We start from the raw sequence: 576,716 nt of genomic DNA on the forward strand, positions 1-576,716 counted from the left end.
CTTTGGAAGGCAGGAGACAGGCCGGTGAGTTTCTGGAGCCAAGGCAGTTGTCGTCTTCTGGTCTTCCGCTGCAGGGGTTTTCAGCTGGGCAGTCCTTCTTCTTGTTGCAGGAATCTAATTTTCTAGGGTTCAGGGTAGCCCTTAAATACTAAATTTAAGGGCGTGTTTAGGTCTGGGGGGTTAGTAGCCAATGGCTACTAGCCCTGAGGGTGGGTACACCCTCTTTGTGCCTCCTCCCAAGGGGAGGGGGTCACAATCCTAACCCTATTGGGGGAATCCTCCATCTGCAAGATGGAGGATTTCTAAAAGTTAGAGTCACCTCAGCTCAGGACACCTTAGGGGCTGTCCTGACTGGCCAGTGACTCCTCCTTGTTATTCTCATTATTTTCTCCGGCCTTGCCGCCAAAAGTGGGGCCTGGCCGGAGGGGGCGGGCAACTCCACTAGCTGGAGTGTCCTGCTGGGTTGGCACAAAGGAGGTGAGCCTTTGAGGCTCATCGCCAGGTGTGACAATTCCTGCCTGGGAGAGGTGTTAGCATCTCCACCCAGTGCAGGCTTTGTTACTGGCCTCAGAGTGACAAAGGCACTCTCCCCATGGGGCCAGCAACATGTCTCGGTTTGTGGCAGGCTGCTAGAACTAGTCAGCCTACACAGATAGTCGGTTAAGTTTCAGGGGGCACCTCTAAGGTGCCCTCTGTGGTGTATTTTACAATAAAATGTACACTGGCATCAGTGTGCATTTATTGTGCTGAGAAGTTTGATACCAAACTTCCCAGTTTTCAGTGTAGCCATTATGGTGCTGTGGAGTTCGTGTTTGACAGACTCCCAGACCATATACTCTTATGGCTACCCTGCACTTACAATGTCTAAGGTTTTGTTTAGACACGGTAGGGGTACCATGCTCATGCACTGGTACCCTCACCTATGGTATAGTGCACCCTGCCTTAGGGCTGTAAGGCCTGCTAGAGGGGTGGCTTACCTATACTGCATAGGCAGTGAGAGGCTGGCATGGCACCCTGAGGGGAGTGCCATGTCGACTTACTCGTTTTGTCCTCACTAGCACACACAAGCTGGTAAGCAGTGTGTCTGTGCTGAGTGAGAGGTCTCCAGGGTGGCATAAGACATGCTGCAGCCCTTAGAGACCTTCCTTGGCATCAGGGCCCTTGGTACTAGAAGTACCAGTTACAAGGGACTTATCTGGATGCCAGGGTCTGCCAATTGTGGATACAAAAGTACAGGTTAGGGAAAGAACACTGGTGCTGGGGCCTGGTTAGCAGGCCTCAGCACACTTTCAATTGTAAACATAGCATCAGCAAGGGCAAAAAGTCAGGGGGCAACCATGCCAAGGAGGCATTTCCTTACACAACCCCCCCCCAAACGAAAGAGGATGAGACTAACCTTTCCCAAGAGAGTCTTCATTTTCTAAGTGGAAGAACCTGGAAAGGCCATCTGCATTGGCATGGGCAGTCCCAGGTCTGTGTTCCACTATAAAGTCCATTCCCTGTAGGGAGATGGACCACCTCAACAGTTTAGGATTTTCACCTTTCATTTGCATCAGCCATTTGAGAGGTCTGTGGTCAGTTTGAACTAGGAAGTGAGTCCCAAAGAGGTATGGTCTCAGCTTCTTCAGGGACCAAACCACAGCAAAGGCCTCCCTCTCAATGGCACTCCAACGCTGCTCCCTGGGGAGTAACCTCCTGCTAATGAAAGCAACAGGCTGGTCAAGGCCATCATCATTTGTTTGGGACAAAACTGCCCCTATCCCATGTTCAGAGGCATCAGTCTGCACAATGAACTGCTTAGAATAATCTGGAGCTTTGAGAACTGGTGCTGAGCACATTGCTTGTTTCAGGGTGTCAAAGGCCTGTTGGCAGTCCACAGTCCAGTTCACTTTCTTGGGCATTTTCTTGGAGGTGAGCTCAGTGAGGGCTGTCACAATGGATCCATATCCCTTCACAAACCTCCTGTAGTACCCAGTCAAGCCAAGGAATGCCCTGACTTGAGTCTGGGTTTTTGGAGCTACCCAGTCCAGAATAGTCTGGATCTTGGGTTGGAGTGGCTGAACTTGGCCTCCACCTACAAGGTGTCCCAAGTAAACCACAGTTCCCTGCCCTATCTGGCATTTGGATGCCTTGATAGAGAGGCCTGCAGATTGCAGAGCCTTCAAAACCTTCCTCAGGTGGACCAGGTGATCCTGCCAGGTGGAGCTAAAGACAGCAATATCATCAAGATAAGCTGTGCTAAAGGACTCCAAGCCAGCAAGGACTTGATTCACCAACCTTTGGAAGGTGGCAGGGGCATTCTTTAAACCAAAGGGCATAACAGTAAACTGATAATGCCCATCAGGTGTGGAGAATGCTGTCTTTTCTTTTGCTCCAGGTGCCATTTTTATTTGCCAGTACCCTGCTGTCAAGTCAAAGGTACTTAGAAATTTGGCAGCACCTAATTTATCAATGAGCTCATCAGCTCTTGGAATTGGATGAGCATCTGTCTTGGTGACAGAATTGAGCCCTCTGTAGTCCACACAAAACCTCATCTCTTTCTTTCCATCTTTGGTGTGAGGTTTGGGGACTAAGACCACTGGGCTAGCCCAGGGGCTGTCAGAGCGCTCAATGACTCCCAATTCCAGCATCTTGTGGACTTCCACCTTGATGCTTTCTTTAACATGGTCAGATTGTCTAAAGATGTTGTTCTTGACAGGCATGCTGTCTCCTGTGTCCACATCATGGGTACACAGGTGTGTCTGACCAGGGGTTAAGGAGAAGAGTTCAGGAAACTGTTGTAGGACTCTCCTACAATCAGCTTGCTGTTGGCCAGAGAGGGTGTCTGAGTAGATCACTCCATCTACTGTACCATCTTTTGGGTCTGATGACAGAAGATCAGGGAGAGGTTCACTCTCTGCCTCCTGATCCTCATCTGTTACCATCAACAGATTGACATCAGCCCTGTCGTGGAAGAGCTTAAGGCGGTTTACATGGATCACCCTTTTGGGGCTCCTGCTTGTGCCCAGGTCCACCAAGTAGGTGACCTGACTCTTCCTCTCTAGTACTGGGTAAGGGCCACTCCATTTGTCCTGGAGTGCCCTGGGAGCCACAGGCTCCAGAACCCAGACTTTCTGCCCTGGTTGGAACTCAACCAGTGCAGCCTTTTGGTCATACCAAAACTTCTGGAGCTGTTGGCTGGCCTCAAGGTTTTTGGTTGCCTTTTCCATGTACTCTGCCATTCTAGAGCGAAGGCCAAGTACATAGTCCACTATGTCCTGTTTAGGCTCATGGAGAGGTCTCTCCCAGCCTTCTTTAACAAGGGCAAGTGGTCCCCTTACAGGATGACCAAACAGAAGTTCAAAGGGGGAGAACCCTACTCCCTTCTGTGGTACCTCCCTGTAAGCGAAAAGCAGACATGGCAGGAGGACATCCCATCTCCTTTTGAGTTTTTCTGGGAGCCCCATGATCATGCCCTTTAATGTCTTGTTGAATCTCTCAACCAAGCCATTAGTTTGTGGATGGTATGGTGTAGTGAATTTATAAGTCACTCCACACTCATTCCACATGTGCTTTAGGTATGCTGACATGAAGTTGGTACCTCTGTCAGACACCACCTCCTTAGGGAAACCCACTCTGGTAAAGATACCAATGAGGGCCTTGGCTACTGCAGGGGCAGTAGTCGACCTAAGGGGAATAGCTTCAGGATACCTGGTAGCATGATCCACTACTACCAGGATATACATATTTCCTGAGGCTGTGGGAGGTTCCAGTGGACCAACTATGTCCACACCCACTCTTTCAAAGGGCACCCCCACCACTGGAAGTGGAATGAGGGGGGCCTTTGGATGCCCACCTGTCTTACCACTGGCTTGACAGGTGGGGCAGGAGAGGCAAAACTCCTTAACCATGTTGGACATATTGGGCCAGTAGAAGTGGTTGACTAACCTCTCCCACGTCTTGGTTTGTCCCAAATGTCCAGCAAGGGGAATGTCATGGGCCAATGTTAGGATGAACTCTCTGAACAGCTGAGGCACTACCACTCTCCTAGTGGCACCAGGTTTGGGGTCTCTGGCCTCAGTGTACAGGAGCCCATCTTCCCAATAGACCCTATGTGTTCCATTTTTCTTGCCTTTGGACTCTTCAGCAGCTTGCTGCCTAAGGCCTTCAAGAGAGGGACAGGTTTCTTGTCCCTTACACAGCTCTTCCCTGGAGGGTCCCCCTGGGCCTAAGAGCTCAACCTGATAAGGTTCAAGCTCCAAAGGCTCAGTTCCCTCAGAGGGCAGAACTTCTTCCTGAGAAGAGAGGTTCCCTTTCTTTTGCTGCGTTGCAGTTGGTTTCCCAACTGACTTTCCTGTTCTCTTGGTAGGCTGGGCCATTTTTCCAGACTCCAGCTCTACTTTTTCACCCTGTGCCTTGCATTGTGCTCTTGTTTTCACACACACCAGTTCAGGGATACCCAGCATTGCTGCATGGGTTTTTAGCTCTACCTCAGCCCATGCTGAGGACTCCAGGTCATTTCCAAGCAGACAGTCCACTGGGATATTTGAGGAGACCACCACCTGTTTCAGGCCATTGACCCCTCCCCATTCTAAAGTAACCATTGCCATGGGATGTACTTTTCTCTGATTGTCAGCGTTGGTGACTGTGTAAGTTTTTCCAGTCAGGTATTGGCCAGGGGAAACCAGTTTCTCTGTCACCATGGTGACACTGGCACCTGTATCCCTCAGGCCCTCTATTCTAGTCCCATTAATTAAGAGTTGCTGTCTGTATTTTTGCATGTTAGGCGGCCAGACAGCTAGTGTGGCTAAATCCACCCCACCCTCAGAAACTAGAGTAGCTTCAGTGTGGACCCTGATTTGCTCTGGGCACACTGTTGATCCCACTTGGAGACTAGCCATACCAGTGTTACCTGGATGGGAGTTTGGAGTGGAACCTTTCTTGGGACAGGCCTTGTCTCCAGTTTGGTGTCCATGCTGTTTACAGCTATGACACCAGGCCTTTTTGGGATCAAAGTTTTTACCCTTGTACCCATTGTTTTGTGAAGAGGCTCTGGGCTCACCCTCCTGTGCAGGTTTTTGGGGGCCTGTAGAAGACTCTTTACTATCTTTAGTTTTGGTTGTCTCATCACCCTTCTGCTGGGGAGTCTTTGTGACCCCTTTCTTTTGGTCACCCCCTGTTGAAGTCTTGGACACCCTTGTCTTGACCCAATGGTCCGCCTCCTTTCCCAATTCTTGGGGAGAAATTGGTCCTAGGTCTACCAGATGCTGATGCAGTTTATCATTGAAACAATTACTTAACAGGTGTTCTTTCACAAATAAATTGTACAGCCCATCATAATTACTTACACCACTGCCTTGAATCCAACCATCTAGTGTTTTCACTGAGTAGTCAACAAAGTCAACCCAGGTCTGGCTCGAGGATTTTTGAGCCCCCCTGAACCTAATCCTGTACTCCTCAGTGGAGAATCCAAAGCCCTCAATCAGGGTACCCTTCATGAGGTCATAAGATTCTGCATCTTGTCCAGAGAGTGTGAGGAGTCTATCCCTACACTTTCCTGTGAACATTTCCCAAAGGAGAGCACCCCAGTGAGATCTGTTCACTTTTCTGGTTACACAAGCCCTCTCAAAAGCTGTGAACCATTTGGTGATGTCATCACCATCTTCATATTTAGTTACAATCCCTTTGGGGATTTTCAACATGTCAGGAGAATCTCTGACCCTATTTATGTTGCTGCCACCATTGATGGGTCCTAGGCCCATCTCTTGTCTTTCCCTCTCTATGGCTAGGATCTGTCTTTCCAAAGCCAATCTTTTGGCCATCCTGGCTAACTGGATGTCCTCTTCACTGGGGCTATCCTCAGTGATTTCAGAGGTGTTGGTCTCTCCTGTGAGGGAACCAGCATCTCTGACTATTATTTTTGGAGTCAGGGTTTGAGGGACCCTGTTCTCCCTAGATAGGACTGGTAGGGGGGAATCTTCCTCCAATTCACTATCATCTTCCTCTGAGTTGCCACCCTCAGAGGGGTTGGCCTTTTCAAACTCTGCCAAAAGCTCCTGGAGCTGTATTTTGGTAGGTTTGGGGCCTATGGTTATTTTCTTTAGTTTACAGAGTGACCTTAGCTCTCTCATCTGTAGATGGAGGTAAGGTGTGGTGTCGAGTTCCACCACAGTCACATCTGTGCTAGACATTTTGCTTCTAAAAGTTGGAATACTTTTTAAGAATCTAAAACTGGTTCTAGAATCTAATTCAAACTTTTACAAACTTTTAAACTCTAAAAGAAATGCTAAACAGGATCTAACACAAGGCCCTAGCAGGTCTTTTAAGAATTTAGAAAACTTTTCAAATTGCAAAAATCAATTTCTAATGACAATTTTGGAATTTGTCGTGTGATCAGGTATTGGCTGAGTAGTCCAGCAAATGCAAAGTCTTGTACCCCACCGCTGATCCACCAATGTAGGAAGTTGGCTCTGTATGTGCTATTTCAAAGTAAGGAATAGCATGCACAGAGTCCAAGGGTTCCCCTTAGAGGTAAAATAGTGGTAAAAATAGATAATACTAATGCTCTATTTTGTGGTAGTGTGGTCGAGCAGTAGGCTTATCCAAGGAGTAGTGTTAAGCATTTGTTGTACATACACATAGACAATAAATGAGGTACACACACTCAGAGACAAATCCAGCCAATAGGTTTTGTTATAGAAAAATATCTTTTCTTAGTTTATTTTAAGAACCACAGGTTCAAATTCTACATGTAATAGCTCATTCGAAAGGTATTGCAGGTAAGTACTTTAGGAACTTCAAATCATCAAAATTGCATGTATACTTTTCAAGTTATTCACAAATAGCTGTTTTAAAAGTGGACACTTAGTGCAATTTTCACAGTTCCTAGGGGAGGTAAGTATTTGTTAGTTTTACCAGGTAAGTAAGACACTTACAGGGTTCAGTTCTTGGTCCAAGGTAGCCCACCGTTGGGGGTTCCGAGCAACCCCAAAGTCACCACACCAGCAGCTCAGGGCCGGTCAGGTGCAGAGTTCAAAGTGGTGCCCAAAACACATAGGCTAGAATGGAGAGAAGGGGGTGCCCCGGTTCCGGTCTGTTTGCAGGTAAGTACCCGCGTCTTCGGAGGGCAGACCAGGGGGGTTTTGTAGGGCACCGGGGGGGACACAAGTCCACACAGAAATTTCACCCTCAGCGGCGCGGGGGCGGCCGGGTGCAGTGTAGAAACAAGCGTCGGGTTCGCAATGTTAGTCTATGAGAGATCTCGGGCTCTCTTCAGCGCTGCAGGCAGGCAAGGGGGGGGTTCCTCGGGGAAACCTCCACTTGGGCAAGGGAGAGGGACTCCTGGGGGTCACTTCTCCAGTGAAAGTCCGGTCCTTCAGGTCCTGGGGGCTGCGGGTGCAGGGTCTCTCCCAGGCGTCGGGACTTTAGGTTCAAAGAGTCGCGGTCAGGGGAAGCCTCGGGATTCCCTCTGCAGGCGGCGCTGTGGGGGCTCAGGGGGGACAGGTTTTGGTACTCACAGTATCAGAGTAGTCCTGGGGTCCCTCCTGAGGTGTCGGATCTCCACCAGCCGAGTCGGGGTCGCCGGGTGCAGTGTTGCAAGTCTCACGCTTCTTGCGGGGAGCTTGCAGGGTTCTTTAAAGCTGCTGGAAACAAAGTTGCAGCTTTTCTTGGAGCAGGTCCGCTGTCCTCGGGAGTTTCTTGTCTTTTCGAAGCAGGGGCAGTCCTCAGAGGATGTCGAGGTCGCTGGTCCCTTCGGAAGGCGTCGCTGGAGCAGGATCTTTGGAAGGCAGGAGACAGGCCGGTGAGTTTCTGGAGCCAAGGCAGTTGTCGTCTTCTGGTCTTCCGCTGCAGGGGTTTTCAGCTGGGCAGTCCTTCTTCTTGTTGCAGGAATCTAATTTTCTAGGGTTCAGGGTAGCCCTTAAATACTAAATTTAAGGGCGTGTTTAGGTCTGGGGGGTTAGTAGCCAATGGCTACTAGCCCTGAGGGTGGGTACACCCTCTTTGTGCCTCCTCCCAAGGGGAGGGGGTCACAATCCTAACCCTATTGGGGGAATCCTCCATCTGCAAGATGGAGGATTTCTAAAAGTTAGAGTCACCTCAGCTCAGGACACCTTAGGGGCTGTCCTGACTGGCCAGTGACTCCTCCTTGTTATTCTCATTATTTTCTCCGGCCTTGCCGCCAAAAGTGGGGCCTGGCCGGAGGGGGCGGGCAACTCCACTAGCTGGAGTGTCCTGCTGGGTTGGCACAAAGGAGGTGAGCCTTTGAGGCTCACCGCCAGGTGTGACAATTCCTGCCTGGGAGAGGTGTTAGCATCTCCACCCAGTGCAGGCTTTGTTACTGGCCTCAGAGTGACAAAGGCACTCTCCCCATGGGGCCAGCAACATGTCTCGGTTTGTGGCAGGCTGCTAGAACTAGTCAGCCTACACAGATAGTCGGTTAAGTTTCAGGGGGCACCTCTAAGGTGCCCTCTGTGGTGTATTTTACAATAAAATGTACACTGGCATCAGTGTGCATTTATTGTGCTGAGAAGTTTGATACCAAACTTCCCAGTTTTCAGTGTAGCCATTATGGTGCTGTGGAGTTCGTGTTTGACAGACTCCCAGACCATATACTCTTATGGCTACCCTGCACTTACAATGTCTAAGGTTTTGTTTAGACACGGTAGGGGTACCATGCTCATGCACTGGTACCCTCACCTATGGTATAGTGCACCCTGCCTTAGGGCTGTAAGGCCTGCTAGAGGGGTGGCTTACCTATACTGCATAGGCAGTGAGAGGCTGGCATGGCACCCTGAGGGGAGTGCCATGTCGACTTACTCGTTTTGTCCTCACTAGCACACACAAGCTGGTAAGCAGTGTGTCTGTGCTGAGTGAGAGGTCTCCAGGGTGGCATAAGACATGCTGCAGCCCTTAGAGACCTTCCTTGGCATCAGGGCCCTTGGTACTAGAAGTACCAGTTACAAGGGACTTATCTGGATGCCAGGGTCTGCCAATTGTGGATACAAAAGTACAGGTTAGGGAAAGAACACTGGTGCTGGGGCCTGGTTAGCAGGCCTCAGCACACTTTCAATTGTAAACATAGCATCAGCAAGGGCAAAAAGTCAGGGGGCAACCATGCCAAGGAGGCATTTCCTTACACACGTTCACTCCCAGTTTCAACGGTCCCTCTCATCCAACTCCCGACCGTTCTCGATTTCCCCAACATTCTTTCCTTCTCTGTCATACTCACACTTGTGCTCACTGCACACACCGAACGCTTCCACAACATGAGGATACCACAGGCACCCATCCCCAGGCGTCACATGAGAAGTTTCGCCTCAAGAGGGCTATGATCAGGTAGGGACAAGCCAGGGGGCAGGTGGGCCCCCAGGGCGTGGCACATCTGGAGGAAGCTAAATAATTGGGTATTGGCCAAGGCATAGTGGTCTTTCAACTCCTGGAAGGACATCAAGCGGTCACCACTGCACACATCCCCGAGGTAGGTAATCCCAATGTTATCCCGTTGCCTAAAGGCCTCCAACCGGGACACCTGCTGCAACCATGTGGCCTGCCACAAGGGATCAGTCTATTAAAGCACCGATCCCAGCCCGTCAGCCGCAGGGCCGGCAGTAAAAGTTAATTTTAATAAAGTTATAAGCAACCCACCCTTCTACACAAGTAAACAAAATATTGGATATGATTGGATATTTCTAGAGAGAATCCCAAATATCAAATCCAAATTGATCTAACTGCCTCTGGTAGCCTATGATGAGACTTTAAAGAAACAGATGTGCTTCCTTAAAGAAGCAGTGTTAGGCTGCAGACTCTAAAAGCAGGAAAACTATCTGCATGGATTAGCCCATTTTAGTTTAATTTTTCCTTTAGAAAACGTGCATTTGTTTACACTATCTTCTTAGCTGAATCTATTTTCATTAGGGGTTGGTTGTTTTTCAAGGAAAAATACATTAAATCTAGGAACATAATTCATAGATAGGCTACTAAAATTCGTTTTTAGGGAACTTATAACATTTGTATGTTTATTAAAAGAGCTTCAGTTTACTGTGTGTGGGCAGTACTGTTCTTTGTTTATGACTTTAATCAAGATTCTTCTGGAATACAACTAGGATTACAAGCAACCTTTACTTACACAACAACCAAATCAATATATTTGTGAAAAGGAACTACTACATGTATATAATATGAGATTAGACTGGACACAGAAATTGCGAGGCTGATGGTACGTCAGTTGATGGATAATGGTAAAGCGTATTTACTGAACAGCCCTCAGTTTACTAAACCAGTCCTATGCGGATTACACTGAAATGTACATGAAAATCAACAAGAACCGATCACACAACCACATCAACGATTGTCTGTCCCAAATACAAACATGAATGACTATGTCTTATGTATTAAAGCTAAACTAAAACAGTTTACCATCAGGGCCGGACTGAGAACCCAAAGCAGCCATGGCAAATTGTGACAGACCAGCCTCTGTAGGGTGCATAGCGAGCGAGCCTGACAACTACAATGGAGTTTGGGGGGGTCGCCCCCAGAACATTTGGTAAAAAAATTGCAAAAACTGTGCATTTTACAACACGTTTTTCATTATGTATTCAATTGTATTAGTTTAGAAAATATAGTAAATGATGGCCTTACAGTGCACCAGGGTATGGCAATCTTTATTGGGGTGCTTCAGTGATTTCTAACCATCACCCTCTAACAGCGCCTCTCATCGCTCCATTGACCCTCTCACTTATATTTCATTTGTCTTATAGCGCGTTCAAGTGTAGGGTGTTGAAGCACTTTACATCGCACACAAATAAAGAGACAATAAGTCGTACCTATTTAAATCATTGTATAGAAAATGTAGACACAGGGGACTACAAGGTGTAGGATTCACGTCATCCATACTGGTAGGCATTTTTTTAAGTGCCTGGTCTGGTGAAGCATAAGCTCAGGATTCAGAACATAACACAGTGGATAGGGTTGACTTTACTAATTATTTATTTCTACCCAAAGAACCCCTTTTTCTTTTTTAAAGCAAAATTAGGATAATCGAAAACTGGGGAAAAAACATAACTTTCTAACCTGTACCATGCAGTTTGCATGCAGCTCTTTGATGGCAGTTCATAGCTCACCGTGCTAGATTATGATTGTAATTTATGAACTGCACAGTAACAAAAGAAGATCTGTGACAAAAGCAGTATCCTACTGAGATATGTACATAAACAACTCTTCTGTGACCTGTTATCTGAAAACTGTTGGATATACAAGGGACTCTACACTGCTTTTAAAACTGCAGCAGTGAAACAAAACCAGCCCCCATTAGCAAAAGCAGCTTCATGGCTTTCCAGCCTCCCCAGGGGCGGACCTTGGCCAGTAAGATTGAGGGAGAGTGAGTGTCATATTTTACAACAATCACATCAGCATATCATTTTAAAATATATTACACAACAAGCAGAGTGCATGAGGGGGAATGAATGGGCAGTGGAAAGGGAGAGGAGCTAGGATTGGTTGGTATAGTAAGTGAGAGAAAACACAATGGGCCACATTTACAAGGAACTGGTGTAGAGCAGCTCTGCAGGCCTTTCTGCCGCACTGCCCGAAACCAATTCAAAAGGGCACCAATGTGGCATATTTACAAGATACAGTGCATTTCTGTCCTTTCCCCCCTATGCTGGTGCACAAATTGCTGCCCAGCACGAATGTAGGCACCCTTGCACCATGGTGGAAGGGTGTCTGCATTGTTGACAAGATTGTTTTTGTGCAGAAAGGGACACCTTCCTGCACAAAAACAATCCAGAGAGAAATGTTTCTCTTTCTGTGTGCAACACACTTAGAAAGAGGAAACAAGGAGGAGAAATAAAGATATTTATCCTCGTTGTGCCTCCCCTGGGAAGGCGTACAGTTTTTACACATTCCCAGGTTTTTTCAGATTCCCATAGGGAAAACCATTGGTGGTGCGTGGAAATACTCACCACAACGCCCATGGTACGCCTACCTGATGCAGTGTAAGGCAACGCAGCGACTTGAGCTGCATTGCCTTACACCATATCTACAAGGCCATGAAAAGCCCTGCAAAGTGGTTTTGCATGGCCTTGTAGATATGGGTCTGCGCTATGCATCACCGGTGAGTCACAAAAAATGACGCACAGGTGGCGCACAGGTCTTGTAAATATGCACCAATATTTTGTAAGATAACCAACATCTTTGAAGACTTTCAAAACAGAGAGAGAGAATGCATAGTTCAGCGTCACTTTTCCTAAATATGCCCCTTGGAATGATACACTACAGGACATAAGGCCGGGCCCCTCTCTAAAATTTAATATGAAAATCCATCTACTCTTGGATCATTTGAACATTTCAAAAATACGTTGTACCGGCTCAGAAAATTGTGATACAAAAATAGTTTTGCCCCCGGCCCATAAGTACAACACAAAAGCAATATCCTATGTCCTCTTCTACCCACTGTAAGCTTCCCAAAAATTGTGACACTACAGTCCAGATTTACTAGCACCATTTTAGGTGACTTTAATTTTAATTTAGAAGATTTACACGATCATGAAACTTCTGTTCTCTTAAGGTTACTACAGGGGCTTGAGTTGGAGCAGAAGGTAAAATGGGCTACTCAGGGCATTCCTTAGATGCTGTTGTTCAAACGACCCCTATTTAGAATGTACAGATATTTTACCCTTGTACTGGTCTGACCATGCAGCAGTTCAGCTCAATCTAGTCTTTAAAAAGTCACTTTGTATTCAACATAAAGAGATACAATGTAGGCAGATAAGAGGATGGAATAAATTAAACACATCGACATTGGCTGAAAGTCTTGCGCATACTAAGCTGGACTTGGGGAACGAATCGAACATAGCGGTAACTAGATACCATGTGTGTCTGAATTCAGAACTCTTGAACCACACTCCACTAAACATCTTTAAGTCTCATAGGCAGCACCGCCCTGGTTCTCGCCACTACTTCATGACATGAGACTGAAGTGTCATAGACTTGAAAGGCTGTGGCGGATAGACTATAGCGACTCTCAGAGAAACAGGTATATATGAAGCTGTTGGAGAATATAAATTCCTTATCAAAGAAAAAATAAAATCGAAACAGCTTCCAATACCTATAAAGAACTTTTTAGAGTTCTTCAATCTCTTTCGCGTCCAGCCTCCTCTTCAAGTAACCCTTTCAGTCAGGAATTTTGAGACAAATTGGCTGTCTTTTATAAATCTAAGATAGATTTGGTTTACAGAGAGTTTTAGAGCTCTGCTTCTCCTCTACAAACAGTTACCAATACATGAGGATGCAAATATATTTTTGCTAATTTTCCTTTTGACGGTCGATACAACCACGGAACATATTGGTTAAAAAAATCAGGAGCATCCTCAGACCCATGCCCACTGGAGGCAGTACATGGATTGGCAGGGAGCTTAGCCCCAATACTGACAACGCTGCTGAATGTTACTATTTTCTCAGGGACTTTTCCAACTAAGAGGAAAAAGATCTCCATTCTGCCTTTGCTAAAAAAAAAAAAATTCAACTGAGAATCAAATACAGAGAAACATTATTGTCCATTCTTGCGCCTTCCATTCCTGGCTAAACTTCTGTAAAAACATCTGAATTGGTGCCTATCCCAATATCTAGAGACTAACATACTGCTGGATGAGGCACAGTTTGGCTTCAGAGCAGGCTTCAGTACTGAGACAGCATTAATTGTAGTAGCAGAGATAATCAGAGAAATCAAAGATAAAGGTGGAACAGCTGTGATGATTCTTTTAGGTCTCTCCACTGCTTTTGATACTCTAAGTCATTCAGTTCTGTTGCACCGTCTGTCAAAAATCGTGTGGCAGGGAGTAGCTTCTGATCTCTTTGCTTCTTTTTAAGTAACAGAGAACCAACTGTGGCCTTTGGGAATTTCTGCTCGAAATCTTTCTCAATTCCTTGTGGAGTTCCCCCGGGTCATCCTTAAGCCCTATGCTGTTCAATAAATATGTTGCTCCCCTGACACATTCTTATGGTTTAGCCACTATCGCATATGCCGATGATACCCAGATAGTGGTTTCTGTTTCCGGTAATGTGGACAAAGTGGCTGCCAGGTTTAGTAGCTGCGTGAACGCTATCAAGACATGGATGACCACCAATTGTTTAAAATTAAATTCAGATAAGTCTGAAGTTCTCATTTTTAGTAAGGACACTACCCTTTGGGGTCATTCCTGGTGGTGAGTTTCGTTGGGAGTCCTGCTTACACCTGTATCCAAAGTAAGAAATCTGGGTGTCATTTTCAATGCCAACCTTTCCTTTAGAGATCAGGTAAATAAAGTGGTGTTGACTCCTTTTTTGCTCCTTAGATCAATAAGGAAAGCACTCCCATTAATTCACTACCAGTTACAGAAGACAGTGTTCATCACCCTTATTCTTTCTAGGCTAGATTACTGTAACGCCCTGTATTTGGTCTTGCAGCAATTTGACCTTAGGAAACTTCAGATGGTGCAAAATACTGCTGCACGGATCCCAAAAAATCTTCCTAGATATTTCTCAGCATCGATTGCTCTAAAGGAACTTCACTGGCTCCCTGTGAAGGAAATAGTGACTTTCAAGGCCTTGTGCATTGCCCATAAGTCCTTGTATAGCACTAAGGCCACAGGTTTGGCTAGAAAAATAAGGTGGTATCAACCCTACAGACATCTTAGATCAGGCTCATCGCCACTGGTCGCTGTCCTAAGGGTACATAAATCTTCCTGGGTGGAGGGGGGGGGGCATAGTTTTGTATACACCACATGTCTGCTGTGGAATAGACTGCCTTTACATCTTCAACTGAAAACCAATTTTTACACTTTTCGTAAAGCACTGAAATTATTACTGTTTCCAGCATGATCTAATATCAGCGTATTCCTTGCCTGCTCCCTTTGTTTTTTTAGCTTGCTTATACTTTATGGATTCTTAGCATCAGTACACCTATTAGGTATTCACACACTCTATAAAGTGTTTCATAAATCATAAAACTTTGCGATGGATTTGTTTTACTTTTGAAAAACAAACCTGGTACAAAGTGTTTGGGTGGTATTTACTTTCCAACGCAAATCAAGATGTGCATTTAAATATTGGTCAAAGTAGTGCACCAGCGCGATTTGTATCAAAAGGAAGTTCCATGGGTGTACGTAGGTGTTCCCATGCAATCTCCCCTGGGTTTTGATGCACATCCCTATGTAATAGCATTGGTAGAAAGGGATTTGTACCAAAAACGGATGCTTCCTTGAGGCAGGCATCACCATGGAGCACATTTGCCCAACTTTGCATGTGTGCTGCACTGTACAACCCTTGTACAAACAGAGAAACGTATTAAAACATGGTCATTGTACTGAAAGGATCCACATCCAGTACAAAACTTGTGCTTTAGAGAATGTAAACTTTCTAGCAGTATGATGCAAGGGTGTGTGCGCACAGGGAGAGAGGAAAACAGCACTATATTTTAGTTGGCATGGTGTTGGGCTGCTTTATCCCTATCACGCAGCATTGCACTGCGTTGTGTAAAACCTACTAAATCCCATCCACACAGTCTTACATCTTTTCTTACACAGCACTGTTTCTCTCTCTTAAATTAAATATTGTATTACCCCAAAGCTGTACTGTAAGTTGTACTTACTTTCCTTCAATGTTTATCAATGTAACTACTCTTTATACATCCCCTTGTAATATTGTTTGAATGTAAGTTAATCATGGCTTACTTAAAACACCTCTGTAAAGTACTCTAGCATCTCTTCGGATAATATCCACAGTATAGAAATCAATTAAAGAAGGGCCAAGAGCCCCACACTTTAAAGGAGACAAGACCTGCCATGCCCTACCCTTGACCGAGCTTTAAAATAATGGCTTCTAGGAAGCCAATCTCAATACCCCTTTCAAGTCCTTAAGGCGTACCCAGACTCTAAATGCCCACGTTTCTCTTGCCCATCATTCCAGTATGCCCTACAAAGACCACTGCAATGAAGATGGAGCAACAAGACGGAACTACCCAGTCGAAGCTGGACAGAATGCAGTGGTCAAAGCAATAAAATGCTCAGTGACCTGTCACATAAGAGTTGTGTTGTGACTGCAGAACACATAAGGTCATATCTGGTAATGCTCTTGGGTTGAGTGGCATCATAAGTGCTGGAGAGTCTTGGCCAATTACCAGCTGGAAAAATAATAAAATGAGTAAAAGTGGCCCATGAAAGGATCTTCCACCAAGAACCCAGTGCCCTGGGAACTGGCAAAACTCATAGTCATCAGCCTGCCAGACCACATGAATCCAACCTCAGTCCTGGTGACTGATGGACTGTATATATCTAAACAGAAACTGAAATATGGCTTTGATTCATAGCACAGTGTCCCAGTCTATCAGTGCAGAGGTCATGCTACAGTGACGAGCTGGGATGTGCTCTAATGGATTTTCAGAGGAGAATGTCTAGTCAAAGCTTAGGATCACGCCCTTTAACAGAGAATGACTCTTTAGAAATAAAAACAATACTTCCTTGGAATGATTCAAGAGTAGCAGGGTGTCTGCCTGAACCTTGGGCCTGGCCTCTCCTGATCGGCAACTCCGCCAACAATATTGGAAATTCTTTGGTTACTCTTAGGCTAAGAGTCCCAGCAACAGTATTAGCCAGCTCAGATACCTCGTAGATGTATCACCCCTTTCTAAGTATAGGTTCTCTAGAAGGTGACTGCAGTAGCAGATGTAGTCCTCACTGTTCTTTATGTTCTCTTGCTCCTCTAAATCCTTCTGCCTCCCCCACTCCACCATCTTCCAGTGGAAGGGGGAAATTCTCGCATTTTGGCACTAAGCGGTGATCATGACAGATCACTGGGTCATCAAGCTAATCTGTTAAAACTGTCATTCCCTTTCTATCCTCCCTGCCAAAACTCCTCTCCCCTTAAAGTTGTGCTTGCTGCCTGATGTCTCGATGAAGGCAGAGACCCTTGTCTTACTGGAAAAAGGGCCATAGAAATGGTGCCCATGGAAGAGAAGAGCATGGGATTTTATTCCCTTTACTTCCTTGTCCCCAAGAAGGGTGGACGCCCTAGGCTGGTTCTGAACCTCTGCCTTCCGAATCTTTTCACCCGGCAAATCAAGTTCATAATGCTGTCCCAGAGCCAGGTCTTGTTGGCCTTGAATTATGGAGATTGGTTTGTGTCCCAGTGTGCCTCTTTTCATCATCCAGCCTACCTACCCAATGTTTCTACTCGAGGTTCACAGTCTGGGCCCAACTTTTTGAGTTTGAGGTCTTCTCATTCAGAGTCCTGGTGGATCCATGCATCTTTTCAAATGTGCCAAAACTGAAATATTTTATTAAATGATTCTAGGATATATATATATATGCATATATATATATATACTTAAACTAATCTGGAAAATGTTACTAAATGATTCCAGAATACATACAATTAAACTGGACAAACCACTACTAGTATAGACAATAGAAAGCAATATGTAAGATATATAGTTGATATGTGTTGTCAATTAGAACAATGTTTAATTGAAAGAAGACACATCCATGTACAGTATTGTATGTTTCAATTGAATAATTAAGAGACCCTACATCCAGCACTCTCAAACAGGAGAACTGATTCCTTTTCAAGATTGTTACATGTGATTCTAAAAATGTAATGTATCTAATGTGGTGCTCTTAAGCAAAGGATGTCTTTGACAAATCTCAAATATTTAAAGCAAGAATATGCAAGCATAAACATGAAATCTAGACTAGCACTACGTTGTTTAGAAGAACATCATCAAATTATACAATTAAGCTATCAAATATGTGAACATGTATGATTGCCCTTCAGCATGACAAGAACCAAAATTACAAAAACTTTGCATCGCCTTATAGGTATGATTGTGAGCTCTGCGCTACCGGAGCATCTAAAAATAGAGACGCTTCAGCGGCGCAAGACTCTTGTAAATGAGCCCCCAAATCTAAAAGGATAAACTGAAGAACAAAACTGGACACACAACATTAAAACATATGAGTTTTCTAAGCAAATCTACAACTACCATCATACCCGAAAAGGAAATGAAAGTGAAATGGACATAAAGAAAAAATAATAAAACTGTTTTTTATAACTGGTTAAAATTGTGGAGAGAATAGTTTGTAGTTTAGGATGCATATGGCATGATCCATAGCACACAGAAAAGTAACAAAAGGAAAAAATAAAAAAATAAATAACATCATGATTAGTCTATATAAAATTAACTGCAAACAGCATATTTTGCATGTTCCATGACACCAAATAATGTGCTTCCTGTTCAAATAAAAGAAGAAAGGTAACACCTATTTGCTCAATCGTTGAATGGGTTACACACCATATGTATGGGAAAGTTAAGTAGAGGAATTTGTTTGCTTGAGTGGATGGGCCTTCAAGTGATAAAGATAAGAACAATTAAGAAAAAAGGCAGTGGCGGCCGCCACTGAACAGGGGTGTCTGGCGGAACGGGCAGGGGCGAGTTACATGAAAAAATAAAAAAAAATACTTACCTTCTCTTTTAGGAGACGTGGTTCATCTCACCTTCGTCCTTGTCCTCTTCCCAGCAGCACACAGGATCCCAGCCAATCACAATGTTGCTTTCACCAGCATGACAGCAGCGTTGTGATTGGTCTGAGTGGCCTGCTTCTGCGCTCAGATTGGGAGTGGGAGCCGGTACATGTTCTCCACTCGGCTGTGCAATACAGCTGGGTAGAGAGTATGCAAAGTGCCCATGTCTGTTTGGCTGGCCCAACACGGCCGCCCAAACAGACATGCGTACTTTACGATGCACATACCCCTCATCCAGCCCAGACCCACCCACCCCCTTACTTGCAGGAAAAATAAAATGATAGTAACATAGCGTTATTATCACTTTTTCCTTTTACTAAAGTCCAGGGGGGGCGACGCTACTCCTCCTTAGCAGAGGACCTGCAGCTGAAATAAGAACAGATACAGACCCAACTGAGAATGATAGGTAAACATGCAAAAGTAAATATTGATTGTTATTACCATTTATAGACAAATAAGAAAAATGACTCTCCTGATGAAGTGATTATGGGCCTGACTTAGATCTTGGTGGGTGTTTTCCGTCATCCTTCCGTGACAGAGGTTCCAAGTACTACATCAAGCTGGCAGTGGATACCTGATGGTGGGAGTCCGGTGCGGACCCACTCAACATTGTATTATGGCTGTGACTATTGTATGTGTGTTAGAACCACTCACCTGACGTATATTGGCCAGTGGTGAACACCTTGCAAACCACACTGTAAAACACACTCCATTTCAGATCATGATACTTTGCCACTCCACTGCAGAACACCATTTTGCTGCTGATTTTGCCACTCATGAGTCGGGTTATCTTTTTTGCTCTCCCTCTTTAAATTTTTTCATGTGTTTCATTTCGTAATTTTTTTCCATTTATTTTTAGTGTCTCACTATGGCAGGGAGGAGGAATCCACATTTTCCAGAGGGAGAATTGTCAGTCATGGTGGATGAAATCATTAGAGTAGAGCCACAGTTGTTTGGAGCACAAGTACAAAACACAACCATATCTCAGAAAAGGCAAATGTGGACCAGACTAGTTGACAAATTGAATTGTGTAGCTTACAACCTGCACACACAGGAGGAAACTAGGAAGAGGTGGAATGACATGCAGGAGAAGAGTGCATTACCTGGCCTCCAAGCATCACCTTAAGGCCCAGAGGACCAGTGGTGGTTCTCCTAGCCCAACTTTCAACATTTCCCTGGGAGGAGGTGGTCTTGCTGATCCTACATCCTAAAGACTTGACTGGAATCCATGGTGGAGTGGAGCCTGGTAACTTACACTTCTCAATGACTCTAGAAACAGAAATATATTGACTCAAGAAACAGACATATACTATTTGCTTTGACGTTAAATGTTAATAATGTGTTTCCCACCTTAGTAAAACATATAAACCTAAATTTAAAAATCACAAATCTAAGATCATCAAAATAGATTCAGTATTATACTATCTCTCGTTTCACTACTGGGCTAAATGTGCAGTGTATATGTGTTTTATAATTCATTGATCATTTCTTGCTTTTCCATGTTTGTTTGTTTGTATGTATTTTGTTCTACTCAGGATAACAGGTTCCAAACTCAATCTATTACAGAGTGAAGGTTTGGTGATTGTAAGTGATTTTACAGCAATCAACATATTTCACAAATTGTGTTTTTGTGTATATGTGTATATCCACACAGCATGTATTTTACTAAAAAAGTTCAAATAACATTTTCAAAGTGTTGGTAATGTAATTTCGAAATGACTACAACTATCATGATGCCTTGTTTCTTTATCTGGAAAGCATTTTGCACAGTGATGTTTTTCATCCTCTCTTTTCTAACAAATATGCATGTGTTAAAGTCTCATGCATTAGTCAAACCTTAATTGTTGCAATAAATGAAAATGCCATGATTTCTCATTTTCTTTGTTGTCACTTGTTTGTCAGGACATTGAATTGATGAAATTGATCTCGCAAATCAAAGTATGTTCATTTGAAGGTTTTCTTACAAGACATGTTGCCTTTGTAAGGATATCAAATCTATCTAGCAAAGTTGATAGGATGACTAATGGCAGAAATCTTACCAAGTTGTATGATAGTCTGATTATTAGCATGCAAGGCCTTTGAATTGTTTCCTTCACATTTATCCTTTGTTTTGAGTTGGGTTGACTGTGTGGTATATCACAAGTATTCGTATTAAGGGCATCTCTTTAGATGTTGTTTTTACTGAAGTTTGCATGACTTTAAATTCTAATGTTTGTACATTGCCACAAACACTGAAAGGTCTAAGCATACTATTGTATGTATAATGTTTTCATTTGAGGCTGCTTCATATATAGCTCAAAAGTCATTAAGTTCATAATCCAGACTCTTACAATATGATTTTCCTGCAATTCATTTTAGGACCTACACCCAGAGTACGTTGCCAACCATCAGCCACAGAGGATACCTCAACTCCAGACCAGAATCAAGCCTTTAGTGAAGACTCCACTCCTGCATATCCAGATGATAGTGAGCTTCCTGGTCCAATACTCACTTAGGAAGTTACTCCAGTGAGTCTTAAATGGCCCACACCTACACCTTCTACACCAGCTGTGACAACACCTCAGTCAATGGATACCTCCACTTCCTGTATCCAAAGGAATGTCCCAACAATATTGTGCCCCGCCCCACAATCCTGGATGCTGTTGAGACAACACCAACACCTTCAGTTCAGCCAGGACCTACTGGGATAGGGCACACTGGCTCAAGGGCACAGGGTAGTGGGGGGTAGGGGTCATGGGAGGGAATCTTTGGGCCAACAAAGTGAGGCCACTGGGTTCTCTGTCACCCAGTTCACCACTGACTAGGTCTTGGGAGCCATACATCATTCCCAAGACATGAACGGCCAGATCTTTGCAGAGCTCTGGGTCATGAATCAGTTGCAAAGGGAGTACATTGTAGAAAAGCAGACTCACAATTCCAATCTGAGCTCCCTGACTGGGTTGCTGTTTGACACTTACCACCATATGTGCAGGGCTTTCCCAACAACATCTACCCATTCCTTTCTGGGGCCCTACAAAATCTGGTCACACTACAGCTGCCTCAGCCACAGAAAGGGAGGCCCCGTCACAAGCAGAATCACCTGCAACCATCTCAGTCCCTGCAACTGTGGATCAGACCCCTCCCAGGAGGGAACATTTATCCAGACCACCAGGAGAGGATGGCAAGACCACCACCACCATCACCACCAAGAGATGCAGAACCTAACGTCCTCCAGCCTGTGACAACCAGTCACTCTGTGGACTATTTCTGGACACATTTACGTTTTTGATGACAGTTGTATTCTATTCAATGGACTGCAAACAATTTTGGTTCTACAAATATAGTTTCATCCACCATGATTGACTTATCTTTATTTCTTAATCATTTTTTCATTTATTTCAAACAAGTTTAAGCTAATTTGTGTTACAGAAATAAATTCACATAAAACAAAGTCAAAGACTGGTTTTGTATTTATTGTGGTATTTCCTTTTTTATGTCTTCCTCTCACCATCATTTCCAAAAATCTATTAATCAATAAGATTCAATAAAATAGAACAATTAGGTTATGTGTTTCCCGTATCAAAAAAAGGTGAAAAAAAACAATAAACCACAAATCTCAATGTAATGTTTGCAAACAAATGTAAGAAACTATTTTTGGCTAAATCTTTTAGATTTTTAGAATTGTTTCAGCCCATGCATAACCCAAATAGTCTGTGCCATTTAGATTTTTACTTGCCAAGACCTTGAGACCATACAAGAACAGGATAAAAAAACAATTTAAACAAATTCGGGCGAGAACAGCAGGTCTCCACCGGTCTTGTCCAGACATCTAAATCTGGCCTTCAGGAGCCCAAAAGCCGGTCCTACTGGCCTCTGTCTTCTTCCAAGGACCTCATTGAAGCGGACTTTCAGTGGTGTTTTTTGATTCCTCAAATCATGACTCATTTTGAAAATGTAGAAATGCATCAAGGTGTAATCTGTAGTATATTGTGAATTGCATGTGAATCTTTGATGAAAAAAATATATATGAATCAGTGTATGTAATATTTGCTATGATGTTGTACCAATTTTTTTCCCAAAGTGAAAGCCAGCATATTTTGTAAAACAATAACACAATGGCAAAACAGAGTTCAAATAACTAGTGATATTTAGGAGTCAAATGTGAAAAGGATTTTGCTCTGTACAGAAGTGACCAGGAGCTCCCGTGCCCAATGCCCTTGATGAAACACCTATTGAATGTTATGGTGGCTTTTTTCACCTGTTCTGTCGGTCATCAACAGGTTGGTCCTAGACCTTAGCCTCCAAGAATCACCATGCCAACCCTGGCTGCAGTCTTACTCTGGAACCAGCAGATAGCTGCCATAGCTAGCAGGGTTGAGAACCAGTGGGTTTGCGGTGGCCATGGTGGTTGATCAGACTAGGCTGACTGAGATGCTTAGCAATCTCTTGTGGCGAGAAGGAAGCCGTAGCACCACTTGCAGATGGGATGTTGTAGGCTGGCCAGCACACCAGCTGACAGTGAAGAAGATTGGTCCCAAGGAGAGGTACATGCCCATATAGACTGCAGACTTGGTGCACTCTGTTGTATCTGATCGATAAGGACATTAAGAAGAGAATTAAGAAGAATACTGAATGGTGTCTAAAGGTACTGGTTTCTCTGGCACACTCAACTTAAAGAGCAGGAAGAAGATGGCATCACTGCCCCCCTTGTGCTGCCATTTTCTATGCTTGAAAAATTCTCTTTTCACTTAGTTTTCCTCTCATCTTCCATCATTTACCTTGAGGTACCTCCCCCTGTTGAGTTTGAGAATAACCGTTAAAAAGGTGGCAGATAACTCACCAATCACTTATGAATTAACTAACAGCAGGGGGAAACTAGGAGAAAAATATTGAATAAGGCCTCAAGTCCGCTTTCAAGTGTTAGACATTAAAGCTGCGTCATTTCTCACTTTTAATTATTATACTCATTCAGGGTGGAATCAAGTTAGCCAATGCAACTCACAAGTCCTAACCAGAAAATAGGCAGGGACTGCAATAGATGAGTGAGTCTGACCACCCAATTATTTAAACATTTTACCCCCAAAAAACTCAAGAACTCTGCCTCACTGGGCACATAATCAAAAGCCCGTGAAATCAACAAGATAAAATTGAGATTTCTGGCCAAATCAGGACATGGCATTAAGTAGGTTGCTGTTTCTCATGGATGAATTGGAGCAATAGTAAACTGTAATAGCAGAGAGCCGGAGATGGGTACATGCAGAATGGCTCTTTAGCCTTGAATATCAGCACAATCTCTAAATCCATCTACCCTCACTACCAATACAGTACTCACAACAAATGTCTAACTGTGCTTCACAGACCCTGGACTTGCACTGTAAACCAAAGACACACTTAAACAAAATAACAGATAATGTTAAAAATGGTCCCCATCAAGTTGATATCCCAGGCTCAAGTGATATAGATGTACCCCTTCAGTAGCCTTGAATCCCAAAAATGTGTTGGAGTGTGATTCTACTAGGTCTAACACTGCACTACTCTAAATACCAGCAGTACCATCTTGGAACAGAAATGTGGCAAGGCTAGTTCGAGCAGTATCTCTAGTCATGCAATCACCACCAAAACAGTAACTGTGGAATTTCATATGGCACCTTCTGATGCAAATAAGTCACCCGTCTTGGGCCCAACTCATCCGCATCAACTGCTTAAGTTCTCATGTTAATTCTCACCTTTTCCTTGATGTAACTTAGTTTCTTGGTTGAAAATTGAAGTGCCATATAACCCATTCTGACTCTCTTGTGCAGTCACTGGCCTAATTGAGAAGATGATGTGACTAACAATCTAGGTAGGATATTTTCACCCGAATGAAAAAGGTGCTGAGATTTCAATCAATGTAGATGACTTGTTCCAAATGGAAGAGGAAGCTTTTTTTATGGATACATGTGTTTCCCTTTGTTCTACCATTTCTACCACCACTGGCATCCTAAATATCCAAATATCCACACTAACATAAATCCAATGTAGGGCAGACTGGACACTAGCAAACAGCACCGGAAATCCCCATATACACTCAATAATGAGAACAATGTGAAGGACTTTAGACATGATATCAGTGGTTTTTACCACAAAGTCAGTGAAGCTCGTCTCTCAAACAGTGGCTATGCAGGAAACAGCAACATATGTTGCTGCCACTGAAAACCACTGAGGTGATGTAAGAGGGAGTGAAGGAATTGCTGAAAAATGATCTGCTTTCTAAATACCCCTCAACTAGTCAGCATCCGAGATAAGTTAGGAGGAGTCCTAGAGTTAATACAATCAATATTTATAGGCCACAAGAGGGGCTCACAATTGATAAGATTATTCATCTGACTGTACTGATACTAGGTCATTACAATCTGGGCATCATGCCAGAAAGTTCATCAAATCTAGCAAACAAAATCTATTTAGCCAATGAACTCCAGTTAAGGGTCTCCCAGACGTCAGACAACAATAACTTATGTAGGCGAATGGAATTTTTCAATTATGCAAGGGAAGACGATATGAGCACTGTACATGCGCAGGGTTCTTGCTGTAGAAGAACAAATACTGGAAATGTCGGTAAACTGCACAGAGATGGAGCAGTCCAAGAAAATCCAGGCCTCTTGGAGAAGGGGTACTTAATATCATATTCTTTGCTCCAAAGTATTGATCCTGGTGACATCACAATACCCTGAATAGGGGGAACATACTAAATAGATTTAAGCCTCCACCCAGGGATGGTTCGTGTTTCATCGAATGACAATATTTGTGCAACTCGTATTACCTAGCTCAAGTGAAGATAGAGGAAAAAGACTTTGTGAGAAAAACAGAATTTTGTATAACTAATTCTGAGTCGTCGTGACACCCTAAATGAATGGGAATAACAATCCATGCAGAAAGAGACAAGTCCTATCCAAAGATCTTAGAAGACGTGAAAAATGTTAACAAAGTAAGGAACACATAACACTCAATTCGCCTATAGGTAACCTTGCAGATCACCTCAATCTGCTGCAGCATTTTCATACTTTGCAGGAATCTATGCTCTTCGAGGTGGATGGATTTTTGGACCAAGTAAGTGGTGTGGAAGAACCGCTAACACAATTTCAATATAAACCCAATTAATATAAACACCATGACCAATGTAGCCATGGATGGAAACTCCATTTGAAAATAAAGTTAAGGAGTTTTATTACAAATTCAAGCTCAAAGTCATGTCAACTATTTGCAATACCAAATTATAAAGATACATAATCACTAAGGGTTATCCAAGGCAATGCAATTAGTTTAGGCGAACTAACATTAACAAAACTAAGCATTTAAGAAAGACAATACAAAATAATAAAAGGAATATCTAAGATACAGAAATCCAACGTTTCTCAGGGTTAGCAATCATCAGTAAATTCAATTTAACAAAGTCATCAGTTTACATTGGGCAGTGAAAACCCTACAACTAACCAAATCAAGGAAACACGTGTGTGGGATGAAACACATGCTGACAAAATAAAAAAAAACATGAAAAGGGCAAAAATATTTTGAAAAAATATAATCTTGGACTGTAAGCTACTAAAATAGGTAAACATTTAGGTAAAAAGGGAAAGCGTGAGCATATCTGAAGCTCAATCAAGAGTCTTATGAAGGGGATTAGGTAAAGATTTCTACGTCTCAATGGGACATCTCAAAGGGCAAAAGCAGAGAGGAAGATACCTCTCCAAGGAGCTCAGCATTCAGGGACTCTTCATCAGCAAAGCATCTGGGATCAGCAAAGCATCTGCAAACATCAGGACAGCATCTGAAAAATCTGAGCAAACGTCCAACTGGGCACTGTCGTATCAAAAGCCACAATACATTCTCAGTCACCAAAGGGATCAGTCCATGTCACGTTGAAGGGGCATCATCCAATAATAATCAATCACAAAACACATGTAATGCACAAATATATGAATTCAGCATTAATAACACTACATTAATATGAATAATACAGTTCATTTTAAATGAAAGAGCTCTTTTAATGCACTTCATTAAATATAACAGTGGAGTGCGTTCATCTAATTTTGCACATTTTAAATTCATTAATCAATAAAAATTCAATATAATTTCAATACATACTGTTAGTCTAGAGACTAAATTATAACATAATATCAATTTAATCCTTCTAACGTGATTTAAGTCAAATATCAACTAAGTCAAACTCTGCAATACAAGCAAATGCACATTTAAATTGCGTGTCTGTGTAGCTTCTACAATTTTACTATTAATACTTTGATTAACATATGGCATAAACTGTCACATTTTGATGACTTTTGTGACTCCCACTCTCATTTTCAATATGACAGCCCAAAATTTCAGAGATTTATTTCAGGTAAGATCTTCTGAAATTCTATAACTGCTTGATGTTACTGTAATACAGGCTTCTCCTAGTCTCCATTTCTATGTCCTTTTTTCTCTGCCTACTCTCGGCTCTTTTCTCCTTCAGTATCTTGCATAACATGTAAAATCCAACTGCAACTAGGGCAGACAAGACCACAACTGATAGGGGTCTCAGAATTGTTCCCACAATACCTCTTCCCAGAGTACCACACCATCTGCCAATGGCTGTAAAACTATAACCTATAGGTTCCAATGCACCTATTGCTGTTAGTCCTTTCAGGCCTTGTTCCAAGTCAGTCATGTTTGCAATGTATTTTCTTATCTCCTTACTATTGTCAGATATATACATGCAGCATTGTTGCGCATGTAACATTTTGCAAACGCTGCTTTATTTGCAAGTAGTACGGCTAACGCAAGACAATTTTACAAAATCATTGATCTCATAGCAACCATTTCCGTGTTCATTAATAATATGGCACCTGGGGTGCCTGTAGATAACTTACCTACTATTGTTGACAGCTTTCTAATCTTGCTATCATTCAAGATCCCACCTACTAATAGAATTATGGCACCAAAAATATCTCCTACAATCTTTGAACCACTTGCTCCTCCTTTGACTCTGGAGTTTGATTTCTCATTCAGAACTGGATTATTACATTTTTCCGCATGATAAATCTTTGGAAAAACTACTCCCAGGTAACATGTACCATTCCAGCCTGTCAGCAGCTTGTAATGGCATCTTTTCCACATATGAACTAAACACCTGTTATGGTGGAGTCTTGCCATTTAACATAAATAGTCCAAATGCTCGTAAATACAAATACATGTCTACACTCAGTAGAACCTATAAAACGTATGTCAGTCTTTAATCTAGGCCAGGGCTGGCTTTAGCACTGGTGGCGTCCTGTGCTACAAACTTTTTTGGCACCCCATGAGCTCCTCCTCAGATTCCTGCACTGCTACCTGGCAAAAGTGCCCCTCATCTCTCCAGAGCCCCTCTCTCATATACATTTCATTAGTTTTAAAGATCATTGTAAAAGGTGGCTTTACTAATCCACTTAGCTATCCACATACAGTACAGATCTGTTCTGTCCAGCACGAATATTAACCCTGTGCGCTACTTTTTGGTGAATCAAAACTGCCACTGAACAAAATATCTCTCTCTGTTAGGAACATTAATCACAAGAGTTATCTTGACATTTTTATTGTTGCCTGACAGCTTAAAGCACTTTGCTTCGGGTGCTTTTAAATTGTAATTTTTTGCTTAATATACAGCCCCCCCTGAGGTCAGCACCCAGTGCGGCCGCAGTCGCACCACCGAATACTGGCCCTGATCTAGGCCTAAATATACATGGCTTCCCTAAATGCTGCCAATCACTAGCCAGGAATCCTTGATTTCCAGCCACTAAATATGTTATCTTTCTCCCAATTTTGCAAGCCTTTTCTATTTTAGCTTTCATTGCTCTTTTCCTCTCTTCAGCTTGTCCAATGAACTCCTTTTCTACTGGATTAAGAATGCAGGTCAAATTGTCCATGTGTATATATTGTATTGTATTGTAATAGTATTTATATAGAGCTTACTACCCCTGATGAGGCGTCAAAGCGCTTTTCGGCGAGTAGCATGCTACTCCGGAACCCAACAAGAATTAGTGGTGGATTAGTATAAGGAAATATGAGTAGAGTTTTAGTATTATTATGAGTTAATTTGAACCGTGGATATGAGAGTTTGTTAGTTAGATTGACTGGAGTAATGGAGGGGTGGAGGAAGAAAGAATCCAGAAGTGGTAATTGGAAGTTTATGGTAATGGGATTTAGGCTTGGGATGAGTAAAGGGAGGATGGTAGAGGGAAGAGTCTCTGGAAGGGGTTAGGGAGATCATAGTAGCAGGGTGAGATAAATGAGGGAGAATATAGTAGGGTTGTTTGGGAGATCATAGTAGTAAGTATACTGTTCCAGATGTCAATGTAGGTTCAAAGAAACCTCCCACATAATCAACATTCTTTGCTTTTGCAATTTTATTCTTGTGTTTCATGACAGGGACAATTGAAAACACCAAATCATAATTTGAATTTGAAGTATTGATAATATTCCTGCTATAAAACAATGTAAATAACAGACTGCAGGAAATTCGATAGGTTAGGGGTAAACTGATACGTAATTCCATTACTCACTGAGGAAGGCAACTGTGTACACACAAATAAGTCTCTAACTTCCATAGTCTCTACATTTTCATACAACAATTTATAATACACATTTGCTGATAAATCACCTCTGGAACTGTCTGTGTAAATACTTCTCATCAGTGTGAAATTAATTGTGATTTGTAAGTGAATTTGCTAAACTCAGGACAAGTGTGGGTTCAATCTTTTCTGGATCACTTGCTATGGGCAGACTCAAACCTATAAGCAATAATATTATCATCTTATCTGTCACTATGGCGAAACCTATGCATATGTATTTAAATTTTCTAACTCTATTGAGATTCAACTCCATGAGTTCTCTAATTTCAGACTAAAAAATCTGTATTAAAAAAATCAAAAATCAAAAATGCACAGCGACTTTATCACTGTCTCTTTTCAGTCCTTTTTATTTGTGAGCAAAGCAAGTCAAAAATACTCTCCTTTAAAACTCCAATTATTCACAAGGTTCTTTGGTCTTCTAGAAAGTTAATCAATAGTTTTCTCTACTAAAGGCACAGTTCACAATCACTTATTTTCACTTCCAAAACGTAATATCTCTGTTCCTCAATTAGCAACGAGATTTCAAAGTTCAGCTCTAATGCAATTTTAATCTCACGACTGGTGAACTAGATTCCAATTGTTAGCACAAAACAAACTCCTGCTCCCAGTCATCAGCAGAGAAATATGGCCATTCAGGTGCTGAGTACTTTCGGATTGGCACTCTTTTCCTCTTTGACCTTCTATTGACTCGACTCTCAGCATCACTGTCATTTTGACTCACCTCTTCAGCTTATTTTGCAATAGTCGTAGGTACTTGTACAGCAGACGCAGTTTTCTCTTTAGGCCAATTGTCTCTGGATACAACTCTTTTATCCAGCACAACTGATCCTTCGTCAGCATTAAAGCTTGCATAAGTCAACTTATTCTGATTCTGTCTTGACCCTCGTGTACCATCCACTGTTGTTGACTCACTCAGAACTCCAACAAAACAGAGTCTGTGCTGCAGTAGCCACTTGTCCAGCCCCAACAGCTTGGCCAACTTGATATCTCTCACTTACTATAATCGACCCTTCTGGAACAGGTGCTGTTTTATCAAGGGGACCTGGAACTTTGTGAGTGTGGCTCGCATGTACTCAGTTCAGGAGATCAGCACAATTTACTGCTGTAGTTGTTACTAGGACCACCTGGTAAGGGCCTTTCAAATGCAGTTCCAAGCATGTCTTCCTCACATGCTTTTTTATCGTAACCCAGTCGCCGGGACATAGGTCATGACACAGTTCTTGCTGCAGCTGTTCGGTGGCTTCTCCAACCTGATGAGACAAAGAATGCACCACGCCAGTCAGTTCTTTGCAATAATCCAGCACCAAGTAATTCGTAACGTTCATAAGCGCATTTTCAGGTACTGCTGGCAATCTCAGCTTGGCCCATGATGATTTCATGAGGTGACAAGCCTGTCTTCCTGTTAGGTGTGCTGCGCATACTCGTCAAAACAAGAGGCAATGCATCTGGCCATTTCAGTGTTGTGGATGCATATACTTTCACCAATCTGGACTTCAAAGTTCAATTAATCTGTTCTACCAGTCCTGAAACTTCTGGTTTATAGTGGCAATGCAGTCTTTGCTCAACTTGTAATGCCGCACACAACACTTTAATGAACTCACTGTTGAAATTAGTTTCTCGGGCTGATTCTAGAGAAGTGGGGAAACCGAAACGCAGTATCAGCTCTCTAAGTAACAGCTTCGCTTCTGTGAAACTATCATTTCACCTAGTGGGGTAAGCTTCTACCACCCAATGGGAAAATATGCATACTATGACTAAGACATATCTCAGTCCACTGCACACTGGTAGCTCGATAAAATCCAACTGCATTCTGATGAATGGTCCTCCTGACCTACCTATATGACTCAGTGTAACTACTGTATGTTTCCCTACATTCATCTGTTGACAGATGACGCATCTGTGATGTGGCTTCAGTAGTTACTCTAAACCAAGGGTTATACCATGTTTGCCTGAATGTTCTGCTCATTGCGTCTCAGCCTGTGTGCCTGTCTATGGTAATGTCATGGCATAAGGGACAGTAAACTATTTGGCAAAACTGCTCTTCCATTACTTGGAACCCAAACATCATCTTCATTTCTTTTGATACATCCTGCTCTAACTGAATTTTGCTGTTCTTCCTCTGACACTTCTTCTAGCAATCGTTTCACTTCCTCCCATGTGTCAACAACAGTCAGTAAGGAACTTTGACTTGTCTCTTCTTGTACATTACTATTCCATTCTCCATTGAAGGAGGTACAACTAAGGGCTCAATATCTTGCAACTTCGTCAACATAGGTATTGCCTAAGGTTACATAATCAGTTGATTTCCTGTGCGCCATAAATTTTACAACAGCATTTTTTTCTGGCAACGTTAATGCTTTCAGCAGATGGTCCATTTTATCACCGTTTAAGATTGGGGAACCAGAAAAGATCACAAACTCTCTCTAGGACCACAACAGTCTGAAATCATGAAGAACACCAAAACCATACTGAAAATCAGTGAAAATCATCACATTAAGCTGTTCAGAAACACAGGATGCTCTAGTAAGAGAAACCAATTTGGCTACTTGGGCTGAAAAGACTCCTCGAAGTCAGGAGGCTTCTATCACACCTGAGAGTGTGCATACTGCATAACCTGTTCTCAGGGCACCATCTTTATCTCTTAAACAGGAGCCATCAACAAACATGACAGTAATTTTCATCTAAGGAGACATCTTGAATATTAAGTCTTGTCTTGGTGTACAAACCAGTCACATCAAGACAGTCATGCTCAACCTCATCTTTGTGATTGCTTGTATTTTCAACAGGAATAGGCATCAACTTGCTGGATTAAGCACAGTGCAATGTTTGATGTTTACTTTGAATGAAGCAAGTGTAGTCTGCTCATAATGGGTCAAACGGGCACTTGTCGAATACTGAGTCTTGGTACAAGTCAACAAAATTTCCCCTGAATACGGAATAAAAACATGCAATGAAAGTCCCATACCAATGCCTTTGCACTGTTCTATGCTGATGCCTTTAAACAACCAGGCAAGGCTGCTGCTACAGGGTCAAGTGCAGCAGAAAAATAAGCCACAGGCTTGTTTGCATTTCCATGCAACTGTGTCAAAACTGAGAGTGCACAGCCATCTCTTTCCTAAAACATTTATTATAACCAGGCATTCACAGAGCTGGGGCTCAGCATAGGCTTTTTCTCAGCTCAGTAAAGCCACACAAGCAATTGTCATCCAATGATACCAGATCAGACACATCCTTGTGTGTTAGCCTCTATAATTGTATTTTGTAAGTTTGTGCTGCTTTTGCGTAAAAAAATTACGCAAATGCGGCACTAAAAAAGTATAAATATGGGCCTTTATTTTTCAGAAACTCAATCACCTTGTAATATTTTTTTATTACCTCCTCAGATGAGGCACCTGTTATTGGATCTCTCTGAGGCTAACTGTTAGGCCAAACAACATGCACTTTACACACAGTTCACAAATCAGTCAGAACCATACGGTTAAACAACGTATTCAAATCTTCCCACATGCATTTTAACAGTTTCACAAATCTCTCTGTCTGTTTGTACCATTTCACAGGCTTTTCTCTCAATCTCAGATAATCTTTTGTCAATGACAATATATCACTCCTACTACATGGCACATGAACCTGGTATTTCTCTCATGGGCATCATTTTCACATTCTCCTCGGCTTGATTTGGTCCTGCTGGATGCACATCTGGCTTTGCTTTCTTCTGATCTCTTTTCTTTGCCAATTTGCATTTCCACTTATCTAATGCTCCCCATGTCTGAATGTATGTGATCAATTCCTTAATATGTAATTTCATTCCAGGAGATCTGATGTTAATTATATCTTTTGAACTGAACTCTACTCAGTAAACTTCTCAAAGGATTAGATTTTTCTATATCGATATCATATTTCTTGGCCATTTCAGCTAATCTCTCATAAGCCTGTCCTGCACATTGAGTGACATTTTTACACATGTAGTTTGTCTTCAGTATACATCTCCAATTGAGCTATGTATAGCGTTCTTAAAATAATTTCATTCAATTTTAATTTCAATCAAAGAACATTTACTGATTTATCGCTCTCTGGTGTCTATTCTGTTCTTACATTGCAATTTGTCATATCGGTTGCACCTTGAGGACTCAAAATATTTAACCAATCTGTCAATTGTTGTGTTATGAAACCCTGCAAACTGATATTATTTCTCTGGGATACTTCTTGCGGGGTGCTGCAATGTATGTTTGGGATCCAATATTTTCTGAGCATGGAATGAGCTGGGTGTTCCTGTGGAAGCCTCACATCAGGCGTAAATCCTGCTTGATTTAACATCGGGCTAAGAGTCAAAGGTGGAACAAGAGAAGCTGTTCTCTCTATCTCTGAATTTCTGAATATACTGATATTGGCACCAATTGGTGATATCCCAGCAGATGTAACTGGTGTTTCAAGAAAAGGCAGGACATTAATTGAATGAGCATTATTTCCAGAATTGCCTCAAGCATACAAGGGAACAACTGGACCTCAAGTCACAGGAACTGTTAATGCATCAGGACCCATAGGATTTGCCGGATTCTGAGGAATTGTCATTTCGGCACTCTGTCCTGTTAAGAGAGTACTGAAACTTTGTCCTGTTTGACTAGAGGTAATATTTGACATTGACTTAACTGGACTAAACATTTGCACAATTTTAAACAGGCTGACTCACTTACAGTGCCTTACAACCTTTGATTCACATTGGGATCTAGAATAACTTTATTTACAACTGGACCTAATACAGGCTTTACTATATTAACAGTTGGAACTGGTGGATAAATCATGGGCACTTATGTCACAAATTTTACAGGTGAACCTGGAACAGTCTGGTTTGGGGTCTGTGCCAACATTTGGAACTACATTTTGTACTACGTCATTTCTTGTTCCTACCTCAACTGAGTGATACTGTGGCAGATGATTTATCAACAACTGATTATAAACTCATCATCTGAATCATTGCCATACATAACTGTCTTTTTATTCTCAGCTTCCACTCTCTGTTCTGCATCTAGTAGTTCAATTGGGGGACAACCTGCAAAAAGCCTGGTTTCCTCCAGGTCTCCCCTGCGTGCCAAGTACAGCCAAAAATAGAAGGCTGAGGGCAGGGCTGAGACAGCAGTCGCCACGCCACCAGCATTAAAACACTACATACTGGTCTCTGTAATTATTAGCATGCTACGCTCTGCTGCGTAGCATTTCAGTGGCCTGCGCTCATATCAGCAGGTGCTGAACGAGCTGCATGAATGGTCTCTACACTCCTCTGTTCCTTCTAGGGCACGCCCCTCCTTGTTGTCTCCAGCTAAGCTGAACTGGATCACATGGAGCTCTGTTAAGAAAGTGCTCAGCAGTACTTTAGTGTGCTTCTATCACCCCTCCAGTAGAATCAGCTGTGATAGCCCCAGCAACCATCACAAGCGTCCGCATAAGAAGCAGCTTGATGACGAAATCATTTTTCTGGCCACTGCAAATGGGAGCTGCGGTGCCAGGGGCCATCTTGCTCCCACATTCTACCCGAGTGGTAGGGGAGATCCATCTTCTTTAATTTTTCTGCTTTAATGGCATCCCCATATACCAAAATCGCCCCACTGGTTCATGAGTTTTCTGCCACTACCATAGCTTTTGGACAACGCAGCCAAATGGAACAAAGAACTCAGCAATGGCACCTCCAAAACATGTCCTTGCTCAGGTCACGCATTTCATCTGGGTAGCTGTGACCTTGTTATCATAAGGTCATGCACACTGCAGTCTGATGCTTAGATCATTTTATTGGTCACATTTTCAGCAAGATGGTAGTGTTCATATTCCTCATGAGAAAATAAGACCAGTCTAGATTTAATGCTACCTACAGTTAATTGGAGGAAGCGGTTTAGCCTTACAATAGATATTCCTGTTGTCCTTGAGGGCACATTTTAATGAGCACACCCTCCATTTTAACGTTATGTCAGCTCCAATCAGGTTGCTAGTCTAACTAGGCAATTGCATTCAGGTGAGATACACATGAACCAGAACATATGTGACACATCCCTGGCAACTGCCTTACATGCTAAACATGTGGCTCACTAGACATCTATGTATACATAGCACCCAGAAACCCCTCCCCAAAGGCCTCAAACAGCTCATCTTTTTTCAGTTTTCACCTCCTTTTTGCCTCCAGCCACTAAAGGCAACCCCCTCAAGCCTACCCACTTTTCTCAGCATTGAATGTGAATCCTCGTAGTATGGAAACTTAACTGTTTGCCATAGTACCTCTTACCAGCATGTCATGCCACCCATTTCAGAAATAAATACATGCAGATCCACATCCAGCAATGATGGGCCAGCAACACGACATAGGAAACAAGCATTTGCAATGCAATAGGTCTTGCATTTACTTGAGTTGGCGCTATTGGTATTGTAAATTGATAACTGGACTTCTTTTGCCACATTAATTGGTCACCTTGCCGCACATTTTGGTCATTTCTGCCACTTAATTCAGTGGCCCTGCATATAACTAAAGGCCTACTAGAATATTTTTTCAAACAAGGCCCTTAAAACACAAACTACATCCAGGTGCAAAACAAAAGTTTCAGCCATAAGAGAGCTTGAAAAGACACTGAATGGTAGGAGGGATTATTATTTTGGGGTCCCCACTAACCTAGTGTGGGGACCCAGATTTGACCTAGACAGAAAGAGTGTGTCGTGCTGAAGGGTTTGGTGGTGGTCCCATTGTCCTAGAGCCTCCACGGGCTGAATTATGGGCACAAATGTTTTGAAAAAAGAATGCCCTGCAAAGCATTATGGGGCGAGTTTCCAGATGCTGCAAATATTGTAGTATGTTGACTGTAATGCTCACAACAGCCCCTAGTGGACACCACAATGAAAATAGCATTTATAAGAAACATGGTCATGTAACCGTATAATTAGCCCCTAAAGTGCATAACCAAATGAAAACAGAATTGCAGAAAATAATGCAGTGCAATCATATATTTAGCCCTTAGAGAGGGTAGTGCATTATGCATTTTCAGGGATGGCAGGCCTACTGCAACAATATTACAAACCAGGCCCTTAAAACAAACAACTCTCAGCTGTAAAACAAATGTTTCACCATTCAGTGTGTTTAAGCTCTATCATGGCTGGGAGGGGTTATTATTTTGGGGTTCCCATTAACCTAGTGTGGGGACCCAAACTTGACCAAGAGAGAGTGCCATGCTGAAGGTTTTGGTGATGGTCCCTTTGTCCTAGGACCACCACTGAGTTATGGGCACAAATGTTTAGATATAGCATGTTTGCAAAGCATTATGGGGTGAGTTTCCTGAGTGCAGTGAAGATTGCAGTGTCAGCTCTCCCATTGTGTTGGGAGAGCTGCTTTGAGGATTTCTGTGTTTTTTTACATAAAGCATTTATCAATTACATGTGTTTTTGTAAAAGCTATGGAGTGTTAAGGGTATAGCCAAAAGAAATGACTCTGACTAAGTAACAGTGTTAACAATGTGACCAGTGATTCAATACTGCCAATAGAGTTCGCACTGCTGTTCTGCGCTGTTCACGCCATGGCCGCCATGGAGCACGAATGGGAGAGACAAAAGAAAAAATTAGTTCGTTCACACTGAAGTATATCAGCAATCGTGCAATAATCTGTGTACAGGGTCAGTCTGCAAGGCGGTAACAAAACCGCCCTAAGGCAGGACCAACGTAAAGCATGACATCAAGGGATTTTTGAAAGGCAAGCCCACAAATGAATAAAAGTGATGGGTGTGGTTAAAAGCCCGCAGAATTCTTACAACAGGTCGAAAAGTGCTTGCGCGCTCAACCTAAAAACAGCAAAGAATGTTAGATTACTCTTCCAACAAAATCCACCCAGGCCACACACATCTCCTAAACTAAAGTATCCTGACCTCCAACTCCCAATATTCATAATCACTTCCTCCAGACAGCCTCTTTCACTTGCTTCTGTGACCAATACGAAAGAAATGCATCTCCAAGTCTTAAGGCAGCAAACAAACTCACTACAATCAACCTCAAAACTTTCAGAAGCTGAACACTTCTCAAAGGAGACCCATTAACAAGCACAAAAACGTTCTTCCTTCCGCCCAATCACACAAATCCTTGCCACCTCCCTACAAGACACAGTATACCCACGGGGTATCTTAACATGTATACCACCCTGCCAACACTCCTCTGATTTGTCTTATCATTTGATAACCATTCCCGTATACAAGCAGTTGTCACCTGAATATACTGTGCCCTCAAACCTTCCCCTTACCAGCTCAGAAACCCGAAAATCCCCAAACAGCCATAACATTTCTAGGGCAAAAAGAGATGTCTCACTCTCTTGCATACAGACTAGCTGGATCCTGTCACCAATCTGACCAACAAAGCTACCTTAATAGGCTACTTCTCCCATTTCTTAACCTTGTCCTCTTTAGCTCCACCATCCAATACATGCCTACCCATCTTTCACACTGCAGGGACATAACCCAACCATAGCTTGACATAAAACAATAGATGTGCCAACTTCCCTGCAAACCTCTCTCATTCGTATCCATTATAAAATTCACTACATCATCCCACTGCCCAGCCTGTGCACCCTACTCATTATTCTGACAGTGTGACCCCAGCATTAAAAACTCCACCCATGCTCCCTAAAAAGCTCTCCTTCTAGAGACCAGAAGTGAATGGTCAATTAGTTCCATCACCCCATCGATCTATATGGCACAGTTTGATTAGCATCACTGATGCCACTCTGCCTGGGTAGCCAGCCAAAGGAATATCGACCACTTAAAATGAGACAATGCATCTGCAATATCATTAACTCCTGGTACGTGAAGCACCTGAAACACAATATTGTATTACAAACAAGGACAAAAGCCCTCAGCAGTTTCAACACTTTCACATTGTGCACCAATTACTCACAATATGCACCATTGACAAGTTGGCAACATGGAAAGCCTCTTTGTTATTCTTGAAATATCTGCCATGCAACCCCAGCTCCACAGCCAATGGATAAAATTCCAAGAATGCAATACTTCTTCCTTCTTGCAACCATTCCTCTGGACAGAGTCCTGCACACCACGTATCCTGCAATTCCAAAACAAAGCCACACCCCCACCCAATGCCTCAGAATAAACCTAAATACTCCAATCTGCAGCTGCCTTCCATTGAAATGTCACAAAAAGGCCAGGAAAACACTCAGATTCACATTAATACCTTAATTCAACCTTATTTTTGGGATGGGGGAATTAGTGCCCCAATAAAGTTAGATCCACCCTACTCCAAAAAGGCCTCCAACTCACACCAACTGGCAGGCAAATGTCAAGCGGCCCAACAAAACCTGTATTGTCCTCACCGCACCTTCCTCTTTCCAATATTTCTAGCAGAGCCATAGTTTTCACCATCTCCTTTTGTGGCAATCTCACCTACAAAGACAATTAATCAATCTCTACCCCCAGAAAGGTAATCACTTGCTGGTCCTGACATCTTTTCCAGTGCCCACAGTACCTCTACTTCCTCCATCATATTTAAAAATCATCAAGTGTTCTTTGATAATCCTGTTGCTCTGACAAAAATGAAGTCATCCGAGTAATGTGTTATTGACTTGCAACCTGACAAATGAGTTACATGTTATTGTAAAAATGTACTGAATTTCTCAAACAATAAGCAAGACACTGGACACCCCATGGATAGTGCATGGTCTATATAGAAAACTTCACCAAAATGTATACCCAGCAAAATAGAATCATCTGGGTGAGCCTAAAGCATCCAAAATGCTGTCTTGATATCACACTGCCATAAAGGCTGCTTGCCCTGCTTCCTTCTTCAACTCAATGGCATGAGCCACCGGAGCATAATGTACCACACTCAAGTCCCCAGAAATAAAGTAATTCACAGAAGCCCCTACTGGCCACTACAAATGCTCCATTAGCTTGAATTTCCCCCTTTCTTTTTCAGCACCACTGTGATGGGAGATACTGTTAAGGCCCTCATCGGCCAATCTTCAAATAGGTCCTACCTTCCACTAACTCCTTGTCCAATTTATCTTGAGCCACCTTCTTGTATTCCCTTGCTCACTGCAAGTTTTCAGCCCGCCGTCTAATCTCGGCTCCTTAAAACCAAACTGAAAATCTTCTGCAAAAAAAAACTGCCAAATCATTGCTGACATCCCATAATTGGTAAAATTGCATACAAAAAATCTAAAGGTCAACTCTAAATGGTGAATGCACTTTTCCCCGACTGCCCCTAGTCAACTCTCCCACTTCCCCCTGGCATCTGACTCTGCCCCCTATTTGTTCCTTGAATTCCTGATGGTCTGTGACCAGAGCACTGGATGTTTTGGTTTGCATCTAGAGCATTAATCCCTAACTTGCAAAAGTCCCTGATGCAATACCCTCTGTTATGGGCCTAACATGCCCTATCTTGCATGTTTTTTCCTCTACCAACCCCTTGCATACTTCCACCCTTGAAAGGGCCGGCATACTAATGGCAGGCCACATAAGTCACGGGCACCAACCTGGTATCATCATCCATACCATTCGCATTCTTAGCCAAGCGAGCTCTAAACTCCTTATTGTATCTGTCCCAAGCCAAACCACAGAATCATATCTGTGTTTTCCTAATAACATCAATGCATATAAATATTGCAACACTACGTGGTAACCTTTCTCAATATACATTTGAGTATAAAAGAAAAGTTGCAGTAATAATGTAAACACCTCCACATATTCCCCTTTCAAAATGTTCTCGTTTGTAGCTGTCATAAAATGTCTAATGGCTTTGGAGAGAGAGAGAGACAGAGAGAAAAATACACACACACACACACACATATATATATATATATATATATATATATATATATATATATAAATATTTTTCTTTTAAACAATAATAAACACGCTCGTACGGAGTCAAGGCTTGTTGCTTTTCGTCGGGGGACTTTGATTCCTTTGATGTCTGGACAACGTGTGATTTGTTTATGTGGGGTCGCTGCCCTGTCTGTGACTCGCCGTTAATAAGTGGCTGGGGTAAAGGCGATTGTTGGAAGATATATATATATATATATATATATATATATATATACACACACACATATATATATATATACGTACACAATTATACAATTGTGCATCAACACAGAAAGGATCAAAATCCTGCTGACTACTTTTAGAGAGTGCCTAATCAAGGTCAAGGTAGCCCTTCCAAAAAGTCGGAGGCCTACATTAATTTCATTGTCAAGTACACCAGCTGCTACATTGTTAGCCCAGATCGTCACTGCTATAAGTCATGATAGTGACATGTTAAGGTAAAAAAAACGTAATACCACATCAGTCATGGAACACACAAACTGGATCATTAAAATGTTTTACACGATAAATCTTTGGAAAAGCTACTCCAGGTAACATGTCCCATACCCGCCTTTCAGCAGCTTGTAATAGGCATTTTTCCCCACATATGAAATAAACACCTGACATGACAGGATCGTGTCCATTCAGCATGAAATTCTAAACACTTTTAAATACAAATACACGTTTACACTCACAAGTACCTAGAAAATGTGTCAGTCTTTGAGCTAGGCCTATATACACATAGCTCCCCTACATGTTGCCAATCGATAGCCAGGAATCTTTGATTTCCAGCCACTAAATGTGTTGCATCTTTTTCCCAATTATGCAAAACTACTCCTTTCTCTATTTTGGCTTTCATTTGTCTTCTTTCCTCAACTTGTCTAACTCAATTTCTACTGGGCTAAGAAAGAAGGTCAAATTGTTGTTGTGTTCATATACTGTTTCAAAGAAATCTCTCACATTATCAATGTTCTTTGTTTTAGCAATATTACTAAGTGTTTTATGACCGGGACAATTGAAAGCACCAAATCATAATTTGAATTGAAGTCTCAATAATACTCCTGCTGATAAAACAGTGTTACTAACAGGCTATAGGAAATTCCATAAGATAGGGGTAAACTGTGATATGTTATTCCTTCACTTACTGATGAAGGCAGCTGTGTGCACGCATATGAAAGCGCCAAGAAGATTAATTGAAGAGATATAGGGGGTCATTCTGACTTTGGCGGGCGGCGGAGGCCGCCCGCCAAAGTCCCGCTGCGCGGTCAAAAGACCGCCGCGGTAATTCCGAGTTTCCCGCTGGGCTGGCGGGCGACCGCCAGAAGGCCGCCCGCCAGCCCAGCGGGAAACCCCCTTCCATGAGGATGCCGGCTCCGAATGGAGCCGGCGGAGTGGAAGGGGTGCGACGAGTGCAGTTGCACCCGTCGCGATTTTCAGTGTGCTTAGCAGACACTGAAAATCTTGGTGGGGCCCTGTTAGGGGGCCCCACGACACCCGTTACCGCCAGCCAGGTTCTGGTGGTCAAAACCGCCAGAACCAGGCTGGCGGTAAGGGAGTCGGAATCCCCATGGCGGCGCTGCCTAGGGCAGCGGGAAACCGGCGGGACACCGCCGGTTTCCTGTTTCCGACCGCGGCTGTACCGCCGCAGTCAGAATGCCCATGGATGCACCGCCAGCCTGTTGGCGGTGCATCCGCGGTCCCCGACCCTGGCGGTAGTCAACCGCCAGGGTCGTAATGACCCCCATAGTTGTACATGTTTATATATATATATATATATATATATATATATATATATATATGGAAAATGTCACTTACCCAGTGTACATCTGTTCGTGGCATTAGTCGCTGCAGATTCACATGCTGTGCACATCCCGCCATCTGGTGTTGGGCTCGGAGTGTTACAAGTAGTTTTTCTTCGAAGAAGTCTTTTCGAGTCACGAGATCGAGGGACTCCTCCCATTTCGGGTCCATTGCGCATGGGCGTCGACTCCATCTTAGATTGTTTTCCCCGCAGAGGGTGAGGTAGGAGTTGTGTATGCTAAAATATGCAATGGAGTGAATACGTATGTACATAATGTAGTTTAAAGTAATATATTTACAAATTTACAAATGTTCAAGATCAACTTTTAAACGGCTACAGGCTCCCGGGGAGGCGGGTGGGCGCATGTGAATCTGCAGCGACTAATGCCACGAACAGATGTACACTGGGTAAGTGACATTTTCCGTTCGATGGCATGTGTAGCTGCAGATACACATGCTGTGCATAGACTAGTAAGCAGTTATCTCCCCAAAAGCGGTGGTTCAGCCTGTAGGAGTTGAAGTTGTTTGAAACAATGTTCGTAGTACTGCTTGACCTACTGTGGCTTATTGTGCTGTTAACACATCTACACAGTAGTGTTTAGTAAATGTATGAGGCATAGACCATGTAGCTGCCTTACATATTTCGGTCATTGGAATATTTCCTAGAAAGGCCATGGTAGCACCCTTCTTTCTAGTTGAGTGTGCCTTTGGTGTAATAGGCAGTTCTCTCTTTGCTTTAAGATAACAGGTTTGAATGCATTTAACTATCCATCTAGAAATGCCTTGTTTAGAAATTGGATTTCCTGTATGAGGTTTTTGGAAAGCAACAAATAATTGTTTTGTTTTTCGAATTAGTTTTGTTCTGTCAATGTAGTACATTAACGCTCTTTTGATGTCTAATGTATGTAGTGCTCTTTCAGCTACAGAATCTGGCTGTGGGAAGAACACTGGTAATTCTACTGTTTGATTCAAGTGGAGCGGTGATATGACTTTTGGTAAAAATTTAGGATTTGTCCGTAGAACTACTTTATGCTTGTGTATTTGAATAAATGGTTCTTGTATGGTAAATGCTTGAATCTCACTTACTCTTCTTAAAGATGTGATGGCAATTAAAAATGCAACTTTCCATGTTAAGTATTGCATTTCACAAGAGTGCATGGGCTCAAAAGGTGGACCCATGAGTCGTGTTAAGACAATGTTGAGGTTCCATGAAGGAATTGGTGGTGTTCTTGGTGGTATAATTCTCTTTAGGCCTTCCATAAACGCTTTTATGACTGGAATCCTAAACAGTGAAGTTGAGTGCGTAATTTGCAGGTAAGCTGAAATTGCGGTAAGATGTATCTTAATGGAAGAAAAAGCTAGCTTTGACTTTTGCAAATGTAGTAAGTATTTTACGATATCTTTGGCAGATTCGTGTAAGGGTTGAATTTGATTATTATGGCAGTAATAAACAAATCTTTTCCACTTATTTGCATAGCAATGTCTAGTGGTAGGTTTCCTAGCTTGTTTTATGACCTCCATACATTCCTGTGTAAGGTCTAAGTGTCCGAACTCTAGGACTTCAGGAGCCAAATTGCTAGATTCAGCGATTCTGGATTTGGGTGTCTGATCTGTTGTTTGTGTTGCGTTGCGTTAACAGATCTGGTCTGTTTGGTAGTTTGACATGAGGCACTACTGAGAGGTCTACTAGTGTTGTGTACCAAGGTTGTCTTGCCCATGTTGGCGCTATTAGTATGAGTTTGAGTTTGTTTTGACTCAACTTGTTTACCAGATATGGAAGGAGTGGGAGAGGGGGAAAGCGTAAGCAAATATCCCTGACCAACTCATCCATAACGCATTGCCCTGAGACTGATGTTGTGGGTACCTGGATGCGAAGTTTCGGCATTTTGCATTTTCCTTTGTTGCAAATAGATCTATTTGTGGTGTTCCCCAACTCTGGAAGTAAGTGTTCAGTATTTGGGGGTGAATCTCCCATTCGTGGATCTGTTGGTGATCCCGAGAGAGATTGTCTGCTAACTGATTCCGAATTCCTGGAATAAATTGTTCTATTAGGCGAATGTGGTTGTGAATCGCCCAATGCCATATTCTCTGTGCCAGGAGACACAACTGTGTTGAGTGTGTCCCTCCCTGTTTGTTTAGGTAATACATCGTTGTCATGTTGTCTGTTTTGACAAGAATGTGTTTGTGGCTTATTATGGGTTGAAATGTTTTCAGCGCTAGAAATACTGCCAATAGTTCTAAGTGATTTATGTGAAACTGTTTTTGCTGACTATCCCATTGTCCTTGGATGCTGTGTTGATTGAGGTGTGCTCCCCACCCTATCATGGAGGCATCTGTCGTTATTACATATTGTGGCACTGGGTCTTGGAAAGGCCGCCCTTGGTTTAAATTTATACTGTTCCACCATTGAAGCGAGGTGTATGTTTGGCGGTCTACCAAAACCAGATCTAGAAGTTGACCCTGTGCCTGTGACCATTGTGATGCTAGGCACTGTTGTAAGGGCCGCATGTGCAACCTTGCGTTTGGGACAATGGCTATGCATGAGGACATCATGCCTAGGAGTTTCATCACCATTTTGACTTGTATTTTTTGTTTTGGATATATGGCCTGTATTACATTGTGAAATGCCTGAACACTTTGTGGACTTGGAGTGGCAATCCCTTTTGCTGTGTTGATTGTCGCCCCTAAGTATTGCTGTGTCTGACACGGCAGAAGGTGTGACTTTGTGTAGTTGATTGAGAAACCTAGTTTGTGGAGGGTTTCTATGACATACTTTGTGTGTTGTGAACACCGTTCTAGTGTGTTGGTTTTGATTAACCAATCGTCTAGGTACGGGAACACATGTATTTGCTGCCTTCTGATATGTGCAGCTACGACTGCCAGGCACTTTGTAAAAACTCTTGGCGCAGTTGTTATTCCGAATGGCAACACCTTGAATTGGTAATGTACCCCTTGGAATACAAACCTTAAGCACTTTCTGTGTGAAGGATGAATCGGTATATGGAAATATGCATCCTTTAGGTCTAGTGTTGTCATGTAGTCTTGTTGTTTGAGCAGTGGGATTACGTCCTGTAATGTCACCATGTGAAAGTGATCTGATTTGATGTAGGTATTTAATGTTCTGAGATCTAATATAGGTCTCAGACTCTTGTCTTTTTTGGGTATGAGAAAGTACAGAGAGTAAACTCCTGTTCCTTTCTGTTGGTTTGGTACTAATTCTACTGCTTCTTTCTGTAGCAATGCCTGAACTTCTAGTCCTAGAAGATCTATATGTTTTTTTGACATATTGTGTGTTTTTGGTGGGACGTTTGGAGGGAATTTGAGAAATTCTGTGCAATAACCATGCTGGATAATTGCCAGTACCCAAGTGTCTGTTGTTATCTCCTCCCAATGTTTGTAAAATTTGCTTAGTCTCCCCCCCCCACAGGTGTTATGTGTTGGGGATGTGTGACTTGGAAGTCACTACTTGTTTTGAGGAGTTTTGGGGCTTTGGAACTTTCCACTTCTTTTTGGGAACTGTCCCCCTCTATATTGTCCCCGAAAACTTCCCCGCAGATATTGGCTCTGATAAGAGGGCCTTGTTTGTGAGGTTGTGGGTTCTGTGCTTTGCCCTCGAAACACCCCTCGAAACTGTGTTTTTCGAAATGTGCCTCTGCTCTGTGGGGAGTAGAGTGCGCCCATGGCTTTGGCCGTATCAGTGTCTTTCTTAAGTTTTTCGATAGCAGTGTCCACCTCCGGCCCAAACAACTGCTGTCCGTTAAATGGCATATTCAGCACAGCTTGCTGTATTTCCGGTTTAAATCGTGATGTACGCAGCCATGCATGTCTCCTTATTGTCACTGCTGTGTTGACAGTTCTAGCAGCTGTCTGCTGCATCCATTGCTGACCGTATCTGATTGTTGGAGATACTCTGTCCTTCTTCTACTACTTGCTGTGCTCTTTTTTGGAACTCCTTGGGCAAATGTTCTATAAAGTGTTGCATTTTGTCCCAATGAGCCCTATCGTATCTGGCCAACAAAGCCTGTGAGTTTGCAATACGCCACTGGTTTGCTGCCTGTGCTGCCACCCTTTTGCCTGCTGCGTCGAATTTTCGACTTTCTTTATCTGGAGGTGGTGCATCTCCTGAAGTGTGTGAGTTCGCTCTCTTGCGAGCTGCCCCTACTACAACTGAGTCCGGTGTTAGCTGTTGTGTGATGTACATCGGGTCTGTTGGTGGCGGTTTATATTTTCTCTCCACTCTTGGAGTAATGGCCCTTCCTTTTACAGGCTCCTCAAACACTTGTTTGGAGTGTTTTAGCATTCCGGGTAGCATGGGAAGACTCTGGTACTGGCTGTGTGTGGACTACAATGTATTAAATAGAAAGTTGTCTTCAATGGGCTCTGCATGCAGGCTGACATTATGAAATGCCGCTGCCCTCGACACCACCTGTGCGTAGGCTGTACTATCTTCTGGTGGCGACGGTCTAGCCAGATAACAGTCAGGACTATTATCTGACACTGGCGCATCATAAAGGTCCCACGCGTCAGGGTCATCTTGACTCATCCCTGTATGAGTCGGGGATTGCATCATAGGTGGAGTGGCTACCGGTGATGTTTGCGGTGATCGTTGTGGAGACGGTGGCGGGCTTACTTGTTTAGCCACCTTTGCCTGTGGCTGCTTGTCTTTCTCCTGGAAGCCAAGTTTGCGTTTCATTCTAATAGGAGGGAGAGTGCTGATCTTCCCTGTTTCTTTTTGGATGTGGAGCCTTCTTTGGGTGTAGTCTGGCTCCATTGTCTCCAATTCCTGTCCAAATCTATGTATTTTCATTTGTGAGGACAGTCCTTGTTCCTCTGTGTAGGAACTTGATTTCGGTTCCGAGGCCGGATGTTCCGGTATCGAAACCTTTTTGGCTACTTTTTTAGGTTCCGACGAAACCTTTTTTATTTTCGGCATCGTTGTCTCTCGGTGCCGATTCATTTCGGTGCCGCTGTCTCGGTGCCGAACTTGCTCGGACCCGCTATCTCGGGCCCGAGATTGCTGTGTGGCTGTATCTCGACCGGAGTCGGATGACTTCGACACAAGCGTGCCCTTTTTCGGTGCCGATGATGGGTCACCTATTTTTTGGGTTAAGCCATGGCCTGTTGGCGTCCCCTGGGCTTTTGTGGTCTTCTCGTGAGTTTTATGTTTCGACGTCTTACTCACGGTTTTCGGCGTTTCTTCGGGATCGATCTCATCCGACTCCGATTCCTGGATGGAGAAGGTTTCTTCTTCCTCCTCGAAACGCCCTTGTCCTGTCGGCTCCGACGCCATTTGCAGTCTTCTTGCTCTTCGGTCTCTTAGTGTCTTCCTGGACCAAAACGCTCGACAGGCTTCACAAGTATCTTCCTTGTGTTCTGGCGACAAACACAAGTTACAGACCAGATGCTGATCTGTATATGGATACTTGTTATGGCATTTTGGGCAGAAGCGGAATGGGGTCCGTTCCATCAGCCTTGAAGAGACACGTGGCCGGGCCGACCAGGCCCCGACGGGGGATCAAAAAAAAAAACAAAGGGCCACCGGAGCTCTTCAAAAGTCGGTGTCGATCTGTTATAACTAACCCGAAACCGAACGCAAACAATACAGACGATTTTTCCGAGATTCTAACTAACTTTCCGAACCGAAACCCGGAGCGAAAAGGAACACGTCCGAACCCGATGGCGGAAAAAAACCAATCTAAGATGGAGTCGAAGCCCATGCGCAATGGAGCCGAAATGGGAGGAGTCCCTCGATCTCATGACTCGAAAAGACTTCTTCGAAGAAAAACAACTTGTAACACTCCGAGCCCAACACCAGATGGCAGGAGGTGCACAGCATGTGTATCTGCAGCTACACATGCATCGAATATATATATATATATATATATATATATATATATATATATATATATATATATATATATATATATATATATATATATATATATATATATATATATATATAGAGAGAGAGAGAGAGAGAGAGAGAGAGCGAGAGAGATGTAGAGTTTTGCCTGATTTGAATGGGACGTTTATGGCTCCCTGAGGACTCTGTATGACTGTGTGATTTAATCACTAGAACAGAATGTTTGAGAGTTGCTTTAGAATGTTGAGAGTTCACAGAGGCACACAGAGGAATAAAGAATTGTAATTTATAGCTTTGTGTGTGGCCTAGTTATTCAGTGGGTACCAGGCTGGGGAGGATGCTACAAAGTAAGAGAGAGAGGTTTGCCAAAAAGTGCGAGAATCTGACATGCTTTAGGGCAACGCCAATATGGGCTGTATATCTAGCAAAAACTGATTGGGGCAAAAGCACACATGATGTTGGAAATGCATGGTTTTGCTTAGCAGAAGCACTTCTAAATAAAAAGGGTGTGTTACAAACAGGCAGACAAGGAATAAATATTAGTGCGCTGAGGTGAGCTATTGTCTGAGAAATGTTTGATATTATGTTTTACATCTCCAGAGTGCAGTTGCTGAGGAAGCAAATGGAAGATTTCCTTTTACCTTAAGAAATAGGTTAGTGCTAAAAACTTTAATAATTATGAAGTTGCTGTTGGTTTGTCAATGTGACCTAGCCATGATCATAACATGTTGAATCTGTTGTTTACGCTAATTGTTATGCATAAAATGTGTACAAAACCTCCTAGGTTTCAAAGTTCAGGGACAGCATCTCATTTTACTCCCAAGGCTCTGTCTGATTATTTTGAGGGTTTCTCCTACTCCTTTAGAATGCTGTCAGTACTCTTTACAAGTTTGACACTTAAAATCTAAAGCGATTTAGCTATTTAAATAGGGGTATTTGCTATTATTCTGTACCTGAGCGATCATGGCAAATTGTGCAAATCTCTGTATCGTTTATAGTAATAATTCTGTAATAAATCTTTAAATGCTCGATCTATGACTCAGCTACTGAGTGGTCCAAATTCCTGATTTATTTTTTTCTCTGCTAAATTGTGGATCTGATGTTGGGGAGATCGGTGTCTCTTGCCACTAGATCAACAAGAACAATTGCGGAGCAGAACTATCTGGGATGAAATTCTGGGTGCATAACATATTAGGGTTCAGCTCTCACATTAGAAGGGTAATAATTACAGAATTATGATACAGTTTAGTTGTAAAATATTCCATTAGCCTCCTCAGGAAAAACATACTTACCTTCGGTAGCACTCCGGGGGATACTCTATCTAATGCAGATTCCCCACTTTAACAATACCCTGAGGTGCCAGACTAGATCCAGAAATCTTTTTCAGCAGTGTTCCTGCATACCAATAGGTGGCGCCACATGGCTCTTTGACGCCATACCACCCCAAAAGTTAGAGGAGCCGCATATAAGCTCCATACCTGCATCCTGACATCATTCTATAGCAGTATCTCCCAAAGGCAGAGGGTTTGGGGAATAGACTCATTCCAGGAGGTCTTACAGAACAGAGGAGTGCAAATGGTTCTCGCATCGGACCTGGCTGTCAAAGCAGTAGTGTTTCGTGAACATGTCACTGACGCCCACATCACAGTCTGTCAGATGCCCAGAACCTGCTCCCCTCTTGCCAGTGCCTTCATAGTGGTCTTGTATCTGGTGGAATGAGGTCACAGGCCTTAAGAGGGGTGCTTTGTGGCTAGAGAATAGCAGATTGCGATGCAGACAACTATCTATCTAGAAAAGATAATTTTCTGTGCTTTATTTTCCTTTCTTCAAAATATCTTACAATGAGCTGGTCACCTGCATGATGAACCTTAGTGCACTCATTGAAAAAGCTCAATCCCCTTTTATGGTGGAGCCAATAGTGTCCGCCTTCCTCTGTCGAAGGATGAGGTGGAGTGGAAAACACTGGCACAGTAATAGATTGGCCAACATAGACTGGTGCCAAAATAGGGCAAAAAGTCCACCTAGATCCTCAGCACTAACTTGTCTGGAAATACGGTGGTCCAGGGTGGCTGCAGCAAGGGCAGTCCTAGTTCACTCATGTGGTGTGCAGAGGTGCTGGCAATTCGGAAGACTTCTGAGTATTAGTAGTCTCAGGTAGCAGCTGTACACTGGCTCAAAATGTGTATACATAAAAAATGTCAACACGAAGTTCAAATCCCTTTTGCAGCATGATGAACAGCTTGTAGAGAAACATAATCCATACCTTTGTTAAAACATATCACAGCATGTGGTTTAAATAGAGATGGTTGAACAGATAAACAGAGAAGGATGAAAGGCCTTCTGGGCCAATGACTAAACAAACAAAATACTTTTCCCTGCAGAGCACTGGTATGATGAGCACCACGCCAAGCAATAAACATCTCCAAGCACCCAGTGCAGATGAACTTTGTTGAAGAGTGGCAAGCTGCAAGGATAACGGACTACTATGGCTAGAAGACAGGCTGCTCAGTCGTCACGCATGTTGTGGAGATCATCCTCTCTGTTGCTGTGACAGGAGGTCCTCACAAAGTGGGAACCGAATCAGAAAGAAAATGCTCAAGATAACGGAGTGCCATATTCCCTTTGCCTAGTCCAGGATTATTAAAATGACCTGGTTAATCCTGGCTTTTCTGACAACTCGAAGCAGGAGAGGCAGTGGCTGGAAAGTGTATAGGAGACCTATGTCTTATTTCAGATTGAAAGTGTTTTCCTAGTGACTGTCATGGAGGAAACTCCACTGCACAGTTGAGTAAACACTGCACATTCTTGCCGGTGGTGAGCACATCAAATCAGTGTGGACCCCCATCTGATTGAAGATGCCCCTGGTCAGGTCAAGCTGGAGATGCAAAATGGGATCTGCTACCATTTGCTCAACTCATCCTCTCTGGCATTCACAGACCTTACAAGATGATTGGCTACCAGAAATATATTCGGCTTATCCAACCACTTACAACGGAGCAGGACCTCCTGACACAGGATCAGGACCACCACGCCCAGCTTGTTAAATTTCCAGATGGTGGTTGAGTTGGCCTGCACCAGCCTTCCCTTGATGGATGGCAGGAAGGCTTCCAAGGCCAGACGCATCACCCAAAACTCAGACAGGTTGTTGTGAAGCTGTCTGCCACAGACCAGATGGCACTTGTTGCACTTGGGTTCTACACTTTCAGCACTCCAGATTTTTTACTTTTATGATCATCTGTTTTTTGGACTTTTTACTATGGGAGACCCTCACTACTGGTGTCTCACCCACGGTAATCACATGGTAAATGGAATGCGTGTGTTTACCACCAGTGTCTGCCTTTCAAGAAGAGGCTGTTGCAAGTGCACATGTATGGGTTGTGCATGTAAGACTACTGTCATGCACAGCCCTGCAACAGGGCACAGGAAGCCTGAAACAATGGGGACTCTGCAGGATTAGGTATTCACCTGGGACAGGTTTTATGAGGTTAGTGTGCACTAATAGGGAAAGTCAGTGTGCTTTACTGTTTTGGCTATAGTGGCACCCCATTATACACACAGGAAGAGAACTGCCTTAGAGTGTAGTTTCACTCCCCTCAGCCTACAGAGACCCCTGATGTTTTGAATTGGAGTGTAACCTCTGCGAGAAAGCCAAATATGTAACTTTCATAGTTTTCATATTTCCCTGGCTCAGCTCAGGATTAGAGCCCAGGCCACGGCATTTTGTCACCCTGCCGCCTAGTTAATTACATTTCTCTCCAGCAGCAGGAAAAAAAGGCCGCCCTGCACAAAAGGAGCAATTAGCAGTACTTCTCCCAGCTCCTTAGGAATAAAGGAGTGGAATGATCTGCATCAATCACCCAGCTGTCACACTGTACCAGGGATGGGACTGTCTAAGCCCAATGAACATAAGAGAGTGCCAGACAACTGGAGCCAACCCATCAGGGGCTCCTTTTAAAAATCTAGTGTGCAAGTCCCTGGCAGCGATGTCAGCGAGGGGTAGAGCTGAGACCCCAGGAGCCGATATGACCAGTGGTTCCTGGACGACGCCATTTTGGACTGTCCCAGCATGCTGTTAGGAGGGTTGGAACAGGGGTGGAGATGTGGCACCCTAGGATTCCCTCTAAAAACTCTTGCATGGAGGAGACTCTTTCTCGTTTGTGGATGTCTCCACACTTTGCTGCTGGATCCTATGACCGTCATGGAGAACTGGAAGGAGAAACCCCCTGACCCCCACTCAGGACCAACAACTATGCCCAGTTGACACCAGAACCAATGGTTCTACCCAAGGGCCAGTGAGGCTGGCTCCCTTACACCCTCTGAGGAACAGTTGGGGGAAAGCTCTGGACGTTTCTGCACACAAGAACAAAGGTTAAGAAGAGAGTTGGCGCAGAGAACTATCAAGACCAGCTTTTTGAGCACTGCAGCACTCTGGAGGTGAGGAGGGTTGCTGCATCTACCCTTGGTGGATGGAACTTGACACCAGAGTAAAACGAGCCCAAGGTTGTTACGATCAGCCAAACAGGGCCCAAGTTACGACTTTTTCAAGTTTGGGGACCTTTTCTCGCACAGAGCACGTGGAGCTCCACTGCCTTGCCGAGTAATACCAGTAGGGTGGGCTGTGGTGTTGGCGCAGGGATATTTCATACATTTACCCCCCAGGGAGGGCGCGTTGGAGCACCCTCCTTTGCTCTCTAACACCCAGGGACCTCATCCCCCGGGCATGCTCCTTTCAGGGATCAGTGACCCATCCCCCACATGTGCAAAAATGATGGGGGAGAGTACCGTTGCGCTCCCTCAGCTGGAGTCATCCTCAACGCTTCCCGGGGCTGGGGGAGTGGGAGGCTGCCACAGACTGCAGTACCTGACCGAAGGAGCGGGCAGCAAGAAGGAAGCTGTAGGCTCCTGTGGCTGCACTCAGAGGTGCGCGCCATACAGGAAATGGCTGGGCAGTGAGGGGTGGGCACCATGAGCTGCCCCCAATGTTTGAAGACATGGGGGCGCCTGAGTTGGACAGGAACTCCCCCTCCCTCCAAAATCGAATAAAAAACACAAAGAAAGGACACGCGGGGTCCGGGACAGCGGGATACCCGCTGTTATAATACTCATTGCACTACCGGAGGGGCGCTCCATAATGCCTTGCAGGCTGCATTGTTTTGCCCACATTTTTGGCTATATCTGACTAATAATACTCCAGCAAATCCTTGTGGTATACACAGGCACACATTTTACTCATTTAAAATGCATTATTGGTTCACCATAATGATTTCAAATCCTCACTATAAGGATTTTAAATGCTTTATTGGTTCCCATAATGATGTAAATGATTACCGCTCCCAGTTTTTTTAAATAGTTTTATTAACCTCAATAAGTACATTTATGCTGGAGTATTATTTTTTATAACTGCAACTATGTACACAATGATAATTTCAACATTCGGTTTGTTGCTCTTGAACCAGGACAAAGCCACTAGACTCACTTGATATGTTGGGTTGACACATTTAGGGGGTCATATGGCATATATGGTATTTTCCATCTGTCAATGTACATATTTGTAAATTATTCCATAGTATTTACTAGTGCATGTAATAAAAGTACTTCTCCTTTTTCTATAGAAAAAGTACTGACTGGAAAATCATTTATTGAGTCTTGTGTGCTTGTGAATGGTGATTGCTGGACTACACCATCTCCTTTGAAAAGGCCTTGGACTGCCCTGCTCCAGTACCCTGTGAGTGTCAAGCCCTACAATAGGGTGTTTGGTTCCTAGTAAGGACAGTTGTGGACATATTACTTGTGCATCCCACTGCAAGACCGCTAATATACCTCCCTCCTCCCCACATAATTAACTATTTGAGTTCTCTGACCCTAGGGCACTCTATGTAGTCTCCAATTTCTGCAGATAAATGTATAAATGTGATTATTCTTTTAGTTTGAAAACCGTGAAATACAATAAATGTCATCCCATTCTGCAATGTTTGGTTAGGACATTAATTACCATATACTTTTCTGTTTCAAAGTAAAGCTTCCTTAGAGAACCTACTCTGTCAATGGTCCTGTTTAAGAATTCTAGAAGAAAATGCACACACCCGAGAGATTACGGTCTCATTGCAATGCACCTAAACTTTGTGAATGAACAACCCATGTTAGGAAACTCCAGACAACATTGAGAAAAAGGGCATTCTGGCATCTCACTATTAAATTGCTAATGCTAAATTATTCTATTTCTTGAGGATTCTGTTCTCCACAAAAATATAATTTAGAGTTAGAATATTCAATATTGACAGCTGATGATAAACTTCCATTGAATATTAAGTTACATATCTCTATCATTATCTATTGAAATCCAAAGCATATTTCCAACCTATTCCCTTTTCATTTCACCTTTTGGATATCCCCCCTCTTGTAAAGCCCAATGGATATTCTGTTACAAAATATGTGACAACTTTTTAAGCAGACTTTCCTGATACTTTTATTCATACTGAGTCACACTGAATATAGCATTTATACAACCATTTAAGTACTCTATTAACACCCATAGCTTTATTCCAACATTTTCCTTTGCCTTTTCAAACTTTTGATATATGACTGGAAATGTGCAACACTTATTTCTCACTGTTTTCCTGATGCACTTGTGAATGCATGGTTTTTAATTTATATTTGATTTCCAGCTATTAAATGTAATAATGTGAAATACTCTTGCTTGCTGTTCTTGGGATTGGTTTGTGGTTTAAAAAATATAAAGAACAAAACAAGAATACATAATATGGATAGTTGGCAGACTTAGGGCCTCATTACGAGGCTGGAAGTCCAAGGACCGCCAGCCTCATGGTGACAGTCGGACTGCTGCAACTGTGGCGGTCTGACCGCCACATTACAAGCCTGGCGAGCGGACCTCTTAGGAGACCACCGTTCCCACTAGGAACATTGTTCCTGATGGGGTGACGGCAGTCGGAGTTGAACTCAGCCTGGGCGGCACTGAACTCCGCACCGACTGGCCGATTAAAACTAACCTTTTGACCAGCCTTTTCACAGCGGTCATCTCACCAAGGAAAGGCTGGCGGTAAGGGAGTGCTTGGGGCCCCTCCTGCCCAGCACCCACAGAATGCGCACTGTCTGTGCATTCCGAGGGTGCTGTGTGCTACGATATTGGTCTCAGCTCCCTCAAAAGAGCGAGGCCAGTATCATGTCACTGTTCTCACCGGTGTAACGATATTTATGTTTTGACCATTGACTCATGCACTTAGCCTAGCAGCACACCGTCACATTAGTGACCACCAGATTCATTTTGCCTATTGACTTTATTTTAGCATTAGCCACTGCCACGTTAAAAGCTGCAAGTAGATTTCCACGTTGTACAATGTCCTCATGCTTTTATTTTTCGTGTTCTTTTCCCACCAACAGCTTAGGCTGATAAGAATGTACTAAGGCGGCAGGGACCGGTCTTGTTTTGCAGGGGCATCTTGGGATTGTGGCCAAATCCCGATGTGTTCTTTTCAAAGCTGGCCTAAAGCAAACAGCATTTTTTTAATAATAAACTTCTGCAGTAAGAGGGAGGTTCTAGAATGTTCCTCTCTTGTTTTTCAGAGTATAAAAGGCCGAGACCAGATGGACCGGGGACTGAGAGTGTTTCAGATCTCAGACATACCCAGGACGCTGGGGTGTGTCATCTTTCCCGTGAGGATAACTGATCTCCCTCTCTTTCCTCAATCGATTCTGGGATCTGGCGATCTGATGCTGAATAGGAGGGAGATGAAGCAATTGTGCCCTTGTCTCATGGTGACGCATATTTTTCAATTCATTTTTTGCTTTGCATTATAATATAGATACATATATTTGCTGTGTATATTGTAGTGGAGAATCATTTGTACATGTTTTCATTTCATTGCTCTGACCATTTTTAAACTAGTGCTTTCAGCATGCTTATCTCCTTTTATGAACCTTGTGAAGTGAAATAATAAATGTCTTCTTTAGACTAAGAAGTGCATTCCAAAGATTTTTGTCAGTGCATGAGACTTTCAGCTCGGCCATTAGTGAAGCAAAACAACCGGTCAGCCCGTTGGGACCATGTATTACAATGTTCCCGCTAGTCAGCCCAGAGGGAACATTGTAATATGCTCAGGGGGGAAATGGCTCCGCCATTGTGGTGGAGTCCTCCCCGCAAGTTTGGCGGTCCTGCTGTGAGACCACCAAACTCATAGTTAGGCCCTTAATCTTGTGAGGTCTCGACCAAAAATCTGAAAGCAGCTGTGTCCACATCTGAAATAAGTAACACAAATGCACATTGGGGAGGTTTGAAAAGATATTTATTTGATTTCAATTTAAATATTCCACATTTGCCCACTGCAAGTCACCATTTTTGCCAGGGGCTTGTTTTCATCCTAATACAGTACAATTCAGAGGCAGAACTCCGGAATCACCCTAAGGAGCCACTTGTGAATTTCATCTCGCTAAACAGAACTTAGCAAATCCAACGGTAAAAAGGGAACAAGACACATTTCAAATTGACCCCAAATAAATAGGCATATGTTCAACAGTAACCAGGAATACAATAAGAGGGGTGGTATTTCTTCCTTCCAATTAGATGCCCACAATGTTGCTGGGAAGGATGATCACATGTTCAGGTGTACATACAGAGAGAATAACCTGCTGTCAAAATGCACAATCCATCCTGTATCTGGCTGTAAAACACATTTCTCAATTTTAACAAGCAGCTATCTGCTCTCCGCCTCGATCCCACCCTCCCCCCCCCACACCACCAAAAGCAATAATGGAGCACTTTTATCCTTGCAATAACTACTTTCAGTTCCTGGCACTGTCCATAAGTTGAAGGATAACCTTTAACTAAAGAAGAAAAGGGCATATAAGCTTATCTTAAGATGAAGTTTAATATAGTGCCTTAACTCCATGTAGGTCTCTACTGTGGCAGGTCAGAAACAGTATGTGCGGATGCTCAACACTGAGAGCACTAATATTTTTAGGAGGGTGTAGAATTAGGAAAACTGAAAGTAGGAAATGGAAAAGCATCACTGTGTGTTCACATTTACAAGCAGGATCACAAAAGGCATTTGTAATCACTTTCAACAAGAGACATTTTCTACCCCCCTGGAATCTGTAAACATAGAATAGGCACCTGAATTCCTAACAATCTTGTTACCTATGTCAGATACAAATACACAACACTAATCTTGACAAACCCTGCCTAATAGGGTACACTACACTAACTTCCTTTACAGAGGCAGGTGTGACTTTTCCCACCTTGTGCTACACACAAATACTGAAAACACCACGTCCGCAGCACATTGTTCACAATGGGGAGGGTGTGGTACTGGGAACACTTCCATTCTTTTGTTAGGATGGGAATTCTGTGGCTTGAGGAAAAACTAATAACATATCCAAGGCTAGATATAAGCACTGCATTTAGGACAAAGAAAATACAACACTGTGTATACAATTTCTATGGCATGTTTGGGGCTTGGAATACAGTTACGTTTTACAAAACCTTAATTCACGTATCAAATATATAAATATATATATATATGTTTCATACACTTATTATCAAAACCCTGGATTAAACATCAGAAAAAAGTAACAACACAGCTAAACTGACGTACTATAAAACAGAGTATAGACTCAACGTGCTCGACGGACACAGCATCAGGAGTGCAGCTTAATCCAGCAACTTCTCACCTTCTGAAACTAAATTCTGAATTAGTCAAGAGCCCAGCAACAAGGTATTTGACTGGGGTAAGGTACACACCATGGACCAAATGAGCACCTCTTTCACCTGGAGAAGACATCTTCAACACCTGCCTTTGGCCGGTCTTGCAAAAAACCTATCATGCCACAAATACACAGTGAGGGATACTTATGCGTGAATTAAAAAAACCTGCAATCTGCTCTTATTAGCTTTTCCTGATTTAAGGGATCATGAGAAAAATCACACTACTTTAAAAAAAACTATTAATTGCAACTCAGCAAATGATTCACGAGCAGCTAAACGGAGCATGGTGGTCACCCAGACCAGCTCTGTGTTAGCAGTATTCAGGAAAAGGCCAGAGGCCAGAACTTAAATTGAAGAGCCAAGTGGAGTACTTTCTCTGTATGCTTGCTTGGGGGCACGAAAACTGCAAGGAGCAGTGTCAGTGTACCCTCTCTGTCAACAACAAAAGCTTTTTTAATACTGGTTTGTAACTCTCAATTAGGGATATGACAATAAGACTGCGGTGGCCTTACAGTCATCTGCTTCGCTCATTTGCATAGCCAATGAAATCACCAATACAACTGTCCTTGTTTGCACCAAACTGGTGTCCACATGAGGTTGCAGCTACTTTTCCATAATTTTGTTTATTGATGCTCTACTTAAATTATGAACCCGGATATGTTATAAAGACTGTTCTATGAAAAGCATGCAATTACCTATGTAGAAGAGAGGTTGTCCGCCATCGTACCTTCAGGCACGGCAAAACCAGAGGTTTGACAGAACCTTATGAGATTAACATCATAATACTTACATCTGTCTCTTTTCTGACTCAAACATAGTTTGCGCTGAGTGCTGTCAATAAATTCATATGGGCAAAGTGTACAAACAGAAATCTCAATGCAACCAAAATAGAACAAGGTCATGCTGCAAAATCTTCAGGTACAGGGGTCACAGAATGTCCTGCCTAATTGATATTAATTAATCAGATCGTTACCTGAAATTCCCTTTGATTAGCTACAAAGACAGTGATGGTGGCCTGCAAGGAACAGCAGACCACTATGCTTGTGTTTCCATTCCTAAATGGAAACCTTTTTTCTTAGTAGCACACGTTCCTTTACAAATACTTCATTCTAGTTGAAAAGAATAGCATAGCAGAAGGACACCTCTGAAATCTGTTGGAGATACTGGGTGTAAGATCCCGGCTATGAGAACATTTTAGTTCGCCCTAAAAACATGCGTGTGAACGAGGACACATACAAGGACAGAGACCTTAGAATGACTCAGTTGCGTTCTTCTGCCGCTATTGCCAGCAGCAGCTGCCAGGGTGAGACCAAGAATTAAGAAACTCGAAAAAAGAATGAACACAATCAAATCTATTCCTCCTCTTATGAGCTTGGAACCGCGCGTCCTCTGCAAACTAGACTTACACTGGGTGTATCATTCAAGGAAGGACAGAACATTTGATTTCAAGCTACTACAATGCAAACTGTGGAGTTGATTTCTTTCAAAGGAGCCACAGAGCTGGGCTTGTAACCAAGGCAGAAACTGCAGATGTCCAGTAAAAGGCTGAACTTCTTGAAGGTATGGATTCCTGCATGTCATTACATGGCGTGTTCGGAAATCAATGTGCCCAGGAAGTGCTACTGTTCCTTTAAATTTTATAATGTTTTTATCAAAATAATAAATCCACACAGGGATCTCGCCGTGCTTTAGATATTCAAAGGCAATTGTTTAATTACTTGTAATTTCTAGATATATGTGGCATTTGAAGCTATCTTACTGGCCTCTCTCTCTCTCTTTCAAATGTCCAATTATTGTCCTAAATGCCTTTGAAAAAGTACTTGTGCAAGCCAGCAGACCAACTCCTAAACAATCTTTGGATGTCTCTTTGGTGGCTGATTTGTTATGGGTTAATTTTTTGGCTTCATTATGTCTGCTTGGATGGAGTGTCAACAGCAAGCATATGTTCTCCGGGACAATGGTGTCTACCACGAGGAGGTAATTAGCTTGAAAAAGTTGAATTTGTCTATTAGGTATTCTCCTTGAGCCTCATATTTGGAAAGCGTGACTTGCTAAATTGTTTTTGGCCGAGGACGCCAAACGATTTTGGGATGATCCCATCCAGAAAAGGGATTGACTTCTACCTCTGCAAAGGGTATGTCCAACTGTTTCCACTGTAGGAATGGGTCACAAAATGTTTGCTAATACCACAAAATCTTGAGTTTGTGGGTGCTCACAAACATGGAATGGCGTTCCCGCCCTTAAAAGACCATGCCACTGTAGTAGAATATTAAGTCATCAAGATAGGAGTCAATTTAACAATGAAAGTTCACCTGTTGTTCATTCCTTATACTTGTAAACAATCCATTTCCCATTGTACATTGAACTTCCACAGACACCTGTCTGTTAACCTGGCCCAGAGTTGTCAGGTGGGCACTTGCTAACTTTTGGATGCAACGCTGTCGACACTGTAACCCAGTTTGGCACAGCACGCATGCACAATCTTTTGCTCTAACATCCTACGACAGCTCCCTACCATTCTTGTTACTTTTACCCAATTCTATTGCTGCTGCTGTATGACTGGTACATGGAGACTTAATTATACTTGCAGTCGATCTCTGGACAAACTACTCTCCCCTCTCTGTGAACTCAGAGCTTTCTATCTGCCATCTTTAGTAGGCTGGCTGAACTGGTACAGACTGGTGAGAAAAGGAATCAGGTCACTGCCACCTGTAAACACTTGAAAGGGGAATTACTTTCAGCATGATCCTGACTAACATCTTATATAAAAGCTGAAATGGATTCTAAACGATATCAAATTACAGCTAAACATGATAAAGAACACTGCATCTGGTATAAACATGTGTGGCACTTTAAAAGTATTCAATGTGTTTCAATGTTGGGCATCAATAAATTATTTTACTGGCTTAAAAGTTAGGAGCATAGATATACAGTATTGAGCGTTTCCAATTTAAAACTTTAAATAAAAACTTCATGTAAAAACGCAAGCAGAAAAGTAAGTAGGATGAATTCATAGTTTTGGGCATGCGTTTATTCTCTAAAATACTTGCAGTCAGGTAGCCCTTGGTGCAGCATTTTAAATTAAGTGGATAAAGGAACCATGTGTGCTTGGGAGGCCACAAACATCACACAACCACATGGTACCTCCCTTTATGAGGTGTTACAGTTCTACCCTGGATGCTAGAAACAAACTGTGCTCTGCTTACACTTGTACCAACTAATTAGTGGATGGCCTAATTTGTTAATTTGGATATTGTACAAGCTATTTAACATCGAATAATGTAAGTAAAATGTTTGGCTTGTTTTTAAATTAAATCACAAAGGTCAAAGAGCAAATGGTCATTTAGGGCACAACCTCAATAAAGACGAAATGTCACATCGTGGACAGCCCGAACAAGAAGGTGCTGTGACCCTGAGCTGTCCTCTAGACCATAGGAAATTCAGTGTGTGCACCAGTCGCGGCTGGTGACTCGGGGGGGGGGGGGGGGGGGGGTGTGGGTGGGTGGGTGGGTGGGTGTGTGTGTGTGTGTGTGTGTGTGTGTGTGTGTGTGTGTGTGTGTGTGTGTGTGTGTGTGTGTGTGTGTGTGTGTGTGTGTGTGTGTGTGTGTGTGTGTGTGTGTGTGTGTGTGTGTGTGTGTGTGTGTGTGTGTGTGTGTGTGTGTGTGTGTGTGTGTGTGTGTGTGTGTGTGTGTGTGTGTGTGTTTTTTTTTTTTTTTTTTTTTTTTTTTACTGTCGTATTGTTTCTAAAGCTTGAAGCTCCTGCTGGCGGGGGGAAGGGAGGCGACAAACCTCTGCCCTAACGGAGGAGCCGTCCCCGGTGTGCACTTTCTGCAGCACTAAAGCCGCAGGGAGAGCCACATAAGTAAATCTTGCAGCTGGGAGCCATAACATCTGGTTACACATTACATAAGGAATTCCGTGTAATTCAGTTTTTAATGGGAACCAATGAAGCTGGTACAGGATGGAGGCGATGTGGCCCCAATGATAAGCTCTGTACACTAGTGAGGCTGTTACATTCTGGGTGCACTGAAGGCAGGCGATGTGGTAACAGCAGTATTAACAATCGACTAGCAGGGGAGTAAGGTCAGTGTCCTTTAAACACTGAGGTGGCAAATGAAAAAAAAATGAATGGACAGTTTTTAGTAGAACAAAGAAGATAGATTGCGATTCCAACTCCCTAATTCTTAATAAATGGAACAGGTGTGGAATGGGTCCGGTGAATGTGGCTAAAATAGAGAGGATTCATGCTTAGTACTGCGTCTCCTAACCAGCACCTTGGTTTTGATGCATTTCAATACATCAAAGCAGAGCCCATCCACTAGCCGACAGCATCAAGGAGGCCAAGAACTTGATATCTGGAGTGGTCTAAAAAAAAGTCCCAGTGCCTTGTTTACGCAAAACTTGGACAAATGCTCAGCAATTAATCAATGCATCTTTGTTTTGATTTCAGTAGGACAACCTCACTTGGACTTGGTATCCTCCCCATCAGCTCACTACTGCACAGAAAGCTCTTGTGCAAATATGCCATTTGCTAAATTCATTTCAATTGCAGCCTCCCACTTGCATGTCTCAGTAACCGATGCACTTAAATGGTTACTCCATGAAGTTAGCCCCGTTACCTGCTTCATGGTTTTTCATCGGCTATTTGGGCAGGACCTTCATGCTCTCGGCATTACTTCCACCATTGAACATAGAACCCATAATTGGTGAGAGATGGACAGAGTTTAATTATTTTAGTGTTGAGAAGAAAATGTCAAATAATTAACAATTTTGAATGAACACTCCAGAGCTATGCAAGCCATCTTTCTTTAAAAGGAAGTTGTGGTCTTCTGAAAGGCCTTGTAACTTAAAGGGAGGTATTTCTTATTCATGTGCCTTTAGGTCTTGGAGCAAGGCAACCAAAATGGCCACAACAATGCTCTCCAGCCAGTTCACTTCATTTGATTCTTAAATGAACCAGCTTATTGCTCGTTTGGTTAGATTGGGACCCAAACTGTATATTTATGGAGATTAGCTCAATGAGTCAAAAGTGGTGCCCTCTAGTGGCCAGTTAGTGTAGGGTTCAACTTCAAAGTCTCCCTTCATCTAAAAGACACTGAATGCCTTATATTTTACCTGGATATTTGTCGTACATCCATGGTCGGGCCTTAATATCACCTTTCTGTCTCTGATGAGAAGTCTTCCCATCTTCCCTCACAGGGATTAGAAAGTTTCAGTTGTGAGAAAGCAGTCCCAATTGCTTGCCTCTCAACCCACTCTACAATGGATTTCAACAAGAGTGCGAAAAATGTATATCTTGCTTTGCAGGTCTTAGTGGTCACTTTCGGCTGATGACAAAAGTCATTTACCCAATTTAAGGATCAGCGTAATGGATTTAGCTAAACAGAGTGACTTTTCTGAAACCAGGGAAAGGAGAGTATTTAGTTACCACACAAATATGGTCAAATACTAATTTCCTATACTTCTGTCCCCCTGCAACCTGGTACCAAACTCACCATTACTTGAAGAATTTGTTGCATGTATGGAAAGGCTAAAAATCTCCCTTTTAATACTTTTGCACAACATATAAGTTGCATACTTTTAAATTTTATCTAGCCTCTCCAAATAGCTCTAAATCATGATCTGTTAAAGAAATCCTTAGCCAGCATCGGGCGATTTCAGCACGTTACCCAGAGTGATGGAATATGTAAGTGGCCAGACACCAGCCAGCTTGTACCATAGGGAAGCATGAAACCCACCATCCTCATACTCCCTTCTCCGTTGCTCATAGTCTCAGGCCCCTTCAATCAAAAACTGTTCGCCTTTAGTAAAACATTCTTGCAAAAGCTGCTGTTTACAGTGATCAATGAACTGGCTTGATCCAACTGCGCTTAATTTTCCTGTTATCAAAAATGGTTGGTGTTGGAGCACTATGTTGGAAACTAACAAAGCAGTTCTAAAAACTTGTAGCTGGACAAAAAAAGCTAGAAACTGGCCAATGATGATCATTTTCTGTATATCTCCACCTTCATTTTAATAGTGAATCTAGCATTTCAATTCCCTGTGTTTTACTCAAACTGTGTCAAGTAATATGGCTATTTCAGTCCACTCAGGTGAAGAAAAGTTTTCTAAGTCTGTACAGTGTGTTTGATGAAGGTTGGCTTAAATATTTATTCTTCCACCTTAATATATAATCTTAACATTCCAATGTTTTTAAGTTGGGTGAGCAGCTGTTGTGAGCTCTGATGAGTAAGGTAAACGGTTAAATGAACTCACAAGTATGTGAATGGTCAATGTACAGAATGCTAAAGGGCATTCAACTGCCAATTATTTGTTTAATTTCTTTACGTGCTAGAGTATCCCAATATTGCTAGCATACGCATACTCGGCAGATCTACCATGTTTTCAATTCACTTACCTTCCAATGAGCCTGCACATCGTGCACTCCCCAGAAATCCCTCAACATATTAACTATCGGGTACAATGTGTGAAAAACACTTACAATTTAGTTAGCCCTTCTGAAAACTCTCAAATGTAACAAGCTAGAATATCCCATTCTCAAATGTTTCCACTAAAATCAGGGTGATGCCAATACATTGGATCCTGCTGCCCCAAATTCTCAATGAGGGATGCCTATGTGCAGAGGACAATTAAGGATGGTGTACAAAAAAAAACACAAAGCCTTATGTGGTACTTTCAAGTGAAATCATCAATGCAAAAGTGATCCAAGTACCATCTGTTCGAACCTATCCTGCATGTTGCATATCTGTTTTATCTCATATTTTTAAACTGGACGTTTTTCATGTTTCTAATGCTCCAGTGCTTACTTCTTGGTGCAGGCTTGTTTGCTGAGTAGAACCAAACATGATTACCTGCATCTCTATGGATGAACTGGACAGTAAGTAACCTAAGTGTCTCACAGCTGAATATATTTTTTACAACTAGAAAATAAGTCAAAGTAAAAAAAAGATGACATTATTAACATGTCTTAACTTTATCCTAAACCTTTTACAGCATGAGATACATGTACAAAATGTGCGCAACTTGAAACATACACCATAATCCCTGAATAAGGCCACAAGTTTTGCCACTTTCTACGGGCACAAGAAAGAAAGCAGCTGGCAAAACAGTCAATGGTCAATGAAACGATCAGTGAGGCAAGAACCTGTGAAAGCACAGTCTACGATATTGTCCCTCTTCTGCTGCACTCATGTCTCTCACACACACACACACATGCCCGAGCACGTACGCAAACACAAACCACACACAACAAGTTTCTTTTGTTGGAAAACAAGTGCATTTTCTTCTCTTAAGTCCATTCCTTGGGCAGATCCTTCAGTCTATTTTCTTAGCTGGAAGTTGAAGGAGATCTACAAAGTACTTATAAGCAGGAGCAACTGAATAGAAAAGCAAGATGATGAGCTTCCCGTGCACCATGGTCATGAGAGTCTGATGTCCGGATGCCCATATGCGGTACCACGGTCCGTAGAAAGGATCAGACACTGCTGGGCACAGCATATTGTTTAAATTTACTTCTGTGATCTGGAAAGAGACAACAATGAATAAGAATTGATCTAGTCAGACAATGGACCAATGACCATGCTATTACAAGTGGACTCCAAAGATGTAAACAGGTACTGAATATTGAACACTAGCATGTTAGAATATATCGCTATCAATATCAGCAATTCTACTGCACTGCATTTTTATTCTATAATAAAGCAATTCTACTTTAGAGTGCTATATTTCTAACATTTCAGAGCATGTCCACTGAAACCCCAAAAATCCACAAATAACTAGACAAAGCAAGCCCTACAGGAGAAAAAGCAGCAAACATCAATGGATTTGCTTGGATAACAGCACAGGAAAAGTTAACAATTTTTCCATCTTACCAGCCCAAGGATCTGCAGGAAGCTGAAGTGGTAGAAGAACATCAACCCTGTGGCTAAAAGCGCCCACCAAAAATTAGAGAGGGGCTCCGGAGTGTAGATACCTGCAAGACACAAGCAGTAAGTGTGTAAATACTCATTGCCCTCAGTCTGCGCAATGGCATTTTATCTTTCCTATGTGATGGCCACATCTTCAAGACAGCACCTTCCTTTGCTAATGTAGAGAAACACTAGGTCAAATTTTGTATGGACACAAGGTTTTATGGAAAGCTCACTTTGGAATGGCTATAAAAGCAGAGGGCAATGAAAAGCTTACAATGCCACTCTCTTGAAACAAAATAAAATGTCCTTTCAACGCAACAATGAGCAATACCTCAAATGTGCCTGTACTTTCTACGTGGTCTGCGCCAATATCGCAATGTTGCAATGCTCGTCTCTACAATCAGGCTCGAAATCACTGCCCCGTTTTAATTTCACAAAACTGCCCCTTAGCAGCCAATTGGAGTCTGCTGAGGAGAGAAAGGTGGGACCTGGGCTCTAAGCGGTGTAGGTTTCTCAGGTTCAGGGGTAGTTCGCCAAATTTTCTTTGAAACAACCTGAGTCTGGTCATGGAACAAAGACAGTGGCTGGGGAGGACTGCGCAATGCACGACAGAATGGCACTGACATAAAGCAATGAGAGACAAATTAAGGCGGAGTGCTAGAACCTTCAGCTAACTTGGGGACAGAAGGTGTTGGACTTTCTTTAGCGAATGGAGCTAGACAGGCATGGCAAGTGTATATGGGGAGATAGAGATTTTATTGTTAATATTAAAGACCAATTATATTTGCCCCAGGGACCAGAATTGGGAGAAACCTTACAAGTAGAGTTTGTCAAGGTGTGCTGGCTAGAATGTGTTTTAAAGGTAGGTGTGAAGAGAAGGAATTCTGTTTTCTGTGTTTTCTAACTCATGAAATTGATGTCCACTGCGTAGCTGCAGCATGGTCTTCACGCCATACTTTTCATGTTCAGAACTTACTGCCCTGACGCTTGCACAAGGGCAGGAAGTGACACTGTTTTGCGTAAGCTCTTTGCTCAGTTCATCTGTAACCGCTTTTGCCTCTGAGGCAATGGCTTGCCTTTCTAGAGTATGGTTTAATGTAAAATATATCCGGGTAGAGAAAAACGAGATGTGAACCCTGCAACTGCACAGCCCCTATAATAGGAAGTCTCACGTGGTCAATGCGGCCCACGCTCCTTCCTCTGGACTTTAGGTAAGACCAGTCTGTATTCTTAGTCATGGATGGGAATGTGATGTGTCCAGATGAGTGCAGCCATTTTCCAAATCTTTTAAAGCAGAGTCTCATGTCACGTGACTCAGGGGCAGTATTTAAGGAACAGTAATCCACTTGGATTACGTTATAACAATGAAACTAAAATTACTCAGAGTAAGATGTTCTTTCCAGCACGATTTCAAAACGCAAAATGCCTCCAAATATTTGTCGTTAACACATGTGTAAGCCAATGAAGCACAAAACACAATTAGAATCTAAAAAATGCTATTGTGCAACTTGGATAAAACTCTCTAGACCTGCTGTGACAGCAAGAAACTTCTGAAGGAAGCAATTAAGCTCATTAATGCCTTAACATATTAGACCATTCGCACAGCAGTACAGTCCCACACAGAAGGTAGAGTTAATACAACATTGCTCTAATAAAGTGCATCATACCGTTTGCCTGCAATTTGTAAAGACTGTAAAAATGGGTTACTACTATTACCCAATTTAATGGTAGGCAATTTACCAACTTTAGAAGGATGAAGAGCTGAGCAGGCCTTGCTTGGATTCAAACGTGTGATCTGCTGATCACAGCAGATGTCAGTGGTCTACATTTAGCTCTGTGAGCTATTTTGCCAGCTGGAAGGCTAAAATGGTCAAACAAGACTACCTTTTACTCCTTTCTGTTGGTTGTACCTTTTCAAAAATGTGGAACGCCTTCCAATAACATAAATACAGCATGATGACACCTAACCGGGCTCAGACTCAAGGAATCTTGCGTAGCTCAAAAAAATGGAAACTCCCCTTGATGATGCTCAATTAAATCTATGCAATAATAGAGAGAATTAGGTGTATGATGTCTCACACAGATACTCTAGGCAGAATTAACAATGCACAAAATTATTATACAAAAATGATGCAGCTGAATAATTCATCTCATCATTGATAACTGGGCAAAGCTCGGTCTGGACCTTTAAAGGTGATAAGAACTTAAGCCTGATTTAGATGTTGGTGGACGGGTTACAGATAGCCCATCTACCGAAAAATAAATCCCATCATATCCTATGGGATTTATATTTCGGCGGGGAGGAGGGCTGCCCATCACTGTTGTGAAAGAGTAACCCATGTGCCAACATCTAAATCAGGTCCTTAGTCAACAAACCTGGGCAGTGCACACCTCAAAACACCATCAAGTCTTCATCCAAAATCCAAGCTAACCAGAACACTGGTCACAGCCCTTGGTGTCCCCTGGGAGGGGACTGCAGGAAGCCAGAGTCTTGCAAGACTGGCACTGGCACAGTGTGTTTGACATCTGCCATCTGGCGGCGTCAGTCCCTGAATTGCGACACAATGAACATCCTTTGATCCTGCCCAGAGCTCACACCCTTCTGGATGGGGGTTGATCCTCTCCTGCTAGATACTCGGCTGTACCACTGCCCTCCAAGCCCCCCTGGTGAACCTTCAAAACACACACGGGGACTCCCAGCACCCATCTCCCATGGTGGTCTCCCTACTGATTGCTGCTAAGCTGTGCATCCTCCACTGGTGGCACTCACTGGCCGTTCCAACCCAGGAGGACCGGCTTGAAAGTGTGTCGACCATGGCAGCACATGAAAGTCTAATCTACCGCTTGAATGACCAGGAACATTGATTTACTGGCATTTGGGCCCCCTACTCTGTGAGGTGCTGAGAATGGCATTTGCTGCCCCCCCCGCCACTCTACCAAACTCCGGACTATTTGGTGGGGGCCTCCTTGATACCTCTCTTCCCCAAAGTTTGTCCTTCAGGGCTTCTTCGTATGTTTATTTGGTCGCTGTCCTTACCGTTGACTGATGCCTTGATCCTGACTTGTTGCCTGGACAACCGGGAGCTCTGCCACCCCATCACCGACCCCTTGCCCACCCTTTCTTCTTCACTGCTGACTTCCTGCTGTAAGCTTCTCTGTTCAGGATGTACCGCTCATTGATCTTTCTCTATTGACCCACCCTACATCCCGCAGGATTGATTTCCTGTGGGAAATGACATGTGGTTGCATTATCCATGCGTTTCCCTCTTTCTTTTGTATCTTTTGTTTGCTTTGATGCAACCCTTGAATCCGGCGAGAGGGCACTGAACCCATATAGTGCTCGGCTTTACTACTGTTGTTTAATGTTGACGTGTTGTGATCTTTTCGTGCACATTTCTGCTTCTATATGCTACACTGTATGCATTTCCTGCTTGAAAACTTAATAAAAAGATGTAAACACAAAATCCACGCTAAGAGCCATGAATTGTTAACACACAGCAGTACAAGAATTAACCACTGTGGACTATCACGAGAAAAGGTCAGAGCTTAAATTGTTTTAAGAAAGTGCCAGGGCCCAAGGCACTACTAAGGGAAGTCATTGTATCTTTCACCACCCAGTTCCCATCACACTCTTATAAATGTGACAATTTGTACTCCCAGGTCACCCACACCTGTAAGAATGGCATGGACATACGGACATTATTGTTTTTTTAAACTGTGAAACACTGCTGATATGCTAAAAAATAGACAGCAATCACATGATGGGCTGTCATAAATAAGTGGCAGTTTTAAGAATCAAGTACAGATGCCGAGCACTGGCAGATAATGGCATAAATTGAGCACTGGGAAAAGTTTGAAATGTACAAATACCCAAGAACACCAAGCCATTCAGTGTTGTCTTTTAAGCCAGCATGGATTTGTTTCACATCTGGAGCTCCACCCTCTCTCTTTGCACATTAGCAATGCTGCGAGAGAGCAGAAAAAAATGCTTTGCATGCTGATGTTTCCAATCTTCACTCGGAAATAATTTTTTGCGCTTTTCTTGTGACTTGGAGCAAGGTTTAATGCAATGGTAAAAGGAACTTTTACAGCCCAAGGCCATGGAAAGCGGACGCCTCTGTGGCTGAAGCAAATAGTCCGAAATTTCTTTTGATTGGAATTTTTGTAAAGTGCTGCATATGACACAGCAGTAGTCTCAGAGCGCTGTGAGATTAAGAAACTTACAATTAGAAAAATGGACAGTAGTTCTGCACAAAGAAGAACCAGACAATCAGTCGGCAGAAGATGATGGTTGATGACCATGAGGTGATGTCAGGAGGAAAGTCAATAGATTCCACAGTAGGCCAAAAAAATGAGGTTTGTAGTCCATCACAAAAGAGACCAAGCCTATCAAGATGGCAACTTTCATACCCTCACTGCTCTCAGCTGCCTCCTTTTGTATGTCCTCTTTTAGGAGGGAATCCTCGGCCTGGTGTCCCAATGACACTCCTTTTGTAGGGGAGTACCAATACATTGCTGTTACCTCTACTGTGAATCTGGACAACATGCATCCTCAGTGCTGCGGGTCTCCGGTCAACATTTGAATAAGAGGCAAGGTTTCTAACATGTATGTATGTATGTATTGATATTTATATACAGTGAATCTAGCTGTGAAGCAACAGACTGCTGTACATAACATGAGGGGTTGGGAGACGATTGTAGATCATGTACATCAAGTGGGGATTACACAAATACATTTTACGCACTTTTAGGCACAGGGTAATTGAGTGATATGTCCAGAATTGCACTATGTTGTGTCTAACGCAGAGGCCAGGATTCAAAACTGAGTCCCCAGGTTCCAAAGGCAGCAGCTTGAGCTGCTAGGCCAATCTGCTCATTGATGCTCTGCTCGTTGCCAGGAGCAGCCTGCCTATTAACCTTGCTGGACTACTGCCTTGGCTGCTTTCATTAAAAGCTTCAGGCTGCATCTGTGCACATCCTCACATTCCTCCAGTCGCCCATGTACACAAATGCTGCCCACTCATACATGTTCGACTGACATCCGAGGCACCCTCTGGTCACTGGCTGGAAGCACAGCTCAAATCTATTTGAGCTTTACATACAGCTATATCTTAAATCATGCATTAAGCTTAATTACAAGCTTTATCTTAAAGATAATTTAAATATTTTTGCACTACAGGCAAAGTGTGCCGCACTGTCCTTAGTGCGCCAACATATTTCTGATGAAGTTTAAACAAGAAGTTTTAGACGAGTGGCACAAACCAGTAGTAACTGGGGAGTGGCTTGCAGTCCAGCGGGTTGGGCACCCGTGCCAGAGGCAGAACGGCTCGATTGCCCGGGTGGGATGTCCCAAGTGTCCTAAGAGGTGATAGAGACAGAATGTGAACACATGCAATGAAGTATTCCTAAACTAGCATGGGACTGATACTGAAGCCTCTAATGCAGCAGGCTTGGTTGGCTTTAGCCACTCTGGGCTAATGGCCAGTGCACCTCTGATCCGTGGATCAGCATAACTTGCCGATATATGCTGGGTCCTAGTCGTTTTCCTTTTTCTGAGCTAGCCAAGTCCATACACGCTTCGCTTGCCCAGTCTTCGAAGCACCAGTGCCATGCAGCTGAAGACAGCGTGTAAGCTCCTTTAGGCACCTGAACTTCCAGGTTAACAGATCCCCACGGGGCAGCAACAGGTGGCTCCAGAACTAAGGTACATGATGCGCATACGTACACTGTTTAGTTTTAGATTGAAAGTTTCACTCTTGCCTCAGTCCAGTCCCTGGCTATTGACTGCTGAGAACATGTCGCTAAGGCAGCGCCACTAATCGGGCACCAAAATCAGTAAATGCATAGTTTCTGTGTTGAAGTCCATTATGACTTTTAACCCCTTCGCTGCCAGGCCTTTTCCTCTCAGGTGGCAGGCCTTTTTGGGGCTACTTGGGGCAGTTCGCACTTAGGCCCTCATAACTTTTTGGCCACATAAGCTACCCACACCACATTTGTGCCCTTTTTTCCAACATCCTAGGGATTCTAGAGGTACCCAGACTTTGTGGGTTTCCCTGAGGGAGACCAAGAAATTAGCCAAAATACAGTGAAAATTGTGTTTTTTTAAACAAAATGGGAAAAAAGGGCTGCAGAAGAAGGCTTGTGTTTTTTTTTTCCTGAAAATGGCATCAAGAGAGGGTTTGCGGTGCTAAAACCACCAGCTTCCCTGCTTTCAGGAACAGGCAGACTTGAATCAGAAAACCCAATTTTTCAACACAATTTTGACATTTTACTGGGACATACCCCATTTGTACGATTTTTTGTGCTTTCAGCCTCCTTCCAGTTAGTGACAGAAATGGGTGTGAAACCAATTCTGAATTCAGCAAGGGGTAATTTGTGTAGATCCTACAAGGTTTTCCTACAGAAAATAACAGCTGAAATAAAAAATAATTGAAATTGAGGTGAAAGAAACAGCCATTATTCTCAACGTTTTATTCTGTAACTTTTTCCTACAATGTCAGATGTTTAAAAGCAATATACCGTTACATCTGCTGGACTCTTCTGGTTGCTGGGATATATAGGGCTTGTGGGTTCATCAAGAACCTTAGGTACCTAGAGCCAATAAATGAGCTGAATCTTGCAATGGATTTTCATTCTATACCTGGTATAAAGCAATTCATTTGCTGAAATATTAAGAGTGAAAATTAGGTATCAAGAAAACCTTTGTATTTCCAAAATGGGCACAAGATAAGGTGTTGAGAAGCAGTGGTTATTTGCACATCTCTGAATTCCGGGGTGCCCATGCTAGCATGGGAATTACAGGACATTTCTCAAATAGACGTCTTTTTTACACACTGTCTTACATTTGGAAAGAAAAAACTTAGAGAAAGACAAGGGGCAATAACACTTGTTTTGCTATTCTGTATTTCTCCAAGTATACAGATAAAAATGGTACCTCACTTGCGTGGGTAGGCCTAGTGCTCGCGACAGGAAACACAACATGGACACATCACATTTTTACATTGAAATCGGACGTGTTTTTTGCAAAGTGCCTATCTGTAGATTTTGGCCCCTAGCTCAGCCAGCACCTAGGGATACTTACCAAACCTGCACATTTTTTAAAACTAGACACCTAGGGGAATCCAAGATGGGGTGACTTGTGGGGCTCTCACCAGGTTCTGTTACCCAGAATCCTTTGCAAACCTCAACATTTGGCCAAAAAACACTTTTTCCTCACATTTCGGTGACAGAAAGTTCTGGATTTGAGAGAAGCCACAAATTTCCTTCCACCCAGCGTTCCAACAAGTCTCCAGATAAAAAATGGTACCTCACTTGTGTGGGTAGGCCTAGTGCCTGTGAAAGGAAATGCCCCAAAATACTATCTGGACTCATCAAAATTATCAAATACAAAACTACCTGTTTTTGCGGGTGGGGACACCTGCGTTTTCGGTCCTGGGCTCAGTAGCCATGTAGGGAAACCTATCAAACCCAGACATTTCTGAAACCTAGACACCCAAGGCAGTCCAGGAAGGTGTGACTTGAGTGGATCCCCCAATGTTTTCTTACCCAGAATCCTCAACAGACCTCAAATTTAGCTAAAAAAAAAAAAAAGACGTTTTTCCCACATTTCTGTGTGATCACCGCACAGGGACAAATTTCCTACCACCCAACTTCCCCTCAGTCTCCCGGTAAAAATGATACCTCTCTTGTGTAGGTGGGCCAAGTGCCTATGACAAGGAAGAGCCAAAAAGATGTCAAAATTGAGGAGGAAAGGACAGTTTAAAAAAAACAAGTGCAGCAGAATTTGTATCAGTATAGATGAGACAATGATGGGTGGTAGGAATTTTGTGGATTCCTGCAGATTCCGGAAGGTTCCATCACAAAAATGTGGGAAAAATATATGATTTCCTGCGAAGTTGGAGGTTTGCAGGACATTGTGGGTAAGAAAATGGTGCGGGTGAATGTGAAGCACACCACCCTGGACTCACCCAGATGTTTAGTTTTCAGATGTGTCTAGGTCTTGAGGATTTTTCTACATGGCAGCGTCCCAAAGTCCAGAAAGTGCAGCCCTCACTATTCCAAGTGGGACGATTTTGAGAGTTAGCCAAGCTCTCATGGCCCAAATGTAAAACCAAAACCCAAAAAAATCAAATGTCCTCTTGCTTGCCGTCGGATAAGATGTTTTAGTGTGGGTGGAGAGCTGAAAGACTGTTTTCCCCTTCAGTTGGGGTGGGGGCATAACCAGGCACATACTGGCTGGTAGCCACCACCCCACTATTTTTTTTTTATTCCCTGGCATCTAGTATGCTTTCTGCCCCCCCCCCACCCTCCGGGGAGTGGATCTGGGGTAACTGCCCCATCTGCCCACTGGTGGGCAGAACAACTTTGGCCCCATTTATTTGGATGGGGGTATGGCCAAACCCCCACCCTCTTATTTTGGAAAATAAATCTTCCCTGGTCTCTAGTGGGCTTCTGCCCCCCTTGGGGGTAGATGGGCCTTCCAAAAATAGGCCGATCTGCCCCCATGGGGGCAGATATGGCCAACAGTAATGCGCCCCCATGGGGAAATACCCTTGCCCAAGGGGCTGCCCCCCAAACAAAACACACACATACACACACACCAATCCCTGGTGCCTAAGTGGTTTCTGCCCCCCTTGGGAGCAGATCGGCCTAATAGAAATAGGCCGATCTGTCCCCAAGGGGAGCAGAAATGGCCTAATATAAATTTGCCCCCAGGGGAACGACCCTTGCCTAAGGGGTTGCAACCCATATATAAAAAAAATAAACAAAAAACATATATATATCCCTGGTCTAGGGGCGTCTGCCCACCCTGGGGGCAAATCGGGCTAATTAAAATAGTCCAATCTGCCCCCAGGGGGTGCAGAAAGGCCTAAAAATGTTTGACCCCCTGGGGAGCGGCCCTTGCCCAATTGGCCGCTCCCCTCATTCAATAATGTAAAAAGAAAAAATAATAATAATAATAAATCCCTGGTGCCTAGTGGTTTCTGCCCCCAACCCCTCCCCCGAGCAGACTGGCTTAATAAAAATAGGCACTGGATCGGCGCTGGAAGCTGAGCTTACAGCACGGAGGGGTATGTCTCTGATGAGGTCAGCACGCAATTGCGCGCTGACGTCATCAGACGCCACCGAGGGGTCAGGGGGGATCAGGGGTGGAAGGGGATGCAATTCCCCTTCCAGCCCTTCCCAGGGGAGCATTAAGGACTAAGGAGGCCTGAGATGGCTTCAAGATCGCACATTTAATTGGATCAGCCTTGTGTTTTAGAGGAGAGCTTTGGGCACGGCACGCTTTTATTTACAAATTAAGCATTGATGTCTCGGTCAGAAATAGACCAATGGAGAGCTTCCGTGTCTCTGAAGCTCCTTCTGAAGCCTAAAGTTGACCTCTCTGTTGCTCAGCAGATGCAACAGCCTCTGGCTCGCGCGAGCAGTCAAGACTTTAGCACACCCACACCAGACTAATGTAATCCACTGACCCAAAAAGTATTAACAAAGACGGACGCTGTATATCCCAGCTGAAAAACACTCTTCTGAGCAGGAGATTAGAATTCATTCTGTGCCACATCTCCGATATCCTTTTTGTTGGATGATGAGACATTTCTACAAAATGACTTCCACCCACAGAGATAATCCACAGAGCGTTCGTGATAATTCAGCAACAAAAGAAAAGAAGGCAGCGCGGATTAGATTCAGGAACCGGATGTTCCGTGCGTGGGAAGGAGTTCATGGGGAGGCAGGACATTTAGATCATGAACACCAGAAAAGAAAGTAGCTTGTAGGCTATGAACACTGATATTTACCTTTACTGGTAACTGTCAAATGAACTACATGGAATTTTTGCAATGTGTTACACCAGTGTGGCTGCAGTTCAGCATGACTAAATGTTAGTGGCTTAGGGTGTCAGAGTGGAGTGGTAGGAGTAAAGTGTCACAGAGAGGAGTAGGGGGAGTAGAGTGTCGTTGAGTAGAGGGGAGTAGAGTTCAGTGATTCAGTGGCACAGTGTGTCCTGGAGTAGGGTGGAAAGGGTTGGAGTGGATTGAGGTAGTGGGGTGGATTGGAGTGGAGTAGAGTGCGGTTGATTGGAGTGGGGTAAAGTAAGGGGGATTGGATTGGATTAGGGTAGAGTGGGGTGGACTGGATTGGAGTGGGGTGGATTTGGAGGGTTTGGATTAGGGTGAGATGGATTGTATTGCGTTGAGTGGGGTGGATCAGATTGGATTGCGTGGGGTGGATTGACTAGAGAGGGGTGGTGTGGATTGGACTTCACTGGAGAGGATTGGACTGGAGTGGGGTGGGCTGGGTGGATTAGATTGGACTGAACTGGGGTGGTGTGGATTGGGATAGAGTGAGGTGGAATGGAGTGGGGTGGATTGAAATGAGGTGGGGTGTACTGAAATGGAGGTGGGATGGGTTGGGGTGGATTGAAGCAGGGTGGGGTAGGGCAGACTGGATTAGGGCGTGGTTGGTTGGAGTGGGATGGGTTGGATTGGAGTGGGTGGGTGGGTTGGTTGGATTGGGGTGAATTGAATTGGAGTGGGTGGACTGAATTGGGGTGGATTGCATTGAGCTGGGGTGGACTGGATTGCCATGGATGAACTGGACTGAGAGGGTTGGATTGGAGTGGGGTAGGCGGGATGTATTGGACTTGGGTGGGGTTGATTGGAGTGGGGTTGATTGGAGTGCATTGCACTGAGGTGAGGAGGACTAGCATAGGGTGGATTGAATTGCTGTGGGGTGGAGTGGAGTGGGATGGGTTGGATTGGATTGGACAGTGGTGGACTCACCTGGGGTGGATTGGAGCAGGGTGGAGTGGGGTGAGGTGGGCTGGAGGGTGGAGGATTGGATTGTAGTGGGGTGGACTGGATGGGGGTAGGTTGGAATGGAGTAGGTTGGATTGGCTTGGGGTGAACTGGACTGAGTGGGATGGATTGCATTGGAGTGGGTGGACTGGGGTGGGGTGAACAGGAGTGTGGTAGAATAGATTGGGGTGGATCAAATTGGGTGGGGTAGAGTGGATTGAAGTGAGGTGGACTGGACTGAGTGGGGTGGATTGTGGTGAATAGGGGTGGAGGGTGGTGAATTGGATTGGGGTGAATTGGAGTGGGGTGGATTGTTTGGAATGGGGTGGATTGGAATGGATTAGGGTGGTCTGGAGTAGAGTGGGGTAGCGTGGATTAATGTGGACTGGAGTGGACTAAGTTGGATTGTATTGGAGTGGGATGGATTGGGTGGTGGTGGATTTGAGTGAGGTGGATTAGGTTGTGGTGGATTGGATTTGATTGGAGTGGGTTGGAATTGAGTTCAGTAGATGGACTGGGTTGGAGTGGGTTGGACTGGAGTAGGGTGGAATGGACTGGGGTGGATTGTGGTGGGGTAGGGTGGATTGTAGTGGGGCAGGGTGGTGGATTGTGGTGGGACGGGTTGGATTGTAGTGGGGCTGGGTGGACTGTAGTGGGGTGTAGTGTGGTGGATTGGACTGTAATGAGTAATATTGGATTGGAGTGGGTTGGACTGGATTAGTGTGGGGTGGATTGGAATTGAGTGGGAGTGGATTGGAGGGGACTGGAGTGGATTGGGGTGAGGTGGACTGGATTGGGGTTGGGCAAATTGGAGTGGAGCACACTGCAGTAGGGCAGGTTGGAGTGGGACAAATTGTTTTGGGGTGGGCCAGATTGTTTTGGATTGAAGTGGGACAGATTGGAGTAGGGCAGATTGTTTTTTTTTTATTGAAGTGGGGGGGATTGGAGTGGGCCAGATTGTTTTGGATTGGAGTGGGGCAGATTGAATAGGGCAGATTGTTTTGGAGTGGGGCAGATTGTTTTGGAGTGGGGCAGGTTGTTTTGGAGTGTGTGAATTACGGTGGAGAGGGTTGGGGTGGATTGGAGCACATTTGATTGGGCTGGAATGGAGTGTATTGGACTGGTGTGGGGTGGATTGGAGTGGGCTAGATTGGACTGGAGTGGGGTGGTCTGGGTTCTATCAGGTGGATTGGAGTGGGGTGGATTAGAGTTGGGTGAATTGGGATGAGTGGGGTGGACTGGATTGGGGTAGGGAGAGTTACAGTGGGGCGGTTTGTTTTGGACTGGAGTGCGGCAGACTGTTTTGGATTGAAGTGGGGCATATTGTTTAGTTTTGGGGCAGATTGGAGTAGGGCGGATTCAAGTGGGGCGGATTGGAGTGTGGCAGATTTTTTGGGATTGTACTGGGGCAGATTGGAATTGGGCGGATTGTTTTGGATTGGAGTGAGGCAGACTAGAGTTGAGCAGATTGTTTTGGATTGGAGTGGGGACAATTGTTTTGGACTGGAGTGGGGCAGATTGGAGTGGGGCGGATTGCTTTGGATTGGAGTGAGGCAGACTGGAGTGAAGCAGATTGTAGCTAGGCAGATTGTTTTGGATTGGAGTGGGGCAGATTGCTTTGGATTGGAGTGCAGCAGATTTCAGTGAGGCAGATTATTTTGAATTGGAGTGGGGCACACTGGAGTAAAGCAGATTGGAGTGGGGCAGACTGTTTTGGATTGGAGCGTGGTTAACTGGAGTGGGGCAGATTAGATTGGTGTGGTTTGGGAGGATTGGAGTGGGTTGATTGGATTAGAGTGACTGTATTGAATGTGGTGGATTGGTGTGGGGTGGGGTAAATTGGTGTGGATTGTAGTGGGGCAAATTGGATTGGAGTGTATTGGGTGTACTGCACCATTATGTGTAAGAGCATAATTTCAGAAATTACACTTAAGAAAGAAACAATGTCACTTTGCAATATTTATAACAAGATAATTGTCATCTCTTGAGAACACGACCCACGACCAAAAACAAAAGCAAAAAAGAGTGCAAAGTGAGAAAGACTTGGAAAATAAAAGAAAGTTACCTATAGAAAATAAAACTTTGCAATTGTGTTTGTTCTGTTAAGCACGTTTTTGCCAGACACTCACCGTCTTCTTGCTGGGCACTAGAACTTAAAAAGAACAAAATGGTAACTCAGTCACGTCGGGAGCAGTGGACGGGCACTGATTAAGTTGAATCAATCAGTGTTTAGTCCCTGCTCCACAGAGAGGAACGGAAATTAATCTTGGCCTACAGTGACAAATTTCGAGACTGTAAAGAAGAGTGCCACGCAAGCAATGGTAAGTAACGAGCGGACTCCCAGCCCTTTACTGTAAACAAAAGTCTTGCAGGTGAAACACATGCGCTATCGCATGCACTTGCCGGCTCGACCCTAAAAAAAGAAAGAAAAGCTTGAGGAATAGCAAGATGGTCAAGGAAGTGACCACATCTAATGCTAACTGGCAAAATTCGGCCGAAACGTACTAACCTGTAACCATTCAGCCTTCATAGGTTACAGAGGAATTGCAAACTTTATCTGTACAGTGGTGGTCGATCTCGCACTAGCAAAAGCCCTGAGGTAAAGCTTGTAACAGCATATGTCTTGCTTGCTTATTTGATAAAAGATTAAATAAAATATTTTTTAAAACAGTAAATGGTTTGTCAAGGGGTATCAAAAAAAAAAAAATCAAAATCATTAACATTTATAAAGCGCGCTACTCACCCGTGCGGGTCTCAAGGCGCTAGGGGGTAAAGGGGGGGTTATCGCTGCTCGAACAGCCAAGTCTTTAGGAGTCTCCGGAAAGCGGAGTGGTCCTGGGTGGTCCTGAGGCTGGTGGGGAGGGAGTTCCAGGTCTTGGCCGCCAGGAAGGAGAAAGATCTCCCACCCGCCGTGGAGCGGCGGGTGCGAGGGACGGCAGCAAGTGCGAGGCCAGCGGAGCGGAGGGGGCGGGTGGGGACGTAGAAGCTGAGGCGTCTGTTGAGGTATTCCGGTCCCTTGTTGTGGAGGGCTTTGTGTGCGTGGGTGAGAAGACGGAAGGTGATCCTTTTGCTGACTGGGAGCCAATGCAGGTGTCTCAGGTGTGCGGAGATGTGGCTGTTGCGGGGTACGTCGAGGATGAGGCGGGCCGAGGCGTTTTGGATGCGTTGCAGGCGGTTTTGGAGTTTGGCGGTGGTCCCGGCGTAGAGGGTGTTGCCGTAGTCCAGGCGACTCGTGACAAGGGCGTGGGTCACGGTTTTTCTGGTGTCGGCGGGGATCCAGCGGAAGATCTTGCGGAGCATGCGGAGAGTGAGGAAGCAGGCGGAGGACACGGCGTTGACTTGCTTGGTCATGGTGAGAAGAGGGTCCAAGATGAAGCCGAGGTTGCGGGCGTGGTCTGCGGGGGTCGGTGCGGTGCCGAGGGCCGTGGGCCACCAGGAGTCGTCCCAGGCGGACGGGGTGTTGCCGAGGATGAGGACTTCCGTTTTTTCAGAGTTCAGCTTTAGGCGGCTGAGCCTCATCCAATCTGCGACGTCCTTCATACCCTCTTGTAGGTTGGTCTTGGCGCTGGCGGGGTCCTTGGTGAGGGAGAGTACAAGTTGGGTGTCGTCGGCGTAGGAGGTGATGATGATGTCGTGCTTGCGTACGATGTCGGCGAGGGGGCTCATGTAGACATTGAAGAGTGTCGGGCTGAGCGATGAGCCTTGAGGTACGCCGCAGATGATCTTGGTGGGTTCTGAGCGAAACGGAGGGAGGTATGTCATGCATTGCCAGTGAAAGGTCACAAGAAGGACCCCGGATGGCAAATCACAGCCTGTCAACAACAGGAGGCTAGAAGAGGTCTGTTGGCCTTAAAGAGCTCAGACACTACTGCACTCCGATGGCAAGGGTCTGGAAATAATCCGCCTCCTACCCCTCCCCTCCACGGCCCCTCCCCTGCAGCGCAAGCCAAACTGATGAAAATTAAAAGCAGGACCATATGCTGCAGTGCAGACGCTTCACAATGAGGCTTGTCTGTTTTTGAAGAGACCATATTTAGTGATCTGAGAACCCAAGGTAATCGGGACCTTTCACTTTCGTTTGATGCGCCACCTTGGGTGTTATAATTCCTTTATAATCTGCTAGGATGTTGGAATAAGTAGTCTAATAATTTTTTTTTTTTTTTTAGAAAACAAATTTAAGAATTAACAGAGCTTTGGGCACTGGCACTCATTCTTCTACAAATTAAGCACTGAAAGGGTTTAGGCCTGGTCGCTCCTTATCCTTAATGCCCACCCCAGGCTCCATTCGAGAAACTAAATATACAAAGGGCTTACCTTAAATTCCTATGCGGAAAACATGCAGTTTTATCTTCTGGTCAGGGGCCCTGGGATAAATGCAATGGCATCACATCACACATGTGCAAGGTGGCTCAGTGGCAGGAAAACAAGTTGCCGACACTGAATGAGTACAAAATGGAGGTTATTCTTCTGGACCTCAAATGCACACTTAAATCCACCCTATTCTCCTAAACCATCACCATGTTGGAAATGTCCGCCTAACTTAAGGACAGTATTAAACAAGCATTTGCAATGCAATGGGTCTTGCGTTTGCTCGAGTTAGAGCTATTGGCGCTGTAAATTCCTAACTGGACTTTTCTTGCCAGATAAATTGAAAATTATAAGTAAAACAGTTGACAGAAGCAAGTCAATTCAAAGAGCCAAGTCAATTCCAAGCGCCACGGCCACCATGAGCGTAAGAGTTATTGGCTCCCTGCATGAATGTCTAGAAAAGATCACGGCTGGGATGAAAGGCAAACCGAAACCTGAGGAGGGGCCATCACACGCTGTAACAGGAGGAAACCTGATTTAGTGTGATGGATAACAAAAATGTTCACTTAGTGAAATCACCTGGGAGGGAACTCGGCACACAAAGGAGGGAAATTTCACAAAATTCACCAATAAAAATTAAGCATTTAAGACAAGCACAACAAAGAATGAATAGCAAGAGTGGGCGTGATTAAAAGCCCACAGTGAGATTACAACAGGCCACAGTGCTTGCGCGCAGGACCCTAAAAAGTTTGGTTTGGAACTTCTACTGGAACGTGGTCTTCCAGACAGACGTGACAGGAGACCGGTGACACAGTACATACATAAGGGCAGCTGAAAAGTAACTTGTCCTAGACAGAGCTCTCAGGAGTATTAACTAGTCCAAACAGGCATGAGGGGACCTGATATGTCTCTAGCTTTCGATGCAGACATCGAGCTACTGACTTTATTCTGATGCAAGGAGCTCAGGAGAGAAAGGCAGCTGGGATATATGTCACTTTGTTTGATTGCTCATGGTAACACGCACGTGCATGCTGGATCAGTACTGAACGGCTCGCTTACCAAGCGTCATATTCCATATTACAAATACCTGGGCATTTGTGTTATCGAAAATTCAATAAAATTAACTTTAAGGAATGAAGAAAGAAATGCTTGAACCTCGACAATAACAAGTGTTTTATTATGTGGTGAAATTACGCTGATGTAGCTCGAGGGTTCAAAATTGCATTATATGTTCTTGGGTCATCTCTCACAAGTCCCTGGTCTTGAGAGCAGTCAATTTATGGTACCTATTTTGGTACATGACATATAATCTGAAGATAGTCAACACTCAAGCGGGGAAATAAATGTAATAGCTCTGTCGGTCGAGAGTACTACTTGGTACAATACTGTCCCAATATAACACTGTGCCCTGCAGTCCTAGGGGCTGTCTATGCCAACCTGGGACATTAAGCCTCCAGCAGCCCTGCATGCTGTTCAGATCTCGCCCTATGCCTGGACCCCTTAACAGCAGCCCCGCCCCGGGTATAGCTAGGAAGACTATATATTTAATTGAATATCTGTGCCATAGGACTAAAGCTGCCTCTCACTGACGAGGTGCAACCAGTCCGAAACTGGTCTGTGGTTGCTTTGTTTCTGCTAACAAGGGACATAGCCAGCAAATTTCCTACTTGACTGTTCCTCGTTGAGCAGGTCCAAAACTGGTTTGCATAAAGTTGGATCCTCTCCAATGGCACAGCGAGCAAAAAAATGATCTACTGAAATCTAGCATAAGCAACTACCAGCAGCTGAGAATAATTCAAGCAGTCCCCTTATCACATTTTTGGTTCTCTCTGTCAGTAGGCACGTGACATGAGGCTCAGCAGCCCCTACTGGTGTGAAATCCTGGGAATGGCCTGACCTTCTGCACTGTACTCAGTTGGTTACTGCCCCTACCCTCCCACCTTCTCTCTGGACAGTGAGGAAGTTTTCCTAAGTATCACTCCTTTTGTGGCAGAAAAAGTGCTGCAACTGGCATGGGGCAGTAACAACATCCCCAAATAGCAGAACCTGCTGAATATACTTATTTTTATTTTACACCTTAAATGGAGTGCACACCTAGTCTTTAAACTAAGGCAGTGTTTGTGATACAAAAGAGCATAAAAACAAGCCTATGTCAAAAAATACATTTCTAGGTGAAACACGAAAACAAAGCAGGGAGAAAAGGAAATGGCGTTGCAACCCAAATGAAGAATACACAAAAAAGGAAAAAAGGAAAAATTCAGTAAACACTCCTTGCAAATGGTGACCGACATACTTTCGTGCCATTTCAAACAGCTAAAGGTGCAGGGAATGTCCTCAGAATAACAATGCTCAAGAGGAAAGGCACAGCATTGCAGAGTTTCAGCTCAGGGAAGATAAAGTGAAGCTGAAAACCAAAGCGAGTCCATTCCCACCAGATTCAGTATGACATCCCTGGCAGACATCCACTTCCTGATGACACAGCGCAGCTCTGCATGCTGGACTCCAACCAAGCACGACTCGGGTTAGAGTAAGGCAAACCGCATTAGGCAAGGAGGAAGAAAACATCACAGCCTTGACATTTTAAAGTGAAAAGGCCACTTTACACCCAATGTCACTAACACATCAACGAGCATGTTTATAAAAAATGACAATGAAAATTTTGCGCGATCTAACGCCATTCCCTAGTGCCATCCGTGCACCATATTTTAAAAAAAGACGTACAATGGCGCTAACAACTGGTTAGCGTCTAAAGAAAAGACGCTAGCCGGTGAGGGATGGCGTTAGGGAAAGTGGCGCTAGTGGGACAAAAATGACGCTAGACTGATTAGCGGCAAAAAATGTGCCACTAGTCAGCCTAGTGTCATTTTTTCGTTACACAAGCAGCCAATAAATGACACCTGTCTAAGTATTGACAGGAGACATTTGCACAACCCCAATGTCCAACACAGGGGATAAGTGTCCCCAGGACAACCCCAACACCAGGGGCCCCATGTAAGTGGCCCCCAGTGGTACAACAGACAAGTACGAATACTTACCTGGGATGGGCTCACTCATCCTGTAGTGTCCCTGTGGTGTGGGTGGTGGTGATGCTGGGTGTGTTAGATTGGGCATCTATGTGCCCAACATGGTTACTCCATGGGGTTTCCCCATGGAAATGTGCCTAGCAGCACTTTAACGCCTGGTATAACCAGGCGTTAAAATTTGATGCTAATCGACCTTAGCATCATTCTTTAGGTTTGCCTCCTTAGTGTGTGTCGTTTTTGCGTCTGGAGGTAAATATGGCGCTGGGGGGCTAGTGTCATCTACCTTGCATATCATTGTTGCAATTTGAGGCAAGGTGGGTTGGCGATTCCTAAAAAAAGGCGTTAACTCGGATTGTTTGACGCTAGACGGGTCTAATATGGAGTTGAGTTAGTGCCGCTTTAGTTTAAAAAAATAAATAAATAAAATTACGCTAATGCTGCGCTAACGTTGCATAAATATGGGCCCAAATCTGCCTTATGTTCCCACTCCTAAACCAACCACAGACGCCAAACAAGCAAATTATGTCCCAAAGTCGAACACTGTAATTTCTCAACCTATTCCCTGGTCCTTTCCAAAACACCTTTTCTTATCCTCTTACCATAGCTCTTCAACCCTAAACACTTTCCTCCTCATAATGCGCCCCAATATCTGATCATCATCCTCCAAGTCTAAGCTGGATTTGCACGCTCAGTAATGATCCAAACCTTGCAGTGTCCTCGCCAGTGTGCTTCCCTTCTGCTCACAGGCTGTCCTTTGGTGGAAACAAAATTTAAAGACTCAATACATCTTCTACAAAAGTGCCCTCAATTCAACCATTAAAAGCATTTTATCACCTCAGATTTACGAAGTAAACTGAAGTCTCTAGCTCACTCTCTCCCTTCACAACTCCCCATGCTCTCTCCCCCCCCCACCCATACACTGGTGCACTCATCAATATAAGGGGTTTGGGAGGAGAGGGGCAGAACCCAGTCTGCCCATCCACAGCACAGGGAGCTGCCCCTTTCTTGATTGTGACCTAAAAATCTTTTAAAACCCGCCCCACATGTCCAACTACACTATCCGTGTTATGACCCCTCTGAACAGCACCACATGCCTGAAAACCCTGGGAATGCAAAGGTAGCCTTAGATACCCTTCACACCAGATTGTCCATTGTTTAAATTCCGTCCCATGATGTGGTCCACAATTTCCGTCTTGATGGACGAGAGTCCAGCGTCCTGTTAAGGGACTGGCCATACGATGCACACAAAAAAATGTGGCACACCTAGAAGATCTTGAGATTTCATCTATTGAGAACCGACTAAAGGGGACTTGGCAGATGATGGATAATGCGGGGGACAAAAAAGCACATTTAAGGCCTGTGAATGGCTTGAGAGGGGGGTATTTAGAGCACTACAAATCAATACTGACAGATCTTATGGACAGACATACTTGGTTAAAAGATACCTCCACTGAGTTCAGCACTTGCTGCTTAGATCACTGGGCAACCTGCAGATCACCGGTTTAAAGCCCAGCACAACTGACTCCACCTTTCCGTCTTACAACATCATTAAACTAAGTAAAAATGAGATGGGCCACAGTAGCACCACATACCTATATTGCTACATATGTAGCAGTAAGTGCTACATAAAAACGTTGTAGTGTGCACTGTACAAATGGTCATTTTCAGGTCTAGAGTCAGCAAAGATTTTTCAATTGCTCTAAAATAGTAGCTATAACATAGTTACTTATTATAGGGGCTTTCCGGTAGTCTTCTTCATCCATTTGTCTGTTACTGTGTCATTCACATTTTTCGTCCCCCTCTGCAGTATACAGCATAAGGCAATGGTTCAGCCCACTTCCTCCACTGGCTAACTTCACTGCAAGTGACGGCATGCTACCCTTTCACGTGGAGCACATCCACACACAAAGTAGTTCCCTCCAGTGCTTGGAACTAGTAGAGCAATGTCTGCTTCTTGAGACCGCAAAAATATTTTGGCTTTAAGCCAAAAAAAAATTAATTATTGAATAGGGCCAGGAAGCATCAAGAACGATAACGTTTAGCAGTAACCATCACAAAATAAGCAATGACAAAGGCAAAAGGCGGTCAACACCAGACCTATTGGCTTTGCCAATATCTATTGCTAATCTAACCTAGAGCAATCGATTTATCAGCAACGGGTCGTTAGATGATTGCTTGTAGGTGTATTTCCGTATTAACTATTCGGCTGAGCTGGTTTGCTTTACCTTTAAACACATATATTCGTGCCTTTCACCCAGGCAGAGACCACCAGCCTGTCACTCCTAGAATCAGTGTGGAAAGAGGCGACGGCAGTGTAGGAGGCGGAGGAGAGCAGGTTGTGGGGGTGAGGGGGGGGGAAGAGGGGGGGGGGGGAATTACGTTAAAGGAAGCCAAGGATAAGGGGGATGAAAATGACAAGGGGACCCGTCAGGGACGGCGGGGGAGGGGGGCGCGACCAGGCAAGTAAGGCGATTATTACAGAATCCGCATTAGAGCGGTTAAAACGAACAGAGAGAAAAACAGCCACGGAGGCCCCGTGTGCCGTCCGGGCGCTTCTCAGTTTAAAGAGAAATTAAGTCAGCAGGGCTAAGGCAGTAAAAATACACAGGTCGCAAGGAGTCCCACAGACTTATGGATACGACCCTATGGGTATAAAATGGAAGAACGGGGAAATATCATTAACGAGTAAAGAACTGATATCTGGAGAACACATCCCGAAATGTGTGCTGAGTGTTACCTGATTGCAGCCTCAATTTAGAATAAAGCAGCCCACCCTGCTGTACCGATACGGGAAAAACGATGACAACGCAGTGCGTACAAGTGACCACCAGGTGGCAGTATAAGACTACGAACAAACAAAAAAAGTTGCTGTCGCATCACACCAGTGTCCTATAGTGAAATAAAACTGGTCACAGATCGCACAGCGAACATCAGATTATCCGCGTAGAAGGCTTTACGAAAAGGTACATTTAAAACGAGAATCTTCAAGAATGTTTACAGTGCTCAGTACTGGTGTCTGTAATACTTTTAAGCAGATCTCGATTTATCTGGGCAGGTAGCCAACGAACACTACCGTTCAGAGGGCTTTTCGGAAACACCAAAAAATAGGATTATATGTTGCATAGCTCTTCTATAGTGCGGCGTTCAGCTTAGGCGTTTAGAATGTATACCTGGAGACAAAGGGTGCTTCACCTCCTAGGTACTATGATGCAAAGTGATTTGCACACAAATTCATGAAAAGTAAGTTAGTCGTATCCATTCTAGAGTTCCTCGAGGTATGGCTACTGCATCACCGTCCCAGCCCGTGGAAACTGACACAGGGATAACATCTAGACTAGCCTTCTGTGCTATTAAACTGCGCTGTCCACGTTGCAGTGCTTAATTTGTAAATAAAAAGGTGCCGTACCCAGAGCTCTCATTTGAAACGTGCGGCTGCTGCAATTAAATGTGCGAGCTCAGAGTACAGAGGCAGCCTAATCCTGAAGCCATCTCAGGCCTCTCCAATCCATTTACAGCCACAGCCTGCCCCTTCAGCTCACTCTTGCAGATTTCTTCCTTTGTTACGCTCTTCTTTTTTCTCTTACTCCGTCTTTCCCATTGGGCCCCCGGGTTGTGGGGAAGGTGATGATAGGGCCCAGTGCGACATTTGGGCTATGTTGGGGTATTTTCATTGGGCTGGGGGTGCCAGGTATTTTAAGGCGCTGTTTTGTTATAGGATCACCATTTTGTCACAGGAGACACAGTGGCCGCTAGGTAGGCGCAGGGAAAGATTTTTTTTGCTGTAGATTGTTCCGCGCGTAGTGTAGTAGTTAGCCGTTGGGGTTAAATATAAAACAAAACAAAAGAAGAATAAGGCGAGAGCACACAGCCAATAAATAAATAACAGCCATACACCACTAGAGGGAGGATCAGCATTACAGGCGGCGTGGCGGTATGGCTGACGAGTTGGTGAGGAAGGCGCTGCAGCTGCTCCAGTAGACCAGGCACATGTACTTGGCCCGACCAGGAAGGCGTCGAGTGGTGTGGCGGTGGCCGTGTGAGAGCAGGTAAGACACGGTGTCCGGGGCATGGGGTGTGGGGGCCAGTGAAGGGATTGAGTGGTGCAGCGGGGGTGCGCGCATGGGCTCACCGCTTATGCAAGAGCACACGCCGAGGAAGACTGCGCGTTGGGGAGGAGCCAGTGAGGGAGGCGCGCATGCACGAGACCCATGCATTGCCTGCAGCACAACGCGAGGCGGGAGGGGTGGGGAATGGGTCAGCTCTGATGGAGGTGCCTTTGGAGACCGGGAAGTGTGACGGGGGGAGGGGAATGGGGGACAGGAGGAGAGATCAGGAGGACCCTGCTGGGCTGGGACAGCCTACAGTGGAGGGTATTAGTGGGCAGGAGGATAACATGAGACAGTTGGGGTCAGCAGCTGGCAGTTGAACAGGATGGGGTGGCAGGGGGGCAGGGACGCGGCATTCCCATGGGGGGAAAGGAAGACTCTGCTTTCTAATAAGGGCCCACAGTGTTAGTATGGAGTGACAATGAGGGGGAAGGGGAGTGACAGAGAAAGGGGTAAAACAATGAGGGTTAGACTGCCTGCGTGGGTTTACTGAAAGAGGCGGTGGCAGGCCCACGGGTGGGAGTGCGGTGGATGGCAGGGGTAGATGGGGGGTGGTCAGCAAAGTGGAGCAGGCAGGGGACAGAGTAAGTACGTCGCTGGGGTGGTCAAGGGCCAAGAAAGGGCAAGTGGTGGACAGGGTCAACACTGGCAAATCGGACCTGTTTTGGCAGGAAGAGGCAAGAGAGGACAGGTATGACCCAGGCGGGCATAGTGCGCCTTGGCAACCCTTGGGGGAAGAGAAGACGGGGCCACGACCGGCCGGCTGGATAGCGTCACCAGAGGGGAACGGTGCACAGGCATCCTGGGCCATGGACGCTCCCCACAGACCGTGAGACGGTAGGGGTTGTGCGCCCACCGGTGTCACGTTTTCGGGAGGCAACGTTCTGGCACATCAAAGGGGCATGGAGGGCTGGTTGCAGCCCCTAGACCGATGCCACGAGAAGAGGAGCCAGGGCAGTGGGTAATCAGGAGAGCAAGGGCTTTGGGGCAAGTTCCATCGGGTGAGTATGAAGGTAAGGCGTTTGAGACCTCCTGGTTGGAATACGACAAGGAAAGCGTGGAAGAAAGGGAAATTAGGGAGGACATGGAGGAGGGTGAGCAAGGATGGTGGGGGGAGTTTCTAGTAACGTGAGTCAGTCATTTCAGGCACCCATGACAGGAAGGTCAAGGTCAGGAGGAGTCCCGAAAGACAGCACCCAGCTGGTTAGGCGGAAGGCACAGGAACGGCCGCCGTCCTTGGCACTAGGTAAGGGAACGCACAGCAAGAGGGTGGATATGGTATCAGTGGCAATTGAGGCAAAAGAAGGTGGGGGCCTCAGGGAGGCCCGTTTGCAGACAAGCGTTTATGTATCAGGCGTAGGGGTGGTGATGAAAGAGGGGGTTACGGCAACGGAGCAGAAGACAGCTAAAGGTGAGGTAGGGGGGACAAAAAAATCTGACGTGGATATCGATAGAAAGGAAGGGAAGGGAAAGAAATTGCCTGACATGGGTATGGCAAAACCAGTAGGGGCACACCACATGCAGACGACAATGGAAAAGATATGCAAGGGGGAATACATTGAAATGCTAAAGTTATTACACAGGGACGTTAGGTCAAAGGAAGGTTCTAAGGAGGAGGAATATGAGCTGGCCAAGCGCCCAAAGGTCCCAATTACAACTGAAAATTGGACGGCCGCATTCTTGATATTTGTGAGCGTTTATTGCGAACGCTTTCTGGACAGGTCGGCTGCGCTTTTTAAATACATGGATATAATCCGCAAGGTGCAGTTGAACTACGGAGGGTAGGCCTGGGTGCAGTACGATGAGGAGTTCAGGGCCAGAATGGCAGCCGATCCAGAGGTACAGTGGGGGGGGATAGACTCGAACCTTTGGCAACATAACATGGGCCCATCTAAGTTTGGGAAAACCATTTTTAAGGCCAGCAGGCTCCCCATTACTTACCAGCCCTTTTGAGAGCATCCCACCCAGAGTAGGGTGGGGGCAGCTGCTAAGGGACAGTCAGCATCGTCAGAAAGTGGGACAGCAAAGAGAGGAGCCTGTTGGAACTACAATAAAGGAATGTGCACTCGCGAGTACTGTAAATTTAGACATGAGTGTTCTAAATGTGAAGGGAGACATGTCCTTGTAAAATGCTATGGGAACAATACCCCCTCAATGTCCAGGACAGGGACAGCCCAATTTTGGTGGACAATAGGGATGGCAGAGACCGCTGAGAAATAGCGGGGGGCAGGGACCTGCAGGGAAAAGCTTGTACACCGGTTAACATTGAGAGATTGAAGTCCTGGTTAGCGTGGTATGAACGAAAAGATGACGCCGACGTGCTGACGCAGGGCTTCACTCAGGGATTCAGCCTAGGATACACTGGACCGAGAGTACGAAGGTGGGCTGGGAACCATAGATCTGTGAGAGGTAAAGAGGAGGTAGTACGCTTAAAGCTGGAAAAGGTGGTGGCAGAGGGTTGCATAGGAGGCCCTTTTACTGACTGGCTGCTGCAGAGCCTTATGGTGTCACCTATTGGGGTTGTGCCCAAGAAAGAGACAGGACAGTACTGATTAATACAACATTCATCATGGCCGGAAGGGTCATCTGTGAACGATTTCATACCAGAAGAGTTGACAAAAGTATCCTATGCATCAGTGGATGTGGCCTTTGACATGGTAGAGGCGATGGGACTTTGCGCCCTGATGGCAAAAACTGATATTAAGTCGGCTTTCAGGCTGTAACAGTGCATCCCCAGGATTTTGAATTGTCGGGAATTCAATTCTAAGGGCAGTGGTATGTGGACAAAGAACTGCCAATGGGCTGCTCCATTTCTTGCTCATTATTTGAATGCTTTAGCAGATGCTTGCAATGGATTTTCCTTACCATCACAGGGCATAGAGAGGTGACTCATTACTTGGACAATTTTTTCTTTGCTGCCCCAGCGGGTTCTCTGAGGTGCACAGAGGTCATGCAGCAATTTAAGGACATTATGGGGGATCGGGGAGTGCCCCTGGCCCCTGAAAAGACAGTGGGGCCCAGTATGGCCTTGTCTTGTTGGGGAATTGAGTTGGACACTGAGGTTATGATGGCTCGCCTACCAGAAGAGAAGAGGGTTGGCATGATACAAACGGTACAGGAAATGTTGGGCAGACGCAAGGTGACTTTGAGAGACAGAGGTATTGTTAGGGCATCTTAACTTTGCTTGTAGGGTGGTGAGGGCAGGGAGGACATTCTGTAGATGACTGGGACTGGCTTTAGCGGGACAATCCTTGCCTCACCATCACGTGAATCTCAAAGCAGGAGTGAAGGAGGACTTGAGAATGTGGTGCATATTCTTAGACTCCTTACATGGCATACCTTTGCAGTCATGGAAAGACTGTGAATGGGATACGCAAATATTTTCCGATGCAGCAGGAGCATCTGACTTTGGCATATATTGGCAGGGCAGGTGGTGCGCCGAAGAATGGCCAGAAGAAAGGAAAAATGGGGGACAGATCATAGCATTTCTGGAATTGTTTCCCCTAGTTGTGGCAGTCTGTTATGGGGACACATGTTGGAACACAGGAGAATGTTGTTTCGGGTGGACTATTTGGCAGTTGTGCAGGTAGTGAACAGGCAGTCTGCGAGGGACCTACAGGTTTTACAGCTGTTAACGGTGTTTGTGTTGGAATGCTTACGACAGGACATTTTATTTAGGTCAAGGCATGTCCTGGGAGGGAACAATGACATTGCAGATGCTTTGTCTTGTTCACAGTGGGACTGGTTCCATGGTCTAATCAAGGAGGAGGACGTGTGCGGGACAGAAATGCCACAGGTGCTGTGGAGCGTAGGCATCAGAGGATGCTTCGCTTGGTGGTGAACTCACTGCCGCACTCCATGCAGAGGGCATATGCGAGGGCATGGTAGGAGTTTTTGAGGTCTGGGGCACGCAGGAGGGACACTGAAAGGGAGAGGGTGAAAGATGTGGTTCAATTTATCATGGACCTGTTAGAGAGAGGTCAGTCCAGGATAACTGTAGCCGGGAAGTTGGTGGGACTAGCTTTTATGGGGAAGTTGTTGTGGGGTTACCCGCCATCAGCGGGGGAACTGGGTCATAGGATTCTTGTGGGTTGGGCCAAGGAGGTGGGTAAGAGGGAGAGGACGAGGCAGCCAATGTCCTTGATGCTGTTAAAAGAGGTGATTGTGACTTTACGGGTCATATGTGTGAATGAAAACGAAGTACTGTTGTTTAGGGCCGTCATGTCTTGGATGATTTTTTTGGCGCATTTCGAGTATACAAATTGTTGGGGTCGAAACAGAAGGAAGGCATAACATGGAGGGAAGTGCAGTTTAGTACTCACTGCATATCCATAAGGCTGTAGAGTTCCAAAACCGATCAGGTGGGAAGAGGCATCAATGTTTTTCTCAGGCAGTATCCGTCTACGATATGCCCCCACTCCTTGGGGAAACAACTGAAGGTTTATAGTACTGATCGGGTGGGACTGGTATTCCAGCATCCCAACGGGAGGAAGGTCACATCATATCAGCTGTTGGAGGTTATGAGAAAAGGCCTGACTGTAGTGGGACAAGACGCAGCACAGTCTGGAACTCATTCATTTCAGACTGAGGTAGCAACAGAGGCAGGGAGGCGGGGATGGAACAAGGACGAGTTAATGGGGCTGGGTAGGTGGAAATCAGACAGTTTTAGGAGGTATGTCGGAAGTGGGGGACAGTCTGGGTCGGGTGACCGCGCCTAATGATCTTTTTTCTCCCTTTGCAGGAGTGGTGCCAGGTCTGGATGTGAGCTTTCTTTCTATCTGGATCATGGGCCATTCCTTCGCAAAGTGGGCCCAGCGGCAAGCAAGGAGAAGCATGGGCGAAAACCTGGGGTTGGACAGGGAGCGGTACCAAGTGAGATGGGATGGTAAAGGGGGGGGATGAAGTGACAGGAATTGTTAGGACATTTACAGAGGTTGACACTCAGGGGCGCTTGTCCAGGCGTCTTGTTAGTGCATGTCAGGGAGAATGACTTAGTGGCAAAAACGGGTTTGGATCTAATGAAGGCCATGAAGAGAGATCTGCAGGAGATTCTCCAACAGTGGAGAGGGTGCCACGTGATTTGGACAGCCTTTGTTCCGCGTCGGTGCTGGAGAGGGGCCACAAAGACTGGGCTATTGAATTGGCGAGGAGGAAAATCAATAAAGAGATGAAAGGTTTTTGTGCGCACGAGGAGTCACATATTTGGGACACAGGGACCTTAGGTTTGAAGACGTAGAATTTTTCAGGGGGGATGGTGTCCTCTCGTCATTTATGGGTATGGAGTTGTACCTACGCCATATGAAAGAGACATTGAAGGAGCTTCTGCAGGAGCAGTGAGAAATGAGGGGAGTTTGGGGGGGGGGGTGCAGAAAAAGTCAGATGACTCGCCTTTTTCTGGTGGCGGAGGCAGAGAGATTTCACATGCCAACCAAAATAGGTACGGATATCGAACCTGGCAGGACACTTTCAGAACTGAAGGGGGGTGGACACCAGCAGGAAACTTAACATTAGGAGTTATGCTAATTGCAAGTTCAATTGTTAGGTTCCATTAGGACCCGGTTAAGGAGACAAAACGGGTTAGACGGGGAAAACAGTATTAAAAGATGAATGTAGTAAGAAATGGCAGGGTTAAGATTAAAGGGAGGGGGGAGGCCAGGGTAGAGGAAGGGAGGAGAGTTTTGGCTAGGTGATTTGGCTGAATAGTGAGGTTTTAGTTTTGTAAGGCAAAGGCCAAGTTTTTGTTAATTGTAAGGGCACCTGCTTCCAATAAAGCAGCCTTTTTCACACACAACAAAGGGTGTCATGGTGTTGTTCCATCTTCCCCAAATGTGTCTTTTGCTTGCAGTAAATGCCTGATGTAGAAAAGTAAGTGGCGGCCCTCATATATAAGTGCTGGTGCCCCGCACCGGAAACCATCGGCTCAAATTAAGCACAACCGGGTTGGAATTTTTCTGGAAGAATAGAACTGAGAGGACAAGGACTGACAACTGAATAACCATACCATTCCTTCTACACACCAGGGGTCCCCAAATGTGCTATCCTCGCTCTATACTTCTATGCGCCCCATGACACCCGCCAGTGGAATAAGAAACTTTGGATATGAGTTTTAGACACATGCTGACCATACGCAACGTATCTTTTGCCTAACTGGCCGTAATGCCCATCGCGAAGCTCTCACTGAATGCTTATGTAATATCAAAAGACAGACTCAAAATGGGTTAAGATTAACATGGATAAAACTGTGAATTTAGTGGTTGGCAACCACCCAACAGTCTTGTCCCGCTCTCTGGCCACCCTCTCTCAGTCCTGTTGCTTTGCCCAAAATTATGGTCAAAAGCTTGGATGTCAAACTAGCTGTCAATCTCAAGATGGACACCGATGTCTTTGCAGTTGTGTCGGTGTTGTGCAGAGATTGAAGCCGATTCCTTCTCTTCTCTCTGCCGAGCGTATGAAATCTGCAGCTGCTCCATTATAGGATCCAGACTAGGATTTTGTAATTCGTTTTATGTATTTCCAAGGACAACTTCTTAGACTTTAAAACACCCAAAACCATGCAGCTAGATTAGTTACATCGGTGTCCCCCTTCATCGCTTCTTCCCCCATTGTTGGTAAACTCCAAAGGTTACCTATTCATGACAAAAACTAATTCAAAACTTTTTGCAATGTACATAAAACCATCCCTGGGTTTTCTGAATTCTAAACACATTTCGTTACGTGCACTACACTCACCTTCCTTCATTCTACTGGTTGCTTCCCGCTTCAAATAAATAATCTTCTGGTGGTAAATCGTGTTTCACCGTGGCTCCCCAAATTTGGAACAGCCTGCCATATGGGCTCAATCTATTTCTTCCCTTCTTTCTTATAGGGGGAAAAAAAGTTTTAAACCTTTCATATCCCTAACTACCATTTCATCAACATGTATAAGATGGGGCTTGAATATTTTTAGTGGCAAAAAACCCTCGGGTGAATGTCTGCGCTTTATAAATACTCTCCAGCACATAACAAAAAAAATGAATTCACCACCCAGGAACACACAACGTGCTGAAGTGAGGAAGATAGGATTTGAAACCAAAATCTCCTGGATGCAGCAAATAGATATGTTTGGAAACAAACATACATTGTTCCCCGGCTGGAGGAGCCAGATCGTGCAGAAGCTGGACGATTTAAGGCAATTCCGCATCAAATTACTTACAAACTGTTACATCATTAGATCGCAGCGGTGACCGGACGGAAGAAGCTTGCTGTGCCTGTGATGAATTTCCACCAAGAAGGTTTTCAGTATGAATTAGGCTGATAGTTGAGTTGAAATTCCCCTAGGAAGCAGGTTGTGCTGCCTGTGGCCTGATTTCTGTCCTCAACTGACTTGCCTGTAATTTGTTTGAATAACTGGGTTTATGAGATAGATCCAGCTCACTGTTCATATTATATTTTATCACGTTTTCTTATAATGCGCAAAATTAGCCCCAAGACAACAGAGCAAACCATAAACATAACAAAATAAAATTAAATAACACACAGATGGTAAAAAATATATTGCAACCGTACAAAGATATCAAAGAAAAGCCACCATTGATGTAGGAGAGATATGGCTATCTCACTGTCACAATATAGATTTAAACATGATCATATATTCATTTAAATGTACTAATGTTTATTAATCTATGTGTAAAGTGGGGCACTGGAAAGCCATATTGATGTGCATGCACTGTAGGTTGGTGAATTTATGTCTGGTGGTATTGGCATACAATTATGAGTATAACAATTAGTTTTGATATTTACTGTTTCCTTATAATGTTAATTAACAGTTTGCATTAAAACAATATTAAGATTTAACTTTTAACCCTTGAATGCCACCTACGTATTGTGGCTCAATGTAGGTCACTGACCAATTGTGATTTTAAAGTTCTTTTCCTTTTGAATGCAATGTAACATGAATCCTGAATGAGAATAATTAATGACAAGTAAATTAATTTGATGCTAAATGATTTAAATTGTTTAATACAATGTGCCATTTAATTCTATTGCTTAGCCACTGTAATTTGTAGGGCCCATGACTTACCAGAAATTGTGAGTAGTTACCCCTTCACTTGCTAACATGACATTTCTTTCAGATTAGTATTTCATACATTCCATTCCCACCGGATTTTTGCTTGAGAATCAAGTTTCCTATTGTCTTATGGCCCGTGAGCATTAGAAGTTATTCTTGGGTAAGGAACATGGAGGAACTGTGGAAAAGTTATATACTTTTTTTGCAATTACGTACAGGAGAAGATAAACTCTTTTCCCATGACGGTGATGAGAGAATTCGTAAATGTTGCAGATGCCCAACATGTGAGGTCCCTTGATTGGATAATGGAATAATTTAATCCCAAATTCGAGAACTTTTCAAAGAATCAGAACATTTTATGGATTTTAGCGTTGCCAGATGAACTTGCAGCACCCTTTCCTAAGTCCTGCTTGGGTTCAGACATCTTTTTTGCCCTGCTTGAATCCCTCAAGCGTTGCCCTTCCCCATGAACACTGCCATTTCCCCCTTTTGCTGCTGACCAGAGACTTTAGTGATTCCTTTACCCCTTGTCACTATTGCTGGTGACTACGGCATGCACTTTTCTTATGGAGTGCTGTAGGTATTGAATTAAATGCTCATGTTTCTTTTTCAACCATCCTCTATATTGAAGGTTAGGCTTAAGATTTTTCTGACCCTTGAGAAGACTCTTGACAGAGCTTCTAAATGCTGACATTTTCTATTTTTACTTACATTTTACCAGTCTTAGTTAGTTTTCAGTTAGCCCATATATCACTCTTCCAAATTATTTTTGTCCTTTTTTACTTTTTGCCCCCAAATCAGTCTACCCCACACGTCAGTTAATGACATTTATGTAGGGATTTCCCTACCCTGTAACTAACTTGATGCATTTCCATGTCTATGTGTATTCAGTGATCATTAAGTTGTGCTATTACTATTCTGTGTTGCTTGCATCGAGTGTTTAATATGTCTATTGTTGATTAAGCTTTGTTTTTTCCAACGACTAGGTCACCCTATGGTGGTCTTGTACCTCTATAGCCTGTTTCTGAGGATTTTCTATATTAACTTGTGCATTTGTTTATAATTAATACACTTGAACTTTTTCAGACTTGTTTTTTCTCTGGTGGCCACATAGGTCATGTCAACTATCTCTTACCTTCAGATGGGTGAAAAGATTGTCAACCTCGTCAGAGCATTTACCTGGGTATGAGAAGAAATGCTCTAGCACCTTCCAAACCCTTCAAAGTTGTATACAATACAGCCTTTCAATGCAGCTATCAAAAGGTTTCTTAGGGACAGAAAGTAAAGGGCTAAGAGACCTTTATTCAGGGCAAAATTTAAAGAGCAATGGAGTGAAATGCAGAACCACTGCAAAAGAGAGGTATGACGCACAAGAAGTTAGTTTTCACCCGTGTTGTGCATGTGATTCCCAGCTGTACCTCTGCTTGGTTTCTGATAACTTGATTATTTCTTGCAAGCTCTCACCTCAATGTGATTTCCAGCTACACCTCTGCAAGGATTCCAGTAAGTTGACTTCCTTGCATGCTTTCACTTTCACGTGATTCCCAGCTATACCTGTGCATGGATTTTGGTAACTCGATTATTCCTTGCATGCTCTCACCTCCACGTGGTTTCCAGCAGCACCACTGCTGCTTGTATTCCGAAAACTCGACTAATCTTTGCAAGTACTAACTTCAAGTGATTCCCGCCTGTACTGCTGCCTGGATTCTAGTAACCAAACCAACACCTGGAAACTCTCATCTCCATCTTAAAACTATTCAAATTTTGTCTTTTCTACAGTGATTTAAGTCAGTACTAGTGTTATCATTATAGAAATAAATCCTGGAAATATTGGTTTTCAGTAGCTCAATTTCTTTTAGTCTTGTTTCCATGACATCCACTAAGACGCCTCTCTCACGTCTCTTACGCTTCATAATCACAGATATCATATTTTCAATCCACAGCTCCAAATCATTCATTCATTCTTTTTCATTAAGCAAGTTGGTTACCGCAATAGTTTGCAGCTAGTCTCCAACAGTACCGTCTGGCAAAGTGACCAATTTTGGAACAGGTGTACAGTTTAGTATACCATGCTACAAAACAAAGTGGACTGCCTGGCTACTTGCTTTCTATAGAGCCCGAATGATCATCAAGGGATGTATGGCTTCTCTCAGTATCAAGTCAACTCAAACTCCACCACACAACTTGGGCATGATATTGTTAGGATTTTACTGTCTGGCCACTAGGTGGCACTCACGAATGCCCTCTGGTTCTGCCTTTATCCCTGAATAGGATTTTATACACTTCTGCACCGTGCATTCCCAGATCCACTTCATTCCATCCCAGGCTCCAGCACTACCTTCCTGAAGCATCATGGTCCCTGTAGCCATTTCTGTCTCCAAACCCATCACATCCTGCTGGCTATATTCTATTTTCTATCTTGATTGATGGATCCTACAGTCTTTCTGAACTCATTTTACCTGCTTTATGGACTTCCGGTGTCCTGCCTTGTGTCAGCTGGTTTCCCTGATCTTCCAGTTTTCAAGTCCCTGTTTTGCCTTCCCTTCATTGGTGGTTCCCTGATGACTTGCCCCTGGCTCTCTACCTGCACCCGTGCTTCTCCCCTGAGCCTCGTGCCATTCCTGATGGTGAGCCAAGTGTGCAGAGTTTGAAAATTATATTGCTGCTGGGCCTCCTGGTTCTCTGCTGAACCTGCTATTATACTTCAGGCTTGCCTTTTGAATTCTATTTTCATAGTTGTTTGATTCCATGTTCTTCTTTTGATTGGCTATTGTGTATGTTGCCTTTATCTGTTTTTATCCTGCCTCTTTGTTCCTGTGTGCCTTGCTTGCAGTTCAGACTGCACAAATCCAGATGTCTTGTATACGCAGATTCCTTGTTGTGTATTGCTGTGTATCTGTTCTGACTGCACATACCGGTTTTGTCCTACTTAGTGTGCAGGTTTCTAGTATGTTCAGTTTTGTGTACTTCAGTTCCGTTCTTGACCCTTACTCCAGTCCAGATGTTCCCTGAGCCCAGTTCCTGTTTTTGTACCTTCCATTGTTCTCCCTTGTCTTCTTGTGTGTTTATACCTATATCCGGATTTTCATTGCTTCCAGGGGTTCCCGGTAAGACTCCAAAGCGTATGCCTTCGGCACGGAGACCCACCCGCGCTTCTTCTACATAGGTGCTGCAGGGTGTCTCCCAGAACTCTAGGAGATTAATCTGTTCCTTGCCTTCTTGTAAGACCCTTTTCAACCCACAGAGATTACCTTGGGAGGCAGACAACTATCATATGATGGTTTGTCTATGATTTCCCTGCTTTTACCTCACTGTTGTTTCTACTTGTGTTAGCTTCACGGTTTCCCTTAAAGAAACCCAGTTCCATGCTTGTTCCAACCTGCTTCCCTCACACCCTTCAGGTGCTCTCTTGTTTATACCTAACCTCTTCTCTAGAAAGCCTTTGTCCACGCATAGAGCAAGCAAACCTCTTGTCCTGGACTCAGCATGTGTCCCAGACAGATTGTCCAGAACTTTGCCAGATCCCCGACAGAAACACCGCTACCCAGCTCGTGCTCATCCCATGGTTGTTCTCTCCAGCTACTTCCCTTCCTACACTGCCACGCTACCCTCTGTGGTACCAGGGCCCTTCATGTCCATTAACATTCATGATCACACATTACTATCCACTGCTGCTGATTAACAGCATCTCCCACTTGCTTAGGTATGCACTGGCTTGACAGCATGACCTCAGAAGCCCTCTCCTCAGAAACCACTTAGCGTCTTTTGTCTCATTCATCACCATCACAACGTGCCACCCAAACCGCAAATCTGTGCCGAATACTATGGCCTGCTGCTATGTAAACCACTCCGTTTGGAACACCCCGCCCACCTGTGAATAAATAAAAGAATAAACACGGAAGACCGCACTTGTTTCTCCTTAATATTTTTTAGCTCATCACCATAGCAAATGCCAAGAAAGGTCTGCTGGTAGACCTCTTCAGAAAGGAAATGTAGTAACCCGGCAGGCTTTTCATCCAGATTTCAATCAGCCTCTTGCCACTCTAGGAAGAGTTAAGTGATATTCTAATCTCTGCAGAACACCAATGATGATGGGAGTCAGGAGCTTCATTAAGGGGACAGGTGGCATATTTTTGTCCTAAGTCAAATAATACTATAAGAGAGTAGTGGTGTGGCAGCCCAAGGAGAAACTGGGTGACTTCATGCTTGTGATTTGTGCTAGGCTAGGAGTTTGTCAGCATATCCAAAATGTTTCATGCCCTGACAAGCGAGAAGGCAACAGATACAGGTCTACAGTTTCACAAAGGCAAATTCTCCAGGAGCAAAGTATGTAACTATGCACCATTATGAAAAAGTCGAGGACTCAAAACGTGCGGACATACTAATGGGTCATACGTAAGAGACTCTCAGGGTGGTCTTCACCGAGGAAAATCCCATCCGCATGGTGAGAAAGCAGAGAATGGAGAATCAGGCACAGTCACTGGCAAAGAGGTCACAGGATCGCTCAACGCAAAGAGAAGTACTTGTGCATAGAAAGCGGGTAGGAACTTCCACACAAGCGGCTGGCCCAAGGACAGGCCCATCATGTAAACAGTAACAGTAAGATGCACTTTGAAATACTGTGCCCGATCCCCAACTCGAAGCACTGAAACAGCAGAAAAATGGAAGCGTCAACGTCTCTGGCAAAGAAAGTGATCACATGGAGTTATTCATCATTAAACTGGTAGTTCCCAAGAACAAAACATATTAAAAAAACCACAAATGCAAGATAAAAATGCAACGCCTTAAAAATGACTATGGCATGTCAGCAAAGACAATGGAAGCTAGACATTAAAAATTGGGTCGTTTGCCCAACAAATTCCAAATGGTGAAGGTAAGCCCATCCTACTAAGAATCAATAACATGAAGTGAGAGCCAAAGAGTTACGCAACAAACACTAACATGCTCACTACTCGGGGGCCCCATGCATGAGAAGGGCCAGCTCCTGTGAAGTGCATTGTGGTTAATAATCTGTGAAATAGAGAGTATACTGCATGAGTCTGGTTCCTTAGTCACAAACATAGGGTGTTAGCAGAGCAAGAGTACAAGGCTCCTCAGAGAGGCTGTACAACCAGTGGCAACGAGATACAGAGGAAACCAACCAGTTCAAGTGATATGAAAAGCAGAGCTAGAGCTCAAGAAGCTGTCAACAATTGGGATTTCTTTGTCTATGCTGCCTTGGACAAAAAGACACAGGTGATCTCACAGTGCAGGGTATCAGGACTGCTGCGGACCGTACAGGGTATCAGAACTGCTGCATCCTGCTGAGGGTTATCAGGATTGCTGCAGAGCACAGAGGGTATTAGGACTGCTGCAGAGCGTATCAGGACTGCTGCTGAGTGTAGAGGGTACCAGGAGCATTGCAGAGTACAGAGGGCATCAGAACTGCTGCATAGTGCTGACAGTATCAGGACTGCTACAGAGTACTGGGTTACAGAACTGCTGCAGAGTATACAAACTGCTCCAGAGTGTAGAAGGTATTAGGACTGCTGCAGAGGGTATCAGGAGGAGTGCTGCATAGGGTATCAGGGCTGCTGCAGAGGGTATCAGGAGGAGTGCTGCATAGGGTATCAGGGTTGCTGCAGAGGGTGTCAGTACTGCTGCTGAGTGTAAAGGGTACCAGGAGCATTGCAGAGGGTATAAGGACTGCTGCAGAAGATACAGGGTATCAGAGCTGCTGCATAGTGCTGAGTGTATCAGCACTGCTGCAGAGGGTAGAAGAACTGCTGCAGTGTGTAAAGGGTATCAGCATTGCTGCAGAATGCAGATGGTATGAGGACTGCTGCAAGAGGGTATTAGGACTTCTGCAGAGGTTATTAGGACTGCTGCAGAATGTAGAGGATATGAGGACTGCTGCAGAGTGTAAAGCGTATTAGGACTGCTGCAGAGTGCAGAGGGTTAGAGGACTACTGCAGAGGGTTCAGTACTGCTGCTGAGTGTAGAGGGTACCAGGAGCGCTGCAGAGGGTATTAGGACTGCTGCAGTGGGTACAAGTTATCAGAACTGCAGCATACCACTGAAGGTATCAGGACTGTTCCTGAGTGTAGAGGTTGTTGAGACTGCTGCAGAGTGTAAAAGGTATCTGGACTGCTGCAGAGTGTAAAAGGTATCAGCACTGCTGCAGAGTGTGGAGGATATGAGGACTGCTGCAGAGGGTATTAGGACTGCAGCTGAGCGTAAAGGGTACCAGAAATGTTGCACAGGGTAGACTGCTGCAGATGGTACAGGGTATCAGGACTGCTCCAGAGTGCGAGGATATTATGGCTGCTGCAGAGCTGAAAGGGTATTAGGACTGCTCCTGAGTGTAGAGGTACCAGGAGCGCTGCAGAGTGTATTAGGACTGCTGCAGAAGGTATCAGAACTACAGCATATCGCTGGGGGTATCAGGACTGTTCCACAGTGTAGAGGTTGTTAGGACTACTGTAAAGGGTATTAGCATTGTTGCAGAGTGTATTGGGGCTGCCGCAGAGTGTAGAGGGTACCATGAGCACTGCAGAGTGTAGAGGTTATTAGGACTGCTGCAGAGTGTAGAGGATATGGGGACTGCTCCATGGAGTAGAGGGTACCAGGACTACTGCAGCATGAAGGGGGTACAAGGACTGCTGCAGTTTAGACTGTATCAGATTTGCTGCAAAGGGTACCAGGACTGCTGCAGAGAGTAGAGGGGATCAGGATTGCTGCAGAGTGTAGAGGGGTAACAGGACTGCTACAATGTGTAGATGGAATCAGAGTACCTGCAGAGTGTAGAGGTTATCAGAGTAGCTGCAGAGTGTAGAGGGTATCAGGACTGCTGCAGAGTGTAGAGGGTATCAGGACTGCTGCAGAGTGCAGAGGGTACCAGGATTCCTATAAAAGGTATCAAGACTGTTGCAGAGTGTACAGAGTACCGGGACCACTACAGTGAATCAGGACCGCCACAGTGTTTATTAGATGTTTGTAGCTTTCTTGGATCAGTAAACTATTGTGGATCTTTCCATTTCAAGCCTAATAACAATCACTAACTGAGTGACATCATAAGATATGGCACTGAGTGGAGCTTGACTGACAGAATTAAAAGACATTACCAATGACGTAAAATGCATTATTTATACATACCACAATTGCCAACTTTAGTCCAAACTTCAAAACGCATAGATTTGAATCATGTACTATTCTAATAGACATGTAGGGAGCCAAGATTTACCGCCTTAAAATTTCTAGATACCATAGTTAAACTTAAGTACACGTTTCAATTTGCTTTATTATAAAATACGTTATTTAGTTAATTTTCAGTACTGTTCCACAACCAAACATAATGGCAATTACAAACGTTTTAACCAATAAAATACAAATGGCTTGAGTCTCGTTGAAAGCCAAGCTACAGCATACAAATACTGAAGTTCTTTAAGGCCCCATAAATTGCTTCATGAAGCACAAGTACAGCAAAACAGCTGCTTCTTCGGGACTATTAGTTAATCACATAGAATAGTAGATTCTAACACATGTGTTCTAGGAGCACTGTTGACCCAGGAAGAACCTCAAGGGACTTGCAGCACAGAAAAGTTGCTCCATCTGCAAGGTTTTCTGTTAGCAGCTGAACACTATCCATCAGTGGACAGTCCCAGTGGCGACCTGTCCAGGCACCACAGAGCTAATACAGGAGTGCAATGAGGCTGATTAGGCAAAGTTATCATCTGGTTGTTAGTAGGTGTGGACAAACCCAAACTTCTGCATCTACAAAAAGCAAAGATGACACAGAGGAATAATAACTGCCTAAAGTAGCAGTAAGTGTTGTAGAGGGAATTTGCGTGACCACATTTCAAAGGAGACACAGGCATTGCTCACAGGATGCACTGAAAGGCATACCAGCATTAATAAAAGTGAGGAGACCCCTGATGGTTTTGGAAGGAATACTGCTGAGGGCCACATATTCATGCCCACAAGTATAAAATTCCTAGATGTTGTCTTTCCCCATGGATAAAACTACAGAATTGCCAGGTCCAAGGCACATGGTAGAAGCACCACAGTGTCTTAGGCATCAGGCTCTGAAGTTTGCCACCAATCTACCACCCATCCAGGTTCCACATGAAACCAGAGGCTTTTGCAAAAACTAAGTGCAGACTTCTTTATTCAGCTTGTAAGATGGATGATATTTGCTGGAAGTGATCGATGATTATAGCTGTGGACGTTTAAATAGCAGAAAACCACATTTTTATGTAACACCTTGTAGCTCAAAAATCTTGTTGATTTTAGATCTGAAACTAAATTCTTGAATGGAATTTATAGTTTGTGGTTCTGCAGGCTGTAACCTGCAGACTTGACAGTAGTACTCCTATAGATATTTATCTGAACAAGAGTCAAACAGTATATACTTGCCACTCGACTACAAGAAAAAATATGTTTTGTACTAACACCAATGGATGATTTGTCAATATTGAGAAACCTACTACTACCTTTTGTGACAACTAATGGCACTAGTATACTAATTAAGGACACAAAGTTTTCAAGTGTATAAGATGCTAATTGTTATTAGGAAGAAGAGAAGGAGAACTAAAGGTTGGGGAAAATGGATAGACTACTAGGCAAGGATGACTCAAAAATATTTTGGGACTTGGTTAAATACCAATATTGAAACAAGCATTGGCTTTGCCAATGTCTTTCAACTGTGATGTAGAACACTATGATGGGGCGACTGCTGGCTGGTTCATAGCTTTTTCCTTCTTTCATGGTAGGTGGGTATGGCCATAATGAACAACGAGAGGGAATGGGTTAAGAAACAGGCAACACTGGGAGGAAAATGGCAACGGGGATAACAAAAATTGCTCTAGCGCAGCCAACGCTGACTGCGCCATATTGCCTTTTTTTTTTAAATGATGGGTGGGGTGGTTGGTTTACACAGACAAGGGGATAGTGGGGTGTGGGAGAGGAAAAAAAGCAAAGGGACAAGGGGAGTGTGAGGGGTAAATGCAAAATGGACAATGGGAGGGGAAAGAAGCAACACTGACAAAGGGGAGTTGGGGTGGGAGTGGAAGAAGCAACACGGAAAACAGAGGGGTGAGGGTGTAAGGGCATAGACAAGAGGGGTGGGGGAAGTAGCAATATAGGACCTGGGATTTGGAGGAGGAAAAAGCAACATGGAAAACAACACAGACAACAACAACAACAACAGGGGAAGAAGAAAAAATAAAAAAATCAGTACCTCCATCACAGCGTGATCAGTGGAAGGACAGCAATCAAGGTGCAACAATTACTATTTGGTTCATACTCCAGCCGGAAGAAGAGGAAATGAAGGCGGCAAGCTCTGGCCAATTAGCAGGCAGTAAATAAGAGTGTCAATGAAGCCGAAAAATGGTAAGCAATGAGCGGGCTGCACGCAAACATCATTCTTACGGTGGATGGAAGGAAGTCCAAGAAATTTAAGAAGCCCAAAGCCATGACCCACTACTGTGGAAATCTGATTTTTGAAAGAGGTCTCCTCATCAAGGTTCTTGCCCAACTTGTTTACTAGGGTGGGGGCCAACCAAGTTCTGGAGGATGCCAAACTAACTTGCACACAAAGCTAACTTTTCCAAACATACCTGAAAACCCTGAAAGAGATTTCCAGGGCTGCAACAGTGTCATATAGTAACCGCAATTAGAAGTCCTTGGCACCTTTGCTATTCCATTTATCCACCCAAGATGTGGGCACTGCACTAGGGAGCCTAGTCTGTTGTCACATGCCAGTCTTTGGTTCCCTGACAGGTGGTTTTAAGTTTGTATCGATGTATGTGTCTAGTTCTAAGACAATATTGTTAAGATGAAGAAGCAGGATGCCAGCCTGGTGACGTTCAATCCTGACTTTATTTAGTTGAGCATAAGAAACACAAGAGTACAGAAGCTCCCCCTCCAACCTCCAAATCTCCCACCAATCTCCCCCGTAACTGACTCCTAGAATCTTTCATCGAACATTCAGGGGCATTCCAATCATTGGAATTCTCGGTATGCGATGCATACAGAGAATTCCTAAAGTACAACAAATATCTCACAGAAATAAAATCCATACAAACATTCAAAAATACAGTTTAAGTAGAAATAGAAACCACAGTAAACAAACACCTTTCAATAAAGTAAAAATATGTTGCTAATTGCAACAGGCATGTAAAATTCCTTTAACAATCTGATAATTTTTGCAGTCGCTACTAATGTCAATGAGCTGCAAAGTAAGATTTCATATCATTAAAAGCTTATGCATCTGAATATACAAGTTGCCTCTCTGTTTATATCAATTTACGAATACTTTTTTGACCAAATTTATATAAAGTGGCCGTCTAATGCCTAAAGGAGTACATAGAAAAAGAGCGCACAGGCCTCTAGACAATTCCAGGCCCCATACCTTAAATAGTTTTATAATTAAGAAAGAGTGTAATCTAGCTGTGTAAAAGCAGAGGGAGATCCCTGACAGTGCAGCAATGCTTTGCCTTTACCAGCGCAGGTGTGTACTTTTTTTTACTCGCCGTTTAAGCGCATATGACGCGTCTATGAGATCTGGTCGGAATTTTGCAGAACAGTAGGGGGTCACTTATATACCTCTGAGTAACAAAGCGGCTATACCAGAGATGGAAGTTTCCAGACCCTATGATGCTTTGGACCAAGATGGTTGACAAAGGGTGTTTATATTTGTTAATCAATTAGAAGATTATCAGTATCATCATAGAAGATAATGGATCATAAGACATATTAAGAGAGCCTTGAGAAAGTCCTAGAACAGGACGAAACACATGTCGGCTGAATCCTGTCAACTCTATTTATTGACTGAATCCTGTTAACATTTGTGAAGATTATTTTTAGCTGAATTTCTTATACTTATTCATCATAATATGTGACTATTAAATTATTTTTGGTTAAAGTATTTGTATATTTTTCAATATTATTTTTTGGATTGTAAGACAATCAATGTATTTTGTTATGGACAAATGTCTATGTTTAATAAATGATGTACTTGACTTAAGTTGCCACATACCCATTTTTATTTTTGTATAAAAGTAATTTACAAATGGATATTTTGATTACATAAATAGCTGATTTAAAACTGATTTTGTTAAAATTTAGGAATCTATATACATGAGTGCTCCGTTATTTGTCTTGCTTAGTATACAAAGAACTGGTTTAAATGCTTTTTATCCCAGTGTATGTGCTTTGGCAACAGGCACATGTTTAGTGTTTGAGCACCGGATATGTAGATATTCACACAAACAAGAATGTGCAGCTAAAATATGGTCATTGCTGCCTTAACTTGCTGTGTTCTCTCCCGCCTGCTCAGAGTGATCAAGCAGACCAAGCATGGTTGATAGCAGTATGTTCGAGAAAAAGATATGACAGCGTGAATTTCAACCATGGGAAGCGGCAGTGGACATCTGTGCACTCCACGGTGAAGAGGATGTGGCATTATGCCCAGAGCTGCCGACTTTGAAACTGGGGAACAAGGCTCGAGTCTCGGTGTGGGCTCAACATCCTGTGATTCTGGACAAATTACTTAATCTTCCTGTGCCTAAAAACTGAATAGGATATTGTGTAATGTAACTGGTGCTCATGCATAGCGCTCTAATAACTTTTAGTCGAATCCGCACTATATCAAACTGCAAAAAAAAAAAACATGCATGTCAATAAATGTGTACAAATATCAACCTGCCCTTGGGAGAATGCCAACCTAGCAGCATGCACCTGTGCAAATGTAATCCTCGGAAAATCACATATATATGCGACTATGGCACAAACTACTACAATAAAATAAACATATGCAACGCAGATAAGAGTCTACCAAAGTGTTCACACTGTAGTACCTTACAGTATCCCTCATCTCTGATGCAGCAGAAATGTTAGCATTGTCCCTGGAGTCATAGTTATCACCTATATCTGAGAATCTATGCATTTTGTTCATTAAAGTATGAAGGGTAGTACCGAAGGGTAGTTATTTAGAGTATGGTAGTATTGCCTATAAATTTCAAGTATAATCAATTAATTTGCTTTCGTGTTATATTTTAGGATGTTAATCAATAGTCTGCACTAAAACAATAATGCATTTCTAAAAATACATGTTTTAAAAGTTATATGCAATGTAGAAAAGGTACTTCTCTATTATTATAGCTATATGAATGTGTTAAAACTTATCTAGTTTTGAACTAAATGTAATAATGAACACTAACAGTTTATTAATGATGAATTCATAATTAGATTATGTTATATGTGCATTAATTTAATTAGTGAGTGTGTTGTTTTTTTCAATTTGCTTAGCCTGAGTGAGGCCTAAAAGGCCCTGTTCATGATTCTGCAGAAAATGTTTAGTCATTCTTGCTAACATGATATTCTTTCAGGATTAGTTATTATGAGAATGCACGCTTGGGAATAGATATTGTATTGTTTTACACATAGTAAGGCTTGGGACTCAACCTCGAGAAGAGTACATCTAGGACCATGGAATGGATGGCGATACAAGTGGATGACAACGAGATGTGCGTTTCTCACATAGTGCTGGTGAGAATCTTTATGAATTTTGGGGTCTGTGTCATAAGACTGCACACAACTTGACAATCATGTCTTATGCGTACTGTGGAGCGATGGATGAACAAATCATCTTGCCCTATGAACTTTAATGTGTCATTTTCCATTTGGATGTCAAGCAGTTCCTTCCAAGTAATCGTTTCCCCATGCTCTCCCTGCAGCAGATGTACCCAATCTTGCTGTCTTGCTGACTCCCTTGAGCCCTGAGAGGTAAAGTCTTCTCTGCCTTACACTTTGTGACGCCTTGCTGAGACTAAGAGCTTTTCCTGACCCATAGAAGACTCTTGATCGAGCTTCTGCGATGCTGACTCCTTCCCATTTTAATTACTTTTTGCCAATACTAGTTAGTTATTTGTTTCTCCAGATTTCTTTTTTCCAAATTCCTCTTATCCTTTTTGTGATTTGTACCCACGTTTAGTTCAACATGATAAATGAATTTGCTACTTCACAGGGTTACCCGGCCTTGTTAAGATTAATAAATGTTAGACTTTAATTTGGTTGATGCTTAACAGGTTTAGGCAACAACTGTTTCCTCCTTTACATGATACTTATTTTGTTATTATGTATCGCAGTTATAGAATATTTGGTGCTTTTGATGTTAATTTGTTTTGCTATTTTCCTGATGATTTGGGCATCCTATCATGATTCTGTATCTTTACAGACTCGTCTTGGGAATTATTAACTTTGTTCCGATTATAAATTTGTAATAAATACCCTTGGACATTATTTTGACTGGAGTTTTCCTTGTGTGGCCAAAATGGTAAAGTGTTTTAAAGTGATGGCTGTGGTGTTGGTGCTTGGATCTCTACACCCGTAACACTGAGTGAAAAAGATCTATCGGCCCTGTTCAGAGAATGTGAAGGAGAAATGCTACAGCATCTCCACACACAAACCAACCTTTTGAGCCATGTTTACGTAAAGAACTCCTGCACACGGTTTCTTTTAAATTAAGTTCCTTTAATGTCTCACGCATAAATCACACGTCTTCCTTTCCTCAGCTTTCTCTCCCTTCAGACTCCCACATTCCAAGTGATGTCAAGCTTACATAGCTAAGATTCCACCCTCTATGTAAGCTTGCAACTCTACAATTTACTTTGAGAAAAGTAGGCGTTCTAGTTCTATTCAACAGGCGGTGCTGGGAGCAAGAGGCCTGCTTCAGTGGAGGCCACTCCTGTGTCTAGTGCTTTAAATGGGCCGGAACTGTCTGGTATGGAGTACCTGCACTTTTTTTTATTTTGAGAGGGAGAGTACCTGCACATCTCAGCCTCCCCCCGGAATTCCCCTTCCCCGTTCAAGGCTTACACAAATAGCCAACATGGTATCACCATGCTTCACCACAGCTGTGGCTAACACCGACACACGCATAAGCGTCCACCACAGTTGGCAGTTCACAGTCTGAAACAAATTCGAATGTAGCAAGTTTCTATTTTACAACATGGTTTGAGAAGTCAGGGCCAACGTGACATTTAATCTTGCCCGGGTCTCTAAAAATAGTACATTCAAGGTGGGTAGCAAAGCTACAAAACTACAAAATTTAGCTTTCGAGAGTTATATATGAAAACATAAATTATTATTATTATTGTGAACAGTCAGAAAGGGGACCAGAAAGAGAGTACAGAAATAAAGTGAATGTTTATTGTGGGGGAGACAAGACCTGAAGAGAAGATTGCTGCCCTAAGCAGCATAAAAAACAAGTTTCTCCAGCCTGTTTGAGAACCTCCCTTAGTTCCATCTAACTTATAAACTCCATTCCTTGTACAAAGCTATGTTTCTCTGTAGCTAGATTTGCGCTACACAAATTCCAAACATGAATACAAACATAGGCGAGGAAAAGCAGCAGCATACATAAACTATCAAATGTCAGCACTTCACGTTAACTGTTGTGGTGAGGTATTATTTCCAACGCAAAGTCCCAGGTTTTTTGTATGTGGGATTTTCTCCAGTAGTACCTGCAGGTAACTGTGCAGGCAAAACATTACATTAAAGAGGATAATGCGTAAAAACGCTAATCCGCAAATTCTGTAATTCCCCATTGCATAGTACAAAAGTTAGAACCAGGGGCACAAAAAAACCCTTTAAATGAATTTCATCTAGCAGTTTTTGCACTTGAAAATACCACTGAACACGGAAGGAGAGCCTTCACGTGTAAATTTGGAAGTGAGTGGCAGAAGGTGAATGGACGTTTTGCAAGAACTTGGCCAACAAATGGTAACCGTGACCAGAAAGAGTTTGTTTGTTAGAGAGGTGAAAGCAAAACCTGGAGATGGAAGAGTTTGACTGAGGTGCAGGGTCAGAATTACAAAAAATCATGTTTTAAGATGTGATGGCGAGCTGAGTTGGGCTTAAGAGAAGAGCTAAGTTTTACATTACAGTGTGTGGGCAAGAGCGACCTGAGGAAAAAAAAAAAACCTGAAAAAGGTACGAAGAAGGGGAGGTTGGGAGAGGGAAGAGGCACCACAGACAAGTGAGAAGTAGGAGGGGAGAGAACAAATAGAACCACAATTACAGCGCAAGCAGCAGATGGGCACTAATTAAGTTGAATCAATTAGTGCTTGGTCCATGTTCCACAGAAAGGAACTAATGTAACACTGAACTGAACTGACCAATAAGGAGGCAGCAAAGAAGAGTGACAATGAAGCCAACGAATGGTAAGCAATGGGCGGCTCCAAGCCCTTTATTATAAACAGCACTGTTCAGGCAAGACCTAATGGGGTCTCGAATGACTTGGCTAAGAAAGATCCAGAGATACGGGCTTTAATCCACTTGTCATTGTTTAGTTAAATGCCAACATTGAGTATACTTCCTAATACGAGTAAAGGGTCAGTATTATACCCATTACTCAAGTACAGTGACTGGTCCACTGCAAGCTCGTGTAGACTGATGCCTTTATTAGATAGTGTCTTCAATATGTTCTGCAAATTGGTGCTTCAGCTATTACAGGAGGCAGTGGCACGATGAATCTTGATTCCACTGGAACAGGATGGCTTTTGAGCAGAATGTATTGGCGTAATATAGGCCCCTGCAGCTCCCGTGGTGCGGTAGTCCCTGAGCTACAGGGGGCCCCCTTCAGGACAGTACCGTGGCCGGAGTGCTCCTGACTGAGTCCACAGTGGGGTCCCCTCCATGCAGTTTGCAGCTGGCCCCCTCAAGTTTCGTTACGCTACTGACAAAACAGTGTGCATCATCTGATATTTATTTTATGGTATGCCATTCAACATTTTTTGGATAATGGTAATTATATGCCTGTTTTACTGATTTCTGGGTGGCTTTTGATATGGTGGATAGTAGCTGCTTGTTGGCCAAGTTAACTAAAGTGGCATTAATCAGGCTACGACCGGTTCAGTCACATTTTGCCATGACAGAAACTGGGTGTAAGTCCAATTAGACAATGAAGGGCAATTAATAGATCAAATGGTCTCAAGCAGGGATGTGTTTTAGCACCCTTATTATTTTCTGTATTTCTAGCTGACTTTCCGATACACTTCTGGCATAGCCATGCTTTGCTGCTAAAATTATGGATAAGCATGTGACTTTATTGCTCTACACTGACAATCTTTTTGTTCTGGATTGTACTCTTAAAGGCTTACAAATGCAACTGGATTTTTTACAGCAATATGTTAAAATAATTTAACCATTAATGTGAAGAAGATGATGATATTGGCATTTGGAGGGGAGAGCTTTATTTTTGGCATGGGGAAAGTGAGACTTTGAAGAATGTTAATCAAAATAGATATTGAAGCATTTCATTTACTAACAATCGGAGCTGGAGAGAGGAATTAGAGAAGTTTAGGAGTAACGCCCTGACTTCTTTGATTTTATTCCATGTTTGTTTCAATTCTATGTTGGAGGACATTCAGTAGGGACCTCATTTAAGATTTACAATCAAAAACTGGGACCTGCTACGCTGTATAGGAGTACCCCTTTTTTCTAGCTTCAAAATTTTACAGAACTTCGAAGAAAGATGTTTAGAAAAAGCACAGGGTATGCCTAAGTGCACCACAATGGAATCTGATATAATATGAGCTGCAGACATACATATTTGGGAGTAAAGTGTTTATGTAATTTGACTAAAGGCACAAGAAATCAATTGCAGGAATGGCTCTGAAGGAACCATTATTGAACAAATGTATCTGGGCTAGAAGTAGATTTCTCGCCACAAGGCAGGCTGTGCGTCGATTTTCGGGGCACAAGGAGTTCCTTGAAGAGATGAAGTATTTTTGGCCCTGAGGCTTCAGAATACAGGAGGCAAGCTTAATCCAAGCCCTTGGAGAGCACTTCTCAGCAAAGTTAGAGGGCAACAGGACAACAGCCCTTCTCAGAAAACAGTCCAGATGAGTCCTTTGGTCAGCCAGGCAGTTCCTTTCGACAGGTTGCAGGATCAGGTCCAGAAGTGTTTGAGTTGGTGGGGTCAGAGACCAGTTTATATTCCCAAAAGTGCCTTTGAAGTGGAGGAGACTTCAAAGAGTGGTTTTGAATTGCACAAGGTCCCCTTTCAGTACAGGTCTGTCTGCCAGGTCCCCAGTAGGGGGTTTGGCAGTCCATTATGTGAGGGCAGCCCACTAGCCTTTGGAATGTAAGTGTCAGGCCCTCCACCCTCCTGCCCAGGAACACCCATTCACTATACAGATGAGTGCAGGTGTGACTGAGTATCTTGTGTTTGTGGTTGTCTGGGTGAAATGCACAAGTGAGCTGTCAACCAGCCCAGACGTGGATTGGAGACAGGCTGTAAGGCACAGATGGATTTTGAGTGCAGAGAAATGCTCACTTTCTAGAAGTAAAAACAACAACAGCAGCAAAAACAACAGATGATGGACGGAATGCAGAACATATCAAGCATTCACCCCCAGTCATAGATCTGGGTTTAATCCATCAGTTGTTTTTGCTTGCCATGCCATTTCAGTTTGGACCCAGCCATATGCAATTCAGTCTTGACCCTATTCCCCATGGGAAGAGTCCAGTCCGAACTGCCAGGCCAGGTCCTCCCTGGACCAGAAACAAGCATCCCGGGACCAGTTTCAGGGTATCACCCTTTATCAGCCAGGCTAGCCTGAATCCAGTGGCACACTTACCACCAATGTATAATTAGACTAAGGGACAGAATATGGACCATTTCAAGTTCTGGTATCCTGCAGAATTAGGTCAACACCAGTACATTCATAAGACCTTTACATACCTCTTGCAGGTAGTCTCCCACCCTGCCAGGCAAAGAAAAGTCACAAAAGAAAAATGGGAAGAAGCATGATTTCAGTCCCTCAACAGTGTTATGACAGTGATTCTTAAATGTTTATCCTTAGCGAACCTCTAGCCAGAAAAATAAACAAATCTGTACATGACTTAAAAGCATTTAGACAATATCAGTGTTCTTATTATAATGGGGTACACATGCATCTATACAAAGTCAAACTGCACATGGGGAAAGTAAGTGCCCTTACTAAGTCATTTAAGAAACAAAATACAGACTGTACAGTACCTCCTTTTCGCAGTAGATAGACTGGGATGACGTAGAGCATCACGTGCTGAATATAATAAACTTCCATCTCGAAAGGAAGCTAGTGAAAGAGAATAAAAGGAAGACATTAATTAAACATGGTGAGTGCAGTCAAAAGCATGTTATAAATATACACAATACTAATTACTAGGCAATAAGGACTCACAGCGAGCTGTTTTCTGGGTGGACACCTTTTCTAGGGTCTTTGGTGCACAACTCAAACCTTGCCCCACTGTTCTGACACTACACAACCTGGAGCCACTTGGGTACAAACCAATGGTCACCATAAGAACAGACCAAATGGTTGTTGCATTGTTGCATGACAAACACATCAGTGCACACCAATTGGATGCCAGATCAATCCACACCAATCAGGCACCATATTAGAGCACAATGATTGGATGCCAAGTGAGTACACAGCAATCGGATACCATATTAATGCAAAGCAACAAGAGCGATTGTATACCGATCAGATACCCCATTAGTACATAAAAAAAGGAGTTATAGTGCAGTTTACTATCAAATGGGCACTTGGTGCTATTAGATGGTCATAGGTGGCACATCAGTGCATAAGCAAATGTTATGTAGGTGCAAAACATCCATCATCACATAAACGCAAACCAATCAATCTTCACATTGCAGCACACCAAAGAGATACCACATCGGGGTACAACAATCAGTCATGGAATGGTCAAGTGAGAAGATCTACCAGCAAACAGCTTTTGGATGATGATTACAGAAATTCACTCCACCTAGAAGAGTGGCTGACGGCATCACACTGGCAAATTAGTGGACCTACTACCTTCTGCTGTGAATTTCAGTATAATTGTAATCAATCCAGGAACATATTTCTCAGATACACACTAACAATGATAAATGAAAATGTTCCTCCTAAGGGGGAAGAGCTATCCGGGCTCCCAGACAGATGCCCTTCTCTGAGGCTCCAATGCTGCTCTCGCCGCGCAGCCTTAAACATTAACCTCTTGTGAGACAGAGGCAGGGACAAGATCTTTGGAGCGGACAGATGGGCAGGGGCATGGAGTGATCTGGTCCCAAGCACTTCTCTGCAATTTCTGCCTGAAAAACGCTCTTTCCCCTCTGCCATCAAAGTGGATACCAAGATAGCCCTGTGGCCCTCTGCACTGCCTCAGAACAAGGTTGCTTAATGAGGCAGACTTGTTTTGAGACCAGCCCACTGGTGAGGAATAGCAGGAGACATCAGCCATAAGAGATCTGTGCCCCCCCCCTCCAAAGACCAAAACTGGGGGCACTCAGGGCATCGGTCTGGTGTGGTGATGCGCCAAGCCCAAAGAGTAACAGGGAGAGCCCTTCCGGGCACAGTACGGCCTAGAGAGCCTAGGGGAGAGGAACTCTGTGGATGAGCCCTGACATAATTTGGAGCATCTCAAGAGGCTCAACTACTCCTCAAAGTTCCTCAAAGCAGCGATTACCTGAGCCTAATTGAGATTGGAATCCTGCTGCCAAGCCGCATCCTGAGGCCAAAAATTCACTGAACAGCACTACGTCAAGCAGACCTTCATGCAGGAGGCTTGACACCCTCCTCTCTTTTCCAGGGGATGCAACAAGTCATGACTTGCTGAGGGATCTGAAGGCCTCTGCAGTGATTGAAAGAAGTATGGCATAACTTAGGAGAGAGTAGGCTGTCATGAAGTGCAACTCGAGTGAGTAAAGCAGCACGAAGTGAAATGGGAGAAAACCGCCAGTGGACAGCTGGAGCCAAGAATAGGGAAAGCTTCGCGAAATGTGCCATTTCTGCTATGATCCGCCTGGAACAAGAGGTTGAAGTGCTGAATAGTTAATTGTAGATACTCATACATAAGAATCCCTGGATTCCCTAATTTGGACAATAGGAAAACATCAGAGTGGTAAATTCAGCACTTTCTGCAAACAGAGGTGTAGGGAGAAGATGGCAGAATACCACTGTAAGTCCACAAGGCAATGTGTTTGCAAAGTGCTACTTGTCCCAAATTTAAACAGGACCTGGCAAAATAAGAGGTCAGAGTTCCACATTGTAAGACAAGGCTGCTGGCATTGGAATGCAGTGTCTCCTTGCAGTATCCAGCAAGGTTTTAGGTGCAGAGTTGGGGGAAAACTATGCCTTTATAGCCTCCCAGGCTGAAAGAAAATGACAGAAGGGCAAAAAGCTGGACGCTATACCTGAGCAGCAGATGGGAGGCAAGAAGAAGACCTGAAAAAATCTCTGAGCAGCAGCTGAATGATTCAGACGACACCCTGGGGAAGGAGTTGGATTTGAATGTTCTGCAACTTTTGAATCTTATGATGCTGCATGTTCCCCTCCCCTCTTATTGTTCGCTGACAGGTCGGCAAGTTTCCTTCGGAGAATGTTTCTTCTCATTTGCTGGACTGACTCAATGCTGTTTGCTCAGAGGTGATACGGAATGGCAAGATTTACCGCAAGATGTTGGTTCTATTTGAGAATGTTCTCTTGGCCACATACCCAATAAAACAAATTTAAACCTAAAAAATGGTTCAACCCTTTCCCTAAAGGTTTTTTAATTTTTTAGTTTTGCATCTCTCATGGATCTCATGGCAATTACTTTCTAAATTAGCTAATGGTATCTACTTATGGTACTCAAGATGACCACATAAAGTAAAAGATATGAGCCAAAGTTAGATGCTCTATACCTGAAGATCAGGATACTGAATAATCTTAACTTTACATAATGATCTGTTCCCAATTTAGTGCTCAGTCACCAGCACGTTTGAGTAATGTCGATAACTAAAGTTGCTATTATGTCCAACCCTTCTGGTAGTCTCAGCCTCACAAAAGCCTAATTAAATTCACTGAAAAAAGAACCTGCTCTGTCTTAAGTCACTAGATTCAACTCCCACTACAGCTGGGCGCTTGCCTCTAGTTTCTAGGCATGCACAATTCTGCATTAAACATGGCCTGGAACACAGAGCTAAAAGAGATATGTTGCCACAGTAGAAGGTCCCAGTAATACAACATTCAGGACACAGTACTTAGTTTTGTGCATTAACCCCTTCTGTGCCGCAGACGTAGTGGTTACGTCCTGCGGCACAGTGCTGCTGTGCCGAGGACGTAACCACTACGTCCTCGGCACACAGCCCAGAGGGAGCGCTCTCGCTCCCTCTGTGTGCTTCCCCCCACCCCCCCAAAGTCAGGGATGGAAGGGGAAGCCCTTCCCCTTCCACCCCCGACCCCCCACCCCCCCATAATGACGTCAGCGCGCGATCGCGCGCTGACTTCATTATGGGGATTTCGCCGCACAGGAAGCCATTTGCTTCCTGTGCGGCGAACGGAGAAGAGGTGAATTCCTCTTCCCGGTGGGTGGGGGGTTTGGGCTAAAGAGGCACCGGGGGAAAGGAAAGGCTTTTCCTTTCCCCCGGTGTCTCTTTGAGCATTCCTGCTGCCCGATCGCATTGCGATCGGGCAGCAGGAATGCCCACTAGACACCAGGGATTTGTTTTTTTTGTTTTTCTTCACTGTTTCTTGTTTGCGGGGAGCGGCCCCTTGGGCAAGGGTCGCTCCCCTTGTGGGGGCAATTAGTTACGGCCATTTCTGCCCCCCTTGGGGGCAGATTGGCCTACTTTTTAGGCGGATCTGCCCCCAAGGGGGGCAGAAACCACTGGATCACCAGGGATTTATATTTTCTGTGCATTTATGTTGGGGGGGGTGCCCCCTTGGGCAAGGGGCGCCCCCCCCCAAGGGGGCAGAGAACTGTTGGCCTTTTCTGCCCCCCTGGGATTGTGTGTGTAGTGGATGGGGGGGCGCCCCCTTGGGCAAGGGTCGCTCCCCTTTGGGGGGCATGTCTTTTAGGGCCATTTCTGCCCCCCTTGAGGGCAGATCAGCCTATTATTTTTAGGCTGATCTGCCCCCAAGGGGGGCAGAAACCACTAGAACGCCAGGGATGTTTTTTTATGTGTTTATTTTTGTGGGGGGGCGTCCCCTTGGGCACGGGGCGCCCCCCCAAGGGGGGCATTGACCTGTTGGCCATTTCTGCCCCCCCTGGGGGCAGGTGGGCCTATTTTTCTAGACCCACCTGCCCCCAAGGGGGGCAGAAGCCACGTAGACACCAGGGATAGTGTGTGTGTGTGTGTGTGTGTTAGTGGATGGGGGGGGCTTGGGCAAGGGTCGCCCCCCACTTTGGGGGCACATGTACCCAGGCCATTTCTGCACCCCTTGGAGACAGATCAGCCTATTATTTTTAGGCTGATCTGCCCCCAAGGGGGGCAGAAACCACTAGAACGGCAGGGATTTTTCTTTATGTGTTTATTTTTGTGGGGGGGCGTCCCCTTGGGCACGGGGCGCCCCCCCAAGGGGGGCATTGACCTGTTGGCCATTTCTGCCCCCCCTGGGGGCAGATGCCACGTAGACACCAGGGATAGTGTGTGTGTGTGTGTGTGTGTTAGTGGATGGGGGGGGGGGGCTTGGGCAAGGGTCGCCCCCCACTTTGGGGGCACATGTACCCAGGCCATTTCTGCACCCCTTGGAGACAGATCAGCCTATTATTTTTAGGCTGATCTGCCCCCAAGGGGGGCAGAAACCACTAGAACACCAGGGATTTTTTTTTATTTGTTTATTTTTGTGGGGGGGCGTCCCCTTGGTCACGGGGCGCCCCCCCAAGGGGGGCATTGACCTGTTGGCCATTTCTACACCCCCTGGGGGCAGATGGGCCTATTTTCTTAGGCCCACCTGCCCCCAAGGGGGCAGAAGCCACTTAGGCACCAGGGATAGTGTTGTGTGTGTTTTTTTTGTTTTTTTTTGTTTGAGGGCTGTCCCCTTTGGCAAGGGTCGCTCTCCATGGGGACACAGTACTAAAGGTATTTTTTGGCTTCCTTGGGGCAGACAGGCCTATTTTTTTAGTAGGCCCATCTGCCCCTATGGCAGAATCCACTTAGGCACCAATTTCTAAAATGTTTGATGGTGGGGTGTTTGTCAACTGAAGAAGTCTTTGCATTTGTGATAACAAATGTTTTCCTCCTTTTTGTTCTAGTTCAAAGCTTTTGCTTTATTTGCTGTGGCTCCTTGCGGTTTTGGCGGTGGTTGACCTGCAGTTTGCACAGTTGCATGTTTTAGGTAAGTAAAAACAATTTACTCCAAAGGAGTATTGTTGCCATGCATGAATGACATGTTTGTAGGGGGTGTACTAAATGCAGGATTGTGTGTGAAATTGTCCTTAGGTTTGTGCACAATGATATTTGTTTTGTCTTATTTCTAATTTGCCTTTCTTTATTTCTTTTTAGTGGGATATCATTGGTGATTGCTGTGTAGTTGCTGGTGAATCAAGCTTTTTCAGGCAAGTGAGCGGTATAGTTTTTGAGTTTGTAACTCTTACTAACAAAGCTACACTTTGTTACTTGTCTTACACAGTGCTGGTTGTTGGTGGTGAATTTGTCCAGTTAATTTTAGCAGGAGAGATCATGGCTAGCCGCAGGATGACCGCTCAGCAGGTGGTTGGTATGCTTTTTGAGTCACAGTCTGATCATGACTATGAGACGGACTCTGCATCTGAGGCAGAGGAGGAAGTCAGAGATTCTGGCAGTGATGTTTCTGTTGGAGGGGAATCTTCTGATGATGAAGCCACACTCAGTGCAGATGAAGGTTCTGTTTTAGAGGAGGACATTGATGTGCCAATAGTGCAGCAACCTGGGGCTGAAAGGTTTCCCGTTAGAAGACCTGATGTCTGGGTTGCCCCAAACATGGAGCAGCCAGAGTTGCCTGCCTTTACTGGTCTACCGGGGTGTAACACCAATACAGAGAACTTTATGCCTATCAATTTCTTTGAGTTATTCATGGATGATGTGTTTTTGGAAGAGATTGTTGAGCAGACTAATTTGTATGCGGAGCAGCATTTGAGGGACAACGCTGCTAGACTTAGGCCACACTCTAGAGCTGCCCAGTGGATTCCCACAAATTTGGAGGAGATAAAAAAGTTTTTGGGTTTGACTTTTTTGATGGGGTTGATAAGGAAGCCGTCACTGGCTTCTTATTGGTCTACTAGTCCCTTGATGGCAACAGCTATATTTCCAGCTACCATGAGTCGTAATCGGTATTTGCTTCTTCTTAGGATGCTGCATTTTGTTGACAATGCATTAGCCTTGCCACGAGATCACCCAGATTCTGACCGTCTTTTTAAGATTAGGCCTGTCCTTGATCATTTTGTAGATCGGTTTTCGGAGGTCTATGTTCCAGGCAAAGAGTTAAGTGTGGACGAGTCTTTGGTCCTCTTCAAGGGTCGTTTGGTTTTTAGGCAGTACATTCCTAGCAAAAGGGCACGATATGGAATTAAATTGTATATGCTGTCTGAAAGTAGGACAGGATATGTGTATAGTTTCCGTGTGTACACTGGTAGGGATTCCAATATTGACCCCCCTGGTTGTCCTCCCACTTTTGGAGTTACTGAGAAAATTGTGTGGGATCTTGGTAGACGACTGTTCAACAAAGGTCACCATTTGTATGTAGATAACTTCTACACTGGTGTGCAGTTGTTCAAGGAATTGTTTAGAGTGGACACAGTTGCTTGTGGCACAATCCGTTCTAACCGGAAAGGCTATCCAAGGGAGCTTGTCTGTAAAAAACTTGAGAGGGGACAGTGCTGTGCCTTGCGGAACGAGGAGCTGCTAGCTTTGAAATTTTCAGACAAGAGGGATGTCTACATGCTAAATACCATCCATGATGAGAGTACTTCCCCTGTGACTGTTTGGGGCCAGGTTGCTGAAGTGCGCAAACCTGTGTGCATTTTAGATTATAATAAGCACATGGGAGGTGTAGATAGAGTTGACCAGAGGTTGGAACCTTATACTGCTATTCGTAAGTCTTATGTTTGGTATAAGAAGTTAGCACTTCACCTCTTCCACTTAGCAACCTTCAATGCTTTTATTGTGTTTAGGGATAGGTCTCCAGACTCAAAGATGACATTTGTGAAATTTCAGGAGTCAGTGATAGAGAGCCTTATTGTGGTGGAACAGGCCAGAGTTCCTAGAGAAGCAGTGGTGGAGGATGTGGCTAGATTGAAAGATCGCCACTTTGCTGAGCACATTCCTCCCACACCCAAAAAAGACTTTCCAGCTAAGAAATGTAGAGTGTGTTTTCGAAGAGGTATCCGGAGGGAGTCTCGAATGTACTGCCCAGATTGTCCTTCAAAGCCTGGGCTGTGTGTCGGTGCTTGTTTTAAGAATTACCACACCCAGAAGAATTTCTGGGAACAACCATGAGTGTAAACTCATGTCTGTTTTGTATTTTCATGTGTTTAGTTTCATGGTTAGCATTTCTGTCATGTTCTTAGTTAGAGCTTTTGTGTTTGTTGTTTTGTAATTCTTTCTACTTAGTTAGGGGTTCCTCTGTTTGAAAAAAAAAAAAAAATATGATGCCATTGTGTGTGGAGTGGGGCTTGGCTGAGACTGTACATATTGACTTGATGTTGGCTACTGCAACACACTGCCAGCCAAACACCAGTCCACACACTCCCATCAGCTGGTGTGATTGTTGTATCAGGCATGTGGGCGTATGTAAGTGATGGGCCCTTGAGTGGCGCTGTCTGTCGATGTGAGTGTTGTAATGTGCTGGGCCCGTGGCTGGCGGTGTGAATGGCCTTGTGTGTGTCATGTATGAAAGTTGTGTGAATGGACTGTAAAGCGGTTGGGGCCTTGTCGCGGCTTTACAGCTCACGAGCTGTGAGTCATTGGTTCAGTTTTTTGCCTTTCAGTTACTAACAGTGCTTTTCATTTTTGTGAAAGCTCTTGTTAGTAAAATTTGATCCACTGAACCATCACTCACCCTCGTGCCAAATCCAACCAGTATGTGTGGTAAAAATGACCAAACCTGCTCCGCTGTAATCAGGCGTCGCAGCACACCTATGACACGCTAGGTGCCTCAGGTGGGACCCCGATGATGAAGCATGCCACCAACTTGGTTGGTGGGTGAGGGGTCTTTTTCACATAACCTAAGTGTGTTTCTTTTCAAAATTTTAGTGTTTGGCACATCACGGACGTATGTGGGCACATCAAAACGATATATTACAAAACTACCTGTGTTTGGGGGGGGAGAGGGCACCTATGTTTTTGGTCCTGTGTGCGGCCTTCATCTAGGGAAACCTACCAAACCCAGACATTTTTTAAAACTAGACACCCCAAGGAGTCCAGGGAGGTGTGGCTTGCGTGGATCCCCCAACATTTTCTTACCCAGACTCCTCTGTAAACCTCAAAATGTGCTTAAAAAAAGCATATTTTCCTGACTTTTCTTCGTACGATCACCACTCCAGCACAAAATTCCTACTCCCCAGTGTTCCCCTCAGTCTCCCAAATAAAATGACACCTCACGTATGTGGGTCCCCAAAGCAGAGTCAGTCTAAAGATGTATAAAAGAATATGTCCTTATAAACTCGCAGTACTATCCCCTGTATCTCTACAAGTTTTGGGCCTTATTCTGTTGGAGGCACCTGGCCCACCCACACAAGTGAGGTATCATTTTTATCGGGAGACTTGGGGGAACGCTGGGTGGAAGGAAATTTGTGGCTCCACTCAGATTCCAGAACTTTCTGTCACCGAAATGTGTGAAAAATGCGTTTTTTTAGCCAAAATTTGAGGTTTGAAAAGGATTCTGGGTAACAGAACCTGGTCAGAGCCCCTCAAGTCACCCCATCTTGGATTCCCCTAGGTCTCTAGTTTTCAGAAATGCACAGGTTTGGTAGGTTTCCCTAGGTGCTGGCTGAGCTACAGGCCAAAAACTACAGGTAGGCACTGTTTTCAATGAAAAAATGTGATGTGGCCACGCTGCGCTTTGGGGCGTTTCCTGTCGCGGGCGCTAGGCCTACCCACACAAGTGAGGTATCATTTTTATCGGGAGACGTGGGGGAACGCTGGGTGGAAGGAAATTTGTGGCCCCTCTCAGATTCCAGAACTTTCTGCCACAGAAATGTGAGGAACATGTGTTTTTTTTAGCCAAATTTTGAGGTTTGCAAAGGATTCTGGGTAACAGAACCTGGTCCGAGCCACACAAATCACCCCATCTTGGATTCCCCTAGGTCTCTAGTTTTCAGAAATGCACAGGTTTGGTAGGTTTCCCTAGGTGGCGGCTGAGCTAGAGGCCAAAATCTACAGGTAGGCACTTTGCTAAAAACAGGTCTATTTTCTGTGATGTGTCCACGTTGCGCTTTGGGGCGTTTCCTGTCGCGGGCGCTAGGCCTACCCACACAAGTGAGGTATCATTTTTATCGGGAGACGTGGGGGAACGCTGGGTGGAAGGAAATTTGTGGCTCCTCTCAGATTCCAGAACTTTCTGCCACAGAAATGTGAGGAACATGTGTTTTTTTAGCCAAATTTTGAGCTTTGCAAAGGATTCTGGGTAACAGAACCTGGTCCGAGCCCCGCCAGTCACCCCTCCTTGGATTCCCCTAGGTCTCTAGTTTTCAGAAATGTACAGGTTTGGTAGGTTTCCCTAGGTGCCGGCTGAGCTAGAGGCCAAAATCTACAGGTAGTCACTTCGCAAAAAACAGGTCTATTTTCTGTGATGTGTCCACGTTGCGCTTTGGGGCGTTTCCTGTCGCGGGCGCTAGGCCTACCCACACAAGTGAGGTATCATTTTTATCGGGAGACGTGGGGGAACGCTGGGTGGAAGGAAATTTGTGGCTCCTCCCAGATTCCAGCACTTTCTGCCACAGAAATGTGAGGAACATGTGTTTTTTTTAGCCAATTTTTGAGGTTTGCAAAGGATTCTGGGTAACAGAACCTGGTCCGAGCCCCGCCAGTCACCCCTCCTTGGATTCCCCTAGGTCTCTAGTTTTCAGAAATGTACAGGTTTGGTAGGTTTCCCTAGGTGCCGGCTGAGCTAGAGGCCAAAATCTACAGGTAGTCACTTCACAAAAAACACCTCTGTTTTCTTCTAAAATTTTGGTGGTGTCCACGTTGCGCTTTGGGGCGTTTCCTGTCACGGGCGCTAGGCCTATCCACGCAAGTGAGGTATCATTTTTATCGGGAGACTTGGGGGAACGCTGGGTGGAAGGAAATTTGTGGCTCCTCTCAGATTCCAGAACTTTCTGCCACAGAAATGTGAGGAACATGTGTTTTTTTAGCCAAATTGTGAGGTTTGCAAAGGATTCTGGGTAACAGAACCTGGTCCGAGCCACACAAATCACCCCATCTTGGATTCCCCTAGGTCTCTAGTTTTCAGAAATGCACAGGTTTGGTAGGTTTCCCTAGGTGCCGGCTGAGCTAGAGGCCAAAATCTACAGGTAGTCACTTCGCAAAAAACAGGTCTATTTTCTGTGATGTGTCCACGTTGCGCTTTGGGGCGTTTCCTGTCGCGGGCGCTAGGCCTACCCACACAAGTGAGGTATCATTTTTATCGGGAGACGTGGGGGAACGCTGGGTGGAAGGAAATTTGTGGCTCCTCTCAGATTCCAGAACTTTCTGCCACAGAAATGTGAGGAACATGTGTTTTTTTGAGCTTTGCAAAGGATTCTGGGTAACAGAACCTGGTCCGAGCCCCGCCAGTCACCCCTCCTTGGATTCCCCTAGGTCTCTAGTTTTCAGAAATGCACAGGTTTGGTAGGTTTCCCTAGGTGGCGGCTGAGCTAGAGGCCAAAATCTACAGGTAGGCACTTTGCTAAAAACAGGTCTGTTTTCTGTGATGTGTCCACGTTGCGCTTTGGGGCGTTTCCTGTCGCGGACGCTAGGCCTACCCACACAAGTGAGGTATCATTTTTATCGGGAGACGTGGGGGAACGCTGGGTGGAAGGAAATTTGTGGCCCCTCTCAGATTCCAGAACTTTCTGCCACAGAAATGTGAGGAACATGTGTTTTTTTAGCCAAATTTTGAGGTTTGCAAAGGATTCTGGGTAACAGAACCTGGTCCGAGCCACACAAATCACCCCATCTTGGATTCCCCTAGGTCTCTAGTTTTCAGAAATGCACAGGTTTGGTAGGTTTCCCTAGGTGGCGGCTGAGCTAGAGGCCAAAATCTACAGGTAGGCACTTTGCTAAAAACAGGTCTATTTTCTGTGATGTGTCCACGTTGCGCTTTGGGGCGTTTCCTGTCGCGGGCGCTAGGCCTACCCACACAAGTGAGGTATCATTTTTATCGGGAGACGTGGGGGAACACTGGGTGGAAGGAAATTTGTGGCTCCTCTCAGATTCCAGAACTCTCTGCCACAGAAATGTGAGGAACATGTGTTTTTTTAGCCAAATTTTGAGCTTTGCAAAGGATTCTGGGTAACAGAACCTGGTCCGAGCCCCGCCAGTCACCCCTCCTTGGATTCCCCTAGGTCTCTAGTTTTCAGAAATGTACAGGTTTGGTAGGTTTCCCTAGGTGCCGGCTGAGCTAGAGGCCAAAATCTACAGGTAGTCACTTCGCAAAAAACACCTCTGTTTTCTTCCAAAATTTTGGTGGTGTCCACGTTGCGCTTTGGGGCGTTTCCTGTCGCGGGCGCTAGGCCTACCCACGCAAGTGAGGTATCATTTTTATCGGGAGACTTGGGGGAACGCTGGGTGCAAGGAAATTTGTGGCTCCTCCCAGATTCCAGAACTTTCTGCCACAGAAATGTGAGGAACATGTGTTTTTTTTAGCCAATTTTTGAGCTTTGCAAAGGATTCTGGGTAACAGAACCTGATCCGAGCCCCGCCAGTCACCCCTCCTTGGATTACCCTAGGTCTCTAGTTTTCAGAAATGTACAGGTTTCGTAGGTTTCCCTAGGTGCCGGCTGAGCTAGAGGCCAAAATCTACAGGTAGTCACTTCGCAAAAAACACCTCTGTTTTCTTCCAAAATTTTGGTGGTGTCCACGTTGCGCTTTGGGGCGTTTCCTGTCGCGGGCGCTAGGCCTACCCACGCAAGTGAGGTATCATTTTTATCGGGAGACTTGGGGGAACGCTGGGTGCAAGGAAATTTGTGGCTCCTCCCAGATTCCAGCACTTTCTGCCACAGAAATGTGAGGAACATGTGTTTTTTTTAGCCAATTTTTGAGCTTTGCAAAGGATTCTGGGTAACAGAACCTGGTCCGAGCCCCGCCAGTCACCCCTCCTTGGATTCCCCTAGGTCTCTAGTTTTCAGAAATGTACAGGTTTGGTAGGTTTCCCTAGGTGCCGGCTGAGCTAGAGGCCAAAATCTACAGGTAGTCACTTCACAAAAAACACCTCCGTTTTCTTCTAAAATTTTGGTGGTGTCCACGTTGCGCTTTGGGGCGTTTCCTGTCACGGGCGCTAGGCCTATCCACGCAAGTGAGGTATCATTTTTATCGGGAGACTTGGGGGAACGCTGGGTGGAAGGAAATTTGTGGCTCCTCTCAGATTCCAGAACTTTCTGCCACAGAAATGTGAGGAACATGTGTTTTTTTAGCCAAATTGTGAGGTTTGCAAAGGATTCTGGGTAACAGAACCTGGTCCGAGCCACACAAATCACCCCATCTTGGATTCCCCTAGGTCTCTAGTTTTCAGAAATGCACAGGTTTGGTAGGTTTCCCTAGGTGGCGGCTGAGCTAGAGGCCAAAATCTACAGGTAGGCACTTTGCTAAAAACAGGTCTGTTTTCTGTGATGTGTCCACGTTGCGCTTTGGGGCGTTTCCTGTCGCGGGCGCTAGGCCTACCCACACAAGTGAGGTATCATTTTTATCGGGAGACGTGGGGGAACGCTGGGTGGAAGGAAATTTGTGGCTCCTCTCAGATTCCAGAACTTTCTGCCACAGAAATGTGAGGAACATGTGTTTTTTTAGCCAAATTTTGAGGTTTGCAAAGGATTCTGGGTAACAGAACCTGGTCCGAGCCCCGCCAGTCACCCCTCCTTGGATTCCCCTAGGTCTCTAGTTTTCAGAAATGCACAGGTTTGGTAGGTTTCCCTAGGTGGCGGCTGAGCTAGAGGCCAAAATCTACAGGTAGGCACTTTGCTAAAAACAGGTCTGTTTTCTGTGATGTGTCCACGTTGCGCTTTGGGGCGTTTCCTGTCGCGGGCGCTAGGCCTACCCACACAAGTGAGGTATCATTTTTATCGGGAGACGTGGGGGAACGCTGGGTGGAAGGAAATTTGTGGCTCCTCTCAGATTCCAGAACTTTCTGCCACAGAAATGTGAGGAACATGTGTTTTTTTAGCCAAATTTTGAGGTTTGCAAAGGATTCTGGGTAACAGAACCTGGTCCGAGCCACACAAATCACCCCATCTTGGATTCCCCTAGGTCTCTAGTTTTCAGAAATGCACAGGTTTGGTAGGTTTCCCTAGGTGGCGGCTGAGCTAGAGGCCAAAATCTACAGGTAGGCACTTTGCTAAAAACAGGTCTGTTTTCTGTGATGTGTCCACGTTGCGCTTTGGGGCGTTTCCTGTTGCGGGCGCTAGGCCTACCCACACAAGTGAGGTATCATTTTTATCGGGAGACTTGGGGGAACATAGAATAGCAAAACAAGTGTTATTGCCCCTTGTCTTTCTCTACATTTTTCCCTTCCAAATGTAAGACAGTGTGTAAAAAAGACGTCTATTTGAGAAATGCCCTGTAATTCACATGCTAGTATGGGCACCCCGGAATTCAGAGATGTGCAAATAACCACTGCTTCTCAACACCTTATCTTGTGCCCATTTTGGAAATACAAAGGTTTTCTTGATAGCTATTTTTTACTCTTTATATTTCAGCAAATGAATTGCTGTATACCCGGCATAGAATGAAAACCCACTGCAGAGTGCAGGTCATTTATTGGCTCTGGGTACCTAGAGTTCTTGATGAACCTACAAGCCCTATATATCCCCGCAACCAGAAGAGTCCAGCAGACGTAACGGTATATTGCTTTCGAAAATCTGACATTGCAGGAAAAAGTTACAGAGTAAAACTTAGAGAAAAATTGATGTTTTTTTCACCTCAATTTCAATATTTTTCTTTTTCAGTTGTTATTTTCTGTAGGAAACCCTTGTAGGATCTACACAAATTACCCCTTGCTGAATTCAGAATTTTGTCTACTTTTCAGAAATGTTGCGGTTTATGGGATCCAGCGTTGGTTTCATGCCCATTTCTGTCACTGACTGGAAGGAGGCTGAAAGCACAATAAATCGTAAAAATGGGGTATGTCCCAGTAAAATGCCAAAATTGGGTTGAAAAATTGGGTTTTCTGATTCAAGTCTGCCTGTTCCTGAAAGCTGGGAAGCTGGTGATTTTATCACTGCAAACCCTTTGTTGATGCCCTTTTCAGGGAAAAAACCACAAGCCTTCTTCTGCAGCCCATTTTTCCAAATTCTTTTTTAAAAAATGAAATTTTCACTGTTTTTTGGCTAATTTCTTGGCCTCCTTCTGGGGAACCCACAAAGTCTGGGTACCTCTAGAATCCCTAGGATGTTGGAAAAAAAGGACGCAAATTTGGCGTGGGTAGCTTACGTGAACAAAAAGTTATGAGGGCCTAAGCGCGAACTGCTCCAAATAGCCAAAAAAAGGCTCGGCACAGGAGGGGGAAAAGGCCTGGCAGCGAAGGGGTTAAGTGAGAAAAGGATATTTGCTGGAATATCATTTGATTGCTGATTAGAGTTATATGAATGCATCAGACCAGAAGCTAGTAAGGCGTGATCTGCTTTTGAAAAAACAGAACATGTGATCATCAACAAAGACTGGAAGCAAAGAGGTTTAATGTTTAGAAAATTATTTTACAGGGTGCACCATCACAATCGCAATATGGTGCCTGTAGGAGGCTGGCCTGGCTTGTAGTGGGTACCAAGGGGTACTTACGCCTTGCACCAGGTCCAGGTATCCCTTATTAGTGTAGAGGGGTGTCTAGCAGCTTAGGCTGATAGAAAAGGTAGCTTAGCAGAGTAGCTTAGGCTGAACTAGGCGACGAGTGAAGCTCCTACAGTACCACTAGTGTCATATGCACAATATCATAAGAAAACACAATACACAGATATACTAAAAATAAAGGTACTTTATTTTTATGACAATATGCCAAAAGTATCTCAGTGAGTACCCTCAGTTTGAGGATAGCAAATATACACAATATATATGTACAAAATACCAAAATATGCAGTAATAGCAATAGAAAACAGTGCAAACAATGTATAGTCACAATAGAATGCAATGGGGGCACATAGGGATAGGGGCAACACAAACCATATACTCTAAAAGTGGAATGCGAACCACGAATGGACTCCAAACCTATGTGACCTTGTAGAGGGTCGCTGGGACTGTAAGAAAACAGTGAGGGTTAGAAAAATAGCCCACCCCAAGACCCTGAAAAGTGGGTGCAAAGTGCACCTAAGTTCCCAAGAGAGTACAGAAGTCGTGATAGGGGAATTCTGCAAGAAACAACAACACCAGCAATGCAACAACGATGGATTTCCTGACGAGGGTACCTGTGGAACAAGGGGACCAAGTCTAAGAGTCACGATCAAGTCGGGAGTGGGCAGATGTCCAGGAAATGCCAGCTGTGGGTGCAAAGAAGCTGCCACCGGATGGTAGAAGCTGTGGATTCTGCAAGAACGACAAGGGCTAGAAACTTCCCCTTTGGAGGATGGATGTCCCACGTCGTGAAGAGTCGTGCAGAAGTGTTTCCGTGCCGAAAGACCGCAAACAAGCCTTGCTAGCTGCAAGGGTCGCGGTTAGGGTTTTTGGATGCTGCTGTGGCCCAGGAGGGACCAGGATGTCGCCAATTGTGTGAGGAGACAGAGGGGGTGCCCAGCAAGAGAAGGAGCCCACTCAGAAGCAAGCAGCACCCGCAGAAGTGCCGGAACAGGCACTACGAAGTGGAGTGAACCGGAGCTCACCCGAAGTCACAAAGGAAGGTCCCACGACGCCGGAGGACAACTCAGGAGGTCGTGCACTGCAGGTTAGAGTGCCGGGGACCCAGGCTTGGCTGTGCACAAAGGAAATCCTGGAAGAGTGCACAGGAGCCGGAGCAGCTGCAAAACACGCGGTTCCCAGCAATGCAGTCTAGCGTGGGGAGGCAAGGACTTACCTCCACCAAACTTGGACTGAAGAGTCACTGGACTGTGGGAGTCACTTGGACAGAGTTGCTGAGTTCAAGGGACCTCGCTCGTCGTGCTGAGAGGAGACCCAGAGGACCGGTGAAGCAGTTCTTTGGTGCCTGCGGTTGCAGGGGGAAGATTCCGTCGACCCACAGGAGATTTCTTCGGAGCTTCTAGTGCAGAGAGGAGGCAGACTACCCCCACAGCATGCACCACCAGGAAAACAGTTGAGAAGGCGGCAGGATCAGCGTTACAAGGTCGCAGTAGTCGTCTTTGCTACTTTGTTGCAGTTTTGCAGGCTTCCAGCGCGGTCAGCAGTCGATTCCTTGGCAGAAGGTGAAGAGAGAGATGCAGAGGAACTCGGATGAGCTCTTGCATTCGTTATCTAAAGTTTCCCCAGAGACAGAGACCCTAAATAGCCAAAAAAGGAGGTTTGGCTACCTAGGAGAGAGGATAGGCTAGCAACACCTGGAGGAGCCTATCAGAAGGAGTCTCTGACGTCACCTGCTGGCCCTGGCCACTCAGAGCAGTCCAGTGTGCCAGCAGCACCTCTGTTTCCAAGATGGCAGAGGTCTGGAGCACACTGGAGGAGCTCTGGGCACCTCCCAGGGGAGGTGCAGGTCAGGGGAGTGGTCACTCCCCTTTCCTTTGTCCAGTTTCGCGCCAGAGCAGGGCTGGGGGATCCCTGAACCGGTGTAGACTGGCTTATGCAGAAATGGGCACCATCTGTGCCCATGAAAGCATTTCCAGAGGCTGGGGGAGGCTACTCCTCCCCAGCCCTGACACCTTATTCCAAAGGGAGAGGGTGTAACACCCTCTCTCTGAGGAAGTCCTTTGTTCTGCCTTCCTGGGCCAAGCCTGGCTGGACCCCAGGAGGGCAGAAACCTGTCTGAGGGGTTGGCAGCAGCAGCAGCTGCAGTGAAACCCTGGGAAAGGTAGTTTGGCAGTACCTGGGTCTGAGCTAGAGACTCGGGGGATCATGGAATTGTCAATTCCATGATCCTAGACATGTTACATGGCCATGTTCGGAGTTACCATTGTCACGCTATACATATGTCGTGACATATGTATAGTGCACGCGTGAAATGGTGTCCCCGCACTCACAAAGTCCGGGGAATTTGCCCTGAACAATGTGGGGGCACCTTGGCTAGTGCCAGGGTGCCCACACACTAAGTAACTTAGCACCCAACCTTTACCAGGTAAAGGTTTAGACATATAGGTGACTTATAAGTTACTTAAGTGCAGTGGTAAATGGCTGTGAAATAACGTGTACGTTATTTCACTCAGGCTGCACTGGCAGGCCTGTGTAAGAATTGTCAGATCTCCCTATGGGTGGCACAAGAAATGCTGCAGCCCATAGGGATCTCCTGGAACCCCAATACCCTGGGTACCTCAGTACCATATACTAGGGAATTATAAGGGTGTTCCAGTATGCCAATGTAAATTGGTGAAATTGATCACTAGCCTGTTAGTGACAATTTGGAAAGAAATGAGAGAGCTTAACCACTGGGGTTCTGGATAGCAGAGCCTCAGTGAGTCAGTTAGTCATAACACAGGTAACACATACAGGGCACACTTATGAGCACTGGGGCCCTGGCTGTCAGGGTCCCAGTGACACATACAACTAAAACAACATATATACAGTGAAATATGGGGGTATCATGCCAGGCAAGATAGTACTTTCCTATAGTGCCTGAAGCCGAAAGCAACTTTTGAAGGGCTTGCTTAGCTTTCACAATCATATAAGGAGCTGCCCTGGGTGGTGTTAGGTGCTACAACAGCAGTGAATCCACTTAAGGTGTCCAAGATAGGTAGAGGTTAGGGGGAGGAATGCCAAACCCCTATGTGCCTTTTCTACTTACTATGGGCCTGGAGATAACCGATGTGTCAGGGTACAAAAAAAACCTTCAGAAGTCTGCAGGTTACACAACAAAGACCTGCCTCTGATGCATTTGTGTAGGAGATGGAACGTAACACAGAGGGCCTCATTACGGCGGTGGTCCGAGTGCCACATTACAACCCTGGCAGTCAGGCCTCGAGAGAACCGCCAGCTCTGCCAGGATGAGAGATCCCAGTGGTCTGGAGGTAGGTGTTTGCAGCGCTGCCCTGGGGATTACGACCTCGTTCTCTGCCAGCCTTTTTATGTCGGTAGCACTGCCATGAAAAGACTGGGGGAGAACGGGTGCAGGGGGCCCCTGCACTTGGCACGGGTAGTGCAGGCCCCCTCACCGGGCCAGCACCATTGCAATGTTCACTGTTTGCTTTGCAGACAGTGAACTTTGCGAGGGTGCTGGTGCGCCCTGCAGGCAACAGCATGGCCTCCGGCTCTATCATGAGCCGAAGACAAAGACAATGCTGTAGCCTGTTTCCCGCTAGGCCAGCGGGCGGAAACTCAGGTTTCCGCCCACTGCTCTAGCAGGAAACTCTTAATAACTCCGGCAGGGAGGTTACCGCATAGGTGGCGACCACACTGTCGCGAGTTTGGCGGAGGGACTTTTCCATCCGCCAAACTCAAAATCGGGCCCAAAGTCTATTTTATCATCTATTGACTGGGTTCCACAAAAGTCTTACAACGGGAACAGTGATTCTTGTTGAGCCTCATCTGCCCAAATCCTTGCACACCTATGTTAAACTAAACAATGCAAAATAGCATAGCAAGAGTCTTTGGATTTAAATGCCTGAGTCGAAAACAGGGAAATGGAAATTAACTACCTTGTAGATTTACACGGAGCTTCAAACTTCACACCATTGCAACTGGAGGTTAGTCCTAGAACAACCATTAAATAGAGGTGCCCCCCTACTGCTGACCGGTCCTAGGAAATATTTTTTAGGCAACAGTTGTCACTGGGTACTGCTGTGAGAGGGAGATGGTAGAAATAGTATTAATGTTTAATATTCATATTATAAAGAGTACACCAAAAAAGATAAAGCTTTTTTTTTTAAATACCGGAGGGTGTGAATGATATAGAATTTAGTCCAAGAAATAAAAAGTATGGGTCAACTGAATAAAGATCTCTGCAAACTCGCATAGTTTTTGCCTTTAAAACTTGATATTTAAGGAAAACGCAGGGATAAGTGTTCTCTTACCTGGTTCTTTGAAAGAAAACTTCAGAGAGGTTTAGTTAACCTCCTTTGAACCAGCAAGAGAACACGGCACCTACTTCGGCCACTAGAAAGAGGGCTGATCTCTTGTTTCAACATAACAAGTAGTGTGACAACATTCCCTGAAGCCGAACTCCGCAACAAGTTTGTGGTGAAAGGCTTCGTTTCCTCACGGGTCGAATACAGGTTTCAGAACATCGTATGTACTTAGAAACTGTGCAGCTAAGGAACCAGGCAGGAAGCAAGGGCCCCGAGGAACCATGATGGAAATGTTTCGAGGGCTGCACTCTAAGCAGCAGCAAAAGACACCAGCCACTTGGGCTTGCAGGGAATCTCCTAGGAGGATGCAAACCTTGATCTCGACTTGGATCCCTGCCCATGCAGCAAGTCCTAATTAATTCACGCCCCTGGGTGATGACGGGAGACGCACAAAGCACATTAGTGCAAGGAGCATGTCAACATCCAATGCAGCCTCAATTTGCTAAATAAAAAAAAACTTTTTGGTTTCCTGTGCTTTATGCGGCTTTAAATGGAACAGAAAGAAACCTGTTCAGAAAAGAAAAACATTATTTTCATTGATCACATGCCTCGTCTAATTATCATTTCTGAACTGGCATGGTGGTGAAATGATTAATTTCATACTACCTGGTAAGACATTAATGTTGAAGTGCCACTTAGTTTGCCAAGGCTTTGTAAGGGGATCACGTGATAGAGTAAATCTAGCACTCATAATCAGAAACCAGTGATTACAAGCCAAAATGACTAATTTAAACAAGTGGGGCGACTTTTTAAGTACTGCTTGGGTCTAAATTCAGATGCAGCCCTGGGCGGTCCGACATCCAGAATGTGAGCAATGACGCCAATGGATCCACACCTGAAGCAAAGCCTCACAAATGCTCCAGACATGGATACCTGGCACCCGGGGTAAGACAGGTCCCTGCACCCAAAGCTCTTTGTATGTCTGAGAAATGCCATTAACAGGGGGCGGAGATTACATTTCCTAGCCCACCTCCCCTGGTTTTGTGTCTCACTACTTTACTGCTCCAAGATAACAGAGCTGAATATGTATTACAGTGTTATATAGTTTTTTACTTTTAGCCAATGACCACAATGTATTTTAAATTGCCATCTTGGGTTTTTAAACCTTGGCCTTCTGAAGTCCACAGTACTGTTGAAAATGCTGTATGGCTGATGGCCTATACTAACCTTAACCCACTTTGCCTTCATTATTATTGTTAAAACAAGCATTGGCAAAGTTAGAGGGCCGGGCTAGGAACCAAAAGCAACCCTGGCAAAAATGTTCAAACAACCCCCCTGCTTCTCATTCATTTCACGCTCTCCTTTTCCCTCTCCTTTCTTTTTCCTCTCTCTCGTCCAAAGCACCTGCTGTGCCTGCTGTAATTACCTGGGGAAGCTGGAGAAAGTAGCAGTGGTACCAGCAGCTGTTCTCTGCCTTCAAAAAGACAGCCTCGAAAGGCCTCAGTCCACCAGGGATATGCCCGGTGAGACCCCCGGGCTGTCCAGTCCTACACAGCTAATAGGTCTGGGCCTAATGTGCTACCCCGAGCACCCTTAGCATAGTACAGCAACACACATGGGAGGGAGCAAGCAGGAGAGGACAGAGAAGGCTAAAGCTGGAAAGTAATCGCTCATGTAGTTCCTTGCAAGCACTCAAGTGGAGGCGGAAGGATACACCCAAACAGCCAATGGTATTAGGTGAAGGATGAACACTGGGCTAAACAACCATGAATGACAACATTTCAAGCTAATACCTGAAAGAGACAGGTCAAGGAAAGCCAATGGCTGAAAAAGGGAGGGCCCAACTCCAATCTATGTATATTCTAAAAGCAGGCCGGACAGTTGTGCTGTCAAAACCCAGACCATATAATTAAGCCGGTTTTGGCAGCATCTATAAAACTGGGCATAATAAGGTGCACAAAAGTGAATGGGGCAATATCGACCTTTTTTCCCCACAACTGTCTTTGGAACAAAGCTGGGCTAAAATATTGTCTGAATAAGCTCTTCAGAGGAACAGGAGAAAAGGGTGGATTTCTATTTCAGGCCTTTGCTCCTATATGAAATTTGTTAAGTAGATTACACTGATATCTGCACTGCATCAAACACAAACCTACTCTTTTAGTTTTGAGGAGCGAGAGTTCAAGGACACCAAGTGCTACATTCCTTCATCCAGTCGCTAGCGTTGGTTGCGATTAATATTTACTGGCACCGCAGGCGAGTATTCTCTTCAGAAGAGCGGCAGAGCATGGAATTCTTCATCAGCCATTAACTGTACGACATGCACAAGCCGTCCATAGGAATGTGAGGAGTGCTGAGGAAAGAGTGTTGCAACAATCATTGGCAAAGCCAAGCGGTCGCTCCTATGCAAGAGCTATTGTCTTTGCCAATATTTTAGCCATGTTGTACATCAGTGTGGCTGCTGTTCAGCATGGGTAAAAGTAAGTAACGTACGGAAGAGTGGACCGGAGTGTTGTGGAGTGGTGTTTAGTGGAGTGTTGTGGAGTGGTGTATAGTGGAGCAGAGTACAGTAGAGTCGTAGTGGAGTGGTGAAGAGGGAGTAGAGTAGAAGGGCATAGAGTGCATAGTCAATGTGGAGTAGAGAGGCGCGGAGTGGCATAGAGTGAGTACATGTAGTGTCGTGGAGTAGAGTGTCGTGGAGTGAGGTGCCACAGAGTGGAGTAAAGTGACGCTGAGAGGCACAGAGGGAATTGAATACAGTGGAGTAGAGAGTGGAGCGGCATAAATTGGATAAGACTGTACTAGAATGAAGTGTCAGTGACATGGAGTGGTGTGGAGTGGAGTGGTGTGTAGCAACCTAGAGGGAGTAGAGTGGAAGGGCATAGAGTGGAGTAGTGTGTCGTACAGTGGAGCGGCAGAGAGTGGAGTAGAGAGTCATAGTGGTGTGGTTCAAAGTGTCATGGAGGGAGTAGAGTGTCAGAGTGGAGTACATTGGAGGCGCAGAGAGTGGAGTAGAGTGTCATGGACTGTCAGAGTGCTGTGGAGTGGTATTAAGTAGAGAAGGGTGACGTGGCACAGAGTGGAGTAAAGAGGCATCAAGTGGCGTTAAGAGAGTTGCTTAGAGTGGAGTAGAGTGTTGTTGACTAGACAGTCAGGAATGTCAGAGTGGAGTTGCATAGAGTGTAGTAGAGTGTCATTATGTGGAGTGGCATAAAGTAGAGGGAGGTGTGCAGAAAGTCATAGAGATGCACAGAGTGAAGTACGTTGTTGAAGAATGGAGTGGCATATCATGGGGTGGCATACAGAGGTGTGGAGTGAAGTACAGTGGGGTAGGGCAGAGTGGTGTAGAATGTCCTGCGGTAGAGTGTTGAGTCGTAGAGTGGAGAGGTGCATCATACAGTGGCAGAGTGGCGTGTCATGGAGTGGAGTGTCATTGACTGCCTTAAAGTGGAGTGCAGTGGATTGTCGTGGAGTGATGTGGAGTGTCGTAGAGCGAAGAGGAGTGTCAGAGTGGAGCGGCATGTAGTAAAGTGGAGTGTCGCAGAATTGAGCGGCATGTCGTAGAGCGGCACAGAGTGGAGTAGAGTGTTTGTAGAGTGGAGTGGCATAGTCTGGAGTATGCATGGTGTGATAGTGCACTGCCATTACAAACAACACATTTTAAATAGAAATGGTTATTACTGACAGATAAAACTATAGAGCACACATAGCAACATGTGGAATTGTCTTCACCTAGTGTATTGATTTGTTTTGATCATATTCAAATATTTGTTTCTCGCACTGCAGAATTACAGAAAAATGTGCTTCATTTATGCTTCCTTAATTCTAACATATTCGGAAATATCTGCACATTTAATTTATAGACATTACATTTTGTTGTGTGCTAGATAAAGCCATTGATTTCACAGCAAGATTGTCACATAAATCCTCTCACATTGAAGTCAGAGAAAGAAAAGTAAACACCAGGCTCCCTTGGAAGACAGAGCCTGACATCTGAACTCGGTCTTTGACTGCAGCACAAATGTGACAAGATAAGAAGATTTAGAGGGCTGTTTACAGAAAGCGACCATTCGAGGAAGAATACAGTAAACAGGATTGCTCCACGGGAGGGATGAACTCAAGCTGGACAGTCTAAAACAAATAAAGCCAGCAAATAGAAAGCAAGCAAATGTGAGTTACAAAACACAAAGCCCATTGGAAGCAATGGACGGAATGCATTCCCTGGGAAACTGTCAGAATGTCCCCCAAGATGTTGTTAAAAAAACCAGATAGCTGTCTGTCAATTTAAAAAGGAAACGTAAATGACTTGTGGGTGAATGAATGAATGAATGAATACAATTTGTAAAGCGTGCTGTTATCCCAAGAGGCATCTTGGTGCTGGCCACTGACAGAAAGCACCAAAAAGAGAGACAAGTTGAGAGTAAGCAGAGTGAAACAGTAAGGGTTTAAGGAGCTTCCTGAAGATGGGGTAATTTTGCCATCTACTGAGGAAGAGGAAAAGTATTTGGGCACTAAAAAGAAGATTAATTGGAAAACCCAATAGGTCATGCCTATGAGAGCTACTGGATCTGACAATGTTTTGTAGTTATGCTGTAAAGCAGCCTGAATTTATTTACAGTGTGGTTGAAAATAAAGAAGCACTATGATGCAGCCTGTGCTAATGCGCTTTTTTTCTTTAAGTGAATTAGCACTGGAGGCATCATAGTAATTTTATTTTATTATTGTTTTTAGCCATGCTACACAGCCGCCATGCTGCTACACAGCATTGGTAATAATCAATGCCTATGTCGGGAAAGCATATGCTGCACAGCATGAACAATAGGAAAAGGCAAAGCTTTGCCAATGGTCGTTAGGTTGCAAAAGAATAACCTTGTTATGTAGTTAATCAACCCATGCGTAAAAAAATATATTTGGCAAATAAATTCCTATCACATAAAGAAAGCAATTGCACCCATGTCCATGTCTTATTGAAAATTCATCTGGAAGCTGATAAAATATGTTGATACAATAAAAACATCTATTTTCGCCAACATTCATTTCAAAGTAGAAAATGGCTTCTTTGAAGTGTGTGTAGCGGCGTAGTAAAACACATCACTAAATGGTAAAATGTTCCATAAGGTAGACAGGGAAGGAAAAAAAAGCAGCGCTTCAATTGCACCACGGTGAGCAGAAGAGCAAACAAGCTGAATCAATCAGTACTTGGTCCATGCTCCAGCAGAAAGAAGAGGAAGTGAAGCCAGCACACACTGGCCGATTAGAAGGCAGGAAATAAGAGGGAGAATGAAGCCAACGAATGTTAAGCAATGGACAGGACCCTTGTATACAATATTTCTTGCAAGCGAGAACACATGTAGTGCATGCTCCATCACAGGGGAGACCTAAAAGGGAACCGCCTCTTGATGAAAAATGCTGCATGCTTGTGATCTGCCTAAACCTCTAACCATGTCCAGACAGGAGAAACCCTGTGCTCAAAAAGTCTATTAAGTGCCCTCAAAACGAGGATTTTTTTTTTATTTCTGCTATTGTGCAGGGCTGTCACTTACATGAGGTACGCAGCAGGCTTTGGGTGCCATAAGGGCACAGGTCTGAAACACGACCATTGTTTCTCTGAGTAGGGCGTGTTCAATTAACAAAAAATTATTTACAGTGCAGGTAACCTTCAGACAGTCTTGTAGATTTGGCAACAATATTGTTGGCTTGAAGCCTGCAGTTTCCGCTCTTGAATCACAGGATGTTGTCCAAGGACAGTGGGCTTTGCGGAAGCAGACCACCCCCAGGTCTGTGCATACTAACTCAAAGCAGCCTATCATGTCCTATGGTAGTCATGTCTACACTCCCACACAACCCAGCCCCAGGGTATACACAGCCAAGACAGCTAAACACTAAATACAGTCTGCAGCATGTCATGTTTCACCATGAGCAACAGCTGGCGCACTTTCAAAGTAATAAGGTGGAGGTGATCCACTAGATTTAGGTGATCCACTATATCTACACCACCCAGACAAAGCCAACTTTCTCTACAGGCGACACTTTCCTGGAGATCAAGATGGGGATAAATAGCACATTTTGCTGGAAAATGTTCAAATATAGGAGATTAAAAAAACAAAAGTTTAGCAGGCAATTTTCAAGGCCCACTAATTAAATACTCCAATACTTTCACTGTTTGTTAAACAAACCTGGCCGTCTACAAGGTTGGGGAGGAGAAGGAGGAAGTTTTGAAATCATGGTGGTAAAAGAGAAAAAGGAGTTTGTGTGTATGTGCAACTGCATGCATAGCTGCCCATGCATGTGGAGCAAATGTGTGAGTTTGTGCATCTGTAGGTGGGTGCTTAAGAGGTGGCGTGTCCCTAGCCTAGGTTAGTGGCCATCCTTGGCATAATAGTGGCCCTGGTGTACTGTGCACAGTTATTCCAACACAAAAAGAAAAAAGTTTGGTCATGAAGAAGACAGGATAAAGGTCAAGAAGTCACTGAAATGCTGCACCAACAACATTTTTTTTAGTACTTTGATAATTTACAGTTGTTTTGCATGTTATTTTTGGACTAAACGTTTTGGATGATGTTCACCTTAAAGGAACCATCTGATATTGCAAATTTGGGAAGTCTGTTTATCAGTTACAAAAGCTGCGGAACAAGAGCACCACGACCGGCCAGACTTCTTCCCCTCAAAGCAGAAGGGTGTAGCAATGTTTATCTGTAATCCCAGTACGGCCTTAGAGGGCTATTTAACAACTCACTACATTTCTAATGTCTTATAGATGCTTGAACATCCTGGGTGTAGCGCTTTGCATATTTTAGCTGGAAATAATGATATTTTCATTATGATTTGTATTGCTAATTACCTTTTGTTTTTTATCTTTTTGATCAATAACAATCGTGAAATATAGTACATATGCTTTGTTATCTTTTGGATTGTTTGCTCTGCTTGTAAAGAAGTGTATTGCTGACCTCTTACTTTTCAATATAAAAAAAAAAGTTTTAAGAGTTTAAGTTGCAATTTTATAGGTCCATCTCTGTTTCTGACAAAGGCCTATTTAGGGAAATGTATGCATTTCTTGTCGAGACTGTTATCAATTGATTGTAAAGAATTTAAATAATCACACAATAATTTATTTTAAACTAAAGTATCTAGTCAGACAGTTAATTATATCAACACATGCCAATAGTATTTTATGTGTTTTATTAAATGATTATGAGATTGTAAATATTGTGGTTGGAGCATAATAGGTTACTATTGATATCTTAGTTATATTTGTTGTTCTTAGGTTAATAATTAAGCATCCACATAGTGTAAGATTGGATTTTAACAAGTCCAGATGAAAGAAAATTCTATTTATCTGCCTAAACTCTGTCCCCTGTGGCTTTGTAAAAGGGGTCACTCTCTCAATAGTTTATGTTCTGTGTACATTGTTGACGTGCTTTCCCACCTTGGCATTATTGTGGCTCCCCAGACATAATGGTGCACTTGCATACATTTATATATTGTGTCTCCCCCGTTCCAGACACAGTGGTGGCTATACTTGGCAAGGAATTTTGCCCTATAATGATAGCCAACCCCTGATATGGTGCTCACCCTTGGTTCTTGGTGGGAATCCCTGACACCTGTGTCCATGCCTGATGTGTGGTAGGTAAACCTGATATGTAACGGAGAAACATGGGAATGTAAGACAGAATCTGTCCTTATCTGGTAGTAGTACATGTGAGTACTGATGAAAGGAAAAATTCATAATTGCTAAAAGGGATAGTTGGGGACAAAAAGTAGGTACTTACGGACAATGATGTACCTTTGTTTGGAGCAGTTGATTGTCCCCTTCTTTTCTCACCACCATCAAAGTGTGGTGGATGGTATGGGACAGCGGGGGCTTTGACTGTGAGAGGGTAGGAGGTGAGCAGTTGTGTCACACTAGCAGAGGGTTTAATAGAAGGAATGGGAGTGACCTTGGTACATAGGAGAAATCATGGACATGTTGCAGGACACATTAGAGCCACACCCTAAGAGTAGATGAACTGGAGAAACTACCTTGGACAGGCCACCAACTAATAAACGTAATTCGGGAGGATATTACAGTTAACCTGGGAGAAATACCTGAGGTGGGCCAGGTTACACAGAAGTTGAATCATATAAAGTAGACTTAATTCACAATCTGCAAAGTTCCCTACCTAGCTTAACAGGTGACAGGGAAGATGACATGTAAGGCATTTTCTCATGGTTGGACCAATCTTTGTCTACGTTAGATCCTCCTGTGCATCAGACCACCTGTAGAAAAATGAATTACTGCTCCTTGTTTTTCTGTGCAGTTAGCTCTGGATAAGAAAAAAATGTAAAAAACTGGAACGAAAATGGAGAAGTGAATACAAGCCTGAAGATAAAATTATCTAGTGCCCAAGCTCTGCAGCCTATACCCTATTATGCACCTACCCCGGGCCATGCAAAACTTGTGGCCAAAACCCCATTAAGCAGTCAATCTTGTACCTTCAGAATCAAAAGAAAAGGGAGCAGGGTAGGAATACCATGACCACGTAGCCCAGGTGCTAGTGTCCCCAAGGTAACTCACCAGGGCAAAAAAAGCATTTTTTTTTTAAAACAAGTTTGGCGAACTTCATGGCATTTCTGCATGTGCCCCACTCTTATTTTTAAAAAATAAAATAAAATTTAACCACCTGACCCTGGGACCTGGCCCACTGGGGGCTAAATTGTGAACAAGCATGGCAAGCTGTGCTTAGTATTTTTTTCCAATTATTTTGCACCATTCGCAAATCTGCTGCGGTTTTTTATTAACATTTTTGAAAAAATTGTTTTTTGCACTGGCAGGCTGCCAGGGGGACACCAGACACCAAGGTTACAGGGTCAGGGTATTCATAACCTGCCCCTATTCTTTTTTTGTTTGGGACTCGGCTGATTCAGAGTCCCAAAATGGCTGCTAACACTTCCTGGATGAAGTGCTGGCACTAATCAGATCTCAGCACGAGATCGAGAGGATTCATGAAGTGTTCGTGCATCTAGATATGCAAATTTGGTTTTCGTTTAATATCTCAAAAACTACTGGACAGACACCAAATAACAAAAAGGGCACTTTCTGGACTGAGAGTAACCTTTCTGCCAAATTTGGAGAAATTCTGTCCATTCCCTATGGGAAATTGCATGGGGAAAATGTGTTCTGGGATCCCCTATTTTTCTCAGCCCCCGCTTGAAGAATCAACCCGAAGCTTGCAAGACAGCAGCTGAAGTAAGTGGCAAACTAGTTTTGAAACCTTTATGAGGTTTTGTCAAATGGCACAAAAGTTATTGGCAAAACAAAAAAACTATTTTCCTATGGAAACTAGGTCCTATCTGTATGTGTGTGTATGTGTATATATATATATATATATATATATATATATATATATATATATATATACATATATATATATATATATACATACACACACACACACACACACACATATATATATTTTTATATATATATATATCTTAATTTATTCTGAACATGCAGGGATTTTTACCAGGGTGACGAAGTATAACTAATGTCTTGCCATGCTTATTACGTTAATTTGTTAGTTCTAAAGTGAAAGGAAATTCTTGGATTATTGTTTTATACATGCAAATGCTTAAAATCTGTATTGACATGCGTACACACACACAAACTTTTTAATCAAAGGAAAAAATGCATATATTCACGCCAATGGGATCAAATGTATAAGATGCCCGAGACTCCTCTTTCATATAAACAACAAACATATGAAAGGGCATGAATTGATTTGCATTAATGGTAACTAATCACAGGGAACTTCACTTTGTGTTTGTCTTATCTGTGTGTCATCAGTGCCATCACAGGTATGGAAAAACTAAATGCAAATCAAACTTGACCAGGCCTCAGACGGGACAGTCCAGCTTGATATTCCAGGCTATGTCTCTCCTGAACAGTAATGGAAGCAAACTCATACACTTCAAACCTGTTAGGACTCAACTGCATGGTGCAGTGTATGTTCTTGTGACACAGTGACATTTCATTTGCTCATTTTTATCCTCAACTTTGCTATAACTAACATCATGCAAATCTGTCTCGTGCCCAAAATGGATATGGCAGTCTGAACTGGTCCTGTTGTCTTGCTTCCTGCCTGTTCTGCCTCCTACACATTCCTTGACCAGTTGAAGGTAAGGCTCGTAACAATACCTCTATTACCAAAGAAAGAGAGGTGACGTGGAAAAAAAGAATAAGTGGGCCAGAAAGGACAATACAGCGGTCAACGGAGAAAATAAGTGGAAAATGGCACATAAGCAAGTATGAGAGGAGGGAACATGGGTCTACGAATAGAAGAGGTTGGCTAAAGGAGAGGAGAAGTTAGCTAGGAGATAAAAAGGCGAGTCAAGAAGAGAGCTGGGACAGGAGGCAAGAGTGATGAGCGTCAGGAGAAGCGACTTATGTCACACTTCACACCACAGCAGGAGTGACTATCTGAATTGCTTAAGAAAAGGAAATTGTGCACTATGATGTGTCCACCTTGGGTCAGGAAGAGTGTTGAAAGTCAAGAGCAACTTGTGGACACTTCTGACAGTTCCCAGTGCCTAAAAAGACAACTTAGTAAATAAATTAAACATAAGGCCAATAATGCATGAAACGCCGTGGAAGATATAAGGCTGGTGTTAAAAATGGGGTCTTTGGTTGGCAGTCAGGTTACCCCCTGTCCAACCAAGGACCCTCACTCTAGGCAGGGTAAAGGAGAATCACCCTCAGCTATCCCCCGCTCACCCCCCCTGGTAGCTTGGCACAAGCAGGCAGGCTTAACTTCAGAGTTCTAGGTGTAAATTATTTGTACCAACACACACAGTAACTTAATTAAAACACTACAAAATGACAACAGAGATTTAGATAAATAGAAAATATTTATCTAAACAAAGCAAGACCAAAATGACAAAAATCAAACATACACAAGTCAAGTTATTAATTTTAAAAGCAAAAGTCTTAAATCCTTTGGTAAACAGGAAAAACACTTAGCATTGAAAAGTAGCTGGGTAGCGTCAAAATAACACATACAGGCGAGTGTGCGTCAAAAAGTTAAACAGTGCAGCGATTTCTCACCCGCAAGCGAGATCGTGCGTCGTTTCTCCTTCTCCGGTCGGTGTGCATCGGTTTTCCTCTCTGCAGGAGAGCAGTGCGTCGATCAGGGCAGCTCTTGGGTCCGGGCTGGCGTTGCGTCGTTTTTCCGCACCCAGCAAGGTTTGCGTCGAAAATCCTGCTGGACGGTGTTAGCAAAACCGTGCTGTGTGGGTAGCGATGTTACCAGCCCCTGTTAGCGATGCAGCGCGTCGTTTCTCCAGCAGCGAGCATCAATCTTCCAGCCGCGCTGCAAGCGGTGCGTCGTTTCTTCAGCCGCATCTAGGAGGTTGCGTCGGAAACTTTCCCATACAGCAGTTGGTGCGTGGATTTTCAATCTTAGTCTGCCAGCTTCACCTGTCAAGGCCCCAGGAACTGGATAGGGCACCACTTGGCAGGTCAGAAGTCTCAGCAGAGAGTCCATGTGCTGGCAGGGGAAGTCTTTGATGGCCCTGAGAATTCAACAACAGGAGGCAAGCTCAGGACAAGCCCTTGGAGATTTCTTCACAAGCAGGAATGCACAACAAAGTCCAGTCTTTGTCCGCTTTCACCAGGCAGAAGCAGCAACTGCAGGATAGCTCCATAAAGCACAGTCACAGGCTGGGCAGCACTTCCCCATAGCTTTTCAGCTCTTCTCCCGGCAGAGGTTCCTCTTGATGTCCAGAAGTGATCTAAAGTCTGTGGTTTTGGGTGCCCTTCTTACACCCATTTTGCCCTTTGAAGTAGGCTTACTTCAAAGGAAAGTCTCTCTTGTTTGTGAAATCCTGCCTTGCCGAGGCCAGGCCCCAGACACTCACCAGGGGGTTGGAGACTGCATTGTGTGAGGACAGACACAGCCCTTTCAGGTGTAAGTGACCACTCCTCCCCTCCCTCCTAGCACAGATGGCTCATCAGGATATGCAGGCTACACCCCAGCCCCCTTTGTGTCACTGTCTAGTGAGAGGTGCAACCAGCCCAACTGTCAAACTGACCCAGACAGGGAATCCACAAACAGGCAGAGTCACAGAAATGGTTTAAGCAAGACAATGCTCACTTTCTAAAAGTGGCATTTTCAAACACACAATCTTAAAATTAACTTTTCTAAAAGATTTATTTTTTAATTGTGAGCTCTAAGACCCCAAACTCCACATGTCTGTCTGCTCCTAAAGGGAATCTATGCTTTAATCATTTTTAAAGGCAGCCCCCAAGTTAACCTAAGAGAGAGATAGGCCTTGCAACAGTGAAAAAACAATTTGGCAGTATTTCACTGTTAGGATATATAAAACACATTAGTATATGTCCTACCCTAAACATACACTGCACCCTGCCCAGGGGGCTACCTAGGTCCTACCTTAGGGGTGTCTTACATGTAAGAAAAGGAAAGGTTTAGGCCTGGCAAGTGGGTACACTTGCCAAGTCGAATTGGCAGTTTAAAACTGCACACACAGACACTGCAGTGGCAGGTCTGAGCCATGTTTACAGGGCTACTAATGTGGGTGGCACAACCAGTGCTGCAGGCCCACTAGTAGCATTTGATTTACAGGCCCTGGGCACATCTAGTGCACTGTACTAGGGACTTACCAGTAAATCAAATATGCCAATCATGGAGATCCAATTACATACACATTTTGTAAAGGAGCACTTGCACTTTAGCACTGCATAGCAGTGGTAAAGTGCCCAGAGTAACAAAAATAGCAAAAGCAGAGTCCAGCACACATCAACAACCTGGGAAACAGAGGCAAAAAGTTAGGGGAGACCACGCCAAGGATGCCAAGTCTAACAGCTGGTGTTTCGAAATTTAGGAAGCCACTCAAAGTAATAAACTTGTGTGAAGGAGTAGTACAAGTTAGAGGTCTGGAACATTTGGACCCTTGGTCAAATTTACATTGTCAAGAGGTGCCAGAAAGAGGAGTGTGGTTGTCCATTACTGGTTCCTTCCTTTACTCTTACTGATGAAATCTTAGAATGATTTTTGCAGGTTTAAGCTTCATAAATGTAAAGATTCTTGCAGGTTGTGATATTGAAATATAGTATGCTAAATTATTTTCATTTTAATATTGTCGAAAAAATGTTTGTGTCTTGGTGTGTTTTTTCCTTGTCTCTTAATCCTTGTGTTTCTTTAGGGGACTGAAGAGGAGGAGGAGGAGGAGAGAAGTATCAGGTCACATGGATTTGGGGGATCCAAGTGAGAGCTGAGTCACAGTTATTAAAGATAACCCAAAACAAATCAAAAGTCGACCTCTTGGACTCCTGAGCACGCAAACCATTCAGGGGTATAATGTTTTATTTAGTGGGCAGGTTCTTTTTTTGTTTGTTCCATCACTGCTTTGTGTGTTTGACAGAGGGCCTTAACAGATGATGCGGACACCACAGGCCTGTCAGTGAATATATTTCAGGTCTATGAAATGAAGTGTCACCACTCTTCCAAATGACGTATCTGTGACATTCAAAACCACATTGGACCCTACGTTCCAGTTGCCAGTGCAGATACCCTACGAGAACTTACAATAGCGTCCTAGTAAAAGTTCTACAACTCTGATCAGATGTTTTGGTTCAGCTCTGTTAGAAATGTACCACCTTTACCAAGGAAACCTGCAACTGTTTCACCAAAACAGCGACTAACCAGCCAGATTTGGAACTAGGCAGCTGCAGTGCAAATCACTTCTTTTCCACAGTTTCTACTTTCCCGATCTGTCGCAGAAGTAGAACATACCTGCGGAAATGCAGGATTGTATGCGCCAAAAGTACAATGTGGCAGGAGCACTCCAATTTGCTAGAGAGGCAGCTGTTTATATTAAAGACTTTGCATTTAACAAGCCAGAGTTATTGGCTTTGACAATGATGGGTTGACGTAGTTCTTGGTTACTCACAGAGACAGCTGATAATTAGACAACTTAGGTCCATCTTAATGAATAACTCTCTGAACACAGCTTCAAAATGCTGTCTCATATTCGGAGACAGTGTGATGTCAGAGTTAACAGCACATATGCCCTCTAAGGGATCAGGCGGTTTCAGGGAAGAGTCTTACTATACAAACATTTTATTGATTCTCTCAGGTGTTTTCCTAAGCATCAACAGTGTTCACAGCTCCTTAGGGCCCTGATGTTTGCGAAAAGATATTGAACTTGCAATGACTTACAATTAAGATTCTGAATGTATATTGATTTGTTTCTGCGCTGCTGTACAGAGTCCAGATTGAATGACAAACCATACATTAGTACTACAGACTTCCAGCCCAGCACATTTACTGTGATACTGTAATACTATTAATAACATTTGTTTGTGTTCCATTTGGATGCTGGAGTGGAAATGATATAAATACAAGATTTAATCATTACTCAAAAAAAGACTTCCTTTCCAGATTTGCAAATTTGCAGCACCTGTGTGTTTTCAGAAAATCCATTCCTCTCTTCTTTTGCGTACATTAATTAAATATATGTGGCTTACATAATACAATATTTATTTATTTTTATGCACATTGCTGTATACTTGTCTACATATGCCCATTAATTGCGTATAACCATCTTTTCATTTATCATACTAAATTAGTGGATAAACAAGTAGGTTTTTTCATTAAAAAAATTGTTAGATCCTTAACAATGGTGTGCCGAAAAGCAACTTGCCTAGATTATGGGAGTATGCGAGCGTGCAGGTGAAATTTGAAAAGTACATATGAACATGTGCATGTCCTTGCCATCCTGGGATTCTTCATCTGCCAATGGGATTTAAGAGTTGAGTCTAGGAAATCTATCTAGGAGGCAGCAAAATAATACAGCATTATAGCCTGCTGCCGAGGGCTATTACGGTTGTTAAAGGCCCTGAACCAGAATTATAGGCCTGAATGGCAGACAAGGGCTAATAATAAGGAAAGGGCTTTTAACAACTGGTACAGCCAGAGGCAAAAGGCTATTAGAACATTCCAACCTTTAAAAGTAGAATGTTCTAAATTAAAAAGGGAGAAACATAAAGATAAACATTTGAAGGTTGGAGCAGAGGTTTTAAACCAACCATTATAAGCTCAGAGCTACTCCACTGTCTTCAATGGAGCTCTCATCATTCCAATTTTCTAATATAGCCTTAGCCGTAGCGGGCAATACCGGACATTAAAGGCCCAATCCAGCGTTAACAAGGGAGTGGGACTTTAATTGCCGGTATAGCCCAGCTAGGAAGGGCTATAAAGCTATCAGAACATTCCGCCACTAGAGGGCAGAATGTTCCAATAAATAAAACAAAGTCCTCAAGGAGCCTGAGGGGACTGAAATCCCCCCAGGCTCCATGAGGGCTTTGTTCACAGCTTTGAAAACAATGGGGTGCTCCGGGCTTTTACTGGCCGGTAAAAGCCCGCAGCGCCAACATTCCAATCTTCTTTGTTCACAGCAGCAGCTGTTAACAAAGCCTCACCGAGCCCAAGGGGATTGTAATCCCCGCCGGTTCCGTGAAGCCTTTGTTTTATTTAGGAGAACATTCTGTCCTCTAATGGCAGAATGTTCTAATAGCCTAAGAACCCGCCGTAGCGGGCTCTACCAGCTATTAAAGGCCCTCAGAAAAAGGGCCTTCGGCTTGGGCCTTTAACATGGGAGTGGGCCTTTAATGGCCGGTAGAGCCCGCTATGGCGGGTTCTAAGGCTATATTAGAATGTTGACTCTCTGGGTTTTTACCAACCAGTAAAAGCCCAGAGCACTCCATTGTCTCCAATGGAGCTCCCAACATTCCAGTGTTCTAATTAGAATGTTGGGAACTCCATCTAGAAGAGAATCAGGCCATAGACATTGCTTTAGGGCCGCTGCAGTCAACTTTCCAATGTCATAATTCGAAGTCTTTGACTCTCTCCGTCCCCCCTGCCTCTCCACAGGCTATGTGGATTGCACAGAACGTAAGAGCCAGAGGCTGTGGACGAGGACACACAGCAAGCTTTTCCCTTACCACCTCCTGTTGCTCTGTCTCACTGAAGCCTCAGAAAGAAAGAGATGGGAATTCTTCTCATCTCCTGCATCTCCGTCAGCACTGCTAAACTAAGAAAAACAGTTTGACCGAGGAGAGACTAGGGCTTACGTTTGCCTTCTTTCACAGCTCATGCTGGCTCCGTTTGATTTTGCAGTTAGTACTGTGGCCTTGCACGTGCAGCAGCAACTTCCAGACACACACACACACACTAAATGCTGTGAGAGGCACTGATGCTTCGGAGGAGCGAGTGGTCAGCAATGAAGCTCTAGTGCTCTTCAACCTCAATGGAGGTAATGGTATATTAGCAGGGCTCCCTAAATCAGCACACCGCTCAAGGCCATCCTCCATACACCACAGCTGGGCTCGCACCCATTGTAAAAGATCTCTCCACTGGCTACCGTTAAAGGCACTCACCAACTTTAAAATAATCTGTATAACCCATTAAACTCTTTATGCAGGTCTGGATCCCCACCCCAAAGATAAACTGCAAATCATTGGAATAGAAGAGGAACACCGAAACACAAAATATTAAACCACGACTTATCCCCAAGCTATGAGACCAGATATGTGAGAACATCCGACTCACCAAAAATCTCACACTTTTCAGGAAAAACCTAAAAACCCATCTGTTCAAGATCCATCTACAAGATCAATATACTGCCCTGTAGTCTTCCCTTTCCTTGTACTGTTAAAGTTTTATTGACATCTGGTATGTTTTGTCTTACAATTTATTTGAGTTGTGTTCTCTGTGGTCTCTGCTGCCCTTGCAGTTAGGTATGCGCTATACAAATATCAAGAATAAAATGATAAATAATAAGCAAGGTCTACAGAGTAAAGCTTGTTTTAAAACTTAGATACAGAAATAAGGCACTATAGAATGGTTGGGCCTCCTTGGTAGGTAACGCACGTGACTTCTTACCATGGTGCTTCCTGCATCATGGTAGTGTGGATTTACTTGCTCTCCAAAAGACGGCCCGCAATCCTCCTTCAATAAGAAATAGATCAACAAAAAATTAAGAGCCAGTCCCTTAGGGGCACTAGCCAGTGAGGAAGCTTCATGCTTGTGGTAGTCATAGTAAGTGGACAACTACATGCACCCTCTGGAGACAACTTGCAGAGTATGCTGACAACTCAGGGCTTTGAGAAGCAATAAGACGAAAGGTCCGCTCGCCGGCCTGCAGCTAAGCATGCAAAGTATGGCCAGAGTATGCACTCCAGGAACTTGGGAAGATGGTTTTCGTGGGATGGAGTAGTGAGGCAAGTAGGAGCAGGCTCGTCCTTGGTCTTCTCGCCCCATTGGTCAAGGGGACCAATAAGTGATAAGGGGAAGGTGCAGGTGTGGCTTATGGGATTTAGCATGCTATAGGACTGGTTTAATGGTATCACATTCCCAGAATTTGACTTGTTGCCTTTTTCCCATCTCAAGCGAAAGTTACCCTTTAAATCCTCTGGTCCCTTTCTGTCCCTTGTCAAGGATATAGGTATTTGGTGTACCACTGACAGCCGGCTGTCTTTCCTTTCTGACAAAAGATGTGAATTTTGAAAAGAGGCGCACAACTACAGCACACAAGGTCATTAATCATATTTTGAAGTTAAGCCACTTCAATTATTGCTTCATTCCTCTCATACCTCCAAATCAGGATGACAAGTTAAGTTCATTTAAGTTCATGCTCGAGTTAGGAAATACTTCCTGTAAACTTTCTACAGCATAGCGCATTGTTTGAAAAATAATTTATCATGCTGACAACTGGCTTCCGCACTATGTAATATGATAGCTCAAATCTATGGCAGCACATGGAAATAACGCAATTATTTTTTAACTATTTCCAAATACTCTAGCTGCTTTATCAAAAATTCATACTGTTTCTGTGTTTTATAGATTGGCTTCCGTTACAGACAGGGACCAAACTCTTATTGCTGATTCCACCAGCGCTATCCAACATAAAAAGCATACCTGGACCAACACTGGCTCATAGCATGCCTGTACCAACACTGGCTTATAGCATACCTGAACCAACACTGGCTCATAGCATACCTGAACCAACACTGGCTCATAGCATACCTGAACCAACACTGGCTCATAGCATACCTGAACCAACACTGGCTCATAGCATACCTGAACCAACACTGGCTCATAGCATACCTGAACCAACACTGGCTCATAGCATACCTGAACCAACACCAGCCCATAGCACACCTGTACCAACACTGGCTCATAGCATACCTGAACCAACAATGGCTCATAGCATGCCTGTACCAACAATGGCTCATAGCATGCCTGTACCAACACTGGCTCATAGCATGCCTGAACCAACACTGGCTCATAGCATACCTGTGCCAACACTGGCTCATAGCATACCTGAACCACCACCAGGCCATAGCACACCTGGGCCAACACTGGCTCATAGCATAGCCCTACTAACACTCGCTCATAGCATACCTGGGCCAACACTGGCTCACAGCATAGCCCTACTAACACTCGCTCACAGCATGCCTGTACCAGCACTGGCTCACAGCATGCCTGTACCAACACTGGCTCATAGCATACCTGAACCAACACTGGCTCATAGCATACCTGAACCAACACTGGCTCATAGCATACTTGAACCAACACTGGCTCACAGCATACGTGAACCACCACCAGCCCATAGCACACCTGGGCCAACACTGGCTCATAGCATAGCCCTACTAACACTCGCTCATAGCATACCTGAACCAACACTGGCTCACAGCATAACTGTCAAAACACTGCCTTATGGCATAACTGTACCAACACTGGCTCATAGCATACCTGTACCACCACTGGCTCATAGCATACGTGAACCACCACCAGCCCATAGCACACCTGAACCAACACTGGCTCATAGCATACGTGAACTACCACCAGCCCATAGCACACCTGGGCCAACACTGGCTCATAGCATACCTGTACCACCACTGGCTCATAGCATACCTGAACCAACACTGGCTCATAGCATACCTGAACCAACACTGGCTCACAGCATACGTGAACTACCACCAGCCCATAGCACACCTGGGCCAACACTGGCTCATAGCATACCTGTACCACCACTGGCTCATAGCATACCTGAACCAACACTGGCTCATAGCATACCTGAACCAACACTGGCTCACAGCATACCTGAACCACCACCAGCCCATAGCACACCTGTACCAACACTGGCTCATAGCATACCTGTGCCAACACTGGCTCATAGCATACCTGTGCCAACACTGGCTCACAGCATAACTGTCAAAACACTGCCTTATGGCATACCTGGGCCAACACTGGCTCACAGCATGCCTGTAGCAACACTGGCTCATAGCATACCTGAACCAACACTGGCTCACAGCATACCTGAACCAACACTGTCTCACAGCATACCTGAACCACCACCAGCCCATAGCACACCTGGGCCAACACTGGCTCATAGCATACCTGAACCAACACTGGCTCATAGCATACCTGTGCCAACACTGGCTCACAGCATACCTGAACCACCACCAGCCCATAGCACACCTGTACCCACACTGGCTCATAGCATACCTGAACCCACACTGGCTCATAGCATACCTGAACCACCACAGGCTCATAGCATAGCCCTACTAACACTCGCTCATAGCATACCTGTGCCAACACTGGCTCACAGCATAACTGTCAAAACACTGCCTTATGGCATAACTGTACCAACACTGGCTCATAGCATACCTGTACCACCACTGGCTCATAGCATACGTGAACCACCACCAGCCCATAGCACACCTGAACCAACACTGGCTCACAGCATACCTGAACCAACACTGGCTCATAGCATACGTGAACTACCACCATCCCATAGCACACCTGGGCCAACACTGGCTCATAGCATACCTGTACCAACACTGGCTCATAGCATACCTGAACCACCACCAGCCCATAGCACACCTGAACCAACACTGGCTCATAGCATACCTGAACCAACACTGGCTCATAGCATACGTGAACTACCACCAGCCCATAGCACACCTGGGCCAACACTGGCTCATAGCATACCTGTACCAACACTGGCTCATAGTATACCTGAACCAACACTGGCTCATAGCATACCTGAACCAACACTGGCTCATAGCATACCTGAACCAACACTGGGTCACAGCATACGTGAACCACCACCAGCCCATAGCACACCTGGGCCAACACTGGCTCATAGCATACCTGAACCCACACTGGCTGACAGCATAACTGTCAAAACACTGCCTTATGGCATAACTGTACCAACATTGGCTCATAGCATACCTGTACCACCACTGGCTCATAGCATACCTGTACCACCACTGGCTCATAGCATACGTGAACCACCACCAGCCCATAGCACACCTCAACCAACACTGGCTCATAGCATACGTGAACTACCACCAGCCCATAGCACACCTGGGCCAACACTGGCTCATAGTATACCTGAACCAACACTGGCTCATAGCATACCTGAACCAACACTGGCTCATAGCATACCTGAACCAACACTGGCTCATAGCATACCTGAACCAACACTGGCTCATAGCATACCTGAACCAACACTGGCTCATAGCATACCTGTGCCACCACTGGCTCACAGCATACCTGAACCACCACCAGCCCATAGCACACCTGTACCAACACTGGCTCATAGCATACCTGAACCACCACAGGCTCATAGCATAGCCCTACTAACACTCGCTCATAGCATACCTGTGCCAACACTGGCTCACAGCATACCTGTGCCAACACTGGCTCACAGCATACCTGTACCAACACTGGCTCACAGCATACCTGAACCAACAGCAGGCCATAACATACCTGTACCAACACTGGCTCACAGCATACCTGAACCAACAGCAGGCCATAACATACCTGTACCAGCACTGGCTCACAGCATGCCTGTACCAACACTGGCCCATAGCATACCTGAACCAACAGCAGGCCATAACATACCTGTACCAACACTAGCTCACAGCATACCTGAACCAACAGCAGGCCATAACATACCTGTACCAGCACTGGCTCACAGCATGCCTGTACCAACACTGGCTCACAGCATACCTGAACCAACACTGGCTCACAGCATACCTGAACCAACACTGGCTCACAGCATACCTGAACCAACACTGGCTCACAGCATACCTGAACCAACACTGGCTCACAGCATACCTGAACCAACACTGGCTCACAGCATACCTGAACCAACACTGGCTCACAGCATACCTGAACCAACACTGGCTCACAGCATACCTGAACCAACACTGGCTCACAGCATACCTGAACCAACACTGGCTCACAGCATACCTGTACCAGCACTGGCTCACAGCATACCTGTACCAGCACTGGCTCACAGCATACCTGAACCAACACTGGCTCACAGCATGCCTGTACCAGCACTGGCTCACAGCATACCTGAACCAACACTGGCTCACAGCATACCTGAACCAACACTGGCTCACAGCATACCTGTACCAGCACTGGCTCACAGCATACCTGTACCAGCACTGGCTCACAGCATACCTGAACCAACACTGGCTCATAGCATGCCTGTACCAGCACTGGCTCATAGCATACGTGAACCACCACCAGCCCATAGCACACCTGTACCAACACTGGCTCATAACATACCTGCACCAACACCAGGCCATAGCATACCTGTATCATCACTGGCTTATGTCTTCACAGTGTGCCATTAGCCCTCATTTCATACAAAAGGTGCATGTGTCTTACAAAATGAATGCAGAAATAGGTTGCCAGAAGCTTGAAAAAAAGGCAGGATTTTGGCAATAGGCCAATTGAGACTTCTAGTAGTGGAAGAAGCTCGGAAGACTATTACTTGGAGCCCTGTCAGCACTCACATTAGGTACCATGACCAGTAAGTTCCCTGAGCCGCTGGCAGGCCACGCCCACTTCTCAGGCAGCGCTGCCTCCTGGGTCACTGGTGCCTGGGTCATCAGTGGTTGGGACAGAAGAGGCATTATTCCCCAGGCCCCGCGCTTTGTCAGCGCTCTGAACTCATGCTGAAAAACCTATTTATGGATTTTGAAGTAAGTCTGCCCTGCTCATGCATAGCAAATACAATCTATATTATCTGGCACTAGTTACAGTTCCCTCTTTCCCTGAAGACACTGTTTTTCAATTAGAAACCGGTGCAAGGCATGTGGCACAAGCATAATGTTTTTAACCCTGGCCCTGCAAAAACTTTGGACATGTTATTTTGGCGAACAAAGGACCAAGTGCTGCTCAAAGAACACTGCTTTTTTCCAGTGGCTCTGTCCAATTTTCTAACCTATTTGGAATCGACCAGAAAAAAGCAGATTCCCGTGCTCCAAGAGGCATATCCCTTACAGATCAACACGCACCAAAGAAAATGCTAACGAAAAAAAGTTATTTCTGTCGAAATGTTTTTACTGCTAAAGGTCCCTGGTAAGGAAAAAGGGAGATGGGTAGGAAGGTTTGAAAATTCTGCTGAACAAATAAACCCATCACCACCATGTTCCCAGTGAGTGGCACAGGGTAAGGTCACGCACAAGGAACACACAGAAGGATGATGGTCTGGACAGGTTTGAAAACGTTTTTCCACAAGTACTATGACAGTGCAAAGACTGGCCCTGGGGAGGATCGGTGGCTGGGCAGGTTTCTTTTTAAAACTTGTAATTTTTATAGAACCCACCCCCTTTAACTCTAGAGTGTTTCTAGAATCTCTGGAATGTCTAAGTCTTCAACCTGTGACATCCAGAATTTAAATTTGACAAGGAACCCTGTGGGCTGTGAACCGACGGCTTCATGTTTCTGCCTTTTGGTCACATTTACTTCACTGATATAATCACAGAAGGTAAAAAAAAAAGTAAAAAGAAACTGGCTTAAGAGTGTTCAATGAAGAAAGCCATAACTGCTCTACATCCAGCAGGATATGCAGAGGGAATGACTCTTTGGCCTACGAAAACAGAACAAAGTAGAGGTAGTGATGGAAATGGAAAAAAATAGAAGTTGAGGAGTTTATGTGGTTGCCATGGCGTCTCCATCCTGTATTTATACTGTGACCCTGAAGAAGATGGTTTACACCTTAGGAGAGGGGCAGAGTAAGTAACTGTTTTGTCGCCAGATGGTCTGCAAAGGGCATCCTGATCCTCCAAACAGTACCTCTACTGGACTTATCAAGAGCATCTGACACAATAATCATGCTATTCTGGTGCGCTAAAATCCAGGGATTAAAGGAAGGGGACATACTGGATTGGTGTCTCTTTTTAAGACTACTGGCTCAGTGCCACCCACAGTGTTCACAAGTAACTGATGCAGTCCCACAAAGCTCTGCACTAACTCCCTATACACCCAACTGCACAGATGATATCCAGCCCCTAGCTAACCTATACATCCATTCATCCGCCCCAGGACAACAACTTCCGGTATGCCTCATGGCAGTAAATAGCTGTTCAAATGCCATCGAATTAATGAAAAGTTATCCTACAAGGTCTGAACTCCTCGCAGCAGGACCCCCTCACTTTGGTCTACAGATGGTTCTTCACGCGCCATCTTAGTTGTGTTTAGGAAGCCGTGTTTTCTGGTAAACAGAGAGCATCCCACAGCTCCTTCGAAATCATGGCCATTGCTAATTCACATGTTCACTGTTTCTAACTGTTGATAAGAAGGTTAATCTATTTATGGTTTCCTCGCCGCATCACAGTGTTGCACCTTGAGTATGCAACTGGTTTATGCCTCGGTAACTGCTGCACAGACACCAGGGGGTACAAAATGAGACTGGGCGGGTGCTGCTGGGTCTGGGCCACTTGGATGGCATAGGAGCAGATAAGATGCCTCTTGGCCAATTATAGCGTTCAAGACTCTGTGCACTACTGAAAAAGCATTACACAGAGGTACGACCCTTCTGGTCAACATAAAAATGACACATTTCTTTGCCGGTTGAACCGGAAGTCTTCTCAGCCTTTTCAGAAGCCTGGAATGGCAGCAGATCCTTTCGTTTCCTGGCTCCAATATTACGGAATGCCCTTCCATACACTTATGTTCCATCTAGGTCACTCCCTAGTCAGAAAAAAAAGAAAAATGATTCTTTTCCAGAGGCATTCCTGGCTGTGTTGTAGCAAATACACTCTAGCGCCAAGAGTGCAATAGTAGCACAGGTGTGCTTTACAGGAGACAATAACATCACGATCTCCTGGAATATCACTCATCTGGGAAAGAAGCTTCGTCAGTTGGACAGGGAAGACTGTCCGAATAAATAAGATGTTATACTAACACAGAAAGCTGGGAGGCGTGATGTAGTTTAACCAAGAGGTCTGATGTCCCAACTGTATTAAGAAAGGTATAGGCCACAGGATGCCCTAGTGGTAGGGATAAAGGATGCTTGCAGCTGGGAATCTGAAAATTTTCGAAATTAAAGAATTTTATGATCGGAAGATTGGTGGAAACAGACTGGAATGCTGTCAATTATAAGTTACTGGCACATTTATATTTCCTATCAGGATCACACTTCTGTAGATTGGTGAAGTAAAATTCCAACAGTGTGCTAAATGAAAAATGTGTATCTACCACAATGATACTGACCTGAAACCAGCAGAGCTAAATGCCATATGTACAGTTAATAACCATAAAGTGATACGATTTTGCAAAAACGTACCATGTGCCATTCCCAAACATATATTTAAGTATCTGAGTATCCAAGTGATTGGATGTACTGACAGGAAAATCTGTAGGGGATCTGCCCAACAAGATTTTTTAGGCCAAATGGTAATCACACAACACATATGCACTATACAGGATTCTCCAGGGAGTTCTTTGGTAAGGGAAATTAGTTCTGTATGGAAATAAGGACAAAACAACCTGTTACCTGAATGTATGGTGCTGATGAAAGGCCAGAGAAAGACAGAATAATGGCTTCTGTGGCAAACCAAGACTGTCAGATTCGAAGAAATAGAGAGAAAACTAAGGTAGGTCACCCAGAACTCTAGTACAGCACAGATAAGCTTCCTAAAGCTGAAATAATACGGAAGATAATTTGAACATTAATCTTCAGGTGAATGCAGATGAGCAAAACAATGATAGTTTCAAAATTACGCCAGACTAGTGAATCAACATCTTCAAATGATGGAGACGCCGGACCATCTTCATTAGACTATTGTGGATGCTGCTCGGCCATGTGCTCATGAGACAATGACGTGCATTTGCAGTAGATATCTTACAGCTATCTGAGAGCTTAAAACCTACATAACCTGAGGTAGCAGGGAAACGAATGGAAAAAAAGTAGAACAAAAAGATCTTTTCATTTAATAAGACACAAGTAAGGTGCTTAAGGACAAAACCCGGGTTAAGGTGACAGAACTTCTGAAGTCAATAGAGGTCGTAGGTTTTAGGGCAGCGCTGTCAGTCCGATGGAGATAGGGATATTGCCAAGCGGTCTGCTTAATGGAGTCCAGCTTATGCCAATGAACCGATTCAACTGATAGTAAAAGAATAATGAGGTAGGATGTTCGGAGTTCATAAACAACAGCTGGTCAGCGTGGCCTTTTCAGTACAATATTGGAAAAAAACATCAAAAATCCTCGAGTGTCTCTTCTATTCTTAGTGATAAAAAAACTATGCATTTGTAGCCGAATACACCAGTCACACAGTGGATTTATGTCAGTAAAGATGACTAATATCACTAGTATAAGAAAACAGCACTAATCCACCCACGTAGCACATTTTGTGCGACACAACTTCTTTGGAAATTCACTGAACAATCCGATCACTTACTCCCAAATGGGTTCTAGAGCAGGGCCTTCTACCTCTCGTGCCCTGGCACCATCGATAAGGGTATAAGGGCCAGAAGGGAGTTGAGAACAAGAAAACACTGTGATCGAGCATATTTTCGAGATTCTTCGCTGCCTTCGATGAGGTAGTGGGGAGGATTTATATGCATCAATAACAATGTGTAGAATGTAATTTTACATTTGATTACACATGCATGCACTGATATAGTACTGTTGCTTTTAAAACAATTTTCCTATGCTGGGCAGAAGTGTGTTTTCAGGACTCAATTTGGGCCAAGCAGCCATTTTGTTCAAAATGGATGACACGCTTGCCACTCGTCCTCTTCCCCTGCATCTCACTGTTATTGCTGCTGCACATGTTTCAGCAGAGCCCATGTCAGTTTATTTCCATTGTCATAGTACTTGTTTTCATCAACTTTCTCCAGCTCAGTCACAAACTGCAACTTCATTTCAAGGTTTTTCTGTTAGTTCACTGTACCCTATTAATTCATAATAAGATGCTGTTGTTCATGTATCTAGTTTGTTCCACCAATTCCAGGTGGCATTAGCTCAGAGTTAGCAGAATAATTATTCATGCAGCTGGAAAGTGCTTAGGTGTTAAGGAAATATGGAGATTGCAACGTTTCACGATATTATGAAACATTAATGCCCTGAGGAAGTTCACAGGTGGTGAACAAAATGCGTTGGCTGTTTTCTGTCATGATGAAGAAAATAAAGGCTTTGTTGGAACAATGTGCTTGGGTGATTCTACTTGGACACCATTACACTGCAATGATTCTACAGTTTTAGTAATTTGATATGCCAAAATAATGCATACATATTCAAATTTAAAAACCCTTGATTTTGGGGGTGAGCCAGAATTTCCCGGCGACCTTGCCTACACTGCTAAGGATGCTGTCTGTTTCTCTCTAGATCTTGCTGCTCACTTGCGACATAGAATATTTTTGATTCTGCACTCCTCTGCAATGCCCTATTTGCTGAGAACCTTAATGGCATTGATTCTGTATCGTCAAACTTTTGAATTGTGCATTAAAACCCTTCAACTAGTCCACTGACCTCTAACTCTGCTATTGAGTGGGCCCTTTGATATAACAGACTATTTTTCTGATACTTCTGATGTGTTGGGAGGTGCCTTATTTTGGGGACACATTGCCTCATGAAACTGAGGTTCAACACAGCCTCCGATTCATCCAATTGTGGGCATTCTGTTGAGGTTAAATTTTGGGGTGTCAAAACTGCAGGCTCCACCTGTGCGTCCACAGTAGACTGGACTATTCAAACTTGAATCTTGATAGGCCTAATATTTGGTAGAGATCAGTAAGGCCTAGCTCGCCCCGTGCTGCTGCATTGCTCGTGCTCCTCTCTTCTCCTTGTTTTTCCCCCTGTGTTTTGAGTGCCTTCTCCTTGCTTTTACCTCACTCTCACTGCTTTCGCCTTGCTTTTACCCTCATTCTTTGAGTGCCTTCTCCTTGTTTTTCCCTCACTCTCACTGCTTTTGCCTTGCTTTCCCCCCATTGTTTGTGCAGCCTCCCCACGCAACTCCAGACCATCATCTCACTTCCGGAATTCCAGAGACCGCAAGATGTAGCTGTTCGACTCAGACTCCGGGACCTGCAAGCGCCTGGATACACTGTCAGGTGATTAGCCGTACTTTACAAATCCTGATTGAGTAATGGGGGATTCCTAATGGCCGTTGGTGCTCGATACAAGGACTGTACATTGATCTGAGTTCATAACGTAAATGATGGGGCAGCAAAACATTTACAGCAAATTAACCAGAATAGTTACAGTTAAGGGGAAGTAAAGATGAGTGTTAACCCCAATTACATGTAATCTTTATTTTTTCTGATGGGAAGGCTTTAATTTATTGTGGAGCTGCAAAATTATCTTTTTTGGCCCTAATATCTGAACAACTGGGTGAGCAGCACAAGAAAGAGGGCTCAGTGTCTGTATTGTTACACTCTGAACAAATTATTGGAAGTGGGTCACTTGGAATACAATAAAATAGGATAGAACAATGCTTGCGAATTACAGCCCAAAGGAAAAGCAGTAAGAAGGGCTATATATTTTTATTGATGATTATAAAGTGGATAGAGTAGGTGTCTACTGGGCTCATCCATAAATTACTCCTGGTTTCACCTTCATTACAACACCTTTGTCGCAGTAGGCTAGTGATAGCTGGTTTGAAGATACTGGACCTCAAAACAGCTGAATGTACACCTTAATTGTTTGTTAACAATAGTGCAGAGAATGCATTTAGGGCCCAATGTACAACCTTTTGTATTGAGACTCCCAATTTGTGATCTGTTTGAGAATCGCAAATTGTGAGTCGCACAACAAAATGTACATTAGTCTGAGCCACACTGTTTGAAATTCCCAAATAGGTCGCAAGGGAACTGCCACATTAATATTCATGAGGTAGGTCGCAATTTGCAACCCATTTGGGAATGGCTGCACTCACAGGAATGGTGACCTGCTGGGCTCAGCAGACCCTCATGTCTGTGACTGCTTTTCAATAAAGCAGTTTTAAAAAAAAGAAAAAATGTATGCAGCACATTTTCCTTAAAGGAAAACGGGATGCATTTCAAAAATAAAAATAAATGTTTTCTTTTCAATTTTTCAGGGGGGCAGTGGTCCATAGGACCACTGCCTGCTTTGAAAAATTATTTTTGCATGCATTCACAAAGGGGAAGTGGTCCCGTGAGGACCCCTTCCAGTTGGCGAATGGGTTAACACCAATTAGAAATTGGCGTTAAGTGTGATTGTTTTGCGACCGCATTCAAGGTCACAAAACAATCATACATACCACTGCGACTTGCAATCAGGAATGGACGCGCCTTCCTAATTGGAAGCTGCAATCCCTATTTAGAGAGAGAGAGAGAGAGAGAGAGAGAGAGAGAGAGAGAGAGAGAGAGAGAGAGAGAGAGAGAGAGAGAGAGAGAGAGAGAGAGAGAGAGAGAGAGAGAGAGACAGAGAGAGACATGCACACTGGTTATGTGTGAACCACAGTAATGGAGGCTCGGGTTCAATGTTGGAAGCCCTTATCCTGTGCCTGTGCACAAGACGGAGGTGAACTTTTTTTCCCCAACAGTGGACATGTAATGCTTAAGTTCCTGAAGCTAGGGAAATGAGACCTAGACACTAACATGAAGAAAGAGGAGACAGGCCCCCCTCTAGAAATTGTATTCAGTCCCTTTTTTGCTTTAAGGGTCTGCAGATTAACTTTATTGAAACACTACCATTTGGTAGGTGGTGGGGATGAAGGGTGGGACTGCAGTCTCTGTTGTTCAGAGTATGAAGAGTCCATTAGGTGAGGCCAGCTTTTTGTAACTTCCCTGATCATAGTTCAATGTGGCTGTTGATAAGCTAAGGGCAGAAGGAGCATGCCTCTTTTTGTCTCGGTTGTTGGCACTCCGGGGTAGAGACTACTCCTCTGAGGAGCATCATTCTGTACAAAGGCTGTGTCTGGAGAAGCCAAATGAAAGAAGACCTGCCCCAAAACAGTTCTGGAAGTGCCGACAGAAAATCCACATCCCTTGTCTGCTATGAATGTGTAAATGTGGGAGCCACTGGCCCACTCTTCTAGTTCTAAGTTCTCTTCAAACAAGGAAGAGTGTGTTCTGCACAGTACCCAGAGGACTGATGTGCAACAAGAGTTGGTGTCTGCCTGACAGCCAGCATCCCAGAGGTGAGGGTACATCGCCTGGAGTCTGAAAAGGAAAGACAACAATGCCATACCCAATCTCGAAGCACGTGGATTCAACCCGTCTACTGAGTGAGAGTAGGCAAGCACAAACCCTGCAGGAGGTGTGATTGTCTAGGGCGAGCAACAAGCAGCTGACCCAGGAGCTAAGGGTTCGTCCATCTAGGAAGGCAATCTGCATGCTCCATGGACCAGAGATCTGAATGCTCCATGGCCAGAGATCTGAATGCTCCATGGACCAGAGATCGGCGTGCTCCATGGACCAGAGATCGGCGTGCTCCATGGACCAGACATCGGCGTGCTCCATGGACCAGACATCGGCGTGCTCCATGGACCAGACATCGGCGTGCTCCATGGACCAGACATCGGCGTGCTCCATGGACCAGACATCGGCGTGCTCCATGGACCAGACATCGGCGTGCTCCATGGACCAGACATCGGCGTGCTCCATGGACCAGACATCGGCGTGCTCCATGGACCAGACATCGGCGTGCTCCATGGACCAGACATCGGCGTGCTCCATGGACCAGACATCGGCGTGCTCCATGGACCAGACATCGGCGTGCTCCATGGACCAGACATCGGCGTGCTCCATGGACCAGAGATCGGCATGCTCCATGGAAGAGAGATCGGCATGCTCCATGGACCAGAGATCTGCATGCTCCATGGACCAAAGCACAGTCTCTCCCAACAAGTGACCTGTACTGTGCTATCATGAAGTTTTGCCCGAGTGGACTCTGCATCATCAAGTTGTGCCCGCATAGATGGTGCCGTCGCACCATGAAGTTGTGCCTGAGCAGTCTGCGCTGGTGCATTATGAAGCTGTGCTCGAGCAGACAGTGCCACTACAACATCAAGTTGTATCTGTGTGGACCGAGCCACAGTGGCTGAACTATACCAGAGCAGCCTGTGCTGCCAAACCAGCAAGTGAACTATGAAAAGTGCTACTGAAAGAAGTGTCTCCAGGATCACCCCAGTGATTTTTGACCCTGCAGTCAACCACTTACGCACCCAAAACTCAGAAGCGGACTTGCGACCAGGAGGAGACCTGCAACAGTGCTGGAGCCTGCACAACAACACTGACTCCGGGTGGTGGCCTCCGCTGCTTCCTTGGTCAGACTCAACCAGAGTGCTGGACCACTCGCAGCCAGTGCACCTCCTCCTGGAGAAGGGGAGACAGCCAAATGTGTGCAGGAGGCTCCTGGTGGGCCCAAACTGCTGCCAGATGTCTGCAGTGGCGAAGCAGACAGCTGGAACAATTAACAGTAACAGCGCAATAAGTCCATACAGAGGGGTGGCACTTACCTGGGCCTGATACTTACCCAGGTCCAGAACTCTAACCCTAGGGAGAGAGGGAAGGAAAGGGGGTGTGGGGGGAGTACCAGCCCCACAGGACAGTGGCCCTGCATCAGTAAGTTATCCATGCTTGTGGCCTGAAGAGTGTAGTAAAGAGTCTTATGTATGTATTAAAGTACTTTCTTTTGCCAAAGATAAGCACCAGGTTGGTCGTTCTCTGATTGACGAGCCCAGACCTTGAGGCACCCACAATACCTCCCCTAGCAGCCTGTGCCCGCTCACCGATGCCACCACTGAGAGGTGCTGACCAGGTCGTACTTGGCCCAGTTTATAGTCATAGTGAGATGGACCCGGTACCTCACAGGCAAACCACCAGCAGCCCTTGCCTGCCACCTGGGCAACCCTCTGAAGGGGTCTGAGAGTAGGCAAGTAAGCTGAAAGTGTTGATAGAAAAACTTGTACTGCTGTGTGTTACTCCAGGACACTTTTTGTTTCCTACTAGTTACTGGTGAACCTTTACGCAATGTTTCTTATCGGCCGGAGCCTTCACCTGATCAGATTTACTGAAATATCTTATCTAAATATTCTATAACACAAACTGCGGGTGGAATTTGCTCGTCCGCTACAGCATACGAACAGGAGTCAAATTAGATGAGTTGTTCCAGTCCTGGGCTATTGTGCGCTGACACTTGCAGCGTCCAACCAGTATCACAACTATATTTATACCGACCTTCCGGTACGAAAAAGACACTTAACAGTGGTCTTCGGTGCAAATCTCTATTGCACCACTCAGAACTCCACAGCACATTAAAGTACTCCGATCGCTAGATGTTTATCACACTATGTATGTGCGAGAGGAGCCACGCCCATCTCCGCCTCCATGGACGGAAGGGAGGCGATAACGCTTCACCTGCTCCGCAGGTCACGTCTTCATGGCCTGGGAATGCGTCCAGCACGTGCGATCAGGCGAGCCCACCCTTGGAATGGTTCTTATACAGCGAGAGCTCACGTCAAAATACACGTTATTGCTACTCAGAGCCGAAGGGCCACTTTTAACCAATAGAGGGTCTTTCGTATCTTCTACTACTAAACTCCATTAATATACAAATGATTTTTTGCAATTAAAAGGCTGGGCGATCCACCGGTGCACACAGCCATCTAAAGCACAACGGCATCTAAAAAGTGCAAAAACGTTTCACGGGAAGTGCTGACTAAACTAGAAGTGCAGACTATTATTGTTTACTGAATTCATTGTAGGTGAATTTAAGTGAGGCGGTGTCACCCCTAGCTCTCAGATTACAACAATTGTACCGTTATTACAAAAACACAATTTCCAATGAGGTCTCAAACCGAACCGTGTTTCCAACTAGGCCTTAATTTCCTGGTCGAAGGAACAAACCAGCACAAACCAGAGCAGTGAATATTTCAGCTTCACAGCACGTACACCAGACCCGCAGCGGTCCATGTTCAAAGCAGAGACCCGGATAGGAACGAATGTCAAAGGACAGGGGGCGCTCACTCGCCCCACCCCGGTCTGCTTCTTCGTTGTCCATTTATTGCCTTGAAACCGAAAGGATTTCTGACGTGATTTCAGATAAATCTATGACGATTACCTTGAAGAAGAAGGAGCCGGGCAATAATCTGGGCATCCACTGCTGGGGTTAGGAAAGGGATGGCAAGGCGATTCAAGGAAGTAGCTTTACGGCAACAAATTACAACAAAGCTCTTAAAAAAAAGTCCTACGTGGATCTGGCTTCACAAAGAAGCTGCCTACAACACCTACTGTTACAGATTCTTTAAAATACCCCTATAGTGGGCTGAATTTCTCTTTCCCTGCTGCTTCGGCTAGCGTTAAACCTCATGTGGAATGCTTGCACAGCAATGCACGAGCGACAATTTAATTATACAATGACGCACACGAGGAACCACATCTTTTGACCCAACCCTCCTGTTCAATGCATCACATCTTTTATTCAACAAAGCTGGGTTAGGGTGAACACACAAAACTAATTTAAAGTTTGTTTGCCTAATAAAATCAAAAGCAAACTGGAAAAAGACTCAAAGGGAAACCATTTCACACACTATAGTAGAATAAAATTGTTTATAAATTTCTACCTGCGCAGATAAAAAGCACACTCTCTCACAATAAAACCAGCTTGTTCATTATTGTCAGTATATAGTAAAAACAGGGTACATGTCCACAGAGAGTTATATTCCAAACGTCAAACACGAATGTTTTACATGCTGCGCTACAATCCGTGACCATGAACAAGAACAACAAACTGTCACTAGTTTGTTACAGAAATAATCTCAATCCACAGGGATACCAATCAGTGCTTAATTTGTGCTTGATGTTTCCGGTGCGGTGCACCGGCACTTATTTTTCTGCCTCAAGCATTTACTACGAGCAAAAGACATACGGGAAAGACGGAGGAAGAGAAAAACGAAAAAGCGTCACAATGGGAGAAAACAGAAAAGGGCAGGGAGTTCTGTAAATGGATTGAACAGGCCCGAGATGGCTTCAGGATTACGCTGCCTCAGTATTCTATGTTCGCACATTTAATTGTAGCAGCCGCGTGTTTAAGAGGAGAAATTTGGGCACCGGCACGTTCTTATTTACAAATTAAGCACTATACCAACGTAAAAAGGCACCGGAAACAGTAAACGATCATTAGCGCGCACCAGAACAACAAAAACATGGGCTCCTCGATCTAGAGGACTAAAAGGTTAAACACTGAACTCTTGAGGCGTGAAAGAGCATACAATTTCATGTCAAACTTGGAATTTTCAATCTGCAACCTTTCAGGGAAAGAAATCCTTTGCAAAAAGGGGAGTTGAAACGTACGTACAAAACTGTTACTCCAAGGTGCAGAAAGTACTTGGCCAACTAATAAAAATGCTTTACAATTGTTACAAGGTGTTTTAAATGACAATAAAAATTGCAATATGATGTTCCTCGTTCCATTTCCCTATTCCGCGGCACACAGCAAGTGCACGCAGACTAGTCCAGAGGGCGTTGCCTTGTCAGACAGGACTAGTGAGAACAACCTCGCTACACCATGCGGTCATGTGCTGGTCACTGTCCCAACCTGTTCTGGTTAGCAGGACTATTCGAAGTTCTGGAGGATTATCCTATATGTACTAGTGGCCAGGACTGGAAAAAAGCAGTTGAACCCCCTCATAATTGTGACAGAAAAGGCCACTAAAGCACAGGACATCTGTGGAGGAATTAAAGAAGCCGCCCTCCGGGAAGGTCAGGTCAACCACACGTCACTTACTAGGAGGGGCAAGGTTAGTCAATAAGACAGGTAATCTTCACCTCCTAAATGCAAACTCCAAATGACATAATGATGGTGCGGTCGCTCTCTCCATCTCAAACCCACCAACACACACAATTTCCTGTTTCCTGCTGCTACTTCTCCCATAGCCCTACTTAACAGCCCCACTCACCCATCACCCAGTGTCCATCCGCATCTAAGTCAGGATTTGTATTAATCTCTTTACAACAAAGAACATTTGTTCTACTATTTGCCTACAAACTCTTCAATGCAAACCACAGTCCTAATCGCTTTTGCACTTCACAGATCTGTCTTCCCTACTACACACTACTAACACTTAAGTACAATTTTGGCTAAGTAGTAGGGGCACGGACTACTCTAACTATTCTCATCACACTTTCTCCATCGAGTTCACTGGCTATGATCTGCAAGTGCTTCTATTTTCTTGCCCTTCCATATTTCTCCAGATTGCCATTTGCACACCTACCCTCCACCCAGCATTCCTCTGACCCTTTAGTCTGTCTTCTCTTCATGCCTCGTCACCACTCTTCTTTGATTCCTCAGCTCTTTCTCGAACCATTCACTCTTTTCCGAACCATTCACTCTTTTCTAATATGAGTGTCTAGGAAACAACTGGGATGGTGTTTATCCTCTATGGCTTTATTTGTACATTAAATCATGAAGTCCTGAATTATATGCACTTGTTGCACCTGGCCATTGTTGCAGGGTCATCCCCAATCTTTTTGCCTCCTGCCTCCTATTTTTTCTGACCTGTTTTTGTTGGCTTTTGGACTCTGAGCACCTTACCACTGCTAACCAGTGCTAAAGTGCATCACTCTCTGTGTAAATTGTATGGATGATTGGATCTCCATGATTGGCATATTTGATTTACTGGTAAGTCCATAGTACAGTGCACTAGATGTGCCCAGGTCCTATAAATCAAATGCTACTAGTAGACCTGCAGCACTGGTTGTGGCACCCACATGAGTAGCTCTGTAATCATGTCTCAGACCTGCCACTTGCCAGGCCTAAACATTCCCTTTTCTTACATGTAAGACACCTCTAAAGTAGGCCCTATGTAGCCCCATGGGCAGGGTGCACTGTATGCTTAAGGTAGGACATATACTAGTGTGTTTTATATGTCCTGACCGTGAAATACTGCCAAATTTGGTTTTCACTGTTGCAAGGCCTATCTCTCGCATAGATTAACATGGGGTCTGCCTTTAAATATGATTAAAGCGTAGATTTCCTTTGGGAGCAGATAGACTTGTGGAGTTTGGGGCCTCTGAACTCACAATTTAAAAATACATCTCTTAGTAAAGTTGGTTTTGAGATTGTCTGTTTGAAAATGCCACTTTTAGAAAGTGGGCATTTTCTTGCTTAAACCATTCTGTGACTCTGCCTGTTTGTGGATTCCCTGTCTGGATCAGTTTGACAGCTGGACTGTTTGCACCTCTCTCTAGACAGTGACACAAAGGGAGCTGGGGTGTAGCCTGCATATCCTGATGAGCCATCTGTGCTAGGAGGGAGAGAGGAGTGGTCACTTACACCTGAAAGGGCTGTGCCTGTCCTCACACAATGCAGTCTCCAACCCCCTGGTGTGTGTCTGGGGCCTGGCCTGGGCAAGGCAGGATTTCACAAACAAGAGAGACTTTCCTTTGAAGTAAGTCTACTTCAAAGGCCAAAATGGGTATAAGAAGAGCACCCAAAACCACAGACTTTAGATCACGTCTGAAAATCAAGAGGGACCTCTGCCTGGAGAAGAGCTGAGGAAGAAGAGCTGCCCTGCCTGTGACTGTGCTTTGTGGAGCTATCCTGCAGTTGCTGCTTCTGCCTGGTGAAAGGGGACAAAGACAGGACTTTGTTGTGCATTCCTGCTTGTGAAGAAATCTCCAAGGGCTTGTCCTAAGCTTGCCTCCTGTTGCTGAAGTCTCACTGCCATCAAAGACTTCCCCTGCAAGCACCTGGACTCTCTGCTGAGACTCCTGCCCTGCCAAGGGGTGCCCTATCCAGTTCCTGGGGCCTTGGAAGGTAAAGCTGGCAGACCAGGATTGAAAATCCATGCACAGACCGCCGTTTTTAGGATACCGTGCAGCCGGATTTTCAACGCAACATCGCTGGGCGCGGAAAAACAACGCAACGCTCTCCTGCGGAGAGAGGAAACGGCGCACGCCGACACGACCGGAGGAGGAGAAATGACACATGGTCTCGCTTGCGGGTGATAAATCGACACATCGCTAACCTTTTTCGACGTACACTCGCCCGTGCTTGTTATTTTGACGCTACCCAGGTACTTTTCAACACTAACAGTGTTTTTACTGTTTACAAAAGGATTTAAGACTTTTTTGCTTTTGAATTATTAACTTGACTTGTGTATGTTGGATTTTTGTCGTTTTGGTCTTGTTTTGTTTAGATAAATATTTCCTATTTTTCTAAACCTGTGTTGTGTCATTTTGTAGTGTAAGTAGATGTTAGTGCATAAAAGTAGCACACAGTCTTTGGCGGGTTGAGCCATGGTGGGTGGTATATCAGGATGTCATATTCTTTGAATTAATGATCATACTCTGGTCTCTTTTGGTGCATACCTCCCACCTTGGCAGACAATACTGTGTCTCTGTAAACTGTCCCAGTGATAAGGGACTGGCTATTTCTATGCAGCTGTATGACAGGACGATGCTTGCCAGTGCTCAATCCTGTAACTCCAGAATAAGGCATCCTATTGTATACATCTGAGCCGCCTCGTTGAGATAATGGTGACAAGATTCTAAAGTCATCTTCATTTACGGAAAGATATCCCAACTCCTTCCGAGTCCTCTTACAAGCCTGAGCCAGTGAGAGCGGTTATAAGAGAACACTTGTTATCACTCTTAGGTTCTTCCAAACCATGCCGAAAGGCCTGAACTCTGTGTCGGTTTGGAGTGGTAAGATAAGCGCCTCAGCCTTCCTCCCACGACCACATCCCAGCCTTTCAACAAGGGCCACAATCTGAGGGTGGTGACATGCACAGGAGTCCTGAGTAAATGCCTACACACCCGCATCCCGTTCCTACTTCCTCAATGATCATCAGTTTCCTAGATGAGGATTTGGGTGTAGGTATGACTGAAACTAGAAGGGATTGAGCACACTTCTGTGTTTCTCTCATTAAAAAGTCCCTGACACAGCAGCACTGTGCAACCCCCCCCCCCCTCTATTTAATTATTGCTTACATCCCCAGTATGTTTACTGCAAAGGAGCCACATCTTGAGTCTCACAGCAGGTTCTGCATATTATTTTGTTAACGAGTTACTCACCATCACCTGTACCGGAGATCGGTACAGGTGATGGTGAGATGGTGGATGGCTAGCGACAGAGCACCTGATGGTGCAGTTTTGTGCAAAATATCTTTTGATCTGCAGGCAACTTTAGTAAGTATGCTTGCTAAACCTCACATCCATCAACTTGTGCTACTTTCTGTGCACAACACCACCAATGGGAAAAGGGAGAGATCTATGTGCTTACCCCACATATCCAAACCAGATTAGCAAGGTGTGATGCTCGAAAGAACTATCACTTTGACAAAGTCTGTGGCCAAGGAAAAAGTTGTTTCAACACTTGGAAAAAAAACAGATATGCTGAATGCCCAGGTGACCAGCTCTGGCAGAGGTGATTTCAGGCACGGTACCAAGTCCCTGTTTGATATAAGGATTGTAAACTGAGCGCTTCCGGCAACTTTGATTGGACTAGACTTTTGAGAACATTCTAAGATGTTCGTCACTAAGAGACAAGATCTGAGTTTGAAAAAGATACCAGTGAAGCCAGCCCCTCCACACCATTCAAAAAACCACAATGAATGGCTTCTTGCGCCCAACCGCCACTCTGAGCGGGGCGTAAGTGGATGAACAGGGGCAGAGAAGGAACAAGGCAGATCAGAGAGAAGACAGGGGCACAAGATATAAGAGAGAGGGCCAAGGTCGATGAGACACAATGAAGAAGAGAGAGAGATCAGGAGCAAGAGAGGACCACTGCTCACAAAGTATGACCAAGCACAGACTCAGTGAAAGAAGAAGTGGTTAGAGGACACGCAACGAGTGGGAAAGAAGATCAAGTTACACAACAATGAGTTAGTGTCGAGTCAGGTGCAAGACAAAAGACAAAGGGGAGGTAAAAAAACATGTCAAATAGCAGAGGGAAATAAGGTGCATGACAGATGGAAGAGGGAAATAGGGTGCATGACAGATGGAAGAGGGAAATAGGGTGCATGACAGATGGAGGAGAGGGCTGAAGCACAAAATGGAATGCCTTACTAAAGACACAGGGTGTATCAGAGAGATGCTGCATTGTCACTCTGGTATTCACATTGGTATATGGCTCATGGCATCCTGTATAATACTGTGATTAAACCCTGTATAGAACTACAGATAAGCCACTCACGAGAAGGTAAACAAACGCTTGGGAAGCACTTAATACAGAACTCATGGCCAGTAAATTGGCCCGGTTCCTGCTCTCCATGTCCATATCCAGGCATAAAAGGAACGATTAATTAGCAAATGGCATACCTCCTAGGACTTGCCTTTTTTGGTTATAAAAAGGAATAATGGAAAGCAGTTATTAAAAGCTCAGTCCTGAGCACTGATGGGCTAATGCAAACTAATGTCTGCAAAAGTCCACAAGGACTCAACAAGGAACAGAGCACCACTTCCAGTCCACTTAAGTCTCCTCAAATCCAGCTAATGAATTCGATAATTGATCAGGTGAGATGCAGCCCATCTGCTGATGCTCTTAGACGTCTCATTAAGGCTCCTCCAATGCGAGGACTGCTAGACGACAGGCGCCTGGGCATGCATTTGCCAAAAAGGCAGAATGGGAGATACAATCAAGTATAAAAATTGCGCCTTTCAGTTGGACTTCAGTGGGAAATATCATTTTTGTTTTTTGGTAATAGCCTTTGCCTTGTTTGATAAAAGTGCACTGCATGCACCAGAAACTTTCTACATCTAGTGTAGGTTCCACATTTGGCAAAGGGGGTTTCATGGTATTTCAGGAAAACACTTTTAGGGTGTTCCACTGAAACCTCCAGGTTCATTCTCGCTGGGAGAAGAATTGCCGAAATCCTTAACACTGTACATTTTTATCACAACAGTAATTGTGAATGCAAATGATCACGGACCATCGGTAAGCTTCTAAAACTATTTCAAAATAATATCAAAATGTAGCTGAAAAATACATTAAGACATATTAAGTTTGAGGTCTACTTGAATTCCAACATCCACAGAAATTGACCATTTATATTAGTGACACCACAACACATCAGGGCCATCCTTCCGCAGAATGAGCTTCACATTTGAAAAGCGAGGGCGGAATGGTGCTGATAATTCTAACAGGCCAATTTCAGTGATTTTAAACTTTACCTGGACCTCAACCATACGGAGGGAGGAAGAGAAGGAGAAAAATAGAGAGATGGAGAGTCTGAGTGTTTCAGAGGTACCTCTGTAGAGAAGGTGAGCATCTCACTTCATGGGAAATCAAGAGGGAAAGGATGTGGGGTAACAGTCAAAGCTGCCGACTTTGGAACTAGGGAACCAGGTTCGAGTCCTGCCAACGGCTCAACATCCTGTGATGCTGGGTAGATCACTTAATCTCCCCATGTCCAGACCAAAAACGAGTGTGTCCTTCTGTAATATAACTGGTGCTCACGTAAAGCCACCCAACACCTTTAGGTCGAATTTCCGCTACATAAACTGCAAAAAAGGAAATCCCATATCTCTATTTTAATTACAGACCCAGACCAAGATGACCGTAAGTTAAAACAAAAGCTCTAGAAAGGATAAAGGGGTTTCAAACAGCCATAGGCAACGCCATGAACGAATAAAACACACTGAACAAATGTTCAGCACATTTTGCAAACACATAGGACTTGATTCCATTTGGTGCGTTTCCTTATTTTACAAATTTGTGGCCAGTTGTTTTTGAATTATTGACCAAAACAAACGACCAGTGCGAAAGCACTGGTGCTGTGCAGGTCCACGCATGTTAAAAAAAAATAAAAAATCACAGGTTCATCCATCACAAACATTGTGCATGTACCAGGTCACCAGATTTGCCTTGGTACATTCACATTTGCAAACACTAGTGGTTTCAAATACCACAATCTAAACCATGTAGGCGCTTGCCATGCATAAAGAGAGTCCATGCTCTGGTCTGCTACGCGTACCTCACACGACACAGACTTTCATACAGGCCACACGTTGGGGGGAAAAAACATGAAACTAAACACAGACAAGTGTAGCATGGGAAAGCTCTCACTTCCACAAACTGGGTAACCGCTTATGATGAATGAAAATTCAGACTTAATCTAAAGTTCTAACTTCAAACTAAAGTCATAAACAAAATCCATGAGGTTGAAGCCATGGCCCTTAAAGACACGTCACACATACAGTGCACAAGTTGCATGAAGGTTAAAAACCCAACAGACCCTACCGTTGGCCAACATCGAACAACACACATCAACAAGGCCCAACTGATACAAATACCAACATCCAGGCAACGAGTTAAGCTGGATTTCAAAATAAAACTTACTTCACTGTTCGAGAGCAGCAAACATAATACTTCAACAAAATAAACACATATTTTTTCAGACTTTATTTTAAATACATCACAACAGTGTGTGACAGCTTCGATTTCTTTTAAACAATATACATTTACATGTGTCTTAGCACATACCCCTAATATAATAGAGACAATATATTGCAGGTAATTGTGTGAATGGACCCATCTCACTTTGGCTCTTTCATTCTCTACCACTGTAAAGTGAGATCCAACTCCACTGAGGAAGCAGTCAGGAGACCGGTTAGAGGTGATAATCTGTACTGGGTCTTATCACATATAAATACATTTAGCATCTGTGGTGATGTAGCACTTTGGTGTGTTTAACAACACATTCTGTTTTTATCGGTCTTCTGTAGGTTTTGTTTAGATCAGTGCTTCCCAACCTGTGGTCCGGGGCCCCTTGGGGGTTTGCAAAGCCTCATCAGGGGGTCTGTGAATGCTTAGAAAATTTAATATTAACAATTAGGTCCCCAGCTTTTAGTAATGATTAATTGGAGAGATCCCATAATGATTCAGTGGGGGGTCCCTGGGATCCAGTACTGATAAAGTGGGGGGTCCAGAGAAGTCAAAAGGTGAGAACCACTGGTTTGGATAACCAAAACATGATGGGCAGATGATCTAGGAGGGCCTTCTGCCTTGAAGTGCTGAGAAGCAAAGTGATACAATTATCTGAAACTCTGATTAAAGAAATACCATCTATACCTCACACTGTCCACACCAATGGAAGCTCAGTGAATTGTCTTCAGGACCACAGGCATGGGCAGCTGGAAAAGGCAGGTTCTACTCCCAGTGTTGTGCACAAGCTGCAAACGACCTTAGAAATCTGGATTTCCTTCCCTAACAGTAGCTTTTATCATGGGAACTACAGTATGGAACAGAAAAGCAAACCTTTGAACAATGAAGATAGATAATGGAACAGCATATACTCACCAGACGGGTGTTCACCACAGGGAATAACAGCGCTAACAGAGCTCCGTTCAACATATGCATCTGAAGCCTGACCAGAGAAAACAACAGATTATAATTGATATTAATAGGGATTTTCAGCAGAAATCACAAGCAGCCAAAAATGAATAACACCAATGAGAAACACCTAAAACCACTTGTATGATCTGAGCTGCTGTGTTAATTCAATGACTAGTAATATGATCAGAATGAACAATAGATACATTAATGGCCCATAACTGGATGCACAGCCTAGACCTTCTTATCTAACCTTCTTACCTAAAGTCAACATTATCGATTAGAAACTCAATTGTTGACAAAAAGAGAGCATTTCATATTAAATGTCCATAAACGCAAAGGAAAATTTACATTTAAAAACTCTTTAATGTTAATGGAAAAGAATATACTTAGCAGTATTAGGAATCAGTGGGTTACAGGCTCTCTGCCCTCCCACTGCCACATCTAACTGAAAAAACGTCAGGTGGCAAAAGTTAAAACTGGATATTCAGTAGATAACAACTGGCCCTTTACTGGCCTAACTCCCTTGGCACGTAGGCTTACTAAAGGGTGAACTACAATGTCCAGTCGTATCTACTCCCTATTGTTACTATCAAATTCTCTACTTCTCAAAGATGGTTTTTGCCTGGGAAAGTTTTCCATCTAGGACAGCATGATGTTCCTATAAAATTGCAACCCTAACCTTCCTTGTTCTGTCTTATATCCCCAAATTAAATGAAGCTCCACCGAGTGTAGGGTAGGATTTTTTTTTCACATATGAGGGTCAAGTACCATAATGTGGTGGGTCCTGTTCAGTTACAGTTTGATATAACCTCCTGCGTGAATTGACCCAGAGCCTATCCCGATAATAGAAAGTTCTTGCTCTCAACTGCTGACCATCAGGTGCCAATCCTCGAAGGATTGCACAAAGTACTTCGTGGGGAGTACACTACAGTTTTCTTCAGCACTTCAGTGCCATATTTCCCACATTTTCATCCTATTCAATGCAGACATCACAGTCCACCCTGATGCGTTTTTAGGGCTTCTTTAAATGCTGAACCTTCAAAATAATAATATTCAGCATTCTCCTTGTAGGCTGTTTTAGGGAATTCCTACTTTTTTGCACTCTGGTTAATCCATGGATTTGGTTTGAAGAATCTTAACCCTCAAATATCTGCAGCCCATTCTACATGGCTGAACCCACCATCACTAACTGCATCTGCCTTTTAACCCCAGCCCTAACTGGATCACCTTCCTTTTAACTCCTGGTTAAGCAAACCACAAAGACCCCTTGCAACGTCCTCATGACGTATGAGGTTTTGGATGCAGGCCAGCATTATTCACAATGAGAAGCACCAGCGTTTTTACAAGACCATCTGTGGTCTGTCCAGCACTGTTCTTCACAGTTTGTCCACCACCCTGTTAACAAAGGTACAAAAGGAAGGCTTTTAATAGGCACCCTTGCTTTACCACCCAGGAAAAAATCAAATGGTTGAGTGGGTTGTCTTCCTGCCCATAAGAGTTGACTTTACACAGGCGACTATTTGCTTAAACAAAAGCCCTTTCATTGCAAAACTGAAAGAGGGACTCACCACAGGAGTAGGACATAATCTCTACTATCAAAGGCCTGCAGGTGGTTTTTGATGCAAAGATAGTGCGAATTTACAGAAAATATGCTCTAATTTTAGCTTCTGGAGCACATTCCAGACCCTCTTCAGAATAAGACTGTAAAGGTTCACATCAGCTTTGCGTTATGTCAGGAGGGGGCTTTACCTGTTCACTTCTGATTCAGGGTAAAACGGAGGAGCCCTTTTTAGACCATTTCACGACCCTCCTTGTGTGTGCAACTCTCCTTCACTTGAACAGAGTTATCAGTAATATGATCCAAGTGCCAGGAGGCTATAAAATCACCTATCATGGCCAACAAAATGACAGACTGTCTTTACCTGCTGCTGTACTTTCTTTATTTATCCCAAGTTAACCATTGTGCTTTCCCCCTGTCTCTAAAACCAAGGCCTTGTACTGGATCTCCAGTGGGTCTATCTGTCCTACAAAAGGGATTGCTTGGAGCTCCTGGATTGCTGTACCTCACCTGTCGATTCAAACTGGGGTGGGGTTAGACAGGTTTGGACTCTTGCATGCTTTTAGCAGCTCTTTGTGGACACAAACAAACGAACCGCAAGGAGCACTAGGCTTCTATCACAACTTCAGTTGATACAACGTCTGCATTAAATAAGTACCATTTTAGGGACCAAAAGTACTCCAGTAATACAGGTGGAGAAAAATCATTAGGGCTCATTTACAGCCTCAAACATCTTAACCTCAGCAGCAGATGGAAAAATGCCAATTTAACCTTTCCTCAACTGGCAAGCAGTCAATATTCAGCAGTGACGAAATAATCAAATTGTAGAGAGAAATTGTTGTCAGTAAAGATTACACTGGTGGGTTAATTTGACATGTACATCAATTTAGCAGTCTAACACTTTAAGGCAATGGCTCTGGAGCAATTTATTCAACTTAGAGCCACTTTGGCCTCTTTTGTGACCACAGGAATTGGGTCACAAGTTTCTTCATCCTCCACAGGGCCCCAATGTCAAGTCGAGTCTAGGTTTATAAAGCACAACTACGCACCTTTAAGGGTCTCAAGGCGCTAAGGGGGTTCGTCCTCTGAGCTTCAGTTGAAGAGCCAGGTTTTAAGGTCCTTCCGAAATTGAGGTAGCAATGGTGACTGCCTGAGGTGCAGGGTCAAGGTGTTCCAGCTCTTTGCTGCAAAGTAGGCACAGGATCTTCCACCAGCTGAGGCCTTCCGTATGCAGGGTACAGTGGCGAGTGCTTGTTGAGTGGAGAGATCTGGTGGGGGAGTAGAAGGTAATGCAGTGGTTGAGGTAGGCGGGTCCTAGGTCGTGGAGGGCCTTTTAAGCGTGGATGAGGAGCTTGAAGTTATTTCTTTTCTCAATGGGAAGCCAGTGGAGGTCTCTTAGGTGAATAGAGATAGGTTCGCGGTGGGGAATGTCCAGGATAAGTCTGGCGGAGGCATTTTGGATGTGCTGTAATTTTTTCAGGTTCATAGAGTGCGTTGCCATAGTAAAGTCTGCTGGTAACCAGGTCATGGGTTACGGTTTTGCGTCAATCCTTTGGGATCCATTTGTAGATCTTTCGGAGAAGTCGGAGTGTGTGAAAGCAGGAGGATGCGACTGAGTTGACTTGGCAGGTCAAGGTGAGCGATGAGTCCAGGATGAAGAGGAGGTTGCGTGCGTGGATTGTTGGGGGTAGGGGTGCCGAGGTTCGATGGCCTCCAGGAGTTGTCCTAGGCTGATGTGGATGTTCCCAGGATGAGGATCTCGTTTTCGTCAGAGTTGGGCTTGAGGCAGCTGTCCTTTATCTAGGTGGCGACAGCTTCCATCCCGGTGTGGAAATTCTTCTTGGCCGTAGTGGGGTTTTGAGTCAGTGAGATGATCAGCTGGATACAATCGGCGTAGGAGACAATGTTCAGCCGGTGGTCTCCGACGACTGATGCAAGCAGGGCCATGTAGATGTTGAAGAGTGTGGGGCTCAGGGAGGAGCCCTGTAGAACTCCGCAGCTGATCTCTGCAGGTTCTGACAGGTAAGGCAGGAGTCTGAGACTCTGTGTTCTGCCAGACAGAAAGGAGCGTATCAATTGTAGGGCCTTTCCGCAGATGCCGGCTGCGTGGAGCCTGGAGCAGAGGGTGAGGAGTGAGACCTTGTCAAAGCCTAATGTTAAACTTAGCTATACCCACCCGTCTGAGACAATCATTCACAAACCATCTTTGTTCCCTTGCTTAAGACATGATACATTCTAGTTTTGCCTGGCCAAAGCATCGCCTAGGTCTGTATACCATAATAAAGTATAGCTACCTTTTTACCTTCTTAGGAAGAAAAGTGGATGCTAATGTTGCTTACATCCTTAAAACATTTCTGGCACTATGTGGAGTCTTCCTTTTAGCCGATTCCTTTTACCTTGATATTTGAGAGGGAGGACTCGAAGAAAAACAACTTGTAACACTCCGACCCAACACCAGATGGCGGGCTATGCACAACATGTGTATCTACAGCGACAGATGCCATCGAACTGTATGTTATTCCTTCCCAAACTTTTGTGGCAATCTGCACTCCTTTTGATCATTAGAGCCATTATCTTACAGCTGAGACAGCTTCATTCTGAGGATGTTTGTATGGGAATTCCTTGAGTAACTTGCGGCTGCTAGTTGTCAATTATTGGCCACCATTGTGGATGATGGGAGCGGAGACTGACACGTGACCCCCTCTAGATGACTAAACCACAGGTAGTTTAGGTGATGCAGCTTCCCGAATTCTACGATGGTCAGCTTGACTTTTTGTGTTAGATAGACTGGTAAGGTCCAGCCCACTGTGCTGGCCACAGTTCTTGCTTTTTCCACAGTTGGCACTCTCTGCACCAATAACACTAGCAAACTCTATGTGAGTGCTCCTTGTTTCACAAGGTCACTAGATACACAGACCTTGGGGAGAATGCGGCTTGTTCCAGTCTAGGAATACCCACACAAAGATAGGATGTCCAATCTGCTTATGCCCCAACAGTATCTTGTTATGATCCTAGTTGGAGGGATGTCAACAAGAAACAAGGGGCTTGTTTAGTGCTCTATCATAAACTCTGCAGTCTAAATAAGTTCCTGTCAATCGCCCAACACAGTGCTACAGATTCCATTATGCATTTCTCTTTCGCCAAGACTCTTAAAAGAGGTGGACACAACAGGTCACAGTCCCTCTTGAATGGGGGCTGGACTTGATACACATCAGAGCAGGGGACTAGTGGTGCAGGGTATTATTTGCTTTTTGTGATATTAACTCATTCCATTTGCAAGAGATTCTGCTAAGTGTGTGAGGGTAGTCACAAACCAGAAGGTTTTCACCACTATGATTGCTTGATTCTCTGTTAAACACAAGGTCTCCTTCTGGACTGATATTGTGAAGTAACCAGAGGCAGATCTAGAAACAGTACGCAGTCTTTTTTTCCGAGTTCTGACCCTAGGCACTTTTTCTGCCCCATTCTAGACAATCAATACTGTATAACAAAGAGGATGCATAAAAAAAACTGTAACTTGTTAAAGATCTGCGAAATTCCAGTCTTGCAGAGAGATACCTTACTTCTTACCCCTGGTCTTAACAAATATGGAAGTCTGTGGTTCCAACTGATTATGACTTGAGTGCACCAGACACCACAATGTTTGTAGGGGCTATATCCATTCAACCCATTATATGTGCCCATGCTGAGATACCCTTAGGTCAAGGGGAATTCAGCTCTACGAATGTGGTCCATGGACAAAAATGATGTGCAACCGAGGGCAACCTGTTGAAATGTGGACATAGGCTTAGTTAGGGCAACCCGAGGGAACATGGGCCTGAATCTTTTTAGTTAGGTAAGGAGGTGTTCCTTCTCCATAGAGGGCCTAATGGCCAAAACAGAGTATCTTGAAAACTGATCTGTATGACTGCCAGCATCTCAGTAGGAAGGGATTTCTAGGTAGTATCCTTGACTGCTCTAGCAACAGGGCTCTGAAATCACTGCAGCTGTTTGATTAAGTGAGAGGGAAATCAATAGCAAACGCATTTAGCATAATCCAGCTTTATCCACTAGTGCAATAGTTGTTTGTATCTTTTTGAGTTGATAGATAAAGAAAAATCTTTTTGCAAGAGTGCAAGTAGAAAAAGACAGTCTTAACTATGAAAAAATATGCTGAATCAAGTGATTTCTCCCCTACAATTTCTTTAACCACTGGTGCTGATATGAGAGAGTGCTTAAGGAGATAGTTCATATGTATGTAATGTTTGCAGATGGGCTGTTGGTGACCATTATCTACAACTTCAATAGAGTCCTGCCCCATCCATAATCAAAAGCCAATTAAGATCAAACTACGGCCCTGGTAAGGTGGGAGAGCACAAGTTCACTCCAACTGTTGTTGACAGTTCACAAACTAGAAGCTGAAAAATGGGTAGACAGGCCACATAGACAGGCTCTGAAAAGTGTTCTCTGTGACTCAGCATTTAACAGTGGTGAGAGACGCAACAGGATCCAACAGTAAGAAAATAACTGGTGAATTTCAGGACTGAAATTAGCTTTCAGTCACCGTGGTGTGCGGCCTGTGCTGACCAGTGGTTATCTTGGGAAGCATGTTCTCAATCAAGGAGACTTTGATGGCTCTGTGGCTCCCTAATTCATGTTCTCAATCAAGGACACTACAAGCATTAGGGCCTGGATTATAACCTGGGTAATAACGTAATTTGGGGGCAAACGGCTACTCTCATTCTCACCCAATGTAGGATAAAAAGTTGGGTATAACCTGCACCCAATGCACCCGTTTACCCTTTCAACCAGGTAAAAGCTGGTGCACATAGGGAAATTGTAAGAATCAAATGCTGGCTGCGCATCCTGGAAGGGATGAATGAATGCACAATTATTATGCAATGCACCATTCAGATTTGTCAAATTTGGAATCAAGGGTAAATTCCAATTTATTTAATTCCCGCTTCACACCGAATTGGTAATGTTAGTGGGGGCAAAACGTTTAAAGATTGTGGGAACCTAGCTAAGGTTAATTTACAGGACGATTTTAGCAGGTGTGTAATGTGTACAATGTGAAGGCCTATCTCTCCTTTGAAACCCACTCCCACAACCAGTTGAGATCTTGTCATTAAAAACCTGCTGGTGTGTAATAAAACAAATCAAATGCTACATCCTCTAAAAATACTCTCCCTTAGACAACTTACTAACATAAAAACATTACATGATCCAAACCTGCTCACTGCTCTATTTCCATAACATACAGATAATGATACAACGAAGAGCCTTTCTATCATCTAACTGCTTAAAGTTGAACTCCAACATTTTCTATGTTTGCATCCTCTTATGAAGATCAAAGCAATGCTCTACTAATTGGTAAAAGGGATGTCCAAAACAGTTATAAATATTAGTTTTATAGCGTACACAAGATCTTGTCCCCAAGTTCCCATGCCCACTGATAAATGGTTAATGCTATCCCCTTACTTGACAAGCCTCAAGCAATGTGTAAAGGAAGCTGTTTACCCCGCAGGAAGTAATCTGATCTAGAACTAAATTTGTACTGAAGTAACTATTACGAAATTCCTGGCAATGAAAGGACGAGGTACATACAGTGAAAGCTTAAGGCCTGTGTGAGGACACCGTGACCTTGAGATATATAAACAGAAGCGATTTGGATATCAAAAAGATCTACTTGGCAGCAACTCCAGTAAATATGAAATTATAAATATATATGCAATATGAAGAAACTTTCAAATACCCAATCCGATGTTGGTGATGCTGTACTTAGTTCACCTGCAAATATTCGGAATTAGACTCGACTATAAAGGAGATATCTCTGTATCAGTGGACGTTCCTGGGATGTCTTCAGGTACTAACACTTTGCCTATTGCTGACAACAATTACCTTTAATTCTCTGCATGGTGAATCGTTTGTCCTTAGGAAAACCAGGGAAGCCCTGCTGCCAACAATTCCAACATGGGGACCTCCTCATGTAGTCTGACTCATATCAGTTTCCCTTAAAAGTAAAAGCGGGGGGGGGGGGGGGCACAATAGCAGTGCCTTCAAGAAGAGGCCTCTCTCATGTGGGAAGTGCGAGAAAGCTCCGTTTGAGACTGTAGATGATTGAAAGTAAAAAAAATTATGCTTAATGTGGTTCAGGTTGTACTAAAAGCGATTCAGGGTTAGCGTGAAATAAACTTATGCTTTGTCCACTTTAGGTTTGGAAAGTGAACTTAAAAACATATTTTAAAATAATAACGAGAATGTACTCGGAGATTTCAAACAGTCAAGATGGCTGTATCATTTTTTATTGCTGGTGGGTTGGTAAGCAAGACAAAGGGAGGGAGTGAGGGCATGGGGGGGCAACGCTGACAACCGAGGGTGTGGGGGGGGAAAAGCACTATGAGTAGGACGCAGCTGGTGCGGGCCGGGTCACAGCGCTTATTTTTTGTTAATTATGGGGCGGGATGTAGGAGAAAACACAGAGAGAGAGTGGGTGTGGGTCAACACAAAGGGGAGGAGGGTGAGTTGGGGGCAACTCAAGCAACGGGGTGGGATGATCGGTTGAGAGGAAGCACAAGGACAACAGAAGGTGGGAGAGACTGGGGGTAAGCAACAACACAGACAACAAACGATTGGTAGCAAGCAACCACACAGGCAATGGAGGGCAGGCGGGTGGGGGCAAGCCACACGGATGGGGGAGGTTGGGCGGGGGCAAGCCATGTGGGAGGGCAGTGGGGGCAAACCACATGGACGTGGGAGGGCAGGTACTTTGCAAGCCACATGGACGCAGGACGGCGGGTGATAGCAAGGCTCATGGACGCAGGCAGGTGGGGGCAAGGGTTATGAACGCAGGAGGGCGGGTGGGGAACAAGCCATGCAGACTTGGCAAGCCACTTGAGAATGGGTAGGGGGAGCAGAACAAAGAGGAATTATTCTCTAATATGCCAGAGTCGTGGTTTGACTCAACACCCACCCCAGAAATGATCTGTATAAAACTCTTCTAAGACTAGTGGTATTCTCAACATGCCCCTTTGCCCGCTTTTCTGCCTGTCTGTTGCAGGACCCTTAAGAGCCTGGCACCCTGAAACCTAAGAAAACCAATTAGTGGGTACCCCTGAAAAGTATTAAAGCCAATGTGTTATCTCAGCAAAGCAGTAATGAGGAATTGCAGCAAGATCCCTACATAATGTGTGTGAATTTAATTATGCATAAAACACCAAATGAGGATTTCAAGAGAATGTTGTTCAATCTTTTTGGTTAACTTAATAAAATCCTTAGACTCATCTGATGGCTAATGTACTATCCAGAGAAGACTATATCTTCCCAACATTTGATGGCATGAAAACCCAGCCTAAAATTATTGGATCTCCACAAAGTTTTCCACTGCAAACTCCTGAAAGTCCTATCTAAAGTTGCAGAATCCTCCTCTGTACCAGCCTGACAGAACTGTCTGGTGAAGAGTGAAAAGCTGTGCTAATCCTGGAACAGGACAAAGGCTGTCCAAAGCATCATAGAACTTTGCTTCCATCCTGGCAGAAGAAGCACCTTTCACAACCTAAAGATTTAGCATCCACTGCAGTGACCTGACTGTGTTACAAACCCGTGAGGAGCCTTCATCAGCTGTAACCTTGAGACTTGTGAACTCTAGGCTCCAGAAAACAGAGTACGTTCAAAGGTAACATTATTCACTTAGACTAACCAACCTATCATATTCATCATTCATCCTGTTTAGTTGCAAGTCAGCCTCAGTAATTTTTCCCAGACTATTTACTTTTTTTTTTGCTACTCACTCGTTTCACATTCCATAGGTATCCGTGTTAACTGTTACTCCCACTGCCTCACTTTTAAATATTTTAACCCATTTTACTTTATTTCTCTTTATTCTTTTATCAGAAATATCCATTGGATATATTGATCCTTGCATCACCACCCCCTCCCTGGCAGCAAGTACCAATCTCAAACTACTTAACTGTAAGAAATTGGACTATAAATTGGGGTGGGCGACTACCCACCTCAAGGAATAATCACAATGCTTGTCAGGCTGAAAGTCACTAAATTAACTGGAGCTCAACTCCCTGGGAGCTATGGCACCGAGCAGACAGTCGTAACTTAGGGCAATGTACAAGGTATTTATGCAGTACCAAAACAGTAATAAAGTCAAAATGCAAAATATTAAAAATCTCAAACTTAATTAGAAAAATAGAGTAAAATGTAATAAAATAACAAAAACTCAAACCTCCTCCAACTTCCTTTGAAATTAGCATAGGGAGAGGTACCGTAAGAACCATGTGGTGGGAATGTACTTTGAATATGAAAGGGTGAGTGAGGCCTGGCTGATAAGTCGCCATCTAAATGGTGTTCCTTGTTCCACAGGTGACCCATTTAGCCTGTAGTTATTCATAAATGTTGCTTCTGAATTAGGATGGAGATGGATAGGCTTGTGTCCTCACCTATCAGCCTTTCATTTTGCTGAAAGGCCCTCTGTGTCTTCCAGCAATTATTTGTATATTCCTCACACCTGGGCCACAGTTTGAACTGATGCCTTCCAGCAAATCCTGCTCACAAGGCATATCCCCTCTTTACATTCAAACTGACTTCACATTATCACAAATACCTGACAAGTCTTTACCTTGGCTTCGAGGGAGATGTATAAGATCTGTATGTTTCATAAACCACAGTATTTTAACTCATACACACTTAATTTCCAAAGGTGGAGCGAAGCCATACTGGTGAAGGCTGATGTACCAAGACAGAGTTCTGTGTAGCATACCCACAACAAAAACAATACTTCATCAACCCAAATGGATTGCACACAATATTTATACAAATAAATAACCGGACTAAGCACAACATATTTAAATAACAGCAAACAAAGTAATCATATTGTATCCACAATGATGTAATCGATAAACTCAACAATGGGGTAGTGTCATCAATCCTATTAGCGATGGCTTCTGTTACAACGTGTCATGAGCAGTACATAAAAGGGAGCAAGGTATGATTTTCATGAAAGTTGTGCGAGTTATGGCCACGTGCAATGGCGTTTGTCCAGTCTTTGCGACTAACCTATGCCTCCAACCACATCACCTCTGCCACATGACCTTCAGCTGCACCTCGCAACTACCACCCACCACCCACTGGACACCCATCCTCCAAATGCCCCTGCACCCAGCCGCTGGCTATGATTAGCAAGCTCAAGGTGCAAGCCCTGCCACAGTCTCCGTGCCACTGAACGAGCTGCGCACATCCTTAAGCACCGCACAGGGTGCTGCCACAGGTGCCTTATAACTCTGATGTCACATTTTACAGCACACACACTTCGGCTTCAGGCATCCTGTAATCATCACCACATCAACATTATCAGTCGTATCCAGCCAAACAGTTTACTTGAACTCTCGAATCCTTCACGGGCCCTCCCAGCCAACCCTAACACTGCTCTGAGCCACGTCAGGATTGGCCGCAGCTCAGGCTGGGAGTCTGTGCCTGGAGCAACAAGGGAAAGAGAAGCGGCACAGCGGAGCAGTTATGTTTTTAGTATTTGTTTTTTTATTAAATGTTCTCCCCACCCCCAACAACCCCACACACCGCACCCGCCTCACCACCTCAGAGCGCAGCGATCCGCGACTGCACACAGATAAAGTGCAGTTATGCTCAGGAATTAAAACTGAAAAGCCACTGAATTTCAGCATTTACAATAGCTCTGCAAACCATAAGTCCCACTATAGCCATGCAAACCATAACTCGCACACAGCTGAAGAACATTTACAGCAGGGATCAGACGTGGGCACTTAACCCCTAATACATGTGGACTATGCTCAAGCGCGGCATGGACTGACCACAAGGCCTGGTCTTTGCCAAGCCCTACACCCAAATACTTTTCAAGACTAACCAAACACAATATATTGGCTGTGAAATCTACACAGACATACACACAGAAAACCCTAACTTCTTGCCAATTTTGTGTGTGCTGATTAAGTACCAAGCACATCATTGTAAGAAAATAACAACTTATCCAATATCTCTACCATGAGTCTATTTTGTATTGGATTTTAACTCTATGTTTATACCTCAGTGGACACCATCATTTGTGTTTCCTACTCATACATGGCAAGAACTAATAAATCAGGTGGAAACTCATGACTCATTAAGTCTAAAATATGATAATTGAGCTTACTGTCACCTAGTACACTCTCCATCCTAATGATGGAGCAATACAATCATCCTAATTTGGATTTGTAAATCTCCCTCTTTGATATTCCAAAAAGTTGGTAGTGGAAATCCACTTCTAAGGATGCACAGGCAATCAGAGCTTACTGGGCACCAATTGTATCAATAGTTGTCTTTTACCTCTGGTTTTCTGGGTGCCTCCACAACATCAATGATCAAATGAGTACCAAGAACAGATCAATTAACGCCCAACAAATCAAAACTCAGCCAATGCTTTTACTTCAGAATGCAAAAGTACTTTAATGCACAACTAACTAAATACTACACACAAAGTTACGAATATATATACAAGATTTTTTTTACTGCAAATATCAGATTGGAATCCCCCTAAAAAGGCCTCTGAATACAACCATGAAGCAAGTCACATTCCTTTAAGATTGATCACAGAGGATGAGCAATTAAACCCAAAAACTTTATTTGCTCTGGTTCTCCACAAGGTACAATGTGATAATTTACATACTGGTGGGTCCTAACCCTGACGACAAGCAATGCCCCTATCCTAATCTAGTGCAACAACATATGGCTTTACTCAATCCACAGGGATAGGTTCCCAGACTTTGTCAAGCTTCACAAAAGTAATGTCTGTTGTGTTTGACAACACATTTAAAATGAACAAAGCAATCCTACAAACTTCCACATGAGCATGATACTAAGCTCTCTACTAACCAAATTTCAGGCAGGCCTACAATATCACGCCCACTTTCATGAAGTTTCCTTGACTTGTGGAACATAACACCACATTTTGTGAGACCTACAACATGGATTATATTGTCAAAGATTATCCTACCAAAAACCTAAATAATGCCCAGCCCTAACTTGGGAAATGGAGTTCCCGCCTGCGATCTTCCTTTGCTTATAATTGTCTATAACCAGATAAGTCACATTTCTGTTTTTTAAGCCAATGCCTGGCAGAGGGACCTTTGAATCTAACTGTGCTTTATTTTGTAAACATGGGAGTCCCTGCCTGTCTGTGGGACACCTGGTCTTTGCAATAATGTATAGTAGCAGGCTCCTGCATGCCTAACACTCAGCACCAAACTCCCTGGCAACACCTTCCTAACTATGTAGTCAAGTGCACACTTCCCGCTCTCCTCTACTGCCTTATGCTTCTTTATTTGAGGTGCAGGGAGCAGCAGCTGGTGGATGGCCCCTATGGTCTCATTGGAGAAACAAAACTAGCAGGTCTATGCTGGTAAGATCAAAGGGCCTCTTGATTCGGGGAGCAATCCCTTTGGTCCCGGGCTGCATCTGGACAGAGGGGGACAAGACATTACTGCCTTGCGGCCTCCAGAGGTATTGGAAAGGGCAAGTGAAATCACATGAATTATATTTTTTCAACAGACTGGTTACAGGGGTTACATCTACAAAGATCATGAAAAACACGGTCAAGCTGGCAGTTTCAGTGGAGACAATGAAAGGCCATGCAGCAGTGGCATGTCAATTTAGAACAACTTGACACCAAGTTTGGCAGAAGTTGTCAAAGTGTTCTGTCCCAGAGGTCAGCTTTGAGGGCTTCCTTGCACAAAAGATTTTCTTGACTATTTTGCTTGCCTCCTAAAAGCCTAAGACACCACAGCTTCCTCCCCTTTGAAGCAGCACCGTAGTGACGGTTCTGGCTATGCCCTCCTGCCCAACCTCTGTAATACCACCTTGGGGTTCCTCCTCAATAGCATCCCACAGGTCCTCCATGGCAGACGACGCTCACTGCTCAGCCACCCAGATGTGCAACCTCTTTCAGGGGGACTGTGAGGAGCAGCACATATCCACAGTACAAACTCCTCAAACCACTGCGCTAGGACAGGTACAACATAAGTCCACAGAGCCTGCTACTTCATGGCCCTCAGGAAAATCCATTTTCCATTATCCCTATGAGAGATTTAGGAAGCTAGTGTCACCAGTCCTGGAGGGAGTCCAAAGACTGCAGAGTACGATCAGTAGTAGGACACAAACTTGCTCATTTGTCACTTGTACTTTTCAGGCTCCCTCTCAGTTGTCACTGTCTACTCAGAGGCTTAAGAAGGGAGGTGGAGTGTCCTGTCCTTGCTAAAGCATCCATCAAATCTTGTGGTGTGTGTCATCCCTCTACCCCTTACTATCAATTAAAGGAACCAGCCCACACCTGTCTGATTTCTATATGCCGAGTTGTGGAATTCCTATAGCCCAAAGCTCAGGACATATTGGTTGGTGTCAAGGACAACAAGTTTTCATGTTTATTTTTTCCTTGGGACAAGTAGGCCCAACACCCTGCAGCACAAACCCTTTGGCTGCCAGTTTAAAGAAGGGAACTGTCTGCAGTTGAGGTAATATTTGTGTCCATATGTTAATGCTGTTCGAACTTGAATTTATGGTTCATTAATACAAAGCCTTTATTAGTAGGGTATGCGCTCTAAATTAACGATGTAAGGTCACACTGCAGTACTGACAATGGTTCCAGTAAAAAAAAGGGTACACACGTTTGAAAGGTTTAACAATATGAGGCTACGTATTATGCTTCCAGAACGCTCTTTGATTAGATGTTGATATATGCATAAGCTTGAAAGCAATATTTATGATTCTTTGCTATCAAGATAAAATGTTCAGAAGAAAATTCAAGTAGGGAAAATATTCATAATGAAAAATCGGGGTAACCATTTTTAACAAGATTATGGGAAACATGACAATAAACAAGCACTGGCAAAGCCAACCGACCAGACACTGGTTGTCAGTCTTTTGGTTTTGTTAACGTGCGTCTTGTGTTGACTTGGCTTTTGTAACACTTTACTTTTGTGGGAGCTGCCAGGTCCTCACCATTGTAACGAACACTGGCCAAAAAAAAAAATATATATATATAAATATTTGGGTCTCAAAAAGCAAACATTGCCACAGTAGTTCCTAGTACTGAACAACACTACATTGTGTGCCAATATGCTCCTTGTGAAAGAGCAGAATGCTATCACCCACAGTAAAGCCAGCCGACAGAGAGAAATAGAATTTTCATAAAAACAAAATGCCTTGGTTGACACCAGATCTAATTAGGGGCCCAATTCTTAAAGAAAGTCACAAAAGTGCACTTATGGTATATGTCTTTGAATTAGTGGCTTTCATGAATTCACAAGAATTGACATACATAGACCAGGAATCGTACTCCTAGAAAATATTTGTGAACTGTATTTTAGTACGAGCAAATATGCATGTGTAGATTTGCTCATGTGAAAATCGATTGAGCGTTTACAAGTTCACATTCCTTCTAACCACCTTTTTCCCAGCCCTGGAAGAACTTCTCCTTCTGCCCTTGTCAGGAGCGAATTTCCAACCTTTCTCAGTATGGAAAAAGATTAGAGAAGAGCTGGTGAAAATCCTTAAAACATGCACAGACTCAAAGCCATTCCAGCCCTGGGACTATTGCTTACTACTTCCTCCATCCCCAGTATGTAGATCTGCAGAAATGTGGCAAAATAAGGAAACTGCTATAGTAGGGGTTGACATTCCAAGTATTCAAGCCCTGGTATAGCATTAGTCCTGGCATCATCAGAGAGGCTAGTATCAGAGCTCTTACATAATGAGATTGCTGCCATAATGTGTTGCTGCAATACAAGGCACCAAAGGGAAAGTAGATTTTTTACAGGATAGGTAGATTTAAGAAGCAAGCTGTCCAAAGGACAAGTAGATATTTTATTAAATTACACACCCCTGTATACGGCCTTCTAGGTAGACATCAAAATGACATCTTCCTCCCAAACCAGAGCACATTAGTCTCCAGGCTTAAGTTTGCCCACCTAGGCCTGGCATCCTTCCACCAGAATTTGGAAGGAGCCAGCTGTTTGGGTAGTAGAGACTGAAGTCCAACCCTTCCTCACTGTCAGGCCTGGAAGCTTGCCCACACTCAATTTAAAGGCAGTTAATAGTGATGGCTATGGAGATTCCAACTGTGCCTCATACTCCACGAAAATAGTTAATTCCAGTAGAATGGGCCTAATATTTTCTTGAAGGCTGATATGCCAGGTGGTGTGATGAAATAGTAATCAAGCCACTCAGCCAGTCAGTTCATTGAGGACCAGCTTTGAGAAAAATGATTTCCCTGACGTACATAAGACCATCTAAGGGAAAGAATAATCTTTGATCATGATTCTGGGCTTAGGGAAATATATACAATGTACCAATAATGGTTCTAATGTCATATTCCAATCCAAACATCCGTGTCATATAAAAATGAAAAGGAAAAAAAAAACTAAAAAAGGAATGATGCAACATTAGACTGGGCACGCCCACCTGCCCAGTGTTATCTGTGTACAGATGTCAGGCAGAGACAGACAACAGTCTTCCTTGCTCAGCCTTCACATGTGCACGTGTGTGTATAAACATGTCACTCACAAACTGCTCAGAGCCAGCTGACCATCTTTTGAAAGGTGGACAATGGAGTCTTCAGCTAAAATTCATTTAAACAGAGCATTACAGTTTCTCAAACTCCAGTAGGAGTGTCATACCCCAGAGGCGAGGCCCAAAGACAAATACACTGGCATTTTTGACAGGTTCAACCTAGACCCTTAGAGTCATTATACATGGCTATCATCTATATATTGCAGTGCTATCACATACTATCCAAATGAGGGGGCGCTGAATCACTTGCCTAGATGGGTAACACGCTACACCATGTCACCATGCACGGTGTTTGTTTGGAAGTGTGTTGTTTTTGTTTTGATCCTGTGAGGGAAGTGTTTCTGAGTTGTGAGGACCACGAGGTAGAGTTTATCGTGTTATGGGAAGCAGCACTTAACAGTGTGATGGAGTGTGAGAGACAGGTGTGCAGTTTATGGTTTTCAGTAAACAGGCAGCACTGAGGATTTCTACAGGTCCCTTTGTGGTATTGCTTATGTTTATAGTCCACTTAGCTGATTACTACACTGGGTTGTTCATTCTAAAATATGTTTAAAATGTAGGGTCCTAGGTAGGCATAAGTTAGTGAGAGAAAATCGTGGTGAGAACTACTGGGAAGAACTTTGTTAATATTATCCCAAATCTGATTGCCATTGTAAGATATCAAGAAGGGGTGATAGTATGTAGCTAGTCGGGGCCTGTAGTGGTGAATTAAATTAGAGCCTTCCGTTGGCCAGAGGCATGTGGCAGATCTCTTCAATTATTTCATGCCTATCAGGTAGTAATGGATGGTTAATTGCTGTGGACTGGTAGAGTACTTGACCATAATCAGTTTTATCTTTGGAGAGTGTCATGCAGTAAAAGGCATTTTTCAGCCTGTATGAACTACAATCGTCTGGCCTGTGTGTGTAATGAAATTCGTTTTAGTGTAGGTTATACATTGCATTTTACTATAACTGCAATTGAGTAGCACTTAATTTTTAGTGTAGGTTACATATTGCATTGTATTGTAACTACATTTGGTTATCACTTACTGCCCCTGATGAGGGGTTGTAGCACTTTATTCCAGGTAGCATGCTGCTCCGGAACATGTTGGACACTGTTGCTCCGTTTCTTCACAATAATCTCACAATTTCCTCTTTCTTTCTGACATATTGAGTTTTAAATTGTTCATTTGCTTCTGCACAAATTAGCAATATTGTCAATGGGCATAGCACTCACATGCAATTATCAACTCGGGTAGAGATTTTGGAGCAAAGTTGAGTGCCCAACTTAGTCTGGAGAGACATCTCCAAAAACGTATGCAAAGTTTAACTATATCTAAGAGAGCTCTGGAGAACTGAGAAGCTGCTCTCCTCCTCCTCAAGTCAGGTAATTTTGTCTGCTCAAGTTAATAACAATGTCCCTCAGATATCTAATGCCTGTCATCTTCACAAAGATTTGAATACACTCATATGACATAATACAAGATGAAAGGCCATATCACAAAGTTAGCACTGGCAGGGCTAAATTAAGACAGAGTCTCAGCCACAGTTGTATAGTGAATGGTATCGAAACAGAATGCAACACAACAACCACTGTGCAACACAGCAAAATACATTTCAATTATGCAGCACAAATCTACAGTAGCAAAAAAAACATATAAAGGAACACATCACCACAACAAAATCCCACACAACAGATATGCACACTTTTGCGACACTACCACATTCACAACTCCAGTTTCCATTATACACTGGTAAAAGCAAGTAAGCACAGCATCACTTCCCACCAAGGAAAAGAAATATGGCAATGAAAAATGTTTAGTGATCATGCCCTCAATCTTAACTTAGTGCCCCCCAGTTCTGATTTTACGTGTTAAGACCTAGAATATCTATATTGGTTGTAACACAGGACTGTGTGGAACGAATAAGCAATATTTAGAACAACCACAACATACCAAAAAAATGAGGCAGTAGCAGTCTCAGATGGAAAGTTTGGCACGATGTGGTGTCTGCAGGAGAAAAATCATCTCAGGCAGAAAATAATCTACACATCAACTGCTTGAAACTGCTTGGGATCTTTGCAAACACCAAGTATACTCTTACATTCTCCTCAAAATGGGCAATGGTTTAGCAATTAACTCACAAGTCAGATACATAAATTATCTGGAGGTTGCCATATCAAAAAAGAATTGCAGGCTCTTTAAATTGATTTTTGGTATTATTCTCTAGAGCACCATCTGTATAGATCAAAGTGGAAAATTAAAAATTAAAAATAAAAAGCCCAGTGATTACGGCAACTGGTAGCTCCATCTGTGGGTTTTCCAATACTCACAAGCATTTTGAGGTCTCCTCACAGATTACCTTTTTGCCTAGCAGCTCAATACACAATTTCCTAGATTTTACAATTGGATTTCAAAACAAGAACAGCTGCATTTATGCATACATTATTTCAGAATCAGCAGTATGTTTTGGGTACCTACCCCTCATGATTATAGGAGCATTTATATGAAAAAAGTAAGCGCAGATGGTCACAATTCATTCTGGATACCAAATCATGGTTTCCAATTTTTCTGGGTCTTTCAGTTTGTCTTCTAATCCAGCTTCCCAACTTTAGAAATGCAATTTAACATTTGCACCTGCTCCTGTTGGCGACACTGAAAAAATACAGGCAAGAAAAATGTTCCCAGGACAAAAGAATGAGCTACAGTCCTCCTTCCACAAACTGGGTTCTATAGAAACTGGATAGTGGAACAAGAAAGGCAAATATGAAGGCTGGTATGTCTGAGATGGTATAGCCAGCATTCACTTTTCAACCTCATCGATACAGTCAACGTGGTACAACAGGCCACAAAACCAACACACTCCAAAGGCCACATCCTCAACCTTATTTTCTCAACATCACCAACAATCCAATGGAAACCGCCCAAACTCTCGGACTGCACTTACCACTTTGCCATCCCTATCTACCTGCTCAGCAAACTCACCAACAAACTAAGATCAACACAAAAGAGAAGACCAAGCCTTCAGATCCTTCGAAGGCTTCTCCATAGACAACCTAATGCTTAGATTCACCATTCATCCTATGAACTCTGCATCCGATGCCAACCCCCTTCTTAACAACTTCAACAATATTTTTGGAATGCTATTTCAACATCAAAGACCCAATTAAAACTCACATATACAAGCAAAAGTCTTCGGTACCCTAGGTACTCTAATTACTTTGTTGACAATAAATGACTCATCTGCAAGTAAGAAAGAAAATGGAAAAGAAACAGAACTCTGAAAGACCTCTTGAACCTGAAGTCCCCTCCGTGTACTTTGCCAACAGTTCATTACATCAGCCAAAGCAAAGTACTAGATCAACACCATTAATGAATACAGCACAAAAAACAGAATGCTGTTCAAAACAATCAAGCACTGCATCAACTCCGTATCAAACTCAGCTATTCCATACTCCACAGAAAAATGTAATGCAATCTATCCCTTCTTCAGTGACAAAATATAGAACATCTGACAGCACATCAACAATACCAAGGCTATTAAATCTGTTTCACCCACCCCTTCCTTTAGAATCCTGCAATGGTAAGCCTTCAAAGTCCTATCCCTCTCAGATTTCGCTGACATGCTCAACTTCCTCAAAGCCACTTCTTATGAACATGATGCCTTACCACTGTTCTTTATCAAAGCTCTCTCTGGGGATGCGTCGTTCTCTCCACTTACCTTTGTTAACATCTCCCTTACTCAAGGTATCTTCCCATGAAACATAGACTCTGATGACCTCACCCGTTACCTGCCCTTCACTCCCCTACCATTTATCTGCAAGACAACTGAAGAAGCAGTCTATGTCTATCTTTAAGATTACATAAATGCTAGCCATCTCATGCACAACTACTTATATGACGTCAGATCACAATGCCGCATGGAGACCACTACCTTAAACATCGCAGATGATACCCTCTTGAAGACAGATGACTATGATCCCTGCTTCCTTATGCTGATAGGCAATACAGCTTCTTTTGACACAGTAGCCCACCCAACCCGCATATGCTCCCTCAAGTCTTGAAATGTTCTTCACTGATTCTCCTCTTACCTTTCCAACAGACACCAGTTTCCTCTCACGGGCAGCTCCAGGTCACAGATGATCACTATCTCTTGTGGAGTCCCCCCGGGTTCTATACTATTGCTAGTCATCTTCAAACGCTGCACGGAGCCGCTTGGTGCTCTACTCGCATAACTGCTCCAAGATTCACCAATATGCCGATGATACACAACTCTACTTGAAATGCTCCTCTGCTTCAGACAACAAACACTGTTTGGACATTGCCCACACCTGATGTTCAGTGCCTACCTGAAGCTCAAGACAGAATTCCTGTTATTTGCCAAGACAAGATCCAGTACAAGCCTAGCTCAATGGCATGAACCTTGACAACTTCAAACCTCAACTTTCAGCAAATGCCACATCACTTGGATTCACCCTGGACACCAACCTCACCCTCAAGAAACACACTGACAAAAAAGACAGCATGGTACCTGCTCTGTCTTCTACAGAAAGTCAAAATGCTACTTCCAGAAAGTGACTTCATAACTGCTGTCCAAGCCCTCGCACATTCCCATCTGCACTGGGGCAATGCTTTGATCCACGGCCTTCCAGACTCCAAACTGGTACCCCTTAGGGGCATCCTACATGCTGTAACACATCTCATACAAGGCCTGAACAAATATGACTGCATCACCTCCATCTTGATAGAACTCCATTAGCTCCCCTTGCTGGCCGCCCCATATTCAAATCCAGCTACATCATTTACAGCCCCAGCATGACCTGCCCTCCTACTTATCTTGTAGACAAGCTCACAATCTATGGTGGTGCTCGCACAACAGCAGCCAGGACACCATCAGACTGCAGACTAAGTGTACAAAAGAAAAAAGACAAAACAGGCTTTTTTTTAATTTTTTTACATCTATTCAGGATCAAACCTGGATCTGGAACAAAATACAAGGGTACATCAGGACCACCCCAACACTGCTCCAGTTTAGAAAAGGAAGAGTTGGCTGATCACCTCTTTAAAGAACACTACATCACTGTGCATTAACTGTGCATAGCCCACCTCCCTCTCCTATTACTCTTTGACTTTATGCTCGTCATTTACCATGTACAGCTAGGTTTGCGCTACAGAAATACCACATACAGACATACGTACACACGTACACAAAGGAGATCGCGAGCAGGAAGTGGTGAAAGGTCTACTTATGCAGGCAGTTTGAAGGACAGAACAGCGCTGCACAGTTGTGCTCTGCCCATGCATCACTTGCGAGCTGGTGGACTGTCTGGGCCAGCGAAGTCGAGTGGTGGCAGCACGCAGCGCAGCAGACCACAAGCCAGTCCTATCACCACAGAACTAAACATTGATTTGATCTGGGGAGTTGGCAGGAGATGATTATTCAGCGAGCAGCACACGGTGCAACAGTAACCGCAATACTAAAATACTCCAGTAGCATGGTGTGCACATGCACACACACTGGCACAACTTAACATTCTTGATATAAGAATGAGGCAGCAGACCCCTACATTCTGTGCTTTTGGGAGCACTGGATTAGGTTTTAGAAGACAAGGGTAGGGGCTGCAAAGATTCAGGGGTGAGGAATAAAGAGCCAAGTTAAAAAGATAAAGTAACCTTCTGCATGCACCACTAAAATGTAGTAAGAGACTTCACACCATACTTGACCCAGTAGCTTAAACAAACACAGAACACTAGGGCACACAATACTACCAATTATTAAAAAGTAGTTCAGACACTACTTGACTCATAGCAACAAAGCACTCATTAAGAATCGGCTGATGTGGTATCTTCAGGGGCGATGCAGCCCGACTGATTTCTAGAGCCCATGATTAGGTGTGGGACTACTGGGACCAGTTTTGCAGGACACAGACATTAGTCCAGAAAAACCAATGGAGCCTTCAGGTAGAGGAAAGAAAGGCTCTGAAAACCTCACTCGCTCCCAAAGCACAGGGACAGCATTGAGACTTCCCCTAGCCACAAGAGATCCAGGACTGCCCATCCAACTCCTACTCCCTAAAGTCCCCATCCAAAGACAAGCCATGCCTACCTCCCAAAAAAAAAAAAAAAGACTTCCCAATTCCTCAAAGTAGGTGGTAAACTGAGCAAAAACGTTTCAGGAATTTGAGGGAAAGGAATATTTTGGAAAAGGAATTTGTGGGCAACATGGTTATTCATAATGATGGGGATTAAAACATGGATTTTCAAGTGTTTAAGACGAGATACTGGCCAGAATTGGTAAATCTGGCACTAGTATCGCACCCTCTAAAATTGTAATGGAGGCCCATGAGCTCTAATAAACTCACTGCCAAGTATTGGGACAGAGGACATTCTGGAGAAAGTGAATAACTCCTACATGCAGATAGGACAAAGTCAACGTCTTATCGGATCGAAAGAAGCAATTGAAAACTCTTGTGTTATCGCTTGCCCTCTTTTATCGGCCAAAGTGCAAAACTTCTAAATCTAATCTAAACTGTGCTAAAGGCAACATTGAATCGGCATCACTAGTTAATCTGCATGAGAATTGGTTCAACTGTATACTCGCGGATAGGATCAGTCTTAATTTACCTACAAACCACCATCCATGCAGACCACCACCTCGAAGTATTTAATGTAGTTTTCCGCTCTTATAAATTCAAGGGCCAATGATTCATAGAGTGACTGCTAATCCCTGGTCACCTTGAAACATGCACTTGCATAATTGATGATTTGCGTCAAGCGCATGGCACTGTACAGCGTAAAATGATAGCGAACACTGAAAGGAGAACGCATTACTCACATTTTCCTTTCTGACCCTCGACGAAGCGTCAGGTATCAACGAAAGCTACCTTTAATATCCTTTGTGGAAATGAACACTTGACAGGTGGTAACAATGTTCACTATCACTGGTTCTCGTCACTTGCCATGTGTGTTAAAGGATTCAAGTGTAACTCAAGGAGGGTGCTACATTAAGCCACTGTAGGCAGCTGGACTGTAGTGCTACCATAAAAGGTCAGAAAAATGTGCAAAACTGCAAATAATAGTATCACAAATGTCCTTGTTGAAAGGGGATTGGGAGCGCCCAAACATGAAAATATAATTGTGTCTGTGTCAATTGATTATAAGATACATCAGTTACCAAGACAAGATACATTGAATTAAGTGTCTCTAACAAAGGCTTCTGAGGAAGCAATCAGCTAGTAAAGGAAGCTGACGGAGCAACAGTAGAGGGAGAAACCACCTCTCAAACAGAGAGAGAGCAGCAAGACTAGGTATTATGCTGCAGTGCAAATCAAACCGTTGATGAGCCTAACAAAGCATTGGATTCACAAATTTACAAAACAATTATGTGTAGAGTAATGCAAACAGTTCTCTTATGCTGATGACTATGCAGTTATCAAAAGACATTTCTGGCTGCCAGAGTAAATGGGACCCTCTTTGGGGCTCTAATGCATGGTTTTAAGATTCTTCAGATCCAAAGGTGGGTCTGGTGGTGGCAATAGGGGAATGGAATAATCATATGCAGTTGAGAACTTCTGCAGTAGCCTTGCTGGGAATAGTCCAACAGGGGAGAGATCAAGCCACGGTTGATAAAAGGCACAAATGACTGCCCAATTGCACAGCCTGCCAACCCTTTTAGAAATCCATCCCTTAATACATCCAAGGCTGCAAAGGATTACAAGAGAGGGGCAGAATGCACTGAGTCACACCAGGTACAATAATAAGCCAAATGTTGCCGAAGCTGTAGGAGGATGTGTGGAAGACTGAATAGCCACACCGGGTGCAATAATATGCCAAATGTTGCCGAAACTGTGGGAGGGTGGGTGTAAGACTGAATTACAATTGCCCCAGCTAGAGCAGCCCCTACGCTGCAGGCCTGGGGTGACAAATGTACTGGAACAGCCGAGGAGTAGAAAAAAATCATCAGCTGCAACTGACGTGATAACGGATGAAGGCCCTTCAAGGCCAAGACAGGTCATCAAAATCTCTTACAACTTATTTGTCCTTCCTAAAGGACTTTCCAGGAAAAGGGATTTAGTGAAACGTGTTCTGTGGCTGTGAGACCATTCGACTGACTAGGCAACCACCTTGGTTATCATGTGCACAAAACTGTCAGAGAAGGGAAATTTTCTACAGAGAGGACATGTTGACCTCTGATCAATCGAACTCTTGATTTACCAAATCACAAGTCTTTGGTTGTGGTTGCAAGAGGATGGGAACATATGACTAAGCAAGTCTGTGGGTCCATTGGGCTTTCTTAGAGAATAAGCTGCAGAAAGAGATGGGTTACATTAAGAAATTTCCTGGTTTACTAAGTCCAGGCTGGAAGACCAAGTCCCGTACCGAAGGTTTGTATAGACTTTGGTCCCTTGCTTGCTGGCCCCAATAACTCTACCTGACTACAAGTCTGGGGTGACAAAACTAGTAGCACCAACAGGGTGGCCATTAGTTTCCTCCTGTCCAAGCACTGTCCTTTGGATGCAAACTTTGATCCCACTCACCAAGCATACAAAGGTGCCACGGTAGCCCCCAATCCTCAAGGGGAGCAGCTGTTGGAATGACCTGGAATCTAGAAAGGACAAGAGAGATGATCCTGTTCAAGAGCTAATTGTGTTGCTGCCATAACGACAGCTCACCTGGAATGAGACACTGAGATACTGGAACCCAATTTCAATAATAATCAACCTCGAGGGTAAGGGAACAACACTGTGGCTGCCAATATCAATGCGTAAACCTGCACGCCATTCCCACAATAACACTCTAACTGGAGATGGTTAAGAGTTATCCATACCCTCCCTAGTGGAAGGAAAACCCTTGGTAGGTCTGTCCAGAACAAGATCCCTATGATCAGACGACACTATGCCAGCTCACACAATGGTTTATCTGGTTGATAATTAAGCCAAGTTTCTGATAAAGCAAATTCATGACTTTCCTGGAACACGTTAAAGAACTTGAGGAGATCAGCCATCACCAAGGTAAAAGCAAACCTTTACCCTCTGTTCATATATCAGGCCAATGGCCAAGTCTTTAGTGGACACCTTTAGTGACAAAGAACATCTGAGTGGGTGGGCTGAGAATTGGTATCTAATAACTTCCTGAATGAAACGTACAGGTTAGTGTGCTCAAGATCTATAGTTCAAAAAACCTGCCGGGTCTATCTTGGCAATTACAGGAATGCTGCTGTTCTGAACAGGAAGCATTTGAAAAGTCCTTGAGGTCTAGGGCGAAACTGGCTTACAAACTGGAAAAGATGTTGCAGTTCTTTGATCCAGGCGGGTATACAGACTTTGGATGAAGGATGCACAAATCAGGAGGCACCTTAGCAAGGGGTTTAGATGAAAGCATATTTCCGGATGAATATACCATGAACCCTTTTCGTAACTGGAGACTCCTACCTGAAAGATACGCCGATTTTGATTTCCAAAAAGCATTCAGAAAGTCAAACAGATGGCCGCCTACAACAGGTCTATTGGCTTTACCAATGCATGTTTTATCCTGCTAGACAGACAGTGGACACCTGGGAGTAGGTATTTTCCAGACCCCACATACCTGCACCTGCCCCTTGTTATTTATCCTGGGCAACAGCACGCGGTTGCCTGTGAGCTGTGGGCAGAAGGTACAGAGACGCAACCATCGAGGATTACAATGCACGCGGTGTAGCTTGGGGTGCAGCGCGCGCTCACTTCATTACCTGTCCGCGTGAGGGTTATTTTTAGTCTGGCGAGAGACTTGTTCAGCTGCCATATCAAAAAGCCAGCAACAGAATGTATCGATTGCGGTACAAAGACGAGCAAACTATTATGGCAGACACTGCGCGCCTTCCAGCCGGCGCACAGCAGCCCCTCCGGGACTTGTGGCGAGAGAGAGGCCTCGGCCGTGGAACAATCAATCCCGCGTCTATTTTTATCGCCCGGGCCTTGGTGATGAACATTTTAAAAGCCATCACGGTGTGTGAGCGAGGAGGTGTCGCCCCCGGTCCATGCGCCCCTGTGGAACGTCCGGTTCCGCCTCGTTTGAAGCAAAGTGGAGAATATAAGCGGCGGGGCACTGAAAAGCCATTTCGGGAACAAGAAAGATAATCTAGGTGAGGCAAGTATGTCAATCTGAAAGTGAAACACCACAGTCTATGTACACATGGAGCCAGCCCCAAGGGCGATCGATCCCGCTTCCACAGCATCAAATCCAACGCCGTCTGCGCCCAAGTCCAACAAAAACCGGGGCTCTCTGGTACGAAGAACCAGCCGCAGCTCACAGAACAGCTACTTCACACGCGAAAATCCCCAACAAAAACACATTCAAACAGCTGAAGGATTCGGTCATAATTGCTGCAAGGCCGGTAAACGTTGAAATGCCCTTTCCATCCGCTACGGGGACCAGAACCAAACCCACTCTGGAAACTAAACTATTCAAAGATACATTAAACCAACCCAACCAGCTGGCGGGCCAACTTTACAACAACAAAAAACGAGCGAAACCCGCCCCTTGGGCCTCTCTGCCAACAAAATAGTTCAACATTTTTTTTCCTGCTTGTGCGAAATTCTGTGTATTTTTCTTTTTTCCTACACGCGTCCCTCCACCGAGAAACTGTGGGCAGGATCTACTGGAAGGCGCAAAAGTTCCAAGGAATGCGTAGGAAGGGCATGCCGAGTAAAGTGTGGCGTAAGAGCACACGCCACGAGGAACGCAGGGCGCACGTGTGCTGAGGAGGTAGGAGCTCACTACTGAATGAGCAAATGCTTCTAGCGGTAATCGAAGTTTCAACAACTGTTAGAGAGCCACATTTTGCTCATGACAGCAACACGTGGAGCATACCAAAAATAGTGGCCAACACCGCATTCTGGAGACTTCCATGCCACAAAATAACTCCACTCTCAACAAAGATTTGTTAGAGCGGCGAAAAAAGTTAAAATGTGGGGAAAATGGCTCATTTTCGTATCTCCATTCCGCAAAATAAATAATAATTTGCTCAGCTCTAAAGCAACCAAACGTAAGCAAATTTACAACAGCCGAAGCAACAACCCATACCCACACAATTCAAGTGTTTCCCCATTTATGTTTTCTTGTCAGCGAAAGAAAAAAGGGACAAAATACATAAATCTTTGAATGCCCTTTCTCAATAGAAGAAAAGATCAGTAGACTTTGCAATATTGTATAAAAACACAATGACCCTCTCCCTTTATCCTAATAGTGACCCCACAATGTATAGTAGTATCAACACTACTATCTGTTTTTATTCCATTATCTTAAATGATTCAGTTTCATAAAAACCACTTATGTGCGTCTGTAGTATGTCATAGCTTGTAGAATGTTTAAGATGTCATAGCTTGTAGAATGTAGAATTGTGAAGGGATGGTGGAATCCAGCAGAGAGAGAGTGGAAGAGTGGATGACTGGAAGGAGGAGAAGGAGAAGCTGGCAGTTGATTGAGCTGGATGGGGTTTCTGTAATTGAATAAAGCTACTTCGTGAATTCAACGACTCATCGTGATTTATGGACCAAATCTTACACTGGCGACGACGTGGGATTGATTTTTCTTAAATACAGAAGCCTCAACAGCTTTACAAAAACAACGCAGATATTTTTAAACCGATGGAGAGGTGAGCGGACTTTGAGTACAATTCGAAACTGTTTTGTTTGCCTTTACTAATATAAAAAGAACGATCAAATCTGTTGAAGAACATTTCTGCTCGATGAGCGCGTATCTGGAAACCGGTGCGTTGTCAGGTGAGCGGACTTCGAGTGCTATTTGGAACCATACCCCTCCTCCTATTTGCAGTTCGCAAGCAGTTGCAAAAACCGCTTTTGCGAGCCAGAAAGAATTTCCTTTCTCGTAAAAGAGGGGTTGTAAATATCAAAACCGTTTTTTAGGCGTAGAGACAGTTTTTTTTCTACAAGAATGTACTAAAGCCATGAAACTTCAGCCCTATGGTGACATAATGTGATGTTACAATACTTCTGTAATAAATAAAAATAAAATAAAACAAATATGGGGAAAAGGAAAGGAGATACCAGGACTCAGTTACATGTGTGTCTCAGAGATGTACTAAAGTTGTGCAGCTGTAACCCTATGGTCACACAATGAGGCATTACAATATCTCTGGAATAAATAAATAAATAAATGATATTATGGAGATACCTGAATGCGGCTATACACCGTAGCTCAAAGATGGTGCTCCAGAACTAGAAAAATCAATTGATCATGTTTCCTGCCCAAATCACATGACACCATCAAGCGCCTCCTAGTAGAGGAGAGGTGTTCTCTAGTGGTTAAACTGGTGAACCTGTCAAATGGACAACGCAGTTCTAATATCGTAAGAATCTGGGTAAATCCCCATTTCTAAAACTGTAAATGTGTGTCATGTGATCTATTTTTGTGATGTACTCTTTTGTCAACCGTCTCCCGTTCCCCTGTTCTCCAATAAGATTTATCGCACTTAGTAGCTTTCCAACCAGGCTGGCAGTCTAGTGATGTTAACAAATCTATAATACAGTGACAGTCCACCAGAAAAAACACCACAGGGCCTCCAACAAGCACCAAACTAGTGTCTCATGCCTCAGCTTCAGCAGGTGTCTGATCAAGTGACCCCCAAGTAAAACGTCAATCAATACCTGCCCAGCATTCATCGCTTTTTCCCCACCTAGAGAATCTTTACATATGTTTCCTAGAATATTCTAAATGTCAGCATGCTAGAGATGGTTTCACATCATTTTGTTTTATTTTACTTGCTGTACTACCAACTGTGATTATTTCAAAGTCTCTTTTTGACGTGGACTCTGAAAAAGTGCCTTTTATTTTTTTTTAAAGGTCTGCCTTGAAATAAAAGACCTACTGTTAGCAATGTTTTAAAACACTCATGGAGTAGGCTCTGCCCACAAAATTAAATATCTCCCATTTCAGGTTTTTGGCTGATGTTGGTGTAGCCTTCCCACCTCCTATTAAGTGCTTACTTTATAGTGCAAGACGGATAACTTTATGTGTCAACATTACAATTAATCAACACACATTAAATTCCGTATCTCACAAATGCAATGAATATAAAAACTCTTTTTTTGCTTCATTTTGTTTTTTGCAGTGCACCAGGTAAGAATTATATGCAAGGTTTAAAAGGCAATCCAGAGGAAAATTATAATGTGTGGCCTCCGATTAACCCTTTTGTACCGTATGTGATAAATGACCCGATCCATGACCCGCCAGGTAAACTCTGTTGCCTCCTCCTGCTGGCACACACTCCGCAAACTCTAGAAGATCTTCAGATGGATCCCAGCAAACTGTCGCAGGACAGTCACCCAAGCCTTAGTCACAAGCAAGCTCGACTACTGCAACGCTCTCTACGCCGGCACCTGAACTAGGAACATCAAAAAACTTCAACTCATCCAGAACGCCGCCGCCAGACTCATTCTGGACCTCCCTCGTCAAGAACACATCACCCAACACCTGAGGACCCTCCACTGGCTACCGGTCGAGAAGCGAATCACCTTCAAGCTTCTCACCCAAAAGTACAAGGCCATACACAACGCAGGACCAGACTACCTCAACCACTGTGTCTCCTCCCACACCCCCACCAGATCCCTCCGCTCCACCCAGATGGCCTTGGCCACCATCCCTCGCATCTGCACCACCGCTGGAACACAATCTTTTACCTACACTGCAGCAAAGAGCTGGAACAACCTCCCCCTGCACCTCAGACAAAGCCCGTCGCTCACCATCTTCAGGAAGACCCTCAAGACGTGGCTCTTCTGATGAGCCCTACCCCCTCCCCCCAGCTCCTTGAGACCCTCACGGGTGAGTAGCCACCCTTTATAAATACTGATTGATTGACTGAATGGTATTATTGAAGGCAAACATCCAAAGCCAATTGACTTTGTCATATTTTTATTTCCAATGTTACTTTTAACTCTTTTTAACTCTTTGAAGGAAGTTGCTTACATGATTCATGCATATTGTTTAACCGATTCATACATATTGTTTAGCCAACAGTATTTCGCCCCTTGAAGGCTGGCAAGCCTAGGGCTTTCTCAAGACTAAAGAATAGAAAAGGAAACATATGATGCATTAACAAACAAAAGTGTACATTATGTCCAACAGAGCCCAGGAAAATCACTTTGTGATTTGGTGAAAAACATTAATTGCACCCTCGTGAGGGTAGGTGAATAGATCTTAGAAAAGACCCCAAGAGATAAAGTGAGAATAAATTGCAACCTCGAGTGAATAGGTAAACAGATCTTGGAAAAGACCCCAAGAGATAAAGTGAGAATATACAACATAATCAAATGCGATCAGAGTCATGCCCTCATATAATTAAAATAACTACCACTACTTAACCGGTTCTGTGCCTTGGACGAGATGATCTCGTCCAAGGCTACAGTTCCCCTGTGCCTTGGACGAGATCATCTCGTCCATGGCACAGGGGAACTTGGGGGCACGCTAGCGCGCCCCCCGTGCACCCCCATGCCCCCCCCAAAGTCGGGATGGAAGGGGAAGACCTTCCCCTTCCACCCCCGACCCCCCCACCCCCCCTGTGACGTCAGCGCGCAAGCGCGCGCTGATTTGTCACAGGGGCCTCCCTAGTCGCGCTGGAAGCTCTGCTTCCAGCGCGATTGAAAAAGAAATGCAAAAGCATTTCTTTTTCAATCACTTGGGAGGCCCGGAGGGGCTTCAAAGGGAAGGAAAAGTATTTCCTTCCTTTTGAAGTCCCTCCGAGGGTTTCAAAAGCCGGATTGCTTGCAATCCGGCTTTTGAAACCCCACTAGACACCAGGGATTTTTTTTTTTTTATTGAAACGGACAAAAGGGAGCGACCCCTTGGGCAAGGGTCGCTCCAAGGGGGGGCATTTTTTTGAGAAGGCCTTTTCTGCCCCCAGGGGGGGCAGAAACCTCTAGGCACCAGGGACCATTTTTTTAAAAAAAAAATTTTTATGTTTCATTTCTTTTTTTTTTGGTGGGGAGCGACCCCTTAGGCAAGGGTCGCTCCCCTTGGGGGAAAATTATATTTTGGCCATTTCTGCCCCTCATCAAAATAGGCCAATCTGCCCCCAAGGGGGGTAGAAACCACTAGACACCAGGGAATTTTTTCTTTGCGTGAATTTCACGCAAAGGGAGTGACCCCTTAGGCAAGGGTCGCTCCCTGGGGGGGAGGGCAATTTATTTTAGGCCATTTCTGCCCCCCCTGGGGGCAGATCGGCCTATTATTAGGCCGATCTGCCCCCAGGGGGGGCAGAAACCTCTAGGCGCCAGGGCAAATTTTTTTTTGTGTTTTTTTTTTTGTTGTTTCTTTTTTTAGAGATGGGGAGCGACCCATCAGGCAAGGGTCGCTCCCCTGGGGGGCAAATTGTATTTAGACCATTTCTGCCCCCCTGGGGGCAGATTGGCCGATTTTAGGTCAATCTGCCCCCAAGGGGGCAGAAACCACTAGGCACCGGGGATTTGTTTTGTGGCGCCAATGTCACGCAGGGGGAGCGACCCCGTAGGCAAGGGTCGCTCCCGGGTGGGGTGGGCAAATTTATTTTAGGCCATTTCTGCCCCCCCCCCCGGGGGCAGATCGGCCTAATATTAGGCTGATCTGCCCCCGGGGGGGGGGGCAGAAACATCTAGGCGCCAGGGCAATTTTTTTTTTGTTTGTTTGTTTGTTTTTTTAGAGATGGGGAGCGACCCATCAGGCAAGGGTCGCTCCCCTTGGGGGGCAAATTGTATTTAGGCCATTTCTGCCCCCCTTGGGGGCAGATTGGCAGATTTTAGGTCAATCTGCCCCTAAGGGGGCAGAAACCACTAGGCACCTGGGATTTGATTTTTGGCGCCAATGTCACGCAGGGGGAGCGACCCCTTAGGCAAGGGTCGCTCCCGGGGGGGGGTGGGGGCTGGGGGGGGCAAATTTATTTTAGGCCATTTCTGCCCCCCCTGGGGGCAGATCGGCCTATTATTAGGCCGAACTGCCCCCAGGGGGGGCAGAACCCTCAGGGCACCAGGGCAAATTTTTTTGTTGTGTTTTTATTTTTGTTTGTTTGTTTTTTTCGAGATGGGGAGCGACCCATCAGGCAAGGGTCGCTCCCCTGGGGGGCAAATTGTATTTAGGCCATTTCTGCCCCCCCTGGGGGCAGATTGGCAGATTTTAGGTCAATCTGCCCCCAAGGGGGCAGAAACCACTAGGCACCTGGGATTTGTTTTTTGGCGCCAATGTCACGCAGGGGGAGCGACCCCTTAGGCAAGGGTCGCTCCCGGGGGGGGGGGGGCAAATTTATTTTAGGGCATTTCTGCCCCCCCCCTCCCGGGGCCGGCTGAGCTAGAGGCCAAACTCCACAGGTAGGCACTTTGCAAAAAACACCTCTGTTTTCTGTGAAAAAATATGTTCTGTCCACGTTGTGTTTTGGGCCATTTCCTTTCGTGGGCGCTAGGCCTACCCACAGAAGTGAGGTACCATTTTTATTGAGAGACTTAGGGGAACGCTGGGTGGAAGGAAATTTGTGGCTCCTCTCAGATTCCAGAACTTTCTGCCACAGAAATGTGAGGAACATGTGTTTTTTTAGCCACATTTTGAGGTTTGCAAAGGATTCTGGGTAACAGAACCTGGTCCGAGCCCCGCAAGTCACCCCATCTTGGATTCCCTAGGTCTCTAGTTTTCAGAAATGCACAGGTTTGGTAGGTTTCCCTAGGTGCCGCGTGAGCTACAGGCCAAAATCCACAGGTAGGCACTTCGCAAAAAACACCTCTGTTTTTTTCCAAAATTTAGGATGTGTCCACGTTGCGCTTTGGGGTGTTTCCTGTCGCCGGCGCTAGGCCTACCCACGCAAGTGAGGTATCATTTTTATCGGGAGACTTGGGGGAACGCTGGGTGAAAGGAAATTTGTAGCTCCTCTCAGATTCCAGAACTTTCTGCCACAAAAATGTGAGGGACGTGTTTTTTTAGCCAAATTTTGAGGTTTGCAAAGGATTCTGGGTAACAGAACCTGGTCCGAGCCCCGCAAGTCACCCCTCCTTGGATTCCCCTAGGTCTCTAGTTTTCAGAAATGCACAGGTTTGGTAGGTTTCCCTAGGTGCCGGCTGAGCTAGAGGCCAAAATCTACAGGTAAGCACTTCGCAAAAAACACCTCTGTTTTTCCCCAAAATTTAGGATGTGTCCACGTTGCGCTTTGGGGTGTTTCCTGTCGCCGGCGCTAGGCCTACCCACGCAAGTGAGGTATCATTTGTATCGGGAGACTTGGGGGAACGCTGGGTGGAAGGACATTTGTAGCTCCTCTCAGATTCCAGAACTTTCTGCCACAGAAATGTAAGGAACATGTGTTTTTTTAGCCAAATTTTGAGGTTTGCAAAGGATTCTGGGTAACCGAACCTGGTCCGAGCCCCGCAAGTCACCCCTCCTTGGATTCCCCTAGGTCTCTAGTTTTCAGAAATGCACAGGTTTGGTAGGTTTCCCTAGGTGCCGGCTGAGCTAGAGGCCAAAATCTACAGGTAGGCACTTCGCAAAAAACACCTCTGTTTTTTTCCAAAATTTAGGATGTGTCCACGTTGCGCTTTGGGGTGTTTCCTGTCGCCGGCGCTAGGCCTACCCACGCAAGTGAGGTATCATTTTTATCGGGAGACTTGGGGGAACGCTGGGTGGAAGGAAATTTGTAGCTCCTCTCAGATTCCAGAACTTTCTGCCACAGAAATGTGAGGAACATGTGTTTTTTTAGCCAAATTTTGAGGTTTGCAAAGGATTCTGGGTAACAGAACCTGGTCCGAGCCCCGCAAGTCACCCCTCCTTGGATTCCCCTAGGTCTCTAGTTTTCAGAAATGCACAGGTTTGGTAGGTTTCCCTAGGTGCCAGCTGAGCTAGAGGCCAAAATCTACAGGTAGGCACTTCGCAAAAAACACCTCTGTTTTTTTCCAAAATTTAGGATGTGTCCACGTTGCGCTTTGGGGTGTTTCCTGTCGCCAGCGCTAGGCCTACCCACGGAAGTGAGGTATCATTTTTATCGGGAGACTTGGGGGAACGCTGGGTGGAAGGAAATTTGTAGCTCCTCTCAGATTCCAGAACTTTCTGCCACAAAAATGTGAGGAACATGTGTTTTTTTAGCCAAATTTTGAGGTTTGCAAAGGATTCTGGGTAACAGAACCTGGTCCGAGCCCCGCAAGTCACCCCTCCTTGGATTTCCCTAGGTCTCTAGTTTTCAGAAATGCACAGGTTTGGTAGGTTTGCCTAGGTGCCGGCTGAGCTAGAGGCCAAAATCTACAGGTAGGCACTTCGCAAAAAACACCACTGTTTTTTTCCAAAATTTAGGATGTGTCCACGTTGCACTTTGGGGTGTTTTCTGTCGCCGGCGCTAGGCCTACCCACGCAAGTGAGGTATCATTTTTATCGGGAGACTTGGGGGAACATAGATTAGCAAAACAAGTGCTATTGCCCCTTGTCTTTCTCTACATTTTTTCCTTCCAAATATAGGAGAGTGTGTAAAAAAGACATCTATTTGAGAAATTCCCTATAATTCACATGCTTGTATGGTCACCCCGGAATTCAGAGATGTGCAAATAACCACTGCTCCTCAGCACCTTATCTTGTGCCCTTTTTGGAAATGCAAAGGTTTTCTTGATAGCAATTTTTTACTCTTTATATTTCAGCAAATGAATTGCTGTATACCCGGTATAGAATGAAAATGCACTGCAGGGTGCAGCTCATTTATTGGCTCTGAGTTCCTCGGGTTCTTGATGAACCTACAAGCCCTATATATCCCCGCAACCAGAGGAGTCCAGCAGACGTAACAGTATATTGCTTTCCATAATCTGACATTGCAGGGAAAAGTTACAGAGTAAAACGTAGAGAAAAAAACTGATGTTTTTTTCACCTCAATTTCAATATTTTTCTTTTTCAGCTGTTATTTTCTGTAGGAAACCCTTGTAGGATCTACACAAATGACCCCTTGCTGAATTCAGAATTTTGTCTACTTTTCAGAAATGGTTAGGTTTCTGGGATCCAGCATTGGTTTCATGCCCATTCCTGTCACTGACTGGAAGGAGGCTGAAAGCACAAAAAATTGCAAAAATGGGGTATGCCCCAGTAAAATGCCAAAATTGTGTTGAAAAATTGGGTTTTCTGATTCAAGTCTGCCTGTTCCTGAAAGCTAGGAAACTGCTGAGTTTAGCACTGCAAACCCTTTGTTGATGCCATTTCCAGGGGGAAATCCACAAGCCTTCTTCTGCAGCCACTTTTTCCAATTTTTTTTTAAAAAACGCAATTTTCACTGTATTTTGGCCAATTTCTTGGCCTCCTTCAAGGGAACCCACAAAGTCTGGGTACCTCTAGAATCCCTAGGATGTTGGAAAAAAAAGACGCAAATTTGGCTTGGTTAGCTTATGTGGACAAAAAGTTATGAGGGCCTAAGCGCGAACTGCCCCAAATAGGCAAAAAAAGGCCTGGCACAGGAGGGGGAAAAGGCCTGGCAGCGAAGGGGTTAAACAGAAAATTGGGTTGAGAGAGGCATCATTATCTAGGCAAGTACATGTAATGTCAAAAGATGTTTAATCCTAAAAGGCAATCCAGACCTATTGGCTTTGCTGTTTGCATTGAGAGGGAGGTGGTCCTCATGCGATTCTGAAGTACTTGCTTGAATTATTGTTCACTATCAGGGAATGTTTGCTCAACTTATTGAAATACATTTGTTAATGAGAATGGCATCTATAAAGTGCCTACGTACATTAGGAGATCACCTTAATCACATTAGCCAGTGAATGAGGTTTCTAATGCACTGGTGGAAAAAGATAGAGGAGCCGAGAGAAACCAGTTGCAGAAACATTCTGCAGAGCAAGCAACTGATCGTTTTCTGGGATTGGATTCCACGTTAGGTGTGCATCAATAACAAATGTATGCAAACATTCAGAATCCCTGAAGACGGAACAGATTCTATAATACGAGGCTCACTAATGAAAGCCAAATCGCTCTCGGCTTGCTTGTGCTCTGGTTGAGGGAGGCCCTGTCCCGGCTGCAGCAGGGTTAAGACCGATTTCCACATGGCAGGTTCCTTATCAGGGTGGCAGGGGTTCAATAGACTGGGATGCGGCACCAAGTACTACCAGTGTCTGGGATTAATTCAAGCACTCCATCCATTACTTTTTGTATACTACAGTGTGAAGCCTTAAGTGAGACGTGAATACCCAGATGTGGGTCCCATGCACACTGCCACTGGAAGCAAGCAGCACCTGACTAACAAGCCCCAATCGGGGTGAAACCAGTATTGGGTTCTTCATGTTCTGGTGCAGGAAGGAACTGGCCTGACAGTTTGGGCTGGACTGTTCGGATTGGAGCAGGGTTAGGGCTGATTCGCATATTGCTGGATCCAAACTAAGGTGATATAGTGTGCAAAATAATCCACTGGGATCCACTGGGATTCAGTCCCAAAAGAGCTGCTAATGGCTAAGAATAATTCAGGTATTCCATCCATCACATTTTTAGTATAAACGAAAGCCAAGAAGTGCATACTGTGCCTGTGTAGCCAAGATTCATAGAACCGGTAGCGGCCAGCGTCTAAAATACTGATAGCAGACACCAAGGATGCAAGAGTGGTCAGGACAGTTTAATGCCACAAATGCTATCAAGAAAGGCTTTGGGCACACAACCAAGTGGGATGGGTCCATTCAAACAGATGTCAAGAGACCCACCAGGAGAAGCCTTTTTTGCAAGAACATATTGGAGAAACTCTGCAAACGAAAGAAGGCACGAAGGGCTGAAGTTGCAAGAGGTGTCTGCAGAGGCTAGGATTCTAAGAGACATCAGCATCTGCCCAGGTACCAAAACTCACCATTAGAGGCTCTACAAACTGCCAAAAGAAATCCAGTCTTAACTAACTGGAGAGATTAAATGCCAAAAGCCAGCAAGAAAGTGCAAGTTCCTGGGAGACATCAGGAGATGGCAGGCTTTAAGAGGGGGCAATGGAGACCCATGGCTTCAAGAACCTCAAGGACAACTGTTTGACCCTGGAGGAGGTGTGAACCAGACTATGGGAAGCACAAGATCAGGAACATGCTTTTCTGGAGTTAACAATGGATGACTAGTCTCCTAAAGTCAGCAGAAGCCAAGGAGGGGCACTCCCAATTGGCCAATTTGCAGGGAATAAGGCAGAAGTCCGTAAGGCAAAAAGTATCTTTGGAGTGACCTACATGATAAAAATGGTCTAGGGAGCAACCCATGAAGTCTGCTCCGATCTTCAGACACGATACAAGGCACATTGCCTAGAGCAACAGCAAAAGCAACCGCCCCAGAAAGTGCCAATGATGAAGCAAGATCCAGTCATGAAAGTAGTATGGAAAGGTGAACCCACTGTACAGTGGTATCCCACTGCCCCTGAATAAGTAAAATGTGTCTGTCCAAAGGAAAGTAAGATGTTGTTTAAAGGAAATTAAACTGTCCTTGTCCAAAACAACGATGACACCTATTTTCCAGGAGAAAAAGCAGCATTAACTTTCCAGAGGATAATTAATTTCCTCTGTTCTTGAAACAACCGATTCAATGCCCATATGTAACGAGATGACCGCAGCCCAGGAGGCAATAACATACCTACTGCCCAGGAGATGTGAGGAGAGACTCACTGTTTGCTCAATCTTTGACTAGAAGATATTGACAAAGATCACAGCCAACATACTATATTCCTTGCTGGTAGATCTGGTTCACCCTAATCAAACTGGGTTTATTCTTAACAGATGCACGGCCATTAATGCTAGACACCTCCACATGATTGGGGAATGCCACGTGACACAACAAATACTCATAGAGGTGTCAACAGATATGGAGAAGGCCTTCGAAACCTTGTGAAGGAACTATGTATTTGACGTACGGGAGGTGATACGATGGGGAAACGACTCTCAGGTAGATATGACTTATACGCCAGAACTGGCAAGAGTTAAGACAGGCAGGGTAATCTCAAAAGGGTAGCCAATTGAGCCAAGGATGAACAAGGGGTGCCTGCTCTCGCCACTCGTGTGCCTTAGCCATCAAGTGCCTGGCATTGTTATATACAAGAAAAGCTGAGCATTGGAGTATCATAATTTGCCTGGGCACACGTATTGTTTTAGTATTTGCGGATGATGTAATGTTGTACTGATGTAGGGCACCTGGGGATACAGAACAAGTACTAGACACTCACAAGGGGTTTAAAGGTGTGTCTGGCTTAATGCTAAGTTCTCAAACGTTCAAATAACGTCACAATCAGACTCAGTTTGAAAGGCTGTATGGCAATGGGATGGAAATTAACGTTAATTACTTAGATGTCCAGGTATACCAGAATGAGCAGGACCTCCTAGCCGGGAATGTAACCAAATCACTAACAGCTCTGAAGAGTGTACCCCTCTCAGCGCATGGCAGAATTGCAGTGACTAAAATGATAGCCCCCCCTCCAAACTACTTTTATTCCTTAACTACTGTGCCAGTGAGACTAGTAAAAGCTTATTTGGGAGCACACATAGTATGCTAATGAATCTAACGTGCAAATGCTAGATGCTAACTAGAACGTTAACAAGCACAAAAAGGAAAGCACGATTTGTTCCAGAGATGACCTTCTAGTCGCTCTCAGTTTTCCATGGGATGGTGTAGGAAAGTACCCTCTTTTTGGCAGGGTTACCCCCACTGTTTGCAGGTTTGTCAGTGTATTTGACTGTGTTCATTGGGATCCTGCTAACCAGCATCCCAGTGATTATGCTCTCTCCCTTTAAACTTGGTTACATGAACCACTTACATGGGGGCACCTGTATGTTAAATGTGGGGTGTAAGTCTCTAGTATAGGATACCCAGGTACCCAGGGCATTGGGGAACCAGGGGATCCCCATGGGCTGCAGCACGTAGTATGCTACCCATGTGGAGCCCATGCAAAGTGTATCTGCAGGCCTGCCATTCCAGCCAGCGTGCACTCTTTCACTACAGGTCACTCCACCAGGTCACTGTAAGTCACCCCTATGGCAGGCCCTCCTAGCCCAGAGGACAGGGTGCAAGTACCTGTGTGTGGGGCACCCCTGCACTAGCAGAGGTACCCCCACGAACTCCAGTTCAATTTTCCTGGACTTCGTGATTGCGGGACGCCATTTTATGCATGTAAATGATATAGGTCACTACCTATGTCCAGCTACATAATGGTAACTCCGAACCTAGGCATGTTTGGTATCAAACATGTCAGAATCATACTCCCAATATTGTTGCCAGTATTGGAAGTATTATTCCATGCACTCGGGGGGCTCCTTAGAGGACCTCCTGCATTGCTCCTACCACCCTTCTGGAGTTTTCCGGCCAGCCCATGCCCAGGAAGGCAGACTAAAGGATATCCTTTAGGAGAGGGGGGAAACACCCTCTACCTTTGGAAGTAGGTGTTACATGGCTTGGGAGGGGTAGCCTCCCCAAGCCACTGGTAGGCTTTGAAGGGCACATTTGGTGCATAAACCAGTCTACAATGTTTCAGGGACCCCCAGTCCATGCTCTGGAGCTAAACTGGACAATAGAAAGGGAAGTGACCACTTCCCTGTCCATCACCTCCCCAGGGGTGGTGCCCAGAGCTCCTCCAGAGAGTCCCTGGGTTCTGCCATTTTGAATCAAAGGTTGGCAGTGACCTCTGGGAGCATCTGAGAAGCCAGGTCAGGCAGTTGACGTCAGAGCCACCTCCTGATAGGTGGTCACCTGGCTAGGTGACCAATCCCCCTTTTAGGGCTATTTAGGGTCTTCTCTCTTTGGCGGGTCCTCAGATTCGGCTTGCAAGATTCCAGCAGGACTCCTCTGCAACTTCTACTTTGACTTCTAGCCACTGGAACCATGACTGGACACTCCAGGAACCAACAGTCTGCATCCATGACGAAGACTCTGCTTGCAACATTGTTTCCAGGGCTCCTTCCAGCTTCTACAACATTTCCCCGGCTGTGTATCCTCTGAGGGTAGCAAGTCTTCAGTCTGCACAAGAAGGGAGAAGGAATCTCCCTTGGAGTGAAGGAGTCACTCCCCTGCATCCGCAGGCACCAACTGCAACGACGACCGGTGCAGGGATCTCCTGAGCTGTGTGGATCGTGCATCACGAGTGGTGGTCTGGAATAGTCCTCTTGGTCCTCTCTGCTAGCTGTCCAACTTTGGTGGAGGTAAGCCTTTGCCTTCCCAAGCAGGACAGTACCCCCGAGCACTGCGTCTCTTGCAGCTACAGAGGCTTATTGGCATCTCCTCCAAGGGATCTTCAGGCTGCATGTAGCCCCAGCCTCCAGCACTCCTTCCTGCGACACACAGCCCTCTGCGTGCTTCTCCTGCGGTGTGAGACCCTTCTCCAGTTGTGCTGCGTGGGCTCCTCTGTGGCTTCTGGGTCCTCGTCCAGTGGGTCTGTTGTTTGTGTGTGTGCCTTGAAGTAGGATGATAAGTTGTGGTGTTAGAAAACAACAGCCATGAAACAGCATACTTTTTATTTTATCACAGAGCTAGGTCAAAATCTATATTCTGGTGTAGGCAGTGTGTGATACCTTCTAGTACAAGTAAAGGAATTGTGTTATTTTTGTCTGTTTAAAATGTAAACTGGAGATTAGTGAAGGTTTAATGTTTCCACGAGTTCTTATTGTCGCATGTGACAATGCAGGATATCCATGACTCTAAATATTTTTCCACTTGCCTTTGAACAACCCATATCTCTATTCAGAATGTGCAGCTGGAGTTAATTTAGATGAGCACATCGAGAAATATAGGTAAATCAATGAAGACAAAACCCCAATTTGCAAAGGTTTACGCCAGAGCTGCGATTGTTAATCTTTTGACTCCTGTGAATGCCTGCTGAATCATTACTGGAATAAGGAAACCGCCACCGAGTCCTTACTGGAAGCTGGAGACCACCAGCCAAAGCAATGTTGATGATTTGAACCTCAAAATACTAGAAAAAAAATAAGATAAGGTATACACCAAACACATGCTCAAATATTTAGTGCAATTCACAAATCAAATAAAGAAAAGGTATTCAAAATTTCAATTTAGCTTCTTTATTTGTATAATTGTTACTTTTAATTATATTTAATTTTGTAAAACTGTCGCAGACCCCCTGAGTATTACCTGCAGATCCTCAGGGGACCCTGGACCACAGGTTAAGAACCGCTGCTCTAGAGCAAAGAAGCAGATGCCTGTGAGCATCTCATATTTTCTCCAGGCCACTCATAAGCAAAAGGACAGACACTGTAGAAAATGTCTACATTCCTGGATCATGTTCAAGATGTACTTGAGCAAATTCTTTTGGATTCAGTTTGTACAATCACCTCAAAGAATGATGCGCATCTTTTGACACCTGTACTCAACAGATGGCATAAGTATTAGAACTCTTGGGTGCTGTGTGCATTAGCAGAACGTCTACAAACAATGAAACACAAGTCAAACACTTAAGACAAACTGTGAGAAAGACCCTCAAACATGGGATGAGGATTTGCAAAATGTGGATTGCTCATTTAAGATTTGCAGATCTTCTGCAGGGCTTCTAGCAAACTGTGCTAAGAAGGATAGACTAATGGGTAAAAATCCGTGTCTTTTTTTTACTCCAAATGAATGAATGTCCAAATCTCTAACCACTATTCACTCAGGTTATCAAATGTTCGGCTAGAGTACCTTATGCAACTTGGCATGCCCAAATCGACAGCCAGCCTTGAATTATGGTTCAACCTGGTTTGTCTTTGAACACAGACATTATGAATCGAGTGCCATTACCAGAACCATGTTCAGCACCCAGAGAGTGTGTCAATATACTGAGCAAATCAAATATTGTACCAGAATGACTAATGTTCAACAAGCACCAAGCAAACACAGAAGTGGTTGTGCAATCGTGAGGACTTTTTCTCATTTTCATATTAACACAGTGTAAGCATGTTTACCTAATTTGTCTTGCAACCAACCTATCCCGTCAAACTAAGGTTGTTGCTTCTGGGAACAGTTTTATGTGCTTCAAGAGGCACGTACACATCCGGCCACCGTGCCGAGACCAAGGGAAAGCAGAAGGCGTGCACAAATTCCCGACGCGGTTGCTCAATGTTTTGTCCTGTTTCTCACACATGCCAAATAAGTGACCGCTGAACCGTGTAATCAGCAATCACCCCCTCTGCTTTTCTAATTCAACTTTTATTTGTTTACTGAACTGGTCTCTCATAATTGTGGCAAGCATGCTTTTGTCACAACAGTGCGCAGAAAAGGTGTAGCAGCGCTCCCTCTATATTCGGCTAAATTCCACGCAGTTTACCACCACGCCGTTAGAAAGATCCCAAGCACTCGGAATAAAAGGAGACAAGCTATTATATCCAATTCACAAATGAGGACCCAGGAAGTGATGTCACAAGTAGTGATGTCATGCCCATGTAGTGAAAATGTTACGGGCCTGTTTTACAGGAACAGCAATTTAATATGACCAAATAGAAATAGGAAAATAACATTTTCTGGTTTCACTTTTATAAACGGCATGCATATTTCCACATATCAAAGGTCTAGCAGCTTGCAAGTGGCTGAAAGTGACAATATGTTTGAAACAGACACGTGGAACTTGTAAATTACATTTTTAAAACTGCATTTACTGATCAAACAAAACGTGTGTTGTGTGTATTTTTTACCATTATCTTCCTCCTGTCTATCCGAGAGATACAAATCATCTACTTTCTCATATTTCATCAGCACTTTCCAGCATCTAGATAAACCTGCAGCATAAAGAATAAGTTATTGCCCCCCTGCTCTTTAAAATCTGCCCAAGCTCTCTGCCGGACCAGATTAAATCCTTCAACTGGCCATAATACAAGTATGTCACTGAAGCTCAGTTCACTCAAACTCGAAAACCCAAAAGATATATATGGATCAGGAATAGACCAATGTCCCTGCGCCATCAACTAAGAGATGCTGACTGACCACCTTAAACATAACTCATCGAAAATGGAAATCATCAGTCTGGTCCCAAGAACTTGAAGCTCCACCAATATCATTAAAAGAAGTAAGAAATCTGGAGCCGTTATGGGTTCAAGCCTATGCCTGGCTTCTCACACACAGACCACGTCAAAGGAAGCCCCTTCTTCATCATCTTTACTTAAATACGAATCTCCTTACGCCAAGGTTTTCTGCCGGAGGTCCAGGTGACCACCGCCCTCGTTATGTCATGGTCAGACTATGCAAACAAGCTTTACTGGGAGTTCCAATTACTCGACTCCTAAGAATCCATGACACCAGACACCTGCTACACCTTCATGTGCGTGACATCTCACGCAGTAGAAGCACTTCAACGACAAGTTATCGGAAGACACAACACCCTGTGGATCAATCGTAGGGCCATCAATAGCAAAGGATCAGCTTTCATGCAAGTAAAGCTCAAAAGATATTCACAGAAGAGAAAGGTGTTCCAGTCTGGCACCACATCGGATTATTCTCATCTATACGTAACAAATCAGTGGGACGTCCTTCCATGTACATGCAGCTAAAATCTGCCATTTTCGTTTGGCAAAAATAAGCGTCACTGAAAATCGCCTGCAACTCAGGACGTCTGTGAAGACCTGGCTGTTCCCAAGAGGAAGCAATCATAAATTAACCCCATCTATCGCACAGGAAAAGAAAGAAGAGATGATGAGTAAACTCTTCGAACAGGAAAATAACAAGGCATACGGCCATTGCTGCTCTGGTTTGGGGACCCCGTAGGTCATGTGCTACAGCCACTATAACTCCTGAAAGCCTCCTGGCCAACATCTCATGCGCAAGAGATGTTTACCAGTTCCAACATCGACAAGGCAAAGTCTCTTCCAAGCAAACCTCAGAGATGCAGCTCAGTGAGACTATATTTATATTTAATTATATCTCTCTGTTGCCTTCTGGCCATGTGGGCACTATACAAATAGTGCACACATACAATTTGGTACATGCCGCTTTCAGCACAGCATTTGATTGGAATTTCCATTAAACTTTAAGCAAGGCAATGGTCATCTATTAGTTGCACATCTCTCTTAGTTCCAATAGTCTTATGGCAATGGTGCTCAACATAATACAACACATCTGCTGCCAAAATGTGTATGTTTTGAGCAGGGAAAATCCCTGCCAACACTATTGTATGCAAGAAGTAGCGGAGCACTCTTGACTAATGTATTACATAGTTAGTGCATTGTGATCCCGGAACACATACTAAGAAAAGCACAAGTAGTGATGTCTAGTATGTACACTAACAATAACTGTATAAAGAATCCAACAGCTGTGCTACGGAGTAATTCTTTACTAAAAATCCCAAAAAGCATGAACAAATCCACATCATTTCTTTAAGCAAACAAACAACAATGCAAACTTGTTGATGTTTTTGGTCACATGAAGAGTTCAGCAGACACGTTTCATCCCTAACTGGGGACTTCAATGCTCCACACTAGCCATGCAGTGTCTCTAAAAAAAACATGAGTATTGAGTTTCAACAAAGAATCCATACAGTATCAATCCAATACGCCAAACAAGCTTGAAAGTCCGATATCTATATAACCTCTGAAACAATAATATATACAAAAAGATTTTAATAGTCCATGAAAGATCTGGTTTTTGATATTGTGCTTTTAGGCTTTTCAATCACCATGCTAGTTCGGCTGCCAAGAGTTAGATCTGATGTGACAACAGTGATATGAACTTAAGGTGTCAGTACGTGAATGTGTGTGGAGGGCACGCCATGAGTTGAGATACTTTTTAAAGGACGTATCAAGATCTACGGGTCATATCGCTCAACTGTTGGGTTCTTTATAATGTTATTGTTAGTGTGAAAGCTGAATTAACTACTAATAAATTTGTATTGATTAATGGCTAACAGAAATTACACGAGCTAGGCTAACATAGAAAACAATGTGTATCTTGGATAATGTACCACTTGAGTGACCGCCTTAATATGTGTAACAATTAACAATGAATTCACACATATTTTAATTAATGTGCACATGTAGAATAAAATGTATTAGTGGGTCATATTAATGATTTAATGTTATGTATGTGCTTAAATTATATTAAGCTTTGATTAATTTCGAGGTTTGGGCCTTGTTGACAAAGCCTCATGTTAAGTACCATGGCCTAATAAATGTTCGTAAATGTCTTGTGAAAGGAAAGAATTAATATTGTTCACACTGCACTGACCAAGCGATTTGTACATCTTAAACTTTCTCATAAGAACTGCTTGAGGAGATGTTCTGTACTAGAAATTGTGTAAACTTGATGAGTGAGACGGAGATGTTCCAAGGCTTGGACAAAAGCAGCACCGACTGAAGCTAGGATTGCAACAGAAGAGTTAACTGACAAACTTGACGATGGGAACGGAAGAAGAGGAGCCAATCATTGACGTGTAAAAGAACGTTTAGATATATTTTAGATTTAGGATTTACTTTTTATTGGTCTTACTATAAACGTATGTTTTTCTGACCAATGACTGCGTGAGAAGATTCTTCATGGAGTTTTAACTCAGCATGACTGCACTTAGGAGTTAGAGCTCATTCTGTCCCATACTTTTTACCCGTAGCGGTCCCATTAGAGGAGCTGAGCAGTTCCAGATGTTCATTTACCTGAATCATCTTCATAGAGTAATTGTGTTAATGTTGATTTCTTAGCTCGATAACCATCCTGATAAGAGTAATTGTGTTAATGTTGATTCTTTAGCTTGATGTTCCTTTAGTGGTTCAGTTAAATTAGAGCCCACCCGTGGCTGAGCCATTTCCTTTCACTGCCCGCTGCTGATGCTGACCAGACGGCTGTCCAACTGACGAAGAGAAACTGCAGCTTGCTGACCCATTGAGGAGAGGTATAACGATTTGCTATTGTTTTTGTTTCAGATTTTGTTATTTTCTTTTAGGCACCAACCGCTATTTTGATAGAGCCCTAGCTAGATGTTTTCCAAATTAACTTTTGACTAAATTGTTTTTACATGAAGCCCAAACATGCTATAAGAATTGGAGGGTTAGTTAGTAGGCCCAAATATGTTGTCAAATGTCATTAACCAAGCACTGATTTTCTTCACCTGTTAAATCTAGATGTATGCTATCTCTATTGTTCAGTTATTGATGTTATTAATTTTGTACTGCAACTCATGAATGCCTAATTATCAATGCACTAGATAAATTGATATTCTTTCGTCGCTTTGGTCAGCCAGTGTTGTTTGTATACGTTTTTCATTTGGTATTGAGACTAATTTACGTGCTATTAGCATTGTTATTATAGGGAAAAAAACTTTGTAATTTTACTAAAAGGTGTGGACTCATGGCCACATCGGTACTGGTGCGTAAAGATTACTAACTTTTCGATAATTGACTCGTTCAACAATGTTATGTAGCTGTTGGCTAAACTATGAGTAAAGATTGCGTACATGGAGGAATCACTCTAAGCGAAGTCAAAAGATCCATTGAACCTCTAACGCGTCCCCTTATAAATACATTTTAAAGACCAAATAAGGCCAGACACGCTCACATTAGTGTACATACTAGACATCACTACTTGTGCTATTATCATATGTTTCCGGACCACAATGAACTAACTGTGCGATACATTAGTCACAAGTACTCCCCTATTTTTTTAGTACAATAAATCCGATTGGAATTTGCCTGGACATACAAAGAAATGCATTGCTGAGTTAATGTGCTCTTAACAAGCTACTAAGCTCCTGATCCATCTATTCCTGGAAGGGAGAGACATGAAAACAACCCTACAGGAGAGGGAGACAGTGACAACCTGATACTGTACAAAGAGCACCACAAAACTGCATTCAATGTTCACAGATTTAGAAACACCTGCTTGCAGCACATCTGAAATGAAACTGTGGGTAGGAACATGCTATAGACAATGCAACTGCCATAGGTTGAACAGCTGCATTACTAGAACTATCTATTGTAACGGAACTCAAAAGTATGAAATAAGTGTTTTTTGACTACCTAATTTACCTGCAGCCAGCCACCCTGAAATGAAATTGCACCTGATGTACACAAGGTTATATAAAACCTGCTTGCAACCTACCTGAATTAAAATTGTATTTAACGTCTCTATACAACACGCCTCCACCATGAAGGGCAATTAGATGTGCTAATATGAAAACACAATTTAACCTATTTAAAACTCAATGAAATTAAATGCATTTTATACTGCCAGTGCTTGGTCTAAAATGCACAACTATAATATAAGTGTAACCTGCATACAGTGATCACCAAGTGCTCCATAAGTGTCTGTAGGCCATACCCACTCTGGCTGCACTACTCCGCACCAAGCTACCTTTGAAAGCACATCTGTCACTCTTCATCTAATGCTTATTAACATACTAAGAAATAATGCACAATGCATGTTACAATTGGTTGATACGTCCCATATCTGGTTGGACCTAACAGACCAAGCTAAATGTAGATTAACTTCGGTTATGCAGTTCGATCAGTGCAACGCTCAGGAACAATCAAAAAGAGACCGGCCAAGTCCACAAAGAGACATAAGAGACTGTTTTCCGCAGTTTTAGTATCAACTGCAGAGAGGATGTACTACTGATCTGACTGTGTAATGCCTGTTCACAAGGATGTTTTCTATAAAGCATTGGAACATCCCAGGAGGATACTGGTTGCAATGCACAGCTCTTTATCAGGCCCCAAGAACACAGAGTGCAGTTAATGACAAGGGTTGGCTCACTACAACTCCTTGGACAGACCCAACCTCAAGAGTATATACTATGAGATGAGTAGTGGTTGATTATCTACTCATATCTATTCATATGTTTGTTTATCTACCACTACTGTGGGAACCCCTGAGCACAGACCAACTTTAGTCAAAGGGTGCATGCACCACAAAGGGGCTGTTCACATTCAATATGGTTCCAATGAAAAGTTGTAGACCACTCTGTGGTGGTATTACCTATAACCATACATGAGTTTGTCTGTTTTTACAGGTTTCCTACTACACTTGCACATGTGCAGCCCAGCGCTTGCAGCGACAAAGCTGGAGTCTTTCTCTTCCATATACAGGCATGTGTAGAAGCAAAACCTGACTTCAGACTTACCATTGCAGCCAGACTGCTGCACCTGAAATCTGCAGTGTGATTTTTCAAAAAGAAAAAACCTTTTGACAGACACCTTCCTTTGAAATATCAATAATTCACTCCCATCTGGGTCCTGTACCCCAAAGGATAGGGTGCAAGGTATGTAAAAGTGGGAGATTTAGAAATGTAAGTTTACCATGTCCCTGCAGTTACAATCCCTCAAAGGTATTTTCACTACGGAAGGCTATGGCTATGATACAAGAAGATTATAGTACAGATTAAAATACTAATAATGCCTTCTCAGGTTAGGGCCCATCTAGAAAATAACCACTATTTTCAAAACTTATTTAAAAAAAATCAATCTAATGGTAACATTTGAATTTTAATAAATATTTAGGAAAAGTGATGTCTAGAAAGTTACCATTTCCCTGTCTGAAGCTCCAGGAGGCTTACTTGCTTTAGCCTAACATCAGCTGCCCAGCCAGTGCTTGACCTTAAACAGGTGTGAGGACTGCTCCCAGAGCAGAAACAATGGTCAGGGTAGAGGATGGTGTTTATGCTCCACTTGCAGAAAGGCAGATTAGGGTGGACTCAGGAACTTTATTATCTTGTAAAGGGCCTGCCCCTTCACAAGTATAAGTAAAACACCTGGAGACGGCAAATCTTCATTTCTCTAGCCAGGCTGGCTCCAAAAATAGTGGGAGGGGATCTTCCCCCACAATCAAGCTTGAGTGACTACAAAGAAGGAAGCTACTTATTTCCCCGGGAACACCTCTGGGAAGGCACACAGGCGCTGCCCAAAGGAGAAAGGGCTTTCCCATCTTTAGGAGGCTGCTAGAGGCCTTTTCCTTGAAGTGTCCACCTGTCCAGATGCAACTGGACTTGGAGTGGGACCTACTGTTGGCCTCTGCTAGAGTACATCATGAGTCTTAAGTGCTGTCCCTCAGATCCTGGGACTTAGACAAATGGTGACTTCCAGCTGCTAGAGGACCAGGACTAACCACCCGGACCTATACGACCAAAGCACAACATCACTGGAAAGAAGAAACAGGATTCTCAAGTTTGGAGGTTCTCCACAGCAGGATATCCATTTCAGCAGGCCCTCTGTGAGAAAGCAACCACCTTGAGGAACTTATCATTGGACACAGCCTGCAACCCTGTCCGGCTGGTGGATCGTGAGCTCGGCAAAATGTAAAGAAATGTTGACAGGGTGCAGGTGCAAAAAGAATTTGACAGATGAGAGGACATCACTTGGCACAAAATGTAAACTGTTCTTGCTCAGAGCGTTTCCTGCCAAAACCAATGGTGGCAGTAGGGCCTCATACAATAGTTATCTTACCTCAAGAGGACATGCTAGGATTCAGACTGCAGCTTTGCTCCGCTTGGGTTTATAAACTCAAACTGAAGAACTGCTCTTGCAAAGTCCTCTTGATTGTAACTCAGGCCTTTTATGAAGATCATACTCTCAATTTCCGGGTTATATCGTCTGGATGTCTTCAGCAACATCACCTCAATCGTGGAGGTTTCTAGAAGTGCAGTCTGATCATCTCTGGTCTGCTTGAGGATGTTGACTTCAATTTCAGAGACTAAGGGACCTATTTATTATTGTTTCAGACAATGCAGTGCAGGAAGCAAACTTGTGTTTCATAAAATAGAGAGCAGAAATGTGCCATATCTGGTAAGATAAGGAGCACCTGTGATCCCTCCTAGGAATTGATGCACTGTGTGCTCCTTAGCGTCAAAACAGGCACCCTTGCACTATGGTGCAAGACTTCCTGTGTTAAGGGGTATGATTGCTTGTGTGCAGAACGGGCATTCCTTGCTGCAGAAAAACAATCCATTGAGAATGCAGAAGTCAGCACACATGGAAAGTGGAATTAATGAGGAGAAATACAGAGATTTTCTCTTTGTTAATCCTCTTTGTGGTAGGTGCACCATTGTGATGCAATCCCAGGTATACTGCCTTTAGTAAATCTGGGATTGCATCAAATTCCATGTGTGTGAAGCACAGAAACATCCATGCTCCACTCATGGTACAACCACCACAATGAAATGTAACGCAATGCAGCGCAAGCCACTGCATTACATTTCTTTTCAACGTCACACTAGGTGGTACCAATCGCTCTTCGTAAATCCCATGTAAAGACATGCATTGTCAGGTGATGGCTTGCATCATTTAAGGGCAACACAAGTCCTTACTAACTCTGATTTTAAGTCCTAATGTAAACTCTTTGACCAGGACAACCCTGCTTGGCATATCTGACCTGCGCTCCATCGTGGTCATCCTGAAATAGCGCTTATGTCTCAGTCACCCATGAGCAGTGATTGCTGATGGGACCTTTACTTTTTCTTTGTGCTTATTCTCTTAAATCATTAAAAAGACAATTATTTTCTCTGGTTCTCCTTACTGGACATTTTTCGTTTTGGTGTCATTTTGCTTATTAGATTTTTCTCTCTGTTTAAAAAACTGGAATGCAATTTCTATTGTGTACTCTTTTAAACTTTTTTGGTAATTTTAAATGCTCTAGACTTTTTCTCTAAGTCACTTTCATAGCTACCAGGGGTTAAGCAGAGGTTTAAATTACTGAAACCTTTGCCTAGATCTAACAAGCTAGTGACTTCATTACACATGCTGGATTATAGCTCCCACACCCCAACCTCAAATTAAAAAAAAACAATCACTTTCTTCCAGGTTGCTACATTTGTTGTTGTCTACAGCTCCAAGAAACATCCAGCTAGAAATGGTCATCTCCTGCTCGGATTGTATTTACTTTGTTTGACAGAAAGTTTCTCTCATAAATTTCTCATCAACATTTTTAATAAATTCCTCATAAACTAAAATAAGGACACTTTTTAAATAAATTCACATACATCTTCATTAGCCATGTGATAAAGTATTACATGCTGATTAAAACAACAGCAGCAGCAGCCTGTCAGTTAATTGCCTTATGTTTTTCTGCAACTTCACCACAGGATTCTAAAAACAGCTAGGGCGCTAACATTCTATACCTATGACCAGTGGCGTAGCGTGGGTTGTCAGCACCCGGGGCAAGGCAAGTAATTTGCGCCCCCTAACCCGTGGATTTTAGCACTCGAGTCTCTTCCAAGATGTTGCGCCCGGTGCGGCCGGCCCCCCCTGCACCCCCCACGCTACGCCACTGCCTATGACAAACGTGAGTCACTCCCGAACACCACTTTACTGGGTTATGATTTGTTGAACTGAAATCTTTCATGCTGACCAGACTGAAGGAAGTAGGTGCTCATCCATATGAGAATCCATCCAATAAAAAATGTGATGGGAAGTATACCTTTCTAGTAATTTACGGCGTAATATACTTTACAGGGTTGAACAGTGTTAATGAGAAAATTACCTACCTAGCCCACTATTGCCTTTCCACATCTGTTTCCTCGGACTAGACATCCTGAATGAAACTACAGCAAACCGGTCTGTAAATCATCGGAAGGTGATGGGATGAACTTGAAATAATCTGAATGATGGTTTACAAGTGAATGACACTAAATACTGACCTAGATTGGAGTCCGAAAACCTTCAGCCAAAATCAGTTGAATATAAATAATCAAGAGAGAATCAATTTTGAAATGCTTTCTCTAATGTTAAAAAAAAAAACTATTTTGGAAGGTGTGCAGCATGGTTATAATGCAGGGAGGAGTGTCCTTTTTTCTGTCACTGCCGTGTGACCTGCAATTACCTACACTGCATTTGCAAAGGACAAAACCCTAATTAAGTGCACCAACATCCATAGAAAGGACTGGCTCCAGCACTTCCTCATGTCAGTCCAGTGACTTTTCATTTACAGGAAGCCGAACGACACCCAAAGGATGGTGCAATCCCACTCTCCGGGCAGACCAAAGATGGCAGATTAGGCACAGATGAGGAAGACACTTCACCCTTGCATGAGAGCACCACAGTGGCCGTGATAACTGACTACTGCACAGTAGTATGCCACAACGGCGAATGGTGAATGGTGAATTAAGACCTCAGCCGTGGGCTAACCCTTGGCATCTACTTGTTGCCTAAGCGGGAGGAGGGCGATGGTAGGCCAATCTGAATTCAAAAAGCCAAGAGTTAGGTGACACAGTGGAGCGGGAGTGGATACCCAGGGAGCATCGGCAGGTAGCCTGTTTTGGTGGGGATGCCCTTAGCTTATTGAGCTGGCGTCTACAAATATTGCCTCGTCTTTGAATGACTTCTGTAGTGGCTTCAATCCCCACTCTCCTTGAGCCTATGGCCAATGTTGGAGGAGTCATCCATGGCCTTGCATATTAGTAGCCACTGCTGAAGAGGGATAGGGTGCCTAAGAATCAGATCAGGCTACAACTGGACTTCCCCCATTGCAAGATACTTTAAAGGGTGATAAAGCACTACTAGGTTAACAAGAGAAGACTATAATGATCTTCCTGTGTAACTTCACCACCACAAACACGTGCACAGGGTATGGGACCCAACAAGCTTCCCCAAAGTTGGGTCCTTGCAACACTGATAAATGGGAAAGCTAATCAGCCTCGTCTGCTGATGAACTTGCCTGCATTGAGTTTTTTTTTAGGACCTTTCCCTTCCCGCCATTCTGCTGGTAACTAAGCACCAGTCGCTACTTCAATGAGAGAGAAAAAGGGCATTCGGTACAGGTCAGGCATCTGCTGTAAAGGAATCACATTATTACAAGTGTCAGGGGAGAACAGAGGAGACAGTGGTTCCCTGAGCAACCCTTACTAGCCATATCCCAATCAGACATCAAATAACTCATCCCATGCTTCAGACTGCCACGCAGATTCCCCGCAGAGCCACAAGCATCTCTCTGCAGATAGGCTGGGACTCCCCATGTCACTGTACACTCAGTCCACCTTGAGCAAGTGTTGTGGGAGTGGCAGCTCTCCAACTTCAGATTAGACAGCAACAGTTCTCCTGAGGCACTTGACACTGCTGTACACTGCTGCTATCTCGGTAGTGCACGAAAGAGCCACCCACAGGAAACACAATCTGCTGAAATACTTTTGCATTCAAAGTTGCATCTGTAAAGTTTTCTAAAGTTCACTAGTTTTGCATGAATTGGCATGGAAAGCCAGGAACTACCAAAAGTGCACTCACTCCGCTCTCGAACCTCCAAACACCCGCTCCCGTCCAACACACACACCAATAGGTAAAGTCACTAGCAATAAAGGCCTGACTAGCGTCCGCGACAGAATCTGTAATGAAGTCAAGAAATTGATGAGAAGAAGCATGTTGATAATCTGAAATGAGCAAATGTAAGGGCAGAACGTGGGTGTTAAGAATTTTGCATGAAATCTTTGCTAGCATAATTTTATTATGGTGTATGGTTCCACCACTTTCTCTCACTCTGTGTACATTTCCAAGCAAATGATTGTATGTACCTAGGAACAAGCAGCATTAATACATATTTTAGGAAATTTAACGAGGACACTGTTCTTAAGCAACATACTATGACGAAGAGTTGCTTACAATCTAAGATGTAATTGCATGAAATACACTTGTACCACGGCATCAAATATATGCATAGAAAGGTTTTGTGATAGTCTATTGATCTTTGAGGCTGCATAGTGCAAGCATGGACAGGTGCGAAAGACCTGTTCTCATCAAATGTTCTCAGACTACTGAGGGGTAAATTCATTTTATTTTCCTGCGACAAAATTTGATGAAATCAATCGAGGAGTTCTAGGAGTACTGTGCTAGGAGGCAGGAAAACAACTATCACTGGGTTCAGCTAAGCAAGGCCTACCCCTAAGTTCCTAGCTAGAAACTGAGTGTTATCCCTGACACTTGCTTTTCAGACGAAGACTTGCTTACTGATTGACCACTCCAGTGAACCCGATCCTTACACGCCCAACATGAACCCCTCATTAGGCCTGTCAATATCTAGTGCCTCAAGCAAGGCAAGCTCAAGGGTTGCTGGGTAGCGAATTCCTCCAGGTGCGCAGTGTACTGCAAATCTCAAACTTAAAGGTGATAATGTTATAAAACAATGTTTTATATAGAACACCCCCAGGACGCTACACAGTTGTTTTTAAGGCACTCTTCCATACATTAGTTGCATTCTCGCTTTCTTGGTCAGCTATTGCAAGGGGGATTTGCAGACTGCATAAAGACGTTGGAACATTCACTACTATCTTTAAAAATCACCACTTTCTTGGCAATTCAGGACAGAAGACCTACAATTGCCAACTAAAATTGTTAGTGAACTAGCAACATATACCTTTTTTTCTGACGTGTGGCAGTTTTTAATGCATGTATCAGAAGTAACTTAACATATTCTGGATGACATACAACCAGAGTTTCTGAAAACAGTTTCATGACTTAGTCTGGTTTTATTTTTCCAAGTTCTAGGGTGGCTCATTTCCCTGTGTGACTCTTGCTGTTGAAATGGTTCTCACTGATGCCCCCTTGCTAGGGAAAATGTCTGCCTAACGGGGTGGACATGTTGCTTTCCAAATCATCAGAGCAAGTATGACCAACGCTGATCCACAAGGGACTGATCAAAGGGTTATTTAGATGCACTGCATGTACATTTTAAGCTCCTGCCTTGAAACAATTCTGAACATCTTTGACGACAGGAATGTCTCCTTGTGTGTTTTTATCCAAAATGTGTAAAATGTATCACGACAGAGAAGCCTTACCTGAAGACCACCATGGCAGTTCTACAAGGAGGACAGGCAAGGAGGAAAATCTGAAATATTCAACAGAAACAACAAAACAATCAGTACAATTTACATAAATGTACTAAAATACATCGTTCACAAACATCACAAATCATAAGATTTTTTTTTTTACGCAGGTTGTCCACTACAAATAACTTTGGTGTTGCGTGCTGCTACAATCAAACCCCAATGCCATTAAAATCAATACATGTATTTATTTGCCAGACAGTGGAAATACAGAGAACCAGCCATCGTAGAACAGTGATGGAAAATGACACCATCCACCAGGACAAGCATAAAAAAGGCAGGCAGCATTTAAAAATAATATGGGTGCTTGTGCAGATTTAATATCAACATTGTTACAATAACATAGGGCTTAGATAATGATTAGCTAGGATATTTAAGTGAATGACTGAACTCTTCAGTTAAGGTGGGTTAATGGGCAAAAGTTGCTTAATCTACATTTCTAGATCAGAAATAGAAGTCAATATAGCTAGTAAAAAAAAAAAACTCTGCTACACTAGGGCACACTTACTTGGTGAGGCACATGACCAAAATTAGAGATAGCTTGTATTGATCACCAATAGCAAAACCGGTTAAAATATAACATATCCAATTACAATGGCATTCCTATAACACATTGTAATGTGTACAGTTGTAATGCATATATCTCCAGTTATTCATCAGGTGAAACTTAATTGTTTTCATTCAAAAAAATAAACTAGTGCCACAACTGAATATCTGGTTAGATCTCAATTCCCCCATAGGACAATCAAACATCCAACAATGCACAGATTAGAGCCTCATTGGCTACTATGTAGCTCCATAGAGCACTAAGAAACATCATAACTCTACAACATAATGTATCAAACACAACATGGGTATGAAATAAGGCCATTTATCACATGCTTCATAACAACACTTTTTACTAATATACACAACATGCAAAACACCCAATAGAACATACTGGACCAAACCCCTCAAAAGAGCAATTCTAACTATACGCCATCAAATATCAACAATGAAATAAAAAACAGAAGGCAGAAATTGTAACATAAAACAGAGCGCTACTGTGCCAGATAGTTGGCAATCAGAGTATCCAACAGCAAAGAAACATCATACAATAACACACCACGAACACCATCCCCCCCAAACACACACACACCTCCAGCCAAGGGCCATCTCAACCAATCTAGAAGAAGAGTAAATACTTAGAAAGGACTGCAGCCTCAACCTTCAGAAGTCAAAACCATGAGACCGAACATCTTAACCAAGAAACAAGCTGAACACAGTACTTTAACACATCACCACAAGCTGAATCTGTAAAGTCACCAGGACTGCCGAACGAGCTACAAAGGTATACTGGCGACATACAAATGCCAGGTCATAACATATATTGGAAAGTGGGAGAGCAGGTTGAACAGATATTTCAAGTCATAGTGTCACTTGGAGAGAAATTTTCAACTAGGGAGACCCTGCTCCATCAATTTGACTTCCCTGGAACATCCAGTGAACTGCTCTCTTCAGCAAGAGCAAACCTGTTCGCAACAAAGTCCATCAGACGAGAAATCTGGCCTCTGTTCTACTGACAAGTTTCTTTGTGAGTCAGGTGAAAGAGACCAATTGCAATGTGTTCTTTTTACAAAGCAAGGAACAGATTTCTGTATAGACCGGTAGATTGTTTGCATATAGAATACCCCAAGTTCAGCTGAGTAGCCCATGGCCATCGGTTTCCAGCCATCCCACTAAGGTCCTCTAGAAACCTGAGATGCAGGGATGAGCCTCTCAAGTTCTTCCCAGGCCCTATGTATACCAGGGTACAACCAGGGAATGAAACACAGGATACTCCTGCTCTCTGTGGGGTTCATTTGTAGGTATGGCTACAGAAGGCTTTAGCTGTATTGAGGGTCACGTTTTTTTTTTTCAAAATCATCAAAACACACACACGCACTTACTTTTGGTCAGCACTTTTCATCCATTTTTCTGTTTAGGCCTCATTCACGTTTCGATTCTGCCCATCACAGCTTACACCATGGGGCAATGGGTCAGCCCTCTTCAGCCACTGACTCTCTTGACTCAGTGACAGCATTTGGCCTGATCACATGTGCAATGTCGCTCGAAAAGGAGTGCCCTTCAGTGCCAGGGCTGGAGCACCTGGGCTGCTCGAGTGCCTCTTCGTTTGTCTGTATATTTTTTTACTTGTTTTCTAAATACGTCTGCATATTCCGTATGTCTGAGGTGCATAAAAAACATTTGTTTGCCAAGGCCAGACACACTGACTTTGCCAATGCTTGATATAATTTAAATTTGACATGTTCCTATTTGTATCTATTTTCCATCGTCTATACCTTTTGCTCGTTTCTTTACCTTCTCCACTACCTTCTTTTCAGGCCGTGCTCGTTTTAATTAATGCAAATTGTATATATTGTTTACATTTGCAAAGGTCGCTATCTGGCCATATAACCATAAAATTGGACTGAAATTGCCCGACAGACACAGCAGGATACCTAGTGCATTACATTCTCGCGTTTTATGCTCTTCTTAAAGGCACTGCCCTTTTGCCAATGTGGGCACTGGAGCTTCTGACACTGCCTTTTGTGTGTTTGTGAGGTTTAAAATTGTTGCGAAATGAACTAAAACAAATGTCTGTTTGCTAATTCGTTTGCAACCAAGCCTCCTCTTTGTTTAAAGTTCACATAATTATTTCTTGTATATAATATTTTCTGGATTACGATAAAAAAATACATGTAGATGCACCGAAGTGGCCCCAAGCATGACCGTGGTCTTATCCCTTGTAAATGGAGTGTAATATAACTTGATTATAAAGTAGTGAAAACATAAATCATTCATATATGCCCATGCCTTGCAGCAATGAACTTCCATCCACAAACTAGTAAGCAGTTCTTTCTCCACCCCTAAAGAAACCTACAGTAGATTTCAATGACCTTGCCAACTGCCAGCTCAATCACCTACCACCCATAAGCATGATCATTGAAAAATCAAGAACACATTAATGCTAACAATCTCTTGACTATCAGTCTAGTTTCAGATCATGCTGCAACACAGAGAATTCTACCCCTTACACATCGTAGACAATGCCCTACTGACCACATTTTAGGATGAACTCTGCCTCCTGATATGGCAGCACCTCTTAGCGGCCTTTGACACAGTTGACCATCCGATCTACGCATGCACCATGGGGGTTCACATTGGATTCATCAGCAATGCCTTTCACTTGTTCTTCTACCTTTCCAAATGACACAAGTTTGTTCGCATGGGAATCTCCACATCCCAAAAGCTTTCTATCACCTGTGGAGTCCCCTAGGATTCTATGCTGTCACTTGTGACCTTCAATCTCTAAATGGAGCCGCTTGGTGCTCCTCTCACAGAGGACAGCATCATGGTTCACCAATATGCCGATGATACACAGCTCTGCTTGAAAGTTTGCTCAAATGCCCTCACATCATCCAGACCAGGAGGTCCAGTGCCTACCCAAAGCTCAACCCAACTTGTACATAATTCTTGCAATTTGCCAAGAATCAAGAAGCAGTACAAATCTGACTCAAATACTTGAACCCACATTTTTTACTGATTGCCAAGTCACCTGGATTCACCCTGGACCCCACCTCACCCTTAGGGCCCTCAGGGAACATATTGTCAAAAAAACAAAGACTGCCTTTTACCAGCTTTCTCTTCTAAAGAAAAAAAAACTGTTTCCTCCACGAAGAAGCCTTTCTACTCTAACATTTGGATATCACATTTGGATGATGGTAATGCTCTGCTCCATGGCCTCCCAGACTCCACACTGTCATCCCCCTAAGGGCACCCGACATCATGCCTCATCCAGGGCCTAAAAAAATATGACATCACCCCCATCCTGATTGAACTCCATTTGCTCACATTGCCGGCCTGCACCATCTTCAAGGCCAGGTGCAATGTTAACAAAGCCATCACAACCAGCATCCCTGATTATCTTCCCAGTACACCATCAGACTGAAAACTAAGCAGTGTAGAAAGAAAAAAAAACAAGGTTGAGGAATTTGTAAAGCGTGTTAATGCCATAAGGCGTCTTGGCGCTAAAGTCAAAGAACCATAGAGTGAAACCAGAGTGAGTACCATGATGCACCTGGAGTATATGATCGACAGAGATCTTAAAGGGTAGAAGTAAGTTTGAGCTAGCTATTTGAAGAGCCAACTTTTTAAATCCTTTCTGAACTTCAAATGATTGGAATCGGGCTGCAGGCCTTTTCAGTCTATGCATGTAAGATCTGTAACAACATCCCCCATATCCATCAAGACTACCCTAACGTTGTCCCAGTTTGGGAAACCGGTGAAAGCACAACTTTTCAAAGAACACTACATCACTATACATGAAACAGTCCACAAACAAACTACCTCGCCTACTGATGTTATGCTTGTCTTTTCATCTGCACATCACACCGATGCTTATGGCCGGGTTCGCTTTATAGAAATATCACAAACATGCTGTTCCAAGAGCGGTAACACTGGCAATGGCCAAGTTCTTTCTAATATCAAAGCAGATTTGTTTTGTAACAAACCACAACATCACTTGTACTGCTATTCATTGCCTTAAGTATGGAATTTCCTCTTGTTGATTAATTACCTGTAAAAATATATAGATCACACCCGGGTCAAACTTCCCTTTACTTTATAAAGTTCCAATATATACATATTGTGCAACATTTACCTGAACGTTTAGAACCTTCACTAAAAAAAATCTTTGTGGAGCCTTCTCTGATGTACTCTATGGTTAGAAAAATGTATGTGACTCCCAGAAATCATCACCTCAACAACTAGCCCCATCCACCTTCTGCTATAAAACATGTGAAAACATGCTGCTCCCAGCTATCTTTCAGCTAAAATCTCCATTACTGTCTCAGTCCTCAGTAAATGTACATACTACAATAGACTATTCTATGTGATCGCCCTGTTAGTAGCTCACAAAATCCTTAATTTTTGCCACCAGACTTGCACACTGCCCGTCTCCTACCCTTTCCCAACAAGTTGACTACAAATACCTAATCCTTGTTTTATATCAATGCACAAACCAATAACTCTGTGCAAAGCATTGGCCTTCTCTTGCTATATTCAGACATGCACTGCAATTTGTTTGTTTATAGAGTTTGTTTTCCACCCCTGCAACCTATTGTTTGAATATGTTTTGCCTAAGCGTCATGATCACCATCAAAATATTCAAGGAAGCCATCAAAAAGGCATCTCCTCTAACTTTAAGGAGAATCTCTCTCCGCCGGTGCTGACGTCACATTCTTCATCCACTTCCCAGGTGGTTCCAGGATCCATATTGATTATGATCTTTTCTCTCTTCCCCTCTATGCTTCTCTGACCTTGAAGATGTAATGTACTGTATGACACTTGCTTTGTTGCACTCCTCTGCTGGTCCACCATTTGGATCTTTCCCCACCTACTGTTAAGTTTTTAAGTACCACGGTAATCAAAGCATGCATAATGAGAATCTGAACCCCATCCTTTCCCACAGCACTTTTCCAATGACGGTTACCCCAACATATTTATCATACAGACCTCTGAAACCCTACTTTTCCATCCACTTCTGAACCCTAGCATGCTTTGATGCAATAATTTTCAGTAGTATATAGAGCGCTATACGAACACCCCAATATAATACTGTGTTAAGCGCAAGAGATGCTTTTCAAACAATTTCACACAGCAAAATCCACTCACCACAAGTTGTGCGTGTAGGTGTAGATCGAGTCTCATGAATCACAACATTTAGTGACCACAGAAGAATTGAAAAGGTGCGTGCCTCTCGCAAAAAGGACAGCTCTGGCAGCCTTGACTGCTCAACGGAGAGAAAGTAGTAGGAGAACATCATCGCGAATTAGAAAAAAAAACCTAAAGGGACCAGCACAATAAGGCAAACTTTGCCTGTGATCATCTTTGGTGGGGAGAAAAGGACCAGTACGGAAAAAAAAATTCAAAATAGATTTAGAAGCAGGTCCCTAAGATAGGAGGAGTCTCTAATCCAGTGTGTCAAAAGTTGGTCCACTAGGGTCGAAGCATCATGGATTTTTCAGATATTCACATGGGATGTATCTACTTATAACAAATATAAACTGCAATCAACAACTTAGTCAATGGTTATCCTGAAACCAGAGTCAGAGGCAGCTGCTTTAGCGAACAACTACAAATAGCCACAATCGGACACCATATTGCCACAAGTAGCCTGAAAATCGCACTGTTGATAGGAACCAAGGGGCACTCAAACGGAAAACATCTTTTTGCTTACGAGTTTGAAAATGATTGGGACAAAGCTGCCTTAAATGATGGTATTTCTCTGGCAGACATGGGTAACTTTGCGCAGCCCTCATGTGAACTGCATGATGAACCTGAAGGTTTTAATTTGCATGTTTCCCATTTCAGTCTAAAACAAATAATATGCTGATTTTATTAGGACTAAGTATAGATTTGAGTTCTACCTTTGAAGAGTAAAATGTCTCAGCATTAGAAGTCACAGATGAGTATTGGACTGGAACAATGTGGACTCTGCCATTGTAAAATGTGGTTTAACACAGAATCTCCAGCAGAAGGTACTGAGACTCTAAGAGGGCTAACCTATCTGCCCACCCACCTCCACTATCAACTTGACTAATGCAAGGATAACATAAAGCAATGCCCACATTTCCCAAATACGCTGCATTTGACAGGATGCAACAACAAAAAGGTGATGGGTGGAATGCCTGAATTACCAGCTGGCACGGGCAATCATTGAGGCCGCATCCCAATCTGTCATTTTTCGCCCACCATGCCAACTCACTTTGGACCCGGCCATATGCAAATCAGCCTTGACCCTGCTTCTAATGGGAACAGTCCAGCCTGCCCAGCTAAGCTAAGTCATGAACCAGAATTCAAGCAACCTAAGACATGTTTCATCTTAATAAGGGCTCATCAGGCAGGTATAGCTTGATTTCAGTGGCAGAGTGAGCACGGGACCAATGTCTGGGCATCACATTCGCACTTTGGTCATCAATTGCAACAACAACAGTGTGATGGACGTAATGCTTGATTTAATCTCAGCCACTGGTAATCGCTTGGGGCTGCATCCCAATCCATTATTTTTCACCCACCATGCCACCTCAGTTTGGACTTAGCCATGTGCAAATCAGCCTTGAACATGCTCCTCATGGAACAGTCCAGCTTGAACTGCCAAGCCAGGCCCTTCCTGAACTGGAATACAAGCAACACAGGACTGGCTTTGCCCTGATATGGGCTCATCAGCCACGCATAGCTTCATTCCAGTGGCAGAGTGAGCATAGGACCCACATCTGGGAATACCTGTTGCACGTAGGGTGTCAACTGCAACAACAAACTGATAGATGGAATGCATTAAATAATCTCAGCCATTGGCAATCAGTTACGCCTCATCCCAGTCCATCACTTTGTGTATGTTTCAGTATTTGACAAGATGGCAAATGTCACATACAGTACATCACAGAAGGAGAAAGCACTGCCAACTAGTAAGACCCACTCCACTAGTTTGCACCGGAGGCACAATAACCACCCGAGATTACACCACCAGTAATTGTCTTACCAGCAGCTTTCCCACTAAAGGAAAGACAATACAGACCAACAAGTGTAGCATTTAAAAAATAAATAAAAAAAAGCACAATAAATTCTAAGATGCACTTAAATAATGTCAAAATCACAACAGTCTGCCAGCATCAGTAGTTTAGCTTCAGTCACTACACACTCAGGCCATGGACAGTGGTGTTTATTTGTTATCTCTTGGTTCATTTTATAATTATTTCTGGATTTCTTTTACTACACTAGTCATTTCTATCTTCGGGTATGTTTATACACTGCTGTTCTGTATAAAATGAGTTCCACCTGTGGTAATATTAGTATCTGCCGTACTACTGGAAGTAACAACACCCAGCCATAATTTGGCCGTTTTACACAACGCCAAGAAAACAACCCCTTGGAGTGGTTATCTAAAGGTAATTTCGAAATACGGTCATGGGCTTTTACAGGTTTTGTGCATGTTTATATTTTTAAAAAAAGTACATTTGACAAAAATAAGAAACCTTTAATGTCATAGGACCACACAATATCTTGGGTCATTATAGGATTTGAATGAGATACCAAACATTACCAATGAGGATAGATGTCTGGACAGTATCATGACCAAGATGCTACAGCAGGACTGTTCACAGTGTGAATAGTACAGAGAAGAACTTCTTAACTGGGTTGTGTTTGCATAGAGTTCAATGAGAAGAGTGTCAAAAATGCAAGAATAGAGACTTCAGGAACAGTAGAATTGGGTTAGTATGCACTTTTAGAAGGTAATCATTTTAGCTTGAGTGGTAAATGAAGAACCTCGACTTTCTCCTAAAATTGTCACTAAAGGAGTCTGCCTAATTGACAATGACAATGAAAAGGAATGTCTGTTGAAGAGATTGCAGCACAGTGTTGCAAATATTAGTCAACTCTTCACTAACCTCTCTTTATTTCATTTACCACGCTCCCCTCCAACAACAATCAGGCTTCGGAGCAAAATCCCAGAGCACACTTATTGAAGGTGGGGCCCTCACGAAGTGCCTCATCATAAGCATCATGGCGCCTCATACAGGTACTGTAAACCTTCTGACCACATTCAGATCCCTGCCTCTTCTTCACCACAACCCAGGCGCTGGTCCTCTCCAGATCACTCCAGAGGAAGAGATGTACTACAGAGGGGCAAAATGTGGGGCAGAAACTGGGTTGAGCTGGAGGTACTAGATCAAAATAACTCTCTCTCTCTCTCTACCCCCCTCCACCTCCCATTCAGACATCACCTCCTCCCAATTAGCTACTGAATTCTATTCAAAAGCCTCTACATCACTCACCGGGAACTCCATACCCAAAAACCTACCTCCAGAAAATATCTAACACTGCTATGATAAGCAGCCCTGCTAAATACACACAAGACAATATTTTCAAAATGTTAAAACTTACAGAGGCCGACAGCAACAGACACTGATTCGGAACGGTACCCCCACGGATGCCGGGACGCAGAGCCAGCACACAATGAGGTCACTTTATCGCACGCTGAGGGAACCTGCACTTGACCCGATTCTAACCTAGGAAATCTCTTCTACTCACAATGGATTATTTAGATCATATGGAATCCCTTTGAATTCAATTATGCTGACTGTTGCAGAGAGCAAGCATCAACAGAGCCACTTAAACCGTAGTAAGCGGATGGTCCTATAAACGAAATATGGTATAGCCCCACAGAACGCCTCCACAACACTGACCGACCACTACAAGGTACACTTTTTTAACTGGGTAAGTTAGGGATAAGAGTAAATTAAAAATAGTGAAAATGTATTACATTAAATGTATTAAAAAGAGGGGGTGTTCTCCAATATTCCCAAGAAATCACCACCTTGTAACGGTTGGCGATAATCTAACATGCAACTTCAAAGGCGATCTTCGTATTGAAATCGATGATATACTCAAAAACATCAAAGGCAAAAGTTCGAGCCTTGGAAAGCATGCAATGTTTTTCATATATGTCTGTGTTTTCTGCAGGCACATAAAAATCTAAAAGGGCCACTCCTTTTCTGACTGCTGCACACATGTGAGCAGAGACAACGCCATTACTCTCTGTGCAAGACAACCTTTAAGTGTAGTGGGTGCCCCATTGCCTCATGCTGTAGGACGTGGTGGGAGGAAGCAAAGTGTGAATGACAGATGAACAGACTAATTGATTAAGCAGGCTCACTGAAATCCCATGTATGTATGTATGTATGTATGTATGTATGTATGTGTAAGCATTTTTTCTAGGATTTTTTGGAAAGCATTAGGTTGAGAAGACAACTAAAACTAAGGTGGGATTTTAAAAAAATCCATGCACTGTCTGTATGAAAGGACAGCTGTGAAACTTGCAGCAAAAGTTCTGACAGTATCCAGAGACCGTCAAACAACACTTAAATTGAAATATAAGGTTACCAAGGTGTTCTCAGACTACTGGACACAAAATCTTTATTACGACAAATGAAATCTTAACAAACAACTTAATGGCCTGCTTCCGGGCAGTGAAACACAGTGTTCAGACAGGGCTGGCTCTAGGGCGGTGCGACCGGTGCCACCGCACCGGGTGCTAACTTCGGATGGGGCGTCCTGTTTGCAAGTGTATTATGATTTTAAAAGCACCTGCTGTCGTGATTAATGTTCTTTCTGGAGAGAGCGGAGTTCTGTCTAGTGGAAGTTTTGACTATGGTAACGGTTACTATGTCTGCTCCAATATTCTGTCATATCACAGATAGTGCATTTAGTGTAAAAAGGTCAGACTGTTACTGCTTTTGTCATAGAGATCCTTTTGTTACTTGCAGTTTATAAGGTAAAATCCTAATACAGAACACTGAGCTATTAACTGTCATCAAAGAGCTGCATGCAAACTGCAAGGTATGGATTATAGAGTTATAATTTTTTCCCCAGTCTTTCATTATCCTAATGTTGCAAAAAGGGTTCAAATGGGTGCAAATCAATTCTTATTATTAAAGAGAACCCCCAACCATAGTGTTGCATTTTAAAATTCTGAGTTTGTGCTTTCCCAGAACAAGCACTCTTAAACTATGCAGCCCACGAGTATGGATGACCTGTGATTCCTACACCTTGTAGTCCTCTGTCTTACATAAAATTTCCATGCACTGATTTATACAGGTAGGATTGATTGTCTCTGTACTCTGACATATGAGAGAGAGTGGTTATGGAGATTTGAGTGGCTGTTTTCAGAGGTGGTCATTGTGGGGGGCACATACCATCATTGTCGCAATGGGCTCCACCAGCGCTAAAACCGGACCTGTGTTCAACTACTCTCTATCACCCTACCACCTTCTAAAGTCAGCGTCAGTAAAGTATCAAACCTTCTTGCTGAAAAGATCATGAATATTCAGTCTGATACTACAAAGGACAGGCCATTATCAAACCCCCAGCTCAGTTACATCACAAACCTGGAACATATTCAAGAAAGTAGGGATCAACAGTTCCCATGACACTCTTGCATAAAATAAATCATCCTCTTCCTCAGATAAGCCCCTAATGACAAAATGAATAAAAAGATGGGCCTTCTATTATGCCACATTTACTATCAACCAGTCAACTCTTCACCAAAAATAATCTCAGACCTGTATTTAGGTTTCTATTCTTGGGTAAAGGGACTGAGAAAGTGGTAGCCAGACACCAACCAGTGTATATCTCTGTTGGAAATGGCCTTTTTTGCACAGTTATCCCCAATTGTTTTGCCTTCTTCCTCCTATTTTTTTCCAGATCTGTTATGCTGGTTTATTGTCCCTGCAAACTTTACCACTGCAGATCAGTGCTAAAGTGCAAGTTCTCCCTGTGTAAATTGTATTGGTGATAGGTTTATCCATGACTCGCATATCTGATTTACTAATAAGTCTCTAGTAATGTTCACTATGTATGCCCAGGGCCTGTAAATCAAATGCTACTAGTGAGCCTGCAGCGCTAACTATGCCACCAGCAGGAGTAGCCCTGTAAACATGTCTCAAACCTGCCACTGCAGTGTCTGTGTGTGTAGGTTTGCATTGCGAATTCGACCTGGCAAGTGTACCCACTTGCCAGGCCTAAACCATTCCTTTCAGTACATGGAAGTCACCCCTAAGGTAGGCCGTAGGTAGCCCCTTGGGCAGAGCTCAGTGTATTTAAAAAGTAGGACATGTACTGGAGGGTTTTACATGTCCTGATAGTGAAATACTGCCAAATTTGGTTTTCAATATTTTGAAGACTTATCTCTCCCATCAGTTAACATTAAATATTTTTTGAGTGCAGTTTCCCTTTGGGAGCGGATGGAGATTTGAAGTTTGTGGTCTCTAAACTCACAATTTAAAAATACATCTTTTGGTAGAGTTGGTTTTTAAACTGTCTGTTTGAAAATGCCACTTTTAGAAAGTGGGTATTTTCTTGCTTAACCATTCTATGCCTCTGCCTGCCTGTGGAATCCACGTCTGGGTCAGACTGACAGTTGGGCTGTTTGTGTATTCCCTCTAGACAGTGACACAAAGGAAGCGTAGGTGTAGCCTGCATATCCTGGTGAGACTCCTGGGCTAGAGTGGGAAGGGAAGAGAAGAGCTGACACCTGCACCTGAAAGGGCTGTGCCTGTCCTCACACAATGCAGTCTCTGGCCCCCTAGACTATGTCTGGAGCCAGGTCTGGGCAAAGCAGGATCTTGTGAACAACGGAGAATTTCCTTTGAAGTTTGCCTACTTCAAAGGCCAGAACCGATATAAGTAGACCCCGGACTTTTAGGACACTTCTGAATGAAGAGGGACATCTGCCAAGGAGGTTCTGCCATGGAGAAGAGCTGAAGGCAGAACCTTCTGCCAAGGAGAAAAGCTGGAGGAGGAGTACTGACCCTTTGCTGTGTGTGCCCTGCTGCGTTGGCCTGCAGTTGCTCCTTCTGCCTTAAAGAGGACAAACACTGGACTTTGCTGAATATCCTGCTTGTGAAGTTTCTCCAAGGGCTTGAAGTAGAGCTTGCCTCCTGTTGGAAGTCTCAGGGATATCAAAGACTTCAACTTCATCTGCCTACAGCACTGGGAACTGTGCGTTTTGTGCTGCAACAGAAGAAAAACTACTGAGACACCATTAATGACGCCACTGCCTGCCCCGAGACCTGACAACGCCCCACATTGCACCGGAACCTTGGTCTCACTGCTGCGCCACCTGACACTGTCACAGAGCCGCTGACTGCACCGTGACCCGTGGGTCCTGAACTCCGCATCGCCTTGCTCACACAGCAGCCTTGGCATTCCCGACGACAACGCTCCATGCTGAAACCGATGCCGCTGCCTACACTGTGGCCTGTGGACACAATTCGTGAGGTACACGAAGCACTGGTCCATTCCGCATCACAGCCTTGGTCCACCGACACCAGAGCCATCGACTCTAGCATCATCAACAGACGCACCTTTCTGTACAGCGACCCGTGGGTGCTGCACAGAGCCCCCTCCATGCTGCACCGCCGCCTTGGTCCTACCGACAACAGCGCTTCAGCAACGACTACGGACGGCCTGCACCGGGCCTTGGAGACACTGCACATCACACCGCCCCAGTTCACACCACAGCCCTGGTCTCACCAACACCATAGGATGCCGTCACTGAGACGCTGCCTGCACCATAACCTGGGGGCACCGCACGTCACATTGTCCCGCAGCCCTGACGCCATCAACGCCAGTGCTCCTGACTTCATCAGCCTGGAGTTTGATCTGCAACATGTGTGGCTTCAAGGGCCCGACGACACCCGCACTGACCCCTGGAACCAACGCCTGTGACGCCAGCGATGCTGCACCCCGGATCTCATTGCGAGGATCACAATACCCTGCAATTCCAAGGCACTGTTTGTGGGTCTTGCCAACACCGCAGCTGACCTGCAACACTGCAACCGGCTTGAACTGTTGGATTTGTTGGTCACGATGCCGTGATAGCCTCAGATGGTGCTATCGACTTCAAGGAACTGTATTTTTACGTTAATTCTTACAAAAATAATATCTTTATTGTATGTTGGAGTTTGTTCATTTTGGTCTCGTTTTACACAGATAAATATTGGCTATTGTCCTATGTGTTATGTGCAAATGCTTTACACATTGCTTCTGAGATAAGCCTGACTGCTCGTGCCAAGCTACCAAGGCGGTGAAGCAGGGGTTATCTGAGCTGGGTATCTCTGTTACCCTGACTAGAGTGAGGGTCCCTACTTGGACAGGGTGCAAACTGACTGCCAACTAGAGACCCCATTTCTAACAATCACCAACTTACACAAACAAACTCCAGCCCCCTCATTCAGATTTCAGACCCAAATGCAGCTGAGATATCCAGCATCATGGCACTGGACGAGATGACGGTTTACATACCATGGACAAGGACAAATTCGGCCTTCTGGCGTTTCTGGACTTCTTTTATGCATTTGGTATATTTAATAGAGTTCATCCACAAAAAGAAACAAATGAGTAAAAAGACCAGCTGAGATGTAAAATGGTTGGAAATGATGAATCCTCTGGCAATCACTCCAGCACCTGTAATAAAATCACTTGAATTCCCCCTACACATAAAACTTGAACGGCTGAACCAAAATGATGATACATCTACAATAACCAACTACATATTTTACAGACAATAAGCCTAATATTCTCTGAGAAAAATTCGAGTGCAGTCCGAGCTATGGTCTTGTCACTTTTAACCAAACTAAACCCAAACCAGCTACTGCTCCACAAAAAGTTATTAGGGCAAAATGAATGATCATATCCAGGGCCACTAGAATTATGCAATTCTGCACCCGTGCCACTCTCCGCATAGTAAGGCTTTACAATATTAGCTACATTATCAACCACTGGTGGCACAATTTGCAGATTTCAATAAATAGAATTCTGTTTCTACCTCCAACGTAGGTACTAAGAAACGTAGGGCGTGTGGTACCGTGCAGCACTCTACCATTTTCAAAGGTTAATTTGGATATTTAAGAGGCATGCATATCACTAGAAGCAAGGCTACTCTGGAAAGAACAGTTGCACATGGACAAAAGAGCAAACTGCACCTTTTCAGCTGTGCCCCGAAGCTCAGCAACCAGAGTGCACACGACTATGCCCTACTATGTTACCTTTGAACAGAGCACCGAAGACTCACCTCTTCATAGTGCAGGCTGGTAACACCAGGCAGGGGCCGGTTCTTTCGTATGAACTACAATTTTACTATTGAATGCTATTGAACCCTTGCTGCAGAGTAAAGTACTGGGATTCCAACCACAACCACAACCAAATGACTACAACAACCTACACCCTTTGCTCAACACCTTACCCACCCCTCTCTAGAACAATCCACAGAGCATGTCAGCCCTACCTCTGCCATCATCCACCCATTGCATCCTCACAGCAGAGCCTTCCCTCAGAGAATGTCAGACATATTCAATTTCTGGGCAGCACTTTATTCCAATCACTGCCCTCCTATTGCCAAAACTGAGTGCACAGCTTGCTGATGCCATCCCAGCTGTGGAATGCCAGGTGAAATTACATAAACAAAATAGAGATATAGTGGCAGCACTTGCATAAAATACAGAAACACTGGCCCCACATGCATAAAATACGGAAACAGTGGCAGCGCTTGCATAAAATACAGAAACACTGCCCCACATGCATAAAATACAGAAATAGTGGCTCTACGCGCATAAAATACACAGTGGCCCAACGTGCATAAAATACAGAAACAGTGGCACCGCATGCATAAAATACAGAAACACTGGCCCCCACATGCATAAAATACAGAAACAGTGACCCCATGTGCATAAAATACAGAAACAGTAGTCACTGTGAACCTGTAATAGTTAACACAATGAAATGCTTGGGACTGACTGCTCCTCAACCCGAAAGTTAGCAACTAATATTATAATTTGAAAAAGTGAGAATCTGTGAAAGAGAAGCAACCAGGCTGAGAAAGCAGCATTTCCACTGGATATCAAGCAAAGTCTGTATCCATAAGGGGGACTGAAAGGCTTCATGAACCCGGGAGCCCCTTACCTGTTCCTAAATTACAGGTGTATTTGTTGCTATAAACACACGGCATTTCAGTGACCTGGTAGATCTTGGCTCAATCAACAGCAAAATGTGAGATCCACTGCATAAAAGGAATAATATGTGCTGATCGATAACACATGCAGGCAAACCTTTTTCAAGAACCTTAGCTCTTGAGAACATATAATAGAGCTCAGTTCCAACTCAGCAAACAACCCAACCAGGCAACAATTTAACCTTAAATTACCGAAGCAAAATCAGTCTCTTTTTTTAGCTCGGATATCTTTAGACCGTTGTACAAACACAGCATCTGGAGAGCGACCTACTTTCCATGTCTACAGCGAATTCATCAGTTTTCCTCGCTGGGAGGCTGTGCAGCAGGTTTTGCTGTGCTGTAGACCGGGTAAAAACCACAGTCTAATTCTCTCCCCCCTTTTCCCCAAGCTGGTCTTCGCTCATATTCATCTGTCATTTTCGGTTTAGCTGAAGGAGAAGCAATGAATAAGATTTTGATTGGGATTTCAAAACCAAACCCTGACTCAGATTCATTTTTTTTCGTAGAAGAAAAATCACCCCATAGATGAATATGGGAGATGACACTAACTTAAATGCAAAGAACAGTAACAAGCATTTGCAATGCAACAGGTCTCACATTTGCTTGAGTTAGACCTATTGGTATTGTAAATTCATCTGGACTTTTCTTGACACATAAATTGGTCAACCCTGCCTCATAATGTTGACTTTTACCGCTATATAATTCCAGTGGCCCTGCATATAACTAAAGCACTTCCACTTATCTTCTTCCTCTATCTATATATAAATGTTGCCATTTAGCATCCTAATTTAAATCTGCCATACTAATTCCAATAGAATACCACTTTCACCACCCGACCATCAGAGTTGCTGGCTGGCTAACAATTCCCTCCAAAAAAGACACAAGAAAGCCATAGAGGAGAAATAAACTAGAACAATCACCCAAACATATCAAGACGGTTCAAAGAGTCATAGTGTATTAAGGATGTTAAATTGGCCTGAATCATGGTCATAATTGTAGTAAGGAGAGATTATTAAAGCAGATACAATTATCATATAAACCTTTATCAGAAATAAACTTTTGGTATTAGACTGTAATGGTCAAAACAGACCCTAGAGAGCACCTTAACAAAAATATCATTTGAAAGAAACATGGTCATGTAACCATATTGTTAGCCCAGAGAGGGCATAACCCCATGAAAAAAAACAGGAGGTAGAAATGCAGTGCAACCATATACTTTGCCTTTTTGAGGGCATTTTTAGGGCTAGAATGCCTACTGCAATAATATAACAAACAAGGCCTTTAAAACAAAACTTCTCCCTGCTATAAAACAAAAGTTCTAGCCATGAGAAAGCTTAAAAGATACTGAATGGTGGGAGGGGTTATTATTTTGGGGTCCCCACTAACCGAGTTTGGGGACCCATAGATCATGTAGACAGAAAGAACATTTTGAAGGTGGTCCCATTGTCCTAGGACCACCACAGGCTGAGTTATGAGCAAAAATGTTTTGTAAAAGTAATGACCTGCAAAGTATTATGTGGCGAGTTCTCGTGCCACGAATATTATAGCATGTTGACTCCAATGCTCTTAACAGTCCTTAGAGGCCACCACAATAAAAAACATTTGGAAGAAACATGGTCATGTAACCACACAGTCAGCCCTTCAAGAGCATTAGCACATAAAAAAAGAATGGGATAAAGTAATGCTGTGTAACCATATGTTTAGCCCCCTAGAGGGTGTTGTGCATTATACATTTTCAAGGCTAGCAGTCCTATTGCAATGGTATTACAAACAAGGCCCACACAACATAACTTTCCACAGCTGTACAACACAAATTCCAGCCATGTGAGACCTTAAAAAGATAAGGAATGGTGGTAGGAGGTATTATTTTGGAGTCCCCACTAACAGTGTGGGGACAGAAAGAATAATCAATCAATCAATCAGGTATTTATAACGCGCAGCTTATCACCCGGAGGGTCTCAAGGTGCTGGGCGGGAAGGATGCGGATCAGTCAAGAGCCAGGTCTTGAGATCCTTCCTGAACTTGATCAGCGAGGGGGATTGCCTGAGGTGGGGAGGTAGTGTGTTTCAGGTCTGCTCAGTGAGGTAGTAGAAGGATCTTCCTCCAGCCGAGTTCTTTCGGATCCCTTGGGGTGGAGGCGAGGGCAAGTTGGGCGGAGGGGAGCGGACCTGTCTGGTTGGAGTGTAGAAGGAGAGGCGGTGGTTGGGGTAGGCGGGTCTGATGTTGTGTAGGGCCTTGTATGAGTGTGTGGGGCGCTTGAAGGTGATTCTTTTATTGACCCGTAGCCAGTGGAGGTCTCTCAGGTGTGCTGTGATGTGGTTGTGGCAAGGGATGTCCAGGATGAGTCTAGCCATGGCGAGGGATGTCCAGGATGAGTCTAGCCGTGGCGTTATGGATTCTCTGGAGTCTTGTTTGGAGTTTCTTGATGATGCCGGCAAAGAGTGCGTTGCCATAGTCAATCTTGCTGTTGACGAGTGCTTGGGCGACTGTTCTTCTTGCCTCTATGGGGATTCATTTGAAGATCTTTCAGGGCAGGCGAAGCATGTGGAAGCATGATGATGAGACTGCATTAACTTGGAGGGCCATTGAAAGCGAGGAGTTGAGGATGATACAGAGGTTACGTGCATGGTCGGCGGGTGGGGGAGGGGAGGGGAGGAGAGGATCAAGAGCTGTGGGCCACCAGGCAGAGGGAGTGGGCCCCAGGATGAGGACCTCAATCTCGTCGGAGTTGAGCTTGAGGCAGTTGTCTTTCATCCAGGCAGCGACTGCCTTTATTCCATTGTGGAAGTTGTTCTTGGCTGTTGATGACTCGTCTGTGAGGGAAAGAATGATGTTGAGACCATAGTGTCATTGTGGTCAATGTTTTGAAGGTGGTCCCATTGCCCTAGGACCACCGCAGACTGAGTTCTGAGCAAAAAAATGTTGGAAAAGTAATGACCTGCAAAGCATTATGGGGCACGTTTCCATGCCACAAATATTTTAGTATGTTGATGTGACTGTAATGCTTAGAACAGCCCCTAGATGACACCATAATGAAAATAGCATTTGTAAGAAACATGGTCATGTAACTATATAGTTAGCCCCTGGAGAGCATAGCCACCCAAAATGAAAATGGCATTAAATAATGCAGCGTAGCCATATATTTAGCCCTAGAGTGCATAGTGCATTACACATTTTCAGGGGTAGCAGGCCTATAGTAATGATATTACAATCAAGGTCCTTAAAACACAAGCTACTCCCAGCTGTAAAACCAAAGTTCCAACCATGAGAGCGCTTAAAAGTACACTGAATGGATGGAGGGATTATAATTTTGGGGTCCCCACTAACCTAGTGTGGGGATCCAGAGATGATGTAGACAGAAAGAGCACATAGTGATGAACGTTTTGTAGGTGGTCCCATTGTACTAGGATGGCCACAGGCTGAGTTATTAACAAAAATGTTTTGTAAAAGTAATACCCTGCAAAGCATTATGGGGTGAGTTTCCCTGAGTGCAGTGAATATTGTAGTATCAGCTCTCATGCTATGCCTGGAGAGCCACTTTTGCTTTAAGGATTTCTGTTTTATATAAAGCTTTTACCAATTTCAAGTGTTTTAAGGGGAGAGCCACAAGAAATTACTCTGATTAGGTAACTGTGAACAATGTGACTAGTGCTCCAATACCGCTGATCGAGTTCGCGCTGTTTTGCCTGTTGGCACCGTAAGCGCCATGGCCGCCAAGCAGCACGCAGGGGAGAGGCAAACAAAGAAAAAAAAAGTTCACCCATACTGAAGTATATCGGCAATCGCGTAATAATCCATGTAATAGGGGCAGTCTGCAAGGCGTGACAAAAACAGCCTTAAGGCGGGACAAATGTAAAGCATTTACCAATGACATCAAGTGAGTTTGAAAGGCAAGCCGAGGAACAAATGAAAGTGATGGGCGTGAGATGGGCGTGCCTAAAAGCTCACAATACTTAGAACAGGTCAAAGCGCTTGTGCGCTCGACCTAACAAGACTCTAATAACAAGCCAAACTAAGGCTAGCAAACCAAAAGAAAAACAAATGTCCATTTTCCACCACTGGAGCTAAAACGGGAGTCCTTCCTTAATGAAGCCTGCAAACATAACACACACAGTTCTTCCACAAAATGATGGACATTTAACATTACAATGGCACTGCCAAACACAGGCTCACACGACGTCCACCCGGATACCAAAGACACGTGTGTAGGAAGACCAGACACACGTAAGTAGTTCACACAATAGTCAACATCAAACAGTGCCAGCATAAAATAAAGAAAGCGGAAGCATGCCCACTGCTAGGGTCCCTCCGAATGTACAGTTTATTTTTCTATTAACGAAGCACACAAAATTAATAGAAACTACAAAATCTCACTTACCAACTTTCACTGTATTGCTGTTGAACCACCTGCAGCCTCACAGTACAATAAGTACAGTTACAAGGTGCATCTTTCTTACAATCAACCTATGTGCTCCCCTAATCGCGAGTCCGGAAATGATACAACGCCTATGAAACAGCACAAAACGTACATGTTCTGTGTCAAGTTAACATGCAACTGCTAAAAAACACTTCCACTCACAGCCACACCAGCTAGTTTCTGCTTAACAATAGAAACAGGAAACAAAAGTAGCCTATCTGATTACATGTAGAGGACACAGACAGGCCCTCTGGTCGCCACTGACCTAGCCCACAGACAAATACAAGACAAAAACTAAAAACTGTGAATGTTTGTTATATGCCAGCTGCACAGACAGGGACTGGTAAAAATATAATAAGAGATGGGGTCATGCGGCAACAGACAATCATGGAAAATATCTATTTTTTGCATAAAACTGTGTTACATGAACTGATTATAGCCACCCTACCACACCCACTGAATACTATTCACTTTCCACGAATACATCGCTAAACATGCAGGCCAATGCCACTGATATGGACAATTAATTCACCACCCCAATGAAACCTCAACCTTTATTAAAAGGTCCAATCAACGATATTAGCTTTCACAACCTGCCAGACACCATCCATACAGCCACATGCTTCCGGCACACATCAAGTTTAACCAAATCTAGCTTTCTAGGGATTACTCACCACACATGCCAGCACAGATCCAATCCTGATATCAGGAACAACTCTCACTTGGGCTTCTACCGCACCAAATCACTTAATGGTCATGGATTATCAGCCGAGCCTTAAACATTAAGGGAACAAATCTCAAACAGATGTTAACAACCTCTACCGCCTCGCAAAAAATAAACAAAATCTTGACAAGAACCTAAAAATTCCAATCCGTAGCCCAAGTTCTACACTGTTCACAAGTCTCTTTGGCAAGCACAGCAACTGCCTTGAATATCCAGCCTTCCGGTGTGCACTCAGGGGAGCGGATGTTTACCACGTGCAAAGAGGGCTAATTTATTATTTTTAAAAACATTCTAAAACTATTCAGGAAAAACGCAACTTTCCCCAGACCAGGGCGGGAGGCTCATTTGCTAACGTATGACTATGATTAATTCTGCAACATTTTGGGAACTATTAAACAATTCCCAAATACTATACATGTAGGCTGAAACATTGTCATTTGGCATCTCATCATAATTCTGGCAGTCGCAGCTGACTAGAAAATGCTACGAATACCAACATGGAATGAATAAAATGATACAGCCAACACCACAGAAAGGAAATCTGTATTAACTGCACAGGGAAATACACGTAGATCTTATCCATTCAATTAATACTACCGTATTTCGCTTTTCTGTTGGCTAGAATGCCTGCTTCCTTCTGCAGACCAGTGCTCAGTGTGCATTCTCACTCACACAGCATCGTGATGCAACTAACATAAGAGGCTTTAAACAAAGGAGATCTGAATTAATCTAGGGGGTGTTTGATTGACGTGGACGCCATAGAGCACAAAACTGCAAAGACTACATTTTTGGGAGGTGCATGAAAGGGATCTTCAGAGGAGTCTCAGAGGACACACCCCTCAGCGCCTTGAGACCCTATGGGTGAGTAGTGCGCTTCACAAATATACGACTGATTGGCTAATTGCTAAAAATCACATTTTGGGTAAAGGGTACAGCGGAGCGGTATTCTGTTTGAAGACACCCCTGCAGCGCTGGGCTATAAACTCATCAGATGGATGACAGGGGAGACTTGCACATAATGAGCATACCATCCCACCCCATCTGTGATGCCTATTTTATGTACAAAAACATGCCTAGGTATGTACAAAATTAAGGAAGACTCAGAACTTTTGGTCGCCCCAAACTGTATGCACATGGGAACTCCGTCAACCAACCCCACTTTAGGGGTCAGCGATTTAAAGATACCACAACTGTCTACTTCTTTAATCTCCAATGAAACTGTGTATTTTACTGTGGGTACAGTGAAAAGTGTTACCGGAAAAGAGACGGCACAAAAGCATAAGGGGAAACGGTTGCCATGTTACCGGCATAAGTGAAAACAAGCTTATTTAAAGCGCCATGGCCGCCATGAGTGTGAAGGAGGGACACAAAAGGAAAAATAAGTTTGTTCACAGTCAAACATATCTATGTAACAGAGTCAGTCTGCAAGGCTGTAACAGAACAGCCCCAAGGAGGTACAAACGTAAAGCATTTACCATTACAAAGGATTTTTTGAAAGGCAAGCCCACGAACGAATGAAAGTGAAAGGCGTGCGTTGGGTGTGGTAAAAAGCCCACAATACTTACAACGTGTCAACACACTTGTTCGCTCGACCTAACCACTGAATTTTTCACGTGCATTTGCAATTAAGTGGAGATTCTGGAACAAAGGAAAAGTGATCTGTCCAGAAGCAGAAATTTTGGGTTGGTGGAAAGCTGGAGTTTGAACCAAAGTCCCCTCATTCTGCAAACCGCTACTGCTAATCGCCTTCAAGCATAGAGGAATCGCAAGGTAGCTAAAGCTTAAGAATAAACATGAGCTAAATGAGTTTCAATCTATTAAGTTTTATAAATTGTAGGACGGTGCGCCTTTGCAGGACAAAACTGATTGTGAAGAAAGGATTTCAGAGAGGTCTCAAAATGGGCTCATGTGCAGAGAATACTTTAAGCGAGCAGCACGAAAAGGCTAATAGCTCTGAGGTTTACTACAGAGTAAGGCTCACAGTAGTGGGTTTTCGTTTGGCCAGTGGCTTGGAGGTTCAAATGGCCTCTGGACAAGGATGAGTTTCGGGGTGGAAATGGATGATGGTAGCAGGTCAGGTAGAGAGAGAGCAGGACTTGTGCTGAGTCTCTCTTCACTGTTGATTGCCACTGAAAGAAACGTGACTAGCTGAAGAGGAGCAATACCTACTGTTTTAGAAAAAAAACATTGGCACACATGAAGAAAGAACATCTCAGTACCCTCTCCAAGTTCAGGTAGTGCCCACACATTTCTAGCCTTCCTTTCCACCAGCAGAGGCCATCGGATTTAGTCTCAGGATGTTCTCTCCAAACATGATTTAGCAGCTCTATAGTTGCTTCCAAGAAATTATTAAGCAGGAGAATTGAACAGATAACAAATGTTGCACGCGTTCTAATGCTGGACAACTAGCTGTGGACATCAATCTCAACTATTTAAACAGAACGTTTGGTCACGTTATCCTGCCCAAGATTATACAAAGGAAATTTAAGGGATGTGTATGGAGTGAAGTGAAAGGAAGCAAACCCCCCAACCTCCCATCCTCCCAACCTCCCAACCTCCTCAGAAATTTACTGGGAGACAGAAATACCAGGGCAGTGGAACACATCAATCTACTTAAATCTTGATAAAATCCCCTGGAGAAGAACTATGCTAGGTTGGGAACACATAAGCAAGACCGAGAACATTTCTTGCACAAGGGCAAGGGGGGATACCTGCAAGTTCAGAGGCAGATTGAAAGACAAGATTCCCTTACTCCACCCAATAAAAACCACTTGGACACCAACCGTGCTAAGGGGGGGGTTTATGTAGAGTGACAGGAAACAGGATGGCTTCTAGTTTAAGCAACAATCGGGGTACAGTCCAGGGGCAGCGGAAAACGAAAACAGAATCAGAGGGGATGGACAGGTAAGCAACTGACCTAAAGCCAGTGCAACAAAGAGTAAACAGAGTGACACAAGAAACCAAAGGGTTGACTTATCATTACGCCTAGACTACTTTCAGACAGGGTCAGAACCCAACAAGTGCGAAGTGCGCATACCACACTACACAAACACCACATAGAACAACATTAAAATTATAGCAGATATGATGAAAACGTTAGGAAAGTTCATTATTTTACCAGCTGTGCTTAAAGCGAGGTAAGTGAATGATTTCTCTTGGGTTTTGCAAGCTTCTTATTCTCTGAGAACAGCAGCTAGGGGGACAGTCTATCTTTAGAGTGACCTGTATTTAACAAAATTATTTCACACTTTATATTCAGGAGTGCAAGCAAAGTGGGAAAATTGAAAGAGCTGTGAAAAAACAAATCCTCACAAGTCTCCAGCTGTCGGCTCCTGTGTTGTGTTTTTATTACTAAGTGATGTCAAGCACAGCTGTTAAGCTTTATATTTAGCCCCAGGAAAGAAGCGCATTTCCCTGGACCTTGTGTGTCATAGTTTTAATGCTAAATTATGCATTTTCATAAGAGATCTGCTGAAAAAAACAAGGACAGGTTATTTTGTGTTCTTGCCCAGCTACAACACTTAAATTAGCATTTTACCTCCCATGTGCCTATAGTTACCAACACTAAACTTTAGCATGAAAAAATATACCTAAAGGGAAAAGAAAAATGAACCATATCTTAGGAAGAGGGCATGGGTTCAGGTGGGGCGGGAAGTAAGTCTGATGTGTCTGACTGGCAAGATGGAGGAAACACCTGGTATGTGTGCCCGTTGTGGAGAACTTCATCCAAAAGCCAAGGTGAAAAGATGAGCTTTTAAAGTTTCTCTAAATTTGAGATAATCATTTTCCAGCCTAAGAAGACGGGGAAGTGAGTTCCATAGAGAGGAGCCATGAACGTGAAAGGATCGGCCACTGAAACGTCCATATGTGAAAGGTGGAACTGAGAGTCAGTCTATTTTGGCACACCTCCCGCTTCTAATTGGTTGGCACGGAAGTCATAGTTTTGCAAGACCGTTTGGTGCACAGCCATGTAGTGTCTTGTGAAATGATAACATTTTTGAAGGACACTCTTTCCTCTAGGCATTCGAGCGCAGGCGACAAATAGCCCTGCCATTTCAGGTCAAAAGGTGGACGAGCTGCGTAACTTTGGACACACGGAGGATGAGAGGTGTGTGTTGGAGACCAGTGTGGAGGCTCTTCCAGTACTCTTAGATGAGATATCACCATGATAACAGTGATTCTCTGGGATCAATGCATTACAGGCAGTAACCCTTCCAGCAGACAAAGATGGTGGATTGCCAGTTTGGATACTACATTGATCTGAGGGCTAAAGTAGAGATCATCATCAAAAATCATGCCCAGCTGTGTCCAACGGGGTGAGAGGTGGTAGCAATGTCCGTCGGATGAAGTAGGAGGAATAAAAGCAATCACAACCACATCATTTTTTCAATATGTTAAGTTGTTGAACAGGCAGATTGTTCTTTTTTTGTCACGCACAAATAATTTTGATGATTCCGGTATAGTGTTCCCAAAACATACCAAAACTCTGAGAGCCACAAGTTCACATGATTCTGGATCCCTCACTCAATTTTGTCCTTTTTAACTTTACCTAGGATCTGCATGGGAGGTCAGGCAACAACACCGTACTACAGACTTTTTAATATTCTTTTTAAGAAGAGCATGCCTACTGGGATAGTCAGAACTTCCAATCTATCAGTGAACAATGTTTCTGTTATGCCTGTGGAGGAGGAACAACCACAAACCCCCCACCACAGATGGGGTCAAAAAGGGATAGCGGGAGAACAAAAAACGGAAAGGAAAAACATTGAGAATGCTCAATACTGTTAGCTCATGACATCACAGAAAAGTAAAGAAATGACTCCCTTCTTGATTACAGTACATTTCCTGAAATATAATTAAGGGCATTAGCACTCCCATGTAAGTATGCATTTTGGTACACATGCATGTATAGTAATATGTACAGTGCAAACCTAACCTAAACAAACAACAGAATATTTTACATCAGGGAGGATAAAGGTAAGGGGGCTTACGGGAGGAGTGCAGTGTGGACAAGAATGGATAGGGGTGACAATTCATTTGTGGTACATCATTCGTGAAGGGGCACAAGGATGGGTAATTAATTGAGAGGAAGAACTGGTAGAAAGGATGAAATTAATTATTTACTTTGGCCCCATTATCCACAAGGGATAGACACTGATGAAATGTTTCCTGAAGAGAAGGGTCTTAAATTACACCCAGGAGTAAGGAAAGAAGAGGTCCAGGTGTCCCTCTCTTTCACAACCCGGACACAGCAGATAGGAACGTAAACATCAGGGAAAACCATGAAATTTGCCTGAAGCCCAGATATCTCCACCTAAATCTATCCAACTTTGAGGCCTACAAAGGGTTGCAACTTAAGACGCAAGGGTGCAGATTGGAATTCCCCAAATAACCCTACCATACACCAATCATGAATAAAGGACTATGGGTATCAAGGATACAATAAACAATCCTTGTTCTCCTGCAATGTGCTCTTTACCAGAGAGATATTCCCTTGGTTTGGAGGGCATCAACACTGCAAAGACGGAACACATTCCCACACTTAACTCATACAGTAAAAACTGTTCAAATGCTAGTGTAGCTGTAGACAAAGATGCTGCTGTTCAAAACACCAGACGAATGGAGATATCGATAGTATACATCAAGTTGTTCTTCAGAAGCTTTCCCAGCAGGTTCTTGCCTCTGAGCCCACCACACTTCTTGTCCCTTACTTTTGAACTGTGGACAATTGTGATCCAGAAATCTAAGAATCCCAGTCAGAGGCACTTAATCTTCCTAATCCCGTGATTATGATGCACGCATATCAATCCTGGTCTCTGTGAGACTTTGCCTAAATTTCCCACATGGGATTGCTCAAAATCTGAATCCAGCAGGTTAAGTAGTGAGTTCAGCTGTCACCAAAGGTCTCATAGGACTATTAAATCAGTGCCTTGCAATAATCTGAAGCACAGTAGACACAGCTTCCCAAATGAAGACAAACACTCTCAGAGAGTCAAAGTACCAGATCAAGTTTAATGAGAGCATCACTGTTCCAGAATGCAAGCACCAAAGTTCTCCCACTGGGAACAAACAACATGAGAACTCCCCAGCCCTCCTCAACCTCCTTATAAAAGTATGTCTCTATTCCAAGCCTTCACTACAGTCCTTGTTAGAAAGCTCAACAAATCTGCACAAGTAGCATAAGTTTATTCTCAAAGTGTGTTCTTTTTGTGCACTTTGCTGTCCTAAAGATGCTGAATGCAAGGCGTATATGTTTCTGCTGACTGTGTACTTGATCAGATTTATGTCCACAGGTTTGGGAGGGCGAGTGTATTTAGGAACTGACTGGGGTCTCACCTGGCAATTGACCTGGTGACCTTTGCAGCATACTGGAAACCAACAACGCATGTTATTGAGCTAGCGCTGGGCCGAGGCACGCTGTGTGTTTTTATTATTCACAAAACACATACAAGCTAACATGAAAATACAAAATGGTAAAACATCACGTATTGCCTTTGCATGCTGGAGTCTATATTCTCCTCCCGTGTAGAATCACGAAGCAGCATTCAACATGCAAAGTCCAGGAAATTAGCTCCTGAAGCCACTCAACAGGACCACATTTAGAGCAATCTCTTTAAATGCGAAGCCCATACAATATTCAGTCTAATGACAGCAAATACAAAAAGGCTGAGGTGCTCCTCTCTCTCTGAATGTCTTAAACTCAAGAAAAAGTGGTGCTGGAGACCTGGTTGTTGCTTTCTTCTCGATAGGAGGGAGGTTAGTAATCCTTTTTCTTACACTGAACCTTGAAAGCACATCAGTCGACACCCAGCAGAGGCACAGTCTGGGCCAGGACTCCTTTTTAGGGTCGAGCCTGCGTTGCATGCGCTCGCGCATGCGTATCGCAGCGAGACCCTTTAGTATTTAGAAAAGGGCTCGGAGCCCTGTCAACTTCACGTCAGTGTTTTTTATTGGTTCGTCGGCTTGCCTAATAAAATCTGCTTGCTTTCATTAGTCGAAGGCACGCATACGTCATGCCTTTTCCGGTAGCTAGCCCTCCTCGAGCGCAGCGACCAAGTACAGAAAACATGCGAGGCTCGCTGTTTTCCATCGGGCTCGTGGACTTCTTTTTCTCTAATTTACGAGCGCGATCTCACTTGGCAGAAGTCGTGCACTTTACATAGTTAATTTCACTTTTTTGGGTTATGTACATAAATGCACTTTTGCCCGATAGGTGAAAAGTCGGGTTAGGAGTTTACAACGCGATGAGCTCTAACATGAGCAAACGCGAGACCCGTTGCATTGTAAATGCTTGTTGAATATGTCTGCACTATATGAGAAGTCCCCAGCATCCTGACATAAATTGACTTCTCACTCTTCAATATGGATAACTTGACAATGCCAAGTGATTCTAGTTTGCATTCCAGGCCTCCGCAAAGATTCATCACTTTGGAGTAAGAAAGGCACAAGTAAACTGAGCAAACCATATTTTTTTCCTAGGGCACATCATGTAATTTGGCACTGATATGGTAGTCACTTGGAAGGGGATTTTTACGATGCACCTTGGGCGACAATTTATATGCAACTACAAACTGACAACTCGAGGGGGCACAGAGTGGATCACACTGTAATTTAGTCTCTGCTACCTTTCAGCAGTTCAAACGATGTTTGCCTGGCAAGCTTCATGAACCTTAATTATGTGACCGGCCAAAAAAAGCCTATTGTAGTCATCAACTATGCTTATTAATAGAGAGTTAGTTATGTGTTCGGGGAGATGGGGAGGCTTTTACATATATTTTGTACTGGGTCTCTATCTCATGCTCACAGCAGTTTGAAAAGAACAAACACTGAGGCTTCCTTGTCAGAGGGTGTTAATATGTCTGGAAGGAACAGGATGGAGTCAGAGTGTGGTGCTAGGGTGGCAGGAAAGAATAGTACTTTGCTTTTGGGTCGGTTGAGCATGAATGAATGAAGATCTATCACGTGGTGTATCTCTAATATGCTCTTAAAGATGCTGCATTTGCAAATAGGTGGAACAGAACAGTAGATTTGTCTGTCTACAAAAACACTGACAGAAGCAGAAAGAAGAAATTATGTCACCTACAACAGCCCTGTAAAAAGGAAAAGAGAATAGTGCTGGGTGAAGAAAAAAGGGCAATGTCAGAAGCCAAAGGCCGGAGAAACAGGAGGAGAACCAAGAGTGTCAGTGATGCGGAGATTAGCGAGGAACATTGAGTGACCATGTGAAATGCTGCAAACATGTTAAGTTGGATGAGGATATAGATATGAGGTTAGCTGTTCTGATGAGCAAAGGTGAAAACCAGACACATGGGAGTGAGAAACCAGACTGAAAGTGATTGAGCAAACTATGCACCAAGAGTTGGCATAAAATGCATTGGTAGATGGAAGTAGAGGGGTCAACTCTGATGGGAAGGTGAGAGAAAAGAGGAAGAACTGCTGTGGTCAAAGGAGCTTCCAGGACACAGTGTTCCTGGAATGGGGTATGTTCACAAATACTTTAATCTCTCGAGAGATGATAAAGCCCGCGTGGAGCTACACATTCTGTTTTTGAGAGGTTCCCAATCCCCTTCACCTATCCAGGTGCTTCCAGTGATATGTGCCGTAGAACTCTCCAACTTCTTATGCCACCAGGCTCCATTTAATTCCAATTCCTACCCAGAGTGGTATTGCTCATAAGTGCCAGCAAATGGTGGATCCCCACTAAATCTGCCCAGTGGCCATTTAGAACTGCACCAAAATGAGACAGCTGCTGCTCAGGTGCAAGCCTGTCTCAACACATCAGGTCTACTGCAGGAATGACTGGCCTGTGAAGACTTGAAGAGTATCAGACAGTAAGGCAAGCACGCCATCAGGAGTTACTGATTGCTCTCAAGTGGTTGGGGATTGAAAACTACCACCATTTGTTTGGTGGAGGGCCTCTGCCTGGGGATGGATCATCAGGAAACTAATGCATAACTAATGTGGTTTATGTTATGAACTGCTCAGCCCCACCAGGCACTTCCTTCTCAATAAAGCATTCGGTCTCCCTACCTCCTTCAGGTGGTAGCGCCTGGACACTGTCAGAGGCGCAGTGTGGACAGAGCTGCCTTATTCCATGGGAGGAGGATGTTATCTGAGGAATCCCAAACAAACGCATGGAACCTGCTGAGGTGGGGACACAATGGGTGAGGTATGACTGTGGAGGTGACTACTGCCTAATATGGGAAGAGAATTACCTTACCGAGTGGTAACTACCAACTATTTCCTGTCGGGGGTAACATGTGTACTTAATGTACAAATGTGCTACACTGCTTGATTATAATTAGGGGTATTTGTTTCTTTCTCTGGTGGTCGAGAAGTCATTGAGATAATGATTAATAATAGGACTTCTGTATTGTCTAATATGCCTTGGGCGGCTCTGCCCTTCTGTTCCTGGAAGGATGTTGCCCCTATGGTCTTTCTAGCAATGTATGGTCTACGAATCCGCTTTCACAAGTGGGTTCATAGTAATGGGAACAAAGATGAGGTGGATCCGGCTTCCCAGTCACCGAAGCATCTCCCAGAAACACCACGACTGTGACGTATAGTAAACAAACATAAGTTCCGGGCGCCCATCCAAACCTGGTTACTTTACCAACTGTCCCTGGCACATCCCCTTCTCTACCCCTCAGCTTGAGATGTTGGTACCACCCTGATTAGAAGCAGACTCACATCCCGATTTGTGACAGCAGGGGGACCGCACCTGCAGAAATGCTGAACCACTTCTACAATTCATTGCTACACATACCAGTGCCTAAGCCTGGTTCATTGAGTCCATGGGTAGGTTCATGAATAGGGCGGTGGAGGAGTGCCTGGATTTTATTACAAGAACGGAGGCTCCTATTATGCTTCCTTTTCTTGCTTTATTTTAAATAGCAGCCAAGATAGAAAAGCAAAACTACATATCCCAAGAGGCATAGCAAATGCAATAAACGATGAGGTCATAAAGAATAACCAATGAAAACCATTCAACCACAATAATTATCTTAACTGCGAACAACAAGCCCTCTTTTCTTGCTGCTCGCAGTCAAGATAAGTTCTTTCCTCATTTCGTTTTTTACTTGTGTATTGTTGTGTGTTTTACATGTGCTTATGGAAATGTCATGAGAGTATGTTATTTTATACAATAGAGATTTTCTGATTTGTTTCTTCAGTCGTTTTGCCGTTTTTTCCTCAGAAGCGCTTGCCTCGCGCTTCACAAGCAGAGCCGAGCGTTCTTTTGAACGTTCGGCTCTCCCGCCGCTCTCTTCTGAGGAGCGCGTCTCGCTTCAACGCGTTTTCCTCAGAAGAGCTCGGCCGGCACAGACACGTCGCTACGGAAACCTCTCCCTGCTTCGAGAGGCTCCGTTTTTCACCTTCAGCTGTTTACTGAGAGGCTTGGCTTGTTCGCGGAAGGCGCGACACGCCCCTCTTCAGTATTTCTTTATTATATTCTTCGATTTGGATCACTCTTTTGTTCACGCCCATACAAATTTTAACCCTTCGGTTACTGTTTAATTTTAAGCAGTTTCCTTTTCAATTTGGGGTTTTTCTGCCTGGCATCCTTGTTCTTTATTACTATTATTGTTACTATTATTATTATTATCTTTCTTATTGTTATTACGTTATTATGTCATAACAAGTAGCTGATCATTCCAATGATATTGATATGGACAATTTACGTGCTGATCTGAATTCTTTTATTCAGGACACTGTACAACAGGCTGTTTCTTCGTCTATGCTTCAAATGTCAAAAAAGCTAGAGTTGTCTTTTAAGAAAATGTCCTCTCAAGGTTCCAATATTGCGGAACCAGGTAAAGGTAAAAAGCGCACTTTTTCTAAAGTTCAAGTTCATTCGAATACTGATGAATCTCCCCAAATGGCTGGTCCTTCCCCCCGTAAGGAACCCAAAACGGTGGAAAAGGATCCCTCTCCTTTGAATATTATTCAGTTGAGGGATACTGATGATGACATTGATTATGATGATGGGGACGATGATGATTTACAGGGTCCTGACGACCTCTGGAAAGGGCCTTTAGAGAAGAGGCTAAAATTTTCTCTGTCTGATACAAATCCTTTACAGAATAATGATTCCACAGTACTGGATGCTTTGGGGGAACCAATGTTTGATCCGACGTTAATACACCACCCAAATTCTACGGAATGGTTCCCGTCTGATCACGTGGCGGAATATGTTTTGTGTCATTTAAGACACGCGTTAGATAAAGCCACGAGAAATAAACTACGATCTGAATGTCCTCGTCCCTCCCTTCCTTGTAATATTACTTCGACACCGGTAATTGATCCTAACATGGTGTTATTTTTCTCTAAGTATGGTAAGGATCCTAAGAAAGGGGTCGACCGTGCGTGGTCGGTTTGTCAGGACCGATTATTAGACTTGGTTGGTCCTTTAACTAGGATCCTTGATTTAGCTGAGGATGCCAGGTTGGAAGGCTCACAAATTGACCCTGAAGCTCTATCCAATTGGGCCCAGCGGGCAATTTGTCTGCTGGGAAATGCTAACACCGCAATTTCTCAAGAGAGACGTAAAAGTCTTCTACTCAAGATTGAGCCTAAATTGGGCAGCTTCGCCGCCAGAGAAGAAGGTCAACAGGCGGACGGTCTTCTTTTTGGAGACTCGTTTATTAAAGAACTGGGTAGATATGTTTCTACCTTTGCAACTTTGGATAAGGCGCAATTTTCAATGAAGAAGATTTTCAACTCTAGAGTTTTTGCCAGGGCCGGTAAAGGAAGGAGCCGCTTTACCGGCCGTTTCGCCACCCGCGGCGGCAGTTTCCGAGGCTCTTCCATCTACTCCACGGACTTCAGACCTCAGTTCTACCCCCAAAGAGGGAGAGGCTTCAGGAGCAGAAGCTTCCGTCAAAGGGGAGGACAGGTCTCAGGTAAGAAATTTGTGTTTTGGCCCTCTTCCCGTAGGTGGTCGTTTAGCCCATTTTCTTACAAACTGGTGCCGAATTACCGCGGACCCTTGGGTTCTTCAAACCATTCAGGGGTATTGCATAGATCTCTATCAAGTTCCCAGCCAAATTTCTCCACCTCTTCCTCTAAAGTTCTCTCAAGAACAATCGCGTTTGATGAATCTGGAGATTTTATCCTTAATCTCAAAAAATGTAATAGAAAAGACTTGCTTCCATCCCTCGGGGTTTCTCAGCACCATATTTTTGGTACAAAAGAAAAACAAGAAATTTCGTCCAGCGATAAACTTAAAACTATTCAACAACTACGTTGTTTACAATCATTTCAAAATGGAAACGATCCTACATCTCAGGGACATTCTGTTGGAGGGCGATTGGTTTGTTCGCCTGGATCTTCAGGACGCTTATTTTGCGATTCCTATCCATTCTTTTTACAGAAAGTTCCTGCAGTTTCAATGGAAAGACTCGATTTTTCAGTTCAAAGCCCTTCCTTTCGGTCTAGCTTCGGCTCCTTGGTGCTTCACAAAAGTAATGAAACCAGTGGTAGCTTCTTTAAGAGCTCAGGGAATAAGATTGATCGTCTATCTGGACGATTTTCTCATAATGGCTCAGAACAGGGATACCCTGTTACAACACTTGCACATCTCCCTTCGTCTACTTCAGTCTCTGGGCTTTCTAGTAAACATGGAAAAATCTTCTCTGGTTCCCTCTACTCAAGTGGAGTTTCTAGGTTTCTTCATAGATTCCAAAACCACATCTCTGTCTCTTCCCCATCAGAAGGTATGTCGGATAAAACACGAATTACGGCAGGTCCTCAGTCTCTCTCGTCTATCCCTACGTTCCTTGGCAAGGATTGTGGGCCTTTTGGCCTCATCCATTCAGGCCATATTCCCAGGGCCATTACATTACAGAGCACTTCAAAGACTAAAGATTTGTCATCTCCGCAAAGGCCTTCAGTACTCGGACATCGTTTGCTTAGATCAGGATTCTCGCGCGGAGATTCAATGGTGGCTCGATCATTTGGAAGCCTGGAACGGAAGAGCTATTTTCTCCTCGGCCCCAGATCTAGTATTAGAATCCGATGCAAGTCGGACAGGTTGGGGCGCAAGGTGTGGCAACGTCTCGACTGGGGGCGTATGGTCAGAGAAGGAGTCTGCCTTGCACATCAACTGTTTAGAGATGCTTGCAGGCTCCTTTGCTCTGAAGACCTTCGCAAAGGACAAGGTGAGCTGTTCTATTCTCCTAAAAATGGACAACATTTCCGCCGTAAGATATATCAACCATCTAGGGGGAACAAAATCCAAACCCCTTGCCGATCTAGCCAAAAGCTTTTGGGAGTTTTGCCTTCTCCGAAAATTGTCGGTCACGGCACAATACCTTCCTGGGAAAATGAATACCATAGCAGATTGGTGCTCACGCTACCTAAAAGACTCCAGCGATTGGCGTCTTCATCCTTTAGTATTCAACAAACTTTCTTCGAAATTCGGCCTCATGTCAGTAGACTTGTTTGCTTCTCGGCTGAATTCTCACCTCCCAAGGTTTTACAGCTGGAGACCGGATCCCCAGGCTCTCGATACAGACGCTTTTCTCCAAGACTGGTCTCCCCATTTCAATTACGCCTTTCCTCCCTTTTTGATGATTGCCAGAGTCATGGCCCAGGTTCGTCGTCAACGAGCCTCCCTGGTGTTGGTTACACCCTTTTGGCAAACCCAGCCTTGGTTCCCCTCGGTTCTAGAATTGTCTGTAGACTTTCCTGTCCTAATTCCTTCCTTCCCGGAGCTCCTGCTCGATCCAGAAGGTCGCCCCCACGACATGATTCTCGACCATTCCTTAACTCTGGTAGCATGGAAGATTTCGGGTCAGCCTGGAGAACCCCAGGAATTTCGGAAGAAGCTGCTCAATATATCCGCCACTCTTGGGCCCCAGGAACATCCAAGGCCTACAAGTCGGCCTGGTTGGTCTGGAGTGGCTGGTGTTTGGACAGGAATTCAGATCCCTTTTCAGCCGATGTGACTCTAATTGTTAACTTTTTAGCATCTCTTGCCTCCCAAGGAAGAGCATATAGAACGGTGAATACTTACAGATCCGCCATTTCTGCTGAACATGTTCGTATCGATGGTAAACCGGTTGGGGAACATCCTCTGGTGTGTCGTCTTTTGAAGGGAGTAAGATTTTCTAATCCCCCTACACCTAGATACACGCATTTATGGGATGTGAATTTGGTTTTAAATTTGTTCAATTCTTGGTTCGATAATGATGTACTTTCTTTAAAATGTCTTTCTGCGAAATTAACTATGTTGCTATGCTTAGTTTCATTGAAGCGTGTTTCTGATGTAAGAGCTTTGGATATTTCTTCCGTTCAATTTTCTCCTTCTGATGTATCTTTTAGAGTCCATAGGAGAACCAAGACTAACATTTCTATTGTCCATTATCCGTATTTTCCTTTGCATCCCAAACTATGTGTTGGTAAATGTTTAAAGATTTATATTGCCAGAACTGCAGATTTAAGAACGTCCTCCTCTCACCAGTTACTGATTTCTTTTTCTAAACCTCATAAACCCGTATCTTCTCCTACTCTGGCTCGTTGGGTAAAATGGGTTATGAAACTTGCGGGTATCGACACTACCTCTTTTGGAGCGCATTCCACTAGAGGTGCTATGGCTTCTAAAGCTCTTTGGGCTGGAGCTCGCTTGGAGGACATTCTTAGATCGGCGGATTGGTCTAATGTTACTACCTTTAGAACCTTTTATTGTAAACCTATTTCTTCAATGGCTGATTCTGTTGTTAATATGCTTTAAACAAGCATAATAGGAGCCTCCGTTCTTGTAATAAAATTCAGATTTTCCTAGCTTTAGTAAAGGAAAGTCTAGATTTTATTAAAGAAGCGGAGGCGAGTATTATCCCACCTCTTTTATTAACCCACCCTTTTCTTTTTCAGTGCCGGTTTCTCCTGCACCAACCGCTTCGACTTGAACATGCTGGTTTTGTGTCAGAGACCCTTTCTTTGAAAGAGCGTTCTTCTGCTTGCTCCCACGATCAGCGGATAGTGCCTTCCGGATGTGGTGATATCCACCTGAAGTCGTCTTCTCCTTCTTCCTTGGACTTTGCCAAAGACTTTTTCACGTTACTTATGGCTTTCTCTATTATTTTGGTTATTATTCCATTGTTCCGTCCTCTCTGATCTGCTCCTGCAAGAAAAGAGGGCTTGTTGTTCGCAGTTAAGATAATTATTGTGGTTGAATGGTTTTCATTGGTTATTCTTTATGACCTCATCGTTTATTGCATTTGCTATGCCTCTTGGGATATGTAGTTTTGCTTTTCTATCTTGGCTGCTATTTAAAATAAAGCAAGAAAAGGAAGCATAATACTCGCCTCCACTTCTTTAATAAAATCTAGACTTTCCTTTACTAAAGCTAGGAAAATCTGAATTTTTGAGTGGGAAGATGGATAAACATGTTAACAAGTGGGTGGGCAGTGCTACACAGAATGGAAGGTGGATAAGTAAGTAAAGAATAGCTTCAGAAGGATACCAATGGCAGAATTATGGGTTTGTGAGTAGGGGGAGGGGTAGAAGATGGCTGACTAGGTGATGGTAATAGATGAGTTAGTCGGCAGGTCGCAGATGAGCGAGCGAATGACAAAGTGTGATGGGTTGGTGCATAAATGGGTACATGGAAGATAATTCATTAGATGGGTGTAGAAGTGCATGAATGAATGACTGGGATGGTTGATGAGAATACTGATGCTTCTGTAGTTAGGTTGATGGTAAGTGAGTATATTGATAAATGTATGGTAGGTGGGTGAATCGGCGAGTAGGTGGATGAATCTTGGCTAATGAGACAGACAAGTCAATGATAAGTGAGTAGGACAAGAATGTGTGCATAGAGAAATGTATGTAGATGATATGATTAGGTGGATGGGTTGATGACAGCAAATGGGAAGATGGTGAATTTCTTCCACACTTGTGCCCTTTCTAGAACTGCTAACAGGACACTTTGCCATAGTAACGCAAAGGCGCCAACTCCAGCAAGTATAAAACAGCACATTTTTAAACCAAATCCTGCCAAGACATATATTTCAGCAATTTGTCGTGGTTGGGAAAAGGTAGCAAAAAACGAGCTTCATGTTACAAGATGTTAATCTCAGAGTGAAAATTATTCGGGGAAGCTCGCTAACCCACTTCACGCCTCTTTTAGACAATGTATGTGATCTGACCCAATTAGGTCACAGCAATCTGTAAAGGAGACCTGAGGGTGGGAAGAAAACTCCAACTCCGGCGAACACCTGCCTCTCCCAAACCCAGCTAACACTTCAATCAATCAATCATTTCTAGAGCGTACTCCTCACCCATAGGGTCTCAAGGTGCTAGAGAGGGTCCTCAGAGGTCAGTTGAAGAGCCAGGTCTTGAGGTCCTTCTTGAACTGAGGCAGCGATGGTGACTGTCTGAGGAGCGGTGGTAAGGTGTTCCAACCTTTAGCTGCCAGGAATCCTCTTCCTCCAGCCGAGAACTTCTTTATGCAGGTACGTTGGGACAAGCGGAAAGGTCTGGAAGGGGAGTACCAGGTGATGCGGTGGTTGAGATAGATGGGTCCGCTGTTGTGGAGGGCTCTGTACCCGTGTACGAGGAGTTTGAAGTTGATCCTCTTCTCGACGGTAAGCCAGTGGAGGTTCTTCAGGTGTTCTGTGATGTGTTCTTGGCGCAGGATGTTTAGTACATGTCTGGCAGCAGAGTTTTGAATGTGTTGCAGCTTGTTTATGTTCTTCTTGGAAGTTCCAGCATAGAGGGCGTTGCCCTAGTGGGGTCTGCTTGTAATTAGGGCGTGTCTCACGGTTTTCCAGCAGTCGGTTGGTAACCATCTGAAGATCTGTCGAGGAGTCGGAGGGTGTGGTAGCAGGTGGAGGTGAACACCAGTTCAAAAGAGGAGGATACAGGAGTCACTACATTTCATTTTCCTTGCATAGGCTCCTTTCCCATCTACCGCCAAGTTTACGAAGAAACCATGCTGACAAGGATGTAGACCACACAGTGAAAAGGCATTCCAGCGAACTGACTGCAGACATAAATAGAAGTATGTGACGTAAACCCCCAGCGCCTGCCAAGGCTACATCATCGTGCGTCCTTATCGCTGAGGTCAATATCAGCGGACACCACACTGGGTTTTTAAGACAAAAGATGGTGTGTATTCATGTCAAAAGCCCCCAAAAGCTAAAAACACTCACTCAGTTTATTCTAAACTAAACAATGTTTAATGTTACCTTCACCTGTCTGTGTTAGTTTTCAGGAAAGAATAATATAAAATATAGCTTGCATTACACTAGATTCATCTTAATACACTTTATCAAGTTATGTAGCTGCCAACCTATTTTAGAGTGGAGCCTAAAGGCAATACTATTTATAGTCTATTTAAAGAGAACTGCTTTGTGGCAACATTATATAACCCTTCGTGTCTTTGACAAGGTTGCACAGTGCTCTGATTTGCAGCAGGGTCCAAGGCACGCTTTCGCAGTTGAACAAGATGTTGGCTGCACACTAGTCTGGGTGGTGCGTGAGGTTTGGCCATGTGTTCTAAACACGGCAGGAATCAGTGATGCGCATAAGCTTGACATGTTAATACATTCTGCTACAATAGATGTAGTCTCGTTTGCGGATACTTGCTCTTATTATTAGGGCTTATGTACAACACAACACGTCTACAGGATATTAGTTTGTAGAAACAACATACTGACATGGTGGCTACAGGAAGATGGGAAAGGCCCTGTGTATAATGGTCTCCAGATTCCAGGTGTTTGTAAATTCTTCTTCTTCTTGCAGGCAGAGTTACATATCTTAGCAGCTCGAACTGAGAATACAGTTCGAGGAATGCAAGATTAATCTGTTGAAGAGCTCTGAAATGGTGGCAGGAGCAGATGTTTTAAATAAAGGAAGAGAGAAGCACGAATGGCATGACCAGCTATGGGCACTGCTTTGACAGTGATACGGTTAGCATCAGGTACCCAGTGTCGAAACTCAAGTGCAGATGTTACTAGTGGTAAGAAGTTGTGTCCCAGCTGCATTTTGGGTTCTCTGTTGCTTAGGAATCTGTTGGAGGGATGCTCCGAGGTATTACTGTAGATATAATCTAGGTAGAAGAGCACTAAATTGTTATCAATTGATACGCACACACAGCACTGGAATTATGTGGGTGAGGAGGGCCAAATTATGCAGTAGAGTTGAGTAAATTATGCGGGGAGAAAAAGCTAATTATGCAGCAGAATGCAGCACAATTTGTGATAGTATTACTTAATTATTTTGTCATTTTCAAATTTGTTAATGTTGTTTGGGCACTGTTGCACCTCATTACTACCAGTTTAACACCCAAATATAGCAATATAGCAACAAAAAATTTAACCATATGGTCATGCAGTGCAAGGCCGTCTGCAAAGGTTGATTAGTTTCAACCTTTGCAAAGGGCCTTCCACTGCGTGACAATGCATGTCCACATTCTTGCGTAAAGCCTGCTATGCTCATGTACCGTCATTATGTACTATGAACAGCTTCAAAAGTTCCAGGTTTATTCACTACATCACCTGCCTGTGTACTGCATGTAGTCACAACAACAGATGAGCTGTCACACCGAGTTCAGGCAGCCACAGGGCAGACAGGGACGACTGGGCGTCAAACATGGTGGCTGGATTGTTGACCTCAAGTCCTGGGATCCACCCTATTACGGTTCTACTAACGGGATCAAGTACACCTCTTCTGCAATAGACTCTCAAGGTAGCAAGGCCAAGCAGTCCATGGCGCCGCAGGAGAGGGGTATAGAAGCACAGACTCAGAACTCAAGCAGCTAAGCGATACACAATAAGTGGAAGTCTAATTCCGTGCTCTACTTAAGACAAAGAGAAGTAATGTTATCAAACCATAACTCAATACTATACATAAAAAATATGCAGCATAACAGTGGGGGTGCTCTACGGAAGTTACTATACAGACAACAGAGGCTTTAGATGTAGGCACAGGTGCAGGCTCAGTATGCTGAAATGGTGCTGCTTTCCTGAGGTCTGTGACTCAAAGAGCCATCCATATGGTTGACTAGGCAGTACTAGTAAGTGGGTTGCATTAATCTTAAGGTCCCACCAAACTTTCCTAGACAAGTTCTCTGTCAATATTCTGTTAAGGTGTTAGTGTTATCTTGGGTGAAGTGCACTTGAAGTCGCCAATCGCGGGTGTCCAATCTTCAACCAATCATAGTCGTGGGAACTTTTTTTGTGTTGTCTCCCTCCTTTTCTCTCCATCACACCAACAGAAACTACAGCAGCATAGGCACCAATACACAAATCATGCAATTACAGAACTTATGGATTACTTCCTCTTGTCCAGGTATTGTGTCACAGTCGTCAGGGAGCAGCAAAGGCAAAGTGAGCACAGTTTCTCTGGTCTTCCTCTTGGCAGCTGATGGGGCTGCCACACTGGTGAATCACAGGTTCACAGTGGCTTATCATTTTTTTACACTAATGTAGCATTAGAAGGCCAAAAAGGCTGCACCATATTTACAAAGAGGTGCAATGCATGCATTTTACCACTTTGTAACCCTTTACGCTACATTATGCGTGCGCCAGGCATAACGTATGCAAAGGGGGCATCTCCTCGTTAGGGGGGCCAAAAAAATGACGCAAAGAAATCTGTCAGATTTCTTTGTGTCATTTTTTTCCTGCACTTTTAACGCCTGCTCAGAGCAGGTATTTAAAGGAGGCTTCTATTGCTTACAATGGGCCTCTGGGTGCTTTGCAAGATTAGCGTAAAAATTAATCCTGCAAAGCGCCGGACTAGAGTAAAAATTTCTGACGCTAGTCCCCTAACTACCGCCATGGTGTGCCGTATTTGAAATATGATGCACACATGGTGGCATTAAGGGGGCGCTATGGGGTGCAAGAAAAGTGGCGCTGCACTGTGTGCAGCGCCACTTTTCTTAAATATTCCCCATAGTTCTGTTTTTTTGCAGCAGGCATATTAACCCTCTATGCTACTTTATGTTGAGTCAAAGCTGCCACTAGGCAAAACTCTCTCTCTCTGTCTAGCAGGAACATTAATCACAAGCGGTATCTTGACATTTTAATAGTTTCTTGAAGGCTAAACGCACAAGGAACTTTTCAGCAGGTGCTTTTAAATCGCAATCGTAAGTAGTTGCTAAACACAGCGCCCCCCTGTGCTCAGCGCCCGGTGCGATCGCAGCACCCAAAAGCCGGCCCTGATGGCAGTTAGGGTGTGTGTATGAGAACAAGCGACCACAACACGCTCTAAGCCCCAAAGTTTAGTTCTATATCCAGGAAAATAAGTAATCAACACGTAATACTTTGCAGGCCACACATGTTGTGGAAGGGGGGGTAATTGGAAATCAGAAGGCAGCTGCCTTCCTGTGTGTTAAGACAGTGTTAAAGGCCTTTTAACTTGCATTTCTTAGTTCACCCAAGTGCTGAAGTACTTCAGGCTCGAATTATAGTTGTGATGTATACAGTGGGCACACACTGCGTGTGTAAACAAAGATGCCATTCCTTGCTGACTCAGAGCCAGGAAGCAGCAGAACCGCATTCTGGGAAAACACTAGCACCACAAACTTTCCTTTATTTCACAATTTGCAAGCATTTCTTGTCCCGTCCTTTTTCAGGCTAATCTAATGTGTTGTGGGCCAGAATACCATTGCTGTGAAAGCTGCCTGTCTGTCATGTCACATTGCTTACTGTGGTAATTTGATGGCATGATAGTGCCTTGCGCGTGGAAGAGCGTTCCCGCCCTAGCAATGTTCTTGCTTGGTTACCTTCGGAAAAATGTCTTGCATTGCTCACTTCCCTTCGCTAGCCATACAGCCTTTATGTGACAGTTTGGTTTGCAGGAGCCACTGCAAAACAGCACTTTCATACTCTATAGGTTTTCCTTTCAAGAAACACTTTTTCAACCTGGAAATGAAGCATGCCTTGTGATGTGATGCTGTGGTACAACACCTGCTATAACGCCGCAGCCAGACTCATCCTTGGCCTTCAACAACGAACCCACATCACACCCCACCTCAGGTAACTTCATTGGCTCCCCGTACAGAAGAGATGCCAATTCAAGCTGCTGACCCATGCACACAAGGCTCTACACAACCAATGTCCTGCGTGCATTAACCACCGCCTGAACTTCCACCATCCGTCAAGAAGTCTACGCTCTGCCTCCCTTTCACTTGCCCATACTACCCGCATCTACCAAAGCAGAACTGGAGGACGCTCCTTCTCTCACGCTGCAGCAGAAATCTGGAACAGCCTCCCCACACACCAACTGACCATCACCTCACTTCTGGAATTCCGAAGGGCCCTCAAGACCTGGCTGTTCGAATAAGCCTCGGGGACATTCAAGCTCCTGGAGCCGCACTTTATAAATCCTGATTGATTGATTGATTATAGCTCAACAGTAGGTGAGCATCCTGTGTACATGGTGGTCAGTCGATTGCAGTAGGGGAGGGGGGAAATCTCCGATATATGGTGGCTAACCTTACCCATTGGTGGGCATGTCTGGAATAAAGTTGCCTTTCCTGGCATGTGGTAACCATCTCTTGTGTTGAGATGGGAATATCGAATAAATCAAAAGAGTACACTTTTCCTAAACAGAAAACATAGAAAGCATAGGCACAGGTTCAGAAAGGACACTTCTTAAATTAGAAGCGAAAGCCCTCACACATCCAGTGGATGTCATGCTTCATCATAGGGCCAGCTCCTCGTCAGACCGGTTGAGGTAGGAATACATTTAAACCTCACCTCAAAAAAGAGCAGGAGAGAAAAGGAGGATAAAATTGGCTCAAGAGCCTCAGAACTGTGAGTTTTAATTGATGTGGAGGAACTTGGTCAATATTAAAAACACACGGAGTGGAGAAGAAATAAAGTTCCACCACTCTCCAAACAAAACCAAGCTAATAGGGACACTTTCCTTTTAGCTAATCTCTATGGGCAACATGTTTCGCGGCCTCAATGTCCTTACAGATCGTTCGGCGCTTCATCAGGTCCAAAAATGACAAAGACTCCTAGGCTGCAATGTATACCCTAATCGGGTTTAAGGAGAAGAAACTACTTACATGGAACACTACACCGCTTATAGCCTAAATAGGCAAACCTGTACTAAATAAATACAAAATATAATGTAAAACACAATGAAAAACATCAAAACATGTTTGAAACACCCAATAGTGTAGTGACACTTTGTGCAGTTTGTGCTGCCATGCAAAAGCGTGAACCAATTGACAAATGCAGTACTCCTTACCCTCCCATATTAGGGAACAAGTTCCTTGGGACAAAACAGACCTTGGGACTAGCGCCGCTCCTTATGACTCATGGAGACAGCAAAAATAGTACTAAAAGAGGCTTCCGAATGGACATATTCAAGCATCATTGTCTATTGACAGAGAACAAATCGAAACACTCTAAAATATTCTGAGGTATGAGGTAAGAAAAGCTGGCTGGCTTAAGGAGGCTGAAGCAGAGAGAGGGTCGGTAAAAACGTTCCTGATGTCCTATTAACGCTCATTAGTTCAAATGGTAGAGCAATTCTAACACAAAGGAAATGAGTGAGTGTACTCTGTGCCCCCAAAATAGCCTCATGCATATTAAACAATGTAGCATGTACAGCGAGGACTAAAAGATGCCAGAACTTAAAGATGCTGATTTCATCAGCCACCAGCATCCTAATCTAGTGCACGTACGTAGTATCAGTCCATCAAAATAAATGAATCAATAAATTAGTTAAGGCAAGGCATGTACTCGTGTGTGTACATTGTATCAGTCCATCAAAACAAATGAATCAATAAATTAGCTGAGTGACAATGGAAAGGCATGTACTTACGAATTCCGCACGGTCTCTCGCCAAAGACCTACCCGGCGGCCGCTGTCCCGGAGATGAAACTGGGAGAGCAGCACGTCAGGTAAAGGTCCTCGTGGGTGGCGAGGGCCAATCACAGCGCGGTAGTGGTGCTGGAAAAGGGGCGTGCGTATTGTGTGCATGCATTGCGCCACTTGGTAAATATGGTGTAGCGTTTTTGGCCTTCTAACACCACGTTAGTTAAAATAAAAATAACACTAATGTGGCATTAGAATGGCACTAGGGGCTGGCGCTGCACACAGTGTTGCACCACTTTTCTTGTGCCTCTTAGCGCTCCCCTAACACCACCATGTGTGTGCTGTATTTAAAATATGGCACAACATGCAGGTAGTTAGGGGACTAGTGTCAGAATTGTTGATGCTAGTCCAGTGATTCTCAGGATTAGAGTAATTTTTTTAATGCTAATCCTGCATAGCACCCAGAAGCCCATTGTAACAAACAGATGCCTCCTTTTAACGCCTGCTCTTAGCAGGCGTTAAAAGTGCCGGACAAAAATTACGCAAATAAATCTGTCCGATTTCTTTGCGCCATTTTTTTGGCCTCCCTAACGGGGGAATGCCACCTTTGCGTATATTATGGCTGGCACAGGCATAATGTAGTGCAAAGGGATACAAAGTGGCGCAATGCATGCATTGCGCCACTTTGTAAATATGGCACAGCACTTTTGGCCTTATATGCCACATTAGCGTAAAAAACAGAATGACACTAATGTGGCGTTAGATTGGCACTAGGGGCTCTTAAATACGCCTTTATATTTTATGTGGCTAGCTGAGTGGATTAGTAAAGCCAGCCTGTACAAGTGCTTTAAAACACATGTATGTGAAAGGGGAGAGATGAGGGGCACATTTGCCGGGTGGTAGTGAGTGAAACCGAGGAGGTGGTCATGGGGTGGGGGGTGCCACAATAAACTGTCGCACAGGGCGCCACCAGTCCTAAAGCCGGCCCTGATTACCATACTGGGAGACCGAAAAGACGTACGATTTTCCGGGGAGCTAAACCACTAATTGGAACGATGATGACGTCACGGGAAATTAAAACACACGAACTTTGCCCCGACAGTCACATCACCGAAAACCACACGTTATGAAACTAGACCTCAATCAATGTCTTCTGACTCAGATGACTACATCGACTATAAATGCACAACTCTAATCGTTGTGGCCAGACCCGGCTTCAAAAAGACCGTGTCGTAAACCACGCAGAGCGTGCCGCAAAGAAGGAACGCGTTTCAGTACTCTGTACCCTTCAGAGTTTCTGGCAATAAACTTACAACCGTGCGACACCCGGTCACTTTCATCAAAGTGATAACTGCGCTCCTTCCCGAAGGGAAACTGTGCCTGTCGCCGTCTGTGGGGAAATAAAAACACACGACCGGAAGAAATTATCAACCCGGAAACCAAGTGTAATGCAGAAAATGAATATCAGACCAGGCAGTACACCAACTTAAGAAAACAAAACACGTTTTAAATATGAAGTACATTGGGAGCAAATGTAAAAGTATGGAGCACTTCAAAGGCGAGGGGCCACTTACACGGCCGGCTCCTTCAAAAGTGCAGATAAGTGGAACAGACATGAACTATTTGGGAGATGTGGTCCACCTACGTCCTGGGCACTGGCCCATGGCTCTGGGCACATGTGACGCAGCATGATGGATGCAGCCACTCCCGTGTGCCAACATCCATGTCTTATTCAGAGGTGTCCTCTATCCTATATGGTGGCATTGGTGATTTCTGATGTGGTCCTCTTTTCATATTCCCTCCCAGTGTAATTGTATTTATTTAGCGCTTACTACCCCTGATGAGGCGTCAAATCGTTTTTCGGCGAGTAGCACGCTACTCCAAACTCAAAAGTATTACTGGAGGTGTGTCTCATTCTCAGATTTCCTCACTCTACATATGAGATGCAAACCTTTGAGGGCACCTCCTTGGAGTGGCTCTGGACCCCACTCCAAGGATTCCCCTGAAGGCGGAAGCAGTCACACACTAGTCCCACCTGCGTGGAAATCCCTGCCACTGGGTTACCCCCTGCGGGGATCGGCACTGAGAGCCAAGGTTGTTGCCCGCTACGAAAGGCAAACCAAGAGCTTCAAAGAGCCAGCCCACAATTCACCAATTCGCTGTTCATGATGTGGTGCCAGTTCTCGTCTTTTATAATCAGTCACAGTGACCGGGTCTGCACCGAAAGCACTAGGTTAACTTAAGGGTGCACCACGGTGTAAAAAGGGATAGCCCACCTGGACCATAATTTGGAGCCTTGAGCGCAAATACTGACTGTGGCATGATGGCAGAAAACATGGCGTCCTCCAGTAGAGGCTGCCTTAAGAAATATACAAAAATAAGGTGCTGTTGGGAATTGCATCATGGACTGAACTGATCCGTTATATATGGTGTCCAGTCTTCTCCAAATACATCAAGTGACAAGAAACAGAGTAGATGGAATGAGTTCAAAAGGTATTGTTGGAAATATGCACTGAGACATCAAGCTGTGCACTAATCATATGTTGGTGAAAGATTCGACCAATGTGATTTAAAGATCCTTAAAAAAACGTTTTGCAAACACTACTGTGATTTTGTTGGTTGTTATAAAAATGGTGGTGACACCAATAGAAATATTTTCAAAAAGGCATACAGTAGAGGCCAAGGATCTACTGACCAAAATGTAATTCAACAATGGGAGAGTCAGAATCAGATCAAGGTCACCTATTTAGTTCATAGTTCCAAACGTTTTTTAATCCATCATTATTTAAAAAAAAATCGATTTTTTTTATAAAGTTCCATGAATTCACTCATATATCCTTATATCGAAGTTCCCAAAAGTTCCTTGTTTATCCGTTCCTAATACTCTCTTACACATCTGTCATATTTAGCCATCTCTCTTATTTTATGGATTAAAAAACGTTTGGAACTATGAACTAAATAGCCGAAACAAACATCAAAGGAATATATAATTTGGACAGCTGATTTCGATTTGAGATTGGAACTGGACTTCATTGTAAAATTTAATTACTATACGTATAAGTTACTACTTTGATTTTGAAAATATATTAATGGGACACTTTATACTGTGATTGTGAATCTTGTTTGTTTTAACGTGTGCCTTCACATTCTACATAACTATTGTGTGCAATACAACACAGAGTTGACTTTGGATGAGTCCACTGCTTATCATTGGTTCATTTCTTTCTCAATGCAATTTCCTTCAAGATTGTCCCTTCCCTTGAGTACAGCTCTTTTAGTCTTTCCGATTAGATGAGTTGTGTCCTTCCACCACTGACTTCTAGGGAACTACTTTCCTCCGTGGGAGTGCACGTGCTTTTTCCTCACTCTATTTTATGCACTTTCATTATTTCACATTTTTGCACCTTATTTCCATTGTGTATGTAGCTTCTCTGGCGTTCTCCACTGCCCTGCCACTCCATCCTGCTTTCTTTAAACATATATATATTATTTTTTTCCCTGCTCACTTGTCCCTAAGTTGCTTGTTCAGTGTAGTGCAGGATTGTGGCATCTGGTCGGCAAGTTGGTTAATGGTAGCCGAAAATAAGGTGCAGCAGGCCAAGCAACTGTTGGAGGAGGTGGGCAGGCTGGACCTGCTGGCGGCAGGGGCGCTACCTGAAGCGAAGCCTGCGAAGTGTGCTGTGGCAGGGGTTGCGGCGGCGGTGTTTGCGTGTTCACCACTGCACCCAGATTCTAATGCCAGAGGCCAGGTGAGCACACGAGGCCGCCCCAGTCTTTGGAGAGCAGCCTGAGGTGAGTGCGGTAGGCTGCAGGGCACTCGGGCTGCATTAGTGAATAGCAGCGAGGCCCTCAGTCTTAGTAGACATCGTCGGTCTGGAGGGGATATCAGCACGACTCAGCAATGAGCGCTGCTCTTCTTAACCAGTGTGGGATTGCAGTCTGGAAGGGAAGGGGATGGGGCCTTGCTTAATGCTCAGGCAGCGGCCCTGAAATGCGGAGGGAGTGGTGGGGGGGTTTAATTGCAGAGGCCACAGGGGTGGTGCTTGCCAAAATAAGACTAAAGGAGGCAAGTGATAATGGGACAGCATCATCTAGCCCTACGCATCCGATATTGGCCACCTCTAGCAAGGAGGTATAATCACTGGATCTGCCAATGGAGGAGGGGGCCTACCGGGATACTGTTCCTGGTGTTGGAGGGTTGTAGGGTCCAAGCAAGTACATGCGTACCTACATGGGCACTGTGCCCATACCGGCAGGCCAGGGGCCCGGTTTGTTTAGCTTTGAGGATGCACAGGGGCAAGGTGCCAAAGTGTTGGGGGGGTGGTGGGGGGAGGGGCTTTCTCCTTAGTAGCTGCAACGTTAGAGTGGAGGAGTGGGCTCCATGGGTTGGTAGGGTGGTAATTTCCAGTGAGGAATTAGAGGGGGAGGGGGTCTGGTATTGCAGGGCCCCTATCAGGGTATATGTCAGACAGGGTGACAGTGGGGTAGGTGGCGGGGTGTTTCCTTGGGTAGAGCACGAGGTTTGGGGAGAGAGATGACCGGGCGATAGCTTGTCGAATGGAGGTGGGTTGGGTCCAGCGAGGAAGGCCACGTATTAGAGGGAAAGATGACAGGTCATGGCTGCAAGAGTAGTGAGCGGGTAGGTAGGGACTTTTCCAGCACACCGAGCCTCTTTTTTGTTTTGCAGGTGCCAATGACCAGCAACAAGAAGGACTTGGGGGAGCTACGTGTGGCTAGCTACCTCTGAGAGAAAGAGAAGGCAGGGCCGTGGGTGGCTGTCTGGAGCAATGTGGGACATGAACATGTTCAGGCAGATATGTGCTTGTCAACTGCTACGGAGGGGGCACACCTCTGGAGGCATGGGAGGCCAGTGACAATAAAAGAGAGTTGCATGGGGGGGGACAACATTTCAATGCTAATACAATCCAGGGTGGGAGGAAGAGCTCCTACTCCAGTTAACCTGGAAAGGTTGCTCTTTTGGTTGACGCAATACGGCAAACCAGGAACTTGGGGGTTACAACTGGATACACAGTTTCTAGAGGGTGACATTCGGCAAAGAACTTGAAATCGGTGGGGGCTCACAAACAGGTTGTGCAGGACAAACTACAGAAAGAGATCAGGGAAGGTCGCATGAAAGGCCCTTTTTTTGGATTGGCCGATGCAGAATTTTATATCATCTCCTATTGGTGTGGTGCCAAAGAAATAACAAGGGCAGTTCTGCTTGATTCAGCATCTCTCATGGCCGGAAGGAAATTTGGTGAATTATTTCATTCCTGATGAGCAGGTCTCAGTTTTGTACACTTTGGTGGGTGTGGCATTTTCCTCAGCGGAGCAGGTCGGACAGGGGCCCTCATGGCAAAGAGCGACTCAAGTCAGCTTTCCGTTTGTTGCTGGTACACCATGACGAGTTTGAACTCCTAGGCATCTAGTTTGAGGGATGTTGGTACGTGGATAAGGCGCTGCAGATGGGCTGCTCCATCTCATGCACACTTTTTGAATGTTTCTGTACATTTCTGCAATGGGTGTTTTCAAAATGGACAGGACACACACTGATCACACACTATCTGGACAACTTTTTCATAGTAGGTAAGCCTGAGTCAGCACAATGTCACAGCCTGTTAGAGGCCTTTCAGAACATAAAGGGTGTGTTGGGGGTTCCCCTGGCACCACAGATGACGGTGGGCCCTACCATTTCACTGTCGTTTCTGGGCATTGAAATAGATTCAGTTACAATGGAGGCCCGCCTGCCAGTAGGGAAAAAAGTGGCAATGACAAACTAATTGGATGACATGCTAGGGAGGGACAAAGTAAAAGTGAGAGAGATCCAAGTCTTACTAGGTAATTTAAACTTTGGTTACAGGGTCGTCAGGGCGAGGACATTCTGCAGGCAGTTGGGGTTGTCCTTGGTGGGCAGACATTTGCCTCACCATCATGTACGTTTGACGGCAGGGGTAAAGGAGGCCTTACGGATGTGGCGCCTCTTCTTAGAGGCCTTTAATGGGGTCTTCTTGATGACATGGCCAGAGATAGAATGCAAAGCACAAATGTTTTCTGATGCAGAGGGAGAAGGCAGGCAGGGCAGGTGGTGTGCAGAGGAGTGGCCTCAGCGGTGGAAATGGGGTGGGAGGAGCATTGCCTTCCTCAAGTTCTTCTCCTGGGCCGTAGCAGTGACCCTTTGAGGAAAGGAATTAGCTCACAAGAAGGTGCATGTGGTCGACCGGCAATCCCCAAGGGATGTGCGGGTGCCCAAGCTGCTGCTAGTTTTTGTACTGCTCTGTCTAAGACATGGTATAGTATTTAGAGCGACGCGCATTCCTGGTGTGGACAATGACATTGCGGATGCTTTGCTCATTCACAGTGGGAGAGGTTCCTTGGTCTGGCCACAAACACGGAGCTCATGAAAGTTCAGATGCCTTCAGAATTGTGGACGATAGGAGAAAAAGGATGCTTCAGCTGGTTTTCAGTTAGCTGGCAGTCTCCATGAGGCATGCGTACTCGGAAGCCTGGTGGGAAGTTTTGCAGAACGGGACTTGCAGGCGACGAGAGGAGTGGGAAAGGGTTGAGGATGTGGTGCAGTACATATTGACGCTCATTCAAAAGGGAAACTCCATGCTGGGGGTATGCTCCATCATCAGGGAAATGTATATTAGAGGGTTGGCTAGGGAGGTGGGAACTAGGGGACAGCCAGGAAACCGGTGACTTTGGCGCTACTTACTGCCTTGGTGTCCACTTGCCTACAATCTGTTTTGACAGAGAGGAGACCAAGTTATTCAGTACATTGATGATGTGGATGTTTTTCGAGGGTTTGTGGGATTCCGAGCTCCTGGATGGTTGGGGACAGCAGGGAGACATGTGGGTTCTGTAGTTGGTGATTGTTTTGCTGTATTTGTTTCTTTTCAGGTTTGGTAGCTGTTCCAGCAAACGAGGTTTTGTCGATATGGCTGGTGGGCCATTCTGTTGTAAAATGGGCCAAAATACAAACACAGTGGGGCATCCAAGATGGCAGCCTGGACCCCTCAGCGTAGAGCTTACAGTGGTATGGAAACAAGGGGGTGCAGTGGCATGAGCTATTACCCTACTTAATCAAATTGATGGTAAGGAGAAAGTGTCCAGACGTGTTGTTAGTCTACTTAGGTGAAAATGACTTAGTTGGTGAGAAGGGTCTGCAGAGTCTAAAGAACTTAGGAAAATACAATGGTGATGGTCAGGATGTCATATAGCATGGACAGCATTAGTTCAGTGTAGTGTCTGGCATGGTGCGTGATGGACAGGGGAAATCATGGGCTATCTAAGTGGGCACCAGGTATATTGCCGGACATTTAGCACTACCTGCCACCATTTTGGCAAGGCGACACAGTAGCTGGCCATTAGTGAGGGTTGTAAGGTTTTCACCCCCACCCTCCCAGCCCTTGAGCTAGTTTTGCTGGTGGGTGTAATGTTTTCCAGAGCTCTCATCTGGGAAGCCTTGTTGTTTACAGGTGCGCTGGGTAAAGATATTTGTTAGTTATTTGTCGCTTGGAAGAAGGTGCACTAGCGGAGGCATGGTTTGCAGAGTTTTAGGCTTGAAAGCAGCAGCCCAGGTGGGAAAGGAGAAGGTAGACTAGACTACACCTGAACGTGCCAGATTGTTAAATGTTCACCAGAAAGTTCGTTACAGATGCAGAGTTACTATCATAAGGAAAGGAGTTTTAAAACAGCAATCACTCAACTACAAAAGGAAGAGTACAGGACTGCAATACTTTATGAGTGGAGGGGGGGCCAAGGGAGGGTAGAGGTGGGGCTGTGTGACAGGTAAGTCATATGTATAGTGAGGATGTTAGTTTTGTGAGGCAAAGGCCTAGGGTTTGATTGTTAGGTGCACCTGTTTTCAATAAAGCAGCCTTTTTCACACAGTCCGGTGTCAGTCTCGGTTATGCTCCCCTTTTCCCCAACATGTCTCTTGTTGCTCAGATGCGGGCAGGCAAGCAAATCTAGTATGGAAGGATCTTGTCCAAGCTCGGGCAGTAGGTTGCTTCGGTGAAGCCTCACCAGAGGGAGCTCCACAAGGGGGTTTGCACTGATTATCAGGGAAAGGGCATTAGTCCACTAGTGTTCTAGAAGCATCTGGTCTTGAAATAGTTGGGATGGTTCCTCTGAAAGGAAGGGGGGGAATCAAACTTCGGACAGTGACGCAAACCTCCGAACCGCTTGGACAATCACCCTGGATTACCAAAACTGCTGCGATGCCAAACCAATGGCAGACTGCAATACTCGAATGCAAATACCATAACATTATTTCAACCTAATCTTTTGAGTTTGATCCTGGATGCCCTGCCGGTAAGGCAAGATAGACATCCCCTACTGTGGATATGAAACCTGTCCAAGCAATAACCTCAAATAAGCTCTTTAGCAATAACCCGGGTTCAGCTCAAACAAGAAAGAAATGATTCAATGAAAATAATAATAGTTGGCAAACAGCTGCTACCCCTCCCACTCACAGCCTGCGCAAGCAGCAAAGAAACAACAAAGCAGCTGGGATTATTTTCTTCCAGAACATACACGCAATAACTCATTGTCCGCAAGCAGCACTGAAAGGCTTTCTATTCAAGCCTGGGATTCCAATTTGGCCCAAAAGGAATGGCGAAAGATGAGCCCTGAGTAGACTACATGTGCTCTGTGGGCGTAACTGGTGAGCTCATAAAAGGAGACAATAGGAGACGTGAGCCGAGAACACCTGCTGGACATAGTAACAGTAGTCAATGGTGGCGCTGGCGGTTTGGCTATAGGCGGTGCAAAACTGTGCGGGTTGTTTCCAGTAGGCTTTCTGGTAAATGCACTAAAACAAGGCAAAATAGGACAAATAGCTTCTTTGGGTCTAGTACGCCCTTAACAGGTTTTATCAAAAGTATACATGTAGATTATTCTCTTGTTGCATTGGAGCCACCTGAAAGCACAAGAGTCAGCAGAACAGGCCTACTAAGGTGAATAGTGGCCCCAGGGCAAAGATTTTCTAATAATTCATCTAACCAATCTTAAGTATTTGGGTAGCGTAAGTAGCCAAACAAACACGTGCGGTCGTCTACATTCGTCAACAGGAAAAATCAGTGGGGCCTGTGGGCAGGCCCTGAGCCCAACCAAGCTGAAGCACTGAAGAATTTCTGAGGGCTGTCACTATGACAATTTAGCCCTATTTTCCATATTTCGTGTGTTCCTGTTAAATAAGTGTTCTTATACCACCCGCTTTTTGTTCAATAACTAAGCACCCAAAACATATAGCATGTGATAACCAGCATTCTGTAATGCTTATTCATTCTTACAGACATCCAGTTATACCGTATAAATAAGTGTGCACTATCCACAAAATAATTCAAAATAAGTATATTATCATATGTAACTTTGTTCCCGCTAAATGGAAAGTATTTTTTCAAGTGAACAATCTCCCTTTCTCTACACTTATATGAAATTTGGGCCAGCTCCAACTCACGCTCACACCTGCCTTGTGAAGTGATACATCTATATACATTTCTGGTGTGGCAGTGGCCTTGGAAAATGAGAAAACTCGCAAACCTATCACTTTGTGGGTATGTGAAGCATTTTCTGCCTCTTCCCTAGGAACACTCATGTTCCTACCCCTAAACCCTACACCTTGCTACCATGGGAAATCCACATCGCTTGCAGATTTTCCAAAAACTAAGCCATCCGGATACACAAATATCCACAGATGTTCTGTGAATCACAATTTTGAAATTCTAATCTGGAATTTAAGATTTTGCACACTTTAGTGGTACGTAGGCATGCAAAGGATTTGTAGATCATGCCCCTTGTCCCTCACCAAAAATTACATGGATGGTACTTAGTATCATCAGCCCCTCCCGCATGGAGACCCCATCTACAAAACGTACTAGCCAGAAGCCACATCAACCACACAAGAAAGAAGCTAGGAACCCTAGCTATAAGGTGCATGGTGAGTACATGGAAAAGCAATTAACGGGCAGCGTGATCACACAGACGAGTTTCTCGCTTTCTCCAGTGAGTTGTTGTATGTGCCAAGGTGTAGGAGGTTGTGCACACTTTACTGCGACATCTGTTTTTATAGCATAGTGCAAAGCAAAGCCAGGTGATGGTTTTTATTACTAATGTCATGGTTTATAACTATGTTGATTTTTTTTTTTTTTGGTACTGATTTGTAAAGCCCATCAATGTAGCCAAAACGCTTATGTAATAAACTTAGAACCACATCAACAATCATGAAGGAAGCTCTTCACGGTGATAAGACATTTCGATTGGCCACATAGCATCCATAAGTGGACACTGTACTTTCAAAAACACTGTATCCCGAATGTAAACAGCACTCAATCTATAGAAAAATTGTCTACACACAGTGGAGCTGAATACTTAAAAGAAGGAAATAATGATTTTCTTCAAAAAACAATTCAATATCACAAAATTTAACAGGTAAGCTTACGGAGTGTATCCAAATTAAATGCTGCGCTGAGGCATCTCTGCTAAGTTCTCAAACCGGCTTTCTCAACTTCAAGTGACTCAAATGGTTCTTCCTCTTCAGTCCGACAATGGCTCTTGTATGCACTCCGCAGTTCTGCCAGAGCTGCATGGGTAAACAATCCCTCATTGTATGGAGGCCATGCTTGTTGACAAGCTTGCATGGTGCCCATTGTGTACCATGAGCTGCATCTATCTCTCCAGAACCCAATGCAAAGCTCTGAGGTTTTCTGGCCACAAGCCTGTTGAGGCAGAGCCGCCCCTATCTCTTAGAGTGCACTCAGCTCCTCTTCTGAAGAAGATCATAAAAGATACACATTTACAGTTTTGATTTATTATGAAAATTGTGCACAGATTGAGGCAAAGCGTTGATCCGGCTCTCTGGATCAGTGTGTGCTTCCATGATTTCATGGTTATGAGCCTAGGCTCAACTGTTTGATTTGGGTTGTTATAGTTAATGTTTTCTGGTCTCTTATATATATCGCCAACAATGCATTTTGGTTTAGACTGTATTAATTTCACCAATTGCTGGGTCATCCACCTACCTGTGCTACTGTATAGATGTCGGGAAATGAGGAGGAAGATACTCTTTGGATGCTGAAGAATGTATACCCTAAACAGACGTGGGTGTTCAAATATGTTACTGTGTTGAATGTCCGCCTATGCTTATATAAAACCAGATAATATATATATATATTTTTTTTTTTTAAACAAATTGGGCACAGAATTGTCGTTTAGAGGAGTCTCCCAAATTCAAGAAATAAGGGTAAGACTGACTCCTGACTCGATGTATACATCACCGGCATAGGACAAATTATTTGGGTATTCATATCAGATTGCCTCCATACAGCTCTCCTTCTACACTAAAATGTGTTAGCTACACCAGTCATCATTTTCTTTATGGTTGTCTGTACAATGAGCCATTGAAATCCCATCACATTGCATTACTCTGTAACCCAAGAACTTACACCCTGCATTTGAGGGGCATTACTACACTCGTCACTGTACCTCTTAATATATATTTTTTGTTTTTTAGAGGTAAGCAAAAAAAGTGATTGATGGAATACTTGAATTAATCTCAGCCACTGGTGATTACTTAGGCTGCATCCCAGTCCATTGGTATTTTGCATAGCATGCACCCTCTGTTTGGACCCAGCCACATGCAAATTAGTCTTGATCCTGCTTCTAAGGAAAAAGTCCAGCCCAAACTGCCAAGCAGGGCGTCCCCGGACTGGAATGCAAGCAACTCATGACCACTTTCTGCATTTCATCCATCACTTTTTGTATACTTCAGTGTGATGCCCTAAGTGGTATGGGTATGCCTAGATGTAGGTCCTGTGCATGGTGCCAGTGGATCCAAGTTACGCCAGACTGATAAGCCCTAAAAAGGGTAACACCTCTTGAGTTGCTTGTGTTAAAGATTATGGAGGGCCTGGCCTGGACGTTCGGGTAAGACTGTTCCCCCTGAAGCAGGATCGAGACTGGTTTACATATGGCAGAGTCCAAAGTGATCCTTCCTCAGGACAAATTAAATAACACTCAGTGCTCTAAACACTCAACACTTTAAACATATCAGTGCTTTTTTTGTGATTTTGGCAGGGTGGAACTGCAAATAATTTTGGAGGAAATCTTCCATCCTTTAAATTAAATTAACACAGTGCATTTAATGTACTTCTACTTGTCCTACTCTTTCAGAGGGAAGCATTCTATATAAAAAATTAGTCCATAAATGTCCATAAATGTATTAGCCCAGTGGCAGTATTTAAATAATGGAATTACCTTTTTGTGACTGATTCAACGTAAGGCTGAAAGGTACGACTTTACCATGTAGGAAGCGAAACACATACTTTGCTGTATGCAGGATGTTGGTTCAATACTGTATGCCAATGCTTTCACTTAACGTGGTCCCAATATCCTACGACAAATCGTTCGTGGTGATATGTTATTTTCATAACAAAAACATCGGAATAGAAAAAAATACTTTGCGGCGGGGTGACATTTAAGAAGACAAAAATATAGGATGTTTGAAAAAATGGAATGGCTTCAGGCAAGCAAGAAGAAAAAGTATGACGGCAAGGGCAATAGTTACATTTTGGCATACTGCAAGTAACAGGTTAAAAGTACAACGTAAAGGCACTGGGTTAGATTAAGGGAAAAGAGGCTTCAAGAACTCACAAAAAATAATAATAATCCTGGATGACTAAAAACATGATTTTAAAAAAATAGGACCATAAAATGATTCCGCCCAAAATGAATTATCCGTAGTTAATTTAACATTAATTAATTGCTCCAAAATTAACACTTGTAGTTGTAGCCACGTTTACAGGACATGGCTGCCATACCTTATGTCAGCGCATCCAGAGGACATGGACTTCAAGGGAAAGCGTGTCGCGACGTGGCTGGGAAACCTTAAATCCTTGCATTCACAAGATGTGACCACAACACCCTTATGGCAAGGCATTATCAGGCTGTGGCTGCAATACCCCCACGCTACTGCACTACCAGGAAGTGGCTGCAATACATTGCAGCAGGCCGTTCAGAAGCCTTGACTGCAATAACTGATGAGACAACATTCATCACAATGTTGCCATGGCACCGTACGCCATGATGTGGCTACAATACCTTATAACAATGAAATGACAGCACATGGCTGCAACATATTAGGCCAAATAATTCATAGGACTGATCCTCAAAACCATACGCTAATGTATTTGCACGATGCCTCTTTACTCCATTCACAAGCATCCATCAAGAAGCAGCTGGAGTCATGGCATTACAGATACAGACCAAATTAGTTGTTTCCAACCCATTCTGGCTACAGAAAAAAGAACCAAGAGGATGGAATGTTTCCGAGAACATTTTGATATTGTGGACTTGAAATTTCACTTTGTACTTTACAGAATTCACCAGTCCAATGGAAGTCATGCATGACACTAACATGAACCTTTTTAGACGCCAAAAAGCATTTGCGCGATAAATGAAACTTTAAGTTCTCACAGCCAAGAATGTTTCCAGTGGACAAATATAGATTTTTTGTGAGACTGTGATGTTGCATGTTGTGGCCTGCTTAAAGTAGAAGCACCACTCACAACGGTTGCCAGAGATGTCAAACAGTAAGCAAATCACAAATAGGACAGGGAGCCTTTAGTTGTAGGAGGAGAGGCCTGAATACACCCTACCTTGTTGAAATTAAATAAATAAACCAGTCCCTCTGTCTGAAGTAGATGGCGGAACAATTGATAAACTTCTCGTCCTACCAGACCTGACCCCCATCATAAGTCCCGTCTTTCATCTAACCTCACATTTCTCGAATTTTCTGTGCACCTTCTTGCTTTTTGCTCGCTTTTCATTGCCTTATCCATGCTTTCCCCCCCATTTGTGTGTGCCTTCTCCTTGCTTTTCCCTTGTTTTCACGGCTTTCTCTGGGACGTGCAAGCACCTGGATACCATGTCAGGTGACTAGCCGCAGTTTACAAATCATGATTGACTTACATGCCTGTGCATAAAATGGTATATGAAGAGAACCGGGTCTTCCCAAAAAACTGTGAATTCTCGAGCACAAGAGCATTAATGGATCACAAGACCAGTTGCAGTATAGCACAACTTGTTTATGAGGCACATGACTGAGACTGGAAACTTTAATATTTTGATGTCGATTGTATTCCCCGAAACCCCACAGGAGGTGATAGAACAATGGCTTTATGCAAGATGGAATATAGGCATATATAAGCAGGATGCCTTTCTCCAAGGGAAATAAATGTGAATGAATAACTATATGTACAACTGTAAAATCTACTATAAAAATGACAGTGGAGGCTCTGCTGACAACCTTTAAGCAATATAAGTGCGAGTTTTTAAGATTTTGGAGTTGCAAGCAATTGTATTTGTAGATGTAAAGCAAGGAGAGTGTGATTCCACCAGAATAATTTGTAATAGATATGAGTCATTGTTTTTATCTCCAGAAAACGACACTGCAACTGCTGTGGTTTGAGAAATGGCCAATTATACCAACAGTAAAAATAATGGAATTTATAGATATTGGGGTTGCCGAGTGATTTGCTTATTTTTATACGTCTACTTGAGTTAAAAAAGAAAGTGATATATAATGCAAGTTAATCATGGTTAAACTTGCCTATTTGTAGCCCCTGACTATGATAACTGTTAATGTCTACTAAAGAAGAGATATGAGCTTTTGATGGAGTTTGAGGTATAAAAGCAATTAGATTTGTTTTTTTTGTACATATAATTAAGGCTCCCAGTTTTCCGTTTTTACAGATTTTTACAGATTCATACGGACAGAAAACAATGTGTTTCCTGTCTATTTATTTTTAAAAGCGGAATAATACTGAAAATTGTGCTTCTAATGAGTGACTTTCCATGCTGTCTGTTGTTAATACAGACATGCATGGGGAATTAAAAACAGGTTAGGATATCTTTAAATACCAGCATATGTTAAAATATATTTGTAGTAAATTGCTAATATTTACCTGTGGATATAGTGTTTTGCTGCATTTGGCTGCTGAATTTGCTAAAACGTGACAGGCATGAAAGTATGAGCCATATTTATCAGTTAAATAAATGTGGAATGTGCATTTTTGACTCCACTTATTCGCAAGCCACAAAATAAATATGGATAAATACTAATAAGATGGCCAAAAAATGGATATGGATAAATACAGATGGAAATATTTAAAAAAAAAAAAAAAATACCAGAAAACGGGGAGTCCTATATATAATCTTCATGTTGGCCTAATTTATTACTTCTATTTATTAAACAAAAGGTGTAATCTCCAACATATGAACTCACGAATAACATTAGAAACCAACATGTGTAGTAACTACAGATCAAGGATCTTTCTTCAGTCTTTACAATTTTGATAAAACCTCAGCAATCCACAACAGGGTACTGTACCAATACACTAATATATGTTTAGTATCAATTGGAAATCTAGCGTTGATTATGGGATTGTTGTGGACTGTTACAATGCAGCTGGAAAATAAACATGGAAGTTAACCATCCATATTATTATATAAGACTGTGTAGTCGAGGGACCGGAACATGAGTCCATCGTCTAAGTTTCTTGTACGTTTAAATGTGCACTTGCTTGGGAATTTTGGTATGTGAACAAGAACCTCTTGGATTCGAAATAAGTTATGACTGCTGCCAAAAAATGTAAATAAATCTACAGCAAAGCAGTTCCAGAGTGACTCCCAGGTGTGGATTACGCACACAGACACACACAAAATTGTAAAGAATTTAATATTATTTCCTATGGGATGTGATTTTTTTTTGTCCATGCATCCATTATCTTCTATGGGAGTGGGTTGCAGTAGCTGCGTGTAGTCATTTGAGATGCAGGACTTTTTCAGAGGCTAGGCTGGAGTACAATGACTATTGTTTTGAGTTCTTTTGGGCTTGTGTAACTTTAGAAGTGCAGTTTGTGAATATGAAAGGGCTTACGCTTTTGTGGGTGGGTATACACATTTAGGGCCTCATTACGACTTCGGCGGTCCGAAACCACTGCAGGTAAAAGGCCGCCAGTACTGGAGGTCTTTTGCCTGCCATATTAGGAGTGTTGCGCTGGGCCAGCGGGCGAAAACTGCGTTTTCGGCCACTGGCCCAGCGGCACACTCACCACAACAGTGATGCCAGCTTGTAATTGAGCTGGCAGCAATGTTGTGGTGCGTCAGGTGTGACAGCACCCGTCGCGCATTTCACTGCCCGTAATTCGAGCAATGAAATGCACAATGGAGCTGTGCATGGGCAGTTCAGGACAACCACCACGGCTACTGGGTTGCCACAGGTCCTGCTTTGTATGTGTGCAAACATAGGTCAACATCACACACAATTTTCTTCCACACCAATGGGAAAGTTCACAAAAAACTGCATTAGCCTGGTGAACTTCTGCCAACTCTCCCTTGCCTGACCTGTCTCAGAAGTCTGACTTTGAATTCCTTTTGTACTGCAACATATCAACCTACCGCTTGTCACTCCTTTATTGTGCAAAAATATATTGTTTTGGCATGTATAGTGCGAAGGCTGATGTGTCACAAATGGGCATGTACACGAAACCGATTCCGCTAAATATAGTCCTAAAGTCACTTTCCATGCATTGAAACTGTATTAACACCTGTGGCAACCACCTGTGTACCTACAGGTGTCTGGTGCCCACACATTCACCACAGGTACCTGGTGCCCATACCTCCAGATATTACTGAAAAACCTCCTAATTGGAAAGTATATAGAGATGACAAGAGTTTAGCTAAAACTCGGTGTCTGCTTTCTGTACTGAAATCCAGGCTAGGCCACCTTGATATTTGACAATACAAGTAACCACAATTATTACTATTATTGATTCTTTTAAAGAAATGAAGCACTGCATAAATACAATGCACAACACCTACCCACTCGGCTTTACACATTCACAGCCATCATCGAAAAAACGATTACTGCACTAACCTTCAGGCAAACGAACCTCATTGGCTCGCACTTTGAGGGTGGGTGGATCCCAAGGGGAGAAATTACGAGCATATAAAAATAGAGAAAAATCCTTAATATGGACGAAATTCATAAGCAGCTCATCACAGTAGATGAATAATTCATTAGCAATCAAGTATAAAATGTAGAATTCTTATGATTCGTAAAAGCCAATTTAGAATGATTGCGACAAATCCTTAACTATCTTAGCTGCTGGTCTACATAGGATTTGTATCAATTTGTTCATAAAATATGTGGCTACGTAATCGAATCCTAAATAAATGATTCAATTGATTTCCAAATGAGTCTAAACTTGCCAATGTGTGCAAGATATTCAGCATAAACACTCTAATGAAATGTGTCTTCTGCATTTTCTTGATCTGTTCTTCATGTACTGGAGGATTAGGTGACTCATACAATTGAATTTCTTTTTGCCAAAAACTGGAGCAAGCTCCAGCCATATTTAACTAATGTTCCAAAAGAATATTCTGGCACCTTGTATATGCAGGTTGAACTCCAGCCTCACTTGATGTAAAAACAGGCAGGGGTTAGGCAAACCACATGCCATCAATTTACACAAAAAATGCACACAACAGAGGTTGGCCCTGCTGGGTGCTGAAAAATGTGAGGCACGAGCGATTTACAGTTTTTGTTCATTGATTATCATCGCCCATCAATTTGGTCCATTTTTCGGCCATTGTATTTAAGGCATTCAGGTCAGTATATTTTTGTAGAAATTGATGCCAGAAGTGGACCTAATCTGTTAGAATTATTTAATTTTCGAAGCAGTTGCGGACCCCATGAGGAGGCTTTGCAGACCCCCAGGGGTCCCTGGACCACCGGTTGGGAACCACTGAGTTATATGAACAAAAATCCATAGCTTTCTTTAACAGTTTTCTGAATAACCCTCACTGATAAGGTCTGGCAGTCAGGGATATCTTAAGAATGTTGGGGTCCCTGGGCAAAACGTATTTCGGGGGGGGGGGAGGGCCTGGTCAGAACAGCTTTGATTTTATGATCCAGTTTCAGCTATTTCATTCCCTCTTGTGCAGGTAACTGACAGATCACAGGCACGCCCACATTCTAAGTGTGCTTACATTCACTGTTCAGGGATAGTGACATGTTCTTTCAATATTGTAACACAGAAGCAGATAACATATTACTTCAAATAATCTGTGACACCCTCAAATTTCTCATATGTTAGGTCTCCTGTTTTGAAATAAAATACATTTTTTATGGATGTTGCATGGTTCAAACACAACATTTCTCTTCAAGATGTCACATTAAAAATAAATTAAAGGAAATGTTATTTTTAGCAGAGCTATTTAAGAATTATTCAGCAGCGCAAGACTGTCTGCAGAACATAGCTGGCGCCATCAAGGGGCCTCCTGCAAGGCCGGGGGCCCTGTGTCAAGAGCCCACTTTGCCCAGGCCTTAAAATGTCTGTTGGCAATGCCTCCTTAAGTTTGCCATGAAAGGCGCAGGTGCCATTACCACACATCAGATTTAAAAGCACTAAAAATCACATGGCGGTACAGGACGGGCAGCTCAAAGCAAATCCCTTCCTCGCCTCCCTCCAGATGGACTGCTCATAACCTGACCCATGATATCACAGATGCCATCACAAGTGGCACTGACACCACTTGTGATATAGTGTCATTTTACCACTGACATTGATGACACCACTACGGATGTAGTATCTTTTGTTTGAATATCTGTTGTTATTTCATATGGTCTTTTTGAGCCCTGTTATTTGTTGGTATAAACACTGTGGTCATGAGCAGTCCAAAAGTGGAGCAAGGTATTCATTTTTTAATTTATAACTGGAAAATATCAAGAGGTGTTCATTTTTTAGGTTGAGCGCACAAGCCCACGTCCACGCCCACTGCACGCCTGTCACTATCACTCGTTCGTAGGCTTGCCTTTCAAAACTCCTTTGTTATCACTGGTTAATGCTTTACGTTTGTCCCTCCTTGGGGCAGTTTTGTTACCGACTTGGCCATCGACCCTGTTACATGGATAATTGCATGCTTGCCGATATGTTGGACTGTGAGCAAACTTATTTTTCCTATTGTGTCTCTCCTTCTTGCTCATGGCGGCCGTGGCATGTGGCGGCGCATTTGTCAACTGTTTTACTTTTCATTTTCAATTTACGAGGCAAGAAAAGTCCAGTTAGGAATTTACAACGATAATAGCTCCAACTCGAGCAAACGCTAGACCCATTGCATTGCAAATGCTTGTTAATTCTGCAACCTTACTTTCACTTTAAATGTGTTTTAAGGGAATACATATAAAGTGGGAGATGGGTCTTGAATACGTAATTGTAGCCTTTTGATAAGTGGTTGGAAATAAAATCTGGTGCACAGTGTGTTATGTGGTGCTCAGTTTCAGCAGGATTGAAATGTGTATATATCATCTTAATTCTGACATCGGCCGTGGTGGTGTTAGTCACTGGTGTAATTTCTTGTATGCAAACAATAGCACTGCAGTGCCCAACTTCATTTACACACTTGACAAAAAATGTATCCCTTCAGGTGATGCGCCATAAGAAATTGGCACCATCCGCAAGTGCCAGGAGGTTGTATTAGCTGCAAAATCTTAGCTCCCACAAAACGTGGCAACTATCAGTCAGCACTTATGTAATTTTTGATGCCTTGAAATGAATAATTTTGCCAACACAAGATTCTGTGGATAAAGCAGCGCGCGGGGTCCACAGGGGCAGTCTTGCACAATGAAGATGTGTTCTGCATACACCTTTCGGGTCCAAGGATTGCACTACAGCACGATTCTGGAATATAGGTCAAATATTGACCACGCCTACGCTCTCTTTGAGTTTGATTCAATGATGCTTTGAGGGCCTAAGTAACCAGTGGAGTGGCAGCTTACTGAAGGCTCTACAGACTCGTGTGGAGGATCCCAGATGCTGGAAAATCATCCTCCCTCACATGCTGAAGCAGGTAAACACTACAGTTGGTATCATAAATTCTAAATTCTACTTTCAAGATGTAGCTCAAGAGTGAGTGACATCCCGTGCTTGTGATGGTCAAAGCACCAGCAAGTACCCGAGAGTAACAGAAGTAGGAGAATGATTTGAGCTCCGTCGGACCCATACTTGTTGCTTCTTTTTAGGTCCTGCTTCAGTGGGTTTACACTCTTCTACAAAGAATAACAGAGAGCTGATGCCAAAACCCCTAAATTAACTGAACACCAAAAAAGGTGAAGTAGTCCATATGATGCTTCACGGCTCTGATGAGTCAGCTTGTGAATACATACAGCATCTTCATTACTGCACTGTTGGCTTGATGCCTTTCCTACACGTACTGCAGCTCTTTGGTCCTTTTGTAGCCCAAGTGCCTAAACATGCAAGAGAGAGCTATACAAGAGTGATGGAAAATAAGGGATGTTGGCAGCTCATTAGCGGACTCCTTCTCCATCATTGCTTTCACTGAAGGTGACTAACCTCTACCAGGTCTACCTCCGTTTTTCTATTTTGTGGTTCATTTTACCTGAAAAGCGAGCTCATCCACATGGTTTACAGTTGGTTATTTGCAAATTTATCTTTGGCATTGTTGGCAGTCAGGTTCAGCAGACAGTTCTCTACAGGCATTTGCGAGGTCATGTACAGTGGTACTAGCCTTAAACCACTGTCAATGACAAATTACCGCTCAATGTTAGAATACTTTTTAATATGACAACAGAGCCTTTTTCGCTCCTCGTCTGTTTACTATATGGTCATAAAGCAGCTAAGAAAGTCTCCTACTTCCAATGTTCCGTCCTCAGATATGACCTCCACATTCCCAGAGGTGATCCTATTTAGCTAACAAGCCTTGACAAAGCCCACAAGTGCATAAAGGCAAAAACAGGAAGATACATGCAACGGCAACTTTCAAATACAAAACTACATACATTCCGGCACCCTTGCTATTTTTTCCTCTAACACTCAGAGTCTCTTCTCCATCTCAAACCTGATCTTTGGCTACCTGAAGCCCGCTCCCCGTTCTGAGAACAAAGCTCAGGGTTGCTTCATAGCACTGAATACCTCAAAGAGCATCCCTAAGTTACCCTGAGAAACTGGCAAAACATGACCTCTGGAAAGAAGGTCAAGATAATATTTTCAATTCTAAAACAAGATACCTCATCCTAAATAAGCAGTTTTATATAAAAAAGCATGATCAGGGAAGGCACAAAATAATAATTGTAACACAGGTCATAATTAACCCAGCAATCTTAATCTGTTTTCCAAATAACAAGGCGAAATTCCCAAAACATTTCTGCCAATTTAAGACAACGGTTTCAAGTACACTTTTTTATCATGTCAATATCCGGCATATGCCAAGGGTTTCTCTAAAAACAAACAACATGCCTCCCACTTCCTCTCCATCACTCAAACTGGAGAATAAAGGCATCCTTACTCCCTCATCCTGCCGCAACCATGCACATTACAACAAACTATAACGCCTCGGAAATACTAAGACTTTGTATGAACATTTCAAACAAAGTTTCCTTATTAATGTCTAGACTAGGCTGGTGTGGTTAAACAAAGGGGACAACAGAACTGCTGAAGAAATTTTGCCTCATAACACGGTATTCACCGCACTGTGGAACAAAAGCCCCATGAATCTACCAGTCATCAGCATTAATTTATGTATGGCTTTTATTTAAGTGTGATATGCCTGCTTTCAGTCGCCTCAAAGCAGTCGTCGAACAGTAGAAAATGTAGACAGTATTTAAGTGTTCGGCGTGGACAAAACTGTTTACGAAGGAGTAATCTTGTGTACTTTCTGGCATTTTGCATTATGCTTAGTACACAAAATGGCCAGGATTACGCCATTATGCCACATCATATAACTGAGATTTGGGGTGAAAAATCATAAAGTGGGAGCACAGGAACAACACGAGTGCCTGCTGCTCATGTCCTGTGTAATTTTGTGTATTTGTGGCAGAAAATGAGTTCTCGCATCCAAAATGAGCACAAAGGTTTATTTTGTACTAATAAAATAGCGCAAAAATGCAGGACCACCATTTCGCTTAATTTGTGCAAAGGAAAGCGGTCAGAGGAACGATCGTCTGTGTCATCAAGACACTTTAAGTAAGAAGTTGCTATTTGGTGTAAAAGTCTTGAAGAAGAAACAAGTTTCACAAAGGCCCTGTTCTCATTCTGTATCAAATTCTGGCTGGCGAATGGAGTTCAGACAGCGTTCAGCATGAAATTAATTGTCAATTCAAAAACATTCTACAAACCCTGAGAGTACCGGGGATTAAAAAGTCAAATCCCCTCTCGCCACCCACTCTGCAAAGCAACCCCTCATTACTCTAATGATACACCACTGCATGAGGCAATCAGCACGACGAGCATCTGTAGCGCATGGCATCTGTTTTCTTACATTCTGAGACTTAAATTCATTTTGTGATGAATGGCCTCTATTTTACTCATCTCCATAGCAACACATCCCACTCAGAATTACACACTAAGTGGAAATCCTGGATTGTAGGGATGGAAATTGATAGAGGCAGAAGACTATTATTTAACAGAGAGCTGGAGGCGAGGGGGGATGTATAGTGAGTGAAAGACCAGGGATGTGGGTGCGCATATACTGTTAATATGGCAGCATGGGTGTGCCTTGTCCCCTCCCAACCCGCCGGCGTGTACAGATGCCTGGTTGGGACTGAACAGAGTTAGGCTGATCATGGAGGGATTTGCACAGAAACTTTAGGATAATATGCAGAGAATTAGCTGAGCAGGGTCAGGAAGGCACAGGGTAACCTTAAAGAGGCAGCAACCTAGAGGGAGTGCAGCTTGTGGCCCTCCGCCATACAGGTTCAGGAAAGCAGCCATGTGCTCATGAACTGGAGGAGACTTGGCACAGCAACAAACCATCGTACAACTCCACCACCTGCTTCACAGTGGTCACAGTCCCCAGGTGATCCTGGGGAGGGCGCACTGGCAGAGACAGAAACCTGGATACAGATGGAGTCCTGTGCCAAAAAACTCCAGCATGCATCCCGAAGCCCAGAGTGAGATAAGCCTCAACACTCACTGAGAACGGAGGCCCACAGCAGAGGTGCACAGTGGGAAAATCTGTTGTAGCCATGCCCCGGGACAATGGATTGCAAATTGGTGACGGCATGCTGAAAAGAGGAATGGCATCTGGACCGTCAAACATCCCGTTGGAATAAGTTGATGAAAAAATATTACTACGGGATATTGCTATTAGGAATAAAACCACCCTGGAGAGTTGGGGACAGCCCTGGTCCCTCACTGAGGAGCCCAGCCACCGTGGATGCAACAAACAAATGAATCCTATGCTTTTGCTCCAATTTTGAGAGCTATGCCTATGTCCGTAGTGTGTTTCCTCAGCTTAAGCAGAGTGATGGCTTATAGAATTCTTATTATGCAATGTACCTTTCCCCAGAGTTTCACGTCACGTCTTGTGTATATTCACTCACATCTTCAATTTACTTCTTCCAGTCACTGAGCCCCTGTGGATAGTTATGGGCCTTTCTTCTATGCCCTGGGCTTAGGCCTTAGACTTTTTATGTTGCACCATTTGATTTGACTCACGTCTCTAATTGTGGGCATATGTTAATCTTCTCAGCCTGAGTGCTGTTCATATCAAATACGTCTCGTAGCTCCCACCCTGACTACTAGGAATAAGCTTTTTCCAGGACCCTTCAGTTACTTTATCCCTGGCATAGCGAGGTAACCAAGTTTCCATCACATTCTAAAACCCTATTTTTGCTCTGGGCCATCTGTAATTGTCCACTCACCAAGACCAAGTTCTGCACCTTTCGAAAACTGAGCCCTAGGGATAAATATGCATTAGTACCACAGAAGTCAGAGGGCTGTGGAACCAAGTGCCTGAGCTCTGAAGACAAGGCACCTAGGAGAATGATTTGTTTCAGCCATACGTGAGACTCTACCCCGGTATGGTGGATTCTATGATGTTCTATCCGTGTTCAGTGCCACCCTACCTGAGGCAGCGTGAGCCACAGATGCCTTCAACACCCATTCCACACTTTTGGAGGTAGAGAGTAAAATGACCCTCCTATCCAAATATGGTTGCCCTAAACATATTAAGGACAGTCAGTTTGTGGGCAAGGGAGAATCCAGTGCTCAGATACTTAATCAACACCATTAAAAATAAATGTGCACTATTCTCGGTGTTGTAGATTCCTTTGAATATCCAAGTTATCATTATAGAAAGCAAAATTAAATCATAATCAGAAAATTAGCATAAATCAAATTGTAATAATAAATCCTACATTTAACAGATCAAATGTGACCAAACCCTTTCGAACAAAAATAAACAGCAGTTCCCTCTGTTCTGAACAGAGCGCAAGGAATAGAATAATCATGCGAGCAATGCCTCTCTAAATTAAAGCAGTACTTCTTAAATGTGCAACGCAAAATGTAAAAATATCCGATGTCATCAAGGTCCGATGTCTGAGCATGGGTAGTCGCACACATTGTCCAGGGCCAAACATTTTGCTCTGTGGTGTGACTGAGAGCGGCCACCTAGATGCCAGCAGGGTGGCGGTGAGGACATTTGAAGAGAGGGCTATTGGCATTAAGGCGGGTGTAGGAGAAGCATATATATCTAGTGGATGAATTGCACAATGTGAAAGCAGAAAACCTGGGATTAATGCCCGATTCCCCACTTTACCAAACCGTGTGATTCTGGGCAATTGCTTTATTTCACTTTCCCTCCTTTTTTGATCATTATCACATAAGAGCACCTCGAAATATAGGACTTGAGGACTTGCACTGTGCAAAATCTTCTTCTGTGCTTGATTTAATAAACTATAATGTTGCTCGTGTATAACAGGAATGCAGGTCACCCAAAGAGTGAACATAACAACTGACTTGCCTTAGTTCACTATTGCTTTGTTGTCAGAGTTGGGGAAGAATGAATGTTTTAAAATTCATGTTGAAAACTATCACTTTAAAAAAAATACTTCTAAATGCACAGATATAATCTGATGTACTGTAGTACAAGGACTGCCCGAGAGCAAACTGAGTCCTGAGACTGACTGCATGATCCTAGTTTTCTGATCCGTGGAACTTAGTCATGGAATCAGACTCCGAAATGGATCTGGTACCTCAATTCTCGCCTCCTAACTTGCATCCTATGTGTGCGCTTCCTGGGAACTCTAAGTAAAGAGGTGTGAGAGGCAGAATAAGAGGAGGAAAGAAGTTGATATAATGCCAAAGCATAATATTCCAAGTATCTCAGCAGGAACTGAAAATGCAACACTTTCTCTTTTAACTACCTCCATAAGGAAGTTTGTTACTAACCACTTTAATGTAACCCTATCCTCTCGTGCAAACGGGACAAAGAGGTCCCCGGACTTACGGATGTAGCAGAAGTGATTTTATAAGGCGATAACAGGCAGCAAGAGTGTAACTTGCAATAGTTACTCTTTGAATCTAGAGAAGGGCCCTAGACTTTCATCTTCGCTTTGCCTTGGGTTACTAGCAAGCTCATTGGCAGTAGGGGGGGGGTTGCATATCTAGCCTGGACCTGCCAGGAGTTATTACAGACTCAAGGGCTGCGGTTCCAACTATTCAATTTGAAATCAACATTTACTGACAGTCAACCATCTCCATCATCATCTCTGTTGGATGTTGTCCTACATAAGCAGAAGACACTCCAAGGAATCATAGAGGCTATTATGGTTAAAAGATCCACAGCAAACTATGCAAAATCAGTAATTGTAATCAAACAGCAATGGGACCTGCGGGGGAAAATGCCCTACCAGTAAGCATAAATGCTAGAGGTTCAATAGATTATAGGTTTGCTCAGCAGGGCAGTGATGGGTCCTCTAGTTCAGTTTATATATCCAAACAGTCAATGTTAGTTAGAAAAAGACACTTTATTTATGGTCCCCTTAAGTTATGCTCTGGGCTCTATTATTCACTGAGACAATGTGGGGTGAGAAAAAGAAATAAGGTGTCACTAAAGAACAGGCTCTCTACGACAGGCTTCTCCAACCTGTAGCTCAGGAGCTACTGGTAGCTCTCCAGCTACCTGGAAGTAGCTCTCCTCTGTGCAGTATAGCCTGCTCGATTAGAAGGTTTTGTTTGGGTGAATTAATGTATGTATACCAACATTCAAAAGCGTGCATTCGAGATGAATATGTGTGTATTTTCAGAACTCAAAAGCTGCTGTTTAGAGAAAAACAGATTTCCAAACTATAGTTAAGGTGATATTTGAGTGAAAAATCATGCATTATTACTAATATCACCTTGGTGACCTGGGCATTTCAGCTATGGCTGTCATTTATTACCCATGTAGAGACATTCCAAATAAAAAAAAGCCTTTTTACATTACTGTTAGCAACCCTGCTTGATGCACTGAGGTGATCACTGCTGGTAATTTTGAATTTTGTGTGGGGTGGCCTCTAACGTAATATTGTTTGATATGGTCACTGGTAGAACACTAATCTTAGTAGCTCAGGATGCTTTTTATTGGGCACACGTAGCTCTTATCACAGAAAAGGTTGGCGACCCCTGCTCTAGGAGTACTAAGAAAAATAAGATGAAAGGAATGGAGCAACCACGAAGTGTTTGAGGCTAAAAATAGGGACATGTTCAAAATGTCCCTCTAGTAGTGCGATGGCTGTGCCAAGGGGTGTTAGGTACGGTGGGGTACTCAATCCAAGGTAGAGGCCCAAAAGAACCCAGTTCACACAAGATCAAGGAGACATAAATAAAGGCAGTACCATGCTCGGTGACAGGAGGAAAACTGAGCCTACAAACAGTAATGGAGAGGGTAAGAAAAGGGAAGCTATTAAGTCTGCAACTAACCCTCCTGTGCCTAAAGCAGGAACACGTGCACTGATGTTAGATATAGTCCGTAAGGGGAAGAAATTTCGGAAACTGCTCCCAGTGCATGGTTGCAAAATATTGGTGACATTTCAAAAGACCCCCCTCTCTCTCTGGGACCTCTTCAGGTGATTTAGCCTCTGTGGGGTTTCAGGCCGGGAAGGATGGGAGGGAATTAACTAAAATCAATTTCATCTTGCCTTTGATTACTAATGTTGTAGTTGAAGCAGAATGTGATTTACCTAATGCAGGCCTGGGGATATGGATTTCCATAAAGGATGAGATTTTGTTAAAGGGCCCTAGTGCAAACCCGATCTTAAATTTACGTGGAGGTCTAGTTCCAAGCCAATGGGAGCTTATTTCATCTTACTCCTGAACAGGGAAAATTCCAAGGCCCAACTCAGGGGTATAGGCAGGATCCACAGCCCCCTGAGAACCTGAGTTGTTACAGCCAATGAAAGAACTGTGGAGTATAGTGGGGGGCTCCCATGGGTGGGAACAATAGGTTTGCTCCCCCAGATGCAGTTTTGGGACTTTCAACAATGAGAAAACTGGGAAAATGCTCCACAGAGGGTGGAGTCCTCTCACAACCTGAGTATCCTCAGTTGGAATATGCACAGGTTTGAGCAATTCAGAGTTTGTCCTTACCATATAGTGTTCCCACAGGAATCTTGGTTGAGAGGGACACAGCCATTGAGTGTTTTATGGTTGAAAACAGCAAAGGCAATCAGAAGGGAAACGGTAGAGCTTCTGTGAGGGTAACGACTCTAATCTCCACTGAAGTAATTACAAAGATTGCTGAAGTGCTCAGCCTATCAGTGGAATACAAATGTCAGTAGTAGAGATAGGGGTAAGGGACAAGGAATGCAAGCAATTTATATTAATAAATATATACATCCAGAAAGAAGATTATTGCAGAATAACCAAATGGATTGAGGATTTTGACCAAGCTTTAGGTAAGGTGATGGGGAAATTCTCAGATGGTATGGCAATTATGGTAGGGACTTTAATGCATGCTTGTATCCCAGGCAAACAGATGAAGTGCTGCAGGAGGTACTAGAATGTTATGGTATCCCTCCTGCTACAATCCCAGAAAGTACTAGTAAGAAAGAGGCTAAGCTGTTTGGTCAATGGATGGCAATTAATAGATTGTTATGTTTAAATCGGCTCCTTGAGAATAACATACCTACAGCCCAAACATTTTGTTATGGCTGCCAAGAATGCCACATTGATTATATTTTTGTTCCATCCTGGCAATACCAACTTTACTTGGATTTTAAAAGACTGCCTTACATTGGAAGGGACCACTGTCAATTTCTGTGGCTCTATGCTTTGAGAAACCGGAGGCGGTTGCTAAAGTTTTGCCCTGCGTATAAGCTACACCCAGGCTCATAACAAGCCGTGATCCACCATATCTTCAGGATTTGGCAGCATACCAAACTTAGGAAGGTATAGATGTTTTGAAGGGTGAATAAAGATAGAACTGTGTGGTTTGTAAGGATTTTAGAAAATGTGCTGGCTTGTATTTGTGTAAATTTGAATAAATGTGTAGTGTGGCCAGCAAAGGCGGGCAATGAGGAAGGATGGTTTGAGGTAGCCTGTCAGAAAGCAAAAAGTCACCTGAAAAGGGTATTGAAACAATTTAAATCAGAATAAAGTACTGTTTCCAAAAAGGAAGTAAATTGTCTAAAAAGTCAATACATGGATCTTTTCAGAGGAAAAAAAATGGCTGTTTTTTATGTTGGAACAATTTGTTAGAGATAATTCAGTCAGGAGACCAGAGAGCTTTCTGGCAAAGGGTCAATAAAGCCTGAAATCCCTACCCAGGATGATTGAGGAGGATGTTGAGGTTTCGTACTTTGGGGATTTATATGGTTCCCCGCCAGTGCTGTCCAATATACAGGTGAGTCCCTCAAACAGTGCCAATCCTATTTGGATTCCTATAAAAGGTCGTCAATTGACTGTATCAAGCTAACTATAGCTACAGATCCAGATAATATACCAGCTGTGGTAATCAAGACTAATAGTGAGTGGTGGGCTACGGTCTAGTCTTCCTTGTTTCCTTCGTGCAGGGGCTCCGTTGTGACGCCCATACTAAAAAAGAGGAATGGCACACAACCATCACATTATTGATTGGTTAGTCTTTTGGATATTTCAAAGAAAGTGTTCTCAAAGATACTAGTGACATATCTGGATGAATGGGAAGGGGGAAAATAAAGTCATCCCTATTGGGCAGGTTGGGTTTTGTGAAGGCCACTCCCCTATAGATCACAGCTTCGTCCTTTGGGCTATTATTAGGAAATCATTGGCAATCAATCAATCAGTCAAGATTATGTTGGTGTTTTATCGAATTCCGTACAGCTTAGGACAGTAGATAGGAGCATGCTGCTCTGTGGTTGATAGATACTGTCCAATTCACTTAGTAAGATTCAGGCTTTACACACTGATAACTGGGCTCAGGTGGAACTTGAGAAATCAGGAAGATTATAAAAAAAGATCCCGATTCAGAACAGCCTGCGACAGAGACCTGTCCTGGCTCCTTCCCTCTTTAGGATATTTTTGGCAGGCTTGCCTGCAACTTTAAATCTATCAAAATCTTTCTCTCCTAAAGTAAGGGAAGTGCACGGAGCATGCCTGGATGTATGCAGACTACTTGATCCTGTTAGAATATACCGCTTTGGGTTTACAAAGGAAACTGGAGTCTTTGGAAGTTCATAGTAAAAATAACTCTCTAAAATCAAAGATAATGGTTTTTGACAAGTTTAGTTGAGTTGTGAGTTCTCTACCTGTTGAACTGGTGCTTTTTTACAAGTATCTGGGGCCGTCTATGTAATCAGACTTTAAAATAGGATGCACATATGGGGAGTGTTAGGTCTAGAGTCATGTTACAAGCAGGATGCTTGGTTAGGTACAATCAGAGGTATGGAGGCCTGTCTCTTGCCCCCCTCATGAAAGCTTATGAAGGCAAAATACCTCCTCTAGCCCTGTGTGGACTACTTTGATGTCGCACTTGATACCACTTGCAGCTGGGAACCACTGCAGGTTGGAATCCTCAAGAGGTTACTGCGTCTTCCATCGGGAACTATGATACAGGTCTTAGGAAGGGAACTGAAATTGGTATCCTGTCAGTTGTGGGCCATCTCCAGCATTTTGTAGGTTTATTAATACATTATCTAAAGATGAAGACGAACCAAAGATCTCTATGTTATGCTAAGAAGAGCTCTGTGTTCGTGAGAGGCAGTGGGAAAGGGATGTTCGGCTTAGGGTTCAAGATTGGGAAACCATGCACTCCGTATGGCACACAATAAAAGCATGGTCTCCCTTTCCAAGTTAGCAAGCATTGAGGGAATCAGCCGAGAAATTGTGCATTAGATATGGCCTACTTAAGGGAAAAGTCCTCAAATCTTACACTGAAGTCCCTAGGTTAGAATGACATCTTTCCCTGTTGGGTGCAATTACCAGACCTTAGGCTATGTAAAGAAATCTTAAAAATGAGACTATGGTGTAATCCAGTTTTTTCAAGTCCTGAGTGGCATAGGTTGTACTTGACGGAAACGGTCGCTGTGTGTGCTCACTGAATGTGAAATGTTCTTTGTATCATCTGCTCATGAATGGTGCTTTTTATAAGACTGCTCGTATAAAGTTTTTGTGACCCCTATTTTTAAAATACCAAACATATTCCAGGGTAAAAGCAATGGGACTATTGTCTGAACTGCATTTCCATTGATGTTGTGATAGGAATTGCATGTTTTATGCTTTTTTTTTTTTAAAGAAATGTTTTAAGAATGGATTTGGCTAGATTAGTTTTAAATTGTGTTTTAGGTTTTTAGATTGGTTTTAAACTGTGTGTTTTGTTTTTAGGTTTTATAGAAGATTATCCTAATAAGCATGCAGTTTTACCTACCTGTGGTGAAATGGTTCTGCATGTTAATGAAATCCACTTTTTGAATTTTGAAGAGAATATTATATTTTACACTTTTGATGCAAGATGTCTTTGAAAATAAAGGTGATCCTAAAGTTAAGTGCGGGACAACCTAGTTACTTTCTTTCTTAAACTTCAATTAACCTTTGAATAAATGCCTGCCTGTTTATTTGACATATTTTTTATGTTAGTACTGAATTGAGTAAGCAGCAGCCCAGTGCTGTGTTGACCAGGGGGTTGCATGGAAAAGTGAGGAGGGCCACATGCGCCCCCCTGGCTGTACTTTGAGTATCACTGGTCTAGGGCAACTTGTCTAAATCAAAATGCAAAATCCCTGATCCTAAAAACCTACTGACAATGTTTGCAGATCCTTTACAATGTTTTAGACAAATACAGCAGGTAGTTTCAAAGCATGACATTACGAAGAGAGGTGGTACTAAAATGTTACTTGCAGAGCAAACTAATCAAACAATTTCTAAAGCACCTACTTGCAAATAATTTTCTTTGCACAGAAACGTGAGAAATGCAACTTGATACAATGGCACATGCATGCCAAAGAGGAACATAGCAACAGAAGTCTAGCACAGTGGTTCCCAACCTTTTGATTTCTGTGGACCCCCACTTTAGCATTAATGGAACCCAGGGACCCCCACTGAATCATCATTGGAATCCGGGGACCCCCGCCTGAGTCATTGCTGGAAGCTGGGGACCTAATTTGTCAATATATGTTAATATTTTTTCATTTTCTAGGCTCTCACGGACCCCCTGAGAAGGCTTCGCGGACCCCCAGGGGTCCCCGGACCACAGATTGGGAACCACTGGTCTAGCACATTAATCTTCAAACTGTTTCAAATACATCTCCTTGGTTAAGGAGTCTGAAAAATATACCTTTACACATACAGAGACGGACACCATGGCTGCAACTGAATTTCAGTGATTTTAGAAAAAGCAAATGAAAGAAGTGCTCATGCACAGCAATTAAACACGCACTTTCAGAAATGTGACCAGTGCGGCCCGGTTATGCTAACTGAACCAAACCTATATTTAACATTATTTTTGTAATGGGAACAAGTGCATCCTGTTAAGGCACTTGGCGAGTGCATAGTTGGAACTGTCTCTTGTGAAGCTGCCAGCTGGAAGAACTGAAGGTTGTCAGCTTGAAAGACTTATGAGACATTTGGGATGCAGCCAACTTTATGTCATCACCAAAGTTGCTTTACCCTGGGAACATAACAGGCCTCATAAGACTACAAGATCTGCATGACATATGAAGGATATCCAACACGGAATAGAGAAGGAAACGCATCGAAGAGGAACAATAACCAACTTTTCTCCTCTGATCCTTAACTGGTTTTGTTCCCCTTTTATTTCCGGGACTTGAGCACCACAGAGATGCGTTCCCTTGTTTCTGCTGCTCTGCACCAAAGAGATGCGTTCCCTTGTTTCTGCTGCTCTGCACCACAGAGATGCGTTCCCTTGGTTCTGCTGCTCTGCACCAAAGAGATGCGTTCCCTTGGTTCTGCTGCTCTGCACCAAAGAGATGCGTTCCCTTGGTTCTGCTGCTCTGCACCACAGAGATGCGTTCCCTTGGTTCTGCTGCTCTGCACCACAGAGATGCGTTCCCTTGGTTCTGCTGCTCTGCACCAAAGAGATGCGTTCCCTTGGTTCTGCTGCTCTGCACCAAAGAGATGCGTTCCCTTGGTTCTGCTGCTCTGCACCAAAGAGATGCGTTCCCTTGGTTCTGCTGCTCTGCACCAAAGAGATGCGTTCCCTTGGTTCTGCTGCTCTGCACCAAAGAGATGCGTTCCCTTGGTTCTGCTGCTCTGCACCACAGAGATGTGTTCCCTTGGTTCTGCTGCTCTGCACCACAGAGATGCGTTCGCTTGCTTCTGCTGTCTTCCCTTGTTTCAGCTGCTCCGCACCATAGAGATGCCTTCCCTCCTTTTTTCTGAAGCTCCACACAACAGAGGTGCATTCCCTTGTTTTTGCTCCTCCACACTACAGAGATGAATTCCCTTGTTTCAGCTGCTCTGCGCCATAGAGATGCCTTCCATCCTTGTTTTTGAAGCTCCGCACCAGAGATGCGTTCCCTTGTTTCTGCTGCTCCACACCACAGAGATGACTTCCCTTGTTTCAGCTGCTGCGCACCAGAGATGCATTCCCTTAGTTCTGCTCTTCTGCACCAAAGAGATTTATTCCCTTGTTTCTGCTGCTCCGCACCACAGAGATGCCTTCCCTTGTTTTTGCTGCTCCACACCAGAGATGTGTTTCCCTGTTTCTGCTGCTCTGCGTCACAAAGATGCCTTCCCTCCTTGTTTCTGCTGCTCCGCACCACATAGATGCGTTCCCTCCTTGCTTCTGCTGCTCAGTGCCACAAAGATGTATTCCCTTTGTTCTGCTCCTCTGCACCAAAAAAATGTATTCCCTTGTTTCTGCTGCTTTGCACCACAGAGATACGTTCCTTTGTTTCTGCTGCCTTCCCTTGTTTCAGCTGCTCTGCACCCCAAAGAGGCCTTCTCTTGTTTCTGCTACTTCACACCAGAGATATGTTCCCTCCTTGTTTCTGCTGCTCAGGGCCACAGAGATGCATTCCCTTAGTTCTGCTCCTCTGCACCAAAGAGATATATTCCCTTGTTTCTGCTGCTTTGCACCACAGAGATATGTCCCCTTGTTTCTGCTGCCTTCCCTTGTTTCAGCTGCTCTGCACCGGAAAGAGGCCTTCTCTGGTTTCTGCTACTCCACACCACAGAGATGCGCTCCCTTGTTTCTGCTGCTCCACACCAGAGATGCGCTCCCTTGTTTCTGCTGCTCCGCACCAGAGATGCATTCCCTTGTTTCTGCTGCTCCGTACCACAGAGATGACTTCCCTTGTTTCTGCTGCTCCACACCACAGATGCGCTCCCTTGTTTCTGCTGCTCCACACCACAGAGATGCGTTCCCTTGTTTCTGCTGCTCCGCACCACAGAGATGTGTTCCCTTGTTTCTTCTGCTTTGCGCCACAGAGATGCCCTCACTCCTTATTTCTTTTGCTCTTCATCAGAAAAGGACTTTTAAAAGTCCATACCCAGTGGTTGAAGTGGAAGACAGAAGCGCGAGAAAGACTTCTTTTTTACTTCCAGGGTAAAGAATATACTTATCTTATAAGAATATTTTTTCTGCCCTGCTTTCAGCATGTGTCATTTAAAGTCCTTTAATCACTGACCTACTTCCTTCTCTTAGTTTTCTAAAACAAAGTTTATTGAATTTTCTTCTTGTTGACAACTAAATATTCATACATTCATTACAGAGCATTGTATAAGTGAGTTAATATTTATTCCAAGTTATGCGTCATGTTGACAATGCCTGCAAATCTTTCCATGAAACATTCTAGCAGACATGAAGGTCAATGCGTAAGTAATGAGACTATATCAACAGCTCATGGTTTTAAAGAGCGCTTGTCAAAACATGCAAGTCTCCAAACTCAGGTTAACTAATAACCCAACATGGTTCACCACCCTACATGCTATTGCCCGGAAACCTCCCACTTCAATCCAAGGATAGTTTGTTAGTGCTGCAAAAGCAACTGCCTACGGTGTATTCTACAGAAATAGGGGTACGCTACTCTCCCCCTAGTATTAATAATTATTTTTGCATGGAGTACAGGGATAGTGATCAGCCATTGCAGAGTACATCATTAATTTACCACTCCAACAGAAAAGGTACCACAGACAAGAGTGAGTGATTTCCACTAGTACTTATTTCATTGGGAGGGTTGACCAGTGATTTAGGTGGTCTGGCATCATCTTTCCTAGTGTCTTTGTCCGCTTCTATTAGCTCGTCCCACTGCGTTAAAATTGGCCATTTTTGCAACCCTTGTATTTGTTCTTACTTCAACCCAGTATTCCATCTCCCTTTCCACTCTATTACTGTGGGGCCCAGTGCGGATTCACATCTCATGGTGATCGAGCGCTTAGTGCTACTCCTAGGTCCGTAAATCTTGTTGCCACTTTGACCCAGCCCGGGTGAGCAGCATTCCACGATCTCCAAGTTTAGTTTCCCCATTGTCTGGGAGGTCACTTGGAATACTGTGGCCCAGAGACAGCTCAGTTTGGGGCAACCTCAAATCATGTGTAGCATGTTGGCTGGTGCATGGTGACATCTGGGACAGCTTGCTGACATACCAGGGTATGCATGACTGATTGTGTGCAGAGCACGATAGGCTCTATGAAGTAAATTAAGGGATGAGCTTAAGGCGGAAATTTCGGGATACCTTCTGAGGATAATTTAAAGCTCTCTGACACTCTTTAACATTATATACCCATGTAGGGTTTGTCTCCCATTTATGTTTGAGCATGTGAAGGGACACCCCAGCATGTTCTCTAATAGTTTTATAAAGTCCTGTCATTAATTTGGCTCTGTGACCTATAGTATGTAGTGTTTCAGTAGTGCATGGGCGTCTAGTTCAATTGTTTCAATGACTCTCTGCCTCCACAATGTTCGTATTATTCTACCATACAACAGAAATTGTCCCACTGCACTCTGTGCATGTCAACCGGTGCTTGAAAGGTTTGGACCAGACTGTAGCTAAAGAGGTCACCTACTGGAAGCAAGCTGACCACTACCCATCGCAGCTATTCTTTAGCTATGAGCGCGTCTGCCTCTGTCAGGACCCACTCTTCCCCTATTTGCAGTTGCTCCCTCTTGGTGCTCTGGGTGTGTTCTATCATATTCCTGTTTACCATTTTGTTTTATGAATGGCTTAATCCAAAGTTCTGATACATGTTTTGAGCATGCCCCACATGGCCCCATTAACACGTCATTGTAGATACTCATTGCCCAATCATGTCATTTACCAGCAAAAGCATAGCATGTGCTGAATGCAGTAAAGAATCTAAGAATCTAGGTTCACCATTGCCAAGAATGTGCTCAAATAGCGTTGTGTGCATGGTAACACCAGTTTGACTTAACAGAGGCTGAAGTTTCTTGAGGAGGGAAGCTCCAGAAGAAACTGCAACGAATACAGAACGCCTCTGCACTCATCCTCAACATCCCTCGCCGCGACCACATCACAGCTCACCTCAGAGACCTACACTGGCTTCCCGTCAACAAGAGGAGCACGTTCAAGGTCCTAGTCCATGCTCACAAAGCTCTCCACAACGCAGGCCCTGCCTACCTCAACAAGCGACTTACCTTCCACACTCCCACCCGTCAGCTACGATCCGCCAACCTCGCCCTCGCCACCGTCCCTCGCATCCATCGGACCACAGCTGGCGGCAGATCCTTTTCCAACCTTGCTGCCAAGATGTGGAACTCCCTCGCAGTTCCACAACGACAGACCCAGGACCTCCTGACCTTCAGGAAACTCCTCAAGACCTGGCGTTTCGAGCATTACCAGCCCCTTTCCCCCCCTTCAGCACCTTGAGACCCTAACAGGTGAGTAGTGCGCTTTACAAATTGATTGATTGATGGTAACATTGAGTTAGTAGTTTCCATCTAATTTTACAGGGAGGTCAATATAGACCAGGGCACACCATAAGTAGTTAAGCATAGTTCGTCCAAGTGGAAAAATCACTGAAAATCCAAAACCATGTAGTTGGTGATGATATAGTTTTATTCTTATCCAGATATATTAGGTCCAATATGCAGCTTACAGCCGACACGTGTTTCGTCACACTGACTTTCTCAAAGCTGCAGAATAGATGGGCAAAGATAAGCAATGATAAGAAAAAACAATTCTGATGATAAACAGGGATCATTAAATAGATAAGGTTAAGAGCATGAACAAGCCACTGTGAGTGTTCAAACCACCTAGGAAGGGAGGATCAATAGTGTGTTGAGAGATGAACCGTGGCAGAAAGAGTCCGTGATAAAAAGGTGTGGAAAAGTTGTTAGATACTTTCCAAGTAATACCTTCCCTGTACAATGGAGGAAAGCATTACAAGGCACTAAAAGGCAAATAATTGAATGGGGGTGTGGGGAGTGGAGCATTGTTGGTTCCTTCAGATCTGTCCATAGAAGAGGTCTTGAGGTATCCCGTTTTCTCTAGACATCGCACATGCACGGTCTAGAAAAGAGACATGTTGTATCTACTTTGCGGGCTTCAGTCTGCCCTTAGGCTTCTGATTTGCTGGCTCTATCATCGCTCAATTGTATGTCCTCCCCATTTGTCCATAACATGAATGAGTCATGCTTTAACAAGCGCTCCTGTTTTTTACTTGCACCATTCTCAGTGGCGACAGTTGGGCGGACCTGCGTGTTTTGTTTTCCCTTTCCAAGGCATTGTCTCAGTATAAGATGTGCCCCGCCTGCCACGTCTGGTTGGTAAACTGCAGGCGAACGCATGGCTGAGGGGATTGCTCACCCCACCAGAACATAGAAGAGCAGCTTGCAGCATAAACTTCCAGGCACTGTGGATAATGCATTTGTGATTTCAGGCTGGCACAGCAACAGCTTGTTGATTCTTGGGAAAGGGCTGAAACTGGCAGAAATTGGTATCCTTAAAAGCCGAGGCTCAATTTTGCGCGTGCCCTGCTTGCTGCAGCCGCTTGTGGAGTGTTCATGGATCGCTAGAGTTTGCTTCATTTGTGATCTGCATGTTGATGGTGAACAAGGACTTGTGTTTAGTGAATTCCCTAAATGATGAGATTGTTTTATAGGGCTGTCCCAGCTCACTATTGCCAATTCCATCTGACAGTTTCCGCACTAAGAGGCATTACTGTGTCAGCTCTTAAGCGGGCTGCTTTTAACCTTTCGCATGCCTTGGACGAGGTGACCTCGTCCAAGGCAGCGGTTCCTGTTTATTTTAGGCCATTTCTGCCCCCCCCCCGGGGGCAGATCGGCCTATTGTTATTAGGCCGATCTGCCCCCAGGGGGGGCAGAAACCTCTAGGCGCCAGGGCAAATTTTTTTGTGTTTTTTTTTTTTGTTTGTTTTTTTAGAGATGGGGAGCGACCCATTAGGCAAGGGTCGCTCCCCTGGGGGGAAAATTGTATTTAGACCATTTCTGCCCCCCTTGGGGGCAGATTGTACGATTTTAGGTCAATCTGCCCCCAAGGGGGCAGAAACCACTAGGCACCGGGTAAATTTTTTGGGGCGCCAATGTCACGCAGGGGGAGCGACCCCATAGGGAAGGGTCGCTCTCGGGGGGAGGGGGTGAATTTATTTTAGGCCATTTCTGCCCCCCCCTGGGGGCAGATCGGCCTTTTGTTATTATGCCGATCTGCAGATTGGCCGATTTTAGGTCAATCTGCCCCCAAGGGGGCAGAAACCACTAGGCACCGGGGATTATTTTTTTGGCGCCAATGTCACGCAGTGGGAGCGACCCTGTAGGCAATGGTCGCTCCCGGGGTGGGGGGGGGGGGGGGGGCAGCCGGGAACACATTTATTTTAGGCCATTTCTGCCCCCCCCCTGGGGCCGGCTGAGCTAGAGGCCAAAATCCACAGGTAGGCACTTTGCAAAAACACCTCTGTTTTCTGTGAAAAAATGTGGTATGTCCACGCTGTGTTTTGGGCCATTTCCTTTCGTGGGCGCTAGGCCTACCCACACAAGTGAGGTACCATTTTTATCGAGAGACTTGGGGAAACGCTGGGTGGAAGGAAATTTGTGGCTCCTCTCAGATGCCAGAACTTTCTGTCACCGAAATGTGAGGAAAACGTGTTTTTTTATCCCAAATTTTGAGGTTTGCAAAGGATTCTGGGTAACAGAACCTGGTCAGATCCCCACAAGTCACCCCATCTTGGATTCACCTAGGTCTCTAGTTTTCAAAAATGCACAGGTTTGGTAGTTTTCCCTAGGGGCCGGGTGAGCTAGAGGCCAAAATCTACAGGTGGGCACTTTGCAAAAAACACCTCTGTTTTCTGTCAAAAAATGGGATGTGTCCACGTTGCGTTTTGGGGCATTTCCTGTTGCGGGCGCTAGGCCTACCCACACAAGTGAGGTATCATTTTTATCGGGAGACTTGGGGGAACATAGATTAGGAAAACAAGTGTTATTGCCCCTTGTCTTTCTCTACATTTTTTCCTTCCAAATATAAGAGAGGGTGTAAAAAAGACATCTATTTGAGAAATGCCCTATAATTCACATGCTAGTATGGTCACTCCGGAATTCAGAGATGTGCAAATAACCACTGCTCCTCAACACCTTATCTTGTGCCCATTTAGGAAATACAAAGGTTTTCTTGATAGCTATTTTTTACTCTTTATATTTCTGCAAATGAATTGCTGTATACCCTGTATAGAATGAAAACGCACAGCAGGGTGCAGCTCATTTGTTGGCCTTGGGTACCTAGGGTTCTTGATGAACCTACAAGCCCTATACATCCCCGCAACCAGAGGAGTCCAGCAGATGTAACGGTATATTGCTTTCGAAAATCTGACATTGCAGGAAAAAGTTACAGAGTAAAACGTAGAGAAAAATTGATGTTTTTTTCACCTCAATTTCAATATTTTTCTTTTTCAGTTGTTATTTTCGGTAGGAAACACTTGTAGGATCTACACAAATGACCCCTTGCTGAATTCAGAATTTTGTCTACTTTTCAGAAATGTTTAGGTTTCTGGGATCCGGCATTGGTTTCACGCCCATTTCTGTCACTGACTGGAAGGAGGCTGAAAGCGCAAAAAATAGTAAAAATGGGGTATGTCCCAGTAAAATGCCAACATTGTGTTGAAAAATTGGGTTTTCTGATTCAAGTCTGCCTGTTCCTGAAAGCTGGGAAGATGGTGGTTTTAGCACCGCAAACCCTTTGTTGATGCCATTTTTAGGGGGAAAACCACAAGCCTTCATCTGCAGCCCTTTTTTTTGCATTTTTTTTTTTTTTAAACAAAATTTTTGCTGTATTTTGGCTAATTTCTTGGTCTCCTTCGGGGGGGAACCCACAAAGTCTGGGTACCTCTAGAATCCCTAGGATGTTGGAAAAAAAGGACGCAAATTTGGCTTGGCTAGCTTATGTGAACAAAAAGTTATGAGGGCCTAAGCGCGAACTGCCCCAAATAGCCAAAAAAAGGCCTGGCACAGGAGGGGGAAAAGGCCTGGCAGCGAAGGGGTTAAGGGGCGATACTTTAACAGATACATTTAATTGGTATTCAGGATGAATGGCAGACAGTTAATTTTCAGGCTTTTCCCCATTTTGTGTACTTTATCAAAATTAAGACATTTGTTTTCTTATTCACGCTAATAGGTCGACTAGGGAATTTACATAAGGCACTGGGTTTTTTTTTGGTGTGCAGTGGTCTTTTACTTACTTAATCGGATGCAGTGTGTCAATGTATTAAGCACGGCAATTACTCTCACAAACACAAGTAATAACACACGTATTTCAACAGAGGTACACATAACACAATTGGAACCTCGCAAACACGCCGCTAAAAGAAATTCCCAAGCCTTTGCCAATGCTTATTACCCGTTTTTACTTTTCTTTTTGGCCCCATTCCCTGTAAACTAGAGAATAGACAGACTTATCATTCACACAAGAAAGTAAAGCAAACCCTTCAAATGTTAGGCAGACCTGCTAGTCTACAGGTAGTTTCCTTAGGTCATGGTGAACAAAGTTGAATGTGAAATGACATTTAAAATGTTATTTATCTTAGCAGGGGAGTCACTGTCCGTTTGGTAGTATAATGAAAATGTCACTTACCCAGTGTACATCTGTTCGTGGCATCAGTCGCTGTAGATTCGCATGTTTTGCATAGCTCGCCATCTGGTGTTGGGCCGGAGTGTTACAAGTTGTTTTTCTTCGAAGAAGTCTTTCGAGTCACGGGACCGAGTGACTCCTCCTTTTGTCTCCATTGCGCATGGGCGTCGACTCCATCTTCGATTGTTTTTCCCCGCAGAGGGTGAGGTAGGAGTTGAATTGTAGTAATAGTGCCCATGCAACGGAGTGACTAAGTATGTACCTATTTAAGGTTGAGATGATACATATACAAATAGTTGAAGGTAACTTCCAAACTGCTACAGGCTCCCGGGGAGGCGGGTGGGCACATGCGAATCTACAGCGACTGATGCCACGAACAGATGTACACTGGGTAAGTGACATTTTCAGTTCGATGGCATCTGTCGCTGTAGATACGCATGTTTTGCATAGACTAGTAAGCAGTTATCTCCCCAAAAGCGGTGGCTCAGCCTGTAGGAGTGGAAGTAGTTTGAAATAATGTTCTTAATACGGCTTGACCTACTGTGGCTTGTTGTGCGGATAACACGTCTACACAGTAGTGCTTGGTGAATGTGTGAGGCGTAGACCATGTGGCTGCCTTACATATTTCTTGCATTGGGATGTTTCCTAGAAAGGCCATGGTAGCACCTTTCTTTCTGGTTGAGTGTGCCCTTGGTGTAGTGGGCAGCTGTCGTTTAGCTTTAAGGTAGCAGATTTGGATGCATTTAACTATCCATCTGGCTATACCTTGTTTTGATATTGGGTTTCCTGCATGAGGTTTCTGAAATGCAATAAATAGTTGTTTAGTCTTTCTGATGTTCTTTGTTCTGTCAATGTAATACATTAATGCTCTTTTGACATCTAATGTATGTAGTGCCCTTTCAGCTACGGTATCTGGCTGTGGAAAGAACACTGGAAGTTCCACTGTTTGATTTAGATGGAACGGTGAAATAACCTTTGGCAAAAATTTAGGATTAGTCCTTAGGACGACCTTATTCTTGTGTAGTTGTATAAAAGGTTCTTGTATTGTAAACGCCTGAATCTCGCTTACTCTTCTTCGGGAAGTAATGGAGATGAGAAATGCAACCTTCCAGGTTAGGAACTGTATTTCGCAGGAGTGCATGGGTTCAAAAGGTGGACCCATAAGTCTAGTTAGGACAACATTTAGGTTCCATGAAGGAACAGGTGGTGTTCTTGGTGGTATCATTCTCCTAAGGCCCTCGATGAATGCTTTAATGACTGGTATCTTATATAGGGAAGTTGAATAGGTAGTCTGCAGGTATGCAGATATTGCTGCAAGGTGTATTTTAATGGAAGAGAAAGCCAGGTTAGATTTTTGTAAGTGAAGCAAGTAACCCACTACATGTTCTGGAGTTGTGTGTAATGGTTGTATTTTATTAATATGGCAGTAGCAAACAAACCTCTTCCATTTACTTGCATAGCAGTGCCTGGTGGATGGCCTTCTGGCTTGCTTTATGACTTCCATACATTCTTGGGTAAGTTGTAAGTGCCCGAATTCTAGGATTTCAGGAGCCAGATTGCTAGATTCAGCGATGCTGGATCTGGGTGTCTGATCTTTTGGTTGTGTTGTGTCAACAGATCTGGCCTGTTGGGCAATTTGATGTAGGGTACTACTGATAGGTCTAGCAGCGTTGTCTACCAGGGTTGCCTTGCCCAAGTTGGTGCTATTAATATGAGTTTGAGTTTGTTTTGACTGAGTTTGTTTATCAGGTAAGGAAGGAGAGGGAGAGGAGGAAAAGCGTAAGCAAATATCCCTGACCAGTTCATCCATAGGGCATTGCCTTGGGACTGTTTGTGTGGGTATCTGGATGCGAAGTTTTGGCATTTTGCGTTCTCCTTCGTCGCAAACAAGTCTATTTGAGGTGTTCCCCAGAGTTTGAAATAGGTGTTCAGAATTTGGGGGTGAATTTCCCATTCGTGGACCTGTTGGTGATCTCGAGAGAGATTGTCTGCGAGTTGATTTTGGATCCCTGGTATAAATTGTGCTATTAGGCGAATTTGGTTGTGAATTGCCCAACGCCAAATTTTTTGTGCTAGCAGGCTTAACTGCGTGGAGTGCGTCCCCCCTTGCTTGTTTAGATAATACATTGTTGTCATGTTGTCTGTCTTGACGAGAATGTATTTGTGAACTATTATTGGTTGGAAAGCTTTTAGTGCTTGAAAAACTGCTAGAAGTTCTAGGTGATTTATATGCAGTTTTGTTTGATGTACGTTAGATTGTCCTTGTATGCTGTGTTGATCGAGGTGTGCTCCCCACCCTGTCATGGAAGCATCTGTTGTTATTACTTATTGTGGCACTGGGTCTTGGAAAGGCCGCCCTTTGTTTAAATTTATGTTGTTCCACCACAGAAGCGAGAGGTAAGTTTGGCGGTCTATTAACACCAGATCTAGAAGATGACCCTGTGCTTGAGACCACTGTGATGCTAGGCACTGTTGTAAGGGCCTCATGTGCAGTCTTGCGTTTGGGACAATGGCTATGCATGAAGACATCATGCCTAGGAGTTGTAATATCATCTTTGCTTGTATCTTTTGTGTTGGATACATGCGTTGTATGATGGTGTTGAAATTTTGAATTCTTTGGGGACTTGGAGTGGCTACTCCTTTTGTTGTGTCTATTATGGCTCCTAGGTATTGTTGTACCTTGCACAGCAGAATGTTGGATTTCGTGAAGTTGACGGTGAACCCTAGTTTGAAGAGGGTTTGTATGATCTGATTTGTGTGATTTGAGCACTCTATTAACGAATGGGCCTTGATTAGCCAGTCGTCTAGATATGGGAACACATGTATTTGCTGCCTTCTGATGTGTGCAGCGACTACCGCTAGACATTTGGTAAAGACTCTTGGTGCGGTTGTTAATCCGAAAGGCAGTACCTTGAATTGGTAATGTATTCCTTTGAATACAAACCTTAGGTATTTCCTGTGCGATGGGTGTATTGGTATATGGAAATACGCGTCCTTGAGGTCTAAAGTTGTCATGTAGTCGTGTAGTTTTAGCAATGGTAATACTTCTTGTAGTGTGACCATGTGAAAGTGGTCTGATTTGATGAATGTGTTCACTATTCTGAGGTCTAGGATTGGTCTCAGCGTTTTGTCCTTCTTTGGTATCAGAAAGTACAGTGAGTAAACTCCTGTGTTTATTTGTGTGTTTGGCACTAATTCGATTGCATTCTTTTGCAATAGTGCCTGCACTTCTATCTCCAGGAGATTGGAATGATGTTTTGTCAAATTTTGTGCTTTTGGTGGTATGTTTGGAGGGAATTGTAGAAATTCTATGCAATAACCATGTTGGATAATTGCTAGAACCCAAGTGTCTGTAGTGATTTCCTCCCATGCTTTGTAATAATGACTTATTCTTCCCCCCACTGGTGTTGTGTGGAGGGGGTGAGTGACATGTGAGTCACTGCTTAGTGGTAGGGGTTTTGGGGCTTTGAAATTTTCCTCTATTCCTAGGGAATTGCCCTCCTCTATATTGTCCCCGAAAACCTCCTCTGTACTGTCCCTGGTAACTGGACGGTGTTGCCTGTGAGGTGCTGGCTTGTGTGCTCTGACCCCGAAACCCCCCTCTAAAGGGTGTTTTACGGAATGTGCTGTAATTCCCTCTGCTCTGCGGGGAGTAGAGTGCGCCCATGGCTTTAGCAGTGTCCGTGTCTTTTTTGAGTTTCTCAATCGCTGTGTCCACTTCTGGACCGAATAGTTCTTTTTCGTTAAAAGGCATATTGAGAACTGCTTGCTGAATCTCTGGTTTAAATCCAGACGTTCGGAGCCATGCATGCCTTCTGATAGTTACAGATGTATTAATTGTCAGTGCAGCTGTATCTGCAGCGTCCATGGAGGAGCGGATTTGGTTGTTGGAAATGGTCTGTCCCTCCTCAACCACTTGTTTTGCCCTATTTTGTAGGTCCTTGGGCAGATGGTCAATGAGATGTTGCATCTCATCCCAATGGGCTCTGTCATAGCGCGCAAGTAGTGCCTGGGAGTTAGCGATGCGCCACTGGTTTGCAGCTTGTGCTGCGACTCTCTTACCAGCTGCATCGAACTTGCGGCTTTCTTTATCTGGGGGTGGTGCATCTCCAGATGTGTGGGAGTTGGCCCTTTTCCTAGCTGCTCCTACAACGACAGAGTCTGGTGGCAGCTGTGTAGTGATGAAAGCCGGGTCTGTAGGAGGCGCCTTATACTTTTTTTCCACTCTTGGTGTGATTGCCCTACTTTTGACCGGCTCCTTAAAGATTTCTTTTGCGTGCCGGAGCATACCAGGGAGCATAGGCAGGCTTTGGTAGGAGCTGTGGGTGGAGGAGAGTGTGTTGAATAAAAAGTCATCCTCGACCTGTTCTGAGTGGAGGCTTACATTGTGAAATTGTGCTGCTCTAGCCACCACTTGAGAATACGCAGTGCTGTCCTCTGGTGGAGATGGCTTCGTAGGGTATGCCTCCGGACTGTTATCTGACACTGGGGCGTCGTATAAGTCCCATGCGTCTTGATCTTGGTCACCCTGGCTCATGGTGGTGTGAGCTGGGGAATGTGATGGAGTTTGTGCTGGTGAGACGTTAATCACAGGTGGAGGAGAGGGTGGTGGGGTAACTTTTTTCACCACTTTTGTTTGTGGTGTTTGTTCAGTTTGGAACTCCAATCTTCTCTTTCTTCTAATAGGGGGAAGGGTGCTTATTTTTCCTGTCCCCTGCTGTATGAAAATACGCTTTTGCGTATGGTCTACATCAGTTGAGTGTAGCTCTTCCTCAAACCTATGCTTTTGCATTTGTGAGGTTAGCGAGTGCTCTTCTGTATAAGAGCCTGAAACTGGGTCGGTTGCAGTTTGTTTTGGCACCGAAACCCTGTCTGCATCTTTTTTCGGCTCTGAGGTGACTTTTTTCTTTTTCGGGGCCGAAACCTCTCGGCGTCGATCTTCTTCGGTGCCGCTGTCTCGGCGTCGAGCCGCGTCTACACCGGTATCTCGGTGTCGATGCTTGTCTCCAGCACTTTCTCGGTCCCGAGAAGGCTGCGTGCCGGTGTCTCGCCCGGAGTCGGACGATCTCGGCACTGTTTGGGCCTTTTTCGGTGCCGACGGTCGGTCACCGAATTTATGGGTCGAGCCATGGCCTGGTGGCATTGGCGTCCCCTGGGCCTTGTAAATCTTCTTCTGAGTGGTTTTCAACGTCTTACTCACGGTTTGTGTATCGTCGAATCCTTCGGAGTCCGATTCTTGGATCGAAAAGGTTCCCTCCTCTTCTTGTTCCTCGAACTCCCGGTGGGCTGTTGGCGCGGACGCCATCTGAAGTCTTCTGGCTCGACGGTCTCGGAGTGTTTTTCGGGACCGGAACGCACGACAGGCCTCGCAGGTGTCTTCACTGTGCTCAGGTGACAGGCACAGGTTGCAGACCAAGTGTTGGTCTGTATAGGGGTATTTATTGTGGCATTTGGGACAGAAACGGAACGGGGTCCGTTCCATCGGCGTTCTTCTGCACGCGGTCGGGCCGACCAGGCCCCGACGGGGGATCGAAAAAATTACCCCGAAGGGCACCGGAGCTCTTCGATCTTAGACACGGTGTTGAATCTAACTACGCCGATCCCGAACGCAACAATACAGACGAAAATCTTCCGAAATTAGCTATCTTTCCGTTCCAAAACTCGGAGCGACAGGAACACGTCCGAACCCGATGGCGGAAAAAAAACAATCGAAGATGGAGTCGACGCCCATGCGCAATGGAGACAAAAGGAGGAGTCACTCGGTCCCGTGACTCGAAAGACTTCTTTGAAGAAAAACAACTTGTAACACTCCGGCCCAACACCAGATGGCGAGCTATGCAAAACATGCTTATCTACAGCGACAGATGCCATCGAACAATAGGTTACTAAAGAGGGTGGGACTAGTGTAATTAGAAACAAATGTAAGGTTTGTAAAGTTTTGGAAGAAAGGTTTAATTTCTTGAGACTGGCAATAAGACGAGTGAAGAAATTAACAACAGCCATAATTAGAGGTCGAGGTTTTTCCAATGCCATGTGGTCAATGACGTCAAAGACCAAGTCCAATAAAAGACAAGCATACAGGATTCAAAATAATTAGGAATCATGAACACCTTTAAAAGGTAGTGGTCTTCGAGATTCCTCGTAGACAGAATCTAGATCGATAGCTTTGGGGGAAACAGCTAGAGGTGCTGTGTTTGAACAGATGGGAGGCAATATAGAACTGAACAAGATTTAAATTCAAGAGAAGCCGGTAATGGGACAGTGCTTGTTTCAAAGAAATATTTTCAAGCGGGGGATGCATTTTTGGCCAGGCTTAATGCCTGCAGAGAAATACCTCTGGGAAAGAAAAAAGTGGATAAAGGGAAGTTGGAGTTCATAATGTTTTAGGGAATTGATAAATGAGTTTAGGAAGTATGGAGTTTTCACATTAAAACTCTGCTTCGTGCTACAAGGGCGACAGAGTAAGTTGGCAGGAGAGATCTGACAACCAGTGGGCATTTATATGACTGAACAAGCTGAAAGGAGCTGGAGGCGAGTGCAGGTGCAAACAGGCGATCCGATTCTTAATTCCAACAATCTTTACTACAAAAAAATTGACAAATTCCATTACCTTGGTGGTTGACTGCACCAGGCAAGGAGCTGGTACAAGGAAGAGTAAACACACTTGATCATAACTTTGAATAATGCCTTTGCTGAGTTAGTGCTGGTTTGTTTCTGAGAGGTGTAAGGGTCAGGATTGTGGATGTTTCGGGGCCACCCTACAAAAGTAGGCGGGCACTCTGGAGGTCAAAGACTACAGATGCAGGTACTTTTGCAGCCTGTAAACTCGTGCAAATGTGCCCCCAATAAGGGGGGACATCCAGAAGACGACTATATATGAAAGGCACGTAGGGAAAGTAGTATCTAAAGCAAAACAATGTTTTGTTTGTTAAAGAAACAACAAAACAAATTGCATGTGGAAAAGCTCAGGTGTAAAAGCTCAATTGTGCAACATTTACGCCTGTAGAATAAACGTGTCTTACATCAATACTGTACTGCACAACATTAAGGGCTGTGAAATGCTATTAAATCAATGGCTTTTTATAGCCACCGAATTGGATTTATTCATCTCTTTCCCTGTTGCTCTGCAGACATGAAACCATCTATGCCAACAGCGCCTTATGAAACGCTGCAATAAATTATTTACTTTTCAAATATACGATTACTCCTACAGGAGAAAATATCGACTCCTTCACTCTAGACATTATCAACCATGCCCAGAATGTTCAATTGTATATCAAATGAAAAAACGAAGGCAGCTAAAAAATTTAAAAAAAGAAATAAAAAAAAAATGTGTTCCTATATAGTGCTAAATTAAAAAGATAAAATCCTGTCCGATTATTAAAATCCCCCTAATCTCCACCCAGAATCCCTCAAAGCCCTTCACTCGGGCATGTAGGCGCCCAGCAGAGCACGGTACATTTATGTCCAAGAATACCCACGTTTTCTGCTTCAGTTCCTCCGAGTCTATGCTGAGAACAACGTCATAATCTTTAAATCCCGATCTGTCATCCAGCCACGGTCATTTCTTTAAAAGGTTCACCAATCACACGGCGAGCAAGCAGCAAACAATGGCTGCGGCACACTGCAAGCACATGAAGCTTACTTCACCAGGACAATTATTTTTGCGCGGTGACCCAGTGAGCAAATGCAGAAAATACTGCATCTGACTTCAGTAACGTTTACAGGAACTGGACGAAAAGGGCGGGGTCACAGGCTCTCACAAAACAGGCAGTGCAGGACCAAATTATAGTACCTTCTTAAGGGACCCCCTCAGATTAGAAAAGCTGTGAATGCTTATTAACTAGTACCAGTGCTTAATTTGTAAATAAAAATGTGCCGGTGCCCAAAGCTCTCCTGTGAAATTTGCGGCTGCTGTAGTTAAATGTGCGAACACAGAATACTGAGGCAGCGTAATCCTGAAGCCACCTCGGGCCTCTTCAGCCCATTTACAGCCACTCCCTGCCCCTTCAGCTCATTCTTGCAGTTTTCTGCTTTTGCCCTCTATGACCCTTTTTCGTTTTTCTCTTCCTCCATCTTTCCCATATGTGTCTTTTGCTTGCAGGAAATGCTTGCGGCAGAAAAATAAGTGCCGGCCCCCCAAAATAAGTGCCTGGTGCCCGCGGTGGAAACCACTGGCTCAAATTAAGCACGGTCTGGTTACACATTTAACACTTAGGTAAACTACTTCAGGAATCTAGTTATAGCTCGTTTTTAATACAATGCAACTTTCTGCACGGATGCATTTTGAAACTCTTTAATTAGGGTGTACTACTATTGCCCGAACTAATGGCACCCTGTTTCCGAGGCCTTTTCGGGATCCAAACTCGTGGCCTGCAGATCAATACAAATGACAGCGGTGAGCGTTTAATTCACCCTGCCAGCTTTACAGAAACTGCACAATGATACCTGATATTTACACAAGGAAATTGTGCACCAGAGTACAAACACAGTGAGTGAAATTTGAGGACTTCATTCGAGATGAAGTAACTTCTCCATATCGCTGTCTCTACCATCAGCCTCAACTTTGTGACGGAACCTACCAGTAGGCCATGCAGTCTACGGGTTGTGGCTCCCGAGTTGTGTATGTTGCTTGCTAAGGTACAGTGATCTTTAGGCAACTACAGATCCATCCTGGAGAGGAGGACAACGTTGTAGGGAGCAGCTAGGAGGGTTTAGCTGCTTCCAGAGTTCATTCGATTGGTTTGCACTCTCCTCAGAGCACAACCTTGTAGAGAGATGCCAAGGATAAATCGTGTAGGTAATGCCCCGAAATGTAGACGAGGCAGACTTTGGAAAGGTCTCACTCGTCTACAAACAATTCTCTTATTTATTTACTGTTTTTATATAGCGCAAACAATACCTGAGGGTATCAAAGCGCTATACATAGGGAGAAATTGTGTTACAGGAAGACGGAATGGACCAAGGAGAAGGAGGTATATTACAAAGGAAGTAGGAGAGATGTCTGTTGCCAAGCCACAATAATATATAAGGATCCCATATGCATTTGCTGACCTCGTTTAAGAGATATTCAAGCTCTATCAGGATGAAGCAGGGAATAGAATATGGGGAAGGGTTTTGTGTTCATTCAGACTTTTCTTGCCGAGGTGCTTGGCTCAGCCTATCTGGGACTGTAGGTGGCGATGGAAGAATTTTGTTTTCAGTTCTTGTTTGAAGTTTCGGTGCCAGGGAAGAGTTCTGGTTTTTGGAGGCAAGAAGTTCCATATTCTTGGTGCACCAACTGAAAAGGACTGTTTAATCGATCTATAGTTCTTTCTGTGAGGGACTTTCAATAGTAGAGAGTCTGGACCTATTGTCGCGCGTTGACCTCCTCAAATTCGTAGTTCTAGTTGAAGTAAACAGAGCACATCTTGTGTAGCGCCTTATGTGTAATGCAGGATAGTTTGGAGAGGCTCCTAGCTTTCAAGAAGAGCTATTTGAGGGATAATAGAATGGGTGAGATGTGGTCGAAATTCCTGAATCCCGAGACTAGTCTGTGTGGAGATCTTCTGAGGGGCGTCAGATGAGTTTTGGAGACTTCTACCAGGAGTAAGCGGTCATAATCTAGTCTTGGGAGGACCAGGGATTTGACAACATATTTGAAGTCATCAGGTGAGGTGACTCGCTTGATCGGCTTTGCAGCTTTGGCTGAAATTGCGGCCCCTTTGCTGTGTTGCTCATCTGGTCCCAAAAGTTTAGGTCATAAGTCTTCAAACTAGGGGGAGGGCCCCCCTAGGGCCTCAAGTGATCCCGGGGGGGGCGCCAGACTCTGGCCAAAAGAAGCATTATACAGATAACAGACCTTTGTTTTAAGCAGAAGCATATTATTGCATTTTTTTAAAGGTAACATTATTTAACTGCAATGTTTAAATAGGTCTAGACATATTTAAACATTGCCATCTTTATGAAATAATTGTGAAAAATTCTGAGGGGGGGGCCCAATGATTTTTATTTTTCAACTGGGGGGCGCGGCATTAAAAAGTTTGGAGACCTCTGGTTCAGGTGTTTATCTAGAATGAATCCCAGAGAGTCTGCCATCTCCACAATGCTCAGTTTGCAGTGTACCAGGGAGCTCTCTTGGAGCCACCTAAGCACTTGGGAGCAGTGGCGGACGGCAGCTTTAGGAGGGAGGGGGGCGGGCAGACAACACACACACACACACACTCATTCTTTCACACATAGACACGCACGCACGCACACACATCCATTAACACTCATACCATTCAAACATGCACGCATGCACCAAACATTCATTTTAAAACATCACACACACTCATTCTTTCACGCATGCACGCACATCCATTACCAACACTCACAACACTCAAACATGCACTCGAGCACAAAACATTCAATTTCAAACATCACACACACACACCCACACTTACCTTCAGCTTCCAGGTCCCAGGAGGGTTGGGACTGCTGCCTTCCCTCATTGGCAGACCTTAGGGCGAGTGTCAATGAGTGATGCTTTCCTCGTCACCCAGGGGAGGGCCTCGAGGCACCTTTGCTGAGCCGAGGAGGTCACGCCCATAGGAGCTGTGACCTGCTCAGCTCAGCAAAGTTCAGCTCAGGCAGCCAGGAGTCTGCGCAAATCACGCATGGCTCACTCCTGGCTGTCTGAGCTGAAAATGAAGAGTGTCTGTCAGGCTGGCCTTTGTTCAGCCTGACAGACACTCTTCATGAGGGGCAAAAGGTGGGGGGGCGCCACTGCTTGGGAGTAAACGTTGGGAGGTGGGTAGGTAGGACAGATCGGGAGAAGTTCAATAATTTGAACACCCCAATGGAAACTCCATAAAAGAAGCTTCAAACTACACCTCTACCTGCTAAGGACATTTAGGACTGCAAACAACATTGCCTCCGCTGGCCTTTTAAATTTCTTATTAAATAAGGAACCAATTGTGCCTCTCGGGGAAACAGGGGGCTAATAAGGAAGGATGAGACGCAAAAGTTACGAGAACAGGAGTTGTGTCCCTAATGTATAATCAATGCGTGGTTGTCTATAACCAGGCTGGCCACTTGCCACACGCCCTAGCTTATCTGTCCACTCATAGAAGTAGAGAGTACAGATTCTCACAGATACCAGGTTTCAATCTAAAAAGGCTAAATGATCTAACTTGGATTTACTAGGGACCACATCTCCTTTTCTATTTTGCAATCACCCTTACAGCTTCAGACAGAGGTTAGTGGCATGTGCCATGAAAGAATCTGCCAAGAATCCAAATTAGACACAATCAATTTTCAGACACAGACTCATGTCAAATGAGGGTGAATCTTGGGTATAAGGAGATGCACTAGAAATGAGAAATCAGGTGTGGAAAGAAACAAAAACACCTTTTTTTCCAACTGAAGAGAAGGATGGAGAGAGGGAGGGGCAGTGAGTGTGTGTCTTCATTCTATCATTCATTTTCATAAGGTGCCTCTAAAAGACAAGATTATAAAGATGATCAAATATTTGCTCCAAGCCCATGTCAGTAAAACTGCCTATTTTCCTGGGTGTCAGAAGAGACGCCAATTCAGATGCAATCGCGGTCATTATTAAGATCCATGACAACAAATGACTGGCAGCAAGCACTGTGGTAAGGGGCTATCCGACTGATCAGATGGATTTCTCACTGGTAGACCTATTTCTCACCTACATGCACGACCACACCTGGTGAAGACATTACTTTTTACAGTAAGTTGAAACACAGCAAATTTGCAATGCCAGAGGGCAAAAGTCTATATGGGTGAGGATTATGACACAATTTACTTGAGAACTGTGGTATTATGTTTTTGTCCCCGCCTCCCCTCAAGAGGGGGTATTCATGCATAATGCGATAGTTCACAAGATAATCTGTAATGTTGGATAGTCCTTCAGTAACAACCCGTGCTGAAGGCATTTTAGGTATGAACCTACAGATCCTAGCAAATTTGTTGTAATCATATTGCCATAAAGAAATATGTGTCAACATCACTGCTTAGTCAAATGGTGTATAACCATAATAACAATGCGCATCGCAGTCAAGCAATTTGCTAATTGTTTTTATGCTAATATTCTAGGAAAGCTCGATACCAGGAGGTTGTGAGCATCTATACATAAAATTAGCTTTGCCTTTTTCAGAACTTCAATATTTGAGCAATGAGTGTCTAGAAAGACCACTGAATTCATGGCTAGTAACCCTGCCTGACTGACAAGCAAACAGGCCAATGAGACAATCTTAAACTTCCCATAATATAATATTTGTATTGGGGGGTGGGGCCAGCCAGCGAAGGCTGGCGGACAGGTTTTAGGATCGCTCTGACGAGAGACGAGAGATCTGTACCTCCCCACCGTCATCTGTGCCTGAGTGACCAATCTAGCGCTCCATACAGGTGCAGAGGCTGGCGGAGCACCATAATCTTTCTTTCGCAGCTTCCCTAGTCACAGGAACGCCGGCGGCGGAAAGGAGTCTGCAGTGGGCACACCACTCGACACTGAGGACCGGAGTCGCCTGCCTGGGACAGAGGGCTCAGAAACTTACAGGGGCTCCCTTTTCCCTAAGCCATCTTTTTCTTCACACATGTCCCTGTGGACCGCCAACAGGAGAGGCCCGAGATCAGACAGACAACTATGGTGGATGGTGCACCATACCCAGACTGCCCTTTGTCTGCGGCAGTGAGTAGTAACCAAGCGGGGAGGGGGAGGACAGAAGTGGTGGGTCCGAAAGAGCCCCCTCTCCCCAATACCGCTCAACTTTTTCCCAGAAGGCTTCTCTCCCCCCCCTTAACCACCACTCCCCCACTTTGGCCACAGGGACTGGAGTGTCTTGGAGCTCTTGAGTCGGGGGCCCTTGCAGGGGATGGGACATGAGGTGGTATTATAATTAAGTGAATGGCACTGGAGGGCCCTCCACCCATTCCTGAGACCTGCTACTGAACTGGTGCCTTCTCAGTGTGAGAGGGGAAGAAGACACACTACTCCTGCTAACTAGCTCACGGAGTATTTGCCTATCATTGCAGACCCGTGGTGCTCTTTTTTGCAGGCCCCCAGGCCCAATAGGGACCTGGCAGCGTCTGCCAATTATAACTTATAAAGTGGATACCTTGCACTATTGAATCAACCCTCGCCATAGGGTACACTCATCTGTGCGGGCAAGGCGGAGGGGGGAGGAGAGGACCCCTCCTGCTGCACCAGTGAATAACACTTACTGTAGTAAGCTCATAACTGCAGGTTTTCCCCTTCAATGAAACAGAACCAGGGGTGAGGAGGGTCCTGCAGTGTGGCTCCCCACATTGTTGAACAACAGGAGGAGGAGGAGAGCTACCATACGACTAACCAGACCCCTCCGAAAGGTAGCCTGTGATACCCAAGCGGATGATAAGGAGCATGTAAGACTGTTAGGGGATCGTTAGGTGTCTCAGGTAACACAACCCTTGGAGACTTTGTGACACAAATTCTCTACGACACAGGACTGCTCGTGCATGAGTACTTGGGAGCGTGGTGGGTCCAACATGTACATTTGACTCTTGGGGACTCTTCTAACGCAGCGGGCTGTGCTTACAAGTGCATGTTCGACCTGCGGGCAGAGCCGAGTTATGGAAGGCAGAAGAGGAGTGGGATCCCAGCAGCAGCATATTCAGCTTGGAGTGATGATGGGGGACCCTGCTACCGAGCCAAATGTCCTCCCATTTTCTGATTGAGCACGCCCGCTGAGTCCCAGTAAGATGCCCGTCAGTAGGGGCTTTCCCCAGACTTGTAGTGATTCAGGTTTTGAAATATAAGGATAAGGACATTCTGATGCAGGCGACCCTGATGCTCATGGTGCTTCAGTACGAGAATACGCTAATGTTCATCTTCCCTGACTACACAATGGAGGTACAACGTCGCCGGGACTCCTTCCTGGTGGTGAAACATAAACTAAGCCAGGTTGGGCTACGTTACGCTTCCCTCTTCCCTGCCAGACTCAAAGTGATGGTGGTCAAGAATATGAGCTACTTCTTCACGGAACCAGGGGATGCTTCCGACTAGGTGGAGCAGTGTTGCTATAAGACCTCATCAGTGCGACATTGATGCTTTGAAAGTCTTACGCCACTGCCCCTGAACTCCACTGGGCTCCTACCCTACAGCAGGCCAAGGAAGAACAGGCCCAGGCCCTGTCGGCGGCAGTCACATTATGGGCAGATCGCAGGTCTCCATCTGCCCAACCATCTGAAGATGGAATCTCTGACGCAAACTCGGTTTACTCAACCAGTAGTGTGAACTTGATTGTTCTTCCAGATGTAATGCCGCAGACAGCAGGGGAGATTTTGTGAAATCATAAGGGAAGGGAGAAGCGACTCCTTCCTGAAGGAGCTCCTCTGCACTGACTTCCTGTATTTTCTTACAAGACTACATAATGGGTCTCCCCACTGTACTTGGTACCAGTGCACCTAGCGGTCCGAACATGATAAGGTTTGATGATGCGCTAGTTACCCTACCTCATCTGGCTCCTGGACGATGTCAGTGTGCACTAGCGCACACTCAGGATCACCCCTCCCATGGGACAGTTCTTTCATTGTTTGGGCGAGCATGTTCTCTTTGGCTGCACTGGGTAGGATGTTACAGGGTCTGTTGTTGTTTGTTGAGTCATGCAGCATGCTCCTATATTCCCTTACATGGGGTACTATTCCTACACCTCAATGTGCAACCACAGTGCAACAATTTTTGGAGGGATCTAGTCCTACTATTGCGATATCAAGATGATTAATATAATCACATGGAATATCCGTGGTATGAGTACTTCTAGGAAAAGGCATGCAGTCCAACAATATCTTAGGAGGGGAAGCGCAGAGCGCTTTTTTACAGGACACGCGTATAGGGGAAGAGGAAGATATCCACCTGCAAAAGCAATGGCGAGAGGGATGTTTTTGTACAAAGTACTTCAGATTTGCTGGAGGTGCGCTGATCTGGGTTCGCTCAGGGATTCCCTTTCCTATTCTGAGGATGGAGATAGACTCGGAAGGATGCTATGTATTGGTTGAGGGGCAACCGGACGGCGGGGAGCCCTCCTTAAAAGTATATATAGGCCCCCCAATGCAGCACAACCACTCTTTTTTTCCCCGTCTCTCGACAACCCTTACGAAATGGGCTCACATTCCGTGGATCCTTGGCCGAAACTTTGACTGAATCCTTCAGCTATTCCTTGATCACCCACATCTACCGCTTCCGACTTCCCCTGTAATTACTACTTCTGCGCAACTCGTGCAGTGGGCGCACCAATGGTCCTTGCCGCACTGTTGGAGATCGCTTCATCCAGACGTTCAGGATTTCTCCTACTATTCTTGTCCACATGATTTACATGTATGTCTTGACAAGATTCTTTGTGACCCAGCTACCAGGTTACTAGCAATAGGCGCTGAGTATTTAGGGAAGACCTTCTCTGATAATAACCCCTTGCAGCTGCAGTTAGAGTGGGAGACTCCACGACCACTGGTCCCCCACCTTGAGACTGCAACCAGCAATGCTGGAAGACCAGGTCTTTCAGGATGCAACCGCTGAGCCCTTCTCCCAGGGGACTTCTACCCTTCGACTAATGGATCGGAAGGCGATGTAGGCTGTCCTTCGAGGTCACTGTATCTATGCAGTTGTAGGGGTGAGAGCCAATTTGCAGAGAGATCTGCTACATATAGAGCCCTCCCTAAATAGACTGGAGACAGATGCCAGAAAAGACTAAGCAAGGAACAGTGCACTAATGTAAACTCTAGGCAAACATGCCCAGCTTGTTGAGCAACTACGCCATCTTGGTTTCTGTGCACATCAAGCAAAAATGCATGCAGATGGTGACAAATCAGGCTACTTACTGGTCTGGCTGCTACGCAGTGCCAGCCCCACTCTACCAATCATTATGGTCTGTTCTTCCCAAGGTCAGTTAGCCACAAACCAGGTGGACTTCCATAAGGCATTCATGAATCATTACCAAGCCCTCTATGACCAACCACCAGAGGACCTCCACAATGCTGTTCAATCCTTTCTTGCCTCAGTATTCCCCAGAGGTGTCCCCATTGGAAAGAGAGGAGCTCAATGTCCCCCCTCACCCTGCAAAAAATTGAGGTGGGCATTAGGGGAACAGCAACCAAAAAGACCCAGCGTCTCCATGGATTCCCCATTGAGTTTTATAAAGCATATGAATACCAGCTGGTCCCCGAATTGCTTGAATTTTACCAAGATGCCCAAACAAGAGGTCGTCTCCCGCCTATGCTGAGTGAGTCCTTAATAGCATCGCTCCCAAAACCAGATAAGGACCTATTAGAACTCACCTCTAATTGACTGTTGTCGATGCTAGGATCTGCCTACAATATCCTAAGCAAGGTCATAGCGGGTAGGCTATATGAACATATTCCACAATTAGTACATCCGGAACAGAATGGCTTTGTTCCTGGGAGATCCACTCCTTAAACATTCGCTGTCTACATAGGGTGATGGAGCTTTCCACAGTCTGGTGGCCACATGCTACATGTATAGTACTAGACGTAGAGAAAGCTTTTGATAAGGTGAACTGGGGGTATCTGTTTTCAACATCAATAGCCTTCAGTATACAGGGTTGACTACGAGGTCTCATCAGATTATTATACACCGAGACCACGGCACAAGTAAAAATCAGTCAATGCATAACCCCATCCTTCCCAGTAAGTAGAGGGACGCGGCAAAGATGTCTGTTGTCTCTGCTGCTTTTTGCCCTGACGATGGAGCCTCTGGCATGGAGACTCCGGAGCCAGGGCCAGGCCTGGGGTATTCCACTCTATGATAAAATACATATTGTCTCGATGTCCTAATATCCGCTGTCAAGATATATATATGCAACATCCAGGATGGTATATCAGACATCTGCGCCATGCTGCAAGGGTTCAGTGCTGCTTCTGGGCTGGGGTTAAACTGGGTGAAGTCTTGTTAATTCCGTTTGCACCCATCAATGTTTTCTGATGAACACTCAACCCTTATGCTGGGAACCTCACACCTTCCGCTACTTGGGTATTAACATTTATCACGCAACAAAGGACTTCATAGATGGTAATCTTAGTCGGGCTATACCATCTCTGCGCCCTCAGGTGGCATTCTGGTCTTTAGCTAAGATGGTAATGCTTCACCATCTGTCTTATTATTTTCACTAACTCTCTGTCCATAACCCTAAATCCACATTCCGCACATTACACTCCGTACTGGGAAGCTTCATTCGGAACAAGGGGAGGTGGCGAGTTGCACTTTGTAAACTGCAACTACCAGTAGAAAGGGGAGGGCTGGGAGCCCCGAACTTCAAACATTATTATTTGGCAGCGCAGTCGAGTGGCCTTCGCGATGGCTAGCTGGTCTGCTCACTGAAGAACGTGGCCCCCCTGAGCCTACTCGTGCAAAAAGGCTGATCCAGCAGACTGTCCTACCCCAGTTCAACCCCCTCCACCCAACACTAATGGGCTGCGGAGGATAGCACATAATAACCTTCATCGCAGTCTGCTACTTATGTCTCGTATAGCACGATACTTGCCAGAGATGTCCCTATGCTCCCTTCAATGACGTGCTGGGCAGGGCGGGATATAGACTTGGGAGGTGGCCTGAGTCCACACGCTTGGCGTATTATTCCAAGGGAGAGTACTAGTATCCAATGACAGTTTACAAGAGAGGTGCTGGCTTCCGGCAGGCCATTTTTTAGCATACGGCAACTTGCTAGCTGTGTTAGAAAGCTTGTGAGGCATCACAGACACAGAACCTGACACCACCCCTTGTCACAAACCCTATACAAAATGGGCAGTGGGCGCAGGCTCATCATCTGGTTTGTGTGCACCCTAGCTTACACCACACATGATCCACTTGCAGCAACCCGTAGATGCTGGGAGGAGGATGTGGGCAAACATCTAACACAAAAGGAATGGAAGCGAGTGCTCCACTATCCCAGGAAAGTGTCCTGGAACGCTAAGCTCCAATATATTCAGCACAATATCCTTCACAGGGCTTATCTTACCCCAGCGACACTTCATAGTATGTTTGGGTCCTCCTCTGAATGCCCCCGGTGGCAACAGCTAGGGACTGATATGAAACACATGTTTTGGAGCTTCCCGGCTGCCGTGGCACTACGGGAAGCAGCTTCCACAGCACTAACAGAGGTCACTAGTCGTACAGGGGTATGTACCCTGTAGGACTCCTTACTAAGACTCTTTCCCCGTCCCAAAACATCTAGAGCCACAAATAGATTTATTGATTTGACATCATTACCTACATGCAGACTCAAAGCCATGTATGGGAAAGCCACAACACTACTCAGCGAGTCTCACTGGTGAAGGGCGGCGCTTAAGTAGGGACAGGTGGAGGCGGTGGCTCTCAGACAAGAGGAAGCCCATGGGTTACGGAAGTACCCTAGAGCAGCAGACTGAGAAGTTCTTTCAACAAACTTACAAGCCTATGGTGAGGGCCAGTCAGACTAATGTTACCACTTGCCTTGACAAAAACTGCATTCCCTATGTGCCTGGGAGGCCACGGCCAGTTGCTCACCGACACGCAGCCATTTATACATCTGTGTTTGCGGTGCCCTATTGTCCCCTCCATGTTGTAGAATGCTTCGACTGGCTCCTCCTCACGGGTTGGTATTTTTCTTTACCCTGTGCCTAGGTTATATTGTAAAATAGTCCGATGTTGTATGTTCACGTAGTAGATATCATGACAAACCCTGACCAAATTGTTGTAGCTCTGGACTAGATAGGACTCAAGCTAATGTTAATAATTGTTTTGCATAGAAGTAGCCTTGCCACATGTTCTAACACGTTTGGTTGGTTATGTAAGTTCACAATAAGAACCAAGAGTTCATCTGATTATTATAGGATGCCTTTACAACCCTGTTTACACGATGCACAACTTTATACTGTCCCTATTCTATGTCAATATATCACATTGAATTGTATCGCTGAACAGATTTAATAAAAATGGTTAAAATATATATATATATATATATATATATATATATATATATACACACACACATATATTAACAGAAGTCTTCTTGCAATGCATGTAGCTCATTTTTGCTATACAGTTAGGGCTTAAAAGTGCTTAAAAACAACATACAAGAAAATAAGTTCAAAGCAAATGTGTCTAAATGAAAGGGTCTTCTATGCCCTAGTAAACAAATTTCGCAAAAGGTTGGCGCTTTAATGCAGGTATCTCGGGCTGCTGTGTACGCACGCTTAGATATTGGCATGGGAACATTACCTGCAGAGACATTATATACCTGACTGCCCATGTTTATTCAGAGTCCCAAAAGAAATTCACACAAACACAAGCATCTACCAGAGTCGTAATTAGAAGGCATGCGCATCTGTCCTTCGTCTCATTATCTCCTAGTCTCTTGGGGGTATTCCTAGAGAACAATTGTCTCGCCTGTGCTAACCGCCTGAGAAGGAACAGCCTGAGGGTACAGCACAAAGCAGAACACAAAAATCAATTCCTGGCAAAACCAATAGGTTTGACGTTAGCGTCCTGCTTTTTAGCTTTGTCAGGGCTTGTTTTGCAAAATGTTATTGTAACACAGGATTTGTGCGAATCCCTCGCCACTTTCTTCCATCGCAAGATCAGCGACCTCCACGACAGCTTCGGACACCAGACCCAACCAAACACCACCGAACCCGCATCCCCGGCCATCACCCTCAACAACTGGACCCACATCAACACGGAAGAAACCAAATCCATCATGAACTCTATCCACTCCGGCGCCCCTTCGGACCCCTGCCCGCACTTCATCTTTAACAAAGCCGACAACATCATCGCCCCGCACCTCCAGACCGTCATCAACTCTTCTTTTTCTTCTGCTACCTTCCCCGAATGCTGGAAACACGCCGAAGTCAACGCCCTACTAAAGAAACCTACGGCTGACCCGAGCGACCTGAAAAACTTCCGCCCCATCTCTCTTCTGCCTTTCCCAGCCAAAGTAATAGAGAAGACTGTCAACAAACAGCTGACCACCTTCCTGGAAGACAACAACCTGCTCGACCCCTCACAAACCGGATTCCGAACCAACCACAGCACTGAAACTGCCCTCATCTCAGTCACAGACGACATCAGAACCCTGATGGACAACGGTGAAACAGTCGCCCTCATTCTTCTCGACCTCTCGGCTGCCTTTGACACCGTCTGTCACCGCACCCTAATCACCCGCCTCCGCTCCACCGGGATCCAAGGCCAGGCCCTGGACTGGATCGCCTCCTTCCTCGCAAACCGTTCCCAAAGAGTTTACCTCCCTCCGTTTCGCTCAGAACCCACCGAGATCATCTGCGGCGTACCTCAAGGCTCATCGCTCAGCCAGACACTCTTCAATGTCTACATGAGCCCCCTTGCCAACATCGTACGCAAGCACGACATCATCATCACCTCCTACGCCGACGACACCCAACTTATACTCTCCCTCACCAAGGACCCCGCCAGCGCCAAGACCAACCTACAAGAGGGTATGAAGGACGTCGCAGATTGGATGAGGCTCAGCCGCCTAAAGCTGAACTCTGAAAAAACGGAAGTCCTCATCCTCAGCAACACCCCGTCCGCCTGGGACGACTCCTGGTGGCCCACGGCCCTCGGCACCGCACCGACCCCCACAGACCACGCCCGCAACCTCGGCTTCATCTTGGACCCTCTTCTCACCATGACCAAGCAAGTCAACGCCGTGTCCTCCGCCTGCTTCCTCACCCTCCGCATTCTCCACAAGATCTTCCGCTGGATCCCCGCCGACACCAGAAAAACCGTGACCCACGCCCTCGTCACGAGCCGCCTGGACTACGGCAACACCCTCTACGCCGGGACCACAGCCAAACTCCAAAATCGCCTGCAACGCATTCAAAACGCCTCGGCCCGCCTCATCCTCGACGTACCCCGAAGCAGCCACATCTCCGCACACCTGAGACACCTGCATTGGCTCCCAGTCAGCAAAAGGATCACCTTCCGACTTCTCACCCACGCACACAAAGCCCTCCACGACAAGGGACCGGAATACCTCAACAGACGCCTCAGCTTCTACGTCCCCACCCGCCTCCTCCGCTCCTCTGGCCTCGCACTCGCTGCTGTCCCTCGCATCCGCCGCTCCAAGGCGGGTGGGAGATCTTTCTCCTTCCTGGCAGCCAAGACCTGGAACTCCCTCCCCACCAGCCTCAGGACCACCCAGGACCACTCCGCTTTCCGGAGACTCCTAAAGACCTGGCTGTTCGAGCAGCGATAAACCCCCCCTTTTCCCCTAGCGCCTTGAGACCCGCACGGGTGAGTAGCGCGCTTTATAAATGTTAATGATTTGATTGTTGGAGAAGCTGCTGAGCCCTCAATCTAAAAATAATTGGCTACGAGCAAAAATATTTTTTGGTTTGAAAAAAAAAAAACAAAGAAAAAAAACACACACACACACACAAAATGCTACTGACAAGAACTACTCTCTGGATGTGCTCCTTATGAAAGGGCAGAATGCTGTCACTCACAGTGAACATAGCCAATGGCTAAAGTGGGCTGATCCACTGTACAGTTGTATGAGAAGAAATACGAGAATGGATGAAAAGGGGTGGCAGAAAGCCCCTGTAAGTAAGTATATTACACATACAATGTTATTAAAAATCACGTCATGGCTAATGCCACGCCAAAAACCAAAGGAAGAGAGGAAAGGAAGCCAACATAGGAGAAAGTGGCAAAAAGCGGGTTAGGCTATGAAATGCAAGGTGATTGAGGGGCAGTATCATCTAGTTCCTATACTTATAAGCTTTAGGGTTGCTTTTAGCTCACTCTGGAACCTGTAGTAGTTCCGTCACCTCTTGTAAGTTCACATTGTACCCTATAGTGATTCCATCCCCTCCTGTAAGTTCACTCTGGAACCTATAGTGATTCCATCCCCTCCTGTAAGTTCACTCTGGAACCTGTGGTGGTTCCGTCACCTCTTGTAAGTTCACTCTGGAACCTATAGTGATTCCATCCCCTCCTGTAAGTTCACTCTGGAACCTGTAGTGGTTCCATTCCCTCCTGTAAGTTCACTCTGGAACCTGTGGTGGTTCCGTCACCTCTTGTTATTGGATCACTATGCAATCTGTAGTGGTTACAGTACCTCTGTGTTGGATGCTTCTTTCCATACTGCAGGGATTTATTTCTTCACATGATGTTGTGATTATTTTATCTGCTGCAGATGTGTGGTTGCATGTTGGGTCTATAGTTGCGTAGAAGTTGGTTCAATTATCCTTGGTCCATCCTTTCCGTATGCTTTGTAGGCACACGTCATCTTAAAAGGTTACTGTTTGTTGGACTGGCATCTAGGTTTTGGACTGCAGTACATGTATAAAGCGTGCTGATGGCTTAAGGCCCTCCCTTAATATAGAAGCACAGATACAAAAATACACATCTTTAGGAGGAGTCCGTCCAAGCGAAGCAAACCCAAAGAATTAGACCACACCTACTTTATCATGGAATGAAGAGCTGATCCTTAGTAGTTTGAGATGTACTATATTTTCCATATTCCTATGTATAAGGAATAAGAGTGCCCGGTCGAAAGTGACCATATTTCTGTATCAACAATGGGGGTACCAAAGTACCAAGACCACTTTAACTGCAGCTGCGGTGATCTTGCTAAAAGTAATACTTCTGTCTTCAAAGTATTAATGCATTGGCTACTTTTATTTGCTCTTCTATGTGGGCAAGGCAAGCTATAACATCCAGGTGGCTGCCTTATTTACCTAGGCGGAGCATAATCCTTGGGTCGTTTGGGCACATATTAAAAGCCATCTAGACCCACCTTGATCAGGATTGTCAAGGTGTGCAAGTTTTTATTTAATAGTAATGGGGCAGAACCTTGTGGAAACCCAAAGGGCAGAACCTTGTAAAAACCCAAAGGATATTTTTGCTGATGTTTGAGATGAAGGGTAATTTCTTCAATTGTTGAGCACACTGATCAAGTACTTGAGCAATCCCTGCAAGGACACCCCTAACAACAACAAAGTGCACTTGCAGTCGTAGTAGAATGCTGTGATAAACTTCATCACATGCCACCGAGGTGTCTAGAGACATACAGCAGCAAGAAGAATGATGGTAAAGATACAGATATGGTCCCCAGTAGTTCCTCAGGTATATACATCAGTGTGCCTGCAGTAGGACTGAATCTCACATAACTTCCTTGTAGTAACAGTGACAGTGGTTGGCTGATATCTCTCAGTAGGGGTGCATTAAATTATACTACATTGCTCACTTGGGTACATGCGCCTTTAACACTGAACGAGAACTGCTATGGCCACAGTACTCAGTTCTTTAGTTAAGGAAGGGGACAGACTGTGCTTGTCTGCATAGTCACATGCACAAACATCCGAACAAAGTGATTCCTAACCCATACCCACAAAGGCATTCTCATACATCATTTATACTCCGCAATCCACACAAACCCGAATCATGCAACTGCCTCATACACCTACAGAAAATCCTACTTTTTTTTTTTGTTTTGCAGTTTTTATATAGCGAGAACTTGGCCCCAGGGCATTAGAGCGTTTTACACGAGCACCGGATAACGTTATAAAGGGTCACATTATTTTTTAGGTACGGGGAGTTCACGTGATTTGCCCAGAATGACAGGCTGTTTAGCTGACACTGGGACTCCAACTTGGTTCCCCAGCTCCAAAGTCGGCAATTCAGGCCCTAGTGCCCCATCTCCTTCCGAGAGTGCAACAACACAACACAAACACACCTTCACTCACCCAAGGATCACCCCTACCTAAAGATGAAAAGGTGCAAATAGACAGACACACAAGTGGAAACAGTGACAAACGTACAGACACTGAACGTGCAAACCAACAAAATTCATACTTTACTTCCTTTCACATAAAGGGGTGCATAAGCTCTATCAATTATTCAACCAAGTCACAGTGCACCAATGTTGATTTACCACGGGGACATCTTAACCCCAGTGCCCACCTCTAACAGCCTGGCTGGTATCCCTACAGTTTACACATAGGAGGGAACAATTATCAGGGCCCAGTTTACTCATGCTCATGTCACAGAAACACCATGTGCGCGGTATCCCTACTATCAAAAGGCAGAGAATAATGAAACTTTATGGGTACATTTGCACTAGACTAATAATATTAAGTAGAAGTATGAATAAGAGCAAACAAAACTGTACGGCTCCTGGACTCCCATGAAAAATCACTGCCATCAGGAAAGCGAACCAGGGGCAAGGACACAGAATTCTTAGTCTGAAGAGAAGCACAAAAAGATAGTTCTGCTACCACCAACTTCAAATGAGGTTTTGGAGATGTTTAACGAGTGAACAGTGTACGGAGACCAAAAATGCATCGATCCAAAGGATTATTAGTAGGACGTCTGAGAATGACCACTGCTGACCTGCATTGTGGGAGGAGATGAACCATCACATTCCTCTGGAAGGATCAGGAAAGCCTCCCGGTAATCACCTGGCTTTCTACAGAGATCCTTCCAAGGGGAGCTTTATCTAAATAGTCACCGAATATTTGTGGGAGGTTATTGGTTTTCTTTCAAGCCCTCTAGGCGCGATTTCACATGAATTCACCTTGACTAGAAAAAGGCAATGCATTTAATCTCATATAGAAAAAATTATATAAAGATAATTATATTCTATTTTGTGATGAGTGTTTCAAATAAAAAAATGAGCTTTGCTGCTGGCATTGGACGTATTTTATTAGCTTAAGTCCAAATTGTAGATTGTTCTCTGTGAGAGAGGCAGTAAATGATAAATCCTGTCTAAACTAATGGTTGTCCACTCAGAGATACTTTGATTAGTTAAGGCTGTGGCACTGAATCGTACTCCACTGTGCCATAAGTAAGAGTACAGGTAGCTGGGCGAGGGTGGCCCTGTAATCATGCAGAAACATTGTTGTGGAAGTTATTAAAATCTGAAAACCTCTGGGAAGACTCTGTGACCTATCTCAATGTCAAACCAGACTCACGTTAACTGGAGCTACACTGCGAGTGAAGGAAGCCCCACTTGACAAGAGGATTAGGGTCCTATTTACAAAGACTTGCTGCACACTAAGCTTCCACTTAGGTGAGCAAAAACATCATCCACAAATGTAGATGTTGCGACCCTGAACAGGTCTGCCCACAGATGGATCTTCTTACTCTGGTTAATGCTCCATCATAGAAGGGTTTTCAAAGTACTAAGGGCTTGATTACGAGTACAGCAGTCCTAAGACTGCCATACCTGCGGTGGTTGTCTAACCACCGCATCCTTGGCAGTCCAAACACCATATTTGGATGCTGCCGGTCAGACTGCCATGAGACCGCTGCCACCGCCAGGATCGTGGATCCCAACGCGTTGGCAGTGAGGAACGCCGTGGAAAAACACAGTGATGCCGCGGCTGATCACAACTTGCCTTTCTGCCAGCCGCTTCATGGCGGGGACACCGGCATGAGAAAGGCCAGCGGAAAGGCAGATATGGGGCCACAGGGGATCCCTGCACCACCCATGCCCATATCATGGGCAGTGCTGAGGTCCCCCTGTCAGCACAGTCGGAATGTGCGCTGTCTGCAATAGCAACAGTGCACATTTCAATTGTGCCGACGGCACAGACAGTGCAACGGCATTGGCCTCAACTCTCCCTTAAAGCTGAAGTCAATGACGCCACACAGTCTATGCCATCCATCCCGGCAGGAACATCATAATATGGAAGTGGGGAAGCCGCCGGCTTAGCGGCGTCCTCCCGACCGCCGTATTGGAGGTCAGACCGTCAAAGTTCAAATCAGTCCCTAAGTCTAGGTTAAGTGTGGAAACATGAATGTTACCAGGGAATGGGTGTTTGGGGGGGGGGGGGATATTGAGAACACAAGAGACAAAACACGAATATGTATCTTTTTTGGGTGTTCACAAATCTTCCCAATGGTGCTCACTCCCAATTTATACACATACAGGTACTGTCAGCAAAGGCTGGCTTATATGTGTAACTACTTCGTGAACATGTAAAGGGAAGGTACTTTACAGAGATCTAAATATTTTTGCTATCGAGAAGAAAAGAAAAAAAATGAATCTGTATTTGCACCATAAATGCAATTCTAAAATGATGGAGTTTTAAGCACATCATAAGGAATATTATCATTCCTTCTCCAACGTGTATGTCCTGTTGCTTTTGAACGCTTAATTAACTGTTCTTTCTCTGGTCATAGAAGCCTCTGTATCCACCACTAATGCTCTCTTGGTCACCTTGGACTTCCCGTACCATGATTCACCAATGACCTGATCTTCTTGAACACATAATACCCTTACTCGACTTTTCTGTCCAAACATATGTGTGTTATGTGCAAGTCACACCTTACATGATAACTTTCTTAATTTTTTAAAAATATTTTAACAATAAAAGTTTAATTATTCCACAGGGAGATAGTCATCTCTTACCTACAATAAATAAGCAATCCTTCACTGCTGGGCCAGAGAAGAAAGTAGCTAAATTTTGAAAGAAATAAAAGATCTTCTACTTCACAGATTCTTTGTGACCCACGGTGGGAAGTATATTGAGATAAATAGAAGATCTATCACCTCCACAGATGTAGATACCTTCCAGCGTCTCTTTGTCATTGTGGCAAGGCCGTGTCTTCCTTTCCCAAAGGCTGAGACTATGCTCCCACCTGAGTGACCAATTCTGTCTTCTTGCCTCTTGCCAGTAGCCAGGCCATCTCTCCAAGTCCCAGTGCTGCTATCTGTGAGTTTGTTTTGGGAGTTTGATACTCGTGTCTGTATCCAGGGCCAAACTGGTCAGATAATCCATCTTGCATTTCCCTGGTGGGCTGAAGCCACTGGTGGCCGGATTCTGAAATCCACGCCCTCCTATGGTGCCTTTGTCACTTATTGCATCAACCACAGCAGGGGAAAATCGGGAAAGATAGAGAGAGAGGATGGAGACAGAGACGAATGACAGAGGGGAAGGGAATGGAGAGAAATCAAGGAAGAAAGAGGATAAAAGGGGGTAGACTTAAAATGGATGTAAGAGAGGGAGTGGAACTAGAGATACGGGTGAAGGAAAGAAGTAGCGAGCAACTGGAAAGAGAAGAGGATGGGATAGAAAAAGGATGGCAGGGAGAGAAAAAGAAAAAAAGAGAGTGAAGGGAGAAAGGGAGGAGGAATGTGTTGGCTATTTGTGTAAGTGCCGCTTCTTGTTCCCACTGCGGCTCTATCCGCGTCCCCCTTTACGGATGCATGTGTGCGCTCTTCCTGGCGGACTGATCTCCTGTCCTATTCATTTAATTAGTTTCTCCTGTCCCGTTTGCCACATATGTGCCTGGCGGTGAGCAGGCCCCAGCGTCTCCTCAGGTACAGGCCATGGTCTTCACAACCCAGAGCTAGGACCTCTTAAAGAACAGTAAGTAATTGTCACGACTCAGGCAACTAGTGTTAGAGTTTCAGTGTCCAACAAAAGTGGAAATGACAACTGGAAAGACCTCCTTTCTCTAACCACATAAGAGCATCCTCTGGCTTGCTCAGGCTCCTACTCCAAAGCCCATCCGCAACTTGGCGCCTTCTGGTTTCAAAAAGAAAGAGCGCCATATCCTGTAACCCCGCCTTTGCTTGTTTTCATGCAGATAAATCCTCTCTCCTTATAGGGCTCAGACAGTCTGGCCCATTATCATTTATTTATAGTAAATACCTCCTAAAGGGAACTGTGCCACACTATGCATTAATTATTAATTCTATTCAATGTTATGGTGTCTTCGCTCCACTTAATAAAATATGAAGCCAACAAAATGTCTTTCAAAACTAGGATACAAAGTAAATACAGTAACTGTATTACTTTTAATATATAGATAAAGTTTCAGTTCCAAGTCAGATTAAAGATCTTTTTTGTTCATATGAATACAGAGCTACGTCACTGGTTCATTCATGACAGATACCGACATTCACACCTCAACATTATCCAGTTTTATTAGTGACCACCATCAAATGCAAGTTTACATCAAATAAACAGTGTATGGACATAATCATACTCATTAGCAATCCTGTAAATTATGTAAAGCGCCATGGATCTATGTGCAAATTCTTCCCGCAAGTAATTAAACACCGTTTCCCGATTGAGAATTGTTTTGAAATGTCAAAATGAAAACATCTGCATAACCCCCTTCTTTCAAATCTTACAAGATCAAAACTCGAACGCTTGTTACAAAAAGTAACAGCTTGCAGTGTTTTCATAGTTGTAAGCTTTCGTGCGACATTAAACCAGCAGGTTCCCTACTACGCTGAACCTTGCAGACATCAAAGGGAAGCCGCCTCTGTTTATTAAACAGTTTTCTGGCTGATTTCGGAGTACCAAGGCTTCTACGTTCTCGGTCTGTATTTTTTCGCAAACTCATTTCATTTGCCTTTTAAGCATCTTTACAACAAGAAAGGGGAATTCTGCTTAAATACGCAGTTGGCAGGGACCCAATGGCCAATTTGTGTTTAAATTAATCAGTGTTCGACATCTAGGCGCTATAATAAATAGCGCGGCGGCATCCATCGCAGTGCTAGTGAACCCACTGGGAGTGATGACAGACCAATAAGTTGGGAGCGGGTCTGACAACGAAGGTGGTGACGGGCGATAAGTAGTTCCACTGACATGCTTTATCAGGACGGGGACAGAATGTTCTGCAAGGTTCAGTTCAAAACGTTTGAGTGAGAACGGAGACATTTGCGGGGGCAGATAACGGTGGTAGATAGCGCCATGACAACACAAGGCGCTAGTCCTGTTTAACCTGTCTGTGCGTGGTAAGGAAGCCTGCCTGCGGTGCAACAGCCTCGTTTGTCTCTCCTACAGACCAATATCACAAATAATAACAGCATGGCTTTTATACAGTGCTTTAAACGCAGTCGTCGTGTTTTCTAAGCGCTGCAAATAACAGGTTTTATTATTAATCAATTTAAGGCTACCTGCACCGTGTGCCAGTTCCTGCGACCAATCCCATCTGCGCATGGCATGGTGGGCGGCCAAGCGCTACGCCTAACCTCTACAGCGCACAGCTGAAGGCGCAGCGGGGTTGGCCGCAGGGCCTGGTTGAAGGCTAAGCGCTGTGGACAATCACGGCCGCGCAGGCCCAAATGTTGTGCACTGCGGGGGTTTGGGAGTGAGAACAGGGATTGGCCACAAACAAGTTGTTTTGCACTAGGAACAATTAGATGTGGTATAGGATCACAAAAACACCGAAAGCCACTGAAAAAAAACAAAGGTTAAAGTGAGGTTATGGTTAGCTTGGTTTATAAGATCTTAATATATGGGGGAAAGAAGCTCAGAATTTCACTGGAAGTTGAGAGCGTAACTATGGTTAAGAAACAAAAACTAAACATCAATGAAAAATCGAGTGTTACAGTAAATTACCAATAGTTCATGCTGCTGTTATGGACGTCTTATGACAAGATAGAGGACGTCGTTGAGGGTATGAGGATGACATCATCTATGGTACAGCTGTTGACATTGGACTACGTAAGATAATTAAAAAAAAAAAAAAAAAATAGTGAAAAAGTTGTCACCCCCCTATGCACAAGGCCAAAGGCCAAGCGCAGTGGAGGTTGGACTGACTGGAGAGCCTGGCCACAGGCCAGGATCTGTGGCTAATCCCCGCTGAGCAGGACTGAATACCTTATGCAGCAGGGTTGGTCGCTGACAACCATTTTGATGCAGGTCCTGGCCGGTAATCATGCCCTTCTGTCAACCACTGCGGCACGTAGACAAAGGTTGCGTGCAGGGGGATTGGTCACCTGTGGACGGCTTGGTGAACAGCCTGGCCATAGGTCAGGCTCTGTAGCCAACCCTCGCTGCACTCAGCCAGAAGGTGTGAGTAATGGGGGTTGATCACCCCATGGAGTGTATGGCGTGGCTGAAGGCCAAGCCCTGCAGCCAACCCATGCTACACTTGCTAAACGCCATGTGCACTAGGGGTTGGCCACCCACATGTGGAGGGATGGGCTCATGGCCTTGCTGTAGTTCATGCCTCGCACCAACCATCTATTGCACAGAGGTGAAGCCAACACACAGCAGGAGTTAGCTGTCGGCGGATGATTGGCCACAAGCCCTGGTCAAAGGCCATGCCCTGTACCCAACCACTGCTGCTCTCACACAAAGGCTATGCACCGTGTTTGCTGGTTGCCAACAGAGTATTGGGCACAGGGTCTGGTCAGGTGGCTACCTCCCTCTGCACAAGGCCAAAGACAGGATATTGGTGCAAATAGATGGAATAGGTGGGGTCATCAGAGTTGTCATAATTGATGTCAGGTGTAAGGTCAAAAGTAGTGAATGACAGGTGCAGGTTACGGCTAGTTCACTAAACTAGAACTGAGGAATTTTAGTGGTTTTTAGGTTTTGTTACAATACTCACGCTTTAACTGTGATTTTTCAGTGACTTTGATTTTTTTTTTTATTAAAGTACTTCAAGGCCATAAAACCTAAGCTAACCATAACGTCACTTTTATGTTTTTGTTCAGGCTGACACATACATATTCTATATATATATATATATATATATATATATATCCCTGCGGCAAGGGCGGGGCGGGGCGGGGGCAACGTACAAACAGGGGGGCAGAAGTGACTGGATGAGAGGTAGAGATGGGGACAAAAATGATACACACCCATGGAGTGCTGAAACTTGATTAAGAGTAGCCCCCTCATGTCAGCAGTGAGAGGATACAAGATTCCCAATCTGAAATAATGTGCAGAAAGCGTGCTCCAGGGGCTGGACAAAACACAAGAATATGAAGAAAGGCCACTAAATAAGGAGCAAAATATTGATACAGGCAAGAAATCCATCCAATCATGAGCAAGCAAATGACTCAAAGGCCATTCTGTAAATTGTATAGTATGCAATAAGTCTTGGCCACAAACATCTAAAAGGTGCTTGTAGGCAAGACCTAAAAAGATGGTTTTACAACCCTTTAAAAAAAAAATAGGGGGTTGATAGAAGCAATGCAACAAATAAGACAGGTATTTGGAACATGGCTGTGTCCAGCTGGCAATAGGTCAACTTTTTTCCTGCTTCAGCTCACAGGACAGGTTTGAGAAATGTTTATGCTGATTTTTAGAGTCTTTCAAGTGCTTTACCTAGCAGATTTGCATCGATCTATGTAGGCCTCAAATTCCTGTATTTGATGCAGCTAAAAGTAGTAATGAGGTGGCCCAGGCAGGCACATCCTGCCATGGTGCAGCCGCACTTCTGATTATTAGACCACAAAGTAAACACTTGTCCTGTTGTATGCCCTCCACAGTCAGCAAATACAGGATACAATTATTGAGTGACAGAAAGTGTGCCAAATAAACATGTCCCAAAATTGGAGATCTTTTGTCACTTGAACAATTCAACATCTAAAGGCGTTGTTACTAGTAGAGTGACCAGGCCCTTTCTGACACGTTTCTCATCTTAACTGTCTGTGGCAATTTACTGATCCCTGAAACCAGCAATGGGCTTACAAATTAGGGACCTCATCCTTGCTAGGCAACCGAGTGCTGCATCTGAATCATCAGGAGTACAACTGAGCACAATGCATTTGTGACTCTTTCCTGGAAGCTTTATATTCGGAAGGCTCTTAGTTTTCAAGTGAGTCACTTCCTCAACACCCATCAAAGCTGAGATGCTTTTGTTCACCTGCACTAAATGCAGCCAACAGAAAGCTGGACTGCAGACCTTATGTGTCATAGTACCTAATTTCAAAGCTGAAGGATGTCCTTGACAAGATGATGTCCAAGTGCCCACAATATGTCTCCTTGTACCTGCTATGTCTGCAATTCTTTGTTCCTTTATATTAGGTTTTGATTAGTTTTAGACTTGTTGAAGGAGTTTCTTTTATCTGCTTCTACTGATTTTATCGAAATTAAAGGATGGGGCCACCATTTCTTGTGATTTAATAGGGCTTGAAGGTTTCTTGGTGTAATTTCCTGTGATGTTATGGATATCGAAGAGCATGTGAAGATTAGTGCAATCTGTAATGAAGTTACCCTCCTTTGATGATACCGTTTCGCTCGTGATGTGAGCGCATCAGGCTAGACGGCTAAAACACAGTATGCTTTATACCGGGGACAATACTGTGATCCTGGGGATAAATTTGCAAGTTACAGAATAAGAAAGATAATGCAGATATATTCTTAGGCAAGTTTGAGAATGGCTAACCTAACCTGTGACTAACTTCAAAAGAATTATTAGACAGTATTGAGATTGTTATGGGGCATTATATTTTTGGAGTAAGACAGGTTAACTAATACCAAAGTTGACTTGGAAGGTATTTCACTCCCTGTCTTGGTCCGGAGGTGGCTGATGGACTCGATGGTGAGAGGTATCGGGCAGGCTATTCTTGCTTTAATGGAAGGGGTTCTCGATGGAAATATCCAGAACAAGTTTTTCAACAAACATAGGAAAGCAGCTGCTAGAACCATCCTGGACAATGCGATTTCCTCAAAGGTGCAAAAGGGATCATCCAACCTCACTACAAAAAAAACTGACATCAGGATCTGGTATGAGTTTACTCCACCAGAACAGGAGAATGCTACTGTCTGTAAGGGACAAGTGGTGTTCACTCAGGAAAGGAGAGCACTGGTCAGCTCAAGAGTGTTAGAAGATCAGATCCAAGTCGCTAGCAACATCACACCCAGCGCAATATCAGGATTAAATGTAAATAAAACATTTGATGATGTGAGGTGGAAGATGATGGCGACCAGGAGTTTGGATATTAGTTTTGCTTTTAGGACTATAACAGTTTATGAGGCTCGTTAGTCTAGAGTCATACCTAACGGGGATCTGCCACTAGGTTTTATTGGAAAGCAAGGTACAAACTGAGCAATAACCTTTGACCCCAATCCGTATGGACACTGACCAAAATAGGTAGTGACCAAAATGTTGACGAATAACATCAAATCGAGATGGAACACTGCTGCAGATGCAGAAGAAATTATTAGTTTTTGCTGAAAACATGTTCCAAATACGGGCTACCGGTGGCCTCAATGGGCTACCACTTTAGGATAGGCATGAGCAGGCGATGCCATCTGTTATTTAGGGGTAACATTTGCTTGTTTGATTCACATGCAACTTCTAATGAATAGGATTGTGGAGGACATTGATAGGAATGGAACTAGGAATTTGAGCAATCTCATATGAGATGGCAAGTAGGAACTAGGGAGAGTTGTTATGGTAGCCAAAGACCTTCCATGTTAAAGGTATGAAGAACATTTCCTTTCAAGCATGTCACCTGCAACAGGACTGGTTGCATTTCAGGTTCATTGTATTGGTGCCATAATGCAAACACAAAATTACTAACAATTATATGAAATCTAATTGGTCACACATTGACACAGGTGCTACCCAAAACAGATTAACAGGATTCACAATACCTTTTAACTACCAAAGACCAAAAAAATGCCACAGCACGATCAACGCCTACTGACCAAGCAACAGAGAAAAGGAAACACTAAAGCCTAGCAGCTGGAGGCTGGCTGTGTCTTACAGGATGAGCTCCCTGTGATCACTCTGGGCTCTTTGGGCATCAAGAGCAAGTATGGATAGGGCCATCCTCCATCTCAACCTTGAGAAATGTTCTTTTCTAGAGTGACGCATGCTCAGATAATTGTAGGGAGCTGGGCAATTCGGTTTATGCGCATTTCTGACAAAATGAGTTGTTTCCACGTCTCAAGGTCACTTCTAAAAAGATACTATCTCTTACAACAGGAATCTACAAATAGAAATACATTTCCAGCTGTGAGGCAATCACAGAAAAGCATCACTCTCTCCCTACAGATGATCAATCTACTGATGGCACAGAGCAGGAGGGTCTCCAACAACAGCTCTTCTCTTGAAGGTACAAGCGATCATGGTTACTGAGATGCTGACTACCCAAGCGTGACATCTTTCATGTGCTTTTTCGATGTCCCATCAGTCTGCGTAAACTCCACAGATGACGAGTTCATCGCACAACCCTAGCAAATTCAGTCCAAAAAAATTGTGTTTGAATCACCTCCGTTTTGTAACCGTTGTGAGTAAGGTTACGAAATCAGTGCCCTTGCTGGGGAAACCACTGCACGTATGATATGCTACACAGTGTGATCTGAAACATCTGCAGCCATGACCAACCACTTGCATAACCAATCTGTGCTAGTCCAAGCATGTCCTGAACAGCAAGCAACATTCTAACACGATGAGAAGCTAAAACAGAGGAGGTTTGGACCTAAATTTTAAGGGCGTTATCACACAATGGGTTGACTTGAGAATTCAGAAAGCAAACAGCAGATATATTCCAAAGGCTTAACAGCGGAAGAGCTGCGATGGAGTAACAGTGCATAATCCAGCAAAGGACTGATGGGATGTGGCATATTTGTATCACCAAAATGCGAACAAGCCAAGAAAAACCTTGCAACACAGGAGGCATTGCAACGATCTCATGCATGGAATAATTATGCATTGTAGCACAGCAACTGAAATGCGTCTTCCCATAAGCAAACATGATATGCACAAACACGGTCCAGTCTAATGTAGTGGGGTCATAATGTCATCCTTGTTTTATTTCTTGAATTGTGAAATGTAATATTCAGTCATGCCATGGTAGAAGGTGGGCGGGAAGCTATTCTTAACAGGAGGCCTAAAGTTCACCGGGAAATGTTTTTTAAGATCTTGTATTCACTTTGTGCGTTGTACAAGGATTGCCAGTTTCTTGAAGGGATATGTAGCGCATGTACTATGATCCCTTAGGTCAGAGGTCTTCAAACTGGGGGGCCTCAAGTGATCCCAGGGGGGGCGGCAAACTCTGGCCAAAAGAAATATTATACAGATAACATGCCTTTGTTTTAAGCAGAAGCATGTTATTGCAGTTTTAAAAAGGTAACAGTACTTTACTGCAATGTTTAAATAGGTTTAGACCTATTTAAACATTGCCATCTTTCTAAAATAATTGTGAAAAATTCTGAGGGGGGGGCCAATGATTTTTATTTTTCAACTGGGGGGGCGCGGCATTAAAAAGTTTGAAGACCACTGCCTTAGGTTAAAATATGGTTTAGGACACGCTGCGTTGCTTATAAAGCACGCAGTGGGCTCATGCACACCACATCATTTCTGCGTCGTGTCACATTATGATGTTTCCTTCTGTAAGGGTGCCTAGACAACTCATACGCATTCAACTGTGATGGGTAAGTACCACTTACCTGCATCATGGTGACCACATGGCAGGGATTCAACAGGTAGATGACGGTCTTAGTAGCAAACTTGAAGCCCACCTCAATCCCAAATGTGAGGCACATGGCTACCAGCAGCAAGTTCTTGCCCAGGCTCTCCTGCCTAACGGGTGGCCCCCGGGGCCAGGAGGCAACCATGGCATTCTGGTCTCTAGCCATAACGCCCTTGTGGTCATTGGACATCCTGCCCTCTCGGTACCCGGCGCCATCATCCTGTGTGTCCTTGGTCACCCCGTCACACTGATCCTTCGGCGGCTCGTGCTGGTGGTTCCCAGTCGGAGCACACTCTGGCGTCAAGGGCTTGTTATTGTGATCAAAGGGTCCCTTGGAGTTGTGGTCCCAGGCCCCCTGACAGAGCCGCTCAGCGGTCCCTGCAGCATCCTTGTTACCGCATCCCACCTGGCAGCGCTGGTCCTCTCCGGCCACTGCCAGCTCCCGGCCAGTGCAGCCACCGTGGCAGTGCATGCTGCTCTGGCACAGCCTGCCCTCCTTTGCCACCACGTTGCCTTGGCACGGACATGCTTCCCGGGCCGGCACATGCTCCCTGCAGCCCCCTTGCTCCTCCGGGGGCTGGGTGATCCTCCGGAGGGCTAGGCCCGCCTCCAGCAGCGAGAGACAGAGCAGCACCAGGCTCTCCAGCAGCCTCTGGCCCGGGGACAAGAAGGCTGCGCACTCGGGTCCCCCGTTGCCCTCGAAGCTGGGGTCCACCCCGCCGTACAGCCAGTCCAGCATGGCTGGGAGCGTGTAGCGGGCCATGGCTGCGGCCGCCCCGCCTTCAGCTCATGGAGCGGGGCCTCGGCTGATCAGCGCCGGGGCGAGGCGGGAGACGCGCGGGAGAGAGAGGCGCCTCTAGGCGGAAGCGTCAGCGCATGAAGGGCGGCCGGAGGGGAGGCGGAGCCGCGGCACTTCCAAGGCGGCGCGGAGCGGGACCCATCCAGCAGCGGCGGCGGCTCTCCGGGGAGATCAGACGCTGCCCCCGCCCAGCCAGCGCTCGGCCCCGGGGAGGAGGAGCTCCCCGTGCCTCGGCTCCCGCCCTCCAGCGCCTCGGGGCTCGCTGCACGCCCGCCCCTGATCCCACACTGCGTGCCTCCGCGCCCACGGACGGGCACATGCCAGCCACTGCGCCCTCCCTCCTAGTGTGCAGTGCCCCAGCCCTACACGCCCCCACATCCGTGTATCTGAACACCACTGCACCCCCACATCCGTGTATCTGAACACCACTGCCCTGCCGCTCTCCATACTAGTGTGCACCGCCACACACTACACGCCCCCACATCCGTGTATCTGAACACCACTGCACCCCCACATCCGTGTATCCGAACACCACTGCACCCCCACATCGGTGTATCTGAACACCACTGCACCCCCACATCCGTGTATCTGAACACCACTGCACCGCCCCAGCACTACACGCCCCCCCACATCCGTGTATCTGAACACCACTGCGCTGCCGCTCTCCATACTAGTGTGCACCGCCACACACTACACGCCCCCACATCCGTGTATCTGAACACCACTGCACCCCCACATCCGTGTATCTTAACACCACTGCCCTGCCGCTCTCCATACTAGTGTGCACCGCCACACACTACACGCCCCCACATCCGTGTATCTGAACACCACTGCACCCCCACATCCGTGTATCTTAACACCACTGCCCTGCCGCTCTCCATACTAGTGTGCACCGCCACACACTACACGCCCCCACATCCTTGTATCTGAACACCACTGCACCCCCACATCCGTGTATCTGAACACCACTGCACCCCCACATCCGTGTATCTTAACACCACTGCGCTGCCGCTCTCCATACTAGTGTGCACCGCCACACACTACACGCCCCCACATCCGTGTATCTGAACACCACTGCACCCCCACATCCGTGTATCTTAACACCACTGCCCTGCCGCTCTCCATACTAGTGTGCACCGCCACACACTACACGCCCCCACATCCGTGTATCTGAACACCACTGCACCCCCACATCCGTGTATCTGAACACCACTGCACCCCCACATCCGTGTATCTTAACACCACTGCCCTGCCGCTCTCCATACTAGTGTGCACCGCCACACACTACACGCCCCCACATCCGTGTATCTGAACACCACTGCACCCCCACATCCGTGTATCCGAACACCACTGCACCCCCACATCGGTGTATCTGAACACCACTGCACCCCCACATCCGTGTATCTGAACACCACTGCACCGCCCCAGCACTACACGCCCCCCCACATCCGTGTATCTGAACACCACTGCGCTGCCGCTCTCCATACTAGTGTGCACCGCCACACACTACACGCCCCCACATCCGTGTATCTGAACACCACTGCACCCCCACATCCGTGTATCTTAACACCACTGCCCTGCCGCTCTCCATACTAGTGTGCACCGCCACAAACTACACGCCCCCACATCGGTGTATCTGAACACCACTGCACCCCCACATCCGTGTATCTGAACACCACTGCACCCCCACATCCGTGTATCTGAACACCACTGCACCCACACATCCGTGTATCTGAACACCACTGCGCTGCCGCTCTCCATACTAGTGTGCACCGCCACACACTACACGCCCCCCACATCAGTGTATCTGAAAACCACTGCAACGCCCCAGCACTACACCCCCCGCCTCTATGTATCTGGACATGTGTAGTCTCTCCCCTCACACATTCGACTGTGCCAGCCACTGCGCTGCCGCCCTCTCTCGCAGGGTGCACCGCCCCAACACTACACGCCCCCCACATCCGTGTATCTGAACACCACTGCACCGCCCAGCACTGCACCCCGCCCCAGCACTACACTCCGCCCCCCGCCTCTTTGTATCTGGACATGTGTAGTCTTTCCCGTCACACACTCGACTGTGCCAGCCACTGCGCTGCCGCCCTCTTTTGCAGTGTGTACCTCCCCAACACTACACGCCCCCGCCTCCGTGTATCTGGACTCTGTATAGTCCCCCTCACACTCGATTCTTCCCCTCTCTTCTAGTTTTTCCCACACGCCACTCACTACACGTTTCCCCTCTGTGCGTCTGAACGCTGTATAACCCTCTCCCCGTGTGACACTTCTGTGTGCTAGCTATTTTTACCGCCCTGCCTCTGACAATGTACAGCTCTCCCCCCCCTCCCACAGCACTGCCTCCTCCCATCTCACAGAACGCCCTCCCCTCCTCTGCATATAGTAGCACCGTGCCCCCCACCCTGTCTTACTTCTGTGTGCCAGCCTTGGCTACAGCACTTGAGCCCTGCCTTTGTACCGCGTCCTCCCCTCACACAGCACTCTCCTCCCCTCACACAGCACTGCCTCCTCCCTTCAGTCTGTCCCTACACAGTACAAGTTGTCCTGCCCGACACAGCACTGATTCCTACCGTTACCGCATCCAAACACAGTATACTCTTCCCGCCAGCCCCTGCCACAGCACAACACAGCACTGCCACTCCCTCCTATACGTAGTGCACACCTTCCCTGTCACACTTCTGGGTACCAGCCTCTGCCACAGCAAAGCAGCTGCACCACCGCTACAGCACTACACACTTCTGGGTACCAGCTTCTGCCACAGCACAACACAGCACTGCCCCTCCCTCTTATACGCATGGCACACCTTCCCTGTCACACTTCTGGGTGCCAGCTTCTGCCATAGCACAACACAGCACAGCCCCTCCCTCCTATCCGCAGTGCACACCTTCCCTGTCACACATCTGGGTACCAGCCTCTGCCACAGCAAATCAGCTGAACCACCGCTACAGCACTACACTTCTGGGTACCAGTCTATTCGCCTGAAAACATTCGTTTGCTAAAAATTGAACCCATTCCAGTATGTGGCATCACTGGCTTAAATAACCCTTCTACATTTTACCCGACCAACCACGTGGAGTCCCAGAAAGTCATAACTTTTGAGAGTACAGTACTCACTGAAAAAGACGTCTCTTTAAAGTTCGACGTTATCAAAGGTACATTCTTTCAAAAGAGCAGCATCTTGTATTGCACAATTTATAATCTCTTCAGAATGTTATGATCAAACCCTTTGACAAGTGGGGAGGCATAGTATTGATGGATAAAACTGCATACAATGGTGAAGTATTCAGACAACTAAACGAATCAAACCACTACAGAAAACTCCCAAATGATCCACTCCTCAAATCAAGAAATTGATTGCTACACTGAGCAAACTAGGGCTCGACGAGGGTTGGTTAACTCCAAAAGAATTCTCCTTCCTCAACAAATCAGATCCTACTGTACCAGCCATATAAATTCTGCCTAAAATTCCCAAAAATCCATCACATTCTCCAGGCCACCCATTTGCCTCTGGATGCAGCTCCATCTTAAAGCCACTAGCGCACTACGTCTACTTCTTTATTGAACCTTTTGTGAACAATAATCCATCTTTTATTTGTGACACCACTGCCGGTATTGATACTATCAAAGGTTTATACCCTTTGACTCATACAATGACATTCTAGTGACAATGGACATAGGAAGCCTATATACTAACATACCACAGACAGAAGTGTTAAACCTTATTGATGAATACAAAGAACCCGACCCTGTCAGGTCCCTACTTCATTTATTGTACAGAATTAGCCCTCAGTCGCAACTACTTAATTTATGAAGGACAATTTTATGAGCAGATCAAAGGTGTGGCCATGGGAGGAATCTTCACTCCAAACATAGCAAACATTTACGTTGCAGATTATGAGCCAAAATTCATGGATGTGCAAACCAACCCCTTTTTGTCTCATATCACCAAATGGTTGAGATACATTGACAATGTTTTGGTAATCTGGTGTGGTGAGACTGACTCACTTTTTGCCTTTCATAATTGGTTTAATACCTTAAATCCAAACCTGAAATTTACCCTTGAGTACAGTTATGTAAGCCTAAACTTTCTGGATTTAACCATCAAAATTGAGCACAATAAACTATATACCACCCTACGTGCTAAACCCACTGTCTAGAATACCCTTCTCAAATATGACAGTCATCATCCTCAGGAACTAAAAGATAATCTTCTTTTTGGTCAATTTGAATGTTTGCGACAAAACTGCACTGGAAAAAAGGATTATTATTCAGAAGCTCCCAAAAGCTCCCAAACTTGCTGATAAATTGAAAATCCCTGGATACTCTCATAGACTGGTTAAAAGATCACTGAAGTGTGCATGGTATTGCGATAAAGAGTCCTTTCTACAAATAAGAAAATAACCAAAAGATTCTAGACTTGTTTGTGTGTCCACATTTGGAACCCTCTCAAATAGGATTAAAAAGATCATCTGTAAACACTGGAATCTTCTAAATGATGACTCTGTTTTTTTGGGAAAAAAAACATGTTTGCCTTCAAAATAAGTCCTAATCTGAAAGATCGATTAGTAAAAGCATATACGCATCCAATCAAGAATTCCCTACAACAATATTTGAGGTTGCTACCCATTGTTGGTGACTTTTGATGTGACCATTGTGCTGCATGAGACACCAGCAACACATTGAAAACCTTTACTATTATGGCTTTATGTTCACTATCAAGCATTTTTCCAATTGTAACACGCCCAATGCCATTTACTGCATTGAGTGCCCTTGTGGATTACGCTACATTGGCAAAACAACGCAACCTGTACTCAAAAGAATTATACAACATCATTCTCGTATCAAGTGTAAAACTGAACATGTGCCCCTAGTCGAACACTATGTTCAAACCAGCCAATCTGTAAATGATATGAAGTAGTGGGTGATTAATGTAATTAAACCAAATATCATATGTTATAATGTTGAATTCCTGTTAATCATTCAAGAGAACAAATGGGTTTATAAAATTGACAGTGTAAGACGAGGCTTAAATGTTTAATTTGAATGGTAAATACTAGCCACATTTTAATGGTTGTCTTTGTGAGAAATGTATTAATAATTTTTTCTGTTGTATTGAAACATGATTCTAATATCTTGTAATTCTTTTTTTGCCTTTATGCTGTATGTTGCCATGCTAGGGATTATGTACTTCCCGGTAGCTGTCAAATATTTTCTCTGTACCTATCAAGCCACTAAGAGTTGGTTCACAAACTATGTCCTATGACTTTAACATTTGTCAGATTTAACTGTCTATCTGGTCTATATTCTTCCTGCTTCAATAACCATGGTTGAAGATTTACACATCTGTCTGACTCCACTATTGGTAAGTCTTACACCTTTCTTGATTCATTGCTCCAACATTTCCACTTCTAAAACAGCTAGATTTAATGATTCCTTAGATCAGTGGCTCTTGAGCCGTCCTATATAAATTATTTGATCATTGATGATGGATAGGGAGTTTTACAATATCCACTTAACCCCTGTCCTCTTATTTATCATTGTCAAAGGCGAACACTAAATTGATATATATTTCGGTTTTGAATTAAAATTCCTAATTATCTAGAAACACGCAGTTGATACGATCACACGTGTTCAGGACATCCTTATTTTTGGAGCAATATACTTTCCAGCTCTGGCATTATTAGATCACGTTCAGAGCCTACATGGCCGCTCATGTGAGCGTTTTAACTTTGAGTTCAACATTGGGCAGTAAGGGCAAGGAACCCACTGATTTCCGCCAGTATTCCTGTTCTGACCTAACATGGCCGCCTATGGTAGCAGTCTAGTCTTTTGTGTAATTTTGCGCAAAAACAGCCAGTTCAATAATAAGCGGCAGCACACTGTATTCCACCAAATTCTGAAAAATTCTTTAAACACATGTAACTATTTTAAATTCAGTTAGATTTGTCACTAGCTGGGCGAATATGTTTGTTGATTTCTCAAAATGATGATTAGGAATGATTTTTTTTTCAACCATTTACTTTTACTATAGCACTACAAAGACTCCTTCCCTGTCACACCTCAGCATGTAAGCCTCTCCCACAGTGAAGCAGTTGCACTGCTGATACAGCACTACAAAGGCTGTTTCCCTGTCACACTTCTATGTGCCAGTCTCTGCCACCACAAAGCAGCTCTGCCCCTGCCACAGCATAGCAAAGGATCTCCTCCCACTGAGCAGACATGGGCTGCAGCATGCAGTAGACTCAATGACCACACCGCTGGTTCAAGATGACTTTCAGAGAGACGTAGTCAGGAGTTTTCTGTAAGAAGAAATGACACCCTAAGGCAGAAGCATTTGGACACTGTTGGTTGGATGAAGGCCTCTGTCTAGAGATGAAAGCAGAGTTAATTTGAGGGGTGAGAAGGGGCTGTTGACTGGAACTAGGAACGAAAGTTAACTTTTGGAGACATAAATGGATTCTTTAAAGAGTCACAGATCAGAGGAGAAATGTGCCCAGACAGTGAAAATGGGCCCTACCAAATCTATCCAGGTGAATATCCCATTTGGAGCAGGTAAGTCTTCTACCACCCTCTTTCTTTTTTACTGAAAATATCATTCCCTATTAATAATGAAAATGGAAAATGTCTGAGTGGCATTTGTAGCAGGGCAAGAATATACCTCGCCAGGGAAAGTAGAAAGAGAAAGGACCTGTAGGAGCTGAAATAATGTTTTGGGCTTGCATTGAAGAGACGTCACTGTAAAGCTGCATTGTATCACTTGTGACCCAACATCTCACAATCATACTTAACACTATGGGGCTACACACAGCTCGAGAAGAGACACCCATACACAGTCAGTGGTTGATCAAGATGTGCTCCACCAAATCAATATCTTGCCTTGTTGATGCTTGGTCATCTGGGCAGGTTATGATCAAGAGATGCAGAAGGTACTGAGCAACCATATTTGACAGTAAAGCCTATGGGCAGTTTTATAATCTATACTTAAACAAGCATTGACATAGGGCAGGTGTTTGCATTGTCTAAGGACCATGGCTGATTGAGCCTGTAGAGGATTGTTTACCTCACTTTGGTGCACAAACAGTTTTGTAATGAGATAAGAAACAGCTTCAACAGTTCATCGCCCATGGGGCTACTTGGGCACAAACTAACACAACTACTGACCAATCAAATGCCTCTAAAAAGAAGATCAGCATAAGGTCGTAGCCAAAGCTCCTTTCTGAAAACTGCTATTTAAAGTTCTTTCGATCACAAGAATGGTGGGGAGCAGCGCCAGTGTACAGTGACAGATGACAGTGGTGAAGGATGCAGAGATTGAACTAAACATTATGAATTGGAACCTCCTGGGAGGGAAGGAATCACAAGAACTTGCAATAACGTTTACTCGACATCCCCAGAATACAGTTCATGGGGTAGCGGTAAGTCTGTACCAGTTAACAGGTGTTGCATTAGTTTGCTGTTAACAGCCTGTCCAATGGTCATAATTGGTGAGATATTGTTTACATGTATGCGTTCAGAATGCATAACTATGTTATGCCCAATGAAGGGTAATGTAAGCCAAATGACTAATAAAAAGACATTTAAAAAAACGTTTTTTGGGTGATTGCATGAGCTCTGGCAGCCTGATAAATTTGTCTGTAACCTGACAGAAAAAGTAAATTAATTCAGACACAACAAAACACTAAACATGAAATGTTCTTAATGAGAACTAGACTTCCGCAGTTCACCCTGAACTACAAATCTGCGTGAGGAGGTCTCTCATGATTAAACAATGTAAATCTTTTTTCTGTGGTTTTTGTCACAGCGTTCAAAATGTGAAAAACCTTTTCTGTCGTATCTGTCACAGAGTTCAACTAGTAAACCTTTTCCTAATATATTTTTCAGAGAGCTTCATGTAAAACCACGTATTATTTCTCAGAGAGTTCACAATGTAAAATCAATTCCTACTGTTTTAGTACTGACGCTACACCAAACAAAGGCCTTTCCTACTGTATGTGACAGTTGTCTTTCATAACTTGGGACAGAACAGGATGACAAGATAAGATGATGAGACAGAGGATGCAAATAAGAGAGCTAGTCTGTCCATTGTCGTTTCCAGTGTGCAACTCTCTTTCAAAACCTTTACTGCAGTCCCAGCTGCAGCACTGAAAATAAAAACAGCTCTCCTAGCACAACTACTTTTTAGTTAAATATAATAGAATTTTGCAATGAAATAAAGATTTCAGATTGTTAGCCTTGCTGACTTGCAGTTCACACATTTTGTATCTGCACTTTGATTCAATGCAAATTGTTTATGTATTTTTGAAAGTCTTTTAATATTTTAGTCTGTACGATTGTAATAAATATTGCAGACCATCATCCCATATGTGTAGCTTTTACATTCCTCCTTTCATTTGATTTGTACCATCCGAAGGGATACCCTCACGTTGCTGTCATCTCGAGACTAACACACATTTTGACAGGATTGATGGAGATAAAATTTTATTAATACATTAGTGGCAAAAAACGTAGTATATGGTGACTAATTAACCTTCAAATAATAGCCTAACAGAGAAAGTAACGTGCAAATGTAAAATGTGCACATTTGAATTGTGGTGAACTATGTGGCTGCCATTTGTATTAGACATTATGTTTAACATGGAAATATTGTATACTTATATTGAACGAAGTACTAATGTGAATTAACATTGAGTGTTTTTTTTTATTAAGATGAATATTAGAATGAAAGTATTAAATTAATTTGAACTAATTATGCCTATACTGAATTAAATTAGTTTATTATTGCAAGTTACATGTGTGCAGAAATATAAATGCACATTTAAGTTGTTCTAACATGTCGTAAAATAACGTTTGCAATTAAATAATTTGCTTTGCATATTCGATTACAATGGTTAGGTGCGCAATAGGACTTATATGTATTGATTGTGTTAATGAGCATTTAGGCTTTCTTAGCTCGACTAAGACTGAGAGATTAATTTTTGCAGCATTAGTGGAAAATCGCTTGTTTATTCTGTTCCCTCTGACCTGAATTCTTTCCCTACGTTGCAAATGTGATGTTGAATGTCCTATATTGTATTGAGGGCAAAGAACATGTTATTGTATTAACTATGTAATATTATTTGTTCTAGCTGTCGAACAAGACAGGAAATCTATGATTCCCATGAGAAATGTTTAGTTTATATTGCGTGTCGTGAGAGAGAATTCTGAAGTAACAAATAATTAGAAAATGTAATATTTTGACAGAACAGTATAAAATCATTAAAGTGACAACAAACACACTTTTGCTGAGAAAATCTGGAATAGTTGTAAATTTGATGGTGCCATCGACGATCATTTGACACTAAGGGCCTGATTCTAACTTTGGAGGACGGTGTTAAACCGTCCCAAAAGTGGCGGATATACCACCTACCGTATTACGAGTCCATTATATCCTATGGAACTCGTAATACGGTAGGTGGTATATCCGCCACTTTTGGGACGGTTTAACACCGTCCTCCAAAGTTAGAATCAGGCCCTAAATCTGATGCCTGAAATGAGCCCACCTGAAGGACCAATCAACGGACCGTGAACATTTCTAATTAGTGAGGAACTTTGGAAACTTGGAGTTAGTTCGTGTGAGTCCACTCATGCCTCAAGTCTGCCTACAACTCTGCCAGAGTCTGTCTAATTCTGCTTGAAGTCTGTTGGTGTCACCTTCTGTCCCTTTCAAGCTTCTGATGAGTTTCCTCTTAGTTTAACTGCCAAATCTGTTTATGCTGTTCAGTACTAATATGCCCACCTAATTGTGAATTGCTGACTTGTCTTATGTACAGCCCGTGTTCTGCATTGTCCTGATGCTGCTGTCAGCTGAAGTTGGGAGAAAGTGACCGCTCTTGTTGATGAAATATTGTTGTCTGCTGTCCTATGAGGAGAGGTGTAATCAAATGTGGTTTCTTGTTTCTTTTTCAGCTTAGATAATTACACCAGCATATTTTTTTACAGTGAGTGACTATAGTTAGATGTTTTTTTCCAAATTATTTTTGTCTTTCCTTTTGCCTTTGCCTGCATGTGGTAACCACACATGCAAGTCCAAATTTATGTTAGAGGTAAGGATGGCTCAGCTCTGAAATTTGAGTGTTAAATTTTTTTTTTTTATAATTTACTGATGTCACTATCATCTGCCTCGAAATCTGAATTAATGTGCATATCATACTTCTGCTGATCTATGTTATTCTTTTGGAGTGTTTAACAGTTTTGATATTCAGTGGGTTGAATCTTTTCAAATGCTTTGGTCAGCCAATGGTTTTCATGTATGTTTATAACCTAGTTTTGCGCACCATATGTGTGACATTAGTTTTGGGATTGTAATAAAGCTTTGAAATGTATTTAATTTGGAGTTTGATTTAGTGTCAAGTTGTCTATGGTGTTCAGAACTGTTTATGGTTTTATGTCATTGATTTGTGATTGAATGGATCTGACTACTACACTCTTCGTCAAGTCCAAAGATCTAGTCGACCTCTATTGGTGAGAATAGTGATGGTGTCTCACCAGCCAGCTTGTGCTTTCTGTACCCGAGGCGGGAAGAAGACCTCCACGGGCACGTCAACAGGATCACTGCACTAGTCCAGCTGTGTTATTGTGCAAACCGAATTGCTACTTTCTACCACTGTGAGGGTGTTCACTGTGCATTAGTTAGTCTAATTAATCTTGCTTACATTAATTAGTCCTAATCCCTCACTGTGTGTTCACCTCATCTTCATGCTGCCACCCACCTGCTATTCATACTCAACCTCTTTACGGGTCCATGCAAGGTCCCTTCCCACAACCAACGGACCCCCCCCACATATCCCTGCCCAATGTTTTGCAATATACCCTCTCCTCCACGGTGAGGGAGGGAACCGCAAAGACCTCGGGCCTCACTGTCTTGTAGGGGTCCACTAACCACTCCACTATATTCTCTTCTGATCTTTCATCTTTTCTAGTGGCTCTCATCTGTATCCCCTCTGCCAGCATCCATTCCATGATGTTCCTCATCCAGTCCATCTCTGTTGGGCCCTGAGGATACATCCAATGAAGGGCTATTCAACGCTTTGTAAGCAGTAGTCCTAGGGTTACCAATTTGTGTCTGATGTTCCCTTTTTTACGATTTCGGATAATATCATGCAGGGATTGTTTAACTGAGATTGCAGGTATGTTGCCCGTTATTGTGTGCAGTTTATACAACACTTTCCTCCAGCATTCGGCTCCTGACCTGCAGGACCAAGTCATATAAGAACGTACCCACTCTGTGAAGGGGTTGAGGTGGGGGTCCGCCTCCAGTCCGCTGCACCGCGATGTTGTGCCTTGATACCATGGAACGCACCTTCCCCCGTAGGTCGTTCCACCGCTTCCTGATGTCGTCCCGATTTCGCGGATGCTGTCCCACAGCGTTGACCCTGTCCACTATTCTTTGCCATAGCTCCATCTTCCTGGCAATGGTGGTGTGCTGCACCTGTGCCCCGAAGAGCTGGGGCTCTACCCGAACTATTTCCTCCACCATGACCCTGAGTTCAGCGTCTGAAAACCTGGGGTGTCTTTGGGGTGCCATGGGGTGGTGTGGATGAGGTGTGGGGTGGTGTTTGTGGTGATGAGTGTGGTGCGTGTGGTGGTGTGTGGTGTTTTGTGCGTGGATGTTGTGTGGGTGATGGTGTTGTGTGCCTCTGTGTGGTGGGATTGTCTATTCTGTGCTCTCTCTCTGGCCTTCGTCAATAATTTTGGGTCGTAGGGGTTTGTGGGTGATGTGGGTGTGTGTTTTATATTGTGTTGGGTGTGTGGGAGTGGTGTTAGTATGTGTATTAGGTGTGTGTGTTTCAAAATGACCAATGTGGCAGTGTTTTGGAGCTGTGTGTGTATTTTGACCGCGGCGGTGTGTACCGCCAATGGAATACCGCAATTAAAAGACCGCCGCGTGGATTCGTGGGTCGGAATGGAATGGGCGTATTTCTGTTGGCGTGACGGTGGAGGTTTGGTCATCGCCAGTTTTTCGCTGCCCGTTGGTGTGGCGGACTTTTGTGGATGTCGGGTTTTTGGCAGTTTGCCTGTTGCGGGTCAGAATGACCGTGGCGGTTTCCCGCGGCAGCGGCGGTGTTATGGCGGTCTTCTGACCGGCGGTAAGCGCCTTTTACCGCCGAGGTCAGAATGACCACCTGTATGTTTATTTTATTTTAGAAATAACTACAGCAGCGGTTACTAACCTAGGAGCTTCAACTCCCTGAGTCTGCAACACCTATTCAGGGAGTTCACCACTGTTTCCAAAATTAACTGATTTTAGTAGATTAACAAAGTATATGTACAAAAAAGGCAAAATATACAAATTGAAATGTTTAAACACTCAATAAAAGTGAAAGGATTTGAAGTGGTAGGCTGAAATGAAGTTGGTGTTCCTAGCTTCATTCGTGCGAGCAGAGCAAATACATCAAGTAGAATCTAGAATGGACAGTTGGTGGCCTCAGATAAAGCGCTGGTATGTGCCGACAAAAACAGAGCCCGCAATAGGAGGGAAAAAGACAAAGCAATATGATGTAGTTTGCATATCGTTTCCTTTTTTACAAAGAAAGCTAAGATATTTGTAATTTTTTGTTTGTGAATTAAATAAAATACGTGGTAATTTGTGTATTTGTTTGGTGTCTATTTATTTCTGTATTTTTGTGCACTCTTTTTAAAGTTCAAATCGTAGAAATGGCTTAAGCGAGGATTCCTCACTTTTAAAACTGATTCGTTGAGGGTCCACAGAAGTAAACACATTAAGAACCACTGCTCCACAGAATACAACATCTAAGATGCATCTGCTCTATGTTTCTCCGGAGCCCTGGGTACCAGGAGATTAAGATAAGAGTGTTTGAGCCCAGGCTACAGAGAACTTGTACAAAACCCAACACCTAAACTTGAACTGAAAGTCCCAATCTACAAACTTATTATAAATATTTGATCTGGACGTAGCCGCGTAGGAGCTCCCGTCATGCTCCGCGGCTGAACACCGGCTCGGAAGGACGCACGCTTGCAGGCTGACGCATTTATGCCGGCGCCGTGTTATTGAAACACGCAAAATATAGTTTGGATTCCTCTCCCCCCTGCTGTTCGCCGCTTGCTGTTTTTTTAGGCATTTTTGGGAGAAATTTCCCTCAGGTTCTTCTGGCTGTCAGGGGAATCGGTTTGCAGTCCCAATGAGGCCTGAGACTGCATGGTCGGAGTTTAGTTTTTCAGGAGAGGAGGACTGAAAACGGAGGTGAGGTGGGGGCTATGGAGGGCATTACCTTTTTCCAGTGAGGGAAGTTTTCCCTCTCTTTCTTAAACTGGACATAATAAGTTACTTTGCTGTGAGCAGTGTCTGGTGATTTTTTGCACATTTATACGTTCTGAGTGTTGGAAAGTGGCTGGTTAAAAGGACACTGCCCCCCTGAAGTTTTTTTTTTGGTTTTTTTAGCGCAAATTGGTGCAAGGCTAGTTTTCTTTTTCCAAAGCCTGCTGCGCTGGTGGGGAGAGGAAGGAGGCTGCAGGCCGCTTGTAAGGGCAAGGAGCAGCGCTGTATAATGCCCCGATCTCCGCACTATCTTCAGGGAAAAGGACGCCCTGCTTCTAGGGCTCCTAAAGCTGCCCGCACTGTTAAAACAAAGCGCCCAGCCACATCCGACAATCACCTGAATATGGACTTGTCTTCAAATACCGTCCGTCCACCAACTGTCGTTTTAGCTTCTAGCAACACTTCTCCTCACAGCTTACCCCCCTCTATGGCTGGCTTGCAAAGTGCTGGTTCCGACTCTCCACTGGCAGAGGCTAGGAGCTCGGACTTGGACCACTATTTAAATTCACAATCAATGAATAAGGCTAGCCCACCTCTGAATCAATCAGCCTTGAGCTGTAGCGCCGAAGCTACTTACAGCCGGGCTCTGGATATGGGCGCAGGCTCCAAAATGCTCTACCCTCTGTTCTCTGGACTTGTGAAGGGCCAAAAGGGCGGTGCTCCCGCATTGACTACTAACTCTGCCTCTGCTCCTCAAGCAAACAGCTCTCTACTTGATTGATCTCTCTCGCGAGTCCTGCGAGTCAGTTTCTGCGTCACGGATAAGCACTACAGTTGGGCCCCCCGAACCACTCCATTAATGGATCTCCTGAATCGGTCTAGGATCAGCTGAACTCTCAAATGGGCTTGTTCTCTCACGCACCTAGAGACAAGGCAAGCCCCGATATTCTTTCTGAAAATCTGCTCCTTCAGATCTTGTCTGAGTTAAATGCCTTGAAAATCTCTCAAAACGAGGCAAATCAGAGGACGGAATCACAACTGAATTTAATTTCGAGTAATATACAGCAACTTAACTCACGCATCAAGGAGATTGAACAGCGAGTATCCGACCTGGAGGATGCTCGCATCTCTGAGGAACCATCAGTGGCAAAATATCAAGCTGATCTGTTAGACTTACAGATCCGGCTGGATGATGCTGAGAATCGCTCACGCAGATCAAACTTGAGATTTACAGGAATCTCAGAAGGGTGTGAAAATGGACAGACTGTCACAAACTTAATCACAGACCTGATTTTGCAGCATGTTCTCTCTGAATCAGGCGATAAACATTTGGATCTTACGATCATGCGGGCCCATCGGGTTCCCGCAGTACAGTCACCCCAAGCAAAGTATCCTTGAACTATCCTCGTTAATGTTGGTGATTTTCGGGTCAAGGAACGCATTCTTCAACAAGCAATTAAGAGTAAAATACATCATGGTTCCAGGCGATTTCGCCTTTAACATTTTTTCAGATATGTCTGTGGCGGCTGCACATCGAAGGAGAGAATTGAAAGGGATGATTCCTGCTTTCCAAAAAGCTGGTGCTCCGGCAGGACTTGTACAGCAATCAGGGACGTTCTAATTTAATTCATACAGTTGATGCTGCTAAGACTTTGTTGCATTCAATTCAGAAGCAGTCGGGGCAGAGGGTAGGGGGACGGGGGACATATGATTAAGAAAGGGGGGAAGGAGGATGGACCTGGCACTGGGAGGGGAATTGCTCCTTCAGAAAGATGGATTTCATAGAGTGTAAATCAAATGCATCTTTATGGTACTTACACTCTAGTCCTTTCCGAGTCTATGGTGTAGGGCACCATGTCACGGCACCCGATTAATAAAGGGTGAGGTTTGGGGGTGGAGGGTGGCCCCGGATCGCTCAGACCGGAGGTCCCCAGGCTCTGGCCACCCAAGGGTGGGGGTGTGGGTTGGGGTTGGGTCTCGGGAGGGTTTGTAGGGGGTGCAGGATCCTGGTTTTCCACACAAAATAGTAGCTATGTGTATTTCAGAATGGATAAGGTTATAGAGGGGGTGATGTTAATTGGGCCAGGTTTAGATCATTTATTTCCTTGGCGATTTTCTTTGAGAACTCAATGGCAAGGTTGAATTTTTCATTAAGAATAGTTTCCTGGAATGTCAACGGGTTAAATAATCAGAGGAAAATGTCTGTAATCGAAGAAAGGGTAGCTGCCCTAAATCCTTCGGTTATTCTTTTACAGGAAACTCATATCCCAGTTTAAAAAAATTGCGGGCTTCCATATGTTTAAAGAAATTGCCTATTTCAAGGTGGTTGCCGCAGCCTCAGCAGCCCACAGAGGCGTCGCGATCTTTCTAGCTAGAGGTCTCAATGCACGGCCGCTTGACTTTCTTTGCGATCCCGAAGGACGATGGTGTTGGGTTCACTGTTTAATTGCCAAAGAAAGATTTGTTTTCTTTTTAATTTTTACGCACCCTTGTTAGATGATCCAGCTCCCTATGTAGGATTGTTCCAGTCCCTTTTGCAATTATCAGGTAAAATTATTATTGGAGGGGATTTTAACTTTCTTCAGGATCCAATTTTGGATACCACTGTTAGGGGCAAGAAACAACATAAGCCTAGAGTTGCCAAAATCTTTAAAGACTATGTCAAAGTGTTGATGCTTTGTGATCCTTGGAAAATGAATGCATCCCATGAGAGAGAATATACGTGTATCTCAACCCGGTTCAAAAGCGCCTCTCGCATTGATTTTTTTCTGATATCAAAAACATTGCGCTTTAAGGCTCAGTCGGTGCAGCACTCTGGCTTATCTGACCATGCCTCCCAGGTGCTAGAGGTGTCTCTTTATTCAGAAGTCCCCATGTTTCAGACTAGAAGGTGGGTCTTTAACCAGCAGCTTCTTCAAGATGAGGGATGGGTGCAGATCTCTAAGAATGAAATTAGTGAGTTTTTCAAACGTAATCAGGGATCTTCAACTCCGGCTATAATTTGGGATTTGTTTAAAGCCTTCTTCAGGGGATTGGTAATCGCCAAGGAGGCAGCAGACAAATCTTCTCACAGACAACAAACCAGGGCCCTGGAAGAGGCAGTGCAAAGGTGTTTAATTGCTCATCTACATGCTCCTTCGGAAAACAATAGACAGTCTTTTGAATTAGCTCAAAAGACACTGGCCGACAATTTTCTTATGAAGGTTGATATAGGATATCAAACTTATAAACAAAAGGTATATGAGGAGAGTAATTTCACAGGCAAATTTTTGGCATGGCAGGCTAGGGATCGAATTGCTGGTAATATCATACATGCCCTGCGATGCCCTATCACTGGGGTTAGACATACTGACCCCAGAGCAGTGGATGAAATTATGCTAGAGAATTATAGGCAAATTTACAGCCATGCTCCGGATATTGACCCTAGGTCTATTAAGGGATTTTTGGGGAAACTGGATATTCCTAGTCTTACAGAAGAGGACAGCGATGCTCGAATTCAGCCGTTTACGAAGTTAGAACTCCTTGAGGTTGTCAAGAACCTCTTTACGGGGAAGGCTTGTGGACCTGATGGCCTTCCGGCTGTTTTTTATAAAGCTTTCATTAAGACATTCATTGATGATTTTCTCTTTTTAATTAATGGCCTACTTAGGGGTGAACAGATTCCCAATTCTTGGCACTCAGGGAATGTGGATAGTTTTCCCAAACAGAATAAGGACAGGTAAGATCCTAATGCTTATCGTTCACTCTCTTTGCTAAATACAGATTATAAAGTTATTATGAAACTTTTGGCTAATAGGCTCAATGGGGTTGTCAATAAACTGGTGCATCCCGATCAAAACGGGTTTATAGCTGGTCGGCAACTTGCAACTAATATGCATTTTTTGGCTGAGGCTCTTGACTATTTCGCCTCTAATGAGATCTCTGCCATCGTTCTTTTATTAGATGTGGAAAAAGCATTTGATTTGGTTGTATGGGATACACTCTTCGCAGTATTGGCTAGCTATAAGGTGCCCTCTCAGGTCTCTGCACTAATTCAAAGGTTGTATTCAAACTCTGAAGCTAATATTATTATTAATTCCTTGTGTGTTGGTCAACTTCAAGTACAACGAGGGACTCAGCAGGGTTGCCCTTTATCTCCTATACTTTTTTGCTCTTTTCATTGAGCCTTTAGCCATTAAAATTAGACAAAATAGTCAGATTCAACCCCCTTTAAAATCAATGGGAAAGATTAAACTCTACGCTGATGATATTATTATGTTTTTGGATCAAGAACGTACTTCGCAGGAAGCAGCTTTTAGTGTTTTTGCCAAATTTGAGCAAATTGGTGGCTACAAGATTAATATGAGTAAGACCGATATTATTCTGTGTGCCACCTCTTCTATTAAACTGCTCCCCGAATTAAGACATTGTGTGAATACTAGGCCAAAGAGATACCTTGGGATTTATTTTTCAGCCGATATAGGAAACCTGTATGACCTTAATTACGCCTGCTGCTCTCGAAAACTCAGACTTTGCTTGCCCGATGGGGGTTTCTCCCCCTCTCTATATTAGGTCGAATTGCATTGATCAAAATGTCAGTTTTACCATTATTTAATTTTCTGTTCCCGGCCATCCAGTGTGTTTTAACACAAAACTTTTTCAGAAAACTGGAGTCTATGTTTCGTCCTTTTATTTGGCAAAATCAGAAGGCTCAAACCGCATTAAGCACATTATATGTGGATAATGAAAAGGGGGGGGTTAGCTTTGGCCAATTTTAAAAATGATTACTTTGCCTTTTTTGCGCATTATCTCTCTAGTTTTAAAGCAGAACAATCTGTAGGTTCTACATTCTCTAATGACTTTCGTGAGTTAATATGTAGGGAGCACAATATTCGGAATCCAGCACTTTTGGCGAAATCTCCCCAAAAACTTTGCTATAAGATTCTTAAATGGCTCTTTAAGAGAAAGTCAGATTTGTTTTAGAAAATATTCAATCCCATATCTCCATTTCAACACCCCCCTTACACAGTTCATGTTACGCTCTGGTGCTCAGCTCAATGCAGACTTAGTAAGGAGATGGAGGCATGCAGGATTTAGTAAAATCAGGGATTTTCGCATCAATGACAACTGGGAAACTCCCTTAAACATCCAGATGGTTGTCAAAAATGACTTTCTTTTGGTGAGATCCTATAATACTATACTATACAGTCTAAGGGATCTAGATATCAATTTAATCATTAATGCCTAGGCGCTAGTCTCAGAATTGGTGGATCCTCCTGGAATAAGGAGCGCTGGGTCGTGGAGAAGGTTATTGGTAGATAGGGATAAGGTTGATCTTGAGGCAAAGGCACAAAGAAAATGGGCTCGTCAGGAGAACTTTGATCTTTCAAGTGAGTGCTGGCAGAGAATTAATCATCTAAATTTCTCAGTTCTCAGAGGCGCACATTGGCATCGAATGATATTTTTCAGTAAATGGCTATTATATCGAACCCCGCAAGCCTTATCCCGTGTGGTGCCCAGCTGTCCTGATCTCTGTTTTCGCTGTAAGGCAGTAGGGGTGGCGGGTTGGATACATGTGATTGGGACATGTCGATGTATACAGGAGTACTGGGAGGGAATATTCAAGATACTATCAACTATCGCTCAGGTTATTATAACTCCCAGTATCCGGTTGTTGTGCCTAGGCTTCGACCCCGAGGCAAGGCTCCATTCCAGGTGGGAGAAACTCGTTTTTATCGCCAGTGTGGTTGCCAGATCTCTCTTGTTGAGAAACTGGCGTTCTGAGTTATCTCCCACCCCTCAAGAATGGCGGAGCAAAATGGTGCAAGTCAGAAATCAGGAAATGAGATATGCTAGTAGAATATGAAGTGGTAAAAAAAAAATCTCGATTTGGGGCGAATTCTTTTTAGACAATCATGGATAAATCTGCTCTTGAGTCATCTATTGAATGAATTTCCATAGCTACCTAATCTTAGTGTTTCTGCTTAGAGCTTTTTCTCTGGAAAACACTGAGGAAATTATTTAAGACAAAGTTTGAAATTGCAATGTATTTTTTTGTTTTGTTATCATGGTGGATCCTCATAAAAACTCAATAAAAAGAATAATAAAAAAAATATGTATATATTTGTTCTCTTGGTTCTTCCTCGAAATCAGATACTACGGATTCTTACATGTAGACTGAATGTGGAATATGCACTGTATATTTACATACTCAAAAAGGCAGTGTGGCACTTGCTTCAAAACAGAATTGGACCTTTAATGTAGGTCACTTTTACAACAGCCTGCAGTTCAGACTTATTGGAAATGTACAATAAATGTAACACAATGCTTTAAGTGTCACCTTATCAGCTAATGACTGTGCATTTTCAAGGAGAAATTGTTCCGTAGAAAGAGTGCTGATTAGCTATCTATTTAATGGCTCAAGGAGCAGTCATAATTCTATTTAGTGACGTGATCTTAATGAAGTATATTGTGCAGCATATATTACAGAGTGGTTTCTTGGCGCTTCTTCCTTGTTTTGCCTTTCACACTTTCTGCTGGCAGGTGCCATTGTGTTTTTGCAAATCAGCTTTAATCAATTAATCCAGTACTGTAATCATGTCATGGCTTGGAAAAGTTAATTTACTGTAGGCCAAACATGGAACTTAGACTGTGTGGTGATGAAAAATTTGCTCTGCTGGGTCAGCCCCTTCCATAACACAAAATCACAAATCACAAAAGAGCATTGACGTGTAGTCTTAAAGCAACGTTGGGTTAAATTTGTGTCCAACTTAGGGTGAGAGCTAGAGCTGTGGCAGATTGACCGAATAACTACTGATTTTGTAAATTAGTAAATTTTAGATTTATTAGCATGTTATCCTATGTGGATATCTTGAAGATCTGGCATGCATCTGGAGTTTCTGGACCTTTGTTAGACGCACCCATAGAAGGAGATGACCTGGGACCAGTTAGGTCTCAATAAATTAAACTGGGGCCCAACCCTTGGTAGCTGAAGCACAGAGCAAAGCAGACAGGCTTAATTTAGGAGAAATGTGTAAAGCATTTATCAGTACCAAAACATTTAAAAAGTACAAATAACAACACAGCACAATAAAAATCTCACTCCAATTTATAATTGTACAATCTAATGAGCAAACAGACACCAACATGACAGAAATTAGAGGTAGGGAATTGGAAATGTGATTATTCAAAGTTTTAGAAGTTTCTAGCCCCAGAAAGCTCAAAAGGCCCAACCACAAGTCAAAAGTTAAGGTCAACCACAGTGGTGTGCTGGTTGAATACAGGGACTAGTTTCAGTCCAGTGGATTATCTTCTGACTTAGAAACTTTTTTGGAAGTTGAAAATCCTCAGTTGGGCAAGGCAGCAGGATGTGGCCAATATGGGTTCTACAAGGCTGGATAGTTGTCAGACCACATCCCATGAAGCCATTGACTTTTGGCGGGAAAGCTCAGAGTGGGAGAAATTTTCACCCAGTGTAGGTGCCTCACCAGCAGGAAACGTTTAGCATCTTCTCCCAGTGAAAATTTCTACCCTCAAACTTAGAAATGTTTTTGAAAATGTCAGACTTCTTTAAGCAGGGCAAGTTGAATCGGACCGGCAATGCAATGTCGGTGGCTGCAGCTTGGCAGTGGTCCAGTGGCAGCCTCTTGTTCTTTTTTGTTCTGAAGTTTCTCAGTGTCCAGTTTTGCAGTTCTTGTTGGGAAAATAGTCCAATCTTCACCAGCCAAGCCCAAAAGGTCCAAGGCCTTTTGGGCTCCACTTTGGGATTAGGACATAATTTCCCAGAAGCCACCGGCAAGTCCCGGTTAAAATCCAGTTGAAACTGGTCAGCTGAGCTCAACAGAGTCTTGAGCGTATTACAGCTTTTATGTTTCTGATGTTAAAAGGAGACTAGCCAACCAGCCTTTGGAAATCTCTCTTCACCCCTGGGTATAATGAGAGCAGGTTTAGGCATTCAGTTCTCTCTCCACAGGTTACAGAAGGTGCAGTCCTCTTTCCGAAGCCCTGGGTTCCGCAGGTGCAGTAATTTTTCCGTCTTCCACAGGTATGTAGGAGTGCCACCTTTAAGCTTGGCACTAGCTTGTGGTTGGGGGAAACTCCCTGTCCAATAGGAAAAAAGTTCTGAGGAGCAACTCTACCCACTTTAACATTACTTCATGGAGGTTTACCCCTAAACAATCCCATAGTGCCCTGCTCTGCCAAAGTCCAACATGGCAGAATCTTTCTTTCCCTGTTCAGATCTCGGCACATCCCCGAGTTGTTGCAAGGAAAATGAGGAACTCCCCCAGCCAACCTGTCTTGGAACAGGTTTTCCTCCCGCTGAGATTGGTGCCTCTCTGACTGCTTGGATAATTGCAAGGAAAGGCCTGGGTGTGAGTTATATCTCCCTGTGACAGGAGATGCCCCTTTGAAGCTTGTGCAGCTGGGGGGCACATCACCCCACAGGCCACCCTGTCAGGAGAAGGTCTCCCTTCCTCCCAGCCAAGACATTTTTTCCCTTTTCTGGAAGATGTTCACACCTCCCAGAAGGCTGCCTGGTGACATTGGGTGGCTTAATTCTGGAAAAGGCTACCAGAGGCTTTAGGCAGGAAAATGCCAACTTTATAAAAGTTGCATTTAAAAAATTGAATTCCTATTACTTTGCACCCTTGAACCACGGTTCTAGCTATTCCCAAACTGAAGTTATGCATTAGAAAATGTTATAATGTTTACCATTTTGCATTTTTATGGGAGAGCCAGCCTTGCTGCAGTGGAAACCAACTTTGGAGATTTTTCCCTGTCAAGATACAGAAACCTTAAGTACACATGTCCTACTTTTTAAATACCACGCACCGTGCTCTATGGCCTATCGTAGGGGTGACATAAGTATTAAAAAGAAAGGTTTAGGGCTGTTAAACAGGTGATTGTAACAGGTCAAAATGACTGTTTTAAAACTGCCATTGTAGGCTGCAGTGGCAGGCCTACAGTCATGGTTTCACTTTAGTGGCTGCACAATAGATGCTGTAGTCCACTATTGACATTTAACTTACAGGCCCTGGACACACAGAGTACCATCTTCTAGGGACATATAAATAAGTTAAATATGGCTGTAGGAAGTTGGCTCTGTATATACTATCTCAAAGTGAAAGATAGTGTGCACAGAGTCCAAGGGTTCCCCTTAGAGGTAAGATAGTGGCAAAAAGAGATAATTCTAATGCTCTATTTTGTGGTAGTGTGGTCGAGCAGTAGGCTTATCAGAGGGTAGTGTTATGCATTTGTTGTACACACACAGGCAATAAATGAGGCACACACACTCAAAGACTTAACTCCAGGCCAATAGTTTTTATATAGAAAATTATCTTTTCTTAATTTATTTTAGAACCACAAGATTTGAAGTAAAATACATTAAATGCAAGGTACTCCACACAAGTAAGTAAGGAACTTTGAATTAGAGCAGTAACATACACAGTATAGGTTAAAATGCCAATAAGCTATTTTAAAAGTGGACACAGAGCAAAAATCAACAGTTCCTGGGAGAGGTAAGTAAGGTTAAATTTCTGAGGTAAGTAAAGCACTTACAAGTTCAGTTTCCTGGGCATAGGCAGCCCACCGTTAGGGGTTCAAGGCAACCCCAAAGTCACCACACCAGCAACACAGGGCCGTTCAGGTGCAGAGGTTAAAGGAGGGCCCAAAACACAAAGGTACCTATGGAGAACAGGGGTGCTCGGGTTCCAGTCTGCCAACAGGTAAGTACCTGCGTCTTCAGAGGTCAGACCTGGGGGGTTTTGTAGAGCATTGGGGAGGACACAAGTAGGCACACAAAACACACCCTCAGCGGCACAGGGGCGGTCAGGTGCAATGTGCTTAGCAGGTGTCGGGTTTTCAAAAGAAACCAATGGAGGGACTCCCTGAACTCTACTAGTGCAGGCAGGGCACAGGGGTCTTCTCGGGCCAGCCACTGACTGGGCTAGGCAGAGGGTCGCCTGATGATCACTCCTGCACTGGAGTTCGGTTCCTTTTGATCCTGGGGGCTGCGAGTGCAGTGCTTGGTCCAGGCGTCGGGTTCTTTGTTCCAGGCAGTTGTGGTCAGGGGGAGCCTCTGGATCCTCTCTGCATGCGTCACTGTGGGGTGCAGGGGGGTCGTCTCTGGTTACTCACGAGGTCGCAGTCCCCTGGGAGTCCTCCCTGCAGTGTTGGTTCCCTGGAGCTCGAGCCGGGGGCGTCAGGTGCAGAGGGTGAAGTCTCACGCTTCCGGCGGGAAGAGTGAGGTCTTTGAAAGTTGCTAAAAAGTTGCAAAGTTGTTGCTGTTTTTGAACAGTGCCGCTGTTCTCGGGTGTTTCTTGGTCCTTTGGGTTCAGGTCAGTCCTCTGAGGCTTCAGAGGTTGCTGGTCCCTCTCGGATGCGTCGCTGTGCAGGTTCTTTACATCTGGAGACAGGCCGGTAGGGCTGGGGCCAAGTCAGTTGTCGTTTCCGTCGTCTCTGCAGGGCTTTCAGGTCAGCAGTCCTTCTTTGTGTAGGTTGCAGGAATCTGACTTCCTGGGTTCTGGGTCACCCCTAAATACTAGATTTAGGGGTGCGTTTAGGTCAGGAGGGCAGTAGCCAATGGCTACTCTCCGGGAGGGTCGCTACACCCTCTTTGTGCCTCCTCCCTGAGGGGAGGGGGCACATCCCTAATCCTATTGGGGGAATCCTCCAAACTCAACATGGAGGATTTCTAAAGGCAGGGGTCACCTCAGCTCAGGACACCTTAGGGGCTGTCCTGACTGGTGGGTGACTCCTCCTTGTTTTTCTCATTATCCTCTCCTGCCTTGCCACCAAAAGTGGGGGCAGTGGCCCAAGGGGCGGGCATCTCCACTTGATGGGATGCCCTGGGGTGCTGTAACAAAAGGCATGAGCCTTTGAGGCTCACCGCCAGGTGTTACATTTCCTGCAGGGGGAGGTGAGAAGCACCTCCACCCAGTACAGGCTTTGTTCCTGGCCACAGAGTGACAAAGGCACTCTCTCCATGTGGCCAGAAACTCGTCTGGTTGTGGCAGGTTAGCAGAAATTGGTCAGCCTAGCACCAGGAGTCGGACTGGTATTCAGTGGGCATCTCTAAGATGCCCTCTGGGTGCATTTCACAATAAATTCCATACTGACATCAGTGTGCATTTATTGTGCTGAGAAGTTTGATACCAAACTTCCCAGATTTCAGTGTAGCCATTTTGGAACTGTGGAGTTCGTGTTTGACAAAGTCCCAGACCATATACTCTTTATGGCTATCCTGCACTTACAATGTCTAAGGTTTTGCTTAGACACTGTAGGGGCATAGTGCTCTTGCACATATGCCCTCACCTGTGGTATAGTGCTTCCTGCCTTAGGGCTGTAAGGCCTGCTAGAGGGGTGACTTACCTATGCCACACACAGTGTGAGGTGGGCAATGCACGCTGAGGGGAGTGCTATGTCGACTTAGTCATTTTCTCCCCACCAGCACACACAAGCTGTGAGGCAGTGTGCATGTGTTGAGTGAGGGGTCCCCAGGGAGGCATAAGACATGCTGCAGCCCTTAGAGACCAGGGGTACCATTTACAACTGACTTATCTGTGTGCCAGGGCTGTGCCAATTGTGGGAACAAAGGTACAGTTTAGGGAAAGAACACTGGTGCTGGGGCCTGGTTAGCAGGGTCCCAGTACACTTTCAATCATAACTGGCATCAACAAAAGGCAAAAAGTCAGGGGGTACCCATGCCAAGGAGGCATTTCCTTACAATGCCAAACAGGGATTATTTAATTTTACAGGGTGTTAGGGTGAAAGCAAATACATTGGGTGTTTTTCAGCAATGCCTGGGTGTTCAGAGCACATACACCAGTAACAAAATGTAGCAAAAAGAGTGTGTGAGGGTGACCACGCAAAAAGGGGATTCCCTTACGAGGGGTCTTTACCTTTTCCCCATGTTAATGAGGCTGCTCTGGTCAAAGCTCTATACATCACAAACTGACCTATCAAGGAGCATAAACTCTTCCTTAATGCAATAATGCAAAGGTTAACGAAAGTAACCATGAAACCTAACTATGTCAACCATATAGTACACAAATCACAGTAGAACTTGGAGTACCTCTCCCCGATATGAATCAGCTCTTTACATGGAAAATGGCTTCAAGGTGTGGGGGTTCTGCTCACTGCAAAGAGCCAAGTAAGTGTTGATATCAGAATGGCTGGCCAGCTAGACGTCAACCTGATTTCTAGTCTGATTATCAACAGAGGAGTATTTTTCCTCTCTTGTGAGAACTTTCTATACACTGGACCTTCCAGCCTAACAACAGACTTGCTCATAAGGGGAGATCAAACTGGGACACAATACAATAAGATCAGAGAGGGTTTACAAATGGTAAACACTAACCATGGGCTGAAAAAATGCTTTTGCCACTATACAGAAGGAGTATTTTTTGGACTCAGCAAAAGATGTCCAACTAAAACTACTGCAAGGATGCTGAGATAGTAATAATTAGAAGGGCAGTGATGTATTGGGAGATCTACTGAAGAAACTGAAGCTTCTTTGTTTATCGCTGTGGAATTTAGAATATTTATCTCTCCGTGGATGGAAAGTGCGAGTAGCATTATAGCCTTTCTGCCTCGTACTGTATTGGTAGTTAAAGGCCCTCTCCCTGCACCACAGCCCTGTAACAGGCTTTTAACAACCAGTATACCCCTTGACCTCGGGCTATAAGACCGTATTAGAACATTGGAATATTGAGAGCTCCTTTGAAGGCAATGGAGCAGAATAGGCCTATATGAACTGGTACTGCTGCTCTCAACATTTCAATGTCGTAATACACGGCATCTGCCTTTCTCGTTTCCCTGAATCTCGAAAATATATTATTTAGGTAGAGGAAAGCGAAAGGCAGAGGCCCCACAGGAGGACACACACAGCCTTCACCCTTCCCTCCTCCTGTAGCTCAGTCGTACTAGAGGGAGGGATGAATGCTGCTCAGCTCCTGGGTCTCCCTGGCTCAGCTGAACTACAAAAAGCAGTTCAGCCAAGCCGGGAAAAACCAGGGGCTGACTTCAGACCCTTTAAACGGCTCTTGCTGTGAGTCCTGGGCGCGCTGTTCACTGTTGACATTCACAGCAAGAGCTGTGAAACAAAGGCTTCAGAGACCAAGGGGCCTTTGTTTTACTAATTAGAACATTCTCCCTCGTGTGCTCAACATTCCAATGTTCTAATATAGCTTTATAGCCCGTCGTAGCTGGGCTATACTGGTTATTAAATTCCCGCTCTCTTGTTAAATGCCCTCATCTTCGGCTTGGGCCTTTAATGCTAGAGTGGACTGGTATAACCGGGCTATAAAGCTATATTAGAACATTGGAATGTTGACAGCTCCATTTAAGATAATGGCTGGTATAAGTCTGGAGCTCAAACATTTCAATGTTTGTCTTCATGTTTCTCCTTTTTTAATTTAAAACATTCTACCCTCAGTGGGTGGAATGTTCTTATAGCCTTATAGCCCTTCTGCCTCATGCTATACTGGTTGTTAAAGGCCCTCTCCCTCTTCACTCACTCGCTGACTCACTCAGTCACGCACTCACTCGCTCACTCACTCAGCCATGCACTCACTGACTTGCTCATTTACTAATTCACACACTCACACACTCACACTCACTGATGCACTCACTCACACACCCACTCCCTCACTTGATTGCTGACTTGCTTGCTCGCTCGCTCTTTCGCTCATGCTTTCTCAGTCACTCACTCTCTCACCAGTAGCAGCTCGTGGGGCGCAGAAGGGGCAGGGTGGCGCGCGCAGGGGGATGGAATAAACATTAATTTAATATATTTTTTAAACTCCTAATTACCTTCACTCACCCCGCGCCACTCCTCTCCTGTCGCAGGCTGCAGGCATAGGCTCCCAGCCTGCCCTGTGGCCAATCCTGATGCTGCTCAGAGCAGCGTCAGGATTGGCTGGGAGCACCCAGCAACTGTGTTGTTGGGCTGGAGAGAGCCTACTTTGCATGTGTTTTTGGCTGGCCCAAGATGGCCAGCCAAACATGCATGCGCAGTGAGAACTGCTCTTCACCCCGTGGCCCCGCCCCTTTACCAGAAAAAGATAATAAACTCAGTTTATTATCATTTTATGATTAATGTTTTGCGGCTGCCGCTGCTGACAGAGGGGGTGACGCTTCTCCACCCTAACGGAGGAGCCGCCCCTGTCTCTCACACACTCACTCGCTCAGTCACTCACTCAGTCAGTTAAGAATAATTCTTACTCATCGATTTTTGGAACCCATCTCTGTTCTTGTCCCAAAAATGTCAGCCGTACCTTTCTTAGTGTCCCTTGTTCTGAACAGAGGCCTGTCTACGTCATGCTCTAAATTTTACGAAAAGGCACATAGTTGTAATGTGGAGGGACAGCGGGTCATTACTTCTTCCTTTAAACAGCATGACTCTGGAAAGTCTACAGTGCTTGCTCTGCTCTCAGTGACCTTTGAGCTCCAAAGAGACGGTAAAACATAACTCTTCCCTCAAGGATGACTCCCAGGTCTGCACTGGCCACATCAGACGTGGGGAGAGGGTGTTCTCAGCTGATGGCCAGCGGGCTGCTCCTGGTCTTTGAAGGACACAGGGACTACCACCTATCCAGCCTACAAGCAGCCCCGGGGAACACACACAATTTTCCTGAGTATAATTGGGCCTCCGGATTCTCGTGGAGATGGGCAGACTCACTTGGCACACTGTGGGGCTGAGTGGAACACATTTCCAAGGCTGATAGCAGCTCCCAGTGGACCACTGATAACTCCTCTGTCTCACAGCGCCCACTTTGTAGAATTACCTTGAAGCAAACTCTCTTCTCCATTAACCATCAGACTCTTCTCGCCCCTGATGACGCAGAAAAAGAAGGTCTGACATATATTCATACATATTGTATAATCAAAACATGTAATGTAGTGTGATTTTAGTAAAGAAAATAATGTACGAGGGAAATTGTGCCCTCGGGGTAGTTTGGCATCATTTGTAAACGAGCTTTATTAATCATGAAGTATTGAAAATGTAGTAATCCGTCATAATCGCAAAATGTATGCCATGATTTCTTGTTTGAAAACTGTTTTGCTTAGCTTAAATTTAGTACAGGTTTTGGCCTAGTTGCCTGGTTTCAACTCTAACTGCGTGATTTTTTTCCTTGAACTAATGAAACATATATTCTATTGAAGTTGTATTTTTCCGGTAGAGCTGGCTGGTACACTTATCTTCAAGGTTTCGTGCTAGGCCGGTTTCATCCCCTTTGATACAAGGTCAGTCTCTGCAGGTGCGGACAATGAAGGTACAGATAGTAAAATAATTGGCAAACCATGATACAATTTGTGTTCCAAGGCTCCAAGGACAGTGTATGCATAAATGAGCGCTAGTAAAAGACAATTTTGATTGGACAATTTGAAGCCAACCTATGAACCCTCCAATGGAAGACCCTGCAGAATTTGGAATGTTTCTTTCTTAAACCCACCGGACAAAGAGAAGTCAGACATTTTCCTTGATGCCAGTTTGAAGCCTGATGCCAGACTCCATTTTGGACGACATCCTGATGCCCTTTTCTCTATCTGAGAGAAAGAGACTTTAAGAATTCTCACCCTAGAGACTTTAACTTTGATTTGCCCCCGTCTTGCCCATGCAGTAACTTTGCCCCATTCTCCTTGCCGTTGCAAGGAAGTTTGCCCTTAACTTTGCCCCTTTGAAATTTGCCCCATGCTGATCAACCGGTACTTGAAGGACGAAGACTTTTCTTGAATGCTGATTGTATTTGGTAAATATGAAAGGATAAATGTATTATGCATTGTGTTTTTCCTTTTAGGTACCAACTGCTATTTTAATAGAGCCCTAGCTAGAAGTTTTCCAAATTTGTGTTGACTAAATTCGTTTTGCATGAAGTCCCACATGCCGATGCTAATTAGAGGTTAGTCGAGGTATTCATTCAATGTATCATGAAGAATTGAAATCTTGTTATGCTGACCGAATGTATGCAATTAGTCAAATACAGTTAGTCACATTGGTGATTTGCATTGCTATAACAGAGTGTATCATTATTCAGATCTTACGTAGATTGCGTTTCTTCCGCCGTTATGGACAGCTAGTAATGTTCATATACATATATCAATTGATTTTGAGACATATATATATTGTGCTAGCTTTATTAACCCCTTCGCTGCCAGGCCTTTTCCCCCTCCTGTGCCAGGCCCTTTTTTGCCTATTTGGGGCAGTTCGCGCTTAGGCCCTCATAACTTTTTGTCCACATAAGCTAACCAAGCCAAATTTGCGTCCTTTTTTTCCAACATCCTAGGGATTCTAAAAGTACCCAGACTTTGTGGGTTCCCCTGAAGGAGGCCAAGAAATTGGCCAAAATACAGTGAAAAATTCGTTTTTTTCAAAAAAATTGGAAAAAGGGGCTGCAGAAGAAGGCTTGTGGTTTTTCCCCTGAAAATGGCATCAACAAAGGGTCTGCGGTGCTAAACTCAGCAGCTTCCCAGCTTTCAGGAACAGGCAGACTTGAATCCGAAAACCCAATTTTTCAACACAATTTTGGCATTTTACTGGGGCATACCCCATTTGTGCAATTTTTTGTGCTTTCAGCCTCCTTCCAGTCAGTGACAGGAATGGTCATGAAACCAATGCTGGATCCCAGAAACCTAAACATTTCTGAAAAGTAGACAAAATTCTGAATTCAGCAAGGGGTCATTTGTGTAGATCCTACAAGGGTTTCCTACAGAAAATAACAGCTGAAAAAGAAAAATATTGAAATTGAGGTGAAAAAAACCATCAATTTTTCTCTACGTTTTACTCTGTAACTTTTCCCTGCAATGTCAGATTATCGAAAGCAATATACCGTTACGTCTGCTGGACTCCTCTGGTTGCGGGGATATATAGGGTTTGTAGGTTCATCAAGAACCCGAGGAACCCAGAGCCAATAAATGAGCTGCACCCTGCAGTGCGTTTTCATTCTATACCGGGTATACAGCAATTCATTTGCTGAAATATAAGGAGTAAAAAATTGCTATCAAGAAAACCTTTGCATTTCCAAAAAGGGCACAAGATAAGGTGTTGAGGAGCAGTGGTTATTTGCACATCTCTGAATTCCGGGGTGACCATAGTAGCACGTGAATTACAGGGAATTTCTCAAATAGATGTCTTTTTTACACACACTCCTATATTTGGAAGGAAAAAATGTAGAGAAAGACAAGGGGCAATAGTACTTGTTTTGCTAATCTATGTTCCCCCAAGTCTCCCGATAAAAATGGTACCTCACTTGTGTGGGTAGGCCTAGCACCCGCGACAGGATATGCCCCAAAACACAACGTGGACACATCACAGAAAACAGAGCTGTTTTTAGCAAAGTGACTACCTGTAGATTTTGGCCTCTAGCTCAGCCGCCACCTAGGGAAACCTACCAAACCTGTGCATTTCTGAAAACTAGAGACCTAGGGGAATCCAAGGAGGGGTGACTTGTGTGGCTCGGACCAGGTTCTGTTACCCAGAATCCTTTGCAAACCTCAAAATTTGGCTAAAAAAACACATGTTCCTCACATTTCTGTGGCAGAAAGTTCTGGAATCTGAGAGGAGCCACAAATTTCCTTCCACCCAGCGTTCCCCCACGTCTCCCGATAAAAATGATACCTCACTTGTGTGGGTAGGCCTAGCACCTGCGACAGGATATGCCCCAAAACACAACGTGGACACATCACAGAAAACAGAGCTGTTTTTAGCAAAGTGACTACCTGTAGATTTTGGCCTCTAGCTCAGCCGCCACCTAGGGAAACCTACCAAACCTGTACATTTCTGAAAACTAGAGACCTAGGGGAATCCAAGGAGGGGTGACTTGTGTGGCTCGGACCAGGTTCTGTTACCCAGAATCCTTTGCAAACCTCAAAATTTAGCTAAAAAAACACATGTTCCTCACATTTCTGTGGCAGAAAGTTCTGGAATCTGAGAGGAGCCACAAATTTCCTTCCACCCAGCGTTCCCCCACGTCTCCCGATAAAAATGATACCTCACTTGTGTGGGTAGGCCTAGCGCCCGCGACAGGATATGCCCCAAAACACAACGTGGACATATCACAGAAAACAGAGCTGTTTTTAGCAAAGTGACTACCTGTAGATTTTGGCCTCTAGCTCAGCCGCCACCTAGGGAAACCTACCAAACCTGTGCATTTCTGAAAACTAGAGACCTAGGGGAATCCAAGGAGGGGTGACTTGCGGGGCTCGGACTAGGTTCTGTTACCCAGAATCCTTTGCAAACCTCAAAATTTGGCTAAAAAAACACATGTTCCTCACATTTCTGTGGCAGAAAGTTCTGGAATCTGAGAGGAGCCACAAATTTCCTTCCACCCAGCGTTCCCCCACGTCTCCCGATAAAAATGATAACTCACTTGTGTGGGTAGGCCTAGCGCCCGCGACAGGATATGCCCCAAAACACAACGTGGACATATCACAGAAAACAGAGCTGTTTTTAGCAAAGTGACTACCTGTAGATTTTGGCCTCTAGCTCAGCCGCCACCTAGGGAAACCTACCAAACCTGTGCATTTCTGAAAACTAGAGACCTAGGGGAATCCAAGGAGGGGTGACTTGCGGGGCTCAGACCAGGTTCTGTTACCCAGAATCCTTTGCAAATCTCAAAATTTGGCTAAAAAAACACATGTTCCTCACATTTCTGTGGCAGAAAGTTCTGGAATCTGAGAGGAGCCACAAATTTCCTTCCACCCAGCGTTCCCCCACGTCTCCCGATAAAAATGATACCTCACTTGTGTGGGTAGGCCTAGCGCCCGCGACATGATATGCCCCAAAACACAACGTGGACATATCACAGAAAACCGAGCTGTTTTTAGCAAAGTGACTACCTGTAGATTTTGGCCTCTAGCTCAGCCGCCACCTAGGGAAACCTACCAAACCTGTGCATTTCTGAAAACTAGAGACCTAGGGGAATCCAAGGAGGGGTGACTTGCGGGGCTCGGACCAGGTTCTGTTACCCAGAATCCTTTGCAAATCTCCAAATTTGGCTAAAAAAACACATGTTCCTCACATTTCTGTGGCAGAAAGTTCTGGAATCTGAGAGGAGCCACAAATTTCCTTCCACCCAGCGTTCCCCCACGTCTCCCGATAAAAATGATACCTCACTTGTGTGGGTAGGCCTAGCGCCCGCGACAGGATATGCCCCAAAACACAACGTGGACACATCACAGAAAACAGAGCTGTTTTTAGCAAAGTGACTACCTGGAGATTTTGGCCTCTAGCTCAGCCGCCACCTAGGGAAACCTACCAAACCTGTACATTTCTGAAAACTAGAGACCTAGGGGAATCCAAGGAGGGGTGACTTGTGTGGCTCGGACCAGTTTCTGTTACCCAGAATCCTTTGCAAACCTCAAAATTTGGCTAAAAAAACACATGTTCCTCACATTTCTGTGGCAGAAAGTTCTGGAATCTGAGAGGAGCCACAAATTTCCTTCCACCCAGCGTTCCCCCACGTCTCCCGATAAAAATGATACCTCACTTGTGTGGGTAGGCCTAGCGCCCGCGACAGGATATGCCCCAAAACACAACGTGGACACATCACAGAAAACAGAGCTGTTTTTAGCAAAGTGACTACCTGGAGATTTTGGCCTCTAGCTCAGCCGCCACCTAGGGAAACCTACCAAACCTGTACATTTCTGAAAACTAGAGACCTAGGGGAATCCAAGGAGGGGTGACTTGTGTGGCTCGGACCAGGTTCTGTTACCCAGAATCCTTTGCAAACCTCAAAATTTGGCTAAAAAAACACATGTCCCTCACATTTCTGTGGCAGAAAGTTCTGGAATCTGAGAGGAGCTACAAATTTCCTTCCACCCAGCGTTCCCCCAAGTCTCCCGATAAAAATGATACCTCACTTGCGTGGGTAGGCCTAGCGCCGGCGACAGGAAACACCCCAAAGCGCAACGTGGACACATCCTAAATTTTGGAAAAAAACAGAGGTGTTTTTTGCGAAGTGCCTACCTGTAGATTTTGGCCTCTAGCTCAGCCGGCACCTAGGGAAACCTACCAAACCTGTGCATTTCTGAAAACTAGAGACCTAGGGGAATCCAAGGAGGGGTGACTTGCGGGGCTCGGACCAGGTTCTGTTACCCAGAATCCTTTGCAAACCTCAAAATTTGGCTAAAAAAACACATGTCCCTCACATTTCTGTGGCAGAAAGTTCTGGAATCTGAGAGGAGCTACAAATTTCCTTCCACCCAGCGTTCCCCCAAGTCTCCCGATAAAAATGATACCTCACTTGCGTGGGTAGGCCTAGCGCCGGCGACAGGAAACACCCCAAAGCGCAACGTGGACACATCCTAAATTTTGGAAAAAAACAGAGGTGTTTTTTGCGAAGTTCCTACCTGTAGATTTTGGCCTCTAGCTCAGCCGGCACCTAGGGAAACCTACCAAACCTGTGCATTTCTGAAAACTAGAGACCTAGGGGAATCCAAGGAGGGGTGACTTGCGGGGCTCGGACCAGGTTCTGTTACCCAGAATCCTTTGCAAACCTCAAAATTTGGCTAAAAAAACACATGTCCCTCACATTTCTGTGGCAGAAAGTTCTGGAATCTGAGAGGAGCTACAAATTTCCTTCCACCCAGCGTTCCCCCAAGTCGCCCGATAAAAATGATACCTCACTTGCGTGGGTAGGCCTAGCGCCGGCGACAGGAAACACCCCAAAGCGCAACGTGGACACATCCTAAATTTTAGAAAAAAACAGAGGTGTTTTTTGCGAAGTGCCTACCTGTAGATTTTGGCCTCTAGCTCAGCCGGCACCTAGGGAAACCTACCAAACCTGTGCATTTCTCAAAACTAGAGACCTAGGGGAATCCAAGGAGGGGTGACTTGCGGGGCTCGGACCAGGTTCTGTTACCCAGAATCCTTTGCAAACCTCAAAATTTGGCTAAAAATACACATGTTACTCACATTTCTGTGGCAGAAAGTTCTAGAATCTGAGAGGAGCCACAAATTTCCTTCTACCCAGCGTTCCCCCAAGTCTCCCGATAAAAATGATACCTCACTTGTGTGGGTAGGACTAGCGCCCACGAAAGGAAAGGGCCCAAAACACAACGTGGACACATCACATTTTTTTATAAAAAGCAGTGCCTACCTGTGGATTTTGGCCTGTAGCTCAGCCGACACCTGAGGAAACCTAGCAAACCAGTGCATTTTTGAAAACTAGAAACCCAGGGGAATCCAAGATGGGGTGACTTGCGGGGCTCTGACCAGGTTATGTTACCCAGAATCCTTTGCAAACATCAAAATTTGGCCCAAAAAACACTTTTTCCTCTCATTTCGGTGACAGAAAGTTCTGGAATCTGAGAGGAGCCACAAATTTCCTTCCACCCAGCGTTCCCCTAAGTCTCTCGATAAAAATGGTACATCACTTCTGTGGGTAGGCCTAGCGCCCACAAAAGGAAATAACCCAAAACACAACGTGGAAACAACATATTTTTTTGCAGAAAACAGAGGTGTTTTTTGCAAGGTGCCTACCTGTGGTGTTTGGCCTGTAGCTCAGCCGGCCCCAGGGGGGGGGGGGGGCAGAAATGCCCTAAAATAAATTTGCCCCCCCAACCCCCACCCTCCCCCGCCGGGAGCGACCCTTGCCTACGGGGTCGCTCCCCCTGCGTGACATTGGCACCAAAAAACAAATCCCCGGTGCCTAGTGGTTTCTGCCCCCTTGGGGGCAGGTTGACCTAAACTCAGCCAATCTGCCCCCAAGGGGGGCAGAAATGGCCTAAATACAATTTGTCCCCCAGGGGAGCGACTTTTGCCTGATCGGTCGCTCCCCATCTCTAAAAAAAAAAAACAAAGAAAAAAAAAAAGAAAAAAAAGAAAAATTCCCCTGGCGCCTAGAGGTTTCTGCCCCCCCCCGGGGGCAGATCGGCCTAATGATAGGCCGATCTGCCCCCCGGGGGGGCAGAAATGGCCTAAAATAAATTTGCCCCCCAACCCCCATCCCCCCCCCGGGAGCGACCCTTGCCTACGGGGTCGCTCCCCCTGCGTGACATTGGCGCCAAAAAACAAATCCCCGGTGCCTAGTGGTTTCTGCCCCCTTGGGGGCAGATTGACCTAAAATTGGCCAATCTGCCCCCAGGGGGGCAGAAATGGTCTAAATACAATTTGCCCCCCCAGGGGAGCGACCCTTGCCTGATGGGTCGCTCCCCATCTCTAAAAAAAGAAACAACAAAAAAAAAACACACACAAAAAAAATTGCCCTGGCGCCTAGAGTGTTCTGCCCCCCCCCCGGGGGCAGTTCGGCCTAATAATAGGCCGATCTGTCCCCCGGGGGGGCAGAAATGGCCTAAAATAAATTTGCCCCCCCAACCCCCACCCCCCCCCCGGGAGCGACCCTTGCCTACGGGGTCGCTCCCCCTGCGTGACATTGGCGCCAAAAAACAAATCCCCGGTGCCTAGTGGTTTCTGCCCCCTTGGGGGCAGATTGACCTAAAATTGGCCAATCTGCCCCCAGGGGGGCAGAAATGGTCTAAATACAATTTGCCCCCCCCAGGGGAGCGACCCTTGCCTGATGGGTCGCTCCCCATCTCTAAAAAAAGAAACAACAAAAAAAAAACACACACAAAAAAAATTGCCCTGGCGCCTAGAGTGTTCTGCCCCCCCCCCGGGGGCAGTTCGGCCTAATAATAGGCCGATCTGACCCCCGGGGGGGCAGAAATGGCCTAAAATAAATTTGCCCCCCCGGGAGCGACCCTTGCCTACGGGGTCGCTCCCCCTGCGTGACATTGGCGCCAAAAAACAAATCCCCGGTGCCTAGTGATTTCTGCCCCCTTGTGGGCAGATTGACCTAAAATTGGCCAATCTGCCCCCAGGGGGGCAGAAATGGTCTAAATACAATTTGCCCCCCCAGGGGAGCGACCCTTGCCTGATGGGTCGCTCCCCATCTCTAAAAAAAGAAACAACAACAACAAAAGAAACACAAAAAAAAAATTGCCCTGGCGCCTAGAGTGTTCTGCCCCCCCCCCCCGGGGGCAGTTCGGCCTAATAATAGGCCGATCTGTCCCCCGGGGGGGCAGAAATGGCCTAAAATAAATTTGCCCCCCCAACCCCCACCCCCCCCCTGGGAGCGACCCTTGCCTACGGGGTCGCTCCCCCTGCGTGACATTGGCGCCAAAAAACAAATCCCCGGTGCCTAGTGGTTTCTGCCCCCTTGGGGGCAGATTGACCTAAAATTGGCCAATCTGCCCCCAGGGGGGCAGAAATGGTCTAAATACAATTTGCCCCCCCAGGGGAGCGACCCTTGCCTGATGGGTCGCTCCCCATCTCTAAAAAAAGAAACAACAAAAAAAAAAAACACAAAAAAAAAATTGCCCTGGCGCCTAGAGTGTTCTGCCCCCCCCCCCCCCCCGGGGGCAGTTCGGCCTAATAATAGGCCGATCTGTCCCCCGGGGGGGCAGAAATGGCCTAAAATAAATTTGCCCCAACAACCCCCACCCCCCCCCCCCGGGAGCGACCCTTGCCTACGGGGTCGCTCCCCCTGCGTGACATTGGCGCCAAAAAACAAATCCCCGGTGCCTAGTGATTTCTGCCCCCTTGGGGGCAGATTGACCTAAAATTGGCCAATCTGCCCCCAGGGGGGCAGAAATGGTCTAAATACAATTTGCCCCCCCAGGGGAGTGACCCTTGCCTGATGGGTCGCTCCCCATCTCTAAAAAAAGAAACAACAAAAAAAAAAAACACAAAAAAAAAATTGCCCTGGCGCCTAGAGTGTTCTGCCCCCCCCCCGGGGGCAGTTCGGCCTAATAATAGGCCGATCTGTCCCCCGGGGGGGCAGAAATGGCCTAAAATAAATTTGCCCCCCCAACCCCCACCCCCCCCCCGGGAGCGACCCTTGCCTACGGGGTCGCTCCCCCTGCGTGACATTGGCGCCAAAAAACAAATCCCCGGTGCCTAGTGGTTTCTGCCCCCTTGGGGGCAGATTGACCTAAAATTGGCCAATCTGCCCCCAGGGGGGCAGAAATGGTCTAAATACAATTTGCCCCCCCAGGGGAGCGACCCTTGCCTGATGGGTCGCTCCCCATCTCTAAAAAAAGAAACAACAAAAAAAAAACACACACAAAAAAAATTGCCCTGGCGCCTAGAGTGTTCTGCCCCCCCCCGGGGGCAGTTCGGCCTAATAATAGGCCGATCTGACCCCCGGGGGGGCAGAAATGGCCTAAAATAAATTTGCCCCCCCCGGGAGCGACCCTTGCCTACGGGGTCGCTCCCCCTGCGTGACATTGGCGCCAAAAAACAAATCCCCGGTGCCTAGTGGTTTCTGCCCCCTTGGGGGCAGATTGACCTAAAATTGGCCAATCTGCCCCCAGGGGGGCAGAAATGGTCTAAATACAATTTCCCCCCCCCCAGGGGAGCGACCCTTGCCTGATGGGTCGCTCCCCATCTCTAAAAAAAGAAACAACAAAAAAAAAACACACACAAAAAAAATTGCCCTGGCGCCTAGAGTGTTCTGCCCCCCCCCGGGGGCAGTTCGGCCTAATAATAGGCCGATCTGCCCCCAGGGGGGGCAGAAATGGCCTAAAATAAATTCCCCTCCCCCCCAGGGAGCGACCCTTGCCTAAGTGGTCGCTCCCTTTGCGTGAAATTCACGCAAAGAAAAAACTCCCTGGTGTCTAGTGGTTTCTACCCCCCTTGGGGGCAGATTGGCCTCATCAAAATAGGCCAATCTGCCCCCAAGGGGGGCAGAAATGGGCAAAATATAATTTTCCCCCAAGGGGAGCGACCCTTGCCTAAGGGGTCGCTCCCCACCAAAAAAAAAAAAAAATGAAACAAAAAAAAAAAAAATGGTCCCTGGTGCCTAGAGGTTTCTGCCCCCCCTGGGGGCAGATCGGCCTAATAGTAGGCCGATCTGCCCCCAGGGGGGGCAGAAAAGGCCTTCCCGAAAATATGCCCCCCTGGGAGCGACCCTTGCCCAAGGGGTCGCTCCCTTTTGTCAATAACAATAAAAAATAAAAAAAATCCCTGGTGTCTAGTGGTTTCTACCCCCCTTGGGGGCAGATTGGCCTCATCAAAATAGGCCAATCTGCCCCCAAGGGGGGCAGAAATGGCCAAAATATAATTTTCCCCCAAGGGGAACGACCCTTGCCTAAGGGGTCGCTCCCCACCTCAATAAAAAAAAAATGAAAAAAAAAAAAAAAAAAAAAAAAAAAAATGGTCCCTGGTGCCTAGAGGTTTCTGCCCCCCCTGGGGGCAGATCGGCCTAATAAGGCCGATCTGCCCCCAGGGGGGGCAGAAAAGGCCTTTTCCAAAAAATGCCCCCCCTGGGAGCGACCCTTGCCCAAGGGGTCGCTCCCTTTTGTCAATTTCTACGAAAAAAAAAAAAATCCCTGGTGTCTAGTGGGGTTTCAAAAACCGGATTGCAAGCAATCCGGCTTTTGAAACCCTCGGAGGGACTTCAAAGGGAAGGAAGTACTTTTCCTTCCCTTTGAAGCCCCTCCGGGCCTCCCAAGTGATTGAAAAAGAAATGCTTTTGCATTTCTTTTTCAATCGCGCTGGAAGCAGAGCTTCCAGCGCGACGAGGGAGGCCCCTGTGACACATCAGCGCGCGCGCGCGCGCGCTGACGTCACAGGGGGGGGTGGGGGGGGGTCGGGGGTGGAAGGGGAAGGTCTTCCCCTTCCATCCCCGACTTGGGGGGGGAAGGGGGGTGCACGGGGGGCGCGCTAGCGCGCCCCCAAGTTCCCCTGTGCCATGGACGAGATGATCTCGTCCAAGGCACAGGGGAACTGTAGCCTTGGACGAGATCATCTCGTCCAAGGCACAGAAGAGGTTAATATAGGGAAATAAATTCACTAACTTTTAATAAACTGGTGTGGTTATTCATGACTGAAAGGTCATGGTGCGCCGAAATACCAACTGTTATTGATTTCTGATGTGCTATATTGATCTATTAAATGAGTATTGATTACCGTATACAGTAGTTATTGATTATTGATCTGAGTGACTCGACTATTTTAGGATGAGGAGAGCCCGACTCGGTTAAAAGATTCACCGACCTCCAACGTGTCCAGGTACAGGTAATTTATAAGGGCTGGACGCGTTATCAGTAGATGGTAGCAGAGATTAATGGTTTAGCCCTTTGGGACCCCATCCGAACAATAGACAGAGTCAGGTTAGAATTTTCTTTGATAAAACAAGTTGGAGAGATGATGATGCCCTAAGTCCCCAATGACTTTCCCGGAATCTCGGAGCTTGCGAATGAGGAACATGGAGGTATGAGAATGGTCTCAGCGTTTCTAGTGACGGTATGAGTGAAGTTAAGGTTTTGCGCTTGCACAGTTTATCGCCGCAGATTAATTGAGAAGTTTATGAGGATTTTAGGGGGGTTAAAAGATATTAGAGGAGTGTTACTCCAAAGGCGTGAGAGTAGGGAAGTCGTCGAACTTCACATGTGTGTAGCGCTTTGAGCAGGAAAAAATTGTCCACGTGGTTGTTGATGTTGAGACGGGCCCTGCGAGGTCAAGAGACTCCGGAGTATGTTGAAATGTGTATGTGACACTTGTTTGATGTAGTGATCTGGTCGGTTTAATAGGTTGATCGGGCGTGGTCAACAAGTCGGTATGAATGTTGCTGAGTGAAAGAAAACTTTTACTTTGAGATTTGACGATTCTAAAGTGCACTAGAATAGTTCATTGATCAGTTGAGAGTAAAGTTTGTGGGTCAAATTTTGCTTGCGAAAGTGGGAAACCGAGAAAGATGGAATAACTGCCGAGGCTAGTGAAAAATCCCTAAGGTTTCTGAAGTGATTGTATTACCTTTCCTGTAGTAAACCAACAGATCTGTTTTATTCTTTTGGTTAAGTGCTCGCGTTATATTGCAGAAATTAGTTTATGAGTGAAGCAGAATGAAAAGATGACAAGCCGCGGGACTTTGTCAGCCGCAGTGTGTGAGTGTGACGTCACTAGGAGCCGCGCTGGGATAGGTCGGTTGGTGAGAAGGGTCGCGCACGGATTGGACGCAGTCCGTGAAGCGCAATTGGAAAGGGAAAGGCAAGCGAAGAGTATTCCGGGAATTAAAGTCGCTTATTGATTACATATTTTAGAAAAACAAAGGACGGAAAGATGAAATTTTTCAAAGCATTTAAGAGTGCCATGAGGGGAGATGTTTATATTAAAGCAAATGTAGGAGAAGAAACACCGCCTGAGGGTACACCAGCTTACATCGTCATTGAAGAAAAGGGTGTAGCGCCATGTCTTTGGTTAAAACAATGGTGCAAATTAACAGAGAAACATGGAAGTGTAGCGTTCCCTATCCACGGGTCGTTTAATCTAAGAGTTTTAGAAAATCTGAGATTTGCGCTATACAACATGAAAGTACCTCCAAGACCAGCACAGTTTGAAGCACTAGCAATTTGGGAGCTAATAGCTAGAAACCAACAACAAAAGAAATTTGAGACAAGAATAAGAAAAGTAGAAAAGACACTAGCGGATGCTAGATGGGACAGCACACAAAAGGTTTGGAGATCAGACGTATTGCAGGGAATTAAATTGTTTCCGGCGATTACCGATGAAGCGGAGACGGAAGGAAGGAAAGCCACCTATAAGACAAACAGGAGTCAGTCAAGAGAGAGAGAGAGCAATAGAAACTTGAAAAGGGGAGACGAGTCAGATGATGAGGAGTTCATTATACAATTGCTGAATGATCGCCCACCACCATACGTGGAAAGCGAAAAAGGCTCAGGCATTAGTACTGCCCCTCCAGAACCAATACAGGGTAATGTAACACCAAATTTGAGAATATCTCAGAGGCCGAGCGGCTCTGACATGCCTTTTTCACCACGAGTACCACGGATTCAGAGAATGTACCCAGACGTGCCAACATTGAAACCTGCTGATAACTATCAGCCACAGGTCCAAAGGCACTGTTGCGATGAGCATACTATGGGACTGACTTCTGATTCAATGGCACAGGGAGGACAAAACTATCAGAGACCGACATTGATTCAAGCTGAATCAACACAGTTCTCGATGCCCCAAAAGCAAACACAAGAAGTGCGAGTAGTAGAAAACCAGTTAGGTATGCCAGCAATGATGAACCACAATGTGGGGATTAACATGCCACCGAATTCGGGGAACAGACAGAATCCAGACGTGATATCTCTGCCTATCACTGTAGGTCCACCAGTACCATTGTACATACAGGCAAATTCAAGCACAAGCGACCAAGGGTTAATGATACAGAATGGAACAGGGAGAAGATGCATAGAAACCACTCCAGAGATAACTCCGATAGCGGCACTGCCAAATGGATCTGGGTCCTTGTCGGAATTTAGCCCAATTCCAATTTGTGCTCCGTCAACCGTAGTAAGGTCACATCCACCACTATTAGTACCGTTAACCTCACAGACTGAAACATTACAGAAACCGTCAATGGCAGTTGATGTAACTGCTACACTGATGGGACTGAACGCGCAACAGTTAACGCAATGGTTTAACAGCCTGAACTCCCCACAGAGTACATCAAGCGGGAAGGGAGAAGAATACCTGAATAAAATAAGGTTGGGCATGGAGGCAGATGAACTGGTAGAGGGAACAATGGGTTTGAACAGATTAGAATCCTACACAGAGGAAGAACTAAGATACATGTGCCCTAGGATTACAAGAGAAGTGAGCAACATACATAAGAAGTTACAAGAAATCGCAGACAGAAACGAGATCGATATAGGTAAGACTAAACACCTGAGCAGAAGTTACAGGTTAGACTTTGAGACAAAAGATTTTGAACACATGAGATCCGCAGGGATGAAAACACACCTTAAGGAGATACTGCAGAGTGCACAGGTCTGGAGATGTTTAGACAAGTGGGAAAATAGATGGGTTAAGAAAAAGGACAAAAAGAAAGAAAATACTCCAGAACGGAATGAGAAAAAACAACAGAATGACGATCTGATAACCATGTTACCAATGAGAGAGACAGCAGGGGGAAAACTTGTACATGTACCATGGCACAGGTGCGATATTCAATCCTTTACGGATGACTTTCCCAAATTGAGAGAGAAGCCGATTGAGTGGTATCAACAAACAGATAGATTTGTGAAACTCGCGAAGTGTCTCTGGGAAGACTTGAATACTTTGTTTGAAATTGTGGTTCCAGCGGATTTGTGGGAAGATTGTAAAAGGGCTGTAGGTTGGCCGACGAGTGAACCAGAGAGGGACAGGGACACAGGTGCGCCATCACCCACGGTAATGAGCTTGTACCACAAGGTGATCGAGCACTTGAAAACCAAGATTGTGTCGAAAAATGTGGATTGGCAAAGGATTGACAGGACCGCTCAGGAGGTTAAAGAATCTATACACACGTATTATGAGAGGTTGTTGAAAGCGTTAAAAAATTACAGTGGCACGGAAACGATTGAGCCAAAGGACATGCTCCATTTCGTGTTCAGGTTTGTGGAAGGGCTGAGACCCGAAATTAGCCAGATGATTAAATCGCATTTGATTTGTTGGCAGTCAAAGTCGATCGATGAAGTGTTGAATTATGCGAAATACTGCAGTGATGAGATTGAGACTAAACAGAAAAGATTGAAAGAAAAGGTGATGGTGATGCAGCTTAGAGCAGCTCAGACAGGTTTACAAGGTTTGCAAGGTTTTCAACAACAGATGCCGCAGCAGCAGCAACAGGGAAATGCTATGTTTCAGCCGCAGATGAGAGGCAGAGGCCGAGGAGGTTTTGTGAATAATGGTCCTGATTTGAATACCGTTATGATTCCAAATGGTATACAGGCAATGAAGAAGGTGATGCCATGTCACACGTGCGGAATCGTCGGGCATTGGAAACGGGAGTGCCCAATGATGGTGCAGGAAGGTGTAGGTCAGCAAAACAATGATGTCAATGCATTTCAGACTATGAGAGGACAAAAATTGAGAGGTCCGAACCCAAATTTTCAAAACAATATAAACCAGATGCAGGGTTTACAACCCATGCAGCCGCTACAGGTGCAAATGCCTCGTGTGCAAATGACACAATTGCAGCCAATGCAACAGCAGTTTCCTATGGTACCTAATCAGCAAATTCAAATACCCTTAGCACCAATGAATCAGCAGCAAGCAATGCTTCCTCAACAGGTCACGGGTCAGGGAATGAGTCAAAATGACACAGTACATCAATTCCCACTACACAGCGAGAATGGAATAAACGATGTATGGGAGAGTGGAAGTTCAGATGAGGAGGGAAATTGTGTGCTTGCAGCATCTTTGGAAGTGGATCAAAAGGGTCCGTATGTGGAGGGAAGAGTTATGGGTCATCGCGTTTCATTCTTGGTTGACACAGGAGCTACACGTTCCACTGTTAGGAGCATTGAAGTGCCAAATTTGCCACTATCAGGGAGAACAGTTCAAGAAGTGGGAGTAGCAAACAGGTACCTGACGAACCCAATCACAGATCCAGTACAAGTCAGAATTGGTAACTATCAAGGGACACATAATTTTGTGGTATGTGACTCAAGCCCGATATCACTGTTAGGGAGAGACCTATTGTGCAAATTAGGATGTTCGATTATGTGTTCGAACGACGGAATTAAAATTCAGACAAGCAGTGATGGGGAAGAGGAGGACAGTGTAGAAGGGGACGAAGTAGAAACTGTCGATGAAGAGTATCCCCTGATTACCCTTTACCCAATGATCACTGAAGCAGATATTCCTGCTGAGTTACGGGAAACAGTGGGAAAAGAAGTATGGGATATGACAGGAAAGGAGGTGGGATTGGTGAAAGGAGTGGAACCAGTGAAAGCGACCGTAAAACCCAATGTAACCTTTCCTCAGACCCCACAATACCATATGGCACAAGACACCCTCATGAAAGTCACCCAACTCATTGATGAGTTTGTAAAACAGGGAGTACTGAAAGAAGTGTTAAGCAGTCCATGTAATTCACCAATTATGGGACTAATAAAGCCAAGTGGAAAGGTCCGAATTGTGCAGGACTTGAGGAAAATAAATGACATAATAATAAAATGTTGCCCTGTAGTACCAAATCCAGCTGTGATAATGTTTCAAGTCCCTTGTGATGCCGAGTGGTTCTCAGTCATAGACTTGTCACAAGCATTCTTTTCGGTGCCTCTTCATGAGGACAGACAATTTCTCTTTTGTTTCAAATTCTTAGACAGAGTTTACAGTTGGTGTCGAATTCCTCAAGGGTTTTCGGAGTCACCGTCAATTTTCAATCAGATTCTAAAGAAAGATTTGGAAGCGTTAGAATTGCGATTCGAGTCAACCCTAGTACAGTACATTGATGACTTACTGATTGCATCCAAGACAGCAAGTGACTGCACAGCCGACACCATTGCCCTATTGAACCATTTGGGAAGGAATGGACACAAGGTGTCTCCTTCGAAATTACAATTCTGCCAGAAGAAAGTGAAATATTTGGGTCACCAAATAGAGAAAGGGTCACGAAAAATTATGAAGGAAAGAATAACAAGTGTACTTCAAATGAGTCCCCCAAAGACGAGGAGGGAGGTGAGGAAGTTTTTGGGAATGGTGAGCTACTGTCGCCGATGGATTCCCAACTTCTCAACCCTAGCAAAACCTTTACTGAAACTGACCCAGAAGGATGCATTGGATGAAATTGAACTAAAAGGAGAGGAGATGGATGCTTTTATTGAATTGAAAGAATGCATGTGCAGGGCTCCAGCTTTAGGTATGCCTGATTACACAAAGCCTTTCACATTGTTTTGTCATGAACGTGATGCATGTTCCTTGTCTGTCTTGACCCAAGCCCATGGTGGCGTAAACAGACCAGTAGCATATTTTTCAGCTACTTTGGATCCGGTCGCAGCAGCACTGCCAGAGTGCTTGCGCGCCGTAGCCGCAGTTGGTATCAGCCTCACTCAGAGTGAAGGAATAGTGATGGGACACCCTTTAACAGTCATGGTCCCTCACTCAGTTGAGATACTTTTGACACGTTCACGAACACAGCACATGACTGGTGCTAGACTCACGAGGTACGAAACAATAATTCTGGGATCACCTAATGTGCAGCTGAAAAGGTGCACTACGTTGAATCCAGCAACCTTGTTGCCCAGTGAAAATGCTGAAATTGAGAACGCTGAAGACATCGAGCATGACTGTCTTCAGGTGACTGAATTTTGCACCAAACCAAGACCTGATATCAAAGAAACCCGATTGGAAGAAAATGATCAAATTATTTTTGTTGATGGTTCATGTTTAAGAGATGCACTGGGTGTATTGAAAGCAGGGTACGCTGTATGCACGGTAACAGGTGTTTTGGAAGCATCTTGGCTTCAAGGAGTTTACTCTGCACAGGTAGCAGAATTGGTAGCCCTTACTAGAGCTTGCCAACTCTCTGCATTAATGAAAGTTTCCATTTACACTGACAGCCAGTACGGGTTTGGAATAGTGCATGATTTCGGACAATTGTGGTCACAGAGAGGCTTCATGACCTCTTCAGGATCACCAGTGAAAAATGGTGAAAGAATAAAAGAATTGTTACATGCCATCCAACTGCCAGGAGAAGTAGCAGTGGTAAAATGCAGTGCACACTCAAAGGGACAAGATTATGTTTCTCTGGGAAATGGATATGCGGATCAAGTCGCAAGGTTTTGCGCATTGAACTGTATATTGCTTAGGGATGAATGGAATTTGATAAGTGAACCAGAACTCGAACCAAGCAAAATATTTGCTCTAAAGGTGGTAGATACGATGGACGAATTGAAATCCTTACAGAATGATGTCAGTGAGGATGAGAAACTCTCGTGGACCAAATCACAATGTGTAAAGAGACTAGATGAATTATGGGTTTCAAGTGAAGGGAAATTCGTTCTTCCAAACAGCCTTTTGACACAGATAGCCAGATTTTACCATGGACAAGCTCATCTTGGGAGGGATGCTATGATTAGATTGTTTAAAACTGATTGGTTTAACCCCAAATTCCGTCAAGTTGCTGAAGCAGTTTGCCATCGTTGCGTCATTTGCCAACAGATGAATGCAGGGAAGGGAACAGTAGTAAATTTGAGCCACATTGGAAGAGCAGGGGGTCCATTCAGCAGGATGCAAATGGACTTCATTGAGATGCCTGTGCATGGAGGCTTGAAGTATGTGTTGGTGGTTGTGTGCATTTTTAGTCACTGGATTGAAGCATACCCTACACGCAGAAATGATAGTCTCACGGTTGCAAAACTACTCTTGAGAGAGTTAATACCACGTTTCGGATTCCCGATCTCTTTAGAATCAGATAGGGGAAGTCACTTCAATAATGAAGTAATAAAATTGCTTTGTGCAGCACTGAACATTGAGCAAAAGCTGCATTGTAGCTACCGCCCTGAAGCATCAGGTCTAGTGGAGCAAATGAATGGCACATTGAAATCGAGAATGGCGAAAATATGTGCATCAACAAACTTGAAATGGCCTGACGCATTGCCTTTGGTACTAATGTCAATGAGAAACACCCCTGACAGAAAGACTGGACTGTCCCCACACGAGATTCTCATGGGCAGAGCTATGAGACTTCCAGCAGTTCCTGCAAATGCGCTTTTGAATATTACAGATGATATGGTGTTAGACTACTGCAAAGGTCTAGCTGATGTGGTTCGATCTTTCTCTCACCAGGTGGAGGCAACCACCTTGCCACCGATCCATGGTCCAGGACACGCCCTGAAAGCAGGCGACTGGGTCGTGATAAAGAAGCACGTGAGGAAGTCGTGCTTGGAACCCCGTTGGAAAGGACCTTTTCAAGTGATCTTGACGACTACCACCGCTGTGAAGTGTGCGGGAGTTCCCAACTGGATTCACGCCAGTCACACAAAGAGGGTACTGTGTCCCACAGATGAGGAAGTTGAAGCGCTGAAGTTGCCAGTACCTGATAACAAAGTACCAAGCGCTGAGGCAGAGCGAAACAGAACTAGAAGCGAACAGGCGGAAATAGAGGAGAGAGAAATATTCTCTGAGGACGAAGCAACTGATTCACTTGGGGAAGACCAAGGAGGAGCCTCAGACAGCGACGAAGCAGCTGAAGGTAACAAAGAGCCTGAAGCAGCTGAAAGTGATAAAGAGCCTGAAGAAAGTAACGGTGACAAAGGGCTCGAAAGAGGTGAAGAAGCAGGAGAGCCTGATCAGAGGAGGGCTTTCCCAGAAGCAGACGACACAGAAAAAGAAAAGGAAAACCTGATTGACTCCCCAGAAGGAGGGGACGAGGCAGAACAGAACGAAACTGCTCAAACTCCTTCGGAAGAGATCGCAGGTCCATCGAGTGGACACAATGCAAAAAGAAGATCAAGCATATCGCCAGTAAAATTAAGAACTAGGGAAACGTTGAATGACAGTGAAGGGCCAAGAGTGAAAGAGAAAAGAAAGGAAGTGTCTGTCGTAACACCAACACCAAGTGAAGAAAAGGACTTGGCCAAAGAGGAAAGTACCAGTGAGAAGGAATCAAAGAGAGATGCGAAATTGAAAAGAAAAAGGATACCGAGCAGGAGATATTCTGGTCCGGAGTGGGCGTACGTAGCCAATAACGATTGGTCAGACGAATTCGTATCCCTCAGTCTTGAGAACGAAGAGGCAGAACTTCATTTTGGAAATAAAAACTTTATGGACTCTGTTGATTGAAAACACTGATCACCTGATTGACTTTTCAACCGGCTAAGACATTGCTAACTTGATTGACTTTGAAACCAATTTTGAGACAACGCTGCTAACCGATAAGAGACTAAGCTGCTAAAGCAAACTGTGTGAACATTGAACTCGTTCAGCTTTGTAAATACCTGCAAAACACGCTTTGATAAAGTGTCTTCAACTTTCTGATTCTATACAGATCATGACTAGCTTCACTACACAGGGGCGTAAGATGAAGTGTTGTAAATACATGTGTATAGGCTTAATAACCGCATGCGTACTAATCATTGTAGCAATAGTTCTTGGAATGCATGGTAAAAATGAGAGTGAGACGAATTATGCTTCTACTTCTAAACCTATTATCGTTACTGAACTAACAGCTCTGAAGAGACTTGAGCAAGACGAGAGACACCTGCATGATAAGAAAGAACTTTCATCTAACGTTTTCTATCGCTTACTGAGTGAGAATGTTGAGACCATGGATGCGAAAGATTGTTATGTGTGTACACAAATACCTACCTCAGTAGTGGAAGGGGTAACGTATCACAGCATGCCTCTTACGTATGGAATTACATGTAGTATAGTAGCTTCCAGATTTTACGCTCAAAAAGACATTCATTATTTCTATACTAATTACGATGTTACTTTTGCATATGTCCCCATAATAGGGCACCTAAGTAAGATAGCTCGAGATTATTATGCCAAATTAATGAGGGAATTCTTCGAACCGATGTCACCTTTTCACACAGCTCACGCACATAGAGAGAACCTTACATGCTTGCTTTCACCAGTAGAAATTGCATTTTTAGACCGCACTGATGATAGGAAGAATGAAATGAAGGAGAAATTAGAGAGGGAATTACACGAAAGGACGTCTGTAGATAATTATGCTTTTGCTGCAATAAAGACACAAGGAAAAATAGCTTTAGATACATTGCATGTAGGAAGATTTTGTATATATAGATTTCCATCATATTATGACACAGTTTTTGTGGGAACGAGTGAATGCAAACATACGTATGCATTTCAATCTAAGTGGACGTTCATGCTGAATGGACAAGACCCAGTTATTCCTGGAGTATATTATATTTGTGGACTCAACGCTTATTATCGTCTTCCTAAAGGATGGTATGGGAGGTGTTATTTGGGAATAGTGTTCCCAAAGGTTTACCAACTAGACAACTTAAAGAAATTTCCAAGGCTGTCTGAGTCACATCGTGTTCAGAAAAGAGAGACAGCTTCTGGTGTGGTAGGAGATATATTTGGAGCATTGATTCCTTCAGTAGGAGTCATATTGAATTCAATCAAAATACGACAGTTGTCTACTATTGTGGATAACATGTTGACAAAGTTTTCAGGAGCTATAATCCTGATGGATGCTGAACTTGCTGCAGAAAGAGCTATGACTCTTCAAAATCGGCTTGCCTTAGACATTCTTTTAGCAAAGGATGGCGGCGTTTGCAAAATGCTTGGTACACGTCACTGTTGTACATATATACCAGACAGCAGTGGAAAAATTAGAACGATGCTTACAAATTTAACTAAAGAAAGTGTAGATTTAAAGGAATTGAAAGAACCCGGAGTTTGGGAGAAAGTTGGAAAAGGATTTGCTTCTGTGGGAAATTGGCTCAGCAACGTTTGGAACAGATTGTTACTAAAAATAGTAAAGGGAATATTAATAATATTAATTTGTCTATTAGGTTCTTGGGGAATATAGAAAGCTTTCAAAATGTTAAAAGCAAGGAACAAAAGAAAAAGAGAAGAGAAAATAGAGAACAAAATGGTAGAAATATACCGAGAGAAGTCAAAAGGGACTAAAAGAAAAAGGGAATTGACTGAAGTGCCAAATTACTATACAGAATTTTAATGGAATAAAATTTGTGGGTAGATTTGATGTGATGACATAATTAGTCATCAGAGGAGGGATTGATGACGCAAAAAAAGAAGGTCTGACATATATTCATACATATCGTATAATCAAAACATGTAATGTAGTGTGATTTTAGTAAAGAAAATAATGTACGAGGGAAATTGTGCCCTCGGGGTAGTTTGCCATCATTTGTAAACAAGCTTTATTAATCATGAAGTATTGAAAATGTAGTAATCCGTCATAATCGCAAAATGTATGCCATGATTTCTTGTTTGAAAACTGTTTTGCTTAGCTTAAATTTAGTACAGGCTTTGGCCTAGTTGCCTGGTTTCAACTCTAACTGCGTGATTTTTTTCCTTGAACTAATGAAACATATATTCTTGCTTGAAGTTGTATTTTTCCAGTAGAGCTGGCTGGTACACTTATCTTCAAGGTTTCGTGCTAGGCCGGTTTCATCCCCTTTGATACAAGGTCAGTCTCTGCAGGTGCGGACAATGAAGGTACAGATAGTAAAATAATTGGCAAACCATGATACAATTTGTGTTCCAAGGCTCCAAGGACAGTGTATGCATAAATGAGCGCTAGTAAAAGACAATTTTGATTGGACAATTTGAAGCCAACCTATGAACCCTCCAATGGAAGACCCTGCAGAATTTGGAATGTTTCTTACTTAAACCCACCGGACAAAGAGAAGTCAGCCATTTTCCTTGATGCCAGTTTGAAGCCTGATGCCAGACTCCATTTTGGACGACACCCTGATGCCCTTTTCTCTATCTGAGAGAAAGAGACTTTAAGAATTCTCACCCTAGAGACTTTAACTTTGATTTGCCCCCGTCTTGCCCATGCAGTAACTTTGCCCCATTCTCCTTGTCGTTGCAAGGAAGTTTGCCCTTAACTTTGCCCCTTTGAAATTTGCCCCATGCTGATCAACCGGTACCTGAAGGACGAAGACTTTTCTTGAATGCTGATTGTACTTGGTAAATATGAAAGGATAAATGTATTATGCATTGTGTTTTTCCTTTTAGGTACCAACTGCTATTTTAATAGGGTCCTAGCTAGAACTTTTCCAAATTTGTGTTGACTAAATTCGTTTTGCATGAAGTCCCACATGCCGATGCTAATTAGAGGTTAGTCGAGGTATTCATTCAATGTATCATGAAGAATTGAAATCTTGTTATGCTGACCGAATGTATGCAATTAGTCAAATACAGTTAGTCACATTGGTGATTTGAATTGCTATAACAGAGTGTATCATTATTCAGATCTTACGTAGATTGCGTTTCTTCCGCCGTTATGGACAGCTAGTAATGTTCATATACATATATCAATTGGTTTTGAGACATATATATATTGTGCTAGCTTTGTTAATATAGGGAAATAAATTCACTAACTTTTAATAAACTGGTGTGGTTATTCATGACTGAAAGGTCATGGTGCGCCGAAATACCAACTGTTATTGATTTCTGATGTGCTATATTGATCTATTAATTGAGTATTGATTACCGTATACAGTAGTTATTGATTATTGATCTGGGTGACTCGACTATTTTAGGATGAGGAGAGCCCGACTCGGTTAAAAGATTCACCGACCTCCAACGTGTCCAGGTACAGGTAATTTATAAGGGCTGGACGCGTTATCACCCCCCAGACCCAGCTATGATAAGTGACAGAAGTGGTGCTTTATAAAACCACTTTGGAGTATATCACGTCCCAAAGTCCTGCCACAATTATTTTTCTCATGCATAAATCTACCTGTAGGACATGCTTCCACAGCCAATTTTATACTTTCACTGTCATCCCTATGTGCTTTCAGGAACCCACAGAATGGATCAACAGGAGCCACAATCTTCCTTCTCCTCGACCTCATAGTATGTATGTGTATGTATGTATGTGCGGTACTTATACAGCACAAACCGTGGCCACCTCTTGCTAGTGACAGCCGAACACAATCTGCCAGCAAAGAAGAACAAAGGTTTATTATATGGTCATGTAACAAGAGTTACAAACCTGAAGTCCCTTCATAAACCAGTCACTAAATGAAAGGCTGAATTAGAGCACAGTCCTAAGGGACTTTAAAGTGCACCTTCGTGGTGTGCACATAATGTGAATCTAGCAGCAAAGTACAATTTGTTTTTACACTTTGCTTGATGCACATAATCTGTAACCCGCAACCACATTTTCTGCAGCTCTGTGATTGCTATAGGATATCTGAGCAGCCTGGGACCTTGCAAGGGTAGGACCCTAGATTTATTCTTTTTTTTTACCATGAAGCAAAGGTTGCTTGGTTCTGCTCAGTCCTCACCCCATCTCAAAAATCTGTGCGGGGGAGTTGATACATTTCCTTTGCCCCCCTCGCCCCGCGTTGTTCATGCCTCAGTGTATTTCAGTGAATCGGGCAACTGACTGAATCAACAGGAGCTAAACATCCCCAATGAGATCAGACGATTAGATTTGAACTTCAAATGAACTTTCACTCGTTTCTATCTAAAGCAATTGAACGTACATAGTGTAAACAAACGGTAGCCAGGCAACAGGCTAAACTCTAAATTCATAAAGAAGGAAAACAAACTACAAGGTTATAACAATTCTGGATTAACTGACAGTAACCTGACCCTTGCCTTCCCCCGTGGCCAGGGTGTAGATCCTCGCTAACAAACAGCAGCAGTCAAAGCTCCAGCTGAAATAAATAGGTCGTCAAGTTGGACAACTATGCGGGTTGTAGTTTTTAATAACCCCAAGGGTCAATCCAACCCTTTATCCATCTAAAGATCTGTACATAAAGCACATGCCAGTCGTTCCCGTGTTCACAAAATATTAAGCCTTCTAGTATGCAAGCATTCCAGTGGGGCTATAATAACCCACTGGGTGTGTATTGCTATACGACAAGTTGTCAGGTGCAGCACACAAGGAAAACATGAGTAAATGACTACATGTAAATGAGAACTTGGCCATGATTTCCAACAGGCAGGCTATGTTTGAGAGAGAAGGTACTAATCTTTGAGCTGAAGGAGGTGGAGCTTGTGGGATATTTTGAATGCAATAAAAGAAATGTAGATTTTTTTTTTTTTCACTCCAGAAAAAACATTGAAATTTGAAATAACTAAAATATACTAATGAAAATAGATGAAATAAAATGTTGCCGAAAAGCAATCGGGCTGATTGTATTGCATTGTTTTATGGCATTTGTGTAGCACCTACTGCTCCTGTGTGTGGCGCTGAAGCGTTGTGCATGCGGGTAGCACGCTACACCATGTGAGTGTGTGGTTGGAAGAGTGTTTGTTGTCTTTGCTTTGAGCCTATGTGAGATGTGTTTCCATGTGGTGTGTGATGACCACTGAGGTGCGGTTATTGTGTTACGGAACGCAGCACTTAGCAGTGTGACAGACTAAGAAGTATGAGCGATAGACACACATTTTTTTCATTTGTGCTATGCTTGAAGCTCTGATTAACTCTGCATGTCCCTTTATTGTTTTGGTAGTTTAGCTTTTGTCTTCTCTATCCGATTTTCTACACGGGTTGTGGCAGGAGATTATCCACTCTGTGATTTTGTGGATCTTCAAAAGGCAACAGGTGTTGATAAACGGTGAGGGGGGGATCAGAGATCTGCACGGATAGATTGCGTTACAGTCTTCCTTTATATGATTGCCATTGTGCGATGCCAATTGAAGAGATTTGCCATAATGGATTGAGTTATTGTCATCCTTTTTGTCATGATAGGGTGTAAGTGCTTAGTGCGCGAGACAATTTTGGACCTGTGGGATGCACTGTGTTAGAGTCCTCTGTTGATCAGCAGTTTGTGGCAGACCTCTTTTGTCTCTGCAGTCCTCTGAGGTTAGTAAAGAGTGGTTATTTAGGTGTCTTGGTGTAGCCTGCATCTGTGCCGTTCAGTTGCTAACAAACTTCCACAGGCCCCTTCCTACATTATGGCCCTCATTCTAACCCCGGCGGTCTCAGACCGCCGGGGCCAGGGTCGGCGGGAGCACCGCCGACAGACCGGCGGTGCCCCGCAGGGCATTCTGACCGCGGCGGTTTGGCTGCGGTCAGAAAGGGTAAACCGGCGGTCTCCCGCCGGTTTACCGCTGCCCTTAGAATCCCCCATGGCGGCGCAGCTTGCTGCGCCGCCATGGGGGATTCTGACACCCCCTACCGCCATCCTGTTCCTGGCGGTTCGCCCGCCAGGAACAGGATGGCGGTAGGGGGTGCCGCGGGGCCCCTGGGGGCCCCTGCCGTGCCCATGCCAATGGCATGGGCACGGCAGGGGCCCCCGTAAGAGGGCCCCACAAAGTATTTCAGTGTCTGCCTAGCAGACACTGAAATACGCGACGGGTGCAACTGCACCCGTCGCACCTTCCCACTCCGCCGGCTCAATTCTGAGCCGGCATCTTAGTGGGAAGGTTGATTTGCCCTGGGCTGGCGGGCGGCCTTTTGGCGGCCGCCCGCCAGCCCAGGGCAAATCCCAAAATACCCTCAGCGGTCTTTCGACCGTGGAGCGGTATTTTGGTGGGGGAACTTCGGCGGGCGGCCTCCGCCGCCCGCCGAAGTTAGAATCACCCCCTATATGTCTGTTCTTCTGTTGATGAGGTAATGAGTTATTACATGATATGATATGGAGACATGGATTGCACCAAATTGATACTGTGACAACCACCATAAAGACTAAGGGGGTCATTCTGATCCCGGTGGTCTAAGACCGCCGGGGCCAGGGTCGGCGGGAGCACCGCCGACAGGCCGGCGGTGCCCCGCAGGGCATTCTGACCGCGGCGGTTCGGCCGCTGTCAGAAGAGGCAAACCGGCGGTCTCCCGCCGGTTTACCGCTGCCCTTAGAATCCCCCATGGCGGCGCAGCTTGCTGCGCCGCCATGGGGGATTCTGACACCCCCTACCGCCATCCTGTTCCTGGCGGTTCGCCCGCCAGGAACAAGATGGCGGTAGGGGGTGCCGCGGGGCCCCTGGGGGCCCCTGCCGTGCCCATGCCAATGGCATGGGCACGGCAGGGGCCCCCGTAAGAGGGCCCCGAAAAGTATTTCAGTGTCTGCTAAGCAGACACTGAAATACGCGACGGGTGCAACTGCACCCGTCGCACCCCTGCAACTACGCCGGCTCAATTCTGAGCCGGCGTCCTCGTTGCAGGGGCATTTCCTCTGGGCCGGCGGGCGCTCTTTTGGAGAGCGCCCGCCGGCCCAGAGGAAATGTCTGAATGGCCGCCGCGGTCTTTTGACCGCAGTGCGGTCATTCAGCGGCGGTACCCTGGCGGACGGCCTCCGCCGTCCGCCAGGGTCAGAATGAGGCCCTAAATTAACTATCGTCCATCTTGGGTTAGAGGTGGATGGCAGGGTAGACATAATTTACCATGCCTGTGAAGTCTGTGTTTGAGGGACTACGGCAAGAGTTACATATGTCACTAGGCAGGTTGCGGGTCTTCAGGTGCAGTTGCAGAAGGTACTTCTAGTACTGATTGGAGAGGTGTAGATGTTATATTCTTACATAGCTTGAGGTCTTTGTGTGGGCATGCTCGATGGAACTCCCCAGTTAGGGTTGAGTGCCTTTGTCTGTCCTCTTGGCATGGTAAGCTGGCTCTTACTGTTCCAAGATCTCATGTGTGTTTGCACTGATTGATGGATTGTCTTTCTTTGTTCTGAGGGTCAGCTGCTAATGTAATTATCTTGGGAACCACCATGGCTTCACCTCTCTTCTGAACTTTAAGTAGTCCTAGATGTTTTGATTCTTGGCGGACAATGAGTTCCAGGGGTTAGTAGCATGTACCGAGAAGGAAGGTGGAGCCTTCAATTGATTTCTTATTGTAAGGTGATATTCCAATCTCTGGTGCTGGAATCCAAAATTCCAAAAGTGATGCCATTAAGCCACATCCTATAGTTATGGGAGTACAGGAACAATGCCATTGGCCAGAGTGTGTGAGCAGCTGTTATTCACACCACTTGCGTCTTTGGCACTAGCCTTTTCCTCCACTCTCTTCGAAAATCAACACGAGGATGCATTTCACACTAAAATACAGCATTAAATGCCAGATTTGCTCTACACATACTTTTGTGCAATTACACATAACTTCACATAGTTTTCCCAAAAGTTTGAGTAATTATGCAAAAGCGCATTATATGAATTTCGCTATCCCCTACTGGCATCCTGACTTACTGCTTCTTTCTTCGCGCAATCTGTGACAATGACACTGGCACATTATGTTAAAATACATTATACGACAAGCCAGGTGCAAGAGAGGGGCTTAAGAGGCAGTGTGAAGGGAGAGGCATGCGGATTGGTAGGTGTACTAAGTGAGAGAAAGTGCATTATTTTGTGAGATAACCAACATTTTTGAAGTCTTTCCAAACAGAGAGAGGGAGAGAGTGTGTGTACGTTTGTGTCTGTGTGTAAAAATTCCTGATGAAATCTGACAGATACCTCACCGCACCGACTGAGAGCACCTCACCCAACTATATATCATAAAATGCATTTATAAGGGGGGGGGGTGTATCCCCGCAAACACACCCCAGAAGGGACGCCCCTGAGAGCTGTGGAGATAAGTCATCAGACTCAGGGGGTGATTCTAACTTCGGCGGCGGCGGAGGCCGCCCGCCGAAGTTACCCCACCAAAATACCGCTCCTCAGTCGAAAGACCGCTGAGGGTATTTTGGGATTTGCCCTGGGCTGGCGGGCGGCCGCCAAAAGGCCGCCCGCCAGCCCAGGGCAAATCAACCTTCCCACTAAGATACCGGCTCAGAATTGAGCCGGCGGAGTGGGAAGGTGCGACGGGTGCAGTTGCACCCGTCGCGTATTTCAGTGTCTGCTAGGCAGACACTGAAATACTTTGTGGGGCCCTCTTACGGGGGCCCCTGCCGTGCCCATGCCATTGGCATGGGCACGGCAGGGGCCCCCTAGGGGCCCCGCAGCACCCCCTACCGCCATCCTGTTCCTGGCGGGCGAACCGCCAGGAACAGGATGGCGGTAGGGGGTGTCAGAATCCCCCATGGCGGCGCAGCCGGTTTACCCTTTCTGACCGCGGCCAAACCGCCGCGGTCAGAATGCCCTGCGGGGCTCCGCCGGTCTGTCGGCGGTGCTCCCGCCGACCCTGGCCCCGGCGGTCTGAGACCGCCGGGGTTAGAATGAGGGCCTCAGTGTTCAGAGATTCCGACACACAGCTTCAGAACATACATGCCACCGGAGAAGTGCCCATGCACGTCACACACTGGTATTGTTGCCCTGATGTGTTTCTGCGTCCTGGGACCTCTCACTTGTACATATCACACTGTGAGCTGGCCTTTGACCTCTCCGCCAAGCAGCGATGAAGTACATGTTTGTAACATCACACACTTTCACACAAAATGGCCTTCTTAATACTACAGCGGTTGCCACACACCTGTGCAGTGGAGTTTGCACGGTGTTATGTCATGGCCTATAACCTGGGTCTCGGTGAACGGGTCTCTCCCACCCTCGGCTGACAGACCCAGACTCCTCTGTCTTCATCATAAGCCTGGACATCACTATTTCTGTCTTGTGAATGAATGTTTCGGGGGCTGTTGCGTTCGCCATCATTCGAGACCATGGGGGTGATTCTAACTTCGGCGGGCGGCCCGAAGTTCCCCCACCAAAATACCGCTCCGCGGTCGAAAGACCGCTGAGGGTATTTTGGGATTTGCCCTGGGCTGGCGGGCGGCCGCCAAAAGGCCGCCCGCCAGCCCAGGGCAAATCAACCTTCCCACTAAGATGCCGGCTCAGAATTGAGCCGGCGGAGTGGGAAGGTGCGACGGGTGCAGTTGCACCCGTCGCGTATTTCAGTGTCTGCTAGGCAGACACTGAAATACTTTGTGGGGCCCTCTTACGGGGGCCCCTGCCGTGCCCATGCCATTGCCGCCATTGCCGCGGCACCCCCTACCGCCATCCTGTTCCTGGCGGGCGAACCGCCAGGAACAGGATGGCGGTAGGGGGTGTCAGAATCCCCCATGGCGGCGCAGCAAGCTGCGCCGCCATGGGGGATTCTAAGGGCAGCGGTAAACCGGCGGGAGACCGCCGGTTTACCCTTTCTGACCGCGGCCAAACCGCCGCGGTCAGAATGCCCTGCGGGGCACCGCCGGTCTGTCGGCGGTACTCCCGTGGCCGGTGACCCTGGCCCCGGCGGTCTGAGACCGCCGGGGTTAGAATGAGGGCCCATATGTGTAATAAGTGCTGCTTGACTGGCAGCCTCACCTGATGGTATTACGTTATTTGTCGTGTTTGTGTTTGGGTACCCAAAGCTCTTGAAGGACTTTGTTGAGTTTTAGTACAGCATTTCCGACAGGTGGCCTTCAATTCCACCCCCCCCCCAGACTTTATTTATCCTTATTTGTATTATTCCATACAGATACAGATACGTTCTCCCAGAATGGGAGTGGGATGAATTGCGGTTTTTATATTACACAAAACAAGAGACGAAACATAATAATGATTACTCCCTTCGCCATGCAACAATATAATATGGAAGTCCAAGGTCCACTCGGTGTCCAGCCACGCAGATCGAGGCAGGCAGCGCCCACTGCTGGGTGCAATGATGATTCACGGGGATTGAGCCGATTCCTGGGATTCCGTTGTCAGCAGGTGGTCCCTCAGTGGCTGCCAAATGTCTTCCGGCCTGGAGGTGGGCAGTTGCAGGGCAGCGTACAGTTCACTGTTAGTGCCACACTGCACCAGACTCTTAATCTATGCTGCTATCGCAGGCGGTTGGTTGCACCCCCGTGCGCATGGCTGTTTCTCGCTTGACTAGTAGCAGTGAGTGATTTGGGTATATCCTGCTTGTAGCCTAGCAGGGCTATCAATGGGGTGGGTGTGAGTGCTGTATGTGTCATCAGGGCTAGTCCATCGAACACCGCTCGCCAGCAGAACGCAATAACTTTGCATGTCCATGTCATATGGGCAAAGTCCACATGTAGTACTCGACATTTCAGGCATTCAGAGGATCGGGTGGGTCTATGCAGGCGTGCACTGCTGGGGTGACATATGCTCTTCGCAAGAATTTATAATGCATAACCCTATGGCGATGGTTGAGGGAAACAAGGCATGTCTGTGCACAGCAGGCAGCCCAGACCTTGTCCACCAAGGGCAGTGCTTAATTTGTGCTTGTTGTTTCCGGTGCTGAGCACCGGCACTTATTTTTGAGGGCCGGGGCTTATTCTTATGCCTCAAGCATTTGCTGCCAGCAAAAGCCACATATAGGAAAGACGGATGAAGGGAAAAACGAAAAAGCGTCACAAAGGGAGAAAGTAGAAAGCTGCAAGAGTGAGCTGAAGGGGCAGGGAGTGGCTTTATATGGATTGAAGAAGCCCGAGATGGCTTCAGGATTACGCCGCCTCAGTATTCCGTGTTCACACATTTAATTACAGCAGCCGCATGTTTAAGAGGAGGGCTTTGGGCACCGGCACCTTTGTATTTACAAATTAAGCACTGACCAAGGTATGTCCCAGGTCAGCTTCCCCTGTAGTTCGGAGCCTGGAATCCAGAGTCGGTAATAGATTCAAGCAGGTATGATACAGTTTGCCGATCTATTTCCGTCACTGTCTCTTATTACCAATGTCAGGAGGATGAACTCATAATGTGCCAATGGATAAGATTGCACCTGAGCCCGAAGCGCACTCTGAAGTTGTTGGAGGTCCATGTGCGAGGCATCATGGAACTGAGCATCTTCCGTCCGGGAAAACACATGCCCATAACAGAAGAGGTTTCTATTAGTGTGTAAAGCTAGTTTGGTAATCATGCACTGGACCAGATGTTCCCGTGTGATGGGGAACCAGGGGATGGACGGAAATCGGATCGCCAGGGAGTATAACATCCGTCCACCCAGAATCCTAGACGGTTTTTTTCCAGGCTCAGCAGCTTGTGGCCAGGGCATGTATGTCCTGTGGGTCTAAGGGGAGGCCCGTCAGCAGTAGCACTCTCAGTGGTATCAGAGCTGAGAAATCTTGCTCTGGTTTGGAATAGGGTACGAGAGCATCAGTATGATAACAATGCCGAACATAGTGGCAACTAGGTAATACAAATGTAAGTGAGGAACTCCGAACTCCCCACATTCGTACAGAAGTACTAGGGTGTCCCTCCCACTGCGGTACTGCCTGCCCAGATAAGCTGCAGCAGCCCACTCCACAAGGTTGCAAAAATGCATTGGTGAGCAGAATGAAAAAAATGCAGGGAGCGGGGAGCACTAGCATTTTTATGGTAGCAATACGTCCAGCCATGGATAGTGGGAGGCAGATTCAGGGTTCTACCGGCATAGTCAGTCTATCTGTCGCCGGGCCACGTGGCCTTCCATGTTGACTTCTCCAGGGCTGTCTCTGCTTTGGCAGGATGCTGCGGCTTCTCCAGGTGCCGTTGTCCTTCTTTAGCAAGGATCTGCATTTAATTTTTGGTGAAATCTGAAGGTTTTGCATGGGAGCTTGACAATGCTTCATTTTAGCACCTGCCTTGGGTATTACTGCTTGTACTTTGCTCTGTTCCTATGTGGTACTGCTATATGCTTCATTCCAGTACTGTGTGACATTTTTGTGTACTGGGTCGTGCCTCTTGTCAGGTGATTATCACTGGCTTCTCAACAGTTTTATTTGTAGTAGAATCAGGGGATGTTTGTGACTGTTATTGGCAAAATTAATAATTACTTGTGACTTCTTGTTCAATTGTTTGGGAAGATCATACTATAGTCTGTTACTCATTGGAGTGCTTCCCTGGAAGAGCTGCAACTTTGCAAAGATGGACCATATTGGCCACAATGGTCTAGGCTGGTTGCTGGGTCATGTCTCAGTTGATACCCACAGCTGAAAGCTATTAATAAGTATCAGTCCTGCTTTGAGTGCTTCCTAAAAATGTTTTTTTTTTCTATAAAATGGTTCCAGCAATGGCTACACACCAGAGGCAGATAACCCTTGCAGTAACATGTTGTTTGATGAACAGTGAAGAAGGCACTGGTCTTTAAACGTCATTCTTCAACCATGTTTGGCACTCTGTACCTACAGTGTGTCACCAAAGAGATCATGAAGAGAGAAACATCTCTGGGGCTAAAAAAATTAAAGGCTGTCAAAAATTAACAGTTATCCTTGCTTCACTGGAAAAGCTGCAACTTTGCAAAGATGGACCACATTAACCAGAACGCACTGGAAGCACTTACTGAGTCATGTTTCACTTGAAACCAACAGCTGAGGGCTACTGGTTTGTGCCAGTCCTGCTTTGAATTCTGTCAAATGCAGGTTTTTGTAATTTACTCATCAAGGTGTTCTGGCACTGACACAAACTGGAAAGGGACAAGTATTTCTTTTTGTTAATCATGTTCCATCCCTGTTCCTTCTTCCTGTTTTTGTCCATTTCTCTTGCTTCTCCATGATCATCACTGGCTGTATGTCAACATATCATGTGTTTTTAAATCAGCTTACAAAAATATTTAAGCCAGAATATTGACTACTACTATATCGTCAAGGTTTGTATAGCTGTGTAGTTAGTTCAAGATGACATACTTTAAGATGTCAGCTTATGACTATATAGAGATAATACTTTATGTATAAATCTCATGTTTGAGTTTTTGTTTATGATAGTTTTGCAGCAGTCATACAGCCCTGTCCTTAATATAGGAGGGTAAGGCAACAATGTTTAGCTTAGTGTGATAACATAGGTCCTGTGATGAGTTTCTGCATGAGTTTCTGATGGCAGAAACACCACACCGTTCCACTGAGTGTCTGCATGCAACCACACCACTTGTTTTTATTATTGTTTTTAATTGTGTTGGATGAATCCAAATCTTTCTTCTCTTTCCAGGTCAACCTGAAATTAGGAAACCACGCTTATATGTAAGTCTCCACTTTTTCTCACATTCCTATACATTACAGACACACTCATGGTTTGTGTAGTGAGGACTAGGTTGTCATTTTTGGTCCTGGAGAAATGCCACTTGATCCTTTTGTGAATTTCACAGGTGTGAAACATGTCAACCTATCTATATCTCCTCCCCCTATTTTCCTTTGTTTTAGCGAGTGCAGGGACATCATCCTCCACTGCACTCCCATCTTCGTTTTTAACCTTGACATAGACCCTTTAGGTATTAATTAAACAAATATGTTTAAGGGCCCAATTTTAACATTCACTTTCCAATCCTTCACCACACCTTTCCTGCAGGGCCAATGCACTCCTGCACTCAACAAATGGCAAAGAGACCCCTTGCGGGTTCCGGCAACATTGCAGTGCTGGTCCGACAAGAAGGAGGCCTGATGATGAAGCATGTATAGGAAAGTACCATCTTGCCTGGCATGTTACCCCCATATTTCACTGTATATATGTTGTTTTAGTATATGTGTCACTGGGACCCTGCCAGCCAGGGCCCCAGTGCTCATAAGTGTGCCCTGTATGTGTGCCCTGTGTGATGACTAACTGTCTCACTGAGGCTCTGCTAACCAGAACCTCAGTGGTTATGCTCTCTCTGCTTTCCAAATTGTCACTAACAGGCTAGTGACCAATTTCACCAATTCACATTGGCATACTGGAACACCCTTATAATTCCCTAGTATATGGTACTGAGATACCAAGGGTATTGGGGTTCCAGGAGATCCCTATGGGATGCAGCATTTCTTTTGCCACCCATAGGGAGCTCTGACAATTCTTACACAGGCCTGCCACTGCAGCCTGAGTGAAATAACGTCCACGTTATTTCACAGCCATTTACCACTGCACTTAAGTAACTTATAAGTCACCTATATGTCTAACCTTCACCTGGTGAAGGTTGGGTCCAAAGTTACTTAGTGTGTGGGCACACTGGCACTAGCCAAGGTGCCCCCACATCGTTCAGGGCAAATTCCCCGGACTTTGTGAGTGCGGGGACACCATTTCACGCGTGCACTATACATAGGTCACTACCTATGTATAGCGTCACAATGGTAACTCTGAACATGGCCATGTAACATGTCTAAGATCATGGAATTGTCACCTCAATGCCATTCTGGCATTGGGGAGACAATTCCATGATCCCCTGAGTCTCTAGCACAGACCCGGGTACTGCCAAACTGCCTTTCCCGGGGTTTCATTGCAGCTGCTGCTGCTGTCAACCCCTCAGACAGGTTTCTGCCCTCCTGGGGTCCAGCCAGGCCTGGCCCAGGAAGGCAGAACAAAGGACTTCCTCAGAGAGAGGGTGTTACACCCTCTCCCTTTGGAAAAAGGTGTCAGGGCTGGGGAGGAGTAGCCTCCCCCAGCGTCTGGAAATGCTTTGATGGGAACAGATGGTGCCCATCTCTGCATAAGCCAGTCTACACCGGTTCAGGGATCCCCCAGGCCTGCTTTGGCGCGAAACTGGACAAAGGAAAGGGGAGTGACCATTCCCCTGACCTGCACCTCCCAGGGGAGGTGCCCAGAGCTCCTCTAGCGTGCCCCAGACCTCTGCCATCTTGGATTCAGAGGTGTGCTGGCACACTGGACTGCTCTGAGTGGCCAGGGCCAGCAGGTGACGTCAGAGACTCCTTCTGATAGGCTCTTACCTGTGTTACTAGCCTATCCTCCTTCCTAGGTAGCCAAATCTCCTTTTCTGGCTATTTAGGGTCTCTGCTTTGGGGAATTCTTCAGATACCGAATGCAAGAGCTCACCAGAGTTCCTCTGCATCTCCCTCTTCACCTTCTGCCAAAGGATCGACCGCTGACTGCTCAGGACGCCTGCAAAACCGCAACAAAGTAGCAAAGACGACTACTGCAACCTTGTATCGCTTCATCCTGCCGGCTTTCTCGCCTGTTTCCTGGTGGTGCATGCTCTGGGGGTAGCCTGCCTCCTTCTTGCACCAGGAGCTCTGAAGAAATCTCCAGTGGGTAGACGGAATCTTCCCCCTGCAACCGCAGGCAACAAAAGACTGCATCACCGGTCCTCTGGGTCCCCTCTCAGCACAACGAGCGTGGTCCCTGGAACTCAGCAACTCTGTCCAAGTGACTCCCACAGTCCAGTGACTCTTCAGTCCAAGTTTGGTGGAGGTAAGTCCTTGCCTCCCCACGCTAGACTGCATTGCTGGGAACCGCGTGATTTGCAGCTGCTCCGGCTCCTGTGCACTCTTCCAGGATTTCCTTCGTGCACAGCCAAGCCTGGGTCCCCGACACTCTAACCTACAGTGCACAACCTTCTGAGTTGTCCTCTGGCATTGTGGGACTCCCTTTTCTGACTTCGGGTGGACTCTGGTTCACTCCTCTTCCAAGTGCCTGTTCCGGTACTTCTTCGGGTGCTGCCTGCTTCTGTGAGGGCTCCCTGACTTGCTTGGTGCCCCCTCTGTCTCCTCATCCAAGTGGCGACATCCTAGTCCCTCCTGGGCCACAGCAGCATCCAAAAACCCTAACCGCAACCCTTGCAGCTAGCAAGGCTTGTTTGTGGTCTTTCTGCGTGGGAACACCTCTGCAAGCTTCTTCACAACTTGGGGCATCCATCCTCCAAAGGGGAAGTTCCTAGTCCTCTTCGTTCTTGCAGAACACAAAGCTTCTTCCATCCGGTGGCAGCTTCCTTGCACCCTCAGCTGGCATTTCCTGGGCATCTGCCCACTCTCGACACACTGTCACGACTCTTGGACTTGGTCTCCTTGTCTTACAGGTAGTCAGGTCCGGAAATCCACTGTTGTTGCTTTGCTGGTGTTGGTCTTCCTTGCAGAATCCCCCTATCACGACTTCTGTGTTCTCTGGGGGTTGTAGGTGCACTTTACACCTACCTTACAGGGTCTGGGGTGGGCTATTTTTCTAACCCTCACTGTTTTCTTACAGCCCCAGCGACCCTCTACAAGCTCACATACGTTTAGGGTCCATTCGTGGTTCGCATTCCACTTTTGGAGTATATGGTTTGTGTTGCCCCTATACCTATGTGCTCCTATTGCAATCTATTGTAACTTTACACTGCTTGCATTACTTCCTTTTGCTATTACTGCATATTTTTGGTATTGTGTACATACATCTTGTGTATATTTGGCATCCTCATACTGAGGGTACTCACTGAGATACTTTTGGCATATTGTCATAAAAATAAAGTACCTTTATTTTTAGTATATCTGTGTATTGTGTTTTCTTATGATATTGTGCATATGACACCAGTGGTATAGTAGGAGCTTTGCATGTCTCCTAGTTCAGCCTAAGCTGCTCTGCTATAGCTACCTTCTATCAGCCTAAGCTGCTAGAAACACCTCTTCTACACTAATAAGGGATAACTGGACCTGGTACAGAGTGTAAGTACCCCTTGGTACCCACTACAAGCCAGGCCAGCCTCCTACAGCATGACACCCAGTTGGGTGCGTGAAGGTCTTGCTTCTAACTATAGAAGTGCCTAGATTGACCTTTATCTCACAATGAGGTCCTAGTGGGACCTCACAATTCGGAAATGTGTACTTTAATGTAATGTATATGCTAGGCAGGGGACTGCACATTGGACTGACATAATCCCCCAATCCCTTCATTGTAATAAGTAGCTGTGTAGGTATACATCTGGTATTCCAAATTCCACATCTATGTATCATCTATGTATCATAACCTTGTACATTGAAGAATACTAAATCTATACTTGCCTATAATAGCAATCCATGATTACCTAAGGGCGCTATTATGGATTTAGTAATTTAGTAGGTCAATATAAAAAACTCAATGTTGTTGTAGAGCACTCCCATTATTGCCAGTGAAACGGGTATCCTGCATTTTTAAATTGTGCACGGTTTGCTCACTCCGGAAGTAAGTATGTCACAATATCATGTGACAAAATATCATCCTGAAATAATATCATATGCATGATATCAACTACCACAATGTTGTTGTGAAGGTAAGTTTATGTGGGTTAGCGTAGATTTACCATTCTTTATTCACTATCTGTGTGTGTATATATATATATATATCTGTGTGTGTGTGTGTGTGTATATATATATCTATATATATATATCTATATATATATATATATACATACTCACTAACAGAATAACTGTTAAAGTGACATAGTTGTCAGAATGAGACACATGCTCACAGGTGCCATGACCGAGTCCTTTAATGGCTGCCAAAACATATTGTTTACTAGCCGCATATGAAGTAGCCAATCAAAGCATGTTTTGACACCAACAGTTAAGATATACATACTTTTAACTCCTTCATGCCTGCCTTGAGCACCTCTTCGCCAAATCTTAAAAAGCATGCTTTCTGAGTAAAGTTCTGACTTTTTGATAAATTTGGTGTTATTCCTTTCACCCATTTTTTTGTACCAGCAACTGAAGTTTGCTATGGGAATTAATATAGGTTATCAACATTTTGAAACCCCTGTATTTCTTGGCCCCTGCTTCATAAATCAACCTGAAACTTTCCAGGAAGGACCTGAGGTGGGTACATCTTTTTTGGAAAGTTTGCTGCAGATTTGTCAAAGGGCACCAAAGTTATTAGAAAAGCAAAATAACTGTTTCCTACGGAAACACTGTGTATTTGTATTATTATATCATCAAGGTAGGTTGCTGTGGGGTTAAGAATAGTACATCCATACTTGATGCTGGCAGGAACTATCCCTTACAGGTGAGGGGTCAGAATAATGACTCATAGCTTATGTAACAGTTATGACTGAGCGAAATGCTGTGTAATTTCACAAATTATGTTTTGCACCTGTCACGTGAAATTCCTGAAACTATTACATCATGCCAGACTTTAGTGTAAGAGCACAGGAACAATACAAACAAGCATTTTCAATGCAACGGGTCTCGCATTTGCTCGAGTTAGAGCTATTAGCGTTGTAAACTCCTAACCAGACTTTTCTTGCCACGCAAATTAAAAGAAAAAAATGTAGCACGATCGCGCTATGTAAACCCCAGTCAATTGTGCTGCGTGGAAAATAAACAGATAAAGTAGTCCGGAAACCATGCTGAAAACATGGAGATTTGTATGTTTTTAGTAGTTTAGCGGTGCTGTGTAGGCGGGCTAAACACCGGGAAAGGCATGACGTATGCATGCCTTTCACAAATGAAAGCAAGCGGATTTTAAAAGGCAAGCCCACGAGCCAATGAAAGTGACTGACATGACATGGGCGTGGTTGGAAGCCCAAAGAGAGATTACTACAGGGGACAGAGTGCTTTGCGCTCACCCCTAAAAACAACAGTGGCTATTGTTCGCGGCATTTGCAAGTTTTGCATTGTTTTGTAGCACAAAATGTGTCCTTGCATTCTAAATGGATACAGGGACACATTACATGCTAACATATGGTGCTAAATAGCAGTTTTGCATTTTGTGTAATTCCAGGAAATTTTTGCAGAGTTGCACATAAATATGCAAAAGCAAATTACATCAATTTCTCACAACCCTACATAAGCTGTCTGTGTAGTCGATTCCTATTGAATTGTGACGCATCTAAGCTCACTGCTGTCCCCTGAGAGGTCTTCTTGGCAGTGTGTTCACAGTGTGCACAGATTGTACTCTGTCTGGTACAATGTTCATGTTGTCTTGAATGAATATGTTATCGCTCTTCACTGCTGTGCCATGCGTGGAATGCATCCCACATCTGCCATCCTGTTAGGTGGCATTAATTCGCACGCACACATGGTCCTGCCCTTCAGGGGGTATTCCGGGCAAATGGTTATTGAGTCCCTGTGGATTGCTGTGAGGGTGTCACAGTCACTTTGTCCTTTTTAGTTCCTTCGTAGTTGTAGTTCGCTTAGGACCTAATGTCGTCATGATATCGGTATTTGATATATTACAATGTTTTCAAGGGATCTTTTTTTTTATTTTTCTCACAATCACTTACTGTGATTTTGTTGTGCAAGTGACGTTTTCAAGTGCATTTCAGCAGTTTGTCGTCTGAACCTTTCCTTGGTAGGCACATATCATGCTTTTTTAAAGTCATCTTTTTATTTTGCATTAATCATAGGATGACCAAGCATCACTATTCCAGTATCGAGAGATCTGAGGTGGAATACAGGGTTCTCATTAGGAATGCAGGTGCTGCCCACCATAACTTCCGAGGCCCCCTCACTCATAGGAAATAGGAACATCAGCTGCCCTAGTTCCATAAGCAAATACGCAGTGAGGACCCGGCAACCACTGCAGATGGAGAACCTGCAAACAATTCAGATGGAAGACCGGGCAATCACTACAGATGGAAGACCCGGCAATCACTGCAGATGGAGAATCAGCAATCACTGCAGATGGAGAATCAGCAATCACTGCAGATGGAGAATCAGCAATCACTGCAGATGGAAGACCCGGCATTCACTGCAGATGCAGATGGAGAATCAGCAATCACTGCAGATGGAAGACCCGTCAATCACTGCAGATGGAGAATCAGCAATCACTGCAGATGGAGAATCAGCAATCACTGCAGATGGAGAATCAGCAATCACTGCAGATGGAAGACCCGGCATTCACTGCAGATGGAGAATCAGCAGTCACTGCAGATGGAGAATCAGCAATCACTGCAGATGGAAGACCCATCAATCACTGCAGATGGATAATCAGCAATCACTGCAGATGGAGAATCAGCAATCACTGCAGATGGAAGACTCGGCATTCACTGCAGATGGAGAATCAGCAATCACTGCAGATGGAGGACCTGGCAAACAATTCAGATGGAAGACCGGGCAATCACTACAGATGGAAGACCCGTCAATCACTGCAGATGGAGAATCAGCAATCACTGCAGATGGAGAATCAGCAATCACTGCAGATGGAAGACCCGGCATTCACTGCAGATGGAGAATCAGCAGTCACTGCAGATGGAGAATCAGCAATCACTGCAGATGGAAGACCCGTCAATCACTGCAGATGGAGAATCAGCAATCACTGCAGATGGAGAATCAGCAATCACTGCAGATGGAAGACTCGGCATTCACTGCAGATGGAGAATCAGCAATCACTGCAGATGGAGGACCTGGCAAACAATTCAGATGGAAGACCGGGCAATCACTACAGATGGAAGACCCGGCAATCACTGCAGATGGAGAATCAGCAATCACTGCAGATGGAGAATCAGCAATCACTGCAGATGGAAGACCCGGCATTCACTGCAGATGGAGACTCAGCAATCACTGCAGATGGAGAATCAGCAATCACTGCAGATGAAGGACCTGGAAAACAATTCAGATGGAAGACCCGGCCATCAGTACAGATGAAAGACCCGTCAATCACTGGAGATGGAGGACCCGGCAATCACTGCAGATGGAAGACCCTACAATCACTACAGATGGAATACAAGACAATCACTGCAGATGGAGGACTGAGCAAACACTGCAGATGGAGGACCCAGCAATCACTGCAGATGGAGGACCCAGCAATCACTGCAGATGGAGGACTGAGCAATCACTGCAGATGGAGGACCCAGCGATCACTGCAGATGGAGACGCTGCATTCAATGCAGAGTGAGGATCCAGCAATCATTGCAGATGGAAGAACCAGGAAATCACTGAAGTTGGAGGACTGAGCAGTCACTGCAGATGGAGGGCCCTGCAATCACTGCAAATGGAAGACCCGGCAATCACTGAGGTTGGACCCGGGAATCACTGTAGATGGAGGACTTGGCAATCACCGCAGTTGGAGGACCCGGCAATCATTGTACATGCTGGGTTGAGCAATCACTGCAGATGGAGGCCCCAACAATCACTGGAGATGGAGGAAAAGGCAGTCACGGCAGATGGGGGACGGGGGAGCGCGGGCGTGTTTTAATTCATTGAGAGGTCAATGTGAGATCTGCTGTCCCCTGACAATTCCACATCATTCTATAGGCTCTAGAGTAACGTTATAAAAGTGCAGGGGCATAGATTCCATTGGTGCAGCTGGTGCAACTTCACAGAGGCCCAGACTCCTGAGGGGTCCAGTGAACCCTGGCTATTGCCGTATTATATAATTCCAACACTAGCCATGAGCCCCGTGTCCTTTATACACCAGGGCCCATGACACACCGGCTACACCACTGCAGAGGTGAGTGCAGACCCACAAGAACAAAGCAAACATGCAGAAAGCAGAAGGGCTAATTTGTTTACGATGACAAGTCAGTGATAAAGTCTGTAGGCCTGACAGGCTCATTGGAAAAAAGTTATGTTAGAGGTCTAGGGGCATATTTATACTCCGTTTGCGCCGGAATTGCGTCGTTTTTTTACGCAATTCCGACGCAAAACTAACTCCATATTTATACTTTGGCGTTAGACGCGTCTAACGCCAAAGTCCATGGAGTTAGCGTCATTTTTTAGCGTGGACACCTACTTTGCGTTAATTATATGCAAGGTAGGCGTTCCCGTCTAAAAAATCGACTCCGAGGCATGTGGGATTTATACTCCCGGTCAAAATTCACGCCCGGGAGTGGGCGGGTCAAAAAAAATGACGTACGGCCGCTTTTGCGCCGTTTTTTAGCGCCTGCAAAAGGCAGGCGTTAAGGGACCTGTGGGCTCTGAAGGAGCCCAGAGGTGCCCTCCCATGCCCCAAGGGACCCCCCCTGTCACCCTTGCCCACCCCAGGAGGACACCCAAGGCTGGAGGGACCCATACCAGGGACATTAAGGTAAGTTCAGGTAAGTGTTTTTTTTTGTGGCATAGGGGGGCCTGATTTGTGCCCCTCTACATGCCACTATGCCCAATGACCATGCCCAGGGGACAGAAGTCCCCTGGGCATGGCCATTGGGCAAGGGGGCATGACTCCTGTCTTTGCTAAGACAGGAGTCATTTCTATGGGGGTTGGGAGTGAAAAAAAATGGCGCAAATCGGGTTGAGGCGAAAAAATTGCCTCAACCTGACTTGCCCCATTTCTTGACGCCCAAGCCCCATATCCCCCTACGCCGGCGCTGCCTGGTGTACGTCGTTTTTTTTAACGCACACCAGACGGCGCCGGCGGCTAACGCCGGCTAACATCATTCAATAAATACGGCGCCGCATGGCGCTTCAGAATGGCGTTAGCCGGCGCTAATTATTTTTACGCAAAACTGCGTTAGCGCAGTTTTGCGTCAAAAGGTATAAATATGGGCCCTAATTTTTGTATTATGACAATTTACGACAAAGCCGGTAGGTGGTATCTTGCTTCAGTGAAGTCACCTTACTCCCAGCTGTCCTTCTTGAACTCATTATGCCATAGGTCTAATGTAGAGGGAGCATGCTGTTGCTCTGTTTATGATGCTTGGAGACTGTATATGCGCCGTGGAAGTGGTGAGAACCTCATATTTTAAACCTAGTCAATGGTTACTCGCTGCCCTGTGCAGTAGGAGCTATGTCCCTCTTTGAGTCTGCAGGGTTGGTCGTGAAGCAGCTGTGCATGACCTTGTAAGTCGAGGAAGGAATCACATGCTATCCCGCTCCTTGTAACCTCCATGGGTAAACAACGTGTGCAATAGCACCGGTGAAATGCAGTGCACATTTGCGCACTGCAAGGTAGTGCTTTGCATTTTAAAATTAGGTTCTGCTGGATAAGCCAATGCTAAGTACGTCTGTGAATCTAGCCCAGTGTGCTGTAAACCAAACAAAAAAGTAAGGGACAGGAGGTGATCGGAATGGAACGCAGGGAACAGAAAGTGCTGTCCTCTGATGTCATTTCAGTATTAAAAGCGCATCCGTATAGCATGAGCCGCTTACAAAGAACTGTACTGGAATAACCATTTCAGGAAAGGCAAGAGGTCTCACCCGGAGCGTAGCCAGTGTGTACGGGCCCTAGTGGAAGATTAAAACAAGTTCCATTAAAATTCAATAAACTTTTTTTAGTTACCTCTTTGTTCCACTTATCAGTTATTAAAATATCCTCTGAATTGGTCCATCGTATTTCGCTGCATTGTTAACGCCCTTCTGAATCTTTTGTTTCATCCTTGACTTTTCTGCCTGTACGAATCTGCTGCTGTTTCAGCAGCACATCCTGCTTCAGAACAACCTGCCTCCCGCACAGTCCCTGTTACTCCAACCCCATCCGGGCTGGAGCGGCGAGCACTACTGAAGGCAGCAGAACAAGTATTGACAGAGGTCAAATAACCCAGGCGCTCCATTCAGCTCGAGCATTTGTGTTTTGCAACCGTGCTGCAGCTGCCTGGCATCCTTCCATTATGTTGTATGACTTTCCAGGCCGGCCAGTTTGGCACCCGCTCCCACACATTTCTTAAAATCCCCAGTGCATGTCAGAAGGGTTTCAGGCAAGATTGCTCATTCACTTCTTTGTACTGTCTCTTATCAACTTTCACCTGAATATCCTGGCTCTCCCTGGTACCTGTATCTATGTGGTGTGGGCAGTGCTTAATTTGTAAATAAAAATGTGCTGGTGCTCCCAAGCTTTACCTTTAAACACGGGGCTGCTGCAATTAAATGTGCCAGCACAGAATACTGAGGCAGCGTAATCCTAAAGCCATCTTGGGCCTCTTCAATCCATTTACAGCCACTCCCTGCCCCTTCAGCTCACTCTTGCAGCTTTCTGCTTTCTCCCATTGTGACGCTATTTCGTTTTTCTCTTCCTCCGTCTTTCCCATGTGTGTCTTTTGCTTGCAGGAAACGCTTGAGGCAGAAAAATAAGCACCTGCCCTCAAAAATAAGTTCCGGTGCTCTACACCGGAATCAACAAGCACAAATTAAGCACTGGGTGTGGGGACTCAGAACAACTTAGTCCACCGAGCAGGTTTTTTTAAACGCTGGCAAATTCTAATTATAGTGATAGTGGGGTCTAGTGTAGTGATTTTCTGCATTTAAAAATCTGATAACTGTGTGCTTCTTTGTAAACATGGACATATTCCCTCTCTGCTGCCCACCTTAGTGAAGTCCCAAAGAAGCAGAGGAGTGGCATGTCTCTCTCACTGTCTTTCTTTCACTCTCTCCCACTTCCCCTTTTCCCCTCTTTCTTTTTCACTGATGGACATTTATCGTGTCCATCGACAGGGAGTGAGTGGCAGGACTGGGATTCTAGGCAGCATCCTAGCTCTTTGCTCAATGCTGACACTTGTTTGAAGAAAGGTTAATTACATGTAATCCAGACAGTATGTTTGGCCCTTTAACATAGCCAGCACAAACAAGGCCTGCACTAGCAATAAATACATTGGACCTAGATAGGGATCGGCTACCCTTGGAAGACAGGTTTTATTAGAGCAGAATGGCACTGAAGTCACAGCTCCTAGTACACTGTGCAGGGTACAGTGTGCACCCCGTCGGTGCGATGGAGTAAAATACTGTCGCCTTGACGGAGTTGCTATCCTTATAATTTAGAGATGTCCACTGGCCCTGCAGATATCTCTACTCATAAGCAGAAGCCACTGTCATGGTAGCTCCTGTCAATGTGTTAAAAGTTTGATGGATGGTACCCTCAAATTGATGGACGTTCGCCAAACGTTTACCATGCTTTTGTTTTTCAGAAACAAACTCCCAAAGCAGGAGTTTGTTTTTGAACCCAAACCGTAACATCTATGGAAATGATTCCCCAAGGCCTGATTTGCCTTTCCAAAGATAGTTGTTGATCAACCTTTTTATGAGAATCAATTTTGATGTGATTACAGTTTTCACAATCCCAAATGTACTTATTTTTATGTCTTGCTGTACATCTTAAGCATACAAAAAAGTGATGGATGGAATGCTTGAATTCCTCTCAGCCACTGGTAATTACTGGGTGTTGCATCCTGGTCCATCCCTGTCTTGCACACCATAACACCTCGGTTTGGACCAAGCCATAAGCAAATCAGTCTTGAGCCTGCTCCAATAGGAATAGTCCAGCCCGAACTGCCAGGTGAGGTTCTCCCTAAACCCCAACACAAGCAACCCAAGACTGATTCCACCAGGGGCGGCTCCTCCATAATGGTGGAGGAGCGTCGCTCCCCGCCAGCAGCGTCAGCTGCAATCCTTTTCCACAAAAACGATTATAAACTTTGTTTATTATCGTTTTTGTGGAAAAGGGGCAGTGCCTCGAGGGTGACGAGTGTGAGGGGGAGTTCCCAGTACTCCCCCTCAGAGAGCATCTATGTTTGGCTGGCCGTCTCGCCAGCCCAACAACAGGCTCCCAGTCTGCCTGGGGGCGCTCTGGCTGGGCACTCCCAGCCAATCCTGACGCTGCTCTGAGCAGCATCAGGATTGGCGTAGGGCAGGCTGGGAGCCTGTGCCTGCAGGGAGAAGAGAGAAGCAGCGCGGCGGTGAAGGCGGCACAGGTAAATGGATTATTTTAATTAAAAATTTTAATTTAATTCCCCTCCTTTCCCCCACCCCCCCAATAATCCCCCGCACCTTCATTGTCGCACGAGCCGCGACTAGATTTGACGCTGATTGGGAATCGTCTGTCAGATACAGCTTGGTTCCAGTGGCACAGTGACCACCGAACTTATATCTGAGCATATCTGTTGCATTTAGGGCATCATACACAAGCATACAAAAAAGTGATGGATGGAATGCTTGAAATAATCTCAGCCACTGGTAATTACTCAATATTGCATCGCAGTCCATCGTTATTTTGTACACCATGTCACCTCAGTTTCAACTCAGCCATAAAAAAATCAGTCTTGACCCTGCTCCATGAGGAATAATCCAACCTGAACTACCAGGGGATGTCTTCCTTGAACCAGAACTCAAGCAACCAAGGACCAGTTTCTCCCTGATTGTGGCTCATCAATCCAGTTCCAGTGGCACAGTGAGCTTTTCTTTTTTTTTACAGCTTAATCAATTTTATTAAGAGGAAGATTAATACAGTACAAGTATTCAAGAATAACAGTTCAGTAATAAAGTAATGTTGATAAAACTTTTCGTGACAACTCCAATATAACATGTACAAATAAAATGTACTCATTAATATATGAACTGTATGTTAGACGAATTTTAGCAATGTAAAATTAGAAAGGAATTTTAAGGACAGGAGAAAAGAGTGAGAAAGAAAGGAAATAAAAAAATAAATAAAGAAAAGGTAAGTAAAAACTGTATATTATAAGTACCAAAATGTATAGATTAGTTATATGAAGATAAGTATACCAAAACTTCGAGGTTATAAAAGAATAATATAGCAAAGCATGAAACTATAAAAACAAACACAAAGCTAAAAGCTTTTGTATATAAAAAGGAGTATTAGACAATATATTTAATACAATACAACTGTAGAGTAACATAATCTACTGAGACAAAAAAATTCCTAATGAAAAATCTTAGCAGTATTTGATAAAAATGACATTAATTGTTCCCATAATATTTCCCTCTTGTTCGCTATTACGTTGAAGGTAAATTGTAGGGATCTAGACGCTGATGATGGCACCCAAGTTCCACCACTGCAGATAGGAAACATTTTCAGTAGACTTTCAGTTGGTAGTAATCACCTGGTAAGCGATGGCAACAAGCAGATCTATTAATTTATGACAGCTTTTATTATGGAGTCAGAGATTACTTAGACATCCTAAGAAAGAATGCATTGATGGAAAAGGGAACCTAGGAACGAGTAATGTTTTCAATGGTAGACCAAACATTTTCCGAAAACTGCGTAAGCTTAGAGCATGAAAAAAACATATGAATATAGGTTCCGGAACTAGAGTTACAATGCCAACAAGTGTCCGTTTTCAGATTTTTAAGTTTAAAAAGGTGAGCTGGTGTATAAAACATTCTATGGTAAAAATAATACAAAGTCAGTGAGATTTGCTGCACATGCAGTGGAGTGTAATTTATCTCATATTCATTGCCATAAGGAGATAGGCCAGTCAGAAAGTAGATCTTGTTGCCATAGCTTCTCTATTTTAAATTTAGGCCTATCTATCGAATGAATTATGAGGGTTTTATATATAAGGGCTGCTTTGAAGTTGGTTGTGATAGTATCTGGGAATGACTGTGAACTAGTTTGGTGTAAAGAAGAGGAAGAAAACAATGTTATGGCATGTGAAAGAAGTAGTTTCAGACTCTGGTATTGCTGAATACATGTTCCCACATGAGGTGGGGGAAAGAAGACTAAGGGGAATTATGACACAATCAGGAAGAAGGAGTTGGGAGACTATAACAATACCTTTGTGCAGCCAAGTACGCCAAAATAGTGGCTTGTCATTATGTAAAAGATGTTTATTGTACCAAATAGGGCTACGTGAAAAGTTTTCTCTAGAAGAAGAGTTAGTGATGATATATGGTCAAAACAGGGAGCATTGGAATGAAATCAATGATGGTATCCAATATTTAGGGGCTACGACATATATAAGACAAGTTCATGAAGGAAGGGAGAAATTAAAGCTTGTTCTAATTGATACCATATCTTAGTTTGAGACTGCAAATCATGTAGAAAGCATCCTTGACATTGCTTGATATTAAATGCTTTATGATATTGGCACAAATTAGGAAATTTAACTCCACCTGAGTTCTTAGATAACTTTAAACGTTTTAAAGAAATACGTTTCCATAAGAAATGTGTTAAAATCTTATCAATTGATTAAAAATATTTCCCAGGTATTTTAAGAGGCAACATCATTAACAAGAAGCTGATAATTGAAAGAAACATAATTTTAATGGAATCAAGTCTCCCGCACCAAGAAAGAAAAAGAGGTGACCAATTTTGGGACAGCTTGGTAATTTTGGAAAGCAAAACATCCATATTGATTTTAATAGTGTCTCTGTGGTTGTTACAATATAATATTCCCAATAATTTATTCTTGTCAGGTTTCCATGCCAGACCTGTATCTGCAAATTCAGTTTAAAGACAATATTTATTAAAAGGCATTATTTTGGATTTATCTATGTTAAGCTTATACCCTGAGACATTTCAATACTGATGCAATTGGTCAAAAGAAATGGGAAGGAAGGATTGAGGTTTGGAAATGTATAATAAAATATCTTCAGCATAACCAGTAAATTTAACATGGACATCTCTATAATGAAAACCAGAAAATTGTCAGAATTTTTGAGTCTATGTAGAAAAGGTTCTAATGCTAATATGAAAAGCAATGAGGATAATGGGCATCCTTGTCATGCACCCCTTTTTAAGGAAAAGTATGATGATTGAATTCCATTTACTAATACAGAGGAGAGTGGAGAATAGTATAATAATGATATTAATTTAATGAATCCTGCACCAAAACCATGCCAGCGCAGGGCCTGAATCATCAATTTCCAATTGACTCTGTCAAGTGCTTTTTCAGCATCCAGAGAAATCACAGGTAAAAACTTTTTAGTTTGAGGACTTTGCTGAGAATGTTCAGAAAGACATGTGAGTTATCTACTATATTCTTTCCTTTAACAAAACCCGACTGTTCGCCTTCAATTAAATTGGATATGAACTTACTTAATCTAATGGCAAGTGACTTTGCAAAAATTTTACAATCCGTATTTATAAGGGAAATAGGGCGATAATCGCTACATTGAGAGAGATCTATTTCTTTTCTAGGGATGGCACAAATAATTGCTTCTGTGAAGGTACCAGATGAATTGTTATTTGTGATGAAATAATTAATCAGTTTGAATAATTTAGGAAAAATTAGATTAGAGAATTGAAGGTAGAATTCTACAATAAATCCATCAGGACAAGGTGCCTTAACAGATGGAAGATTTCTTGCTGCTGAATATAATTCATCCAATTTTAATGGAGCACCTAAAAGAGACAAATCAATTTGAGAGTGATTGCGCCTTGAAGGAAGAGAAAAATAGTTACTAATTAGATAATCGGAATGCGTGGATTTTGGGGTGTAGAGTTTTTAATAAAATTCTGCAAATGTTGTCACAATATCTGCATGATTTAAAAGAGTATCACCAGATTAATTGTCAATAGATTTAACAGAACTCTTTTCCTTTCTCCCTTTAAGATAGTTAGCTAAAAGAGCACCTGATTTATTCTTGCCTCCATAGTATCATGCATTAATCTTTAAAAGTGTCCCACATGCCTTTTCTGTTGTGACTTTGTTGAATTGAATCTTAGCATCAAGTAACTCTTGGAGGTCCTGTTTGTTTTGTTCGGAAGTATAAATCCTGTGTTCCAGTGCTTTAATAATATTTAAGATGGAAGCTGATTGTTTCTCCATATTTTCAGTTTACTGGAAACATAATTGAAAATAAAGCCTCTGGAAGCAGCCTTAAAAGCATCACAAACAAATTGAAAGGAAGTGTCACCTGTGTCATTATTATCAATGTATTCATAGATAAATTCTTTAAATGCGGATATGAAAAATGTATCCGAAAGCAAATAATTAATCTCCATCTAGATTTGAAGGAAGAGTTCTGGGGAATGTCTATATCAGTTGAGACAGGAGCATGGTCTGAAACTGAGATAGAGCCTATTTCTAAATGTAGAATATATTGTGTGAGATATTTACTAAGAAAAATATAATCTATTCTAGTTTGGGATCCGTGGGTATTATAATAGAAAGTGTATTCCTGAAGAGAAGGATGGGCTAGTCTCCAAGAATCAGAAAGAGCATTATGTTTAATTGTATGAATGAAGGCTTTATGTGCATTGTTTGGAATGAATTTGGTTGTGGACCTTCGATCTGAAAAAGGATCAAATATAGTATTAAAATCTCCTCCTAAGATGAGGTTGTCCGTACGATACTCTAAAATCTTTTGGGAAATAATTTTCCCAAAACTAGGGTCTGGAGTTGTGGGCCCATAAACATTCATAACAGTATATAGAATATTATGGCCCTCATTACAACCCTGGCGGTCGGTGATAAAGTGGTGGTAATACTGCCAACAGGCCGGCGGTAAATCTTTTTTAATTATGACCACGGCGGAAACCGCCAACACAGACAGCCACTTTAACGCACCGACCGCTACAGCGGTAGCAACAAGCACCGCGGCTATAACCGCCAACAGCCAGGCGGAAGACAAGGTTCCGCCCACTGTATTGTGAGACACCAATCCGCCACCTTTTCCGGGGCGGTACCAACGCCATCAAAAGCACGCCGGAAACAGTACACAGAAGGTAAAGGACTCACCTCTGGAGACTCAAGGAAGTACCACAATGCCATGGAGCCTGAACTGTAGGTGTTCTCCATGCTGGTCTACCTCTTCCTACACCAGGAATACCAACGCCGGCGACCACGACCACGGTGAGTACTGCTGCCTAGCACACAGGGGAGGGGGGAGGAAAAAGAGAGTGACACACACACGCAACACGCAACACCCCACCCCCAACAACATACACACAACCAGATGCAACAACATTACATATTCACCTCCCACCCCTCAGGAATAATGCAAGGACAAAATGATTGTAGGAAAGTGAGTGTAATAATATAAAATACTAGAAATACGTCCTCAAAAATCAAAATAGTATTTACAGCTATACAAATGAAGGGACACTGCCCAGTCCGTAATGTCCATGGGCCACAGGGCCATATCACATAGGCCAAGGCCCCACTTGACTCCTGCCTCAATACGGAGAGAACACTGCTGGGCCATCAGGTCGAAAATACACAGGCACCTCAGTGGGGGGCACCTTAGCCGGAAGATGGTACAATGCCACTGCTCCTGGAGGGGGTTACATGCCCTCTGCGATGGCCTGGGGAGTGCAAAGCCACAGTCTCTCAAGTAGGTGGTTTGCCCACTGCTTGGTCCTGGGGAGTACAAAGCCACAGTCTCTCAAGTGGGTGGTTTGCCCACTGCTTGGCCCTGGAGAGTGCAAGGCCACTGTCTCTCCAGTGGGTGGTTGCCCACTGCTTGGACCTGGGGAGTTCAAGGCCACAGTCTCTCAAGTGGGTGGTTTGCCAACTGCTTGGTCCTGGGGAGTGGAAAGCCACAGTCTCTCAAGTGGGTAGTTTGCCCACTGCTTGGTCCTGGGGAGTGCAAGGCCACAGTCTCTCAAGTGGGTGGTTTGCCCACTGCTTGGTGCTGGGGAGTGCAAAGCACAGTCTCTCAAGTGGGTGTTTTGCCCACTGCTTGGTCCTGAGGAGTGCAAAGCCACAGTCTCTCAAGTGGGTGGGTTGCCCGCAGCTTGGTCCTGGGGAGTGCAAAGCCACTCTCTCTCAAGTGGATGGCTTCTCCACTGGTTCTGGAGGGGGCTTTGTGCCCAGTGTGCTTCATTCTGGCAAGGAGGGGGTGGGTGGATGCCTTCTTCCACTGGTTCTGGAGGGGGCTTTGTGCCCAGTGTGCTTCATCCTGACAAAGAGGGGGTGAGTGGATGCCTTCTTCCACTGGTTCTGGAGGGGGCCTTGTGCCCTGTGATGCAGCACATGGGAAGTGCAAGGTTACAGTCTCTCACCTGGGTGTCAGATCAACAAGATTTGCTGTGGGCAGGATGCATGACACTCCATGGAGGCAGGACTACCGTCCATCCACCGGTGGCAACGGCTGTACAGTGGTGGCAGTGCCAGTGCTGGTGTCGGTGCTGCCAGTGGTAGGGGGAGGCTCCAGCCCTTCCCCTGCAGCCTCGGATGGCTGCCCTCTGGGGCTGATGCTGCTGCCAGTGGTGCTGGTGGTGGTGCAGGTGCTGCTGGCGGTGCTGCCAGTGGTGGGGGGAGGCTCCAGCCCTTCCCCTGCAGCCTCGGACGGCTGCCCACTGGGGCTGATGCTGCTGCCAATGGTGCTGGTGGTGGAGCTGCTGACGGTGCTGGTGGCGGTGCTACCAGTGGTGGGGGGGAGTCTCCAGCCCTTCCTCTGCAGCCTTGGACAGATGAAGCGGCATGGTTGGTGGTGGGGGCTCAGATCCTGTCACTGCACCAGGCCTCCTGTCCCACCTGCCTGCTGGAGCAGCCCTTTTGCCCTTGCCCTTGGCAGCTGGTGGTGCCTTCTTGCCCTTGGCAGCTGGTGGTGCCTCCTTGGTCTTGGCAGGTGGTGGTCCCTTCTTGCCCTTGGCAGCTGGTGGTTGTTCCTTGGCCTTGCCCTTGGCAGCTGTTGCAGGCACACTGCCAGTGCTGATGGGTGTGTCCTTGGAGCCGCTCACACCTGTGGTAGCTGCCGAAACTACAGTGGCCGTGGACTGGGTGGCTGAGGTGCTGGCCTGGGTTCTGCCCACCCTGGCCCAAAGTGAAGGATGGGGGGGATGGGCAGGAAAGAGGTCAAGGGTGGAGAGGAAAAGCTTTTTGGGGACACTGGGGCGGGAAGAGTGTGAAGGTTTGGGAGTGGAGGAAGAGAGAGTAGTGGTTGGAGGTGTCTGTCTGCCCTGTTTGGGTGCAGGTGCATGGGCTGGATGCTGTTGTGAGTTGGATGGCTGTTGGGTGTCTGAGTGCTTGCGTTTGTGTACCTTGGGAGGAGAGGGCACAGACACAGTGGGCGAGGATACAGGGGACGCGTGCATGGATGTGGGAGTGGTGACTGCCAGTGAGGGGTGTGTAGTGATAGGCGTGATAGTGATGGAGGTAGTGGATGAGGATGTAGTGCATGCAGGTGTGAGTGTAGAAGCAACTGGGAGGGAAGTGGACGAGGAGGAGGAGGGGGACACAGTGGAGGCAGTGGATGTTGGCATGTCTGATTCTGGATGGTGTTAGTGTGAGTGCCTGTGTGATGATGTGTGGTGCTTGTGTTTGCCTGAGCCACTCCTGTATGTTGTCTTGGGTGCATGCCGGTCTGATGGTGTGCTTGGGATAGGCTGGGGTTGAGGGGAATGGGACTGGGTAGAGGAAGTTTGAGGAGGGAGGCTAGAGACAGGGACAATGGCTGCCATCACGGAGGAGGCCAGAGCCTGGAATGATCTCTGTTGGGCTGCCACGCCAGAGTGAATGCCCTCGGGGAATGCATTTGTTTGCTGCAAATGCTCTGCGAGCCCCTGGATGGCATTCACTACGGTTGACTACCCAACAGAGATGGATCACAGGAGGTCAATAGACTCCTTACTCAGCGCAGCAGGGCTGACTGGAGCAGGGCCTGAGGTGCCAGGGTCGAAGGAGATGCTCACCCTCCTGGGTGAGCGGGCATGGGAAACACGCTAAGCGGCTGCTGGGAGGGCGGTGCTGGTACAGGGGGTGGCGCTGTACCTGTATTTGGGGTGGGCACAGAGGTGTCCGCCACCAGCAGGGAGCTTCCATCGGAGGAGGTATCACTGTCAGAACTGTCCCCTCCAGACTCTGCCATGGTGCTCCCCTCGCCCTCCGTCCCACTGGTGCCCTCACCGTTGGTGGATTAGGCCTCATGGGCCCTGTGAGATGCATCTCCCTCCGTCGCCTGTGCCTCTGCTCCTCCACCAGATTATGCTAATGCACATAAGGACAGGGTGACAAAACAAAAAGGGGGAGAAGAGACAGAGGATACACTTGGTCAATGCCAGCAACAACACCACCGTTGGCGTACACAACATACAGGGAACAGCCCTATGCTCTAGGCGATGCACTACCAGTCACAATGCTAGTCACCAGGCCATGGAGAATAATGCCTAACGCCACTAGCAGTATACGTGAGACCCACAGAACCCTGCCCAGTAGTAGATGCCCACTAGCATGTTTGGGGTGGAGTGCAATAGACCCTGCCCAACATGGAACCTACCCTGCAATGTTCGACCTGACCTAGGGACACCCACAGGCCCACATCCCCCACCCAAATAACACCCCACCATGCGTAATTTGCAGATTTGGAAACTGTACTCACCCCCTTGTGGCTGCTGTGATGCCCTCAAGTGCCTATCCAACTCCGGATAGGCCACTGCCAGTATGCGGAACATCAGGGGGGTCAGGGTTCGATGGGCACTCCTTCCTCGTTGGGAGGCCATCCTCCGCTGGGCCTCTGCCGTCTTCCTTGCCCAGCGTCTCAGGTCCTCCCACCGTTTGTGACAGTGGGTCTCCGCCTGTCGTAGACCCCCAGGGTCCGCACATCCTTGGCGATAGCACACCATATACCCTTTTTGTGAAAAAAGGTATCAGTCATACCGTCCGGCCTGTTACACCTATGGCCCACCATATCCCTCCCATCCCCTGACGCACATACATTGACCACCACCATACATGCAGCACCCTGCCCAGGACCCCTCAACCAGCCCCCCCTTACACGAGGCCTTCATACACAGCAATCTATGCAGTCATGCCCCATGCATCGTGCACACAGTGTACTCACCTGTTGGTCTGGAGGCCCATAAAGCAATCGGTACTGGGGTAGGACCTCATCCACCAGTATCTCCAACTCCTCTGAAGTGAAGGCTGGGGCCCTTTCCCCAGAGACGCGAGCCATGGTTGCTTCCAGACACAGGTCACAGCATCACTTGCAGTGTAGGTCCTCTCCTGTAGAAGGTCAGGTAGCAAGTGAGTGAACAGATAGAAAATGGCAGTCACGTCCGCGGCTGTGCATATCGTCACCGCAAGGGCGTACATCACCATTGGCTACTGTACCCCATAAGGCCCAATGATAACCAATGAGGAGTTGTACGGCGGTTCTCGACCGCCTCCCGCAATGGCGCACAACGTCAGTGGAATTACCTCACTTCCACCTGTCTGCCATTTCAGGGGGGGACAGGCCATGGCACAAAACTGCATCACAGCAGACATAACAGACATAAGCACATTTAGGGACTACACGTAAACATACTGTTTCTGTCACAACATGCAATGCATTTTACTCTGAGGATATGTTTGAAATGACCAGCTGCTCACCGTTTTGCCCTCCAGATTACAACCGCTGAGGATGATTAGGAGATGGAGACATCCCCCCGTGTACAGGCCCCTGGTGGACTTGGCAACAAAGGAGGACAGGCACATTATCCTCACCTACAGACTTGATATGGCCACAATCCAAGAGCTGTGTGCCCAATTGGAACCAGACCTGATCTCAGCTATCCGTCAACCCACTGGGATACCCCCTCTTGTGCACATCCTATCAGTGCTACATTTCTTGGCAAGTGGCTCCTTCCAAGTGACAGTGGCCATGCCAGCAGGGATGTCACAGCCAATGGTCTCAATAGTGCTGACCAGAGTGTTGTCTGCCCTGATGAAACACATGCGCAGCTACATTGTTTTCCCCCAGGTGGAGGATTCGGCCACAGTGAAGGCTGACTTCTATGCAATGGGACATATCCCCAACATCATTGGAGCAATTGATAGTACACATATTGCCTTTGTCCCCTCCCCCGGAGAAATGAACATGTGTTCAGAAATCGAAAGAGCTTTCACTGTATGAATGTGCAGATGGTGTGTTTGGGGACCAGTACATCTCCCATGTGAATGCAAAGTATCCTGGCTCTGTGCATGATGCCTTCATCTTGACGAAAAGCAGCATCCCATATGTGATGTCTCAAATCCAGAGGCAAAGGGTGTGGCTAATAGGTGAGCCCTGGTTCCCACCCAGTAGATGTTGGTATATGGGTGTGGGGTTGGCCCTAAGGGTGAGTGTGTGGCTAACAGGTATCCCTCGATATTTGAGGTGACTCTGGTTACCCCAACCTCTCATGGCTACTGACCCCAGTGAGGAATGCTAGGACAAGGGCAGAGGAACGTTACAATGAGGCACATGGGCGTACAAGAATTATTGAGCGCACCTTTGGCCTCCTGAAGGCCAGCTTTCGTTGCCTCCATCTAACAGGTGGATCCCTGTACTACTCACCCCAAAAGGTGTGCCAGATCATCGTGGCATGGTGTATGTTGCACAACCTTGCCTTGAGACGCCAGGAGCCTTTTCTGCAGGAGGATGGGGCTGGAGATGGGCTTGTGGCAGCTGTGGAGCCTGTGGACAGTGATGAGGAGGAGGCACAGGATGAGGATGTGGGCAACAGAACAACTATCATACAACAGTACTTCCAGTGACACACAAGTAAGACACTGTAACTTCACCTTACGTTGCAGTTTTGTGTAGTGGTTTTCTATGGCAGGCTGCTGTTCCCACTACCATGGACACTTACTGTACCCTTTGACATGTCTATTCACAGATCTTTTTGCCCTACTCTGGCTCCTGGTGTATTGACTGCAGCACATTACAGGTCATACCTATGCATACATAACTGTACAGTCTAATTGCAATGTCTACAGATTGTTAAACGAATACATCCTTAAATCATTTGACAAACTCCATACTTGTATTTTTTAAGTGGGTGTTTATTTCAGTGCCGAGAAGTAAATGGGGATGTGCAATGGGCTGGGGTGATGATGGAGGAAAGTCCAGGATAGAGTTCAGTCTAGTTGTATCACAGGTGCATTGTCCAATGGGGCATAGGAAGGAGAGCAATGGCAGTTCAAGGTGGACAGGGTAACAGAGTGGTACACAAGGGTGACAATCAGGAGAGTCTTATTTCCTGGCAGGGCTCTTGGCAATGTTCTCTGGCTTCTGCCTGGATCGCAGGGACTGTTTGCGTGGTGGTTCTCCTTCTGCAGGGGGTGGGGTGTTGGTGGCCTGTTGTTCCTGTGGTGGGGCCTCCTGAACACTAGCGTTGGTGGAGGTGGAGGGCTGTTCATCAGTGTGGCTAGTGTCAGTGGCCCGTTGGTGTGCCACTGCCTCCCTCATGGTGTTGGCCAACCACGGAACGCACCTTCCCCCACCTCTTCTTGATGTCATCCCTTGTTCTTGGGTGCTGTCCCACGGCGTTGACCCTGTCCACAATTCTCCACCATAGCTCCATCTTCCTAGCAATGGATGTCTGCTGCACCTGTGATCCGAATAGCTGTGGCTCTACCCGGATGATTTCCTCCACCATGACCCTTAGCTCCTCCTCAGAGAACCTGGGATATCGTTGTGGTGCCATGGGTGTAGTGTGAGTGGTGTGGGTGAGGGTGTGTGGGGTGATGTTTTGGGGTGGGTGCTGTGAGGTGTGTGGATGATGTATGGGTGATGGTGTTCTGTGGCTCTGGTTCTGTGGGTGCTCTTGGTTTCTCTCTCTCTCAATGTTTTTGGATTCGTAAAGGGTTGTGGGTAGTGTGTGTGTGTTTTATATTGGTGTGTGGGTGTGGTGTGTGTATGTGTGTCAGGTGTGTGTAGTTTGAATTGTCCAATGTGGTGTTGTTTTGTATGTATGTGTGTATTTTGAGCGCAGCGGTATGTACCGCCAATGGTTTACCGCAGTTGAATGTCCGCTGCGGTGATTCGTGGGCCATAATGCTGTGGGCATAGTTCTGTTGGGTTAACGGTGTGGGTTTTGGTACTGCCATTTTATCAGTGACCTTTGGGCTGGCAGACTTGTGTGTGTGTCTGTATAGTGACGTATTTCTATGTGTGGGTCATAATATGGGTAGCGGTATACCGCCGCGGTCATGGTATATTGGCGGCAGTCGGCATGGCGGTAAGCGGGACTTACTGCCAATGTCATAATGTGGGCCTATGTATTTTAAATTGTATATTGATCCACCGACCATCATTGTTAGTCTCTTGCTTGACAAAATTAATGTTTAGTCTTTTATGAAAAAGGATTGCTACCCCATTTTTACCTTGAACTGAAGGAGAAATATATATTTTCCCCACCCATTGTTTCTTAAGCTTATGAGTATCTGCATTTGTCATGTGAGTTTCTTGAAGAAGTGCTAAATGACAGTGTACACGAGAAAGGTGAGAAAGCACATGCTGGCATTTAACTGGGTTCTTCAAACCTTCAACATTCCAAGAAGTAATTCTGAGCGGCGTGCCATGCGAAGTCATCTACGTGCATTAGGAGTATTACTTAGTTCCTTGAATTTAGACTTCAGAAGTTTTGGAAATCAAGAAAAAGTCCTGAACAAAGAACAGAAAGAAAGAGAAGGAAGGACAAAGGGTAAAAAACCCTTGAAAAGCATGTTAGAAAAGAAGGCAACTCAGGTAAAACAAACCTTGGTTGCAGAAAGAACCGTAAGGAATAAGGGTATATCCCAGAGGATACAGAGAGAGAGTGGAGAGCCACAAAAGATGGGACCGAACTAGACCCCGGCTAAAGAAAATCTTAGTGGTAATAGTGACAATTAAAGAGAAACCACATTACATAAGCAACAGTAAAAGACAGGAGTTTAAGATACATAGAACCAAAACCATATCAGAGAACTTAACGGAGTTAACAGAGTTAAGGATATATGATAATCAACAGACGACCACTACACATGAATGACATTGGAGACAAACAATCTGGAATTGTTGACTCTAGAGAATAATACAAAAAAGAAACAAATACTTAAATACATGGGATAATATATAACAGCAAAAAGCAAGGACCATGAAGGAAGTGTAAAGTAGTCTCAGTATAGTAAATGCATAAAAATGAAATGTCATTTTGCTGTAGCTCCAAGTTCCATGTCCTCATGGCAATGCTGACGAAGGAAGTCTCGAATTTTAGCAGGATCTTCAAATGAATAAGATGTTTCCATATATGTGATCTTAAAGATACAAGGATGAAGAAAGCCGTAGCTTATATTCAAAGATTTAAGTTGTGGTCGAAAATCAAAAAAACTTTTGCGTCTGGCAGCTGTTGCATTAGAAACATCTTGAGAAAGGAAAACCTTATGGCCAGACCTTTGTAGGAGTTTTGTGTTTTTAGCTGCTACAAGAATTCACATTAAATTGGTATGATGTCCCTTGGCTTCATGTCTGCCTCATTTGCAGGTGACTTTGGACCCAGACGATGTGCCCTTTGTATATTGAGCAGACCATGGTCTTGTAGCTGAACAATAGAAGGTAGTATCCGTTGTAAAAATGCGATCAAATTTGGTCCTTCTGAATTCTCCGGGATACCATATAAACTGAGGTTATTCCTTCTACTTCTGTTTTTTAAATCCTCAGTGGCCCACTTGAGAGTCTCAATTTCTAAAGTAAGTGTGTTCACATTTGGAATAGATTGCTCAGTCTCAGTAATCCTTTGTTCTGTTGCAGTAATACACTGGTCATGAGAAAAAGTTTTTCTTCAATCCTTAGAAGCGAGGTGTTGGTTTCTACCACAGAGGGATTTAAGGTCCTGAGCTCTTCCATAACATCATCCAAGGTGAAAGGTGATGATGACTTTGGAGGTGACTCTGCATCTTTTTTATGACGTTTATCTGTGGCAGAAAGCTTCTTGGGAGTTGCACCAGAAGATGAGGGCAAGCAACCTGTTCCAATTTCCGTTGCTCCTTCCATTATAATCGACAAAGATTTAGGAGGTAAATTTAACTTTTGAGCTTTGGAACGGACAATACTCTTAGACGAAAGGTAAAAAAAGGAGTCTTTATCCTTTGACTTTGGCGGTTTGCCCATAATTAAAATAAGTCAAATTTAATTTGTCAAAAACAGCCAAAATAAATCTTTGTCTTTAAATTAATAGAAGCACATTTGCAGTTAATGTAGATAGATGCAATAGTAATGTAAAGCAGTTCTAAGTAAATGCCTTACTAGAATTCTTCACATATAAAAGTTGGAAGGCCGGTAAACAAACTGTATTTCATCTCAGAAATTCTGACAGGAAAGCTCTACATATACTGTAAGCTAAAGCAGCCTCCAAATAAAGGTCATTACCTTTCAACACAGAATTCACAGCCAGAACATTCATTTTCCACAAAGTAAAAAACAAGAGTCATCCATTCCGTCACACTGTTCACCTCAGGAGTCCCTGTCAGGCAATAAAGATGGTGCCCGAAGATTAAGTGCATTCCATTTCCCCTCTGTTATCTGAAGACTTTCCACCTCCCTGGACTCAACAGGGACATCAACGGAAGGACGACACCTTCCGATTTCAAAATATGAACTTCAGAGATAACTATCTGGAGTCTGTGCGTCGACTTATATGAATAAAGCCGAGGTCGGCCGTGATGCTCAAGTTCCACTGGCCATCTTGCACGGCGCTGGCGACTCCCTCATCCGGCACATTGAGCTTAAGACCCATGTTTGGGCATATCCGTCACTCTTAGGTCATCAAACTCAAGTATACAAAAACACTGGTAATCACCTGGGCCGCTTCCTAGTCCATTGTTATTTTACACTCCATGTCTCCTCAGCTTCATCACAGCCATAACCAAATCAGTCTTGTCCCTGCTCCATTAGGAACAGTCCAGTTAGTTGCAGTGGCACAGTGAGCACTGAGCCCAGATCTACGTATACGCATCACACTTAGAGCATCACACTCAAATATACAATAAAAGTGATGGATGGAATACTTGAATTAATCTCAGCCACTGGTAATTACTTGCGCCGCATCCTAATGCATCATTATTTTGCACACCATACCACATCAATTTGGACCCGCCATAAGCAAATCTGTCTTGATCATGCTCCAATAGTAAAAGTCAAACCCTGACTGCCAGGCCAGGTCCTCTCCAACTGGAACACTAGCAACCCAAGATTGTTTTCTCACTGATTGGGGCTCGCTTGTCAGGTGCAGCTTGTTTCATCTGGCATAAATCGCATGGGACCCACGTCTGGATTCCTGTTCAACTGCCCTCTAAAATTGCTGATAAGCTATATCTCCTCTGACCCCTTGATCCCTTTAACCAGAAATGATGGAATCATGGCATAACATCAGGTGAAGTTTTTCAGTAGGAACAACATCCTTTTTTGTAGTGAAAATCAAAGCTTCATTTTCATTCGAATTGTTTATTCTCCTTTGTAAAACTGGAGTATTTATTTAGTTTTAAGGTTCTTTTCTTTATTTGATCCAAAAAAGCAGATGTGATTGAGACTAAAAAGACTCATAAGGAAGAATCTTTTCCTGGGATAGAATCTTTTGTTCAGGATATTGCCGGGAGAGATAGTCTAACACTATATTTTGTGAGCCTGGGATGTAAACAATTTTGAAACCATATTGATGAAAAAAGATAGCCCATCTAGCTTTTTGCCAGTTACTACATTCAGGCTGTTGGAGAACCTGTAAATTACAATAATCATTACAAACTGTATCTTGATGATGGGCCCCAAGTAAAAAGTGTTTCTATTTCTATGGCAAAAGTTTTTTTTTTCAAATCTGAATAAGTGATATCAGATTTATGACACTTTCAAGAATAGAAGACTAAGCGATATTCCTCACTTCCACTGCCCTGATTAGAACAGCTCCTGTGGTTCAGTCTGAGGTTTTATTCTCTATTATGAAAGGTTTTATAGTATCCAGTTGTTGAAGACTTTGGGCCTTTGTAAATTCAAGACCTTAGATGCTTCTTAACTCCAACAAATTATTTTCCTTCCTTTAACACATCTGTATAGAAGTAACTATCTCTGTATAGTTGCTCATACATTTTCAGTAGTAGTAGGCATTCCCATGAAATATTGTGAAATTGTAACTTTGCTGAAACTTTTCTTTTGTGCATTATTAGGCCTTCCATTGATAAAACAAAATCCAAATACAAAATGGAAGTTTGATCAAAGGCACATTTTTCTGGTTTAGCCAGGAGCTGGTGTTTCCTTAATCTTGAAAGAACCTCTTTAACATGGTCTTCACATTCTCCTGGATTCCAAGAAAAAGCACAGAATGTCATCTTGGCATGCCACCATGGAATGTTGTAGCAAATCAAAGATAACAGAATCAATGAAGCTTTGTACATGAGTGGAATATTATACTGTCTGAAAGGCATAACACTTTACTCATGATGGTCAGAAAGGTTTTTTGAAGGCTGTCCTCTATTAATCACCAGATCTACTACAAATTAAGGGCCTGATTATGGTCTTGGCGGAGGGGATTACTCCATCACAAACATGACGAATATCCTGACCGCCGTTTTACAAGTTCCATAGGATATAGTGGAACTTGTAATACGGCAGACGGGATATCCGCCACATTTGTGACGGAGTAATCCCCTCTGCCAAGGACGTAATGAGGCCATAAGTGATAAGCTACTTCTAAATCCAATTTAATGAAACTCTTCGCTCCTTGTCCCTGGGATTTCTGAAATAAGGGTAGGAGTATATCTATCTTTTATGATTACTTGATTTAAATCTCTAAAATCAATACATAGACGTAGGCCAGCAGTATTCTTCTGAGGCACAAACTAAAGAGGCACCAGCTGGGGATTTTGAAGGAGTTACTAGTCCATTTTTTACCAATTGTATTCATCATTTTTGGACACGGTTCAAGGGGGCATATCTTATATCGTCTGCCACAACTTCACACAATAATGATCATACTATATGCATGTAAGCCTAAATGACCATGGGGCTGTAATTAATGCACTATTTGAAAGTAGTTTATAAATATACTCACATATCATTATTTCTTATTACAAATTTTCATGTTGATATTGGGTATCTTCTTTGCTTTCTGAAGTAATAAACATCTCAAATATTAGTGAGTGGTATAATACATGAGACATCGAAGATGGATACCTCCAGGCTTTGTGTTCTTTTCCTATGCATCTTGAATTGGAGTTAAACCTTCTCAAATGTACACTTTCTAACTCAATACTAAAGCAGAGAACTTTTCCATAGCACACATATTCGGTGCCTTCCCCCACCAAATGGTAAGTAGAGGAGTAGTTTCAAGCTTCTAAATTTGTCCTATCGCTATCTTGCTGGCAGCAAAAAATAAGAGATCAGGGACCAGATGTAGCAAAGTTTTGCGAGTCGCAAATGGCCCGAATCGCTATTTGCGACTGTGCAAAATTGGAAATGGGATGCAAAAAACCCATTTCCGACTTGCAAAAAGCGATGTGAGCCGTTAGCGACTCGCAAAATTTGCGACTCCGAGTCGCAAACCTTATGCAATTGCAACTCGCAAATTGCGACTGGTCGCAAAAAGCCCAGTTTGCACTTGCAATTTACCACTAACTCAGAGCAGGTGGTAACCATAACCAAAGTATAAAAGGAGACCCAGAAGCCATCTGGGTTACTCAAGATGGCGGAGATATACCTGATAGCAGTGAGGAGGAGAGTCCACGCCGCATAGCTGAGGAGGAGGAGGGGCAGGAGAAGATATATAGAACAAGGCAGACTCTTTTTCAGCAAACTGAGGAAGAGATCTATGACAAATATCGCCTTAGCAGCGCAGCCATACTAGAATTAATTGATTTACTGAAACCACAGCTAGAACACCAGACTCTGCGTGGCTGCGCCATCCCTACGCATGTGCAAGTGCTATGCTCACTGCACCTTTTGGCCTCAGGGAGCTATCAGGGGGTCATTGCTGTGGCAGGTGGGGTATCTCAAAGTGCAGTGTCAAGGTTCCTCAGGGAATTCCTAGATGCCTTACTCACACACATGTCTCACTTCATATACCTACCAAGGAATGAGGCAGAAATTAACAGCACCAAGCTGGACTTTTACCGCATTGCCAACTTTCCCCATGTCATAGGGTGTGTAGATGGGACACATATTCAAATATGCCCCCCTGCAAACCTGGAACATCTTTTCCGCAACAGAAAGTGTACCCACTCACTGAATATACAGGTTGTTTGTGACGCCCATTATGTCATCACTGACATTGTAGCTAAGTTTCCAGGCAGTACCCATGACTCCTACATTTTTAGGCACAGTGGGATACATCAACGCCTGGAACGTGGGGAGTTTGGAGACGGATACCTCCTAGGTAGAGCTGCATACACCTTGCAGACATACAGACAGGTCACTGTGCACACCAACCAGAACTTTCTAACAGTGTAATGTTTGTGCCCAACAGGTGACAGTGCATATGCTCTAAGGCCATGGATTATGACTCAGTTTTTAACACCCAGCAATGAATGTGAGTGGCGATACAACAATGCACATAAGAGGACCAGGAACCTTATCGAACGCACCTTTGGACTCCTGAAAGCAAGATTCAGATGCCTCCACCGCAGTGGAGGTGCCCTCCAGTATACCCCCATTACTGCATTCAAAATTGTGGTCGCATGCGCCATCCTCCACAACATAGCCACCCGACGTGGGCTACCTCTCACCCCTGCAGACCCAGATCCTGATGATGAAGAGCAAGAGCAACCACATCGCCATCATGGGGATCGGAGTATAGCTAATCAAGGAAGACTGAGACGGGAACACATCGCAACACAATACTTTGGAAGGTACGTGTCAACTCCAACCATACTCACCTATTGACCAACAACTCCATTTGTTAAGTGGAACAAAAAAACTATTTAATTTGTGCAGAAATAGAACTATTTACAAATAATTACTGTTCATGGACATGTTAATGCAAACTATGCATGGGGCACATTGATGTCATGTGCCACATCAACAGGGCCAGGGTAATGTCTATGTCCTTCTGCGGCTCCTGCCAGCCTGGCTGGTCCCTGGTGCTTCTGCTGTGCTCTGCCTGGTACTCCGGAGCACCCTAGTGTCAGTGGCAGAGACACTGCTCACTGTAGAGCCCTCCTCACTGTCCTGGGGTGTTTCCCCTGTGCCCCTGGACAGATGCCGTGCCTCCATTAAGTCTATCACGGGTGTGATACGTCCCAGGCCCCTAGCCACATCTCCAGCAAAATGGCCCATTTCGACCTGGAGGCCAACTGTCCTCCTCGACAGGCCTGTGGTGTTCACAGCCAGTCTGCCGATGGATGTGGCCATCCTATCTAGTCTTTGTAGGAGCTGACGGTCCCTGCGCCGCCCACCCTCGGCCTGGGCCAGTAATCCTGCCGCCAGATCCCTCATGGACAGGGCAAGGTCCCCAGTGTTCGTGGCAATCAGGTCGATTCTGGAGTTAAGATGCTGCATGCTGGCCTCGTTATTGCGGACAAAGCGGTGCAGCACACCACTAATCCTCCCTAATATGTTATTTTGCAGGCGCTGACCACGCAGCAGCTGTGCCTCACTGTGGCTGGGAGGTTGACGGCCGGACGCAGCCTGCAGCCCTCATCTCCGGTACCTGCGTCGCCTGCGCAGCGGTGGCTGCCCTGTGTGTTCACCTGTATCACTCCTGCCTGTTGCTGGCGCAGCCTCCTGGAACACAGTTGCAGCAGGTGTTGACATTTCAGGGATGATGTTGGCTGTGCAGGTGGGAGTGCTGGCGGCTCCTGCGCTGTCCTCATGGGACTGGCTGCTGTGGGGTGTGGTGGTGTCTTGTGGGAGACCTGTGGGACATGGGGAACAGACTGTCAGTGTCTACTATCTGTTGCACACTTCCTAATAAACAATTGCCTATGAACTGCCTACTTGACTACATTTCCCATAATGCATCATTCTGGTGTTTGCTACCCTGAAATGGAGCTATCTTTTTTGAGCATGCCCCTGTCTACATGGTGGGTGGGGGTATGGCTTTGATAGGGGTACAGGCATATCACATGGTACTCACCGGTTGATGTGGTGGGCTCTGAGGTGTCCAGGTCTCCAAATCCTGATACTGCCTCCTGCTCCAGGGTTTCCTCCACCCTTTCTTCCAGGGGTGTGGGTGGTGGTACTGAAGATGGTCCCCCTCCTGTGCCTCTCATCTCCCGGAGCCTTTCAGCCACCCTCTCCTTGGTCCGGGAGCGGAGGTCATACCACCTTTTTTTTATTTCGTCAACACTCCTGTGGCTCACCCCAAGGGAGTTGATTTTCTCCTGGATGTCCTGCCACAGTTGCCTTTTGGTGGCTTCTGGCACATTGAGGGCTGCCTTCCCAAATAATTCGTCATAGTGCTGACAGCATTCATCTGTCAGCACCCCCAGCTCCTTCTCTGACAATTTAAGTTTTCTCTTCCTAGGAGTTCCTTCCATTGCAGCTGCTGTTTCTCCTGTGTGCAGTTCAGCAGTTAAAAAGGGTGTGGTCCTCCCTCCTCCCAGGTGTATTTGTAAACTTCCTGGCTGTGATGTCATCATCATGTGCCAGGAAGTGTTCCCAGAGTGTTCTGGAGTGGTTTCTGGAGTGTTCTGCAGCACCTGTAAGCAATTTACAAGGTACTCGCAATTTGCGACACCCACTCGCAAATTGCGAGTTAGTTTTTTGCACGGTCGCAAAAAGCGACTTCGCAATCAGCGGACTCGCTCTCTGCGTTGCGACTCCGGGTGCGAGTCGCTATTTCAACACTGGCATAGTACCTGCATTTCATTTTGCGACTCGCAATTTGCGAGTCGCACCTACTCGCAATTTGCGAGTCGCAAAAATTTTTTTTCCTACATCTGGCCCCAGGTTTTCCATTGGGATAGTTAGGGGATGTGTTTTATTTTCCATGAGTCTCCAAGATGTAGAAGCAGCAGGTGAAGTGGTAGGGTTATCCATGAAATTCACTTTGATATGGGACATTATGGGGGTCATTCTGAGTCTGGCGGGCGGCGGAGGCCGCCCGCCAGACTTCCCCCCTCCAAAATACCGCTCCGCTGTCGAAAGACCGCTGAGGGTATTTTGCCTTTTGCACTGGGCTGGCGGGCGACCGCCAAAAGGCCGCCCGCCAGCCCAGTGCAAAAAACCCTTCCCACGAGGACGCCGGCTCAGAATTGAGCCGGCGGAGTGGTAAGGTGCGACGGGTGCAGTTGCACCCGTCGCGAATTTCAGTGTCTGCAAAGCAGACACTGAAATTCTTTTTGGGGCCCTCTTACGGGGGCCCCTGCAGTGCCCATGCCATTGGCATGGGCACTGCAGGGGCCCCCAGGGGCCCCGCGACACCCCATACCACCATCCTGTTCCTGGCGGGAGAACCGCCAGGAACAGGATGGCGGTATGGGGTGTCAGAATCCCCATGGCGGCGCAGCAAGCTGCGCCACCATGGAGGATTCAATAGGGCAGCGGAAAACCGGCGGGAGACTGCCGGTTTTCCCTTTCTGACCGCGGCCAAACCGCCGCGGTCAGAATGCCCTGCGGGGCACCGCCAGCCTGTTGGCGGTGCTCCCGCCGACCCTGGCCCCGGCGGTCCGTGACCGCCGGGGTCAGAATCACCCCCTATATATCCTGCCAGTAAATTTTAATGTGCATATATGACACAGATGCTTAAATAAGGGGTAACGGCCTAAGCAATGCGTCTGTTTGCCACGCAAGCGTAACCACAGTTGCTGGAACAACAACTGCCTTTTTTCTGTGCCTTAACCATGCATGTGCCAAACTACACATATGGGTGGTTATGGGACAGAAAAAAGCAGAGTGGATCGGGAGAGGAGGCGGTGAGGTACGTGGGGGTGCGGCAGGGTTAGGGGGTAGTTTTTAGCGGTGGGGTGGATTAAGGGCATGGTGTGGGTGGGTGGGTCAGGTTATTTTTTTTTATGGGTGGGGCGAAGGGGGGTTTGGGTATTTATTTTAGGGCTTAGAGTGGGGGCAGGGTAGTTTATTTTTATGGGGTGGGGAAGATTTAAAGAATGGCGGGAGGAGGGAGAAGAGAAGAGGAGGAAGGATCTGGGAGGACGCAGTGAGGTAAGTGCGGTTGTGGTAGTTTACTTATTGGGAGACGGTTTTAGGGCTTAGGGCAGGTGAGGGGTGTTGTGGTAGTTTAGTTTTTAGGGGAAGGGGTGGGGATTTGGGATAGTTTTTTTTAGGGCTTAGGGTGGGGTAGGGGGTTGGGATAGTTTAGTTTTTAGGTGCGGGGTGTATTGATATCTGTATTTCATCACTGCCCCATCTTGACCACTGACTCCATTTTGTACTTAGCCTAGCTGCACATCGTCACATTGGTGACCACCAGATCCATTTGGATTACAGACTCCATTTTGCATGTAACTTAGCTTTAAACATCATGCAGGTATTTTTCCGTACACATCTTATGCAATGTGTTTTTCGATCTTGTTTTCACTCTGTGTGCTTTTTCTCATCACGGGCTAGGACATAATATGGGGGAGTCAGAGAGATAAGGATGTACCAGGACGATGTTTATGATATGGCAGGGAACCGTTTAGTATTGGGATAGCCCCTTGGGATCTTGGCCAGTCTCAACGTGTTTCTTTCAAAACTGACCTGATGTAGCCATCATTTTGAATAACAATTCACATGATGGTCGGGGTTTCCTAGAATGCTCCTCTCTGGCTTGTTTAAGGTATAAGAGACTGAAACCAGATTGACCGTGAAATTGATTGAACTCTGGCAGGACCGGGATGCCAGTGCCTGCTATTTTCCTTGGAGGGTAGTTTTCTCTCTTCACGGTCGACTGGGTTCACAACCTGTTGCTGGCAAAATGATGAAGCAAATTCAAGTTTGCCCCATGGTGATGAATTTTTAACTTTATTTTCTGCTTTGCATTGTCCATGAATATATGTATGTATTGATATAATTGCTGTTTATAGAGTGTAGTAGATTATCCTTAGCGCATGTTTTCAGGATTTCATTGCCGTGATTATTTTTGAACGTGCACTTTTGGTTGTACACTTTTAGCCTTCTTCTTCTGCGGACCTTGTAGAGTGCAATAATTAATGCAATTCTCAGACTAAGAGTATTGTATTTCATACATTCCTTCAGTGTTTGTGTATTTCCTCTTGGTCTGTAGTGAAGCAAAACACTTTGGCGTAGTCGGACAGTCTGAGGAAGGGGTTAATAGTTGAAAGTGTACGATTTACAAGTGAAGTCTGTTTGGCAGAAAGTCAAAACCAGCCTTGTCTTCTGCTTCTAAAAACATGTGTGAGACTAGCATATATGAAATTCCGGGATGGGTTAAGGAGCCTTATAATGTTTTAGCAAATTAGTTCTCTTATTTATCTGGATTGTCTGAATTTTGGGATGAATGTTTATGTGAGGCAGAACCACAAATTGTATTATTATATTTGAAAAAAGTACCTTTTGAAGGGAAGGATGACATTTCAGTTCTTGGCAGACGGGGTTTGATTATTTTGTCTGCTACAAGAAAATGCATGAAAAGTTCAAGCAGTTAGAACAAGAAAAGGAGCAATTAGAAAAACAATTTGTTGACACAAAAAATACTGTAACTATGCTGTCTTGTCAGAATTGGTTATTACAGGACAAAGCCGACACATTCCAAACCATAGCTGAGCGTGCAGCAGTTAAAGTTGCCCAGAACAAATTCCATAAACGCAGAGGTAAAATAAATCAGAAAAAAGTTCATTGAGCCATTGCCAAAGCAGGTTTGGAATGGAGCCCAGATTTGTGGGAGTGATTTTTCAAGCTCTAGTGAGGAAGAAGCTAAAAAAGGTGGGGGCCAGTGTGAGACAAGTGAACAGAAAAAGAACGTGGTTCGTGCACAACCAATATTTAGATGAAAATTACATCACACACCATAGAATTCAGCAGGAATTGAAATGTATTCCTTAGAAGATTACACCCAGCAAGAAGTCAATGATATTATAGATAGATTTAAGCAATGGAATGGGGAAACAGTACTTACATGGATGGTGCATTCGATTCTGGAGCCCAGGGGGTAATGCTTGATGTAGGAGGCTCTCCTAAATTCTGCACTCTTAGCTTAGACCCTCTTATACAAGAACAGTTTAGACGTTATATGGGTCCACAACAAATCACCCTGCTGCAGTTATCATCTGAGGGGTGTTACCATTCGTATCCTACAGAATTAGAGTGGCCACCAAATGATAAACTCTTGAACACATTAAGAGATGCAATGCAAAGAATCAAAGAGGAAGGTATGAAGACACTTATCTTTCTGAATGATGCACACCGTCTATTAGACGGGCCGCTCATGGTCTCAGTGCGCAATAGAATTATTCATCTTGCTCCCCCAGTTTATAAGCAAGTAATCATGACTCTCCTAATTAATCAAACAGTGCAGCCATTGAAGAATGTGCTTGAAGCTGTCAGGGAGTTAGGTGATTTAGGACAATGGGACAAACCAGAGAGAGCTTCACGTTCTGAGGGTCGCACAGATAACATCAGAGAGGAGAGATATGTTTATGGCATTACTAAAGGATGGTGTCAGCAAGGAGCAGATTGATGGGATAGATACCAAAAGCTTGCGGGAGATGTGCAGTAAAAGAGGTTTGGATCAGAAGGAAGATAGAAAAGAGTTAAACAAGCAGGATAATAAACAGGGAACTCAGAGCCAGCCACAGTTGCCAGAGAAAGGAAAAGAAAGGGAGAAAAATGTTTCTCCACGAGGGACAGAGGAGGAAGAGTTGGACAGCGAGTGGCTAACTGTTAAGAGCAGGGACAGAGGAGAGCCTACTCGCAGATATGAAAGCATATATCCAGATCTGGCAAAAGTTGACAGGTTTATATCGGACTAGGAAATTGGCCAAGCTTTGGTACAAAGTTGCGCTCGTGAAGATGAGAGACCACACGTTGATTTAGAAATACACTGGAAACACAGAAATGTGCAAAATGTTTGAGCATTACTTGATACTGGAGCGGAGGCCTCTTTAATTTATGGTAATCCTAAAAAGTTTTTAGGTCAGCAGTACAGCATCACAGGGTTGGGGGGAGCAGACCCCCACCGTGCAAACTACATTTCAAATGAAAATAGGAAGAACACCAAAAAGAGAATATGCTGTTTTATTTGTGCCCCTTCTGGAGTATATACTAGGAATTGACATTTTGAAAGGAATGACTTTGTATTTGAATGATGGTTGTTTTCAGTTTTGGTCAAAAAGATACATTTCAGTGGCGGCCATGAGAGTAGGTCATCTGAAGATACCCCCAGTGAAAGTGCCCCAGCCACTAAGGTAATTAGTTTGAAACAGTACCGCATTCCAGGAGGGCATGATGAAATCAGTGAAACCATAAAAGACATGATTTAGCCTGGTGTAATAGCTCCAACCACCAGTGAATGGAACAATCCCCTCTGGCCTGTACTTTGACCTGACGGGCGCAAAAGAATGACGGTCGATTACCGTGAGCTGAATAAACATACGCCTCCTTTGACAGCTGCAGTCCCGGACACCATCACTTTGATTGAACAAATACAGAAACATAAAGGGACATGGTATGCAACTACTGACATAGCCAATGTGTTCTTTTCTATGCCATTGGCCCCAGAATATCAAGATCAATTTAGTTTTTCATGGAACGGCAGACAATTCCGGATGCAAAGGCTCCCCCAAGGGTATTTGCATAGCTCCATTATCTGTCACCGGCTGGTGGCAGAACAGCTGGATGAAGAATCTATCAATCCAGGTGTGCAATTGACCCATTACATTGATGATGTGATGATTATGGGAGAGCCAGAAGAACAGGTGCAGACTCAGTTGGAACGGGTTGTGGAACTCTTGCAGAGTATAGGGCGGATGATTAATTCAGACAAGACACAAGGACCCTCTCAAAATGTGAAGTTTCTAGAGATTCAGTGGAATCAGGGACACAGAGAGGTGTTGCCACAAGTGAAACAAAAGATCTCAGAGTTTGCCACTCCCCGCACTAAGCAACAGACACAGGGGGTCATTCCAACCCTGGCGGTCATCGACCGCCAGGGTGGATGACCACGGAAGCACCGCCAACAGGCTGGCGGTGCTTCCCTGCCCATTCTAACCGCAGCGGTAAAGCCGCGGTCAGAAAAGGGGATCCGGCGGTTTCCCGCCGGATTTCCCCTGTCTGGGCTGAATCTCCATGGCGGCGCTGCAAGCAGCACCGCCATGGAGATTCCGACCCCCTTCCCGCCACCCTGTTTCTGGCGGTTTTTACCGCCAGGAACAGGATGGCGGGAACGGGTGTCGTGGGGCCCCTGGGGGCCCCTGCACTGCCCATGCCACTGGCATGGGCAGTGCAGGGGCCCCCTAACAGGGCCCCAGCATGATTTTCACTGTCTGCTTAGCAGACAGTGAAAATCGCGACGGGTGCAACTGCACCCGTCGCACCCCTGCAACACCGCCGGCCCAGCGGGAAAGCCAGAATGGCCTCCGCGGTCTTTTGACCGCGGAGCGGGCAATTGGCGGTTTCCGCTTGGTGGGCGGCGCCCGCCGCCCGCCAATTTCGGAATGACCCCCAGAGTGGTTAATTGGATTGTTTGGTTTTTGGAGACAGCATATCACTCATTTAAGTCAGATCTTGGCCCCTTTATACAAAGTGACAAGAAAGAAACATGAGTTTGGATGGAGTGAAGAGCAGCAGTGTGCGTTTGATTTGGCAAACGAGGCAATTCAACAAGATTTAGATTTCTGGCCACTACAGGATGGAGACATTGAGTTGCATGTAACTATTCAGGGGCAATATGCAAATTGGAGCATGTGGCAGAAGCAGGAAAGAACCAGGGTGCCCGTGGGGTTCTGGACTAAACAATTACCTGAGACCGGGGAGCGATACACTCCCTTTGAGAAACAGCTGCTAGCGTGTTATTGGGCTCTAGTGGATACTGAGCAAAAAACCCTAGGTCGTAATGTGATCCTAAGACCTGAGATTCCAATAATGCAGTGGGAGATGAGTTCACCCAAAACACACCGCACAGGACATGCACAAGAAGCTAGTATCATACGATGGAAATGGTACATTCAAGATAGAGCTTGACAGAGACCTGCAGACACCACCGCTCTACATGAACAGGTGTCACAAGCCCCAGTGCAGGGTGAGGAGAGGGTGCAGGAGGTACCACAGGTAAAAGAGTCACCAGTGAGATGGGGTGAGCCATTTTAATCCTTGTCCCTTGAGGATAGGAAGCATGTATGGTTCACCAATGGTTCAGCCAAATATGTGGGAGCTAAAAGACAGAAAGCAGTGTCATATAATCCAGTCACCAAAAAGTTGTTGACCACTACGGGAGAAAGGAAGAGTAGTCAATATGCAGAATTTTATGCTGTGTATCAGACGCTGAAACAGGAGCTGCCTGGTACTTGTCATATTTACACTGATGATCCACTGCCAATGGGATAGCCACCTGGCTTCCCACATGGCATGCACATAACTGGCAAATTCATTCCATGGAGGTGTGAAGCAAAGAGTTGTGGCAAGAAATTTGGGAAATGCTGGAGCAAAGTACTGTTACTGTGTATCATGTAGAATGCTGGTTCAATTCCCTTGCAGACGACAAAGCTAAAATCTCAGAGGCAGAGATGGCAATACAGGATTCTGACTTGGTAGGGATGGCTAAGTGGGCACACCAAAAAATGTGGACAGCTAGGAGAAAAGCAAAACAGGGGGTGGGTGGGTCTGGATAGTTTTTTTAGGGCTTAGAGTGGGGGGGTCGAGGTAGTTTACTTATTAGGGTGGGGGATGGTTTTAGGGCTCAGGGAGGGTGGGGGTTTTCTGGGTAGTTTAGCTTTTAGGGGCAAGGGTGGGGGTTCAGGGTAGTTTTTTTTAGGGCTTAGGGCGGGTGGGAGTTTGGGGTAGTTTAGTTTTTAGAGGCAGGGTCAAGATAGATATTTTTAGGGCTTGGGGTGGGTGGTGGGGCCAGGGTAGTTTAGTTATCAGATAGGAAGGTTTTAGGGCTCAAGGTGGATGGTGGTGGGGATGTCGGGACAGTTTAGTTTTTAGGGGCAGGGGAGGGGAGTTCAGGATAGTTTTTTTTAGGGCTCAGGGGGTTTGGGGTTCGGGTGTTTAGTTTTTAGGCTTAGAGTGGGGGGGTCGGGTAGTTTATTTATTAGGGTTGGGGGTAGTTTTAGGGCTAAGGGTGGGTGGGGCAGTTGTATGACAGAATTATGCATGCCGTTTCCACATATGCCTTTACTAAGCATGCTTTTACAACAAAATTCGTTATGAAGGCATGCGTGCGAGACAAGGAGTAAATTGACTCGAAAGGTACCACAGAAACAAGGACCAGGGCAAAAGAACAATCAAGATTTCGCTGAGGTGACAAAATAGAATCTTTACGTTCAGAGAATACATCTAGAGATTCTTGATATTTGGATGCATCAATAGATAGATGGCAATCATTTTGGAATCTGATGGTTCTACCCCTGAAAGAGACTTGATTGTTTACTTTTCAGAGGTTAATTTTGAAATGAATATCTAGATCCAAGAAACTGTTGGGCCTACTCATAGAGATAAATGTCTACGTGTAGCTTTACTCGTGTACATTTATTCTTACACCTCAAAGTAATTTTACTACTTTTGGCTACTCACCATTTCTGATTGTAAAGTTACAGTTAGCTTTATGCACATGTCCTTACCCCATCAGTTCAGATGGTGGAGACTACGACAACACAATTTACGACCATGAAGTTGTTGCTATTAACTGTACACCCGTACTTGGTGGAGACTTCTGCATGCGCTAGGGAGACTGTTGCAAGAAAGTGAGTAGAATAATTACATACACCTTACCCAAATACACACAGACCCGATAGACCCAATACCCATTCACTTTGAACTACATAAATACAGGCCACATCATAGACTCTGAAGTTTTACTCTTCCTTTGTTAACCATGCAGCCACTACATTCTGCTTGAATGATGCAGAACTCATCTTCTGGAAAAGAAGACATTTTTATACTGATGGGGAGTCAGCCCTTCTAGTCAAATTTGTGGTAAAACATACAAACAACCACATGGGCTGGCTTCATTTACCCTTTGTGGATCACAAAATGCAACCTTGTGACAGGAGACAGCAGACTTTGTCAGTGCATTTGGGGAGGAGCTTTGCACTATGGGCTACATTAAACAGAAATGGCAAGATGAGAGGAGGGGGGTGATGGAGAAGTTCTCCAAGATACAGCTGGCTAAAGCTCTGCCTGCAGGAGCACCTCAATCCCTTCTCTGGGTCATGCCCTTGAGGAAGCTTTTCTCCCACAATGCTCCCTCAACTGCTAAATGGACTGCCTGACGCAGACGACCCTAATGTGGAGCCAAGTAAGACTTTTACCCCTTTTCATCACTACAAACTGTCCTAAATTCACTGACCAACTCTGTCTTCCCCATAACTACATCGTAAGGCACATGCGACATACATACCCTCAAACACAGCCTCTAACACTTACCCTATAGTAAGTTGATTTGTATATTCATTTTCTTTTAATCTCTTCCTTCATTTCATACAGTTACTCTTCAGAGTAAATTGGTTGCTTCATCTGGGGCAGGAGTAATTCCAAGTATAGCAGAGCAACGCACAGCGCATGTCTCTCAATGCAAGCCAGCTACATTCACAAGTATGTCCTCAGGCTAGCAGTCTTTCTACCACATTGTAGGCGATTTATAACATTTAGGGCCAGATGTAGCAAACCATTTGCGACTCGCAAACGGCGAAAATCGCCGTTTGCGAGTCGCAAACGTGGGTTTGCTATGCAGAAATGCATATTGCGAGTCGTTACCGACTCGCAATATGCATTTCCGACTCGCAAATAGGAAGGGGTGTTCCCTTCCTATTTGCGAGTCGCAGTGGGATGCAATACCATTACGCGGTCGCAAATGGCATCGCAGTTACCATCCACTTCAAGTGGATGGTCACCCACTCGCACATTGGAAGGGGTCCCCATGGGACCCCTTCCATTTTGTGACTGGACCCAAAAATATTTTTTCAGGGCCGGGAGTGATCCAAGGGACCACTCCCTGCCCTGAAAAAATACCGAAACTAAAGGTTTCGTTTTTTTTTAAGTGCAGCTCGTTTTCCTGTAAGGAAAACGGGCTACACTTAAAAAAAAAAAACTGCTTTATTTAAAAGCAGGTCACGAACATGGAGGTCTGCTGACGTCAGCAGGCCTCCATGTTAGCGAGTGCCTATACTCGCTATGGGGCTGCAATTTGCGACCCACCTCATGAATATTCATGAGGTGGGTCATTGCGACCCCAAAGCGAGTTGCAGTCGGTGTCTGAGACACCGTACTGCATACGAATTTGCGAGTTGCAAATTGCGAGTCGCATGGACTCGCACTTTGCAACTCGCAAATTCGTCAGTCGCTACATCTGGCCCTTAGTTTCTTGTTTCCTAACCCTATTTATAAAATTTTTGTTTCTGTTTTTATTTTTACTGACTATGTAAAAAGGCCTTTGAGATTTATATTTGTAAACAAAATATCTTCATACATATTCTTTTTTCATTCTTCAGGCCCTGACTTGTTGCTCTTTCTACTATCTGTCACAGTCTGCACGTCTCTTTCCACCATTGGCTGTAGAACTTGATGGAACACCCGGTCTTTTACTGTCCTGGACTGGCCAAGATAGGGGCAACCCTTTCTAGTATCCACAGTGCTGCTGACTGGAAAAGACGCTGAGGCAGACTGTACCCTCTAGAAGGAGTCCCAGAGGAAAAACACAAAAATTTGGGAAAAAACCTCTACCACAGGAACTCCTGAAAAAGAGGAAAAAGAAACAATGAAAAAAGGAAAAAATTGAATATAATCTTGCAGGAAAAAACAGGAACACGGGAAACACGGAAAACAGGAGCGAGGATCACCACCAAAGCGGAAGTATTTGCAACTCAAGGAAGAAAGGAACTGAAGTGCTTATATATCAGAACACAGGAAGTCACACAACAGGAAGAAAGAACGACACCATCTTGGATTGGGAAAGACCATATAGAAAAGAATAGGAAAAAGACCAAGTAGAAAAGGGAAAAGGCATGCTGGGAAGACGAACACCAAGGAGGAAGACAACATGGACACCAAGAAAAAAGAAGAAACGAAGACAGAAAAAAAAGAAAAAATAACAGAAAAAGAAAAAGAAAAAGGAGGAACGAAGAAGAAAAAAAACCAAGAAGGTAAGTAGGGGAAGAATCAGGGAGGCTGGCAGTGGCTGCGGCGCGACCCAGAGCACAAAATGTGCCTCCTGGGCTGCACCGCAGAAAAATGCAGACAGAAAAATGGGCTGCGGCGGTGCCGGCGCTCCGAAACGCGGACCACCAGCCCGACCGTGATAGCGCGTCCAGTCCTTGTAAATTACTTATACTTGGACATGCCGGAGGTCGAGGAACCTTTTGACCGGGTAGAGCTCTCCTCATCCAAAGAAATCGTCAGATCCAGCAAATCGGTAATCAAATAATCATTTGTGATCAATAACCAATACTCAATTAGTAATCAAACAACAATTAGAAATCAATAGAAGTCAGTAATTGACACACCATGACCTTTCAGCCATGAATAACTACACTTGTTTATTGAAAGTTAATGAGTTTATTTCCCTATATTAACAAAGCTAATAAAATGTAAGTAAGTCTCAAAATCAATTGATACACATACACGAACATTACGGGCTGTCTATAGCGGCGGAAAAAACGCAATCTATGCAAAACTTGGATTATGATACACTCAGATATGGCGGTGCAAATCACTAATAGAAGCAACTGGGATTGACTAATTGCATACATTGATCAGCATAACAAGATTTCAATTCAGCACGGTGCATTAAATGAATACCTCAACTAACCTCTGATTAGCATTGGCATGTGGAGCTTCATGCAAAATGAATTTAGTCAACACAAATTTAGAAAACTTCTAGCTTAGGCTCTGTCAAAATAAGCAGTTGGTACCTAAGAAGGAAGAGCACAATAAATAATACATTTGTCCTTTTATAATTACCAAATACAATCAGCATTCAAGGTAAGTCTTCGTCCTTCAGGGCACCAATTCGATCAGCATGGGCAAGGCTTCGAAGAGGGCAAAGTTTAAGTCAAGTTTCCTTGCGGCAGCAAGGTAAAGAGGGCAAAAGTTATTGTATGGGCAAGGAGGGGTAAAGTTTAAAGTTAAAGTCTCTAGGGTGAGAATTATTCAAAGTGTCTCTCTGGCATCAAGAAAGGCATCAAGGTGTCATCAAGGTAAGAATGGCAAAATGGAAATGGCTCCCTTCTCCTCGTCCAGTGGGATTAAGTAAAAACGGTTCCAATTCTTTCAAGTTCTTCCATTAGAGGGTCCATGGGGTGATTTTTCTTCGACCAATGAATTGTTGTCTTTTCTCTTAAACTTCATCTACGCATGAGGTATCCTTGAATTTAGGAACATAAGTAGCAGCAAAGTTGCCAATTAAATTCTGCATCAGTGTCTTCATTGTCTGCACCTGCAGAAACTGACCTTGAGCTTCAAAGTAGATGAAAGTTGCCTAACACGCAACTTTTGAGATAAGAGTATTCGTCATCTACTGGAAAAATACAGCTTTTAAAGATTCAAACACGTCTTTTGTTAATACAAGTGAAACTACGCAGTTAAAATTCGAGACCAGGCAACTGGGCCAAAGCCTCTGCTAAATTTAAGCTAAGTGCGTAACAGTTTTGATGAGAAAATCATAAAATATAACTTCAAATATGACATATTAGTACATTTAATAATACATTTTATTAGTTTTCATGATTAATCGAGCTTGTTTAAGCTAGTAGTGACCTACGTCGTGGGCACATTTCTCTACGTACACTATTTTCTTTGCTAAAGCACATTCTCTATTTTTTTATTGTATGATATATGTAAATGTTTGCTAGTCTTTCTTTTTCCGCTTCATCAACCGCAGTCAGATGAAGAGACGCTGCAGTAGTGCGCGGCGTCCCAGTAGGCCCCATGCTTGTCAGGAAAAAGAGAGAAGAAAGTGCAAACCAAACTGGGTGCATGAACTGAGGAAGCATCTTCCCATGAACAGTCACTGAGAGGATAACCTTTCCAGTGGATCAGGAATTGTAGTTTGTACCAAAATATTTTTGAATCACAGATCTCTTGTACCTCATATTCAGGATGGCCTTCCACAGAAAGGGGAGGAGTACATTGAAAACGCCTATGGTATGGACAGGAACAAAAGGTTTAAGCTGTGAGACATGAAAAACTGGATGAACCTTCCAAGTCTGTGGTAAACGTAACCGAACAGCAACAGGATTCAATAACTGCAGTATGCGAAAAGGACCATAAAAGCGGGGTTTGAACTTGTTTTTAGAAAAACAAAAGGGCAGAAATTTAGATGAAAGCCACACTTTGTCTCATGGTTGAGAAGATGGTGCCACCCGACGTTGGCAATCAGCCTTACTTTTCATAGTTTGTTTGGAAGCCGAAAGAGTAGTACGGATCAAGTCTTGAATATGGCGGAGTCATCGTGCAAATGATGTAACCGCAGGAACAGAAGGCAGCACACGAGGGATAGTGGAAAAAGTCTTGGGATGGAAACCATAGGTGCAATAAAAAGGTGTTGATCCTGTTGCACTATGCACTGTATTATTGTAGGAAAACTCAGCTAAAGAAAGGAAATCTGACCTTTTACTTTGAGTGGCATTACAGAAACAACGTAAATACTGTTGGAGTTCCTGATTCAAGCAATTAGTTTGACCGTTAGTTTGTGGATGAAATCCTGATGAAAGGGAGACATCAATATGCAGTAAAGTACAAAAAGTCTTCCAAAAATGTAACACGTATTGGGGTCCTCGGTCCAAAATAATCACTTGTGGAAGGCCATGTAGGCGAAAAAGAGCTGTAGGCAATTTCTTTAAGGCTGTGAAATGCGCCATCTTGGTAAAAGAATCAGCAGTTACCATGATGACATGATTCCCTGAAGAAGCCAGAAATAAATATATGAAACCTGTAGACAGGGTGTGCCATGGAGCAGAGGGAACAGGCAGGGGCATCAATAATCCTGCTGGCTTGGTCCGAGGGGTCTTGGTTTGGGCACATACAGGACATGATGTTACATAGGATTCGGCATCGTTCTTAAGAGTAGGCCACCAAAAAGAACGTAGAAGCAACTCCTGTGTCTTTTTAATTCCACGATGCCCAGCTACGGGAGAATCATGGCACATCTGTAAAGCCTCGGTCTGCACTTTCTTAGTAGGCAAAAATAGGGTGTTTTGATAATAAAAGTAGTCATGATCCTTTTGTAGTTGAGGACTCAATTTATTCCACTCTTCTAGTGGAAGATACTGGTACTCTGATTTAACACGATCAAGAAAGGACTGAGTAACCCCGATGATTCAACTGGATTCAATTATATTTGGAGAGGAAGTGTTAGCGCTTTCTGGATAGCGACGGGATAATGCATCAGCTACTAAGTTCTGGGATCCGGAAATGTAGGTTACAATGAAGTTATATTGGCTAAAAAGGAAGGCCCATCTTGCTTGCCCTAAGGAGGAAGGGTATGCCCAGACGTGGGTCCCTTGCTCACTGTGCCACTGGATTCAAGCTAGCCTGGCCGATGAAGGGTGAAACCCTCAAACCGGTCCCAGGATGCTTGTTTCCGGTCCAGTGAGGACCTGGCTTGGCAGTTCGGGCTGGACTGTTCCCATGAGGAACAGGGTCAAGACTGATTTGCATATGGCTGGGTCCAAACTGGGGTGGCATGGTGAGCAAAAGAACAATGGATTAAACCCAGATCTGTGACTGGGGGTGAGTGTTTGCATTGCTCAGCACTCCGTCCATCATCCTTTTGTGTTGCTAAAGTTGCCCTAAGTGGGAAGGGTATGCCCAGACGTGGGTCCCTTGCTCACTGTGCCGCTGGATTCAAGCTAGCCTGGCTCATGAAGGGTGAAACCCTGAAACCGGTCCCAGGATGCTTGTTTCCGGTCCAGTGAGGACCTGGCTTGGCAGTTCGGGCTGGACTGTTCCCATGAGGAACAGGGTCAAGACTGATTTGCATATGGCTGGGTCCAAACAGGGGTGGCATGGTGAGCAAAAGAACGATGGATTAAACCCAGATCTGTGACTGGGGGTGAGTGTTTGCATTGCTCAGCACTCCGTCCATCATCCTTTTGTGTTGCTAAAGTTGCCCTAAGTGGGAAGGGTATGCCCAGACGTGGGTCCCTTGCTCACTGTGCCACTGGATTCAAGCTAGCCTGGCTGATGAAGGGTGAAACCCTGAAACCGGTCCCAGGATGCTTGTTTCCAGTCCAGTGAGGACCTGGCTTGGCAGTTCGGGCTGGACTGTTCCCATGAGGAACAGGGTCAAGACTGATTTGCATATGGCTGGGTCCAAACTGGGGTGGCATGGTGAGCAAAAGAACGATGGATTAAACCCAGATCTGTGACTGGGGGTGAGTGTTTGCATTGCTCAGCACTCCATCCATCATCCTTTTGTGTTGCCATCTTGATTGATGGCTGTTTTGACACTGGAAATTCCGGATACATTGTAAATTACGATGATCAGTTCTTGCTTCAAAAAGTTCTATGGTATCCATTAGGAAATGTCTCCACTCTTTACAGGCAGCCTTGAGAGCAAGTAATTCCTGTTCTAACACCGAATAATTGCGTTCGTCTTCTGTCAGTATGTGGGATAAGTAAAAGATAGGATGTTCCAAACCATCGTCTTCTTGTTTCTGAAGCAAGACTGCACAAATTGCTCTCTCAGAAGCGTCAGTGACTACTATAAACTTCTTAGCAGTATCATGGTGTCGTAATATAGGAACTTGGGTAAAGGCCCGTTTCGTATTTTGAAAGACTCTTTCAGCACTGTTTGTCCAGACAAATCCTTTCTTCAGATTTTCTCCCTTGATGGTCTGGATGATAACACTTTGTTGATGGGCAAAGTCCTGTATGAATTGTCGATAAAAGTTTGAGCAACCTAGGATGCATTGGGTTTCTTTAACAGAAGAGGGAGAGGGCCAATCCACAATGGCTTGCACTTTGTCTGGATCCATAGCTATTCCAGTCTGATTGATGCAGAACCCAAGATACTGTACTTCAGTCTTGTTAAATTCACATTTTCTGGTTTACAGTATAACTGATTCTGTCTGAGTCTTTCCAAAACCTGAAGTACATGCTCTGTATGCTGTTCAGGTATACGGGAATATACCAGGATGTCGTCCAGATAAATCACCACACTATGATTTAATAAGTCAGAAAACACAGAATCCATGAATCGTTGAAATATGGAGGGTGCATTGGTTAAACCAAAAGGCATGACTCGGTATTCCTAATGGCCAAATGGAGTACGAAAGGCTGTTTTTCATTCATATCCTTCATTGACATGTAAGAGATGTAAGGTACCCCTCAAATCTAATTTTGTAAACCTCTTGGCACCTTGGGCAGTGTCCAGTATATCCCTAATAAGGGGTAAGGGATAACGATCCTTGATGGTTATTTCTTTAAGTCCGTGAAAGTCAACACCGGGATGCAGATCTTTCATTTTCCTTGGAACGAAGAAAAGAGGAGCCCCTGCAGGAGATGAAGAGGGGGCGATTAAACCATTCTGTAGATTATCATCTAGGTATTCTTTAAGTACCTTCTTTTCTTGTTCAGTCAACGAATACTTCCATCCAAATTGAACCACTTCTCCCGGAATCAAAAGAATGGGGCAGTCATAGACTCAATGAGGAGGTAAAATGGGTTTTCAAGGCTTCTGGAATACATTACAGTATTCTTGGTAACAACTTGGTGCTCCCTGTATCGTGTTGATAGAGCAGTTTGTTTCTTTGGGAGAAAGACTTAACCCTTTTGGAGACAAATGAGAGTTAGTGGAGTAACAGTTCTGTTGGGAAAACTGTGATGATACAGATATTGTTCTTGTCTCCCAATTGATGTATGGGTTATGCTGAGTTAACCAGGGAATTCCTAATATCATGGTATGATTTGGAGAGGATATTAGATCAAAGTTAATGTGTTCCTGGTGCTTCCCAAAATGCAGAGAGTGGGTGTAGAATCCACCACTGGTCCTGAGATTAAAGGAAAACCATCAACTGTGTGGACTTGTTTCGGCATTTCTTTAGGAACTCGTGGAATACCTCTTTCTTTGGCCCAGGTCTCATCCAAATATATACCGCTGGCTCCACAATCCAATCAAGCAAAAACCTGCTCTTCTTGTCAGAGTCACCAGATCGTCAGGTCTGTGCACACTCCCAACACCTCCACCAAAAGACAGCTCCAATACTCTGATTAGATTTGTCACAGAGTCTAAGAGAGTCCAAGTGGGGAAAAGGGTATTAGGAAGAGAACAGCTGGGAAGGAGACCTGTAGGAAGCAAAGGTTAAAACACACAAGAATCAAAATAATCTCTCATGAAAAACAGTACTATACTATGACTCTAAGGGCCATATTTATACTTTTTGACGCAAAACTGCGCTAACGCAGTTTTGCGTAAAAAAAAATTGCGCCGTCTAACGCCATTTGGATGCGCCATGCGGGCGTCAAATTTATACTTTGACGTACGGCGGCGCAACCAACAGGTGGGAGTCATTATTTCGTGACGCAGACAGCGTCGGTCTGTCGTAAAGGAAACCAACGCAAATGCGACGCACATCACTGTGGGTCGATTTACGACAGCGCAATCGTGAAAACGCCGTTTTTTTTCACGCTATTGCGTCACATTTTTGCGCGAAAACTGCCCTTTCAGGAGAGGAGACCCAAAATGGATCCTAGATGCCCCAACAGACCCCAGGAGGATGAGAGCAGACCAGGAACCAGCCAGGAGGAAGCATACAGGAACCAGGACATTTAAAAAAAAAAAAGAAAGTGTCGCTTCAGTGCAGAGGAGCAGGAAATCCTGGTGAAAGAGGTGACGGAACACCAGCACCAACTTTTCATCACCTCTAAATTGCCACTCAGTAGGAGAGAGGCCATCTGGAAACAAATTGTGGACAAGATTAACAGTGTGGCTGAAGAACTCCGGACAGTCACCGAGTGTAAGAAACGCTGGCATGACTGCAAACGTAGGACCAAAGAGAAAATGGCCAGGAACAGGAAGGCAGCAATGCAGACTGGAGGGGGGAGTCCAGCACAACAGGAGGCCCTGGACCACATGGAGGAGATGGTCGCAGCCGTCATCCCGGAGGAGATCGTCACAGGGATTCAAGGACTGGACAGTGCAGACTACCACGACACTACGCACATGCAGGGTAAGTCGCATGGGGAATCATAATACAATAATGGGGACTGTAAGCAGGGGGGGGATACCTACTACACAATGCATGTAAGTCAGCACATATATGAAGTGGCATGGGGAAAGGGGCACGGCAGGGGGGCATGCCCAGTACTGACCGAAGCTGGGGCACGGGGACATCCTGTAATTACAACAAGAGAGCCAAGGGAAAGCAGTGACAGGTGGGAAGGACACTACCTCAAATCCACATCCAGGCACTTGTCTTGCAAAATCTATTCCCCATCAACTAGGTCCCTACCTGTAATGCAGTAGCAAATACAACAACTGTAACTTAACTGCAACCACAGTTGACAATAACACCTCTCATCTCTGTGCAGCTATAGTACCAAATGGCAGGAACCCCACCCTGGAACATACATACCTAAATTAGGGGGTGAGGATGACATCTGCAATTACTCCTAGAAATAAGACAAAGGTACCAGTACACTCAAATGCCGAATGTCCATAACTGACACATACATAAGCCTAAGTAAACAGCAATAGGAGCCACACAGCACTAACGATACACACATGCTGCATACGTCAGGGTCCCTCACGTGCCTGGCTAACAAGGCTACATCACTAATGTCATACTGCTCAGACAACAACATTGAGGAGGGGACACAGGCAACTGGTCACTGAAACACACCTGCAAAGTCGGACAAACAAATAGGACATTCATACGATAAACAGGCCAATCCAATTAAATACACATCACCCAACATCATCTCAAAACATCAAGAATGTTTACATCCATACCACATTCTAACATTGACATGCATAGGTAATGCCACGTGACATGTACAGATCATGCAATGTGAATAAAAAGTGTATGGGGCAGGGCCTGAGAGGCAAGTGTGCTGCCAGGGCAGTCACAACACCCACAGTCAGTCAAAGTGTAGTGTTGTAAGTGTAACGTATACTTTGCGCATTAGCTTCAGGCTTTAGGCCTTTGTGCATCTTACCCTGATTGTACTTATACTCATTTGCTCACATCTAAGTGCCTCAGAGCAATTTGCACTAAATGATTCTCATTGCCCTTCCTATCAGTTAATGTAGCAAATAGTCAGTCCTAGGGTGTTTTTAATTAGTCAAATCACACTGTTTTGCCTACTTCTGCACTGGAGTTTGTCAGAACATATTCACTCTGTGCCCCAGTCAAGGATACCATCTGGTACGTTGCTGATAGATGTGGTAGGGGTTAAGGTTTGGCATTTCTGCGTAGGGAAACTTTGTCATCACCATGACATATGTCTTTTACATTCACTTCCTTGTCCCAAGACACGCATGGGGGAGTTTCCAAACAGAAAATCACAACTAGATGCTGCCTGTCTTGCTGCTGATGCACAACCAGATCCCAGCCCATTCCTCTGATATGAGGGATGATGTCTCCCCTGTGATTCTGACAGGCAACCTCCAAACTTAACATGCTGTGCTATACATAGAACATGCAGAGGGAGAGTAGAAACTGTTAGGCACCATGAAAGCTGTGTACTAATGTATTACTCTCCTGCGGACTATTTCAATTCTAACAGTGTGTATTGTTTGTGTAATTGGGGCTCACACATACATTCCTACAAGTCAGTTGTACAATGAAACTTCATATCAAACTAATACTGTCTTTGTCATTTGTGTATGGGAACATACCGGAAAAGATAGAAATGTGTAGGACCTGAGTGACCACCACTTCCCTGAGAAGTTCCAAAGATGTCATGCACTCGGATGTGTAAACATTCCTTTGATGTGGGAGACCAGAGGCACTGCTAGTTAGTCTTAGCTAAATTGAATATCTGGGTGACAGAGTTATTTACAAGTGGGTCAAACTTAGTCCCCCACACCATTAGCTATCTTGCTGCCTAGAAAGCCAAGACTCACATGTTGGATAATGAGAGCCCACCCTACAAAATGTCCCTCCATAACAATAGTGAAACACCGAGTGAGGAGTAGGAGAAAAAAACGCCTATTCCTAAATAATTACAAAGCAACAGCTAGAGGCGATCAGGCAGACATGTCTGATAGCTCCATATCAAACATGTGACACACAGGTGGGCCATAGGCCTACAACAATGCCCTATGACGGACAGCAGATACCTAGACAAACACAGAGTACAATGTTAAGGCATCCAAAGCCTTGTATCTTACTGCAAAATTGTCACAACACAGACACACTAATTGTACCCTGTTTCATTGCAGAGGAACACGGATCTCCTGCTGATCTGCCTGTCCATGAGTTCCCTGATGACATGGATGACGAGACCATCAACCTCCCACAAGAGACCCTTGACATGGTCCTTGAAAGCCTCCAAACCCCACCTTCAGTCACAAGGAGGAGCACAGAAGAAGCAGCCACCACAGTAGAACCACCCGCCACCCCAATTGTAAGACCTGCCAGCTCCAACACAGCTGAGGACTCTGACGACATTGGCACCAGCTTCGAAAGAACTGTCGTTGGGGTCCAGCGGGAGCTGGCAAAGGAGGTGCGGGTGGGGATGCAAAATATGGCAGCCAGCCTTGAGGGGGTGCGTTCGTGCATGTTGTCAACTGCTGATCAGGCAGCTGCAATGCAAGCCAGAACTTTGCTCTTGGAGGACATTTCAAAAACACTGAAGGAAATTGGCACACCTGTCATCCAGTTGACACAACAACTCCAACTGCAAGCCACTCAACGTGTGCACGAATGCAACATAGAACCCCTCAGGGCCAACCTGGCTGCCTACCATCGGGATGTGGCTGCCATTCTGAAAAACCAGCAGGCCCTCCTTGCTGCAGTACTGCCCTTCCTTACTCAACAGGGATCAGCCCCCGGGATGTCTGCCTCCATGTCTTCTAACACTGAGGTGTGTGTTGCCCCTTCACAACCAACAACAACAAGGACACACCAGGCAACACACACATCAGAAGAAGAAGACATGGAACAGATAACATTCACACGCAAGAGTACCCGGAAGCCCTAGTCCCTGCACCATGCCCTACTCTGACCAAGGTCCTACGTTTTGACACATGCCAGTCTCACTACAACTAACCTCAATGACTGTTCGGCAATCCACTGTATGACTTGTCCACCTTGCCAGTGAATGTTTCTCTCCTACCAATTGGCATTTCATGTTCCTCTACACTGTCTGTGACATCACCCCAGCATGTCAGGAGCATCATCCACACCCCTTCTGTAGGATCACCATGTAACAATGCACCAGAAAGGAGTCAGCAAACATGGTGAATGGACATTTTGCACTACACCACCTATAAATAAATATCACTTGCACACCTATTGTGTCTCTGTGTCATTTCAAAATTCAACTGTGCAGTAGATAACTACAAAGTGGCTGTGTGGCAACCATGTCGATTCTCTATACTACTGTCCTGATTTCATGTATACTGAAACATCTGTGCAGTGGCCAGGATTGCATCATAGCTTTACTATACTGAGGAAAATAACTGATGAAGGGACTAAGCACACACAATCATGCTGTGTTGGACAGAATGATGCACCATCTATAGCTATTCTACACAACTAATGGTGGCTGAGAAATGTAGGCACCATGCAATACTAAAATTTGAAATTATGCTGTAGAATGAAAGGAATGATAAACAAATTACACAGCATCAATCACCCTTACGGCGTATACTTCCATGAAGGAAATTAATGCTGAATCAGTACACACATGATGTAGGTCAGCAATGACAGCAACAAGACAAGAGTGTGAACAAATCATCATCTATAAAGCTCTCCCTGAACTTCACAATGCTGTCCGACCTATCTATTTACCTACAATAACAAGTCTGGAAGCACTCTTTGTGAAGTAGGATACATACCAACCCCAAACCTTGATGATCAATGCACACTACCAATGGTGGCTCTCCAACATGGTGGATACTTACCAAGTTAGCACACGGGTAGCTGGCATGTTAAACCTCATAAGCCTGGGGATAGCGAGCATGGAACACAAATGTCATACTTAAACTTTCTGCTACACTGATGTCAAGGCCATGAAAAGGTAGCACCTAACGCATTAGGTAAAGGGTTAACAAATTTTTTATTTAAAAGTAGTAATAAAAGAGGCAACTAAGGGAAAGGTAAACCTACACTAATCTAACCTGACTACTACTAACCCACAACTGTCCCTAACTAACCTAAGCTAAACTTACTCTACACATGTAACGAAATGATCTAAACATCAACCCCCCCACCCACCATTATGAGACAAGACACATGCAGGACAACACTTACTAACCGACACACATACTATACTATCCTAAACAAACATATATATATATATATATATATATATATATATTTTTTTTTTTTATTAAACAGGAATCCCAACATTGCCCCCCACCCACCCACCCACACAAAAATATTAGATAGAAAGAATAAGGACCCCCCACCCTCTTACCTAACACTAACTAAGCTAATTTCCTATACTTATCCTATAACTAACCCCCCAAACCCAACTAACAGTATGAAAAAGGAAAGAGGTGAGAGGGGAGGGGTAAAAGTTCTGGAGGGCAAAATGACTAAAGATTTGCCCTCTGAAGTGTGCGCCGGATGGAGCGCACCTTCTTCTTCACCTCAGCCATGTCCTCCGTCAGGTTGTCCACCTTGAGAATTAACCTGTCCAATTTTCTAGACAATGCCTGGAAGGCTGCAGGGTCAATAGGAGGGTCAGTGCTGGTCTGCGTGCCGGTGGAGGTGGATGTTGGTGCTGGAGTGGAGTGGCCACGGGACAGCCCTGCTCCCAACACACGGCTGGGTCCAGGTCTTGATGAAGATGCCTGGTCCGTCGCTGGGTCCCCTTGGGCAGACCTGGTGGTTGTAGTGGCGGTGGTTGTAGGTGGCACCGTTGGGGGAGCCTGTGGTGTGGCATACCACGCCCCGGAGGCCCGATCCGAATTATATCTGCGGGCCATCCTCCGATACCCACACTGCACCTGCAGGATGTGCCTGTACCTCACTGCACGGCGCTCAAAATTGTTGCGCTCTGCGGCACTCAGGTTTGCAGCTGTGAAGAGAAAAGGGAAATATTGAGCATTGAATTTACAGTGGGTTGAATACCACAATGGGTCATTTGTCCATTATTAGAAATGTAATGTTTGCAGCAATTGTTACAACATAGTTCACGGAAAGGCTCAGAGGAAGTACATGTGAATCATGCATACCTAAGGTCATATCACACATAGCATATCCATGTCTCTACATGATGGATGACATCACCCTAAACTACTCATCCAAATCATACCTAAGGCATTTGACATTATGGCACCAGCTCTTCCGCATACTGACTTCAGTACATATGTCATTCTATGTGATAACACTCACACTCCTCACTCAATGGCATTTGGAATTAGTTGTGTGCTAAGATTGAACCCCTGGCCCAGAATCATATGTCCACACTAGGGGTCAGATGTAGGAATTTTGAAAAATCAACTAGCAATTTGCAAAGCAGAACGGTGTCTCTGACACCGTCTGCGAGTCGCTATGGGGTCCCTAAAACCCACCTCATGAACATCAATGATGTGGGTTCCAAGGTGCCCCACCTTAGCAACATGGGCACTCACGGGGATGGAGGCCTGCTGGGACCAGCAGAACTCCATAGACGTGACTGCTTTTAAATTAAGCAAGTTATTTTTCCCCAAGTGTATGGCCGTTTACCGGAAAGGAAAATGAGCTGCAATTAGTTTTAAATCACAACAATTCAACTTGGAAATTTTCACGGTAATTATTGGTCCCTTAGACCACTGGCTGTTTTGCGCAGGATTATTTTAGTCCACTCACAAAGGTGAAGCTTTACAATGAGGACCCCTTCCAGTCAGCAAGTTGGTTACCATCCACTTCAAGTGGATGATAACAGCTACTCACTTTGCAACCACGTACTCGGTTGCAAATGGGATTGCCTACCACTGTGATTTGCAAGTAGGTCTGGTAAAACCCTTTAATATTTCAATTTTGAAAAGCATTTTGCTAATATGTACATGACCACCAAATACATTTTGGAATAGGAAACAGACGTTTGCAAATCCCACACATATATTTATGCCATTTGCAACGTGTAGACATTTTTCTCACTCTGGCCCAAGGTACTAACTCAAGTCACAAAAGGTGTTAAGGACGTGTAACATACTGGTTGCTACAGTCCTAGGTACCCTGTTTCACAGTAAGATCCCAGTCTTTGTGGGTGGTGTGGGAAGAACAACCAACAATCCCATGTTCAATGCACACCCAGGAGTGTACAGAAAGTTCAACAAGTATGTGCCTTCACACACAACACCTATGAAGGGCTAGCAACACATTGTAGTCAGGCCAACCTTGTCACATCCCAGGTCCACACATGTCAAACTGGTATGACTTAGCCCAACATAACATACTATTAGTGAGGCATGTTTAACAACACACACAGAGGAGGTAGTACACCCATTCACATGATTCTACTGAACACCTAGGGCATTGCACTCAAGTCACACACACTTCGAGTTCACCTTGTGGAAGTACATGCCCCCGGAAGATCCAACCTACAGTGTACACAGTCCATCCTCAACTAGGAAGAAGCATTTGTCATCAAAGCCATGTGCCTAAGCTATCTGGGAGACTGTCAGTCTGATATGCAGACTCAGTTGATGGCAAGTCCCTGACCAAGTCTAACATTGACCAGTGTATTAAAAATGAGTCATATCATTCCCAATTGCCGGCCTAATTGAATGGGCTACAGCCCCTCAATCTGAGAGATGACTACGTATTGCTTTGCAGAAACATAATTCAAATTTGATATCACACTAAAAGAACGAAGCCAATGAACGGCCAGCACATCAAATCATGAATTCTCTTTAACACACAGTAATCCATCATGCGTTATTACCAAACAATGTAAATAGCACTCAGGCAACACTCACTGTAGGTATCGGGGTCGTCAAAATGGGCCACCTCTCCCACGGTGTACGGGGCTGGTCCACCTGTAAAGCATGAAACAAAGATTATACTCAGACTGGGTGAACGGACAAATGATTTCTGTTACAATGACACTGTGTGAATATGACATGGTAATGATAGACTTTCACACATGCTCATCCTGCATGGATAACTTTGTATTCAACATTATCATTGGATGAGTCTCCTGCTCCAGTGTCACACCCTACTACACTCATGCAGTGGCCAGGACAGTCATGTGTCGTCCAAGTTAATCCTCCATTAGTATGCCCCAACAATAATGTTAACCATACATCTCAGCATGTGCATCCCAGAGAGACATTCCAAAACTGGTTCCATGAGGACTGCATGACCACTCACAATCAAACAGGCTATGTGGACAGGTTCAACACACAGCAACCAGACACACATGTGACATATGTGTGAACAACATGACTAACTTCATGTGACGTGAAGGCAACACACATGTAGAGCATCATCATGTGTTTCCAATTTTCTGTCTAGCTATGGCGTCTGCATATGTAGGTATATTGTTTCTACATGACGTACTCACTGGCCATTATGACCAGTGGAGTACAAATAGAGCAGTTCACGTGTTGCTTTTCTGACCCAAATGCAACACTACCTTACATGCAGCTACAGGCATCTGGTATGTGTTGCAAAAATGAGCCATCGGACTGGTAGCATAGGTCTTCATACACATTCTGCAACAAATACACATTAGGACACATATGTATACCTTGGTAGCGCAGCATTTGCAACATTTTGTGACGCAGAGAGGGGGCGACTTAGCAAAATACAAATAGATGTTGGATTTTAATGCTGTTATTGCGTGTACATGTGTTGCAAAATATGGGGATTTATGTGTATAACCATGGGCTTAGGTTTCCCTAGCATTACACACAGTCAGCTACTTATTTTACAGATTGGCTAACAATCTTCACATGTTCACACACAGATTTCTATCATTCCCATTTAATAGATTTTTACTCACCAACATGGCCACCAATCCGGAGTCCCAGGTGGTCCAGCAGGTCCTGTTCCCTGGTGACCAGATCTGCCCAGCGGTGCTTGAGTTGGTGTACATTTCTCAGACTCCCGTAGACCCGGACCAGGTGATGGCGCACCTTCTCCCACCGGATTTTCCTCGCCTCCGTGTGATACCCCTGTATCACACGGCCCCCAGCTTCCAGCATTAGTGGCAGGAAATGGCTTACTAGCCATAGGAACCCCCCCAATTCGTCTTCACCCATCCTGGACAGGCGAGGCCTACCTGACATATTGAGAGGACTAATGCTTGACAAAATAAATATGAAAGTAAAAGTGGGAAATGGGGAAAGGTAGAGGTGTGAAAGAAAAAGAAGAAGGAGAAAAATAGCCCAAATAACCCCCCAAACTATGCTACCCACAACAGACTCCCACTGACAATACAAACTATCACAGGTATAGACAAAATAACACTAAACAGACTGAGACAATGTTAGACAACAATAATAGATTGACACTAAGACAAAATACAAGGCACACAGGACACAAAAGCAGTAAAACACAGGACAACACCTTTCACACAACCACACAGTCTAGATAAATCTGAGACTGCAAAGTGAAAGTGAAAGTTAACTCCCAGTACAGATTTTGTAAACAGGATATCCTATTACATCACTTCCTGCAGAAAATGGCCGGCGTTTTTATTTTCCCGTTTTGCGTCATATTTTCACGCATACACAGTTGTGCGTCATTTTTTTTTGACGCATTACAGTGCACATGATGCGGAGTGAAAAAATATGATATGAATATTAATATTTTATAATGTACATGAGATGACCAACATATTGTCCATGTAGCGTCAATTTTACCACGCATACAGCATGGGCGTCATTTTTTTTACACGTACAGTAGTGCACATGATGCGGAGTGAAAAAATATGATATGAATATTAATATTTTATAATGTACATGAGATGACTAACATATTGTCCATGTAGCGTCAATTTTACCACGCATACAGCATGGGCGTCATTTTTTTTACACGTACAGTAGTGCACATGATGCGGAGTGAAAAAATATGATATGAATATTAATATTTTATAATGTACATGAGATGACCAACATATTGTCCATGTAGCGTCAATTTTACCACGCATACAGCATGGGCGTCATTTTTTTTACACGTACAGTAGTGCACATGATGCAGAGTCAAAAATATTGTGGATGTAAATTATACTTTGAAGGCAAAATATTAAGACACTTTTGGATACATTTGTATTTGACTCTGCATTGTGTGCACACATGTACGTGAACAAATTATGACGGCCATGCTATATGCGTCGAATATGGAGCAAATTTTTCCTTATGTCTTCATGTTTTTAGCTTTGGAAAGGGGATTTTTCATGGTCAAACGGTGCGATGTGATACACATATGTGTTTGTATATGACACATGTCCGTTGTTTTATGTATAGAAGGCACTCACACTGTAATGTTTGGGATACGTTAACTAATGTATTGACCATATTTGACGACATATTTGGTGTAATTGCTGATGGCTATTTTGAAATGATGGGTGGGATACCATTATGTATTCCGTCTCCAAAATGTGTCCACATTTATGATGGTGATGCTTTTATCTGTAGTCCTAACAGGGAGTGGGAGAGTCACTTTCAGTTTTTATGGGGCTGAGCATGTCCCATTATGATTTTGTGTTTCAGATTTGTGTTGGACTTGTGACATGGAGGCCACACATGTGCCTTATGCATGTGTGTGGTTCACAAGTACATGATTCTTGTATGTTTTGGGGGCGGTAGAGGTGGACTTAGGCCACCAGCACCCTAGGATTTGACCATCCAGAATAGCTACTGTATCCATGGAGTATATTTATTATATCATGGCAAACCTGCAGCAGCGGGCTAATGTAAGGCCATATGGTATGAATGACTGTTGACCATTCATTCATCTCATTAGCCCATTTGACGTTTGCAGTAATGATGAATTGGAGCAAACTTGCATACCATTTTACTATGACTATGTTTGCAAGACTCTCAGCGTTCCCGATGTGATAATGAGAAGAATATTTTGGTTGTCTGTGTCCCTTTCTGCATAAACTGGTTTTGTGTCATGTTACAATCTTCCTGCTAGGTTCAGACTGGGACACAACTGTGATGGTCTACTTTCAAATATTAGATTGATTGTATGACATATGTGTACATGTGTGTTGGAATGTGGATCCACTATCACCTGTCTGGGTGTATGTTGTCACTGTAACTTCAAGGTCTCCTCCTGAGTTAGTGGCAGCTGATGTTGTAGCTATTGTGTATTGCTCATATCACACACTTGAGAGTAGCCATTGATGACATGGTCACGTACACATGGATGGTCCCACCCAGTCTCTGAACACGTGTAATGTGACTTTCAAATGATCTCCAATTTTGGGCTGGATGAGAGACTGTTTCAGTTGTTTGGATCCGGCATGTGTAATTGTCACATTTGTACTCTTGTTGGGCTCTGTGTATGGTAATGTATCATGTCACATCCTACCCTCTGTGCATACAGTTGTGATGTTTATTTTTGGTGTGATGAATTTTAATGGCATTCTTGATCAATGAGACGACATTCATCCTCAGCTATTTCAAACTAAAGGTGGTCAGAAATGAATAGGCCAAAGCATGATGTGGTGTTTGTTATCTGTGTTTATTTACAAGTGTGGAATACAAGTGATTATAATGACTTAAGTAAAAAAATTGTTCACAAGCTGTTGGCGCCTACGCACTCCTGCTGCGGTGTTAGGTTGTTCCCCCTCCTGTTGCAGGCCAGCATCCTCCTCATCATCATCCTCAGGCATGTCTGGGTCCGGTTCAAGGAGGGGAATGTTCCTTTTTACACAAATATTGTGTAATATGGCACAAGTGAGTATGATCTTGCAGACCATCTCTGGGGAGTATAGTAGGCTTCCGCCAGTGATGTCAAGGCAGCGGAACCTTGACTTTAGGATCCCAAAGGTCCGCTCCACAATGCTGCGTGTCCTCTTGTGGGCGTCATTGTATGCCCGCTCAGCAGCAGTATTTGGGTTCCCATATGGTGTCATTACCCAAGGCTGGATGCCATACCCCTGATCAGCTGAAAGAGAAACACAGAATGGTATCAATTAGATGTAGGAGGCACTGTTGTACGTATCTTTGATGGAAGTAGTTGTGTTGTGTTGTCTGTGACTATTTTGTGTACTAATGTGACAACCTATGGTTGTTGGTGGAAACTTTGTCATTGTTTTTTTTCCTTGGCTGAGCAAGTGTTTGTTGGCTAACTGTTTGTCAGCAGGATGTATCGGTTTCTCAAGTACAGTGTGCCCTCCCTTGCATTGTGACTTGTGACACAGGTGTCCGTGTGTCCTCACTGGGGGTGTGATGATAGTTCCATGCAGAGTTGAAACATGAAAGGGTATTAGAAACGTTCAATTGAACATACCCAGGCCATCCCATCCCTTAAAAGTTATGCATTGTATTAGTGTACAGGTTATTGTGAGACTTCCAATTTGCAAGGTGACATTTAGGCAACCACAGTCATGAATGTCTTCACACTAAGCTGTGGAGTAAATTCCAATGTGTGAGAGGTTCAATGGTGACTTGTGAAACATGGCTAGTGATGTGAGTACCTCAGTGTGTTCCTGTCTAGGTGTTGCTATTGTGGTGTATGGGTTGTTTATCCTAGAGGGTTTCTGTGCAGTGAGTATATAAGTAGATTTTTGTCCTTACCAACAAGTAGTCCATTGCCATACCGTCCATCCTGGAAGTGTTGGTTGATGGTGCAGTGACGGAAGATGAATGCGTCATGTACACTCCCAGGATATTTAGCCACAATGTTGCTGATCAGTCCTTGGTGATCGACTATGGCCTGCACGTTGATGGAATGTGTGTGCTTCCTGTTGCGGTAGAGGTGTTCGCTCGCAGCAGGTGGCACAAGGCATACGTGTGTGCAGTCGATTGCACCAAGGACGTGCGGAAAGCCACTGATGGCGTAGAACCCCTGTTTAGTTTCCTGCTGCTTCTGCACTGTGTTAGGGAAGCAGATGTGGCGGGGTGTCAGTCCAATGATGGCATCCAGTACTTTAGGCAGGAATGCGGAGAAAGATGGTTGTGAGATTCCACCAACCAGGGCACCAGTTGTCTGAAAGGAGCCACTTGCCAGCATGTGAAGTACGGCAAGCAGCTTTGTTTCTGTTGGGATAGTGCGTGGAGTCACTAAAGTGGGGGCCAATTGCTGTTCAATATTTGTCAGCAGCTGCTGAATGGCCTGCCAGTTCAACCGGTACCTCTGTATGATGTCTCGTTCCCTGAGGCCATGCAGGGTTGTTCTTGGGCGGAATATCCTCTCCTGCCTTCTGCGCTGTCTTTGGGGTCCCTGCTGTTGTTGTTGTGGCTGCTGTTGTTGCTGCAGGGCTCTGCGTCTACGTGCACGTTGAAGAAAAATCACCTCCATGTCTCCCTGTTGCTGCTCTGCTACTCTGCTGCTCTGTTGTTTGTTCTGTGTGTTCTGATTAAGTACAGGTGTGTTTGCCCCATTTTAACGCCTGCCCTGACCCAGGCGTTAAAATTTCACGATATTCGTGCTTTGCGCCATTTTTTTGCGCCGCCGGCCGCGCGGGAGTGATTTTTGCCCTGAAGCATAAATACCACGCACCGCTATGTGCGTCTGTTTTTGGACGGGAACGCCTACCCTGCATGTCATTAACGCAGGGCGGGGTGTCGCTGCCAAAAACTGGCGCACATAGCGCCATTTTCCTGGTGCGCCGGATCGGGCGTCAGGGTTTAAATATGGGGCAACGTTTGCGCTGAAAGTGCGTCAAAATTTTTGACGCACATTTGGCGCAAACGGAGTATAAATCTGCCCCTAAGTATCATCATTCTGAATACATGAATAACCTTAAGAATGAATCTTATAAAGACTAGACCTTTTTGATGACTGAATACCTGTGGGAGAAAACAAGAGGAGTTAAATATAACTTTCAGATTCAAGTACTTTCTTTAGCATGAATATCAGGAAAATTATCTGAGTAAATTCTGAACCTTCGTATAATTCTTATTTTAAGAATACATATTAGGAACACACGACATTTCATCTAAAACTCTGGACTTCTTTGTTCTCTCTAAATGTTGAAACATGAATTGCACACATTGTAGATTTCCACATAGGTATTTAAACCCCCATAGAAGGATTGAGCGCCATGAATAACACCACATAGATTCAAGGAATAAATCATGTGACTTGTCAACTCAAATACTTCCAAGTGAAGGCCTTAGAATGGTAGCACACAATGAACAACATGAATAAAGCAAGAGGAAAGAATTGCGCATTCTGCCAATTCGAAAACCACCATGTAACTGTCAAGGAATGGTAGTGCATAATGAAGAACATGAATTAAGCACGAGGAAAGAATTGCGCGTTTTGCCGATTTGAAAACCACCATGTAACTGTCAAGGAATGGTAGCGTACAATGAACAACATGAATTAAGCACGAGGAAAGAATCGCGCGTCTTGCCGATTCGAGTGCCACCATGTAACCGCCAAGGAATGGCAGCATACAATGAACATCATGGACTAGAACACAAGGAAAAAAATTGCGCGTCTTGCCGATTCGAGTGCCACCATGTAACTGCCAAGAAATGGTAGCACACAATGAATATCATGAATTAGTACACGAGAAAAGAATCGCGCGTCTTGCCGATTCGAATGCCACCATGAAACTGCCAAGGAATGGTAGCGCACAATGTATATCATGAGTTAGTACACAAGAAAAGAATCGCTTGTCTTGCCGATTCGAATGTCACCATGCAAATGTAATGGAAAAATCCAAATGCACATTCTCACACGCAAGAGCAAATTATTTTAGCACGGAAAAATTAGGCCCAAGAGTTTGAACGTCATTGACACGGAGTCGGGGGCCCAGCCCAACCTCCGTCTTACCGCCCTGATCAAGAATCACCCAACGAGTGAAAGGGCGAGGCCTGGAAAATCAAAGTAGGCCACCGGAACAGGAGCTCAGGAACTTGCTGCTGCACTGCACCGGGACCTCTGAATAGTGAGCACGTGGAGCTGGGCTGGCTCCCTTTTATAGAGTCTTGGCCCAGCCCACAACCACACCCAGGCATGCTGCAGGGAAAGCTTCTAGAAGGTCCTGGAAAGGGACCACACCCTGACTCACTTTGAAAACTTGCAGCAATACATTGCAAATGAACAATATTTATAAGCACCTTAAAAATGATTCTTCAGGATTGAATTCTGCAATGCAAAAGGTTAAACAATAACATATCATCACAGTGCATAAATTACATTATCTTGAGAGTGTTGAGTTTTTGCATTCTGGTTGCCCGTAGAGCGCGCACTGTCCTGGTGTTGACACTTCTTGACTTTGTGAACACTGTACCGTAACAGACAGTATAAATGGAGGAACATATTGAAGATAAGTCTACTCCTCCTGTCCCCTTCCTCCTCACAGGGAGCGGAGCTGGTGTTTCCCGAGGGTCTGGAAGGACGGACAGGACACATCCGGATCAAGTGACCAGCTTTGCCACAATATAGACAAAGGCCCTTTCACCGCCCATCCTCTCTTTCTGAGTCAGATAAAGGACTACAGACTAGATCAATCTGCATGGGTTCTTCTTCTGTAGACTTAGTAGCTTCAAGATAGACTTCGTCAGAACGTCGGGTTGTGGAACGGGATAATCCGGACTGATACTGTAAGTGAGTCTTTCGCTTTTCCATCTTACGTTCCTGCAATCTATACTCTATATTCAATGTATGATCCATCAGTTCTTCCAGAGACCTAAATTGAGTTGAATGCACCAATTCATCTTTTATTTCTTCTCGAAGTCCTCAGCGAAACAGGGTTACAAAAGTGTGTTCCACCCAAGTGGTCTCAGCTGCTAGCTGTTTAAACCGGGTTATATATTGTAATACATCCTGATTGCCTTGCTGCATATCACATAATGTTTCTTCAGCAGCTGCCTCCAACCCAGGTTGCTCGAAGATCTGCTTAAAGAGTTTAAGAAAGGCAGGATAATTATCTAAGACAGGATCTTCAGCAGAGACCAAGGGGGTCGCTAAAGCTAGTACGGGGCCAGACAAGGCACTGATCAAATAATCCCACCTTGGCTTTGTCAGATGAGATTTGTAAGGATTGTAAGGCAGAAATTCCTTTACTTTATGCGGATCTCCGGAATATCGAGGTGTCGAGGTAGATACAGGAGGTATATACACAGGTCGAGAAGACAAGGCTTGCTGTAGTGCGGTATTCTCTGCCTGCAGTTGTTGTAATTCTTGAGCTTGTTGTTGCACAGTATGGAGCATGGATTGTGCATTTTCTACAACATAATCCTGTGGTCCTTCCATGGTCGTCTCGCAACGCAGATTCTTTTGGTGCTGCAATCTCTCACGGTCTGCACATCTCTTACCACCGTTGGCTGAAGAACTTGAAGGAACACCCAGACTTTTACTGGTCCTGGACTGGACAAGATAAGGGCACTCCTTTCAAGTAGCCACGGTGCTGCTGACTGGAAAAGACACCAAGGCAGACCGTACCCTCCAGAAGGAGTCTCAGAGGAAAAACCCAAACATTTGGGAAAAAAACCTCTACCACAGGAACTCCTGAAAAAGAGGAAAAAGAAACAATGAAAAAAGGAAAAAATAGAATATAATCTTGAGGAAAAAACAGGAACACAGGAAACACGGAAAACAGGAGCGAGGATCACCACCAAAGCGTAAGTGTTTACAACGCAAGGAAGAAAGGAACTTAAGTGCTTATATACTAGAAAACAGGAAGTGACACAACAGGAAAAAAGTATAACACCATCTTGGATTGGGAAAGACCATATAGAAAAGAATAGGAAAAAAGACCAAGTAGAAAAGGAAAAGGAAAAAGGCATGCTGAGAAGAAGAAATTAAAGGAGGAAGACACCATGGACACCAAGAAAAAAGAAGAAATGAAGACAGAAGAAAAAGAAAAAGAAAAAGAAGGAAAGAAGAGGAAAAAACCCAAGGAGGTAAGTAGGGGAAAATTCAGGGAGGCTGGCAGGGGCTGTGGCGCGACCCAGAGCACCGCAGAAAAATGCAGACAGAAAAACGAGCTGCGGCGGTGCCGGCACTCTGAAACGCGGACCGCCAGCCCGACAGCGGTCTGATGAAAAGACGCTGCGATAGTGTGCAGGGTCACACTATCTGCCACAACATCTATTCCTGATCCTAACGCTGCAACCTAATCCCAGACTAACACCACAGAGCATACGGACAGTAGAGATGGGTAAGAATAATGTCTGCTCTTTTGGCTTTGGGTCTGTTGCCGGGTCTAGTGGCTTAGTGGACTAATGTGTCCACTGTTGGCGCCTGTGTTCAACCTCATGGTCACAGATTCAAATTCTGACGGGTCCACTCAGTGTTTCATCCTACTGAGGTCGATAAAGTTAATACCATTGAGTTGGGTAGCAATAAACATCTGTTATTCAGCGCCAAGATACCCTTCTGGGTGTACATGTGCTTTACAAATACACATGTTATGTTTTCTTGTGGGCGACAGGTAGGTGCATGAAGAGTGTCACACATCTCTAAATCCAACATGGTCAATATTTAATGTAACTGTTGAATAAGTTATACTTTGTCCAAGGACGTTAATTGGATGCTGTATAAAATGGCTATGCCTCAGAACCTCACAAAGACAATGAATATTCCCTTTTTATGCACAGGTGAGCACCATAGCCATATGCATTGATGCTGATTAGGAGGAGCGTCGCTGGTTTTATTATTTACCTGAAAGCGCCGCTGTCATTCTGTGAGCAGAGCTGGTGAGAAACAGGGTGCAGTATCTTTGTTTTCCTGCTTTGCTGGCTCTCCGCATGATGTCATTTGCTTGAGAATTGGAAGCTGGTTTGTGCATTATCCGGTTTCTCTCAATGTAAAGTCGCCTCTTACAGGAACTGAGCGGCATATGCACCAGTTAAGTTATAGCAAGAAGTTTTGCTTTATTTTTTCCTCTTTATACATCAGCAGATCTTTTCTCCAAGACAGGTGTAGAATGATCACTCCTATGGAAATAGACTCTTGGCACAGAAATAAATAAATCATATTGATATAGAATGTAAGCACAATTTTATGAGAAAGTTGGAGCGGTGATACAAATCTTGACAAAATGCCTGAGTCGGAATACAGCTATTTTGCTTCAATAACAAAAGTACTGTCAAGACGCTATTTTAAAGTATATAAGTACTCGGGACTGCTGGAAATTAAGATGCAGTGACAGGCTATTACCTCTCATTTGCTTTCCGTAGGGAGTGAATGAGTAAAAAACTATGGCTCTGATTATAACTTCGGTGGACGGAAAAGGCCGCCCGCCAAAGTTCCGTCAGGTAAGTTGCTGCCAGTGTGGCAGCCTCCCCGCCGGGGCACTTACGAGTTTCCCGCTGGGTCAACAAGTTTACACCCGCTGGCCTAGCGCAAAACGGCCTACAGCATTGTTTCCAGCTCGTAATAGAGCTGGCGGCAATGCAGTAGTGTGTATGGTCACCAGCACCCGTCACACAGTTCACTGTCTGCAAAGCAGACAGTGAACTTTGTGACAGGGCTGGCCAGGAGGGCCCTGCACTGCCTATGCCAAGTGCATGGGCAGTGCGGGGGCCCACCTGGGGCCCCCTGCACCCCATCCCCGCCAGCCGTTTCCTGGCAGTGCTACCGCCATGAAACCACTGGCGGAGGAGGGGTCGTAATCCCCAGGGCAGCGCTGCTTGCGGTGCTGCCCTGGCGTATTAAGACCACCAGCACCGCCAGACCAATATGTAGTCGTAATCTGGCGGTGATGGCGGTCCGACCGCAGCGATACCGCCACAGTCATAATATGGCGCTCAGACCACAGCATTGGCAGCGGTCCGACCACCACCTTGACCCTGGCGGTCATTAGACTTGCAGAGTCGTAATGAGGCCCTATGTCTGGTATTTATGAGAATACATTAATTATTTGAATTCCTTCTGTAAATGTGATCCTAAAGCTGCAGTCAACTTTGGTGCATTAAAATCTTTGCACTCATTCTAATTGATTTTATGCATGGGGTAGATGAGCTATCTGAAACTAACCAAAAATACTAATCTTTGTAAATCCCTCAATTGTGCCTCTGTTTCTTAAATCCTCAGAATCTTGATTTAAATAATATGGAGTACAATGCATTTCAGAAATTAGACTCTGCTCCCAGGGGCATAACAAAACGTGAGGGGGTGCCCCTGCAAGATATGCTGAAGGGGCCACCACGGTCACATCAGTAGGGGCTGAGGCAGGCCCCCTTATGCCCCTTTCTGCTCTTGTAGTGATTGCGAAGATCGACCATCTCTGGTCAAATCTACTACACCGATTTCAAAAGAACTCACCTTAGAGGAAATCGGAGCACTGAAACCATACTTGAAAGAAACTAATACGAGACTGCAAGGTCTAGAAGAGAAATAGTCTTTAATTGACAAAAAAGTAATGGAGCTAAAGCAGAAAGTGAGTGGTTTACAAGATGTATTGGTCAAAATTAATAACTTACAGTTTGAAGTGGCATCACTGTTTTCCAAACGATCTGCACAGGAAGTGACATTACTGGATTTCCCATCAGACATCTTCAACCCTAAGTGACATCACTGGTTACCCACCAAAACTGTCTGTGAAAGAAGAAGCCAAACAAGACGACTCATTTTCTTCAGCCATCTGCACAGGAAGTGACATCACTGAATTTCCCATCATGAATTTGCACAGGTAGTGGCATCACTGAATTTCCCATCATCATCTGCACAGGAATGGTTATCAGTTTTCCCGTTAAAATTGTCATTAAAAGAAGAGGTCAAGTAAGAGGACTCATTTCCATCATCCATCTGAGCAGGAAGTGACATCACTGGTTTCCCCATCATCCATCTGCACAGGAAGTGAAATTCCTGGATTTCCTATTGTCCATTTGTCCCGAAATTGACATCACTGGGTTCCTGCCAAAACTGACTTTAAAAGAAGGAGCCAAGCAAGAGGACTCATTTTCACCATCCATCTCTATAGAAAGCGACACCACTTAATTTCCCATCATCCATTTGCACCAGAAATGACATAACTGGACTTCTCATCATGCTGCTGCACAGGAACTGACATCACTGGTTTCCAGCTCAAACTGACTTTAAAAGAAGAAGCCAATCAAATGGATGTATTTCCATCATCTATCTGCACAGAAAAAGGCATTACTGGATTTCCCATCATCCATCTGCACAGGAAGTGACATCACTGAATTTAACATCATCCATCTGCACAGGAAAAGACATATCATTCCTCCCCCTCCCAATACCTATTTAGTGGCTAGAACAGTGTGGACATGCAGTAGGAGCAAACAGCTGGCTTCGTGCTGGCATGCCAGTGGCAAGCTCGTCTGCGCCCATCTGCGCCTAGGCTGGCAACAAATGGCAAGAACCCTGGTCCCTTCCACTCCCGCTGCTTCCATGCTGCAATCCACAATGCCCTCAACACTCCAAACGATGCTGCCTCACTGCACACAACACCAAGCAGCATTCTTCTGTGCTTCCTGCAAGTTTTCATGCACTTACCAACACCAAAAACTAATTGCATCTGCACCAACAGCACCCAACACCCTAGTCTCTCACACTCACACAGTCCTGCAATCACCCACACAACACTCCCCACTTGCATGCATGTTCCTCAATACCTGCTCACTCACCAAACACTCCACAGAGATCTGAGACCAGCTGCACGACAATGACCCGGACCTACTTTTCCTCGCAGAGACCTGGCTGAACCCTGCATTGTCATCCGACATTGCCACAGCCATCTCACACCCAGGTAGAAGATTGCCAGGCAAAACAGAATTCACAAGCCCCGAGGCAGAATCGCCATCATTCACAAAAACATCATCAGCTGCATCACATCCATAGACACATCATCTCCCCTCATGGAACCCCTGTCGTTCAGGCTCCACGTCACAGCCAACTTCACCCTAAATGGCACTCTCATCTACAGACCAACAGGACTTTGCACCAACTTCAGTGACAGAGTCACACACTTCTTTGCACCACTCACCCCCTATGCTAGCAATTACATCCTACTTGGAGACCTGAACTGCCACTTGGAAGACCACGCAGACTCAAAAGCACTCATCGAGGACCTTGGAGGCCTGGGCTTCAACCAACAAGTAGATGACAAACCCACATCATCAGACACTTTCTGGACCCGATTTTCACCACATTTGACAACATCCAAGTCAACAAGCTCACACAAGTCCCCTGGACAAACCATGCCCTTGTAAAGTTCAGCATCCCCATCCTGGTCCAAAACACATGCACCATCACCAGACCAGCCAGCCGAAACTGGAACAGCATCACTGACAGAACTGGAACACTGCTCTCAGCACCCACCAACCGAAATACAGCAAAAGCCTCCCCAAAACCATCAAGAATTTCAACAATTGAATCACCTCCTGCGTTGAATCCCTGGCCCACCTCAAACACAGCAATACAATAAGATCCATCCCTCACCAATTGCACCTGCTTTCACAATCTTCCAGACACCTCTGCCTGGCTTTTCAAGAAGTCCCAATAGGCCCTAGACTCCGCTAGCTGAAATTATGAAACATGCAGAAGATCTTAAAAATTGGTGTCACAGAAATAATCTCTGAATATATAGTATTACAGAAGGAATTGGCCCAATTGGATTCTTTAAATGTTTTATTCCAAAAGTTTGGACCTACCATCATCCACTGAACTAAACATTTGCAGACCTAACCGACGTGGCGCAAAATCAAATTCTAGGTTTAGAGGAATTATATTATTGTTCTTTGAGCTCACTGGTCTTCTTAAAGTTTCTCAATGCAGCAAAACAAAAATAAACAAATAACATGGTCTGTGTAGGAGGCTGGACTGGCTTGTAGTGAGTACCAAGGGGTACTTACACCTTGCACCAGGCCCAGGTATCCCTTATTAGTGTATAGGGTGTCTAGCAGTTTAGGCTGATAGATAATGGTAGCTTAGCAGAGCAGCTTAGGCTGAACTAGGAGACGAGTGAAGCTCCTACAGTACCACTAGTGTCATATGCACAATATCATAAGAAAACACAATACACAGATATGCTAAAAATAAAGGTACTTTATTTTTATGACAATATGCCAAAAGTATCTCAGTGAGTACCCTCAGTATGAGGATAGCAAATATACACAAGATGTATGTACACAATACCAAAAATATGCAGTATAGTATTACAAAACAGTGCAAACAATGTATAGTTACAATAGGATGCAATGGGGACACATAGGGATAGGGGCAACACAAACCATATACTCCAAAAGTGGAATGCGAACCACGAATGGACCCCAAACCTATGTGACCTTGTAGAGGGTCGCTGGGACTGTAAGAAAACAGTGAGGGTTAGAAAAATAGCCCACCCCAAGACCCTGAAAAGTGAGTGCAAAGTGCACTAAAGTTCCCCAAAGAGCACAGAAGTCGTGATAGGGGAATTCTGCAGGAAAGACCAAAACCAGCAATGCAACAACGATGGATTTCCAGACGAGGGTACCTGTGGAACAAGGGGACCAAGTCCAAAAGTCACGACCAAGTCGGGAGTGGGCAGATGCCCAGGAAATGCCAGCTGTGGGTGCAAAGAAGCTGCTACTGGACAGTAGGAGCTGAGGATTCTGCAAGAACGACAAAGGCTAGAAACTTACCCTTTGGAGGATATATGTCCCACGCCGTGGAGAGTCGTGCAGAAGTATTTTCCTGAAGAAAGACCGCAAAAAAGCCTTGCTAGCTGCAAGTCGTGCGGTTAAGGTTTTTGGATGCTGCTGTGGCCCAGGAGGGACCAGGATGTCGCCAATTGCGTTAGGGGACAGAAGGGGCGCCCAGCAAGACAAGGAGCCCTCTCAGAAGCAGGCAGCACCCACAGAAGTGCTGGAACAGGCACTACAAAGAGGAGTGAAACAGTGCTCACCCAAAGTTGCACAAAGGAGTCCCTTGTCGCCGGAGGACAACTCAGGAGGTCGTGCAATGCAGGTTAGAGTGCTGTGGACCCAGGCTTGGCTGTGCACAAAGGATTTCTGCCGGAAGTGCACAGAGGCCGGAGTAGCTGCAAAAGTCGCGGTTCCTAGCAATGCAGTCTGGCGTAGGGAGGCAAGGACTTACCTCCACCAAACTTGGACTGAAGAGTCACTGGACTGTGGGAGTCACTTGGACAGAGTTGCTGGATTCAAGGGACCTCGCTCGTCGTGCTGAGAGGAGAACCAGGGGACCGGTGATGCAGTTCTTTGGTGCCTGCGGTTGCAGGGGGACGATTCCGTCGACCCACGGGAGATTTCTTCAGAGCTTCTAGTGCAGAGAGGAGGCAGACTACCCCCACAGCATGCACCACCAGGAAAGCAGTCGAGAAGGCGGCAGGATCAGCGTTACAGAGTTGCAGTAGTCGTCTTCGCTACTTTGTTGCAGTTTTGCAGGCTTCCAGCGCGGTCAGCAGTCGATTCCTTGGCAGAAGGTGAAGAGAGAGATGCAGAGGAACTCTGACGAGCTCTTGCATTCGTTATCTAAGGAAATCCCCAAAGCAGAGACCCTAAATAGCCAGAAAAGAGGGTTTGGCTACTTAGGAGAGAAGATAGGCTAGCAACACCTGAAGGAGCCTATCAGAAGGAGTCTCTGACATCACCTGCTGGCCCTGGCCACTCAGAGCAGTCCAGTGTGCCAGCAGCACCTCTGTTTCCAAGATGGCAGAGGTCTGGAGCACACTGGAGGAGCTCTGGGCACCTCCCAGGGGAGGTGCAGGCCAGGGGAGTGGTCACTCCCCTTTCCTTTGTCCAGTTTCGCGCCAGAGCAGGGCTGAGGGGTCCCTGAACCGGTGTAGACTGGCTTATGCAGTAATGGCCACTATCTGTGCCCATGAAAGCATTTCCAGAGGCTGGGGGAGGCTACTCCTCCCCTGCCTTAACACCTTTTTCCAAAGGGAGAGGGTGTAACACCCTCTCTCTGAGGAAGTCCTTTGTTCTGCTGTCCTGGGCCAAGCCTGGCTGGACCCCAGGGGGGCAGAAACCTGTCTGAGGGGTTGGCAGCAGCAGCAGCTGCAGTGAAACCCCTGAAAAGGCAGTTTGGCAGTACCCGGGTCTGTGCTACAGACCCGTGGGATCATGGGATTGTGCCAACAATGCCAGGATGGCATAGAGGGGGCAATTCCATGATCCTAGACATGTTACATGGCCATATTCGGAGTTACCATTGTGAAGCTACACATAGGTATTGACCTATGTGTAGTGCACGCGTGTAATGGTGTCCCCGCACTCACAAAGTCCGGGGAATTTGCCCTGAACAATGTGGGGGCACCTTGGCTAGTGCCAGGGTGCCCACACACTAAGTAACTTAGCACCCAACTTTTACCAGGTAAAGGTTAGACATATAGGTGACTTATAAGTTACTTAAGTGCAGTGTAAAATGGCTGTGAAATAACGTGGACGTTATTTCACTCAGGCTGCAGTGGCAGGCCTGTGTAAGAATTGTCAGAGCTCCCTATGGGTGGCAAAAGAAATGCTGCAGCCCATTAGGATCTCCTGGAACCCCAATACCCTGGGTACCTTAGTACCATATACTAGGGAATTATAATGGTGTTCCAGTATGCCAATGTAAATTGGTAAAATTGGTCACTAGCCTGTTAGTGACAATTTGTAAAGAGAGAGCATAACCACTGAGGTTCTGGTTAGCAGAGCCTCAGTGAGACAGTTAGGCATCACACAGGGAACACATACATATAGGTCACAAACGTATGAGCACTGGGGTCCTGACTAGCAGGGTCCCAGTGATACATAACAAACATACTGAAAACATAGGGTTTTCACTATGAGCACTGGGCCCTGGCTAGCAGGATCCCAGTGAGACAGTGAAAACACCCTGACATACACTCACAAACAGGCCAAAAGTGGGGGTAACAAGGCTAGAAAGAGGCTACTTTCTCACAGTCTGGTCATAAACCTTACTTTTCCCAGGTTGTAGCCAAAGCAATGGCAAATAGAAAGAAGTAGTTCTGGATATAAGGACACTTTTAGGCTATCTTAATGCTAGATTTGGATTGATACATCCCTGCCACTTTAGAGTCACCTATAAAGATAAAACAACTACTTATGATGACCCTTCAAAACTCAAACAAAATCTTCATGATAACAGAGGGGATGAGATGGAGTCATCAAAATCGTAATTCCATGTTTTTAAATGTAGGTGCATGGCTATATAATTATTGAAAGGTAGAATAGTTATAATACAGATATAAGTTTAGTTGATCCTTTTCTGTTTTTACAGTATAAGTTCAATTAATTACCTAAATCACCCTTATTTTTTTATGCCTTTATTGTCTGGAGTGATGACTCACTATTTTTGTCATTTGTGGTCTCCCCATCCCCATAACATATTTACATCTATATATGCTTTTCAGTCATCACTTTTATGACTTACACTGTTTTTTCTTTGGTGTCATACTATTTTCCTTTCTTTTCTCTTCTTTCAAACTCTTTAAATATCATTTTCTTATGCACTACATTTTTATCTTTTCAATTCTCCACTCCATTCAAGTTCATTATTCTCTTCGGTTCTTATACTGGCATGAAATATTATCCTAAAATAAGTGTTTGAAGCATGTCTATAGTTTCTGTCCTAAATTCTGAGTATTTTTGTGGAATTTCAAATGTGTCGGGAACCCTATTAAAAAACAGAGGGCCATATTTATACTTTTTGACGCAAAACTGCGCTATCGCAGTTTTGCGCCAAAAAGATTAGCGCTGGCTAACGCCATTCTGAAGCGCCATGCGGGCGCCGTATTTATTGAATGGCGTTAGCCGGCGCTAGCAGACCGGCGCTGCCTGGTGTGCGTGGAAAAAAAACACGTACACCAGGCAGCACCGGCGTTGGGGAAAATGGCGTTAGGGCGTCTTAAAATGGAGCAAGTCAGGTAGAGGCAAAAAAATCGCCTCCAACCGATTTGCGCCATTTTTAACGACGCCCAGACGCCATTTACATGACTCCTGTCTTAGTAAAGACAGGAGTCATGCCCCCTTGCCCAATGGCCATGCCCAGGGGACTTATGTCCCCTGGGCATGGTCATTGGGCATTGTGGCATGTAGGGGGGCACAAATCAGGCCCCCCTATGCCAAATTTTTTAAAAAAAATAAAATAAAATTATACTTACCTGAACTTACCTGAATGTCCCTGGGATGGGTCCCTCCATCCTTGGGTGTCCTCCTGGGGTGGGCAAGGGTGGCAGGGGGGGTCCCTGGGGGCATGGGAGGGCAGCTGTGGGCTCATTTTGAGCCCACAGGTCCCTTAACGCCTGCCCTGACCCAGGCGTTAAAAAGAGGCGCAAATGCAGGGTTTTTTGCCCCGCCCACTCCCGGGCGTGATTTTTGCCCGGGAGTATAAATACGACGCATTTGCGTCGCAGTCATTTTTTTAGACGGGAACGCCTACCTTGCATCTCATTAACGCAAGGAAGGCGTTCACGCAAAAAAATGACGCTCATTCCTCATACTTTGGCGCTAGACGCGTCTAACGCCAAAGTATAAATATGGAGTTAGTTTTGCGTCGAATTTGCGTCGAAAAAAACGACGCAAATTCGGCGCAAACCGAGTAGAAATATGCCCCAGAGAGTCTATCACACCTTGCCAGACTTGAGACTGCTATTGCTCTAATAAAAGAACCTTGTCTTCCTGAATAAGAAGCATTGAAGCTTAAAATATGTTGTCATGGTACTATTTCTGTTTCTGCTGCTTCACAGAAAAACACTGAGACAATTATTTTATGTAATAAGAACCTTGACATTACAGTGAAAACGCAAGAAAAAAGATGATGAGGTTAGATGGGGTTTCGTCAAATTATTAGGTAATTAAACACCAATTACAATTTTTAATGTTTACAGTCTATCATCAGTAGAGTTCCTTTTGCAATGATATTGTTGAACTATTGCCAAAATATACTGGAGAATATTTTATCTTGGGAGATTAATGTAAACAGATTGTGAATCCTGTAACAGACAGAAATTGTAAAGTTACATTTTAAAATGTATGATCGGTTTAGCTCTGCTATTTCTCAGCATTCTTTGTTTGATGTTTGGTGGAATTGTAATCCTCCTATATATTTTCCCCGGCACATTATTCACAATCCCAAATTGATTATTTGCCTTAGATACAGCTCAATGCAGAAATTGGGAATAGTCTAACTTTTGACCATGCACCAATAACTGTTTATCTTTATTTAATTCCATTTCCACCTTATCCAAAACTATGCAGATTTAATAATTCTTTGTTAATGGACCCTTCATTTGATATGAATTTTCAGAATATTTTTTTTTTTTTTTGTCCTCATATGCCTCGCCCCTGCTTTGGTTAAGTAGGAAAGGCATTGGCGCGACAGACGACAACATGCCACCAAGTACATAGTCCAAACCTTAGTAGATCATCCCCTCTGATCTACTGATTATACTTTCTCGTACGGGTGTCATTGATCAAAAGTTGTCACTTTCAATCATAGCCAAAGCAGCACCTCCAAAGAGCGTGGGGAAGATCTTAATCATTGGACTTTTTAAAAAAATTCAAAGGTATAAGGAGCTTATATGACAAAGAAATAATATATTATTGATACACATTTTCCCAATATAACCAAAAATTATCTTTTCTAGACAGGGGACCCCGTTGTTCCAATGTACAGATTCGATTTACAGATATCTGCCAATCCAACACACGAGGAGGAAGAGGATCAATCCATTTACGACAAATTTCTCACCTAGCTAGAAGAATTAATATGAACAGCAAATGCTCCTGCTGAACTGACAATTTCTGGTAGTTTGTATCCTGTTCCCGCACCCCAAACACCACTAATGCTGGGTTTACAACTAAGTTTACATTAAAGATTATTTTAAAAATATTCTCTATCTCCCCCCAATAATTCGACAACTTAGCGCAATGCCAAAACATATGGATATCAGCCACCTTATCATCCCCGCACCTTGGGCAGTTTTTCTGAGTCTTCCCAATAGCTGTTAATTTAGCCGGAGTCCAATATGCCCTATGGAGTGTGAACAAATGATTTTTCTTCAGCCCCGCAGGACTGGTAGTAAGCCACAATATTGAACAAGACTTTTGCCACATTGTTGTAACATCTAAAGTTGGAAAGATCGCTCCCCACTTCGATAAGGGAAGGGAAGCGCTATCATCTGATGTTTCTAACAAAGCGTGGTACCACACTGCAACCTCTTTGTTGATGGTTCTCTGATTTAGCTTCCCTTCCCATATACTCCTCCCTATTTCTCCATTTCGGCGGGACTTTACCCAACTAGATATTTGAAGATACTTAAATCTAGAAACCATCCCACCGGTACCTTCCTGGAATGCGCCCCAACTTAACACTTCAACTCCTTCTATTAACTGACCCCATCTTTCCACCCCACTTGTTCTCAGAGGAGTTGATAGTTTGTCTATAAGGCATTCCGGAGTGCCAGGTGAGTCCCAAATGGGAGCTGAACTACAAAAATAAGGTATATCTAACGTCCTCCGAAAATGCATCCAAACATTGCATGCGTGACTGGGGAGTTTCAAACGAACTTTCTTGAAGTAGCTGGGATGTCCAAATTTATATAGAAAATGGTCTGCTCCTTCTTCAAGGTGAACCGTTCATGCTCCCCAGACTGAATCGTGCTCAGACTTTTTATTCAATAAAAATCTAATATTTTTTAACTGAAAAGCCAAGTAGTACTTAAAAAAGTCTGGAGACGCAATACCTCCCCATTCCCTTTTTCTACTCAACTTCTTCCAAGCAATCTTAACTCCCTTGGAAGCCCATACAAATGAGGATAACTCCCCTTGTAGTTTTTTAAACCAGCTCTTCTCAAACTCTAATGGGATAGCATTAAACAGAAAAGTAAATTTTGGAAGAATACACATCTTCAAGATATTAGATCTCCCAATTATCGTAAGAGGAAGAGCAGCCCATGCTTTTAACAGTTTTTTGGTTTCCCTATATACTATATCAAAGTTCACTTTAGCTACCTTATTAAGATCAGCTGCTATTCGAATACCCAGATATCTGATCTCTTGTTTAACTAAAGGGGAAGCATACAACAAATTCCAGCACATTATTTCTGTCTTTTCTGCGTTTATGCTGTACCCAGATAGTCTACCAAATTGTTCCATCAAGGCAATCACCCTAGGTAGAGTAGACCTAACATCACTCGTGTATATCATCAAATCATCTGCGTACAAAGCTAGTTTTTTTCCCATCCCCCAGTTCGGAATGGGATAATCTCTTTAGAAGACCGAAGTAAAGTAGCCAAAGGTTCAATATATAAGTTAAAAAGCAACGGAGATAGAGGGCATCCCTGTCTCGTACCTCGCCTGATCCTAAATTCTTGTGTTAATTGGCCATTGATCAAAATTCTCGCTAGGGGACAACTATACAGTTCCCCTATCGCCCTAATAAAAGGGAATCCCAAGCCTGCTTTTTCCAGAACCACCTTTAAAAACAGCCAATTAACACGGTCAAAGGCCTTGGCCGCGTCAAAGGACAAAATCGCCAATGGTGCCTTCTCGTGTGCCGCCAAATCGACTGCAGCAAATAACTCGTGAGTTATCTCGTGAAGCTACCTCCCCTTCATGAAACCCTTTTGGTCCGGATGGATTAGATTACCAACGACTCTCCCCAATCTCTTGGCTAAAATTCCTGTATAAAGTTTATAGTCTGCATTCAGCAAGGAGATGGGCCTATAGGAGGAACAAAATGTGGAATCCTTACCCGGCTTTAACAATAAGCAAATTGTCGCCTCTCTCCAAGAATTGGGAATTTGGGCCCCTTCTATCAGCATAGAGTTAAATAGCTCTAATAAAAATGGGGTAAGTTCCTCCCCCAAAGCCTTATATAATTCATTAGGGAGACTATCTGGCCCCGCTGCCTTACCTTTTTTTAGGGCCTTTAAACCTTCCGCCAACTCAGCCTCATTTAACTTATCATTCAGTAGGAGCATCTTAGACTCCTCTAAAACTGGGAGATCTACCTTATCTAAGAATTCTCTTACCGGCTCTTCCAAGTTAACCGAACTCTCTGAATATATCTCCTGAAAGAAAGATACGAATGCCCCCTCTATCTCCTCTTGCTCCATACAGACCTGATTCATAGGCTCTGATTTGACAGATAAAATGTGCCTTTTGGAAAGGTCCGACTTAACCTTCCATGCTAACAGTTTACTACAACCTTCTCCATATTCAAAATTAGCATACTGACTACTTTCCCATTTTAACCTACAGCGATTTTCCAAAAAAGCGTCTAGACTAGACCGGACCTTTTCTTCTTGACAAGACAGCTCCATTACTAAGTCCGTTTTCCCTTCTAACTGTGCATTATTCTTTGCTACTTGAAAGGTTTTCAATGACAATTCCATGTTTCCCAACTTTTCCCTCTCTTCACGGTACTTATGAGCTGCCAGATTAACTAGCCTCCCTCTTATAAAAGCCTTAAACGCATCCCATACACACCACAAACTTGCTGTTCCTTGATTCACCTGAAAAAATTCTCTAGTATCTTTTTTTAACACTTCTACTGATGCGTCATCTAATAATAGAGCACGATTGATTGTGCTCCTAGTTGTCCTATTACTAACCCTAATATCTAAGTGTAGTATTACTGCAGAATGGTCTGACAAGTGTGCTGTGTTGTGAGCCACCCTTCTTACCTCCGGGCATAAACTTTTATGAATTAAAAAAAAATCTATTCTGGATCTATGCCCATATTTTTTATTGTGAAATGTGTATCTATCTCCTTCTCCCCTTCCCCAGTGCCAAGCATCTACCAAGCCTAAATCCTGCATCGCTTGCTTCACCAATGCCCTTGTATTAGGTGAATTAACCGTACCCCAAGGGGTTGACTTGTCCTGTGCAGGGTCTAGCAATATATTAAAATCCCCACCCAACACCACTGGGTACCTAGCTGAAAGTAGAATATTAAATAAGTCTTGAAATGGCGATGGGTCATCAATATTCGGCCCATAATAACCCGACACTGTAATCCAGTGACCACCTACACACAGCTCCACCACTACCCACCTCCCTCTGGGGTCTACATGTACTATTCCAACCCTGAACCTCATGGATTTCTTAATCAAAACTGCCACATCTTTTATTGTACTAGTTTGAGAAGAACATACGCTGAACGCAGCCCAATTCAGTTGTTTAAGCCAGGTCTCCCATTCAGTTTGGTGGAGATGGGTTTCCTGCAGTATAATAATCTCTTCCTCAACCAAACGTAAGTACTCAAAGATCCTCCTCCTCCTACCAGACACCCTTAGCCCATTCACATTCCAAGAGAGGAATCTCAACTTTTCTTTACCCTGCATGACCGTTCATAACAAAAAAGAGAAAAGAAGAAGAACACCAACCTCCCCTACCTAAATTAGTAACATATGAGGACTTTCTTATTTTATCCTTTTCAACCCACCAAACCCAAAACAAACCCCAACCCCCGTGCCACCCACCCCGGCACTCAACACCAACATGCCCCCAAACCCCCCCCCCCTCTCCCCCCAGAGGAACCCTCCCTGTTTCTACTGGGATAACCATCCTGTTATCCTATCTTCGAACCCCATGTCGGACGGGGGCTTTCCACTAGGTCTTATTGAGACGCCTTGATCTGGTCTATAAATGTACTGACCTCCCCAGGGTCTCTCATATTGTACATTTTATTCTTCCACATTATACGGAGAGCTGCCAGGAACCTTAGTTGGACTGTCGCCCCTAGTTCACGGAGCTCCCGCATAAAATTTCCCAGCTCCCACTGCCTATCTAACGTTGCCTTAGACAGATCTGATCTTATCCTAAGAAACCATTCCCCCTTGGGAAAAGCCCCAACCTTGAGGGCTTCAGACAAGATTCTTTCCTTAATAGAGTATGTGTTGAAATTTATCAAAATCCTCCTGGGGGTTTTCCTTCCTGGATTTTTCTTGAAAGGATCACGGTGGACTCTCTGAATGTCCTCTTCCAGATTGATCCCTACCATACTGGGGAGGACCTCCCTAATCAGCGAGATCATATAGCTCTTAATATTTTCCCCTTCCAAGCCCTCTGGAACTCCCAGGAGCCTGATATTGTTTCTCCTCATGTTATTCTCCAACACTTCCAATTTATCTTGCAACAACTTTTCCCCCCTTTTCAATTGTAAAATGTCCTTAGATTGAGCTAACACTCGCTCCTCGTGGGCCTCCACCACAGCCTCTAGTTTCCCCAGCCGGTCTGATAACAGGTTGATTTTACTTTCCAAGACCTCACAGGCTTCCCGAATCCTGGTTTGATTAGTTTCTGAAATTTCAAATTTCCCTCTAATTTCTTTAGTAAGAGAAATTAACAGAGTCTGTACATCCAAGTCATGTGATGTTGATCCACTGGAGAAATTACCATCAATTTCCAGCAAGGGTAATGTCTTAGAGGGGCCCTCTCTCAGTGTAACTGGATCCATATCTAATAGTTCTTGTGCTGGGCCGACAGCTGAAACGCCTTCAGCTAGCTTAGAAACCCCCAACTTGCCTAAGGCTGGTTGAACGTTTGCCATGTCCTGTGGTGGAGGAATTGTGGTCTGAAAGTACCTCGTGATCAACGAGTCGCTCCTCCCCTGGATCTCAATTTGACTCTCCTCCCGGTGGGGTAAAGGATGATCCACGAGTACTGTTGTATAGGATGACCCTTCACCATCGGTTTTAGGACTTAAGTCCGCTATGCCTGTTATTGTAGGTCCAGACACCTGAGTCCGAAGATTAGCACTTGCACCACGGGTGCCGGGCTTACTTTTCCTAGCCACAATCACATCGTTAACTTCTGCCCGAGCACCCCTGGGGCGACGCTTAATTAATGACATGAACTGCAGGGTTCCAGCACTCTCACACTCCTTTCTTACCCCCTTCCCACTTAAGTTGGTTCTGAAGAGGCCCCCTGGGGTCTCCGGGAGGCTCCCACGAAGAGAGCAACGGGCGGTATAAGATCTCCCACGTCGCACGCCCCTTGCCGCTTCTGTCCAAATACTGGAATTTAGAGCCTGTTTCCAAAACACCCCTCCACCCCTCCCTGTATTCAATGACCCTCCCTTCTTGTTCGCCGTTTTCCTTCCTAGTTTTCCCGACAAGAGTCGGAAAAGGGAAAACACTGTAGAGAGGAAGAATGAAATTAACAAGGCGCAGTAACGAAAGTATTCTTCTTAGCCCCCTCTCTTTCTCTCTTCCTCCTTCTAACGCCTGAAAATCCGGGGAGACACAGCACAAGGTGTGAGGGACCAAGTACCCCCACCCAACGGGGTACCTATCTATACGATGGTCCACCTCTCTTCTCAAAACCTTTAAACCTTTAAACTTGAGGAATCCTCAATTGAAACAACTGTTTACTTCTCAGCCCTTCCAGCAAACGGCGAACCACCACGAGTACAGGGGTGTTGAATATTTGGCGTCCATCTGTATCTCACCTCCCTTCTGTGTAGAGCAGCGAGAGTTACACAGGTTTTTTGTGCTTATGGCGTGAGAAGCGCTGAGACATAACAATCCCTGGCGAATATGCAGCTGTAAAACGCGATATTAGGCACGCAGTTCCTCTGGTGCAAACTTCTAGTAGAAAACTCTAGCGCTTGCTTACTTTCACCATAAGCAACACTTTTCATATGTGTACGCGTTTTCTTTAAGCCCCCCCCAATACTCCTGGGAGGGCAGCCTCGATATTACTAACAATCTCTGCCTGCTAACAACAAGTTATAACCAAGCTGTAGTCAATGGACTGAGTCACCCAGGCTCCCCCCCCCACGCCGCCAGAAATATATTGTCACCGTCTTTTTGCCGCTCCTTTTGCCGCTCCTTGCTCCGCTGACACAGCTCCAGGGGCTTCCCCCAAAGAAACGCTAAAGCGGGAGCTCCGAATCTCAGGCTCCCCGGCTTCTAATCCGGCGCGCGAAGGCGCGAGGAGGGAATCCTCGCCCTCGCTTTCCTATCGACACGCCATCGCCAGGGGGGGGCCGGGGGCACAAACAAACTCGTATCCGGGGGGAAAACTTCCGCAGCTTTCCCGCAGCTTTCCCGAGCAGAGACCGAGGGAAGGTCTGCTCACAATCCAAGTCGCGCGATGTTTGGAATCACCTCCGTCCAACGGGAATTTTGTTGTATACATTTTCAGTCTTAATATTCCCTAAAAACTTCATAACCTTTTATCTGGCATGTATTTAAGGTAGCTGATTGAGTATTTATTATGAAGTTCTCAAGAGAAAAGGCGTAACGTGGAAAAAAGAGTCTACTATACTTTTAAACAACATTAACATGCTTGAAGGTTCATATTATCAGTCAAACTTTGAAAGTTCTTTAAATGAAGTGAACAATGCTATATTACAATTGAATAAAAGAAATTCTGAAAAATCACCTTCTCGATTAACGTAGTAGTTCTGGGTTTTGTAGTGGACAAAGTAAGACAGGTTCATTATTAGCAAATTATTAAAAGACCAGAGAAGGAAGGGAAAAATACAGTCACTAATAAATACTAAAATGATCACACTGTTTAAAGACAAAGGTATCATAGGTGAATTTATAAAATTGGATAAAGATCTTACCACCCCAGAACAAGATCCTTCTAATAGGGAAATATAGAGATTATTTACATTCAAGTAAGAAGCTGCTAATGGATTATATTGATTTTGCCTTATTGGAAACTGATATGTTGATTGAAGAAATTAACGAAGCAGCAAGAACATTTAATAGAGGGAAACCTCCAGGTCCTGATTGTTTCTCAAATTTAAATTAATTTTATTCCCACTGTTCAAAGATATTATTCCCCAAGTGACTACACTGTATCATTCATTTGCAAAATCCAAATCCATCCAAGGCACTTTCCAAGAAACAATGATGTGTCTCAGCCCTAAGGATAATTGTGATTGGATGCTTTATAAAAAATATACCCATTTCCTTGGTTAATGTGGATTATAACATTTATGCAAAGATCCTGGCTTTGCTGAGTCTCCACTTTTTCGTAGCATTATTGTATTAGAAAAGTCAGGTTTTATGAAAGGCCATCTTTCCCATAATAACACTATAGTTTTCTTTAAAATTTGGTAAGGAAGCTTTCACGCCTATTAGCTGCAATTGTGTTAGATACAGAGATAACATTCAATAGAATTGGGGGGCCATTCACATTTAAAACTCTGAATTAGTTAGGTTTTATTCCCAAAAATTTAGATGTCATATGTTGTTGTACTGTGCACCTACAGCATTGTTTTTTGCATTTGGTATTTTATTAGCTTTCTTCCCTTTATAAACAAGTTTTAGGCAGGGTTGTCCTCTAGCTTCTCTTTTGATCATTATTGCACTTGAACCCTTTCTAACACCAGGCAATTTAGAGAAATTTCAAGTTTTTCATATGTCAACTCTCATCCCTCTGTATATGCAGATGGCATTCTCCTTGACATTATTAATCTGCATGTCCCCCTATTTGCTATCATAAATGAACTTCAAATTTCTTCTTTTCAACAAGATACATATGAATCACCAACAAACATGAGATGTTACTCTTTAATGATTTCTGTACACAAAAGTATTTTGAAACACAGTGTTTCTCTTGGAACTGAAAAAATTAAATATTTATGGATATAGTTTACAATTCTATTTAAAGAGATAGTTAGGATGAAATTTTCTGAGATTTGTAGGAAACTGGACAATTTAACTTTAGGCCGGAATCCATTGTTTCTTTCTTGGTGGAGACAATTAAAGTCTATTAAAATTATATTTCCCCTTCTCATTCTCATACTATTCTTTACAGGAGCAGAATGACGCCTTGAACCCAATGCCTCTCTAACGTCCTCAGTCCCTGACTATATTCTCATCTGGAGACTAAAAAACTCCTAGAGGGGAAAGAGGTTGGGGATGAAAGAAGAGACTGCGTCATCCTCTACTCTGCGCTCATCTATCATTTCGCCCGTTGTTTTTGAGGACTCAGTGGTGACGTTACTTGAGCTGTAAGATAAAGCAAAACATTAATACTCTCTCTCACTAAGTCCTACCTTCTTTATACCTTTTAACTGGGATTAATCTTTTTTTTATAAAAGGCAACTTTTAGTGTGACCTACCCCAGTGTAGAGAGGCATTAGCTTATCTTCTATGTTTGCAATTATTGGTAAAAATTGCAATGAAATGTGGAGTTTTTTGGTATGAGATTATACAACTTCTGTTTTTTATATTCTTTTCCTCTTCTTCAGCACACTGGGTTTGATTGAAAGTTAGTATTGTAGGAGAAAACATGATTGTTACAATTTTCACATGAGAGAAAATGAATGTTCTTGAAATAACTGCTCTTCATCTTTTGCATATGACAGAAAACAAGTGTTCTTGAGATAACTGTTCTTCCTGCTCTCTACTGTTTTCTCAGGACTGTCTAGGAATAACTGCTCTTCACTATTTTTAATATGACAGAAAACGAATGTTCTTGAAAATACTGTTCTTCCTGATTTTTACTATTTTCTCATGACTAAAACTAATGTTCTAGGAAATAAAGGTTTCTATAGCTGGAAACCGTAACTCTTAAGAATGTATTCTCTCTTTCTCTCAGAATACTTGCATGACTGCAACAATTGACTCAGGAAAACAAACGCACGACTTCTCCAGAAAGGCTTCTGTCTCTCAAAATCTCCTCAGTGAAGGGCACAGCTTCAGAGGCTGCGCGTGCACTTCACTTCACTCAGCTGTCCACAAGAGCTCCTCCAGCCGCAACACTAGAGATGCAACTTTGACTCTCAGCGGCCGCCATTTTGAGAGCCCTCTGCTTCCAGGAAACTCTCCATTGCAAAGTCTGCAGATTGTGTGAGTGTCGCCATCTTTGAAGAACCCCCAGAAGCTGGAGAGGGGGAGCCGGAGAAACCAAGGATTACCTGACTCCTTTCATGTAAACTCTTAGGAATAATTACATTTTCTCATAGTCAAAAACACTGACTTTATAAGGCCAAAAATAGGATAATGTTTTGTAAGACATCGAAAGATAAAGGACTCACTTTAATCTATCAATGAATAAGTAGTTATACTGTTTTTTCTTTAAAATCTATTCAAAACATTTTCATAATTACCAAGCTGATAAAAAAATATGTTTTGTTAGCCAATTCTGTTTTTGCCTTTCTTTCAGGCTTGTCAGATGACCTTTAAAATCCAGGAAAAGATAAGGCGCTTCAATTATTATACCATCATCCTAAAGTGTCACTAATTTATAAACATTATGATACATCTAGTGAACTCAGGAAGAAGTGGAAAATCCATCTGAAATGGTAAGAAGACTTAGGCATTAATTAGTCTATTGGTTGTTGGCATTTAATATGGGAGAAAATTCACAAATCATCTTGTGCAACAAACACTACTCGAATTTTCTATTTTATTTATAACGGGGGCCCCATTATGAGTTTGGCGGATGGAAAACTCTATCTGCCAAACTCCAGACAGGGTGGCTGCCACCTACGCGGCGACCTCCCCGCCAGAGCTATTATGGGTTTCCTGCTAGGTCAGCTGGTGGAAACCTACGTTTCCACCTGCTGGCCTATCAGGATATAGGCTCCAGCATTGTCTCCGGCTCATAGTCGAGCTGGCGGCAATGCTGTACTAGCAGGGTGCCAAATTCATGGGCAGTGCAGCGGCACCCCTGTGGCCCCCTGCTCATGTTCTCCGCCAGCTTTTTCATGGCGGAGGATTAGGACCTCTGCCACCGCCAGACCGACAGGATCTAACATCCTGGCGGAGCTGGCGGTTTGTAATGTGGGGGTCGGACCGCCAACGCGAGTGTCGTAATAAGGCCCAGATTGTTAATTACATCAGCCTTAGTAGTAAAATTGAATGTTAATGTTAAAACTACTTAATGGTCATGTAGTGAAATGAGAAGTGACTTGAAACATATCTTATTTACTTCTTAAAATATACATGATTTTTGGAGACAGGTTTGGAATCAAATTTCAAATATTTTGAATGTGTTACTTTTCAATTAAGTTATCAAATATTTTCTTAGGACGTCTATCTGTGGATTGGTCTGGTCTATCTCAAACATATAAATTAATTGATCTCTTACTTGCAGTTACTTTCCTGAAAATAATTACTAATTGGAAGGATGTTACAAATGTTAGTTTTAAATCTTGGTGACATGCTACATGCTGTAGTCATAGACTAGACAGAGCATACATTATACCTATATCCCTTGCTAATAAGATTTGTGGCAAGGGGGCATTTCTAACATTTGTTATAAAACTAGCTTATTAGCCAAATATTTCTGTTGATGATGTACAGAAATCTCCATAACTTCATTACAATTCTGTATCTGTTTAAACGTATCCCTCTATTTTAATTTGTAAACTGAGAATTGTTTACCTTGCTCGCACATCTAGATACATAATACTGATATATTTTTCATTACCTATATGTTACTAGTTGTCAATAGTAGAACAATTATTTCCATTTATATTACTTCTTTTCCCAGCCTCTTCTTTCTCCTTAAAAACATTGAACTTATTCTTCTTTATTCTTTATTATACTACAGTATATTTGTTAAAATCTACTCCAGTATACAATGTGAGATTTTTTGTTGGTTTAACCACGATACAGTTTACTAAATGTTTATGTCCTCTTTTAATCTATACCATGATCTTGCTTTATGATATATGTACTGTTTTGAATTCCATATTAAAGTTTTAAAACTAAAAATATAGTTATACTTTGTCATTCAATATTAACCTCATACTTGGCACTGTAAGAGCAAAAATATAATATATCTGTTATAGCTTGTGTTAACTTGTAGAAGAGAAATATGTGTGCATTTCATATTTTGTAATAAAATTATAAAAACTATTATCATCATGTATGACTTAGGATGACTTACTCCACTATATACATAATTTTCTCTCTCCTGTATATTTTAGTCACGCAACACCCCCTGATGTCCACCTTATAAACAACACCACCAACAAACAACAGGGGATAACCAGGAATCAACAATTAGACCTTCTATAATCTGTGGGTAAGGTAGATCGTCTGTATATCATCATTAATAATTTCACGTCATTTTCTGTATGGAATTTTTATATATATTTAAAAAAATTTAAGGGTGTGGGGCCAACCAACATGGCTGTCTGGTTGTGATTCCCAGAGGCTCTGCATAAAATCCCCCACAGACACATAAAAGCGGTGTCTTAGTGGAGGCCTTTTGGCAGTCATGCCCCTGGGACATAGTCTGGAGTTGTGGGGTGAGGTGAGCGGTTGTGGGGGAGCCTGGTGGGTGCTCTGGCTGACGCAAATGGCACCAAGCAGCAGAGGGCCGGTGCGTGGACCGGGAGGCCTGCGTTCCCGCGGTGGTCCAGAGAGGAAGAAGGGTGCCCAGGGACACAGGGGCCCCCATTGTGGAATGGCAGGGGGCCGTGAGGCTCCCTGGGAGCATCAGGCGGCCGCGCGGAGCGGACGAGACGCGCCGCGATGCGGGAGGCCGGGCGGTCCTGGAGAGGGGGAGAGAGCCGGGAGCCACCGGAGGTGCCCCGATGGGGAGTCGGAACGCGGCCCCATAGAGAGGAGTGGAGGGGCAGCAGCGGGCCCCTGGGTACCTGGTGATGGAGCTTGCCTGATGCCTCTGCCTGCCCTCAACATGGCACCCAAAGACAGAATACAAGGAGCATGCCAGGGAGGCACCGCAGAGCAGCATGGCCGAAGGCTGGCATGACATACCACCCTCTCCTGTGATAGTGAATTGGATGGCAATTTCGGCGCTGGGAGGCACACCCCGGTAAGGAGCAACGGGGTCCAGCAAAGGGAGTTGTGAACAAGACAGCAATAGGAGCACAAGCGCGATATGACCTTGGGGGGCGCCTATGCCTCGACAGAGGCTACAAACCAATAGGGTCTCCAATTACGTTCCACCTGCCAGAACGGGTGGGCCTTCCTCGTCGCAGACAGGAGGCATGGCATTAACGAAGGAGGACCTACTGTCGTCCCTCTGCACCTTCAAGGCGGAATTGCGAGAAGAACTCACGGCTGACTTTAAGGCTATACTTGATGCGTTCCAATAGGACATTAATAGTCGACTGGCCTCTCTGCAGGCTGATGTGGACACAGTAGGAACTCGTATGTTAGATCTAGAAGCGCAGGTCCAAGAGATGAAACAACAAGTAAATCCTATCGAGAGAGAAGTCACACACCTCAAGTCACAACTCCAGCTCTCCATACTCAAATGCGAAGACTTGGAAATCCGCTCCCGTAGAGACAATATCAGAGTGAGGGACTGGAGGAGGGCAGTGAGGGAGCGGATCTGGAGGCTTTTGTGGTGGGTCTCTTCTCCACCTTCTTGGGCGATGAGCATCCGGCAGTACAGGTGAAAAGGGTCCATAGGGTGGGGAGTCGCTCCACCAACGAGTGTAAGAGGCCCAAAGACATCCTGGTGAAACTGAGCTCGTTCAAAGTCAAGGCGTGCATCCTCCAACGGGCGAGGCAGCAGGACTTTGTGTCTTTTCAGGGGGCACAGTGCACCTTATTCCAGGACATTGCTCTAGCAACACTACTCTGCCGGCAGCAGTTCCGTCCAGTTACAGATGTGCTGAGATCGAAAAATCTTAGGTACAGATGGACATTCCCCTTCAGCCTGGCTTTTGAGCTCAACAACAATTCATACCACTTCACGGATTTCGGGGAGGCGGCGGCCTCACTGGGGCTACAGGAGAAGAGTGCAGAAGTCGGACTCACTACACCAGGAGAATCACAGCACCGGGAGGTCCCTTCCACTTCCACTTCTACGGATCAATGGAGGCAACCGAGGAGTGGGAGGAAGACCCCCAAGACGTAAAACCCTTCGCATGGCACGTGTCAGCGGCAAGATCAGCTAGGGGCAGGGGAGGGATCTTGGATGGAGGCCGCATGGGAGCTCTCAATGGTCCCAGGGGGACTTATGATTGAACACAGGAGCACCCACAGGACGAACGCATTCGGTGTGCTCCCTATCACCCCACCGGCAAGGGATAATGGAGGTCCCCACATTTGACACTGTCAGAGCCCTCGAAAGTGGTCTTGTGGGGGGTGGACGCGGATGAACACCCCTTCCCTATTATGATGACCACAGGGAGGTTTGAGAACCAGCGACCTGTAGTTTATGTTTTTTTTTCCTGTTCCGTTGTTATTTTCTATGTTTGGTTACTGTTTGTTCTCCCTACTTAGCGTGGTCGAACTGTCTGGGAGGGCGGGGAGGCTGCGGGGGGCCTGGGGCAGAGGGGGAGAATAGAGGAGCCCGAGTGGCAGCCTAAGAAAGATGTTCACACAGGCGAGGAGCTCTTGGTCACACTGACAGGATGCTAGATTTTCTAACATGGAATGTTAAGGGGCTAAATTCACCCAATATGCGGTCACAGTTGAGAAAGTTCTTTGACGATCACCACTGTGATATTGTGGCCCTGCAGGAAACACATCTCAAGAAGGGAGAGTGACACAGATTACACCAGAAACAATAACTGCAGATACATACTGCTTCAGCGACAAAAAAACACTGCGGGGTCGCCCTGCTGTTCCACAGGTCCATACACTTCCAGATTTCGGGGTTGAAACAGGATAAGGAGGGTAGATTTCTAATGGTCAAGGGCAGCCTAGGGGGAAGGACTTGTACGGTGGCTACTCTATATGCTCCCAACAGTGGCCAAACGCAATTTCTCTTGGGTTTCCTGGACGTGTTGGGGGGATTTGCGGAGGGGGAGATAGTGTTGCTGGGAGACTTCAACTTGATTTGGGATGTCGCTCAAGACACAACCCATCCCCAGAGACTGCTTACAAGTGTTTTTGAAAAATCAGTTAAGACGGCCCTTAACAGGCTAGGTCTCTTTGAATCTTGGCGCACGCTTAACCCCACGGTGAAGGATTATACCTTCTTCTCCCACTCTCATAGATCCTATTCACGGATTGACTACATATTTTTTAGTTAACCCCTTTGGCAGACTCTTCAATTGGCAACTATCCACCCGATTATTATATCTGGCCATGCCCCAGTGGAGGTGGGCCTGGAATGGACCCTCTCGTGCTCGAAAGGAAGGCGTTGGTACTTCCCAAACATCTTAACCCGTGACCCAACGACCCGAGATGAATTGCGGAGAGCTATCAGATAATTTTTCCAGAATAATAAAGCAGGGGACACTTCCCTTCCCACTAATTGGGACGCGTTTAAAGCTGTCCTCAGGGGCACATGCATCTCATTAGCGTCTTCGCTTTACCAGTTAAAATCTGAAGAAATACAGGTTCTAGAAGGTGAACTGAAGGTAGCTGAACAGGCCCATAAGCTCTCCCCTACCTGGCAGGCCCAGAAGAAAGTGACTTCCATTAAAGGCAAATTGCAATCTATATACACGAACAGAGCAGAAATTGCACTGTTGAGACTCCAGAAATCTCATTATGAAAAGGGGAACAAAATAGGCACACTCCTTGCAAGGCAATTACGCGCTAAGCAAGCAAAGGACTATATAGCTCAAGTGCGTGATGAGTAAGGGGAACACTATTCAGATGAGGAGAAAGCGCAAGCTTTTAGGAAATTCTATACCCGACTATACCAATAAGATAACCCGAACGCCCTCGACCAGGAGAGCCACCTGCAACACATTCACCTCCTGCAGGTTTCCAGAGATACTAACGACTTCCTGGCAGCCCCGTTCGCCATAGACGAAGTACAGGAGGCCATCGACTCCCTTCCACTACACAAAGCGCCGGGTCCAGATGGGTACACTGTGCATTTCTCCAAAGCCTATACCACCTAACTGACCTGTTCAATTTCGGAAGAACGGAGCACACACTATCCCCTACTATGGGAGAAGCCCTGATCACACTTATTCCCAAGGAGGGTAAGGACTCTCAGCTCTGTGCCTTTTATAGGCCCTTCCCCCTACTTAATCTCGATGCAAAATTATATTCCAAAATCTTAGCCCGGACACTTGAGGGGGTGTTACCGGATCTGATTCATCCTGATCAAGCGGGCTTTATCAAGGGTCGGCAAACACACGATAATTTGAGAAGGGTCATTCACCTGATGGAAAAAGTAACAAAGAAACAGTTACCTGCGCTGCTACTATCACTAGATGCCGAAAAAGCTTTCGACATGGTGGAGTGGTCCTTCCTAGTAGCGACTCTGTGGCGGTTTGGGTTCGGGGAACAGTTCATAGCAATGGTAATGAGCAATTACTCGTGTCCCCGATCATGAATACTGGTGAACGGGGTGTCATCCGAATTTTGTGACTTGTCAAGGGGAACAAGACAGGGCTGTCCCCTTTCCCCTTTGCTTTTTGCACTTAGGGGCATATTTATACTCTGTTTGCACCAAATTAGCGTCCTTTTTTTTACTCTAATTCGGTGCAAAACTAACTCCATATTTATACTTTGGCTCTAGACCCATCTAGCGCCAAATTTATGGAGATAAAGTCATTTTTTGGAAGTGGAAACTTACCTTGCCTTAATGAGATGCAAGGTAGGCGTTCCCGTGCAAAAAATTACTCTATGTCCTTAACGCCATATTTATACTCTTGTGCAAAAATGGTGCACAGGAGGGAAGAGGGGGTCAAAAAATGGTGCAAAGCTTGCTTTGCCCCATTTTTTTATGCCTGGGTCAGGGCAGGCGTAAGGTGACCTGTGGGCCTATTTCCATGGTGGGGCACCATGGAATAAGCCCACAGGAGCCCTCCCCAGGCCCCAGGGACACCCACACCGGAGGGACAGCGGAGGATGGGGGACCCCATCCAAGGTAAGTATAGGTAAGTATGGGTAAGTATTTTTTTTAAGTGCCAATGGGGCCCCTGAAGTGGGTCCCCCTACATGGCACTGGGTGCAATGGCCATGCCCAGGGGACCCTGGTCCCCTGTGCTGGCCATTGGGGTGGTGGGCATGACTCCTGTCTTCTCTAAGACATGAGTCATGTGGTCTGGATGCTTTTGCATCAGAAAATGACTCTAGGCAGGTTAGAGTCATTTTTCTTACTCTAACCTGCCCAACGTCATTTTTTGGTGCAAAACCCCCTTCTTCCATACCGCCAGCCCCACCGACTAACGTCATTTATTTTGCCGCTAGCCTACCCTTTGCACCGGCTTGCACCATTCCATAAATATGGTGCCCTGCTGGTGCACAGAAATGGTGCAAGCCGGTGCTAAACCTTTTGGTGCAAAACTGAGTTGGTGCAATTTTGGACCAAAAAGTATAAATCAGGGCCTTAGTGTGGAACCTCTGGTGACCCGGATAAGGGCAGATCCGAATTTCCAAGGAATCCAGTTTGGTCCCGACCAACACAAAATGTCACTGTTTGCTGACGACATTTTGCTTTTTGTAACTGAACCACATACAACCTTCTTCACCATTCAAGAGGAGTTTTGGTCTTTTTGAGCAGGTAGCGGGCTTTAAAGTGAATAAGGGGAAATCATATATCCTCAACTTGACAATACCCACTGCTGAGATGGGAGTGCTATCCTTCACGTCTCCATTTATATGGGCCAAAAAGGAAATTCAGTACCTGGGAGTCAGGCTCACCCCCAGGGTCGCCGACCTGTTTAAGGCCAACTTTCCACCCCTTCTTAGGACCTTATGCGCGGAGCTTAAGAGATGGTCGCCGCTCTGGCTTACATGGTTGGGTTGCACCAACACCATTAAGATGACGGTACTTCCACACTTTTTATATCTGTTCCAAAGCCTGCCTATCGACATTCCTAATGACTTTTTCATAGAGCTCCGCACTATGTTCACTCAGTTCATTTGGCAAGGCACTAGAGCTCGGCTTTCCAATAAATTGCTTATGTGCTCCAGAGACAAGGGCGGTTTGGCACTCCCAGATCCCCTAATGTATTATAGAGCAGAACAACTCCGCATCATCGCTGAGTGGTCACTCCGAGAGTCAGACAAGTTGTGGCTACATATGGGCAGGGCAGTGACGGGACGGACACTAAGGGACGTGCTTTGGAAGCCCAAAGGGGACCGACCGAAGAATGCATATCTCAGCACCCCCACTGCTACCACCCTTAAGGTATGGGACACAGTGACAAGAGCCTATAGGCTCACAACTTTTCCCTCACCGCATACCCCCATTCACTATAATACGGCCTTTCCTCCGGGAGCTACCCCAGGTCCATTTGACAAGTGGTGGGAGGGAGGATGTCTGACGATTGTTGATCTGTATCATGGGGAACATATATGTACATTTGAAAATTGCTGCAGGGACTTTCAACTACCCCAATCTGAGCACTTCCATTACACTTAATTAATCCATTGGGTTACTCAGCCTCACATGCGAATGGCGGCCACCAGGGATCTTCTTCCCATTGAGAGATTCGTCCAGCAGGGAGGGGTAGTGAGGCGTAGTATTTCCACACTGTACAGGCTGTTGGCGTCGGCGCAACGCGCTTATGTCCCCCGGCACATTTCTTTCTGGGAACAGGTCCTGGGCTCCCAGGTGGGGGAGGGTCCCTGGCACCAACTGTTTCAGGGCTTAACCAAATATAATTGCTCCATGGGGACCAGAGAAGCACATTATAAAATACTCTACAATCGATACCTCTACCCAGAGAAAATTAAAAAAATGTATCCCCAAGTATTCGACAGGTGCTGGCGGGGCTGTGGTATGTTGGGAGATTTTAGGCGGACTGCCCTGCTATCTGCCCATACTAGAAAGAAATCCTGTCACGTTTAAAAGAGATTCTGGGCTACCCTATCCCGACATCTACGGCACAAATTTTACTGGTCCTGCGTGCCCCGGAAGTGCAACATCAAACGCAGGGCGATCGTTCCGTTATGTGGCTAGCATTAGGAGCTGCAAAGACGGCATTAGCGCCATACTGGAAAAAAACAGTTCCACCTCCAATAGCATTGTGGTGTACTAGACTATGGCACGGCCTCGCCATGGAGCGATTAACAGATAAAATGGACAACTCCAGAAGAAGCTTTGACTACTGGTGAAGTTCCTCTCAAAGGGCTTACTGCTTACAGCCTGTAGCCCGCGTCTTAGGCAGTGCTTAATTTGTAAATAAAAGGTGCCAGTGCCCAAAGCCCTCCTCTTAAACACGCGGCTGCTGCAATTAAATGTGTTGTCTTTTCATTGCACGTATAAATTAAGTCATCTAAGGCAACATATTAGATTTATATATGAATAGCTGCATGGACCATTCTTAATTAGAGATAACAACTGATTGGACTGATACAGGTGTTTTTCCTAAAGTATAGCTGAATGACAGCTGAAAAGACTGTGAAAAGGAAACCTCTTTGGAGTAGAAATAATTGATAAACTGGACCGGGTGAGAAATGCTTTTTATGTGGAATCTGGGACATAAGAGGTTTACACTATGTGCTACGAGTGGAATTTACTTTTCAGTTTGATAAAGGAAATATGAGATCACTTAGGTGATGTTTTAAACAATGGGACAGGATGGGAGGAATATGGGGTATGATATATCTTAATGTAAGATGTTATTTGTGTTTGTCTGAATATATGTTTTTATATGTTTTAAGTTGGAATAATCACATAAACTTGAAGGGGAGAGTATCACATTGTCCTGATGAAGGTGGTCTGATATACATGAGTAAACCACCGAAACGCGCTGACGCTTGTTACACTGCTGGACCCTCTTGCTGAAACTATCCCATTAAGATTGGCAATATTATATCTGTGGGACAGGATAAAATCACTTTGTGGACAGCAAATAACAATAGATGAGGGGATTTTCTGTGTTTTGTCTCCCATGTCGTGTATTTTTATTGTGTATATATTTTTATTGTGTCTAACTAGATATTTCTAAAGAGATTTTTATTGTGATATGTAATTATTATAGAAATGTATTTTATGGGATTTTTTCATTAAACTTCCTTTTTTTGAATTTCCTTTATCAAAGACAAGTGTATTATTGAATGGGTGTGTGTTTTGAGTGCTAATCAATTTATAGGGGTTGCCCCTAGGGGTTCTTCTTTTGTCTACTGGAAATGGTACCCTGTCCCCTTGGGGTGTAGAAATAGTGGGGTCCTCTCTCAAATTATTTGACAACTGTAGGTGTGACATCCAGGTGAGAGACTGTGACCTTGCACCATCCAGGATCTGCATCACTGGGCACAGATCCACCTCCAGAACCAGTGGAAAAAAGGCATCCACTCACCCCCTCCTTGCCAGGATGAAGCACCCCGGGCACACAGCCCCCTCCAGAACCAGTGGAAGAAGGCATCCACTCACCCCCTCCCTGCCAGGATGAAGCACACTGGGCACACAGCCCCCTCCAGAACCAGTGGAAGAAGGCATCCAGTCACCCCCTCCTTGCAAGGATGAAGCACACTGGGCACAAGGCCCCCTCCAGAGCCAGTGGAAGAAGGCATCCACTCACCCCCTCCTTGCCAGGATGAAGCACACTGGGCACAAAGCCCCCTCCAGAACCAGTGGAGAAGCCATCCACTTGAGAGACTGTGGCTTTGCACTCCCCAGGAGCAAGTAGTGGGAAAACCACCCACTTGAGAGACTGTGGCTTTGCACTCCCCAGGAGCAAGCAGTGGGCAAACCACCCACTTGAGAGACTGTGGCTTTGCACTCCCCAGGAGAAAGCAGTGGGCAAACCACCCACTTGAGGGACTGTGGCTTTGCACTCCCCAGGAGCAAGCAGTGGGCAAACCACCCACTTGAGAGACTGTGGCTTTGTATTCCCCAGGACCAAGCAGTAGGCATGTAGCCCCCTCCAGGAGCAGTGGCGTTTTGCCATCTTCTGGCTGAGGTGCCCCCCCTTCACCTTCCCCCTGAGGTGCCTGTGTATTTTTGACCTGATGCCCCTGCAGTGTTCTCCCCGGATTGAGGTAGGAGTCAAGTGTGGCCTTTGCCTATGTGTTATGGCCCTGTGGGCCAGGGACCTTTTGGACTGGGCATTGTCCCTCCATTTGTATATATTGTACATACTGTTTTTTGCTTTAAGGACGTATTTATTGAATTTTACATTATTACACTGGCTTTACTCACTTCCTTTTGTCCTTGCGTTATTCCTGAGGGTTACGGGGTGCATATGTAATGCTGTTGCATCTGCTTGTGTGTATGGTGATGGGGGTGTTACGTGTTGCGTGTGTGTGTCACTCTCTTTTTCCTCCCCCCCTTAACGAAATGTGAAGAATCTCGCATAGTGGATTTCCCAGGACGTTGAGCAGTACCATGTGTCTGGTTACAACACAGAATGGCACAGCATCAAATGGAGCATCATAGTCATGTTTTTTCGACTAATGAATGAGCATTCGATCTCCTTTTGGGAAAACAATGTCTTTTGCATGTCGCCTTGTGTCAACATGGGCCTTAATTTTCTTTCTACAACTGAAGTCTGCTGTACGTATCTCTTCATCAGTTCTTGATCTGGTGTTGGTCCATTGAGGTAACTTGGTGACCATTGCTCTCCTGAAAATTAGCGTTGCAGGGCTTTCACCTGTGGTCGAGTGAGAAGTCAAACAGTAAGCTAGTAGGCTAGAATTCAAGACAGCCTTGAGGTCGAGCTTTATTGATGCAGCATGCCGAATAGCTTTCTTTAGTGTGCTCATGAAACATTCAACAAGGCCATTAGCCTGTGGACAAAGAGGTATGCTCTTCTGATGGTTTGCATTAAGTAGATTGAGAAAGTCTCTGAATTCTTGGCTATTGAAAGGTGGGCCACTGTCACATTGTAAAATTGCGGGAATGCACCATGTCACAAAGATGCCATCTAATCATTTGATGACTCTTTCCTGACTGAGAGAGGAGAGATCTTCTATGAATTGAAAGCGGGAGTATTCATTCATAATCACCATTAGGTGATGTCCATTGTCAAGTGGGCCAATCAACAGCAATTCTTTCCCATGCATGCTTTGACACATATTTAAGAAGTGCTGAGTAGTATTCTGTAACTACTTCAACTCCCTTTCAAGTCTTTCATCGAGATAAGGAAACCAGACTCTCCCTTGGAGAGCTTGTTTTGTGGCAACGACTCGAGGATGGCCTTCACGGCCCACTTCAGTTATCTGTTGTGAAAGACTCTCCGGAATGACAATTCTTGAACCTCTCAGGATAATGCCTTCTTGTGTCATGGACAGTTCATCTTTGACATCTTTAAACTTCTGGTATTCATCGTCACTGGTAAGAGGTCAATTATGTTAGTTCCATGACTGATGTGTAGGCTTCGGACAATGCTTGAATGACTTGGGTGCTTTTTCATGTCGACTTTTCTTTGACTGGTATTTTTGTTCTCATGCAGCCAGTCCAACATGTGCCCATTTTTCTGAGGTTAACATCAACACTGCACAATCAGCTTCTTCTCTTTCACTTAATACTGACGCTGACAACTTATTGATGATGATTTAGACGAGGATTGACTTAGTTTGGTGTAGATTTGTCTCAACTGATTTTGTCGCTTGGCCTTGAGGGCATGCATCGAGCATACCTTCTGGAACATTAGGTCAGCCATTTTGTCTTCTCGCCGTGATACACTTACTTTTTCCTTCGCCTTGCCAACCATTATAAAATGGTTCTCTTTCAGCCTTAACATAACTGGAGAATTGCTGGAAATTTACCTTTGTGTGAAAAAGAATAGTCCACATCTGAGGAACAGCTTATTTTTCTGTGGAGGCATCAGCGTGTCGATCAGTGCACTCTTAAGCTCTGGCAGCCATAAGAACTTGCTCCAGACTAAGGGCCGAATTTAAGAAAAGTGGTGCTGCATCCAATGCAGTACCACTTTTCTTGCACCCCACTAGGCCCCCTAATGCCACAATTTGTGCACAGTATTGAAGATACAGTGCACCATGGCGGTAGTTAGAATAGCGTTACAAATGTTTCCGCTGTTGTGGTGCTTTGCTATACTAGCATCAAAAATGTTGACGCTAGTGTAACAAAGAGCAAGGAGGCCCACTGATTTAAATGGGTGTGTCATTTTAACGCCTGCTCTGAGCAGGCGTTAAAAATGACAGAATAAATGGTGCAGTGAAATCTGTTAAATTTCACTGTGCCATTTTTTCGGGCCTCCTAATAGGGGAACGCCCCCCTTGCATACATTATGCCTGGCGCAGGCATAATGTGGTGCAAGGGGTAACAAAGTGGTGCAATGCAAGCATTGCAGCACTTGATAAATATGATGCAGAGAAAAGGACACCTTAGCGCTGCCTTAGCGTCAAACAACATTATGCTAAGGCGACGCTAAAGTGGTGCAAGGGCTCTTAAATCTGCCCCTACGAGTTCCTCTCAGCATTCATCGTCTAAATTAATCTGACAGGTATCTGTCAATAACTCTGAGACTTATTGCTTTTTCATCATTACATTCATTCAATCAGCAGTATTTGATGAGCATATCCAGTCTCTCAACAAAATTTGTTTATGGTTTCACCAACCTGCTCTTGACTAAAAATGTACCTTTCGTTATCTACATTTGACATTGGATTGAACTTGAGATTCAAGGCATCTCCAATTTGACAGTCTGTAATTTGATCAGCTCGTGGCATTTTTTATGACTTCTTTTACACCATCACCAGTAATTTCTTCAGGTACCTGATAATCCTTTTGTTCATTGTTTCTTCTAGTACGTCAATGAAATCATCAAATACCTCCATCCAGGCAGTTCATCTATCTCCAATACTTTCCTTTTTGGTGGTACCGAAGGATGGTGGTGGTTTCAGGAAGGAAGGAGCATTATAACTGTTTCATAGGAGTGGCCGGCACTGCAACCGAGACTGTCTCTGACACCATCTGCCATCTATCAGGATCTGTTCCATTCATACCATCAGCCTGGCCCTGTGACGTGCTGCCCTTGAGTCATCTTTTGCGCCGGCCCGAAATGTAGCCTCTTTCTTGGTCTCCAAGGGGAGGCCAGACTTCTTGTCACTTCAGATATGGACGGCTCTGTAAACACAACCCCAGGTACTTCTCTTGGGCCACTTCCAGCAGCAGCAGTATTATGACTCTCTTTAATCGGTTTTGGTAAACAGATGACTGTTCCTTGTATCTGAATTGCTGCGGTTTCAAGTGTTCTTTTTTTGCTTTTGACACCTGGTTGATCTCTGCCTTGCAGCGCTTCTGATCGCAGTGCTATTGTGTAATTTTCTGTTGCTATTTGCTGCACTTTCAAAATTTGGTTGTATCTGCCTTCAGCAGTAGTGCTCCATATAAAGAATAGTTTTATAATGTGCAGTAGAACAGTACCTTTCACTCATGGTTTCTTAGCCAATGATGTGTAGACTTCTTACTGAAGCTTTCTTTATCTTCAAACGCTTCACACGGGCTGGAGCTGCTCTTTGACTCCACATACGCCAAATTTTGATTCTGCACTTCAATGAAGTTACACATGGCATGCACAAGTAGTTTGGTTGTACCACAGCAAACTGTCCGGGGAAGCACTGTCGTTCTTCGGGTTGTCGTTCTTCGGGTTCTCGCCAGTTGTAGCATCTTCCCCAGCCTGGGTAACCGTCAATTACTATGCCACATATGGAGCTATGTATTACATGTCTTTATTCATCTTTGTGTAACTGTGAACTCAAAATTCTAAACCTGCATTCACTTTACCATTTTCTAACTCCTACGTCATCCCTCTATGGAGTCTTTAAGGAGCTAAAAGGGTTACATCATTCACACTCACACAACACTACACAATCCTCTTGAGTTCCTCTATGAAAATGGAAAAACTCAACTTGCTTAGTTTGCTAAGGCTATCATCATCTAATCCTCTTTCTCCTTGCCACATGGTAAGCTGCTGGAGCTATCAAATTCTCTCATACTTGCACTGGGGACGTCTTGGCTTGTGTGACAAATGTTTCTGGGTAAGAACAGAAGTAGATGGATGGAACTGAAAAGCAGACAGAAAAAAAACCTGTAAAAAAAATCAGGACAGGAAGGTAGTTGGTGTGATAGACCCCAGTCTACCAGGATTGTTTTGTAGACAGCACCTGGACGCAACTGTTTCAACTCAGGTAATGTTCCAGCTAACAAATGTTATGGGATACCACAGTGGTGGTATTCAAAACTTTCCAAGGAGTAAGCCACACATTTCTTCTTCAACTTAAGCTAAACACGTAGGCCTATATTTATACTTTTTTAGCGCCGCATTTGCGTCATTTTTTGACGCAAAGCAGCGCAAACTTGCAAACTACAATTGTATTTTGTAAGTTTGCGCCGCTTTTTGACACAAAAACGGTGCTAAAAAAGTATAAATATGGGCCTTAGGCCTTCATTTTAACCCTGGCGGTCGGTGACTGCCAGGGTTAAAGTTGCGGAAGTACCACCAACAGGCTGGCGGTACTTCCAGCCATATCATGACCGTGGCGGAAACGCCACGGTCATACCGCCGGGACCGGCGGTATACCGCCATGGCGGTCCCGGCGGTCGCAATTCGCCAGGGCAGCGCTGCCCGGGGGATTTCGACTCCCCTTACCGCCAACCTGTCCGTGGCCGTAAACACTGCCATGGGAAGGCTGGCGGTAAGGGAACTCGGGGGCCCCTGGGGGCCCCTGCACTGCCAATGCACTTGCCATGGGCAGTGCAGGGGCCCCTAGGCACAGCCCCATTGCGATTTCCACTGTCTGCTTGGCAGACAGTGGAAAGCAGCAGCACCCGCCGCACCGCCACATTGCCACCAGCTCCATTAGGAGCCGGCTGCAATGTTACGGCCCAGCGGGGATGTCCAAATGTGGCTGGCGGGTTCCTGGCCGCAGAGGCTGCCGACTGTTGGTCCAATATTGTCGGTCGGCCAATGTTGGAATGAGGGCCTTAAAGTTTGAATTTGTTTTGGAAATGGGTGTTATAAAATTTCATGTATGTACATGTAAAGTTCCATATGCTTTTAACCTTAAGCAGTATCTCTATTCACACTAATATTGCATTGTTTAGGGACATAGCTTGATCATGATGGTACACTAGGACCTCCAAACTCCCCTGATATGTCCATTTTAACTGTTTTCTTGAACCAATAGGCTTGTCTCCAACATTGTATGTGAGCATGTATCATAGTGACACATGGATGTGTGTGTATATATAGCTAAGAGTGTTATCCAGACAGGGGCTACCAAGCACACTTAGCTTGCCCATTTTTCTACCAGGTGAAGCCGCATAGACTCTACTTTATTCTGAGGCTGCAATTATACTGAATGTACACAGGTGATAGAGTATGTGTCAGAGAGAGCGTTCTGCCTATTTTCCTGCTGCCTACAACACTGCAGACATCAACTCTGTCTTTGCTTTTGTTCCAAATTAACATGTCTTCCATTCCTTCCCTCAGTTGCCAATTGAATTCTTAGCAAACAATTTCTGTATTTCACCAGGTAGAAGAGGAGATGATCATTAGAGTATACCTTGATCAAATAATTTTTTTAGGATCTTGACATAAATCAAGTACCATTGTAGGGGACTATTTAAGGGGTTGATTTAGAGTTATGGGTTACTCATCCCATCTGTCTTATTACATGATCACTATATCCTATAGCACTTGTTTTAAAGTCATGTTTGTGACATAATAACCCATCTGACAAAACTTTAAATCAGTCCCTAGGTTTTTTTTCTGAAAGGAAATTTCTGGGAAAAAAAGATGACGACATACTGTATATTTTGAAACTAACACTGTAATGTACGCGTTGCCAGTTCCCACTTGGAGAGTAACAAGTCTCACTCAGTTTCTTAGAAGCTCAGTCTTTCACTTTCTCTCAGATGCACTTGACACATCACACACTGGATGCTAGTAATACCCTACTACATGGCCTTCCAGACTGCACACTTGCAGCTTCTATGGTCATCCTACATGCTGCAGCATGTCTCATCCAGGGCCTGAAGAAATTTGATAAAAACCACACCCATCCTGACATAACTCCATTGGCACCCCTTGGTAGGCCGCACCATCTTCAAAACCAGTTACATCATCTACAAAGCTACCACAACCAGCACCCCTGCTTATCTTGCAGACAAGCTAACCATCTCTAGTGGATCTCGCCATGGATCTCGCATACCTGCAGCTGGGACACCTTCAAATTGCAGACTAAGAAGTGTAAAAAAGCAAACAAACAAGACAGTAGGCCTTTTCTATGCACTTAGGATCTGAAACAACATCCCCATATCCATCATAACCCCCTCTGAAACTGCTCCAGTATGAGAAAGAATTGAAGAATCATCGCTTGAAAAAACAGTATTTCACTATGCGTTAGCCATCTATAACCCAGCTTCCTCTACTCTTACTTGATGACTTAATGCTTGTCTTTGACCATGGACAATGCTCCGCTGCCTTTTGGCTAGATTCACACTATAGTAATACAGTATACATACATACATACATACACACATACACATGATTCTAGCCTAGTTTCAGTGAAGGGTTGCACAGATGCTGGAGCAGTGCTTCTCAATTTGGCATTGTGCAAATTTGTGCAGGCCCTTCGGAATTTTATAATGAGACATAAAATTACTCCATACTTTGTGTCCTCTCACAGTTTCTTTCTCTCTCTCACACGCACACACAGAAAGCTGCCCCTGCCGGGTGGGAGCACATACGTTTCTCCCTGCCCGGGGCACGAGCAGGAAAGCTTAGAATTGCAAAAGAAAAGATGCTCCTGGCAGGTGGGAGCAATGCCAGCTCTCGCTATCACCTAGGCATACATCCTGGCAGGCGGGCTGCAGAGTCCTAGGGGCATCTCCTCACCACCAACCTTACAAATGCTGTGGGGTACCCCGGGTGGGTAGGAGGGCACCCTTATATTTAAAAAAAAAAAAAGCAAAACGTTGCGTGCTCCTGCGCAGCTCATGGGGCCGTTTTCAGGGAGCTGGTAGGGGCACGGGGGCCGAGGGGCTCCCCCAAAAAATAATGCAGTGAGGTGCCCGGGTGGGCACTGGAGCACCCCATGTTTTTTTTTTTTTTTAAAGAAGCAAAAAAATGTTGCTAGCTCTTGTGCGGTCCCGTGGGGGTGGGGCTGCTTGCAGGGAGCTGGCGGGGTGTGCCCTGATCCTGTTGCCATTTATAGCATTTACTTGTTGAAATGCTTAGTTCTTGATAAATAAATAAAAATTAATTACGCTTTTCAGAAAAAACATAGCACTCTGAAGCGGAGAGTAGGAAAGGCAAAGCACTTCACAAGGTAGGTGCAGTTGCTAAATCATCATTCTACCACTTCCCCTCCTATGATTTTGGCGCCATGGTAACTCCCAGCTTGATTACACTTTATTTGAGTACCGGAGGCATTTGAGTAAAAACGGTGCACTCGTTAATGCCTTGCTGGAGCCCAAAAGGGCTGCAAGACTGATCAATGATGAAGTTTTGAAGTACCTGGAGCACATTATGACCTGCTGTGCTCATTGTGCTTTCTAGGGCAGGTGATGATCATAATTGACTCGCACGAGAAGACAAATATATTGTGTATTAAGTTGTAAAGCAGGGCTCTAAATGCAAATAATGTCAATACAAATGGTCACATATGGAAATATACACGGAAATACACATGAAAATACATGACATGCACACGGGTCAGCTGGAGTGCTACAGTGCATGGAAGTCCCTGGAGTGCAGATGTTTCAGCAGTGGCTGTGTTTCAGCAATGGTCCTATTTCACAAGGGTTGTTTGTGTTTCAGCAGCGGTTTGTATGTGTCCAGCAGTGGCCGTCTGCAGCAGGCTCCAGTGAGGAGAAGAAGCAGCTGAGGGTAAAACAGCAGAATCTAGGCACTTGTTGCTGGAAGAGCTGCTTCCTGGCGCTATTTACAGACTGAAATATCTGCACCCACACACTCCTAAACATTGTAACTCATATAATTGGGACGCGTGCTGAAAGAGAAGCCAAGTGGGCGATTTATCACAACAGTTCCGGTATTTAAAAGATATTTGACAACAGACAGATGATCACACACAAACCCCCTCTCCCGCCACCCCCATCACCACCAAATGATGCAACAAATTGTTTTACTTCCAGATCCTGTTAAACGTTAACGCTTGTTGTGCCGATGACCAGAGAAAATATTTCTGCCTAGAACATTGGAAAAACACAAAATGTAATTTCTGAAAACCTCTAACGAGGACCACCCTCTTTCTCTCTCTTTTTCTCACCTCAAAAAGCTAGAAAGGAATTGTTATGCAAACATCTTCTACAATGTGGAATCTGCTTTACATTTCCTACACATAGCAAGTGATAATTTAAACTACTGAGGGCTTGAGTCGTTTTTTTATTTCAACTGACATTTCCCCAGTGGGCTGGAGCCCTTGGAGGTCGGTTCTGAAAGCCCTGGGACGCTCCTTGTACCTCACACTTTCCCAGCTCCCCAAGGTTAATTGCAGCAGACCCAGTGCTTAATTTGCGCCAGTGTTTTCTGGCACTGGGCCCTGGCAATTATTTGTAAACACCGCACCCATTAATGAGAATCTTCCGCACCGTGGCGCTGTGTGTATAATTCAAAAGCACAGTTCATTTAGTGGAGCATTTAACTGTTTATTATACCTTTAAAAACCTGATACAACTCAAACTTAAAAGTTTAAGAGATTTTGTTGTTTCTGCCACCTACAGTGGACCAGAGGGAGAGAGAGAAGGTGGGAAAGATATATATATATACAGGGAGTGCAGAATTATTAGGCAAGTTGTATTTTTGAGGATTAATTTTATTATTGAACAACAACCATGTTCTCAATGAACCCAAAAAACTCATTAATATCAAAGCTGAATATTTTTGGAAGTAGTTTTTAGTTTGTTTTTAGTTTTAGCTATGTTAGGGGGATATCTGTGTGTGCAGGTGACTATTACTGTGCATAATTATTAGGCAACTTAACAAAAAAAAATATATACCCATTTCAATTATTTATTATTACCAGTGAAACCAATATAACATCTCAACATTCACAAATATACATTTCTGACATTCAAAAACAAAACAAAAACAAATCAGTGACCAATATAGCCACCTTTCTTTGCAAGGACACTCAAAAGCCTGCCATCCATGGATTCTGTCAGTGTTTTGATCTGTTCACCATCAACATTGCGTGCAGCAGCAACCACAGCCTCCCAGACACTATTCAGAGAGGTGTACTGTTTTCCCTCCTTGTAAATCTCACATTTGATGATGGACCACAGGTTCTCAATGGGGTTCAGATCAGGTGAACAAGGAGGCCATGTCATTAGATTTCCTTCTTTTATACCCTTTCTTGCCAGCCACGCTGTGGAGTACTTGGACGCGTGTGATGGAGCATTGTCCTGCATGAAAATCATGTTTCTCTTGAAGGATGCAGACTTCTTCCTGTACCACTGCTTGAAGAAGGTGTCTTCCAGGAACTGGCAGTAGGACTGGGAGTTGAGCTTGACTCCATCCTCAACCCGAAAAGGCCCCACAAGCTCATCTTTGATGATACCAGCCCAAACCAGTACTCCACCTCCACCTTGCTGGCGTCTGAGTCGGACTGGAGCTCTCTGCCCTTTACCAATCCAGCCACGGGCCCATCCATCTGGCCCATCAAGACTCACTCTCATTTCATCAGTCCATAAAACCTTATAAAAATCAGTCTTGAGATATTTCTTGGCCCAGTCTTGACGTTTCAGCTTGTGTGTCTTGTTCAGTGGTGGTCGTCTTTCAGCCTTTCTTACCTTGGCCATGTCTCTGAGTATTGCACACCTTGTGCTTTTGGGCACTCCAGTGATGTTGCAGCTCTGAAATTTGGCCAAACTGGTGGCAAGTGGCATCGTGGCAGCTGCACGCTTGACTTTTCTCAGTTCATGGGCAGTTATTTTGCGCTTTGGTTTTTCCACACGCTTCTTGCGACCCTGTTGACTATTTTGAATGAAACGCTTGATTGTTCGATGATCACGCTTCAGAAGCTTTGCAATTTTAAGAGTGCTGCATCCCTCTGCAAGATATCTCACTATTTCTGACTTTTCTGAGCCTGTCAAGTCCTTCTTTTGACCCATTTTGCCAAAGGAAAGGAAGTTGCCTAATAATTATGCACACCTGATATAGGGTGTTGATGTCATTAGACCACACCCCTTCTCATTACAGAGATGCACATCACCTAATATGCTTAATTGGTAGTAGGCTTTCGAGCCTATACAGCTTGGAGTAAGACAACATGCATAAAGAGGATGATGTGGTCAAAATACTCATTTGCCTAATAATTCTGCACTCCCTGTATATTACCTAGTGGCAGTCGCCACTAGGTAGTTATAGTTAGGACCATGTTTCCATAGAAAATACTTTTTTTTGACTTGCCTATATCTTTGGCACTGTTGGACGAATCTTCACAAACTTTTCCAAAAAAGAAGTGGCCTGGTGATTCTTGGTGCGCATTGAAAGTTTCAGGTTGATCCTGATGTCTACAGCCCGAACTGCTGGACAGAATTACGGCAAATTTGGCAGAAAGCTAGCTGTCGGTACGCAGATTGTGCTTATTGTTAATTGGTGTAAACCGGTTCAGTAGTTTTTGAAAAATTTACGGAAATTCACATTTGTATCTCTGGCCGCAAACAAAGACGAGCTCGTGCAGAGAAATGCATTGCTTTGATTGGCTGCCAACACTTCAAACCAGGAAGTGTTGGCAGCCATCTTGGGACTCGGCTTCAGCCGAGTCCCAGTAAAGAAGTAAAACAAACAAAAAAACAGCCCCCTGAGCAAAGTGACAGGTAGCCTGTAAGGGCTTTTTATAAAAATAAAAAAAATAAAAAAATTAAAATACCCTTACCCTAAGGTAACTATAACTCGTGCCCCGCCATGCACAGTTAGCTGATCAATAATTTTACTGCAGATGTTACAGTGATATTATCAATGATGTTATCAAAGATATCATGAGTGCAGTAATCTGTGGGGTAACTAGCAGTGCATGGCAAGGGTGTGAGTTATAGTTACCTTAGGGCATGAGTTATAGTTACTTGAGATAACTTTAACTATAACAGGTAAATATCTATGGTTTGGTATGTTTAAAATGTGAGCCTAACAATAACGTCCTTGTAACCTTTGCTTGTTTAAGTGAATTTCTATGTTTTTAAAAAAATTCTATTTCCTAACTATAATGTCCACGTGCCCTTTGTTTTTCAGTGAATTTCTATGTTTTTTAAAGGTAAAGTAATTTTCATTACAATACGTTAATCCAACCACCACCGCCCATGGCCTTTGGCTGTGTGTGGCAGCGGTTGGCGGCAGGGCCTGGAGCCAACCCCCCTAACCACCCAACCCCATCCTGCGCTTGGCCCTTTGGCCATGCATGGCGAGAGCTGGCCACGGCCTGTCTCTCTGGGTGTGAGAATAGGTGTGAGAGGTGTACCAGGGGTGAGAGTGGCTGTGAGAGTGTCTGTCTGGGTTGAGAGTGGGTGCATCAGTGTCTTAGTGGGTGTGTCAGTTTCTGTGTGGGTCTGTGAGTGGGTGCATGAGTGTTTCAGTGGGTCTGTGAGTGGTTGTGTGAGAGTCTGAGTGGGGCTGTGAGTGGGTGCAGGAGGGTCTAAGTGGGTCTGTGAGTGGGTGTGTGAGTGTCTGAGTGGGTCTGTGAGTGGGTGCATAAGGGTATGAGTGGGTGTGTGATGAAAAATATTGAACAACTGAAATTTGAGAGAGAGAGAGAAAGGGAGTGAGAGGGAGAGGGAGATTTTAAGGCTTTGGTGAATGATATACTTAGAAGTAGATATTTGTGGACAAATTAAAAAGACAAATGTATTTGTCAATTAAAAAGACTGACATCACCTTTATTTCGGAACGTTCAACTTTTGAAGTAGAAAATAAATTAAAGTAGGAAAGGACCACATACACACCTGGACTAAAAACCCCAACTTTCAGCATGAGGATCTGTGACCTTAATCATTATGCCACAGGTGACTCCTTACTGTGCTGTGAAGCCATTGCATGCAGAGGACATTGCAATGACTATCTCGCTCTCTTCCTTCTCATTATGGGATGGAAAAGAGAGAGAGAGAAAGTGTGACAGGACCACGGGGCAGCCTACAGGTCCCTGCGGCCCTAGCCAGCTCCCTGAGTCCTGCAGGAGCCGGGATTGCTCCCACAAGAAGGGAGATGCTTTTAATAGCAGCTCCATGCTTGTGGGCGCAATAGTTTCACCTGTTCCCTGCATGCATATTTCCGTGCAGGGAAAGAGATGAAAACTCCATTTTCTGACAGCGGGTGCTATTTGACAGCTCCCACTGTCGGAAACCAGACTTTGTTTGCTTTTGCTTAGTGGGGGCTGTCGGACCCCAGCACCAGAGCTAAGGGGTCCCTACCCTGGCCCCTTTCTTTTTTATGATTTTTTTCTGGGACTCGGCTGAAGCCGAGTCCCAATATGGCTGCTAACACTTCCTTGCTGAAGTGTTGGCAGCCAATCAGATCTCAGCACGAGTTGGGGAGGCTTCGCGAAGCCTTCGCATCCCTCCATATATAAAGTTAGATTTTCTTTAATTTCTCGAAAACTACTGAACGGATGTACACCAAATAACAAAAAAAGGGATCTTTCTGGACCAAGAGCTACCTTTTTACCAAATTTGGTGTAATTTTGTCCAGTGGTTCGGGTGCCATTGCTGTTCAAAATCCCTATAGAAAAATGAATGGGGAAAAAGCATTGTGGGACCCCCCCCTTTTCTCGGCCCCTACTTGACGGATCACCCTGAAACTTTCCTGACGGATGCTGAAATAAGTGTTGTATTTTCTCAGAAACATTTATGAAGATTCATCACACGGCACCAAAGTTATTAGCAAAACAAACAAGCATTTGCAATGCAACGGGTCTCACATTTCTCCGAGTTAGATCTATTAGCAGTTGTAAACTCCCAACCGGACTTTTCTTGCCACATTAAATGGAAAAAAAGAGCGCGATTGTGCTGCTACAGTTCACTCGTAGTAAAACCTACAGGCAAATCTACATAATCGGCAAAAGTGCAATTAACTATGTAACAGGGTCGATGTCATGGAAAGCGCTCGACTTCTGCCAAGCGAGATCGTGCTGCGAAAAAAGATAAAAAGAAGTCCACAAACCGGACGGAAAACAGTGAGCCTCGCATGTTTTCAATACTTGGTCGCTGCGCTAGAGGAGGGCTAACCACCGGAAAAGGCATGACGTATGCATGCCTTCCACTAATGAAAGCAAGCAGATTTTAACAGGCAAGCCCACGAACCAATGAAATACACTCACGTGACATGGACAGGGCTCCGAGCCCTTTTCTGACTCGTAAAGGGCCTCGCAAGCAAAACGCATGCGCAAGCGAATGCAACGCAGGCTCGACCCTAAAAAGTAAGGTTAGGTGGCTGCTCCTTTTCCTTCCTAACAGCAGCCCAATAGAATTTACTGCCCCTTGACATCTGGCTCATGGAGGACCAAATAACTTTCGGAAAATAGTTAAAAAGCTAGCTCTTTCCAGACTATTTTTTTCCTTCAATATCAATCTGATTCTCTATCAAATGTGCCTTGTACTTCTAGATCTTTGCGATTTCAACTCTGTGATATCCCTCGGGGGATGAGTGAAGTGCTCTACAAAAATAATAAATAAATAAACATGTGCCCCAAAATCAAACAGATATCCTGAGACAATGTGAACATCCTGGAAGCAGAAGGCATACTTGATTTTTCAAGCACAATCCCCAAGAGGCCCAAAGTGAGAGTTCTTAGATGAACAGTGCTCAAGGATGTAGACCTTGACTCATACATTCAGGGCCTTAGGTGGTTGTGCTTCTTTCACTTCTGAATAGAGCCTGCAGAGTAGGTGGTTTAATAGTCCCTCCACGGGTTGTGCCTGTATCCGTTTCTGGGTGGACCTCAAGCGGCATATTACGTGTTATTTAGCAGTGCATCCAGGGAGCTGCTTCTCGTACACATCGGAGTGTATTACATACAGTAAACCCTTCAGTGACAGAGAAAGAGTGAGCAGAGCTAAGCAGCCCACAATATAGAGTTTACAGTCCATTTAGTAGATTCATTAGGTGGCCAATGCTTTTCACAGCAGGAGTAACCCAGCAGAAGCACCGGGCTGTGTTTAGACACTTTCTGTGAAGTGCTCCAAAATGTGCCTTCTTCATGCAGGGCGGGAAGTGCTCGGCAGCATTGATCGGTATGGAGGCACCAAATCCTGAACTGCCCCTCCGCCTCCCCGACACCAAATCCTGAACTGCCCCTCCGCCTCCCCCAGCACCAAATCCTGAACTGCCCCTTCGCCTCCCCCGGCACCAAATCCGGGACTGCCCCTCCGCCTCCCTCGGCCGCATTTCCCACCACTGTAGTGATGCGGGCCACTCGGGTTATAATGTGAATTGGTCTACATCTTGAAAACGGGAATCACTTACTTCGTGGCAATTGGGGAAGCAGTGACTACCAATAGAACAGCATTTAACAAACTATGGGGGAACCGGGAACCGCCAGAATACTGCTGCGCGGTCAAAAGACTGCCGCGGTTATTCTGAGTTTCCCGCTGGGCGGGCGGGCGACCGCCAGAAGGCCGCACGCCCGCCCAGCGGGAAACCCCTTCCCACGAGGATGCCGGCTCCGAATGGAGCCGGCGGAGTGGGAAGGGTGCGACGGGTGCAGTTGCACCCGTCGCGATTTTCAGTGTCTGCTATGCAGACACTGAAAATCTTAGTGGGGCCCTGTTAGGTGGCCCCTGCAGTGCCCATGCCATTGGCATGGGCACTGCAGGGGCCCCCAGGGGCCCCATGACACCCGTTACCGCCAGCCAGGTTCTGGCGGTCAAAACCGCCAGAACCAGGCTGGCGGTAAGGGGGTCGGAATCCCCAAGGCGGCGCTGCCTGCAGCGCCGCCATGGAGGATTCCTCAGGGCAGCGGGAAACCGGCGGGACACCGCCGGTTTTCCGTTTCTGACCGCGGCTTTACCGCCGCGGTCAGAATGCCCTGGGATGCACCGCCAGCCTGTTGGCGGTGCATCCGCGGTCGTTGGCCCTGGCGGTAGTCTACCGCCAGGGTCAGAATGACCCCCTATATATACATATACATTTTAAACACGGAGATAGAATCTAATACTCCACAGGTGCAATAAAATGAGGCAGACACTTCAGTTGCTAGGACATATTAATGCCCGAGAACCACGTGGTAAATTAGCACGTTTAAATGGCATATCGGTTGAGCTTTTGGTTAAGCATAACAATTATTAGAGGGCTCTGCGGGCCGGGAGGCGGGACTGCAGGTTGTCCGTCAGCACGGACTTCCAAAGAGCTGAGAGAGAGAGAATCAGTGTATCACTGCTTCCTAGCAGTAATAATTCCTCACTAAACACACTCATTTCTAAGTTTGCTCTACGGTATTGGTTAACCGCGCTATTTAGCAGTGCAGATTATACTTAAAAGAAAAAAAGCCCAAACCACTCTGTTTTGTGTCCCCATGCCTAAAGAAGAAACAGAGTCACATGGGCATGGCAATTTAAACTAGGGTCTCGCATTTGTCCGAGTTACAGCTATTACAGCTGTAAACTCCCAACCGGATTTTTCTTGCCCCGTTGAAAGAAAACAACAGCGCGATCTTGCACTGCTACAGTTCACTCAAAATGTGTCTGAGTCACCAGATCCTCGGGGGCTGCGCACATTCCCAACATGTCCACCACAAGACAGCTCCAATACTCTGATTAGAAAGTCACAGAGTCTAAGAGAGTTCAAGTGGGGAAAAGGGGATTAGGTAGGGAACAGCTGGGAAGGAGACCTGTAGGAAGCAAAAGGTTAAACAACACAACATAAGAATAAAATCACATTGACTGTCACTAGATTATGATTCTTAGTACTGTCTTCCTGTTACCATGAATACTCTCAGGAGTGATTTTAACTAGACCTGAAGAACTCTGGATATCTGGAATAAAATCAAGGATGATTAATGCAATGTTTCATGAAGGTTTTTTCATAACATATCACGTAATGTCTAGAAATACAAGAACCTTCTAGAATATAGCTTCAGAACAAACACTGCCTTATTTTAGCATGAGGACTAAAGGCTGTCTGAAAACCATCTCTGTTAAACAATTGGAATTATGCTAGGAACTTAATATGCACTAGAACGTCACATTTAGGTTTTGTCCTTTTCACAAAAAAAAATGTGTGCACATTAAATAACATTACTCTTCAGAGTGTTTTTTGTATGGCCATGAACTGATTGTACACACTATTTCTGATCTGGAAATCAAGTTTTGCATGAGGGAAATTCCCACAGGAATATGTTCATGTCTTGAAATGATCGCGCAACCTTTTGCCGATCTGAACACCAAGGGGCATATTTATACTCCGTCTGCGCCAAATGTGCGTCAATAATTTTGACGCACATTCGGCGCAAACCGTGCACCATATTTAAACTTTGATGCCCGAGCCTGTGGACGTCAAAATCCTGCCGTGTGCGCCATTTTCTGGATGCGGGAAACTGCCTTGCGTTAATGATATGCAAGGTAGGCGTTCCAGTCCAAAAAATGACACAAACACCTGTGCGCTTTATTTATGCTACCGTGCAAAAAACCTGCATGGCCGGGAGCCGGAGTCGGAAAATGACGCACAGCCCGATTTGCGTCAAAAATTAATGCCTGGGTCAGGGCAGGCGTTAAAATGAGGCAAACACACCTGTATTTAATCAAAACACACAGAAGCAAGAGCAGAGCTCCAAAAGGAAGACATGGAGGTGCTTTTCATCCAGCGTGCACGCATCCACAACACCAGCAGGGACCCCAAAGGCAACGCAGAAGGCAGGAGAGGATATTCCGCACCAGGAGAACCCTTCATGGCTTTAGGGAACATGACATCATCCAGAGGTACAGGTTGAACTGGCAAGCCATTCAGCAGCTGCTGCGCAACATTGAGTCACAGTTGGCACCCAGCTTGCAGACACCCTGCACCATCCCACCAGAAACCAAGCTGCTAGCTGTACTACATGTGTTGGCATGTGGCTCCTTTCAAACCACTGGCACCCTGGTTGCTGGGATCTCATAGCCATCATTCTCCGCCTTCCTGCCCAAGGTACTGAATGCCATCATCAAACTCACCCCCCTACCCCCCACATCTGCTTCCCCAACACACAGCAGAAGCAGCAGGAGACCAAACAGGGGTTTTACCTCATTAATGGATTTCCACACGTTCTTGGTGCCATTGACTGCACACATGTACGCCTTGTGCCACCTGCTGCAACTGAACATCTATACCGCAACAGGAAGCACACACACTTCATCAATGTGCAGGCCATTGTGGATCACCAGGGATTGATCACCAACATCGTGGCAAAGTATCCTGGGAGTGTTCATGATTCATTCATCTTCCGTCACTGTACCATCAATCAACACTTCCAGGATGGACGATATGGAAATGGACTACTTGTTGATAAGTACGGAAACCTACTTATATACACACTGCACAGCAACCCTCTAGGACACACAACACATACACCACAACAGCAACATGTGGACAGGAACACACTGAGGTTGGTACACCGCTAGGCATGTTTCATATCCTCACCCAATGGGAGAAACACCTAGGGACAAATAACCGTTCCAAATAACAACTGATGCCACTCCACAGACACAAGGAGAAAATGCAAAACAACACAATGACAAACACATGGTGCCAACTGGCATTACATCTGCGAAGATAAAATTTCAATAACACATCAATAACACCCAATCAAACACCAGATCCAGCCATCGATTATGACCCCATTTGGCAACCCAAGTACAGCAGCAGAGCGTGCCTACAATGAGGCACATAGGAGGACACCCACCATAGTCGGACCTTTGGCATCCTGAAGTTGAGATTCAGGTGCCTCGACATCACTGGAGGCAGCCTCCTTTACTCACCAGAAATGGTCTGCAAGATCATTTTAACCTGTGCCATCCTGCACAACATTTGTGTACGAAAGAACATTCCCCTGTTAGAACCAGAACCACAAATGCCTGAAGAGGAGGAAGAGGAGGATGCTGGCCATTAACATGAGGGGGACCAACCAAACACAGCTGCAGGATTGGGTAGGCGCCAACATATTGTCAACAATTTCTTTTGAATCAACTCACCATCACCACGGTATTAACGTATGTAAATAAACACCTATAATAATCACCAAATCATGGTCTGGGTAATAATTGTTGCTCAACTTTATCACTAACTATAAGAATAAGAGTGTAGCTTCATGGAGCATTGCTGATATACCGATCAGGACACAGAAATGTCCAAAGCAATTGTGATGCGTATTAATCAGCAGTCACATTCACACACACTGTAAATTAGATATATCCTGTACATTTCACATTTGAAGGGCAATAGCAGAGGACCACACCTATTTCACACATACATGTTGGTAACATGATTATTTGCAGCATATGGCACACAACTAAGACACCATCAGTCAATAATGGAACAAAAAGCATCATACATGAGGCAGTGGATGTGCTATTGCATTAGTAACATTAATGTATGGCCACACCCTTGACAGCAGTAACTGTTACATCACCTATCTTTGCAAGGACCATGTGTGACTAGAATTCCATATAAGCAGAACCTAGATAGCACAAGTGCCACACCTATGACAAGCATTGCGCACATGAAATTCCATGTACATGTCAGCCCATGTCCTAAGTCCTGACACACCCATGTTCCCGGTCTAACCCCACCCTTCTGAAGAGGTCCCAGGAATGGTAATATGTGTACCCAGATATTCCCTTCTCTACACACACACAGACTAACAATTTTAATCCAGTGTACACCCTTTAGTCTGGTATGCCATAGTCATTGTACATCTGTCTGCATGGACGTCAGATTAAATAATGCACTGGCTTGTAGTCTCTAAGCCCTGTTATCACCTGTATATTTCTTCCCATGTGAAAGGTACTGTTGGCCATTTGAACTAGAATCTCACCTACAGGACTTGTGAGATACTGATGCAGCACACACCTGTGAGCACCTCCATGCAGACCAGCCATTTGAACATGCACTGCCCTTGCAGATGCTTGGAACAGCATAGAAGCTGCCATTTTATCGATTACACTGTTATGCATTGCCATAAAAATCAGCTGTGTAACACAGCCCTTGGGTTAATGTGTCACCTTCCAAAACACAGGACAAACACAGTTTTCCATGTCAACTGTCTTGTTCCTCCTCTGATCAGTCTCAGTCAGACCACTGAGTATGTACCTTGTGAAATTGCTGGATCTTGATTGACCCTGGATCCTGTTAGCCTGGCTGGCACCTGTCTGTGCGTTACCCTAAAGGTTCCTTGTGGCTACATATATATCATAGTTGCTTTCCCAACCCTCACATACCTCCTGGGGTATTTTGTCAGGTGGTTCTTCAATGCATACTCAAATACATTGTATAGCATAATCTGCTCATTTATCGTACCGTAGTTGGGAACTTGTCTCCAAATACCCAAATCATGGCCTATCCCTTGTCTGGGTCTCATGTATGCATGAGCGAGAAATTGTGGCAGAGTACCATGACCGTATGCAGGGATTGGGTATGGTGCCTCCAGCAGAACCAGCAACGTCAGACAATGTGCCTGAAAAGTCCACACATGTTAGGACCTTGACAGTTCACAATCTGATTCACATTGTTCACAACATATTGATGGGCCATGCATGGTGAATAGCTGCAAGAATAATCAGCACAGAGGCTATGATGTTCCCAGATGCGGTGGGAATTTTAGAGGCCAACCTGTGTACAAATGTTGTGATGACACCTGCCGGTACAAGATTCCTGAGATATTATCTTACTCAGTACACCAAGGTTGCTCTGTTGACAGTCTCATAACACGTCTGCAGTGACAGGGTAGGACCATCCCCGTGTGGGTTCTCAAAGCCTCAATGGCCTTACTTCCATTGAACTCCGAAGGATACTCAGTAGATAAAGGAATAGCCACCACAGAGTCATGACTAGACCTGGGCGTAACAGTGACAAGATAGACCCCTAAAAATGTACAGGACAAACATTGGTCCACACACATGAACCAACCTCTGTGCAATTGATCACTGGAAATATGTGGCCACGTGCTGCTTGGTCTGCTGGTCCTCCACTGCCACAGGAGAGTTGTGGCTCAGTTATATGACCTCAACTGTGGTGTGACATTACAAATGTGGTTTATCTTTGGCTTTCCATGTCTCAAACACGGTACCCACTTAGTATGTACATGTGCCTGACTCATGGTGGGTTCACCAACAAGTGCCTAGGAAGCAGTATCCAAAATTCCAGGACATGTGATGGCCAAGCTTTGGACCATTGACATGAACAACCGTGTGCTCTCTATCCGGGGCATGCTTTGTCATTTGTAGTGTTTATGTTACCAAAAAACTAGAAAGTGCACACAGCAGTTGTTGCCACATGTATGACTAACACATGTCCTCTCTCATTTCTACACTGACTTGCATCTGAGGGTTGGACACATTGACTCCACATGCATACAAGCATAATTTCTATAATGCATCTTGTGATGGCCACACAGTGGGTCAACAACAATATTGGTAGCCAAAGCACACACATTGAGCCCTAGGCATTGAGGTATTGTACTTATGAGCGTCACCTTGCTATCCTCTCCTGACGCCAAACATGTCCAATTTGTTTAATACATATATGTAGGCCACACGTTTGGCCATCTATTGCGTCAGTCAAGAGTGAAAATCCTGTCACAACTGTAATATACCTTTCAAATGGTAAATGACCCAAACCCAGTTAATGCTTGTCATTGTGCCGCATACGCGTCAAAAAATGATGCACATGCATCTAAAAATGGCCCTTATGGCTGAAAAACAACGCATAATGCTCTGAAAGAACCATTGGCCCTGAGCAGTATCTTCCACACTGTACCTCCAAAAATTGGTTACGTTTGAAACAATTTGGAAACATATGGATGCGGGCTGAAATCTACTCCTGTGCGTCGATAAAAGTGAAGCATAGACTGTATGTGTCAAAATATTTTGATGCATGACAATAAAAATGCCTGCCATTTTAGGCAGGAAGTGATGTAATAGGATATCCTGTTTACAGAGTAGCTACAGTGGGTGTACTTTCACTTTGACTTTGCAGTCTGTGATATTTCCTGACTGTGTGGCTGTGTCTCAATTTGTCTCTGTGCATTTAGTGAATTTGTCTCGTGTGTGGTCCTTTTATTGTCTTTTTGTGATTAAAAACTTGTTGTAATATTGTGTTTTTTGTGGTCATTTGTGTTGTAAACCATTGTCTTTGTTTGGTTGGGAGTCTGTTGTGGGTAGTGTTAGTTTGGGTATAGTTGGGCTGTGTTAGTTGTTTATTTTACTTTTTACTTTCCTACTTTCGCCCTATTCTCTTTTGTTCCCCTTTATCCCCTATTTCTCTTTTTGTACAAATATGTTGGGTAGGCCTCGTCTTGGCAGGATGGGAGAGGAGGAGCTGGGTGGGTTCATTTGGCTGGTGTGAAATTTCCTACCCCTGATGATTGAGGCAGGTGGGCGTGTGATACAGGGGTATCACACTGAGGCACAGAGGGTCCGGTGGGCAAAGTTGTTGCATCATCTGCAAAGGATTTACAACACACCTAGAAATGACCACCAGCTGAAGCACCGCTGGGCTGACCTTGTATCCAGTGAGCAAGATCTGCTGGACCACCTGGGGATTGTGATCGGTGGCCCTGTTGGTGAGTCGAAATCATGTTAATGTGCACGTTTAGATGCTCTGTAGTGACATCAGCTGTTTTTTACAATATCTGCCGGCAATGATGTTGAGTGTGTGGAATGCTACTGAAACAGACAGGGTCATATTTCTACTTTGTTAAGGACCACAATTGCGAGCTGTTTGGAAGCAAGAGCTCCGCAAACTTACTGAATACATTTGTATTATGTAAGTTAGTGCCGCCTTTGTGTCAAACAGCAACAAAAATCAGGAGCCAATTATGTATAGATATAGGCCACAGTTGCCTGAGAGGTATAGATTTTTCCAATTCATTACCGTCATTTGTTGACGCAACAGCCAGACTGACTTTCTAAACACAACAGGAGGCTGAAAATTAGTGCAGGCTTCACGTCAATTGATGATAGCAATGTGGCGCAAACATATGTCTCATGTGTGTTTGGTGAGTGTGTAAGGAAAACGATCAGGGAAATTCCGAAAATCTTAGGGATTATCGTGCCCCTCCTTCATTTCGGATACATGTCTGATCTGGATTTGGACACATAGGTAACAAGTTCTAGCTGTGCTCAGCTAACATCTTAGCCTGGTATTTGGAGTTTGTAGTGTCACATTTCAATTAGGGATGGCTGGCCAAAAGTATGCACATGGATTCATATCTCCATGGTTGGAGCAACTCATCATAGCTGTGCAACATCAAATGAAGAAACTGTAACAAAATGAGGGCTAACAACTGTCCCTGGCCCTCTGAACATTGTACCTGTGTGTAATAAACTTGTGATAGTCACAATGGTTGGTTGACTGGTAATGCAGTCCTTATTGAAAGTGGCTTTGGCTGTCTCTCATGGATACACATGATGAGACAAATACACTCCATGATTTTCTCTGCTCACTAATGAAGGAGCATGTTTGCCACCACATGATAGGTAGGGCCACTGCATGTGTGCAGATATGTGTGTATCACTCACTGGAGTCCCTGGGTCTGTACATGTTTGGCGTGGTATGTAGGATGCAGTATCATCATGTCTGAGAGGCTTTACCTTCTGATGTAATCTTACAAATCTTATTTGTCTTTGGAATTGTTGTACAGTGCACAGACATTGAGCACATTTCTCCCTTCCATGCCTTACAGGTGGACCGGCACCCTACACTGTTGGCGAGGTGGCTCGATTTGAGGACCCAGATAACTCCAGTAAGTGTTGATATGTCTGTTATGTGTTGTGTTTGCTGGTGATGTGTGATGGACTCCTGTGTGTTGGACACATAGAAAGGTGTGATGCGCTGGCCAATCACTTGTTTTGTTCCATGAGTGGAATATCATTTTATCACCATCTTTGAGTTGGCCAATCCTAATCGTATTGTCATATTTTGGTATTCTAGGTCATTCCTGTAGGCACAGCAATGTGAATAGGGATGAGTCATGTGGATAAAACTTGATTCAGAAAAAGTCGTACTGGACCATATTAGTGAATTAGTCAGCCAGTCAGACCCGAAATCTCCCAGAATAGGGATGCCAAATGCTTACCCACAGACTTCTGCTTCCCTATTCACTAATGTACTTATTGAACTGTATGCTAAACTTCCTAGCAGCATGTAGCTCCACATGTAGTGCTACGAGTATGTGGCACTTGAGTGCAATGACCTAGGTGTGCATGCAGCTCATGGCCAGATGTGTTCTTGCATCTCTCTGTTTGTTGTAAGTCATGGTTTACTGGTAGTAAATGATGTGGACAAAGATCTGCATTTCCAAACATGAGTGTTGATGGGATTGGTCAAGGGTCAGCTGTCTCCTATTTGGAGATCCTCCTTACCTGTGGTGTGTGTGCTGGGCCAAACCCATGCCCAGCTTTCCTAAGCTTTCTGGGTGTCCTTGTTGTTGAAATAATTAGTTGATGGTCCACCCCCCCCCCCTCAGACATAGGCATAGGGTTGTGAATAGTGTACCTAGGACTGATGATACAAGTTTGGTACACAGACATGTAAATCAGTGAATCACTTGTCTGAACCTAGTGTACACACTTATGATTAGCACATGCTTACTATACTGGCAAGTCCATTTACAACTCACAGATCATGTGGCCCTAGATTTCCATCCCGTACAAAGACATTTGTAGCCCTGGCAGTGGTGGAGGATGTGCAGCGTGATTTTTAGCTGACAACTATGATGCCAAAATTATGCCAGTTGTTACCCATCTTGTCGGGTTTGGATGTGCTATGTGTGATAGGACCTTTGTAGGCTGGCTTGCCATGTACTTCCTCAGGGACAATCACTGATCTGTAGGATGATATGGGCTGTTACAAGTACAATAGATGGATAGTCGGATTTACTTCTTGTGCCATTTCACACAATGTAGTACCTAATGTTAGGTTTTCTATTTGTCTTAACAGCTGCAAATATGACTCCCATCCAGGTCAGGGAGTTTCAACGGCGGGCAATGAGATACCGCCACATACCAGATGTCGAGTCTGGGTACCGCAACATGGCCCGCAGATATCGCCATGAACAAGCCTCTGGAGCCTGGAGGGCATTTGCACACGGCGGCCCTTCTTTGCCTACCACAACCACCACCAGCACCACCACCACTACCACCCAGGTAGCACCACCAGCAGCTGGGACCTTTGCAGGACCATCCACAGCAACTGCTCCTGGACCAAGCACAGCACCACCTGCAGGGCAGCCTACAGCCATTGACACAACATGGGCCATACTTCCTCGGCTGGCACCCAGACCACCCCTGCAGCATCCATTGACCCTGCTGCTTTTTCACAAATGCAACGGAAATTGGACCGTGTCCTTAGAAAGATGAGCAGACTGCGGCAGGAGGTGCGACAGGTCAACTCGCGGGTGCTTTCCATCAAAAAGACCCTCCGGAGGGCCAACCTATAGACATGTTGATGGACATGATTCCCTCCCCTCCCTCCTCTTTCCTGGTTCTTATACTTTATGGGTTTAGGGGGCTTAGTGTTAGGTTAGTATAGGCTGTTAGTTTAGTTAGTGTTAGTGGGTGGGGGTTCCTGAATATTTATACAGTTTATTTTTATGTGTGGTGGGCAATGTTGGGGTTCTTGTGTTTTAAAAATAAAAATAGATGTAAAAGAAAATTAAAAATATATATATTTGTTTAGTATAGGATAGTATGTGTTTAGGTTAGTATCTGTTGTCCTCCATGTGTCCCATCTCATAAGGGGAGTGGGGGGTTTATGTTTAGAATGTTTCATTAAATGTGATAAGTAAGTTTAGCTTAGGTTAGTCAGGGACAGTTGTGGGTAATGAGGAGTTAGAGTAGATTAGGGTAGGTAAGGTCTTTCCCCGAGTTTTCACTTCTGTTTTTACTGTTTAATAAATATCTAGTTAACCCTTTACAGTATGTGTCAAATGCTTGCAGATCAGGGCCTTGGCATGAGTGTACAGTGTCTCTTTTGTATTAGATTTTGTGTCCTATGCTGCAAACAAATCCCAACTGAGCTGTAACATTGGCAGCTACCCCAAAGCTACTTGGCTAAGATTCGGCCATTCATTGCAACCACCAATAACGGTTACTATTGATCCCAAAGTGTTTTTTTTTCATGATGTATGTTTTCAATGTCACATACTGTGCTTCCAGATTTAGTATTGGGGACAATGTGTTAAGTCTGACTGCAGTCTGATGTCCAAGGAAATCCTTATAAGGTGAGTGGTAGTAAGCTCTCTTGTAGTATAGTGTACATAACTCACATAGATCATTTGTGACACTGTTCCGCATGATTACTTATTTGGATGTAAACTCATACACCTCCATTCATGCAGTTTGGTGTGTGTTAGCTTAAATTTGTGGGAAATGTCACATACGTTAGTTTTGCATTGAAGAAACAATTTGAAGGTACTATTTTCTGGTTTCTGGTTCCCTTAAGGAAGCGTTATTCTGTCCAACACAGCATTATGGTGTATATTTCCTCTTTTCCTCAGAAATAACCCTCAGGAAGGCCAGAGTATGGTAGAATCCAGGCCAGTGTGGATAGTTATCAGCTCACATTATTTCAGGACAGTTGTATTGACAATCTATGATAATTGACAGGAGGCAAAATTCACTGATCTACTGCACGGTTGATGTATCACATTACACAGAGACAAAGTGGTTGTGTAAGTGCTATTTATTGAAAAGTGCTGTAGTGCTATATGTACATTGTCCATGATTGTGAGTCCATTATAGTGACATCTTCCATTGTGATCCTACACAAGTGCAAAAGGACATGTCATTGGACATGCTGGGGTGAAGTGTCAGACAGTGCAGAGGGACAGGACTTGCCAATGAGTTAGTGAGAGACAATCACAGGGCAGGCTGACAAGATAAACCGTGGTTTGCAGAACAGTGCTTGAGTACAGTTGTTGCAAGACTGGCATGTTACAAAGCGCAGGACCTTGGTAATAGGTGGCTATGTGGCAGAGACTAGTGCTACCGGATACTCTTACGTGTGAAGGTGATCTGTTCCTGGTCTTCATCTTCTGATGTGTGTGTTGCCTCCTCTGCCCGTGGTGGTGGTGGTTGTGAAGGGGCAACACACACCTCAGTGTGTGTAGACGTGGAGTCAGACATCCCGGTAGCTGCTACCTGCGGGGGTCTTAAGGGCAGTACTGCTGCAAGGAGGATCTGCTGGTTCTTAATAATAGCAGCCACATCACGATGGTAGGCAGCCATGTCGGCCCTGAGGGGTTCAATGTTGCATTCGTGCACACGTTGACAGGATTGCTTTTGTAGGTGTTGGGTCAACTGTATTACAGCTGTGCTGATTTCCTTCAGCCTTTTTTCTACTTCCTGCAAGATAGTTGTTCGCCCTTGCATAGCTGCTGCCTGTTCTTCAGTTGACATCATGCACGAACGCACCCCCTCTAGGCTGGCTGCCATAGTTTGCATCCCCACCCGCACCTCCTTGGCCAGCTCCCGCTGTACTCTTACTACAGTTCTCTCAAAGCTGGTGCCAGTGTCGTCAGAGTCCTCAGCTGTATTGGAGCTGACAGGTCATACAATTTCCTCTGTGATGGCTGCTGTATCTGTGCTCCTCCTTGCGACTGAAGGTGCGGTCTGGAGGGTTTCAAGGACCTCTTGGAGGGTCTGCTGGCTGATGTTTGTCAGCTCGTCATCCATGTCATCAGGGTAGTCCTGGACAGGCATATCCGCAGGAGATCCATCGTCCTCTGCAATGAAATACGGTACAATTAGTGTGTCAGTGTTGTGGGCTTTGTAATGTGACATGCCTGCCTTGTGATGATTTACACATTGTGATCTTGGTTCCTGTTCATTGCTCCTGTCTTTCAGATGGCCATTCTCCCAGGCCTATGTCTCACCTGCATGTCACATGTATTGTAGTCAGTTTGTGGACTTGTCAGCATCATCTCCTTTAGGTGTTGGTTCTGGCCAAATAGTGATTTGCCATCTTCTTGTCCTACTCAACCCTCTGTCTACTTCCATTCTCATGGTGAGGCCTATCACTGGCTGTGGGTGTTTTGATGGCACTAGCAGCACACTTAACAATCTGGACCTGCCCCAGTCTCTGATCTTTCACATCCACCTATATGTAGTAGCAATGTAGCTTATACTATGTATAGCATTGTAATGGCACAATATGGATGTCAGCATTGGTAATGTGTACTGCTGATGTTGGGGAATGTGTAGTACATTGGATTGCCCTGATAGTCATAGCAGTGTCCTATTTCCTCCTCTGACTGTGCAGGTGTATTTCTGTGACCAGTTACATGTGTCCTCCCCCTCAATGCTGCTGTCTGAGCAGTATGACATTTGGGATGTTGCATTGGACCCTGACATATTCAGCATGGGTATGACAATAGTGCTGTGTACCTCCTAATATCGATGACATTGGCTGATGTTTGCGGCTACTATGGACATTCACATTTGACAGGACTGGAACATTTGTCTTGTTTCAGGGGATTGTAGACGTTGTCATCGTGAACTCTCTAATTTGGGTGGGTTTGATCCATGGGGACGTTTCTGCCATTAGCTACTTGGTCAGCACACACAGCGGAGGTGGTAGTGGCAACTGTTGTCAATGTTACATTCCAGTTGTCGGTATGGCTAGAGGTTGTTAATTGGGCCCTAGTTAATGTAGGGAGTATAGTGGCTGACGTGTTACAGGATGCCAGTTTGACGTTGTGCCCTTCCCTCCTGGCGTGGCTTTACCTTTGCAACATAGTTGGCATGGCAGCATACACCCATGGGAAGGTTGTTGGTGTTGTGTAGTGGTGTGCCCCAGGTTTCCTCTGAACGGGCCATGGCCCGGTGCAGTGCCCCTTTACCCATGCCACTCCCTGAATATGATGACGTACATGCATTGTGTAGTAGGTATTCCCCCCTCCCACTGCAGTTCACATTAGTGCATTTTAATTCCCCATGCGACTTACCCTGCATGTGCGTTGTCTCCTGGTAGTCTGCGCTGTCCTGTCCTTGAATCCCTGTGACGATCTCCTCAGGGATGACGGCTTCGACCATCTCCTCCATGTGGTCCAGGGGCTCCTGTGGTGCTGGACTCCCACCTCCAGTCTGCAGTGCTGCCTTCCTGTTCCTGGCCATCTTTTCCTTGGTCCTGCGCTTGCAGTCATGCCAGCGTTTCTTGCACTCGATGACTGTTCTGCGTACTTCTGCCACACTGTTAATCTTGTCAACAATTTGTTGCCATATTGCCTCTCTCCTACTGATTAGCACTTTTGAGGTGACAAACAGTTGGTGCTGGTGTTCCGTCACCTCTTTAACCAGAATTTCCTGTTCCTCTGCACTGAAGCAACACTTTCTTTTCTTCTTCTCCCTGTCCTGGGTCTTGAGTGGGTCCTCCTGGCTGGTTCCTGGTCTGTTGTCATCTTTCTGGGGTCTGTGCATGCATCTGGGATCCATTTTGGCCCTTCCCTGCAGTAATTACTGTGTTTGCGGCATATTTTGATGCTATTGCGTCAAAAAAATGCTGCATATCCGGTTTGCGGTGTCGTAAATCGTCTCACAGTCATTTCCGCCGTGTTAACGTAGTTTTTCTTTACGACGTGACGCTGTGGTGTGCGTCAAAGTAAATGACTCACACCTGTGGTTTGCGCTGCCGTGCGTCAAAGTATAAATTTGATGCCCGCCTGGCGCACAGAAATGGCGTTAGCCGGCGGTAATATTTTTGACGCAAAACTGCGTCAGCGCAGTTTTGCGTCAAAGAGTATAAATATGGGCCCAAGTTTGTCATGCACGAAATGAATCGCACACACAGCCGATTCTAACCAGAGTATGTAAATGCCACAAAATGATCGCGCAAGCCTTTGCCGATCCGAACACCAAGGTTGTCATGCAAGAAAGGAATCGCGCACACAGCCGATTCTAACCAGAATATGTAAATGCCATGAAATGATCGCGCAAGCCTTTGCTGATCCATACACCAGGTTTGTCATGCAAGAAATGAATCACGTGCACAGCCGATTCGAACAAAGTATGCAAATGCCATGAAACGATTGCGCAAACCTTTGCCAATCCATGCACCAGGGTTGTCATGCAAGAAATGAATCGCACGCTCAGCCGATTCGAACAAAGTATGCAAATGTCATGAAACGATCGCGCAAACCTTTGCCGATCCGAACACCAAGATTAACATCAAAGCAATGCTTCGCGTACTCTGAAAGTTTTTCAAGAATAGGCCCAAGAATTCAAGAGTCTTTTTAGAGCGGGGTTGGGGGCCCAGCCCGACCACTGTCTTACCACCCTACTCTAGGTGCACCAAGATAATGCCGTGCAGGCCTGGAACTTCAAAGTAGGCCTCCGGAGCAGGAGCTCAGGAAATTGCTGCTGCTCAGTACTGGGACCACTGAATAGTGATCACGTGGAGCTGGCTCCCTTATATAGAGTCTAGCCCAGCCCACAGACCACACCAGAACTTCCAGAAGGTCCTAGAAAGGAACCACACCCTAACACACTCAATAAATCTGCAGCAATACCTTGCAATTGAACAGTTATTGCAAACATCATTAATAGTGTTTTTCAAGGTTAAAGTCTGCAATGCAAAAGGTTAACAAACTGCATATAAACACAATGCATGAATTATGCTCTTGCGTAAAGGCTGTGTTTTTGCATTTTTGTCGCCCGTAGAGCGCGCACTGTCCTGATGTTGACAAAATGAAACCTATCGGCAAAAGTGCAATTATGTACGTAACCGGCAAAAGTGCAATTAACTGTGTAACAGGGTTGATATTATGCAAAGCACTCGACTTTTGCCAAGTGAGATCGCGCTACGAAAATAGAGAAAAAGTAGTCCACAAACCTGACGGGAAACAGCGAGCCTCACATGTTTTCTGTACTTGCCCGCTGCGCTCGAGGAGGGCTAACCACCGGAAAAGGCATGACGTATGCGTGCCTTCCACTAATGAAGACAAGCAGATTCTAACAGGCAAGCCCACGAACCAATGAAAGACACTGACGTGACGTGGACGGGGCTCCGAGCCCTTTTCTAATTCCTTAAGCGTCTCGATAGCGATACGCATGCGCAAGCGCATGCGACGCAGGCTCGACCCTAAAAACGTTTTCTCTATAGAAACAAGGTCCTAACTATAACTACCTAGTGGTGACCGCCACTAGGTAGTATATATATATATATATATATATATATATATATATACAGAGAGGGAGAGAGAGAGAGAGAGGGAGCAGAAAAGAAGAGACGTTTTATGGGATGCGGAAAGTGGGCTCTGTTCTAGAGAGTCTTGCCTTGGTGACCTTGAATAATTCTTAAACAGATTGTTTTAAATATGTCTTTCTTTAATTTATTTTTAATGTGGGTGATGTGTGAGAATATATTACAGACATCTTGCAGAAAAAAAATATTTCATGCAACATCAGCAAAAAAACGTTTGTTTTACATCAAAACAGGACCTCACATATGAGAAATGGGAGGGTCTCACAGGGATTATTTGCAGTGATATTAGTGATCTGCTATTGTGTTACAATATTGCACGCAACTGCAACTATCCCCGAGTATTACATGTAAACACATTTAGAGGTTGAACGAGTGGGCCTGTGCACTGTCAGTGACTTGGCAAAGAGGGCATGAAACAGCTGAAATTGGATCATAAATTGAAAGCTGTGCCCAGCAGGGGCCCCCAAAATACGTTTGGCCTAGGGCCCCTCAAATCCTTAAAATATCTCTGCAGAGAAAGAGAGAGAACTGATAGATTTAAAGAGAGAGATTGAGGGGACAGGAAAAAGTGGGAGTGGTTTGAGGTTGTATTTTTGCCAGCTCTGCTTTCCGCTCTCTAGGCCGCCCTGGCTTGAGGTAAATTTATATCAGCAGACACTGTTTATCCTTTGCTGGGTGTCTGACTTTTTCATTTCTATGTTCTTTCTTATTTTTTCAGTGTTTGACTGCAATAGGAAACCTGTCTGCATTTTAACAGGAGCACATCAAACAGGCAGGGCAGTACAGAGAACAGAACGTGGTGTGCGGGGCTGGTCGAGGAAGGATGCCCGAAACCAGGATATGGGAACACTGCACCGGGTCAGCCCTCGGTACAGTTGTATTTCACACATGCATCCGCGCATATTTACAAAACAAGCATTTGTAGATTGAGTGATTTGTCCAAAGTTACATAATTTTTTTATCACGTGCCAAACCGGATTAGAAACCGGACTTTCCGGTTCCATTGTCAGAAGATCAATTTCGCCTTTGCACCGCCATTCCTCACTCACTGAGCGCTGCCTGGCAGCTAATTATGCAAACACCGGCTCGTCCATTTATGTTATGTGTACATTTGATTAATTCAATAACAAAACAAGCGTACGTTGCTGGAAGGCTGAAAGCTTGGCCTGATGTTTTGATTATTTAGATGTATTATAGCTATTACGAAAGGTGGGGATTTCCGGATTCCTGGAAGATATATTGCATCCTTCCCAGGCATGTTTCCAGACAGAGAGGGGGTCGAGAGATGCCCGCTGTAGTTTTGGGGGGGTGTGCACGACCATGAACATTCCATTCCATTGCACCGGACCTGTCAGTTCCCTCTGCAGCCTTTGGACCACCAGATAGTGCAGAAACATATCACATGCACGCATGACCCACGGTTTCCTAAATCAGGTAAAACCAAATATTTTAGTTCTTTTTTTAATTCGATTATGTTATAGAAACGTCGCAGGCACAATTTCCACCCCTTCGTGGTGCAACTGTGTATGTGAATGTGATTTTCCCATTGGAGAAGCTCCTTCTCCCTCTTCCCCAGCAATTTTATGTTTCCTCACTGTTCCTCCCTGGATTTACTTCTGCCAGTAAGTGAAGTAAATGTATGTTCATTTTGAGAGTGGGAAACCAAGTGTGTGTGGCCACGTGGCTGTTCACCACATTTTACAGGTGTCCCCATCCTGGCACCCCCACGCCTGACTCATGAACTGAGATCTACTAAAGAAGTGGTTCCCAAACTTTTTTGGCTTGTTACTCCCTTGACTTATTGGCCATTGGCCGCGGATCCCAGTTATGTGATTTTTTGATTTTTTTTTACTGGTGAGGGATGTAAGGCAGCCCTCTGGAGCACTTCCATTTTTCTCCCTGAAAATAAGTGGGATGAAGCCAATAAAGGGCTTCTGCGACAGGTGTGTCTTCCGTAACTCCCCCACATGGCATTCCCACATGGGTTACTCGGGGCAACAAATGCACAATTCAAAAACCTAAGAAGTTTGATTTATTTGCACTGTGATTTTTTATTTTTCATACTACCGTACAGCTTCGTTCTAAACGTAACGTCGTTAGAATGCAGCAGTATGGTAGTATGAAAGTCAAAGAATCGCAATGCAAATAAATCAAACTTCTTAGGTTTTTGCAGTGTTAGATGTAAATTGTAAAACCCATAATGTTTGTTTCCACTGCAAGTCTTTCTCTTTCATACTACTGTGTGGCTTTGTTAGCTGTACAGTAGTATGAAAGAGAAATACTCGCAGTGGAAGCAGTGCTTATTTGGAGACCGTGGTTTCCGGTGGGGGGCACCAGCACTTATTTCTGAGGGCCGGCACTTAGTTTTCTGCATCAGGCATTTACTATGATCAAAAGACACATATGGGAAAGACTAAGGAAGAGAAGAAGGGAAGAGCTCCACATGGGGAGAATTCAGAAAGCTGCAAGAGTGAGCTGAAGGGGCAGGGAGAGGCTGTAAATAGGCCCAAGATGGCTTTAGGATTACACTGCCTCAGAATTCTGTGCTTGCACATTTAATTGCAGCAGCTGCATATTTCAGAGGAGAGCTTTCAGCACTGGCACGTTTTTATTTACAAATTAAGCACTGACTTGATGGGTTTTATAATTTACATCAAAACATTCCACAAACCTAATAAGTTTGATTTATTTGCATTGTAATTCTATCTTTTTCATACTAACTACCGTATGACTCCGTTCTAAACGTAACATGGCTTTAGAATGGAGCCGTGCCGTAGTATGAAAGATAAAGAATCCCAGTGCAAATAAATCAAACTTGTTAGGTTTTTGCAGTGTTACGATGTAAATTTCAAACCCCATCAAGTTTGATTTGTTTACACTGTGAGTCTTTCTCTTTCATACTACAGTCTTTCATACTACTGTGTGTCTTTGTTATCTGTACTGTAGTAAGAAAGAGAAAGACTCGCAGTGGCAACACATCAAACCTGATGGGTTTTGCAATTTACAACATAACATTACAAAAACCTGACAAGATTGATTTATTTGCACAGTGATGCTTTCTTTTTCATGCTACTGCACGGCGCTGTTCTAAACGTAACATGGTTTTAGAATGGAGCCATGCAGTAGTATGAAAGAGAAAGAACCACCAGTGCAAATAAACCAAACTTGTTAGGTTTTTGTAATTTTACGATGTACCTTGTAAAACCCGTCAAGTTTGATTTGCTTATGCTGCGAGTCTTTCTTTCACAAAGTGAAAGCCATTCCAATGTTCCCAAGGTGTGTGCGGTGCCCCTGGCGAGTTCTGACGGCACCCCGGTGTGCCATGGCGCACACTGTGGGAAACACTGTACTAAAGCCTTAAAGCCAACTACCTAGGGCTATAAAGGTGGTTTAAGGCCCTGAACCTGAGTTATAGGCCTCAGCCGCAGAAGAGAGCCTATAATGAGGGGGAGGGCTTTTATCAAACAGTATAACCTGAGGCAGGAGGGCCATAAGGCTATTACCTAGAACATTCCACCCACTGAGCTGTTCCTATCATTGTAGAATTATGTCACTGTGAACTGTGTTTGTGGTTCAATGCCGTACCTGCACTGATGCTTGCCAGTAGCTGGTCCTTGATTGGGACCAGCTTTCCTTGGTCCCGCTGGGTGGCGTGACATGAGACTGGGAGGTGCTCTGGCTAGTGCATCTCCCCCCACACACACACACACACTGACATTGTGCAGATCAGATGAGGACTGCACAAGAGTTTAATGTTATTTTCAGGTGTGGATGAGGAGTCAGTTTCTTATTGTCCTGGGGCTGGGAAGTTGAGATGTTAGCTTTTGGTTATTAGAGTTTATGAAGTAGAATGCCCCTGCCCACCAATGTAGTTATAAGCCAAGCCGTATGAAAACCCACACACACTGCAGGGAGTCAGAACTCCTGCCCCCGATCTTAGAACACCATTATAATATTCTGATATGGCGACCCTCTTGACTTATAATTCTATCAGTTGGAATGTGAAGCGTCTCAATAATATGGCTAAACAATACGAGATCCATGCATATTTGAAGAGCAGGGGAGCTCACTTTGCCCTCCTACAGGAGACTCACCTCACTACTGCTGAAAAAGAAGCATTATGCCTAAGATGTCAGGGACGGTTGTACCCCATCTCACACTCTGCATTCGCTAGGGGGGTCTTGCTATGGATCCATGCTTGGGTGCCCTTCCAAATAAAAGCAAAGTGATTGACCCTGATGGGAGATAAGTGGTGGTGTTGGGATGATTGGCAGGCTGCGACCTGACGACAGTGGGGATTTGCACTCCCGAAAATATGCCAGGGAGGGTTCCTTGCTGAACTGTCCAGACTCCTAGCACCATGCATGACACACGATGCAATACTGGGGGGCGATTACAACTGTATTGTAGACCTGACCCTTGACGTATTCAAGCATTCTCAGGATGGCAGCAGGGGTGGGAACAGGTGGACTCTTGTAGGCGCACACACCCCACCTCCAAAGATTACTTGTTCTATTCGAGGATGCACGAATTGCATGTGCATCTTTGATACTTTCCTGTGTTCCCCAGCGGTACATGGAGTGGTCCGGAATGTAGAATACCTATGTCAGATGGTATCCGACCACAACCCAGAGTTGTTTCTCTAGATTGGCATAGAGAAAACTTTGAATAACCGACTGGCACCTATGAGTGAAGACTAGACGCTCTGGTATTTTTTTGCATCATCTGCAAAGCTATAAGGGCTTACTTTTTAGACAATGAGGCCACTACAGCTTCCTCACCCTAACTGAATGGGACGCATGTAACTATCTGTTTTTTTACCCCCAGCTCCATCTTGACCATTGACTCCATTTTGTGCTTAACTTAGCTTCAAACACTCTGATATTGGTGGTGCAGGTATTTATCCGTGCACAGCATGTACAACATGTTTTCGCTCTTTCTCACTGAAGGATGGGTACATAACATGGAGGAGTGAGGAACACTGATGATAAGATGTACCAGGCTGAGAATGTTTAAGGCAGGGAATAGCTCGGTCTTGGAAAAACACTGTGAGAGTTGGCAAGTCTCACGCATGCTCTTTTCCAACACTAATCTGGTGGGGCCAGTGTTTGAACAACATCTTACAGTATGGGAGGGGGGAGTTTCTAGAATTCTCCTCTTCAGCTTGTTAAGGCATTTAAGAAGGAAGCTGGACTACAGGGGTTAGACAGAACTCATTCCGGCAAGGGGATGCCTTTGCCTGGATTCACATTGAGGGTGGTTTTCTCTCTTTGGGCAGTCGTCTGGGTTCTCGATTTGAAGTTGGCAAAAAGATGATGTCACAGTCAAGCCCCATGGTGATGCATTTTTAATTCCTGTTTTTAGCTTTGCATTGTGAATGAATATTTAATCACTATATAGTTAGACATATTATCCATGATTAAAGTAGTGTATTTTCATTGTTTGTTTCTATGATCATTATTATTCTACTGCTGTGATTATTTTCAAAGGTGTACTTGTGTTGCTGCATTTGACCTACACGCTTTCCTTGTACAAATCTTGAGAAGTGCCTTCATAAATTTATTACTCAGACTAAGAATGCTACATTGTTGGCATTCCTTTCATTTTGTCTTTTCTCAGTTTGAAGTTTAGCAAAACAACGCATTCAAGACAGTTATTAGAGGGCGCTGTACAGCGGAAATTGTGGAAGTGTGACGTACCCTGGTTAGGGAGGGTGAGACACACAAGAGAGTCCTAAGAGACTTAGAGGTCACAAGACTGGGGAACCCAGGCCTGAAACCGCAACAAATGGATGCGAGGGAACAAGTAGCGGTTCACACCAAGAAACTGCGATGCTTTAACCACCTTGAATGTATGACGAGTGCTCACACAGAGAGCTACAAATCAGGGACTCTGCTGGCCTTGCTAGTCAACATCACATCCAGAGGTTTGATTATTCTAGAGGTGGACTAGGAAACAGGTGAGCGCCGATATACACAAGGGGTCATAAATGGCAGATTTGAAGAATATTATGTACTGCAATACGTCCCCCCAAGATCCTCCCGCTGATTCATAGGCGACTCCTTAGGCCCTGTGGTGCTCCAGAGAATTACACTGGAAGATGCGGAGACATTAGGGAGATATCACACTCCAGGAGGTGAGGGCTGCAGTTAAGGCTATGGCACGAGCAAGGTCCCTGGGACAGATGGTTTACCAGTTAAATTTTATGCAGCTTACATCGAAGACCTTGCACCAAAACTGGTGAACCTCAATGTGGTGGCTTGGGAAACAGGAGGTCTGCCCACCTCTACCAGCGAGGCTTTAGTGGCCGCCTCACTCCGGATGTATGGGCATACCGCCCCTTGTACATGCTTAACATGGGCTATAACATTTTGTTAAAGTAGAATATTAACTATCCATCTCCGCCTCCTGATGCCTAAAGTGATCCACGTGGATCAGGCTGGATTAATTCCGGGGTGCAATACAACACACAATGTCTGAAGGCTTCTCGCGATCCTCAATGCAGAGACAATAGATAAGCACAGGGCAGTGATTGTAGCAATAGCCTTCACTGGGACTTCCTTTACCAAGTATGATGCAAATGGGCTTGAGTTCTGGATTCATCAAATGGACCAAACTCCTGTACTCAACCCCTCTGCCTGAGCCTGGAGTGGGAAGTAAATCTCTGAGGCCTATGAGGTGGAATGGGGAACTTGGCAAGGCTCCCCACTTTCCCCACTATTATTCTCCATTGCTGTCAAGCCTCTGACTAGGAGCGCCCGACCTGGTATGGCATATCAAGGACTGGACATAAAATGCCTCTCGCACTACTCTGCCCTCTATGCCAACAACATGGTCTTGTTTCTGCGAGATGCGGATAATGACTTGCCACATGTGATTGCTCTTCTGGAGTGCTAAGGAAGCGCTTCTGCCCTGTGCATCAATTGGCAGAAATCCCACCTCTTCACTCTTAGTGGAACGCCACCCCAGTCCCATGACCTAAAATAACTTTTTTGGGAAGGGACATTTCTGAAATACCTTGGGGGTCCAGATATACCATGATCCCCTTGACCTGTTAAAGGGCAATATCAGTGTTACTGTTAGGAATTTAGGCTTCTGGAAACTCTACATTGCCTGGAAGAATTGCAATAGCTAACGCTCCAATGTCGCCATGCTATACTCACCAGACCTTCCACTGCAGGGACTAGAGCACATAGCTGAGAGTGATGCATTGTGGAACCTAGCGGAGTGGTCCACTGATGGGGTAGACTGAGTTGGAGACCTCTACAGAGATTGGGAATTATTACCATTAGAACACTTCTCCACCACCTTTAATGTGCCGAGGGGTCAATTCCTATTACACAAGCTGGTAATCGCCACGGTGCGCGACCAATGAGGGATGGGTACAGAAGAACCCCCACATCACCTGGGGTGCCAAGCCTACTCACCACGTCGGGCCACTTCAAGGCGGTAACATGCCTATTATAGGACTTGTGACAGCGCATTACTAAACCTTTAATAGAACTGCGTGAAAAATGGGAGGATGACATTGCACGTCCTATCACAGAAGCGGACTGGGCCAAAATCCTCATGACTACACATACAGTGTCCAGAAATGCCAGATTAAATTTGATTAGCTTTTACTTCCTGCACAGGTCCTACCTCACCCCCGGTAGACTTATCTGACTCTTTAGAGCAACTGAGGCGGCCTGCCCGTTGTGAGGTGAACAGGGAGCAGAAATGTTCCATAGTGTGGTCAAACCCCCTGCTGGTTGATTACCGGAGGGAAGTGGTGGACTGTACTAATGAAGTCACACAGAGATTGGTCCCACACACCCCCTGGATTGCCTATTAGGGGGATTTCCAAGACCCACTAGGCAAAAGCTAACCACCAGCTTTATAGACTTAGTACTACCCTTGGCAAACAGGGAGATCACTATGCATTGGAAGACCACTAGGGGCCCTAGAATGACTAAGTGGAGAGAAGAGCTTATCCATTGGGCAGGATATGAGAGCGCAATGTTACTCAGAGAAGTGAGAAGAAGCCGTGGATCAATAGCCGGGGCCCGAGTCTGGGAACACTTAGTGGATTGCCTCAAAGACCCTAAATAGGACACCCCTCCAGCTCACCGGTTCAAGATGGTGCATCTGACGAGGGACAGCCATAGTTCCTTCTTCTTTTCCACACAATGTGGGGCAAGGTGTGATCTGTTTGGAAACACATGTTATCTTAGACTGGGGTGTGATTGGCACATATTATGTTATGTGACATTGGGGCAGGGGCACTGATGGTCTGCAGAAGGGACAGGGTGGAAGAGAGTTACTGTTCATACCTGGACGGCTTCCACTAACATTCATGTGGTGTGTATTTCCTTGTTAACAGTGATGGTATCTACTGCACTACTAGATGCATTGCTGTGTCATACACTTGTAATGTCACTTCACTGTGCTAATGAACCCATCAGGACTATGTTTGTATTGTTTGAAAACCCAATCAAAATTTGCTTAAATCATTATGGTAGATTTTGAAAAGATAAAATCTTCAGTAACTTCTGGATAGATAACAGGTGTAGATAAGGGGTTAGTTCCACATTTAATATTTGGTAGGTGGTCTGCAAACATACCAGGTCAGAGAGAACTCTGTTTCCCACTGTATTCAGAGATCCTCTCTGCCTAGCAGGGATTTTTGTGTCTTCAGGGCGTCTGCCTATGAGGCACATGCACTGATGGGACAGGTGAATGTCAACTGGACGCCATGTTTGTTTCACCTGCTGAGTCAAATGTCCAAAGTGGGAGTTTGTACAAAAAAACAAAAAAGTGGCTTCATGTGCAGAGTGTTTTCTCCTTGTTTCTCAGGACCATTGTTTGTTTTCCCTGCCCCGACAAGAAAAAAACCAGTGGCACTAGCTCACTGTGAGGAGGCCCATGGTAGATGGGTCATCACAGTCAAGTGTTTTCAACATTGAAGGCTCAGTTGGCTTTAGCATCAATTTCCCTGAGTCTAAATGTGGTAGTGGAACCACAAGTATGTCGGGCCCGGAGCTCTGCCAGTTTATGGTGGAGCTCCTTCTCTGCCAAACTCTAAATGATTAAAAAGGAGAGTCCATATTCTTGGTACTTTGAAAGAAAAAGCCTGATTCAATGTTTTGCATTTTTACTTTTTAGTTTTTTTGTAGAGACATGAAAGGCAACGATGATGTCTCCTTTTTGGGCCTCGCCTGAGACTGTGCATGAACTGTTGCTTGCAATACATTTTGTTTACTTTCAGTGAGCTTAGAGACCCTGCATTGCTTACCATTGGTTGGCTTCATTGTCACTCTCATGTCCTTGCATCTCTTTGGCAAGTGCATGCCAGCTTCACTTCCTCTTTGTGTGTTTGCCTCTCTCCTGGAGCATAGTCCAAGTACTGCTTCCTAACTCAGTGTCCTCAAGCTGTTCGTGCTTTCAGAGATACTTTTTTCTTTTAGTTGCAGCATTCCATAAGAGGGCATGCGTTTGCAGCCCATCTCCCCCAGTTCTGCTTACCTCCTTGCCCCACATTGTTGCTTGTCCATGCTGTTGCATTAAAATAATGTCACATTTCTAAACTGGCAACGTACAATTTGTAACTTACAGGTTACACAAACACACATAGGCACGTTATTGCTGAACCCAATATAATATTGCCTGACAGAGTTAGCAGCTCCATAATTGGTTGTTGCACACATTTCTCCATCCCGCTATGCAGGAATGTTCTATCGTGATACGTATTGGAAGATGTGGATTTTATCTATGATAATGATGCTGAACCTGTGGTCTCTACTTTACCTTTGTCTTTTCTCTGGCCTCACTGCCTTCAGCGATTGCCCTGCTTTCATCCTGTTCTACCTGTTCACTGCTCCACGTTCTTTCTCAGTATGCGGAGAATGAATCACACCTGACAGGTACCGCTGCACCACACCTGAGGCTGATTAGTGTTCCAAGTCCCTGTAGAGAGCTGACCACAAAACCCAGGAAAACTGTCGCTAAACTTCAAATGCACCCAGGCACACCTTACACACACAAAAACAAACACATAACCATGCACGCGCACACTCTTGTATCAGAGATTCTTTGTCCTGATCTGAGTGGCTAAAGACAGAAATCTATTGCAGTAGTGATTGCAGATATTTTTATAGTTCAACCCCCATATTCATCATTAGGACAGCTATTACCTGATCACACTTATCAGTTGACGTGATAAGCAAAAAAAAAGCATTGGCAAAGCCAATAGGCCTACACAAGCTACTACCATTCTTTTTAGCCACGTAGGGTTGCAATCGAGCAGGAGACACCTAGTTGGGAGGTTGTGCAACACAAATGGCATACATGCCTCCTGACCTGCACTTCCGCCGCCACCAATAAAAAAGTGTTAGCACTTTTTTGGAAAAAAAATCTTGCAGCCGTGCTGCTGTGCAACATGGTTAAAAACACTGACATAGACAATAGGTGAGGCCTATCTGCTTTGCCAATGATTGTGAAAAGTTCAATAATTCAAATATTGCTCAGCACTTTCATTGTTGGTAGGCCATATCAACGTAGTTTGTCACCCTTTGCAAAGTACCTCTTTTGGCTCTACTTTCTTCTTTTGGCACTCTTGTTGACAACCAGAACTTAGGCCCTGATTTAGAGTATGGTGGACGGGTACTCCACCATAAATATGACGCATATCCCAAGATGTACCATTGCATTAGGACATAATACAGTTGCATTAAGGTGGACAGCTTATCTTTGTGATGGAGTAAACCGTCTTCCAAGGTCTAAATCAGGCCTTCAGTGCGGATTCCAAAAGCTCCCGGGCTAACAACCAACACGCAACTATGCTACTTGTAATCCAGGAAAGACAGGAAAATGGATACAATGTTTCCATTATTCTCAGACACTTGTAAGTACTCTGAGCCACTTGAAACTACTCTGAGCCACTTTCCAGTCCAGTGTCTTTTCTTCCCAGTTAGCACAAGTCAAGCCTGAACTGCCTCGCCATGTCTCAGCTGATCGGGAAAAAACATAACCTGCGAGCTATTTTGGTCCTCTTGGGCCTCATAAGTGAGTTGCAGCTTCAGCCCTGTGGCACATGGAGCACACAAACCAAATCTGGGCGTACCCTTTGCACGCAGAGCATCTCACAAAGGAAAAAAACTGATCCTATGGCAGTGTTACTTCATTTTCTGTTGTAGAGATGCCTGCTGAAGAAGGAACAATGTTAGGGGATCTTTTAAAATGGCCTACACCTCTCTGACCATCCTTGTCATTCTCATGACGGATTTATGGGTCATGCACAGGAGATGTCTAGATGTTTGTCTTTTGTTTCACACATTTGCATAATCGCAGGTGCATAATTTCTTCTACAAGTCATTAAGACAGCTAAGACTTGCACTAAAGCATCAAGCCCCCATTTCAGACTTACACCACAACTTACCAGCCGGATGGCACAACCTTGCCTCATTCGTACAGTGAGAATAAAGAAAACTAGGCAGGTCCAAGTTACAAGTAGAAAATTACAATCAAGGAGCTCCAAGAATACACACTTCAATAAGGGAAGTGAGTTACTTTGCAAAATCAGATATTTGAGTTTTTCAGCATTTTGCATGACCACTGTCTTATTCCAAGACTGTGCGTGAGGAACAGAGTGATACTTGGGATAATGGGAGACAAATTATCTACGGTGATGCAATACTTGAGAATTTGAATATTAAAAGTACTATGAAAGTGCAAATGACAGGCCACCATAATCCAGAATTTCTCAAATATTCACTACTTGTAATGGCACAAAATGAAAATGCGTTCTCTGTGGACGGTCAGTTTTCAATTGATGGTAATATTGGAATTTTCAGGTTGTACACCATTCATGTTTTACCCTAATAGCAAGTCTTGAAGTAGACAGTTCTTTATCAGATGTCCGGGGGCAGATTTACTAAGATTTCATGCAATGCAACTTGCTGTGCAGTGCTGCGCTGCGTGAAAGGGAGACATACAAAATGTGCCATATTTAGAAAGATATGATGCATTTCTGCTGCCTCCTTGCGATGGTACACTGTGTGCTGCCTAGCGCCAATGCATATGCATACATAAGTGTGCGCCCAATTATAACCCCCCAGGGACTGGGCAATCTAACAATTCAAAACATACAAAATTGACACTCGATGGCTTAATCAAAAACATCACGTGGACCAATAAAACATCAATTATTATTGTCCTATTATATGTAATTTTTTATTATAAGGGTGTACAGACTGTGCAGTATCGCCGTCTTTCCACTCTGGATGCTCTTCTGGGATAATTACCTAAACATTACATATCATCTCTAAAAACTAATATACAATACAAAGCCCTTATGTGTTACTTATTTGAGGGCCGTAGTCCATCTCTTCTACAAACAATACTGGTTCGTCTATCCAGGTAGTCCATTAGGCTAACTTTAGTTGTCACAGTCAAATGTTTCATTTTTGCTGTAAAACAAAATAGTGGAATCCGGCACTATCCATGTATCAGAAAATAATAAGGATTCCTGGAAAAAATTATGTTGACACGTTTCGGCCTATTTCTTTCTGGCCTCTTCAGGACTCATAAGGCGCATGTATCCAGCAACGGGTCTGTTTGTGAGGGAAAATCTCCCTTCTTAAAAGGGTGTGCCTCTCACTGCGGTCTTGTGACTTTCCAAATTCTTCACGAACTGCCTGGCAACAGTTCTCAGCGCCAATTCAGGCACCCTTGCACCAGGGTTCAAGAGTGCCTGCTTCACGAGCAGGATTGCTTTTGTGCAGGAACTATTACTTCTGTACTTCGTTGAAAGCACTGTCTTATGATCAGATCTGTTACATAACGAAATCTAAGTGCCATCTTGAGCGGGTGACTGATGACCATCCTGTTAAGTTTCACATATGCACTATATTGTCTCAAACTTGTTTACATAGTCCGGCTACCCTGGCACCACTTAGCCTTCCCTTGCCATCATCAGCTTTGCCCTGATCTAGCGACCTTTGCCCGTTATGTGCCTCCCTGTGTCAGGCTTGTATTCTGCTATGTGTCTACTTTTATCTGTATTTGTACCAAATTTTAATCCAATCTGTTTATGAAGTGACTAGTAGTTTTAAAATTAATTCTCTGACAGTGGATGCACGATTTGAACTGTGATAAACCTTACAACTGTTTTGTTCTGTTTTTTTATTCATTGTGTATACTTTTATGGCTATGCAACCATATAAAGTCTATAATAATCATAATTCGAGTATTCTGTCCATCACCTTGTTGTTGTTGCAACTGACACCCTAAGTCTGATGTGCATGCCCAGACCTGGGCCCTGTGCTACCTGTGCCATAGGGCTCATGGTATACCCTACGGAAGAGCCCTAAGTACGGCCAAACAGGTCTGAGATTGCTTGTGGTCCCTTTTGGAGGGGCATCGCCTGGCAGTTTGGGACAGACATTCCATGAGGAGCAGAGTAGGAACTGATTTGCAATAAGCAAGAATGGCATGGTGGGCAAACAACCATGGACTGGAATGCCCCCAAGCATGGATGAGAATGATTCAAGCATTCCATACAGCTTGTTGTAGTTGGCACATAAGACCATTCATAGTCTTTGAGTGATTTTGGGGCCCATGCATGTGTGAACAACTCATGGCATAATGCATGTGTGTACCAGTATGGTATTCTTGTATACTGCAGACTGAGTACTACTATCCTACGTGTACGTACGCCACCCATTCCACAAAATATGTGTACATAGGTTTAGGAAAATTGGAAAGTATAACTATCATTTCACACAGTTCAATTTCGACAGAAATGTGGGATGAAGCTCTATATAAAAATCGAGTTAATTTTATTTGTTTATTAATCAAGTTAACAATTGATTTTTGACAACCACCTGTGATATTTACACACTTTAATATAGTTTTACAAACTTTAAAAGCACGTCCTCCATGACTATTACTGTAATGGACGGGTTAATGTGAGAAATGCTCTCCAAAATGGTTGTAAATGCACACAGGACTCCTCATTTGTCTTGCATTACTCCGTTCACCGCTCTGTTGGCAAAAGTACATGTGCATATAATATATGACTGAGTAGTGTAAACTACACAAACAGACCTATGCCGACCCTTGTAAAATAGGCTATGAATCACACATACTTTTTAAGCCTGGGCGTTTTATTACTACCCAGCCGTATCCCACATTTACTCCCCAAAAAGACATGCTCAAACCAAACAGTGCATAAACACCGCATACACATTTATAGATATATAGATTAACGATCCAGGTGGTTGGAAGTGGCAACATTTTATTATATTCAAAAGTATTTTTTGTTTTCAATGATATCTGAATTTACCTGACCCTCTGAGCCTTGTAACTAGAACTTCAGCCTCGAGCAATATTGGGTAACCATAGTAACAGGTCACATTGGAGACAAGGATGTTCTGAATGACACAACTTGAGAAACTGGTCTCAAACAGAGCAGCGATTCACCGGAGTGTATCAAAATCAGAGATTCTTAAACTTTCTGTTTGTGAGCGAATTCCGGGACCGGGTTCCTGCTCCACACGGCCTACTTTGGTTAATTGGACTTCAAGTTGTGCTTTTTTGTGTATTAAATTACCGTTTAAAATTTAAGTATACATTTTCCTCCTTTTGTCTGCATTAATCTGCACGTTGTATGCTTCTCTGAAAACATAAAGTAGCTTGTATTGTACCTCCTTTATTTCGAAGAAAATGGTACCTTTGATGCAGTGCTTAATTTGTAAATAGAAACGTGCTGGTGCCCACAGCTCTCCTCTGAAAGACGGGGCTGTTGCAGTTGAACGTGCGAGCACGGAATACTGAGGCAGGGTAACCCTGAAGCCATCTCGGGCCTCTTTAATCCGTTTACAGCCACTCCCTGCCACTTCAGCTCACTTTTGCAGCTTTCTGCTTTCTCCCATTGTGACGCTTTTTTGTTTTTCTCTTCCTCCGTCCTTCCCATATGTGTCTTTCGCTCGCTGTAAATACTTGAGACAGGAAAAATAAGTTCCGCACCGGAAATCACCGGCTCAAATGAAGCACTGCTTTGATGTCTCTATTGTTTTATTGTTACATGGGAATCCACCTCTTCTTGTATTGCATCCTTCCGGTTATACAGGTTTAACAGGCTTGGCCCTCTACCACCTCCTTCCGATTACACAGGCGCAGGGTCAATAAATTGAACTATGCTACACTATGTGCATTTGTGCAGGGCAGTAATTGCACGAGTATGGTTCTGCCATGATTGTGTAAGTCCCATTTTGTTATGTTTGTTTTTACTATTTATAGAGTGCACGTTCACCATTGGTTCTTCGCTTTTACATGCAATAGTTTGGGGACTGAGAAACACAGAAAGTCACTAGCTGTCATAGGCCTGTTTTAAACGCCACGTTTTTAACAATTTCTTAATGTCCCAATGTCCATTTCCTACCGGATTTTATCTGGTAGAGCAAATGGCCGGAACCAGCGCTGAATAACTTCTGACCCCCCCATGCACCACCTATCCCCACCTATATTTAGGAAATTTTGGAACAACGAGGCGATTTGCCTTTGTTGATCTCAAATCGCGAAAGGGCGTGTATTTTTTAATTCTTTTGTCCGCAAGTCATATTTTCCTGCACATTATGAAACAAATAGCAGCTAGTATGATTACTGTTCTTTGCATAAGAGGGCGTCTGTAGATTATTTTTTTTGGTTTCCCGTGGTTAACCAACTTATGAAATGTGTGAATTTGTCATGACAATAGGCACAGCTCTGGCCTGCAGTTTCTGCAAATCCGATTGAAAAGATATGATTGTTTCGCCACAACACACTTGTTTTATCTTGGGTGTGGAGCTTCACAGAGGGCGGTAGGGCTTTTTCCTTCGCAGTTCCAAAAATACAGAGGGGCATATTTATACTCCGTTTGCGCCAAATTTGCGTCGTTTTTTTCGATGCAAATTCGACGCAAAACTAACTCCATATTTATACTTTGGCGTTAGACGCGTCTAGCGCCAAAGTTCATGGAGTTAGCGTCATTTTTTAGCGTGAACACCTTCCTTGCGTTAATGATATGCAAGGTAGGCGTTCCCGTCTAAAAAAATGACTCTGATGCATATGCGTCGTATTTATACTCCCGGGCAAAAATGACACCCGGTAGTGGGCGGGTCAAAAAAACCCGCATTAGCGCCGGTTTTTAACGCCTGGGTCAGGGCAGGTGTTAAGGGACCTGTGGGCTCAGAATGAGCCCAGAGGTGCCCTCCCCTGCCCCCAGGGACGCCCCCTCCCACCCTTGCCCACCCCAGGAGGACACCCAAGGATGGAGGGACCCACCCCAGGGACATTAGGGTAAGTTGAGGTAAGTATTTTTTTAAAAAAAAAATTGTGGCATAGGGGGGCCTGATTTGTGCCCCCCTACATGCCACTATGCCCAATGACCATGCCCAGGGGACATAAGTCCCCTGGGCATGGCCATTGGGCAAGGGGGCATGACTCCTGTCTTTGCTAAGACAGGAGTCATTTCAATGGGGGTTGGGCGTCGTAAAAAAATGGCGCAAATCGGGTTGAGGCGATAATTTTGCCTCAGCCTGACTTGCCCCATTTTTGGACGCCCAAACGCCATTTTCCCCTACGCCGGCGCTGCCTGGTGTACGTCGTTTTTTTTCACGCACACCAGGCAGCGCCGGCGGCTAACGCCGGCTAACGTCATTGAATAAATATGGCGCCCGCATGGCGCTTCAGAATGGCGTTAGCCGGCACTAATTTTTTTGACGCAAAACTGCGTTAGCGCAGTTTTGCGTCAAAAAGTATAAATACGGGCCAGAATTCTTTACTTATCTATCTATAACCTTTAACATTCTCGTTGTATTTTGCAAATCATTTCAGTATTACCTTTGACATAGTCTAGTCCTTGACTTAGTCGAGTCCTTGTCGCCCACATTCCCATATTACCCTTGCAAGGTCACTTCGACACTATATAAGTTGTTTCTATCATTCATTAATTCATGCCAGATTAAGTACTTGAGCGCTTTACCTTACTGTTACTGTTTTGATAATGTGATACTAACATATTACATCCTTTATGTTTTGTGTTATTACATAATTTGTTCAAAACACCAGTCACCCAATTCCAGCAGCTCCTGCCGGATGGCGGGAGTTTTGGAAGGACTTGTTAAAATTATACTTTCGGTGAGAGATTTGAGGATGAGTAAAATATTAAACCCTTACTGCATGTTCTAGCAGCCTCGGTTTTGGTCCTTTCTGATATCTCCCACACCCAGACAGAGAAGCAGGTGATGAGGGAAAAACACTGAAACAGCAATGTTCAGGTTAGAATAACATTTCGGGAATGTGATGAGTATTATGGTAGAAAGAAATCAGTGTTTTGTAGGTGCCACAAAGTCAATGAGGGCATTAACAATTGCACTACTTTAAGGCCAGTGAGCATATGGCACCAGTTGTATGTCACAACATCATGGGCATAAATATTGTGCAACGAAAATATTTTGGCTGAAATACTGACAACCCCTGCACTGTCAATGTAAGTATATGCAGGCAGTATAACTATATAGATTTAGAATTCTTCACTTCACATCCATATACTTAGAAAACATATAAATCATCAAGGCAAATTTCTGGTGTTAAGTAAAGTTGACAAACTTTTTAACATCTACTTACCTTGATGAAATTTTGTAGTCAATATATTTGCCACATGTTGGACTTCGACCTCTTGGCGGGGCCACCCCCAAACGTCTTGCTTTCTCCCTCCCGTCGTCTGAACCCATTTTCATTGTCTTTGAGGACTCTGCACACTTGACCACTGCCAGCCAGTGCTAGTGTGCTTGTGCTCCCTGTTTTAAGCAAGGCAAAACTGGCTTACCGCACAACTGACATATTTAATTTATTTAGGTCCCTAGTAAAGTGGTACTATGGGCATCCAGGGCCTGTAAATTAAATGCTGCTGGTGGGCCTGAAGCATTAATTGTGCCACCCACTTAAGTGGCGTGTCAACCATGTCTCAGCCTGCAGTAGCAGCCTGTATCACAGTTTTAAACTGTCATTTCGACCTGGCAAAATAAACCTTTTCCCGGGCCTAAACCTTCCTTTTTAATACATATAGGTCACCCCTAAGATAGGCCCTAAACAGCCCATAGAGCAGAGTGCAGTATATTGAAAAAGTTGGACATGTACCTTTACCTTTTACATGTCTTGGTAGTGAAAGACCCTTAAATTAGTGTTTCACTACTTCAAGGACTACCTCTTTCATAGGATAAGATTGGGTTACCTTATTACATTGAAATTATAACTTTCTATTGGGAGCAAGTGGGAAAATAGAGTTTGGTGTCTAAAGGATTTCAATTGAAAACCCTCTTTAAAGGTAAAGTTGATTTTAAGTTACAATTCTGAACAGGCACTTTTAGAAAGTTGGCATTTTCTTGTCCAAACCATTTGTTGCCTCCACCCTTTAGCCTGGGTCACATGACTAGGTGTATCTGAAAGCTGGTCTCTGTGTATTGCTCCCAGACAGTGAGACAAAGGGGAAATAGGTGTTGGCAGGGTGGGCCTTCTCTGACTTGATGGGCAGTGGAGCTGTCACCTACCACACTTGCATCTCACAAAGGCTATGCCTCAGCACACTCACAAAGGGATTCACACAAGTCTACTTTGCCTCCAGACAAGCTGGGGCCAGAGCAGATAGGCAGGAAAATCCAAACACCTCTGGGTGTGTGAACCTCCAGCACCTTCTCCTACTTCAAAGCAGGCACCAGGTATCAATACTGAATCCACCAGCTGAACTCTTCATAACACCTATGGACCTGTGGAAGACTCAGAAGGACTGCTGCTCTGCTGCCCTGCTATGCTGCTGTCCCTGCCGCCTGACTGAAAAGGACTGGACCTTCATCTTGAAACCAAGGACCACCAGAATGACACCACGGGCTCGCTGGCTGGCCTCCTTGTCAGACCCATAAGGACAGAAAAGGTTCCAACCACCTTGAACCCATCACCTGGACTCTGCCTGCTGTGAGTCTTGCCCCCTAATTGGTACCACCCCAGTCCTGGACCCTTGGAAGTGGGCCTGAAGGTGCTCTGCCAACCCAGCTGTGTTCCATAGAGAACCGATGCAGCGCAATGCACTGCCTCGCAGATTCACATTGGAACCATCTCTATGTGACACATTCCTGATGCAGGGCCCCACAGCAGTGCGGAACCACCGCTGCATGATGCATCCCTGACGCACCACAGCCCTTCTGCTCTTCTGAACAGCTGCTGCTCAACGCATCATTGAAGCAGGACTGTGCATTGCAATCCAGTGGAACCTCTACTGTGCGATGCACCCTTGATGCAGGACTCCGCATCACATCTTGCAGCTCCTCGGAACCGCTTCTGCACAACACAACCTCAGCCTTTGATCTTGCAGAGCTCCACAACCAGGATTTAGGATACCTTGTTCAGAGTACCTAACTGGGTCCCTGTATATTTCCGCACTCATCGCGATCGGCCAGAACTTGTGACTTTGTCCTGGTCCAGTACGACCAGATGAATCCAGTTGGTGCCTTCTGCTTTTAGGAACTATTTTTACTTAATTCTTTAAAACTGCATACCTCTGTTTCTACTGATAGGATTTTTTTTGTTTTGGTCTCAAATAATTTATTACATTTTACTCTGTTTTTCTAAATTGGTGTGGGATTTTTCTTGTGCTGCATTTTCACTTTATTACTGTTTGAAGTGCTGCATACATACTTTACATATTGCCTCTAAGCTAAACCTGACTGACTTTGTTCTAGGTCACTAGAGGGTTAAGCACAGGTTATTTTGGAGCTGCTTTTGACTTTATACTGGCAGAAATTGTGGTTGCCTCTTGAGTAAGATTTCACCCCCTCAGCCAGTAACCCAATTTCCCAAACTACAATATTTTGTAGTGCACTTTTTTCATAATATTCTGGTATTATATGTACAACACCATGCAGGTTTGCATGGTCAGATGAATAGTTACGAGATAATGAGATGTTGCACACATCCACCCATAAAGAACAATAAGGATTATGGGTGCGGAACTGTCCCAAAATATAAGAGGCAATAACAAAAGTGCAAAGAACCATTGGCAAAATGGTTTACAACTGTTACACAGGCCTTCTGTGATTTACCTTGAGTTGGTGAGCCTATGTGTGCTAAAATAGTATAGCGAATCAAATTATTACTGTTTTTTTAATTAACTGAATGATTTTTGTTATTTCTAAATTATAAATTGCAAATACAGAGGTGCAAATTGAAAGTAGAAAGCATTTGCAAATTGCGAATAGTTGCAAAACGACCAATCATGAACCAGGTGGTAACCAGTCGCAAGGTCTAAAACGCCACACAAAATGTACTGAGCTCTTTCACAATGGAAGCACTGCAGACTATGCTGAGGAGGCTGCACATTTCAGTAGGTCAGTGGAGAAGGAGAAGAGAGAGGATTTTCAGACAAAAAGTGACTTGTTTGAATAGATGAGGAGGTTACAGCAGGTACAGATATAGTAAAATTATTTTCTTCTTTAGTCAGGTCCACCCAGAGAAGTATGGCTATCACAACACATATTCAAGTTGTATGTAGTCTTCACCTCCTTGCACCTGGGAGTTGTCAGTACACAGAAGAAGTTGTTGAAGGAATATCACTGGGTGTTCTGTCTACAATATTCCAGACCATGTTAGATACTATGCTGAAAAAATAACGTGCCCATATTTGATGCTAATACCCCAGTTGATTTACAAGCCACAAAGGTAGCATTTTATTCTATTTCCAATTTGTTTGTGCCCCCCTGGCCATTATCTCATCCTCTCTCGTCCAATGACACAGTTCTTTCTCTGCATCTCTCATCCCTTTCCCTAGTGCATTTATCTCTCCCTCTCTTTGACCTCCTCTAACTCCTCTACCAATCCCTCTCTCCTATCCCTTTTGTCGTCACTGTTGCCCCTGTTGTTCCCTCCCACTCCACTCCTCTCCTCTTTTTCTCTCCCTATTTCACTCCATCTCTCCCCTCCTTTCTCTCTCCTGGACAGTTGTCACACCAAGAGTAATTTGTTTTGGTCAGCATGTTTCAACTTTGGACAAAACAATCTCTAATCATTTCTGTCACTATTACTACAAAAGAGGCGAAACATGAATGCATTTAATAGAAGAAAGTTAGATAAAATCTGCACTGCACCTGAAAAGGGTGACATCTTCATTCTACTGGCACGTTTAGTGTTTTTCATTTATAAACGTCAAAAGTCATAAAAAAGTGATGTGCTTGAAAAATTAGATTTGGCAACTAGAAATGATGTCCCAACTCTTTCTACTTTGAGTAAAATACATTCTAGTTCATACAAATGATTATATTCTGCAGTCTTCAACGTGTGATAGGAAAAGCAGTTTTTTTTATTTTTTATTTTCAGTAAGATACTTTTAACCTGGAATACCGATTTTATCAACATGTAGAGAACGCAGCCTTCCACCATAGACATAAGGCTCCAGCAGAACCAGCTTATTAAAGAAGAGAGGGTAGAGAAAAGCAACGGAGGACTTGCTCTCCTAAACACAGCTTTTGCCTAAACAGAAAAGGGACGTTTTACCAGCCATGGAACTGCTGTCGAAGGCAGGCCTCCCTGTCATTGGCTCGCACAGCAGTTGAAGCTGGCCGCATAGGCCTTCTGGGGGTTGTAGTTTTTACACAGGCTGGTCGCCAGCAAGAAAAATAGGCCTGCGTCACTGTAACTAACAAACCAGCTGGTGCGGTTTTACACTCTGTAAGCTCCAGTTCGTTTGTCGCCCAGTGCTCTGGGGGCCTAGTAAGCACCCTGAGTGCCCCTCAACCCTCATTCAAGCTGCTGAAGTGAGAGGTTTCAGACATTGTGCACTATATAACCAGATATGGGATAGTTTGGAAATGGATGGTTGCTTGGTAAGTGTTAGACATGGGCTTTCTGGTTGGCTAGGGTATGCAACTAAGTCAGGCAGAACCCACCCACTGTAGTCAGGGCAAGGGAGTTATACGTCCAAGATGACCCCTGCTCACCCCCTTGGTAGCCTGGCACGAGCAGTCAGGCCAAACCTGGAGGCAATTTGTAAAGCGTTTGCACAACAGAAACAACACACATGACACAAGATGTACACCACAAAGTAAACTTTATAATATGTAAAAATAAACTGTATTGCACAGAACATAATTAGACCAAACATTACACGTAAGGTATACCCTGCTACCTTAGCAGTTGTCAGAATTTTACACAAGTTACTAATACTCTGCAGGAATAAGCAGTTGTCACATTAGAACACGTAAGTACTCCGGATTCTGCAACATAAGCAGTAGTCAGGAATCGCAATAAATAAATGCACTTGTCATAAATACCACATACATGCCCATAAAGGAACATTCCTACATAGGGCAAGACATGAAAAATGTATATATCCTTAGGAAAATAACCCTGGAGCATACCACCCTCCCAGTGTCCCCAAAAGTACCTGGTTCTTGTAGCACAAGGCACTCATAGTGCCTCGAAGTTGGATATAGGGCCCCCCGGCGCTCCTATGCGCTCAACGGGGGCCACGCTTGGCTCTTAGGGGAGAGGGGCCCTCTCTGATTTCCTAACGGCCCCCTCCTGGGGCCTGCGATCTCTGGGTGGCCGCCCCGGGCTTCCACTGGCCCTATCTCTCGGGGGGGGCACCAAAAATGCCCAAAGGTAAGTTACTGGGGCAATCGCGCTCCCCGTGCCCTGCGTCTGCTAAACAGCCACCCGCGTCCTCGGGCGACTGTCCAAAATCAAGGAAATAGAAGCAGGGGCTCCCGATGAGGCTTTCCTCCTGCTCTGGAGGGTGGCCGCACCCGACACGGTGCGTGAGCTGCTCTCCTGGCTTCCTCAGCGTTTCTCCCGAGCAGGCACCAAGGACGGTGCCTGCTGATGCCCCGGGGACACGTCTGTAAGAGCGCTTCGCCCCGGGGGCACGGCTGGAGCGCACTCCCTCCTCTTCTCCTGCTTTTGGTGCCCTAGGGGCTGCAGCGGTGATTCCACGGCACCAGGGCTACGACGGAGATTCAGGCAGCACGTGAAGCGCTTTAAAAAGCACGAGAGGCACCACTTGGATCCCGGGCTGTGGCGATGATTCGGGCAGCATGGGAAGCGCTTTAAAAAGCGCAAGAGGCACTACTTAGATCCCAGGCTGAGGCGGTGATTCTTTTTTCCCTGGCAACTGTGCGCAGAAGGCGCAAGGGGGCCCAAGGAAGCGCTCTTCTAGGCGCTTTCCTGTTACAAGCAGCACTCCTCGTGGCAGAGGTCAGGGGCCACTGCACCCTGCCCCTGGGGACAGAAATGAAAAAGGAGCACAGGGCTGGCGAACCCAGCTACAGTCCAGCACAAGGGTTGCAGATGGTAGCAGTTCCTCTTAGTGACCAGGCAGGTCACAGGTCAGCACAGCAGCAGCAGCAGTCCAAGGTGGGTCCTGGTGAGTCCTCTCAGCAGCGTCCAGTTTCAGGTAAGTCTCTTCAGTCCTCAAGAATGTTAAAAGAATGTCCAAATTGTGGGGAAAATTCCCCTGTACTTATACTCAGTTTACAGTGTCTTTGACAATGAGGAGGAAAGGGGGTTCCAACCAGTTACAACTGGTTCTGGGAGTGCCCCTTCTCTCCTCCAGCACAGGCTCCAAACATCAGTGGGGGGCTGTTAGAAATGGGGTCTTTGGTTGACAGTCATGTTACCCCCTGTTCAAGCAAGGACCCTCACTCTAGTCAGGATAAAAGCGAATCACCCTCAGCTAACCCCTGCTTACCCCCTTGGTAGCTTGGCAGAGCAGTAGGCTTAACTTCAGAGTGCTAGGTGTAAAGTATTTGTACCAACACACTTAGTAACTTAATGAAAACACTACAGAATGACACAACACAGGTTTAGAAAAATAAGAAATATTTATCTGAACAAAGCAAGACCAAAACGACAAAAATCCACAATACACAAGCCCAGTTATCAATTAAAAATCAAAAAGAGTCTTTAAATAGTTTCAAACACACACTAACACTGTTAGCATGAAAATGTACCTTGGGTGCACCAGAAATAGGCCCGTATGGGCGAGTGCGCGTCAAAAAGGGCTTGCGATGCGTTGATTCCACTCACAAGCGGGACCTTGCGTTGTTTCTTCTCTTCGCAGGCGTCGATCCGGTCAGCACTCTCGGGTCTGGGCAGGCCTTGCGTTGTTTTTAAATGCCCAGCGGTACCTGAGTCAGAAATCCAGCCGCACGATGATCCGAAAACCTTGCAGCGCGGGTTGCGATCTCCCAGCCTCTGTCAGCGATGCTGCGTGTTGTTTCTCCTGCTCCATGTGTCAATTCTTCGGTCGCGTTTCCAGCGAGTGTCGACTTCCAGCTGCTGAGCCGCCAGTGCGTCGTTTCTTCAGCCGCAGATCGGAGTTGCGTCAATCTTTTACCCGCACAGCGCTCTTTTCTTTAGGCTGCCAGCTTCTCCTTTCAGGGTCCCAGGAACTGGATGGGCACCACAGTTGCTGGCAGAGAGAAGTCTGTGCTGTCCCTGAGACTTCAAACCACAGGAGGCAAACTCTAAATCAAGCCCTTGGAGATTTCTTCTCAAGATGGAAGGCACACAAAGTCCAGTCTTTGCCCTCTTACTCTGGAAGAAGCAGCAACTGCAGGATAGCTCCACAAAGCACAGGCAGGGCAGCTCTTCTCCAGGCAGAGGTTCCTCTTGTTTCCAGAAGTGTTTCTCAAGTCTATGGTTTTGGGTGCCCTTCTTATACCAAATTTCTCCTTCGAAGTAGGCCTACTTCAAAGTAATGTCTCTTTTGAATGTGAAATTCTGCCTTGCCCAGGCCCCAGACACTCACCAGGGGGTCGGAGACTGTATTGTGTGAGGACAGGCACAGCCCTTTCAGGTGTAAGTGACCACTCCTCCCCTCCCTCCTAGCACAGATGGCTCACCAGGAAATGCAGACTACACCCCAGCTCCCTTTGTGTCACTATCTAGTGTTAGGTGCAACCAGCCCAACTCTAAAACTGACCCAGACAGGGAATCCACAAACAGGCAGAGTCACAGAAATGGTATAAGCAAGAAAATGCTAAAAGTGGCATTTTCAAACACACAATCTTAAAATTATCTTTACTAAAAGATGTGTTTTTAAATTGTGAGCTCAGGGACCCCAAACTCCACATGTCCATCCGCTCCCAAAGGGAATCTACACTTTAATCAGATTTAAAGGTAGCCCCCATATTAAACTATGAGAGGGACAGGCCTTGCAAAAGTGAAAAAACAAATGTAGCAATATTTCACTGTCAAGACATATAAAACACATCGCTATGGCCCTCATTACGACCCTGGCGGTCGGTGGTAAAGCAGCGGTAAGACCGCAAACAGGCCGGCGGAAAAAAATTGAATTATGACCGCGGCGGTCATCCGCCACTTCAGCATTCCGACCGCCATGGCGGTGAAGACCGCTGGGCTGGAGATCCTGGCCTCCAACCCGGCGGTCAACACTAGACCGCCGACGGTATCAGGACCCTGCATATCGCCATGGATCTCGGGTGTTTTTTGGAACCGCCATGAGATCCATGGCGGTAGGCACTATCAGTGCCAGGAAATTCCTTCCCTGGCACTGATAGGGGTCTCCCCCACTACCCCCCACGAATCCTCCCCCCACACCCCCCACCCCTCTGCCAACCCCCAAAGGTGGTACAACCCCCCTCCCCACCCCGACCCCGAACATGCACATATACACACCCCTACATGCACACACCCCCAACATGCACATATACACACCCCTACATGCACACATACACCCGACAACACATATCCGCACAAATACACACAGACATGCACACCGTCTGACCCGCACACATTTCCCATACACACAACACCCCCCGCACGCATACACTCACTCACTCACTCACCCCTCTACACTCCCACACGCACACCCCCATGCACGCACACAACACACAACACCCCCCCACCCCCTTCCCTAACGGACGATCAACTTACCTTGTCCGTTGATCCTCCGGGAGGGGACGGGATCCATGGGGGCAGCTCCGCCACCAGAACACCGTCACCAGAACACCGCCACACCGAATCATGGGATGTGATTCAGTGGGCGGTGTTCTGTTGACGTGGCGGTGGAGGTTGAGCAACCTCCACTTTCCCGCCGTCTGCCAGTATGGCTGCTGGCAGCTTTCCGTCCGAAAAAGGACGGCGGGCTGCCAGCGGTCATAATACGCGGCGCGGAAGGCCGCCACCACTGGCGGTCTTCAGCACGGCGGTACCTCGGCAGTCTTGCGAAAAGACCACTGAGGTCGTAATGACCCCCTATATGTCCTACCTTAACCATACACTGCACCCTGCCCTTGGGGCTACCTTGGGCCTACATTAGGGGTGTCTGACATGTAAGAAAAGGGAAGGTTTAGGCTTGGCAAGTGGGTACACTTGCCAAGTCGAATTTACAGTAAAAACTGCACACACAGACACTGCAGTGGCAGGTCTGAGACATGATTACAGAGCTACTTATGTGGGTGGCACAACCAGTGCAGCAGGCCCACTAGTAGCATTTGATTTACAGGCCCTGGGCACCTCTAGTGCACTTTACTAGGGACTTACTAGTAAATCAAATATGCCAATCATGGATAAACCAATCAACAATACAATTTACACAGAGAGCATATGCACTTTAGCACTGGTTAGCAGTGGTAAAGTGCTCAGAGTTCAAAAGCCAACAGCAACAGGTCAGAACAAATAGGAGTCAGGAGGCAAAAAGATTGGGGATGACCCTGCATAAGCAAAAAAGTCCAACAGGGGCAAACAACCCTATTGTGCGAAGCCAGGGCACAGCCTTTACAAATGCAGGTGTGCCCCGCCTCTCCCTTCTCTCAGCCCAGGAAGACCATACAATATGTAGATGCACCTCTGTGACACCTCCACCCTCCCTGTGTACAGGCTGTCTGAAAAGTATGCACAAAGCCCCAACTGTCAGTGTGCCCAGACGTGGGTTGGAGTCAAGCTGCAAAACACCAGAGTCATAAGCACAGAGAAATGCTCACTTCCTAGAAGTGGCATTTCTGTAACAGTAATAAAAAATACATCTACACCAATAAGCAGCATTTCTTACCACCATTACAACCATACCAAACACGCCTACGCTACCCCTCATAAATCAGACAATACCCCTTACATGTAAGGCAGGGCATTTCTAATGCAATCCTATGAGAAGGCAGCAATCACAGCAGTGAGACACCAAGTTAGGCTGTTTGTCACTACCAGGACAGGCCACGCAACCTGGCACATGTTCTGCCTTCTACATACATGGCACCCTGCCCATAGGGCTAGCTATGGGGTACCTTAGGGGTAACTTACATCCAGTAAAAGGGGAGTTCTGGGCCTGGCAAGTAGATTTAGATGCCAGGTCCCTGTGGCAGAAATCTGTGCACACAGGCCCTGCTCTAGCAGGCCTGAGACAGGTTTGAGCGGCTACTTCAGTGGGTGGCGCAAGCAGCACTGCAGGCCCACTAGTAGCATTTAATTTACATGCCCTGGGTATAGGGATACTACTTTACAAGGGACTTATAGGTAAAATAAATATGCCAATTAGGTATAAGCCAATCATACCAATTTTACAAGGGAGAGCACACGCACTTTAGCACTGGTTAGCAGTGAAAAGTGCTCAGAGTCATAACATCAGCCAACAAAGGTCAGAAAAATAAGGAGGCAAAAGGCAAAAAGTCTGGGGAAGGACCCTGTAAAAGGGCCAGGTCCAACAGTAAGAAAAATAGAATAATGAAAATATGTATTGCTAAGTAGTTTTTTATTGTTTCAGGGGACAGTGCATAAACCTTAAAGCCTTGGAACATTGAATTCTTTGTCAGGACTGGAGGCTCTGATTATGCTTTCTCTATTACTGTTCCATTCAACAGCCAATCAAATAACAGTAAAACAAAAAACATCAATACCCATGCTGCTCCTACAGTAGTATCACATGGTCCAATCATAACCCAAAACCCTAACTCATATAAGCCATGACCCCAAAAGTTACTTTCTCTTTCTTTGCTGCTATGCAGCCAGGTAAGTACAGCAATATTGCTTCCACTATATTTTGCTTACTGTATCATGTATTATTGTGCTAGTGAAGTGATTCTGCTCGCTTATCATTATATAACATACAGCGCTCGTTGAGCGCTGAAACCAATATCGGCTGACCGGCCGAATTAAGCCTTGTGGAGGGGGAGCGGACTATGAATTCTATTCATGTAATCCTATTTTTATATCCATTGCTCACATCGTGTTGCGTGTACGAGCCGGCGTTTTCCTGAGATCTTTACAGCAGAAACAGGCTCGTCTTCCAGCGACGCAACCACAAGGAAGTGTCCCAAGCAACAATCTCTCTGTGCTCCCTCAACGCCCTGCTGCTCTGAGCACAGGGTTGTATTAAATCGAATAGGCACTGCCTAGAGTGTATTATCCAGGCTGCTCCCTCCAAATTCTATAGGCATAAAATAGCCTGGCAGGGGTTCTTACACTCCCCCTTTGACCTCTCCTGGACAATTTCAATTACTTAAATACCAATATAATTCAGGAGAATGGCTCAATGGAATGAGGATGAGTCAGGGTATTACCCTGAAGATTATAATGACCAACTTGAAATGAACCGGGTCAAGGCCCTAGATTGTAGGGTTCTGCAGTCTGTTAACAAGGCCCTCGTGTGGGCATTCAGAGCTTTTCCGGCAAGTTGCTTGACTATGCTCGTACTCAGGGTTGGATGCCAGAGATCCCAGCAAAGGTTCTAAGCCTAGAGATAAAGTGTAAGGCACTGATTCTACGTCCTTGGAAGCCCAGGCTGACACCTTTGAAAAATGTTGCAGCGAAAGAGCCAGTGATCATAACTACACTGGTAAAAAAAGATGCTGGTTTTTCCCCATCCTCTTCTGATAATGATAGACCCTCTGCAGACCCAGTAAAAGGCATAAAAACATGTCTCCCCTCCGAAGGTTCTCGATTTTGACCCCACTGAGATTATTCATCCACGGGCATTCAATTGGGTCATCCCACTGGAAGTGGCTAATTATGTACAATCTCACATATGCAAGAGTTTTGATAAGGAGGTCGGAGCCCGCCTCTGAGTGGAATGTCCCAGGCTAGACTTAGAGAGTAAAGTTGCGGACACCCCAGAAGTGGACCCCCCTAAGGCGATGTTCATGAAGAAGTATTCCAAAGAACCGAAGAAGGGGTTGGACAGGACCTGGTGTAACTGCCAAGACAACATTTTGGACATGCCTGGTCCTCTAACCAAGATTTTAGAGCTTGCCTTTCACTCCAAAGTGTCTGGGACAGTGGTAGACACTGATATTTTGATTGGCTGGGCACAGAGAGCCATCTGAAAGCTAGGTAATACTAATTGTGGTATTTCTTCTCAACGCAGAAGGTCCTTCTTGATACGTATCAACCCCAAACTTAGTGATCTGGCAACTTCAGAAGTGGGTCATGCTGTGGACGGGATGCTCTTTGGAGCATCATTCATCAAGGAATTGTCAAAATGTTGTTCTACCTACTCCTCCCTTGACAAAGAACAGATGTCCCTTTAAAAAGTTTCAAAAGAGGCCTTTTCCTTAGGGCTTGTCATTATAGAGGGCGTATGCCCTGCAGAAGATCATATTCAGGCCCTCAAGCGTGCTACCCCAGAGGTAGAGGAGGTTGGTACGGGGAATCTGCAAACACCATCGTTTACCCCATCCTCTCACGAGGAGGACGCTCCAGATTCCGCAGAGGTCCCCGGCGTGGACAACAAGGAGCAATTCAGGACACTGGATTTTCCAATAAGGGTCATACCCTACTCACAGGTGATGTTGGGGGGGAGAGTGGGCTTATTCCTAAACAATTGGAAACTGATTTCTGGAGACCTCTGGGTTCTTCAGACGGTGTCAGGCTTCAGGCTGGAGTTCTTCATTACTATGAAACAATTGCAGCCCCTGCTCCATGGTATTTTTCCCAAGCAGATCAGTCTTTTTTAGGCTTTGATGTTCAGGCCCTGCTCGCCAAAGGAGGAGTAAGTTATTCCTCCCCTCACCATTTTGGTTTCATCAGCCCAATATTCTTGGTAGACACAAAGGCTATTTTGGCATTATTGTCTCAGCCACTGACCTCCGTTCATGATGATTCCCAGAGTTCTGTCGCACATTCGGCGACAAAAGGTGGAGGTTGTTCTCCTGACCCCTTTTTCGGAGAGCTCAGCCTTGGTTCCAGGTAGCTCTGTTAATAGCCTGTCCTATCCCTCTTCTCATTCCACCTCATCAGAATCTTCTGATGAGTCCAGAAGGCCTTCAACATCCACTGGTTCTGTCGGAGAAACTATGGTTAATGTTTTGGATAGTTTCAGGTCAAGATGGAATTCCTCAGGCATTTCGCAACAAGCTGCAGGTTTCATCAAACAAGGCTGGGCAACAGGCACTCATAAACCATATGCCTCAGTTTAGCGGAGATGGAATAGTTGGTGTGACGGGTGGGGTCTCCACCTCGTGGGGTCAGATGTTGACATGATTGTGAATTTCTTAGCACAACTCAAAGGCTCAGGATTAGTTTATCGTACAGTCAACAATTTCAGATCTACCATTTCAGCTGGTCGTGAACCGGTTGAAGGTAAGCTTGGTGGGGGACATCCTGTGGTCTGCAAAGTAATGAAAGTGATTCACATGTCATCTTTTCCACAGCCTAGATATTCTTCCCTTTGGGATGTGGACATAGGTTTGAGGTTTTTAGACAAATGGCAATCTAATCCTTATCTTTCTGGAAAGCAAATCTCAGCAAAGCTAACAATGTTACTCTGTCTCATCTCTTGTAAACGTGTGTCGGATGTTAGAGCACTTGATTTAGCAGGGAGAGTCTTCTATCCTGATGGTGTTACATTTTACATCACTACAACAATGAAAACCAATTGCAGGTTGGTAACGTATCCTATGTTTCCTGAAAATCCACAATTGTGTGTAGTTCAATGTTTGAAAGCTTACGAAACAGCTACTAACAATATCAGACAAGATTCTAGGGGTCAATTGCTAATATTGTTACAGAAACCTTTTAGACCAGTGTCACTTCCTGCTTTGTCTAGATGGAGCAGGTGGTTGATGAATGAAGCTGGAATTGATACTTCTAAATTTGGGGCTCATTTAGGCAGAGGAGCAATGGTTTCCAAGACCTACGCATTAGGCTTTTGTCTGGAGGACATTATGAAGGCAGCGGACTGGTCTTCAGAGTCTACTTTTCGTAAATTCTATCACAAACCGGTTGTTCATGCGACTCAATTGGGCAGCTTTAAATGAGCCTCTACTCCTGACATAGAATAAAAAACAATTCTAACTTACGCGTCAAGAATTTTCAATTCTATTAAGGACACAGAGGCGAGGATTATCCCTCCCATAATTCTTTATGAAACATATTTAATCTTATGACATAAATATTCTGTGATTTATTCTTCTAAATGTTTTGCCCTCCCTGAATTATGAATTGTATACAGATGTTTTGATATTTGAATACATGTTATTTCGGTTAAAATATTACCTTCAATGTTTTGTCACCTTTAGGAAAGGATCAGAAGACATCTTGATGGTTGGTTATCCCGTTCTCTACTTCTTAAGAGGGCAGATCCATGGGCTTCAGTTTTTCTGCTGAAGAAACTTCTGTTCCAGGCTGTTCTGGCACCTGTTGAGCTTGGATTGTGGTATTCTGGACTTCGTATTTAGTTGATCTTGGACGGTTTGATCTGTAAGGAGTTCCGTTTTTACTGAGTTCTGATTGTTATCTGAAATTACAAAGAAAGAGGAAGTGACTTTTGTGATCATGGCTTAAATGTGTTAGGGTTCTGGTTTATGATTGGACCATGTAATACTATTGTATGAGCATCATGGGTATTGATTTTCTTTTTTTACTGTTATTTGATTGGCTGCTCTTTGGAACTGTAAAAGAAAGAGAAAGCATAATCTTCACCTCCGCGTCCTTATTAGATTTGAAAATTATTGACGCATAAGCTAGAATTTTTTTTATTTTATACCATTTCAACAAAGAACGGATAAAGAGATTAGGTACAATCATGTACATAAGCAGACCAGAAATGTTATTGAAAGGACATTTACTTTACTCTAAGGGAGATTTTGATGTCTTCATTAGTGTGGCAGTGCATTGGAATATGACCCTGAAACATCTTGCTAAATTATTTCCACCATTGTAGTGTTACACAATATTGCAATTAGGCAGTGCTTAATTTGTAAATAAAAACATGCCAGTGCCCAAAACTCTCCTCTGAAACACGTGGCTGCTGCAATTAAATGTGCGAGCACGGATCCTGAGGCAGCGTAATCCTGAAGCCATCTCGGGCCGCTTTAATTTTAATCTATTTACAGTCACTCTCTACCCCTTCAGGTCACTCGTGAAGGTTTCAGCTGTCTCCCTTTTTCGTTTTTCTCTTCCTCCATCTTTCCCATATGTCTTTTTTGCTCACAGTAAATGCTTGAGGCAGAAAAATAATTGCCGGCACTCAAAAATAAGTGCTGATTCCCCGCACCAGAAACCACTGGCTCAAATTAAACACTGCAATTAGGAAAGGCATGCCTCCTGAAAGAGTATCATATTATTTGGACAATGTGGTTAAAAGTCTAGTTAGACCTCCACCCACTAGACTACATGGCTACAGAGCTACTAAAGGTGATGAATGCAGAACCGATGTGACCTTCAATTATCTATTAAATAAATAAAAATGCATTATTTATTTTTATAATTGTTTAAATCCAAATTATTATAACACATTGGGGGTCATTCTGAGCCCGGCCGGCGGCGGAAGCCGCCGGCCGGGCTGGGGCCGCCAGAATACTGCTGCGCGGTCAAAAGACCCTTCCATGAGGATGCCGGCTCCGAATGGAGCCGGCGGAGTGGAAGGGGTGCGACGGGTGCAGTAGCACCCATCGCGAATTTCAGTGTCTGCTAAGCAGACACTGAAATTCTAAGTGGGGCCCTCTTACGGGGGCCCCTGCAGTGCCCATGCCTTTGGCATGGGCACTGCAGGGGCCCCCAGGGGCCCCACGACACCCCATACCGGATGGCGGTATGGGGGTCGGAATCCCCATGGCGGCGCAGCAAGCTGCGCCGCCATGGAGGATTCCCCTGGGCAGCGGAAAGCCGGGGGTACACCGCCGACTTTCCGTTTCTGGCCGCGGCTGTACCGCCGCGGTCAGAATGCCCAAGGGAGCACCGCCAGCCTGTTGGCGGTGCTCCCGCGGACCACGGCCCTGGCGGTTTTTACTACCAGGGTCGTAATGAGGCCCATAGTATTCTGTGATCCTATATAAACGTTAGGCACTAATTTCCTTATAATCGGTGATTTGTGAAGGACCAAGTCGCTGATTATGAAGAAAAGACATCAGAACTTGACTATAATAAGGTAATTACCATTGAGTTCTTATGTCACAATGCATTCCTTCCACACCCAGCAGCCGAGGTGAAAGGCAGGTCAGGTCATGGAGCATAATTAGAGCAGCTGTTTACAGGAACAAAAGGAGTGTCCTTTTCTTTCTTCTGCTCTATTTTATTAGCTTAAAGTTATAAGCCGATTTTGCACTACTTAATTAGAGAAAAGTTGGAATCTTTCTGCATTCTTCTACAGGTTCGGCGTTACAGAGGCTTTTTTTAACTGACTTGTATTGAATTGTTTCTATATCTGTTTGCCACAAATATCTAAGAGTGTTTGATGTATTTCGTTTTGCACTAGAGTTTTTTTTTTATTCTTCATGTTAGCAAACATGCTCGTTTTTTCATATGAAAGAGCTACGCACCAAAGGTTTAAGTGGTTTGTGGGAAAGGTGATGGTGTGACCATGTATCATATATGGTTAATTCCACCTGGCGAACATGATCAAGATATTGAAAGTCACCTCGGAGTACCATAACCTGCTCTGTGACTTGCAATATCCTTATGTTGTACGGCAGGAGGTAACTTTATCTTTTAAATTATTTAGATTACGACCAAATTGTTACTTATAGTTTGAACCCAATAACATAGAATGACGTTTTCTGTGGTTACAAATTAAAATATTGAAACCCAGATATGTGAAAGAAAGTTGTAAATATAACATGTAGAAATCTGGAAGTGTTTTTCTTCTTTTTCACGTGATGTGTAACTGTAATCCCTCTGAGCGCTTAGGTGTAAAAGACAAACTACCAATATTACATTCTTCATCATTTTCTTGTAGTCCAATAATGACTACTCACATTAAATGGTTGTAATTTGTCTTGCGTTAGTCTCATTTGGGTCAGATGTCTAGCTAAAACACTGCTCTGGCACACCACTTCAACTTGCATACCACAGGTGGATTTGCACATTGTAGTAAAACTTTCAACAGATTAGCCTTTGTCTACGCCTGGCTGGCTCTGACTGTTATCGCTTGACATAGATCCCACACTACCTAAGTTATACCTGACATACCCCACCTTTTTATGTTATTGTACTCACACATTTGCTTTTAAATTTACTTAGCCGTTTGGCTGAGGTCAGAAGGAGCCCTGTGCTCTTTTCTTTGAATTCTTAGCATTGATGTTTCTAGGACATGTGTGTTCTTCACTACTGTAGTGCCTGCTTACCTAATGGCACTGCCTTCCCTGAGTATGGACTGCTGTGTAGATGTGTATGTAGCACTTTGTGTATTGGGTTCAGTCTTAAAAGTAGGTTTAGCAACTGAGGTTGCAACAGGTCCATTATTAGTCCACTACATGGTTTCCATCGCATCCTGATTTTCATCATTTCTAGTGGTAGGCAAAGTTTCTTTGTAGCCAGGTTCAGTAACATCAAGATCATCGATGTCGGATGTTCCTTCTAATATTTGTGTCTGTCTGATCTCTGAAGGTGGACCTGTTTGGGAATATAAGAATATTTTAAATGTGTTGTTTACAAATGAATGGTCACATCTATAAGAATTAATTTAATTAGTATTTTAAAATATTTGCATTTTTTTAAGTTGATATTTTATATAATGTAATCATTTTTTCTTTCTTTCCAGATATCTACATTTGTTTTGAACGTTTGTGTAAAAAAATAGCGCTATGTTAAACTTTTTTGTAAAACACAGGATGGATTATTGTATGGATTTTGATAGAAAAAATAATTTATACTTATGTACATTTTATAGTAATATCATACATTTAAAAAGTGAAAGCGATTGAAAAATGTCCATGCCTATAGTTTTTTTTTTAAGTGCAGATTAATCAATATTTGTAACTCCTGCTAATGCTTCAGGCCTGAGAGTAGACATGAATAATTGCTCCAAAAGTGACGTGTTTCCTGTGACCTGGTCATCCATCTCTTGTCGCTGGCTCTTGTCTCCTGGTGGCTAGTATTTATTTTATCCTCGACCTAAAGTTTTATTACCTCCTTTAAATTTCTTACAAACTTTTATGAGTGTCCCTAACAGTATTTATTTTGGTTTGAATTCTTTTTCAGTTTTGTTTTGTTGCTTCTCGAACTGTAAGAGAAGAATTTCCAAATATTCGTTTTCAGAAACATGTTTTCTACTAGCATTTCCAACTCATCATTGAATGTGCATGTCCTATTTCCGGCTATTTCTTCTTGTGGCTCCTGCGTTGACATATTTTTGGATTCAGCAGTATTTGAAGAACTATCGCCATCTAAGCCACTTGCAGGCTTGGAATGAATGGTTCCGGAGCAAATCCTGAACATGGGATGTCCTCATTCAGTGGCTTAACGTTCGCAGTGTGCGAATGATGATTTACTATTTGCAATTAAAACTGAATCATGAATAAGAAATTATTTATTTAAAAAAGTGAATATCAAGAATTACTGTTTGACATCTGTTATGCATAGTACATATCAATTTGCGATTCAGAAATAGCGATTCAGTAAGTATTGCTGTTTCCACATTAAAAAAAAACTGTTTCATGCATTAGGCCCCAAGCTCTAAATGTGTTAATGTTGTGGCTGTGCTGGTGTAGTGGGTAGGCAAGAAAATCGAGAGGGGATAATTCATAAAAATTATGAAGGTATATTTTTCTAAGACAAGGGTGGATGTCTTCAGGAAACAAATCAAAATGAAACAAAGTGTGAGTAATGTAGGATTCAAAATGCTGGATAACCTTGTCACTTTATTGACATTTCCCTCTAGAACCTGGAGGTCCCACTCAACAAGGAGCTACTCTTCGGAGCCATCGCTGTCACCACTGTGCGGATCAGGGTCTGGGGCCAAGAACCTGTCACCCAGGTCCCGCTATAGGAGGATATCTTCCCCCACCTTATCGTCCCTGCTGCTAAGTTTCACATGAATCTCTTCTGCTAGCATCCATTCCGCCACATTTCTGTGCCAGTAGTCTATCTCGGGCCGCGCTGTTACATCCAGGGAATGGCCACACTACGTCTATCAAGACCCAGCGCCAGCTGGAAGAATGTGTACGCCATCTCGAGACCTTTAGGCCTCTTCATATCATTTTTCCGATCGTTTTTGCATTCTTCTAAGTGGTAGTTGATGTTTTGCGGATTCTACCTGCTTGCATTTTGTGGTAGAGCAGATGTGAATCCCATGCATAACCTACAAAGTAATACATTCCTAAAAATTCAGAATTCATCAGGGGTTCATTTGTGAAGCTCAATCATGCTTTACCGAACAAACTACTCGTTAAAGAAAAATAATAATAATAAATTAGGTAGGAAAAAAGAAATAGGTGACAGCATTTTCATCTGTGAGTCCCCCCCCCCCCCCATGACAAATTGACTGCAATATAACAATGTTATGTCCGTTAGACCCTTCTGGTCGCAGGGATGTATAATGCTTGTTGGTTGTCCTCAAGCATGCGATGCCCAGAGCCAACGACTGGAGTGCGGCTTGCAATGATTTGTTACTGTGTACTGACCATGCAGCCATTTACATTGTGAAATGTAATGAATGAGCAATGAAGGAAACCCTTTTTATAATTATTATTTAGAGTCAGTCATGATCACAAAATTAACATTACAAGCTTATTGCCAAGAAGATACAAGGACAAAATATACCAGTGCGAGCAGCAAGTAAAGAAGAGAGTCAGAAGACAGTGAGGATGGAAACAGAATACCTAGTTATAAAACAAGAAGATTTCACCCCAATTGGTCCAAGCTCAAATTCTTTGAAAAGTTTGAAGGCTTTGGAGTCGCTAGCCTTAGATGTAGCCAGTGCAAATTCATATATTTGACAAATAAGTGCCCACCACTCCGATACCTTTGGAGGAGAGGGGCATTTCAAAAACCCTGCAATACATAGCCAAGCATGTTAGAGGAGGACTTCAATGTTGTTGTAGAAGAAAAAAGTGAGGATAGGCAGGAACTTTCTACTCAAAGCCAGGAACAGGAAACATTCAAACCCTCTGGCTTGGGGGACTGATTTTATTTGAATTTGTGACAGCGAGATTTGATTTAGGGCTTTTTTGGACTGTGGGCTTTTTCGTACCCCTTTGCATAGAAACTGGTTCTCTTGATGTTTTTTTGAAGTGCTTTTATTATTTGACCACCCCTCCAAGATTGCATATACTCTCTGGTCAAAGACTCCATTTTCATTCAAAAATAGAAACTGGTGGTAAATGTCTTTGTTATTTTGGGTGGTTTCTCATTCTGTGCCGACTATGCAATGCTGGTGTCTGGTTGAGATTGTTCTTGTGTCCTGGTTGGTTAAGTTGATGATTCAGGTGGTGCAGGTGGAAGGTGTGAAGTTGGCAGTTGTTTTGTTCATTGCATGTTGCAGTTTCTCAGAATGATCTCCTGCATGCAGTGGCTGCGAAAGTTGACATTGTTATTTTTGCCTATTGCCCCTATCACCTTTATGGCCAAGGCATGATTCCTTGCATTGGCTTCTCTAAGAGTCTGCAGATGCTTTTGGTGCATCTTTGCCATATCTTGGTAACATTTCGCAACATTATCCAAGTCATGGGTCTGCCTGTCAATCATCCAAGGGAGTCCATTATGAGAGTCAGCGATCTCACAGAGAGTAGTCCCTATGGCATGAAAATCCTGCCACACTCCAGTCTGTTGTTAGTACAACTAATCCTCCCAGTGAGCGGCATTAGCCCATGCCAAACCCCATCTCCGACAGGTGTGGCCATCTGACAAGGCCAGCAGGTTGACCAGCACAAAGAGGGGTGTCATCTTAGAGATTGGGGAGGGAAATTCATGGATTGGGGATACCTGCTCCCACAGATGATTGAAAGAAGACAGGAAATGCATCTTCATGGGAGCAATGTGTAGGAGATTGTACAGAGAGACCTGTAGTTTGGGGGCTGTGTGGAGATGATAGCTAGAAGTAGCAATCGTGGCTGTTTAACTCATGGATGGGGACTGGCAATCTCCAGAAGAGATTTAGGAGGAACACTGCTGCCTGGCCGTGAAGTCTTGAAGATCTTATGTGTTGGGGAAAGAATGCCCTCTTTTTTGCTCATGTCTTCCTTCTCTACCCTCCTCCTGGTTTCTCTTTCCATTTGGAGGGACACAAAGGGGGTCATTCCGACCCCGGCGGGCGGCGGGCGCTGCCCGCCGGGCGGAAACCGCCCAAACACCGCACCACGGTCAAATGACCGCGGCGGTGATTCCAACTTTCCCGCTGGACCGGCGGGCGATCTCAAGAAGATCGCCCGCCGGCCCAGCGGGAAAGCCCATGCAAAGAGGAAGCCGGCTCCAAATGGAGCCGGCGGATTTGCAGGGGTGCGACGGGTGCAGTGGCACCTGTCGCGATTTTCAGTGTCTGCAAAGCAGACACTGAAAATCATTATGGGGCCCCCAGGGGCCCCACGACACCCGTTCCCGCCAGCCTCTTCCTGGCGGTGTAAACCGCCAGGAACAGGCTGGCGGGAAGGGGGTCGGAATCCCCATGCAGCGCCGCCATGGAGGATTCCCCCAGCCGGGGGGAAATCCGGCGGGAAACCGCCGGACCCGGCTGGGCGACCGCGGCTGTGGAATCCCCAATGAAGCACCGCCAGCCTGTTGGCGGTGCTTCATCCGGCCTCCACCCTGGCGGTCTATGACCTCCAGGGTCGTAATGAGGCCCAAAGTTTGTTATTCTGCAAGTTCAAACAAGGCCTAACATATTTTATAGTGCTACTCTTTGTAGGAAAGTACCATCTTGCCTGGCATGTTACCCCCATTTTTCACTGTATATATGTTGTTTTAGTTGTATGTGTCACTGGGACCCTGTTCTCCAGGGCCCCAGTGCTCATAAGTGTGCCTGAATGTGTTACCTGTGTAGTGACTA

The 576,716-nt window shown here is 44.7% G+C and overlaps 1 protein-coding gene across 1 annotated transcript; it reads right to left on the reverse strand.

Moving 5' to 3' along the window:
- Positions 1-64,234: 64,234 nt before the first annotated feature.
- TMEM164 (transmembrane protein 164) lies at positions 64,235-349,075 on the reverse strand. The gene is made up of 6 exons (XM_069211436.1): positions 347,906-349,075; positions 228,911-228,960; positions 174,155-174,221; positions 113,561-113,639; positions 65,217-65,317; positions 64,235-64,866 (listed from the first exon to the last, which is right to left on the reverse strand). Exons 1-6 carry the CDS (start codon positions 348,689-348,691, stop codon positions 64,660-64,662), a joined length of 1,290 nt encoding a protein of 429 aa, XP_069067537.1. The 5' UTR covers positions 348,692-349,075; the 3' UTR covers positions 64,235-64,659.
- Between the last annotated feature and the right edge of the window lie 227,641 nt (positions 349,076-576,716).

This window comes from Pleurodeles waltl, chromosome 2_1, assembly GCF_031143425.1.
Source record: "Pleurodeles waltl isolate 20211129_DDA chromosome 2_1, aPleWal1.hap1.20221129, whole genome shotgun sequence".
In the NCBI taxonomy this organism is placed as follows: Eukaryota; Metazoa; Chordata; class Amphibia; order Caudata; family Salamandridae; genus Pleurodeles; species Pleurodeles waltl.

Bases quoted from the DNA above. Each gene is read 5' to 3' on its own strand.
- TMEM164 (XM_069211436.1), bottom strand. From the start codon at position 348,691: ATGGCCCGCTACACGCTCCCAGCCATGCTGGACTGGCTGTACGGCGGG. The intron at 228,961-347,905 runs GTAAGTGGTACT...TGAATATTTCAG, and splicing joins ATGTGGTCACCATGATGCAG to ATTTTCCTCCTTGCCTGTCC. The intron at 113,640-174,154 runs GTGAGTATATGC...CTCTTTCACTAG, and splicing joins CTGTGGTGAACACCCGTCTG to CTTCCTTTCGAGATGGAAGT.